At 41.8% G+C, this 480,490-nt stretch overlaps 4 protein-coding genes and 1 long non-coding RNA gene across 30 annotated transcripts; 2 read left to right on the forward strand and 3 right to left on the reverse strand.

Annotated features, from left to right (window-relative positions):
- Window positions 1–29,352: 29,352 nt before the first annotated feature.
- SNX18 (sorting nexin 18) lies at window positions 29,353–53,012 on the forward strand. 2 transcript variants are annotated; one of them, XM_021076956.2, is made up of 2 exons: window positions 29,353–31,178; window positions 50,301–53,012. In XM_021076956.2, exons 1-2 carry the CDS (start codon window positions 29,558–29,560, stop codon window positions 50,552–50,554), a joined length of 1,875 nt encoding a protein of 624 aa, XP_020932615.1. In that variant the 5' UTR covers window positions 29,353–29,557; the 3' UTR covers window positions 50,555–53,012. The 2 variants fall into 2 exon arrangements, with proteins under 2 accessions (XP_020932615.1, XP_003134014.3); XM_003133966.7 differs by lacking the exon at window positions 50,301–53,012 and adding an exon at window positions 41,202–41,867.
- LOC146395551 (uncharacterized) lies at window positions 42,620–220,669 on the reverse strand. 17 transcript variants are annotated; one of them, XR_014831315.1, is made up of 13 exons: window positions 220,544–220,666; window positions 212,432–212,491; window positions 211,601–211,695; window positions 195,220–195,373; window positions 194,179–194,228; window positions 161,331–161,447; window positions 117,649–117,923; window positions 108,793–108,881; window positions 81,883–82,025; window positions 74,134–74,433; window positions 67,755–67,918; window positions 58,512–58,669; window positions 51,462–55,851 (listed from the first exon to the last, which is right to left on the reverse strand). It is a non-coding gene; the product is annotated as an uncharacterized LOC146395551 (long non-coding RNA). The 17 variants fall into 17 exon arrangements; XR_014831314.1 differs by lacking the exons at window positions 81,883–82,025; window positions 195,220–195,373 and adding exons at window positions 154,871–154,971; window positions 214,076–214,163; XR_014831321.1 differs by lacking the exon at window positions 195,220–195,373 and adding an exon at window positions 214,076–214,163 and having other exon boundaries at window positions 55,737–55,851; window positions 58,512–58,659.
- An 18,449-nt stretch (window positions 220,670–239,118) lies between these two features.
- Window positions 239,119–365,570, reverse strand: CSPG4B (chondroitin sulfate proteoglycan family member 4B). 5 transcript variants are annotated; one of them, XR_014831299.1, is made up of 16 exons: window positions 365,406–365,570; window positions 352,409–352,572; window positions 348,264–351,833; window positions 346,411–346,881; window positions 342,187–342,363; window positions 333,157–333,355; window positions 329,564–329,695; window positions 322,636–322,808; window positions 301,922–302,105; window positions 298,861–301,284; window positions 294,649–294,753; window positions 263,515–263,726; window positions 255,878–255,956; window positions 249,357–249,549; window positions 246,599–246,644; window positions 239,119–239,681 (listed from the first exon to the last, which is right to left on the reverse strand). XR_014831299.1 is itself a non-coding variant. In XM_013984766.3 (10 exons), the coding sequence occupies exons 1-10, from the start codon at window positions 365,473–365,475 to the stop codon at window positions 299,231–299,233; spliced, it is 7,194 nt and encodes a 2,397-aa protein (XP_013840220.2). In that variant the 5' UTR covers window positions 365,476–365,570; the 3' UTR covers window positions 298,627–299,230. The 5 variants fall into 5 exon arrangements, 1 of the variants encoding a protein (XP_013840220.2); XR_001301795.3 differs by lacking the exons at window positions 239,119–239,681; window positions 246,599–246,644; window positions 249,357–249,549; window positions 255,878–255,956; window positions 263,515–263,726 and adding exons at window positions 290,030–291,216; window positions 297,811–297,911; XR_002339745.2 differs by lacking the exons at window positions 239,119–239,681; window positions 246,599–246,644; window positions 249,357–249,549; window positions 255,878–255,956; window positions 263,515–263,726 and adding an exon at window positions 290,030–291,216.
- Window positions 364,576–478,256, forward strand: GZMK (granzyme K). 3 transcript variants are annotated; one of them, XM_085001527.1, is made up of 8 exons: window positions 364,576–364,867; window positions 367,184–367,244; window positions 434,736–434,762; window positions 466,431–469,350; window positions 469,641–469,788; window positions 474,874–475,024; window positions 475,801–476,070; window positions 477,847–478,256. In XM_085001527.1, exons 4-8 carry the CDS (start codon window positions 469,287–469,289, stop codon window positions 478,006–478,008), a joined length of 795 nt encoding a protein of 264 aa, XP_084857653.1. In that variant the 5' UTR covers window positions 364,576–364,867; window positions 367,184–367,244; window positions 434,736–434,762; window positions 466,431–469,286; the 3' UTR covers window positions 478,009–478,256.
- On the reverse strand, window positions 436,173–445,217 carry ESM1 (endothelial cell specific molecule 1). 3 transcript variants are annotated; one of them, XM_013984770.3, is made up of 3 exons: window positions 444,721–445,217; window positions 441,442–441,591; window positions 436,173–437,700 (listed from the first exon to the last, which is right to left on the reverse strand). In XM_013984770.3, exons 1-3 carry the CDS (start codon window positions 445,157–445,159, stop codon window positions 437,600–437,602), a joined length of 690 nt encoding a protein of 229 aa, XP_013840224.1. In that variant the 5' UTR covers window positions 445,160–445,217; the 3' UTR covers window positions 436,173–437,599. The 3 variants fall into 3 exon arrangements, with proteins under 3 accessions (XP_013840224.1, XP_013840225.1, XP_084858387.1); XM_085002261.1 differs by lacking the exon at window positions 436,173–437,700 and adding an exon at window positions 439,393–439,525; XM_013984771.3 differs by lacking the exon at window positions 441,442–441,591.
- Window positions 478,257–480,490: the final 2,234 nt, after the last annotated feature.

The following is a 480,490-nucleotide window of genomic DNA, read 5'->3' on the forward strand; positions in this document are numbered from 1 at the left end:
GGAGTGAAGGGGATTAAGAGGAACAAATCTCCAGTTATAAAATAAACAGGAGTTCCTGCCATGGCATAGTGGATTAAGAATCTTGACTGCTGGTGCAGGTTTGAGGCTCAGTCTGACGCTGTGGGTTAAAGGATCTGGCAGGTCGTAGCTAAGGCTCGGATTCAATCCCTGGCCCAAGAACTATAGGCGTGGTCATAAAATTAAAAATAAATAAATAATAAGCATATATGTACCTATACACACATATACAGCATAAGGAATATGGTCAATATTGTAATGACTTGGGGGACTGAGGGTTACTAGATTATCATGGTGATCATTTTGTAATATAAGCAAACGTCAAATCACTAAATAGTATACTTGAAACAATATTGTACATCAACTATATTTCAGTAATAAAAAAATATCCTTAGATGTTATTGCCATCTTTCTGAGGCTTTTAGTTAATGGAAATAACTTGCTTTTTTATTAGAATAAAGTAGTAATTTTAAAACTAATCTAGAGTTCCTGTCTAGCTCAGCGGAAACGAATCCGACTAGGAACCATTAGGTTGTGGGTTTGATCCCTGGCCTCGCTCAGTGGGTTAAGGATCCAGCGTAGCCATGAGCTGTGGTGTAGGTCGATCCTGTGTTGCTGTGGCTCTGGTATAGGCCGGCAGCTACAGCTCTGATTAGACCCCTAGCCTGGGAACCTCCATATGCCATGGGTGCGGCCCTAAAAAGACAACAAATTAAAATAAAAAAATAAAAAATAAAATAAAAATGAATCTATGTTACCAAGCTCATTTGGGGAACAGCAGTTGCTCCAAGATTCCAGAGGAAAAGGGGGAACTAAAAATCTTATCCCAGAAGTTCCCATTGTGGCTCAGCAGCAACGAACCCAACTAGTATCCATGAGGATGCGGGTTCAATCCTTGGTCTCACTTGGTAGGTTAAGGATCTAGAGTTTCCGAAAGCTGTGGTGTAGGTCGCAGATGTGGCTTGGATCTGGCATTGCTGTGGCTGTGGTGTAGGCCAGCAGCTGTGGCTCTGAATCAACCCCTAGCCTGGCAGCCTCCATATGCCTTGGGTGCAGCCCTAAAAACACCAAAAAAAAAAAAAAAAACCACACACACACACACAACTTATCCCAGCTGATGACATTTCTAGACGAAGTCCCTGATGTCTAGCTCAATTGAAAAGAGTGTTTGGAATATGTGTGGAATATATAAAGTTTCCATATATTCTTTTCGGATTTTTTTAGCTCTATGACATTACATTTCGCAGACTTACTAAGGAAATAGCTTGGGATCCTAAGGTTACAGAATAAAAATGATCATTCTTGGTCCTGCTCTCACTGATAGTGTGTGCTACTTTATTCCTATCCTTGAAGATTAAGATTTAAGTGGTTTTATCTCCGGGTAGGATGTGCGTCAAACAGAATGACGCTGGATGCCTTTTTCTATATATCATTGGTACAGTCAGGGCTGAAATTTTATCTTCCATATCCTTATATGAAAATAATGTAAGCACCTTGTTAAACAGTCCCTAGACCAGGAAATACAATTATCATAATAATTTTAAGCTCATGATGATCTTAGTGAATACGTTTAAATTCAGGACAATACTAGAAATGATTTTTATGAAGACTGATGGTATAAAGTTCATCCCTGTTTGATTTTGATGGAGTCCTTATTTAGTGTGAGATAAACTGAATACACATCATTGCCTGATGCAACCATGTTTGCAGAAAAATGAGGAGTCACGGCAGTACCACTTCATTACAGAAATTGTACTATTAAGACCACAGGAATTCCCTGGCGACTCAGCAGGTTAAGGGTCCAGTGTTGTCACTGCTGTGGTGAGGCATGGGTTTGATCCCTGGCCTTGGAATTTCTGCCTGCTATGGATGTGGCCAAAAAATAAATTTAAAAAAAGAAACCCTACAGATTTCACAATTAAAAATGGCCCCTTTCCTAGGTGTTTACACTTCTAGTTTGATCACTCAAAAAAAGAGCAGCTGATGAAGGCCAGTGGAAGGTCAGGTCTAAGGCAGAAACCCAGTTTCTTTATGAAATAAATCGTCTTGTTTTATCTGGCCCTTTAAATGATCCCACTGTTTACAGTCAAGCAGTGTAGGGACAAATCAGATTACGTGGAATGTAAAACAAAGGGCCTAGTACATCTCGATAGCTGTTTTGCTAGACTCTATCTAGCTATAAATTTCTTTTAGAGTTGTTGCTGTCACAGATCTTCCACTGCTCATGACCTCCCATCTATAAAGCAATCTGCCAGGTGGGAGAAACTCCCTGGACCCCTTCTCAGTTCAGGAAATCGGTCAGTGACATCATGGAAATTTTCCTTGTTTATTCAATCCCGATCTGGGTTCACAGCCTAAGTTCAGTCGCTGTTGCGCCGTTGTGTGACCTTGGGGAAGTTATATGACTTTCCTGAGCTTTATCTCCTCATCTGCAAAAGGAGGGTAAAGTGGGATGCAGAGGTAATGAATGGATCTAAAGCACCTGGAACTTCTAGGAGTTCCCTGGCTCAGTAGTTAACAAATCCAACTAGGAACCATGAGATTGCGGGTTCTATCCCTGGCCTCGCTCAGTGGGTTAAGGATCCATTGTTGACGTGAGCTGTGGTGTGGGTCGCAGACGCAGCTCGGATCCTGAGTTGCTGTGGCTCTGGCGTAGGCTGGAGGCTACAGCTCCTATTAGACCCCTAGCCTGAGAACCTCCATATGCCACAGAAAGCGGCCCTAGAAAAAGGCAAAAAGACAAAAAAAGCCCCCCCCCCAATAAAAATAAAACACCTAGGACTTCTGTGCTAGGCCTGTAAGGAGGCCCCAAATCAATCATGGTAGCCACCAAATAAAGCATATCAGCGGGCCTGCCTTGAAATTTATCCCTACCTTAAATGATTGCACAAGAATAAATCTGAGTCGGATTGTCAATAGCCTTTTATGCCTCCTCTCTCTCTGTAAGAAACACAAAAAACAAAGCAGAAGCCTTAGGGCTTGTTTGTTCAGATAAAAGACTAGATAGTGCTCTCTAGTGGTAAACAGACAAAATGCTGAAGGACATTGATTTTTTTACTTATGATTTAGACTGCAAACAGAGAAATACATTCAATATAAAGCCATGAGGTCAAATATAATTAATATTTGGACAGGATTTTAACTTTCACACTATCCAATAAAACAATGAAGTAAATGAAAATCTCCTTCTCTATTATAAAACAAATTGTAGTTTAATTATATGAGCAACAAAAGAATCAGAGACAGAAACTGGTTTTTTTCAACCAAATGTGACCATTTTGATTCATTTCTGCACTCACGGCCAAGTATTATATAAAGAAGGGATTCCAGCAGTTTGGTAGGATGAATTAAAAGGCTTCTTTCCAAGTTCATACAGTAAGTAGCACAAAATTGATTGTTTCGTGGGATTTCTCATAGTCTGTGACAGTGTAGAAAAAGAGGAAATGGGCTATAGGATCTTCTCCAACGATTCTTTCTACTCATTAGTTGTTACAGAACTTCCCTTAATGGGACACTAACGAAGCTGGTCCCATCCAGTTCCTGAACTCTCACTTCTACCAACACTACTGCCATTGAAATTCAATCAGGGCAGAATCAGATAGTGCTTAAAAGCATGCACTCTGAAGCCAGACGGGGTTCAGCTCTATGTGTTAGTTTTGTTTTGTTTTGTTGGCTTAGCCCATGGCATGCAGAAGTTCCCAAGCTCGGGATCGAACCCATGCCACAGCAGTGACCTGACCCACAGTAGTGACAATGCTTGCTCCTTAAGCCACTAGGGAGCTCCTATGTCTCAGTTTTCTCATCTAGAAAACATCAGTGTTAATACAAGCTGTTCATAGGATTGTTATAAGGATATGTGGAAGGGATTTAGAGCAGATCTTGGAATTATTATTATTGCACAGCTGTTAAGTGCCCATCCTTCTCAGTATCACAGAGAATGCATTAGAAGCTTAAGATCCAGGCCTGGCCCTCGGAAAGTTTATGGTTTACAAGGGAAGACCTTGTTAGGGGGGCCCTGCTTGGTTTGCAGGGGAAGGACTTTCCCTGAAACATAGCCAGGACTGCTCATGTTCTTGTCCTCTGCATAAGAAGTAGACTGATTCTTTTGGAAGAGATGATTTTTTAATGCAGTTATGGACTCATTCGACCCTCACTCTATAGCACATCCTCCAGCTTAGCCTGGTCAACAATACCGGTGATAACTGGATTCTGCCAGCCAATCATTTGGGCTAGTTCTCCATTTGTTCAGAACTCAGTCTGAGAACTGGAGAGCTATGTATGTATTTATTGTGTATTATGTGTTATTTATTTTAGGGCTGCACACATAGCACATGGATGTTCCCAGGCTAGGGATCAAATTGGAGCTGTAGCCGCTGGCCTATGACACAACCACAGCAACAAGGGATCCAAGCCTCGTCTGTGTCCTACATCACAGCTCATGGCAATGCTGGATCCTTAACCCACTGAGTGGGGCCAGGGATCGAACCTGCATCCTCACGGATGCGAGCTGGGTTTTTTTTGTTTGTTTTATTTTTTTTACCACTGAGCCACTATGGGAACTTCAGGAGAGCTATTTATTGAGGGGACCCTTGGAGACCTCACAGGAACATCCTGACCCATAAAGATAATTCAATGCTAACCTGTATGGTGTGGGTCCACCATACAAACATTTCCAGAAATGAGAGTTTAGTGTAGACTGAAGCAACAGAAAAGAGTTTCATGGAAATGGGACTTACGCTGGCTCTTAAAGAGTGGGATAGAATTTGGATGGGAAAGGGTAGGAAAAAAGAATTCTTCTGCAAGCAGAGCAATTTTTTCCTAAAACTTGCAGCAATTGGAATAAAATATAAAATGTTGGTTAAAATTAGAAAGTCATTTCCTGTTGATGACTGCATGGAGCCATAGCCAAGCTGTAGCAGAAAAATAGGTGACATAGTTCCTTGCTGCCTGCTTTTCTAATCATATGTGATCCAACTGCCAGGAAAGTTCTACATGCTTCACACATATTGAATCATTTACTTCTTACAACAACCCTATGATCTAGATATTATTATCCCCCCCCATTTTATAGCTGAGGATACCAGTGCATAAAGAATGGTAATTTATTTAATATCAATGAGATAGAACTGGGGTTTGAACCCAGGCAGTCTGACCCCAGACTCTATTCTGTCACTCACATCACTTTGCTTTGTGATTTTTCCATTCCAGAGAGGGTCTTGCAGTGATTCTTCCTTGTGAAGAGAGTCAGTAAAGAGACCAGAGTGAAGATTTGGACTTTGGAGGCTGTAACAGAAGGCTGAGAGGTAGGTGGGGGCTGATCAGTGGAGGGGTTGAAAAGCCAGGCACAGGAGTTTGGATGTGGAGATAAAAAGGAGACATAAGATTGATCCTATCATGTTCCTGCTCAAGAAAAATTCTATACTGCTTATCATTTTAGTTCCGAAGAAGTTTCAAGGGTTTCAGTTTGGTAGAACAGACATTATGTAAATATGAGGATATGGCAGAACAAAAACAGAACCTGATCCTCTATGCATTAGCTGAGTGGTGGGCAGAGCCTGTAAAAGATGCCCTTATTCATCCTTGCCTTCCAAGTGTCTGCCTAGAAGCAAGGCTCGAAGTATGGGTTTGAGATGTTATATATACTTAAGAGCTGAATTTGCACAGCAGAGGAATCATCGAAAAGAAAAGACAGCTTATGGACTGGGAGAAAATATCTGCAAATGATGTAATCAACAAGGGCTTCATTTCCAAAATATACAAATAGCTCATACAACTCAATAACTAACTAACTAACTAAACAACCCAATCAAAAAATGGACAGAATACCTAAACAGACACTTTTCCAAAGAAGACATAGCAATGGCCAATGGGCAATTAAAAAGATGCTCAACATTGCTAATTATTAAAAGAAATGTAAATCAAAACTACAGTGAGGTACCACCTCACACCAGTTAGAATGGCCATTATTAAGAATTCCACAAACATATAGCAGAGGATTTGAACAGCTCCACAATGGTTTGCAGCCTCAAATCAGGAATAACCCTATGACTATATGCAAGGAATAAAGCGATGCAGACATGTCAGAGGCATAAAGTAATTCACAGCTGATGGGTACAAGCAGCATCCAAGTTAGGATAGAATTACTGGGCAATCACCCAAACCTGGAATCCTCTGTACTTAAAAAGTAGAATGTGTTTTCATTATTCTTGGTCTAAGACTTTGTAATTTTGCCAATTTAGTGGCAAATGACATTTAATGGAAGTCTTTCCAATTTAATGGTTTAATGATTTCTCCCTGTTGCTTTTAGTTTTCTTGATTACAAATAAAGCACATTTTTTAAAAAGGAAAAAAATTCCACAAACAATAAATACTGGAGAGGGTGTGGAGAAAAGGGAACCCTTCTATACTATTGGTGGGAATGTAAATTGGTGAAGCCACTATGGAAAACAATAGGAAGGTTCCTCAAAAAACTAAAAATGTAGTTGCCATGTGATCCAGCAATCCCATTCCTGGGTATATATCCAGATAAAACTATAATTCAAAAAATACACGCACCCTATGTTCATAATAATAGAATGCCTAGCACTGTTTATGATAGGCAAGTGGTGGAAGAAACCTAAATGTCCATTGAGAGAGGAATAGGTAAAGAAGATGTGATATACATATATACAATGGAATATTTCTCAGCCATAAAAAAGAATGAAATAATGCCATTTGCAGCAACATGGATGGACTTAGAGATTATCATACTAAGCGAAGTCAGAGAAAGACCAATATGATATCATCTATATGTGGAATCTAAAATGTGACACAAATGAACTTATCTATAAAACAGACTCATAACTCATAGACATAGTGAACAGACTTAAGGTTGCCACAGGGGTAGGCATGGGAGAGGGGTGGTTTGGGAGTTTGGGATTAGCAGAGGCAAACCATTACGTAAAGAACAGATAAACAATAAGGTCCTACTGCAGAGCACAGGGAACTACATTCAATATCCTATAATAAACCATATTGCAAAAGAAAAAAACAAAGTTTTTTTTTTTTTAATTTTAAAAAGGTGCTAAAACCATGAAATGTGACGCTCCCTGAAAAAAAAAAAAAAAAAAAAAAAAGTGCTAAAGGTGGCAGAAGAGAAATACCAACAGAAGAGGGAATACAGGCCACCCAGTGCTGTGGAAGGTAGCTGATCTGCACAATGTAAGAAGTTCCCATCTGGCTACTCTGAAGAAGTGGTAGAAGATGAGGACAGGTGTGAAGCCAAGAAAATTAACAAAGAGCTTAAAAGTACTGAAGAGAGGAAATGAAGCTTGGCCCCTTCTCCTATGTCACTATGCCATTGAGTAAGGAAAAGAAAACCTGCTTTGTGTCCTGCTCCTCAATTTTCTCCACCCTCCTGGGGCACAGGGCACCTTTTAAGTTGGCTAAGGTGGTGCTGGTGGTGGTGAGGGGCTGAATTTTTGAATGGTTTGGCAATAAAAAGAAATCTGGAAAGGGGAGCAGATTTTTCAAAGGTCTTTTAAGATAGGAGAACTTAACACCCAGCTCATGGTCTCATATGTGTTTAATCCTTCCTGTATCAATGCCATGATTATGTTATTAAGAGATTTGCATGAGTCCAGTTCCCACTAGGAATGCAGAAACCATTATGACTATTTGAAACAGAGGGATGTAATGCATGCAATTTCTTATGCAGGTGATAGAAAAAGTCGAAAAGCCAGAGGACAGTGAGGCAACCTGGAAATTAGCGACAGTGGGAAGCCACTTCTTTGCCAAGTCTCAAAGGTCAAAGAGAAGCAAGTCAAAGAGAAGAGGCTTCTGGAAGGCAGAGACCAGTTTCATCTGCAGAAACTGGTTACTGTGGGCTGGATGAAGAAGAGGTGCAGCTGCTGCCAGAGCATCCTTGGAACAGGGGAGGGAGAGACTCTAGCTTTCCCTTCCTCCCTCTCCCTCCCACAGTCTCCCCCCAGCATTTCCCGCGGCCAAGTCCAGCTGGACATCCGCTGACAGGGGAGCCTGGAAAACGCACCCAGGAGGGTTCACGCCCCAGGACCCAGCAAAACAAAGGACTGGTTGGGGGGAGGGGAAAACCTGAGGACGTACATGTCCCAGACCTGCTCTGTGCTGTTGTAACATTTGTCCCTACGTGGAGATGGTCTCTTCCTTGTACAGAGGGGCCGAGGCCCAGTGGTGAAGTCATTTCTACTAGAAACCAGTTAGACTCATTCTTCAGCCTCCGTTACAGAAGGTGCCTAAGAGTGGCCCTCGTGTGGTAGGACATCTGGTTTCTTCTACATGAAGGGAAGCCGGCAGCAATGTGGAGAGTGAAGGGTCCAGGAAAGGAACCCGTGAACACCCCCCGCCTCCCTTTAGAAGCTATGAGAAAAATACCGAGATGGGGACAGAGTGGGACAAAGCTGGGTGTGCTAGGGGCTGGGAGCTGTGGTAGGAATAGAGACCTCTACCTTGTAAGCCAGAGGGCTTATATGTTGCATAGTCTTTCTCTTTTGTTTTCTTTCAGTGTTCTGGTAAAGTAAGAAAGACATTTGACAGAATTCTACTGTAGCGCAGCAGATTAAGGACTGGTGTTGTCACTGCAGGGGCTTGGGTCACTGCTGTGGTGTGGGTTTCATTCCTAGCCTGGGAACTTCCACATGATCCAGATGTGAGAGAGAGGGGTGTGGGGAGAGGGAGAAACATTTGAAACCCCTACATGTGGCACTGGTTGGTTTAAGGAGATGGGTGGGGTGGGAAGATTTTTGTCTAGGCTTGTGTTATGGCTTTAAGGGGGCAGTGGATCCCAGGTGGGCTCGTGGTCATGGAGAGAGTGACATGACAGAATCCCAAGGGGAAATGAAACCCAGAAAAGAAGCTCCAGGAGGAAGGAAGCAGTTGGTTGTGTGCCCTGACTGTACAATCCCAACAGTAAACTTTGTGATTTGGAGTTTTAGTAGCTGGTAGCTATTGAGTACTGTCTAATGCCATGCAGTCTTATATACACTGCCTGTAGCAATTAATTTAACAACCCTATGAGGGAGCTGCAGATTAAAGATGTGGGAATTGAGGATTCAAGGTTAAATAACTAGCCCTGGGTGACTTATGGAGCCGGAGCTGGAATTCAGGCAGGCTGTTTGCAGAGCCTGCATGTTTAACCACCGCAGAGAAATCTGAGCACCTTGGAAAACACAAGAGGAGATGTCTGTAGGGAAAGAGAGAAGATTCTGGAAAAGGTCAAATGAGGGAGGGAGCTCTCAGAAGAAGATGGGAAGGGCTGGCGAGGAGAGGAAAAATGACTGGTTCTGTGAGAAAGTCTATGCTGCATTAAGATTGTATCAGCCAAGCTTGAACATTTCTTCAAGGAACATTCTTGTACAGTCTGTGTCTCGTGACTCCAATGGCTAGATTCCCTGTGGCTCTGTTCTGTTGTTTCTTATTCAGGGTCTTGTCTCTTCAGGTTTCTGGCAATCATTTAGAGTTGGAGTTGTAATGAAAAATAATTTATAGGGAGTCCCCGTCATGGCGCAGCGGAAATGAATCTAAGAACCATGAGGTTACAGGTTCGATCCCTGGCCTTGCTCAGTGAGTTAAGGATCTGGCGTTGCCAATGAGCTATGGGGTAGGTCACAGACATGGCTTGGATCTGGCGTTGCTGTGGCTCTGGCATAGGCCAGCAGCTATAGCTCTGATTAGATCCCTAGCCTGGGAACCTCCATGTGCCGAGGGTGCGGCCCTAAAAAGACCAAAAAAAAAAAAAAAAAAAGAAAAAATTACAGACATATTTTGAAGCCTAAACTTGTGTTAATCATCCACCAAAAAAAAAAAAAAAAAAAAAGGGCTTTTGTTTTTTTTCTGTGGGATGCTTGCAATCTGGAATCAGCTTAATTCAAGTTCAAGGCTTGAGGTTTTCTGAACCACCAGATGATGATAAACCAAGCCTGGTATGAGCTGGTTTATTTCTGATTTACGCTTTCTCCCGTGGTTGCGGGAGAGGCCTTTTAGGTTTTAGGCCAAAGCAAAGGATTACTCACCATGGAAAAAGTATTATAAAAATAACAAGAAAGCAATGAATGGGTTGCTATATATTCATCACCAGTTGGTTCTGCATTTCATCTCAGACCTCTACTTTCTCTGCTCCTATGAACTCTTGTGATTCAGGGCTATGAGCTGAGGCAGGTGGCACAGTGGAAGGTCAGAGTGGGGCAGTAAACTGGACAGAGAAGTACAGAAATGGCTGAGTGAAAATTCAACACTGAGCTTTGATTTGATTTGATTTTTATTTTTTGGCTACCCCTCGGGATATGGAGTTCCCAGACCAGGGATCAGATCCCAATCATAGTTGTGACTTAAGCCGCAGGTGCAGCAACACCAGGTCGGATCCTTAACCCACTGTGCCAGCCAGGGATCGAACCCGCATCCAATCCCATTGCGCCACAGTGGGAACTCCAATGCTGAGCTTTTAGAAAGACCTTGAACCATCTAACCTCACTCCACTTCAGAGAGCCAGTGTTAGTCATGAGGGTATCACAAGCTGTTGACATCCTCTCACCTCACGAAGAGACAAGGAAGGTGGGGGGGAGGTCGGGGAGCGGGGAGTGGTCCCTGCTCAAGCACCAAAGGGACCAGCCAGGGGGCTCTCTGGCCCTATTTTTCCTTCCATACCATCTCTTGGCTGCTAAGGGAGCTCCCCGAAGCTGCTGAGGGCAAACTGAGTGCCATGACTCAAAACTGGTGGGGATAGTCAGGATCTTGGATCTGGTTTTGTCCAATTTTTTGTGAGGTTTTTTTTGTCTCTTGTCTTTTTAGGGCCACACCTCGGCATATGGAGGTTCCCACGCTAGGGGTCTAATTGGAGCTACAGCTGCCGGCCTGCACCACAGCCACACCAATGCTGGATCTAAGACACATCTTCGAACCACAGCTCATGGCAATGCCAGATCCTTAACCCAGTGAGGAAGGCCAGGGATCAAACCTGCAACCTCATGGTTCCATTTCCACTACATCACGGGAACTCCATTTTTTTATTTTTTTGCGATTTTTAAACTAATAAATGAGCCTGTCACTATTTGGCGAATACTGCAGAAGACGTCAACTTGGGCTTCAGAGAGAAGGGACTTCAATACTCCTGGCACAACACAATGCCGGCCACATTGGCACTGACTTCACACCTCTTGCCCATGCCTCTGGCAAGTCTGAGAATGGGGTGGGGGTTGGTGATCACAGACGGGGGCCTGGGATGGCCACCTCATAGCAGTGAGCTGCGTTACAGGAGAGGACATTGAGCTTGGGGAATCCACCGTTCTTGAGCCAGCAGTAAACAGCCTCCCCTTGTGTTCATGCTCTTTGCAACCACAGCCCTGGACATGACCCAGGAAAAGCACAGCCCAGCCTTCCTGACACACCCAGCAAGAATGCAGGGGACGTTCAGGGCTCCTGCTACACTATCTTTCCCAAAAGAGGTGGTGTAAAGGGATAACTTAAAATATGCATATCATAAAAAATTATTATTTTCCATTTTTTGGTAGTCTCTAAAATTGGGGGTCAAAGCCCCAACTGTCAGGGTCCTGCTACTTACTTACGGGATCCCAGTCCATCCAGCTGGCACGGCTAGAACCACTGTTCTCTCCTGAAGTTTGCTGCCTCGCTTTAACCAGCTGCGCTTATTTTCAATGGTGTTCTTTTGCATGCTCTGCTTATTTTGAAAGCAGCATGCACAGTGGCATGATTGCTGATCTTGGCATTAAGAAAACTTAATTTATGTCCAAGTTCTACCATTTGCCAAATACGAGACCAATATGCCCATCACACAATTCAGTGTTGGGGTAACACAGTATTTTCCTTTGTTTAGTGAAGTACACCTCAAGATTATCATTTTGAAAGGCAAACGTCTCTTCTTCCCAAAATGTGTTCCTCCACATTCTGCATTCTTTCTTTTTAAGTTTTATTGAAGAATAGAGATTTACAATGTTATGATAGTTTCTGGTGTACAACAAAGTGATTCGGTTACACACACACACGTCCATTCCTGCATTCTTTATCTCACCTAAGGACACCATCGACCTGTCCAGACTCCCCTCCTCCTCCATGCCTCTGCCTCAGGCTTGCCAGCTTTACCTCCTAAGTAGTATTGTTCTTATCATCCTGTGATCACCCTCCTTACTGACGTTGTTCATTTTTATCAAGTCCCAGCTGGAATCATGCAATAGTTCCCTAAGGAGCTTCTAGCCTCAGGCTCCTCGCCCATGGTGCTCCTCACCTTCAATGCCCTTCTCACTGCTGTCTGGTCTTCCCACTTCCTTCATTTCAAATGCCTCTCATCCTTGTCCAGTCCAATTTTTTTTTTTTTTTTTTTTTTTTCCTTTTCTAGGGCCACATCCAAGGCATATGGAGGTTCCCAGGCTAGGGGTCCAAATGGAGCTGTAGCCGCCGGCCTACACCACGGCCACAGCAATGCGGGATCTGAGCTGTGTGTGAGACTTAAACCAAGGTTCATGGCAATGCTGGATCTTTAACCCACTGAGCAAGGCCAGGGATCAAACCCACAATCTCATGGTCCCTAGTCAGATTCATTAACCACTGAGCCACGACGGGAACTCCCAGCCCAATCTCCTTATAGCATGTTTTTTCCTTAAGTCCTTCTACACTTCACCATGTAGGTCTTATACGTATTCCTTTCTCAGCCTCTACCATGATGTTTTACATCTTTGGATTTTTTTGGGTGTGTGTATGTGTCTTTTTGCCATTTCTTGGGCCGCTCCTGCAGCATATGGAGGTTCCCAGGCTAGGGATCTAATCAGAGCTGTAGCTGCCGGCCTACGCCAGAGCCACAGCAACGCGGGATCTGAGCCACGTCTGCAACCTACACCACAGCTCACAGCAACGCCGGATCGTTAACCCACTGAGCAAGGGCAGGGATGGAACCCGCAACCTCATGGTTCCTAGTCGGATTCGTTAACCACTGCACCACGACGGGAACTCCCATCTTTGGATCTTTGACGGTTCTCCTACTTGGAATGCCAGTCCTCTCTATGAGTAAGCCCTACACCTTTAAAAACTCAGGTCTGGTCATGGCCAATGACGTGATACAAGAAGAGGAAATTGCGAGTACAAAGTTGGAAATGATATTATAATCCAGGAAAACACAAAAGAATTAATAGAAAAATTACTATAAGCTCTAAGAGAATTCAGTAAGGTAGCCTGATCAAAATAATACCCAGATATGTCCATCACATGAGGAATGGAGAGAGTTCCCGTCATGGCTCAGTGGTTAACAAATCTGACTAGGAACCATGAGGTTTCGGGTTCGATTCCTGGGCTCACTCAGTGGGTTAAGGATCTGGCGTTGCCGTGAGCTGTGGTGTACCTTGCAGACATGGCTCAGATCTGGCATTGCTGTGGCTCTGGCGTAGGCTGGTGGCTACAGCTCCTATTAGACCTCTGGGAACCTCCACATGCCAGGGGTGTGGCCCCAGAAAAGACAGAAAGACCCTCCTCCCAAAAAAAGAGAGAGAAATGGAATGTTTGGATTGTGATGATCATTGTACAACTACAGGTGTGATAAATTCATTGAGTAATTTTTAAAAAAGTAAAAAAAAATTAAAATTAAAAGAAGGAATGAATGCCTAACAAGAGAAAAAAAATACATTATGGTACATCCGTATACTGTGATGTTATTATGCAGAAAAAAAGAGGATACTATATACAGGTATGGAAATATTTCTAAGATATGTTGTTTAAAAAAGTTTCATTGCAGTGTACATTATGTGCCATCATTATGTAAAGGAAGAGGAGGGATAAATATATTTGTATCTGGAAACTCTTGAATGATAACAAGAAATTATCAAAGTTTTTGCTCTTGGACAGAGATGGTGGAAGAAGTAGAGAAGCCAATATAGAGGCAGGATTTTCCACTGTATAATTTATGTTATTGAGTTTTGAATCAGATGAGTTTATTCAAAAGGCTTAAAATAAAAACAAAAACAAAACACCTTAAGCAGCACTTCTGCTCCTTTATGTCTCCTACATATGAGAGAATGTCCTAGGTGGTAGCTGGAACAGAGGCCGGGCATCCAACAGGCCTTGGTTTAATCCCGTGCCTCCACCTACCAGCTTTTTTTTTTTTTTTTTTTTTTTGATTGCACCCATGGCATGGGGCATGGCATATTCCCGGGCCAGGGATCAAACATGAGCATAGGAGTAACCTGAGCCACAGGAGTGACAATGCCAGACCCATAACTGCTAGGCCACCAGGGAACTCCAACCAGATTTTTGACCTTAGGGAATTAGGGAAGTCATGTATTCTCTGAGTCTCACTTTCCTCCTTTATAATTTCGGAGTAACAATCCTCAAAACAATCCTTTTAGGTAAATACTAAGTGTGATAATGTCTGCGATGTAATTAACACAGTACTTTATATAAAATCAGCACTTGGTATTTTATACATATGTACTTATATGTACCTACACACACACACAGAGCTGACCCTTGAATAACGTGGGGCTAAGGTGCACTGAAACCCCATGCAATCCAACATGCAAGTGCCTCAGAAACAAAAGAACTGACAGGAGTTCCCATCGTGGCTCAGTGGTTAAAGAACCCGACTAGAATCCATGAGGATTCGGGTTCAATCGCTGGCCTCACTCAGCAGGTTAAAGATGTGGTGTTGCCATGAGCTGTAGTGTAGGTCACAGACACGGCTCAGATCCCTCATAGGCCAGCAGCTACAGCTCTAATTCGACCCCTAGCCTGGGAACCTCCATATGTCGTGGGTATGGCCCTAAAAAGACAAAAGACAAATAATAGTAATAACAACACTTGAAAAATGATTCACCCAAGGGCAGGAAGTAGAAAGAGTTTGGATAGAATCAGGACTCAAACCCTAATTCTTTTGATTCCAGATGCATGATCTCTCACTGAAACAAACTTTTACTCATACTTAGTTTACAGATTTGTAAAATGGACATAAAAAACAAATTTATGGTTACCAAAGGGGAGGTGAGTGGGGGAGGGGTAAATTAGGAATTTGGGATTAGCAAATACAAACTATTATATGTAAAACAGGGGCACAGTCTTTAAGGCACCACCCTGCTGTGGCCCCCTTTGCCTGGCAAAGCAATACAGCTCTTTTTCTCCTTTACCCCCCACCCCCTAAAAATGAATAAAAAATTAAACTAAAATAAAACAGATGAACAACAAGGTCTTATATACAGCACAGGGAACCACATTCAATGTCCTGTAATAAACCATAATGGAAAAGAATCTAAAAAAAAAAAAATGTATATATATATATATAGGAATTCCTATTGTGGCTTAGTGGTAAAAACCCTGACAAGTATCCATGAGGACGCAGGTTTGATCCCTGGCCCCACTCACTGGGTTAAGATCTGGCATTGCTGTGAGCTGAGATGTGGCTCAGATCTGGCATTGCTGTGGCTGTGGTGTAGGCCAATAGCTGCAGCTCTGATTGGACCCCTAGCCTGGGAACCTACCTCCATATGCCACAGATGTGGCCACTCTCCTCCAGGAAAAGAATATATATATATATAAGAATCACTTTGCTGTATATCAGAAACTAATACGACACTGTAAATCAACTACCCTTCAAAAAGTTTTTTTTAATTAAAAAAATTAAGATCTGTAAAATGAAAATGTAGGTACTGTATTTATTGAAAAAAATCTATGTATAAATGGACACTTGCCGTTCAAACCCATGTTGTTTAAGAGTAAACTATATGTATATACACACATATATATATATACATACCCATATAAGTACATACATATATGGTCCAGAAGTATCATCATGCTTCCCAGGGCATGACGTTCTTTCTCCAGCCAGGATTCATGCAGGTAAGAAGTAACTTGGACTTTCAAAACAGGTGCTGAAAACTGGAAGCCAATAAAGCAAATGTTGCCCTCAGAAACATGTTATCAGATTCACACATTTTCAAATCCAGGAACTTTCTCATACAAAATCAGGATTTCTGGGTTCTTAGAAAAAAAAATCAAGGCATGTGGCAATACAGGGCCCATACTCCGGCATGTCTTCCAGGGGCAGGGCTGAATGCCAGTGTCCCCTTTAGATGGGGCAACCTCTCCTCAGTTCACTGGAGGCCCCCAACTTCCTAGCACTTGCCATCCCCTGCCCCTGCCCCTACCAGGCCTGTTTACCTTACTTCTCTGTCCCATGTACACGTCTGAATTGATGACTTCTTACTTAAAATGTCACGTCTCATATTTAAGCATCTATATTTCACATATGATAATAGACCTGTTCTGTGCCTACATATATTAGATTACTGGATAAGCACATGGTTTTACCTTACATTGTATTGTGTATTCTAGAAGGCTCTGTTAAGGCCTCAGTGTGATAAATGTTCTGTCTGCTGTGTACACATTCGTTTCTCTTTCAAGTCATTTCCTCATCTTAGAGACATTTGTTGGTGTTTTTTGCTGTGTCTTGGAAGAGTTGTTAAGGCATAATGAAAATTGATCTTGAGTATATTTTCACTAAGATTTTGTTTGGCTGTTTATTCTTTTAGGTTTGTTGATATTCTTTGAATTTTTTAAAGTTTTAAGAAAAATTTTTAAAAGTTTATATTAAAGTATAGTTGATTTACAAGGTTGTGATAATTTCTGCTATACAACTAAGTGATTCAGTTAAACATGTACACACATCATTCTTTTTCCGATTCTTTTTTTTTGTCTTTTTGCCTTTTCTAGGCCGCTCCCATGGCATGGAGGTTCCCAGGCTACGGGTCCAATTGGAGCTGTAGCCCCCGGCCTATGCCAGAGCCACAGCAACACTGGATCCGAACCACATCTGCGACCTACACCACAGCTCACGGAAACGCCAGATCCTTAACCCACTGAGCAAGGCCAGGAATCAAACCGGCAACCTCATGGGTCCTAGTCAGATTTGGTAGCCACTGCACCACGTCAGATTCTTTCTTATCACAGAATACTGGATTGAGTTCCCTGTGCCATAAACTCTATCCAATATTCTGCGATAATCTATGTGGGAAAAGAACTTCTCTGAATTTTAGATTTTCCTGCAATTTCTGACCTCCAGGCAAAGGTGAATGAATGCAGTTCTAAAATGGTAATGAGATAAAGGCTTCATTAGAATTGATCAACTGGTGGGTGAGATGGACCCTCCGCCCCAGGGACAGCCACCATCCTCAGCAAGGAGGGAAGCAAAGGCTTTTCTCAACAGGATGACTTTTTCTTTTTTCTTTTCCTCTTTTCTTCTTGATACCCTACATTAAAACTTTAGAAATGACCTTTTTGGAGTTCTCATCATGGCTCAGCAGAAATGAATCTAACTAGTATCCATGAGGACGCAGGTTCAATCCCTAGCCTTGCTCAGTGGGTTAAGGATTTGGCCATGCGCTGTGGTGTAGGTCGTAGATGTGGCTCAGATCTCACATTGCTGTGGCTGTGGTGTAGGCCAGCGGCTACAGCTCTTACTGGACCCCTAGCCCGGGAACCTCCATATGCTTCAGGTGCAGCCCTAAAAAGACCAAAAAAAAAAAAAAAAAAAAAAGAAAGAAAGAAAGAAAGAAAAAAGAAATGGCCTTATTAATTTTTTCTTTTCTGAGCTAAAGGATAAAAATAGAAGACTCTTTCTACTTTGTCATCCAGGAACTGAAACTCACCATATTTATCCCAAACATCTCCTTTGATTCTTCTCCTGAAGTTAGCTAATGTCTACCTTTTAATATATTCACATTTGTTATAGCTACTACGTATTTGCTGACTTCCAAGGTAAAGTATTTCAATACCTCCTGCATTCTTGCTATTAGGTTACCCACAGTGAATATAGGTATGAATCAAGGATAATGCCAGTCTATAAGAACCATCACCTCAAACTGTTGGAATTTTACCTCTGGAATCCATGTAAAGGGTGCAGGTTGGTAATCAATCTACAGCACAGTGGGATAGATTCCACAAAACAGGCATGAACAGGGTGTTGTGAGAACACAAGCAAAGGAATAAGTTATTGTGTCAGGTGTGCCAAGAGAAGCTTCTTGGGAGAAGGTTAACGGGGTTTTGAAATATGACCAACAGTTTGGCCAAGCAGATTAAAAGAGGAGGTACTCCAGGCAGAGGGAAGAGACTGCACAAAAGTTCCAAGCCTTGACAGGCACATGGCCTGCTGAGCAAAGAGTGGGAAAGCTAATACGGCTAAAGTGGAAAGTTAATAATACCAAAGTCTTTGCCAACAGCCCATTATAATGAGAAATGCTGCCTAAACTCAGCGGCTGGTAGAATGCATGGAGAAGAGGGGCTAACATAGGGTACAGGTGAGAGATGAAGGAGCAGCAGGGGTTAAAGGTAACTGAAGTTCCCACTTTGAGTGCATCTCTGTTCTCTAATACCATCAGCAGAGGAAGAAAACCTGGGAGGGATCAGATCTAGGGGTAGCCAGCAGGGATTGGACACTGTGACCCTGTTGAGTGATCTCTTGGGCTAAACCCACATGGATGCTCTTCATCATTTGCTGCTGTGGCTTTCCCTCTCTCTTCCTTGAAATTTGTTTCTTCTTATTTTCTAAGATATCACTCTCTTGAATTTCCTCATACCTATCCCAATGCCTCCTTGTCAGGCATGCAGAAGAAGAGGGGTGTTTGAAGGAGTCTGTCTATGGTTGGCCACTGTTCCTATCTCTTGTCTACACTCTCTCATTCTGGTAATTTCCTATTTCACAGCTCCTCAGTTACCACCTATGAACTGGTGACTTCTAATTCCATGTCTGCATCCTTCATCTCTCTATCTATCTCCCTCTCTCTCCCTCCCTCTCTCTCTCTCTCTCTCTCTGGGTTCCAGGCCTTTTTGTGCAACTGCCTACTGAATGTTTCCACCTGGGTGTCTTACAGGCACCTCAAACTCAACATCTGAAACTGCACCCTCATCTTCTCAAGCCAAACCTGCTTTCACGTATGCCTCGTCTCAGCAAATGACTCCTCTATCCACTTGTTATCCAGTAAGTTCCATGGGACCATTTCAGTCTTGGTTACCACTAGCAGTGAGTGGCCCCCACACAGCAGATATGTATTGGTAACAAATTAAAAAAGCAGACCGAGTCCTAGCTTTCCAGCTTCTATCAATCCTCCTGGAATAAAAGTCTTTCTCTACCCTTCTCCAATCCAACTTCGGTCTGGGTCTGAAGTAATCAAACCAAGCACCATTTGCCTCAGAAAGGCTTCCCTAACCACCACCCCACCTCCCTCCATCATCTGCTAAATTCCACAATTTCCTGCACATGCCCTAATTAGAGCATATAGCACAATGCCAAGTTCATCCACCAGCACCCTGAAGGATGAAGCAGGTATCTTCTTTATATCCTGGTGCCTACTTACTTGATGGAAGGAAGTAGGCCAGGAAGGGAGGAAGGACAAACTGATAGGTATTGTGTGAAGATGTCCAGAACATATCTGGAAACGAGTGAAGGCTTGGAAGTAATCTGTGGCAGAGAGAGATTTGAATGATGCCCTGAGGTGACTGCTTTTGCCCTGGAGGCTGTGTGAGGGGCAAACTCTCCAATGTCTTGGGTATAAGATACAAAAGAGTAACAGTGACTGTGGTGAACTTGAAAGAACATCCCTAAATAAGAGGGGAAATTAATAGTTGCTATGCAGAAGTCCTGCCCAGTGTAGCCAGATTGTATTTTTTTCCTCCCAAAAAGAAAACAAAAAACAAAAAACACCCTATACTTCTGAATGAAGGAGAAATATCCTACATTTTATTTTTGTGTGTGTGTGTGCTTTTCAGGGCTGCACTTGCAGCATAAGGAGGTTCTTAGGCTAGGGGTCCAACTGGAGCTACAGCTGCCAGCCTATGCCAGAACCACAGCAACATCAGATCACAGCCATGTTTGTGACCTACACCACAGCTCACAGCAATGCCAGATCCTTAACCCACTGAGCAAGGCCAGGGATTGAAGCCGTAACCTCATGGTTCCTAGTTGGGTTCATCTCTGCTGCACCACCACGTGAACTCCCAGAAATATCCTACGTTTTAAATGAGCTCTCTGCTCACCTCAGAGATGAACTGTACAATTGGGGAAATCAATTTTAATTAAGAACTGAACTATGGGAGTTCCTGTCATGGCTTAGTGGTAATGAACCTGACTAGTATCCATGTGGACTAGAGTTTGATCCCTGGCCTTGCTCAGTGGGTTAAGGATCCAGTATTGCCTTGAGGTATGGTGTAGGTTCGAGATGTGGCTCGGATCCTGTGTTGCTGTGGCTGTAGTGTAGGGTGGCAGCTACAGCTCTGATTCCATCCCTAGCTTGAGAACTTCCATATGCCACAGGTGTGGCCCTTAAAAGACAATAAATAAATAAATATTAAAAATAAAATAAAGCTTTTAAAATAAAGAGCTAAACTATGCTTTAAACATATTAAAACTACTTTTACACTTGGAGAATTTTAAAATACCACGTAAAATTATTACTTCATTAAATGCCCTTCCAACCCCATGAAGTGAGTTATTTTTATTCCCATTTTGCAGGCCAGGAAACCACTGTTCGGAAAGATTCATTTGTTCATTCATTCATTCAACAAATATGTATTTAATATGCTGGACATACAGTCGTGAACAAAGCAGACAAAAATTCCTGCCCTCACAGAGCTTATACTTCTGGTGAAATCAAGTAGACACAGAGACATAGTAAAGAGCCTTCTGTTCAGACACAGATCTGTCCTTGAATCCAGACCTTCTATTAAATCTCAGCTACAAAGCTTCCTGCAAGTGGTCAAAAGCAGTTTTGAGGAGCCAGCAGGGGGCAGACCTATGACTCAGACAGTGGAATTTCTCAGGGCAGCTGAGGAGCCCTTGGCCCTCTCCCCAGACTCGTGACCATAGCAGAGAGCCCTCCGTGAAGTTGAGTTTCCTGATCTGTAACAGTGGAGATAATATCTGCTCTGTCCATGGAAGAGCTGCTGTGAAAATACACCCAGCAGGAAATAAAATTCTAAAAGATGGAAGTGCTTATAAAATCCCATGTATGTATTTGCATAATGCTTGATGCATTAAACAAAGAGCTTTCATGTAAACTGTAAATATAGCATTATTTATAGTACTATACAAATAGCCAGATGCACATATAAATTAGCCAATGTGAAATTTCTAGCAATCTCAGAAAATGTGGAGTGGTGTTCTTGGTGGCTGAGTTAGCTTTAAGTTTGTTGCTTTAAAAAGAAGTGTTATTAAACTGTCCTTAGAAACATTTAGTTCCAGCTGGCAGCAGAGGGGCAGAGGCAAATGGGGCCAGACCTAGGAAGAGCTGATGAGAAGAGCTGACTCCCAGGGAGATGGTGAGTGGACATGCCCTCATTCATGTGCTGAACAAGTATTTGTGGGTTGCCTACCATGTCTGTCTGTTTATTGCTGTATTTTCACTGCCAAGAACAAACTTGCTGCCCTGAAAAGGTTTACATTCTAATAGGGAGAGACAATGAATATATCAGTGTGTTTATATTAGTAGTAAGTGCTAAAAAGAAAAGTAGCACTGGAGGATGGGAGAGAGATGGGGAAAGGGAGATGGTATTTGTCAGGGTGATTAAAGCCGGCTGCCTCCATAAACAAACCAGGCACTTTCACTAGCATACCCAATAAAGGTTTTTTGTTTTTTTTTTTCTCTCCCAAAATCCAACTAGGGTGGGCGACTCAGGGACCCAGGCTTTCTCCCAGGTTCCTGAGGCAGGAGAAGAAAGGAGGGATGGAGGACAGCGATGATTCTGAATGGAGTGGAGGTGCAGCACGGTGGATCTCTGCGGGGAGGGGATTCCAGACACACAAGAACAGGGAAGACAGCAAAGTTGAACAAAGTGGAAAATCAACAACTTATCTTAAGTTTGTAAGAGAAGTGAGGTCACAGGATGAACCCCCAAATTGGAGAGACACCCCCCCCAAGGGAATATAGAGAATCACAACTTACCAGAGTAAAAACCTCCACTGGAACCAGTGCTGGGGTAGGAACACCTGAACTGTAACTCATGAACTGCTGGAGGCTCAGTGTGGACAGGTCTGAGAGTTAAAAACTCCAGAGAGACCCAGTTATCAGGGGGCCGCACACTTGTGTGAGTTTTACCTCTTGGAGCTCTCCCAGGTTCTCACAGTGAATAGTGGAGAAATACTCTGGCAGAGGGAAGGGAACCATTTTGAAATATGCCCCAGTGTTCTGCTTTTTTTAACAAGGTGTGCTCTCAGGAGAAACTATTTAACCAGAGCCTAACCTGTTTGGGTCTTAGCAGAGCACAGCTGACTTGGGGGAAGGGAAATACTCAACTCCAACCCCTTTTAGCCATCCAGTGTCATCTAAGAGAAGCACATGTGAAGTTCATTATCCAGAAGTATGAACTCATTAACTAAAAGACTGGGACCTAGTCATAGGACTATAACATGATTCCTAGCTCCCTACACCTTACCTTACACAACTAAAGGCCTAATCACAGCAATTCCTTTTACCCAGTACCTCATGCCTGGCTATCAAGAAAATATTACAAGGCAAACTGAAAGGCAAAAAAAAAACATAGTTGGAAGAGAGAGAGCCAGCATCAGAACCAGATTTATATATGGCCAGTATGCTGCAATTATCAGATTGGGAATTTAAAATAACCACATGCTGAGGGCCGTAGTGGAGAAAGGTGATAGCATGTAGGAATAGATGGGCAATCTAACCAGAGAAGAGGAAATAGGAAGAAAGAACAGAAAGAAATGCTAGAGATCAAAAACGCTGTCACAGAAATGAAGAAGCCTTCGATGGACCTATAGCAGATCACATAGGACTGAGGAAAGAATCTCTGAACATGGGGCATGTCAACAGAAACCTCCAAAACTGAAAAGTGATAGAAAAGACAAAAAAAGAAAAAAGAAAAAACTGGAAAAAAACCTCAAGCAGAACAGAATATCCTAGAATAGTGCGACAACTACAAAAAGTATCACATACATGTAATAAGGATACCTAAAGGAAAGAAAGGAACAAAAATATCTGAAACAATGACTGAGAATTTCTTCCAATTAATATTAGACAACAAATCACAAAGACCTAGGAAACTCAGAGAACATCAAGAAAGATAACCCCCCCAAAAAAGCACACCTCTACATGAAGGCATATCATTCAAAACTACAGAAAATCAAAGATAAAGAATTCTTAAAAAAAGCCAGAGGAAATAAATAACTTACCTGTAGAAGAGCAAAGATAAGAATTATAGCTCACTTCTCAGAAACCATCCAAGCAAAAAGAGCGAAGTAAAAATATTGTAAAGAGAGTTGAGAGAAAAACGCACCAACCTAGAACGATGTACCCTGAAACAAAAAGACTGTCTCAGACAAATAAAAATTGAGAAAATTTGTTGCCAGTAGACTTGGCTTGCAAGAAATGTTAAGAGAATTTATTTAGAGAAAATGGAAATGACATAGATGGGAACTTCGGATCTACGTAAAGGCAGAACAGTGGAGAATAAGTGAAGGTAAAATTAAAACTTCTATTTTTCTTATTAATTGACATCACAGGTAACAATTTGTTCAAATAATAATAGCAACACTTTCAACAATGTATGTTTATATATGTATGCATATATTCTCACATACATATATACACTTGTGTATTTGAGACATATATACACACACGCATAGTATATCAAGGTATACTATGAAAAACTCTATGCCTACAAGTGTGATTATCTAGGTAAAGTAGACCAATGCCTTGAAATACACAACATGTAAAAACTCACATAAGCATAAACAGACACTCTGAATAAGCTTATATCTATTTTAGAAATGGAATAAACAACGAGTAAACTTCCAAAACAATAAGCACTAGGCCCAGATGGATTCAATAGGGAATTCTACCAAACATTTAAGGCAGAAATTATACCAACTCCCTACAATCTCTCTCAGAAGACAGAAGCAGAGGGAATACTTCCTAAATCATCCTATGAATCCATCATTACCCTATTACTAAAACCAAAGACATCACAAGAAAACACGGCCGGTATCTCTCATAAACATAAATACAAAAATCCTCAACAAAATATTAGTAAATCAAACCTAACAGTGCATAAAAAGAATTATCCACCATGGCCAAGTGGGATTACCCAGGTATGCCAGGCTGGCTCAACATTTGAAAATCAATTAGTGTGATCTGTCACAACAGGCTAAGGAAGAAAAATCATATGTATCCTTTCAAGAGATGCATAAAAATCATTTGACAAAAATCCAACACCCATTCATGATAGACACTCTTTTTAAACTAAGAACAAAGGGGAACTTTCTCAACTTGATAAAGAGTATCTATAGAAAACCTATAGCTAACATCACACCTAATGGCGAGAAGCTTGAAGCTTCCCTACCAACATCAGGAACAAGGCAAGGATGTTCCTTTTCATGACAGCTTTTCAACATCACACTGGGAGGCTTAGCTAAGGCAATAAAGAAGAACAGGAAACAAAAGTTATACACATTAGGAAGGAAGAAATAAAACTGTCTTTGTTTGCAGATGATATGATTGTTTATGCAGAAAATCCAAAGACTCAACAACCAAAACCTTCCAGAATTCATAAGTGATTACAGCAAAGTCGCAGATACAAAGTTAATATACAAAAGCCAATGGTTTTCTTATACATACCAGCAAGGAACAAGAGGAATTGAAATTAAAAACATTAATACCACTTACATTTAGCACCCCCTAAAATGAAATACTTAGCCATAAATCTAACAAAATATGTACAAAATCTACATGAGGAAACAACAAAACTGAAGAAAAAAATTAAAGAACAACTACATGAATGGAAAGATAGTCCATGATTCTGAATAGGAATACTCTATATTGCCAAATGTCAATTTTCCCTAACTTGATCTACAGATTCAATGCAATTCCAGTCAAAGTCCCAGCAAGTTATTTTGTAGCTATCAACAAACTGATTCTGAAGTTTATATAGGGAGGTAACCTAGGATGGCCAACACAATACTGAATGAAGATGAAGAACAAAGAGTACTGACACTACTCACCTGCAAGCCTTACTCTACACCTGCAGTAATCAGGTGATGTGGTGAAAGAAGAGGCAGATAAATTAATAGAACAGAATAGAGAGTCCCAATAACATTATGAGTCATATAAATAGAATCAACTGAACCTTTGACAAAAGAGCAAAGATACTTTTTTTTTTTTTTGGCTTTTTAGGGCCGCACCCTACGGCATATGGAGGTTCCCAGGCTAGGGGTTGAATTAGAGCTGCAGCAGCCAGCCTACCTCACAGCCACAGCAATGCAGGATCTGAGCTGCGTCTGTGACCTACACCACAGCTCATGGCGATGCCAGATCCTTAACCCACTGAGCACGGCCAGGGATCAAACCTGTGTCCTCATGGATGGTAGTCAGATTTGTTTCCACTGAGCCAGGATGGGAACTCCCAAAGATAACATTTTTTAAACAAATGATGCTGAAACAACTAGACATCCACATGCAAAAAAAAAAAAAAACAAAAAAACAAAAAAACAAAAAAAAACCAAACACAAACAAACAAAACAAACAAACAAACAAAAAGAACCTAGCCACAGAACTTACACCTTAACAAAAACTAACTCAAAATGGACTAGAGGAAGTTCCCTTCGTGGTTCAGCAGTTAACCAGCTCAACTAGGATCCATGACAGTGCAGGTTTGATTCCTGGCCTTGCTCAGTGGGTTGAGGATCTGGTGCTGCTGAGAGCTGTGGTGTAGGCCGGCAGCTGTAGCTCCGATTCAGATTCAGCCCCTAGCCTGGGACCCTCCGTATGCTGTGGGTGTGGCCCTAAAAACCAAAAAAAAAAAAAAAAAAAGACTAGAGACCTAAATGTAAAAGGCAAAACTATAAAACTACCAAAAGATAATTTAGAAGAAAATCTAAATGACCATGGGTATGACAATGACTTTTTAGATATAACTCCAAAGGCATGATCCATGAAAGAAATAATCGATAAAATTGCACTTCGCTAAAATTAAAAACTTTTGCACTGTGGAAAACAAGGTCAAGAGAATAAGAAGACAAACCACAGACTGGGAGCAATATTTGCAAAGGACACATTCGATGATGGACTGTAATCCAAAACATAGGAAAAAAATTCTTAAAAATCAACAATAAGAGACAAACGACCCACTTTAAAAATGGGCCAAAGACCTTAATAGATAAGGTCTATTGAAGAAGATATACAGGTGGCAAATAAGCACATGAAAATATGTTCCATCATATGTCTTCGAGGAAACGCAAATTAAAACAATTACACATCACTACACACTTATTGGAATGGCCAAAATCCAGAGCACTGATAACATCAAATGCTGGTGAGGATTTTGTGCAACAGGGACCCTCATTCACCACTGGCAGGAATGCAAAGTGGTGAGTCACTTCAGAAGACAGCTGGCATGTTCTCACACAACTAACCATACTCTTATTTTACAATCCAGTAATCACACTACCTGGTATTCACCCAAAGAGTTGATAACTTACAGCCACTCAGAGACCTGCACAGGGATGTTTATAGCAACTTTATTCATAATTGGCAAAACTTGGAAGCAACCAAGATGTCGTTCAGTAGGTAAGTGGATAAACAGTGGCACATCCAGGCAATGAAATATTATTCGGTGCTAAAAAGAAATGAGCTATCAAACTGAAAATACATGGAAGAACCTTAAATGTAGATTACTGAATGAAAGAAGACAATCTGAAAAGGCTACATATTGTAAGCTTCCACTATATGACATTCTAGAAAAGGCAAAATTTTGGAGAGAGTAAAGAGATCAGGGTAAGCTAGGGGTTAGGAAGGAAGGATTAATAGGCAGAACACAGATGAGTTTTAGGGCAGTGAAACTATGCTGTATGTTAATGTAAAGGTTCATCAGCTATAGCAAATGCACAGTGCTGGTGGGGGATGTTGGGGGAGGGTGGGGAGGGGAGAATCTGTGAGTGTGGCGGGGGAGGGAGTATACGGAAAATCTCTGTAATTTCTGCTCAGTTTTGCTATGAACCTAATACTGCTCTAGAAAAATAAAGTCTACTAAAAAAAAAAAAATTCAATGCACAAATGTGCTTGGCTTGTTCCAGAATTAACAAAGAAACCACTGTGGTTTTTCTCTAGTGGAAAAGAGGGATGGAAAAAGAGGCAGGGGCCCAGTCACCTAAGGCCTCTCAGGCTAAAGGATGAAGTGTGAAAAAAGCTGTTGTTTGGAACCACTTAGTGTCCCCTAATGACTTGTTTTTACAAAAGCATAATGAAATAGAAGTATTTGGTGTTTATAATGATGCTTCTGTAAACTGAATTATGAATAATATGCTCCATTTTCTAGAGAAATCTTTTAAAAATGTATCTACTTCCCTGAGTGAACTGTTACAAGTTTCTAATACTTGAGCATATTTTCTAGATATCCAAGACCTTTAAGGGGTAGGGTCTTTCCTGCCACTACAGTGCCATAGGGCCAGGCACCATATCCCTGTCATTCATGAACCCTAAGCATTTGCTTGTGTACTGGTGCTGCAGATAACCAACAGTTTCTCAACCACTGCTATGCAGAGAAGCCCAATCTGTCTGCTAAAGCCATCCTTGCCATGGAATTTTCACACCTGAAACATTTTCAGTCTCCCTATTTGACAGCCTGAAGCGTTGCAAGTTTCACGCCACTTTGACTCTTTATTCTAAAAGGTAACTACCAAATGAATAGTAAAGGTGAAACTAAATGTATTTTTCTTAAATATTCTAGGTTAGCTTTTCAGAAGTTAATAAGTAAACTGCATTCTAGATGTTTCATAAACGTTGACTTCATGTTTCCGACCACATAAATTGTTGACACCAAAATTCAGTGACCTCTGCTGCTTACTTGAATTGTCCTAACGAAGAAATTTCGGCTAAAAATGGAGTAATTCAGAATCTGCCTAGTGAAGTGAATTAAGGTTTTGCATTAGGGATAAACACTGTAGGGGTAATTCTGATATACTGGGCTCATGTTTTTGAGCAGGATGCTTAGAATACCGCAGCTCTTACAATAATTGTATACTCTTCTGGCTTGTTTCCCAGATTTGCTTGAAAAGGGTCAGAGGACAGGATGAAATTAATGACATATGAATGCTAACACCCCAATTAGAGGTGTCTTCAAAGGAATAATTAGGCTTGACTTAATAAGAGGGGATTCTGAAAAGAAAAAGCTTTAGGCAAATTATACACTGAAGGAAAAGATGTGAAACAAGGCACCTCTAGGAGATTAGAATTGATTAATATTCAGAGAGTAATTTTTAAAATCTACTTATTTTAAAAATAATATACAGTGAGATGAATGGAGAGTGAGAGTCACTGATCTGAGACCAAGAGCAGGGGTATGAGCATTGGTACCCTTCCCAGGGCATTTACTCTGGAATTGTGACCCCCTATTCTCTTTATGAAGAATAGGACCCCTATTCTCTTTATGAAGGAGGACAAGGTTTTTGCTTCCCCAAATAACAAAAATAGCAGTAGCAGAGGCAGCAAACATTTAAACTGTGCTGACCATGTATATAGTGCTTGCCAAATTTTAAGCTCTCTGTTTCATTCGCCTCGTCTGTAAATAGGGATTCCATTATTATCAAATCCCTACAACAAACCTGGGAGTGCAATAAGTGATTTACTCAAGGTCATACAGGTAGGTACTATCAGAAGGCAGATTGAACCCAGCAGTCTGGCGCGGAAGTCTAAGCTCTCATTCCCTGCACTATATGTGTCTTATGCAAAACGCTAGCTTTCTTTGCACACTTATTTTAGTGTAAACTCTTCAGCGCCTCCCTTCCCACACCACCCTTAGCCTCTAAACTTGTCAAACACTGCGCCTTCCTTACTTTGCTCTTGCCACTCTCCTCCCCTTCTGACCAAAGGGCTCTCCAGTGGGTAGAAGATGAAAGGAAGCTTCTCCCTCGTTGGCTTACAGCCTCCAACACAGGCGTCCTGTCTTATAGCAATCGCTAATAGTCATTGTAAATCCTTTAATAGATGCGTGGGTTAAGTATTCTTTTAGCATTCACGGAGGACTCAGAGTGGAAAAACTTCTGAAGAATGCAAGTATTAGCTTACTTTCTAGGATACGGTTTTTAACCTAAATGCCAAAAAAATTCTCAGAGAATTCACTTCTGAATAGAAACCTTCACCCGCCAACTCTCTCCTGCGCTTCACTGAGCGACACTGGCCATAAGAGGGCAGTGGCAGCCACGGAGTCTGACCTGAGGGCGGGCGCGGCGGCTCGGCCATCGCTTGCTCTTGCCTGGCACGCGGCTCTCGGTCGTGGATTAGCGCAGCTGGGGACGTGGGAGGCCGCGGGCCCCGCCCCCGACCCGCGGCTGCGGCGGCCCAGCGCGGCAGTCGGCGCTGCAAGCCGAGCGGCGCTGAGGGTGCAACTTGCGGGCGGGGGCCCAGAAGTGAGCGCTGCCTTTGGGGCTTCTCTCCGCGCGCCAGGGCGCGGGTACCACCGCGGGACCCTCCGGCGGGCGCTGGGCTTGGAGCGCCGAGAGTCGGGGGCAGCCCGCTGGGGCACCGTGACCATGGCGCTGCGTGCCCGGGCGCTGTATGACTTCAGGTCGGAAAACCCGGGGGAGATCTCGCTACGGGAGCATGAGGTGCTGAGCTTGTGCAGCGAGCAGGACATCGAAGGCTGGCTCGAGGGGGTCAACAGCCGCGGAGACCGCGGCCTTTTCCCAGCCTCGTACGTGCAGGTGATCCGCGCCCCTGAGCCCGGCCCGGCGGGTGACGGCGGCCCGGGCGTTCCTGCCCGCTACGCCAACGTACCACCCGGCGGCTTCGAGCCCTTGCCCGCCGCGCCGCCCGCCTCTTTCAAGCCGCCGCCGGACGCCTTCCAGCCACTACTGCAGCCGCAGCAGGCGCCGCCGCCAAGCACCTTCCAGCCGCCAGGCTCCGGTTTCCCTTACGGCGGGGGCGCCCTGCAGCCTTCGCCGCAGCAGCTTTACAGTGGCGGCTACCAGGCCAGCCAGGGCAGCGACGATGACTGGGACGACGAGTGGGACGACAGCTCCACGGTGGCTGACGAGCCGGGCGCGCTGGGCAGCGGCGCGTACCCGGACCTCGACGGCTCTTCTGGGGGCGTCGGCGCGGCGGGACGCTACAGCCTTTCCACGCGCTCCGATCTGTCTCTGGGCTCCCGCGGTGGCTCGGTGCCGCCGCAGCATCACCCGTCAGGGGCTAAGAGCTCTGCCACCGTGAGCCGAAACCTCAACCGTTTCTCCACCTTCGTCAAGTCCGGCGGGGAGGCCTTCGTGCTGGGCGAGGCGTCCGGCTTCGTGAAGGACGGGGACAAACTGTGCGTGGTGCTGGGGCCCTACGGCCCTGAGTGGCAAGAGAATCCCTACCCCTTCCAGTGCACCATCGACGACCCCACCAAACAGACCAAGTTCAAGGGCATGAAGAGCTACATCTCCTACAAGTTGGTGCCCACGCATACTCAGGTGCCTGTGCATCGGCGCTACAAGCACTTCGACTGGCTCTATGCGCGTCTGGCGGAGAAATTCCCCGTCATCTCGGTGCCCCATCTGCCCGAGAAGCAGGCCACTGGCCGTTTCGAAGAGGACTTCATCTCCAAACGCAGGAAGGGCCTGATCTGGTGGATGAACCACATGGCCAGTCACCCGGTGCTGGCGCAGTGCGATGTCTTCCAGCACTTCCTGACGTGTCCCAGCAGCACCGACGAGAAGGCCTGGAAACAGGGCAAGAGGAAGGCGGAGAAGGACGAGATGGTGGGCGCCAACTTCTTCCTGACCCTTAGCACACCCCCCGCCGCCGCCCTTGACCTGCAGGAGGTGGAGAGCAAGATCGATGGCTTCAAGTGCTTCACCAAGAAGATGGACGACAGCGCGCTGCAGCTCAACCACACAGCCAACGAGTTCGCGCGCAAGCAGGTGACGGGCTTCAAGAAGGAGTATCAGAAGGTGGGCCAGTCCTTCCGGGGCCTCAGCCAGGCCTTTGAGCTGGACCAGCAGGCCTTCTCCGTCGGCCTGAACCAGGCCATCGCCTTCACCGGAGATGCCTACGACGCCATCGGCGAGCTCTTCGCCGAGCAGCCCAGGCAGGACCTGGACCCTGTCATGGACCTGTTAGCGCTGTATCAGGGGCATCTGGCCAACTTCCCCGACATCATCCACGTTCAGAAAGGTAAAGCCTGGCTTTCAGAGTAAATGGTGTGGAATGTATTGTTCAGGCTGAAAGGGCGACTTTGACAGAGAGACCATTGTCTGTTTCAGATTAACATCCCACAGGTGGGCAAGCGAGGAGGAATGTGGACACCTAGGCGATGCCCCAGGCATAGGATGGATTGTGGGCAGCTAACTTCCTCTTTAAAGTATTTGCAGACAGGGAGTGGGTATTCTTCAGAGGTTCTGAGAATACTTTAGATGACAGTGCTGTCAGTTTAGAGTTTGAATAGTTGGGTGATGAGCTTCTGAAATCTGTAATCTTTTGTCTAGGGTAGAATTAGAAGGGGACTCAAACCATGTTAGGCATTCATTTGAACACTGCACTGTCACTTAGCCATAGGTTTCCAGAAGCCTGGAAATAAAGGGGAAGAGTGGGTATCTTCAAATCAGGGTAAGTCCTGCTTTCACCCTCATACCGCTCAGTCCCTGCGTGGGTAGAGGAATTAGGGTCAATTCTCTGAGGTACTAGCCAGGGCAGCTTAGGAATTTCCTGCATAGGCTTCTTGCTCACAACCTTTGTAAAATTACAGGAAGTTTCAAGAAAATTAATCTCTTTAAGCTCAGTCCTTTTGAATTTGGAGTCTATTAATCAACTGAAATGAAGACTGTTACTTAGGAAAATGATGTAGGAAAGCTACGTAAAATGTATAGAATCTGAGTATTGTGTCTGAGGACAGTGTTTGTGGTGTCCCGGTGAGTTGGCTACCCAACTGTCAGAGCTTGTCTTCTTGGTAGTTGTTAGTGTCCCTAACTGTTGTTACAGCACTAATGTTGCAGATTATTTCCTTATAAAATAGAGCAGTAATGTGTGTCCTTACATTTACTCACTACCTTTCATTCTGATTGAATACTTTGAGAGGGAGAGAATGGGGAGGGGTTGGAGTTAGGGATGCAGTTTTCCCTGTGAGTTTTCTATTCGGTGGTGTTGGGGGAGAGGCGGGAGTCACCTAATCTACCTTCCTGAGGTGGTGGAAAACTCCTTTGGGCCATCAGGTCTAGCCTTCAGTATTGAGATGTTCACTGCCCTTGCAGATGGGCCAGTCCCATTATAAGCAACAGAATATGAACCAGAATATGTCTGACCTTTAACATTCTTCCTAATATTGAAGTAAAGTTTACCTGTCTTGATTCCCTTTCTGTTCCCTGGAACCACACAAAAGAGGTCTATTCCTCATCAACATGTCAGCCTTTCAGACCTTTGGAGACAGCAGCTTCCTTCCGCTCTGCTGCATCCCTCCCCCTTCCCAGTGAGTGACAGTCTTCTGACTCACCAGAGGGGGGGTCCTTCAGACACTTTGAACGTGGCATTGTCTCTGCTAAAGTGCACCACCCCCAAACATATGCAGTACTACTTTCAATAGTGAACAGTAACTTTCTTGGCAATATACATTTTGTAAATGCAGTATAAGATTTAATTAGCCATTTGGGCAGCCATATTGCTGTCCGCCTGCATTAAACCTGCATCTTCATTCCCTATGTCGTTTTTTGCATAAATTGTTCAGAATCCTTGACATTTTGGTTGGTGCTGGTGGGACTGGCTCTTTGAGACTTTAATGCAGGACCGTACATTTAAGTTCTGTTTTGTTATGACAGTCTGGACTCTTGCTGGCTGCCTTTTTACATGTTGCTGAGAATTTATGCAAATTGTTGGAACATAATTGAAAAGGTGGAGCCAGGAGCCAGCCCTGTTGTAGCCCGTCCTGCAGCCACACAGGTGACGGGCTACAACAGGGTGGTGTCAGTTCACTCACTGGTTTTACTGTCATCAGACCACACATTCAGCCTTGTCAAGTGCTTTGCTGTTGAAATTATTTATTAGAAAAGGTATGGGGTTTGCTTTAAGGTCTATTTGAGTTTATAGCAATAGTGTATGTAGTCTATTAAACCATGTTTGTTTATTTTTTTAATCCTAGAACTAAAATTGTCTCCTATTGGGATTTGAAACTTCCTTCATTAAAAATCGGTTCCTTTACATTGTTTAAACAATTCAAGGGCACTAAGCATAATCTTTAGGAACTTTGGAAAGAACACCAGTTGATACTCAACATTGTTTGTTTCCGCTATAGCCTTGGTGTGTAACGAATGGGGGGCCTGTGTCCCTAGATGACATGGCTTTAGAATGTGCTGCCATTTAAAGCTATAGTGTGCAGTGCATGAGACTGAAAGCATTTGTTTACAGCCAGCATTCGTCAAGGATGCTAGTGTTGGTCCCTTTTAATACAGATGAGCTTCAGCCGGGCTAAAGCTTGTAAAACATGTTCGGAGGTTCACATGATTGTAAAGAGCAATCATGTGAACTCAAACCTGCTCCCTCCTGCGACCACACCCCCACCCCCAACTACACAGTTGCTATTGGAACAAATCTTATTCTGAGCACTTGGGGATTTTGTTTCCAGGTTGTTTTTTCCTCCAAGGTCTCAAAGTGTAATAGTATCAAAGGCCTTGTTGTGTCTTTTGAGAGGAGAACCACAACACCAAAAAAGTGAAAACTTTAAGCAAATTTTTGTAAGTATTTTTTTTTGTTGTATTTGGTCCAAAGTTTATATTTCAACTTGAGAGATTTTAAAAACTCAAAATTGTTCACTTAACACTTAAGTTTTCATTGTTTACAGTAAGAGAAAAAGTTTCACCACTTTTGCATTTTACATGTTCTTAAAGAGACCCACATTCAGTTGAGACAAGATGATGAGAAAGTGCTTTTTAATTACTAAAGCAGTTAAGAAGGGGAGTTAATTAGGTTTTATGGGATTTTTTTTGTTTGTTTTTTGTTTTTTACCCTCCTTAATTTCTGGGGGAAAGGCGAGGAACATTAGGCTCCTCTGAGCCTTTTTCTTATCCAGGAGACTGCTGCCGTCAGCCACTTTGCCATAGTTCTGGACCTGTGCTGGGTTTGTAAGCCAAATGTGACTATTTAAATTCATGTTAGTTAAAAATAAGTAAAAATTTAAATATGCAATTCCTTAGCCATACTAGCTATATTTCAGGTGCTTTATAGCGGCTACCCCACTGGCCAGCAGAAACAGGGAGCATTTCCATCCCTGCCTCAGGTTTTACTGGACAGTGCTGAGCTGGACAGTTGGCCATAGATTAACTATCCATCCTGTCATAAATTTCTCCAGCAGACTGATGGTCTTTTCACCTACTTTCCAGAACGTTTTCTTTTTTCTTGGTTATCTCCCTCTCTGTGTAGGCTTAAGCAATAAAAAGTGGGAGCAGAAACAGGTCCTGCCAAATCCCCTCTGTAGAACTTCCCAAGCACTCAACCAGTGAGTAGTATTTCTGCAGTGTGAAGATGTCCATTAGCTTTGCAGCCTGCCTACATGTCCCATTCAGAAAACACAAATGGTTTCAGGAGGGACATCTGGGGCTGGTGAGGAACCAGCTCCAGAAAGAGGGTGGAAAACTCAAATACTCTCTCAAGTGTGATGGACTGACGTTTTTCTGACTATACTTAGTACTGAAACCATCGCTTAAACTTAATAATGGTTTTAGTATAAGTACTTCCTGCAAAAGAGAAGAGAGCCATGTGTTTCCTTTAGTGAAAAGGAAATGCTAGAATTCTGATTTTTTTTTAATCAACTGATGAAGTCTTAGATAAACAGACTGATTTTGGTTAATGGAGTTGAATGCAGGGAGAAGGCAGTTGCTGTAGTAGATGAAATTTGCTGTACAGTAGATGGAATTCAAAACCTGTTTGAATTTTCTTCTTACTTTATCTTCACATGAGTCCCTTAAATTCTTTGTTCATGGGCAGCTCACTGATTGCTGACTGACCAGCCTGTATGGGTCTATCAGTGATGAGCTTTGTAACCCTGGGTCTTGATTTTCTTTTCTTGGAATGACAGCCTTTTATCCTCTCCCTGTTTATCATCCCTGCCTGCAGTACGCCTTTCTAATGCGGACCTTGGTGAGTTTGGGGTGTACATAGAATATGTTTCACTGTCAGTTTCTTATTAGCATGTGCAGTTCTGTTGCTGAAGATATGGTTCCTTCACATATTTAATAAAGCTTAATCTGGGTGGCAGCAAGTCATGGTGGTATAAGAACTTTAGGCTAATCTCTTGGGAAATATTTCGAAAGGGGAAGCCCGTAAGGTCAGATGATGAGAAATGTTGGTTTCATCTTTGTTTATGGCTAGGGACTAGATAGCCAGAAGGAGTCACTTCAAGGGAAATTGTATTCCAGAGAAAAGGCATAACGTCATGTAAAATGTAGTCTGAGTGTGTGAAGCAAGAATGAAGAACTAGACAAATAAACAGGCAGTCCTGTTTTCTGTACTTGTAAATTAAACATGCAGGATCTACTTCACTGCCCTCTGTAAACGTTCCAGGTGGAGCCTCCTTTTCAACAAAAACCAGCCCCGGGACCTCAGGAATGGTACATCAGGAGTGGGCCCATCAGTCTTGTGGGGTAGAGTTTCATCATTTTGCTTCCTTTCACCACGTGGAGGGTCAGTCTTAAGTCCCTCAGACATGGATTAAAGATAGCTGGAGTTTCAGCAGGGCTCGCGAGGGGAGGCTGGGCCACCGTGAGCGGTTGCCTCTCTGCTCCCCATTCTTCTGTGGCTAAAAATAACCCTGAGAGGGTGGTGCCAGGAATACAGAGAAGAGGTCTAATAAGCGGGCTGTTTACAAGCTCATCCTTATTTTGAAACCTCTGGACTAGAAACCAGACTGAGGTCATTCTTTTTTGCTTTAGCTTCTTCTTAATTGCACCCATTTCTCCTCTCCCCTACTTCCAGCCCTACCTTTTTTTTTTTTTTTTTTTTTTTTTTTTGTCTTTTGTCCTTTTTAGGGCCACACTCGAGGCATATGGAGGTTCCCAGGCTAGGGGTCTAATCAGAGCTGTAGCTGCCAACCTATGCCACTGCCACAGCAAAGCCAGATCCAAGCCTCGTCTGCAACCTACACCACAGCTCACAGCAACGCCGGATTCTTAACCCACTGAGGGAGGCCAGGTATTGAACCCTCAACCTCATGGTTCCTAGTCGGATTCATTTCCGCTGTGCCATGACGGGAACTCCCGCTATTTTTTAAGGAGACTTCAGTTTGAGCCTTAACCTTTGGCCCAGTCTGCATTCTCTTAGTGAAGATAGGTTATCTTTGGAGCTTTTGATATAGAGGACCGAGTTTCTTGATTAAAAACGTCAGTGTGACTGGCCACCGACAGTCTTGGTCACGATGTAGGTGGGGATGCCGCTCACATCATTGGTTTCGCAGACTTCTTTTTTGAGCCAGGAAGCCCTCCTCAGCATCACACCAGGAAGCCCAGCCTGTTAGGCAGGTCACTGCAGAACCCAGAGAAGGCAGAGACCCGCACGCCCACTTATGGTCCTCCCAGGACTCTTGGACTCAGTTGGACTTAACTCAGAAGTGTCATCCGCACAGGTTCCCATCTGGTCATCCTTGGATTTCCAAACACCGTATGGAAGCCCAACAACCCTTACAAACATGACACTTCCCTTAAACTACATTCCTTCTCTTCAGGATGAATACAAATCTGCTATATTGTCTCTCAGAGTATTTTAAAACCAAAGTTTAGTATCAGGTTAGATTTAATTTGCCATCTATTTCTGATTATCACACAGAGATGGCACAGTAATGCTTTGCTTAGCTCTGTTTAAAGAGGCTGTGCCCAGCAGACCTGTACTGTTTGTCATCCCACACCTGTAGAGCACAGTCTCCATTCGTGTCTGTGGGAGGGGCGGGCAGGATGCTGATCCTCCTGGAGTTTTTGGACTAGTGTGAGCCAGGTTGCCGAGAGCCCCGGGGCTACACAGAGGAGATGGAGCTGGCCTGAGTCTGACCAGGAGCTCAGTTAGCCCTCGAGCCCCAGGGCAGGCTCACCGCTATGGGCCAGCCTGGCATCTGGGCAGCCAGTGTGCATGTGAGGGGAGCTGTAGGCAAGCTATTTTTACCTCTGCAAGCCTTGATTTTCTCGGTGACAGAGTGGGAACACTTCCTCATAACGTCATCCTGAAAATTAAATGTTATGGTTCTTAGCAGCTGTTCACTAAGTTGATTTTGCAAAGTAAAAAGGTACTTTTAAAATGGAAGGCACTCTCCTTTGAAAGACAATTTCAGTAATTTATCATCCCTCCTGGTGGCCTTTTACTGGCCTTTACAGAATTGCAGGCAATAGGTATAAAATCCTGAGGAGTCATCGCTATAGCAGTTGTGTTGTATTTTAATGTGAGTGTCCTGTATTATACACCAGAAGAAATGGTAACAGGAGTAAATGATGGTGTTATTGGAGTTACAGGTTTATTGTTCACATTAAGGGGTTTATGTAAATTGTTGCCTTCAGCCCCTCCCCTTCTCCAAATTGCTTATTTGCACAAGACATTGGCATTTCTGTGCTTTAGTTTCCTTATCTGTAACTACGAGGTTCTTGATTTCCTAAGTACCATATTGTTGGTCGACTTCTTAAACTTACGTTGCACCTGCATTGAAAATAAAATATCCATAACTATACAGTGAACATTTAGATATTGTTTCAGGCTAGTTTCAGTAGTGTTCTCTCTGTTTACGTGACTATGTAACCTGGGAGCATGAAAATCCTTTATCCGTTGGTGTGAAAGAAAATTTATGCACATTTGGTTCATATCAGCAAACATGGACGAGGTGCTGCCAGTGTGAGTGTAATGCCTACCTGGCCGCCTGTGGCCCAGAGCTCCCAGGTGTGTGGAACAAACAGGCTGAGGAATAGTGAGGAGGCCAGGTAATTGGAGCTAAGAGGGTCTATGTAGGAAATGAGGTCCCAGAAGTTTCGATTTATAGGGCTTCATAGGTCATTGTCGGGATTTGGAGTAAAAGCCTGAGTATAGAAGGGAGCCATTGCAGGGTTTTGAGCAAAGGAACGAGGTACTAATGGACCTTTTAACAGACTGACCTGCTCCATTTGCTGTTTTGAGAACAGGATGGGGAGGGGGAAGGGAATCAAAGGTAGGCGAAAGGAGTCAGCTGTCGGAGTTCATGTTGTGGCTCAGCAGAAATAAATCCGACTAGGAATCATGAGGGTGCAGGTTCAATCCCTGGCCTCACTCGGTTAAGGGTCCGGCATTGTTGCCATGAGCTGTGGTGTAGGTCTCAGACATGGCTTGGATCTGGAGTGGCTGTGGCTGTGGCATAGGCCAGCAGCTGTAGCTCCCATTAGACCCTGGCTTGGGAACCTCCATATGCTGCAAGTGTGGCCCTAAAAATAAAAAAAAAATTAAAAAAAAAAAAAAAAAGGAGCCAGCTATCTAATAATCCAGGTGAGAGGTGATGGAGACAGGGAGGAGGAGTCCCACTCTAGATATATTTTAAAGCTAGAATTAGCAGGTTTTCCTAAGGGATCAGATGTGAGTCATCAAGAGTGACTGGTTTTTGGCCTCACCTACAGTAAGAGTGGACTTTCCATCAGCTGAGACGAGGAAGGCTATGAGTGGCACAGAGGTGGGGATGGCTGGTCAGGACTGAATGTAATCCTCTGAGATTGACGGGCTCCTGCGTTCTGTTCCACCTCTGCTCAACCCAACACATGCACAGGCTAGCCTCAGGTGGGTTCCTTTCCTCGGAGTATCCCTCTCGGGGTCCAGGCCTTTTCCAAGTCGTCATGGTAGAGAACATGCTAACTGGTGTGCTTGGTTAGTGTGAGGGGGTCACGTTCTTGCATTGCTCTAGTGTGACGTTCCAGTTTTGTACATGCATAGTTAAGTGTTTAATGAATACTTGTTGAGTAAATGAAGTAGGCACTCAGTAAGTACTTCTTGGTTGATTTTGAAATAGACTTCTTACAGAGTGTTTTTGTTTGTTTATTTATATGATGAAGGATAACAGGGTTTAAAGGCATACAGGAAATAAAGATAGGATCTTGGTTACATTTTATGGGTGAAGTTATGAACATGTGAGTGATTTAAAAGTCTTAGACTGGGTGTTCCCTTATGGTGCAGTGGGTTAAGGATCTGGTCTTGTCACTGCAGAGGTTTGAGTTGTTGCTGTGGTGTGAGTTTGATCTCTGGCCTAGGAACTTCCATATGCTGCAGACGCAGCCAATAAAAAAAGTCTTAAACTAAGTGTCTACAAAATGACTTTCCAAAATTCATCAGGGGCGGGGGGGGAGGAAGTTTGAAAATGCTTTATTTTATGTGCCAGAAAAATACTCTGTACCTAATGATTTCACTTTATATTGATTCTCCCTGTTTAAACTTGTGTGTAATATGCTTCTTTCCTCTTTGGTAAGCTTTCATGATAATACTTTTACTGGGGTCCCTTTTGCTTCATTCAAAGTGTGTGATCGAGAGCGAGTGTGTTCACCTTGTTGAATGACTTGGATACACAAAGCACTGAGCGTGGGTGATGGGCAGGAGTTACCTGCCCTCAGGGAAGGTGCAGTTCCATAAAGGAGGGAGGATGTGTGCAGAGAACTGAAGTAGGAGGTAGAGCTAATAACTTAGTGCCTGGGTATTAAAGGTGGGAGTCCAGAGGATGAGGAGTCATTGTCATTTGTGTTAGAGGCTTGGGTAGTGTTAGATGGTCATATTTTGACTTTTGGAGGGACATGGATGGAAAGTGCATGGTTGATCTTAGGGGTGATTTAGGGTTGGTTTGATAAGCATATAAAAGCTGATACACTGCATGCCAAGGGTATAGGTCAGTGAGGGAGACTGACAGGTGAGTTGGTTGACACTATGCAGTGTGACACATACAGTCACAGGCATGTGCCATGGTGTGAAGTAGGACAGAGGAGGCGTAATTAACTGTGGGGAGTGAATGGGAGGATTCAGGGCTGGCTTCTCCCAGTCTCAGTCTAAGAAGAGTTTTGAAAAGCAGTTGGAAGTTTGCCTGGTAGGCAGAGCTGGGAAAGGCATTCAGGCAGAAGGAACCCTGTGGACAAAAATCAGGACTAAATCCTGGCTTCCTCTCATGGTCAGCCTTGGAGTAGTTGCAGCTGTACATTGGGCCCCACCCTGGATCTGTTTAATTTGAATATCAGGGATGTGCGGCCTAGACATTGATTTCCTAAGAAAGCTCCTCATGTGATTTGGATATGCTACGGGAGGTGATGGAGGGAGCACCATGGAGATCAGACAGCGGTATCGATGTGGTCAGCCCTGTACTTTAGTTGGACAGGTCAGAGTGACAGGTGTGAAGGGTGGCTTGGGGTGGGGCAGGATGGGAAGTTCCTGCAATGATTCAGGCAAAACATTTGGGGACATCCAAAACAGAGGCAATGCCCATCGGGGTGAGGAGGAGGAGGCAGAAGGGTTTGTTTGCCAGCAGGAGTAGGGGCAGGAGAAGGAGAAGAGTATAAAGTGACCTGCAGGCTGGATCCTGTGGAGCTACCAGGGGAGATGGTTGGAGATGGAGCCAAGGTTTGCAAACTACAGCCTGTGGGCCAGACCCAACTAGGTACTTTTGTCGACAGCACTTAAGCTAAGGATGATTTTTAATGGTTATATAAGTCTCAGTGTTTCCTTGACTTGCAAAGCATCAAATATTTACTGACCTTTAAAGAAATAGTTTACTGACCCTTGACTTGGAGGTCAAGCAAGTCAGGGAGTTGGCATATGTGTAGTAATGGTTGTTGCTACCATACTCATTGTGTGAGCAGTAGTATTCTGCGCAATGGTGTACACTGTGTCTATACCACAGAAGTGGGCGTGACAGTAAAGTGGTTGTGAGTGTGGACTACAACCATGTGGGCAAAGTTCCTGTCAGCAGCTTATCTCAGCCTGTTTCCTTGTGTGTAACATGGCATAACTATTTTGTGTGACAGATATTTTTAAGCATTAATTAGTAGCTGTTGTAGCTGTAACAAATTACCACAAAATGGGTGGTGTGCAACAAGTAGAAATCTATCCTCTCACAGTTCTGGAGTCTAGAAGTCCGAAATGATGGCTCTAGGGAGGATCCTTCCAGCTTCTGCTGGTTGCCGCAGTCCTTGATGTTCTTGGCCTGTAGCCCCATCACTCTAGCCTCTTTTTTGTCTTGTTCTGCAGGCAGTCAACAGCCACTAAAGGTTTGAAACTGAAGAGTGACATCTGAATCGTAACAAAAGTAGCAGACATACTTTGAGGGCTTCCTGAGTGCCAGGCATGATGCTTCACATTTCATATGCATTATAGCCATTTAAACCTCATGGCATATTTTGAGGTAAATTCTCTCCTCCCCACTTTGCAGACAGGAGGTGAGCCATGTAAACTTAACTCTGAGCTCACCTGGGTGCAGCCTGGTCCTCAAGAATCTGCTCCTGTTGACTGAGTACAGACATGCAAAGGCTGTTGGTCGACCAGGCTCAAGAGTGGCTTTGGGGCAACAAAATACTGGCATTTTTAGCAACAAGGATGGACCTAGAAATTATCATGCTGAGTAAATTTATCAGAGAGTGAGACACCATCATCAAATGCTTTTACTGACATGTGGAATCTGAAAAAAGGACACAATGAACTTCTTTGCAGAACAGATACTGACTCACAGACTTTGAAAAACTTATAGTTTCCAAAGAAGACAGTTTGGGGGGTGGGGGGATGCACTGGGGTTGTGGGATGGAAATTCTATAAAAATTGGATTGTGATGATCATTGTACAACTATAAATGTAATGACTTCATTGAGTAATAAAACAAAACAAAACAAAAACAAAATTAAAAAAATCCTTATTTATTTTTAACCTAGGTGACATGTCAGCTATATTAAATCTTCCACAACGACTGTGACTTTATTAAAATTTTTTACATTTCTGGCCAAAAAAAAAAAAAAAAAAAAGGTGGCTTTGGGAAGAGCAGATGAACTGGAGATACCTGCCAAGGAGAGTGGTAGGACTGGGCGAGGGGTGGCACTCTTAAGGAGTCTAGAGTTACCGTTGAAGTTTTAATTTTTGGGTGACAGATGGTGATGCCAGGAATAGAAATAGGCAGGTTGAAGAAAAGAAGAATTAGAGGGAAAAAGAAAAGGGCTGAAGCAGGTCCTATATTCTGGGACTTTAATTATATTTAGTTATATTGACATTTGTGACTTTCATACAAGCCACCTATTGTGTGCAGTGAGATATCTTTATTTACTAACAAATGTCAGTATGGGTAATCTGTAAGCTTTCATGTCTATAAGATTTGTATTTCATGTCTGTTTTAAAGTGACATAGGTGCTGGAGTTCTTGTGGCTCAGCAGTAACGAACCCAACTAGTATCCATGAGGACATGGGTCGATCCCTGGCCTCGCTCGGTGGCTTAAGGATCTGGCATTGCTGTGAGCTGTGGTGCAGTCGCAGACACGGCTCAGATCTGTCATTGTTGTGGCTGCAGCGTAGGTCGGCATCTACAGCTCTGATTTGGGAGCTGGGAACTAACATATGCCTCAAATGCGGCCCTAAAAAGACAAAATAAAGTGACATACTTCTAGGTGCTTTGTTTTAGCTTTAGGTTTTTTTTTTTTTTTTTTTTTTTTTTTTTTAATGACTAGTTCAGGAAGTCCATATGCGGCCAGATTAGACTCATAGCCATGGAAACCTGGTCCCTGCCAGTGTGAGGAAGCAGGAAAACCCCAGGGTCAAGAGTGTTCTTAAGTTTAAAAGAGCTCATTTAGGAATCGTGTCCAAAGCTTAGTGATTATACAGTGATGAAGTGCCAGTTGTAATGGCCACAGTGGACCGCACTAAGGAGAGCAATTAGAGCTGGGCTGCTCACCACTTAGTTCCACTATAGCTTAAGTTGCAGTTTGTAACACCTGTGTTTACAATCACTGTGCTAAAGTTAACTAGGGAGTTCCCTGGTGTTGCAGTGGATTAAGGATCTGGTGTTGTCATTGCCATGGCTCAGATCTCTGCTGTGGCACAGGTTCCAATCATCCCTAATCTGGGAACTTCCATGTGCTCTGGGTGTAGCCAAAAAAAAAAGTTAAAAGCTAAACATCATTAGGGAAAGAAGTTTCCCTTGTGGCTCAGCAGTAACAAACCCCACTTGTATCTATGAGGACTGGCCTCGCTCAGAAGGTTAAGGGCTGAGCATTGCCATGAGCTGTGGTGTAGGTTGAAGATGCAGCTTGGATCCTGAGTTTCTATGGCTGTGGCCTGCAGCTGTGGCTCTGATTTGACCTCTAGCCTGGAAACTTCCATATGTTGCTGGTGCAGCCCTAAAGAGAAAAAAAAAAAAAAAAAAAAAGATACATTCTTTTCTTTTTCTATTCTCATATTTTAAAGTCATTATCTCTGTTTGCCTGGCCACAAGCAAATCAACATTTTTACCATTGTATCTAGACTTTTCTGAAATGGAAATGTTATTTTTACAGAATTCTCTTAAATCTATCACCCTGTATCTTTATCACATATTTGATATTCAGTGTAAGTTGAAACACAAGAATCTTATTATATAAAACATTTCCTAGGAGTTCTCATTGTGGCTCAGTGGTTAACGAATCCGACTAGGAACATGAGCTTGCAGGTTCGATCCCTGGCCTTGCTCAGTGGGTTAAGGACCCGGCGTTGCCATGAGTTGTGGTGTAGGTTGCAGACACGGCTCGGATCCCATGTTGCTGTGGCTCTGGCGTAGGCCAGCGGCTACAGCTCTGATTCGACCCCTAGCCTGGGAACCTCCACATGCTACGGGAGCGGCCCAAGACAATGGCAAAAAGACGAAAAAAAAAAAAAAAATTCCTAGCAATGAACAGCCTATTTTACCAAGTGAGCCACAAGAGAGATAACCATATGATTTCCCTCTTCATTTTTGGAACAAGGCGAGCCATATGAATGTATGTGCATAGTGAGTGAAAGTAATCAAATGTTTTGAGATATGATACACTCAAGCGAATGTTGGATGTCATTCTGCCCTTACACTTTTGTGATTGCTGAACGAAGCTATAAGGACGCTTTTACCTAGAACAAACTACTACTTACTGTACCTTCAGAACCAAATCAAGCTGAGAGGCCTGAATTCTTTGATTAAATTTTCATCATGGAGCAACCATGTTTTGTTGTGGTGGTTTGCAATTTGTTATCCTTGTCCCAACCTTTTAAAATGACTCAGAAATTCTCTCTGTGAACTGAAAGTGAGTTGTAGATTAATTATACCTGAATTTTGATAGTTCTTGGCTCCAGGGACATTAAATCCCATCACCAAGTTGCTTTTCACTGACTTGATCCAGTAGTACTATTTGCATCCTCCAGAGTTTTATGAATGTGGTCCAAATCTGGAGTCCACTTGCTATGACTTGATGCAGGAATAGAATTTTGAGGGCCCTCAACCATGGGTTGCTTATCCCTGGAATGAGGCTCCTGGAGGACTCAGTGTGGTATGCCGTGTGCTAGAAATGATCTGTGGGCCTTTGAGATCTCAGGGATTAGGCAACCACAGTCAGGCAGGTACAGGGGCCTGTGTGGGTTGGGAAGGTGGGCAGACCCAGGTTCATGTGCAGCTGACATCTTTAGAAAAGTTCTTTACCTTGCCTAAGCTTCCTGTCTACCTCTAAAAATGAGAATGATCATGGCTTTTCTTTTGAGGTTAAAGAGAAGAAAACAGAAACATGCCAGGTGCAGACCACAACTTTGCATAGAGCAGGTACTCACGTGGGACTGTTCTGCCAGGATGGACGGCCACCCTGGCTCTGTTATGTGGAGACTGGCCTTTGTTTTTTGAGACCAAAAAAAAAAAATAATCAAAAAGTAAATGTTAAAGCAGAGAGGAGGAGGAGGAGGAGGAATGAACAAGTGGGTGGGTAGAGATCAAATCCAGGAAGGAAAGGGGAGGGGAAGGAGTTAATGGGGAGTTAGCAGGGACTTGAGAGGGTGTGGGTACCAGCGATGAGAGGATAAGAGCAAAATAGGCCACGTTGACCAAATTAGCATTTTCTTTCAACATTTTACATGGACAAGGGAATGAAGAAAAACAGGTCTAGTTCAGTCTTGGGCAACTTCAACGCAGCTCTCCCTGTGCCCTTCGGCCTGTCTCCTGATCTGTCTCTCACACTGGGGCTTTGGTTTGGAGGGCAGGGTCCTGGGAAGACAGAAAATCTAGTTAATGTTTTTGGTATTCATGATTTCAAAATTAAGTAAAGTGCTTGCTTTTTTTTTTTTTTTTTTTTTTTTTTTTTTAAGGGAGAAAATGTAGCCTTTGGATCCCTGTTGCTTAGTGACTGGGTCTTTTGTATAATTGGTCTGAGGAGGGACAAAGCATACTGAGAGTAAGAGATTTGGTTGAGGAAAAGGAGGCAAAGTTCAGGTGCAGATACTGTTGAATTGGGAGCGTCTGGGGCAGCCAGCGAGTCCTGGGTTGGGATGGGGGAACTGAAGAGGTGAAGGAGAGGGCCTTAAGGAGAGAAACTGAAAGGAGGCTGGACAGCTGGACAACTTCTTCAGCTGAGTTTAGGGCCCTTCCTGGTTAAAAAGCCTGAGGCACTGCAGTGGGTGAGAGGGTTTTGTTTTGTTTTGTTTTTTTCCCCAAACTTGTCTTGTTTTGCTGGGTCAGAAGTTGCCAGAAAAGTGATCTCTCTGCAAATCAGAAGGAAATGATAGAGCAGAGTTTAGTGTGACTGCATTTGCTAGTGTGCTTTAAGTTCAGCTTGCAGTGGGTTCTTAACCTGCACTGATTGACTAGATGACACCAGAGATTCACTGCTCTCATTTTAGAAAAACCAAAAAGGCACTGAAATGCTTCTTACACAGTTTTACTGATGGACATAATTTAATGGCATACTGGGTAAATAATGTGATGCTTTTTAAAATGGTGCTGACTTCCTAGATTATGATTAATCTATAAAATGACTTTGAGTTTGAGCCCTTTAAGTTTATAATATTAATGAACTTTGTCCTATAATTGAATTCTTTATGCTCCGTTATTTTGTGCTCATCATTGAATGTGTGGGTGGCTTATGAACCAGGGTGCTCTCTCCAGCCTGAGCATGCTCTAAAACTGTGCAAGGCGCCTCACATTGGTAAGATACTACAAAATGGTAGGAGAGGTATGGGAGTAAATTTGGGACAAGAGTTCTGCTGGGTTTGGTTATGGGGAAGAAAGCAAAATGCCTTTCTTTGAGCCTGGGAAGTTTAAAATGAACCCTGTTAGGAATTTTACATGTACAGAATCAGCTAAGAATGCCAAAGGAGTTCCCTTGTGGTGCAATTGGTTAAGAATCCGGTGTTGTCACTGCTGTGGCATGGGTTAGAGCTCTGGCCCAGGAACTTCCACATGCCTCAGGCAAAAAAGAAAAAAAAAAAAAGAGAGAAAGAAGGAAGGAAAAGAAAGCCAAAGGAGTCCAGGAGTTTTAATAGCAGATCCAAGGCAAGGTTGAAATACTGGTTTAGTTTTCCTTGTACTTCTCCAAACGTGGAAAGGAAAGGACCCTTTTGAACAGAGTGGAGCAGAGGCCCTTCCTGGAATGTTACATGGAAAATAGCAGGTAGGAAAGGTGGATTCTTTTGCCAGGAGTTTGCTCCAGAACTTCAGACAAATCAGTTAGTCTCTTGTTAGAGAGATTGAGAGAACAGTACCAAAAACTCTTCTAAGATCCTTATAGAGCTTTGAGGGAAAAAGAAGAAAAAAATCTGGGATCCAACCCTGCCCTTCTCTCTGGGGAATTAGCCCTCCTAGCTTCCCTTGTCTGGAGGGAGGAATGACAAAGTAAGTCCTCAGGGTTCCTGCTCCACCCTATGGAATAAGGGCTTAGGGTGATCAGCTCCTGAAGGAACTTTCCTGTGGAGAAATTCTAATAATTTGCCCAGCTGATTTAATAAGTACTTGCTTCCATTTTCTTTTCATAATAAAATCTTACTCTGTTCACATATTATTCCATATAATGTCTGTATGTCAGCTTAAGAAACAGTGTCATAGTACGTAAGTACATATATTTGTTCCCATTCTAAAATGTGTTTCCCACTGTTCCTTTGCATTTTTAATTTTCTTTCATTTTATGTGTTGTCCTGGAGTTCCCGTCATGGCCCAATGGAAACTAATCCGACCAGGAACCATGAGGTTGTGGGTTCGATCCCTGGCCTTGCTCAGTAGGTTAAGGATCCAGCATTGCCATGAGCTGTGGTGTAGATGGCAGACTCGGCTTGGATCTGGTGTTGCTGTGGCTGTGATGTAGGCAGGCAGCTGTAGTTCCAATCTGACTCCTAGCCTGGGAACCTCCATATACCGTGGGTTCAGCCCTAAAAGGCAAAAAATAAAATAAATGTGTTGCCCTACCCATGAGTATTATGGAGTCTTTTGTTTCATGCAACAGCAACCCCTTTTCACCTTAGGCTGCATTATATAATTTCGTTCCCTTATTCTTTGATGTTCCTATTCTGTTTTGAAAGCAAGGTAGCTTTCAAATGTGATGTTAACGAAAGGAGAGGCCTGGCAGGGCACGATTCCTCCTAAATTAGCCACTTAAGAAGTATGGGTTTTAGAAACTTTTGCCTGTCTTTATATTGATCGCATGATAAAAATGTGTGTTCATTTTGTCCTTTAGATTCTGGGCAATGTTTTTAGCTTTTATTTACACTCCTCTTGGGTTTGGTAAAAAAAATGCCTTACAGCTGAGAGAATACTTAAGCTGTGCTGTAATGCTTTGTTGTAACTCTGTAGCTGGTTACATTGTACCTCTGCAGTTGCTTCTTAAGCTACAAATTAATTTTTTAAGAGATCCTAAAAGTAGCTAATCTGTAGCGATCTAACTGCCCCAAAAGTTTTCTCTCTTCAGCTCACTCCATAGAAGCCAAACCTGACTGCAGATGTGGCTATCTCTGCCTTTCTTGTGATCTTTAATATTTTAAGCATGAAAATATGTGAAGGGTAGGCATGTGTAGAGATAATTCCCAGTTTGAGAATAGGCAGATCAATTGTAAGAACACGCCATTTATGACAAAACTCAAGTCTTAGTTCTAATAGGAAAACTATTTTACTTACGTCTAACTGATGTTTGTAATATCATTTTTATTGGAAAAATATGTTCCCCCTCTGATACTTTTCAAGAACCTAGTTTACAAGTGTGGTGGGTAGAAGTAGAGGGACGCTTCAGGGAAACTCCAGGCAGTAGGGTTTTTTTGGTTTTTGTTTTTGTTTTTTAAATGACAGCACCTGTAAATGTGGAAGTTTCCAGGCTAGGGGTCAAATTGGAGCTGCAGCTGTGGGCCTATACCACAGCCACAGCAACACTGGATCCAAGCTGCATCTGCAATGTATGCCGAAGCTTTCTGCAATGCCAAATCCTTAACCCAGCGAGTTGAGGCCAGGGACTGAACCCTCAGCCCCACAGACACTATGCTGGGTACGTAGCCCACTGAGCCACGATGGGAACTCCCAGACAGTAGTTCCGTTTGTCAGTCCCCAAGTGCTCAAACACCCTTGCTGTTTGTTTAAGGATGCTACTCCCCGCCTCACCCCTTTAGTGTGTTTACTCCCAGGCAGTAAACCAGTTAATTAACTTCCATAATTAGCTTATTGAATGACTTTATCTTTCTCATAAGAAACAAAACACACTAAATCCTTAGTGTTTGTTAAAATGTATAGGAAAAACTTTCCAAGGGTTTTGAGATGAATATTTTAAAAGAAAGTAGTTTTCTTAAAAGAATGATGTTTTTTTAAACTTCGAATAATACTTTACAAAAGCGAACTTATTTTGGGGAGGCTTGGGATTGAAGGTCTTTGGGGATGTCATCCTGAACTTTAACAGCCAACTGCCTTTGGGGAAGAATTGGGCTGCTATCTCTAACTCAGGCTCTTAGGATTTTTCAAAAAGTATATTGCTTAGAGAAAAAAAAGTATTTCCGTCAGCCTGTTTTTTATTGTTAACCATCTTTCTTCTTAAGCTGGATCTGGGAGAAAATCAGTTTAGCTACATTTTAGTTAAAAGAGGTTGTTGTTTTGAAATTTGCTCTAAATTCATGGGTACAGTTTTGTGGAGACAATCCTTTTTTTTTACACTGTTTAACCTCTAAGGGTTTCTTTTATTTATTTATTTATTTACTTATTTATTTATGGCTGTACCAGCAGCATATGGAAGTCAGGCTAGGGGTCTAATCGGAGCTATAGCTGCCCGCTTATACCACGGCTCACAGCAACACTGGACCCTTAACCCACTGAGCAAGGCTGGGGATGGAACCTGTGTCCTCATGGATACTAATCAGATTCGTTTCTTCTGAGCCATGATGGGAACTCCTATTTATTATTTATTTATGTATTGCTTTTTAGGGCCACACCTGCAGCATATGGAAGTTCCCAGGCTAGGGGTTGAATTGGAGCTACAGCTGCACCACAGCCACAGCAATGGCTTAACCTGGCCTGAGCAAGGCCAGGGATCGAACCCACATCCTCATGGATCCTGGTCGGGTTTGTTACTGCTGCACCACATGGGAACTCCTCAGGGTTTCTTTTAATACTGGGTTTATTTTATATTATTTTGTGGATTTGAAGAAACTTAGAAATATGGCTTTTTTCCCCCCTGTATATTTCACCATTAGCTAAAAGTGAACATTTCCAGAACAAAGTTGCTCAGCTTCCTCGCCACCTTCTAGACTGGTACCTTTGTCGTCTTAGCATCACCATGTCCTCAGACTGCCAAGCCAGGTGCCCTAGACCTTTCTCATCTTTCATCATGGTTCAGTAGAATGAGTTCTACTTCACAGGGCCCTTATGCTCCAGGTATGGGTCTCCTGATAGAATGTGGAGTACGAACCAGGTATTCATGCAGTATTCCCCCTTTATAGATGACTCTTTTAATATCTGTGTATGTAATCACGTTACACCTTTTCTCTTAAGAATGTTAAAACTCCAGAGTTTCTTAGTTTGCCTTTTTAGCGACAGTTCCTTGCAGTTTATTATCTCATATATAGTGTCTCTGCTTGGAAGAAACGAAACATACTATAGCTACTTGGTAGTGGCAAAAGCTAGTTTTGATAAGCGAAATTGCAGTAATGGGGGTGTTTGCAGAAACTTTACCGGAGTTCCTCTTTTTTAATAAGGAATTATAGTGACCCCTTTAAATTACAAAGGACTTTAAAATAGTTTAGGCAAGTATTTATAAAGCCCAACATTCTGTTTACTTTGTAGCTATAACCAATGGGATACATATATGCATATATATATTTTTTTAATTAATTTTATCTTTTTTTTTTTTTTTTTAACTATAGGAGCTCTTACCAAAGTAAAGGAGAGTAGGCGACATGTGGAAGAAGGGAAGATGGAGGTCCAAAAGGCTGATGGCATTCAGGATCGCTGTAACACTATTTCTTTTGCCACTTTGGCTGAAATTCACCACTTCCATCAAATTCGAGTAAGAGACTTTAAATCACAGATGCAGCATTTCTTACAACAACAAATAATATTTTTCCAAAAAGTGACGCAGAAGTTGGAAGAGGCCCTTCACAAATATGATAGCGTTTAATGATTGGACATTGGATTGTGGGCTTTTTTCAGTTCAAGGATACATTTCTACAGCAGAATAAAAACTGCTATCCAAGAGCTATTGCCAACTATCAGCAGTGGTACAAGGATGGTTTTGTGTTGAACTGAAACTCGGCTGAATATATAATTATGTAGGAAAGAAACAGTTAATATGGTTATATAATAGAAACAGTACCACACATTGTAACTAAATTATACTGTGTATGCCTACACTACCATTGTAACTTTTGGAATAATGATTATACTATTTGCCTTATTGCTTTTTGAAGTATGGGTATTTTAGTGCATACTTTGTAGACCTCAAAAACCCATGAAGGGTCTCAAAGAAGCTGGCTGGATAAAAGCCTGCTGTGGATGCCTTTTTACTCTCATAGATTGGGATTACCTAAATTCAACCTATTCTCTGTTTACAAACTCCAACTAGAGCAGCTATGCGACTTTGTGCCTTTAGACTCTTGGTTTTTCATTTCTCCCTCCCCCCACCCCTTTTTTAAAGTAACCACAACTTTTCTGATCGCAAGAGTGAAAGGTCAGGGCACTCAATGACAAAATGCCTGGAGCCTCCTACTGGCGCTGGGGGTGGGGTGGGTGCGATGATTAGCTGTCATCAGTTTGCCCAGGAGTTTTGTTTCCTGAGACCTGCTGGCCAGCGCAGCAGAGGGAGATTCATGCTCGTCTTTGGATATGGTGTCTGTTAGGGAAGAAAATGGTGCCACTCTGTTCCCTTAGATGCTACAGTAGCATAGCCTCTTCACTCAAGTGTCCTGGAACCTTGGTGTGGAGATTAAATCCAACATGTCTTATAACCCAGAGAAGGAGTCTAATCAGTCGGGGACATGAGCACAGAATCAGTGACAACACACACTTGGTTGTAGTTCTTAGGAGGGTTTTCTTTTTCTCTTTTTTTTTTTTTTTTTTTTTTTTAGCTTGAAGATTTTCTTTTAATATTCAGTGGTTTTTGTTTTTTTGTTTTTTTTTTTAATGGATCTACACTGTTAACTGATTGAGACTCCACTGTGATTCACTCGTTTACTTAATCAAAAACTTTTCAGGGATGTCTGTAAAATTCAGTGTTATACGTGATGAAAAGTAGTGTTGGTAGATCTAAAGAGGGACCAGAAATCATTTCTACTATTCCAAATGCTGGCCGAAAAAAAGTAATTATGAGTTGGTTTTGGTTTTTTATTTTTATTTGTTTTGTATTGATAAGCCCCCAGGACCTTTAACCTTAAAAATTATCTTAAGTATATTCTTTTATTATTATAAGGGAAATACAAATAGCTGATAAATACCAAAAAGATTCAAAAGCAGCTTAATTCAAAAAGCACAAAGAGATTCTGGTTTGAAACACCAAAATCTCAATGTTTTTATAGTTGCTGAGCTCAGTAATGTGATTCTTGAGTTTACAGGTTTAAAAACTGTCACTGAAAGGTTAAAATAGCTACTGTTTTTAATGAAGTCAAACTTAATGCTGCCTCAGAAATCCCTGGGTATTAAAATGGTAACATAGAAGTAAAGAGGTGAGTTTGAAATGTTGGTGAGTCACATTGATTAAAGAAAAGGGTCATTTGCTGATAGCCATACAAAGAGAAAGTTATTGAAATGATTACTCAACAGCACATTTACTCTAAAAAGTAATCTCACGTGGGTTGGATTTTTAAGATCAGAGTATCATAATTTTGATCAAAATTTTATACCGTAGGTAACTTAGAGCCAGATTTAACATCGTGTGGCTTTGTCTCTACTACCGACACATGGAACTGTAACCAAATATACTGTTCTCTAAAAAGTAATTTTGTCCTGTTGGTTACAAAATACAGTTCTATAAACAAAACCCATATATATATATATATGTTAATTTTATTGCAGAAGTTTGGAGATTATAATTAATAGCATTTAATTTAAGTTTGAGTCTATATTGGACAAATAAGCACTATGCTTTTCAAATGATTTGGAAATCAGTTTTATTTGCCTCCTTTTTTGACAGTGGTTTGATTTTTTGGTTGTTGTTGTTTAAGCAAAATCACTTAACTTGTGCAATGGTAGCATGGAAATTATCTGAGGTGTCTTTTGTATGATCGTGCTTTGGCCAGGGTGGACATAGTTTAAATTATAAAGCTAAGGATTAAAGAAGAAGGAAGTTTAAGTTCATGCTGCCTGTTTAGAAGAGAACTTTAATTCTTCGTAACTATATAACATTATAATGCCACTGATTCATAAGGGGTTTAAATTAATTCTGTGGGGTAGGACACCCGAATTATTAGTGTTCATTTTCATCTAAGATCTTTATATCTCTAACGTTCTTGGTCCTATTGAAACATTTCAGTATACAAAAATACTGCAATGTTAATACCCAAGAGAAAAGCCATCATAATGTGTATGCTGGTCATTATGATCAGTATGGTACAATTTTTTAAAATAAACTATCATGCCCTTCATGCCATTATTTGTCTTTATTTCTGTAATTTATAATTTGGATTTATGATGTATTTAGAACAAGAGGGAGTGCACTTGAGCCTGGCTTTGCTATTTTAATTAGAGACAGGGTCGTTTATGTGCTATAACTATAATGCAGCAGGACTGGTTCTGCAGCCATACTTTGGAGCCCCATTTCTCTTCTAGGCTATTGTATCTGAAGGTACAGTTTAAACCTAGAATAAAGGAACACATTTGAAAGTGAAATGGGAAAGTCAGTACGTGGCTTGAATGGCTGTAACTGGGATTTTCCTTGGTTGGGCTGCACTGATACAGTTGTCTTACATTTATTCATAAAAATACAGCAGATTCTGAAATGCCCATTTTTATTTGTGTTGAGTTTTGCTGCTGTTCTCATTACTAAGGGCTTGAAAAATGTTTTAGTCTTGCAAGTCAAACGTGAAGTTTCTGTATCAACTTTTAAATGTCACTCTTTACTAAGTTCATTTTTTTCTATTCATTTACTAAACCATTTTTTCCATATATGCCTTTCTTTCCTCAGAATCAAATACCATGTCTGATACTTTTAAATCTGTAAGCACATTATCCAATTTTCTCTTTTCCAGCCTTATCTTTGGTTAACAGAATAAGTAAAACAGGGTATTATTTATTTTTAGACTAAAAATGTTGAATATTGTTTTATTTCTTTCAAAATGTTATGGTTAGTGCAGATCAACCATGTTTATCTTTTAAAAAATAAACAAAGGTTGCTTTATTTCTCAGCTTCAATGGAATATTATAATTTTTTTCCTCTAGTAGTTAAGGAGGCTTTTATTTAATGTGAAAGACTTAAACAAAAGAGTGTGTTCACTGTCTTAAGCGTCCATCGACAGCTGCCATGTAAGTTGTTCACAAATTCTGTAGTAAGTTTGATTAATTTAAAACCATAAGCCATTTGGGTAGTTCCACTGAGTATCTGTCTATGTTAGTAACTTCAGCAAATATTAAGCATATAGCAGTCAATTGTGAGTGAGGTATTTTGAAATATTACCTACTGTGAGTCTAGCACCTGACACATAGTAAAGTACTTAAGTACTTAAGTAAAGTACTTCACACACTGATTCTGCTAGGAACTGTCACTGTTGGTTGCCAGAAGCAGGCCAGCTCAGACCAGCCTAATCCAAAATGTGAAGGGTCACAAATGGGAACAGGGACCTGGCGAATCCCACATGGGGCCCAAAGTCCCATCCAGAACTAAGCTTGTCCTGTAGATGGGGCTTTGTAATCTATCAGTTTCTTTTCTTTATGGGTCTGTTTTATTTATTTTTTCCTGTGACTTGACTTTCTCAGCATCCACTAATAAAGCCATCTTTCATTTCACAGGTTTCCTTGGGCCAATGGTAGACACCTGATCCAAGTTGGACAAATGAGCTGTGGCCCAGCATTGGGGGTCCGGGGGAGGGGGCATGAGAAAGAGAGGTTCTCTTAAAGGGTGTGTGAGGGAAGAAAGGGAACCCCAGAAACTAATGTCAGCTCAAACATTTAATTCCACTTGGTCAGGGTCAGAGTCATGACAAGTTCCCCTTGGTCACAGGTAGAAGCAACAGAGAATACTCTACACAATAAGCTCTGGTGAGCCTGGGAAGTGGCGGAGTAGACTTCTAGGCAGAGGACAGAAGGCTGCCATGCTAGGGTCTCCCCAGGCAGGAACCTGGAAAAACCCAGCTGAGGATCTGCCTCCATCCCAGGCCTCTGAGCTGTTAGGCAGTGAATTTGGGTTTGGGTCACAGCTAAAGCCTTTCTAGGGATCACAGTTTCCACTTATTTGGTCCCGATCCTGGGATGTCCCTATCCCATCACTCCTGTGGCAGATAGAGCTTCCAAAAGTGACCTGTTTTTATTAAAGGACAGTTCAACTCCCTTGGGTGAACTTGTACTGAAAGTCTGCCAAAGGCAAGGCCAGTCGCCCCTACGAAGCTACCTTAAGAGGGGCTTAGAAATACACAAGATGTGTGGCGTTCTTTTGCTGAGGGTTCCATCAGCCTATCTGAAAATGATTTCTAAGTTTGAAGTGGTCAGATGCAGCAGATCTTATTTTTCTAATGGTTTAAATATTCAGTCACTCCAGGAAATGGCTCTCAGGACTTAATAACTGCTGAATGGTCAGACTTCTCTGTGAGCACAGTGGGGAAGCTGACCCAGCATATCAGTGAGAAAGGATGCACTGGAGCCAGGGGTCCTATCCTAGCTTATCTACTCCCTGAACGACCTCAGGCAACTCAGCCGTCCATCTCTGAATCTCAGTTTCCTCAGTTGTATGATAGGCCTACTTAGACTTCATTGAATTATTGAGAGTATTAGATTAACCAGTATATGCAGCCCTTAGCCATTTGGTAGGACTCTGAATAACAACCACAGGAAGTGATAAAAATTCCAGAAAGTAGGTGCTTAAAAAATAATAGCAATGTTCCCAAACGTCATGTGACCCTGAGCCAATGGCTCAGTCTCTCTGGGCCAGTTTTCTCTCCATAATGGGATAGAGTATCCACTGCACAGAAATGTTGCGAGAACTGAACATCACATTAAAAGCCCTGAGCTCAGTGTGTGGCAAGGGCAAGAACAATAAAGATCCTCTGTGATTATGAGATGAAGGGTTTCAATAGCAAGAACTTCCTCTCAGCTGTGAGAAATCTACACTCAGGTTCCTGTCAGGCAGGAGCTCCTGCTGTCAGCCAAGGTGCTCTTACCTTACACCTGTGGTGCCCAGCTCTCCGCTATCCAGCCTGGCCTCTGGTCCAGATGCCTTCCAGGTTCCCAGACAGAGCACAGCATCCTTGCATAGTCAGACTCACCAAATTCCTCCTGCAGGGATGAGCAGGGGCTCAGCTCTCCAGAGCTCAGTCCTTTTCCATAAGGCTCCCCACTTGGTCTGGAAGAGCTAAATACCAGTATGTCCAGGAAGTTGTCCTGCACCTCTCACCAGGATATCTGAGGAAGGCAGCTTAGGATTCTGTTTTTTGCTCACCAAATTAACAGTGATATTGACATCTGCTGTTTTCACACCTTAAAAATATGTACTTGAAGCCTAGGATGAAGAGAGGCAGCATGCTGTCTCAGCCCTGACCTCAGGCCAAGCAGACGTTTCTAAACTGTTCATTGCATTCACTCTGGAAAGCTGAATTTTATGCCTCTGAATGGCTTCTGGAGCAACCATGCCCTGATCAAATAAAACATTGGTGTAGACCAAATTTGATGAGACAACTTGAGGGTTCTGCTTTTGTTCCACACAACAGTTTTAGAAAATACAAAGTTTTCATTTTTGATTCAAAACGGTTTCCTTGGGGAGAAAAATCTTTTAAAGATTTAGTATTTAGCAAATTAGGTCCAGCTTCAAACCTAGAGTATTTCAGTGCATCTGTTGGTGTTTGGAGTCTTCCCCAGAATACCTACGGGGAAGGCAAAACCTGTAATCTTAGGGAAAAAGGAGTTGGGGGTGGGGGGTAACAAATGATGCTTTTTAATGGCTCCTGCTCTAGAATCCACGGAAAGAAAAATTGACTAAGTACCCATGCTGACAAGTGATCCCATGATAAATTGCAGTTATCTGAAGGGTTAAAAACTATAGATGTCAGTTATCTTTAAAAAAAAAAGATAAGACAAAAGCTCTTCATATATCAACATAGAATTTTTCCAAAGAAAAATTACATGACAAAAAGAAAAAAAACAGGAGTTTCTGTCGTGGTGCAGCAGAAACTAACCATGAGGTTTCAGGTTCACTCTCTGGCCTCCCTCAGTGGGCTAAGGATCTGGCGTTGTCATGAGCTGTGGTGTAGGTCATAGAGGTGACTTGGATCCCGCGTTGCCTTGGCTGTGGTGTAGGCCAGCAGCTGTAGCTCCGATTCAACCCCTAGCCTGGGAACCTCCATATGCTACGGGTGTGGCCCTAAAAAAGCAAAAAAAGAAAAAAAAATTTAAGTGCTACCCTTTGCGTAAAGAGAAAATAATTGTTTGCTTATATATGCCTGGATTGTTTCTGAAAATATAGACCCAAAATTGGTAACAATGTAACATCCTTTGCTTTGGGGTATGGGAATTAGGTGACTGGGGGATGAAGAGGAGGGAGATTTTTACTATATACTTTTCATATCTTTGAATCTGAATGATTGAATGTTTTCTATATTAAAAATAAAAATAAAGATAAATTTTAAAATTGACATAGGGACTAGCCCCTCACCCTCCTCCCCCCAAAAAAAAGATGTAAAAAGGAGGTTGGAGCAGCAGCTCTGTGCCTGCCACTCTGAGACCTGGAAGCAGATTGTTCAAGCATAAAGGGAACAATCTCCTGTGGACAATGGACTCACAGCAATGACCAAATCAGTCTTCATTTTGTTATTTCTCGTGGAAACCCAACAGCATTAGGAAGTGACTGTCTGAGAATATGTAAAGCAGATGCTAGAGGTATGATCAGATCATAGTCTTGTTTTCTGTGGTGCACCTCACTCCTTTGTCTTTCTCCCTACCCTGTGAAGCCTCCCGCAACACTCTGATCCCTGTGTCTGCTTCCTTCTCTGCACTCCTGTCACGTTTGTGAGGATGTTTAGCAACTAAACACCCAGAGATCCTGGGCTGAGATCTCTTTCCCTTTCCTACCATTTCCTACCACTTATGTATCAAGTGTGTATTCTGCTCTAGGTATGGTGCTATTACCAGCCATTTCATACATTATTTATCTACAGAACTCACAAGACCATTTTACAAACAAGAAAACCAGCTTCTTGACATTCCACGATGGTCACCACAGCCAGAAAGAGGCAGAGCTGGGATTTAAACCCAGATCACCTGACTCCAGGGTCACCTGACCCCACGGCCTGCTGTCACTAATCACTTTACAATCTACTTGAGAACACAGGCTCAAGAGCCAAGGAGGAGGTGGTAAGTTAGTCTCCATGAAGGCCAACCCTCTCTCTGACCTCACCCTCCGGGGACCCAGTAGTGTGCAAGATGGGGGCAGTAAATAATGGAGGACTGTGCTTGGAGAACAGAGTTACCTTTGCAGCTCACCAGGTTTGCAACTCACATTACATTGCATTTTCTGAAAGAAAGGAAATGCCAAAATGCTAGCTCCCTGCATTTGCATCACCAGCACAAGCAGCTGGCCTTCTTGAGAGGGGCGTTTTCCACAAAAGCAGACCTGTGTTCTGGTTCTAGGAAAGTGAAGGAGCAGGGTGGGAACGGCCAGGCTCTAGTGCTGGATTTGTTCCCCTGAGGGCCTGCTTTTGTGCAGCTGCCCAGATCAGTACCTTGGCAATGGACCTTTGACCACAGGTCACACCCTGTCCAGCCCTTAGGGTCGGCCATCGTTTTGACTGTCAAATCCACAGACGCCTGGTGGCTGCTGTGTGTTCTCCCTAAACACAACTGGGAGAGTTTGAAAGGCGCAAGCTAAGCTCTAGGAATCAAGAGGAAACCTGGCCTGTGAGTGGGTGGCCAAAGGGTCTCACAGGTCAAGACCAGGAACTCACCACCAGTGAAGCTGTTTGGAGTCTGAGAATGAAAAAGTCATCAAGTTCCATGCTGGTTCTTTGACTCCTTCAATATGAAAACTTCAGTATGAAGACACTGGAACCAGACCACGTGTATTCTGACCGGCAGGTCCTCTCCTGCTTCACCCTGTGGAAAACTGAATTATCAAAACGTTGCTGTGAAAAAGGTAATTACCCCAACATCACACATTGGAGTCACTTACTTTCAAAGCCTTGACAAAGCCATTATCACAGTAGAGATATCCTGGATGCTTATTCATTTGTTCAACAAATACTTATCGAATGCCTCTTTTCTAGGCATCGAGCTATAGGTACTGGGAGTATAGGAGTTGACAAAACCAATCAAAATCCCTGCCCTCATGAATTTACATTCTAGTGGAGGAGACATAATAATCAAATGTATTAGTGAATATATGATATTTAGATAAGTGGTATGGAGAAAAATAAAAAATAAACTGGGGTGGGACTTCCAGTCATGGCTCAGCAGAAACAAATCTGACTAGCATCTATGAGGACACAGGTTTGAGCCCTGGCCTCACTCAGTGGGTTAAGGATCTGGCGTTGCCATGAGCTGTGGTATAGGTCGCAGATGGGGCTCAGATCCTGCGTTGCTGTGGCTGTAGTGTAGGCCAGCAGCTATAGCTTGGATTCAGCCCCTAGCCTGGGAATCTCCATACGCTGAGGGTGCAGCCCTAAAAATAAAATAAAATAAAAATAAAAATAAAATAAACTGGGGTGGGGTGGGTAGTGTGAGTAGTGAGAGGTGGGAAAATTTATTATTTGTTGGGTGGGTTTTTTGGGGGTTTTTTATTTTTGGCTTTTTTTGCCACCATGCAGCATATGGACATTCCCCAGGCCAGGGATCAGATCTGAACTGCAGTTGAAATCTATACCACAGCTGCTGAAAAGCCAGATCCTTAATCCATTGTGTGGGGCCTGGATCAAACCTGAGTCCCAGTGCTCCAGAGACGCTGCCAATCCCATTGCATCACAGCAGAAACTGTTGTTTGTTATTTTCAATGCTTCTGGCTGTGCCCATGACCTGAAGAAATTCCCCAGCCAGGCATTAAACCCATGCCACAGCAGTGACCCAAGCCAAAGCAGTGACAATGCTAGATCCTTAACCTACTGAGCCACCAGGAAACTCTGTGAGTTTGTTATTTTAAATAAGGAAGGTCTCTCAATCTGAAGTAAAGACCTAAAGGACCTGAGGGTGACCCATGTGGATCCCCAGGAAAGAACATTCCACAACAAGTGCAAAGGCCCTTGACAAGAGCACATCCAGAATGTTTGAAGCATAGCAGGGAGTCAGTGTGAGATGGGAGTGGGAAGTGGGGTACAGGGGTGAGGAGGAGCAGATGAAGCCCCAGAGGTGGGGATCCAGGTCATAGAAGGCCAAGTATAGGCCGTTGTGAGAACTTGGGCTTTGGGAGCCAATGGAGGGTTTGCGGGGAAAAGAGCATGGTCTGCCTCATGTTTTGAGAGGGTGACTTGAGTTGCCAGATGGGGGAGGCCAGAAAAGGCAGAAGTAAGAAGACGAGTTACAAGGCTTTGCGATAATCCAGACACAATGGGGCCACACTAAAACAGAGGCAGTAGAGGCTAAGGACAGGTGAGTTGTGTCTCCTGACTGGCGCACTATGTCCCCAGTTTAGAGCTTTAGCAAGCGCAGGAACAGTGCCTTCCGGATGGCTGATGGCCACCTCTTTTGATTAGATAGCTTCTAACTTTATAATTTAACAATCTATCTTGCTCTGATTCAAGAGCTATTCATTCTCCCTAGCATGACTCTTCTATTAAGTATTGATTTTGTAACTAAACTCTCAGAGAATACTCTTAAGTTCCTAGGAGCCCTTCCATCACTGTCCCCAAGTATATGAGCCTGACTAGAGGTCTGACACAAAAAACTGACTTCCACAGTGCTGTGTGCATGCATCTGGATTTCAGCAATAGACTGGCCACCCTGGTCATGGTCTGAAAAATCATATCTCTCTCTCAGTTGCAGTGATGTCTGCCAGGCTGCCATGGGGCTACTTCTGACCACTGCTGGTATCTCCAACCAACACAGGGGTTGAGGGCCCAGCACTTGCCTCTCCAGCCTCCCTGGGAACCTCCTAACTGCCTGGTCAGAATCTGCCACATGATATTTGCAAACTGAATCAACCAACTTCAACAGATTGTTCGCAATTCTTTTGGATTCCTTCCCATTCCCTAATGTGCAAACTAGATGCATTGCTCTTCCTGATGGGGCCTCCACTGAGCTCTGGGCTCTGTCTGCTGGGTGTCCTGGGTGTTCCTGCCGTACACTGTCTGTCCTTGGTGAGGCTTTTTATTGAAGTTTCCTTTTAGCTCCCATTGGTTCATGTTTGACCATTGCTGTCTTTTAATATCTGCAAATGAGTTGATAAAACTTTAAGGGGTTTCTGTCTCAATCTCTCCTACTTTTCAATATAGTATTTTTTGACCTTGGCTTTACATTAGCATCATCTGGGAAACTTTAAAACTTATTAAGATGCCTGGACCCCACTCTAGACCAGTTGAATCACAATCTAGAGAGTGGAGCACAGGCTTCAGCATGTTTTAAAACCTCCCCAGATTCTAATTCTGATGCGCTACTTGGCTTTCTTTCTTCCAGTTAATATAAACAGGGCCTGGCACCGGCAGGCTACAGCAGCCTGTCATTCACCAAGGCGCTCAAAGGTTCCCTCTACATGAGGTCTTAGATTCAGAACCAGGGAAGGGATTGAAAGAAAACGTTCATTATATAAATTCAAATCTGTCACATTCCCAGAACACACGGCTTGTCATGAACTATGAATTAATACATAATTTTATTTCTTTGTATTTTATATGTGTTAAAAGGAATAATCTGTTAAATATAAATGATTAAAATATATCACAAAATGTTTTTCTTTCTTTAATGCATCCTGGCTTTAGAACCAGAAGTGGGTCCAGCCTACCTGGGGCAGAGGGGCTTCAGCCTGGATGGAGGGGTACAGGGCAGGGGCTCCCTGGGAGCCGGGCCTTCCTTTTCTGGCCCTAAAAATCTGGGCAGAGCCCTTAACCCTCTCCTGAAAGGAAGATTTTCTGATTCTATTACGAAGGTGGGAGAATTGAGGTTCAGAGAATATAAAAAAGCTAATTATATAAAAGTCCTAGTGTAGGGTTTTAAGGTTTACTGGTCTTTTCAAATGCCACCCCACCCACACACCCACATTGGATGTCATGCCAAGTAGACTTTTGTAAGCCGTTTCCTCTGCTGGGATGGCCTTCCAAGTCTTCTTTGTTTGGCTGACTCCCACTCCTCCTTAGCGACTGGGTTCAGGCATTTTTCTCCTCCTGGCAGCTGAGCAGTCCCATCTTCCCACCCTGGTTTGGTGAGGTGTTCCTCCCAGGGCTCTGGAGGCACCCTTGCTCTCCTCTGCGTTGCCACGTCTTGTACTTAGTATACTTCTCTTGCTTCTTCTCCTCCTTCTCTGGTCAGTAAGCTTTTCTATTTTACAATGTTTAGCACAGTGCTTGGCATATTTATAGGTTGATTGTAAGAAGGAAATAAGATTGGATGACTACAGTCTCAGTGTTGTGTTATATTTGCTGTGTATTTACTACTTATAAACTGGAATTTCTTTGCTATATTTTCCCTCTCTTCTATTTTAAATTGATTTAAAGAAGTAAGAAAGGTTACATCTGGCAGCTCTGTCTTTGGCAAAAGCCTGAAATCTTCAACATACATGGTAATGATGCAATATTTGGTCAGGCTTTTATTGGCATTTAGGGTGCTTACAATTTTTTTTCACAAATAATGCTGCAGTAGAGCATCTTCAGTCATAGTATTAGTTTCCTATAGTTGCTGTAACAAATTGTCACAAACTTGGTGGCTTAAAACAACACAAATATATTACCTTACAGCTTTGGAGATCAGAAACCCAAAATAGGCTTCATCAAGCCAAAATCAAGGTGTCAACAGGACCGCATTTTTCTGTGGAAACTCTAGGGGAGAATCCTTTTGCCTCAACTTTTCCAGCTTCTAAAGGCTGCTGCCATCCTTGGCTCCTGGCTCCCTTCCATCTTCAATGGCAGCACATGTTGAGTCTTTCCCACACTAGCATCCAATCACCCTACACGGACTTTTCTGTCTCCCTCATCCACATTTAAATGACCTTTGGGATTTCAATGGGCCCACCTGGTATCAACCAGAAGCATCTTATATTAAGATCAGCTGATTAGCTACCGTAATTATTATTATTATTTTTGCTTTTTAGGGCCACACCTGAGGCGTGTGGAGGTTCTCAGGCTAGGGGTCAAATCAGAGCTGCAGCTGCCGGCCTACACCACAGCCACAGCAACGTGGGATCCGAGCCACATCTGTGACCTATGCCACGCTCACAGCCAACGCTGGATCCTCAACCCACTGAGCAAAGCCAGCGATCTAACCCGCATCCTCATGGATCCTAGTTGGGCTTGTTAACCACTGAGCCACGAAGGGAACTCCCAGCAACCTTAATTCTATCTGCAACTTTTATTACCTCCTGCCATGAACATGACATAGTCACAGGTACTCAGGTTCTGGGGGTAAATTGTAGACATCTCTAGCTTACCACAGCCACATATCTTTGAACATTTGTATGGTTGTGGAATAAAGTAACTAGAAATGAACTGGCAGGATTGGGGGGGATGGAGAATGCACAAAAGCTTTTTTTTTTGTCTTTTTTTTTTTTTTTGTCTTTTTAGGGCTGCACCTGCAACATATGGAGGTTCCCAGGCTAGGGGTTGAATCTGAGCCATAGCTGCTGGCCTATATCACAGCTCAGGGCAATGCCGGATCCTTAACCTGCTGAGCAAGGCCAGGGATTGAACCTGTTTCCTCATAGGTACTAGTCCAGATCGTTTCTGCTGAGCTACGACAGGAGCTCCAAGAATACATAAAAACTTTTAATTGCCTTCTTAATGATTTAGATTTCCCCCAGCATTGCATGTGAGCCCCTATTTCCCTTACCCTAGCCGGTCCTGAATATTTTAATGTTTTAAGTATTTGCCAATCCCACTGTTAAAAATCAATTAGTACTCTAGAATTTGGAAACTGAACAAATCTGACATGTATATTGACATTAAGAAGTTGATGGGACACAAAAGTGTCTGTGGTCTAAAAGTTGATTGGGTTTGCATTTCAAAGGACTAATGCACTGTTTTTTCATCTACTTCATCTTTGAAACTGTTTTTTGCTCATGTTAATATTTAAATAATTTTGCATTATCTAGGTACCATCAGTTGGTGAGTAAAGATATAGCACAGAATCAATGGGAAGGAAAATAACCTATGATGACCATTTTCTCACTAGCAATTCATAAAATAGGATATGACTCCATTGGTTTATCAGTACATTAGTTAGTCCATTAGTATTTAATGTACTTTTTTTTTTTTTAATGGCTGCACCCATGGCATCTGGAAGTTCCCAGGCCAGGGATTGAATTTCGGCCACAGATGTCAACCTATGCCACAGTTGTGGCAATGCCAGATCTTTTAACCCTTTGCGCCAAGCCAGGGATTGAACCCATGCCTTTGCAGCAATGCAAGATGCTGCAGTCAGATTCTTAACCCACTGTGGGAACTACACAGTATTTAATATATTCCCATGGTGGGAACTACAGTATTTAATATATTCTTAATGCATGCCAGGTACTATCTGACCTCCAAGAATTTACAAAGCAGGAAAAGGTATAAGACACAAGTACTAGTACATGGCAGGTGATTTGAAATTGACTGTACTTGTGTAAAATTCATCCACTACAAGTTATATGACCTAACATTATAATATCACCTTTATTTTGGAAAACATCATGTTTTTACCTAAGTAGTTAGTCATGCAATATAGCAATATAACATGCGGTTGCCAAAACTTTTGTCTGAGTGTAAAACTTTGTCTCAAAAAATAATCTAAGAACTTGATTATCTGAAATTAGCCAATCACAAAAAGACAAATCCCACTGATAAGAGGTACCTAGACTAGTCAGCTTCACGGAGACAGAAAGTGGCATGGTAATTGCCAGGGTTGTGGGGTGGGGGAAAGGGGACTTGTTGTTTAATGGATATAAAGCTTCAGTTTGGCTGGACAATAGTGGGAATGTACTAAATACTATAAACTGTACACTTACAGATGATCAAGATGGTAAAGAACACGTTATGTGTATTTTACCACACTTGAACTCTCTAAAAAAAATCAGTGATCTACTTAAGAAGTCATAGGAGGAAGTTACTGCAAATATTTACTGAGTGCCAACTGTGCTGGGCACTTCCATGTATTATCTTGTTTAATCCTTCGAACAATCCTGTGTGGTAGATGTGAATTAATCTATTTTGTAGGTGAAAAGACTAAATAACTTGCCCAGAGTCACACGAACTGGGATTTGAGCTTGATTTATCTTTCTCCTGTGTCTGACAGACAATTAAAGGTGCACGAGTGAGATGAGGGTGATTTATACAATGGACACCATCCCAAATGTTCTCTAAAGTAGACATGCCCATGTTAAAAGTGACACAAGGACACAATTACTTAACTGGAATACAAAATTCCTAGAAACATTCATTGGCTTCCCCAGCTATGGTTCATCTTACTAAATAATTAGGATTTTATTGCCTTCCTTTCTTCCCTCCTTTCCTCCTTTCTTATTCTTTCTTCCTTTCAATATTAGAGTCATGTCTACATCCCAGACACACTGAGCGGCATAACCAATTCATGGTAACTTATAATTAAATTTGTCCCTGCCCAGACTGTTCTTTCATTCAGAGACAGCTGAGAAAGTTCTGTAAGGGACAAAGGGCTTGCCCTGCTCACTCCTCCTCTGACGTGGGCCCTGGATGACATCACATAAAAAGTCATTTCCTGCTTGGTCCTTATCTCTAATGCTGACTAAATTATTAGCCTTACTGCCTTTACTTGTATGTAATGGAATTTAGGAAGAAAAGTAAAATCACTTCCTATTGGAGTTTATACTTAGGTTCCTTAAAGTTCATGTACTTGGATGCTTTTTGCGGCTCTGGGGACCATGCGTTGTTTGATGTAGAAAACAAACAAAACATAAAAGAGGCCATGCTGAAATTCAGTGAGAGTCAGGGATCATCTACTCCTTGTGTTCTAGTGAATGTCTTTCTAACCCATAAATTTGCTGATGAGTGGAAAAGAATAAAACCTGACTCATACAGGCATGGGGCTTTTAAAATGAATTTAAAAGGTTGGCTGTTGTTATAAACGAAATCATTTTATATTGCTCTTTGATGGTGCCCTATGCAGTGTGGGGCAATGAAAAGAGCACTGGACTTGTATTCTCCTTTTGACATGAGAATCTGGAGCTGTCTATCCCAAAGGGAGGTGGTGGCACCGAGTGACAAAGCTCTATGTGAAAGTGTAAATTGTCAAGCATATTCCTTCAGGGACTCCACCCCATAAGGGAGATAGTAGCTCTCAAATTGTGCTCTTCATCAGGGGACCGGTTTGGATATTGAGTAGGCACTACCAAGGGGGTGGCTGCTGAGAAGTTTACATGTAATCAGTTATAAATGTCCATATTTTGATGGCTCTATGATCGAGTCAAATGGTAAATCAACCTTCACTGAAAACTGAAAACAACTGTCTGCCTTACCCATTTTTATTATCAGAAAATTTCCCTTTGTCCCCCAAAATTATTCGTTCATTGTCAAAGGCTGAAATAGGGTGCTTCTTATGCAACAGAGAGTGAGTGACATTTGTTGGAGAGAATTAAAGGCCTTGAGAATGAAAATACTCAGGATCTTCTGACTCTTGATTTTTAAATAGAGCTTGTGTGTCTTTATTATTTCCCTTATCAACAGGAAGCAGATATACAAAGGACAGAACCTGATACAAGGCCACAAATTTAAAAATTTATGTATTTTTTTATCAGACCATGATTACTTGGGGGAACTTAGCATCCAACTTGGATTTTTCTGAAATGAGGTTTGTGTTTTTCTGATGATAAAATGAATACATGATAAGGAATACCTGATAAGTCTAAGAAAGTATTATAGAAATAATCACTCCCATTTACCGAGCAGTTTTCCTTTATGGATGGAGCTCCCTGCTAAGTGCTTGAGAGGAGCTCGGTCTATCCTGACAGCCCCCTGGGGTGGGCACTAATATTATCCCCTTTACTGACAAAGGTGAGCTGGTACCAAGAGTGAGGTAACTGGCCAGAGGGATTTAAATCCAGGTCATCTAACCCCAGAGCCTATGTTCTTAATGGTAATAGAATCTTTGGTGTTTGTTTCTGGTTTGTCTTCTAAAAATATGATGAATATAAAGGCAGAAAAAAAATTGTGTTAGATTTAAATATTCTTTATTCTTGAGTAGAATGTAGTGGCTATAAGAAAGGGAGTGGTAAGAAAAGGGATCATCTCCTCTCCACTGCCTTTTGGATGCACGATTCTGGGCTAGGACTCCACCTGACATGCCCTCTTTTTGATTTAGGTAGAGGTAGTTCTAACCCTGGCAAGGCAAGTTTGACCTCTCAGGAGACCCCTGGAGAGCCCACTCCTACGGTTTTCCCCATGATTTTATATGAATCCCATTCTTTACATTTCCCTTTCTCAAATAACTTCTCTTCTGTAGCTGAACCCTGGACTGATAAGACATACCTATTATATGCATATATAAATTTTATAATTGAAACCAGATACAGGTTTTTTGTTGTTGTTGTTTGTATTTTTTTTTGGGGGGGGGGGAGTGCTGCACCTGAAGTATATAGAGGTTCTCAGGCTAGGGTTGAATTGGAGCTGTACCTGCTGGCCTATGCCGCAGCCACAGCAATGCAGGATCCAAGCTATGTCTGCGACCTACTCCACAGATCACAGCAAAGCCGGATCCTCAACCCAGTGAGCAAGGCCAGAGATCAAACCTGTATCCTCATGGATGCTAGTCAGATTTATTTGCGCTGAGCCACGAAGGAAGCTCTCCCAGATACAGCTTTATAAACTTCTTTTTTAACTTAATATTTTCTCATGAAGATCTAACAAATTTACAATAAGTGATATTCCTTCAAATACATGTAGCAACATTTATTTTCTGTTCCTTTATCAGAAAATAAATAATTTAGATTCTTCTCATATTTTTACTCTTATAAATGAGTGCTTTTCTGACATAGTGCATTAGTTTTCTATCACTGCTCTAACAGATTACTATAGAATTGATGGCATAAAACAATACAAACTTACCTTGAAGTTTGGAAAGCCAGAAGTCCAAAATGACTCTCACTGGGCTGAAATCAAGGTATTGGCAGGACTGCATTCATTCTGGAAATTGTAAGGGAAGATCTGTTGCCTTGCCTTTTCCAGCTTCTTGAGGCTGCCCATATTCCTTGGCTCCTGGCCCCTTCCATCTACAAAGACAACAATGGCTGTTTGAATCCTTCTCACACACCACTGTGACACAGACTCTCCTGACCCCTTCTTTCACTTATAAAACCCTAGTGTTTGCATTGGGTCTACCTAGAAATTCCACGATAATACCTCCATCCTCAGATCATTTGATTAGCAACCTCAGTTCCATCTGCAACCTGATCGCCCTGCCATGTAACGCATTCACGGGTTCCAGGGATTAGGATATGGGGGACCATCTGGGAGAACCATGATTCTGCCTTTCATATTGTAATAATTCTGCTTCGAGAAGTCCATCCAGCAGAAGGAAGCAGACATGGAAATTTTTAAAGGAAATTTTTAAAGCTGACATATCAAATATAATTTTACCAACTTATATCCTATTTGCATATTCAAAATATCCCCATCTCAATCTCACCACAGTATTGCTAGCATGGACTATTACTGTTTCCCAGAATCTCTCTGACATATGAGATTAATAAACACAATACCTGCATGTGGTAGAAAATTCAATGGGTACAAAAGACTACACAGTGGAAAGTAAGTCTCCCACTTACCTGTATCCTCCAGAGACTACTGTTGACGCCATTGGGGTTTTTTGTTTTGTTTTTCTGCTTTTTTTTTAGGGCTGCATCTGTGGCATATGGAGGTTCCCAGGCTAGGGGTCGAATAGGAGCTACAGCTGCTGGCCTATGCCACAGCCACAGCAACACCAGATCTGAACCGAGTCTGAAACCTACACCACAGCTCCTGGCAAAGCCAGATCCTTAACCCACTGAGTGAGGCCAGGGATCAAACCCGCAACCTCGTGGTTCCTATTCGGATTCGTTTCTGCTGCGCCAAACTCCTTATGCCAGTTTTTGAGTATCATTGCAGAGATATTCTGTACATATATAAGCACACATATGGAGGTGTCCTTACTTTTTACGTAAATGATAGAATACTATGCACATTCTTCTGATCTCCTCATAGATTTTTGAAATAGGATTTCTGTGGATTAATAAATATATTATCTCTGATCTAGAAGTTCTCTGTTCTAAAAATAGCCACAATTAAGATTTATTTTATTTTAGTGAATGATGGACCATATAGAGACATCTCATCTTTCACTTACAAGCATGGGTACATTAGAATTCTATTTTTTTTTTTTTGTAGGTACAAAACATATTGAAAGAAGTTCAATCTCTGAAGAGACATATGCAACTCCGTCATTGCACATTAATGTTGTGTTTACACTATGAAAATGGATGATGTGTTCTGGAATAAGAAAATAGTTGCTCTTTCTAGCTGAGAGAAACTTATAATATATCAAAATGTGGAATAAAGCAGATTTCTCTACTACGAATTCATATTTTCATAAAAAATTATACTGTCACCACATCTAATAATCTCTTTCTGAAACTCTCTGTGATTTGGAAGATAATAGTCATGATGGAAAAAAAAATCCTGTCAAAGAAATTCAACTTAGCCTCCTTATAGTCAAATAATAATAAATTATAAAACATAGAGAAAAAATATCATTCACAATAATAGCAAACATTGAACACAGGAAAAAATTAAACATACAAAAATAAGCTATGAAGTTTTATGAGAATATTTTAAAAAGTGAATAAAAGGAGAGATATAACTTTTTAAAAAGTGGACTCAAAATTAATACAGGGATAGGGTTTGGGGAAAGGGAACCCTCCGATACTATTGGTGGGAATGTAAACTTAGACAACCACTATGGAAGACAGTATAGAGGTTCCTTAGAAAACTAATTATACAACTACCACAAGATCCAGAAACTCCACTCCTGGGCATACATCTGGAAGAAACTATCATTCAAAAAGACACATGCACCGCTATGTTCACAGCAGCACTATTCACAATAAACAAGACATGGAAGCAACCTAAATGTCCATCAACAGATGAATGCATTAAGAAGATGTGGTACATATACACAATGGAATACTACTTAGCCATAAAAAGAATGAAATAATGCCATTTGCAGCAACATGGATGGAACTAGAGATTCTCATACTAAGTAAGTCAGAGAAAAACAAATATCATATGATATCACTTATGTGGAATCTAAAATATGGCAGAAATGAACCTATCTACAAAACAGGAACAGACTCACAGACATGGAGAACAGACTTGTGGTTGCCAAGGGGGAGGGGGAGGGAGTGGGATGGAATGGGAGTTAGGGGTTAGTAGATGCAAACTATTACATTTAGAATGGATAAGAGGGGGAAAAAAATAGAATGGATAAGTGAGGTCCTACTATATAGCACAGGGAACTATATCCAGTCTCTTGGGATAGATGATGACGGAAGATAATATAAGAAAGGGAATGAATATATGTGTATGACTGGGTCACTTTGATGTAGGGCAGAAATTGGTCAACATTGTAAATCAACTATACAGCAGGTTATGGATCCTGCATTGTTACTTTTGCCGCTTGGGTTGCTACTGTGGCACAGGTTTGATCCCTGGCCAGGGAATTTCTGCATGCTGTGGGTCGGCCAAAAAAAAAATAAAATAAAATAAATAAAAATAATGCAACTTTCCTCTGATCTCTGTGTTTAATGAAAACACAATCAAAACTCCAGGAAAGTTTTGAAGGAAATTATTAAAATGATGCTAAACTTAGAGTTCCCATTGTGGCTCAGCAGAAACCAACCTGACTAGTATCCATGAGGAGGCAGGTTTGATCCCTGGCCTTGCTCAGTGGGTTAAGGATCTGGCATTGCTGTGAGCTGTGGTGTAGGTCACAGACTCGGCTCTGATCCTGTGTTGCTACGGCTGTGGTGTAGGCCAGCAGCTATAGCTCTAATTCAACCCCTAGCCTCCTGGAAACTTCCATATGCTTCTGGTGAGGCCCTAAAAAGCAAAAAAAATAAGATAAAATAAAATAATAAAAATAAGATGCTAAATTTTATTTAATAATTTAAGAGAAGAAGAATACAAAAGAAATATTTTGGCTTCCAGATAGTGAGCCTTACTATAAAGTTGCAATAATCAAAATAGTATGATACTGAGGTAGAACTAAACAGATCAATGTAGTACTGACACCAGTTTGCTTCCTGTTTGAAAAGAAAACATTATAATTCTTACAACAAAAGTATAAATCCTTATGTATCAGATTTATTTACAAAGCATAAACCATAAACATTTAAGATGAAAATTTACTGGAATGTTTTTATAATCTTGGGAAAAGAGATAATTTTGCTTCTCTAGTTCTCTTCATTTCTAGGATTTGACAAAATACTCTGTCCCATCCCACAGTTTTTTTTAGATTTGGGAAACTTGTGCAAGTACGATCAAGTTTTGCTGGCTTGGGAACAAAGATGGCTTGGTCTTTAAGCATGGATTTGTGTGTGTGTGTGAGCACATGTGTGCATGTGTGGTGGGGAGAGTGGGTGGTGTGCCATGGTCCTCAGGAATTATGTGTGAGGACAAAGGTCACTGGGAAATGAATAAGAGTGAGGTTTTTCTAGCCTAAGAAAGTCTGGGGAGAGGTGGAGTGCCAAGGATCCAGTCGGAGCTATATGTAGAATGAAAGCCAGTCAGAGGGGGACCTGAAACAGGCAAAGAGTATCAGATCAATTTTAAAGTAGGCATGTTTGGTCTTTCTCTAGCCCTAAACCGCTTTGGCTGGGAGTTACTGCACTTGTTCTTACAAAAATATCAAGGCAGTGTGATGGGAGCAACAAAGGAAGGCCCTGGAAGGATGTGCCTTGCTTTCTACTACATGTCTTGTTCTCTTTAAAGAAACCAGAACTGCTTAAGTAGTTCACTCTAAACCACCGGAGTGTCTGCTAATGGGCAAGTGGGTATAGACAAGATCTCCAGTTTAGCACAAGTGGCTACTGGCTGTACATAGAATGATGTTGCCCTGGAGGATGCTCAGAAAGAACCTCCTGCTGGCTCAGCAGCTCAGAGCACCTTGGCACCCACTTCTTGCCTGGTCCCTATGTGGAGGCCTCTGGGTACAAATTGTGCCTGGGATCCCTGGGTGGAATGTTCTGTAGAAGTGGGAGATGCTGCTGGAAGGGAATGTTGGTCCTTGGGTTGGGGAACGTCTCCTTGTATAATGAGTGCCTTCCTCCCTGATGTTCTATTTGCTTTTAAAGTTTCCTTAGAAACCATGAGTATGATACTTAACTCACCCTTGGCTCCATCCTGACACATTTTTTTGTGCAAGTCACAAGAACTGTTCTTTTCAATTGTGGATTTTTGCTTTCCCCCCACTTTCTCTCTGTCTCCGAAAGTGTGACCATTCAAGGGGGCCAAGGCCTCATTTGTCATGCCAGGATTTGCATTTGTGCTCCGAGCAGGATGTGTTGCTAACTTTCTAATACTATGTCTCTTGAAGGAAAAGGATGTGCAACACACTCCATGGTAGAAACTTTGTTAGTGGTGATAGAAACAACAGCAGTAGTACACAGGCCCAGTTCCATGGCATGTGTGGGCATCACTATGCCAAGCCATGGAGATGCATAAACTGGCCCTTTTCCTGCCGAGGGAAAGAAGCCACATTACCTGGCCTCCACCGTCCAGGCCTTCCACGGACATTCCCACTTGTCTTGTTGTCCTTTCCACCTTCTCCCTCCCCAAGCTGTTGTCCTTTCCACCATTGCCCTCCCATTCCCAAGGAGGGGGAGCTCTGAGTCTAAAGAAGAACAGTGCCCCCAGTAGTACCTGAACCTCTTTTTCAGTCCATGATAGTTCCATATAAACCAACTCTGAAGAAACTAGACTCAGCCCTGGGAGGCCCAGGGGACTTAGCTAGAATGAACTTTGGTTGCAAAATATTGTGGGTGTTGCTTATAGTTGCAACACCATCATCAGGAGTCCTTCATTACCTGTGGCTGGAAGCACAAACCCTATATTTAAGCGGTACCTTTTTTCTCAATGAAAATTATTTTCTTGTTTCCTGATTTTCTAAGTAATATGAACTCATTGTAAAAAATTCAGAAAATATAGAAAGGTATAAAGAAGAGGGTAAACTCCACCACCACCACCTAATCTGTTAACAGTTTGGGATCAAACCTTTCAGGTTTTTCCTCTACATGCACATACATTCTTTCCTTTCCTTTCTTTCTTTCTTTCTTTTTTTTTTTTTTTTTCTTTTTAGTGTCTCACCTGCAGCACATGGAAGTTCCCAGGCTAGGGGTGGAATCGGAGCTGTAGCCACCGGCCTACACCACAGCTACCGAATGAAGGATCTGAGCCATGTCTGTGACCTCCACCACAGCTCATGGCAATGCCGGATCCTTAACCCACTGAGTGACACCAGGGATCGGGATTGAAACCGCTCCCTGTGTTACTAGCCGGATTCATTTCTGCTGCGCCACAATAGGAACTCCTGCATCATTATTTCATAGTTGCACAGTAGTTATGGAATGCTTAAGCACCACTCATTTATTTAATCAATCTTCAATAATTAGCATGAAGTTATATTCTATGCAGTTAAATGGGTATCTCATAATCTCTCTCATAAATTTCTTTTGTTTCCTCCACAGGGCCTAGCATTCAATAAATATCAATTCACTTGTTATCACCAACAAGACAGTATCAGAAAATACAAAGTTTTGACCACTTACAAGCATTACATAAAAGGATTCCAAATATTAAGGATTTCAAGAAAGTCCTGGAGTTCCTGCCATGGCTCAGTGGATAACAAGCCCGACTAGTATCCATGAGGACTCAGGTTTGATCCCTGGCCTCACTCGTTGGGTTAAGGATCTGGCGTTACCATGAGCTGTGGTGTAGGTCACAGATGAGGCTTGGATCCTGAGCTGCCGTAGCTGTGGCATAGACCAACAACTGTGGCTCTGATTCAACCCCAAGCCTGGGAACCTCCATATGCCATGGATACGGCGCTAAAAAGTCCAAAAAAAAAAAAAAAAAAAAAAAAAAAAAAAAAAAAAAGAGAAAGAAAGAAAAAGAAAAGAAGAAAGAAAGTCCTGTCACTTCTGGAAACCTGCTTGGTTAGGTGACTGGAGGAACAGGTAAAAACTTCAAACCTAAAAGATCACTCCTATAAAACATCAAATATTTTAAAGTGAAAGTGATTATAGTACAAAAAGGTCAGATTCTATTGCTCTTTACAGATGTGATACTTCCAGTTCCCCAGCTACAAAAGGAGTTTTAAACGTCTAAGCTTCTTTGCCAAGTGTTAAGAAATGATTCAGAAATGTAATCCTGGCAGACGACTACGGAAACGTACCCTGTGCATTCTAGACTTTTTCTGCTGCTTTTATGACTTCTGGGTTGGATGAGGCTTCCTGTGTTTTCCTTCTCAAGTTCGATTCTCTGTTTGTTTCTTGGCCCCATTTGCGACTTCCTCTACGCAGAAGGGCGGGCATGGGGCAAACCTGGAAAGGAACCACAGTGCCCCTCCCTGTCCCTCACGGTGCCAAGTCAGAGCAGCAGGCAAAGTGCTTAGTCTGTAAGTTACGAGGCTGCAAGCCCTTCCAAGCTCCTCTTTCCTTTTCCTCTGCAGACCATGAGTCTTCTCCAAAAGTGCCTGTAGGAAAAAAATAAAGCCAGTTTTAATTCTAAGATGCTTGGCAGTGCTTTTGCCATTTTCAAAGGATTTTTAGCCTCTCTGAACACAAGTTCTGGACAACTGTTTGGGGCAGAAAAACTGCTCTGAATCCTTAGCTTACTGTGGAAATCCAAAGAAAATTGTGCTGCCTGCGTAGGTGCTCAAGGGCCAAGTGATTGGAATGGGTTGAAATCTTCACATTTTCTGAATATCTGGGAGGTGCTGTCCTTGGGAAATGTCCTCACGGAGATTTCCCCATTTCCCTTGGGGCAAAGTACCTGCTACCTGGACAGTCCTTTTCGCTGCTCCCAGAGGCTAAGTTCTGTGTCTGGATGGGCAGTGTTTCTCCTGTGGCTCAGGATGCGAACTGAGGCCAGCTGGAGGTTCCTCCTTGAGAGGCTGCGTGGGGTGGAAGGAGACTGTGGATGCTGCACCCTTGCCATTTCTACTCCCTACATATGATAGTGGGGTGTTTGTTGGGCCCAGACTATGTGTCACACTCTAGGACCCCAGGAAACTAACCTGGCTGGAGGGAAGTCACTAAGTGCCTCCCTAAGATCTAGTTTCTTTTCTTCGCTAATAGAACCCTAATTTTTTGTGAGGGTGCATGGTGGAGAGGACAACCTAGGCAGCCCTAAGTGTTTGATTTATTCATGCTGCCAGCCTCCTTCTCCTATAGAGGTGATCATGTAACTGCTTGGAAGAATCCTGGTCTTAAGGATAACAGATGGTAGTTTATGACACCGGTCACAATACTTTCAGCCCCATCTGTTCCTCTAGCACCTTGGAACCCCTGCTCTCCTCCAACTTTGTCAGTTCAGCTCAATGAACTGAATGTGGTGGAAGTGACCCTGTGTGATTCCTGGGGCCTGGGTCATAAAAGGTGCTATGGCTGCCAGCTCTGGCTCCACTGGAATACATGCCTTTGGAGCCCTGAGGTGTCCTGTGAGGAGTCCAGCTACCCTGAAGCCACCATGCTGGAGGCAAAGAGAGGGATGCCTGATGAACCCAACTGTTTGAGCCTTTCTAGTCCTGGTGCCGAACATATGAGTGGTCGAGCCTTTGGATGATTCTAGCCTCTGCTTCAAGTCTGCCGGTTGAGGCCTAGCCAAGATGCATCAGAGGCAAGCCACTTTTCACACCCTGGGACTCTTCTGACTCACAGAATCCATGAGCATAATGAGTGTTGGGTCCACATCGCTAAATTTTGTGGGGATGTGTTATGCAGCCATAGTGGCTGGAACACGAAAGGAGCACGAGGCAGCTATGGGTTGTATGCATTCTTGAGGCCCACAATCCTTTGGATGGAGTAGTTTGGACCCCTCTCAGCACAGTGGCCAGTGGGAATGAAGCCCTTGTGGAGTTACACAGCCTCTGAATCCTCATCTGAACTAAGTGGTTGGGTTTGATCACAATAGACCTCTTTCGCTAGGATCACTAGCCTTTGCCACTAGGGGGTCCCTGGTGGAGACAGAGGACAAAATGGTTTGTTGATGACATTTGGCTCTTTCAGTGCCATCCTTCTTTTCTGATCCATCCCACACTATCCAGTTCATCAGAGTAGCAGCATGAACCACAGCACAACGATGCAAAGATCATTCCCCTTTCTCCTAATGGGGCCACAGTGGCCCTGGAGGCCTGGTATTTATTTGGCATGGAGCAAGTACCTGTGTTGTTCTCAGTGTGGATTCAATTCAGAACCTAAGTTCAAATCTCACTCCTCTAACTCCATCAAGTCCTAGCCATGATACCTCAGCAAATCATTCTTCGTCTCAGAAAGCATTTCCATCAATAAGAAGGGAGGTGAGAAAACCTCTGTCACAGGGTTAGTATGACGATGAGGAACACATAGACATCTCATGATTCCATGTTAGCATATCATCCTGCCCCTCCCCCACCCACGACTGCTCCAGCAACTGGCAGAAAAAAACTTCAGAGGAGATGAATTCTGGAAAGTGCAAACTGAGGTCAGCCTAGGAAAGACAGAGCACCAGCCTAAGTCTAGGGTTTTGCTTTTGGTAGAGCCTCATTTTTATGGAGAAGAAAACTGGAGCCCAGAGAGATTAAACAACTTGCCCATAGGCACCCAGCTAATTTATGGCAGAGCTAGGATTAGTATTTAAATCAGTGGTACTTTCAGTAACATCAAGCTGAACAAAGTAACTAGGGGAGGCAATGCAAGAGACTAAAGCAGATGTGGGGATGGAGTGGGATTCAGCAAGAGCTGAGAGCTTGGCTTTTTTGACGGCATGGGGAAAACTAACACAGGGTGGCTGAAGTTCTGGAAAGGTCAGAAGGAAGGGTTACACACTATCGTTTCCTTCCATCCACTTCTGGGTTGTGTGTGTAGGAATCGAGGAAGTGGCTGCAAGGTCACGTGTGGTTGTTGGAACTCCCACGAATTTTGAGAGTCCACTATATGAAGAAGTAAACTAGGTCAGATCCCAGCCTGACACAAAGCAAGATGACTGCCACAGACTTGCAAGTTAGGTTGCAAGTTATTCCACAAAATATCCTGTTTTCTCTCAGGCTGGCTGGGCCCTACCTTCTTCCCATCTCTAACTACAGCTCTTTAGGAGGGGCTGAGCCCATGGCTGTGGAAAATCAATGTACTATTTCTGGATGGCGGGTAGCTCCATGCCTCCCAACTCTTCAACCTAAGTCCATTAATCAAGTCTGATGACTTAATCTACTGTTGAAACAAACATCCATTGCAAAGAGATACATCACAAACATCTCCACTTCCCAAATGCTAGGGCAGTTAGCTCAGGGAAGAAAGGAGAATTAAGCCTTTCTCTACACAAAGACATTCTTCCTTTGTAAAACCAGAGACAGGGAATAGGACCTGAGTGTGTGTTCACTGGCTTCCATGCTGCAGATGCCAATAATTTCCTCCCAGTTCCCAGGCCCCACAGTGGAGGCTCCAGAGCCCTAGCCACCCTGCCTCCAAGGCAGCAGCTGGCCAGCGTTGCTGAGCCCATCGGATTCTCCAGCTGTGCGTGTCCTTGGGAATAGGAAGCCACAGGCAGCAAGCTCAAGGCCATGTAGACTAAAAAGCTGAAGCTGCATTTTTGATGGATTGCCGGAAAGACTAGAATGAATCAGATGTACAACAGCAGTGAGAAGTCCCACTGCCTCAGGGAGAGAGATGTAATCGAGAGAAGAGATGACCTGGTTCCAGATGCTTCCCTGCTATCTGCATGAGGCCTGCTATACTTCCTGCTCTGGTCCTGCAAGCTGTCCTTGGATTCTTAATTTCCTTCTTGTTTCTATAAGCTTGAGTGGTTTCTTTCTCCTGCATCTGAACTCTTCCTTCCTTTCTGCCTTTTTAAAAATATTTATTTATTTATTTATTGTCTTTTTCTATGGCCGCACCTGGGGCATGTGGAGATTCCCAGGCAAGGGGTCTAATTGGAGCTGCAGCTGCCGGCCTATGCCAGAGCCACAGTAACGTGGGATCTGAGCTGCGTCTGCGACCTACACCACAGCTCAAGGCAACGTCGGATCCTTAACCCACTGAGCAAGGCTAGGGATCGAACCCGCAACCTCAGGGTTCCTAGTCGGATTTGTCAACCACTAGGCCACAACGGGAACTCCGTCTGCTTTTTTTTTTTTTAGGGCCACATTAGCAGCATATCAAAATTCCCAGGCCATGGGTAGAATCGGAGTTGCAGCTGATGGCCTGCATCACAGCCACAGCAACTCAGGATGCAACTACATCTGTGACCTACAGCACAGCTCATGGCAATGCTGGAAACTTAACTGACTGAGCAAGGCCAGGGATTGAACCTGCATTCATGGATATGAGTTGGATTCGTTATCGTTGAGCCACAAGGGGAACTCCTCTTTCTTTTTTCTTTCTTTCTTTCTTTCTTCCTTCCTTTCTTTCTTTCTTTCTTTCTTTCTTTCTTTCTTTCTTTCTTTCTTTCTTTCTTTCTTTCTTTCTTTTTTGTGGCTGCACCCATGGCATGTGGAAGTTCCCGGGATAGTACTACAGCAATAGCCAGAGCCACAGCAGTGACAATGCTGGATCTTTAACCCACTGAGCCACCAGGGAACTCCCCAAACACTTTTCTTTGTTAAGATACCTATGGTGTGCAATAACAGGTACTGTGGAGAGAGGCAAGAATGATTAACATAAGGTAGCTAATTGATCCCTTTGAAATAAGCTCCATGTCTTGTTTCTTCGTAAGTATACCCATACTTAACTACCATCCTATTTCACTTACCATATTGTTTAAGCAGTTAATTAGTTACTAATTATTCAATATTTGTTCATCTTTCCTCTCTGATTAGATTGAAAACAGCCTGATGTAAAAAAAACCATGTCATATATATTTTTTGTACCCCCTAGCAGTGTGTGGGACAGAATCAGACATATTTTAGCCAATGATTATATGAATTTTTTTTTTGCTTAAATAGCAAATAAAGTGTTCACAGAATCAGGAGCTGATTCAGTTATTTACTTTAATAAATGCACATTTCTCTTATTCCCTCCTTCATCAATCCATTTATTAGTCACTGGTTCACTTAATCCATCAGTTTTGAGCGGCCTGGAGTTTAAAAGCTTAGGAGAAGCCAAAACAATTCAAGCTTCCTGCAATTCCCCAAGTGTAAGTTGATATAAGGGTCTAGTTAGTAGGAATGCAGAGGAAAGTACCCATGTGAGAATCTTAGGAGTAAAATCAACAACACGTAGAGACTAGAAAGACTGAATTGGAAAGGGAAATTAAGCAAAGATGGGGAAAAATCTTAGTATGTTCCCCGGAGAACTCATTGGCAAGCTTCTGGTGGTGGTGGTGGGTGGTGGTGGCTGTAGGAGTATTGCAAAGTGCGTTTCTCTCCCTTTCAAGAATTTTTTTTCTTGAAAAATAAAGAAACAGAAGTTTCTAAATATAGGCATGAATAAAATAAATACATTGTCTTTTGGAACAAGATATGTTTTTGAATTGCCAGATGGACCCAAGAGTCATCTGTCAATAATGCATTTGTTTGTCTACATGTAGATATATTTAATTATTTAATGAGTTCGAACAGTCTGGCTCAGATTACACTGGCTGGAACACACACACACACACACACACACACACACACACTTCCAAGGTAGACATTTGCCTGATGGGGATTATAAAACTGGTCAATAAAATAAAAAGCATTTATAGAACAGCTCTGCAAAGTCCAGATTTAACAAACACTACCCTCTCATTTCTCTTAAGCTTGGACTTACATCTGTATATTATATTTACTTTTGACAGTTTGCCACATTTAGCAGAAGATCTTAAAAGATTTGTTTTGATGGTGCTTATTAAAAAAGTCTGAAATTTATGAATTAAGAAAGAGACGGGCTAATTGGCTTTTCAGTGGGACTGCATTCCTCTCTTGCTCTCTCATTTTTGTTAGAAGCTTACTTTTACAGTTTATGATTCATGTTCATAATTTTAAAGTTCCTAAGAGACAAGCAATGTTAGCCTTTAATTATTTTATTCATTTGACAGCTAGGTAAAACATATACATTCTCTTTGACTAAAAGCGGCTGGGAATAGATTTTTTTTAAAGTGTACCAAGATTTTAAGTCAATGCGTATATTATCTCCAAAGCTTCTTGCAAGTATAGACTTGTCTACAAATGACAAGCACAGAAAGAGAGCACTTTCCTTCTTTCTTTTTTCCCTTTCTTTCTTTCTTTGAAAATATTGATTGAGCACATCCTAAGTGCCAGTCTGTCTAAGACAATGGTTGAGCAGAATGAGAATAATCTTTGACCTCAGGAAATCTTGAGCAGGGCATTCTGCCAAGGTAGAAGTATGATATGTTTCTTGGGGACATTCAAAAACCAATTTCCTATGACACAGTTGGAGAGATAGGTTTTGCTTTGGGGGAAAATCTGCTCAAAAGTGAGCACTGACTGTCCTAAGTGGTGTGGGTTCCCCCCGGAAAGGGGCATGAAGGGGGTTTAACGGAGGAACTAGGATTCAGACAGAATGTGGAGAAAGCACTGGGGCTAGAAAAGCAGAAAGATTAAAGATCTATCCAAAAAGCTGACCTCTAACCCCAGGGAAGCAGAGAGACATTTAAAGGGCATAGTGGGGAGTTCCTGTCTGGCTCAGGGGAAACAAATCCAACTAGGAACCATGAGGTTGCGGGTTCGATCCCTGGCCTTGCTCAGTGGGTTAAGGATCCAAGTTGCCGTGAGCTGTGGTGTAGGTCGCAGATGTGGCTCGGCATTGCTGTGGCTGTGGCCTAGGCTGGCAGCTACAGCTCTGATTCGATCCTTAGCCTGGGAACCTCCATATGCTGCAGGTGCGGCCCTAAAAAGACAAAAGACAAATAAATAAATAAATAGCGAGCATGGTGGGAGACAAGATAGAGTGGTCTGTTCAGCCAACAAAGGTTGTTGTGGACTTTTGAATTCCTTGGCCCAGACTCCACCTCAGTTCTCTTCTCTATCTTCTCTGTCAGGGAATAATGTAACCAACCCTGAACATATTAATAGAGTTGCATGCCAAGTTATATTTGGGAAGACTAATCTGGTTAGTAAGATTAGTCTGTGGGTAAGATCAGAATGAGAAAGACACTAGACGTGAGGTGGTGGGGACAGGTTGGGAGCAATTGTCTAGAAAAGGAATGAGTGTTTTGGGAATTTGACTGGGATTGCTTTTTCACACTGGGGTTATAGATTCCAGAACACCATCCTGAAAGGGCATTTGTTTTGTTTTGTCTTGTTTTAGGGCCATACCTAAAACAAGGAAAGTTCTTGGGCTAGGGGTCTGAACTGCAACTGCCAACCTATGCCACAGCCACAGCAACACCAGATCTGATCTGCATCTGCCACCCGCACCACAGCTCGATGCAGCACTGGATCCTTAGCCCACTGAGAGAGGCCAGGGTTCAAAACTGTATCCTCACAGACACTATATCGGGTTCTTAACCCACTGAGCCATAAACTCCTGAAAGTGGGTTTTAAAGAATAAGCCTGGCTCGGGTTCACTTGGGAGTAAAGGAGGATGAATGTCTCTTCTGCTTCTTCCTAGGCTCTCTTCTGAACTGTTCCTAGGACTCCTTCTCCCTCCCTTATACTGGGGACTGGGTTATCTGGGAAGCTTCCAGCTTACCAATCAACAGTCAACAACAACAACAACAACAACAAAAAGATTCCCAGTCTGGTAAAGGCTAGCAAGGCTTGTGGGCAGCTGGCCATTTTGGGATCTCTTGTCCAGGTGGAGCCTCCCCATCACCATCTTCCCTATCAAAGTCCTCCATGTGGGTGGTGGTCGTTTTATTTAACCCAATCTCTATGCAAGTTACTGTTGCAACACAGCAAAATATCCAGTTGCCAATGTCTGTTTGGATCTAAAGATACAGAGCATGCTGTGTCAGGGGACAAACCCAGAGATACCACCACAATTATAGCCAGCTGGCACTTACTCACCAGACTAAGCTCAGGTCCTTTACCAAGGCAATGGCACTTCTAGCTCTTCCCAGGGCATCCGAGATCTAAAAAAGCCAACCTGTTGTTTAGACTGCCTGTAAGAGTTGGCCTCTGCCCCGGCCCAGGCCTAGGCACCGGGCATCCTAAAAATGGGAAGTAGAGAGCTTTGAGGAGTAAAACTCAGTCCACGGCTAAAACTCTTGCTTTCAAAGTTTTAAAGGCTTCTGGGGAGTTCCCATTGTGGCTCAGTGGGCTCAGAAACTGACATAGTGTCTGTGAGGATGAGGGTTCAATCCCTGGCCTCACTCAGTGAGTTAAGGATCCAGTGTCGCCACAAGCTGTGGCATAGGTCAAAGATGTGGCTCGGGTCCAGCATTGCTGTGCCTGTGGTGTAGGCCGGCAGCTGCAGCTCCAATCTGACCCCTAGCCTGGGAACTTCCATGCCACAGGTGCAGCCCCCAAAAGAAAAAACGAAACAAAACAAAACACAAACAAACAAAAACCCCAAAACAAAAAAAACTTAAAGGCTTCAGGTCCCCTTGTTAGGAAAAATTAGGAAAGAGAACAGGTCCCTGGAACTAAGCATCTTAATCCCATATCCTTTACTATATTTTTAAAAAATCTCTCAGACGGCAGCAGTTGCCTGTGTCTTAAATTGAAATTATTTGTGGCTGGGTCAGAATAGTCACCCTCGGGAAATCACGAGATATCCCATGAGCATTGACTAGAAAAGTGCACGACACAGTTAGATGGTTTCAATGGTACCATGTTTTAAAAAAAATTTTGTGTTTATATTTTGTTCTAAATGTAGAATCTCTTTAGACATTTAAAAAAGAAAAGAAAAGCAAACTACATAACTTACTATCATTAGCTTTCAAATAAATAAACCAACTCTGACATTGGTTGTGGGGGAGAGGGTTAGGAAGGGCGTCTAAGTTTTTCCTCCTTCCAAATCTCATCTGTCCTTGAGAGTTTGCTCCAAGTCCCTTCATTATAAGGCCTTCCTGAGTCAAAACAGCCCATATTCACCTCTTTCTTCTCTAAACTGCTATAAAAAAAAAAAAAAAAGATTTAGTACCACATAATTTAGTCCTTCTTTTTTTGTTGTTTTTTTGTTTTTTTGTTTTTTTCCAGAAAAGGGCATTTTTTTAATTCAAGTAAGTGTAAATAGGAAACCAGAGGTGTGTGGGGGGGTGCAGCCTGGGACACATAACGGCTGCCTCCTCCCTGACAGAACGTGGAGAAGGCGGCCCCTACACCTGACAGTCAACACAGGGCCCCCTCCTTACTCTGCTGCAGCACAGTGCTTCTTTGTAAACCATTAAACGCACTGTTCGTGTTTCCCCAACAAGATGGCAAGGTATTTTAGAAATGCCTTTCTGTTCTCTGTTTCTGCTAGAGAACAGAAAACATGGATCCTGTAGGCTTCTTTTTTTTTTTTTTTTTTGTCTTGTCTTTTTTGTTGTTGTTGTTGTTGTTATTGTTGCTATTTCTTGGGTCGATCCCGCGGCATATGGAGGTTCCCAGGCTAGGGGTTGAATCGGAGCTGTAGCCACCGGCCTACGCCAGAGCCACAGCAACGCGGGATCCGAGCCACGTCTGCAACCTACACCACAGCTCACGGCAACGCCGGATCGTTAACCCACTGAGCAAGGGCAGGGATCGAACCCGCAACCTCATGGTTCCTAGTCGGATTCGTTAACCACTGCGCCACGACGGGAACTCCAGGCTTCTTGACATCTCCTAAACACTGAGCACACTTCTGAGAGCATTGTAGGTATGATCAGCACTTTCTGAATAAAAACACTGAACATCTAAGTGGGGCTTTTTTCAGGAGCCAGATCTAGCTCTGAGTCTTCACTTTACAACAGGTGAAGCTCAGGTTCGGTGTGGTCCAGGGCTGGACACAGAGAAGGTGTGTCATGGTGATGTCAATCACTCCTTGTTGACAGTCGTGAGTGGCAGGGGGACACACTGGTTAATGCCATATGACACCACTTGTTTGTGGAATCTAAAATATGGTACAAATGAACCTATCTACAAAACAGAAACAGACTCACAGACATAGAGAACAGACTGGTGGTTGCCAAGGGGGAGGGGGAAGAAGTGGGATGGATGGGGAATTTGGAGTTAGTAGATGCAAACTGCTACATTTAGAATGGATAAGCAAAGAGGTCTTACTGTACAGTCCAGGGAACTATATACAATCTCTCAGGATAGAACATGAGGAAAAAAAATTGTGTGTGTGTGTGTGTGTGTGTGTGTGTGTGTGTGTGTGTGTGTGTGAGACTGGGCCGCTATGCTATACAGCAGAAACTGGCACAACACCGTAAATCAACTATACTCCCTAATAAATTTTTTTTTTTTAAAGAGAATAGTCAGGAATTCCCGTTGTGGCTCATTGGAAACGAATCTGACTAGTATCCATGAAGACACAGATTTGATTCCTGGCCTCGCTCAGTGGGTTAAAGATCCTGTGTTGCCAGGAGCTGTGGTGTAGGTCGCATACCCAGCTCGGATCTGGTGTTGCTGTGGCTGTGGTGTAGGCCAGCAGCTGTAGCTCAGATTTGACCCCTAGCCTGGGAACTTCCATATGCTGCAGGCATGGCCCTGAAAAGCAAAAATCCCCCAAAAACCAACCAACCAACCAAGCAAACAAAAGAATAGTCAGCAAACCTGGGCTCAGATCTAATTTTTCCCACCTATTAGCTCTGTGGCATTAGACAAGTTACTTTACTAAACTATACTTTACTTGTGTATAAAATAGGAATAAAAATAGTACCACCTCAGAACATTTTTTTTTCAGGAATAAAATTAGTTGTGTAGAACCATATGTCCCACTTCACCAGTTGGGTATGTAAGTAATGTAATTCCACCTACTGCCTGAGAATATGCCACTTGAGGGCCCACATGTCTAGATTAGGAAAGGTTATAATATTATTTCTTCCTTGTGTCCCATTTCCAATGGCCAGCCTGGAGACTCAGAAGTGCCTACTCGGTTTCAAGGGTCAGCCCTGGATCTTCTCACCTTGGTGGGGTTCCAGGCTCCCAAATGACCTCACCTACAGCTATGCTGCTGCCAGATCCTGATGCTGGCATTCCATTGCAGCCTGGGCAATCTATAGCAGCACTTCACAGCCACTGTCAATCCTGCAAGGGCTTCTCAGCCAGGAGAGAAGCTGTTTCTGGGTTCCTGATGTTACAACTTTTTAATTGAACTTCCCCAACTGCTGGGGTTTACTCTGGGTCAAGGGGAATAATCAAACCATATATAACCCCCAATGGCTTCTGGAGCTAAGATGGGAGGATATGTTGCCAAAAAGTGTCATCTGGTCCAAGGTTAAAAACCATGATTTCAATCATGCCCTTGTGTAACTGGAGCCTAGCTATTGGTATTTGTGGCTTTATTTGAAAAGATTAATAATAGGCCAGGTGCCTATGCATCAAGGGCCTATGAAAGATAGTTGGGGACACAGAAATGTCAACAGCAAAAACAAAAACTGTCCCTAGTCTGCTTCATTGCATGTAGGGAATCATTAAAGATTACATGGCACTTAGGAAAAAGGTTTCTCTTCTTTAGAACTGGGAGGTTTGCGGGGATGGGGGGCGGGGGGAGGTGTTCCAATAGCTAACCACCAGAAGAATAAGGAGGCCCAGTTTTGCTTCACATGGGTGTGTGGTCTTGGAAGGTGACCAAACCCCAAGTACAAAGACCCATCTCTGGCTGTGCTGTGGAAGTGCCTCGGCGTACTTGAGACCACGTTTTCTGGGCCAGACTGGCCAGGCTGGAGGGCCCCGCACATTTCTTTGACTATGGACTTGCAGCCTTTGTCAGTTACTCATGGATAAAATGTAAGGTCAGAAGATAATACGAAGATCTTCATGCCCTGATAAACTTCCTGCTTTCTGCCTGGGAGCACTGAGTGGGGATCTGGCCACACAAAATCAGGCAGCAGGAGGGCTCAAAGGCTGTGCATTCTTTTGTGTTGGTGGGTGGAGTGGGTGGGGTGGGTGGGAGCAACAAAGGCCTGGTCCCACCCTCTTGGTGTTTTGTCACACTAGCCTTTGTGATCTTGCATAAAGGGACATGGGACTTCCTGAGCATTGTGAGTGTTTGCTGGGCCCGGTTTGTGTGGGATTTGTAGGAGAGTGTCCCTAGAGTGAGGGACAAATTATTTGGTAAGGTTGTGACTGTAGCAGGAGTATAAACAAAGTTCTGCAACCTAGGACTCTTCAGATGGCCAAGTTCAGTGTCAGGTTGTAAGTTCTTTTACACTGTAATGTCCTTTAGACACCCCCAAACCCTTCACTAGTAACTATTTACACTACACTAGAATGTGGTCAGATGAAGCTACAAGGAAAGAAGGGACAGAGCTGGTCGTGGGGCAGAGCTTGCCCACATCACCCTTCTGTGAAGCCAAGGAAAGTTGGGACAGGAAGGAGCCTATAGATGAGCAGTGGTGTGACGTATGAACAGGCATATATGCAGGTGCCACAAATATAGCAGAGGAAAGGACACTTGCTGGGGAAAAAGGTTTGTAAGGTTAATGGCAAACTATTTTGACTCTTTCTCCACAGCCCCTCTTCAAGGAAGGAAGCTTACTATGCACAATTCCAGATGGCACAGTTAAAGCCTTGCCCATCCAGGAAAATGTTCCCCTTGTGTTTCCAAATGTTGTTGGAACCTCTACTCTCAGTGAATTATTTAAATGTAAGGACCCATTGCCTTACCCTGTCAACAAGTTTTGGTCCAAGCTATCATAGTCCATCCAGCATCTTTTAATAATTTTGAGTGTCAAAAAAAAGCAGGGAAGAATTCCTCTTGTGGCTCAGAGGATTACAAACCCAACTAGAATCCATGAGGATGAGGGTTTGATCCCTGGCCCTGCTTAGTGGGTTAAGGATCCAGCGTTGCCATGAGCTGTGGTGTAGGTCACAGATGTGGCTCAGATCCCGCGTCGCTGTGGTTGTGGTGTAGGCTGGCAGCTGTAGCTCCAGCTCTATCACTAGCCCTGGAACTTCCATATGCCTAAAAAGAAAAACAAACAAACAAAAAGACAAACAAACAAAAAAAAGGAATTGTTGGTTCTTATAATTATCATGTAAATAAATGGTTATGGTTAAGGAAGCAAGTAATATTACCTAAATAATAAGCATGATCAAACCAAAGACACAAGCTATTACTGTCTTCCCATGGAACAAAGAAGAGCTCTTAGGAGAATAAAGGTCTGTGCTCCAAAGGTGAATTAAAGTTTTTACCGCTATAGGCAGAGGACTGTCAAAAACTTCTAAAAGGCAAAAAATAGGAGTTCTGTTGTGGCTCAGTAGGTTAAGAACCCGACATAGAGTCCATTAGGATGAGGGTTCGATCCCTGGCCCCGCTCAGTAGGTTAAGGATCCGGCGTTGCCATGGGCTGTGGTGTAGGTCACAGATGCAGCTTGGATCCAGTGTTGCTATGGCTGTGGTGTAGGCCAGCAGCTGTAGCTCCCATTCAACCCCTAGCCTGGTAACGTCCATATGCTGCAGGTATGGCCCTAAAAAGAAAAAAATTAATAAATAAAAGGCAAAAAATAAGAGTAAAATAATAAAACTACTGTGCTGTCTCTATTTGGCACCTACCACATACACCTGCCTGCCTTGTGCCCACTTTGTCAGTGCTACCAGTGTTCCAACCCCTTCTATTGTGCCCTATGTTGATCCCAGAGCCTCCTGCTCTCCTTCAGTCCACTTAGCAATGAATATCACTATCGATAACATCACCACTTATTGAGAGAGAAGAGATCCATGCTTTCAATTCATGTGGTCAGAGCCATGGCTGCAAGTTACCCACTATGTCCATTCCCTGGTTCTTGTGAACACTAATAAACCTTCCATTGTTATCTGGCACATGACCACTGAAGGGACAATATGAATGCCCCGTCCCCATGTGGCGCTTAGGTGTGGCCACATGATTTCATTCTGGCCAGTGGACTGGGAATAAATGTGATGAGTTCACCTACCAAGATGTGCTCTCGAGGAGAGGGAGTAAGCCACCACCCCCGCCCCTGTGCCCCTTCTCCTTTCATGGTAGAGGGCCCTCTTGGAACAGGTGCAAGAAGGCAATCTGCTACAGAGGCAAAGAAGAAAAATCCAAGGGACCTGGGTTTCTGACACCAGCAGCCAGAGTCAGAAGCTCCCACCCTGGATTTCCTGTTGTGGCTCAGCGGTAACAAGCCTGACTAGTATGCATGAGGATGCAGGTTCGATCCCTGACCTCGCTCAGTGGGTTAAGGATCTGGTGTTGCTGTGAACTGTGGCATAGGTCACAGATGTGGCTTGGATTTGGCATGGCTGTGGCATGTCAATCTGGCAGCTGTAGCTCGGATTCAACCCCTAGCCTGGGAACTTCCATATGCTGCAGGTGGGCGTCTAAAAAGACAAAAATAAATAAATAAATAAATAAATAAATAAAAGAAGATCCCACCCTTCCTCATTTCACTTCACAGTCTCAGGAGTTTCTTCACAGTGTCCCTGGGCCCAAAGAAATTTTCTTTATTAAGTAGTTGTAGTCAACAATTTAACACATACTTAGGCCCTAACAACTTACATGGCATTTCAAAAACTAATAAAAATAAATTGAAAGGAAAAAATACCCTTATTTCATTCTTATATAACCACCATCCCTTAGTAGTGAGATATGTGCACACAACTTCTCAAACCTTGGGATCAGAGTGGACACCAGTACCATCTTTTATTTGTATATTATCAGAGCAACCAATTACCACAATCTGGGTGGCTTAAAACAAAAGATGTATCCTCTTACAGTCCTGGGGGCCAGAAGGTGGAAATAAGGAGAAAATAGGGTTGTGTTCCCTCCATTGGCTCTAGGGGAGATTCTGTTCCTTGCCTCTTCCAGCATCTGGTGGTTTCCTGGGCCTGTGGACTTGTATGACTCTGATCTCTGCCTCCATGTTCACGTTTCCTCCCCACTCTTCTCTATGTGTCTCTTCTATATGACTTTTAAAAGGACACCTATCATTGAACTTGTTGAAATACAGTGACATAGACTGAGCTGTCAGTCAACTTTTTTTTTTTTTGTCTTTTTCGAGCCACACCCACAGCATATGGAGGTTCCCAAGCTAGAGGTCCAGTTGGAGCTGAAGCTGCTGGTCTAAGCCACAGCCACAGCCGGTCTAAGCCACAGCCACAGCCACAGCCACATCATGACCTACACCACAGCTCACAGCAATGCCACTGACCAAGGTGAGGGATCAAACCCGTGTCTTCATGGATACTAGTTGGATTTATTAGCCACTGAGCCGTGACGGGAACTCCTGTCAGTCAACTTTATTCAGGTCTCTTATCTGTTGGCAGCAGGTCTTGGTAAAATCATGTTACGTTTAGAAACAAATCTCATGAGGAAGTCTGAAGAAAGAGCGAAAAGAACTGGCCAATGGAGCAGACAGCAAGGGCAAGTCGGGCTGGCTCTTTCCTCTCAGGTGGGGCAGGTGTGGAGTGGGAGAGAAGAGCCCATCCTCGGTACAAGGGCTCATCCTCAGTCCAAGGAAGGGCTTTTCTCAGCAGTATGCATTCCACCCAGCTTTGGTCTGGAGCAAGGGGCTGTGCAAAGCAATGACAGTCTCCGGATGCGGGGAGAAGAGATAAGGTACAAGCAAACAGCCTCCAGAAAAGTGAAGGCAAGGAGGGGTAAGAGGGAATCTGTGACTCGGCATAGAGCCAGAATAAATCAGTTACTCACAGCCATGTTCTATTTTTTTTTTTTTCTCTTAACTGAATGTTGTCAACTTTGCTTTGTTTTTTTCATTTGTTTGCTTTTTGTTTTTTGCTTTTTAGGACTGCATCTGTGGCATATGGAAGTTCCCTGGCTAGGGATTGAACTGGAGCTGTAGCCACTGGCCTACACCAGAGCCACAGCAATGCAGGATCTGAGCCGCATCTGCAAACTACACCGCAGCTCATGGCAACACCTGATGCTTAACCCACTAAGTGAGGCCAGGGATTGAACCTGCATCCTCATACATACTAGTCGGGTTTGTAACCCGCTGAGCCTCAAGTTTGGTTTTGATCTTAGAAAGCAAGATAGATCCCCAGACTTCTCTCGAAGTGTATTTGCCCCTTTCTACCTCCCCTCACTCCAACCAGGATGTACATCAGAAAGATTAGTTGAGAAGATGATGCTCCCCAGGGGGGACCCTCTTCCCTCTCCTCCCTCCCAATTCTCTTCCTGGATCTAAAGTCCCTTCTCTTTCCTGGATAATGCCAAATAGCTTGGCTATTGGAGAAGTCCATTCTAGAATCTTGTATTCTCTTTTAAAATGCAAATGCTTGTGAAAAGAGGATAAAATAATTTATACAGTCTAAGATTTCTCTTAGGATGTAGTCCTACTTTAAAAAGAAATTGTGTAATAACATGAATGAGGTTCTCAGAGGCATCTCTGCCTGAGGCCCCGTGCTTCGGCTCTCTTTCCTCCACTATCTCTACCAAAAAGATTCTTCAGGAATAAAGGGAGCGTTCTGGGAGAGGCTGAAAGCAAACAAACACACAAAAGGTCTTTACTTTGGGACTTTTTTCGGGGCTGGCCTATTTGGCTAATTTGGTGGTTGTTTGCTCTCTTTAGAATAAGCAAGAAAGAGCTCTTCCCACAACAGTGAGAGAGTAGAGCCTGGAAGATAAATAAGTGCAGAAGTCAAGTTCACATTCACTGCTTGCTCTGTACCATGGCAGTGGAGGCTGGCTGTAGGAGAGTATTCCAGCTTAAGGGCCAGATGTCCTGGATTTTAAGACCCTCCATAGCCACAAACTGCTTGTTATATGGCTGTAGCAAGTCAGAGTCTACTTTCTATGTCTCAGTTTTCTCTGTCAATGGGATGGATAACACCTACTCTATCCTCCATATAGATTTTTGTGTGAGAACAACCATCACAGTGAGGAGCTTGTAATAGGAATGGCTGGGCCCTGCCCCTCCTCTCCCTACAGTGGTTCCCTGAGCAATGGTGTGAGTGAGCAGCTGGGACTGGTGACCCAAAAGGGCCCTAGATGAGACTCAGACAAGTAAGTCAAAATGGGATGAACTGGAGTTCCTCGTGGTACAGTGGGTTAAGGATCCAGTGCTATCACCGCTGTGGTGCAGGTTAGATCTCTGCCTCTAGGGAACTTCCACATGCCGTGGGTGCAACACCCCAAAAAGACAAGGGATAAACTATGGTAACTCCTTATTATCCTCCATCATCTCTGTACCTATCTATGTGTGTGTATGTATGTATGTATGTACATGTGTATGTATGTATGTACATTTGTATGTGTGTATGTATGTATATATGTATGTATGTATATATCTGTCTATCTATGCATTCATCTGACACATATGAACTGGGTACTCAGGATACCCCAGACACTCTGAGGCCCTTTGTACCTCTCCTCTGAGCCTGAGCGTTTGCTAGACTTTAGCAATAAGAGAGCATGAGGACAGTCTCTGTTTTATCCCTTCCTGTGGGACCTCCTGGCAGGCATTTCTGTCCTCATTAGATAGAACCTACATGTGACCTGGGGGCAGGGAGCAGCCTGGCCTGACTGGAGAGCTCTGACCATTCCTCTGCCCTGTTCCTATTAGACAGCCTTTGCTCTAGTAAAATCAGTAACCAATAGCTGGCAGCAGCACCAGAAAGGAGAGGGGGCATTTCTGACTGTCAGGGGGAGATGGCAAATCAAGTTCATCTGGGGTCATTCTCCCACTTAGTTTCCATCTCTGCCTTCTGCTCCTTTTGACCTTGACCTTCTCTCTCTGCTCACTTCCTCCTCACAGATCTGTCAGCTGAGACATGATCCACTTCCCTCTTCCCTCATTTCTCATCTGCCTGCTCCAGAATGAGGTAATAGGATGACACATGATTGGGAAAAAAATTCCAAACTATTTTTGAAGGAAAAGGAACACATTGGCAACTAAGAATTTGGAGACAGATTTTGGGTGTGGCTTTAAGGCATGGCTGGAGTTTTATACAATTCCCTATCCTCTGTTGCACTGTTTGGAAAGTTTCTGAAACCAGCATTTCTTTTTGATAGAAAGTGATCTCACTCATCCCATCACACCCAAGACTCAGACAGGGCTCCCCAAATGAGCGAACTCCCCCAAGAATCATGGCCCCACTAGAATGGCCTGTGACTAAGGAAGGGCCCTGGCAGTGATAAAACCTTATGTGATTTTTTAAGTGTGGGAAAATGCAGAATTAGAAGGGCAGTTGAGACTTTATAATGGAAGGTTGAAGACCTGAGGTTGCATGTCTGGGAATCATGAAGGCAGCAGAATATGAAGCCAGGACCCTGGTGAAGGCTGTTGGCTCATACAGAGGACGGAAGAAAACTGGGAGGGTTGGTGGGGCCATTGGGAGAACAGCTGTTGTGCCAGCTGGACTTTTTTTTTTTGTCTTTTCTAGGGCTGCACCTGCGGCATATGGAGGTTCCCAGGCTAGGGGTCGAAATGGAGCTACAGCTGCTGGCCTACACAACAGCCACAGCAACGTGGGATCCAAGCTGAATCTGCAACCTACACCACAGCTCACAGCAACACTGGATCCTTAACCCACTGAGCAAGGCCAGGGATCAAACCTGCAACCTCATGGTTCCTAGTTGGATTCGTTAACCACTGAGCCACGCCGGGAACTCCCAGTTGGACATTTTTACTTAGGTTTTCCCAGCCCCATTTAATGACCCATTATTATACATAAAGTACAATATGTAATGTGTTTGTAATTTATTTTTTTTAATTTTTTTGTCTTTTTAGGGCCACACCCGCGGCATATGGATGTTCCCAGGCTAGGGGTCTAATTGGAACTGTAGCCACTGGCCTACGACACAGCCATAGCAATGCCAGATCCAAGCCGTGTCTGCGACCTACATCACAGCTCAAAGCAATGTCGGATCCTTAACTCACTGAGAGAGCCAGGGATCAAACCCTCAACCTCATGGTTCCTAGTCGGATTCGTTTCCACTGTGCCAAGACGGGAACTCCTGTAATTTATTATATATAATATGGAGAGGTAAAATATATTATTTACCTGTTTACAGCATATATAATCAGAATTGCTAGGCTCAGGACTACTTGAAAGTCATAAAATTTTTATTCCAAAGAATGTACTTGAAATTTCAAGAAGTCTTGGAATATCAGAACTTATATTTTATCTAAAGCAAAGACTCAGCCAGCATGCCTTAATTCTCAGAGGCGGATGATGTAATTTAACAGATTTTTCAGCTGCTTGTGCTTCCTAAAGTCCTGGCTCTGGCAAGCGCTGAAATCCATAAATCAAAAGGAATTGGATGAGAGAAAAAGTGAGGGAGGGATGCCTAGGAGGCAATTGACACGCGGATCTCACTGGGCCTTTTCCTTTGCTCCCTAAAAAGCTAGAGAAAAGCCCTCCATTCTTACAAATCCATAATCATCAGGCTGAATTTACAGAACTCAAGAGAAAAAAAACCAAATTGTAAGCAAAGAATTTATTAGGTGTTTTAAATGTGCTAAGTCCCAGGTTACATGGATGAATGTGACCTAGCCCTGCCCTCAGATAGTTTACAATCGATTAAAGAGGAATAGAGCACAAAGGAGAAAGAAAACTAACAATTGCTGAGGACCTACTTCATTTACTCACCTGAAACTTCTGGGTGTCCATGGTGTGTGAGAATTGTTTTAGGGGCTGGCGATACAGGGAGAGAAAAGACAAATGTGCTCCCTGCTCCCATAAAGGTTTTATTCCAGCGGAGCAGACAAATGCATTTTAAAAAGGCCATGCTGATAGTATGGTGGTTTCTCAAAAAGCTAAACATAAAATTACAATATGATCTAGTGATTTCAAAGAATTGAAACCGGAGATTTCGTGTACCCATCTTCAGAGCAGCATTATCACAATAGCCAAAAGGTGGAAACAATACAGTGTCTTCTTTTTGGTCTTTCGTCCTTTTTAGGGCCGCACCCGTGGCATATGGAGGTTCCCAGGCTAGGGGTCTAATCAGAGCTGTAGCCACCGGCCTACACCAGAGCCACAGCAACACCAGATCTGAGCCGCATCTGCGACCTACACCAGAGCTCACAGTAACACTGGATCCTTAACCCACTGAGGAAGGCCTGGGATCGAACCCTCAACCTCATGGTTCCTAGTCGGATTCGTTTCCACTGCACCACAACAGGAACTCCAATACAGTGTCTTTTGATGCATGAATGGATAAACAAAATGTGGTAATATACATACAATGGAATATTATTCAGCCTTAAAAAGGAATGAAGTTCTGACACGTACTACAGCATGGATGAATCTCAAAAACATTATGATAAGTGAAATAAGCAAGACACAAAAGAACAGATTTTTGTATGATTCAGCTTTATAGAGTGTGCAAATTCATAGACAGAGTGTGTAATGGAGGTTATCAGGTTTGGGGAGGAGGGAGGTAGTGAGGAGTAATTGTTTAATGAGTTCAGAGATTTGGTTTGGGAAAATGAAAAATCCTGGAAGCAGATAGTGGTGATGCTTCAGCAAAATTGTGAATGTGCTCAATGCTACTGAATTGTATACTTGGTTGAAATAGTCATTTTTATACTATGAATATTTTACTGCAATAGGTAAAACAAAAAATGCTACTAACCTAAAGGGGGCAACTAGGTGACTGGGTATTAACTTTAGTTTGGGTGACCAGAGATGGTCTTTTCCAAGGAGGTGTTATCTAATCTAAGAGCTGAACATCAAGAATAAGAAGCAGGCAATGAACGATCAGGAGGAAAAGCATACCTGGAAGGTGGCAACAATCATCCTGTTTCTAAGCTATTAGGCATGTATACATGTTCCTTCTTAGAGTCACCTGTCAACCTCGGTGGGAGGACAATGGCTAACACAGAGGTCAGTTTAAGAATACAGAGCAGGAGGAAATTTAACTCAGAAAATTTGAGATGGGGAGTTCACATCGTGGTGCAGTGGTTAACGAATCCAACTAGGAACCATGAGGTTGCAGGTTCGATCCCTGGCCTTGCTCAGTGGGTCAAATCAAAGCTGTAGCTGCTGCCCTACGCCAGAGCCATAGCAACACAGGATCCGAGCCACGTCTGCGATCTACCCACTGAGCGAAGCCAGGGATGGAACCCAATTTTTCACATAATTTTAACTAAAACTTTAAAACTGAAAATGTTACTGTTATGTCACAATAAACAGATGTGTTATGGAATATAATGCAATATTTATATAAATTTTACAAGTATTTCAGGTTTGAGATGGCTGCCTGGCCGCACATTAGAATTTTATCCATATGACATGTATGTCTACTTTCTTCTATGGTTAGGGAATATTTCATTGAAAACATTAGAGAATGACTCGATTGTAGATGATGTCTTTACATGGATCAGTTAATTCCTACAGGAACCTTTTTCTACCACTGATCCATACATTACAAATATCATTAGTTTTCTAATTTTTTTGTCTTTTCGTACTCCAGCATATAGAGGTTCTCAGGCTAGGGGTCGAATCGGAGCTATAGCCACTGGCCTATGCCACAGCCACAGCAATGCCAGATCTGAGCTGCGTCTGTGACCTACACCACAGTTCACGGCAACTCTGGAAACTACCCACTGAGCAAGGCCAGGGAACGAACCTGCGTCCTCATGGATGCTAGTCGGGTTCATTAACCACTGAGCCACGACGGGAACTCCTAGTTTTAGGCCCCCTCTCAATTTTATCTTGCCTTTCTCTGTACTTCCAAGTAAGTTCCTCTAAAAGTTTACCCAGATTTTGGTCCTAACAGTCTGACTTGCAGTTGGTCCTTGCATTGCAAAGATGATTTTACAAGGACCTGGTAGTGGCAGTGGCTCGATTTAGAGGCATTCACTCAGTTGTGCTCTCTCTCCCATCCTGGAGAGTCCTGTAATCCAAATTGACTCCTCATCCCTAACTTAAGCATTTTTTAAATTGAAATTTTTTTTGAGATGATCGTAGATTCACATGTAGTTTCAAGAATCAATACAGAGAGATCCTATGTACTCACTATCCAGTTTCTCCTAATGGTAACATTTTGCAAAACTAATACAACACCACAACCAGGACGTTGACATTGATGCAACCCATCCATACTTTTCAGATTTCCCCAATTTTATTTGCACTTGTGTGTATGTATGTTAAGTTATGCACAATTTTCTTTTTTATTTTTAGGGCCCCACCTGCGGCATATGGAAGTTCCCGGGCTAGGGGTTGAATCAGAGCTGCAGCTGTCAGCCTAAGCCACAGCCACAGCAATGCTGGATCTGAGCTGCCCCTGTGACCTACACTGCAGCTTGCGGCAAAGCCAGATCCTTAACTCACTGAGTGAGGCCAGGGATTGAACCTGCATCCTCATGAATACTAGTCGGGTTCTTAACCCACTGAACTCTACACACAATTTTATCACCTGTCTTGGTCTGTGTATTCAGCACTACAGTCAGGCTATTGACAGTTCCAACATCACAGGGATCCCTCGTGCTGCTTTATAACCACCCTGCCTCCCTCATCTCTACCTCCATCCCTATGCCCTGGGAACCGCAAACAAATATGTCCTCCATTTCTAAAATTGTGTTCTTTCAAAAATGTCATATAAATGAAATGAGATAGTGCATAGCCTTTAGAGACTGGCTTCACTATATGTATTAAAGAGTCTGACTCCAGTTTTGGATGTGTGCTGACAGCTTTGTGGCCTCACTTTTCCCTCTTGCCCTTAGGTCCCACCTCTGGGCAAGCTGACAAGTAACCAAGTTCTTCTTCCTTTGGTGCCATCAGGAGATTCAAACCTCGTGGGTAGGGCCCTACCATATGTGGGAACCCTCACCTAAGCCCCACCCCTATAAATAATAACCACAATAAAAACCCCAAGCCAGTCTCCTTTTTCCACCTTCACAAGTCATGTTTGGGCCTGCTTGGGAAAGCTGCCTAGGCATCTCCTAAAAATAACATTATGTGAGTAATAAACCTTTCATATCCTCTTGATGTGTATGTAGTGTCATCAGTATCAATATCTGAACCACATTTATGATGGGAGTCCATCATATTTCTATAGGATGGCCACTGCATCATTATTTCCTGGACATTCATCCAAGTGGTTGCACATATCACTAGTTCCTTCCTTTTCATGGCTGAGTAGTATTCCAAAGTCTGGATATACCTCAGTGTATTTAACCATTCACCTGTTGAAGGACATGCTTTGGTTTTTAGTTTTTAAATATTATAAAAATTTTATAACCTCATGATCAGGTTTCTGTGTGAACATAAATTTTATTTCTCTGGAATAAATGCCCAGGAGTATAATTTCTAGGTCATATGATATTTACATTAAAAAAAAACCTGCCAAACTATTTTCTAAAGTGATTGGTTACCTTTCTACCAACAATGTACAAATGATTCAGTTTCTGTGCATCCTCACCAGCATTTAGAGTGGTCACTATTTTTTATTTTAGTCATTCTGATAGGTGTGTGGTGATATCACACAACCTCTAAGATGGTATTAATTTTCATGGAAGCCCCAAATCTGCTCTGTCTGCCCTGCCATGCAAAAGGGCCAAACTCAAGAAGCCTGACTGAACTGTTACAAAGCTGAGGATAAGGTAGGGTCTCTGGAGCAGCCCATCATGAAATAATAGAATCTAAGCTTTGATTATCAGAGACATTTATCACTAGGAACCATTATCAATAAAAATCTGCTTGTACTTATTTAGTTATTACTTAGTATTTTGATTATTATTGTTATTGTCAGTAAGAGCCATTTCTTTTTTTTTTTATTTTTTTATTTTTTTGTCTTTTTTTTTGCTATTTCTTGGGCCGCTCCTGCAGCATATGGAGGTTCCCAGGCTAGGGGTCCAATCGGAGCTGTAGCCACCGGCCTACACCAGAGCCACAGCAACATGGGATCCGAGCCGCGTCTGTAACCTACACCACAGCTCACGGCAACGCCGGATCATTAACCCACTGAGCAAGGGCAGGGACCGAACCCGCAACCTCATGGTTCCTAGTCGGATTCGTTAACCACTGCGCCATGACGGGAACTCCAGTAAGAGCCATTTCTAATAAGCACCATTCAGATTATGGTCTTTGTAGAAGAACAATTGATGAGAAGATTTTTTTTTTTCCAAATTCCCTTCTTAGGGCATGGGATTTTAAACTTAGGCCTTATTGGCTAATATCCTGGGGTTTATGTTTGTCATAAGTACCAGATTACAAAACAATGTAACTTTAAGGATGCAAAAAATGGTGAAGCCTATTTCTATTTTCCCACAGCCCTGTGCCTTGGTCCCTCTTCTTTCTCCTGTCCCTGGACACTGGCTGCAACAAAGACTCTCTTTGTTACAGTTTTCAACAGAGCAAGCACTGACTCTGGGGAAGGTAATGGAAGCAATCCATCATCATTTTGCTCACTCAGTGACATCCCACACACCAGCTAATGCTCGGGCCCCTAGCCACTGGCTTCCCTACATAAGGGACCCTAATCCAGGCCTATAATTGGAGAACTTTGACTTTCCCCCTCATGATCTCACCCCAAATAAAACTTCCATTACAGGTTGAACATTCCTGGCCTTGCCAAGTAACTAGTTAACCGGGTAAGCTGCCTGAAATGTGACAATGGCTATAATGACTGGAGCTTGGGACAGGGTTACCCAGAGTCCTTCAAGGGCAGGTGGGTAACAGTGTGTGATTCAGGGGCTGTGCCAGAATTAAGAGGGCGTGGGAGAGCCAATGGCAAACTGAGGAGCAGCAAAAGCCCCAGAAATTTAAATTGGATCCAAAATGTTGGTGGTTGCAGCTTGCTGCCCTGGATTAAAGTGTTAATCTCTTTAAGGAAAGCTGAAAAGTGGCTCTTTAAAATCCTGCTCAGAATCAGATCAGTAAGAGAAAAGGACACAACCCTGTTTCAATAATCCAAGTTCAGCTGTTTTGTTTTTTTTTTTTTTTTTGAGGGGAGGGGCTCTATGAAACAAACTATGGGTGGGGGAACTTTCTGGCTGGTCCTGCTGAAAATCCTGTTGGGGCTGAGGTTTCCTTAGATAAAGAGATGGCTTATCCTGCAAAAAAAATTGCCAAGAGCATTGAGGTTAAACTTTGTTGAGATTAAGATAGTGGAAGGCAGAACTGCCAGCCCAATGCCAAAGCTGGAGTGGTTATATATATGAACAGAACACAAATCAGGAAGGAAAAAGAACTTTAAAGCTGGTATCTGTGATTTTCTTGTTGCATATAGAACTAGAAATGGAAAATAGTTCTTGTTGTTTTTTCTGGAAACAAGAGAGCCTCACCCCGATAAGACTAGCAGACAGATAAGAGAGATATGTGGAATTTAGAAGGGTCAGGAGCCTCAGGACTAAACTTCTAGATTTTAAAGAGTTAGAGTTAAGATTTATGGCACAAGGTCAGTAAATGGTAATCTCTAATTATGGTGAGATAAAATACCACTTGCAAAATATAGATCTTATTCTTTCTAAGAATTTATAAACAAGGATAAGTACTGATAAAGATTTAAAAGACATAGACAGGGGTTCTCTTGTGGCACAGTGGGTTAAGCATCCGGCATTTTCACAGCTGTGCTGAGGGTTGCAGCTGTAGCTTGGCTTCGAAGCCTGGGAACTTCCATATGCCATGGGTGTGGCCAAAAATGAAAAATTATTTGAGCATCTCCCCTCTACCAGGGTTTTTTTTTTTTTTTTTTTGCTTTTTAGGACTGCACTCTCAGCATAAGGAAGTTCCCAGGCTAGGGGTCGAATCAGAGCTACAGCTGCTGGCTTACACCACAGCCCCAGCAACTTGGGATCCGAGCCATGTCTGCCACCTACACCACAGCTCACAACAACGCCAGACCCCCAAGCCACTGAGCAAGGCCAGGGATTAAACCCACATCCTCATGGATACTAATCAGATTTGTTTTCTCTGTGCCACAGTGGGAACTCCTACCAGGCACTGTCTTGATCTTCATAACAATCCCTAGAAGGAGGTATAATTATCCTCATTTTACAGAGGAGGACACTGAGGGTCAGAGAAATAAAGAAACTTGTTCAAGTGACCATTTCACCCAACCAGTAAATGACTCTAAGAACCATGGTCTTTCTATTTGGATTTTTATGGAGAAAAGCAGTATGGATGGAGTGGACAGTCAGGGCTCTGGGACTTCTTTTAGAAAGACTTGGGATGCCTGACCCAGACTGGACCTGAGTTGGTCTCACAGCATGATGATCCTTGTGCTGAACCAACGTTGGAGTAGATAAGAGATTGCCATCTCACTTCCAGATGCCCGTCAGGTTAAAAGAACAAAGCCTGGAGCAAGACCTAGAAGGCTCTTTGTCGTCTGGCTCCTGGCTACAGTTGTGGCCTATCTTCCCCATCACATGCCCCGACGTCCACCCACCCCTAGTGAGATGTGCAGTTTTTTAAGACTGTGCTAGGCCTGTGCTGTTCCCCTTTGCTGGGTATACCCTGAGTTGCCTAATCAATACATTCCTACCTATTTAAATAAACTTGGCTTGGGTTATATACTCTGTGAATATATTCTGCTCTTTATCCCCTCACTTCCCATCTGCCAGAGAGAATTAGTCACTCCCTTGTCTGTGTCCTCAGAGCCCTGTTGAATATTTCTCCAGAGGCATTGTTGCCTTGTACCACAATGCGTGTGAGTCTGATGCATTCTTAAGAGATCTATATTTATTTTTAAATACTTCTGAGTATACTCTGCTGTCTTATGTGTTTGCCGCATAGTTTAGGTTCTAACCAAATGTTTCTGGACTCTAATCAAGAATGCACAATCCAGAGGCAAAGAACTTCTGTTATTCACATCTCCCTCAATACAGATACTTGGCCAATTAGCATAGTTCATGTCAGAATTGTTTTTTAATTGGTGAAGCTGGTGGCATTTAATTAACAGGATGCAAGTTAGAAATGGGGTGTTCGTGATGACTATAAAGATATTGAAGATAAGTGCATTAGTTAAAACAGTTTTGAAACCTTCTTCTTTTGCATGAATAGGACTTAAAACCTGTATCCTTAGAATGATGGCTGAGGAGTTCCCTTGTGGCACAGCAAGATAAGGGTCCACATTGTCACTGTAGTGGCTTGGCAAGGCCAAAACACACAAACAAAAAAAGAATGATGCCTGAGGTAAGTCTTCACCTGGTCTCAGGTCCCACCATGAACTCTGGAGATTCTGATTGCTCCATGCTGGCTATACTGGAGACAGAATTCTGCCTCTGGAATACTGACAATTGTTTTAAAAGAACCTTCTATGTAAGGTTGTATAAACTTCTTATTAATAAGTGTCTGTAGGTGAAGAAGAATTTTGCTGGTGGCTTGCTTTAATTATAACCAGGTAACACACTCTTGATTTGGCAATTCCGGGGCAGCTCACGTTTTAGCATCAGTAATCCTGCTCAGGTCAGTTTGCAAGACTCACTCACTAGAGTGTGAGCTTCTAGAGGGCAGAAATTTACCTACTTTAAAATTATTACTTAATTTAAAACTTAATTTAAAAATTTACCTAATTTTTCTAATTTAAAATTATCACCTAATGAATAATTCTAAATTATTCGCTAATTAAAAATTAAAGTATCTGTGAAATGTTTGAAAGTGAAAGGCATCTGGGAGATGGAGTTTAGATGCCCAAATATGAGAATTTCAAGGGAAAATGGCAAAGCATAATGAAACTGAAAAAACACAGGACCCACAATTATTATGCTTAAAGGGTGATTCTCTCCCTTACCTGGCTCTGAATTACAGACACGAAAACTAAGGATACAAGCAGCCTACATAGGACACACCTTACAAACTGATGCCTAAGGTAGTCCTAAGGACCATATTCTCAGAACCTGAGAAATGACTGGGGGACCCTTGAGGCAGGGCTCCCTGATCAGAATCACCTGTGGTGCTTGCTGCAAATGCAAATTCCTCATCACATTCCAGACCTCCTGAATTGGCACCTGTTTCTTTGGGCCCCAGGTGTCTCAATTTTTTTTTTTTTTTTTTTTTGTCTTTTGTCTTTTTGTTGTTGTTGTTGCTATTTCTTGGGCCGCTCCCATGGCATATGGAGGTTCCCAGGCTAGGGGTTGAATCGGAGCTGTAGCCACCGGCCTACGCCAGAGCCACAGCAACGCGGGATCCGAGCCGCGTCTGCAACCTACACCACAGCTCACGGCAACGCCGGATCATTAACCCACTGAGCAAGGGCAGGGACCGAACCCGAAACCTCATGGTTCCTAGTCAGATTCGTTAACCACTGCGCCACAACGGGAACTCCCAGGTGTCTCAATTTTTAACAAGTTTTCCAGAGGTTCTTATCTATATAATAACAATGAAATTAACAATTGTTCAGGGAAAATAAAGAAGCACTACTACTACATTAAAGAGTCACATTGATTGTAACAATATATCTCTATTCAGAAACATTAAAATGTGGCTGAAATGCACATCTTAGAATAAAAGCCAAGCAGTATCACCACGTCTTCCTAGATAACATATTTGTATTTTAACCAGGCCCTCACTGCCTAAGCAAAGATGAGGTAAATGTCAGGTTCCTTTTTCTATCCCGGAGCAAGCCAATGCGAGATATGTGGGGGCAGGGAAGTCTCTCCAGGGCACCTCACATCACATTAAGCTGGTTTTCTCCTTGAGTCTCTGACACCCTTTGCCCTGCACCTTTATGTCCTTAGAAAAGAAGTTGCTCTCTTCATTTTGAGATTTAAATATTGAGGCACAGAATGAGAGTAAACAACCCTGCCAAAGCCCCCTCTGAGAAAGTCAGTGGTCAGGAAAAAAACACACAAGCAGTGTTCTGAAGCCACGAGGCCTCTCCTTCCTGTGGGCTCGAGCATGGAGCCTTTCAGCAGATGAATTCCTGACCTAAAGAGTTCATTTCTTTTCCTTTAATATTCATAAACACACGACAGACAGAACAGAGCAGAGCACTGAGTGCAAATAAATCCATCCACTAGCAGTTTGACATCTCCTGTTTAGTTCCTCAGGGAAATCACAAGGAAAAATATCACAAGGGAAAAGACAGTATTCTTTAGAAAATACTTCTTTTAACAAGCAGGGGAGGAACGGAGTACTTCCCCTTCACAAGCAAAACTTTTAGAAATTTCCAGTGTTTTGATTCTCCCAATCAGTCAGTGGCATCTGTGGAGGATCTCCTGAGTGCAGAGGGCTGAAATAGACTGTGGGGAGGGTGGGGTGGGGGTGCCAAAGAAATAGAAAATATCATTTCGGCCTCAAGAAACAGAAGTTCTAGCTTCGGAGACAAACACATCTCACAAACAAAATGATTATATCTCTGAGTGAAATTCTGGAAAGCATTTGTTCATATTTCTGTTTACTAATCTGTCAATAGCCGTGACCCACAGTTGGGTAAAGGCAGCCATGGAAGAAATGCTGGAGGTGAGGTCTAAATCAGGGGGAGAGGAGGATCGCAGTGGGAACAGCATTCCCAGTGGAGAATTCCGGATTCAGGCGAAGGTACATGGTGGGAGGAGTGAGCAAGTCAAAGGGCAGTTGGTAGCATCAGAATCCCAGGCCGCAGGGGCACACTCTTGGTGATCACTTAGACTGGTGCCTTCCCACCCTTTGTTACTCACCACTGGTCACATTGGAGAGATCACTTTCCTGAGCTTGTCTCCTTAGTTATAAAAAGGATTAGATGTTTCTCATTGGGTTGCTTTTTTTTTTTTTTTTTTTTTCCTTTTGGCCTTTTCTAGGGCCGCTTCCTCGGCATATGGAGGTTCCCAGGCTAGGGGTCTAATCGGAGCTGTAGCCGCCAGCCGACACCAAAGACACAGCAACCTAGGATCCGAGCCACGTCTGCTGTGACCACCACAGCTCACAGCAATGCCAGATCCTTAACCCACTGAGCAAGGCCAGGGACCGAACCCGCAACCTCATGGTTCCTAGTCGGATTCATTAACCACTGAGCCACGATGGGAATTCCCTTGGGTTGCTTTAAGAAGGAAAATAATGTGCAATGCCTGGTAGATAGTAGACATTGAATAAATGGACAATTTGCCTTCAGAGTAGAGAATGATTAAATGTGAAGGTAAAATGAGAGAAGGAATTGAGGTCACTGGAAAAAAGAAAGGGAACCCCAGGAACCCCGAATATTCAAACTTTGTAGCACTTTCCTTGGAGATTAAAACCATGCCAGTGTAGAGAAAGTCTTTTTAACTTTTCAGATATTGAACTCCGAAAAAACAAAAACAAAAGCGTGACACATTGCTGACCAGGGCACAGGTGGAAATCTTGAGCAGTCAGAATTAAGGACAAGGAGTTCCTTTTGTGGCTCAGCGGGTTACAAACCTGACTAATATTCCTGAGGATGCAGCTCGATCCCTGGCCCTGCTCAGTGGGTTAAGGATCTGGCCAGTGGGTTACTGTGAGCTGCGGTGTAGGTTGCAAATGAGGCTCGGATCTGCTGTTGCTGTGGCTGTGGCTATGGCAGCTGCAGCTCTGATTCGACCCCAAGCCTGAGAACCTCCACATGCCGCAGGTGTGGCCCTAAAAAGCAAAAATAAATAAATAAATAAATAAACCCAAAGAAACCAACCAATTGTCAAAAACATATTTCAATAAGCTGACCTCTGTGGCCACAGATTCTAAGACATAATTAAGAAGCAAAGGTGAAAAAAGACCCCCAAAGGCAATAAAAATGGCTGCATTATTATTTAAGTGAGTGATTTCTGAGGACAGATGGCACATTTTAAAAATTCTTTCATCTGGATGGCCTTTATGTTATTAGGGCCCAGTGTACTTTGGACACTATCTGTGATCCTTTTTCTAGCTGGAGGGGAAAAGAAGGTTTTGTCCTCAGCTCTATCAGTCTGAGAAGCAGATGTCAACACTCAAATTAGGATAATTTGGAAAGGGTTTATTTACAGAGTGACTATTTGAAGAAGTGTGGTCATAAAAGAAGCAGAAGAGATAGTGCAGTGGCTGGTAATCAGAGCTGTTTCTATCCCTAGGTCTGTGGCTTTGAGGAGAGGAGAGAATCACATAGAAGCAAATTGCATTGAGAGAAGGTGTAATCTTTGTTGAGGGATGTAGCTAGAGGTGACCTTGCAGGAAAAGAGTCAGGGGAATAAATATTGAAGGGTAGCAGAATGTGCTTCTTTGGCTTAAGCATTATTTTGGGTTGATTATTTTGAGAAACAGCAGACATAGAAGAAGCAGAAGTTACCCTTTTGTAAGGAACACTCGCATTTATAAAGGAACTCTCCATGTAAGGATGTCTCCCTCTTTGTATTAGGAAGAGGATGACTGAATCACAAGAGACCCTTATCAATGGAGAAGGTGCCTCCTTAAATCTGTATGACAGGGAGTTCCCGGAGTGGCTCAGTGGTTAATGAATCCGACTAGAAACCATGAGGTTGCGGGTTCCATCCCTGGCCTTGCTCAATGGGTTAAGGATCTGGCGCTGCTGTGAGCTGTGGCGTAGGTTGAAGATGCGGCTCGGATCTGGTGTTGCTGTGGCTCTGGCATAGGTCAGTAGCTACAGCTCCAATTAGACCCCTAGCCTGGGAACCTCTATATGCCAAGGAAGCGGCCGGCCCTAGAAAAGGTAAAATAAACAAACAAACAAAAAATTCTGCATGACAAACTGTACCCTGTTTACCTTGGTTAGGTAATTTCCCAGGACTAGCCTCCTCCCATATCCTTCTTTTGTCTTTAGCTGAAGATAGAATTTAACCTGCAGTTCTAAGCCACCTTGGAGAGTTACTTTTTCACTGGGTATCTCCTGCATGTATATAATGTATACAAGTTAATAAACTTGTTTGTTTCTCTTCTTGTTAATCTATCCTTTATTACAGAGCTCTCAGCCAAGAATGCAGACGGATAGAAGTTAAACTTTCAATATATGAATGTTGTAGGGGGACAGAGTTCAATCCGTAATAGTTGGCCGTAGGGTTTATACAAACTTTTATTTGTTTATTTATTTATTTATTTATTTTTTGCCACCCCACAGCATATGGAAGTTCCTGGGCCAGGGATCAGATCTGAGCCACAGTTGTGAGCTAAGCCACAGCTGCGGCAATGCCAGATCCTTAACCCACTGTGCTGGGCCGGGGATTGAACGTCCCAGTGCTCCAAAGACACCACCAATCCCGTTGTGCCACAGCAGAAGTTCTGGGATTATATCAACTTTGATTGGTTTCTATGAATATGTAGGTAATTGCAATAGCTCACAGAACATCCAGAGACTCTCATTTTGATATAATTGCTCATCACATTAATCTTCCAAACATCTTTTTCTAGTATTGGATGTCCATCCTACCCCACTGACCCTTGAGTCGTGGAGACTCTGACCTGGGTCACTGATTTCCAGGTATCATATCCAGCATACATTGTTCTAATCTAGAGCTTCATTCAATCCTGTGAGTAGCTTTCTATTCTTATACAACGGCAGGCATCAACAAATTCCCTTTCTACTGAATCTAATGTGAGTTGAGTTTTTGCCATTTGTGTCCCCAGTTTCTGACTAGTCCTGACTAGGGATAGAGGGCATTTATTTGTGAGAATTTTGTCCTAATTACAGAGGGGCAGGAGAAATTCAGAATTGTCTTTTTTTTTTTTGTGGTCTTTTTAGGGCTGCACTTATGTCATATGGAAGTTTCCAGGCTAGGGGTCGAAATGGAGCTACAGATGCTGGCCTACACCACAGCCACAGCAACATGGGATCTGAGCCGCATCTGCGGCCTATACCACAGTTCATGGCAATGTCATATCCCCAACCCAATGAGCAAGGCCAAGGATTGAACCCGCATCCTCATGGATACTAGTCAGATTCATTTCTGCTGCACCACAATGGGAACTCCAGAATGGTCAATCTTAATTGAGATTGAGGCTAGTTTTCTAAACAGCAACGAGCCTACCCCTAAGCATAGCAGATGGGTCCAGCCAGGCTTTGAAGGGATCAACAGAGCCAGGGAGGGACACAGGGCCCCTATTTAGTGACCACTGCAGCCAGTCATGATGCTTCTCAACACTGACCTTTAGAAAGATGTCATGTACAACATTACTGTTCACATTTGTCATTCATGGGACCACTCACATATCAAAGAAGGGTTAATCCTAGATCTCCCAGATGGCTTGTTTTCCCACTCTCTTTTGCGCCATGAGATGGGTGGGTTGCAGCCAGGAGGCTCTGGAGACAACAGTGACTTCATCAACCCTCTAATAAAATGCCTTGAATTTGTTGCCTTAGAAGCTGCAGACAGCTACTGTGCTAAATTATTCACACTGACTTTTAGTGGGTACCTTCCTCCCATTTCAATTACTTGGGATTTTTATAGAAAATTGGCTGTGGGAATTTGACCACTCTAACTGCCTGGCAATAATCTGATCTGAATAGTAAACTCAGCATGGATTGATTCTGGGACAAGCCAGAGGACTCTCAAAAGAATTTGTGAGGAGCTGCCCACTGCTGCAGAGAAAGCCAGGAATCTGTTTATACAGAATGATGCTATTTATTTGTGAGAATTTTGTGCTATTTACATAGTAGCTGGAAAAAATAGAAATGTCACTCTTCACCAAGATTTGCGATCAATTTTCTAAAAGGGCAACAAGCCTTTTCATAAATACTTTGACCATCGTCTGGTGGGGTTATGACAATGCTTTTGGGCATCTGTATTATAATATATAAAGAAATCTCGACGTCCACATCGAAGCCATATGCATAATGGCTAAAAGTTTGGTTTGGTACTTACTCTAAGCCAGTTACTGTGCTCTATTTATGTTCATGAGCCCATTTAATTCTGACAATAATATAATGGGATAACTCATCCCTATTCTGCAAATTAGGAAACTGAGGCTCTGAGAGATTAAGTGACAAGGCAAGCTTAACATAGTTTTTAAGTGGTGGTTTGATTTCAGAGCCTGGTTCTTCATGACAAGCTAAAATACTTCAAAGTGAGGCCATATTTGCAGCAGAGAAAAATAAGTATTAAATCATTTAATTACTTTGCTTACACTCCATAGTCAATACTGATTGCTTCTTGAGTCTTCTTTCATTAAGATCAACACAGGAAATATAAGAAAATTATTTTGGATCCTGACACCGCCCCCTCCTCCCCAGCCAAACACACTGCATTATGTTTCACATGTTGGCTCTTAACTCAGAGAGTCTTACTTAACTCACATATTACAGTGCTTTCCTCCCAGTGAGAGAACTGGGGGTATCTAAACCTGAGGGCCTAAACTATGTATTTAAATTTGCAGACAAGTCTGGATGGCCATTGGGGTGGCAAGACTCGCCCTTTAGGGCAGAACAGGTCCTCTACACAAACTTGGCTCAAGGATGAGAAGCCAGCATCAGGAGAAAGCTCGATTACAACTTTTGGGATTTTCTCATTTTCCAGATCCCCCAGAACACATGCCAGAGTTTGAGGGAAATGAAGTAGTAAAATGAAAAGAACCAGGAGCCTTTTCACTCATCTCTGTAGGAGCTTGAAAGCAGAAGGCACTGCTGCACGTCAATGAGGGGACAGCCGGAGCATATGACACAGAGGCCAGCTTATCTCTGGAATGCAGCAGGTGGGAACCGTCCTATATCTGACAAGTGAGAGGCAGGGGAGAAGGAACCGGCAGGTCACTTGCTGCAACTATAAGAACTTCCAGGAGGAAATGGGACTTTCTATTCATAGCCAAGTCATCTTCATCCCTACAGTCACTGAATGCACCCAGAAACTTCCTCAGCTGCCTGGGAGGACTCTGAGGGAGCTAGACTCTCCGAGATGCAGGAGTCAGGTGCAGCTAGAGAAATATTGTCCTGCTGCCATTAGTGAGATTCTGATGGTCTTGGCAAGTGCAGATCAGTGCAAATAAAACTGAAAAAAATTTTTGAAGTTTTTTTTTTCTTTTTGAGAAATAGGCAAAGAAAGCTAAATAAAATTCTTTCTTACCTGGGCCTGCGATGGAAACTTTGGCTCTTCAAAGATCTCATCTGCTACACCATTCATCTTCTCCAAGACTTTAGCATGTGGAACTTTCACTAAAGTTATTCCATAGAAACAGAACAGAAATTTTATTTTATTTATTTTATTTACCTCAGCTATGAGTAAGCAGATCTTTTAAAATGTGCTCAGTTCTTATAAAGAAATGTGGTTAGTAAGGATCTCAATGTTAACGGCAGGATCACAGATATCCAGCAGCCCACTGAACAACCCTTAATCTGAAAACACAGATTGACTAAATCAAATCCATCAGTGTCATGCTCAGGATTTCACTAGATCATACTACCTAAAAGTAAATTAATCATGCTATATAGTAACAATCGAATGCCACACTCTGCAGAAGCTGCATAAAATAATGGTCCTAAGTAATTGTGCTCTTGATTTTGAGTTCTCCCTGTATTCAAGACACTTCCTAAGCCCTCTCCACTGTGTAATTTTTCATCGTGGGCAATTTAGAGAGACACAGGCTCCTGTGAGTTATCATTAACAAGTCATTGTCTCCTTAGGACTTTATTTAACTTTCATTCTTACTGTGAACAAATACTGGACAGGGGTTTTACATTTCCAAATGTAGTTATCATAAGCCAGACATGGTAAATCAGGATATAGAAGTGAGAAAACAAGAATTCTGTCCTGCATACTTTGTGTTCTAGAACACCTGAAGCAATTCAAAGCCTACAAACACCATATTTTAGTGCTTCCAGGACAATTTGGAAGAAAATTTTCAATCAAGATCTCAATGCCAATATTTCAAAGTTGAACTACAAAGTTATAATACTGTAGCGAAAGATTCACTGACATTTCAGCTTCTTCACAGGCTGCTCAATTTCCTGCTTAATGGACAGAGAACATAAACTGTCTCTGTCAACAGCGAGGCTTCAGGGCCTATATAACAATGGAACTAAAAATCTGGAGCAGACAGATCTAAAGCAGTAGAAAAGTTCCAATTAAACTTGGTTTCCAGAAGTTTACATCTCAAGGTGGAATGGAGGGGGAAATACCTGCAACACTGAGCTCCCCTACTGCCCTCAGGACATGTGGCTTTGCAAAGTCTCTTGTAAGACAGGTCAGCACAAATTGATTCTTGATTCTTGATAATCATGTGAAATTCTACTGCTCTCCCACCACCCCCAAGGCTAGGGTGTCAGAAGAGTGTTTTCTTTTTATATTTTGAAATGAATATGTTCAGTCAGAACAGCCTAAGTTGGATGTTATAATGAATTTTTTTTTTTTTTTTTTTTGGCTGTGCCCACGGCATGCAGAAGTTCCCAGGCCAGGGATGGAACCCATAGCAGTAACCAGAGCCACAGCAGTGCCAGTGCCAGATCCTTAACCCACTGAGCCACCAGGGAACCCCATGAATATGTATTTTTGAGCACTAGAATTCCTTTGGCGATAGGTCTCACCCAATCTCAGGTAATGGTGTTTGGTGAAAAGATCCCCATTCTGTATTCCTGGATGTGTGTATGTGTGTGTTTATGTGTGTGTGCATGTGTGTATTAGTTATTTATTGCTGTATAACAAATAACACAACTTCATGGCTTAAAAAAAAAAACACTATCTCAGCTTCTGTAGGTCAGGAATTTGAGTGTAGCTTTTCTGTCTTTGCCTCAAGATCTCTCACAAGACTGTTATAAGGTGTTAGTGTTGAAATTGCCTAAATGCCCAACTAGGGGGAGATCTGCTTTTAGGCTCACCCATGTTGTTGGCAGGTATTGAGTCCTTGCTGGCTCTTAGAGAGAGATACAATTCCTTGCCACATAGGCCTCTTCAGGGGAAGTTTACACTGTGGTAGGGTAAGTGCTATTGAAGTTACAGTGTTTGGGGAACATAATCTTGAAAGTGACATATTATCACTTTTGCTGCCCTCTGTTCATTAGAAGTAAGTCCAAAGCACACTCAGGTACAGGAAAATACACAAGGTCAGGAAAACAAGGAGATTAGAACCAAGGGAGACCATTTCAGAGGCTGTCCACCCAGAGCGTGCTGACAAGTTGGGAAATCAACTGGAGTGTTCCATTTCTCTGGACGCAATGATTGGCTCACGGAAGGATAACTGATCTAAGTCAGGCCAGTGATGCCTAACCCTGGAATTTTGGTCAGAACACTTAGAAACGAGACCTTCTCTCTCCACTTGAGTTTCTAAGGCATCATCCAGGACCTTCAGTGGCTGTCTCTATCACCATCTTGGCAAAGCTGTTGAAAATAAAGCCAACATGGAGTTCTCATTGTGGCGCAGTGGTTAACGAATCCGACTAGGAACCGTGTGGTTGCCAGTTCGATCCCTGGCCTTGCTCAGTGGGTTAAGGATCCGGCATTGCCGTGGGCTGTGGTGTAGGTTGCAGACGCGGCTCAGATCCCGAGTTGCTGTGGCAGTGGCGTAGGCTGGCGGCTACAGCTCCGATTCGACCCCTAGCCTGGGAACCTCCATATGCCTCGGAAGAGGCCCAAGAAATGGCAAAAAAGACAAAAAGAAAAAAAAAAAAAAAAGGATCCAGCATTGCCGTGAGCTGTGGTGTAGGTTGCAGACACAGCTTGGATCCCATGTTGCAATGGCTCTGGTGTGTAGGCCAGCAGCAACAGCTCTGATTAGACCCCTAGCCTGGGAACCTCCATGTGCTGTGGGAGTGGCCCTAGAAAAGGCAAAAAGAAGAAAAAAAGAAAAAGAAAATAGAGCCAACATAGAGAAAAATAAGACAAAAAGATGAAAGTGAAATTTTCTTGGTGTCACTGTTTGAATACCTTGATCCAGATATAGTATTTTTTAAATTTAATTTAATTTAATTTAATTTTTTGCTTTTTAAGGCTGCACTTGAGGCATATGGAAGTTCACAGGCTAGAGGTCAAATTGGAACTGCAGCTAACAGCCTGATCCACAGCCACACCAGATCCAAGCTGTGTCTGTGACCTACACCACAGCTCATGGCAACAATGGATCCTTAACCCACTTCGTGAGGCCAGGGATCAAACCTGCATCCTCATGGATACTAGTCAGACTCCTTACTGCTGAGCCACAGTGGGAACTCTCAGATGTATTTTTTTAAAAAAAACTCTGGATTTTCTGTTGCATGACCCAATGAAAATCTTGTCTTTTTTGCTGCAGTCACTTTGAACTGGGTTTCTGTCATTTGCTGCTAAAACACTACTGATAGATACAGTATGAAAATACACTATAATTATTTTTTTAAAAGCTCTGTTTGGTAGCAAAGAATCAGCAAGATCTTGGAGTTTGGCAGTGATGAGAGACCAAAACACTTCTTATATATGTAATAAACTATTTTCTTTGTATCTTAAATGTATTGGACCTGGACCAATGAGGGAGTTTTAACTTACTTGTCATCACAACAGCAGGTAGAGTAGTTCCCTATTGCCCTTCAAATGCTCAGCAAGCTCCTTGTGTCTGAATGAACTTGGGTCTGAGAGGTAGTGCTACTCTCAGTATTTCTCAAACAGGGGTGATTTACTGTCATCTAATGGGTAGAGGTCAGGGGTGCTGCTAAACATTCTACAGGACTGCCACCTTCCTCCCACACACCTCTGAAACAAAAAATTATCTAACCTAAAATTCCCATAGCGCTGAGGTTGACAAAACCTGCTTTAAATTATCTGTGGGTAACTTAGCAAATTATTGTGAAATATCACATTAGCTTGTTCCTGGTTAAATAATAGTACAAGAAGGGCCAAGCTTGAAGATGTTGGAATGTATTGACTTGGAGGAGAGTCTGTCTTCATCCTGCCTCCCATGGTGGATCTTAAATATGGAAAGTGATGCAACAGAGAATGGGTTCTTAATTTTTTTTTTTTTCAAAACAGTTTAAAAACGGATCCCTTAGGCATATATTCCCACCCTCTCTTTGTTCTAATAGAAAGATTTCGATTTTAGGATGATCTGGGATGCTGAGTAAGGAAAGAAAATGATTTAGGATCTCTGGTGGGATGTGGTCATACTTACAGATATAAATCCACAAAGAGATCTTGATTTTAAAGATTCAAGGTTTTTTCTTCTAGCTGGAAAGTGGGCAATTAATATTTTAATCTATGACATTAGGATTTGAATGAAAAAAAGGAATAAAAATATAATCTTAATCTTTGTACTAGTAGGAGATTTTAAGGCTTTTTTTTTTCTTTCTTTTTAGGGCCGCACCCATGGCATATGGAAGTTCCCAGGTGAGGGGTCGAATCGGAGCTATAGCTGCCAGCCCAGGCCACAACCACAACAACTCGGGATCCGAGCCGGGTCTGCAACCTACACCACAGCTCACAGCAACGCCGAATCCTTAACCCACTGAGCAAGGCCAGGGACTGAACCCATAACCTCAAGGTTCCTAGTCGGATTCATTTCCTCTGTGCCACGACGGGAACTCCGGAGATTTAAGTTTTTGTATGATCGGATGGTGTTTAGCTTCTCTGCTTCCATCACTTTCTAGGGATGTGTTTTGAGTCTCACCTAATATTGCCATAAGCAGGGACTTATTCTTTTATCTGTTTATTCGCCAATTCAATAAATGCTTGCATATTTCCCAAAGTGCCTAGCACATAATGAGTATTCAATACCCTTTACACTGTGCTTTGTTATAAGAGATTTTTCCAATTGTCAGTAATATATCCTTCTGTGCCCTTCTGCAGGCCAGGGGCTGTAGGAGGGTTAAAGACTGTTATACAACATTTCAGGGCTGCCTTGCACAGTAGTGACCAATTGTATCAAGCAGGAGGGTGCACATGAGGGGACCACTGGGGCTAGAATCCAGCCCAAGAACCCCTTCCTAAACTGTGTGCTTGACCTAGAGCTATTTTCACCAGAGACACTGACCATAGCCAAGCCAACCTCCCTGTGGAGCTACCTCCCTCTAGAAGGGATGACCCTGCCTCCAGTGAAGGTCAATGGAAGCATCGTGAGACCTCCTACCTAAGCTGTCCACAGGCTGTCTGATAGAAACTTTTCAAACTGCATGCAGATGTCCCTGAGCTCCTGGAACCCAGGGCTGATGACAGGTTTTCATTATCTACACCTATAGTCTGGGCTCTTAGGCAGTGTAATTATCATCTCAGTAGTGTCCTATTAAATCTACTACCCGACCATAAAAATATAGCAAGTGATTATTAGGCCTTGACACATACCCAAAGACAAATTACCTGAACACTTTTTTTTTTTTTTTGTCTTTTTGCCTTTTCTAGGGCTGCTCCCGTGGCACATGGAGGTTCCCAGGCTAGGGGTCAAATTGGAGCTGTAGCTGCCGGCCTACGCCACAGCCACAGGAACACCAGATCCAAGCCGCGTCTGCAACCTACACTACAGTTCATGGCAACGCTGGATCCTTAACCCACTGAGCAAAGCCAGGGACTGCATCTGCAACCTCATTGTTCCTAGTCGGATTTGTTTACCACTGAGCCATGATGGGAACTTCTACCTGAACACTTTGCTAAGAGATACACCTGTATCTTCCACTTGAAGCCCATGTTGCCTTTATGTTTTACTGCAGGGTAATCATTTGGAAAATAGAGCTAAGATGCTGTATTTCCCCTCTTGCAGTTAACTGCTACTTAAAATACCAGGAAGATAAGCGAAAGGAAACTGCCTTAAGTGACAACATGAGGACTGAGAAGTCATTCATAATGCTTCAGATCTAAGAAGGTACCTGAGGACATCATCTAGCCAATTATATCATTATCTTCCCCTCCTGGGTTTTCATTCTTAGAAATAACACCACTACTCACCACAGTACTCAAGTTAGAAACCTAGCTGTCATCCTTGACCTTCCTTTCTCCCTCCCCTCCAAGCAATCTCCCAGCTCTTCCTCTTTAGCACTTCCTTTATCATCTTTGCCTCCTCACCCTCGAGACCTCACTGCCTCAGTCTAATGGTCACTATCTGTTGGCTGGTCTATTACAGTGAAATATACCCCTGCTTTCAATCCCTTCTCCAGGCAGCTCCCCAAAGAATATGAAACCATTAAGTCTGATGATTGATGCTGTTCCCCAGTCCTTGCTGCCCCTTTACCCTGATGTTCTTTTCTTCCCACTTGTCCTTCTGATGAACATCTAGGTATTCAGTTATGAGTCAGCTTATGTGTGTTCCTTAAGAAAACCTTCTGCTTTCACCTTTTGGGAAGTAGCCACTCTCTCCTTTGCACCCTGCTATGTCATGAACATATTTCTTCAGTCTACTTATGTTCTCTACACGGAAAACTTTTATTTTATTTTATTTTAGTCATTTTACGGCCACACCCATGACATATGGAGGTTCCCAGGCTAGGGGTCGAATTGGAGCTGTAGCTACCGACCTACACCACAACCACAGCAACATGGGATCTAAGCCGCGTCTGCGACCTACACCACAGCTCACAGCAACATTGGATACTTTAACCCACTGAGCAAGGCCAGGGATCAAACCTGTATCTTCGTGGATACTAGTTTGGCTCGTTAACCACCGAGCCATAACAGGAACTCCAACACTGGAAACTTTTTAAAGGCCAGATGTCTTCTACCAGCAATGTTCAACATGGCTACTGGGGCAGAGTAGCTGCTTATTAAATGCCTGTAGTTTAGAAGAATGCTGTTTTACAATTTGTTGCTCACAAAGGACTTTCAAAAACACTGCCTCACCTAGAACGTTTTTTTCTTTTCTTTTCTTTTTTTAGGGTTGCACCCATGGCATATGAAAGTTCCCAGGCTAGGGGGTGAATCAGAGCTATAGCTGCCGGCCTACACCACAGCCACAGCAACTCGGGATCTGAGCCTCGTCTTTGACCTACATCACAGCTCACGACAACACTGGATCCTTAACCCACTGAGCAAGGCGAGGGACTGAACCATGTCCTCAAGGATACAAGTCAGATTCATTTCCGTTGAGCCATGACGGGAACTCCAAATTTCAGTTTCTACTTTTCAGTTTCAGCTCTTTCACTCACTCAGATTCAGGTGTTGTCTGTGCAGAATGTATGTCAGTGTACTGTTTAAAATGAATTTGAATATATCACATTCATACAGTTTAACAAATCCAAAGCACAACTGGATTTTTGACACTGTGTTAGAATCTTTTACACAGATAAAAGACATTTATGATGCAGTTATTGTAACTATTGTGCCAAGGGTGTTGCATTTACCTTTGGTGAGTCTCCTTCTTGCTAAAGCAGAAGAAAATTTGATTAAAACATTGATTAAATCTTTACTGTGTGTGTTTTGTTTTGTTTTGTTTTTTCTTTTTAGGGCCGCACCCATGGCACATGGAGTTCCCCAGGCTAGGGGTCGAATCGGAGCTGTAGCTGCTGGCCTAAGCTACAGTCACAGCAACACCAGATCCAAGCCAGGTCTGCAACCTATATCACAGTTCATGGCAATGCCCAGATCCTTAACCCACTGAGCAAGGCCAGGGATAGAACCTTCATCCTCATGGATATTAGTCAGATTCGTTTCTGATGAGCCACAATGTGAACTGCCTATGTATTTTCCACAGTAACTAATAAAGCGGTTTGTGTTATCCAAGCTTGGTTTCTCTCTGGAAGAGTTTGTGAACATCTAACACCCTTATACATTAGAACTAAAATACTAGTCCAGATTACTGAAAAAGGGGACTAGAAACTTAAGAGCATAGAAAGGCAAGCTCACTCTCAGTTAAGAGATAAATCCATCCTTGCATTACAGAGGAAAATTAGACTTTCCTTTAAGGTAAAGTAAGAAATAACATTAATTGGAGTTCCCATCGTGGCGCAGTGGTTAACGAATCCGACTAGGAACCATGAGGTTGCAAGTTCGATCCCTACCCTTGCTCAGTGGGTTAACGATCCAGTATTGCCGTGAGCTGTGGCGTAGGTCGAAGACGCGGCTCGAATCCTGTGTTGCTGTGGCTCTGGTGTAGGCTGGCAGCTACAGCTCTGATTAGATCCCTAGCCTGGGAACCTCCATATGCCTCGGAAGCGGCCCAAGAAATGGCAAAAAGACAAAAAAAAAAAAAAAAAAGAAATAACATTAATTGACATTCACTAAGCTCTTTCTATGTTAAACATTTTACAAGGATTATTTCATTTAATACATTAGAGAGTCTCATGAGATTAGGATTTGTAATCATATTACATGAAGGAAGAAAGTGAAACACAAAGAAGCAGAATCAGAGGAGTGGTATCAGCAGTATTTGAATTCTGAACCAACTCGGCTAACTCACCACATAAACCAGGCAGTGTCTAATGAGCATCAGGTGTCACCCTGGCAGATGAATGACTTGCCAAATCTGCCCCATGGGTTGAGACCCCCGTCCCTGCTATGTGAACATGGGTGGGAGAATGGATGCAATAGTCTGGATTAGCTTTCCCTTCAAAGTTAGAAGTTCCCAGACTGCTGGAGTTCCCACTGTGATACAGTGGATTAAAAAATCTGACTGCAGTGGTTTGGGTCTCTGTGGAGGTTGGGTTTGATCCCTGGCCTGGTGCAGTGGGTTAAAGGATCCAATGTTGCCACAGCTGTGGCATAGATTTCAGCTGCAGCTTGGGGATTCAGTCCCTGGCCCAGAAACTTCCATATGCCTCAGGAGTAGCCATTAAAAGAAGAAGCGGAGGAGGAGGAAGAAGAGGAAGTAAAAGAAGGAGGAGGAGGAGAGAAGGAGAAAGAAGAAGAAGGAGAAAGAGAAGAAGGAGGAGAAGAAGTAGTTGTTCTCAGACTACTTAGATGAGATGAATCTGAGTTTTGGAGACTGGAGGAATAGACCTATGTGTGTGTGGCAGGGGGTGGCGTGTGGGAAGGGAGACACCTTGGGGAACCCTGCACCCTCACAGCTTTTCTTGGATCTTCTTCTCATTTTGAAAGCTGACCTACCATTTCTTTAGCCAGGAGAAGTACTGAATGCTCTGGTCTGGGTCCATCGACTCTACTGAGAGACAAGTACCATCTCTGATTTACCACCCTAGAATCCAGAACCTCATGGCCTTTCGAAAGACACGCCAGTCAAGATCTGGCGCAGGAATCAGTGTTCAGACTGCACATTTATTGCTTCATAGTCACTGGTGAGCAGTCTTTCCAGGCACCCAGAGGAGCACATGTTTCCAAGCCTCTCTCCATGGAACTTGGAGTCCACTGGACAATTCCATCACCTGCAGAGGCAAAAATGAATTTTAGAAAGCTGTAGTAATTTGAAGCAAAACAAAACAATCCATCTCCCTGAGGGTATTTGAGTTTAGCTTCTGATGAAAATAAGGCAATTCCAGTGACATCATACAGCCATGTTTATCTTTTCCTGCCATTGCCAATCCAATTGGAGCCAACTCAGTGCTTGCCCCTGGCCAAAACTAACCGTTGAGCTTCTTTTGCAACATTAAGAAGCCACTCTTTTATTTAGTGCTGAGAAATCTTTATTTCTCTCTCTTCTTTCTTTCTTTCTTTATTTTTTTCTTTCCTTCCTTCCTTCCTTCCTTCCTACCTTTCTCCTTTCCTTCCTTCCTTCTTTTTTTTTTTTTTTGCTTTTTAGGGCTGCAAGTGAGGCATATGGAAGTTCCAGACTAGGGGTTAAATTGGAGCAGTAGCTGCCATCCTACACCACAGCCACAGGAACACTGGATCCTTGACCCACTGAATGAGGCCAGGGATTGAACCCACATCCTCAAAGATACTAGTCAGGTTTGTTACCGCTGAGCCACAGTGGAATCTCCCACTGCTGAGCAATCTTTCTAAAGGAGTGTTTCACAGAACTGTGCTCAGTGTCCTGCTCTTCTGTAGGGAAAAAAAATCCAAGATGGTTTTAAGGGTAATCAGTTATCATAGAGTCAAACTTTGTATCATTAAACCAGGTTATTGCTTCAGTGGCTGTTTCACTTAGGGTGTTCTAAAAAGGGCACCAGATAAAACAGCCTGACCTTTTCACTTCTCTTTCTGCCAATAAATAAATGCTAAATATTATACTCCACATGATTGAGTCTATTCTCCTCTACACAAGGCTGTCATTCATTTATTCATTTATTCCGGTCGTGCCCATGGCACGTGGAAATTCCTGGGCCAGAGACCACAGCAATGACAACGTCAGATCCTTAGGTCACCAGGGAACCCCACAAGGCTGTTATTAATATAATTGTACTGAGTACCTAGTGTACGTAAGGTTCAATTTTGGATGCCGAGGAGAATGTCAAGGTGAAAAAGACACTTTTCTCCTCTCTAGAAGATATTGGAAAGATATCACCACATATAACATATCTGAACAAGCCATGTGATAATCACCACTAGTTGAAGGAGCCTCTAGAAGTCAGAGAAGGGATCTGAGAAGAGAGGGATTTGAACAGGACTTAAAATGTTGTGCAGGACTTTACTGTGTAGATGTGGTATCAGCACAGTCACACATGATTGATTATGCTACACAAGCACTTGGGGGAACAGCCATATTCATAGCTATTCATTGTAAATGAATGTTGTGGCCTATTAGGTTCAGCTTCTACTGCAAAACCCAGACAGGGCCAGTGGAAAACATACTGTTCATTTATCCTCTTTACCAGAGAAAAGAAGCCCCCTTGCTCCTACCTCCTCTCCTATTGCACAGAGAGGAGTTAACCAGAGATCCCAAGAAAGCTGGTTTGTCCTTGCTCTGGCCAGCAGTCTGGTCTCTGAAAAGGCTGAGGGGGGCTCATGGCAATCTTAGGAAGATGCTGATCACTGATCTAGTGAGCATCTGATCTCTAGAGCACATTTCCCTTGCAGAGTCCTACATTCAAGCAAAAACCTCCTCTTTCCTTCTACCTCCTGGGCTATGTTTCTCTTAGCTCAGATCCCAGAAATTTGCAGAGGCCAGGGTAGTGGATATAGTCAAAACATACCCTTGGCAGAGATGCCAAGATAGAGCCTTGAAGAACAAAGGAAGTCTAGCAGATAACTGGCTTCCTCTAAAGGAATCCAAAGGCTCATGACTGCAAGGAGCTGTTGGCACCAGCAGGGGATGGAAACTGGGCTTTCCAAACTGAATCCCAGCTTATCTGTGTATCTTGGTGGTCTGGCTTCAGTCAAGCCTGGAGTACATGCAGGTTGAAAGAGGGCTGGGTGCAGGATGCTGTGGGACTCCCTCTCAGTGGTGTGGTCTTTCCCAGGAGTCCAGCCAAACCACGGAGAAGGGGGCTGAGTCACACAGGGAGCAGTATGCCCTGACCACCAGAGGGGCTGCTTTAGGCCAGGGAGGGATAAAGAGATTTGTACTGTTTTTTTTTAAAAAAAAAAAAAAATATATATATATATACACACACACACACAAGTTCTTTCTGTTTAGCCAAGGCTTAGGCAGATAAGAAGTACCCCTTCTTCAGGGAAGTGTCTTTCTGATACTGGAATCACTTGGTTTGCTAGCTAAAAATGCTAAACAAACAAACAAACAAAAAAACCACCTCAGGCCTGGTGAATCTGACTCTGAGAATGGAATCTGCAAAATTTAATGCATGCCCTATGTGAGCCCTTTGGCTTAGTCAAATTCTGCCTCCAGTTGCAGGTAGGAGGAACTAGGAAGCTTATGCTTTATATACCAAGCAGGAGTGGTGACTTCCAGAAGACCTAAATAAAATTCAAGACATTCACTCACTTCCCCAACTGTATTTAGATCCTGAAGCTGAGAGGCTGTGATAATTTAGATACTAAGTAGTTCAGTAACTGCAGGGGTATCACACCTATCTCAGCTAGATGCCTGACAAATTGCTGCAAGACAATTTATACATCTGCGCCTGTTTTTCCATTTTCAAAAGGGTGGAACTGGTTAGTTGAATGGAGTTAGAACCAAGAGTTCATCTGGTTTTGTCTTTGTTGAACACAGGACCTCACAAGGGAAATGGGCTCCAATAACCAGTAACCAGAATCTGCTTTTATTCTGCTGAGGTTTACTGGTTGAGAACCTAGGCTTTCATGTAAGACCTTCCTGTTTGAAACCCAACTCTGAAACTCATTAGCTGTAACACTTTAGGCAAGTTATTAACATCTCTATGCCTCAATTCTCCTATCTAAAAGGGAGTATAATTAGGATATTCCTCACAGCTATTATAAGCATGTAAAGCATTTGAAACTCTGCCTGCCTTGTAGAAACAAACACTCAATAAATGTTGGCTGTTATTACGCATTTTGCATTTTATGGATGTTCCTTTGGAAGACCTTTCAGCTCAGTCACTGAGTCCATCCCTTGGGCTTGAACATAGGTTTTACTATGTGTGCTGGAAGCTGTGTTCTTTTAGAGTCAACTAATATTTACTAAGCACGCCTGGTACTTAGTGCATAGAGAAAAGGCATATACTTTGCCTTCACGCAGCTATTAGTCTTGTTGGAAGGTATACATCTTATTATTGATTTCCTTGTCCAGAATTGTACAAAGTACTATGAACAAAGGAAGCATCTGTTAGAATCTTTTTTCTTTGCTTTCATGGCAGAATCTCGTTTGGATCCTGACAGCAGTTCTGTGCAAAGCAGGCAGTATTTAGGAGAGTGAGTTTTCAACACTCAGTGGCTTGAGGGGTTCTCTGGAGGCCCTTAGAAGCCAAGGGGCTGGGGGGTAGCTGCTGAAATGAATGTAAGGGTCTCCCCACCCCTCCTCCAAGTACACATATAAATACTTCCTCCAATCAGAATATCTCCATTCTATCTATTTGAACTTCCTCAGGAGGCTGTCATTAAATCAAGGTTCTGCTGGAGGTAAGAGGGTGGTGTGGAGGAAGAAATCCAGGATCTGGCTCTTTCCTGCAAATTAGGACTTCTGAAAAGATGGCCATGGCAGAGAACTGAAGCCCTGGAAGGGGAGGCAGAGCCTCAGGGCTCTTTCTCATGAAGGTATTTGTTTCCCTTTGGTTTTTTTTTAGTAGCCTGAGGCCTGTAGACAATTTAGTTCATAGCCTCATAGGATAAAGCCATATCTGAACACCTGCTTCACTCAGAAACTTCACTCAGAATTACACACATTAAAACCCACAAACATTGGGATGGAAGCAAGGAATCAAACTCCAGATTAAAATAAAATGCACTGCAATTCTGAAAGAAATACAGTCTTCTTAATCCATTTTGTAAATATACCCTGTTTAGGAATATAAAAAAAAAATTAACCTCTTATTCATAAAATAAGCATTTTTAGAATAGTTAATGCTTATCAGTATATTTGTTTCAGTGCATTGGAAATATACTAATTTACTTTAAACATTAAAAGTTTTGGAGTTCCCATCAGGGAGCAGTGGAAATGAATCCGACTAGGAACCATGAGGTTGCAGGTTCTATCCCTGGCCTTGTTCAGTGGGTTAAGAATCCAGTGTTGCTGTGAGCTGTGGTGTAGGTGGCAGATGTGGCTCGGATCTGGTGTTGCTGTGGCTGTGGTGTAGGTCATTGGCTACAGCTCTGATTAGACCCCTAGCCTGGGAACCTCCAAATGTCATGGGTATGGCCCTAAAAAGACACATACATACAAAAAAAAAAAAACATTAAAAGTTTTGCTACAGGGAGTTCCCTTTGTGGCTCAGGGGTTAATGAACCCAACTAGTATCCATGAGGACTCGGGTTCAATCCCTGGCCTCGCTCAGTGGGTTAAGGATCTGGCATTGCAATGAGCTGTGGTGTAGGTCACAGACAAGGCTCAGATTTGGTGTTTGCTGTGGCTGTGGCGAGGGCCAGCGACTATAGCTCTGATTCGACCCCTAACCTAGGAACCTCCATATGCTGCAGGTGGGGCCCTAGAAAGACAAAAAAAAAAAAAAAAAAAAAAAAGTTTTGCTACAAATAGAATCACAAGCTATTGAATTTCAAATTTTGCAATTTTAAAACAGCCCAGAAAGTAATTTCAGTGATGAATATCTGAACTCTGTGTTCAGAACATATTTTCCATTCCTTTCCTTTCCTTGTCCACACTGGCATCATAAGGAAGTTCCTGGGGCAGGGATCAAATCTGAGATGCAGCTTCGACTTATGCCACAGCTGTGGCAATGCCAGATCTTTAACCCACTGTGCCACAGCAGGAACTCCCAGAATTTCTTTTTCTTCCTTATCGGTAGTCATAAACACATTTTGTGTTTTTGAGAGTCTCAAAAAACACTTGTGCTGATCTGGGCCATTTGGTGGAGAGTATTCCCATGGGCTTATCAAAATCAGAAGCCAAAGTTATTATTATTATTATTAATATAATAATGGATAAGACTTTTATATTCATTATCTCAGAAGTCTGGGCACTAGAATCTAAAATAGACCCTCTGGGCCTGCAGAGGCTCCTTAATATAAACAAAACACAGAAGCCTCCACAGTACAAGTTGATGAGATCTCCAGGCCTGAACACACGGGTCCCTGCTCCTTTCTGAATCTCCACTGGCCCTGGGGGTTCTAACATTTCCTGTCTATTTGCCACTTCTCTGCTAGTCTGGAAGACATCTCTACAGCCCAACAAAGACAAAACCCAGCCCTTCGTTTTCCCTCCCCTTCTTTAATAGAGTTCCTTTTGAAAATGTTGGCATCTGTTCAATGTGAAAAAGAGAAATTTTAAGGAAATAAATACAGATAATAAAAACAACACAAAGCTACCAAGTTTCTAAAGCACCTGCTTCGCCTCCCAAGCCTCCCTGTGAAATTGGCACTGTGGTCTTCTGCCCCTGACGTGGAGGAGCAGCACCACAGCCCTGACGCTTTTCCTGGTATTCTCTTTTCTTGCTGTTTGCCTTGTTTTATGTTACTGAAGTGACCTTGTCACGCTGGTCTCAGAAGGTCGTAAACTACAACATCTATTTTAGGAATGGAAAATATCCACTATCAATTGATGGGGGTGGCACATGCAGTGGAAGCTGTGGTTCTCAGCCTGGTTCTGCTTTCAGGAAGGGGTGCTCTTGGCAGTGTTGGTAGCCAAAGCACTGGGCAGGTGAGACACTCTGGGAATTACCCTCTGCCAAAGGGAACCACCTTGCCCGAAGCCACGCTCCCTCCCCAGGCAAGCCTGCATCCAATGAGTGCTGGGTATTCAGTTGGCTGCAAGTGTAAGGTTCAGGCTGTTCCCTTTATAAGGGCAACCTCAGGTCCTGGGCTCTTCAGGGATTCCCCCAGGCTTGTGCCACACCGTTCTGCCTCTTCCCTTGCCCTGTCCTGCTTCCTCACCCCTTGTAGATGAGTTTCCAAGAGCTGTCCACAGCAGGCCTCCTGCATGAAGACCTCAAAGTTTCTGTGTCTGTTTCCCAGAGAAATGATCTATGACAGACAGGGCAGACTTTACTGGCAAGACAACAGCCTCCTGCCCAGAGGGATTTAATGCTCTGCTGTCATCATCCTGAAACTCTTAATAACTTTGAACACTGAGCCCCACATTTTCATTTGGCATTGGGCCCTACAAATTAAGTAGCCTGTCAGCATTCAAGAGAAAGTCTACCTGTAATGTCATGTTGAGAGGGAAACTGTAGTGTCCCTGGGAGTTATGGGAGTGGACACTCTGGTTGACAGACTATAGCAGGAAGACAAGATGTTGGGAGAGGTGGGGGCTGTGCAGGCACTAATTGCTTTCTACCTCTGATTAACTGAGCAAATGCTGGCTTAGGAGAGAGCCTTAGTTGGGTGTTTCAATACTCTGGGACCTCTCCCTTCTTTCTCTAATCTAAGCAAGGCCTGTTTTTTTGTCTTTCTAGGCCCTAAAGCTTTGGATGATGGCTCAGTCAGGAGCTTACTCTGCCTCCCAGCCTTTTTTACCAGCAGACATACTCACACGTGGGTCTGCACTAAGATGTGGGTTTCTAAGTGTAACCATTTCACCTTCACACTTTCACATATAACAATACCTCTCCTGTTGAAGAACTGGGCACAAGACATTTAGTGAGGTCTTCTTGGTGCAGCCATTTTTGAATCTGGGACATTCTGACTCAGGGAGCAAATCCAGTAATTAAACTTTCAGTGGAAAAAACTGAGTACACACAAATGAACATCTCCTCAGAAAAGAAAATCATGGACTTGGAGAAGAGACTTGTGGTTGCCTGATGGGAGGGGGAGGGAGTGGGAGGGATGGGAGCTTGGGCTTATCAGACACAACTTAGAATAGATTTAGAAGGAGATCCTGCTGAATAGCATTGAGAACTATGTCTAGATACTCATGTTGCAACAGAAGAAAGGGTGGGGGGAAAACTGTAATTGTAATGTATACATGTAAGGATAACCTGACCCCCTTGCTGTACAGTGGGAAAATAAAAAAAAAAAAAAAAGAAAAAAAAAAAGAAAAAACTGAGTAATGTGCACAACAGAAACGTCAACTCATCTTTTCATTTTCTCTTCTAGTTACATTTTGACAAAACTACCAAGTAAGCATGTGCATTGTTCATACTTCAAGCCCCATGCCTTCCCCCATCTCTACTCTGCTTCTCATCCCAAACCCGTCTCCCTGCCCAACCACAATCCCTACTCTTAGGGTTGTATCAAAAATAAAGACAGGGAGTTCCCTGCATGGTTCAGTGGTTAACGAACCTGACTAGGATCCATGAGGACGAGGGTTCAATCTCTGGCCTCGCTCAGTGGGTTAAGGATCCAGGGTTGCTGTGAGCTGTGGTATAGGTCGCAGACACAGCTTGGATCTGGTGTTGCTGTGGCTGTGGTGGTATTGCTGTGGCTGTAGCTCCAATTCGACCCCTAACCTGGGAACTTCCATATGCTGCATGAGCGGCATTAAAAAGCGGAAAAAAACAAACAACAAACAAAGAAACAGAAGGGGAGTTCCCGATTTGGTTCAGTGGGTTATGGATATGGCATTTTCTCTGCAGTAGATAGAACTTCCATATGCCACAAGTGCGGCCAAAACAAATTAAAAAATAAAGTCAGAAAAAATAAAACAATAGTTTATTATCACCAAGTGAAGTGTCCATCCAGACAATGAACCAAATGGCAAATGGCAAAAATAATACGCCATTATATGTATATATATACACATACACATATATCTTCCTTTTTTTTTTTTTTTTTTTTTTTGTCTTTTTGCCATTTCTTGGGCCGCTTTCGCTGCATATGGAGGTTCCCAGGCTAGGGGTCGAATCAGAGCCATAGCTGCTGGCCTACGCCAGAGCCACAGCAACTCGGGATCTGAGCCGCATCTGCAACCTACACCAACACTGGATCCTTAACCCACTGAGCGAGGCCAGAGATCAAACCCGCAACCTCATGGCTCCTAGTCGGATTCGTTTCTGATGCCCCACAACGGGAACTCCCAATATTACTTTTCAATGCAAGTGGATGGGGCTGGAATTCAACACCAGGCAGACTGTGCTCTTAACCTGCACACTGTGTGATGTGCACATCTGTCCTCAAATGCTTTTTTTTTACCTTATATAGAGTTTAGTATGGCTTAATAAAAGGCAATGTCGAAGTATACAACTTGATTAAACCTCCTCATTGACAGATACAAATGGAATTCACTGTGGAGCAGGTGACACGTGGCGAGTAACAAATGAAATTTATTTGTCCAATCTGGAAAAGACCAAGAATATGGGCAGAAGAACATCTGTGGGAAGAGACACCATAGAAGTGCTTAAATGTGTAAGGACTTAGAGAAGAATTTTGAGACTTTTGAGCCTGGAAAGAGAATACAAAGTCAGAACTATCAGAGAGGAACCTCTTCATAATTTTCTTATAAACTGATCATGAATAAAGTGTTGATATCAGAATTCGCTTTAATTAAATGTCACTTGGGTTTAGAAGAGTGGATTTTTAGATACATTACTGGAAGAAGTTTCCTAATAAATTCAGATTTAGAGGAATGTAATGGGGTGGGGTGAGGTGGGCTAGGTTCAGTGATAGGGGATAGAGAAAGAGTAGATGAAAACTGTAGTACACAGCACACTAGGCAACAGGTTTTAACAAAAATGATAGATGAAGAGATATGTAGGGATTGAGTGAGGGTCAGGTTAGGGTACCTGACATCATCTGGTCATCTGTTTTTATACAAATTTTATTGGAGCAGAGGTGACTTATGATGTTTTGTTTGTTTCAGACGTGCAACTAAGTGAATCAGTCATACACATATACAATCATTCTATGGAATAGATTTCCCTGAGCTCTATAGCAGATCCTTGTTACCAATCAATTCTTTTTTTTTTTTTTTCTCTTTTTAGGGCTGCACCGGTGGCATATGGAGGTTCCCAGGCTAGGGGTCTAACTGGAGCTGTAGCCAATGACCTATACCACAGCCACAGCAATGCAAGATCCAAGCCATGTCTGCAACCTACACCACAGCTTAGGGCAACACTGGATCCTTAACCTGCTGAGCAAGGCCAGGGACTGAACCAGGGTCCTCATGGAAGCTAGTTGGGTTATTAACTCCTGAGCCATGACAGAAACTTCTAGAGCTTGTTTTGATTGGTTTTTTCTTTACCTTCATCAAGCAGGAAAACTTGGACTGTTCTCCAGTTTCTGTAAGAGTTCACCCAGTTGTCAAACCGGTAGATTGGAAAGACAGTATGTTTCCCCTAGTTTACAATCTCTGACAAAACTGGCTATCGGAGTTCCCTTCGTGGCTCATTGGAAACAAATCCGACTAGGAACCATGAGGTTGCGGGTTTGATCCCTACCCTCATTCAGTGGGTTAAGGATCTGGCATTGCCATGAGCTGTGGTGTAGGTTGCAGACTCGGCTCAGGTCTGGCATTGCTGTGGCTGTGCTGTAGGCCAGTGGCAACAGCTCCAATTAGACCCCTAGCCTGGGAATCTCCATATGCCACAGGTGTGGCCCTGAAAAAAAAGACAAAAGACAAAAAAAAAAAAAAAAAAAAGGCTATGATTCTTACTTTTTGTTTTTGCTTTTTGTCCTTTTAGGGCCACACCCACAGCACATGGAGGTTCCCAGGCTAGGGGTCTAATTGGAGCTACAGCTGCTGGCCTCCACCACAGCCATAGCAACACCACATCCGAGCCTCATCTGCGACCTAAACCACAGCTCACAGCAACTCTGGATCCTTAACGCACTGAGAGAGGCCAGGGATCGAACCTGCAACCTCATGGTTCCTAGTCGGATTCGTTTCCACTTTGCCACGATGGGAACTCCCTGATTCTTACTCTTAGCGTGAGTTCCCTTTTGTCAGAAGATGGGCTCTCTTTATAATATGTATATTTTTTGTCTGTTTAGGACCACACCTGTGACATATGTGGCAATCTGAATAGTCAGATTTGTTTCCGATGAGCCACAATGGGAACTCCTAATTTTTGGAATTCAGTGCCTTTTGGTATTCCAACTCTATATGAAGCTTTCTTGAAGAATGGCTGCTGTATAGTTAGCATAGGTTTTTTTTTTATTTTTTATTTTTTTTAATTTTTTTTATTGGCTGCACCCACAACATGTGGAAATTCCTGGGTCAGGGACTGAACCCACACCACAGGAGTGACTCAAGCCACTACAGTGACAATGCCAAATCTTTAACCCACTGTACCACAAGAGAACTCCTAGACAGTATGTTGACTTTAACAACTTAAAAATGTCTGAGTTAATTTTCAGATAAAGTCAATGGTGTTTTCTGAAAAGTTTATGGTTTTTGCAAAAAATCAATCATTTCTTTCTTTTTTTTTTTCCTGGCCCATTGTTATAGGAAGGTTAAAAAATAAAAATAAAAAATGAAAAAGCCCTGGAATTAGAATCAGATGACCTGAGTTTGTGATATCTTTCTGGCATACCTATGAGTTTTATTAACTTAAAGAACCAGTGTTCAAGGCTCAGTTTTCATGTCTAAAAATGGATATGATATTACCCCTCATATTTAATGAAACATGAGACAGCTGAATAGTAGTATATGGAATTTTAAGTTTGGTGAATATGTTTCCTTTTAGGAGGAAATCTGTATCTACAAGACTGGCTCTTGGGGAAAAATTATTGATCAGTGGCTGGCACTGACAGCTAATATTTATTGTGCAGTTCATTTACTGGTATTTTATTATTTTTATTTCATTTTGAAAGTTTTACAATGTTATGATAATTTCTTCTGTACAACAAAATTATTCAGTTATACATATACACATACCCTTTTTTTTTTTTTTTTTTTTGTCTTTTTAGGGCCATACCCAAGGGGCATATGGAAGTTCCCAGGCTAGGGGTGGAATTAGGAGCTGCAGCTGCTGGCCTAACCACACCCACAGCAATACAGGATCTGAGCCGAATCTGTGACCTACAGCACAGCTCATGGCAATGCTGGATCCTTAACCCACTGAGCAATGCCGGGGATGGAACCTGTGTCCTCATGGATACTAGTTGGGGTCATTACTGCTGAGCTGCAATGGGAACTCTCACATATCCATTCTTTTTCAGATTCTTTTCCCATATAGATTATCACAGAATATTGGGTAGAGTTCCCTGTGCTATACAGCAGGTCCCAGTTGGCCAGGTGCATCACTTCATTTCAGACCCATAACAATTTCTCAGGGTAGGTATTTTTATTGCCCCCCTTTATAGATCAGGAAAAGAGAAGTTTAGAGAGAGTCAGCAACTTGCCTAAGGTCACCTGGGAAGGATGGTAGAAACTGAGATTTCAAGTCTGGTCACATCCTTCTAGGGCCTGACTTTGTAACCATGAGAGTCCCTTGAAGGCCTGAAGTGGGGACTCCCTCTCCCACCCAGACCTTATACCAAAGCAGTAAATTTGTCTGGACATAATTTCTGTCTTTTAAATGTATTTTAACCTTTATTTTTTGTATAGGTCATTTTAGACAGTATTCATCTCAATACAGGGAAATATAAATGTGGAGAAAAACTGCCTATGTTTTGGGAAATCTAATTGGAAATGAAAATATTAAAAGTCTTGCCGTGAATTTCCTAACTCAGTCCTCTTGAGGCTGACAGTGAAAAGTATTTCTCAGAAGTCATAGTGGGTTGGCTACCAGAGGCTTTCCTAACCAGGGAAATAAAACTTTTAAAACCAGGGAACTGGGAAGTGAGCATTTAAAAACTCCAGGTTTTAATGGAGGATAATGTGAGATAAAGAATAGATATATGTGTGTGACTGGGTCACTTTGCTGTACAGTAGAAACTGACAGAACACTGTAAATCAATTATAATGGAAAAAATGAATATCTTAAAAAAAAAAATTAAAAACTCCAGGTTTTTTCCTCCTACACTGTTGGTGGGAATGTAAGTTGGTGCAACCACTGTGGAAAACAGTATGGAGATTCCTCAGAAAACTAAACATAGAACTACCATTTGATCCAGCAATCCCACTCCTGGGCATCTATCCAGAGAAAACCATGACTCGCAAAGACACATGTACTCCAATGTTCATTGCAGCACTATTTACAATAGGAAACAATCTAAATGTCCATCGACAGAGGAGTGGATCAAGAAGATGTTGTACATATACACAATGGAATATTACTCAGTCATTAAAAAGAACGAAATACCAGCATTTTTTGCAACATGGATGGACCTAGAAACTATCATGCTACGTGAAGTCAGCCATACAATGAGACACCAACATCAAATGCTTTCACTGACATGTGGAGTCTGAAAAAACAACAGACGGAACTTCTTTGCAGAACAGATGCTGACTCACAGACATTGAAAAATTTATGGTCTCCGGAGGAGACAGTTTGGGGGATGGGGGGATGTGCCTGGGCTGTGGGATGGAAATCCTGTGAAATTAGATTGTTATGATCATTATGCAACTACAGATGTGATAAATTCATTTGAGTAATAAAAAAAAAACTAAAAATAGAATTACAATATGATCCAACAATCCCACTCCTAGGAATATATCTGGGCAAAACTATAATTCAAAAAGATACATGAACTCCTATGTTCATAGCAGCACTATTCACAATAGCCAAGACATAGTAATAACCTAAATGTCCACTGAAAGATGACTGGATTAGGAAGATGTGGAACATATATACAATGGAATACTACTCAGTCATAAAAAACCCCAAATAATGCCATTTACAGCAACATGAATGCAACTAGAGATTCTCATACTAAGTGAGGTCAGAAAGAGAAAGACAAATACCATATGATATCACTTATATGAGGAATCTAAATTGTAGTACAGATGAACCTATCTACAAAACAGAAACAGACTCACAGACATAGAGAACAGACTTGTGGTTGCCAAGGGAGACGGGGAAGGAAATAGGATGAACTGGGAGTTTGGGGATAGCAAATGCAAACTATTACATTTAGAATGGATAAACCATTGGAGTTTCCATCATGGATCAGTGGTAACGAACCCAACTAGTATCCATGAGGATGTGCATTTGATCCCTGGTCTTGCTCAGTGGGTTAAGGATCCAGCATTGCTGTGAGCTATGGTGTAGGTCATAGATGTGGCTCTGATCCTGCATTGCTGTGGCTGTGGGGTAGGCCAGCAGCTGCAGCTCTGATTCGACCCCTAGCCTGGGAACTTCCATATGCCCCTTGGGTATGGTCCTAAAAAGACCAAAAAAAAAAAAAAAAAAAAAAATCCAAAACCCAAAAAACCACAAGCTCCTATTATATAGCACAGGGAACTATATTCAATCTTTTGGCATAGACCATAAAGGAAAACATTATAAAAAAGAATGTATATGCATGTACAACTGGGTTACTTTGTAGTATAGCAGAAATTGGATCATTGTAAATCAACTACACTTTAATACAAAAATAAAATTAATTTTAAAAATTCCAACCTTTTTTTTTTGTTTTTTTGCAGGCCTAGCAAGTTTTTGTTTTTGTTTTTTTCCCCACTGTACAGCAAGGGGATCAAGTTATCCTTACATGTATACATTACAATTACATTTTTTCCCCCACCCTTTGTTCTGTTGCAACATGAGTATCTAGACAAAGTTCTCAATGCTACTCAGCAGGATCTCCTTGTAAATCTATTCTAAATTGTGTCTGATAACCCCAAACTCCCAATTCCTCCCACTCCCTCCCCCTCCCATCAAGCAGCCACAAGTCTTTTCTCCAAGTCCATGATTTTCTTTTCTGAGGAGATGTTCATTTGTGCTGGATATTAGATTCCAGTTATAAGTGATATCATATGGTATTTGTCTTTGTCTTTCTGGCTCATTTCACTCAGTATGAGATTCTCTAGTTCCATCCATGCTAGCAAGTTAAAAAAAAAAAAAAAACCTTCAGCAAGACTAATACATTACAATTGATATATGTATTTATAATTTATGTAAAATAGCTGTCCTTAATTTGTGGCTGTTCATAATAGTTGGTGTATTAGAGGTGCTCAATAAATATATTTTATTTTATTTATTTTTTTGCAGGTTTTTTTTTTTTTGAGGGAGCACACCCACGCGGCATGTGGAAGTTCCCAGGCTAGGGTTTGAATGGGAGCTATAGCTGCTGGCCTATGCTACAGTTACAGCAACTCTGGATCTGAGTTGTGTCTGCCACCTACACTACAGCTCACGGCAACGCTGGATCCTTAACCCACTCAGTGAGGCCAGGGATCAAACCCGCATCCTGAAGGATCCTAGCCGGATTCGTTTCCACTGTGCCACAACGGGAACTTCCAATAAATATATTTTAAATGAGCAGATGGAGGAGTGAATTTGGCAAAGCCAATGTCAATACCAGCACTTGCCAAAATAGCAATATCTAACATTTCTTGATGACTTATGTGCCAGTTATAGCTTAAACATATAGCACACCCTTATTCACGAAAAGCCTCAAGCAACACTAGGAGGTAAAGACTACTTTTAATCTTTATTTTACAGGTAAGACCACAGGGATCAGATATATTTAGTAACTTACTCGAAATTGTACACTCAGGATTTAAACTTGGGCCCAAGGCCCCTGGTCTATCCTGGGATCCACAGGGACAAGCCCTCTTGAAGAAACAAAGCTCGTCTGGGCCCAAGTAAGCTCTGCTCAGTCACCCCCAGAAGAGCAGTGGAGGCTTTCTGGAGGAGCCTCTTGGAGTTTAATGATGAGGCTTAACAACAAGGTTATGCAAGGGCAAAATGACGTTGAGCAATGAGTGAGGATGGGCTGCGGGCCAGGCTGTGGACTAAGGGAGTTGTCACTTCCTGCAGCTGATGGAAGTGATGCTTCTTGGCAGAGTCATGTAAAGAATCCAACTGGAAATATACTTTTTTAAAGTGAATGAAACTAGGAATGTGGTGATTATGGGTCTTGGTTTCAGTGCCTAAATTCAGTATGGTTACCCCCTGGAGGAACGAACCAAGGTCAGAGAGCCCAACTTCAAACACCTCCTGAGTTATAAGGCCCAGGCCTTGGGAGAAGAAGGATCATCACTGTCCACAAAAATAGGGTCTCCTTTCTTAGGTACTCGCCCTCAGAACAATCCTGACAAGGCAAAACTACCTCCCAGCAGGGGACCATCTGAATGGACTTTAAAAAAGATTCATAAAGTCTCCCAGCTTCTCCTTGACTGTTATAATGACAAAAACGAACTCGTGTTGGCAACCCAAGAGCACATTCTCCCAGGGTGGCCTGTCCACTATCCACTTTGGCTCAAAATTACTGTTTTTCATGATATATTATGTATTATAGTATATATGAAAACATTACCTATATATGTCTGCGTGTTTCTCAAATCTAATGGCTATTAAAAAAAAAAAAAGATCAGAGGCTTTCAATAATGTTTAAAAAAAGAACTTTTTTTTTCCCTGAATGAAATCATGTCTGGAGCCTCAGCACAGAAAGTAAAGGGAAGCTCTCTAGCTGTGGGGACTGGGGGGCAAGGGTTGAGGGTGGGAGGCAGGAAGAAGGGAAGTGATGAGTGGGGCTGGAACTAGGGACATCCCAGAAGGGTCATTCCTGAAGAGACAGCAGGGAATGAATGTCCTCTGAGGGAAGACCCTCCCTTTGTTTTGGGTTCCTGCCTTGTATCTCTAGGCCTAGCCCAGGGCCTGGCCTGCTTGGCATTGGCATTTTTCTTTGCCCCCACCCTCACCCCTGGCATGCGGAAGTTCCGGGCCAGGGACTTCAGGGTGGGAATGGAGAATGGCTTTAAGTCTGGGAGAAGTCAGTGGGCAGGCAAGGAAAACTATTTTCTATGACCTGTTTGTTGTTCCTCCTTCTGTTGCTGATGACTGATACTGATGTTAATTAACAGGCTGGTCATGTATGCATGTATTTGTATCTGAGCCTAAAGTCTTTCTTCTTTTCTTTCTTCCTTCCTTTCCTTCTTTCTTTCCCTCATTCCTTCCTCCCTCCCTCCCTTTCTCCTTTCCTCCCCTCCCTTCTTTCACCAGCTTTCTGGATCCTCCATCATCCCAAAGTGCCTCTTAGAACTCCTACCAGAAGACCCTATGGAGTAGAACATAGAGTAGTTTCCCCAATTCAACTGCACCCTCTGAGTAGCTTTGATGAACTTCCTCACAAGACCCTATGAGACATTTTTAAAGAAAAATGTCTGTAGGAAGTTTCTGAGAAATAAAGGTGAAGTTTTTAAAAATTAGTGTTATCTTTAGAAATGAATGTTTCATTTGATGATGTTAACCTCATCCTAGAGGAGGGTGATGAGATAAGCAGTGATTATAGGTTTTGTGAATTAGTTTTAAGATTTTTTTTCTTTCTCTTTCTCTCTCTCTCTCTTTTTTTTTTTTTTGGTCTTTCATATGCTCCCTTGGCATATGGAAGTTCCCAAGCTAGGGGTCGAATCAGAGCTAAAGTTGTTGGCCTATACCACAGCTACAGCAATGCCAGATCTGAGCCACATCTGCGACCTACACTGCAGCTCACAGCAACACCAGATCCTTTACCCACTGAGCGAGGCCAGGGATCAAATCTGCATCCTCATGTATATTAGTGGGGTTTGTTACTGCTGAGCCACAACGGGAACTCCCTAGTTTTACTACTTTCTAAGGGAGAAATAAATATGATGACAGCAGGCTATGTCAGCAAGCCAAGATTTAGCAATAGATTTGAAGAATCCTTCATTTGTGTGTAAACATTTTCTGGTCCTAAAGTCTTCATCTTACTGCCAAAGCTGGAGTAGTGATTTAGCTGGGAAATATCACATGAGGAGTGTTTGGTTAGCACTTTTTCTCACCTACCAAGGCATAAAAAGGATTTTATGTTCCAGAAACATAAGCATTTTTTTCTCTTTTATTCACTGTTGTATTCCAGGCATCTTGAACGATGCCTTATAAGTGGCACACACTCAATAACTAGTTTATGAATGTATGAAGCATGCTTCTCTGAAAGTCTTGTGCGAAATTCAGGCCCATGGGGCCAAGAGGAGCTAGGTATCAACTTTGACTTTCCAAATTTTAAACTTTTTTTTTTTTCTAAACTATGGACATCTTTATTAGAGTCCACCCTTCTACTCCACATTCTTTAAGACGAATGAGACAGAGGGAGTTCCTGCTGTGGCTCAGTGGATTAAGAATCTGACTAGTATCCATGAGGTTGTGGGTTTGATCCCTGGGCTTGCTCAGTGGGTTAAGGATCCGGCATTGCCACAAGCTGTGGTGTAGGTTGAAGATGTGGCTCGGATCCCATGTTGTTGTGACTGTGGCGTAGGCCGGCAGCTGTAGCTCCGATTCAACCCCTAGCCTGGAAAACTCCATATGCTGTGAGTGTGCCCCTAAAACAGAAAAAAAAAAAAAATCAGTAACATTTAAAAATACGTTTTCATTTTATTAATCAAAGCTATACCTATAAGACTTGAAAAATAGTAATATATATGAAAAACATTCATTTGATTTATAATAATGCTTGACTCCTATACAGATTCATGGATTACCCTCTTCCCTTCTCCCTTCCCCCAAATCTGATGGTGAAACTAAGAGAGATAAATCATATTACATTTATAAAAAGAGTTACCTTTGGTTTATTTACATAAATTATTTTTAAGGAAAAAAGTCCTGGAAGTACTAGTCATCATAGCAGATGAACACACTATAGCTATTCACTATCCCGAGACTGAAATTTAGGAAAGGTAAACTCTTTAAGATAAGAGGAGAAGAAAAAAAAAATGATTGATGGCCTTCTTCTTGCCTGTTTCTTTCTTTTTTTTGGTTGCACCAGCCCATGTGGAATTTTCTGGGCCAGGGATTGAACCTGCACCACAACAGTGACCTGAGCTGTGCAGTGACAACACCAGATCCTTAACCTGCTGCATCACCAGGGAACTCCTCTTGCCTGTTTCTAGGTTTAGCTCTTCTCTGTCCTCCACATCATGATTCAGGGCACAGGGCAGGCATCTCAGAGAGCACCTCACCTGTGTGCTCTGCTATTGCCTGTGATCCACCAACAGGTGCTATCATATTATTCACTTAAGAAGCCTCCCTTTTCAGAATGTATATTGCTTCTTGGCCCCTGCCTGCTCCCTGGAAGTCCTGGGAAAAGAGCAAGAAAAAGAAAGAATGTGATTGCTCAGACAAAAATCAGTGGGTTGGAATTTCTTCACCTTGGGTGACTTCACTCTACTCAAGGAATGAACTGAGTTGGCACTGAGCAGAGAAAATAGCACATCCCTTTTGGATTCACTCCCTTGTTTATAAGCTATAACCTCAGGACAATAAGCTGGAGGGCCTGCCAGCATCCTTGAGCAGGCATCTTGGCTGATGTCACAGTCACAGTGTCTCTTTCCCTAACATTTGAGAACCCATGTAAAAAAAGCCTGAACCATGGGAGTTCCCATCAAGGCTCAGTGGTTAAGGAACCCGACTAGGATCCCTGGCCTTGCTCAGTGGGTTAAGGATCCGGTGTTGCCATGAGCTGTGGTACAGGTCACAGATGCATCTCAGATCATGCATTGCTGTGGCCATGCTGTAGGCCAGCAGCTATGGCTCTAATTCAACCCCTAGCCTGGGAACTTCCATGTGCCGAGGGTATGGCCCTGAAAAGACAAAAGACAAAAGACCAAAAAAAAAAAAAAAAAGCCCAAACCAAACTAAGCTTTAGATATTAATTTTATTCCACAGAGGAAGTAGCAAATGTATGGTGAGTTGATTCTTCCCAACTTTCTTCAAGTTTTAGAGACAAGAGTGATGATGGCTTCGGTCAAGAAGGGAATTCAGGCAGCATACAAGGCAGAACTTGTCACAAAGATAATTGACTTTTCATGTGTACCAGGACAGGGTAACAGGATGATCTCTTCAGGAATGGGGTACAGTCCAGAGGTTAAGGCCATGGGTGACTAAGAAGAGATCTATGATAATTTCATCTGACTCACAGAAGAGGCTACTATATCTCCCTGGAATCCATTTCCCCATCTTCCTTACTAAAGGAACTGACTCAAATCAATGTTATCGGCAGTGTACTCTGCAGGAAAACTACATTTTCAATCCTTCACTTACATAGGTGACTGACTACATTTTGGCCAGTAAAATGTAGGTGAATGTGGTATTGTGATTTATATTAAGAAATATGCATTTGGTTTTCATCCCCGTTTCTGGCACAGAGCTCCTAAAATCTTGAAATTTCATAAGTGATAAAGGTGTCTTGATATCCATAGCAAACTCCTTTCAATGAGGAGGAGTTTATGCTAATGAGGTAAATTTTGGACCAACCTAAGCATGGAGGCTGGCTGCAGGGGAACCAGCTCTGTGATTAGAGGGATGGAATTTTCAGTTCCATCCCTAACCTCAGGGGAGGGGAGAATTGCTGGGAGTTTGATTGCCGACGGCTAAAGATTTAATCAATTACGCTATGTAAATGAAACTTCCATAAAAATCCAGAAGAATGGGGTTTGGAGAGCTTCTGAGCTGGTGAATACATGGAGGTACTGGGAGAGGGGTGCAATCAGAGAGGGCATGTAAGCACCCAGCCCCTTTCACCCACACATTGCCCTACGCATATCTTCCATGTGGCTGTTTCTGAGTGATATTCTTTGTAATAAACTGGTAATCTAGCTAGTAAATTGGTTTCCTAACTGTAAGCTATTCTAGAAAATTAATTGAGGAGGAGGTTGGAGGATCCTCCGATTTATAACCAGTTTTTCAGAAGCACAGGTGACAATCTGGACTTGTGGTTGAGGTTTGAAGTGGGGGGGGGCAGTCTTACAGGATTGAGCCCTTAGCCTCTGGAATTGGATGCTATTCCAGGTAGATAGTGTCAGAGCTGAGTTAAATTGTAGGACGCCCAGCTAGTGCTGCAGAATTGCTTGGTGTGGGAGAAAAAAATCTCATACATCTTACCACAACCCTTCTGGTGTCAGAAGCGTTGTGAGTGTGGCAATAGGGTAAGAGTAAAGGAGAAACAAAAGGTAGGAGAAGTATGTTTTTCCAATACAGTGAAGATTATTGAGTGAGGCTTTTCCTAAAAATTCAGGTAGATGGTCTGACCCAGCCATGCACCCCGTTAGCCCTTGGTGCTTCCTCTTCTCTCCTGTCTATAGCATTAATGTGATGGCCAGAGTGGTTATCATGGGACAAGAGGAGACCTTGAGGTGATAAAGCATACCTGGGATAGTAAAGCTGAAATACAGAAGAAATTTGAGCCCCTGATAACACAGAAGAACCTCAAAAGCAGCCTAAACTGCTCATCTCTGGACTTAACTTTCAGAAGAGAACAGTAAATTCTGTCTGGGTCAACTCACTGTTATCTTGGGGGCCAAGAGCATTGGCATCATCTGGGAGCTTGTTAGAAAAGTAGACTCTCAGGCTTTTCCCCAGTCCAATTCAATAAGGATCTGCACTTAACAAGATCCCTCCATGTTTTTCATGCACACTAAAGTTAGAGAAGCATGTGTTTAGATGTAATTGTATTTGTACCCCAGTTTCTCTGTTTACAAGAGATGTAAGAATAATGCATCCTATTTACTAGTACTAAAACATATTGAGAACTACGTAATAATAGCGTAGAACAACTTAAGGGACCTGAGTTCTTTGTATGCAAAAAAAAGGAAGCTTTTGTATAAATTAGTTAATTCATGTTCCAGCCACTATGCTTGGCATCAGAGATATAAAAGACACAGTGGCTCTCAAATTCATAGTCTAATGAGGGAGATGTGTAAGCATGGTATTACAGTAACTGTTTACATGCATCAAGAAAGAAATGCTCAGGGGTTTTGGGAAAACAGATGAGGAATCCTGGGCTTCACTCCTGGGCTATGGAGCAGGTTAGAGAAAACCTGGAGGAGATGTCACCAGAGTAGTTATGGACTATCTTGCTGCAGAGGCCTCCTCTGTGGGCTTAAGTCAGCTTATCAACCTTGCCAGAGGAAGAGATGATGCTTGGAAAAACAGACTCCAGCGTTAACATCTTTGCTTCATGTCAGTTTTAGTTTCTTGGTTCATAATATGGGCCCTTTGAGACCACTTTACAGATTGAGGAAAATGCAGATGCTGAATAGTGTGTGTATTTCAAGAGACTCAGTGTAGGTGACCGATGAAGCCTATATAAGGGTTTAGAGTTCTCTGAACTTCTCAATTTTGTCAACACAGGGTTTTGAATTTTTCTTTTTCTTTTCTTTTTTTTTTGTCTTTTTAGTGCCACACCCACAGCATATGGAAGTTTCAAGACTACGGGTAGAATCAGAGCCACAGCAACTCGGGATCTGAGCCGCATCTGCAACCTAACCTACACCACAGCTCATGGCAACACTGGATCCTTAGCCCACTGAGCAATGCCAGGGATGGAACCCATATCCTCATGGATACTAATTGGGTTCATTAGCAGCTGAGCCACAATGGGAACTCCTGAATTCCGTCATTGATTGGCTATTTCTCTTCATTTGTTCTCTCTGAATAACCTGAAGTTGGAAATCCTTTCAACAGATATTTAGACTACATTTTCTCCTTCTCTCTATATTTCTATTTGATTTTCTTCAGTTTATTATATTATAAAAATGAAATCACGTTTTTGGATATTTGTGGTTTGGCTGACTGGCTGGGAAACTGTTTTCTGGCATTTATTAATACTTTTTTCTTTCCATTTAAAGAACATTTACTGGATTTGGTACTTGAAGAAAGAAAATGCCAAATTAAGAAATGGGAGGGAGAATAAATGTCTTGTGCAAGCAAAAACCCAGAAAGATTTTTTTTTCTTCCCAGTTTTTATGGATTTGACAGTATTGGGAATGGGAACATTGTTTCTAACAAAATTCAAATTTTTATTTCTCTCTCCAAGGGATATAGCTTTAATTTTTTTTTTTCCTTCTTTTTTTCCTGCTGCTTTTCTTAAATAGTTTTCTAGGGTCTGATTTTTCTTCTTCCTTAAACTAGACTAAAATAGCCTTTTTGGTGAATACCATCATGGAAGTGAAACAGACAAAGACTCAGCTTGCCTCATACTCGTGATCCGTCTACTTCTCCAGACAGTGCCTGGGTCCACAGTTCACTGCTTCCCATTGCCCTGAGTTACGGCAACAAGGCGAAGACAAGGAGAGCCTTGGAATCTTTTTCTACCCTCCTCTCTTCTGAAGAATTCACAACTTAGCAAGTATTCAACCAGTGCTAACTACTGTATATTGCCAAGCATAACAGACCAACAATGCCTCCCTCAAACTGCAAACCCAGCAGAAAATGATGCAGCAAAAGCAATCGCCAATCTTTGGTTGCCTGCCACTCAAGTTCTTAATCCAAGCTATGTGATTACCTAAGTTCTAAGATGCTGCTGCCCTTTCCTGTGTCCAAAACAAGGCTTACAACTGCAATCCTCTCCACCCAGAATGTGTTATTTGGCTCTAACAAATGCAGGAGGAAGTGCCCTTCCCTGCACAGAAATCCAAACACAGGGCAAAACCACAGCTGGTTTTCAACAGGCCTCCTGTTGTGAGCCCTCCCAGCTGCGCTGCTGTTCTGAAAGTGAGCTGGGGACTAGGGGTTTGAAGCCATACCCTCTGCCTCTTCCTGAGGATGTCTCTAACGAGGATCTTGAGATCATTAGTCATGAGCTGGAGATTTACCAGCATAGCTCACTGAACCAGGTCATGCTTTGTCAGATGTAAAATACTGATGTTCCAACACATGGCTTGTTTGCAAATTGTGCCTTAAATATATACACTCATAATATTTAAAAATATAGTGCTCTGAAGTAATGCTTCACTTATGGCTTTATTTACTCAATAATCATTTATTACATGCCTAATATGTGCCAGGTTCTGTGCTAGGTGTAGCAGTTATGAGGCAGAAAAGAGATGGCATTGCCCTGAGTGGGCTAAGGGTTCAAATCTCTGTCTCATCTGTTTCCACTAAACCACAAGTTCAGTAAGTGGCTGCCAGTATGTATGGAGTACAGGGGGAGGCAAGAGGGAGTAGTAGACTTCACTTAGGCAGGGGGTGTTATAGCTAGCACATAAGTATCTTTTCATAAATTTGAGCCTTATCCTCTGGGCTTATGTAGTTACTACACCAGAACATGGGACTGGGTGAGTGGATTGTGGGCTGGATTTACCCCACACTTACCTCTGCCCTGATCAGGACAGTTTTCTTTGAGGCTTGGTACTTGAACTCAGTCTTAAAAGGAATGGAGGTGTCCACTGAGAGAATAGGTGTAACAGAGCATGCCAGGAGGAGGGAACTATGGAGCAAAGGTAAAGAGATATGACACTACCTGGCACAGTCTAGGAACCATAAGCAGTTGAACTTGGAAGGACCAGGAATGAAAAAAAAGGAGAGGTAGGCATAAGCCTGGTTGTAGCTGACTCTGTGTTCCAAACTAAGAAGCAAATGCTTCATTCTGAAGGTTGTGGAGCAACATTGAGGGGGTTCCCAGAAAATGAGTGATGTGATCATATTACTCATCTTCACAGCAGCATTGAAGTGGGTGATAGGGGTTGAAAACAGGGGTAGGAGGCTGTGAAATAGTCCAGGTGAAGAAGAATGAGTTTTAACTTTCAATAGGCAACAGGGATAGAGAGGTGAGATTAAATATGAGAGAAAAGAAGGTTGCAGAATCTGCAGAACATGGAGTCTGGTTAAATCCTGGAAGATGAAGGAGATTCAGGTGTCAAGGAAGAATAGCTCCCAGGCATCTTGTTTGGGAGCCTAGATGGTACTGCTACTTCTCACTTAAGAGGGAGGCAGAGGAGGGGGAAGCTTAATAGGTACCCTCAGAGGAAGAATGCTGGGTGCTGTTGCTGTTTTGGCAGCAGTGACGGGTGTGGCAGTGTGCAGTGCAGAGGAGCTTGTCAGTCCCCACGTCATGTCACAGATGACTAAGGAGTTTTTACACAGATCAAACCTGGAACTTGCACTGACTATTCTATCATCGCAAAAAGAAAAATATTCTTCCAAAACCATGGGTCCATCGGCTCCGACTCAGTTTGAAGAAGCCACTGTCTGCCTTCTCCAGACAGGGGGGCAGTGGGGTGATGGGTCAGCCTAATATCATGCATCCCCCTGAAAGGAAAGCCTCTGAAGCATGTGCTTGACACACGTCAATACGGACTTGCCCTACAAAATGGGAAGACCACACTCTTTAGCACTAGTAACATATGCCACTCTTCAGCAACGAGGTATACATACACTCGTAGTAAAAAAGTGGCCAGGACTAGAGTTCATACGCATGCATATTTCTTCTTCTAAGTTCTTAACATAATGGAAGTATCTATTTTTGAAACTTTTTTTATGGAGAATTTCAAACATTCATGAAAGAAGGGATAATATAATGTATTCATTCATGTATCCATCATCCAATTTCAACAAACATTAAGCTATAATCTTGTTTCCTCTATACCCCCTCCAATATGCCCTCTTGTCGCTCAGGTTGTAGATTATTGAAGAAAATCTTTTGAAGATATATATATATATGTATATATATATGTATATATATATGTATATATATATGTATATATATATAGTGTATAAAATAATATATTATATAATATATGAAATATATTTTTAAACTTTATATTTTCAAAGTTTTAAATGCAAAGGATTTAGATTTCTTTAAAATTTAAATACTCAATTTCCCTTATTAACATTTTATATTAGCAAGTTAGATTTGTGACATTTATAAAACAACAATTTTTTTTTTTTTTTTTTTTTTTTTTTAGGGCTGCACCCCAGGCATATGGAGGTTCCCAGGCTAAGAGTCGAATCTGAGCTGAAACCACCAGTCTATGCCACAGCCACAGCAATGCCAGATCCTTAACCCACTGAGCAAGGCCAGGGATCAAACCCACAACCTCATGGTTCCCAGCTGGATTCGTTTCCACTGCACTGAGATGGGAACTCCAACACTATTGTGGATTTGTTCAATTTCATTCATTATGTGTAAGTTTTTCAGGTCTAAGAATCCTACATCACATCTAATGCTTACCTCATCTCTCTTCCCCTCCTCTGTCCCTCTCTCTCTCATGCTCTAATGGAAAATGGATGTTGAACACACAAGCCCACTTTGGCTTAAGAGCTCCGATTTCTTCGCTATCCTAGGAGTACTTTGGGCACATGCCATTGTGGCATTAATGCTGGGACACACTATGGAATGGAGTTTAGGACAATGGGAAAGCAGAGAATTCAGAAAAAGGCAATGCATCTTTAAAAATATATTTGTGAGCATACCACATTAACTAAATGAAATGGAATTAAAGTCTCCCAGGGTGTTTGGGTCAATGTCTACTTTGGCTGTTCACAGCATGAGGAGTTCTGTGACTGAGAGGTGCTGTGGAAGCCTGGGGAGGGGCCACTGGTTGTTCACCCCTCTTCATCACGAGGCCACTTGGGCACAGGCCATTTGTTCTCTGCTGGCGTCACAGGAAGTCAGTTCTCTCTGGAGGTGCTTGGCTTGAATCAGTGGTGTGTGTGTGTGTGTGTGGTGCCACATTTCTGATGCAATGGCTGCCTCCAGTCAGCCTGTCTAACAAATCTAAGTGCGTTGGGCGGCTGGCTCAGGGCCAGAATGGCGTCAATGCCCATTAATAGAAGTTGACGGAGCTCAGAAAAATGCTTTAGGCCTGGCAACAACCCAACTCCTCCTACACTGTGTCTGCCTCCAGGCAAATATATGGAAAAATCAATTTAGAGATGCTTATTTTCACCAGTTTGTACTAATTTAAGCATTGATTTGCCTAGTTACTGTTGGATTAAAAAAAAATGTTTTGTGACACATCTTGTTTTCACTCAATTTATATATTCTTTTATAGACTCCACTTCTTTCCAAAAAGAAATTTGAGGAGTTGAGATGATTTATTACAAAGGGCATTATTAGCATATAAAATTCCTCTGTTTTTCCTTTTTTTTTTTTTTTTTTTTTTTTTTTTTGCCTTTCTCTAGGGCCGCTCCCACGGCGGATGGAGATTCCCAGGCTAGGGGTCTAATTGGAGCCGTAGGCACCAGCCTACACCAGAGCCACAGCAATGAGGGATCTGAGCCACATCTGCAACCTCCACCACAGCTCACAGCAACGCCGGATCCTTAACCCACTGAGCAAGGCCAGGGATCGAATCCACAACCTCATGGTTCCTAGTCGGATTTGTTAACCACTGCGCCACAGTGGGAACTCCACCTCTGCTTTTTCTTGATGATGTTTTACTTATATAAACTTAGTTAATGAAGTAAGAGTTTATTTACCTATCAAACATATGGAATACCACTATGGATACATTCACATCATATAACAAGATAACACAAATTACAAATAGGTGAGAAAGAGAAAGGGAACAAAGAATATAAAACACAGCTGGAGAGTAGGACTAAACAGAAATTTATACTGTGAAATCCTCTAAATGGCTCACATATTAGTCAATAAGCCTCAGAAAAGTCAGGGAGAAAAGAGAAAGCATAACTATTTGGTAAACCATAGTGACAAAAATCTAAAAAGAAGCCACACAACTTTTTCTGATTCCTAGATCAGAAAGAAAACACTGTGTAATTAACAAGAACAATATTCTTACTAGAGACTATTATGGGCTGAGTTATATGCCCCTTAAGTTCATATGTTGAAGTCTTAACCCCCAAGTACCTCAAAATGTGATGGTATTCGTAGATGAGGTCTTTAAAGAAGTAATTAAGTGAAAATGAGATCATGAGGGTGGGCCTAACTCAGTATAACTGATGTCTGTATAAGAGGAGATTAGGACAGAGGCTTGGAGGGAAATGCATGAGAAGACAAGCAGCAGTCGAGGAGAGAGGCCTCAGAAGAAACTAACCCTTCTGACACCTTGATGTTGGACTTCTACAGCAAACTGATTCAGTTATATGTATGTATTTTAAAATTCTTTTCCATTATAGGTTATTATAAGATATTATAGTTCCCTGTGCTACACAGTAAGTCCTTGTTGTTTATCTTATATTTAAAAGTGTGTATCTATTAATCCTGTATTTCTAATTTATCCTTCCCCCCACTTACCCTTTTGGTAACCACTAGTTTGCTTCCTATGTCTGTGAGTCTGTTTTTAAATTAAGTAATTTTTATTACTTTTTAGATTCCACACATAAGTGATATCATATAATGTTTGTCTTTGTCTGACTTCACTCAGCGTGATGATTTCTAGGTTTATCCAAGCTGCCGCAAATGACATTATTTCCTTCTTTTTTATGGCTGAGTAATAGTGCATTGTATATCTTTATCCATTCATCTGCTGATGGACACTTAGATAGCTTCCATGTCGTAACTACTGTAAACAGTACTGCTATGAACATTGGGGTGCATGTATCTTTTTGAATCAGTTTTCATCTTTTCTAGCTATATGCCCAGGAACAGGATTGCTGGATCATATGGTAGCATTATTTTTATTTTTTTAAGGAAATTTCATACTGTTCTCCATAGTGGTTATGCAATTTTACATTCCCACCAGCAGAGTAAAAGGGTTCCCTTTTCTCCACACCCTCTCCAGCATTTATTACTTGTAGACTTTATTTATTTATTTATTTAGGGCTGCACCTGCTATATATGGAAGGTTTCCAGGCTAGGGGTCTAATCAGAGCTGCAGCTGCCAGCCTACACCAATAGAAAATTTGAGATTCAAGTCACATTTGCCACCTATACCACAGCTTGCGGCAATGCCAGATACTTAACCCACTGAGCAAGGCCAAGGATCAAACCCACATCATATAAGTCGGGTTCTTAACCCCCTGAGCCACAACAGGAATTCCTTGTTAGACTTTTTGATGATGGCCATTCTAACCAGTTTGAGGTGATACCTCATTGTAGTTTTGATTTGCATTTCTCTAATATTGAGCAATATTGAGCATATTTTCATGTGCCTGTTGGCCATCTGTATGTCTTCTTTGGAGAAAGGTCTATTTAGGTCTTCTGTCCATTTTTTGAATAAGTTGTTTGTTTTTTGATTTTGAGTTGTATGAGCTGTTTATGTATTTTGGAAATTAACTCCCTGTCTGTCACATCATTTGCAAGTATTTTCTCCCAGTCTGTAGGTTGTCTTTTAATTTTGTTGATGGTTTCCTTTGCTGGGCAAAAGTTTTTAAGTTTGATTACATCCCATTTGCTTATTTTTGCTTTTATTACTTTTGCCTTGGAAGACTAATCTAAGAAAATATTGCATATCTTTTAGGAAAGACACACACAACTTTTTGTGTAAATTGTTTATTTTCTCATTTCTTAGATTTCATATTTTTCCCAAGAGAGAGGCAGAAAATCATTAACTATATGATGGAGCTTTGAGCCCTAAATGGGAAATGGGCACTCAATCAAGGATTTCTTAAAGCATAGTCAAATAGTTTAACAGATATTTTGGATTCTGACAAGTGACACCAAAGCCCAAAACTTAATATTTACAGGAAATTTTTTTTTTCACTCAGCAATGTCCATATTATTTCTATTTCTGTTGCGGAAACACATGATCTTTAGCAACCTGAGTTTGCATACCAGCACTACTACTTGGTAGGTGGGAAGACTCTGCCAGGTAGGTCATTAGGCTCCAGAGCCTTATTTTTTCTCCTCTATAGAAGGGGAATTAAAATTCCTACTCTGGAGTTCCCATCTTGGCACAGTGGAAACGAATCTGACTAGGAACCATGAGGTTGTGGGTTTGCTCCCTGGCATCATTCAGTGAGTTAAGGATTCGGCATTGCCATGAGCTATGGTGTAGGTCTCAGATGTGGCTCGGATCTGGCATTGCTGTGGCTCTGGCGTAGGCCGGCAGCAACAGCTCCGATTAGACCCCTAGCCTGGGAAACTCCATGTGCCATGGGTGCGGCCCTAAAAAGACAAAAAAAAAAAAAAAAAAATTCTTATTCTGCAGGAATTGTGGGGTCAATGATATATAAATGACTGTCACAAGTGTCTGGCATATTGTGAGCATTCAAGAAATTGTATTATCATTCAATTCACTATATAATTGCTTATCTCTAATGTTCAATTGCCTTGTGGGCTTATTGTTTAGCCTCTCTTTTACTATTTTCTTTTTTATCACTTGATACATAGAATTGCTAGACTTTTGGTGACACAAAATTGCTACCATGGCATTTTTTTTGGCTACTATAAAGGAGCGCAGGTGAGAAAAAGGACAGAAAAGAAATACTAATTCTACATCAAATCATTCATTTATTTGTAGTAAGCATTTATTCATAGCAAATAACAAGTATATAAAGAGTCTATATTACTAGAGCAGCATGAGGTTTTCAAACCAAATTATGCATGTCAATGTTTTTCAGCTAAAGATCAGTAGGAACACATCTGTTGGGTTTATGACATTGCAGGGAAACAAACTGCACAAGGAAGAGGGGGTTAGAAAGGACTTGCAGGATTGGGGCTGGTGTTAGGTGGCACGGGCAAGGTAAGAAACAGGGTTTGTGTCTAGTTTGGAAACTGTCAGGAAGAGGAGCAAATCTATGATTGGTTATATTATTAAATCCTATCTAAGAAGAGGAAAGGCTAAGGCTGTAATTGAAAAAGAGCATCAGTCACTCAGATGAACAAAAATAGGGGGATGCTTGGTCCTTTCATGATTTGGACAATGCTCATGGTTTGTCCATGTTCAGACATGACACAGAGTGTGTTTTATGTCTTGATCCATCACAGTTAACAGAGGAACCTTATTTGAAGTTGATGTTCTGAGGAATTGTTTACATTGAACAGGAGAACTCATGATCTATCGGTAAGTGTTAGGCTGCTTCCTAGCAACCATGAAATGTAGCTGTGTCAGGCCAGTTTCCATATGTCAAGCTGCTTTTCTCATTCTTTTGTATTAACATGCTCTGTAACAGAATTTAGGTGCAGATGACAGGCACTGCTCTGTTTTGCGAGAATGGGATTCAATATAGGGAATTAGGTGCTTGCAAAATTGTTGGAATAATGGTTGTGGGCTTGGAATCCAGGAACAACTTCAAGAACCACCTCACTGAACTGGTCCTCCAGAGGAGCTGCTAACCACTTAACTTCCCACCTTGCTGATTGTAGCCATCACTACTCAAGTTGTTCACTCCAAGAATATATTAGTTTATGTGCTCTTCAGAGATCAGAAAGCCACTGCTGCAACTTGTAGCCTTGAAACTATGTCACATCTGTTAGGTGCATTTTAATTCATCCTCTTGGCTCTTACTATGCTGGGGACCAGAGCAAGGTACCTCTGCTACCTCTGCCATAGAACAACGCAATTCTTCTGCAGCCGCCTTAGCCAACAGAAGCAGCACCGGTTGTAAATATCCTAGTCTCTCTATCAGTTCCAAGTTCTAGATCTATGCAATCTGATTGCCTGATCAAATCACATCCAGAACTCTAGCTGCCAGGGAGTCTGGGTTAGTGTTTAGGTATTCCAGCCTCTGCAGCAGGAAGGACTAGTGAAAGGAGTTTGGAATAGATGTCAATTTCCAGACCAGGTTATTCATCACAAGCCCTAACAGTCAAAGAGCCTAACAGTAAAATTCTGACCCTGTTTAAGTCACATATTTGCTATGTGAAGTTAGAAAAGTATCATCACCTCTCTGGGTCTCAGTCTCCACAACCAAGTTAGAGTAGTTGATATGTAAGTTTCTTTCTGATTCTAGAATTCTGTGACTCTGTTATTAATTTTTTATTACTCAATGAATTTATTACATTTATAGTTGTACAATGATCATCACAATCCAATTTTATAGGATTTCCATCTCACATCCCAAGCACATCCCCCCCACCCCCCAAACAGTCTCCTTTGGAGACCATAAGTTTTTCAAAGTCTGTGAGTCAGTATCTGTTCTGCAAAGAAGTTCATTCTGTCCTTTTTTCAGGTTCCACATGTCAGTGAAAGCATTTGATGTTGGTGTCTCATTGTATGGCTGACTTCACGTAGCATGATAATTTCTAGGTCCATCCATGTTGCAAAAAATGCTGGTATTTCGTTCCTTTTAATGGCTGAATAATATTCCATTGTGTATATGTACAACACCTTCTTTACCCACTCCTCTGTCAATGGAAATTTAGGTTGTTTCCATGTCTTGGCTATTGTATATATAGTGCTGCAATGAACATCGGAGTACATGTGTCTTTGCGAGTCGTGGTTTTCTCTGGATAGATGCCCAGGAGTAGGATTGCTGGATCAAATGTAGTTCTATTTTGAGTTTTCTTAGGAATCTCCATACTGTTTTCCACAGTGGTTGCACCAATTTACAATCTCACCACCAGTGTACTAGGGTTCCTTTTTCTCCACACCCTCTCTAGCACTTATTGTTTGTAGACTTTTTGATGCTGGCCATTCTGGCTGGCGTAAGGTGGTACCTCATAGTGGTTTTTATTTGCATTTCTCTAATAATGAGTGTGTTTTTTGGTCATCCATATGTCTTCTTTGGAGAATTGTCTGTTTAGATCTTCTGCCCATTTTTTGATGGGGTTTTTTGTTTTTTTACTGCAGAAGGTGTTTATAAATTTTGAAGATTAATCCCTTGTCAGTTGATTCATTTGCAAAGATTTTCTCCCATTCTGTGGGTTGTCTGTTATTAATTTTTAAAAAATATTTTCTGAAGTTCCTGTTGTGGCTCAGTAGGTTAAGAACCTGACATAGGTTCCATAAGGATGTAGGTTCAATCCCTGGCCTTACTCAGTGTGTTAAGGATCCAGTGTTGCTTCAAGCTGCATCATAAGTCATGTATGGGGGCTCTGATCTGGTGTTGCTGTGGCTGTGGTGTAGGTTGGCAGCTGTAGCTCAGATTAGACTCCCACCCAGGAACTTCTATATGCCACAGGTACAGCTGTAAAAAGGAAAAACACAATTTTTTAAAGTATATTTATTTTGAAAAGTATTTTCTGTATTTTTAAACAGATTTCCCCCCCCCACCTTTATGCTCATTTTAGGATAGGAAGTCCTCCAAGATGGTTAGCCCAAGCGATTTTTATCTCCCAGTATTCTTACCATCCCATATTGACTAGGACTGGCCCATATAATTAGGACATTGTGGAAATAATAGTGTGGGACCTAGGGTTAAATCGTAAAAAAAATTTGCAGCTTCTACCTTTGCTCTTTATTGGACGACACACTGTGGTCATGGCCAGTTGTCGTGTCATGAGGATACTTAGCCAGCACTGTGAGGAGATCCAGGTAGTGATGTCTGAGGCCTCCTGACCACAACCAGCATGAAATTGTGGCCATATGAGTAGCTTTCTTGAGTGAGTGTCCAGCCTCAGTCAAGCCTTTGGGTAACTCTCACCCTGGCCAATATTTTGACTGCAACCTCCTGCAAATCTCTGACCCAGAGCTATCCTTCTAAGCCTCTCTCAAATGACTGACCCACAGAAACTGTGTGAGAAAATAAATATTTAATGCCATTTTAAGCCACTAAGTTCTGGAATAAACTATTATGCAGTAACAGACAATGAATATATTCTCCCATCAGTATGCAAAATAGCATAAGAATTACTGAATTTATTTCTTAATCTCCATCATCAAATTTAAGTTGCTCGCTCTCTTCTTTTTTCTTTTGGGCTATGCCTGTGGCATGCGGAAATTCCTAGGGCCAGGGCTCAAACCCATGCCATGGCAGCAACCCAAGCTACAACAGTGATAGTGTTGGATCCTTAACCCACTGAGCCACCAGGGAATTTCTGCTTATTCTTCTCTGACATAAAGCTGGTATCCTATGATATTATACCTCTAGGACATATTAGAAGCCAATAAGAAGTGTGTAAATCAGAATTAAAACTAAGTAATTATTTACAAAATGTACTAATGGGTAGACGGGAAAAGACTTTTTTTTTTTTTTTTTTTTTGCTTTTTAGAGCCACACATGCAGCATATGGATGTTCCTAGGCTAGGGGTCAAATCAAAGCTGCAGCTGCTGGCCTATACCACAGCCACAGCAATGTCAGATCCAAGCTTGCATCTACAATCTACACCACAGCTCATGGCAATGCCAGATCCTTAACCCACTGAGCAGACCGGGGTCAAACCCACATCCTAATGGATACTAGTCAGATTTGTTACCACTGAGCCACAGCCAGAACTCCTGACCTTATTGTCAATACACTAAATAGTAAATATTTTTTCAGTACCCATGATACTTCCCACAGAACTAGAACAAACAACCAAAAATTTATATGGAACCATAAAAGACCCAGAATTTCCAAAACAATCCTGAGGGGAAAAGACCAAGCAGGAAGCATAACTCTCCCAGACTCCAGAAAATATTACAAAACTACAGTAATCAAGACAGTGTGGGGGAGCTCTTATTGTGGCTCAGTGGTAATGAACATGACTAGGATCCATAATGATGTGGGTCTGATCCCTGGCCTAGCTCAGTGGGTTAAGAATCCAGCATTTATATGAGTTGTGGTGTGGGTCATAGATGTGGCTCGGATCTGGCATTACTGTGGCTGTGACATAGGCCAGCAGCTGTAGCTCTCATTTGACCCCTAGCCTGGGAACTTCCATATGCCTCAGGTGTGGCCATCAAAAGACAAAAAAAAAAAAAGAAAAGAAAAAAAGAAAGAAGACAGTGTTGTACTGGTATAAAAACAGCCATACAGACCAATGGAACAGAATAGAGAACCCAGAAATAAACCCAGACACCTACGGTCAATTAATCTTTGACAAAGGAGGCAAGAATATAAAATGGGAAAAAGACAGTCTCTTCAGCAAGTGATGTTGGCAAAACTGGACACCTGCATGTAAATCAATAAAACTAGAACACACCCTCACACCATGCACAAAAATAAACTGAAAATGGCTTAAAGACTTAAACATAAGACAAGACACCATAAAACTCCTAGAAGAGAACATAAGCAAAACATTCCTTGACATCAACCATACAAATATTTTCAAAGGTCAGTCCCCCAAAGCAATAGAAGTAAAAACAAAAATAAAGCAATGGGACCTAATGGAACTTAAAAGCTTTTGCACAGCAAAGGAAACCATACAAAAAACAAAAACAAAACCTATGGAATGGGAGAAAATAGTTTCAAACGATCCAACCAACAAGGGCCTAATCTCCAAAATACACAAACAACTCATACAATGCAACAGGAAAAAATACTAACAACTCAGATGAAAAATGGGGAGAAAACCTAAATAGACATTTCTCCAAAGAAGACATATAGATGGCCAACAGGCACATGAAAAAATGCTCAACATCACTAATTATCGGAGAAATCCAAGTAAAAACTACAAATGAGGTACCACTTCACACTGGTCAGAATGGCCATCATTAGTAAGTCTACAAATAACAAATCCTGGGGAGGGAGGGTGTGTAGAAAAGGGAACCCTCCTACACTGTTGGTGGGAACAGAAATTGGTACAACCACGATAGAAAACAGTATGGAGGTACCTCAGAAAACTAAATATAAAACTACCATATGACCCAGCAATCTGACTCCTGGGCATATATCCAGACAAAATTTTCATTGAAAAAGATACATGCACCCCTATTGTCATTGCAGCAGTATTCACAATACCCAAGACATGGAAACAACCTAAATGTCCATCAACAGATGAATGGATTAAGAAGATCCATTGTGTACATATACACAAAGGAATACTCCTCAGCCATAAAAAAAGAACAAAATAACACCATCTGCAGCAACATGGATAGAACTAGAGACTAATACTAAGCAAAGTCAGAAAGAGAAAGACATATACCATACGATATCACTTATATCTGGAATCTAATATATGGCACAAATGAACCTATCTACAGAAAAGAAACAAATTCATGGACTTGGTCAACAGACTTGTGGTAGCCAAGAGGGAAGGGGAGGGAATAGGAGGGACTAGGAGTTTGGGATTAGTAGATGCAAACTATTGCCTTTGGAATGGATAAGCAATGAGACCCTGCTGTATAGCACAAGGAATTATATCTAATCACTTGTGATGGAACATGATGTAGGATAATGTAAAAAAAAGAATGTATTTAAATGTATAACTGGGTCACTTTGCTGTATTGACAGAACACTATAAATCAACTATAATAAAAATTTAAATAAAAAAATATTTTTTCAGGCAAAATGCCAGCACTTGAAACTTATCACAGGGCTAATATATTCTTTGAAAATAAAGCTAATGAAAACATAACAAATAGTTAAGATGACTTTTTCACAGCCATCCCAGTCAACTCTACAAATGACTTTTATTAATGAAGGAACTATGCTGTGTCTGTAGGTTAAAAAACATTCCAATACATTAATGAAACATAAAAGTTGCCTATTATTGAATTATTTTTTATTTTAATCTTAAAGGTAAAGAAACTAATTTCTTGCTGTGTTTGATGGCATAAAGTTTCACTGATCAAAGAATGTTCCAACAAAACTTACTTTCTATTTTCACTGTTTGATTTTAATTCAGGTTCTTTTCTGAATTTTGCATCCATGTCTGGTAAGAACATAATTTCTTAGAGCAATAATCTTCTGCTTATTATTAAAAATAAGAGTGCATGAGTTCTGGAGAATATATTAACCAGAAGTCTGAGTAACAAGTGCCACAAACCTTGAATAAATCAGCTTGAACAAAAAGAGGAATTTACTAGACAGTCATGGCAGTCTCCTGGAATTCAAGTCACAGCCAGGTCCTGATAGAGCTGGAGCCTGGGGCATGGATGGAGCCAGGACTGGAAAGCAGCCAGCTCTCCCTCCTAGGCTCATCTCTGCTTTCTCTGGGTGCCAGCTTTGTCTTGTGGCAGACTGGCTTTCTTTTTGTTGTGGAAAACACAGTTGTTGGCAGCTGCCAAGTTTTATATTTTTCAGCATCAGTCACTGGAGACTTGCTCCCTGGTCTCTAACACAAGTTTCAGCAAACTCCAGTTAGGATTAGGGTCATGATGTTCAACGTGGCTGCTCTAATGGTGGGTGTGGAGGAAGGGAGGTGGCTGGCTGGAAATGCAATGCAATACGCACGCCCCCTGCATTAGATTGCTAGAGCTGCTATAACCAAGCACCGCAAACTAGGAGGCTTAAACATCAGAAATTGATTGTCTCACAGTTCTGAAGTCTGAGATAATGGTGTCGGCAGATTTGGTATTTTCTGAGGGCTCTGAGAGAGAATCTCTTCCAGACCCCTTTCCAACTTTCAGTAGTTTTGTGACAGCCTTTGGCATCTCTTGGCTTGTAGAAGTATCACCCTAACTCTCTGTGTGTGCTCTGTGTCCAAATTTCCCCTTTTATTATTTTTTTGTTATTATTTTTATTTTATTGTATTGTATTGTCTTTTGCCTTTTCTAGCGCTGCTTCCCGAGGCATATGGAGATTCACAGGCTAGGGGTCTAATCGGAGCTGTGGCCACCGGCCTACACCAGAGCCACAGGAACTCAGGATCCGAGCCACATCTGTGACCTACACCACAGCTCACAGCAACACCAGATCCTTAACCCACTGAGCAAGGCCAGGGATCGAACCTGCAACTTCATGGTTCCTAGTCGGATTCGTTAACCACTGAGCCACAACAGGAACTCCCAAATTTCCCTTTTTAATATGGACACCAGTGATCTTGGATGAGGGGCCACCCTAATGGTATGACCTCCTCTTAACTCATTTCATCTGTAGTGACCCTTTCCTGCAAAAGGTCACATTCTGAAGAACTGGATTTAGGACTTTCCTGGGGAGGGAGGGAGCATTATTTAACCTATAACATTCCATTTAGGGCAGCACTTCATGTACAGAATATCAAGAGACCAAAAAACAGAAGCAAGAAGCAGGGACATGGAGAAATAAACCTAGAATTATGAAACCTTCTGGATTTCATCCTCCAAGAGAGGAAGTAAGTAACAAACCTACACCCAGAGAAGGAAGTGGAGAATGTTTTTGTGGTGATGAGGTAAGGTTAGACTGGTAGGGATATAGATTAGTATGGAATACCTCATGGCTATAGTGACTCACTGAACATATCAACCTGCACGGATGGTCCCATTTTCTTTCTCAGGCTCACCAATCCTTCAGACTTCCAGTTGCCCAGGGTCAGGGGGACCATGGGGCGTCAGTGGAAACAAGCAGAATAAAGAGCTCCACTTCTTCTGCTGTCCAGTGAACCTAAACAGGATTGGACAGTAGGAAGAGTTTGGGAAGAAGATGAAAGGCAGGTGCAGTGCCCTGCTTTCCCCTCCTACTTCTATGGGGTTCAGGGAAAGGCTTGCAGTTTGGAGTTGAAGGGTGGGGAGTAACCCTTTGCCCAATTTCCTGCCTGTCTGGTTGTAGGTGCTCCAGCTCCACTGAATACTTGGAAGGCAGCAGAGGTAGCAGCAAGCAGTTTCTGGGGGCCAAGATAGCAGAGATTGTCAGTGTCCCGTTCTGCTACCCATCTCCTTGTGCTCCCCATCCCAGGAGAAGGGAGGTGAGTGTGCACAGCAGCAGTACTAGTGGGTGTGGACCAGGCACATGTCATAAGGGCCCCTGGTAACCTAGCTCTACCCCAAGGCAGGGCAGGGGCAGAGGCTTTCACTGACTGCATTTTTTTTTTTCTTTTTGGTCTTTTTGCCTTTTCTAGGACTGCTCCGTGGCATATGGACATTCCCAGACTAGGGGTCTAATTGGAACTGTAGCCACCGGCCTACGCCAGAGCCACAGCAATGTGGGATCCGAGCCACATCTGTGATCTACACCACAGCTCATGGCAACGCCGGATCCTTAACCCACTGGGCAAGGCCAGGGATCGAACCCAAGACCTCATGGTTCCTAGTCAGATCCATTAACCACTGCGCCACGAAAGGAACTCCCACTGACTGCACTTTTAATCAGAAGAGGCAGTGAAGGTACTGAAGTGAGATAAACTCTGTACCTGAAATTATTGTAAGTCAACAGGATTAAAGTTTCCCTGTCAAAGTAGAAGATCAGAATCAGACATGATTGATTACAAAATTCGATGACAGAGGTGAGTATGTAAAAATGAATCTTATTTGATTATATTGTCATTATTTATCACTTACTATGTGCCATGAAATAGCCTGGGCACATTAATTTGCACAACACATCAGTGGGTCTCACTATTACTATTCCCACATTATAGTTAAAAAGACTAAGTTCTGGAGTTCCCATCATGGTGCAGTGGTTAACGAATCCGACTAGGAACCATGAGGTTGCAGGTTCGATCCCTGCCCTTGCTCAGTGGGTTGACGATCCGGTGTTGCCGTGAGCTGTGGTGTAGGTTGCAGACGCGCTCGGATCCCGCGTTGCAGTGGCTCTGGCGTAGGCTGGCAGCTACAGCTCCGATTAGACCCCTAGCCTGGGAACCTCCATGTGCCACGAGAGCAGCCCAAGAAATGGCAAAAAGACAAAAAAATAAAAATAAAAAAGACTAAGTTCTAGGAGTTCTCCCTGTGGCTCAGTGGTAATAAACCCAACTAGTAACCATGAGGTACAGGTTCAATCCTTGGCTCCATTCAGTGGGTTGAGGATTTGGCATCACTGTGAGCTGTGTCCACTGTAGGTCAGGGACATGGCTTAGATCCCGTGTTGCTGTGGCTGTGGTGTAGGCTGGCAGCTACAGCTCCAATTCAACCCCTAGCCTGGGAACTTCCATATGTCACAAGTGTGGCCCTAAAAAGCAAAGCAAAACAAACAAACCAAAAAAAACACTGGTCTACAGAAGTTGAGAAACGGCATGGTATGTGAGTTATTATCTTAATAAAGCTATTACAAAATAAAGTAAAATGAAACAAGTCTGCTTGATAATAAAGCCTATGTACCATATATCATAGGAAATACCTTGCTTAGGTGGGGCTGTTACTGGTAGCAAAAAAAGTGGATCATTCTTGTTTGCATTTTTCTTGTTTAGGAGAGTGTAACTTATCACAAACAGAGATTTATTAATTTGGTTATAAATTCCAAAGCCAGGGTCTGAGAAAACAAAGTGATATAAGTTCTGTCTTCCTGTATTCTTGGTGATGTGTCTTCCATGGGGTCATATTGTCCCTTCAGAGCACAAAGGCCAGACCAAAGCTGGCTTTGTTTATGATGGAAAGGGCAAAAGTCACTATCTTTTTGGAATTTCATTATGTATTTATTTATTTATTTATCTATATTTTTTCTTTTTATGGCCATACCTGCAGCATATGGAAGGAAGCTCCTGGGCTAAGTGTTGAAGTGGAGCTGCAGCTGTGGGCCTATGCCACAGCCACAGCAACTTGGGATCAGAGCCACATCTACAACCTATGCCACAGCTTTTGGCAACACCAGATCCTTAACCCATTGAGCAAGACCAGAGATTGAACCTGCATCCTCAAGGACACTACATTGAATTCTTAACCCGCTGAGCCACAGTGGGAACTCCCTCTTTTTGGACATTATTTAGATTCACCACTTTTTGAAACTACGCTGTATGTGATTTTGATGAAATCTTTTTTTTTTTTTTTTTTTTTTTTTTTTTTTTGCTTTTTAGGGCTGCAATCAAGGCATATGGAGGTTCCCAGCTAGGGGTCTTATTGGAGCTACAGCGGTCGGCCTACGCCACAGCCACGGCAACACCAGATCCAAGCCAAGTCTGCCACCTACACCACAGCTCATGGCAACGCTGGATCCTTAACCCACTGAGCAAGGCCTGAGATAGAACCTGCAACTTCATGGTTACTAGTTGGATTCGTTTCCGTTCCACCACAACGGACACTCCAGCTTTGATGAAATCTTAATTTACTCCTAAGTTGAAGCCACCAGCACCTCTCTGAAGATGGAATCATCAAATATACTAGGAGAATTCATTCTGTTTTCATATGCCACTAAAAGCAAATAAATTATTATTTTGTACAATTTATGAGAAAATGCTCATACTGATTTTTTCTAAGTCTTCTGTAAATTCACAAGCATGATGACTCCTTTGTTTCATAATTTATGGTAATGTATTCAAGTTGTACCTCATTTTCTAACATATTCTCTTAGAGAGATTACTTGACCTGGGCTATCAAAATAGCTATTTGTTGAAATGACCAATTTGAAAACCTTATGAAAATTTTGTTCAGATGCCATGAGAGCAGTGAGGGTGGTATTTCAAAAGTCTTTAAATTATCTCAGATGATGTGATAAGGAAAATAACATCCTAACTGCCAAAGCAAAGTCATATATTGGGATGAAGTCAATTACATATACAATGGATTCCTTTCTCTTGAAAGCCATGGTCTGGACACGTTTCAGTAACTTTCTTCTTGAGACATAAGCACTGAACCACAGAGAAACCATGAGGCCTGTGATTCTGCAGGGGGCACTTTGAAACCGCGGGCTTGCTGCCATAGAAGGTCGCCAAGGGTACTGAGTAAAATGAAGAATGCAAATTGCCCAATAATGCATAGTGTAGACCATTCACAAGAGGAAAACAGATATGATAGGGTATATTATGATTTGATACTATATTACATTATAAACATAGAAAGACATTTCTGAAAAGACCCAAAAGAAGTTCATAGTTGTTCCTTTGGGGAAGAATAAATTGGGAATGATGGTGTCTTTTACATATTATGGTTAAAAAGATTTTGTGGGAAAGATATTAGGAATATTTAAATTAGGAGTTCCCATTGTGGCTTAGCAGGTTAAGGACACAGTGTCCATGAGGATGAAGGTTTGAGCCCTGGCCTTGCTCAGTAGGTTAAGGATCCAGTGTTGCTGGAAGCTGCCAGCATAGGTCACAGATGAAGCTCGGATCTGGTGTTGCCATGGCTGTGGCATAAGCCTGCAGCTACAGCTTCAATTCTATGCTTAGCCTGAGAACTTCCATATGCCACAGGAGTGGCTATAAAAAGAAAAAAATTAACAAGAAAATAAAATAAAAATCAAACAAAAATGGTGAGTTTCCTCTTCATAAAGGACAACAGGCCAGGGGTGCTGGGTTTTTCTCTTAGAAGTAGACCCAGCAGCCATCACTTGCTGACCCACTAGCAATTAGCTGACTGCTCTGTGTCTGAACATCATCAGGTGCTGGCTGATCCCAACTGTCCCTCTGTATCATCCACTGAGCCACCAGGAGATGACAGCACACTGCATTCCCTCCTTATCTGTCTACCTTTCTGACACAGTAATGACAGCCCATATAAAAGACTAATAGGATGATGGTGGTAGCTATTGTTACAGAATGTGCATCATAGCATTTCGGTAGATAGTTCAGTTCACTAAAAAAAAAAAAAAATCACAGATAAGAAAAGATTTTTAATTCAAAAGAGAGAATATTATAGTCTTCAGTGTTGTGATAACCAATAACAAAAAGCACTTTTTGGAAAAGTTGTTTTGACCTCCTTCTGAACCCACCTTCCTGCTGATGTGGAATACTGAAAAACATGAATTCTAGACTTGTAGAATGCTGTTTGATTTACTTTACTTCACTGTCTAAAATGTATGCCTTTATTATGTTTTAAACTGCATATTCATGTGGGAAAAGAAACATCTGTTTTCTAGACACTCTAAACTTTCCTTTAAATGCCAGTTCATCCTTGATATTCCACCACCTTCCAGCTGTAGATTTTATCTGCTTGTGCAGAATAGTGAACAATGGCATATTAAAAAAAAAATCAATGCTGATGGGTTCCAACATTGAATAAAAATAGGGGTATTTCCGGTGAAAGGTTTCAAAGGTATCAAAAATAACACTTGATTTTGTGTTATTAAAAATAGAGTATGAGTTCCCTTGTGGTGCAGCAGGTTAAGGATCTGGTATTGCCACTACAGTAGCTTGGGTCACCGCTGTGGCACAAATTAGATCCCTGGCTTAGGAATTTCTGTATGCTGTGGGTGTGACCAAAAAAATTTTTTTAATAGAATATAAAATTTTGAAAAATTTAGAAAAGTATCAGAATAAGCTGCAAAGTAAATATATCTACAAGCAAATATATGTCAATTGTATCTCCTTGTCAGGATGCTTTGCTCTTCTCTGTCTGGTTTCTCAGATGTGACAGGTCCACAGGACAGGCCACCCTTCCAAACTACAACAGAAAAAAATCTGGATTCTGGAGATAGGGCCTCATTTCTACAATTCTATCCCTTAAGAATGCTGGGTTTTTTCCCCCATTTTAAAAAGTTTTATTGAACTATAGTCGGTTTACAATGTTGTGATAATAAGAATGCTGTGTTAGCATTCCTGTCGTGGCTCAGAGGTATCCAAAAGGTCCAACTAGTATCCAAAAGGTAGTGGGTTCAATTCCTGGGTTAAGGATCTGGTGTTGCTGTGAGCTGTGATGTAAGTCTCAGAGGCAGCTTGGATCCCATGTTGCTATGGCTGTGGTGTCGGCCAGCAGATACAGCTCTGATTCAACCCCTAGCCTCGGAACTTCCATATGTCATGGGTGTGGCCCTAAAAAGACCAAAAAAAAAAAAAAAAAAAAAGAATGCTATGTTCATTCCTACTCTGGGCCCTTTGCACTTGCTCTTCATTCTGCTTGGGATGCTCTTTGCTAAGATAGGTGGCTGCCTTTGTTTCACCATTTAGGTCTGTGATAGGTAGGGTAATGGCCCCCAGGTATGCCCACATGTAATCCTCATGTCCTGTGACTATATGACCTTATATGGCATGAGGGATTTTGCAGATGTCATTAAGGATCTAGAGATATGAAGTTTATCTTGGACTGTTTTAGTGGGTCCAATATAATCACAAGGGTTCTTATAAGTATAAGGAGACAGGAGAGTGAGTGTCACAATCAGAGATTTGAAGATGCTACTCTGCTGTCTGCTGGCTTTGAAGCTGCAGGATGAGGCCACAGGGAAGCAATGCAGGTAGCTTCTAAAAGCTGGGAAAGGCAAGGAAACTAGAGCCTTTAAAAGGAATGCTGCCCTGCTGATAACTTGGTTTTACCCTTGTAAGATATGTGTTAGACTTCTGACCTACAGAATCATGAGATAATAAATTTGTGTTGTTATTTTAAGTTATTAAGTTACTGATAATTTGTTACAGCAGCAATAGCAAACTAATACAAAGTCTTAACTCAAATGTCACCTTTTATCCATTTATTTATGTATTTATTTAGTCTTTTGTCTTTTGAGGGCCTCGCCCACGGCATATGGAGGTTCCCAGGCTAGGGGTTGAATCAGAGCTACAGCCTTGGGCCTACACCACAGCCACAGCAATGTTAGATCTAAGCCGTGTCTGTGACCTATACCACAACTCATGGCAACAATGGCTCCTTAACCCACTGAGAGAGGCCAGGGATTGAACCTGAAATCTCATGGTTCCTAGTTGGATTTGCTTCCACTGTGCCACAACAGGAACTCCTTGAATGTCACCTTTCAGAGGGAACTTCTTCATACTAGTCATGCTTTACCACATTATCCTCTTTTAGCCTCTTCATAGTATTTGTCAGTACTTGAAAATATTTTAGATAATACGCACTTCGGTACTTGAAAATATTTTAGATAATAAGCACATTAAAAACACTTTTTCCTTCTATTAACATGTGAACTCCACAGAGATAGCACTTGCTTACCACTGTAGCCCCAGCATCTCGAAGAACATCTGGCACATTATAGGTGCTTAAGAAAATGTATAATGCTTCCTCCTTTATAGTTATTCTTCTGCCTCCTCTTCTTTTTCTAGAGTATTCCTGCGGGAAGAGAGAGAAAAAATGTCTTTCTAAATGTTTGTGTTTATTGCAAAACAAACCATTTGGAGCCATTTCTAAACACTGGGTGGGAGTGAAAGTTCTCCTGAACTCCTCCTCTCTCTCCTGCTTGTCTTTCTTCCCAAGGTTGGAAATGAGTCAGGCTTAGCAAGTAATTCCAGAATTTTACCAGATTGTTCAAGTCAAGAGAGAGGCTGAAACTTCAAGATTCAGATCTCTGGTAAATTTCCTGAAGGATATATAACTTGGTCCCAAGCTTGATATACTTCCCGACATATTATCATTCATTCATGACTTATTGGAAACCCTCTGTAGGCATGTGCAGCGGAAGAGGTTGGTGGGTGGGGTGAGTGAGGCATTTGTCAAATGGCTGTACTTGGTCACTGCAAACTTGTTCACCCTCATCTTCACCCACTCCCCTCCATGCAGATATGTTCTTGGCTCCATAGAGTCCTTGCTACTCCCTGGAAATACCATGATTTCATGCCCTTGTCTTCCCCATGTAGTGTCTGAGCCTGGAAGGTCTGTCTCCCTGTCCACACGGCAACCTCATGGTCTCCCTTCAGAGACATAGTTCCTCTTCTATTCCCAGCCACATCTCCCCTGGGTAACCTGTATTGACTAACAGTACAACAGAGGTACACAGTCATTACTGACCGCCTTGTGCAGGAACACTGTCTGGTGCACTCTAGAACCCCTAATGCTCAGCACAGGGACTGACACGCTTATTTGCTGGAGGAAGCAATCCTTGTCTTGTACTAGACAGGGCCAGGGCTATTCATCATTCATCTCTGTATCTTAGAAAAGTGAGTGGTCCAGAGCGTACTGAATACATGTTTAATGACTAGACTTGAGCTAAATGGCATGAGTGGTAGAAACTGCTATTCTTAGCTTGTAAGATTTTCAGTTGGGCCTTAGCTATCTAAAACATTTCTCAGCTTTACAGCTAGCTATGGCCAAATAATCAAGTTTTAGCCAGTGAAATGTAAGTGGAAGTGTCATATGGCAGCTTCTAGGAATCTTCATCAAGGGAAGGATGACATATGCCCTATGACTCTTCTTTGGGTCCTGGCTCCTATTCTCCTGTCTGGAGCATGAGTGCCTCTAGTCCTGCAGTGCCAGATTCCCAGTGCAGTATCCTGAGGCTAGTAATAGCAGCATATTGTTAACACCCCTGGACTGGAACAAAAGAAATGAAAGGTTGTTGGCATCTGAAAGAAGAGGGTTGTGTGGAGAGGGCTGTTCATCAGAAGCCATATCAGGGAGAGAATCAGTTAGCCTGCAGGGAGATAGCTAAGGGAATAAATAGATATTTGATTTTGCTTTCTTCCATCCTCAAGTCAATGTTCTCCATAAACTGAACCAACTGGAAATTTTAAGGCAAAGGAGCCCGTTGATGTGGGTACATCCAAGAGCACAGCAGATGGAGAAGGATGGAGAGTGAAGTTAGATCAGTAAACAGATATTCAGCACTTTTGGATATACATATTTTCTCATTTTTAAAATAAGGGAATAGGATTTTTAAAAATCTCTACTATTCTTTCTTGTTGTTATATTCAAAGTGGACTTTCTACATTAATTGGTTTCACTTTCTCAGGCCTTTATGTCAAGGCTACGGGATAACTACAGTCAGGAACTCTAGAATATCAGATATTATAAACCAGTGTTTCAACTCAAAATCTTATTAGTTAGTGACTTATTAGTTAGTGAAGTAAAAGTTCAGAAACAGATCCACATACCTATGAACAATTGATTTTTATCACAAAAGTAGCACTGCAGATCAGTGGCAAAAGGATAGTCTTTGTAATAAATCATGTTGGATCAATTGTATATCTTTATGAAAAAAAAATATTAACCTGTACTCTATACACAATTCCATATGGACTATTGACCTAAATGTAAAACAAAACAAAATAAACAAAAAATAAAACTTCTAAAGAAAACATAGGAGAATATCTTCATGATGTTACTGTAGAGCAAGAGTGTGGATAAAAGATTTGTACAGCATTTCCCAAAAGAGGCATATTCATAATTCTTTTGTTGTTGTTGTTGTTGTTGTTGTTGTTTTAGGGCCACAACCACGGCATATGGAGGTTCCCAGTTTAGGGGTCAAATCGGAGCTGTAGCCACCTGCCTACACCACAGCCACAGCAATGCCAGATCTGAGCTTTGTCTGCAACCTACACCACAGCTCACAGCAACACCCGATCCTTAACCCACTGAGCAAGGCCAGGGATTGAACCTGCGTCCTCATGGATATTAGTCAGATTTGTTTCCACTAAGCCACGATGGGAACTCCAAAAGAGGCATATTCAAATGGTCCATAAACACAAGAGAAGGGTTCATCTTCATCAGGTAGTACCAGAATGGCTAACATGACAAAGTTATGCAATGACAATTTCACAATTCTCATTACATACTGACAATACAAGTGCTGGTAAAGATGTGAAGTAAACGGAACTCTTATATACTGCTAGTGAGTGTGGAAATTGCTACCATCACTTTGGAAAACTGTTTTCTAGTATCTACTAAAGTTGATCATACACGAATCCCATGACCCAGAACTACTAGGTATATCCACAAAAGAAATGCATGCATATGTTCACCTAAAGATATATATACTCAAGAATATTCATAGCAGTATTATCTTTAAGAGCCAACAACTTAAAACCACCCAAATGGAAATCAAAGGTAAAATGGATACATGACTGGTGGTATATTTATATAATGAATGCAAAGCAATAAAAATGAATAATTGTGACTTGGAGCAACAAGGTTGAATCTCATGAAAAGAATACAGAAACATAAATGCTGAATGATTACATTTATACATATATTTTAAACACAGACAAAGTCGTAATCAATGGTGTCAGAAAGCAAGGATATGCTTTCCTTTTGAAGGGATATAGGAACTAGGTAGGGCATGAGGGCAACTAGTGGAGACTGATAAATTTTTGTTTCTTGATCTTGGTCATGATTCTATATTCACTTATGAAAGCTCTTTAAGCTAATTCATGTTTAGTTCTGTAAACAGAGACTTACTGACTCAAATAAGTAAATGTTATCACTGAGTTTAAAAGTTATTTATTCTTTTAAATAAAAGCTGGGGCAGGAACCAAACACCAGCCCTTTGCTATCCAACACAAATGTAAAGATCAGGACAAGAGCATGTCTGTATTGGCACCAAGGAATCAATGGCAGTGAGTTACTTCAAACAGTGTTTCTTGGAAGAGGTGTTCAAAATCAGAAAGGTGTCCTAAGTCACGTTTCACTGCAGTCTGGAGCCCTGGGTATTGCGTCAGGAATCATATGCAAGGAGATCATTTTCTTTTGCCCATATTTCCGCCTAATAAAGAAAACAAATCTATTTGACAGAACAAAGAATTGCCTCAGATGAAAACATGTTGAAAAAAGGGTAGCATTATTCTCAACTTCTGAGTGCCTCAGAGGAAAAAAAAAAATATATGAGGTTTAAAAGAAAGAGTTCTCTGTTTCGAGAAAGATTCAGTTTTTACCTACTCTCGCAGCAATGAGAGTATATATTAAGTAAATTTCAGCTACTTCCAATAAGTATTTTAGGTAGCCTATGAGAAAGACACATAAACACAGACTAATGATAGAAACAATAATGATAACCAAAACACCCCAAACAAGAGCCATGTTGAAGATGACAAACGGGAGATAGTTTTACCATTAAATTTAGCTATACCAAAGTTATTCCAATTGTGTGCCACATTTCACTCTTCCTGTCCTACTTGTCAAGGTGAAAGACAAATTCAATAAATTATTTAGCTCCCTCAAAAAGAAAGAAAGAAAAGAAAGGGAGGAAGGAAAGAAGTATGCTAGTCCAACCTGAGGGACAAACATTCCCAGCATACTAAGAGAAAGCAATTAGGAGGATTGTTTGCATAAGGCTTTTAAACATTATAATAAAAACTGTCATTATAGCAATTTTTATAGTACACATGAAAACATTCTTAATTATCTCTGGCAAAAGGCAAAGCTGAAACAACCTCTTGAAAGCACAATGTAATATTCGTGCTCCCGATGATTTAACTTGGCACTGAAGTGATTCTGTCGTGTCCACAGGGAAGTGATGGGTTTGTGTTACCCAGCTGCCTTAGCCCCACCACTCTGGGGCAAAAGTAGAGTAACCCAGCATGGTTTGTCTGGTCCTGTCCCTAGCTGACACTGCAGAATCCCTCCAGCTGTTCATAGGCATCCCTGGAATGGCTATGTGTGCTCTCCTGAATGGCCCTTTCAGTGTCTGTGTGACCCTGCACCCAGCCTCCTCTCTGGCTCCCTGTGGTGATGTCTTGTGTTTGGGCATTATGTACCCCTTTCCACTGAAGACACCAATGTCACAGAGCTGTGCCAGCCATGCTTCAAAGCACTTATTACTGATTACTGATCTCTCTACTTACTGAATGTGGTGCTTCCCTCCCGTTCTTCTTCCTAGATTGGGCTGAGGGGGTCCTAGCATAAACTCTATCCATTCTGGGCTCCAATCCATTTCAATCCCAACCCAAACCAGAAAGCACCATAACTCCTGTGTTCTCCTCTGGGCACATCCAAAAGCTGCCACTGGGGCTCCCAATATAGTTACCTTCTTACTTTTTTTTTTTTTACTGTCTCCTCTCCTTTGGGACCTAGTTCCTGGAGCCAAGATCAGAAAGGGTCTGATTTGGAGCAAAGCATGGGGGTTATCATTTTCCTCTCTGACATGGGTCTATTACATTGAACTAAGCTGTATAACAGACTTGATTCCCCTAGAAAAAAAGCCTCTTCCAGGAAGGGGTGGGGATCATCTGCCAGGAGTGCCCAGGTACATGTGAATCCAGGGGAAACATAGTTTCGGCAATAACTAGAGCTGAGACTCCAGCAATATCAGCATGTCCCAGAACCATACCTCCCAAGTGATTATCTACTGCTTAGATCTTGTCTAAAGCCAGGCTCTTCCAGAAAGTACACATTCCTCTTCTGACCTTGCGTCATCCCAGAGGGAAATCCATTTAAATTACAATAGCCACATTTGCTTTATGCCTATTTCACACTGGGCACGAGGCATTATTTCTGCTTTTCAGAAATCACTCTGCGATGGAAGTGCTGTCATCCAAATTTTAACAATGAAGAGGTTATTGCTGGATCATATGGTACTTCTATTTAAATTTTTTTTTTTTCTTTAAGGGCTGCACCCACAGCATATGGAAATTCCCAGGCTAGGGGTTGAATCAGAGCTGTTGCCGCCAGCCTATGCTACAGGCACAGCAATGCTGGATCCTTAACCCACTGAGCAAGGCCAGGGATTGAACCCATGTCCTCATGAATACTAGTCAGGTTCATTAACCACTGAGCCACAAAGGGAACTCCCTATTTTTAATTTTTTGAGGAACCTCCATACTATTTTCCATAGTGGCTGCACCAATTTATATTTCCACCATCAGTGCATGAGAATTCCTCTTTCTCTACATCCTGGCCAATACTTGTTATTTGCTGTCTTTTAATTATAGCCACTCTGACAGGTGTGAGGTGATATCTCACTGTGGTTTTGATTTGTATTCTCCTGATAACTAATGATGTTAAGCATCTTTTATAATATGTCTGTTTGCCGTCCATATGTCTTTGGAAAAGTATCTACTCAGATCCTCTGTCTACTTTTTAATCAGCTATTTTTTTGTTTGTTTGTTTTTGATGTTAAGTTGTATGAGTCTTTGCAATTGCACTCCTGGGTATTTATCCAAAGAAAACAAAAACACTAATTAGAAAAGATATATGCAGGGAGTTTCCATCATAGCTCAGTAGAAACGAATCTGACTAGGAACCATAAGGACGCAAGTTTGATCCCTGGCCTCGATTTATGGGTTAAGGATCCGGCATTGCCATGAGCTGTGATGTAGGTCACAGACACAGCTCGGATCTGGTATTGCTGTGGCTGTAGTGTAGGCCGGTGGCTACAGCTCTTATTTGACCCCTATGCTGTGGGTGTGGCCCTAAAAAGCAAAAAAAAAAAAAGAAAGAAAGAAAGAAAAGACATATGCACCCCTATGTTCATTACAACATATTTATAATAGCCCTAGTGAATCTTCCAAGGAGGTGGGGGTGGGGAAATTGTTTCCAAGACCCTCTAAACCAGGTGAAAAAGACCAAAGGGCTCAAACACTCTTGGCCAAGGGTACCTCAAGTTGGCTCTATGCTTGGGACAAAGCCATGTTCTGGAAGGGGAACTATGGTGCCCTCTGGTCACCAGGAAGGCCCCAGGTATTCAAGAACATGAAACAAGGCTCTGTGGCTAGCAAGCACCTGCTTCCCCCAGCTCCAGCCATCTCTGCAGAGCAACAAGATATGGAAGCAACCTAAGTGCTCATCAGTAGATGAATGGATAAAGAAGATGTGGTACACACACACACACACACACACACACACACACACACACACTGGATTATAACTCAGCCAGAAAAAGGACTGAAATCTTGCCATTTGTGACAACATGTATGAACCTAGAGGGCATTATGCTAAATGAAGGAAGTCAGACAGAGAAAAACAAATATTGTATGATCTCGTTATATGTGGAATCTGAAAACTAAAGCAAATGACCAAACATAATAAAATAGAAATAAAGCCATAGATACAGAGAACAAACTGGTGGTTGCCAGAGGGGAGGGGAGAAGGGGGAGGGAGATTAAGAGGTACAAACTTTTAGTCGCAACATAGATGAGTTAAGGGTATGAAATGTACCGTGTGGGGAATATAATCAATAATTATGCTGTATCTTTGTATGGTGACAGATGGTAACTAGCCTTAGCATGGTGATCATTTTGAAATGTATAGAAATTCCAAATCACTATGTCGTGTAACAGGAACTAACATAGTATTGTAGGTCGATTATATTTTAAAGCCAAACAAACAAAAAACCAAGCAAATAAACTCATAGAAAAAGACATCAGATTTTTTTTGTTTACAAGAAGTGGGGGCTTAGGCAGGGAAATTGGATGAAGGTGGTCAAAAGGCACAAACTTTCAGTTATAAGATAAATAAGTACTAAGAATGTAATGTACACCATGATAAAAATAATTAATACTGCTGTATGCTATATATGAAAGTTATTAAGAAAGTAAATCCTAAGAGTTCTTATTGTAATTTCCTTAAGTTTGTACCTGAATGAAATGATGGATGCTCCCTAAACCTATTGCAGTAAACACTTCATGATGTATGTAAGTCAAATCATAATACTATACACCTTAAACATACAGTGCTGTATGTCAATGATATCTCAACAAAACTGGAAGAATAATAAGTAAATAAAAGATTTTATACTAAAATATATAAATAAAGACAAAGAGGTTAAGCAGTGAGGTTGAATGACTTGCTCTTAGCCACAATGAATAAGCCGTAGAGTTATGTCTCAAGTCTAGATTCGTGTGAATCAAACATTGCCTTGTCTTGATGAACACAGTTCAGTATCATATAGCCCTTGAAACCAGAACCTTCTCAAGAACAGCTCTCTTAAGACACATTCAAATAATTTCATTTTCTTCTCTGAGAATTTAAGAGACAGACATATGAACGCCCCAACATACAGCCTCTTGAGTCCTCGCATAAAGTCTGTGCCCGGTCTTCTTGCCTTTAGACATCAATTTCATGCCTTCATCATTTTATAACTGAGGGAAGCTTCCAAATCTAGTATACTGGAGTGTATTCTAGTGCTGATCAATTCAAATTCCTTCCTTTTGCATGGTTCTTCCTTATAGAAAAACCTGGGCCTATTCAGGCCGAGAAGGACCCTTCTATTGTACCCACACATGTCATATTACTCCTGCCAAAAGCCTTTCCCTGAAATCTGCATTTTTCGTATCTCTTTCTCTTCCCTTCCCCAACTCCCAGTTCCAGTTAGGAATTCCTATGCAGCTCACACCTGTCTCTGGGGTGGAGTATATGACCACTGTCTGATCATGTGACTGATTAACTCAGCTTAAGACAGGATGTCCACCCTGGAACTAGATTGAATCTCAGAACTCTTTACAGGAGTGCCTAGGGCAAAGATACTGTCTCTCTCTCTCTCTCTTTTTGGCTGGATCTGAACAGGGAAATATGTAGCACTGGTAGTTGTTTATGGCCATCTTGGGAATGTGAAGGGACTCAGCCTTAGAATACAGCCAATACCCAGAAGATGGTGGAGAAATGGAAGAGAAACATAGTGACTGAGCTGCTGAACAGGACCTTGTCTGAAGCAAATCCTCCCCTGAAGTTTTCAATCATGTGAGCCAACAGATTTCCTTCCTTGTTTGGGCTTGACTGAGCCAGATTTTCTTTTGTTTGCGATATACGCATCTTAAATGTACATGGTGCAATGATGAGTCAAAGTTTTTTTTAATGTTTTTCTCTCTAGAATTGTGGGCTTATTGATTCCAGAGAGAAAGCCAGTTGAATGAATGAAGCAAAAGAAAGGAGGAAAGAAAGACCATTTGCTCATGTGTGTTGAGGGCTTGTTTGAAGCCATTATCATTTCACTAGCTATTTATTTCTCTTCCTGATTCATGGACATTTACCAATTCCTCAAGAATCTTCAATACTAATGTCCACGGTCAGAAACAATGCTTATCTTGGTGGTAAGGAGCTCAGCTCCATCTGAAGTGATTAAATCTTTGCAAAGCAAAGAATAACTCAAGGAGAATCCTCAGGATGAACTTGTCTCTTATCACATGATAAAGAGAAAAAGCTTTGACTTAACCTTTTTTTTTTTTTTTTTTTTTTTTTTGTCTTTTTGCCATTGTCTTGGGCCACTCCCGTGGCATATGGAGGTTCCCAGGCTAGGGGTCTAATTGGAGCTGTAGCTGCCGGCCTACACCAGAGCCACAGTAACGCGGGCTCCGAGCCGAGTCTGCAACCTACACCACAGCTCATGGCAACGCCGGATCCTTAACCCACTGAGCAAGGCCAGGGATCAAACCCGCAACCTCATGGTTCCTAGTCGGATTCATTAGCTACTGAGCCACGACAGGAACTCCAAACTTATCCATTTTTGAATCAGGCCACAAAGCACTTGGGAGATGGATATCCATGGGAGCCCTCTGCAGGGATGTTGCCAGTTAACTCCACACTCAGAGGGATTGCTATTTGGAGGCCTCAAGGTGCCCAGCTCCAGAAATAAAATCACAAGGATGAGATGGTAATGGTGGTTTAAGTAGATGTGGGTCTTTCATTCTTCACTCTGTGGTTCTAATTAATTGCTCATGCTTTTATGTGCATTTATGTGTATCCCACCCCACACACCATTTAAGGCAGCATTTTCCATTGTCTCAAAATAAAAAAGTGAAGTTGTTCCCGAAACCTCAGGAGAAAAAGAACATGTGCAGGGATAGATTTCTTGCTGTTCCGCCTGGTTTTGTTTGCTGTGGCTCCGCCCCCTCCCCCACTTCACACCTCCCTTTCCCCTTTCACACCTCTCTCCCCTCTGAGCAGATGCACACATACAGGGGAACAGCTTTGCTCTGTGGGAAATGTTGGTTAGGAGGAAATGCCCTGGTTTTGGCCTTTGCTTTCACAGCATCAAAGGTCAAGGCCAGTAAGCACAGTGGAGGAAGCATTGCATGCATAACTTTGAGTTAGCAAATCGGAACTAAGGGCTTTCAGACAGCAGAGAGGAGGAAATGATGGGTGACAGAAAATGTTGCTCAAGAATCAGATTCTTAAAAAAAAAAAAAAAAAAGAATCAGGTTCTGGGCCAGCTCTGCCATCATTTCTGAGATTCATGGCAAATCTTTATGCCTCTCTAGAACTTGATTTCTGGGTAACAAGACAAAGTGGCTGCTACCACCTCCCATATATCCCACTGGCAACAAGAAAAAGGATGAAAGCCCTTTTTTCAGTTCCTCCAGGGTTTGCCCCACCAACACCAATAGCTGCCAGGGAGCTTGTCTCCTGAATCCCTTGACTTATCCCCACAGCATGGGGGATGTCCAGCAGCCTCCCCCTCCTCACTCAGAGTTTTCATTCCAAAAGGTTCATGCCTCCTGCCATGCTATCTCATCTAAGAATACATAAAAGGAATATTCACTTGGTAGGTGCTCTGGTCTGAATGTTTGTATTCCCCCCAAATTCTTATGTTGAAATCCTAACCTCCAAAGATGATGGTACCAGGAGGTAAGGGCTTTGGGAGGTACTCACATCATGAGGGGGAACTTTTTATGAGTGGGATTAGTGTCTTATAAAAGAGGCTCCATGAGTGTGGCACAGTGGAAAAGAATCTGACTGGTAACCATGAGGTTTTGGGTTCAATCCCTGGCCTCACTCAGTGGGCTAAGGATCTGGCGTTGACATGAGCTGTGGTGTAGGTCACAGACGTGGCCTGGATCCTGCATTGCTGTGGCTGTGGTGTAGGCCAGCGGCTGTAGCTCTGATTTGACCCCTAGCCTGGGAATCTCCATATGCCCCAGGGGTGGCCTTAAAATGCAATAAATAAATAAAATAAATAAATAAATAAGCCTTCAGAGAGAGCCCTAATCCCTCCCACTATGTGAAGTACAAGAAATCTATGACCTGGAAGAGGGCCCTTACCTGACTGTGCTGGTGCCCTGACCCCAGACTGCCAGCCTCAAGGACAGTGAGAAATATATTTTTGTTGTCTATAAATTACCCAGTCAGTGGCATTTTGTTACAGCAGCCCAAACAGACTAAGGCAGATGCCCAAGTTGTGAGAATCATAAATGAAAGACCACCTGACAGGGCGTCACAGAGAACCATACACCTGCAAAAGAGTATTATGCATCTACCATTCTATCAACAACCACCTATTCATTCATTCACTCACTCACTCAACAAATATTTATGTTGAATTCATTCATTCACTGAATATGTATTACAATTCCAAGATCTGGGGGTTCAAGAGGAAATACTGTTCAAGTGGACATTCCTTTCTTGTTGTTTAGTTTAGTGAGAGACACAGATGAATAGCTCTATAAGTATTAAAATTAAATTGTTTTGGATAAAGAAGACATGGAGTGCTATGGCAGTGCACATGAGGGGCACATGTGTTCCTAGACTTTCCAAAGAAAATCATACGTAAGCATGAGCAACAGGAGTTTGCAGAGGAAGAAGCGATGGGGGAGGGTCTGCAGAGAGTGTTCTAAGCAGGAACAGCCTGTGTGAAGGCCTGAAGGTGAAAGAGGACAGAGTGGATTACAACAGAGGTTGCCTGAGGATGTGGTGTGGATTGGGGGAAGCTTGAGTCTGTGGTGGTAACAAGCCATTTCTGTAGGTTCTTGAGCAAGAGCATGGCATGATAAAAATACTTTAGGAAAACAATTAATCTCTTTCCTCTATTCAGTGTGCATCAGAGGTGACAGAAACCAGAGGCAGGGAGAGCAATTAGGGGGTATTGGCAATAATGAAGGTAAGGACAAGAGTGCTGTCTAGGAAAACAGAATATAAAGAACTGGAAGCCAAACTGTCTTTCAGGTGAGCCTATGTTGCACCAGGAGAATTGGAGGAGAACTGCTAAGTAATAAATAAGCCCAGATATTGCCATCCATTGGGTGGAAGGTGCTCTATATTCACCTGGACTCATTTATCATCCTCTTCCAAAGATTCCTAGGGTTTCCCAGAGGTGCTTTAGAGACTCCATCAAACAAGAATGGTTTTATGTTGATTTATTTTGGACAAATGGAGGCTTGAAAACCACTAATCTAGTTTTTCACAATGTATGTTTTCTGTCCAAAGCCAGCGTTCTTGGTAATTACTAATTTTGGATATATGTGTGTGTCCAGACCACCATTCTGTCTTGGAAGCTCCTTAGCAGCATCCCATTCAAGCCCCTACTAAAAATGTGACCACCCTTTTTCTGATGTTGTTTTCTGTTGCTCTGCCCTCCCTACTAAATTCCAAACCCAGTTCAAAAAGAAAAACCCTTCCTTAAACATCCCTCACCATTTTAATTCTCTTAAAGCTCTTCTCTGGAGAGTGGAAAAAATTTATTATCATTATTGGCAGCAATCATAATAAAACATGACAACTGACTGGTGAGTTTTTAGTTCGGTCAAACCTTTTGAAGAGAAACAGAAAACAAAAACAGTATTTTTCCTTGACTAGCATGATTGCCAAAGGAACAAGAGAAGTTCTGCACTTTGTGGGAGGGAGGGGAAAGATAGGAGGGAGGTAGAGGATGTCCAGGCACAGTGCCTGACCTGAAGAAGTTGTTCATACATTATTCCACTCATTCTATAACACAAATTCTGATATCTAGGAGGAACATTTATTTGTTTCCTGAGTTGTTTCTTGGCAATGCCAACAAAGTCAGCACACAAATGATGGCTGGTATCTATCAGCTGGCTTGCATATTTTTTGACTTGCCCAAGTTCTGCATAGTGAGTAAGAATCAAAGGTTCTCTGGAGTTCCTGTCATGGCGCAGCAGAAACAAATCTGACTAGGAACCATGAGGTTGTGGATTCGATGCCTAGCCTTGCTCAGTGGGTTAAAGATCCAGTGTTGCCGTGAGCTGTGGTGTAGGTCATAGACTTGGCTCAGATCTGATGTTGCTGTGGCTGTGGCGTAGGCCAGCAGCTGTAGCTCTGATTTGACCCCTAGCCTGGGAATCTCCATATGCCATGGGTACGGCCCTAAAAAGTTAAAAAAAAAAAAAAAAAAAAAAAAGAATCAAATCAGACTTGGAAAGTGCCTTTATTTTTTTTTTAATTTATTTATTTTGCTTTTTAGGGCTGCACCCACAGTGTATGGAAGTTCTGAGTCTTCTCTTCTCGGGGATTCCTATCTCCCAGTCTTTCAATACTTTCCTTGGGATAGATTTTCAGATCCAAAATTATCCTGCTGCTTTTCCCACTAAGAATCTTCAATTTTCTGCTCTTAAATATACCCTGCCTAGAACAGAAATACTTCTGTTTTGCCTAATCCTCTGTAATTTTATCTAAATAACTAATAAAAATGTTTGCCTGGTTATGGTAGCAAACCAAGGTTGGCTATTATTCGGGAACTTCCTTTAGGTCCATTATTAAGCAGCATCCTTTGAGTAAGTTCACTCAACCCATAAATAATTCACTTAACTTCATTTTTATCTTGTAAATAATTTTCTCTCTTGAACAAAATAACATCATGAGAATTTGGTCAAATGACTCAGACCAATCTAGAAATACCACGGCTGCTGTGTTTTTTCTTTCTCCTTCTATCCAGGAAACAATCACAGTAGAAAATGTGTTCTCTGTGAACTCCTGCAGGCTCCTACTGATCACAGCTCCTTCACCTGTGTGTTTATAACTCACCCTAATGACCTACTTGGGAACCTCATTGAGGAGCAGAATTTTTTTTTATTTTCCAAAAGAATCTGAATCAGCTAAGGTAATGCTAGTAGTTGAAATAGATAAATCCCTATATCTCAGTTGTTAGCATATATTTCTCACTCATGTGAAGTCCATAAGGGGCATTCCTGATTCATGAGTGGTCCTATTTCCAGACTGTAATTCAAAGCTCTTGGTTCCTTCACTCTTGTAGCTCCACAACTTTCTTAACTGATACGCCTGCCTGTACCAAGGACAATGCAGGATTAGATGAAGAATATTTCAGTAGAAATAACAGGAAGAATTTAAGACAGGGAAGAAAAGAAAAAACAAATGAAAACAAAGCAGGGATATGAATAAGTACAGCACATATGGCACATTCAAACTAGGGTATACAGGAAAGGCCTCTAGATTAAGAGCCACGCCTTCAGTTGAGAAACGAGGCCAGCTTACGAGGCCAGCTTACGCCAATGACACAGGAGGGAGCTGGGAAATACATTCCCTGAACTCCCTGACTCTCCTTCTGTAGGGCTCCACATTGTCCAAATGGAACCATTAGCCAAAGAACAGTGGTGGTCACTAATGCTTTCCCTACAAGTCTACCTTCAGGATACAAAACAGGGGGAAAAGGGTAGAGACTGGGTATGCAGAGGCAAACAAAAGATAGCAGCACAGAATCACTAACCCTTTTTGAGGTGAGAGTAGCACAATGTGACCTTTGCTTTACAGAGAGATTAATTTGGTGGCAGTGTAAAAAGAGATGAGAGGGAAGATATTGGAGACAGAAAGAATCTTAGGGAGGTGAGGGCCAGAACAGGGCAATGGTAGGACCAGTGGCAAGGGCCAAATACTGCATTCAGTGAGTGGTTGGGTATGAGAAGCAAGAAAAGAGTTGAAGGGAACTCTAAGACCATGGTTGTGAAAGGATGATGATGAGTTCATTTGGGGACATGTTGAGTATAAACTGCCTTGGGACATCCATATGGAGATGTTCTGAGTCAGCCTAGCCCCATGGGAACTGATTTTGTCATCTGGCTCTGCTGATTTCTGGAAAGCTCTCATAAATGCTGAGATAGGCCTAGCCCAAAGTAAAATCACAGATGTCTATTTAAATCATCTTTCTCTTAACAAAACATCTCTAGGGAGCAAAAGACATTTTGTATGAATTCCATGTATTTAATAATTATTTATTTCATGCTATATTGCATTGGTTTCCAGAAGATGCATGCTATAGATGAGTTTAAGGCAATATTTGCTACCTGAAATTTAGATTAAACTTTAAAGTACATGTTGGAGTATCTCCAAGATGGATGGAACTGAATCAGAGCTTGTAAAAGTTAGCATTAGTCTCAAATGCATGTTTTGAAACACCGACTGTCTCTGAATTCACTGCTTTAAAACATAAAAATCAATATAACAGTTCACTAGACTAAGACTCTTGCTTGCCAAATATATGTCCAAAATTAAGGTCACTTCAATATCACAACAAATCCAATATTCAAACTTATTCTTGGCCAAATGCTAAAAAACAACTTATAAGAAATATGAAATATAATTCTAAATTGAACCTAAGAAAACAGCCCTGGAATTTAATGTGGGTGGTCTTCATATGTGTAGAGCCCCACGGTTCCATCCATCTTTTTAATAGCTTTGCATTCAACTAATTCATCTATAATAATTATCCTTCTAAAAGGATTCAGTTGATTTTAGGTTGAACTATTTTTGTTTTTATTTGTTTTTTAGGTTGAACTATTTTAAATAAAAATATATAACCATTTTTGTATTTACAGGTAGAAGTAAAATAGTTACTCTTATATTAAGGCAGCTATAATACCAATGGCAAAAAAATCAGGAAAGCACTTCAAAAATAAAATGACTTAAAATTGCAGATAAAATTCAGGATAAAGTAGACATGTGATATTTAATCATGCATATGATATCTCACAAGCCTAACTGGTGTTAAGAATATTTACTCTCACAACATTTTTAGTAAGTGGGTCACATTTCTAGGATGATGGAATTTTCAGAGTCCTCAGTAAATTTGATGATGTCCATTTCGTCTAAAAAGGAGTTTCTTTAGAGTTCCAGCCATGGTGCAGTGGTTAATGAATCCGACTAGGAACTATGAGGTTGCGGGTTCGATCCCTGGCCTTGCTCAGTGGGTTAAGGATCCAGCATTGCCGTGAACTGTAGTATAGGTCAAAGACGAGGCTGGGATCTGGTGTTGCTGTGGCTCTGGTATAGGCTGGCAGCTGCAGCTCCGATTGGACCCCTAGCCTGGGAACCTCCATATGCCACAGGTGCGGCCCTAGAAAAGGCCAAAAAAGACAAAAAGACAAAAAAAAAAAAAAAAAAGAGTTTCTTTGAAAATAGAGAAGTATGATATATTTGGGGCGGTCTTAGTTACTACTGCCTTAATTATCAGCTGAACAGTATAGGTTAGGTTATGCTATAATAACAAATAACCCTAAATTCTCACTAGTTTAAAATTATGTTCATTTCTCACTCAGGCATTATATCCATCACCCTTCATCAGGAGCCTCTGCTCCACATATGTACTCAGGGAGTTAGGTTGGTGGGCCTTTCATTAACTGGAACATTGCTAATGACAATGACCTGGGGAATCATCACTGGCAAACTCTTAAAGATTTCCACCTGGAAGACATACATATCACTTCCATTTATACATTACTGGTCAAAGCAAACCATATGGCTCTAACATCATGAGGGTAGGGAAGAGGAATCTACTCACGCCCAGAAAAGAATTGGAAATACTGGTGAAAAGCACCAGTGTCTTACCATACCAATCTTTGCTCAAATTTTGTTTCTGGTTTCAAAAGTAAGTTGCCATAACTCTTCTAGACCTCAGACAATATTAAAAAGCAACAGTAATCAAGACAGTGTACTACTGGTACAAAAACAGACATACAGACCAATGGAACAGAATAGAGAACCCAGAAATAAACCCAGACACCTATGGTGAACTCATCTTCGACAAAAAAAGGTAATAACATAAAATGAGAAAGAGACAGTCTCTTCAGCAAGAGGTGTTGGGAAAACTAGATAGCTGCATGCATATCAATGAAACTAGAACACACGCTCACACCATGCACAAAAATAAACTCAAAATGGCTTTAAGATTAAACATAAGACAAGATACCATAAAACTCCTAAAAGAGAACATAGGCAAAACATTCTCTGACATAATTCATACAAATATTCTCTTAGGTCAGTCTCCCAAGGCAGGAGAAATAAAAACAAGAATAAACCAATGGGACCCAATCAAAATGACAAACTTTTGAACAGCAAAGAAAATCTAAACAAAATGAAAAGACAACCTACAGAATGGGAGAAAATAGTTGGAAACAATGGAACCAACAAGGGCTTAATCTCCAAAATTTATAAACAACTCACATAACTCAACAGCAAAAAAATAAACAACTCAATTGAAAAATGGGCAGAAGACCTAAATAGACATTTCTCCAAAGACATGGATGGCCAGTAGACATATGAAAAAATGCTCCACCTCACTAATTATTAGAAAATTGCAAATCAGAACTACAATGAGGTACCACCTCACATTGGTCAGAATGGCCATCATTAATAAGTCTACAAGTAAATGCTGGAGAGGGTGTGGAGAAAAGGGAATGTTCTCACATTGTTGGTGAGAATGTAAATTGGAACAACCACTATGGAAAACATTATAGAGGTTCCTTAGAAAACTAAATATAGACGTACCATATGATCCAGCAATCCCAGTCCTGGGTATATATCCAGACAAAATTACAATCAAAAAGGTACATGCACCCCTATGCTCCTTGCAGCACTATCCACAATAGTTAAGACATGGAACCAACCTAAATGTCCATTGACAGATGAATGGATTAAGATATGGTACATATACACAATAGAATACTATTCAGCCACACAAAAGAACAAAATAATGCTGTTTCAGCAACATGGATGGAACTAGAAACTTTCAAACTAAGGAAAGTAAGTCAGAAAGAGAAAGACAAATACCATATGCTATCACTTATATCTTGAATCTAATATATGGCACAAATGAACCTATCTACAGAAAAGAAACAAACTCATGGACATGGATAACAGACTTGTGATTGCCAAGGGGGAGGGAGTGGAATGGACTGGGAGTTTGGGATTAGTAGATGCAAACTATTGCAGTTGGAGTGGATAGGCAATGAGGTCCTAATTTACAGCATAGGGAAATATAATGATGAAGGATAATATGAAAAAAATGTATGTATGTATGCTTGGGTCACTTTGATGTACATCAGAAAATGGCACAACACTGTAAATCCACTATACTTTAATTAAAAAATTAAAAAGGAGTTCCCTTTGTGGCTCAGTCGTTAATGATCCCAACTAGGAGCCATGAGGATGTGGGTTTAATCCCTGGCCTTGCTCAGTGGGTTAAGGATCCGGCATTGCCGTGAGCTATAGTGTAGGTCACAGACAGGGCTTGGATCCTGCGCTGCTGTGGCTGTGTGATGGAGGCTGGCAGTTGCAGCTCCGATTCAACCCCTAGCCTAGGAACTTCCATATGCCTTGGGTGTGGCCCTAAAAAGCAAAAAAAAATTTTTAAATTATAAAAATATGAAAAAGCAAGTTGCCAGAACAAATGCAAAGTGCAATTGGAGAGAACTAAACTTGGCATTTGAGGATTCCTGGATTTCAAAGACAAAAACAGTACTAGAATCAACATGAATTTGATCATCTTGATACAGATTGGTTTATCCTGAAATCTGTCTGATAAGGAAAGTTGCAGAGATGGTAGGAAAATAACCCCCACAAGCAATGGGTTTGTGGTCATTGGACAAGCCAGAGTGAGAAAACATTCCTTTTGTAAGAGTGATCTGCCTTCTGATCTCTCTTCTCCCCCAAGCTTCTCATTCCTGAACAGCTCTAGCATTTTTGCTTTGGGAACGCCTTATATATTTGTTGCTTAGGAAACTACTTCCTGCCAAATGGCTTTAATTTTAACTCCTCATTTCTTGGTATCATCTGTATTTACTTGAGTTTGGGAGGACATTAATCTGAACCATTCTAGCTTCTTATTTTCCAATTCATTACTTTTTATTTTGGATCAAGTGACTTTTACCCCTCCATTTTTACATTTTTTTCAACATGGGCTCACAGTGTTGATTCTTGGAATTTTTGAAGAATGTAGCAATGTGGCATAGATCACACTGTCCCAAATTGGACCCAAGAACACACTGATTTTCCTATCACTCTAATTTTTTATTTGTTTAAATCTTTTGTGAAACCAGGTGGGGGACAACTGAAGGTTTTGTTTGGTTAGTTGTTTGGTTTTTTTCCTTCACTTTTAAATTTAAAACAGGAAATCTCCATTATGGAGTAGCTTCTTCCAAATTTTGAACAATCAAGGAATTGTTTGTTGATTGATAAACTGCTCCATAATCAAGAAGCATCAGAGCTTGAAATGAATTTAAGTCCTAGTTCGCTTTAAGGACAGACAAGATGAAAACACAACCTGGCAAAGAGAAAGAATTGGCTTCAAGATCTAGAGTCTGGAGTTCCCGTCGTGGCGCAGTGGTTAACGAATCCGACTAGGAACCATGAGGTTGCGGGTTCGGTCCCCGCCCTTGCTCAGTGGGTTAACGATCCGGCGTTGCCGTGAGCTGTGGTGTAGGTTGCAGACGCGGCTCGGATCCCGCGTTGCTGTGGCTCTGGCGTAGGCTGGTGGCTACAGCTCCGATTGGACCCCTAGCTTGGGAACCTCCATATGCCGCAGGAGCGGCCCAAGAAATGGCAAAAAAAGACAAAAAAAAAAAAAAAAAAGATCTAGAGTCTTAAGTCAAATCTTTAAGGAGAGTTTCATCCATCAATGGGCTATGGAATTGCCAGCTTACTGGCTCTAAGTGATTTCTGGAATTAAAAGAGGTATAATAAGGAACTAGCCAGGTCCTATTCTCACAGAGCTCTTCACTTCCTTTTCCTAAGGACAAATTATTTCAAAAGTTAGCATTTCTTTCACTCAGTCAGAGTGAGTATAAATAAAAACCCGGAGTTCCCGTCGTGGCGCAGTGGTTAACGAATCCAACTAGGAACCATGAGGTTGCGGGTTCGGTCCCTGCCCTTGCTCAGTGGGTTAAGGATCAGGCACTGCCGTGAGCTGTGGTGTAGGTCGCAGACGCGGCTCGGATCCCGCGTTGCTGTGGCTCTGGCGTAGGCCGGTGGCTACAGCTCCGATTGGACCCCTAGCCTGGGAACCTCCATATGCCGCAGGAGCGGCCCAAGAAATGGCAAAAAAAGACAAAAAAAAAAAAAAAAAAAGATCTAGAGTCTTAAGTCAAATCTTTAAGGAGAGTTTCATCCATCAATGGGCTATGGAATTGCCAGCTTACTGGCTCTAAGTGATTTCTGGAATTAAAAGAGGTATAATAAGGAACTAGCCAGGTCCTATTCTCACAGAGCTCTTCACTTCCTTTTCCTAAGGACAAATTATTTCAAAAGTTAGCATTTCTTTCACTCAGTCAGAGTGAGTATAAATAAAAACCCGGAGTTCCCGTCGTGGCGCAGTGGTTAACGAATCCAACTAGGAACCATGAGGTTGCGGGTTCGGTCCCTGCCCTTGCTCAGTGGGTTAAGGATCAGGCGCTGCCGTGAGCTGTGGTGTAGGTCGCAGACGCGGCTCGGATCCCGCGTTGCTGTGGCTCTGGTGTAGGCCGGTGGCTACAGCTCCGATTGGACCCCTAGCCTGGGAACCTCCATATGCTGCAGGAGCGGCCCAAGAAATAGCAAAAAAAAGACCCCCAAAAAAATAAATAAATAAAAACCCACAAGCAAATCCCCATAGTTTGAGTTTTATAAAGCAAATTAAAGTCTCTCTCTCTCTTTTTTTGTCTTTTTAAGGACGCACCCACTTTTAGGGAGTTCCCAGGCCTACACCATAGCCACGCAACGCCTGATCTGAGCTGTGTCTATGACCACACTGCAGCTCATGGCAACGCCGGATCTTTAACCCACTGAATGAGGCCAGGGATTAAACCCTCATCCTCAAGGATACTAGCCAGGTTTGTTATCATTGAGCCACGACGGAAACGTCTAAAGTCTCATTTTTAAAAATCAAACACGCTGTAATTTTAGAGCAGTTTTAGGTGCAGAGGAGAACTGGACAGAAAATAGAGAGTTCCCATGTACCCCAATTCCCACACATGCACAACCTCACCCAACGTCCACATCCTGTATCACAGTGGTACATTTGGTTATTCCTTCTCTGATGCTTTTTTTCTTTAGATCTGAGTGTCTGACCTCTGTCAGAGGTTTGTTTTCCTCTCTCTTTTTTGGCTGCACCTGTGGCATATGAAATTTACTTGGTCAGTGACTGAACCCGTGCCACCTGACCCAAGCCATTGTGGGGACAACACTGGATCCTTAACCTGATGCACCACAGGGGAACTCCTTTTCCCCCTCTCTCTCTTTAAAGAACTTCAAACATTTCTTGCAAGTCAGCTCTACTGGAAAAAAATTTCCTCAATTTTTATTTGAGAATCTGTCTTTTTTTTTTTTTTTTTTGGTCTTTTTTTCTTTTTAGGGCCATACCCCTGCATATGGAGGTTCCCAGGCTAGGGGTCCAATTGGAGCTGCAGCCACCGGCCTACGTCAGAGCCACAGCAACTGGGGATCTGAACCGTGTCTGCGACCTACACCACAGCTCACAGCAACACGGGATCCCCAACCCACTGGGTGAGGCCAAGGATCGAACCCGAAACCTCATGGTTCCTAGTCGGGTTCGTTAACTGCTGAGCCACGATGGGAACTCCTTATTTGAGAATCTTTATTTCTCCTTCACTTTTGAAGGATTATTTTTCAGAGAACAGAATTTTATGTTGGTGGCGCTTTTCTTATAACACTTTAAATATTTCACTCCATTCTCTTGCATGTCTGGTTTCTGATAAGTCAGATGTAATTCTTATTTTTGCTTTCCTATAGGTAAGGTGTTACTTTCCTCTGGCTTCTTTCAAGATCTTTTTTGTCTTGGATTTTTTTTTCTTTTTCTTTTTACCACCTCCCTGCAGTATATGGAAGCTTCCAGGCTAGGGGTAGAATTGGAGCTGCAGTTGAGGCCTACACCACAGGCACAGCAACACCAGGCCTGAGCTGCATCTGTGACCTATGCTGAAGCTTGCAGCAACACCGGATCCTGACCTCACTGAGTGAGGCCAGAGAGTGAACCTATATCCTCACAGAGACTAGGTTGGATTCTTAATCCAATGAGCCACAACAGGAATTCCTGTTTTTCTGATGTTTAAGTTTAATGTGTCTGAGTATATTTTTTTGTATTTATTCTTTAGTGGTTTTTAGCATTCATTTAGTAATTAGTATTTACTTAGTATTTATCCTGAGTTGTGTTCTCTGAGGTTCCTGGGTCTGTGGGATGTTGTCTAACATTAATTTGGGGGTAATTTTTCACTTATTATTGCTTCAAATATTTCTTCTCCTTTTCTCTTTCTTGTTCTTCTGGTATTCGTATTGTGCCTGTGTCACACTTTTTGTAGTTGTTCTATGGTCCTTGGATATTCTATTCTGGTTGTTTTGGGGGTTTTTTAGTCTTTTTTTTTTTTTTTTTTTTTTTTTTTTTGTATCTTTGCTTTTCAGAGCCTACATTCTCGAATTCTATGTCTCAGCTACCCACTGATTTCCCTTCATCCCCACTCCCCTGGTACAGTACACACATACAGATGGGGGGAGGCTCTATGGTAAGGATAACTTAGCCATTGCCTGGGCCTGCACATCTGGCTTTCCCTTTGGGCACTCAACCTCCCTGCTGCTGCCTCTAAGTTGGCAGGAGAATGTGGCCTAGGAAGCCAGTGTTGTTCAGAGAATGGGCTCCATTTTTGCGTGAGTCTAAGTTTTTTTACTCAATACTTCCATGAGCTTAAGCTGGTTACTTAACTCGTTTTGCTTCAGTTTCCTTAACTGTAAAATGGGCGTGGTGATAATAGGACCTACATATAAAATATATAGCAAAAGGTGCTATCCTTTATTCCCTGCTAATACCAGCCACATTTACTGAGACCTACCAGGTGCCAGGTGTTGTTGGGAGTACAGGTTTTGGTAGGTAGAATAAGAAGAGGTGGTGTGTGGGGAGGGTGGGGGTGTTAGGGATGTGACATGGGAGAAAAAGAGAGCATCAAAAAAGGAGTTAAGAGTTGCAGAATGGCAAAAGCTGAAGTTCAGTTCAAAACAAACCTCTCTCTCCTTTCTAGTTCCAATTTTCCTAGACCAAGTCCTGACATTATCAGAACCTCTAAACACCAGGAATGCTGTTGAGGGAGGGAGAGAGAGCTGATAACCCATTTCTTCCCACATCTCCTTCCAAGGAATCCAGGGCTTCATTCGGTTCCATTATAACTTCCCACTCCTCATTCTCTCTTCCTGGCAGGGTCTCTGTAATCCCACTTACTTGATCAAATGAAGCCAGCACAGATTCAAAGTTCTGAGTGGTTTTTTGCCATGTTCCAGCTGAGTCATCCAGGTCAGCACAAGGTTGTTCTGGTTCAGGATGTGGAAGATAGAACTGCAGCTGGAGATTTCACACATCCAGAAAATGTCAGAGGAGAGGACCAGGAGAGCAGCCATGGGCAGGTCATGAGACTAGCCACCCTCCTTGACATTGGCACAGGGCTTCCCAACAAACCAGGGGCAAACACAGAAGTTCAGTGACCTTTTAAGGATTGAACAGCTCAAAAGAAAATGGTGGGGCTTTCTGATCCACATTTTTTAATTTGTTTGTTTGTTTTAATGACCTCTTGACTACCTCCTCTTATTTTAACTGTCAGTTTTCCAGCCTTGATCAAATTACAATTGTGTAAGAAAAAAATACAAATGCTTTTATGATCTTAAGGTAGAAAAGGATTTCTTCAATAAGACATGAAGGATCAACTGCAAAGGAAAACATTTTATTTATGGTGGGATTTTTGCATATAAATTTAAAAAATTTAGGGTTGTCAAATTTATCAAAGAGAAAATACCAGCCATGGACTGGAGAAGATAACTGACCCTCATAATCACCAAAGGAAAAATATCTAGCACATAAGAAGAATTCCTACATCAATAAGAAAAAAAGCCAAAATACTCAGTAGAAAAATGGGCTAAGGATATAAATCAGCAACACATGCAAGAGGAACCCAGTACAGAAAACAAATATAAGAAATGCTCTATTTCACCAGTAATCAAGAAAATATAAATTAAAACAACTATGAGATCTCGATTCTCCAGAATATCTCTAATAATTGGAGTTGTCAGAGTTTTCCTTTTTTGTCAGTCTAATGAGTATGAAATGGAAATGTAAAGCTGGCAGGGGTGTGAATTGATACAACCAATCTGGAGAATAATTTGGTAACATAGAAAGATGTGTCTACAATTAGACTCATCAATCTTATTCTATGTGTCTACTTCTCAGAGACTTTTACACATATACAAAGATACACAGGTAAGAAAGTTAACTTTTGGCAAGTTCACCATTGTGAAAAACTGGAAATAAGATAAATATCCACCAAAAGAAGAATGTATCATTAAATTATAGTACATTCATACAATAGAAGCTTCTATAGCAACTAAAATTAATGAAATAAAGCTACATGTATTTATAGGTATAAATATCAGAGACATTATTGATGAGAAAAGCAAATTGCAGATGGATAATATACAGTTGATATCATTTCTATAAAGATTTTTAAACATGCAAAACCACAGTAAATATTTTTAATGGATGCATTAAAATGTGGTAAAAACATTTCTTATGAAAAATAAATACAAAATTGAAGATAGTGTTGGCTTCTACAAGGAGAAAAGGAGGGAAATGGATTGGAAGAGATACACCAGAGGCTTCAAATACATCTGAAATGCTTTTTTTTCCTTAATGTTTTGCCACATTTTATTAAATCTTTTTTTTTTCTTTAAGTTCTGAAGCAATCTATGATGGGTACATAGGCATAATGTTATTTTCTGCACTTTGCTATAGCCTGAAATACTTCACGGTAATGAAAGAGAAAGAAATATCCCTAGTGATACTACATAGTCATTTTGGAGGAGTAAGTCTGAGGATAAGAAGACCAACTAACCTGGTTAAGAATCAGTGGCAAAAGATGAGTACATGTTGTGAAGGGCCCAGATCATGGCAAAGGAGAGGGGATGGAGGAAAAGACATTTCAAAGGTGGAATGGATTGAGTTTAGGGATTACATGTGAGAAATGAGAGAAAAGGAAAAATCAAAGATGACCTAAGAGGTTTACAACCGAAAAGGTGAGCTGGCTGATATTGCTGGGAATACAGGAAGAAGACAGGCTGGGGTTGGCAGAATTGGTAGGTTGAGTTTGAGGGGTCCATGTGTCATTCAGGCACAGCTGCCTGGTAGGAATGTACAGCTAGCCTTGGAAAGTGTCAATTAGGCTTCAGCCCCATATCTTATTTGTGCCCAGGCACTCACATACTCACCACCCACATGACTAAGGCATTTCTTCAAGCTGCCACTCTTCCTTCTCTTTAAGGTTAAATGGTCCATCCAACTCCATTTTCTGGCATTACTGGTTTGACTCTCCATTCTGGTGCCATATATTTTGACTGCTCTTTCTCTCTCTATCCTCTGATTTCTTGCTGATATCTCTCACAACCAAACCCACCAGAAGCCAGAGGGCATGGGAGCTTGGTTGATGTAGCCTGTAAGAATCATCCTCCTGGGTCTCAGTGCAAGTCAGAGATGGCTGGAGAACTGATCCTTGGTAGGTGTGAGGGGATACCAATGGAGAATAGCCAGGATGGCCATGCTTGGTTCAAGAGTGAGAACCAAATCCTTGTCAGCAGAATGGTGCTGTGTAAGACTAGCTTAGCCTAGACTATGAGTCATAGGCCAGGGGAAGAGGATTTTTTACCAGAGGCAGGAAATTAGGAAACTTGCTGGGCCTTGAAAGTCTCCTACGAAATCCATCTGAAGAGTCCGCTACAATCATGCCTGCAGATGCAGTAGGAAAACTACAGAAGCACTTATTCTAGAAGAGGATGTAGTGAGGAGAAGAGAAGGACCAAGCCAAGGATGAACCCAACTAAAGTACTAACATTTAGGGAAGAACTCCCAGAAGAAGAGATGACCACAAAGTGATTGAGAAGAAGTGGCCAGAGTGGTAGGAGGAATCTGGGAGTGTGGTCTCACTAAAGGTGAAGAGGCAGAGACTTTCAAAGAGAAAGTGGTCAAGAGTATAAAATGCAAAACCAGTAATGCCAAAGGAAGAATATAAGTGGGAAAGGAGACAACAAGGAGGAGAAAACAAAATTAGAGCTTTGAAAGTGACCTAATTCCCTGAAAGGGTCCACTAAAAGGAAAGGAAGAAAAGAACCACAGAACAATGATGAAATGATAACAGCACAGTCAGAGAAGAAAAGTCAACTCAGTACCCCCTGACCCTAAAACAGCTTTGATGGGAATAAGATCTAGATTATATCTCATAATTACAGTCATTTTAGAACAGAAATGGATCTTCATATATCATCTTTCAATTTCACCTTTGTGTGGACCTATTAGATTCTGGAGTGTCCTATAACCTTCTCCATCTTCAAATTATGACCCATCAAACTTTCTTTCTAGGGAGAAAGAAGAAGGAGGTGAGGAGAAGAGCTGTCCAGCAGCAGAATGAGGCACAGAAGATAAGGGTGGCAACACAGCACAGCCTGGCCCACACAAGGCCCAGACCACAGTCCCAGTTCTGCCACAAACTCATTGCTAAACACGAGGCCACTCCCCTATGTCCCCAGGCCTTTAGGTGTGCCCTGATGCTGCTTTCAGACTTTTTTTTTTTTTTTGTATTTTTAGGGCTGCACCCGTGGAGTATAGAAGTTCCCAGGATAGGGGTCAAATTGGAGCTGTACTGCCAGCCTACACCACAGCCACAGCAATGCCAGATCCCAGCCTAGTCTGTGACCTAGACTACAGCTCACAGCAACACTGGATCCTTAACCCACTGAGCAAGGCCAGGGATCAAACTCAAGTCCTCATCGATACTAGTTGGATTCATTACAATGGGAACTCCCTGCTTTTAGATTTGATTGTCTATGGCTCTGATCTTCCAGGGCTGGGAGGAAGACTCATAAAGGTCCTTGGAAAGCAGCATCCTTCCATCAGTGAGGGAAAGATCCCTGAAGCATCTCACTGTCAGTGCTCACGGGTGTGCTGCTCAGCTGGGGTCTCTGGGACGCGTTCTCCTTAAAATTCAGAGCAGATTCTAGGGCCCTTCACCAGCTTCTCTTTCCACAGGTGGACATGGGGCAAAGGTGTCTGCTCTGCTGGGCAGGAGAGAGCCCTTAGTAGGCAAGGAGCTGGCTCGGTGCCTGCAGCATGTGCTCAGAAAACGGCCGGGCATGGGCCTATACTGCATGGAAAGTCTGAGACTGGGTGGTTGTGCTGGAAGCCAGAGCACTTTGGGAGAAGCTGCCAAAGTCATTTAGACAAGCACTTGGGGGAATTTCAGTTGTCCCCAAAGTACCTTTTAATTTGAAAACAATCAGGAGGCAGGTCAGAAGGTTTTCATCATTTGGCAGTGAGTGGCAACGCCTGGTCTTGGAGAGCCAGTGCTGTGTTGTTACAGGCTCCAATTAGGTGTGAGAAGTGGTTGCAGCGGCCTGCCAACTGGGGCAGGGCCAGGCAGCTTGTCATTCCTTGTCCCATAAACACAAGGGGCTCCAGCACCAAGCCCAGAAAGGCCAATGACACTATCCATCACGCAATACTTTCCAAACACTGAGGGAAGCTCACAGGTTCTGCAGCAAATCTTTTCACCCAAGGGCCTGTGATGACGCCACTCAGGATTTCTGCAAGTAGAGATGCTGGTGACATAGCCACTATAAAAGGGTGGCACTGAGCAACTTCTGTCATTCTTTCCAGGCAGGAGAGCACCAGGAGGAGGGGTGCGGAGGCCTTTAGACAAAGACTCGGGACAGAACCGCGTAGCCACTCTCCAGATGGGGTTCCAAGGTAGAGGCTCAGGGTCAGGCTGTCGGGGTTCCCAGCTGGGTGATCACAGACCACTGCTTAACCTCAATTCTCAGTGTCTCTGGTTATAAAATGAGGTGATGGGAGTTCCCGTTGTGGCTCAGTGGTTAACGAATCCGACTAGGAACCATGAGGTTGCGGGTTTGATCCCTGGCCTTGCTCAGTGGGTTAAGGATCTGGCGTTGCTGTGAGCTGCAGCATAGGTTGCAGACACAGCTCAGATCCCAAATTGCTGTGGCTCTGGTGTAGGCCAGTGGCTACAGCTCTGATTCGACCCCTAGCCTGGGAACCTCCATATGCTGCGGGAGCGGCCTAAGAAATGGCAAAAAGACAAAAAAAAAATAAATATGGGGGTAATGATAGTGCCAATTTATAGGACAGAAGTGAAAATAAGTGAGACAACAGACTGAAGCATTGGATACAGTGCATGGAACATAGAAAGGGCTTGAAAATCGGAGATAACGATGTAGTAATAAACTAATAGATTACATACTCTCCCACTGTTCTAAAAGGCTTGATTTAAAGACTGCCATTTGGGACTTCCTGTCGTGGCTCAGCAGAAATGAACCTGACTAGCATCCATGAGGACACAGGTTCGATCCCTGGCCTTGCTCAGTGGGATAAGGCTCCAGCATTGTGGTGTGCTATGGTGTAGATTGCAAACGAGGCTTGGATCCTGCGTTGCTGTGGCATAGGCCAGCAGGTAGAGCTCTGATTCAACCCCTAGCCTGGGAACCTCCACATGCCATGGATGCGGCCCTAAAAAGCCAAAAAACAAAACAAAACAAAGACTGCCAATTGCACAGCCCTTTTAGGTTGAGCCTAAAATGTCAGATGTTAGGAGTTCCCGTCGTGGCGTGCTGGTTAACGAATCCAACTAGGAACCATGAAGTTGCAGGTTCAATCCCTGGTCTTGCTTAGTGGGTTAAGGATCCAGCACTGCAGTGAGCTGTGGTGTAGGTTGCAGACGCAGCTCGGATCCCTCGTTGCTATGGCTCTGGTGTAGGCCGGTGGCTACAGGTCTGATTAGACCCCTAGTCTGCGAATCTCCATATGCCATGGGAGCAGCCCTAGAAAAGACAAAAAGACCAAAAAAGAAAAAAAAATAACATGTCAGATGTTATCAGCAGCCTATTTTATAGATGAAAAAACTGAGGCTTCATAGAATGGTGGTTTGCTTGAGTTCATACAACTAGCTTGTAAAAAAGTTAGAATTTGAATCCAGGACTTTTGACTCCAGATCCTATCTGGTCATCATATGATAAGTCATAGAAAAAATTATGTCAAACATCTTCTAAAGCAAAAGTATGCAAGATATGGCTGTTAGAAGAATAGAAAAAACAAAATTTGTAAACGCCCATGTTCTCTAACTAAGAATTTCTCTTAATGGTGAGACTATCCAGGTCACATGGCCTGAGCAGCACTGTGGACTCATCTGACCATCAAGAAATCCTCTTCTGATTCCCCTAGAAGCGCTGTACTTGTAGCAAAGGGCTATTTGAAGAAAGCACCACTGCCTTTCCAATAACTTACTATACAATATTTTATTTTCCCCTTCATATAGCAAGCCCAGAATCACATTTTTCTTCATTATTTTTTTTTTTCTTAAGAAATCACTTACAGGGAGTTCCCATCATGGCTCAGTGGGTTAAGGACACAATGTTATCTTTGTGAGGCTTGGGGTTCGATCCCTGGCCTCACTCAGTGGGTTAAGGATCTAGTGTTGCCACAAGCTACAGCATAGGTCACAGATACAGCTTGGATCCGGTGCTGTGTGGCTGTGGTGCAGGCCTCAGCTACAGCTCACATTCAGCCCCTAGCCCACCCACTTCCATGTGCCATAAGTGTGGCTGGAAAAAAAAAAAAAGAAATCACTTCCACAGAAATACAGAAGTTTTGTTTTGTTTTGGTTTTTGTTTATTTTTTATGGCCCCACTCACAGCATATAAAAGTTCCTGGGCCAGGGATGGAATCTGAGCCACAGCTGTGATCTATGCCACAGCTGTAGCAACACCAGATCCTTTAACCTACTGCACCAGTCCAGTGATTGAACCCCAGCCTCCACAGTAAGCCGAGATGCTGCAGCCAGGTGCTTAGCCCACTGTGCCATAGTGGGAACTCCATAGAATATTTTTCATAAGCCATGGATTCCTTGAAGCCAACACTCAAAAAACTGTGATACCTTAGAAAGGAGACTTCCCAACATAAGCTCTTAACAAAACCTGCGCAAGAAATTAACCCCCTAAAGAGGTCTCTAGACAGATGACACTGCAGTCATTTCTTTATACCTGACAGAGGCAGGCCCTGAATTCTTCAAAATTCCTCCTTCCTACCCACAAATACTGCCTTGTCCTCATAGCTATGATAGAAGAACTATCTTCTTTTATGGTATTCATTTATTTACATGCTTGCCCCACTTTTAGGAGGGCAATTTTCTTTCCACTTTTTTTGCCACAAAGAGCCCAATACTTATGGTATTGCAAAACTGAATATTCTTTTGTATTCTGGATCCTACTATTGATTTTACCAAATGGTATTTAATTTTCTTTCATCTATATGACCCAGAAGTTACTTAGTGGGTCCCTGCCTCTTGGAGATGGAGATCAAAATAATTCAACCTCACTTTCCTAAATACCTAGCTGGGAGCTTCCACTGTGGAAGGACACAGATTCGATCTCTGGCTAGCACAGTGGGTTAAAGGATCTGGTGTTATCGAAGCTGCGGCAGAGGTAGGTCACAAATGTGGCTCAGATCTGATCCCTGGCCCAGGAACTCCATATGCTGCAAGGTGGCTAAAAACAAAAACAAACAAACAAAACCATGGCTAGCAGAAGCCTAGAGCTCTCCCTTAGAACCCCATAAATTCCTAATGGGAGCCCAATTCCCCATGAGGTCTTCCTCCTCTAACTGTAAAACAGTAGTCCTTTTCTGAGCTCATCAAAAAGAAATATGAACAAAGAAGTCTTTATTGATAATTCTGGAGCAGAACTGGAGTCTTATGACACAGCAAGGCAAGGAACTTCATATGAAGGGCAGACCTAGCACCTCCTCAGCAGCCTGTGTGTGAGGCCCCAGGACTGAGCTGTTTTTCCTTCCTCCTTGCATTTCTTCCCTTGTCTTTCCCCTCCATCTCTAAAGTAGAAAACATTTCTCTCCATGACCAATGCAGGCCGGTTTTACTTTTAAATTCTATGGCCAACAAACATCCAGGCCCTCAGGGTCCCCAAAACATTTCCAAACAACAGCAATCAAGATGATAAAAATTTCTTTCATCTTGTAATATCAGGTTCTCAGACCATTTATAAATATTGCCTATAGAAAGTCTTCTCAACCCTGTCCTCAAAAGAAAGGGAATGTTTTGATATTCAGAGGCAAAGTTAAAAGAGAAACTGATTTTCAGCTCCTCAGCCTGGTTCTTTTACATACAGTGTGAGTATCAGGAAAGCTCTGCTGGAGGAGTTACAAATATTCAAGTCAGACATGTGCTCCCAGGGCTGGAGAAGTTCCTTTTCACCTCCCATCGCTCCTTCTCTCATTTTCCTTCCTTCTCCTGAAGGATAAACCCAGGGACACACCTCTCCAGGTCTGTGGCTCCCTCTTGCCCTTAAGTCATCCTCTGTCTCCTGTCCCTGGTAGGGGGTGGGGGTGCAGGTGGGGAGCAGACCCACTGTGAGCAGGAAGAGTGCAAAGGGCAACTCCCAGCCCTGGATCCGGCAGAGGACAGGGCCCCAGAGAGCAGGCAATATGGGGACAAGACAGTCACTGCAGGATTCACAGACCACTGCTTCTGCCCTTGAATTTGAGGAAATGGTGTTACTATTTTGGGGTCACTCAAGAAAGGGCCTTAAGCACTTTGATGATTTAAAATACTAATTGATGTTTTTCCCTCACATCAATTGCAGGGAAGTGATATGTTTTCCCAGAAGTGACTTTTTTTTTTTTCCTTGATTGGCAGCCTGAGGCAAGTCTGTCCCCAGAATTCTGGGTTCCAAGTCACCAATTTGCAGTGGAACTTTCAGAATCCTATGGAATGTTAATGTGGGACTGCCTGCATTTCCCAGTTGGTTGGTTTCACCACAGGCCTTTCATTTCCTAGTTCCCTGTTCTCCGTTAACCCCATCCCTCTGCAGACCAATACAAGCATTTGAAGGTAAATAAACCCATCAAGGGAGCTCATAACCCTAAACACCTCCATTTTACTGAAGCCAGTAAAACAGGGCAGTTAAACTTTCCAAACTGCAACTGCCACCCTTCAATCTAAAATATCCCAACTCTGTTTTTGTCTATTTTACTTGTTAAAAATAGGTGTTCCTGGATCTAGTATGTATTACAAAAATAAAATTTATTTATAAAACCAACTGAGGACTTAACACTGAGAACTTACATTTTCCATTGATCAGGGCAGCACAAGTGCAAATGGATTCTATATCAAACTGGCTATCACAACTTGATAATATTAACCTCAAAATGGTATGGTTGTGATGAAAGGGTACAGACTTTCAGTTATAAGATGTACAAGGTCTGAGGATGTCTTGTATAACCTGGTGACAATAGTTGATAAAACTCTATTGTATAATTGAAATTTGCTAAACCTCCTCCTAAGTATTTCTGTCAGGTTTTCCACTTCCTGGGGGTGGTGCCAGCTGTAAAAAGCAGCTGGTTCAGCTTGGAGACACTCTGAACCAGGGACACCATCCTCTTGCCCTCGGTGGTCTCTGAAAGCCTCCAGGACTGAGATCCTGAAAGGACCTTGTTAAAACAGGCCTTGGCAGGATTGAGGATTTGGGGGAGAACCACACAAAAAGCCTTAAATGGTTTTTTTGTTTTGTTTTGTTTTGTTTTGTTGTGTTTTTTTTGCCTTTTAGAGCCACAGGTGTGGTATATGGAAGTTCCCAGTCCAAATGGAGCTGTAGCCACTGGCCTACGCCACAGCCACAGCAACGCAGGATCCCAGCCTCGTGTGTGACCTACACTATAGCTCACTGCAATGCCGTATCCGTATCCTTAACCCGCTGAACGAGGCCAGGGATCGAACCCGTGTCCTCATGGATCCTAGTCCAGTTTGTTACCACAGAGCTACAGCAGGAACTCCCCCTTAAATGTGTTTTAGATGCAGCAAATAATAATTCTGGAAGGTACTTGCTTCCAAAAAAAATGTTCTTACAAAAAAAAGTTAAATGTGTGAGGTGATGAATGTGTCAATTAGCTTGGTGGGGGGAGAATCCTTTCACAAGGTAAACATATAGCAAATCATCGCATTGTGTATTTAAATGTCATATTTGACAATGATACCTCATTAAGCTGGAAGGTACTTGTCAATATAGAATAATTTCATCAGATTCCATTCTCAATGATTTTGGAGATAGAGCATGTGGGGCAAGGAATGAAACTTTCGTTACTGACCTTGTCCAGTTGGTTCTCAACAAGGGTCCTGACGACCGGTGACCTTCGAGCTGATAGAATAAGACAGAATTGGTTCAGAAGCAAAGCAACGTTTTAGTCTTTGATCAAAGAACGGAGAAATTTGAGTTTGCGCTGTAGAGAACGACCCTCCCCTCAGCCCAGCTCATGGCTGGTCGCTCAGCTCTCGCCTCAGCGACGAGGGGGCGGAGCTCTCAGAGCGCAGGCGCATTGCTCACAGCGCTTCAGACCTAAAAGTGCTGCAGTGTCTCTGCACAACTCTGGCGGTGGCCGTAGAGGTGTTGAATTGAAGTACCCTGCGCAGTACTTCACAGGCAGCAGAGCTGAGTGGTGGGTTGGCGGTTCTGGGCTGGAAAATTCTAATCTGATGTTTAAAGTTCCAGGCCTCTGCACACAGCCCTCTAAAGGCAAGTGAAACTAGATTAAGCTCGAAAGAAGAGGTTAGACCTTATCTTATCATCTGTAGTCCATCTTATTTTCCTCAGGGTCCCCAGTGGGCTTTGCCGGTGACACTTTGCCTCTACCAACCTCCATAGTAAGACCTTCCTCACTAAGTGATTTTCATTAAAGCAACCTGATCAGACAGAGGCTTTCTCCAGGGGTCACCATCGAAGCCAAGCATCTCCAAAGGATGACTGATGGCTTATCTCCTGTGTCCTTATTTTAGAGCTATTGTCACTATTCCTGCCTAGTTATAGACATCACTGGCATTTGAGTGGCCTCCTCTCCTGAAAAAATAAAACCTGGATTCTGAAGAAAACTGAAAATGCCAATACTTTGCATCCATTCAGTGTTCTCAGCTGTGATTAGGGATGAGCACTAGTTTCTACCTCTAAGAATCAGGACTTTGCTCTTTCCCTGAAGTTGTTGTCAGACATGAGAAGAACTGAGGATGAGTTAAGTAGGACATGTACTAAATCTTGATGTTCCTTGCAGAATGATTTCCAAGAAATTTCCTGAAAGGTCACCCAGATTAGCTGAGAGAACAAAGGAGACTTCTTGTTACTTAGATTAAGTTCTTACATTATAATACCTCTGAAGAAATGTTGTACCCCAATAAGGTCCAGAGGTTCAAATCAGTGGAGATTTGAGTGCCATAGACTGGGTCCCCTGGGAAGCTTGAACCCAGATGTCAGTGTGTAGGATGTTTCTGAAAGTGTGCTCTTGGGACTAACACCTGAAGAAGAAAAGAAGAGAAATCAGGGTTGGGCACCAGGAGAAATTGAACTTTGATGCCAGATATTTCAATGGAAGACACAGTCAACTCTGGAGGGAGTTCTGCAAATGGACTCATATTCAGAGGGCCCCACGTTGAGCAGAGGAGGGAAAATACTTTATACATCTTGCTGATTGGTCATTGGATATGGGCTCCCCAGGAAGGAGGTAAGGCCTGTGTGTGTGTGTGTGTGTGTGTGTGTGTGTGTGTGTGTGTGTTTGTGTGCAGCCAAAGGCTGTTTGCCTGCAACAGTCTTTGTAGGAATAGGTCTTTCATTCTTGTAGGGAAATCTAAACAGGGCACCACACCGTCCACTATGTTGGATGATGCAGAAGTAAAGAAATTATGGTAAAAGGATTGTGCTATGAAAGCTGATGAGATTGTTTGTCGCCTTTGAGGGAAATATAAAAGGAAGAATGCACTCTGAGTCAGTTTTTTTCTCTCACACTTAGTGAGATATTTCTTCACAAAGAACTGTATTGCTTATTTAGTTTTGGTAGTGGGTATTCTTGGTTTACCTGAACTGTGATTTAAAAAAAAGAAGAAGGTAGAAAGAATAGAAATAACCTATTTCTAGAGGACAGCCTTAGGACCCAAAGTGAGGCAGGGAGGCTCTTATCTTTTATAGGTAGGATCAGGACACTTTTACTTAGGCTATTTGGTTTCATAAGTGGGCGGTTTGTACAAATTTCTCAGTCTGTGACAGTATAGCTCTGCTGGAATACATTTGGAGGTGTTTGAATGCATTTTGTCTGTCTTTGCAAAAATCTGATAGTGTTCTTGTCCTTTTTGCAGTATTTTACTTCTTGGAGATCTATATTTATTTTTTCTAAACATAAGAATCCACAGATATTTTACAGTGTGTATTTTATAATTTTAATTTTGAAGTCTCTGTGATGTGGTTCTATTGCCTGTTACTTCTGCTTGCTCTCACTCATGTTGTCTGGTTTATGCAACTGATCATATTTGACCATGTGCTGGTGATTGTATACTTGAAAAATATTTATGAATGATTCTTCAAGGTTTGTGCTTCCTTGGACCATTCGGGTGATCCAAACCTGGGTTGCAAATTCACACAAGGGATGGTGTAATTTTGGCTTTTCATTTGAGGGTACAGGCCTTTGGATCTCAGCTTAATATATTTGAGGAAAAAGTGAGACTCCCCAGTTTTGGTGGGCCCCAGGCTTTGACTTCTTCCTTTTGCTTTTTGAGGCCACAAAAACAGCACCTCAGTTTTGCATGTGTCTTCAGGTTTGACCATTGCTATTGGGGTCAAAGTAGCTTCGTGTGCTCAGTTTACTTCCCTAATTTTGCCTTCTATATTTTTTGCAGATTAAGTCCTCACTATCTTGTTAGCTTTTAAATTTTATAAGGAAAAAAAGTAAAATATTAATTTCACCCAGGTTTTGTTTGGTTTTCATTTGTTGTTATTGTTGTTGTTGTTATTCTTGTTGGAAGGGAGGAAACCTTTGGTGCTTCTCATCTATGGCCAAACCCTGTGGCATTCTGTATGAGAAGGCAACAGAGATCAAGAGGCATCTTATTCAGTATCTCAAACTTGCAAGCTTGTTTTATTGGTTGAAATTGAGTCAAATAGAGTCATGTATGAGCACTGCATGTTCTAAGAACTTAAATAAAATAGAAAATTGTCATTAAGCACAGATCTGATTTTCCATCTAATATATAACCATATAAACATGATTTTATATTAAATTATCATAAGTTCCCTAAAAGTAACATGATGTGGTACCCACATTTTAAAAATAAAGCTATAGAGATACATGCATCATCAATGACATTTTCACTTTTAAGTTCTTTAGAATTTACTGGGGGTGGAATGAGTTTTTGATAGGTTATTTGAGGACAAGAAAATAAAGAGTAGTCAAGCATTTTTTTTTTTTAACACAGGAGAGGCAGTTACTTTCAGTGATAGGAAGAAAATTCAGGTCTTCTTTATAATTATAGAGCTAGCACATAGTTATTACATGAGAAAACTTCTCACAGATAACAATGTAATCTAAACCACCCAGTTTAGAGTAATTTTCCTTGTTTAAAAAGTGTCAAATACAACTAATGTTGAATAATTTTCCAGAGAATAATGAACTTTCAACTCTCCCATTCAAGATGACTCCAACCTAAAGACACAAATTCCTTATTTCGGGAACTAGTTAACCACAAATGAACCCTTATGACATAAGTGAAACCTGAAACTCTTTAAGTGCTGGATTTATTTCCATGAGGTCAATTTAAACCAAAACGATTCATTCTCTCAAAACAATTATTCCATCTCCTTTGCAATGCTGTGGTTTATAATAGAGTTCTTATTAGCTTTGACCACAATTATGCCACTGTGAGAGCCTCCCCACCTGCCTGGACCAAGAGTGATCTCCCTGTCTCTGGAATGCTGGTTGTACTTACTCTTCATACTGCTCAACTTGGCACTTAGCATTGTATAATGTTACTTAGCCTTTAGTGTGCATGGCTGTCTCCTCAAGGAGACTGAACTCTTAAAGGACATGGACCCTGTGATGCCAGGCTTTGTTTAGGTTCCCGAACTGTCCAGTCCTAGCACCTTGCTCAATACGTGTTTGTTGATGATAATGATAATTCATCTTTGACTTGGGTGAGAAATATATCTTAGTCATTGTTTCCTCAGCTCCTAGCACACTGCCTGGCCCAGAATAGGTACTCAAGAAAAGTTTGCTGAGGAGTTCCCTGGTGGCCTAGTGGTTAAAGATTCAGTGTTGTCACTGCTGTGGCTTGGGTTTAATCCCTGGCTATGCTGTGGGTGAGGCTAAAAAAAAAAAAAAAGTTTACTGAATGAATAAACAAATGAATGAAGGGATGAATCATTAGATGGAAGTCTGGTTGGAAACATACACACAGAGAATGGAGAAATCATGGTCAGATTGTTTTTCAAGCTTGCTTCCTTGCTTGTTTTTTTTTTTTTTTAACTTGCCATGGAAGGATAGGCAGACTATGACATGATCACTTAAATCAAGTACCATTAAGCCCCACACCCCTTTTACTTGCCTCAGGGATACAGGGTATAAATGTCAAGTGTCCTTATTCTCTTCCCGATGCCATATGTCTTGTTTTGTGAACAAACTGAAAAGTCCAATGTCTGTGACATTCTGCCCCTAATCTTCTGCTCTACTTTAGAAGGAAAATGTGACCCATTCTCTGGGATTTGGAGAAAACGGGACATTGGAAAACTCTATTTGACCATAACAAAAGACAAGTGTCAAAATGATTTAAAGAAACAGCTTAAAACATCACAGCTCTCATCTAAAAGTTAAGTGTGTCAGCACTGGGTTAGCACTGAATTGCTTCTTTGCTAGCATATTTTTCTAATTAGTTTCTATTATTCTCTAAGTTTCCTTCTGACTCAAAGAATCAATGTGGGTTTTTTCAGGGAATACAGATTTTGGAGTTTGATGATCAGGGTGTCGAATTCTAGCTTTACTTTTCACAAATTCCACTAACTTTGAGTAAATCATGTAATCCGTTGATACCCCACCCTGATCCCTGCTCAATTACTCCTGCCCTATTTCTGACAGCACAACCATGAGATTCACTGAGGAAATGCATATGAAAATACTAAGTGTTATGCTAATATTAGACATTATTTATAGTTAAGGAAGATGAATATCTTCCCAAGAGACTCTAGAGATCAGCTGACTGAGCATTTTCTGAAGGGTGATTCAAGAATACTGTTTTCACCAATGATAATAAACATGACATGATAAAATCATTTGAAAGAGGTATGGGAAATTCTATGCTAAACAAAAGTAAGCAAATTCTTTTATTGAAGGACTTATCAGGGCTATTGACATGATCATGTGCTTTGTGAATCTCTGAGCATTTCCCAACTTTAATGGACAGGATATCTTCGAGGATTAGGATTCCATAGACTACAACTTGTTAAGCCCTGATCTAGTTTATTGCCCAAACCCAATCTCATAGTACTCTAAGTCAGTGCTACCCAAATAGCCATCTGAGAAATGTTTTTTCCCTATCTGTGATGAGAAAAAAAGAGCTTATGGGAGACCATAAATCAGCACATGCTTCCTTCATCAGGAAAGTCTTGCTACTGGAAAAAAGAAGTCAGTCAACTGAGCATAGCTGATTTATTTTGGTGCCAGCTCCTTATCAGCTTGCGTATTAGCAGTGGTCCCACACTACTCTTTGAGTAACATTGCTCTAATTAACTGGATAGAGATGAAGCTTTAATGAGAAGGCAGACTCTAAAGAAGAAAAACTCTTCATACCTTGCCCTTGGAAGCAGATATGAAGTCCAGTAGCTCTTTAATTCACAAAGCCCCAGCCTCTCAGAGATTAGTGAGAGACCACGTTACCCCCTGATCTTCAGGTAAATTGGCAGGCTGGGCCATGCCTACTCCACTCTCTTATCTAAGGTTGATGTCACGCTAACTTGCTCCGTCCTTTAGTAATCCCAATGGGGAGATGACCAACTCCGCTGAGATCCTTTCCAGAAACTGAGCTAACTGAGGTGTTTGAAGAGCTTGTGGATTAACTTCTCATTGACTCTTTAAACACTGAGAAAACTTCTTCTGAAAACAACCTTCCTGGTGGGGTCTCCATGGGAAACAAGGAACATGTTCAAATGGGGAAAACTGAGGAGAGTTTACTGCAGAAACAGTTTACAAGGATGTACTGGGTTAAAAGAAAATAGCAAGAGATGATGAAGCACCTCACAGTTAGCAATAGTGGAGAGTGCTTACCACTCAAGGGCCGGAGGGGAGGTGGTTGCTGGACCTGGAAGAGAGAACTATAGCTAGGAGGGAGGGCTGTCTTCCCCACAGGAGCCTGGCCTCAGATGGAGGAGCACAGTCTCTGGAACATACAGCCCTACAGAGTGAGCCAGAGGAATAAATGCCCCAACCTTCCTTTCCTCTCTTCCTCCAGTCTCTGCTAGGGCATCTCATTGGCTCGCTAACCAGAAGCAAGATCACAAAAGGAGCTAACTGATAACGGTCCATAAATGTCTATCAAGAGAGTAGAGTGGACAGTGGATCTGGATACCCCTTGCCCTATGTGCTCCTCCTTGGCTCTCAGCTTATTAGCAATGCATACAGACACAGGTCAGCCTGGAGAAGGATGGAGAGTGGATCTGGAGGGGGAATGAAAGACATCCAGAACTGAGCCACTCTCTACTGAGCTTAGAAAAATCAGTGAGTTGTAATAACCAAGGCTCTTGGTTTCTGTTGGCTTCTCTTATCCAAGCTTTTGCCAATCAAAGCATTTTTCTCCTTTTTAGTGCTGTCATAGTACTAGATTACTGACTTGCCTTTGGACTAATCTTCCCACTTTTTCCAGAATTCGATTCTCAAAATAAAAATACAGTGTTCATGTTTGCCATCATCAACCTCATAAATCCTCACACTAAAAATTATGTTATTTGGCATTAGTATTTTAACTGTAAGGCCTTGCTTATTTGATTTTTCTATTATAGAGATAAGGTTGATTAAATACTGTTTTATACATTCAGACTCCCCATTAAATACGTGTCTGGTCTCAATTTGCCAAATCCCTAAAAGCCCTTTGCCCTCGGGATTATCATGACATCATTCTGTTGAGGACACATGGATATTAAGTGTTCCCATTAAATGTCAATTTGTAGGAGTGAGGCTATGGATTCGGCCATTTGAGCAGTGAAACACATGGGTGCTGTGTGGAGAGCAAGGCTAAGTAGTTGTTCTTTGTGTATACTCCACTAGATCACTCATCACAGTCTGTCTGATGCTTGATTGACATATCTGCCTGGGAGCTCCTCAAAAACAGATACTATATATTATCGCTCTATCACTGTTGTCTTCTCTGGATACCAAATGAATGTACATTGACTTCCTAACAAATTGGCCCCAAATCCTATATCCCAATGACTGGTTTTCTTTTAAAGAGAATCACCATTGGAGGCAATGTAACAGTTCCAACAATGCTGTCATTGCTGAAAGATCTTTATCTGTGGCAACCTTTATTAGGCAGTCTCAATGGTAGGAAATATTTGTCTTTTGAGGATAAAATTTTAGGTTTATTATTCTCCATGATAGCTACCAAGTCTTGTGAAGGAGTCATGCAGCTGAGACCAGTTTGAGTCAAAAAAGAGCTGCAATTATAACATGGTTTTACTGGTTTGCTGTATGGCTGGAATATCATCTCAGGCTCAACTGAGAAGACAATTCACTCTAGCTAATTCAAGCAAGAAGTAACTCAATACAGGGCGTAAAACGGAAGTTAGAGAACAAACTTCACCTTGTGACCCTCTAAGCCATACCCCAGAACAAGGCTTTTGAGGGAGTGTCTATCTGCTTTTGTTAAGATTGGGAAAATGCTGGCTCCAAAAGCACACCGACACTGCTGCCAGTGACACCCTTGAGGAGCCTCCGTGATCAGGAAGCTGCCCCTACAGCTGCAGGCACCAAGAATCTTCCACACCTGCTGTTGCCAATACCAGCAACATAGGTGTTCTGTGCCTTTGACACCAAAATGCCATCTTTGCCTTTTGCAGAGGCAGAAAAGCCAAATGCCTTCACGACCCAGCTTTCTGAGAGGAAGGGCAGAAGTGGGGCCCCCACCAGACTCCTGCCATCGTATCTTGTGTATGTGCACCTAAGACTGAACCCAGACCACATCTGGGATGGGAGAACAGAAATATCCTTTCTGGATCTGCAGAGCCTGCAATACACCAAGGTTCTAGAACAGAGTTCCTCAGAATACAGTCCTCCAACAACCTGCATCAGAATCTCTTGGAGAATTTGTTAAAATGCAGAGTCCCTGTCCCCACACCAGGTTTCTGAGATTAAGGCCCAGGAATCTGCATTGTAATTGCACTTTTTCAGTAATTTTTTTATATTCGTCACCAAAGTTTCAGAGTGTAGTTCATCACCCACTAATGAATGGTGAAATCAATTTAGTGGGCTGGGATTAGCATTTTTTAAAAAAGAAATAGAGTATAATAAAAATAGAAGGTATCTGAATGTATCACATGTAGGAAAGGTAAAGTGTTATTTCATAAAACTTTTGTTTTAGTTGGGTAAATATAGATATGAACTGGATCACAAAGCCAAACATATTTCTTGTCATGCCGGGTAGTCCACTAAGTCTGAAAGATTCTTCTCCAGAAGGAGGTGGAATTGCTGGTAAGTGTTAATCCTCCAAGTGACCAACTGCCAGTAAACAAACTGCAGGAAGTTCAAGAAAGAATTTTTAAAATGTCCTGTGTAACCACAGATCAGTTTATTAGCAGTGTTTGGCCTCCTAAGAGGCCACTGTGAAGAGTACAACAGAGAAGAAACAGGCACTTGTTAAACATCTACTGTGGGCTGGACAGTCTGCCAAATACAGAATACAGTATGTTCTGTATTTTCTTGGGTGAGCCTCATAACCAGCAGTTCACAGATAGGAAATGTGGCTCGGAAGTTCAGTAACTCCCCCAGAGTCCCCTAGGTAGAAAGTGATGGGCCTAGGTGTAGGGGTTATCATAGTCCGCCTATAAGGTAGTCTGCCCCTCTGGAATGGAAAGTGAAATCTTGCTGGAACGCTATTGACATTTATTGGAAGAAAGAAATGGGGCTTCTGGTTTCTTCCTAGTGAAGGGATAGCATCTTTACTGAACTGCATTTGCTACTGAACAAATATTTCTCTTTTGTGTTGTTCTTAAGATTGTTCTATAGCAATTTTAATTATTTCAGATTACAAAAGTAATATAATTTATTAGAGAAAATTTGGAAAGTAAAAAAAAAATGCATAAAGAGGAACATAAAAGTCTCAATAATCCCACTCTTTTTCTTTTTTTCTGCTTTTTAGGACCACACCCATGGGATATGGAGGTTCCCAGGCTAGAGGTCAAATCAGAGCTACAGCTGCTGGCCTACACCACAGCTCATGGCAACGCCAGATCCTTAACTGGCTGAGTGAGGCCAGGGATTGAATCCCCATCCTCATGGATCCTGATTGGGTTCGTTAACCACTGAGCCGCAACAAGAATTCCAATAATCCTACTCTTAAAGTAAAACACTTCCACACACAAACACACACAGAAACACAGATTGGGTCTATACTTTTATATTAACATGCGCATATATATGTATGTATGGTATCCTTATTTTGTTTAATGGTATTTATGTGTGCCGCTAAATACTCTTTAAAAACATACATTTTAAACTAGCTCATAGAATTAAATTTAATAAATATGTCATTTAAATGAGGTCTTAATTTAGACATTTTGGTTAACTTGAATTTTCAACTATTAAATAATGCTGGGGTTAAAATCCTTAATCATGAATCTTGGTGTGGTCTTTGATCTATTTAGTAATAAACTGCTAGATGTACAGTCACTGGTCCTGAGTTAAGAAATTTTTAAGGCAGTTGACACACAATGCCAATTGCCCCTCAGAAAAGGTGTGTCTGTTCAACAGCAGGCAGGAAGCTACCTCTTCCCCAACAGCAGGGTCATTGAAATCCTGCAATAGTGACAGTTTAGAATTGGCTCTACAGTAGGCCTTCCAGCATCATTTCATTACTTTCATAATCATGTGACCTTTGCATTTTACACAATTAGATTTTGGGGGCCCACTTACTGCATTATGATGGGATTTTACTTTTAATATGAGCCAATCTGATAGGGAAGAATGGGCAAGTTGTTTCATTTTGCATCTCTTTGAATACTAGTGAGGCTGAGCTTTCTTTCACAGATATTTTGGCCATTGTCTATTCTTCTTTCCTAAATGCTTATACTACCCTCTGCTCATTTTTTTCTATTAAAGTATTCAAATTTTTCTTATGGTTTTTAATTATTCTTTTAATAATAAAAGTCTCATGTTATGTAAGCATTTATGTGCTAAAATACTCTTTTAGGAGCTTTACAGTGTTCTTGCTTTTAATTCACATGCCGAACCTATGAGGTAAATATTATTATGATGAATTTCGCAAATGTTAAAACTAAAGCTTAGCGGTATAAAGTGACCTGTCTACAATCACATAGCTAGAGAGTGGCAGATCTGGGATCTAATCTCAGGCCATCCAACCCTCAAGTATCATTAGCTCGCCAGATTAATCAGATTGCAAATATTACCCTGGTTGATTATTTTTATTTGATGGGTTGATTTGGGATGGAAAATATATTGGTTAAGAATTGATTTAATAGGCAAGTTTCTGGAGTTCCCATCGTGGCTCAGTGGTTAACGAATTCGACTAGGAACCATGAGGTTGCAGGTTCAATCCTTGGCCTTGCTCAGTGGGTTAAGGATCCAGCATTGTGTGAGCTGTGCTGTAGGTCACAGATGTGGCTCGGATCCCGTGATGCTGTGGCTCTGGCGTAGGCTAGGGGCTACAGCTCCAATTAGACCCCTAGCCTGGGAACCTCATATGCCGAGGGAAGCAGCCCTAGAAAAGACCAAAAAAAAAGGCAAGTTTCTTCCCCAACTTGTGCTGGGAAGAAAAGTGTGTTTCTAACAAACAGAGGTGCTCTCTGGCAAGTCCACTGAGGTCTAATGCTTGAAAAATTAGAGCTGGTGCCCAGACTAGGTGGTGAAGATCACTTGGCTGATAGCAGCACACTCTCCCTGTTGGAGTCAATCTGAGCCCCTAGAGGCGTGGACATCCCCAGTCACAGGGCTCAGAAGGCATATCCCTCTCCAGCTTTGACTATTCTGTGTCCAATAATCTCTGACCCTTACACACATGCCCATACACAGAACTGCTCTCTGGTGGAAATATGGGGGGAAATTCAACTTAAGAGACCAGGAATCAGGGGGGTTTTTGTTTGTTTTTTCTTTTTTGGCTGCACCCATGGCATATGGAAGTTCCCAGGCCAGGGATCAAATTCAAGGGGCAACTGTGACCTACAGCACAGCTACAAAAATGCCAGATCTTTAACCCACTGCCCTGGTCTGAGGATCAAACCTGTGCTGCCACAGAGAAAAGGCCAGATGATTAACCCCTACACCACAGCGGGAATTCCAAGGCATCACTTTTTATTCTTTTATTTCTTTATTTTTATTTTAATTTTTAGGGCAACACCTGTGGCATATGGAAGTTCCCAGGCTAGGGGTTGAATTGTAGATGCAGCTGCTGGCCTACACCACAGCCATAGGAACTCGGGATCTGAGCCACAGCTGTAACTTATACCACTGCTCGTGGCAATGCCAGATCCTTAATCCACTGAGCAAAGCCAAAAATTGAACCCGCATCCTCATGGATTCTAGTCAGGTTCATTTCCATTGAGCCACAACAGGAATTCCCTATTCTTTTATTTATTTACTTCTATAGCCACACCTGCGACACATGGAAATTCCCAGGCTAGGTGTCAAATTGGAGCTGCAGCTGAGGCCCATGCCACAGCCACGGCAACACCAGATCCAAGCTGTATCTGTGACCTATGCTGCAGCTTGTGGCAACACTGAAAACTTATCCCACTGAGCAAGGCCAGGGATCCAACCTGCATCTTCACAGTAACATTGTCGGGTTCTTAACCCACTGAGCCACAGTGGGAACTCCAGGAATCTGGTTTAAAATACAGGTCCACAATCCCTTATCTGATATCTTTGGGAGTCAAATGTATTTTGGAATCCAGAGTAGCAAATTTTTCTAGAGGAAAATGAATAAATATTCACCTAAAGTGGGATTAAAAAAAAAAAAGACTCAATTTACAGCAAGGTCAAGTTTTGATGTCAAGTGAGTTTGTCACAAATTTATCAGAGTAAATGACTATTTAGAGTTTGGGGATTTCTGAATGGTGGGAAAGGGATTTGGGAACTGCATTTCATCAGGGGTCCTGAGTTTTTTGCCTGTTAGAAGATGATATAATATAGTCAGTATAGATTGATATTGTAGATTCTGTTCCTCTTAGAGTCCATTCATTACTCCCTGATATTTGCAGAAATATCTGTGTTCTCTTCTTCCAGTTTTGCAACTCAAGGGAAATAGTGTGATTTGTGAGATAAGGCAGAGAACACCCTTACATAATCTGGGGCCTGCTCTTTGTTGCTTCCTCCATGGTCTCGGCAGTAGTGGATGCTGGCTATCACTAGGGGAGCCCTGACAATCTCAGTCTCTTGATAAAAGTCCCTCTTTTCATCCTCAGACCAAGAGTAAGAAATACTCCTGGAGGAGTCTCCGTTGTGGCTCAGTGGAAATTAATCTGACTAGCATCCATGAGGACGCAGGTTTGATCTCCAGCCTCACTCAGTGGGTTAAAGATCCAGTGTTGCTATGAGCTATGGTGTAGGTTGCAGATGCAGCTGGAATCCCTCATTAATGTGGCTGTGGTGTAGGCCAGCAGCTGCAGCTCCAATTTGACCCCTAGCCTGGGAACCTCCATATGCTGCAGGTGCAACCCTAAAAAGACAAAAAAAGAAAAAGAAATACTCCTGGAAAGCTAGTAATATTCAGTAAGTGCTCTTCATGAGCAATGAAGCAACTTAAAAATCTTCTGCTACACTCAATGGGGAAAAACTGAAAGCCTTCTCACTCAAATCTGGAACAAGACAGGGATGCCCACTCTCACCACTGCTCTTCAACATAGTTTTGGAAGTCCTAGCCACAGCAATTAGACAAACAAAAGAAATAAAAGGCATCCATATAGGAAGAGAAGAGATAAAACTGTCACTGTATGCCAATGACATGATACTATACATAGAAAACCCTAAGGACTCAACCCCAAAACTACTTGAACTGATTAATAAATTCAGCAAAGTAGCAGGATATAAGATTAACATTCAGAAGTCAGTTGCATTTCTGTATACCAGCAATGAAATATTAGAAAAGGAATACAAAAATACGATACCTTTTAAAATTGCACCTCACAAAATCAAATACCTCGGAATACACCTGACCAAGGAGGTAAAGGACCTATATGCTGAGAACTATAAAACTTTAATCAAAGAAATCAAAGAAGATGTAAAGAAATGGAAAGATATTCCATGTTCCTGGATTGGGAAAATCAATATTGTAAAAATGGCCATACTACCCAAAGCAATCTACAGATTCAATGCAATCCCTATCAAATTACCCATGACATTGTTCACAGAACTAGAACAAACAATCCAAACATTTATATGGAACAACAAAAGACCCAGAATCACCAAAGCAATCCTGAGAAACAAAAACCAAGCAGGAGGCAAAACTCTCCCAGACTTCAAGAAATACTACAAAGCCACAGTCATCAAAACAGTGTGGTACTGGTACCAAAACAGACAGACAGACCAATGGAACAGAATAGAGAATTCGGAAATAAACCCTGACACCTAGGGTCAATTAATCTTTGACAAGGGAGGCAAGAACATCAAATGGGAAAAGAAAGTCTATTCAGCAAGCATTGTGGGGAAACCTGGACAGCTGCATGCAAAGCAATGAAACTAGAACACATCCTCACACCATGCACAAAAATAAACTCAAAATGGCTGAAAGACTTAAATATACGACAGGACACCATCAAACTCCTAGAAGAAAACATAGGCAAAACACTCTCTGACGTCAACGTCATGAATATTTTCTCAGGTCAGTCTCCCAAAGCAATAGAAATTAGAGCAAAAATAAACCCATGGGACCTCATCAAACTGAAAAGCTTTTGCACAGCAAAGGAAACCAAAAAGAAAACAAAAAGACAACTTACAGAATGGGAGAAAGTAGTTTCAAATGATGCAACTGACAAGGGCTTAATCTCTAGAATATATAAGCAACTTATACAACCCAACAGCAAAAAAGCCAATCAATCAATGGAAAAATGGGCAAAAGACCTGAATAGACATTTCTCCAAAGAAGATATACAGATGGCCAACAAACACATGAAAAAATGCTCAACATCGCTGATCATAAGAGAAAAGCAAATCAAAACTACCATGAAATACCACCTCACACCAGTCAGAATGGCCATGATTAATAAGTCCACAAATAACAAGTGCTGGAGGGGCTGTGGAGAAAAGGGAACCCTCCTGCACTGTTGGTAGGAATGTAAACTGGTACAGCCACTATGGAGAACAGTTTGGAGATACCTTAGAAATCTATACATAGAACTTCCATATGACCCCACAATCCCACTCTTGGGCATCTATCCGGACAAAGCTCTACTTAAAAGAGACACGTGCACCGCATGTTCATTGCAGCACTATTCACAATAGCCAGGACATGGAAACAACCCAAATGTCCATCGACAGATGATTGGATTAGGAAGAAGTGGTATATATACACAATAGAATACTACTCAGCCATAAAAAAGAATGACATAATGCCATTTGCAGCAACATGGATGGAACTAGAGAATCTCATACTGAGTGAAATGAGCCAGAAAGACAAAGACAAATACCATATGATATCACTTACAACTGGAATCTAATATCCAGCACAAATGAACATCTCCTCAGAAAAGAAAAGCATGGACTTGGAGAAGAGACTTGTGGCTGCCTGATGGGAGGGGGAGGGAGTGGGAGGGATCGGGAGCTTGGGCTTATCAGACACAACTTAGAATAGATTTACAAGGAGATCCTGCTGAATAGCATTGAGAACTTTGTCTAGATACTCATGTTGCAAGAGAAGAAAGGCTGGGGAAAAAATGTAATTGTAATGTATACATGTAAGGATAACCTAACCTCCTTGCTGTACAGTGGGAAAATAAAAAAAATTATATTAAAAAAAAAAAGACTCCACCACAAGAAGGAGAATGTGAGATTATCCCACTGATCTGAGATCCTCAAGGGGGGGAAGAGGGATCATAGGAGGATCCTCAGTATCCTCTAGATATGAGCCAAAGCAGATTTTCTTTGGAGAAAAACTTCCCCTCTTGCCAGTTTAGGGCCCATTCAACTCTAATAGATTAAAATCAAGAAATAAAATCACAAATATAAATAAATACACATGAAGGTAAGTCAGTAGGCTGAGAGTCAACAGAAATAATTAAATACAGATTTATTTCTCCATCAACACCAAAAAAAAAAAAAAAAGTCCAATTTAGTTCTCCGAGGACTGCAAATACTGGAACTGTCAGGAAGAGTGTATACTACAACCATACATGAACTTTTCTTTCTTTTTGGATGCATTCATGGCATGTGGAAGTTCCTGGGCCAGGGATTGAATCTGTGCCACAGCAGCAACCTGAGCCACAGCAGGGACAACACCAGGTCCTCAATCCACTGAACCACAAGGGAACTCCATTTTTTTTCTTTAAATAGAAGCTATAATCAGGGAAGAAAAAAAAATCTATTCTCTATGTTCTTAAACATGCATTTCCTAGAAATAAGATTGGTCTCTCAAAATACCAGCATTTTTTGCAACATGGATGGACACAGAAACTATCATGCTAAGTAAAGTCAGCCATACAATGAGACACCAACATCAAATGCTATCACTGACATGTGGAATCTGAAAAAAGGACAGACTGAACTTCTTTGCAGAACAGACGCTGCCTCACAGACATTGAAAAACTTATGGTCTCCGGAGGAAACAGTTTGGGGGGTGGGGGGATGTGCTTGGACTGTGGGATGGAAATCCTGTGAAATCAGATTGTTATGATCATTATACAACTAGAGATGTGATAAATTCACTTGAGTAATAAAAAAATAAAATAGAAAAAAGAAAAAAAATCTTCTGCTGCAATGTAAATCTTTTACTTTTGCCCCATGCTTACTAGAAATGAAGCGTGTTTTGACTCAGATTAATAATCATTTTCTAAGCAGAAGAGTGCCAGATTCATCTTCCTTAAATTCTGCTTTGATCATGTCATTTTCCTCCTCCAAAACTTCCAAAAGCTTTCCACTGCATACTGAATAAAGTCTTTTAAGACTTTTGTGCTCTTCCTTCTGGCCTCTTCTCTAGTCTCCTGGAGATGTGCAGTACCTGTTCCTCCTCTATCCTCCCTTTCTTCCTCCCTTCCTTTTTTCCACAGACATTTATTGAGCATCTCTTATGTACCAGTGAATAAAAAGTGGTAAGTAGAACAGACATCATCTCTGCCTTTGCGGAGCTTTCTTGTAATTTGTGCTTCTGTGGCAGCCACCGTTGGTCCCCTCCCCATGATGTCCCCTCATCCTGACCACTTCGGCATGTATCTGTCCAATTTCCAGTATCTATGTTTCTTTGCCTGGGGCTTTCTGTGGCCTAGAGAGCTTCTTTGTCACCTATATGGTAAGTTGGGAATAAATGCTCCCCATACTCCAGCATCCTTCAATCAATGGTTGGAAAATCTATTATCCAGCTCCCTCACCCTTTGTGGAGAGATCACTTCTAGATGCAGGCTAGATTCCAGAATTTCCCAGTGGGATTCAGTTTCAGTTAATTACAGAGGTAACTTTTAAAATAATAAACCATTTATTGGTTTTCTTCCCCTTCCTGTCTTATTTCCTCATTCTTTTACCAAATTTCCTAGGATTAACTTCAAAATAACTAATGTGTACTTGAGTTGTATCTAATCTGGCTTGGAGGGAACCCAGAGTTACTTCCTAACTAGTTGTGCACTTTCTTATGTCTGCATAAGAGGCAACACAGAATGGTGGGGAAAGCCCAGATTTTGCATCAGACAGACCTGGGTTTGACTCTTGGCCCTGCCATAGACTGACCTGTGACCCTGGGTGTATTTATAGAAGGGGGACCTGAACTACATGTTACTCATATTGACAATGGCACATAGTTGGCATTCAAGGTGACCTTTGTCTTTTCAAATCCCAGGGTCTTTATTCAAGCTATTCTCTCTGTCTGGGATATTCTTTTCCCACTGTTTTTGCCTATGGAAACCTTGCATTTGTCACTAAGTCTACCTCACACATGAGGACTTCTCTGAATATGTAGGAAAGAATGAGGTCTTTTGTTCCTCAGTTCCTGTAGTGCATGTTACTAGAAATGCTGAGCTAGTCTGCTTTATAATGCTTTGTTCTCATCTTTCCTTCCCTACTCATTGTATACTGACAGTGGGCAGAAGTCACATTTGGATCTAGGACAAGGCATTCTGTTTGCTGAGCATCCAATAGAACTTCTTCTAGCCTTCTGAATCGTGGAACCATGACGACCGACTTACATTATTGAAAGCCAAGATACCGTGACAGATATTATGATACCTTTATAACTTTGTTTTCTTTCCTGATTATGTAAACACCCTATGTCTTCGTCCATTCAGGCTGCTATAACAAAAATATCATAAATCTGATAGCTTATAAACCATGAACATTTATTACTCACAGTTCTGGAAGCTGAGAAATCCAAAGTCAGTGTGCTGGCAGATTCAGTATCTGTTGAGAGGTGACCTCCTAGATGGCTCATTGTTCTTGTTTTTGCTGTAAAGGGCAAGGGAGCAGTTTGGCTTCTTTTATAAGGGCACTAATCCCACTTACGAGGGTTCTGCCCTCAAGACCTAATGACTTCTTGATGGTTCCCCTTCCTAAGACCATCACCTTGGGGGTTACGTTTCAATATCTGAATTTAGGGGATGAAAACATTCAGACTGTAGCACCCTGGCTTTTAATAGTTAAGGGGGGAAAAAATAGATTGACCTTTTCTTTTCCAGAATCTTGGTAACAGGGAGTCAACCTCAGGGCAATTTCTGCCAGTGACTTGTTCCCTCTACTCATACAAAGTCTATCTTTGTTCTTCCTCCTGCCTCCCTCCTGGTGGGACCCCCTTGGAAGGTGAGTGTTCTGAATGCTTTATGCATGGCCACAACGCCTCTTTGAGGAGGCTTCTCAGAGGAACAAGGAGCACGGCAGGTTCTGCTGCCCTGAGATTGCTGGGTAAGCTTCTTAAGGATCTCTCAGATCCCCTGCAGGTAACCAGCCCTTTGATGATACCTGCCTAACAGCCATGGCAGCAGAGAGGGGCCAAAACACAATGTGTCTTTTTTGTTGTTTTTGTTGTTATTTAGTATTTATCTTATGGAAGTTGTACATGCACATAATGTTATATAATTCACAAGACTAATTGCTAAAACCAAGAGTCATTCTCCAGGCCCAGCCCATTCTAGCTCCCTGGTGGCAACCACGTTCAACAATTTTAAATCTTTCTTTTGGTATTTACCTTCATATCTCTGAGTAACATGCTTATATTGTTACTTCTCCATTCTCCATAATTACTAAACTAAAAAAAAAAAAAATCAAGGTATAACTTTTTATAGCATTATCACACCTCCCACAAGCCCTCTTCCTATCCCATTTTTTCTCTCAAAATCGTTATATCTAATGTTGAATATATTAATAATCAGTGTTTACATGATTACAACTAAGTAAACACTGTTGTTCATCACTGAACCAGGTTGAGGACTTGTACCTTTCCTCTTTCGCACATTAATTTTTTGTTTTCCTAGAAGTTAGTGAATGTCATGTTTTATCGTTTGCTTAGTTTTATATGTAGTTATCATTAATTCAGCTCCAAATACTCCCCCAATTGTTTAAATGTTCTCAGTATTTTCAAATATATCAGATATTCTATCAATCTCAACTTTTTGAAGAAGTATTTCCCAGATATAACATCCTAGCATGTATTGTGCTGGCCTGGTGGCTCTCTACTCCTCGTACATTACTGTTATTTTGAGAATCTCTCTTCACTCTGATCCTAGGAATTCCTTTTGCTTCTCTTTTTTGAGACTTTACATATATGAAAATGTTTTTATTCTACCCTCACACTAAATAGATAGTTTGACTGAATAAGAGATCTCTCACAATTTTAAAGGGAAATTTTCTATTGTCCTTTAGATTCCAGTGAAGAGCTTTAGAGAGCTAAAATAATTATAATAGTTGATGTTTTATGTGAGCACTGTTTTGTTCCTCTGGAAGCTGGCGATTTTTTTTTTTTTCTTTTTCCCCAGTGTTGTGAAATTTAGTAGTGATATACCTGGTATATGGACCTACCTTTATCCACTGAACTTTGTATTCAGAGCCTTTCAATTTATAAACTCATGTCCAAGTTTATTTAAATCATTCTCTTTATTTCTTTCCCTCAATTTTTTCCCATTCTCTTTCATAACTCATTTTTGAGATGTTGATGCTCTTGGATGGATACTCTAATTTTCTTATCTTTCTTTCTTGTTTTCCTCAACTTTATTTTTCAACTCTTCTAATGAATCTTACACTTCTACCATTATAGTCACACATACATACCCATATCTCTACACATCTCCAATCACACATTATTCTAGGATTATCCTGTTTCTATGGCATCCTGTTCCTGCTTCATGGATACAATAATTTTCTTTTTGTCTTTTACCTTATCCGCAGCATATGGAAGTTCTCAGGCTAGGGGTTGAATTGGAGCTGCCACAGTCACAGCAAAATGGGGTCTGAGCCACATTTGCAACCTACACTGCAGCTCACAGCAACACTGGATCCTTAACCCACTGAGCAGGACCAGGGATCAAACCTGCATCCTCATGGAAACTAGTCAGTTTTGTTACTGCTGAGCCACAATGGGAACTCCTGGATATAATAACTTTTTTAATCTCTCAGAGGATATTAAAGTTAATTACAAAAAAAAACTTTATCTTTTCATAGTTTCCATTTTTTCCAAGTTGGCTTGGTCTTTTTCTATTTGTTTCTTGTCAAGAAATGTGAAAAGGCTAAGATCTTATGCCATTTGCAAGCTAACAAGTTAGCCTGCCACAATTGCATGGATGCTGGCAGAATTCATGTGACTTCTGGGTCAGAGACAAAGGACTTTATTACTCACAGAAATACTGCAGCCATAGTGTCAGCATTTGCATCAGTTTCTTGAGCATAATTTCTCACAGGGCAACACAGAGAAGCCTGGGTAATGCCTACACACAGAAGGTTGTGTTATGGGAGAGGAATCCCAAACTTGAGAACCCTAATCTTTTATAATGCACAGAAATCCTTTCTAATTTTTGCTCCAACATAAGATAATATACTGGACAGTGAACAAACCTACCCTTTACCTCAGAGGGAGACACTATCTCTTATCTTTCAAGGCCATTTGCTATATAAATATCTTTGAAAAGATAGCCTGGAACAAAAGCACAGTGCCTCTGCTTGAAAAACATGCAAAAATATGAGAGATTCATAGAGAATTATCTCCCAACATTGTTTGTTCTCTCTCTTTCACATTAAACACTTTCTTCAAATGTCTGGTGATCCTTAGCTCTGTGCTTATAGTTAAGAACTGCCTTAATGGTGTGAGCTTGGCTGCCTGAGTTTTGAAAGCCAAGTGGAAGAAAGAAGGCTTTAGGGGATAGTGCAATAGGAAAGCAGATTTTCATCATCTAGGATTTAAACTTCCACTTAACCCCCATTTTTTGGCATAATTTCTTTGCTTTCTCTTTGACACCCTTTGGAAATGTTCTTTGATTTTAGGGACTCTAGTGATTGGATAGGGCCTGCAAGATAATCTAGGATAATCTTTCACCAAGAGGTCTAGGACCTTAACCACACAAAGTCCATTTTCCAGGTAAGGTAGCATATTCACAGGTTCTGGGGATTAGGTGTGGATGTCTTTGGGGGAGGGGCCATTATTCTGTCTACCACACTATCATTATGTTTATTTTACAAATGATGAAACTGAGGCACATAGATACTAAATTCATGTTAAGTTTGCACAACTAATGCATGTTAGAGCTGAGTTTTGAACCCATGCTGTTTAGAACAAGAACCTATGCTACATCAAGGCTTGAATGACTGGGAGTTAAGAACAAATCAGGAGGAAAAAAAAAAAGGTTAAAAGTAGCAGAGGCAAAAAATCAGCTTTTGGCAGAGGCTGTAAGTATGTGGACTGCATTCCTGTTGAAGGCTTATCTCTAATATTTTTAAAGACTTGGATAACAGAACCAAAGCAACATCCTTTTGTTGTTGTGGAAGTGGCTTAAATCACTTAGAGGCCTTTCATGATGACAAGCATATGGGTTCCAGAAAAACTGATCAACTACGGGTCTGTTTGAAATTGATAAAAATCCCTGACCCCATTGAATCGGAGACAGAGGGATATATCCTTTGCAGCTTTCCTGACTCATCACTTTGGTGGAGCCTTTGTTTCAGAGCTGGGAAAAAATTAAGGAAGGATGTTCTGGATGTGACAGAAAGAAAACTGGACTGGCAGCCTGGTCCTCTAGGTTCTCACCTGCCACTGACTAGCTGGGTTATCATCACCTCCCTGAAGCCCAGTTTTCTATTTGAAATTAATATATGTTTAAACATTTAGAAACTTTTGATTGTGAACATTTTCAAACACATGTAGCAATAGAAAGGATAGTAGGATAAGCACATATACACTCAGCAGTAGTTATTTAATAGTTAACACCAATAGTATTTAATAGTTAACATTTTTTTTTCTGAAGCTGTTTAACTATATATGTATATACACGTGTGTATTTGTGTGTGTATACATATTTACATATTTAATTTTAAAAATTGTTTTTTCTGAACCACTTAAAAGTAAGTTACAAATATCATGACATTTCACTCCTAAATACTTTAGCATTCATCTCCTAATATTGAGGACATAACTGTAGTATATCACCATACCTAAGGAAATGAATAATTTCCTTAAGATTATCTAATATCCAGTCCAAATTCAAATTCCCCCATTGTCCCTGAAATATCCTTATAACTAATTTTTTAAAACCAGGATTCAACCAAAATTCATGTTGGGGGTCTCCTTTAATCTATAACATGCTTTTTAATTATTTTTATTTTCCTGATACATTCTGATCACTGACAGGGGTTAACTCTAATAAGGATTCTAAATGAGGGAAGAACGGGGCCACCCTAGATTATGCAGGAGGATCTCTTCAAGAATAGAGGAGAAGGAGTTCCCGTCGTGGCACAGTGGTTAACGGATCCGACTAGGAACCATGAGGTTGCGGGTTTGATCCCTGGCCTTGCTCAGTGGGTTAAGGATCCGGTGTTGCCGTGAGCTGTGGTGTAGGTTGCAGACGCGGCTTGGATCCCGCATTGCTGTGGCTCTGGCGTAGGCCGGTGGCTATGGCTCCCATTAGGCCCCTAACCTGGGAACCTCCATATGCCGTGGGAGCGGCCCTAGAAAAAGCAAAAAGACAAAAAAAAAAAAAAAAAAAAGTGTATAGGAGAACTGAGACTTGGGCTACCTAGGACCCAGTCTGGGCTTGGGGCAACCTGCCAGAAGCACTGTTGGCCTAGGTCAGTTCCAGGAACCAGAAGGGAACTTAACAAATTTGACACAAGGACACTTCAAGACAAGATGACCCTTGATGTGTGAGGAAAGGGGCCTTGCTTGCCCAGATCAAAGACAGTGCTGGAGGTGTGGGTGGGATATCGAGAGAAATGTCACTGTAAGTTGGAGAAGCATTAAGTAGTATGGATATAGTTAACATATCCAGGGGCTGTTTTCTAAAATACCACCTTAACCGAGGCATACCCCATCCTAAGACCCTTCTCGGTCCCCTTCACTCATTCAACAGGTATTTATTAAGAACCAAATTTGTGCCAAGCACTGTTCTAGGCACCATTTTAGCCAAAAATACCTACCCTCATAAAACTCACATTCTAAGGGAGAGATAGACAACTATATATATGTATGTATATGTATATATGTATATATATATATATATATAATACACATACACATTTTCCAGTGAAAAGTAGTAAGGAGAAAAAAATGTGTGGTGGGTGTGAAAGGTAGGAAGTATCAAGGTGGGACAGGTTATGATTTTTGATAGCATGTTACTAGTTGCTGAATAACAAATCACACCAACATTAGTGGTTTAAAACATTTATCATCACAGTTTCTATGGCTCAGGAATCCAGGCATAGTTTGGCTGTGTCCTCTGGCTCAGGCTCTCAAGACTGTCATGGAAGTGTTGGCAGGGGCTGCAGTCATCAGGGCTTGGATGGGGGAGGAGTCACTTCCAAGATCAATCACATGGTTATTGGCAAAGTTTTGGTTTCTTGCAGATTGCTGGACTAAAGGCCTTAGCTCCTTATTGGCTAGAAGTCTCCCTTGTAGCCTTGCCACATCACCCTCTCCATAGAGAGCTCAAAACAGGGAGCTGACTTCCATCAGAGTGGACAGTGAGAGGACCAGAGAGGCTCAGCAAGGAAGCCCAGATGATGTATGACCTGATTGCGGAAGTGGCACCCTATCCTTCCTGTATTCTATTCCTTAGAAATGAGTCATTAGGCCCAGCCCACACTCAAAGTCAGGGGGTGATACAAGGGCATGAAGACTAGGGGATGAGCATCACTGGAGCCATCTGAGAGGCTGCTTATCTCTAGACAGGTGGCCATTGGAGGTCACACTGAGGTGACATTTGAATAAAGATATGCAGCAAGAGAGATGGAGCCATATCTGGAGGAAGTGCATTCTAGGCGGAGGGGACAGAACATGTACAGTCTTCAGGCAGGAGCAGGGCTAGAATAATCTCCCTGTAAAAATCAACTGGATGGTCTCCAAAGTTCCTCCTGAGTTTAACATATTTTGATCCCAAATGCACTAAGCAGTAAGATCTCTGAATCCAGTGAACATATGCCATCTCCCATGTGTCCAGCTCTGTGCAAGGCCAAGAGTACCAGCAACCTTGAGCTCAACAAATCACAAATAAAAGGAAAGCTTATCAGGCCTGCGCACAGACCCTTAAAGCTCTGTTTTTTAGAGGGTGGTCTGTGATTTTGATTATCCCATGGTTTGATTTCCTTTAAACTAAGAAACTGTGTGGAAACAAAGATGCTCTCAATCTATCAGCAGTTTTTAACTTGGAGTCTGTGCATAAAATTCAGGGTGTAGGAACTCAGATGAGAAAAATTTATCTCTCTATTTTTACTAAGCTCTAACTTAAATTTAAAGTAGGTGCATAAAATTCAGGGTGTAGGAACTCAGATGAGAAAAATTTACATCTCTATTTTTACTCAGTTTTAATTTAAATTTAGCATGTCCTTCCTTTTGAGCATTGGTGTGGTAAGCAGGCGTCCACATGGCCTCCTTGACCTCATTCCTGTGCAGTCTCCTTCCACTATGTGTCAGGGTCAGTCTGTGTGATCAATAGGATACAGAAGTGACAGCATGCCACTTCTGAGATTAGGTTATAAAAGACTGCAGCTTCATCTTGGGTGCTTGCTCTTTCTCCATCACTTACTCTGAGGGGAGCCAGCTGCCCTGACTTCAGTTCAGGTGACAAGGAACTGAGGCACCAAGCCAAGAGCCATTGAGAACTAGTCACATGAGTGATCCTGGAAGTGGATTCTCCAGACTTTAGATGATATAGCCGAAGCCCATAGCTTGACTGCAGTCACACGGGAGACTCTGAGTAGAAACATCCAAAATCTCCTCCTGGATACCTGACCTTCAGAAACTGAGTGCAATGATATCTGCTATTTGTAAATTGCTAAGTTGCATTCTGTAGCAATAGATAACTAATTCAGTAGGCAGCAAACACAGTAGTATTAGCAGGACCTGGAATTTTTGTCTTCAATAGATCACTGTTACTTTCATATCAAATAAAACAGTTATTGCAGAGAGAGACTCAAAATATCATCACTACTATAAAATTATAGAACATGTTTTTTAATATATTAATAAGGAAGCATGTATATTGTCTTATTACAATTCAATATTTTGATAATTGAATTTCAATATAATTGATGTCCTTTATAATCCTATATGTGTATTTCAATTTTTTTCTTTTTTGGGATTTTTTTTTTTTTTTTTTTGGTTGCACCCATGTCATATGGAAGTTCTCGGGCCAGGGCAGCAACATGAGCCGCTGCAATGACAACATCTTTAACCTGCTGGGCCACAAGGGAAATCCTAATTTTTGGCATTTAAAAAATTTTCTTCTGAGAAAGGGTCAATAGGCTTCACCAGACAGCCAAAGAGCGTAAAAAAGTTTAAAGATCCTGGATTTGGGAGTTTGGTTTCTCCCTGTTGATGTACAGGGAAACTAAAAACACTTCCTACAGGTACAAGTAAGTTCTGCATGGCCAAGATGATACGACAGGATCTTTCAGGTGCCCAGCCAGCTGTCTGCCGTAAGACACAGGATGTGCATGGCTGGCCAGGCTGGCCTGCTGGAGCCATAATTGGGCCCAAGGGAGGAACAAGCTTCTGCAGCAAGCCTGGACTCCTCTACCACCAGGAGCTCCTCCTGCCATGATTTGCATCAGACGCCTTCCTCCCCTTTTCATCTAGTCTCAGAAATCACTTTTAATTGGCTGCCAAACCTGAAGCATGCACAGCACAGCAGAATGTAGTCACTGTACTGACAGCCATGCAAGAGTCAGCACAAAGCACCCAGTGCTGAGGGGCAGGAGGCCAGGCACAGCAGAGGAGCCAGAGGAGTGAGCTGAATGTGGAACTCCTGTTGGAAGACCATTGCCTCTCCCTTGATCCTCAGGAGACCTTCATGGGGGAGAGTGGCCCCAGGGGCAGCCTCCCAGCCCTTTCTTGAGTGGTGGAAGGTACCAGGACCTCTGTTTCCATAATAAGAATTTGTCTGCTCTTAGAGGTCCTGCGGGGAAGAGCTAGAAGAAAGCCAGAGAATGGTGGCCACCCTCTGGTCTCAGGCCCATTGTAGAGATGTGGACATGAGACCAAGAAAGGCAAAAGATCTCAGAACCATGAGATTCATTTGCCAAGAGGCAGGTCATAATTTTGACTGTCTTGTTGACAGTTATATTTCTTTCTCTTTTTTTCTCAATGAATTTTATTACATTTATAGTTGTACAACCATTGTCACAACCCAATTTTATAGAATTTCCATCCCAAACCCCCAGCCCATCCCCCACTCCAACTTATTTCCTTTTGAAACCATAAGTTTTTCAAAGTCTGTGAGTCAGTATCTGTTCTGCAAAGAAGTTCATTGTGTCCTTTTTTAGATTCCACATGTAAGTGATAGCATATGACGTTGACGTCTCACTGTTTGACTAAATTCACTTAGCATGATAATTTCTAGGTCCATCCAGACAGTTATATTTCTAAGGCCCTGCAGGGGGATGGAAACATAAAAACGGGCTGAAGGAAAGAGTGAGCACAACCCAATCTGTGTGTTCTTTCTATCACATCAAAGAGTTATATACTTTTACTCAAGAAAATGAGAAAAACAGTGGTCCTAGATGAACTTCTTCATTTCAATTTTCTCTTTGTCAAAACAAATGGTAAATCAGCCTCCCATTTTTCTTCCTCCTTTCCTGATTCCAAAATCTAAAAAACACTCACATTTTGGCAAGCTCCTAGGTCACAAGGATGCATTTGTTGTACATTTGATAATCCTGGGCCATCATTGCTTCAGCTTCATATTGAAGCTGTACTCTAGGCTGATGTAACACACCCAGTTGGAATGAAGGGGGACGGGGGGAGAGAAACTGCTAGGAACTCTCTGTGACCTGGGATGAGGTCACAGAAGGAGGGAGACCCCTGCTCAGAGGCCAGGGTTGAGCCTGGGGTGTCTGAGGAGACCTGGGCTGTTGGATTAACCCCTGTATCTCCACTGCCTCTAGCAGCACCATACGCACAGCACACACAGTAGATGCTTAGCAGAGATTTGTTAGCTTGCTGACTGATTGACCTACAAGCTGAGCCCAGGTAGCCACCACATCCTCCTCTGTCTTCTCCCTGCAGATGAGATGAACTACTGAGAGCTAAGGTCCTAACTGATCCAAGATAGGACTAGACTTCAAACGTACCTTCTGGGCTCCAGTAATGAGGAGACAGGAGCCCAGGTAGGGTTCTGGATTGCACGAGCCTATGCACTTTGGCAATATGTACCTCTCTAGTCAGCAAACAGGAACTGGTGGGTATCAAGGGCTGACAGCCAGACCCAAAAGTGTGGCATCATGATTTCAAAACTTAAGGAATTTATCTCTTCCATCTCTGTTACTGATAGCAGGTCTTGGTATTACAGAGTCACACTGTCACTTTCAAAAGCTGTCCCTGCCTAAGGTTTTTCAATGAGTTATACCTCATTAACAACAAGCAAAAAAAAAAAAATTAAATATATAATGTGTGTATATATCTAGAAATATTTTTTACAGAAATATTTTATGAAAATCAAATAAGAAAAAAAGTATATTCTGGAGTTGGATGCATGCTAAGTTGATAAGCCCATGAATTGAACACTATGTGTTTCAAATTTTTATAAAATTCTTAGGAGATTTTATCAGTTAAAGAAATTTTTTCCTTCCAGTGACATATTTGAGGAGGAAGGAAAAATATATGGCAAATGCCTCTAAATAGCTAAAGGTAATGTAATTTTAGCAATTCAGATCAATAAGTACTTGACACCCTACTATGTATATAGCTTTGAGCAGTACCTTGGAGAGTCAGAAATGAGCACAATAAATCCCCATAGATAAGACTCTGTGCCTTGGAATACCTATAATCTATTATATACACAATATCTATTATATCTATTATATACACAATAGACAAAGTATATGTACAAATAATGATAATGCATACCAAATGTGTAAGATACAATAGAAGACTCCAAGCAAATTGTTTGGAGTCAGAAAGAACAATTTTGGTGGAATGAGAGGGATCAAGCGTGAATGAGAAATGAGATGGAGCAGATACTGAAAGGAGGAATAAAGAGTTAAGAACGTGGAGTTCTTAATTCTACGTGGCTCAGTGGTTAACAAACCCAACCAGCATCCGTGAAGACATGGGTTCAGATCCCGAGTTGCTGTGGCTGTGGTGTAGGCCAGTGGCTATAAGTCCGATTCAACCCCTAGCCTGGGGACCTCCATATGCCGCCGGTGCAGCTCTAAAAGATAAAAAGACATTAAAAAAAAAAAAAGAATTAAGAACATGAGTGTAGTAATGAAATGAATGGCAAAGGCAAAGAAAGAATTACTTTTCTCCAAATGGAGAGTATAGAACTCAGATCTACCATTCAACCATTGAGTCAATCTCTGGGTTTCTCTTTCTTTATCTCTATCTCTGTCTCTATTTTGGTCTCTCTCAGTGGTTTCCGGAGATATGACAGATTATAGAATCAAGTGCACAATGTTGAGTAGAGAGTGAGGAAAATGTTAACATAACCAATGACCAGATTTTACTCAGAGACCTGAGAAAGGAAGGTTGAGGAATCGTATGACCTAACTCCTTTCTATCACTCTTTACCCTCCCTAAGTGATTTTCCATGTTTGTGCTTCCTTAATGATAATGATAGATGTCAAGATGAAATAAGGCAGGAGAATGTATCTGAGTACCATGTTTTAGTCTTTAGACCTAAGTACATCCACAAATCAACTTCCACTCAGAAGAACTCGATGTACAAGGTACTATCATCATCCTTGATCTCTTAGCCCAGTTCTCTAAAATGATTCTCTGATTTTTTGCTGTTTGTACTTTTTCTTGGCAATTTTTCTTCAATAGTGTCTTTCCTGTTTTCGCTCTAGCCATTATATTATCTAGTTTACTGATGAATACTCTTTCCTCCCTATCCACCCATCAGCTTACTTCAGCATTATTTTATTCTTTCCCAACTATTGCCTTTTTACAGACTTCCCACATATGTCCCTTTTGGTACTTTGCCAGCCATTTTCCTTCTTAACTCTGATTTGGTGCAGAATTCATAAAAGTGTATATGCTTTATATATATAAAACCCATTCCTAAGGACAAGCTTCTCAGGAAGCATCTCATAGGCCCCATTAATCAAATTTCACACTGTAACCTGGCCCCAAATGCTTGTTTAAGTATTGCATTTCTGATAGCAGTTTCTATTTTAAGGCCATTGGAGCAGTGTCCTGAGAATGGAACTTAAGTCCCTCTCCCCCTGTCCTGCTTGCTTGTCAAGTGAGATAATGTGTGTGAAAGTTTTGGAAACTTCAAAGCATGTGCTGTGGTGGTTGTCATTGCTATTATTACAGTTTGTTTGCTCATGCATTTATTGAACAAAAATTTATTGAACAACTACTGTGCATCAGGCACTGGAGATAAAATGTGAAGAAAAGACCATAGTCCAGAATGCCAATGTTGAGAACAAAAACAAACAAAAAAAGGAAACGTACGTAGTTCTTACAGCCTAGTAGAATATGGATGCCATTTGAACAGTTATGTGACTAGGTATAAAATTACCACTGAGTTCAGTGCTGTGAAGAAAAGATTTATCATACCATCTAGTAGGAGCAGGCACCTGATCTAGGCTCGGGAGGATTTGGAGTTGCCTGATGCATCTGAGAACTGGAGGATAAGTGGGAGTTAACTGTGCCAAAGCAGATGATGAGAGGTACCCCAGACACAGTGCTCCTCAAGGTGGGAAGTAGCAGGGATAGCTGTTCCAGGAACTGGAATAGATATGGTCTGTAATGAGGCTGGAGAAAAAAAAAAAAAGCAAATGGTTAGGCCAGGTTTCACAAGGAACACTAAGGGTTTTTAGCTCCATTCAGAGAGTTATGGATAGATAAAACAGTATTTTTTTTTTCTTTTTAGGGCCCCACCTGCGGCATATGGAAGTTCCCAGGGTAGGGGTCAAATCAGAGCTGTAGCTGCCAGCCTACATCACAGCCACAGCAACACAGGATTCAAGCCATATCTGTAACACCACACTTCATAGCAACGCCAGATCCTTAACCCACTGAGCAGGGCCAGGGATCAAACCTGCATCCTATGGTTACTAGTCGGGTCATTACCTCTGAGCCACAGCAGGAATTCCCAGAACAGGATTTAAACAGAGAAGAGTTCCATTCAAAATATTACCCTCCCTATACGGTGGAGAAAAGATTGTATTGTAGGAAAGAACAGGGAATAATCAATCCAAGGAGCCCTGGGGCAGGTGGTGTGGGGGGGTAATGTAGGTGAGAGGAATGATGGTGATTTAAGCTTAGGTGGTGACAGCAAAGTTGGAAAGAAGTGAGGGGAGTCAAATATTTAGGATGTAAAATTGTCAGAATTTTGTGAGAGAATGGATGTAGAGGATGAAGAAAAATGGATAATCAAAATATTGTACTAGCTTTTTCACTTGGGCAACTAGATGTACATGGAATCATTCTTGCAGCTCTTCACGCATGAAGTAGTAACTGCAGTCATTCTGAAAGAGCATCTTTCCCAAACTCTCCAACACACTGCCTAAGATAATGCACAAACAGGGGTTTGCTGAAGAGGGCTGTTTCACAATGGCTGAGAAATCCAAGGATGCTATCTCCAAAGACACTAACAGACAGGGTCTCTGCACTTCAGAAATGGGGAAGGCTCCATTCAACTACAAATCAGTGGCCTGATGGGCAAGGCCTCCTGATTCATAGGGCTGTGGCAGGCACTCTGGTCCAGTCACTCCACAAACGCCATGTGATGCCTACTCACTGAGCCCTGTCCCTGATCCATGGGCCCTGGCCCCACTAGAGCCACCAAAGGATCCCAACACCAAGTTTCATGGTGAACACCCAGCAAAGGACCGGCTCTTCTCTCTCCTCAGAATTCTGATCCCTCCTCTCTTATGACCTAAAACACAAATCCCTCATCCCAGTGTATTGTAGGACAAGAGCTGGAGTGCCTCTCCACTGGGGCAAAATACCAAAAAGCAGGTTGCTGCTGGGGTTGTGATGGATCCCAATATAAACCTGGATGTTTCTTTTTCTGAACTCTAAAAGATTATTTTTACGTTCCTTTTGGAAAATAGAATGTGATTATCTTCAAAGGGGGTTCTCACCTACAAATGCATTAGATCTGTTTACAACCTCAGCTTTGTGGCTAGAGATGGAAGAATAAGTACTGTATGTGACTCTCAGTGCTACATGAAGATCTGTGAACCTCACTTTCTACAGTTCAAAACAAAAACCGTAAGTTTAATCTTCAACAAGGCATTCTGCTATGTCCACTGCATTGTCATTGAAGCTCATCCTGTGGAGAAGGGTTCTAATTACCCCCAAAATCCAGTCTCCCCCTCTACCTGGACATGTGACCAGACTAAATTCCAAGCGTCTTTTGTAGTCATGTGTGGCTCTAGGAATAATTTCTCTCCAGCCAAGGTGAAGCACAATGATTTGCTCCACTTCCACGCCTGGTCCATAAAGCCCTCCCACTGTTTGCTAATGTGACATTTGACACTCAAAGTAACTTTGGGATCCATAGGTTGAAGAAGGCAGAAAAGCCAGCAGCCTGGGGCCCAAGTAATTATAGAGGTTAATGGCCAAAATACACACCAAGATTACATGAGAAAGAATAAGCTTCTTTTCTTTAAGCTACTAAACTTTTTAACTGTAGCAAGTAAACAGAACATTTTAATACCCTAAGGCATCTCATCCAGTAAACCATGAGCTTCTTACAGGCAAGGACTACACTACACCTAATTCTTCATTGAATCTCTTGCCCCTGGCACAGTGCTCAACATTTAGGAATATTTCAATAGACGTATTTCAAATAAGTGGGATTTCTTAGGAAACATTGTGCAATGGACTTGCAAATTTGTTCACCAGCAACTCAGATGTACATAAAGATATACTTCTAGATGTGGTCTTTTTCATGATGGTTCTGCTTAGTGGTTGGGGTATATGGAAAAAGATAACTAAATGTCCAATTCAGCTGAACATTTTCCCATAGCCATACTTAAATAGCCCCATTGGGTAATGTTTTGACTTTGGAGATAATTTCTCATATTTATTCTCACTTGACTTTCTCCAGGATGGCATCTATTGTGTAAGAGGAAAAACACTTGAGTAAAAGGCTCTTAGACTCTGAGCCTGCTAGGTGACCTTAGCAGTGGAGGATCTGATGTGTGATGTGCTACTATAAATTCTTTCTCAATTTAGTAAGAGTGCTCTGTCTACTTTTTTTTTTTATTATTATTTGTCTTTTTAGGACCGTACCTGTGGCATATGGAAGATCCCAGGCTAGGGGTCTAATTGAAGCTGTAGCTGCCAGCCTATACCACAGCCACAGCAACACAGATCCAAGCTGTGTCTGCAACCTATACCTACAACTGACGGCAACGCCAGATCATTAACCCACTGAGCGAGGCCAAACCTACATTCTCATGGATACTAGTTGGGTTCATTACCACTGAGTCACAATGGAAACTCCATCTCTGTCTACTTCATGTTGACTTGACCCCCCTCACTTTTTGCAAGGTATGCTTCTCTGAGTCTCTGTCATGTGCTAGAACCCTGGCCCAGATTGTCTTTCTTCATCCTATGTGAGATCTCCTCAGCCTTGCTTTGGTGACCCCAAGAGTGAACTCCTGGCTCTCTCTTTGATGTTCATGCCACACAGGAATAAGGGGAGACCCAGGAGTATAATCTAAATCCTCCATCCAAATGCTGACCTGTTGGATGTGGTCAGCTGTGCTGTCCCTTGTTGCATGGGATCCATCCCACAGAAGCCTTTTGTAGGCTCATAACAGAAAATGTTCCTAGAAAAAGGAATTCAGGGCCAGCATAATCTAATTGTTTTCCCTCTTGCCTTTCCTCTCCTCCTTTCTCCCTACAGTCACCTGGGACCAAAAAGCCCAGACTTTTCCTCCTTCCTGGACATCAGATCCTCCTTCTACCCAACAACAAGCCTCACGAACTGGTCATCACAGCAGAGAGTTTGTCTGATCCCAGAGCTTATTCCTTAGTGTAGAGATTCAGGCTCCAGGTGTGGTTCTTGCTATGTGAAATGGGAGATAAAAGATTTGAGAAATCCTTTCTCTGACATTCAAATCTTTTTAGAAAATTCTTATTTTCAATGTCAGAGGCCTACAAAGTTGCAAATGTTGGTGAAACTCAAGGGAATAAGTCTTTTAAAAGATGTGATTGCAAGTCATGTTCATGCTTCACACATTATTTTTAAAGCAAGCTCCCCCCCAAAAAAAAAAATAATAAAATCAGCCTCTAGGACACAGATAACTTGGTCTGACCGGAGAATCACATACTAGGAAATATAAAAAAGAAAACTTGTGTTAAAATTATATCTTATTCCAACTCCATTTGGGGCTTATAACAACCTGAGATGTCGACTTGTAAAAATCAGATGTGTATAGAGTGAGAAGACCATGATTTCATCTCCTACCAACGTCTTTATCAGCTGTGGTGTTGACACAAGTGTCTTGCTTAATAAGCTGTCTCTCCTGAACTATAGGGAATGCAGTTCTCTTTACAAAGAAACCCTATTGTCTCTCACTGCTTCCCAAGTTTGCACAGTGGATGCCCTGGAAATGAATGCAGAGCACAGACAAGAAGCAGCTAGTTAGTTTTCTCAAATCATCTAGAAGCTCATTAAACTAAAGACAACTTGAATAATCATGTGACTTGTTTAACTTCCTCCTTTCAAAAAGGAGTTTACATTAAACATAAGTATTCAGGTCAGATAATCTAAAGCAGGCATCTTAAAGAAAGATAGGCAGACTAAAGCCTAATAAAGATACTAGTGTCTGCTATTCATTCTGACATCACAGAAACAAAAGAGCTTTGTTTTTATTTTTTGTCTTTTTAGCGCTATACCCACAGCATATGTAAGTTACCAGGCCAGGGGTGGAATTGGAGCTGTAGCCATCGGCCTACGCCACATCCACGGCAACACAGGATATGAGCTGGGTCTGTGACCTACACCACAGCTTATGGCAATGCCAGATCCTTAACCCACTGAGCAAGGCCAGGGATCAAACCTGCATCCTCATGGATACTAGTCAGCTTCATTAGCACTGACCTACAATGGGAACTTCCTTTATTTTTTTTTTAAATTCATTTATGTAACTTGGAATCTTCACAATAACCCAAGGAGCTAGTCACAATTATTATTTAATTTTGCAAGTGAAGAAGCTGAGGCTTGGAGAAGTTAGGTGGCTTAGCCAAGGTCCACAGGGAGGAAGCAAGCTTGAGCCCAAGCCCTCTGCCTCTTGGGCCTGTTTTCATTTCACTCACTAAACACACCATCAGTCCTTCTGATTTCCAACATCTGGTATGTCTTTCTTCTCTTTAATACCACTGTGGTGTATTAAGTGACCAAAGCCCCCCAAAATGGACAGTGCTGCTGTACAGACTTCCATGAGGTAGGAATTGGCTTATTAGTAATTTAAATCAGGCTATAAAATAACCCCATTCCTATTCTATTACTTGAAGCCATCTGCTTTGTAATGATCAGCGTTTTAGCCTAATGAAAGAACAAGTTGGATTAGAGGTCTTTTCTGTCTTTTTTTTTTTTTTTTTTTTTGCTTTTTAGGGCCATACCTGAGGCATGTGGAGGTTCCCAGGCTAGGAGTCAAATCGGAGCTGCAGCTTCCGGCCTACACCACAGCCACAGCAATGTCAGCTCCAAGCTGTGGCTGCATCCTACACCACAGCTCACAGCAATACCGGATCCTTAACCCACTGATCAAGGCCAGGGATCAAACCGGAAACCTCATGGTTCCTAATCGTTTCCACTGTGCCAGAATGGGAACTCCAGTTTAAATACCAGGGGCATAGTTGGGAGGCATTTGCTACAAACTAAAATGCTCACCTGCCTAATTTGTGTGCAGAGCAGACAAGTCTTGTCCTTCCAAGATTTTTGCAGGAGAACAATGGAATGGGAACATGAAGAACTTTATTCTCTCTGAGCTCCATAGATTTGCCAAGCCAGGAATAATACAGGAGCAACAGAATATAGCAGAAAACTCACTTTTTACATTAACCAATCTGTCTGGGTTCTGTTTCTTTTTCTGCATATTCATTTGTAACGGTGTTTGCAATGTAAACTGTCTAAAACCACAGACCAATTTAAAAAAAGAAGAGGAAAAAGAGGAAGGAAGAGGAAGAGATGTGTTTCTGTCTTTAAATACTCTGAAAACCTTGGTAGAACGAAAGACCGTTCAAATTCTGAGCCTGGCCTCTCCTGCTCAATTTTTTGCTGAGCCAGGATAGACCATGTCCTACTCCCACCCTTTTATTCTCTTCTTACTCTACTTTCTGTAGACAGCTCATCCTTTAATCCCACTGGTGTGTGTGTGATCTAAGCAATAATTCATTTCTTTATTAATTTAGAACATAACTACTAGCTCAAGTCTTCATTATGTGAAACAATTTAATTCTAGAAGTGATCAAATAAAGCCACCTAAATTCAACTGGCCATAGAGGGAAGGGCATTAATAAACTTGAACTTTATCTAACCAGAGCTACCTCTTCCACACTCCTGCGTCAGGTCTCAGAGTCTCTCTCTCCCTCCCCCTGAAATTTCTAAGCATTATTCCATGGACATTTTCCAATTAGCATGGCTTTTCAGAAGCCTTTAGCAAAAGGCTTAAACATTTCAGTGAGGTTTATGTATTATTTTACACATTAGCAGAGATTAGCTTCTGAAATCACAATTCCCATTTGCTACAGAAGCCTGGCAGTTAATGCCCAAGGCAGGCTTGGCATAGGATAAGAGCCAAGTATTTTAAAAGAAAATATAACTAGGTTTAGTCGTCAGACAGTTGTCAAACCAAACATGTCAGTTGGTCACAAACATCTCCCTGTCTTCCATTTTGCAGTCCCTGGTTTGTAAGTTGACTGTGAGGACAATTAGAAAGTTATGAAGATAGAGGGGAGCTCCCATCATGGCTCAGTGGAGACAAATCTGACTAGCATCCATGAGAACACAGGTTCAATCCCTGGCCTCGCTCAGTGGGTCAAGGATCCGGCGTTGCCATGAACTGTGGTTAGGTCGCAGACGTGGCTCGGACCTGATGTTGCTGTGACTGTAGTATAGGCCAGCAGCTGTAGCTCTGATTGGACCCCTAGCCTGGGAACCTCCATATGCTGTCGGTGCAGCCCTAAAAAAAAGCAAAAAAAAGAGAAAGATATGAAAATAGAGATCAGCTTTCTACAGGGATGGGACCCAAAACTAACCAGTATTGAAAATGGAGGGTCATTAGTTGTTAGTCACCATATGCATCTGGGGATACTAGGGTTGGAGCAAGAGGGCTTGCTTGGGGAGCAGGAAGGGGTCCTGCAGAGGGTCAGAGAGCTGTTTTGCAGTTCTTTCAAAGAATTAGCCTATTTCCTGTATCCAGTCTTTGTTCTCATTTCATTATTAGTTTTCTCTGTTGAAAACAATAAAAGCAAAATGCCCACAACACCTGTACTTGACACATCCATATGACTTATGAGATTATTATCATAATGTTGAAGAAAATACTTTTCCTCTGAAAAGTGTTTGATAAAAAAGCCACAAGACCTGCCTCTTACTGGGTGAAGATGAGGAATCATTCTTTTTCAGCAATTCAGCACCTTTTTACTTCAAGAGTTTTCAGGAGTTAAAATTCAAATAAGCATGACAAATATCCCACTGCCACTGGTGCCAGAGCGGCACTTCCTGGGGCATATCTTTCATCACCATCATAACAATTTGAGAATCTAAGTAAATGGAGAAAATACTCAGTCACAAGTTGAAATTCAGAAGTCACATTGTATTATTCTTGCTTTCTAAGCAGATTATATGATCAAAGATCAAGGACTTGGTTTTCCTAACTCCTGGCCATGAGAGAACTTTGATGATTAAATTCCAAGTTAGGAATCAGGTGTAGAGGAATGAAGCTATTGTCTCTCAGAATGGAATCTGTCAGAATGACAGTGTATATGGTCATTTGGGAGGAAGGATTTATGTGTTGTTTACAGCATTTAGGCCCAATAAGGTGGATTAAATTTTTATAGATGCTGTTATAATAAGTCTCTAGTTATTATAATAATTCTCTAGTCAAATCACTCCTAGCTTAGGGGTTTAAAAATCTTTTAAAGAATATTGGGGAGTTCATGTCATGGCTCAGTGGCAATAAACCTAACTAGGATCCATGAGGACATGGGTTCAATCTCAGGCCTTACTCAGTGGGTTAAGGATTCGGTGTTGCCATGAGCTGGGGTGTAGGTTGCAGACACAGCTCACATCCTATGTAGGCTGGCAGCTGTATCTCTGATTTGACCCTTAGCTCTAGAATTTCCATATGCCATGGGTTCAGCCCTAAAAAGCAAAAAAAGAAAGAAAAAAAAAGGAAATAAGAAATATATTGCATCCTGCTATACTCAAGAAACGCAAAGTCAGTCAGTTAATCCAATCTGGCAATTTCTACCTTTTAAATGGAGTGCTTAGACAATTTATAATTAATGTGATTATCAATATAGTTGAGTTTAAATCTACCATCATGCTATTTGTTTTCTCTTTGTCCCATCTATTCCTTGTTCCTCTCTACCTTTTTTCAGTTGAATACTTTTAATAATTTAATTTTATTTCAATTGTTGGCTTATTAGATATAATTCTTTGCTACAGTTACCTTAAGGCTTTTATTTTATTTTGATTAGCGAATCAGACTAAGCAGCTTCTAAAACTCAATCCTATTTTAATTGATAGACAATGTCTATCAATTTTCCTAACCACAAAGGCTTTTCATTTTCTTCTTCCTATTTAATCAACGCTTTGCAAATTAGACCTTCAGTGTAGAAAGTATTTTAAGCAAATTGGGTAGAACGAAGTGTAGTTTCAGAATGTTATTAATCATACAGGAGTGGACTAGATAAAACATTAAGAAGTCAGGAGTTCCCACTGTGGCTCAGTGGGTTAAGAATCCAACTGTATCCATGAGGATGCAGGTTCGATCCCAGGCCTCACTCAGCGGGTTAAGAATCCAGTGTTGCTGTGAGCTGTGGTGTAGGTCGGCAGCTACAGCTCTAGCCTAGAAACTTCCATGTGCTGCAGGTGTGGCCCTAAAAAGGAAATAAGAAAATAAATCAGCATTGTGCTTTTATGATTACTCCTCAATAAAATCACAGTCCCTATCTCAGGAACATGTTATCTTCCTTCTTTTGTATATGTTGATTGTTGGAATAATTTCCAAAGCCTCTTAAATGCCAACATTCTATTTCTGTGAGACATTTGTTAGTCTAATCAATTTATGAGGAACTGAAATATAAAGAGGTAAAAGTTAGGAGAATCTCAGTAGTAGAAAGAACACTGGAAGCAAGAGTCAGAAACTCTTTTTGAGTCAAGAATCTATTTATCTGATTGTGTAACTTTGGGGGGGAAAAATTAATCTCTCCAGGTTTATACCTCTATTTTTTTGTTGTTGTTGAGTAATAAATCTCAGTCCAATTGGTCTATGATGTGAGAATAAATTAAATAAACATAAAAGCACCTTTGAAGCATAAAGTACCTGTGCCTGTGACCAAAAAAAATTACTAAAAGAACTCAAAAGAAATGTACATCAAGGATTCTAAATATGAAACATCCAAACAACATCAACATTCTAACTCAGTTGTTTTCATGATTGCTCGTGTAAAAAATAGTAATAACAATAAAACAAAATAAAGAGATGATGTGGCTTTCCCATCGTGGCTCAGCGGAAACGAATCTGACTAGCATCATGAGGACACAGGTTCGATCCCTGGCCTCACTCAGTGGGTTAAAGATCAGGCATTGCTGTGAGCTGTGGTGTAGGTCGCAAACTCGGCTTGGATCCCGAGTTGCTGTGGCTGTGGCGTAGGCCAGCGGCCTTTGACCCCTAGCCTGGAAACCTCCATATGCCACAGGAGCGGCCATAAAAAAGATAAACAAAAAGAAAAAGAGAGAGAACGAGATGATGTGTCAGGAGTTCCCCTTATGGCTCAATGGATTAAGAACCTAACATAGTCTCCATGAGGATTCGAGTTCAATCCCTGGCGTTGCTCAGTAGGTTAAAGATCCAGTGTTGCTGTAAGCTGTGGTGTAGGTCACAGACATGGCTCAGATCTGGTGTCGCTATGGCTGTGGCATAGGCCAGCAGCTGCAGCTCCAATTTGACTCCTAGCCTGGGAACTTCCATATGCCACAGGCGTGGCCCTAAAAAGACAAAAAAGAGAGAGAGATGGTGTGCCATAATGTGTGGACTGTGGTATGATGTTCAGTGATGTCCCTGTGGCCAAATATGTACCAAAGGGCAGACAATCACAGTGACATCATGGCAGTGATGCCATGATGTGATATTGTTTATGACATAATAATTCATCATTTATATGTTGGGCTGATAAAGTACTAAATTGCTACTTACTCTATATATCGTGTGATGAAAACTTTTTTGTGTGACCCTGATTCAGTTTCTGAACATTTTAGGTGAATGATCTTCAGGAAATCCTATCTTCTGACTAAGATTTTTTATTCTTTGTCGGGCCACCCTCTGCCTTCACTTTCCCTGTGACTAGAGAGTTCAAAGCAAAAACAACTTTTTTTTTTTTTTTTTTTTGGTCTTTTTAAAGGCCCTTCTTATGGCATATGGAAGTTCCCAGGCTAGGTGTTGAATCAGAGCTGCAGCTGCTGGCCTACACCACAGCCACAGCAATGTGGGATCCAAGCCACATCTGCGACTTATACCACAGCTCATGATGATGCCAGATCATTAACCCACTGAGTGAAGCCAGGGATTAGACCTGCATCCTCATGGATACCAGTCAGATTTGGTATCTGCTGAGCCACAATGGGAACTCCCTCAAGCAGAAACTTATTAATTTTCAGGAGTTCTCGCTGTGGCTTAGAGGGTTGTTAACCCAACTGGTAACCATGAGGATGTGGGGTTCGATCCCTGGCCTCGCTCAGTCGGTCAGGGATCCAGCATTGCTGTGAGCTATGGTGTAGGTCACAGATGTGGCTTGGATCCTGCATTGCTGTGGCTGCAGTTCTGATTCGAGTCCCTAGCCTAGCAACTTCCATATGCTATAAGTGTGTCCCTAAAAAGTAAAAAAAAAACCAAAAAAACAAAACAAAAAAAACCCCAAAACAAATAAACAAAAGCATTAATTTTCAGCTAGAAATAGATCATGAAAACACATTTTGCATACACTTTTTTTCCATTCCCATCCTCCTGATCAGAGTAAACTGGTTGGAAATAACAGCCATGAAGTTTTAAGGATTGGTCTAAAGAAGGAAAAGGTGAAAACCATCAATGTTTTAATTGCTTGCTCTTCACCCTGTTAACGAGGGAGAGATTCTCCCCTAGGAATCATATGACACCTAACCCAGATGGGATTGGTGGCAGTTTGTTGTCCAGGGAAGGGAGGAGATACGGCACTATCAGAGCTGGACAGGAGTTATACTTAGGAAAAAAGTGAACAAGCAGGGGCTGGGTTTGGGTCGGGGGTCAGGGTGAGAGGGTGAGGGGAGCAGTAGGCTTTATAGTAATAAGAGGATAAAGTGACTCCTGTTTTTACAAGAGTATGTGGTTGCCTTGTTTGAATAAATCTGTGGCCTGGCAGGGAAGTGAAGCCTAGTCTTCAGGGGTAAGCAGGTCTATGCCTCGTCCCTGGGTTAAGAAGGGTCAGAGGGGTTGTTTGTCTAGGAGACCCTCTCTGAGGGGCAGAGTGGGTAGCAGGATGCAGTTAGGCCACTCAAGGCCCTCTCAGTTTTAGATGGCAAGGTGGCACAACATATTAATTTTAGGCCTTACACCACAATAGAGATTACATAAACACACCTACTAATGTGGATCAAGGGGCTCATCGCTGGTAACTTGCAGGCATCCCCATAATTCATCACCTCCTACCCCTGCTCTTAAGTCAAACAATTAGTCCTTTCAAAACTGGAGATAAAATTAGGAATACTGGAAGCATTGTTGGGGCTGTTCCCAGCCTTGCTCCCTTGTTTAGAAAACTGTGGAAAGACCAGGGGCCCTCCCTGATGGCCTGCAGCCTGTGGTTGCACTGTCTCCAGGAGAGGGGCCCTGTGACTATTCAGACATGTGACTGTGATTCCCCGGGAGCAAACTAGGGTCTGGCCCAGCTCCATTTACTGAAACAAGGAAACAGTCAATTGGCCTTGTCAGTTGCTGTAGCTGTAACTTAGAAAAACAGAAGCCCAGTGATCACACTTAATGAAAATATAAAGTCTATAGTTAAGGCATTTATGGAAAATTTTAGCAGAATGTATTGACACTAGTTATAATTAGAGATACACATAAAAAGAGATACATGCTATGCTAAGTAATATAATTACTATTATAATATCTATGGTGTTCTACTCTCTGAATTTAAAACAATATAATTAATTGAAAATCTTTTTCCTGTACACAAAAGCAGTGATTTTGTCTTTTTTTTTAAGTTTTAAATGTTAAATGACGACATTTCAAATATACAGCCAAGTGCAGAAAATATCAACAGAAACTCATGTACCAATATCCCTTATTAACAGATGTTAACGTTTTGCTTTATTTGCTTCAGAAGCAATTTTCTCTCTCTCTCTCTCTCTTTTTTTTTTTTTTTTTTTTTTTTTTTTTTGGTCTTTTTGCCGTTTCTAGGGCCGCTCCTGTGGCATGTGGAGGTTCCCAGGCTAGGGGTCGAATCGGAGCTATAGCTGCTGGCCTACGCCAGAGCCACAGCATCACAGGATCCGAGCCGTGTCTGGGACCTACACCACAGCTCACAGCAACGCCGGATCCTTAACCCACTGAGCAAAGCCAGGGATGGAACCCGAAACCTCATGGTTCCTAGTCGGATTTGTTAACCACTGCACCACCACAGGAACTCCAATTTTCTCTCTTTTTAAAAAAGAAAATATTAAGTGCAGATAAAGCCACCCCATCCCATCCTCTATCTCTTTCCTCAGAGGTGACCACACTAACACAATATTTTCATGTATGTGTACTTAAACTTATATAGATTTACTCATTAAATGATACATACTATTCTTTTCTGTGCTTTAAATATTTGTATTAAATATTAGAAATCATACAGTACATTCCCTCTTGTAACTTGCTTTCCATAGCAACATGTTTTGCGATTTATTCACATTGATATGTATAGATCTAGTTTGTACATATTAGCTTTCTTTTTTTTTTTTCTTTTTTTTTTGGCCATGCCTGTGGCATGTGGAAGTTCCTGAGTTCCTCTGAAGCAGTGCTACAGCAGCAACCCTAGGCACTGCAGTGACAACACAGGATCGTTAACCCGTGGCCCACTGAGCCACACAGGAACTCCCATTTCAGCTTTCTATAGGATTTCAGTAAGTATACGTAGACCAGTTTATTTGTTCACTGGCCTACTGTGATATTCTGATCTATAATAAGGACATATTTGGTCTTTTCCTTGTTTCTGGCATAGAGCTCCTGAAACACTAGAAATGTCTTAAATGTTAAGAGCATAAAGGTGTCTTTTGTTATGTAAAGGAGGTAACTTTTGGAAAGCACCTCAGGCTGGGGGCAGGTTGCCAGGAGAACCAACCTTGTGATTGGAGGTTTGGAGTTTTCAGTCCCACCCCAACCACTGGGGAGAGGGGAGGGGCTGGAGGTTGAATCCACCAATGGCCAGTGACTTAATCTCGACATCACCTAAGTAATGAAGACCTCAGACCCAAAAGGAAGGGGTTCAGAGAGCTGCTGTTTGATGAACACATGTAGGTGTGGGGAGGGTGGTGTGTCCAGACAGCATGGACACGGGTTCAATCACTGGCCTTGCTCAGAGGGTTAAGGACCCAGCGTTGCTGTGAGCTGTGGTGTAGATTGCAGACGTGGCTCAGATCTCAAGTTGCTATGGTGCTGGTGTAAGCCAGCAGCTGCAGCTCTGATTCCACCCCTAGCTTGGGAACTTCCATGTGCCACACATGTGGCCCTAAAAAGCAAAAAAAAAAAAAAAAAAAAAAAAGACATACACACAGAGAAATGCCATGAGATGAAGGCAGAGATGGGGGTAATTCGGCAAAAGTTGAGGAATACCAAAGATTGCTGGTGAACCACAAGAAGTTAGGGAGAAGCATGGAAAAAATTTCTCTCTTAGCCCTCAGAAGGATCCATACTTGCTGATATCTTGGTCTCAGACTTACAGCCTCCAGAACTATGAAGCAATAGGTTTCATTATTCATTGGTTGGTTGTTACAGCAGCCCTAAGTCTCCTATTTTCATGACCAAATTTGGAGAGGTCCTCCACCTGTGTCTCCCACTGCCTCACCTCCCTCTCCTCAGCTCACTGGTGGTTTAACTGACTTCTATGCCCTCTGTTCTACTGCAGCTTTCTCATCAAAGCCAACACCTTCTTGTTGCTAATTCCAACTGGATATTCTTCAGCTCTCCCAATCTCTCCCCAAACTTTTACATTGTTTATTTCTTTCTTCTTCCTAAAACACTATCTTCTCCTGGTTTTCATGGCACTGCACTCATGAATTTTTCTCCTACTTCTTTGTTTTTTAATTAGTACCTTTTGGATTTCCCCTTCTTTTTCCCTTTCCTTTGATGGAAAATTTCCTCAGGGTTCCACCTAAAATCCTCTTATTTTGTCATGTCATTGCCTCTCCCAGAAGCTGGTGGCTAAGTCTGGAGTCTTAACCAGTTTGGGTACAAATGTAGTGTGCTTCCACCAGGAGACACATAATGTCCACCTCCCTTTCTTTTTATGGTGTTAGCTGCTATGGAGAAGCACAACCTAGATTCATTATTCAATTAGCAGTTTGCAAGATGGTGATGTTCTGTCACTCTTTTTCTGTGTGTGTATTAGCTGAAATAATTCTATGAAGAGAAACTTTCCTGGAGTTCCCGTCATGGCTCAGCAGAAATGAACCTAACTAGCATCCATGGGGACGCAGTTTTGATCCCTGGCCTCACTCAGCTGTGGGTGATCCCTTGCCATGAGCTGTGGTGCAGGTCGCAGATGTGGATCAGATCTGGTGTTGCTGTTGCTGTGGCGTAGGTCAGTGGCTACAGTTCCCACCTCCAATTTGACCCCTAGTCTGGGAACCTCTATATGAGGCAGATGCAGCCCTAAAAAGCCAAAAAAAAAAAAAAAAAGGAAAAGAAAAAGAAAGAAAGAAAAAGAAACTTGTCTTTATCATTCAGTTACCTGAGGAAAAATTAAAATAGGAAAGGAAAATTAAATGCTTGATTTTTTCACTTTACAGTTTTTAGAATAATAAATTTGTTCCCTTATTAGTAGTACTACCTACAGAGGTGACAAATGTGGGGGTTTTTTTACTCAATGAATTTATTACATTTATAGTTGTACGATGATCAATCATCACAATCCAATTTTATAGGACTTCCATTCCATATCCCCAGTGCACCCCCCTCCAAACTGTCTCCTTTGGAAACCCTAAGTTTTTCAAGTCTGTGAGTCAGTATCTGTTCTGCAAAGAAGTTCATTCTGTCCTTTTTTCAGGTTCCACATGTCAGTGAAAGCATTTGATGTTGGTGTCTCATTGTATGGCTGACTTCACTTAGTATGATAATTTCTAGGTCCATCCATGTTGCTAAAAATGCTGGTATTTCGTTCATTTTAATGGCTGAGTAATACTCCATTGTGTATACGTACCACATCTTCTTGATCCACTCCTCTGTCGATGGACATTTAGGTTGTTTCCATGTCTTGGCTATTGAAAATAGTGCTGCAATGAACATCGGAGAACATGTGCCTTTGCGAGTCATGGTTTTCTCTGGATAGATGCCCAGGAGTGGGATTGCTGGATCAAATGGTAGTTCTATGTTTAGTTTTCTGAGGTGTCTCCATACTGTTTTCCACAGTGGTCGCACCAATTTACAATCCTACCAACAGTGTAATAGGGTTCCCTTTTCTCCACACTCTGTCCAGCACTTATTGTTTGTAGACTTTTTGATGATGGCCATTCTGGCTGGTATAAGGTGGTACCTCCTAGTGGTTTTTATTTGCATCTCTCTAATAATGAGTGATGTTGGACATCTTTTCATGTGTTTTTTGGCCATCCATATGTCTTTTTTGGAGAATTGTCTGTTTAGATCTTCTGCCCATTTTTTGAGTTTTTTGTTTTTTGTTTTTTTTTGGTATTGAGCTGCAGAAGGTGTTTATAAATTGTGGAGATGAATCCCTTGTAAGTTGATTCATTTGCAAAGATTTTCTCCCATTCTGTGGGTTGTCTTTTTCATTTTGTTTAGGGTTTCCTTTGCTGTGCAGAAACTTCTAAGTTTAATTAAGTCCCATTTTTTATATTTGTTTTTATATTTGTTTGTCATTACTCTAAGAGGTGGATCTGAGATGTTGCTGTCGTTTATGAAATGAGGGTTTTTTCATTATGATCTCATAGTTTTTGACATATTCTATATGCTTTAATCTGCTTCAGATATTCTTTTTAAAAAATTTTATTAAAATATAGTTGATTTACAATGTTGTGTCAACCCAGTCATACATACATACATATATATATGCATTCTTTTTCTCATATTATCTTCCATGTTTCAGATATTCTTGTTGATGCTCAAATTATTCCCTTTCTTGTCACTGGGAACATTTCGACTTGGCTCCTGGATTCCTCTGTTGTGGCCTGAGAAATCTTTGCTTGCTTTCTGGTATGGAAAGATGTTGTAGGCTCATCCTGTATAATTTCTGTTCTAGACTTGGTTTCAGTCATTTCTCCAAAGAGCCCTCGTGTTTTCTTTCCTGAGGATACATTACTTTCACAATAAATAAAAGAAAGTTCCTGAGAAGGACACATTCTTTTAGGAATAAAGACCTAGCTAGAAGAAAGGAAAATAGAGTACTTAATTAATTTTTATTCTTCTTAAGGCCCAAGGGAAATGAACATTGGAATGGAAACAAGAATTATTTAAATGTATAAAGTTAGAGCAATTTGGGGTTCTTTGTACCTTATATAATTATATACTACTCTTTCAAAATCCCTTGTTTCAAAATGTCGTAACCACATGAGGTATAATTGCCAATTGTCTCCTGATACACATTTTCCTCTATAATGAAATACTATTTTTTTTTCATAGCCTATTGGAATAATGTTTTATAGCTAGGTATAGTGAGGAGACTAACTTCCAGCCAGATGAAGCAGAAATGAAGAGTGTGATTCCAAGAAGTTTTCTTAAAGGGAGAAAATGAACTCTCTTTTGTTCTTTTTTGCCTGGAAAGCAGACACAGTGGTTGGAGCTTTAGCAGCCATCTCAGGCCATGCAGTGATAACATATGTTGAGGATGGCAGAGCAACAAAATAGAAGAATCCTAATTCCTTGATGTTGTAGTGTTTTGTTTTGTTTTCTGAACAGGGACAGATAGTAAATATTTTCAGCTTTGTACACCTACGGTCTCTGTCACAAGTAGTCCTTATGGCCATATTTATCAAACAGAGTGAAAATGGCCATAGATAATATGCAATGAATGAGATCCAATATGTGGCAATATAAGTTCCAATAAAACTTTATTTATAGGCACTGAAATTGAATCATAATTTTCATGTCACAAAATAGTTTACTCTTTTTGGGGGGGAGGAAGGCCACACCCATGGCATGTGGAAGTTCTTGGGCCAAGAACTGAACCCATGCTGCAGCAGTGAACCAAGCCATTGCAGTGACACCGCCAGATCCTTAACCCATTGTGCCACAAGAGAACTCCAGCATACTTTTTTTTTGTCTTTTTAGGGCCACACCCTCGACATATGGAGGTTCCCAGGCCAGGGGGTCGAATCGGAGCTGTAGCCACTGGCCTGCACCACAGCCACAGCAACGCAGTATCAGAGCTGCATCTACGACCTGCACCACAGCTCACGGCAACACTGGGTCCTAAACCCACTGAGCGAGGCCAGGGATCAAACCTGCGTCCTCGTGGATGCTAGTCAGATTCATTTCCACTGAACCATGACGGGAACTCTCTTCAGTATACTTTTCTTATTAAGTGGTTTTGTCAACCACTTAAAAATATAAAAGCAATTCTTAGTGCATGGGCTATATAAGCACAGGCAATAGTCCAGCGCTGGTGGAGGCATGGTTTGCCAGCCCTTGCTATAGCACTCTACAGTCCCAGATTGCTTATCTTTAGGCTTTGTTTATAAGAGAGAGACTTTTATGTTGTTTCTGGGAGATGAAGTTTGCTGTGACTCACCAGAGCTAAGTCCTGATAATAAGTAGATGGCATAGCCCCACAGTGCCACACACACACATAATCCATAACAGTCCTGTTCCAGTTCCAAGGAGGCTCCCCTCTTCAGGACTTCACCTGACAGCACACTTGCTGGATGCTGGGCTTCCTCTTCCTTCTTGTCCTATTCCCCCCACCCTTTTTTTTTTTTTTTTTTTTTTAGGGCCACACCTGAGGCATATCAAAGTTTCCTGGCTAGGGATCGAATCAGAGCTGCAGCTGCTGGCCTATACCACAACCAGAGCAACGCAGGGCCTGAGCTGTGTCTACCACCTACACCACAGCTCACGGCAACGCCGGATCCTTAACCCACTGAGCGAGGCCAGGGATTGAACCTACATCCTCATGGATCCTAGTTTCGCTGAGCTATTTCAACTCACTGGACTTGCTGTGGGAGCACTTCCATTATAATCGCTTGTGCAGAGACCTGTGTCAGGGTCTGCTTCTGGCAACTCCAATCTAAGTCTGCGGTAATTGTCTTTGCTCAAGGAGCCTTTTCTTCAGGATTTGATGAAATACTGGTAGCCACCTGCTCCTTTTATAAATATAACCCTGGTGTTCCAGGCATAACTCTTTCACCATGTAGCATAACAGATGAGAGCAGGGGCTCTGACGTCAGCCTGCTTGCACTAAAATCCTACTTAGCCTTTCTGAGCCTCAAGACTCCTCATCTGTAAAATGGAGCCAATAATAACACAATAAATATTCCATAAATGTTAATTATTATTAATGCCAATATTAATAGGTTGTCCAGGCACTTGGACATCCCACTACTACTTGAGAATTCCAACACAGCATTTTCTTTGTAAATAATAGAGAATCAGTGCAGTCTGCTCTGTGTGAGGCTGAAGAGTCAATAAATAAGGTTTTCTTTGTAGGTAATATTTGAAGATCAGGATTTCTAATTAAGTCTGAGTAAGGGACACATCCTGCTTTAAAACTTCAGCAATAAATTAGACAAATGGCTGTGCTATGAAACCAGCACGCCTGGGCCAGAATCCTGACGTGGCCGCTCACTGGTGCACTGGAGATGTTATTATTGATTTACCCAACAGGGTTGCCAGTACTTATCCCATGTGGTAATTGTGAAGATTAAGCAAAACTGTGCACATAGAGCACTTAGCTACTCCCTATAATTTCATATGTGCCAGGTACTGTGCTGTTATTATCCCTAACATGATGTCACAGACAAGAAGTGGAGAGATTCCAAACATGACTCGGGTACACTTGCCCTGAGGACAAATGTGGCCATTGTGTCAATTCCTAGAAGACTTTTTGGAGATAATCACCTGGTTCTTTCCTTGGCCACTGGATTCAACCTTCTTGGACCAGTTTGCTCGAAAGCAACCCTCCCCATGAACGAGAGGGAAAATGAGCAGCTCCCGTGCTGCTGTGAGTAGGAAAAGCACAAGTCCTTTGACGTATTCTCCTGTGCTTGTTCCCATCACGTCTCCATTTTAACTGCATCGCCAGCCTCTCGGTGCTGTGTAGGTGTCACTGCTTGGCAGGTTTTAAGTGCCAATATTTGTGCATCTTCTCTGGGGGCCCTCCTAGTGGAGAGTGTGGAGTATCACAGAGCCCTGGCCTGAAGTGCAGGCTGTCAGAGCTCAGGAGAAAACAAATCCTTTCTGTATGAACTATGGGAGCCTTTTTGCTCTGCTTGGAGAGGGAGGAGAATGAAAAAAGGGAAAACCACATGCTCCAAGGGAGCCAATCAATATTTGCAGGCTTCCTGACTCACCGGCTTGGTCTGAACAAATAAGAACTCCCTACATTTAAATATTTAATAAATTATCAATAGTAGGATTGTATTTTCATGAGCTAGAGAGTTCTAATTTAGTGGAATAGATTTTTACTTCAAACTTTTTTTTTTTTTGCCACATTCAGCAATTGCTATCAGATACTGAATGTCTGTGGTCACACTCTCTTCCTGTTTATAAATGCGCTCTGTTTTCAGTGAGTCAGCGGTTTCTTGTTCTACATGGAGGTATAACGTCAGGCCAAGGAGGTTGAATGAACTTTGTGAATGCCCAGTGTGCGTGGGATTCTGAACCTCAGGCCTCAGGGTGTGTGTGAACACATACTCACACTGTATGTGGTCAGACACAAGCTGAAATAATTCTGCCTCCAGTGAGTTCAGTGGTTCCTCATCTGGTTTTGCTCTGAGCATTGTCAAAGATCACCAATGCTGGATACTAGTTAAAGAGGAAAGGACAAATTTTAATCAGTAATATACTATTGCAATAGGGAAAAGAGAGCATGAGTGAACTGAACTCAACTTTGATTTGTACAGAGGTGACTAGATGTTTTAAGGGGAAAATGAGGTGGTGAGGAGCAGGAGTGGGGGGTGATGGACCAGGGTGTTGGGGTGGGGTGGGGGAGCACTAGGTAGAATCAGGGAAGTGAAAATTACAAATGCTTGGTTGGTATAAATACAATTAGACCAGCAGTATCTGTTAGCTGCCAGTTATCGAAGTTAGAATTCTCTCCTCCCGCAAAGACTGGGAGACAGAGGCCCTATTCTTCCTGAGAATTACGTTTCCAGGGTGGCTTTCAGGTCCTTGAGAAAGACACTCCTGGGTTGTAAGGGATACATGTACACCTCAAAGAGACAGAGGAAGAGTTCACAACTGCAATCCCTTTTTAGTAAATGCTCTAAAAAGGGGGTGGTTGGGGCCTATCTTCATGTGCTGGCTGGAACAAACAGTAAATTCTTGAGTTTTCTCAAATAGGCTCTTTAAGGGCAGTGAGGGTCACCTGCAGGTATGGCCCTAAGATGTTAGAAATCACGTGTGTCTGTCCAAGTCTTTTAGGCCAAGGCTAAGGCCTAGTTGGGAAGAGGCTCAGATGCCTGTCTGGAATCCGTTAAAGAGAAAATCTTTGCCTATAAACCAGGCCTCCTGTCACCCTCGGTGGCCTTTGAGCTACTAGCTGGGTTGGAACTTCCAATGTCTAATCTTATTAAAGAACGGTTGGGTTCTGGACTTTTCCCACCATGCTTCCCTCTCCAGCTGCAGCTGTGTTGCTTTGTCAGCCTGTGGATGGGGCTTTTATTCCTTTCCCTTTATCCCCACTGGTAAGCCAACCACACACCTCCTTGAGAATTCTGTTTATTCTCCATCTTTTCCCTGGAAAAACCTTCCCTGATATCCAAGAGCTGGGTTACATCCCCACAATTTGTCATACTGTATTTTAGTGTCTATTTAAGCACCACTTTCCCCTAACCATACTGTTAGGCTCAGGAGGGCAGGGACTGGGTTCAGTTCATCCTTGTCCCCCCAGCACTTAGCAACAGTAAGTGCTTTGTAAGTGCTTTCTGAGCAAGTGAGTGGGTAATACTTGTCCTTTGATGCCTCCTTGCAGGACCCTGTTATCAGTGGGATTTGAATCCCGGCTTCACCACTTACCTGGTGTTGGACCTTGCTTAATCACTCTGCACCTAATTCTTCTCACCTGTAGAATGGGTTGATGATAACATCCACTTCACTGGGTTGTTAGGATTCAATGAGTTACATGTGTACAGTGTTTAGAACAGAGCCTGGCACATGGCAATGCTCAATATTATTATTATTATTATTATTTTTTTTTTGTCTTTTCTAGGGCCGCACCCACAGCATACGGAGGTTCCCAGGCTAGGGGTCTAATCAGAGCTGTAGCCGCTGGCCTACGCCACAGCCACAGCAACTTGGGATCCAAGCCATGTCTGCAACCTACACCACAGCTCACGGCAATGCCAGATCCTTAACCCACTGAGCGAGGCCAGGGATCGAACCCGCAACCTCATGGTTTCTAGTCGGATTCATTAATCGATGAGCCATGATGGGAACTCCAATGCTCAGTATTATTGTTAAGTGTTATTATTGTTAAGTATTATTATGACTGTTGCTCATTCTAAGGGTGCAGTTCAATACTCTCTGCTGGTGGTTTGTTGAATAAAAGAGTAAACAAATCAATAAATGTCCAGCATCTCAGCTGACCCCTAGTCCTTGCTTCCTCTGCCCTCTGGGTAAAATTTCCACATTTACCTTTACTGCTTTTGTTTTCTGACTCAGAGAAGTAACCTAGAGGAAACTAGAACTTTCTCTCCCCTGTTTTACTGGCTGATGTTCCAACTTGAATAGATGCTGCATGGAATAGCAGAAGGTGAAGAGCTGGTAACTGATCGGGACCCTGTGCTCATCCCCAACAGTTCCCTTCCCTGTTGTCATTTCTCTGCCTCTTACAGACTCGGGCCTGGATTTCCTCACCCACTACATGCTCCTCAACCCACTCCAATCTGAAATCATGCACACAGGTATGCAAGCACGCACACACACACACACACACACACACACACACACACACACTCTTACATCTCCCACAAAGCAGCTATACCACGGTTACCAGTGGCTCTGTGTCCTTTGAGCCTCAGCTCATCAGAGATGTGGCCACACCTCCCCTCTCAGCACGTTCTCCTTCCTCAGCTTCCATGACCTAAGCTTCTCCTGGTTTTCCTCCTGCCTCTTCTGTCTCTGCAGGATTGGCCTTTCTTACTCAACAGGTAAGTGCACGGGCTCACCTCTCCCTCCATGCTGTCTCCTAGGACACCTCACTCATGCCCAAGGCTTCGAATACCCACAACTGGCACACTACCTCCTTCTGCCTTAAGTGCATCTCACATCTTCCAGTTATGTCAAATGCCACCTGGTATTTGTCTCCCCTGACCACCAAAACGAAAATAACCTCATACCCCTTATCACCTTCCTTAATTTTTTTGTAGCACATTACCATCTGAAATAGTCTATATTTATTATCTATTCCATCCTTGCCAGAGGGTAAGCTCTACAAGACTTTGTGGCAGATACTAGCCTAGGTATCAGAGACCCAGTAGTGAAAAAAGCATATTAAGTTCTCAATGAGCTTTTGATCAAATGTGTGGCTGGCATATAGGTTTCCAGCTAGAATTCTCTGCTGAGCTCCAGAACATAATAAACTGCTGATGTGACAGCTCCTCCTGGATGTCTCTAAAGCATCTCAAACTCAGTGTCTCTAGATCAGTACTGCCCATTAGAGCTTTCTATGATGATGGAGATATTCTATATCTGCATTGTAGAATATGGTACCCACTGACCGTGTGACTACTGAGCACTTGAGATGTAGCAGTTGCAATAAAGAAGCTGATTTTTTAATTTTATAAACTAAATTTACTTTTATTTGTTATTATTATTATTTTTTTTTTAGGGATGCACCCATGGCATATGGAGGTTCCCAGGCTAGAGGTCCAATTGGAGCTATAGCAGCTGGCCTATAGCACAGCCACAGCAACACCAGATCCAAGCCACATCTGCGACCTACACCATAGCTCACGGCAATGCTGGATCGTTAACCCATTGAGCAGGGCCAGGGATCCAACCTGCATCCTCATGGATGTCAGATTAGTTTCTGCTGAGCCACAGTGGGAACTCCAAACTAAATTTAGTTTAAATAGCCATGTGTGGTGGGGGCTACCACATAAAGCAGCGTAGTCCTTACCTGAACTGATGATCTTCCTCCTGAAACCTGGTCCAGTGGCTTCTGTCTTGAGGAATGGCACCATAATTCACCCAGATAAGAAAGCAGAAAGGCAGGAGTCATTTTGACAAGCTCTCTTTGCTACAGCAGCAATACCCAATCCATCATCAAGTCCTATTGATTTTGGCTCCTAAATATATTGTCTTTTTGCCTTTTCTAGGGCCGCTCCCACAGCATATGGAGTTCCCAGGCTAGGAGTCGAATCAGAGCTGTAGCCGCCAGCCTACGCCAGAGCCACAGCAACACGGGATCCAAGCCACATCTGTGACCTACACCAAAGCTCATGACCACACCGGATCCTTAACCCACTGAGCAAGACCAGAGATCAAACCCACAACCTCATGGTTCCTAGTGGGATTCGTTAACCACTATGCCACGACGGGAACTCCCTAAATATATATTTTTTAATCTGTCCATTTTTTCCCCATCACTACCACAATTCCAGAGGAAAATGCATCATCTCTCATCTTGACTATCTGATCTCTCATATTAAGTAAAGCCACTTAACTGATTTGCCAATTCTATTTTCCCTCTTTCCAATCTATTCTCCTTATTCTACCAAAGTGACTTCAAATACATCTTCTTAAGTCACTGCCACCCTCTTCCTTCTCTCTCTGTCTCTAGATAGTCTTCAATGGATGATTGCTTTGGATGCCTTTCAAGTTCCTACAATGGTTTGAGTCCTGCCCACCTCTCCTGTAGGCTCCTCCCAGCTCTCTGATCTCTAACTACAAAGGCCTTGTTTCCATCTTGTGTTGGGGCCATGCTCCCTCCCACCAGAGTGTGAGTCTTTCCTGACCGTTGGTCTAGGTCAGATCCCTAATACTTACTTGCATAATACCGTACACCACCCACTCTTCAGTACTTTGATACTTGTTATTTGTCATTAACAAAGCAATGTCCATCTTTCACACTGGACAGTAAGCTTCCTGGAGCAGGGACCACTTGTGTTTTAATGACCAGTTAGCAGTATCTGACTGATAGTAGAATCTCCATGAATACTGATGTGCACCTGTGTAGCCAGGTATTCTCTTGGGATAATAACTAAATTTTTCTTTAGCATTTTTTAACCTGTTGCCCCATTGACTCAGTGTGAGTGGATGCAGCTTAGAATGAAAAAAATCAGTTGGATTTCTCAATGTATGCTTTAAACTCATAACAAATGCAGGTGTTGAAAAGACAATTTTTTTTTTAATCTAAAGACTCAAAATTTATCTTGAATACCAAGGCCCATGTTCTGGTTATTACTGCTACATAACAAATCATCCTCAACTTAATGGCATAAAATGATAGCTATCTTACTATGCTCATGGACCTGTTATGAACTGAATTATCTCCTCAAGATTCGTATGCTGAGGTTCTAACCCTCAGTACCTTAGAAAGTGACTGTATTTGGAGTCACTAATTACTCGGTGTCCCCGTTGTGGTTCAGTGGGTTACAAACCCAACTAGTACCAATGAAGATGAGGGTTTGATCCCTGGCCTCGCTCAGTGAGTTAAGGATCTGGCATTGCCCTTAGCTGTGGTGTAGGTCACAGATGCTGCTCGGATCTGGTGTTGCTGTGGCTGTGGTGTAGGCCGGCAGCTGCAACTCTTTTTCAACCCTTAGCTTGGGAACTTCCATATGCCGCAGGTGTGGCACTAAAAAGCAAAAAATAAAATAAAAAAAATAAAATAAAATAAATTACTCAAGTATAATTCAAATTGGGATAATAAGGCTGACCCTTTTATTCTAATAGGCCCAGTTCTCCTAACATTATAAGCACATGAAATATAAAATATTTTCCTATACCTTAATATAAAATATCAATATTATTGCTTGAAGTCCTTAAACATTTTTATATGTAATTCCAAATCTTCCCAGTTCCACTAAAGAAACTTCTCTATCCCCCCACATATTAGGGCTAATTTTCTCAGTTGCTTGTAGTTGCATTAGACCAAACAAGGGCCCAGATGACCTGCCCTCGGGCATGAGACCCTGGTGGGATGTACCTTATCCATCTCATAGTTGCCATGTGGTAGACATCATAACTTTTTTTTTTTTTTTGTCTTTTTAGGGCCATACCTGCAGCATATTGAGGTTTCCAGGCTAGGGGTCTAATCAGAGCTGCAGCTGCCAGCCTATGCCACAGCCACAGCAACACCAGGTCCGAGCCATGTCTGCCACCTACAGCACAGCTCATGGCAACGTTGGATCCTTAACCCATTGAGTGAGGCCAGGGATCAAACCTGCATCCTCATGTCAGATTCATTTCTACTTAAACATGATGGGAACTCCTGACATCATAACTTTAAGAAGATGACCTCTTCCCTCTCAGGTCAAATTATGAATTTCAAGTTGTAATTCTTCAGTCTGCTCAAAGAGATTGAGACTCATACTCAGGATTATCACTTGATTAAGTTCCCTTGAAAGAAACCTTACAAGCAAAGAAATCTAAAATTCAAAGAGAAACTTGCGTTCTTTCATATCTATAAATTATTCTGGCCCTGAGATTATAAAAATGCTCTCAGGTTGAATTTTGCATAGCCCTCAATTTTTGCACAGGCTTTTCCAACTAGTCAGTCCTTTCAGGGCCACTCAGCAGACACAGAGAGATGAGGTCTCTCTTTGAACATGCTGGTCTCTGCTGGGGACTCCCACACACCAAACCGCCCCAAACCAGGGCCTCTGCCAGGCTGTCCTGTCCAGGAGGCTTTGTAATGAATTAGTAAAAGATACCTCTTCTTCTGTGCTGAAGTTGCCTTGCAAAGGGCTCTAACCAGGAGAGTGAGCAGAAGGAAGGAATTTCAGCCTCATTTGCATCTGGTTCCTGGCACTTTGTGACAGACCAATGGTACAATTGCCCCTGGCAGCCCTACCCTGCCCCTCTGATTCCAGAACTGGAGATCACACCTCAGGCTACTGGCCACCTCTGCATAGAAGCACAGGAGATAAGAGTGAGGGACAATTCTTAGTTAACTATTTACCCAAACAAGACTGGAAAAATCCAGAACTGCCAAGTTACCCAGACTGGGCAAGAATGAGATTTCTTCTACAGACGTCTGGGCTCAAAATCCAGGTCCAATTACAGGAAATAAAGTCATCTTTGACTTTACCACAAAGGAAGACATCTAGGTCACATTCCTCACTGTTTCTGGGCCTTAGTTTCCATGCCTGTGAACTGAGATGTTCTCTAGACCAGTGCTTCTTAATGTTGTTGTGCATTAGACCACCTGGGAATCTGGCCGAAATGTAGATTCTTTTCAGTGGGGAGGGGTTAGAATCTAAGATTCTGCATTTCTAACAAGCTCCTAATTGTTTGTTGCTGAGGCTGCCAGGACTTGAACTACACTTTGAGTAGCAACAGAATGGGGACAATTCTAAGGCTGTTTTTCTGATTACAAACTATCTGGTAAGAAAAACCACCTTGTTGCCTTATGCTGAGGACCACCCTTACAAAGCCAGAGATGGCTTTTTAGTTAAACTTCACATCTAGAGTCACAAAGCAGAAATGTTTATATATTTTTGAAGACTAGTCCTCCTCTCCATTCTTCCTTCGCTTCCAATCCTCCCCAACCCTAACCCACCCTCTTAAAAAAAAAACCATTTCAGGGAATTCCTACTGTGGCTTAACAGCTTACGAATCCAAATAGTATCCATGAGGATGCAGGTTCAATCCCTGGTCTTGCTCAGCGGGTTAAGGATCTGGCATTGCCATGAGCTGTGGTGTAAGCTGCAGATGTGGCTTGGATCTGGCATTGCTATGGCTGTAGTATAGACCAGCAGCTGTAACTCCGATTCGACCCCCTAGCCTGGGAACTTACGTATGCTGCATGTATGGCCTAAAACACACACACACACACACACACACACACACACACACACACACACACACACACTGTATGATATCTGTGACAAAGAGGAAAAAAAATGGCAATGTTTCCAGAACCAAAGCTGAATGCATGAGAGAACTTGAAAAAAATATTTTGAGGAGGGTAAAAATATGTTTTTTGATAAACTTTAAATAAATGAGTATGAAGTATGTGAGTGGGGCACTGACGAGTATTTTAGAGAAAGCTGGGTAGATGATGAAACATCTTAATGACACATGACATTAAACACTGAGACCACATATCCTGTTAACCAATTCAGAAAATATGTTTTGACCCAAAATATTTGAAGTAGAGATTGTCTTGGAAAATCCATGGCCAAAGGTCCCTGCGATGTTAGTTTTGTAGTTGTTGTGACTTCATTTCCCCAAGGGTAGCGGGGGTAGATGTGTATTGTTCTCTATACATGCTCACACATATTTACACACACACATATACACACTCGTGCCATACAGCATACACACATACATTTTTTAAACTGGCAAAGAACTGAGACAATTAACCAAAGAATGTCCTCTAATAGAAGCTTCATTTCCTTCCCCACAAAATTATTGACTCTCCTTAGCCCTTCCTCTGACCACCCCAAGCAACCCCAGGTGCTATGATGCACCCCAGACTTCCTTCAGTAAACCTTGCCTTGACTGATATTCCCTGACAGGCCGAGAGGCCAGACACAGGGCCAGCTAGAATGCACAGAATCCTGCTGGCTGTCCTCTGCAGTAGCACTGCAGCAAAAGGCCAGCAGTAGAGCTGTGCTTCTCTCCCTGCTTTGGATTTTGTGGACCACTGGGACTGGGCTTGGTAATTATGGCTTCCAGGCTCAGAGTGCCTTGTGTGGACAACCTTATCCCCAAGACTGGAGTTGCCTCTGGTCAATGCTGAGAAAGATCAGAATATAAGTCGCCTGCTTTTTGGCAGTATGAAGCCTTACGTAATGATTCCTGACACATCCACCTCATTTAATCAACTCCTCAATAATAAAACCAGCTCTGACCCACAGGGTTAAATGACCTGGGCCCACATTGCCAAGGGCAGCAGCTCTTAGTCTTTGGATGGGGTTCTTTAATTTATTATTATTATTATTATTATTATTTTGATTCCTACCCACATGTTGGGGAGGAAGAAGCTGCTAGTTTCAGAGACACTCTTGTCCCCAAAAGGTGACAGTTGTACCACAGTAAAATATCAAGATATTTTAAGACCTCAGCCCCCCATTTCTGGGAAGTTATTTGCGCAGTGTTTGCCGCAAGGGTGGGGTAGGGAGAGGGTGAATAGGTTTCAACTGGAGACTGTTCATCCCGGTATTCAGACATGCCTAGACATATCTAGAGGACTTGGACAAAACTATGTTTTCTTTCTTTCTTTTTTTTTTTTTTTTTTTTTTTTTTTTTGTCTTTTCTAGGGCTGCTCCCATGGCACATAGAGGCTCCCAGGCTAGGGGTCTAATCGTAGCTGTAGCCACCGGCCTACGCCAGAGCCACAGCAACTCAGGATCCGAGCCAAGTCTGCAACCTACACCATAGCTCACAGCAACGCCGGATCCTTAACCCACAGAGCAAGGCCAGGGATCGAACCTGCAACCTCATGTTTCCCAGTCAGATTCGTTAACCACTGAGCCACAACAGGAACTCCAAAACTATGTTTTCTTTCCTCTTCTCTGCGCATGAGAAACAAGAATACTTGGGGGTGACTCTTGTTTGGCTTAACCTCGACAATATATCAGGGTAAGGGTGGGAAAGGAACTATTTTGAGCACAGAAGTGTTATTTTCACACAGGTTGTCCCATAAGACAAAGTCCTGTGAACTCAGACCCGTGTCCTATGGAGCAGAGTCCTGGGGCGAAGATGCCTATAGACTCATTGAGCAGCATTGGACAGTCCTGGGCAGCACTGCTTTCACTGTGTGGTAGGATGCTGGGAGCTTTGTGTTGGCATTTATTAAATATCTGATATGGACTATGTGGACTCAGATCCTGGCACATGGAAAGTGCCAGATTAAATACTGTTTTTCATTAACATTATTTTTTTTTCAGTCCTCATAATCACCCCAGGAGGTGAATATATTATTCTTATTTTACAGGTGGTAGCAAGAGGTGAGGCAGTGTTCCCATGTGATATGGCTGGTGTGTGGGAGAGAAAGATGCTAATCTCTGTGCTCTGATCTGAAATTCCATAAACTGATAGCACCCTGAACAGTAAACTTTGTTCATCAACAGCATCAAATATATCAAACAGGCTGAAATTTAGATACACTGTCAAACCTTAGGTTCAAGCAAGGCTGTGAAGTATTGACTGTATATTCTGGGTGGTCGGGGTCCAGTTGACAAATCCAGGAAAAATGGAAAAGAAGAGAAAACAGGGAAAATAGCCACCTTGCCATACAACATGAACCAGAATCTTGCCCTCTGTAAGTGCAAGGCTGATGCTTCTGTCCTGAGATCTCTTCCAAGAAAGTAACTTCTTACTTTCCTATCAAAGCAAAAGTTCAGCAGCTGGAGACCAAAAAGAGAATGATTCTTGAAAAGGTAACCAAGAAGAGTTATGTTGGCCTCAAGAAATTTACTTGTGGAGTTCCCATTGTGGCACAGCAGAAACAAATCTGACTAGGAACCATGAGGTTGTGGGTTTGATCCCTGGCCTCACTCAGCAGGTTAAGGATCCAGCATTGCCATGAGCTGTGATGTGAGTTGAAGACTAGGCTCGGATCTAGTGTTGCTGTGGGTGTGGTGTAGGCCAGTAGCTGTAGCTCCGGCTAGACCCCTAGCCTGGGAACCTCCATATGTCGTGGGTGTGGCCCTAAAAAGCAAAAAAAAAAAAAAAAATTTGTATTGCTTAAATGTTCCTCTTATTTTCAATCTTTCTTTTGTAAAATGTTTAAAATTAACTCTAAAGTTAAAACATGAAATGGCAGATTGTATTTTACAGTAAACTAAATGGAAACTAATTTCGTATTTTGGACCTTACTCTTTATTTTGCCTTTTTCAAGCAAACTATGAGAAATGGATTGTGTAATTTTGCAGGACTTATCTGTTAAAGAACTGAGTCATTGTTAAACCAGGAAATTCTTGCAAAACTACAGTATTTAAAGGAAGAACATGTTATGCAAATACTAAAAAACAGGGGGTATGAAAACATTTATATTGGGAAGGTTAAATCATGGGAGAAAATTTTTGAAATTTTTAGAGATTTGGGTCAACATTTATGGCAACATTCAAATGATTGCCATGATCGCTTTTCTTCCAGTGGGAATTCTTAATCTCTTACTCTAGGTTCCCACTGTCCTGAAATGTTTTACCCAAAATGAGAGTGCCTGCCATCTGTTTTCTGCTGTGAGTCAAATGATCCAGGAGATTATTTATTCTCCCATAAATCTTCCTTAGATCTCAGAGGCATTGGTGTTCACAAATGGGAATGACTGCCCTTGAGTAACTCCCCCTTTGAGATGTGTGCCACATAGCTGTCCCTCCTATTGCTGTCATCTACCAAGCTCCTGGTTCACTCCTTGGTTTCACTGACATCTTCAGCACCCAGCTCATTGTCCTTTCAGCACAAACCTGTGCCTTCATCCCTGATGATCTCTGTGACCACATGGGCAACTCATCCTTCCCCTTGACTTCAATTTCCTGGACCTCCACAAATACAGCAACTCTCACCTTTGCTTCACTTAACTGACTGGGTCCCACCATACACTATGGCTCTTGTCATCTCCTGCAGCTGCTCTACCTCTGAAATCTTAACTACTATCTCACTCTCATACAGCACTTATAGTTTTAGCTGTCTCTTCTCTTTACTTCCCCACTACCTCATCTTCAGCCTCATGAACATTCCTAGTCCTTTGACTTGAATTTTCTTCCAGTCTATTATCAGCTTCCTGGCTTCATTCTTAAACTGTGTTACCTAAATTCACCCATCATCCTCTTACCCACACTCCAAAGCCCTTGAACCCTTGTCTTTCCACTGCTCCTGTATGGAAAAATATCTGAACAAGGTCACAATCCCCCCATGGGAGATGAGATGAGAAGGGAGTAGGCGGAGTATAGATGTGTAAATGGAATACATCAGGATGACCAATTTGGAATTCATAGAATTTGTTCCTCTGAAGCAGTGTTTACTACTTCTATCGGATATTAGCATAGGAATGGAATGACTGTAAGAGAAGGTACCCAGGAAGACTACATACGCCTTGCTTGGGCAATGCAAGGACAACCCAAGGACTAAAAGGGACTGCTTTCCAAAGTCTTGGCAGAATATAAGGAAATAAAGGTGAAAGTGCATTGCCCTTGGCTAGCTGCAGAGGAAAGTTCTTACCATCCTTAGGCCTGAAGTGGCCCGGGAAGGAAGCCCTAAGCAGAGCCCTGAAGAGAAAGCTTTGTCAAGAGGGTCATGGCAAGGAGAGCAGCCAGTTGGTCCACAGGGAAGAAGCTGGGAATGAATGTCTTGGCCTCACTTTCCCCACCTTCCTCCCTCTCTCTTTGCTCAGGCTCTGCATTAGCTGAGCTAACCAGAAATCAGAGGGTGAGGGAGCCTCCTGATGTAGCCCATACAGGTCCTCGTCCTGGGCACTGAGCAGGGAAAAGTGTGGCGAGTACACGTGGAGGGACAAAGTGGAACTTTCCCGTTGTCACCACAGGTCCCATCATCCTCCTCGTCTCCCTCCTCATTCAGATGCTATTCGTGAGGACCCTATCTCATATTATTAATATCACTAGGCAGTATAATATACTCCCTCAGAGCTAATACTCACTAAGGACTTACCACGGGTTATATACTGGGTAAGCACGTTCATAAACTGACTTATTTAATCTTTGCTACAACTCTATGAGTATGTAAAATTATTAATAAATTATAATTTATTCTCAATAAAAAATAAAAGCTAAAAGGATAAATAATTTGCCCAAATTTACTTCTAAGTTAGACTTGAAAAAACAAACAAACAAACAAAAAACTCCAGGAGAGTGCCTTAGCACATATTGAGTGCTAGAAAAATTACAGCCGTTATTATTAATATACACCTGTTCTCTTAATAAACCTAGTTACAGGGAGTTTTCATTGTGGCTCGGCAGGTTAAGAACCTGATATAGTCTCCATGAGGATACAGGTTCCACCCCTGGCCTTGCTCAGTGGGTTAGGGATCGGGCATTTTTGCAAGCTGCCATTTACAGATGCAGCTCAGACCTGCTGTTGCTGTGGCTGTGGTATAGGCCAGAGGCTGAAGCTCTGATTCAACCCCTAGATGGGAATTTCTATATGCCACACGTGCAGCCATAAAAAGAAAAACATAAATAAACCTCATCACAACATTTCCGTGAGGGGAACTACTGTCATGATCATTTTCATGTAAAGAAAACAAAGCTCTGAGAAGGCACATCACCTGTCCAATCAAGTCTTCTAACAGCAACCAGGCTTTTTGTGCTGCATCACGCCTTTTGTTCCTTGTTCCTGCTGCTCATCTGTGAAGCAAAGTTTGTGGTTACTTTTCCAGGCTAGTCATTTTCCTAGTCATATACTGACAGGCCAACATCCCAGTTATACTTCATTTATTCTCCCTGAAACCATTCCCAAACTCTGAATGATTTTTTGGAGAAAGGAAGTTTTGTTTTGTTTTGTTTTGTCTTTTTAGGGCCGCACCTGCAGCATGTGGAGGTTCCCAGGCTAGGGGTCAGTCAGAGCTGTAGCTGCCAGCCTGCGCCACAGCCACAGCAGTACCAGGTCTGAGCCGTGTCTGTGACCTACACCACAGCTCTTGGCAACACCGGATCCTTAACCCACTGAGCAAGGCCGGGGACTGAACCTGCGTCCTCATGGATGATAGTCAGATTCATTACCACTGAGCCACGATGGGAACTCCAGGAAGATGCTTTTTTAGTCACAGAAGACTGTCAATACTTCCTTAATTTTTATCTCAATAGCAACTTAAATCTGCAACTCTTGGGAGATTTGGGGGGAGGGGCTAAACTTTGCTTTTTATTTCATTGGGAAAGGCATATTTATGCCTGCTTAGCTCCAATCATAGCAGAGTTGAAAGAACCCTCAGCCTTGCAGCTTTTAACCATGGCCAACCCTTCACAACCCAGCTTCTACTTTCTAAGGTGGAATGAGATAATGCACAATGTTCATCCAGGCTTGGCCCTTCCAGCCATATGAAACTTTTCATCTGCTGGGATCCAGGAACTCTTGATTTAAAATGCATTGAATTCCTGCTTGGAGAGCAAGTTAAACCCAGCTTGGATATTTTATTTAACCTTCAGCTAGCTGGGAGAAACCCAGTGCCAAGTCTGAACTCACACCAGGAGCATTTTCTAGTTCTATATCGGTACTGACAGCAAGTCTGTTGGACTGTATGGAAATGAGACTGGTATATTCAGAACTCTGTTGTTATCTTGGACAAGATATATTTATCTTTGCTAAGTCTCAATACCATTCATTCACTCACTTGTTCAAGGAACTTTTTGACACCGACTGAGATAATAATTGTACAAAGCAAACAAACACCACATGTAGCTTTCGAGCACAGCTGTAGAATAAGAATGTTGAACTGGATGATGACAGAGGTTGCTGCCAGATCTGTTGACAAGTGGAAGATTCTGTGAGTAGGATAAGTTGGTAGTTTTTTTTTTGTTTTGTTTTGTTTTTCTCTTTCTCTCACACAGACTCCCCTGGACCTGGTCTTGTTCTGTTATGGAACTCAGAGTGGTAGGGAGGAAAACAGCAGCGTGTAGTTTGGGCAAGTTCTCCTCTGTCCCCAGTGGTCTCTTTGTGCTTTGAACCTTGTCCTTACTCTGACTACCCTCCATCCTCTCCTTTACTTGCTTACTAAACATCTCCACAGTAAGTGCCCCTTTCCCCGGCAAAGCAAACGTCAAAAGCAGTTGACCCAAAGAACAGACAAAAACCCAGCACCTTGTTCACTGGGTAGCTCAACCCTCCAGACTGAGATTCTTCATATCAGATCAGTTTTCATTAAAGTATTAACATATTTCTCAGGGGATGTAGTGTGTCTGCAGGACATCTGAAAAGGGGTGCGGAATTAAAGAGTTCTGTGTACAACTGCATCTGCTTCAAATTATGCTCTACAAAAGACAAAAATACAGCTCTATAAGTCTAAAAATACTTCTTAGTTGTTAGCCAAAAATGCATTTATTCTTGGATTCATAAAAATTTAAGCCATGTGAAATATGCAGGGGGCATGCACTCTCGTAAAAAATTGACCAAAGAAAGAGAAGGAAAAGTTAAAATAAACTTTGAAAATCCTTTATTGAAAGGAAAGAGAGAAAGTAAGACTTTGGGGGTATGACTAGAAAGAACTGGGAAAGTTTGCCCTGAGGGAAAATTAACACTTCTGAGGACCCTACACCCCAACGTCTCCCCAGGAAGACTATGTGCAGCTGTGAGCCAGGCTCCTCACTCTCACCATTTAAGGGGAGACTAGTAAAGCCAGAGTCAAGGACCCACAACAACCCCAAATCTCAGCATTGTGGTCAGTGCAATGCTTCTCAAAGCATCTAGGATTTGGAAACAGTTTTTTTTTTTTTCTTTCCAATCCAGAATTAGTCAATGTTTTTAAAGGAAATACAATTAGAATAAATTGTTTTAAAAAATGAAATAAAAAAGACAAATAAAATGAGCCCCAAGGAATTTCCTAAGGATCCAGTGTGAAGCTGTCTCTGCAGCTACTTGATTCACTGCTGAGGCATGGGTTCAATCCCATGTGCAGTGGGTTAAGGATCTGGCATTGCCCGCGACCTTCCATATGCTGTGGGTGCAGCCTCCCTCCCCCAAAAAATAAGCACCCATTTTTTTATTACTAGACTTGACAAACATAAAATTACATTTCAAAATTATAAAAAAAATTACTATAAAAAGTTTCTAAGCATGCAGTCTGTATATCTGTACTATTTCAAAGTATATCAGTAACGAGGCACCACACTTTGAATGGCACTGGTGCATCAGGGTGAGATCTGAGAGATTTGCAGTCCAATTCAATCACAAGTGAATAGTATCCCCTGGGGCATTATTTGATCATTCTGAGCCTCTGCTATCTCATCTGCAAAATGGAATAACACTTTTTTATGAGGGCAAGAAAGCATAGCTATACCATACTTGGAAGGTAAGAATTGAGTAAATGCTACCAGGACATAATATTTCCATCACCATCTATGTTAGTTTCCTATTGCTGCTGTAGTAAATTACCACAAACTTAGTGGCTTAACACACATGTATTCTCTGATAGTTGTAGAGGTCAAAAGTCTAAAATGGGTTTCTCTCAGCTAAAATCAAGCCACCTCCTAGAGGCTCTAGATGAGGATCCATTTCTTGCCTTTTCTTCCTCCTAGAGGCTGCTTGCTTTTTTCAGTTTGTGGCCCTTCCTCCATCTTCAAGCAAATTTATAGCAACTTTAGATTTCTCTCTGACTTTGACCTCTTCTGCCTCTGTTTTGCATTTTAAAGGATCTTTGGTATTACATTACATCCACCTAGATAATCCAGGATAATCCCCTTATTTCAAGGTCAGCTGATTAGCAACCTTAATTCCACCTGCAAACTTAGTTCTCCCTTGCCAGATAACAACATATTCATATTGAACATAGTCAAGTTCCTGGAGAGTAAAATGTGGATATCTTTGGGGGGGAGGTATGTGATAATACTGCTTACCCCATCATCAAACATCATTCATTCAACTGACATTTTACTGTCCTTCAGAATTATCATCTTTAAAGGACCCCAGTAGCCACTTCATTCATATCCAATCCAACAGTCAAGGAAGAAGCCTGAGAGTCAGTTATGTGGACTGGGAGAAGCCAAGCATTATTCTTGAACACTAATAGTATCACACACAGGAGGCAAGTCTCCTTTATCCCATAAGATCTTTAAATCATCCAGGAAGATGCTGAGGTGTTTTGGACAGGGATGTTATTCCCCCAGTCAAATGAGAAAACTGAAGCTCAGAGTGTTACTTGCCCAAGGCCATATTGGATCCATCTTCCACAACTTACTAGCCAAATCTGGCACTTTTTTCACAAAACCAGCTTACTTTATTTTTTCCAGTTAATAATAAAAGGCCTTTTAAAGGGTGAAAGTCTGTGGTCAATGAGGAGGAAAAAAATGATATAATACTCTTGACTAAATCAAATATTCCTTTTGAGGAAAAGTAGTTTATATCCTTAGATTTGGTCAAAGAAATTTAGTATAAATTGAAAGCACATGAACTTGAAGAGTGAGTTTACCATGTGCCAAGCACTGTTCTAAGGGGTGTGCATGTATTAATTTGTTAATCCTCACAAGAGCCATTAGAGCAGATACCATTATTACTCACATTTTATGAATGAGGAATTGGAGATACAGAGAGGGACTAGCTTACCAAAAGAGAATTCACTCCTGCCAGCACTTCTGGGAATCCCATCTAATAATAACACCACTAACAGTAAAGATATCTGCCATTTATTGCATGCTTTACATAGAGTTTTCTTACTCTGTTTTCTTAATAATGCTAAGAAGTATTTCTCTCACAGATGAATAAACTAAGACTCAAAGTTCAAGTAGCATGGCCACAATCTCCTGACTTATAGGTGATAGATCTCAAACAGGTCCATCAGATTGTTGGTTTCACTGTCCAATCCTCACATACAGCTGTTCTGACAAAAGTGGCTTTTTCTTATCATTTAGGTCCTTTGGGGGATGGGTGTTAGCTTCAAGCCCCAAATACCTCTAGGCAGTAAGTCATGCATTCCTTTCACAGAATTATAAAATCCTAAGAGGAGTGTTGAGTTAGGCATTTATATACTTTCTAAGTACATATAATTCATCAGAAATTCTTTAGGAATTTTTTACACAATTTAGTGCCATTCTGTTTAGGAAGCAACATCCTGAAGTATCAAATTAGCATCCAAGTAAGTAAAATTAATGATGCTATAATTAACTGAATTATAAACACAGCCCATTAATTGGTACATTTTAATATACTTAACATTGGAAATGATAGCATGCCAGTTGCCACAGTTTCAATATGCAAAATAACAATAAATAGAACAGTTTCTGGTATATAGTAGGCATTCAATAAATGCTATTTTAGGTGGGGTTTTTTTGGGGGGGGGTTGTCTTTTTTTAGGGCTACACCCTAGGAGGCATATGGAGGTTCCCAGCCCAGGGGTCAAATCGGAGCTGTAGCTTCTGGCCTACACCAGAGCCACAGCAACGCCAGATCTGAGCCATGTCTGCAACCTACACCATAGCTCACGGCAACGCCAGATCCTTAACCCACTGAGAAAGGCCAGGGATCAAACCCGTGTCCTTGTGGATGTTAGTCAGGTTCTTTAACCACTGAGCCATGACAGGAACTCCTATTTTAGGTGTATTTATATGTATATTAACTCATTATTATCCCAAATAATTAAAGAGCAGATGTAGTCATTTTTTTTCTTCATTCTCTTTTGAACTCCTCCACTGGTGATAACATTAAGGCTAGGATTTGGTTATTTTTCATAAAGTACTTTATTTACCAGGCATCAAGCATATTCTGAGTAATAGCACTGGAAACAAGTTGGGTGAGGGAGGGAGTGAGGATAGAGAGGTCTTTGTCTTTTTCAGTATCTTTCTGATGACATGAATAATTATTTTTTCTGTGTTTTCATATAATTAGACAATGCGCAAGCCAAGGGGAAATGGGTTCTAAGTTATTTAGGAGAAACTTACCCAGCTAAAAACAATGGGTCAAAAGTTATTTGGTCAAAAGCAAGCAGGTTAACTCAACAACATGGTCAAATGACAATCTGGAAGAGAATGAATATTTCTGACTTCAGAACTCTTTCCCAGTTGGAGCGGATCCACTTGATAGAAAACTGTGCTATGCTTAGGAGGGAGAGAGGCATTCCCAAGCCTCCTCTGGGTGGTCGCTGTCTCCTGGGGTGGCCATGGCACCAGCAGGCACCCTTGGAGGCTATTATCTCCTTTCCCATCCCAGGTTGTTAGGCAGGACACTATGCTTCAGGGGGAGGGGGTGTGTGGCAGCAAGAGCATCAGAGAAAAATAAAACAAATGGAAGGAGACAAAGGAGTTACTGGACTTGACATCCAGCTCCATGAAAGTCCCTAGGAAGCAGTTCTATAACACGCCCACTCCCTAATTTTCCAAGAAATTGGAGGAACTGGTATTCCAGATGTTCTCTCAGGGCCCACTGCTGGCCAGTGTACATCTGATGGATGTCTTTGGCCTGCCCAAGAGTATCTACCAGGCTATTTGAAAATATTGCCAAAGTTAAGCAGTGCCTTTTATGAACCAAATGCTTCAGCCACATAATAGCAATGGGATTATTTCAAAACTCAATCTAGGAGTTCCCATGGTGGCTCAGCAGAAACAAATCTGACTAGTGTCCATGAGGACACCGGTTCCATCCCTGGCTTCGCTCCATGGGTTAAGGAGCCAGCATTGCCATGAGCTGTGGTGTAGGTCACAGACACAGCTTGGATCTGGCATTGCTGCAGCGGTGGCATAGGCCAGAGGCTACAGCTCTGATTGGACCCCTAGCCTGGGAACCTCTTTATGCCACAGGTGTGGCCCTAAAAAAAAAGACAAAATTCAATCTAAATATTGGCAACTGTGACCCAAAATCATTTGTGTTTCTTTGAAGACAACTTTAAAAACCTGTAAGATTTTCTTTTTTTCTCTCCTTATGCTGAATGGAATGACTGAGAAAATGGTAGGCATCTAATAAGCGTCATTCACTGATGACTTGCCTACCAAAGGGTTCTGCTTTTCCGATGAAATTAAGGTCAAGGATCTATGTTTATTTCACAAGAGCCTTCCAGAGAAAGGATTTTTCCTGAAATAAGCTCTTTCTGAAGCTTGATGAAGGTGTTCTGTTTTGAAGTAAGGGTTTAAGATTACTTGTGAGACACTGCGATATACTGCCCAATCTTGAGGAATGGACTCATCCAACACCTACTCGGCAAAGAGGACCCCACTGGTGACTGTAGGAGCAGCAAATAGCCCCTGGTACTAGGTAGCAATGAAATTGTTAAAATTTTCAACCACTGATGAAGTGGGATGGTATACTGATGGAAAGGAATTCACTAGATGCTGTTATATATCAGGTATTTGGGAAATAATAAGAAAAATGGAACTCGATGGGTATTGGTAAACTCAATTAATGATCTGAGAAAAGGTAATGAAAAGCTCAGAGTGATTAACTGACAATTACAAGCTAAGAGTGAATGCCAGAGAGACCTTCCTTCTTAGCATATAAAAAGGTATCATCTCTTATAGTGAGAAAGCTGAGAAGCAGCCTCAGGAATTATTTGATATGGTAGTTGACTCCAATCAAATAAAAAAAGTTAAACTCCCAATTAAGATATTATATGGTGGAGTTACCATCATAGCTCAGCAGTAACAAATCTGACTCCTATCCATGAGGACGAATGTTCAATCCCTGGCCTCACTCAGTGGGTTAAGGATCTGGCATTGCTGTGAGCTGTGGTGTAGGTCACAGATGCAGGTCAGATCTGGCATTGCCCTGGCTGTGGTGTAGGCCAGCAGCTGCAGCTCTGATTTGACCCCTAGCCTGTGAACTTCCATATGCCCTGGGTGCAGCCCTAAAAAGATCCCCCTGCCCTCAAAAAATGACATTATATGGTCCCAAGGCCATGGCCCTTGTTAGGAAAGAATGAGGTTTGGAAATATGGAATAGGGACATCTTGGTTGATGCCACCCAAAATTTCAACTCTCTAGCCTTCTCCTAACCACCTAAGCATGCAAAATTGGCCCCCTTCCTGCCTATTAAAGGATAACATGCTTGCTTACTTGAATAAGACACAAGGGTCTTCCTCTCATAAGACAAAATGCAACTCCCTTACCCCTGAATCTGCCCCTACTTCCTTCCTGCCACTAGACCAATAAATAGGATTAAATCACAACATAATTGGGCTTTCCAACTTTATATAGTATATCCACAAATTCCCTTCTCTTAGCCTTTTACTTCCCCTCCATTGCATGCCACGGCAATCTCTGGCCTTTTTACCTCATTTGGTTGAGGCATTTCTTTTACACATCCTTCTAGGAGTCATCCTAGCAGCATGCTTGAACCATTTCCTGGTGCCTTCTCTAGGTTATGTAGAGTATATTCTGGAGGAGGGCTCCCAAGTCAATAAATTCTCTCTCCTTCAGCTTTATATTTCACCCCTTGTGAGGGTGATGGTCATAATATCTCCATTTAATTCACCAGTCTTCCCCCTGCAGAAACCAGACAGACACTGAAAGATGACAGTGGACCAGTACAAAAACTCAACTAAGCGGTAGTCCCAACTGCAGCTGCTGTGACAGCTCTAGCAGATTAACATGATCTCAGGCCCATGGTATGGGGTCATACATTTCTTTTTAGTCAAAAAAGAGGGTTAGATGCTTCACATTCATTTGGAATGTATAATAGTATGTGTTCACTGTATTTCCCAGGTCCATATGAATCCTCTCATTCTCTCATAAAATAGAGTCTGCAAAGACCTGGACATCCCACAGAACCTCACATTGCTTTACTCTGTTGATGGCATCATGTTAATCAGACCAGAGGAGCACAAAGTGGCCAGTTCATTGGAGGCCTTGGTGAGATAAATATACTTCAAAGAATGTGAGATAAATCCTCTGAAGATTCTAGGAAGGGCTACATCAGTAAAATTTTTAGGTGCCTGGTAGTCTGAGGCAAGCTAGGACATACTCTCCAAAGGAAAAATTGTTGCTTCCCATACTTCCAACCATGAGGAAGGATATGTAACACCTGATAAGCCACTTTAGAATCTGGGGAATATACCCCAGGAATACTCTTCCACACAGCAGTGTATGACATGAAAGGCTGCCAGCTCTGAGTAGGCTCCAGGGTAGGACTTTGTTAGGTCCAGGATGCAGTGCTTGGATCATCAAGTCATAAAGTAAGGCGCGGTTAGCAGAAGTCTCTTATTAAATAAAAGCACTACACCTAGGATTGACCACTGATAGGACTGAAGAATACAAGGAAGCTATGTAGGCAGGTAGCCCAGATCCTCATGCCATCCATTACTCTCACACTAGCTCCTCTCCTTCAGCTCACACCTGCGGCCACATGTAGGATCTTTTATGACCAGCTAATGGAGGGGAAAAAAGGATGAGCTTTTAATGGCTTCCAAAGATGTCCATTCATGGAAACTTACATGGCAAAGGGGTTTTGCAGATGTAATTAAGCCTATCCAGGTGGACCCAATCTAATCACACAAGTCCTTAAATATAGTATCTTCCCAGTCTGTAAAGAGAAAGACACAGCAATAGAAGGCTAGTAGAGATGACAGCTTGAGAAGGATTTGATGCCCCTTTGCTGGTTCTAAGGTACAGGGTTCTACATACATGTGCAAATGCCTGAGAGAAGCCTCTTGGAGGTAAGGTCAGCCCCTTGGAGCCAGCAGAGACATGAAGTCCTACAACCAGTCCTACAACCTCCTGGGACTGAATTCTCCCCAAACCTGAATGAGCAAGGAAACATACTTTGCTACACCCTCCAGAAAGAAATGCAGCCCACTGACACCTTGATTTTAGTCCAGTGAGACCCATACTGAACTTCTGAAGTATAGAGTTATAAGATAAAAAAAAAATTATGTTGTTTTAAGCCACTAAATCAGTGGAAATTTGTTATGGAAGCCAAAGAAAATGAATACTCGGATAGCCATATTGGTCAGTGTTTCACTTAGTTGATTTTAAGAAATCTGTAGATGAGATCATCATGCAGCTGTCGACATTGAATATAATTTCACTCAGTTAAATTCAGCTTTCCTCTACTAAGCATTTATTCTAGGCCTCCTACAAGGTAAGATTTGGCTCCTGCTCCAAGAAACTGACACTTTTTTTTTTCTTTTTTTAGGAGAAATGAATATTTACATAACATTTTACATAAATGTAACAATACAAACAGTATGTATTGCCTACTATTACAAAGGAAAGAGAGAAGGGACAGGGTAGGGAGGAGGAAGGAGGAAGGAAGGACAGAAGGAAGGAGGGAGGGGAGGAATGAAGGACAGAAGGAAGGAAGGGACACAGGTAAGGGACAAAGAAAAAAAGAGGGTAGGGAGGAAAAGGAAAACAGTGTTAGGGAGGAAGAACTTTTACCCTTCTAGGTTCTTATGGCTGGTCTAAGAATTAAATCAACATGAGAGAGATTAAAAGGAGAAAATCAAACAAAAGTTTAATAACATGTAGACATGGCAGAAACCGAGGAAAACTGAGTTGTTTGCCAAAATGGCTGAAGCCCTCACCTTCAACACCATCTTCAGCTAAAGACAAAAGAGGATGTTGGGGGTGTGAGTTTGAGGCCTCAAAGGAGAAGAAGGGAATTTACATGGAGATAGAAAAGCAAATGTTTGATAAACAAATGTTTGCTGGGCCAGGCAGAGACAGCGGGACACAGAAAGGACTTTTAACACACAGACTTGGCTAGGTCCCTCTCTGTCTACACACACAGTTCACACTGTAGTTACCTATGGTGATGGTGGCTGCCTTCTTGGAACAGGACCTCCATCTACATTCTTTTAGGCAGTTAGGCTTTTGAGCCCTAAAAATAATCAGCCTAAATTAATCCTCATGAAAATGAGACGTATTTTGAGGCCACAAATTTTGTTCCCCTACATCAGATAGAATAATAAACATAGAAGAAGAAAAATCTTTAAACAAATGTTTAATGTTAAAAAGATAGTGGAGACCAGAAAGACTATCCTGAAGATATTTCCTCCCCTTAAAAAACTCACCAAATGTGGTATATACATTCTATGGATGTTATTCAGCCTTTAAAAAGAAGGAAATTCTATTCAAACACCTCATGCAGCTTTATGTTAAAAAAAAAAAATACAACCCAGTCAAAACATGAGCACATATAAATACACACTTCTCCAAAGAAGACAGACAGATGGCCAAAAAACACAGGAAAAGATGCTCGATACCACTAATTAGTAGAGAAATGCAAATCAAAACTACAATGAAGTATCACCTCACACCAATCAGAATGACCATGATAAAAAAGTCTGCAAATAATAAATGCTGGAGAGGGTGTGGAGAAAAGGGAACCCTCCTACACTGTCATTGGGAATGTAAATTGGTACAGCCACTATAGGGGACAGATTCCTTAAAAAAACTAAATATATAACTACCATATGATCCAGCAATCTCACTCCTAGGCATATATCTGGAGAAAGCCATAATTCAAAAAGATACATGCACCTAATATTTACTGCAGCACTATCTACAATAGCCAAGATATGGAAGCAACCTAAATGTCCATCAATGGAAGAATGGATAAAAAAGATGTGGTATTATGTATACAATGGAATACTACTCAGCCATAAAAAAGAATGAAATAATTCCATTTGCAACAGCATGGGTGGAACTAGAAATTATCATACTAAGTGAAGTAAGTCAGACAAAGACAAATATCATATGCTATCACTTATATGTGAAATCTAATGAAAAACATCACAAAAGAACTTAAAAAATAGAAACAAACACAGATTTTTTTATGGTTACCTAGGGGAAACTGAGGGGGGAGGGATAAATTAGGAGGATGGAAATAACATATTAACACTACTGTATAAAATAGATAATTAACAAGAACCTACAGCACAGGGAAATCCACTCAATAGTTTGTAACAACCTGTATGGGGAAAAAGAGAGATTATATGTATATGCAAAACTGATTCACCTTGATGTATACCTGAAACTAATACAACATTGTAAGTTCAGCTATAATACAATTTCTTAAAAAGTAAAAAATAGAAAATAAAAAGAAAGAGGAGTTCTTGTCATGGTGCAATGGAAATGAATCTGGCTAGTATCCATGAGGATGCAGGTTTGAACCCTAGCCTTGTTCAGTGGGTCATCGATCCAGCGTTTCCGTGAGCTATGGTATAGGCCACAGATATGACTTGGATCTGGTGTTGCTGTGGCCGTGGTATAGGCCGGCAGCTGTAGTTCAGATTCAGCTCCTAGCCTGGGAACTTCCATATGCCGCTGGTGCAAAAAATAAATAAATAAGGTAATTCTGACCTATGTTTTAACTTAGATATGCTAAGTGAAAAAAGCCAGTCACAAAAGGACAAATATTCTGATTCCACTTATATGAGATACCTAGAGTAGTCAAATTCATAGAGACAGAAAGTAGCATGGGGGGGGGACAGTTTTTGTTTAATTGAGTATAGAATTTCAGTTTGAAAACATCAAAAATGTCTAGAGATGGATGGTAGGGATGGTTATGCAACAGTGTGGATGTTCTACATTAATGCTACTGAAAGGTACACTTGAAGTGGTAAATTTTATTTTTATTTTTTATGTAAATGTTACCACAACTTTTTAAAATTGAAAACTTTAAAAACCTCAAAAGATTCACATAATTGAACACTATAAGTTCTGAAAGCAGGTTCCAATTCTGCTGAATTATGAAATGGGTTGTGTCTTTTCTGTTTTCATGTGGATTTAGATGAGAACTTTAAATTCAGGGAGGAACAGGGCAAAATGTGCTCTCTTTCACTGGCAATCACTTTCTGTTTGAAAGGAAATGGAGGCTGAGGATGCATTCAGTTCTGTGACCCTCCTTCCAACTGGAGAGCTGGGGTCAGTGAACTTCACCTTTTTCCTCTTCCCTTCTTCTGTCCTTTCTCAGAGATGCAACATTCAAATGTCTACTGTTTTTGTTTCTTCTTTATAGATGAGCAGTGATAGAGATGTTTTAATTTTGTAACTCAGTCCCTAAGCCTGAAGCCCAGTCTCTGGCCTCTCTGGTGGCTATCATTTAAATTGACAGCAGAGTAACCTTTTTTTCCCCTCCTATGAGAAAGAGCATATTTTAGATACTGCTTAATTTATACTTTCCCCCTCCTGTGTTTTGAGCTTTCAAAATGGGTCTATATAAGGAATTTTTTATCAGAAGTCTATAAAAATAATTGCACACAATAAACCTTGAGAATATACTTTGGTCAACTTTCTTTTCTTTTCTTTTTTTTTTTTGAGACGCATATGGAGGTTCCCAGGCTAGGGGTCTAATGGGAGCTACAGCTGCCGGCCTACACCACAGCCACAGCCACACCAGATCCGAGCTGCATTTGCAACCAGTACCACAACTCTCAGCAACACCAGATCCTTAACCCACCGAGCGAGGTCAAGGATTGAACTTGAAACCTCAAGGTTCCTAGTCGGATTTGTTTCCGCTGCGCCACAATGGGAACTCCTCAACTTTCTTTTAAAAACAAGTAAAACTGAAAGAAAAAAAAAATCCTTTGGGAACTTCAGAATGTATAATTTTGTTTGCTAATGAAGAATTAGAGTTCTGTTTTCAGTTATGCAAATCAACTGTGACTTGCTGGAGACTAGTGAATAGGTTCCTGAATTGCTCAGAGCTGAGAAGACAGAGGGAAATTGCACTGGAAAGAAGTGTTCATTCTTAAAAGTGATCCTCTATCCCATCCCTATGTGTAGGATCCTCTTAAAGATTACTGTAGAACCTGTTTCTTCAACCAGCTTTTACGCTCAGCCTCTAAGTTACATGGCTGGACTTCAACTTGTGCCCCAAACCTTCCTTGTAACACTTCTGAAATTTTGTTTTTTAGGCCTTGCTCAGTTGAGAATCATTGCCTAAGCAATAAATCAGAGAAAACAGAATATATTACCTGGATAACACTAGCTCTCTCATGATGGAATTAGTAAAATTGGGGTGTTTTCCTTTTGCTGTTCATAGTAACGACTGGCTTCAGTTGTTCTTATGCATGAATGTGTATATGCTTGTGGGAAATTAACCTATCCTAGGATGATTGTAGTGGGCTGTGGTATCTATTCATCTTGTCTACCCAGCACCCTTTTGCATCCTTCCTATTCAGGAACACATTTGCTCTCCTAATCACAATGCTTCAACTGCCAGCAACAGAGACTGGTCCAATGGACAATTATTTCTCCATTGCCACACGATAAATTGCTCAAAACTTTGTAAGTTAGGGAGTTCCCTTTGTGATTCAGCAGTTAATGAATCTGACCAGGATTCATGAGGATGCAGGTTCGATCCCTGGTCTCGTTCAGTGGGTTATTAAAGATCTGGCATTTCAGTGGTGTAGGCTGCAGATGCGGCTCACCACTGATTCCACTCCAAGCCTGGGAACTTCCATATGCTGAGGGTGTGGCCCTGACAAGCAAAAACAAAACAAAACAAACAAAAAAACCTAACTTTGTGACTTAAAACATAGTTGATGATCTACTGTGGCTCATGGGTGCTGTGGGTCAGGAATTCAGACTGGGCAGAGCAGGATGGCTTGTACTCTGTTACACACTGTCTACAGTCACAGAAGGAAGACTTGAAGGCTGGGGCTGAAATCATGTGCAGACTCATTCACTCACATGTCTTCTTGTTGATGCTAACTGTTGGCTACCGTACCCACATATTGCCTCTCTGTGTGACCTGGGCTTCCTCACAACGTGGAGGCTGGGCTCTAAAGATGAATATCCAGAGAAAAAGAGAGAGAGAGAGAGAGAGAGAGTGTGTGTGTGAGCTGTAAACTGTTTCCCTTTTATGTTCTGGCCCTGAAGACTCTGTTGGTGGGAGCCATCACAGCCCCGACCCAGACAGAAGAGGAGGGAACACAGGGCCTCACCCTTGGTGGAAGGAGTGCCTGTCACCTTATAAGATAAACATGTGTAATGAAGAATGAATATATTAGTGCAACCATCATCACACTAAGGAAAATATCATCTGCATGGTTAAGCATATGACTCATAAGGATAACCTGACCCCCTTGCTGTACAGTGGGAAAATTAAAAAAAAAAAAATAGCTCTAAAATAAAAATGTTAAAGTGAAAAAAAAAAAAAAAAAAAAAGCATATGACTCAAGCAAGAGCCCTTCCAAAATTTCCCTTAGAATAGTTGATTGATACTAAGAGAAAGAAGCTCCTTTTTTTCTTGGAGTTTCTAAGCTGAAGGGTATAAATCATGGGCAGCAGAAGGCAACTTCTCTACCATGTGGAAAGTCTAAATGAAAAACTAAGGCCAAGTAAAAATAAGACAAGAAAAGTAATCATCAGAAGAAAAGAGTTCCAGTGGCATTGTCACTGTTCCTCCAGAAGTTACTATTGAGCAACTGGCATATAGCCGGCAGTCAATAATATTTAATGAAGAAATAAATGAAAGTCTTAACAATGGGAAGGTGTCTGATACCGCTCGAAATGAGAACTCAAAATGTTGGAGCGGCTTGACCCAGATTCCTGCCCTGCCTGAGGCATGTTGTGTTTGTCCACAAGGATCTCTGCTCCTTGAGGAGATGTGGGTCTAATATTACCTACCTGCTCAAACTTCAGGGATCAGACTTTTTTTTCTCTCCACTCCCAGCTGGGTATTATCTCTACAGCTAGAGCACAGTTAATTTTATTCAGTGACTCTTGCAGCAGGGCTGGTAGTTTTCTTAGAAAAAAACAGCCCTACTGCGTTTGTCTACAAATGAGGCATTTGTTCCTGTGTACTGTAATACTTCCTGTTTTGATACCCTCTAATCTTTTTAAACTAGCGATCTCCCTACCTCTGTACTGCAGATTTCCACTTAAAAGAATTCTTTTCCAGTGACTTCAGAATTCCAACCTTGGGGTGATTTTGACACATATCCCAGATGAGAAAACTTGCAAATGCATGAAACCACCTTCAGGAGAATCACTGTAGAACTTTTCAAACTACACAAAGGCTAAGGCCTTACAGTGCCCTTCCTACTGAACTAGAATACCTGGGCTTGGAGTATGGCAATTATATTTCTAGAAATCTCCATAGATGACTCCAGTACACACCCAAGAACCATGGGGATTTGCAGGGCACTTGGAACTAGAAGTTATACAAGAACTCCACATTTCCTCTGCTCCCAAACTGCTAACACCATTAAAAAAATAATAATAAAAAAAAATTGAAGAGTTCTCATTGTGGCACAGCAGAAAAGAATCCAATTAGGAACCATGAGGTTCCAGGTTCGATCCCTGGCCTCACTCAGTGGGTTAAAGATCCGGCGTTGCATGAGCTGTGGTGTAAGTCTCAGACGCAGCTCAGATCCTGCACTGCTGTGGCTGTGGCATAGGCAGCAGCTGTAGCTCTGATTAGACCCCTAGCCTGGGAACCTCTCATATGCTATCGGTGGGCCCTAAAAAATAAATAAATAAACAAACAAACAAACAAAACCGTGGGCTTAAGTCCCAATTTAAAAAAATTTTTTGAACATCTTTTAAAATAAATTAATTTTCATTTAGTAGTATTTTCTTTTCACTTTTTTCATCCAGTGTCATTAAGATATAACACAGAAATGTGTAAGTTTAAGGTGTGCCATATAATGATTTCACTTACATGCATCATAAACTGATTACCACAGTAAGATTAGTGAAATATCCATCATCTCACATTGAATACAAAAAATTAAAGAAATATTAAAAAAAAAACCCTGGTTTTTCTTGTGATAAGAAATTCTTAGGATTTACTCTGTTAACAACTCTCATATATAACATGCAACAGTGTTTATTTACCATGTAGTACATTACATTCCTAGTACTAACTTATCTTAGATCTGGGAATTTATACTCTCTGACCACCTTTATCCAATTACCCAATCCCCACCTTCCTCTGGCAATACTAATCTGATCTCTTTTTCTATGACTTTGTTTATTTATTGAGGGAAAATTATGTACAATATAAGTTTTATGTGTACAGCATAGTGATTCATAACATTTTTAGAGGTTATATTCCATTTATAGTTATTGTAAAATATCAGCTACATTCCTTGTGCTGCACAATATATCCTTGTAGCTTATTTATTTTATACAGAGTGGTTCATACCTCTTAATTCTAACACCACTCTTGATGTCAAAGCCTTAGGAACACAGTTTAGAGGGACTTAGAAGAGGTATTTTACCCCTTCCCACCTGAGCTTCCATTGAAAGGTGCAGAGTCCACCATTCATTCCCACTAAACAACATGACCTCCTTCTCTCCCACAGACTGGTTTAGAGGGTCTGTGTATTGCAGGACCAGTGGGGACAGTGGGCTCTCATAAGACCTGCGGGAAAATCTGATTCACTTTGCCCCCTCCCCTTCCCTCTATAGGGCCAGGCTTTAGAATCCACTCCTAATGTCCCATATTCCACCAGGGAGGATGAACAGGCTCATCTGAAGCCTGAAACAGATGCATATTAGACAGAAATGCAACCTTAGAGCCAACTTTCCAGAATGTTCCTTAGGAAACACTGGAAGAAAAGCCTCAGCTGGCTAGCTTGCCCTAATCAGAGGAGGAAGGAGCATGGAAACTCCAGAGCATAAACTGGAAGAGTATTTCATTTAAACTTCAGGCTTCATTTTAATCACATCTGATTGAAAAGGGGCCAATTGGGAAAATAGACCGGTTTTTTATTTCCCTCTGAATATGGCCGATGAAACTGGATTTGGAATAGCTGTAGGGGGCAGTGGGCGTGTTGCAGTTCAGCAAGAATGGTTTACACAGCTGCAAAAGGGAGTTTTCTGTGTACTTGCTCCAGTCTGAGAGGGAGGGAGGTGAGGGTTTGACGTCAGCAGTGTCTCTAAGCATAGAGACCGGGTCCCCCACCCTCACCCAGTACTCACAGAGCTCCCCATCCCACCTCTGCTTCTCCCTTCCAAATGCAGAGCTTCTGAAAGGTGCCAGAGTTCTGCCTTTGAAAAGGTGGGGCCCAGCATTTGGGTGGGATTGAGAGGCACTCTCTATCCCATTGCTCGAGCTGATTTTGAGGGAGATGAACAGAATTTGTGGTGGCTGGAGTTTTGGCATGATACCTTTATTTCCATCTTGTGCTGCTTTGGCTGACTTTTTAACTAGGAATGTATTTTAGATGTGAAAAATCTGGTTACCATTTCTATTGGCCTATTTGCCTCCAACCAACTTTGAAAACCCATTCTGTCCTAATTGTGCCAACTCCTAAGCCATCCAAATTGTCCAGTGTCCCCCAGGTCCACATCTTGAGAAGCAAAGATGTATTGTCAAAAACGTTTACATTTGTGTGGAGATTTTTATATTGACTGGATTGTGAGTTCAAAAGGATGATGTGAGGCTAACTTGGCAGTGGGCACAGTGACAGGAAGGGTGCTGTTCCCACAGAATCATGTTAACAACATGAGCATGCACTTGTTATATTGGTCTCTTAGCTCCCAGTTCATCGCTCTTCTACCACGAACATTAGTTATGGTATCTAATCTTAGCAAGTCCTTTAACCTGCCAGGCACTCAATTTCCTCGTTTGTGAAATAAAGATAATTTCTCCCATTACTAAGTTGTTATAAAGACATATTATGGGTGTGGAAGTGTTTTGAGTAAGTTAAATATGCTACATGAATATTTAAACAAATTCAGGAATAGAGGAATGGAGACTGTAAGGAAAATTCCAAGAGAAGCCAAATTTCAAAAGCACCATCTGCCAAGTTCAGTGCTTACTCAAGGTGATTCCAGATTCCCCAATCCTGTGGCAAATGGAAGACCCACTTAGACATGTCACAGGGAGGCAAAGGAAAGAGGCTTGGGTGGATACTGCTTTTTTATGGTTTTAACTTTATGGAGCTAACAGACCAAGGAAGAGAACACTCTGTCCCTGCCTCCTCCACTTCACTCCATCCCTGGCCTTCAGGCCAGAAACAGCTCTGATCAGAGGAGTCAGGAATGCTAGACGGGAATGGAACTATGAAATCATTTTATGTAGAAGTGGGTTGATGTTTGTGTATGTTGCTAATTCTCTTACTCTAGACCTAAGTGGCTGCTACCTCAGACAGTTACTACCTGCTATGATCTGGACTCGATTTTCTTACCTTTTTCCTTCAGAAATCCCATGCTCCAGTCAAACTAGAATAGAGTCTATTACCTGAGAATTCTACACTTCCCCAGGACCACAAAAGATGGGAAGGGAAGTTGACACAGAGGGAATAGAATGCACAAAGAACAAAAGAGGAGGATATAAATATATGCAGGTGCAGTCACGGGTGTGGGCTTCAAAAGATGAGTCTGATTTAGACAGGGGGAGAGGAAAGGTAAGACCAGGTATGGACACACAGCCCACAAGGAGAGAGCTCAGGGCCTATCCAGTCCAGTGATTGCTACACTATATTCTGCAGATTGTTGGGAGTTTTAGGGAGTAGCGTCTCCCAACCCCAGGGGTCACAGTGAACAGGAATATAGAGTTGGGGTAAGGGAAGGCCCAGTATATGAGAATACAAGCTCCATACTGGTTATCAATTAAAATGACACATCTTTCTTAATATGCTCTACTTGTAAGATTTCCCACGAAGAAATGGTTTCATACCAAAGGCAAACAGAGCTAATAGAATCAAGTAACTGAGCCAGAAAGGACCTTTTTCATGACTGGAGACATTTTAGTAAAATAGGAAAATTTCACCTGTATCTCAATTCTTCTCACCTAATAACTCTTTGAAGCCTCCCTTTCACAAATTTTCTCCTTTCTTCCATTCCTGATTAATGTTCAAATACAGTGTTAAAAAACGTTGAAAAGGTAGACATGAAAACAATATTGGTACGGCAGAGCAATGAGATTAGAGTTCCCCTCATGGCTCAGTGTCTAACGTACCTGACTAATATCCATGAGGATGCGGATTTGATCCCTGGTCTCAGTGAGTTAAGGGTCTGGTGCTGCCATAAGCCACGGTGTGGGTCGCAGATGTGGTTCAGATCTGGGATGGCTGTGACTGTGGTGTAGGCCAGTGGCTATAACTCCGATTCGACCCCTAGCCTGGGAACCTCCATATGCCACAAGTGCAGCCCTAAAAAGACAAAAGACAAAAAAAACGGCGGGGGGGGGGAAGCTTCCAGATGAGATAAAAAAGATAAAGTAGGGTACTTACCATATTTTAAAAAAATAACTCAGAGACAATTTTCAAAACATAGACCAAGTGAGGAAAGTCCTGAATGATTAGAATAATAATTGAATAGGATGGATGGCAGAATAAAACATCTGACCAAAGAATTTAAAGTAGGTAAACTTTCTCTGCACCATTAAAATTCAGTGAATTAATTGACTTAGTTTTTAAAAATATCTTTCAAGTTGGTTCAGGCAAATAAGCTAAGACAGGGATCTACAGAGACACAGACTTAGAGAGGTTATTTGCAGGAAGAATAGATATAAGGAAAATGGGAAGAAGAAGGAACTCACTCAATGTTTATTGTCTCACCAAAAAAAAGTTTATTTATTCTTGGTTGCATCTGCAGCCAGGAGTCACACTCACACAGCAGCAACCCAAGCCACAGCAGTGCAGTGCCTGATCCTTAACTAGCTGAGCCATGAGGGAACTCCAAAAAATGTGTTTTGTTTTTGTTGCACAGGCTATATGTTTTAACTTTTATAATTTATAACATCTTTATTCTTACATGGTGCTTTACAGTGTTTTACAGATTAGGAAACGAAAACTATATCAAGAGTAAGAAGAAGCAAAGTTGTATTTTGATCCCCTCAGAATGCATATCTGGAGGGAGTTTATCTGTTTAAACTCAGTTTCTAAGATGCAGTAACACAAAAAAAACTGGTTTTTAATACTGTGATATTCTCTGGAGATGGGGTTAAGATGGCGGAAGAAGAGGACTGGAGCTCAATTTCTCTCATGAAAACCACAAAATTACAACCAAATGCTGAGCAACCTTCAATCAAATGGACTGAAAACTTTCAAAAAGATATCCTACTCCAGAAGACAAAGAGGAGGCCACATCAAGAAGCAGGAGGGGCAATTATACAATATAAGCAACCCCATACCTCCCGGTGGGAAGCCCACAGACTGGAAAGGAACTGCATCACAGAGAATCACCTGCTGGAGTGAGAGTTCTGGGCCCCACGTCAAATCCCCATGCCTGGGGATCTGGCACTGGGAGAAAGAGCCCCCGGAGCATCTGGCATTGAAGGCAAGTGGGGCTTGTGCGCAGGAGCTCCACAGGATGGGTTAAACGGAGACCCCACTCTTGAAAGGTGCACACAGACTTTCATAGGCACTGGGTCCCAGGGCAAAGCAAAGGCTCCATAGGAATCTGGGTCCGACCTGATGGCAGTTCTCCTTGGATCTCCTGGGAAAACGGGGTGAATGTGCTTGTTGTGGGGGAGGGGCATTGGAGGCAAAGCTCTCAGCAGCATGCCTTTCTCTGTAGGTGGCCACTTTGGGAAAATCTGGCCCCACCTATCAGCACTGAGAAGCTCCAGGTCAAACTACAATCCAGGTGGGATCAGAGCCCCACCCATCAGTAAACAGGCTGCCTAAAGACCCCCCAGGCACACAGCTGCCTCTAATCTCACCCAGAGACAAAGCCCCACCTACCAGTGGGCAGGCTCCCATCTGGGAACCTATAGCAAGCCTCCCCCCTACACCCCCTTAGCAACTTCAGCCACAAGGGAGGCAGACACCAAAAGTAAGAGAGGCTACAACTCTATCATCTGTAAAAAGGTCACCACACCAAAAACCTATAAAAATGAAAAGACAGAGAACTATAACTCAGATGAGGGAGAAAGACAAAACCCCAGAAAAACAGCTAAGTGATCAGGAGATTCTCAGCCTGCAGGAAAAAGACTTTGGACTGTTGATGATGAAGATGATGCAAGACATTGGAAATAAACTGGAGGCAAAGATGGATAATTTACAGGAAACACTAAGCAAAGAAATACAAAATATAAAACTTAAACACGAAGAGATGCAAAATACAATAACTGAAATACTGTGATATTCTCAATGGAGAGAGGAAACAAGATAGGAATAAGTGGCAAGTTCAAGTGAAATAACATGACATATTCCCCTCACCTTGAAGAAATTCTCTCTCTCCCCCTCTCTTTCCCCACAGCAACCCCCCCATACTATATTATAACCTACATAGTCAATGAAATTCACCGTCATTTTTGATGAAATACACACACACTTATACATACACATACACAAATTTTAAAATCAGATATAGAAGGAATTTCCTCATTTTAACAAGATACCATCAGACAACACACATACTTAAATGGCACTACCTCTGGTGTTGTACACTCCATCAGAAGTAATATAAATATGACCAATTGTATACTATTATCACATTTTTGTGAAGGTCCTAACAAATTCAATAAGGCAGGTTGAAATATCAGAAAGGTAGAGACACGTGGTCATCGTTTGCAATATGATTATGCCTCAAAAACAATTAGAATTAATAAGAGAGAATTTAGGAGGATGTTTAGATAAAATAAAAATATTTAAATATCAAACAATCATGAATATGTCAGAAATAGTTTAGGTATTTCTAAATATTTTAGAAAGCTCCAACAATAGTTTTTTGCTATTATACATGGAATCTTTTTGTGTTTCCATTGTGGCTCAGTGGAAACAAATCTGACTAGGAACCATGAGGATAAGGGTTCCATCCCTGGCCTTGCTCAATGGGTTAAGGATCCGATGTTGCCATGAGCTGTGGTGTAGGTCGCAGACCTGGCTTGTATCTGGCGTCACCGTGGCTGTGGTATAGTCTGGTGGCTGCAGCTCCAGTTTGACCCCTAGCCTGGGAACCTCCGTGTGCCTCAGATGCAGCCCTAAAAAGACAAAAATAAATAAATAAATAAATAAGTAGGATCTTTCTACAATTATTTTTTCCTAATATTTCCATGAAAAAAATCTACTGAAAAACATGACGGATTTATATAAATCGATTTCTATACTGCATTTCTGTTTAGGAAGATTCAATCTCATAGAAATTTCAATTCTTTTCAAATTAATTTATAAATTTAACACAATTCTAATAAAGCCCTAATAGAAATCTTTGCTTGTTTGTTTAGGGAATCTACATTGATTCTAACTTTTATTTGGAAGAATAAATGCATAAGCAGATTAATGAGTGGAAATCTGCCCTCCCAGATATCAAAACATACTTTAAAGCCACAGAAATTAAAACACTCTGGATTTGATTTAAGTATGGAAAAAGAGATCAGTGAAACAGAATATAGGGTCTAAATTAAAATCCACACATGTATAATTTGTTTTTAAGTATAAAACATAAAGATGAATTTTAAGATAACTGGAATATTTTAATGTTTTACATTTTAATGTTTTAAAAAATATTTTAATATTTAAAGTATGTAGCATTGAAATCATTGGCTGTCTACTTTCTGAAGAAGTGAGTTAAATCCATTTTGGAGGAATTTATTTTGTGTATGATGAAAGACAATATTCGTAAGTTCTTTTCTTTTTACATTTAAAAATACTTGAAGAAAATGTAGAATAGTTTCATACTTTTGAGGTGAAAAGGCTTTTCCAAGCATGTCACAAAGTCAAAAAACATTAAAGCAGAAAATTAACTTTGAATTTTGCTTTTATAGAAGTATGTAAAATTTTAACTCTTTCAATATGAGGAACTAATGAGAAGTATTACAAAATATTTTCAACATATATCAGAAAGGTTTAATATTTGTAAAATATTTAGTGCTTTTTTCTATCAGTTAAAAAACAAACAAAAGAAAAATGAGCAAAAATTAAACAATTAGATAAAACACAAATGACCACTATTATCTGGAAAGATACTGCTTAAATTCAATAATAAAGAAATAAAAAAATTTTAAGAGCAAGATTTACTTAAATCTCCCAGAGTAATCAAAGTGATGATACTCACTGATCTAACAGTATGGCAAAATAGGTACTCTCACACCAGTTGCAACATCTGGAAGATAATCTATTTACAATTTGAAAATTTTGCTGCACATGACTTTTGAGCTAATATTTCTAATTCTAGCAATTTATCCTAAAGAAATTATAAGACATATGTGTGAAGATATACTGTATAAAGGTGCTTATTGTAATACTGGTCATAATAATAAATGAATGTTAATAGCCTAATGTCTATCAATGGAGAATTAAATAAATACATCCTAGTCCAGCCACATAGTAAAACACTCTAGAGTTCCTGTCGTGGCTCAGTGGTTAACGAATCCGACCAGGAACCATGAGGTTGTGGGTTCAATCCCTGGCCTTGCTCAGCAGGTTAGGGATCCGGCGTTGCCCTGAGCTGTGCTGTAGGTTGCAGATGCGGCTCGGATCCCACATTGCTGTGGCTCTGGCGTAGGCCGGTGGCTACATCGCCAATTCGACCCCTAGCCTGGGAACCTCCATATGCCGCGGGAGCGGCCCAAGAAATGGCAAAAAGACACACACACACACAAAACACTCTATAGATGTTTTTTAAACGATGAGGGAGATCACATTGACATGGGAAAATGTCCCAATACCTTAAAATGAAATAATAAGGTAAGTTGCAGAGAAATATATATATAGTGTGATCCCATTTATATTTTTTAAAATACATGATATATGTAAGCATAAAATCATGCTTACATATATCAAACTGTTCATCTGTTAGAGACTTGGGACTGGAAAATGCCGTTCTATTATATTGCTTTAATCTTTACAACTAAAATGTGTTAGATTTTTCAAAAAGATGTGTCAGGAAAATAACAAAGCATTTGCGACAAAAGCATTTGTAACAAAGCATTAGCTAGATTTGCTAATTATGCTAATTATTACATTTACCAGAACCTAGAGAAGACTATTACTAGTGAAAGTGGAAGAGGTCAGCCCAGTTATTGGGATTTCTCATGTAATCTGTATGATCAACAACGACAGAATCAGCTTCCAGCTGTATCATATCCTGTTCTCTGAAGAGTTTGCATGCAATAAAGCCATTAACCATGACCTTAAATAGTCAGTCTTATCTAAAGGCACATGAGGTGAGGGTATGAAAGCCTGGCCTTGTAGCTGCTGACCCTGGGACATGTATCCCGTGTGGGAGGGAGTCACTCTGAAATAAGATGCCAGCTGTGGAGACAGAAAGGTACAGACAACCCAGTTCTCCATCAGTGGACCTTACCAATGTGGGTGTGCCAGGCTAAGTGGCAGGAAATGCAAAGACTACAAGACCAGCTTGCCAGAATTCAACATCAGGACCAGCAATCTGCATTTTAATTTGAGGTCCTAGAGCTAAAAGTCACTCAGTTATAGCCTCAAAACCAACAGCCTGGCAAAGAAGATGCCCTGCCTTTCCTCTCTCTTATTTCAAGGGTTTGTTTGGAGTCATAGTTATGCCCACCAGGGAAAGTGTTGAGAGCTCTCTGTTCAGAGCCAGGTCCTGAGAAGCCCACTGCAGGTGGGGCATGAAGTGGGGTCTGGAGCAGAGGTTTCATAGAGAAGTTCTCATTGGCTCAGTTCCTCCTACCAGTTCCTGGTGCACTTTCGAGAGGGGATGGAGCTGGGCTCAGGCTAAAAAAAGCAATGTGGCCACAACCCATTCCTGAATGTAGAAAGAAAACTGAGGAAGAACACACCACAGTTGCCTAACACAGCCTTCTCTAAAGCCATGGAAACCTGATTTTCTGAAGAGTAGGAAGGTGCACTCAAGTAGCAACTAGTTTTCTTTTTCTCACCCTTCTCCCAGACCCCCTACCTTCTCTCAGACCTTCTGAGTTGAGGAAGAGGTGTCCAAGTGATGAATGTCACATTCCTATTTACTTTTCCCAATTGGTGGGCTGCTGTTGTCAAGCCCTGCACCTTATGTCTTGTTCTGGCAAGCTGGTCCAGGAGTAAAAGACTAGAGACTCTGGCTAGTGGATTCTAACTGTCTCAAAGGTCAAATCTTTGAAATCTCAGTGGCTTCAGAGAGCAATGGCTTATTTCATGCTTATGTAAAGTCTCATGTGAGTTGGGAGGCTGTCCTCCGTCTTGTAGCTTTGCTGCATGTCCCACCTGATCTCCAAGTTGTCCTTTACAGAGCACACGAAGGATGAAGAAACACCAGTCTGAATTCACTAGCCTGGAAGAGGCATGCACTACACTTATACACAAAGTTCAAGCCAGATATCATGTGATTTCAACATAACTGCAAAAGAAGCTGGGAAGTGTTAGAAGAACATGTGGAATAACACTGTGCACCAACTATCTCTGGCACATTAATCATGCCTGGAAATGTTTTGTGAAATCTCAAAATGGAAGAGCAGAGCAGTAGAAAGAGACCTTGACTGACAGTGTTCCAGAGTCATTTCTGCCACTGGTTAGCTGGGGAAACCCTCAGCTCCTCCATACTTCTGTGTCCTTGTCTATAGAAGATGAAGTGGGGTTGTAGGGCCAATGTTATTTCTGGGTCAAAAAACACAGTTCCATGAGAAGGCTGTGAGCATAGTACATGGGAGATTGCTCAGCATTTCATCAAAGATTCCACATATAGAAAGCCCTAGTGGAGAAAGCCATGGTGGTTTCTCCCCTTCTTTGAGTGCCTGCCTCTCCTAATGTCATTTAAGAGGCTACCAGTTCTCAGGAGCCTGACCTTCACTGAACTTGTGCTCTTAGAAGCTCACTGGAAAACCATAGAAAACCTGAGTTCTATGAAGATGGGCAACAAATCTCTATTCATATTACTGAAACATATACAGGGGTGAGGGAGCCTCCTAATTTCTTAACCCAAACACTGTACATACTTCCCCTGTCAATGAACAAAAACATTTGTGTATCTGCTCTGGGCAAGCAGATACTCCTGTTATTTTCAAATAGTATTTTAAATTCTAGGTGCTAACATGAGGATTGTACTACCTGACTCTAGGTTCCTTCAAGCTTTAACAATTATACCTCTCTTGAGAGTTATTAGAATGCATTGGCTAAGAGCATGGCTTGTGGAGCCAGATGGCCCAAGTTCAAATTGCAGCTCCAGCACTGTCATGGCTTGGGTTCCTCAGGAAGCAGACTCTGAGTCAAGGGTTTTAGAGCACTGAAGATTTATTAAGGAGTGTTCCTGGGATTAATTACTATGGAAGGAAAAGGAAATAAATAGGATTGGGCTAAGGGAGAAATTAAGCTACTATATCATCTCAGTGTAGGCCCAAGTGAATCCTTCAGGATTCTGACACTGAAATGGACTTTCAGAATTATTCTGAGATGGACTGAGAGAGGCAGAGCCTTTGTACTCCTCTGTCAATCAATCACTGGATGTGGGCTGCCCTGGGAAGCAAGTATGGCCCTAGGCTTGATGGCTCTCTTTAGCCAAGGCCATTCCCAGAGAGGGCTGACATCTAGGAGCTGTCTAAAGCCACACTCTCAGCAGGTGTAAGCCCTTCACCCCTGATGAGGGATCTGAGCAGCACATCTCAGTGTCTGTATTAGAACTTACTAGTTATATGACCTTGAGTAAGTTACTCAGTCTCTTTATCTCTATTTTACAAATGAGGAAAACGAGGAACTATAGGTATCTCTACTTCATAGAGTGGCATAATTAAATGAGTTAGCACGGGCAAGACATTCACTGAGTACTTGCTATATGCCTGGCACTGTTCTAAGTTATCTAAGTTATCACCTGCCTCTAACAAAGTGCACAAGATCAGGAATGTTCAAATTCAGAGATTAATTGGGACTGTGGAGTCTTATGAGAGACCAGAAAAGCAAGAGATGGCCCCCTTAAAAATCTGTCTGTAGCTCAATCTATGATTGATTCCTCAGAGGCCCAGGCTGTCAGGCAAAATGCCTAGCATGACAGACTTTGAATCAGTTCACATTCATTCCAAAGGTTACAACCATAAGAAGCTCAAGGATAAAACAGTTGTCATTTTACCTAAAATGTCCTTTTTAATGCTTCTGAATATGATCAATTCTGATCTGTCTTCTGAATATATCAACTCTGATATAATAGGGGGAATGTTCTATCTCTTTTATGATGGCATTTAAGAGCCCTGTCTTTTGAATCCAGTCCCCAAATTCTCTAGATTCTTCAAGGTACTGGAAGAATGTGTCAGTTCTCCTGGAGGAAGCCCCAGCCCCCTTTCTTGCAGGGCTGGAAGGTTCCTGGATATTTTTCAGGGAGGGATTTGTTCCAGGTGTGGACCCAGCTGTCCAACTCCACCAGCATCTGCTCTTGGTATGGGCCATTTGCTTAGGAATACAATTATGATTCATGAAGAAAATCTAAGGCTGAAGACTATGGGGCCTGCAGGAAGCAAAAGGGCGTGCTGGGCTGAGTGTTCCGTCTTCCTTGCTGAAGTCATACAATAACTGGAAAGGTGATGGGAACTTTCCTTCTACAGCCTCAGAGAATATCCCCTGTATCTTCTGCGAACTATCCCCATAGCTCTGTGAACTAGCCTCTCCTTCTCTTTAAAGTGCGAATGGCAATACCTAATTGACTTGCTATAAGAAACTAAGGTTCTTGTCCTGGACTCGCCTTCTTACCACCTGGTCCAAGACTATGTTGTTACTCTAAAAAGTCACTCAGCTTTTCTCTTCCATAGTCTATGTTGCCATTGGGGTGGGTCAGATAGAAACTTACTCTACATGGAAACCTCCAATTATTTTCCTTTCTTCTAATGAATAAAACTTGGTTTTCCCCTGCCCCCACCCAACCACTCTTTTCCCCTCCCCAACCACTCTTTTCCCCTCCCCTCCTCCAAACCATTCTGCCTTCACCCCTCCTTGATTAGCTGCCAGTGCTGGTTCTAACTCTCTACACATTTCAGTAGAAATAAAACAGTTGTTTTCAATTACATTCCAAAGCATAGGCAAACATTTCTGAAAGCAGCTTCCTAATTTTCAATTGACCGTGGCAATAACCGCCTCAGAGAAGAAAACTCTTTCCAGGAAGAATGCAAACCTCATTTATTCAGAAAGCAACTTGGGGCTTCTTTTTGCATTGCAAAAAAATGGGGGGGGGGGGTTCCTGTGCTCATAAGGAGGGGTTTCTCAGCAAAGCACTCTGTCTAGAAGCAAATCCACCAGAGGTCAGGATGGAGGCGCCATAAGATAGATTTCTGGCCTCCAGAGCTGGGAGGAAACTCAAGAGAAGCAGGAGGGAAGGCCTAGTTCTTCCATTACTGGACTGGGTAAGATGCAGGCCACAGTGGGGCCCTGATAGTTTGCAAACCTAAGCTGCTCTTTCATCTATAACATGAGAAGAACCTTGAAGCAGCCAGCCTAGAGTGGCAGGAGAAAATGAGAAGAAGGCAGGGTGATGTGGTAGAAAGAGCATGATGATACAAGTCAGGAAAGTGGGGTTGTAGACCAGGCTCGGCCACAAGCCATCTGACTGTCTTGTGCTGGATTCCTCTGCACCCTGCTATCTGTCCTGAGACGCTTCTCTCTATGGACTAGGTCAAGGGTAATCTGGCCCTTTGGTTTCCCACTGGGTTCAGTGGACGGCAGCCACTGGCAGGAGGTCAGAAAGGAGAAGGGTGATATGGAGTATTTATTCCCCCAACTCTCTCCCTTCCCTTGCACTCTCTAAGGGTGGCTGCTTCTCATAGCCATACAGCCACTCTCTCTACCTCTAGGAACCAGTCCTTCCTTTGTCCTTTCTGTCTGAGGGGCTGCAAAGTCACCCTGCAATTGCAAGCCCCCCGGGTGGTGGTGGGGGGTGTTTACAGAGCCATACTTATTTTCCCTGAACCTGCCCACATTTCTGTTGAGTTTGTTATTGAGTACTTCTCAGTGACTCAGTTTGGTGTGCCTTCTGGGACCCTGCAGCTTACAAATTCATCTTTATGATGTTTTTACAGGCAGGGACTCTGAATTTCCCAGTGCCCCTCAGTATAATCTCATTTAGGAGAATGATATATGAAAGCAGTGACTTTTCTTTGACTTGAAAACTGAGGCCCAGAAAAGTAAATCATTTATCTTCTCTACCTCCCTTAAGCTACATACTGAAGGGGATCTTGGCAGCCACTAGGGAGAGGATGGAAAGGCTGGGAAGGTGACTTAAGCCTCCATCGATGCTTCAAAAGCTCCTCTTTATCTGCTTAATGAAATTTTAGGCAAAAACTCCAAAATTTTGGAGAACAAAAATGATCACCAAAGAGCACTGTGTGTTGAGCAGAAGAGCCCATATGTAGACTTCGAAATAAATGCAACCTCTGATGTTATTTTAGGAGTAAAACCCTTATTCCAAGAAGAGCCGAAGGAAAATGCAGTAGGAGCATTTTGCAGTGCCAGCCCCTCATACTCTCTTTTTAGAATTCATTCCTTCTTAGAACTCTTACAAAGAGGTGACAAGATGATTGTGTTTTTTGTTTGTTTGCTTGTTTTTTTAACCAAGTAATTCCACCCCATTGCTGGCCACAGCTAACTGAATTCAAGGGGATCTGGGCCAGGAAGAATGAATCTATAAGCTGCTAAGAAAATAAGTTACTTTCTCGTGAGAATTTGAGCCAGGCAAACCTCAATTGTAGTCAGATGATGTTATGCCCTGGAGCAACAGTCAGACAGCATGGGGACAATGGAGAGGCTCAGGCCAGCAAGAGAGGGAAGTAAAACTAAACTTTGTGTCAGAAGCTGGTCCACTGCAAGGGAATAGAGCAGGTCACAGAGAGCATGTCTCTTGTTTCCTCCATGTGGTTTTTTTTCTTGGTTTCTAATATCTTCATAGACCCTCTCATGCTGGCTGTTTTTCCCACCACTGGGTCCTAAGATTTCTTCTTGAATTTTTACAAACGAGTACTCTTTTCTTGTGCTAGATTGAGTATCAGATAGATACATACATACGTACTTAAGTAAATGAAGGAGAAAGGACAAATCTTCCTTATAGAAGAATTCCAAATAATATATGAACACATGCCCCCATCCAGTAGATGGAACTCAACTTCCTTTTTTCAAGTGTGAGCTGGACTTAGTGACTCCATTCCAACAAATGGAGTATGGAAAGGGGAAAATATTAGCTTCACAGTGGAGAAACCTGGGAGACAGCCCTTTAACCAGCTGATCAAAGTTAAAATCACCCATGATAAGTCATGTGGACATCATGTATCCCCTGAGATTTAACCCTTGAAGAGAAGAGACACTTCACCTCTGTAGTAATTTTCCCCCAAATCCATAATTCCAGTCAACTAATGAGAAAACATCAGGTAAGTCCAACTTGAGGAACATTCTACAAAATAACTGACTAGTTCTTTTAGAAAACAAGGAAAGACTCTAAGAAACTGTCAAAGAAGAAAAGAGACCTGGGAGACATGACAACCAAAAGGAAAGTTCTGTCCTGATTTAGATCTTGAAAGAGAAAAGGGCCCTGAATGGAAATGTTGGTGAAATCCAAATAAAGTATGTGATTTAGAGAATGATGTCATACCAATGGTTGTTTCTTAGTTTTGACAAATGTGCCATAGCTGTATAAGACATTAATGTTGGGGGAAGCTAGGTGAGAACATATGAGGACACTCTCTACGATCTCAGCAACTTTTTTGTAAATCTATAATTACTATAATTAGTAATTACAAAAAGATGACCGAGAAGTTCACTGAATCTCCAGGAGCACCGGATGCATGGGGGCTACAGAGCCAGGAAGTGCTGCCAACCTCACATGGTGGAACTGGGCCAATGAAGATTCCACAGGCCCCCATTGGGCACAGACACTGCAGACCCCCCCACCCACCCCACAACACCGGGTCCTCTTCTCTGTCACTGCTGCCTCTAAAAACCAGATGTTACTTCTACTACCACCATCTGTTACCAGAATGGAGTCTAGACAGCCCTTGCTCCCTCCTGTTGCTGGCTATGCTGACACATCTGCTGCAGGGAGGGTAGGACTTGAATACCTGACATTTCAGCTTCTTTTCCTGGACAGGAGCACTGCTTCCTAAAATGGGAGGTTTCCCAGACATTAGGAAGGTGTTTCCAATGCTCAGTGGCCATAAAGAAGGACATATGTCCATTGCATAGAGATCATCTAACTGGAGTGGTCAGACAAGGCCCCTTGGAGGAAACAGAATACAGATAATGCATTATTGTAGTAAAACAAAATTGGAATAAAATTCAACAGCATCTGGCACTCAGTCCTGTGGCTGAGGTGCAATTCTGATAAGTAGAAATGCATCATTCTCATGCAAACATTATACTGAACAAGCAGAACTAGAATGTCAGCAGAAAACAACTTCATTTTTGTCTGCCATTGTCCCTTTCGATCCCTGTGGGGCCTGGGTAGGGAAGTCATCAAGAATTTTCTGGTCACTCTTGGGTAATACAAGCAGTTTAAGGGTCACTTCAAGTCATAAATCACAATTTCAGGTTAGCATCAAAATGTCCAGTCTTACGTAATAGTCAAAACTTCAAATTTGCTTTTAAGTTGAGGCTTCCCTCCATCTGATGGTTTGGGTCTGAAGTCAAGGAAGCAAAGGGTCTTTTTTTCTCTTGTCTCTGACTTCCTCTGACTATTCATGGTTTCAACCCCTCCAGAGGTGGGTAGGTCAGGGGAGCAGAAGTTTCTACTTACCTGCTACTGTCATAAAGTTTAGAATTTGTGATTTTGTTTTTGCAAATGTTTAAAGTTGACTTTTCTCATGAGCTCTGACAATGGTTCTTCAGAGATCCTTGAGATTTCTCATCTGCAATTCCTTGGCAGGGCAAATGCAACTTTTTGACGGGTCCTTCCTTTTTTCTTCATCTTCTAAAAATCCAGCTTCTCTTCACTCAAGTCTATGCCTCTCTAGACTACTGTCTCAGATAAGATGACCCCTGTGCCAGCTTGTTCTCTGAATCCACATCTGGTCCACAAGAAACACTCATGTGCTAATCTTCCTTGACTTATGATGGGGTTATATCCCAATAAGTTGAAATTATTGTAAGTCAAAAATGCATTTAATCTATGGAACATCATAGCTTGGTCTAGCCTACCTTAACATGACCAAAACACTTACAGTAGCCTGCAATTGGATAAAATCATCTAACATGAAGCCTAATTTATAAAAAGGAGTGAATATATCATATAATTTATTGAATACTGTACTGAAAGTGAAAAACAGAACGGTTGTATGGGTATAGGATGGTTGTAGGTGTATTGGTTGTTGACCCTCATGATTGTCAGGCTGACTGGGAGCTACAGGTCATTGCCACTGTCCAGCATCAGGAGAGTATCTACCACATATTCTGCTGGGAAAAGATTAAAATTCAAAATTAAAAGTATGGTTTCTACTGAATGAATATCACTTTCCCACCATTACAAAGTCTAAAAATTCTAAGTCAAACTATGACAAGTCAGAGGCTATTTGTATTCACTCAGTGGCCTGACAGCTCTGGAAAACTGACCTCCTCTCATGGATATCTCTCCTTTGAACAACAATGAAAGCAACTAGTCTGTCTCTCTCTCACCCTTTAGATCATTCTATGTCCTCAGACACAGGAGACCTATATTAACCTCTTTAAAAATCCCTTGAACCTCCTTTCCCTAAGCTTAAACATTCAGAGACTCCTAGACCTTCCCTTGAGGTAGAGGTGGGGTAGAACTCATGGCAAAAGAACAGCTTTCTCTCAAATTCTTCTTCACTCATTTCCAATTTCTAACTCTTTTCCCCATAAGAGGGAATTTAAGGGTCATTTAGCCTGATCACTTCTTTTGAAAAAACTTTATCATGGTGAAGCCCTTTACTTTGAACTGGGATATCTATTGCCTTGGTGTTTCAAATGAAAGTTTCATTTCAACACCCCATGATCTTGGATATCCATCCTCAAAGCAAATACAGGTTGCATTATCCCTCCTGGCTCTTCCAGCTTGCTAGGACAACCTAACTTTCAACAATCACGTGGGGTGAGCTGGGGAAGGGGCAGCTGCAGGCACAGGCACTTAGCGTAGAAATGTATATGGTTAACTTCTGCATGGTTCTGGTGACTACCCCTCCCCCAGGGTCTACTCAATACCAGTTATCTTTCCAAATGTGATCTGTGCTCTAAACTAAGGTAAATATTTCAGCTTCTCCCTCACAGACTTAAAACATTTCAAATTCCCAAATTCATTCTATTTTTATTCCACAATAAAACAAATCTTCCTAGATAAAAACTGTTTGCTGTCCATTCAATACACATGCTTCTGTTTGAACTCATGGCCCTTTTCAGGGAGGTTTATAGCAAGAGTGCTAATAGAATGCAAAAATCCTCAAGAGAAATTCAGCAAATATATATAAAGGATTATACACCATGGCCAAATGGGATTGGTTGGTTAAATATCTAAAAATCAATTAATGTATCCACTATATCAATAGAACATGGAACAAAAATCACATGATCGCTTGAATAAATACAAGAAAAATACTGGACAAAATTCAGTATCCTGGAGTTCCTGCTGTGGTGCAACAGGATCAGCAGTGTCTCTGGAGTACTGGGATGCAGGTTCAATCCCCAGCCTGGCACAATGGGTTAAGGATCCAGCATTGCCACAGTTGTAGTGTAGGTTGCAACTGCGGCTCAGATCTGATCCCTGGCCCAGGAACTCCATGTGCCACGGGACTGCTCCCCACCAAAAAAAGTTCAATATTCCTTCACGATAAAAACATTCAATAAACTAGGAGTAGAAGGGAACCTCCTCAACATGATAAAGGACATCTACAGGAACCCTATAGCTGTCAATATATACTTAATGGCAAGAGTGAAACTTTCTCCCTAAGGTCAAAAACAAGGCAAGGAGATCCGTTCCCACCACTCCTATTCAACACTGTAGTAGAAGTTATAGTAAGGATAATTAGGCAAGAAAATGAAATAAAAAGGAACCTAGACTGGAAAGGTAAAGCTACCTGTATTTTCAAATGAAATAATCTTATAAGTAGATAATCCTAAGAAATCCACTAAGAAACAATTAAAAGATTTCAACAAAGTTGCAGATTATAAAATCAATATACAAAAATCAGTTGTATTTCTATGTATTAGCAATACACAAAATTAAGAAGGTAAAAATTAAAATTAAGAAAACAATTTCATTTACAATAGCATCACAAACAATAAAATACTTAGGAATAAATTTAACTAAGGAAGTGCAAGACGTATAAATTGAAAACAACAAAACATTGTTGGAAGAAATTAAAAAGTCCTAAATAAATAAAAAGACAGCCTATGTTCAATGGATCATAAGACTTAATATTGTTAAGATTTAATAGTCCCTAAATTTAAAATTTATCTACAGATTCAATGAGATCTCTATCAAAATCTTGATGCCTTCTTTGCAGAAACGGATAAGCTGATTTTAAAGTTCATATGGAAATTAAAGGAGCCCCAAATAGGCAAAACAATCTTGGGAAAGAAGAACAAAGTTGGAGAACTCACTTCCAAATTTCAAAACTTACTACAAAGCTATAGTAATCAAGTCAGGGCGCAGCTGGCATAAGGACCAATAGAATATACAAAAATATAAAAATCAATAAAATAGAACTGAGAGTACAGAAATAATATAATATAGAAATCAATAGAACAGAACTGAGAGTACAAAAATAATCTCTTACGGTCAACTGGTTTTTGACAAAGGAGTGAAGGTAATTAAATGGAAAGATAATAGTCTCTTAAACAAATGGTGCTAAGAAAAGTATATATTCACATGCTATTGAATGAAGTTGGACCTCTACTTCATACCATATACACTATGTATAAAAATGAACTCAAATGAGACAAAGATCTAATTTTAAGACCTAAAAATAGAAAACTCTTAAAAGCAAGCAAAGGTATATATCTTCATGACTTTGGATTAAGGAAATGTTTTCTTAGATATTACACCCAAGGTACAGTGACAAAAGAAAAAATTCATAAATTAAACATCATTGAAATTAAAGCCTTTTGTGTTTCATATGACAGCATTAAGTGAAAAGACAGAGTTCCTGTTGTGGCTCAGTGTCCACGAGGATGTGTGTTCAATCCCTGGCCTTGCTCAGTGGGTTAAGGACCCAGCGTTGCTTCAAGCTGCCACAGACGTGGCCCTAAAAAGCAAAGCAAAAAAAAAAAGAAAGGTAAAAAGACAATCCACAGAATGGGAGAACAATTTTGCGTATCACATATCTGATAGGGACTACTATCCATAAAATATAATATCTCTTAAAACTCAATAATTTTTTAATTTAATAACCCAATTAACAAAGGATCTGAATAGACATTTCGCTAAGATATATAAATGGTCAATGAGTAAATTAAAAGATGTTCAACATCATCACTCATCAGGGAAATGCTAATCAAAATGACAGTGAGATATCACTTCTTACCCACTAGGATGGGAAAATCAAAAAGACAAGCAGTACTGTTGAGAATATAGAAACACTGGAACCCTCATATACTGACAGTGGGAATCTAAAACGTGGCAGCCACTTTGGAAAATAGTCTGGCAGTTTTTCAAAAGGTTAAACAAAGAATTAATTACCCAGCAGTTCCACTTCTAGGTATATATCCAAGAGAAATGAAAACATGTATCTACACAAAACAGGTTTGTGAATATTTATAGCAGCACTTTTTACAATGGCCAAAAAAAAAAAAAAAAGTAGAAACAACTCAAATGTCCATTAACTGATGCATGGATAAATGAAATGTGGTATAGCCATACAATGAAACATTATGCTGTCACAAAAAGAAACTAATACATGCCACAACATGATGAACCTTGAAAACATTATGCTAAGTGAAACAAGCCAGTCTCAAAGGACCAAATATTGTGTCATTCTATCTATATTAAATATCCAGAATAAGCAAATCTACAGAGATATAAAGTATATTAGTAGTTGCTCAGGGGTGGGAAATTTGGAGGTAGATGAAGAGTGACTCAATGGATACAGGGCTTCTTTCTGAGGTGATGAAAATATTCTAAAATTGATTGCAGCAATGGCTGCATAGCTCTGTAAATACACTAAAAAGTATTGAATTGTATACTTTGAATGAATCATATGGTGTGTAAATAATGTCTCAATAAAGCCATAATTTTTTTTAAGTGCTGATGTAGTCTTTGCTTTGTGACAGCATGAGCAGTGCTGAGATGAAAAACAGAAGAGTCTTTAAAAAATATTATAAAATGTAGTGAATCTTGGTCTTGCTAAAAATTGTGGTAAATGAGTTATTGTTCCTGGGACCAAACACAACCACCAGAGAAACTATAATTGAGAGTTAGGAGATTTTTTTCAGCTAGTAAGTAGTTTGGGAAAAGCCCAGTTTCTCAGCCTGATGCCAAAACAGAGACTTGGGCCAGGATCCCACCAGCACAAGGCCTCCTGGCTCCCACCTGTGGGCAGACAACAATGTCTCAGCAGATCTGGGCTGCTGCAGATAAAGGGTTCTGCAAGGTGTGAGCCCTGGAGGCAAGTAACACAGACAATAACTGTGTGCCTAAAGGTCATGCAAGAGCCAAGAGTCCCAGGATCCATGGTCCTAGGGCACACAAAATAAAGAGAAAGTGAACTATTGTCTTAGCTTGGGTTTTCTCCAAAGCAAAGGCTCCTCTGTGAGAGGGAGCAGGAGTGAGGGACAGGGATAATAAATGGGACCAAAAGGGTCCACACACCAATGTATTTGTGCTCAATCTTCAGGACATTCTGAGAAGCCTCACAGAATGCATTTTATAACTGTTAACCCATGGGATGAAAGGAAGAAGCATTTTTTTGTCAGCTCCATTTTACCACTGGCCAAGGGCTGCTCTATGGGGAGCTAACTTTCCCTGCTTGCAGGGAGTGCAAGCGAAAGTTCCAACAGGCATGCTGTGGAGACAAGGGACCCAGGGCAGAACGCACAAGGCACACAGTACACTCATTATCATTGTAAATACACCCAGAACTGGTAGCCTCAGCCATAGTTACAGGAGGAAGCCAAGTTGAGAGAATTTGAAACAATGCTTAAAAGGGGTCTGATGTAACTATCAATTTACTGTGAGGTCTCAGAATCAGCTACAGAATTTTTATGGTCCAGCGAGACATGAAAATGTGGCATCCTTGTTCAAAAACTATTAGAATTTCCAATGGTGACAGAAGAGCAATAAGCCAAGCTTGGTGTCCTTCTGAGAGTGATTCTTTTTTTTTTTTTTTTTTTAGGGCCGCAACCACAGCATATGGAGGTTCCCAGGCTAGGAGTCGAAATCAGAGCTGTAGCTGCTGGCCTATATCACAGCAACAGCAATGCCAGATCCGAGCCATGTCTGTGACCTACACCACAGCTCACAGCAATGCCAGATCCTTAACCCACTGAGAGAGGCCAGGGATCAAACCAGCATCCTCATGGATACTAGTCAGATTCGTTTCCCTGAGCCACAGTGTGAACTCCTGAGAGTGGATTCTTGAGTAGCAAATACCCTCACCCCTACTCCTACACACACACACACACACACACACACACACACACACACACACACACACACACCCAGGACCAAGGTCAAGTCTGGTCAAAGACGGGAATTTTTTATAAAGCTGCTTATTCTGTTCTTACTTTAGAAATGAAATTATGGTGATGATAAGCAGCATTTTTTTTTTTTTTTACTAAGGAATGATATTAAATTTTTTTTTTTAAATATCAGTCCTTTGCCAATCCTGGACTTAAAAAGAAAATTACTGGCTCATGAATTCCTGGAAAAAAATTGGGTTGGGAGGAAGGAGGGGAGGCAAGAGTTCAAAAGCAAAAGGTTGGCTGATGTAGGGACGTGATCCTGCTTGGCTAGGGAGAGAATGGTGCAGGGCATTTTACCAGCAGCTCTGCACTCCCTACAAGATAGAGAATCGTCAATACCTCCAAGCTCGAGTCTGTCTCGCATGAGGGTTTCTGGCATGCTCTTTCTTTCATCCATTTTCTTGCCAAGGCTCTGCCCAAGGATGAAGGGGAAAGCCCTGCCTGCCAGGCAAAGCTATGAACATTTGGGAAGCTCTTCTTACAAACATCTCATATATCCCTAAATCGCCCACCTAGAATTCTACTGCCAATAATGCACTGCTTTGGGTAGAAGATGAGTCTTTGGTTTATCAAGTGACTTAATGTGTTAATTCTTTTTAAAATGCATTAAAATCCTAGGCAAGAAAATTCCTCTATAGCGGTTAGTATAGTGCCAGATACACGGAAAGTACTGTCCAAATATAATGATGGTGATATTAACATCAGGTGATTATATTACTAAACCATAATAAAACCCAGAGATAGGTGCTAATATTATTCCCATTTTTTGGCTGAGGAAGCTAAAGTTCAGAGAGGCTAAGTTACTCAAAGTCACGCTGCTTGGAAGTGGAGGGTCAGGATTCAAAACAGACCCATAGTCTATTATTTAAAACACTGCCATGTCACGAGGCTGGGTGAGAACATGAGTGGGGCAGGCTGAGGGACAGTGGGAAATGTGGAGGCTAGTGGGCCAGTGAGCTCCCCAATTCTTGCTACACCACTAGGTGGGCAGCACTTACCTAAGAATGCTTCAAATGAAAAGACACAAAGCCTTTTCCTAACCTCTGTTTCCCTTTGTCCTTCTTTTCTGTACCTTCCTTTCTTCTGGCATTCCTTGTGTGATTCTGGAAGAGCCAACAGAGGAAACAGACCAAAAAGTTCCTTTCAGAACAAAATCTTGTATCTTTAATACCTAGATGCAGAATCCAGTATCTAGCATCTCACATACAATTGGTTCCTAATAAATGTTTGCAGATCACTGTGATAAGGCAGCCTCTTCCAGGTCCCTGCGAAACAGCCAGTAGTGATCTTGAACAACCTGGCAAAATCTCCATCATTCAGCATGCCACACCGTGGGCTCCATGCCCTCTTTTATTCCCACATCTCTCCCTACACAGGACCAAACTGAACCTCATTATTAATTATTAACCCCCTCTGAAAGATTCAAGATGTATGTAGTGCAGCCCTATCCTTCAATTCAGGGAATATTATCTGATACGTGCCATCACCTCCCATTACCTACCATTCACTCTCCAAATGTGTCCACTTCAGCCTCAAAAATCTGAAGAATACCTCCTGTGTCATCTCCACTTTACCTAATTAACCCATGACTCTAAGAAAGTACACTCAAGTGTTGAACAGGATCTCTGAAAGGTTAGAAACAGTCAAAACCTCCAGATATAGAAAAACATTAGACTCTCCACTCCCAGCCCACCCCAAACAATGCGTACCTTCTCTTAAGCAAAACTGGCCACTCTTCTGATATTAACCCTAGGTATCCACTTATTAAATCAATGGTGGTTTTGTTTGTTTGTTTGTTTTGCTTTTTAGGGCCTTACCTGAGGCATATGGAAGTTCCCAGGCCTGGGATCAAATTGGAGTTGTAGCTGTCAGCCTACACTACAGCCACAGCAATGCAGGATCCAAGACACGTCTGTGACCTACACTGAAGCTCAGGGTAACGCAGGATCCTTAACCCACTAAGTCAGGCCAGGGATTGAACCCTCATCCTCATGGATACTAGTCAGGTTCATAACCTAATGAGCCAAAATAGGAACTCGTCACCAGTCATTTGTTAAAAAGCAGTGAATTCAGTATGACAGGGTTGAGACTATGCAGTTATAGTTATGCACATGGGAGAAACCATTTCAGACTGATTTTCAATTTCTAAACTTCAATTTTCAACACTAAACAAGGCTTTGCCAAGATGTTTTATTTCATGTTTTATTTGAGCCAGCATCAAATGGTAGGCATTGTTTCCTTTTAATTGAACCCATCTGCAAATTGGTAGAATATTCCACATCCTCTGGAAGAAATCTTTCCAAGCTCTATGAGAATTACTTGATTAATGACTGCATCTTGACGTCTGGATCACACACTAATGTTCCTGCTCTAGCAGACACACTCACAAACAATGTGAATTATCATTTTTAAGACAATGATGTGTGTCTCATTCCAATATAGACACCGAGTTTGTCTGGAGCTGCAGAGTTAACAGGAGAAAGAGGAGGGAAATCAGACTTTTTTGTTTGGCCAGGCTGGTAGTCCTAGCTCCAGAGATTTTATGGCTGAAGTAAGGGAGAAGCCAAGGTGGTCACAGAGCCAAGTATGTCTGGCTTTCCCACAAAGAACAGGCATTCTCCTTGCCCAGTTGAGGGGGAGGAAAACTCCACTTACTGGATGCAAAGATGCTCATCAGCCTTCACTTTCTGTGAATAAGCTCAAGTACACGCTGTCAGTCTGCTTCTTCTGAGTGCCTGACAGCTTAGAACAGGCTTAAGAACAATTCTGAGCTGCACAGTTTTCAAGCAAACCTTGGTTTAAGATTCTCATTCTTCACCCTTCATAAAGGGATCAAATAGGGATTTCTCATTGTAGCTCAGCAGGTTACGAACCCGATTAGTATCTGTGAGGATGAAGGTTCAATCCCTGGCCTCTCAGTGGGTTAAGGATCCGGCATTGCCCTGAATTGTGATGTAGGTCACAGACTCAGCTCGGATCTGGTGTTGCTGTAGGTATGGCGTAGGCTCGCAGCTGCAACTCTGATTCAACTCCCAGCCTGGGAACCTTCATATGCCATACCTGTAGTCCTAAAAAACAAAAACAAAACCACTTGAGGGAGTTATACAGAATTTAGGAATCCAGAAATGCAGGAGAGAATCACTTTTGGAAGAGGAGTAGAGAAATTTTCAGCAGTAGTTGTCCATAGCCAGGGATGGGGGCAACAGTTGTCTGTGGCATTAGAGCCAAGGAACTAAGACAGGGAAAGTTGTCTCTAGGCCTACATATGCTATGCTTCCATTTATTCTGTAGACTGTGAAATCTGTTTCCACAAAGAGCAGTTAAAATTGGGTTGGGAGGGAAAAGCAGCCTAGAAGAGCAAAAAAGGGACAGGGTGAGAAAAAAGCTTTTTTCCACATGGAACACATCAGAGATTTCTGGGGACACTGTGACCTCATCTTTACCTTTGTAAATATCCTACCCTATTTTTTTTTCTTTTTCTCATGATGGGTCCCACTGGTTGACACAAGACAATTTTTTTTTTTCTTAGATAACGAATCTATAGAAATGAGTGTGCTCAAGTTTTGTTTCATTTTTAATACAGTCTCAAAAAAAAAAAAAACTTCATGGATACCATTAGCCAATCACAATTTCAAACATACTATGAGATTTTCACTCTTCCATTCTGTTTTCAGGATACAGTTTTTGCCTAAATTTAGGAATGGGTTTATGAATTCTTCACTGGGTATACAAGAAAACTCTTCATTCTGGCTTTAACCAGGATTTTCTCGACCTTGGCATTATTGACATTTTTGGGCCAGGTAATTCTTTGTTGTGGGGGCTGTCTTGTGAACTGTTGGATATTCAGCAGCATTCTTGGCCTATACTCACTAGATGCCACAGCACCAGTTGTGAAAACCCAAAATGTCTCCTGACATTGCCAAATGCCTCCTAGGGGGAAATTTCTCCCCCCACCTTAGAAACACTGGCTTTAAGAAAATCATTAAAATATAGAAAGGCGATATTAAAGTAGATACCAATTCGAAAGATCAAAAGCTGTGTTGCCCAAGTATTTCAAAACTCAAAGAATATTTCAGTTGATCCTACTCTTTGCCTATCTAGTTGCCATTCCCCATACTTTCCTAATTACACAGTGGGCTGATTATTCATTGATCTCTGACCTGGCAGAATCCTCTCCCAGCCCCAGAAGAGTTGTCAATCATGAGAATTCCATCTCTCTTTGCCAATGGTGGTTAAGGTACAGGAATCACGTTGCCCGGTTCTAGACAATGAGATGTAAAAGGGAGGAAATGTTTGGGAAGGCCTCGAGATTTTAAAAAATATTAATACATAAGATCCTCTCTAAAGAAAAGTCTTCTTGATATCTCTCTTTTCCCCCCACTAGGATTTTGGCCTTTGAATGGGACTGTATTGCTTGGGGCTTCAGCAGCCATCTCACAATCATAAGGAACTAAACAAAAGGATGAAATAAGTGCCAATAGCTCAAGGAAGGTAATGCAGAAAGAACAAAAGAGCGTCAGTCCTCCATGAGGTCTTTGAACCGTTGAACCAGCTTTGGAATGTCCACCTCAGGCTGCTTATTTAAAATAATTCAATACTTTTATTGCTCAGCTCTACCAATGACTGGCGAACTATGGTTTGTGGGTCACATCCAGGAACTGTTAATTGTTTTTACATTTAAAAAAATTTTTTTAAAATAACCATATGTAGCCCACAAAGCCTGAAATATTTTTCCTATGTGGCCCTGCACAGAACAAGTTTGCCAATCCCCAACCTGAGGCCTACATGTAGCAGATATGTTGTGATTTGGTATCCAAAGCATTCCTAACAATACAAGTACTGTTATCTCCATTTTGCAGTTATGGAAACTGAAACTGAGTCTGCCAATGGGAGGCTCAACTGGGCAAGTTAAATATAAATCTGACGCTATTTTGATTCATTGTAAAGTTAAGCCAAATTGAGGCATCACAAAAGTATTCAACAAACTTTTCTATTCCTTGGACTTCACATAAAACTGGTCCTACAGGCTTGATGTTACAAATCAGACTAGACGCAATGTGTTCACAAATACCTTCAAAGGAGGGGAGACTGTCCCATTATCTGGAGCACCCAAGCATTTCCTTCATTAGGAAGTCAGAGCTAGAGCCTCCAAGGAGGAAAAGTCATTACAGAAAAACACTAGAAACATATTCACTGACTTGATAAATTACCTCTTGTACTTGCTGAAACAGTTCCTGCACTTCCTCGCTGACACTCTGAGAGTGAATCGTCGGTGAAAAATATTCAAAGCCTTCCTCCATTAACTCTAACTCCCATGTTAATCCACAGTCTGGCCACCTTGGTAAAGGGTTTAAATAGTAACAAAATCTTATGTGCACTCAGAGCATCAGGTCCAGAAGAGGGCACACAAAGCTCATGGTGGAGAGCCTATAAGATGAGTGTTGTCCAAAGTTAGAATAAACACCAGCCAACATCTAACCATGGAGCTCCAATTGAGCACCAAGGGCTGGGTTTATCTCAGTTGATCTCACCAGCATAACTTTGCCTTTGCGTGGTCAGTAAAGAACAAATTCCCTCCATCTACACCCAGTACTGGTTGTGCTTCAGTGTTGGGTTGGTTTGTCGGCAGAGCTTGACCATGTCGGGATCCAGATTCACCCACGGCTCCCAGGGAGCACATTTTTCCACAGGCTCAGAGACTACAGATTTTTCCATGTGCTCACATTGTGGGGCCCTGAAAATGCTGACTGGAGGACTGCTGGAGCTTTTCAGGAGGGGCGTCACCGTGACAGTAGGAATAGTTGTGCTCCTTTCTGGCCTAGCACCTGGGGTTGTGGGTTCTAGGTTGGTTTGGAGCTTGATAAGAGGTTTCGCCTTTTCTACTTTACAGCCTAGCAGCCAGACACACAAGGCCACTGAAGTTACTATCAGCAGGAAGATCACCGCAGTCAACGGTACGATGACCATTAGAGAGTAGTGACCACTCTCTCTGGGCAGGGTGGGTGTCCCAGCACTGGCTTTAGTGGCATCTGGTGGCCAAATGGCTCTAGTGGGAGAGGCCCTGCCATCTAAAGTGGGCTCTTTACCACTGTGTCGTTGCCAGGGATCAGCTTCCTGCCATCTGGTCTGGGTCAGCTTCCTCAGAGTTCCTGTCTGTGCTGTGGGTCCTGAGGAAACCACATGCTTTTCCTGAGAGAGACCTGCGGTCACAAGGTTATCTGCAGTGACTAATAAAGAAACATCAGGTGTAAAAGTTTGCGAAAAAAAGGGATCTGGTGGCACTATGGTGAAGGGAAGACAGCCTATCGCTGGCTGCACACGGTCTGCCCTGAGCAAGAAAGTGAAAGAGTCGTTCAGCCAATCAGTGCCTGTTAGGTTGGCATGTGGCTCGAGCATCAGCAGTCCTTGGTCAACATCCCTCTGAGTGAATAGAGTAGTGTCTTCCATCACGGTGGCCTGGCCCACTCTTCGTAGAAGTCTGCTGTGGATGGGGGGGTCTGTCACTTCAAATTCGGGATCACTGTTAGTCCTATTAGCAAGCTCAGTAGCATCAAGGTCCTTTCTTCTCAGCCGATGGGCCACTCTGTTGGAAACAGTCAGGTTTGATGTAACCCACAGTAAAGGCTGCACCCTGATGCTCAGTGTCTGTCCTGTCAGGTTGCTTTCTGAGGTAAACAGTGAGAACTGGAGCTGGTCCTCTGAGGCAGTCAGGTTTGTCATGTGGTAAGAGAGCTTTCCTGAATCCAGCTCCTCCTGTCCAAAGCTGATGACCACCTGGTTTTCAAAGAGCAGATACCCATGTTGGAGGGGCCTGGTTATCCTGTAAGTGATTTGGGGGCTCCTCCCATTGGTCATTGCTGACAGGTGAGCACTGGTGATGGGGATGGTTGTCTGGCCTTGTGGGAGAAGCAGGTCAGTGAGGTTAACAAGGGTGATGGAGATGGGAATGACATCCAGGTGGAAGAGCTTGTAGAGTGGGCGGTGCTGGCCATCGGTCACACTAAAGTAAAACACCCCGGAGGATGGGCTTCCATCCTGCATGAACCACACCTGAGAGTCATCAATGTCAGCTTGTGTGAAATGGTGAACAGGTGTGTCTAGATGGTGAGCCATTGCCAAAAAGCCATTGTCAGGATTATGGATGACTGTATATCTGATCTCCTCTGGAGGACTGTCTTCATCTTCCACTTTCAGGTTTTCAGGTCCTAAAACCAACCTACTGCCCTGCAGAACTTTCAGCCGAAGCCCTTTGGTCTTTAATTCTGGTGCCTGGTCATTTACAGGACTGATGGTGATGTTAAACATCTCTTCAAGAAAGTCAGCCTCTGGCTTAGTGGTGGACTTGCTCTTTTGGTTGGGCCAAACGGCAAAGGTAAAATTATCAGCCAGTGATTCAGAGTCATCATGAAGGTATGTGATTCCAAATTTATTAATTATATACTGGGAGAAATTGGGCTTTCTTTGGGTAATATTTCTCTCTCCAACCATAATACTTCCATGGTGAGGAAGAGATGTAACTTGGAACCAAATTTCATATGAAGAGCGCTGAGATTTGGGCAATTTAAATAAGAGATTGGAAGCATCTAACTTAGATTGGTCAATGAGAACTTTGTCTCCCTCCTTGACAACAGCTCCTATTAAAAAACAAATACAAAGAACAAAGTGGCGTTTCATTAGAACTCTCAGGTGACAGCTCTAAGACTTTCTGTCCCTTGAATGTGCCTGTCCCAGTGGATTATTTAAAACACTTTGGTTGCTCAAGTACCTGAATCAGCATTACTACCCAAGGCATATGAAAAAAAAAAAAGTTTGAAATACGAACTCACACTGTTAAGTCTACATTCAAGAAAGAGAATTTTAAAACCTTGAGATTCACTTATACAATGTTAATCTCCTAACTTACCTACTACTGGACTTTGTCTTGCCATGGAAGCAGGTGCAAGTTTCAATACCCCTTTCCTTTCAAGAACTTACCTTATTTGTCGTTTTCATTTTCCATCAAGTTTTCAGTTGTGGGCATGGTGAAGTCCCCATTCAGAGGTACAAATAAGAATTCTTTAAAGCTAATTTGCCATCCTCCCCTCCCCCCACTACAACCATTAAAGCTTATGAGAGGAAAGAGAAAGAGCACACATAAAGCAAGAAATTTTTATAGCCATATAAGTTTTATTTCAAGGGCTGATATGGCATTGACAATTAAAAAGGGATTTCCAAAGTGTCCCTACTTTAGTAACTAGAGATAAAGTATTGACCATATCATGGAAGAATTACCTGTATTTGCAAGCAGACGACTCTGCCGACCAGGTTCATTAATTTCATATGAAATAGTTATATGAAATTCCTCTGGGCCTAGATCTGCTGGTGGGGAGGATGCCGTGAACATGAAAGAGTCTTCTGCAGTCCAGCCTGTGTTTTCCCAGTCCACATGCTGGTATAATATCAGCTGTTCACTGACCTGGTCAGATAGTAGGAAAAATCAGTCCCTGGCTTCAGGGATAACACCAGGATGAACACATGTCCTAACTGGACAAGACACATGTCTTTTCAGGTTTTATTTTACTCAGACTCAAAGCATTGCACATGTCCCTGCAAATGCAGGCACATTTAAAGTGTGGGAACTGATTTGTCAAACCTAGGTGATTCTATTACCAAAATAATCTACTTATCAGAAAAAGCACATTGATTTTGAAATGACTAATGCCCAAGATATTTGCAGTATAAAACGTTTATAATGAACCTTCAGTTCCATGTCAGAGAGCATCAATAACTATCAACTCCTAACCAATCTTGTTTCATATATAGTCCTACCCACTTTTCTGCCCAATAGATTATTTTGAAGCAAATCAGATACCATATTATTTCATCTGTAAATGACCTACGAAGTATTTTTTTTTTTCTAAATATGACTCTTTTAAAATATCCAGCTAGTGTTCAAATATCTCTGGTGGACCAATACATTTTTATTTATTTATTTTTTTTTAATTTATTTAAAGTTGCTTTGTTTGAGTCAGGATCCTAAATACACACCTCACATTTGTTTGGCACCTCTCATAAGTTTCTTTTAATCCATAGGTTCCCTTTCTCAATGTTTTTCTTGTAATTTATTTGTTGAAGAAATTGGGTTATTTGTCTTTTAGTTTCCCACATTCTGGATTTTTTCCGATTGCATCCAGATAGTGTTGTTTAACATGTTCCTCTGGTCCCTATACTTCCTATTTATTAGCAGTTAAATCTAGAGGCCTAAAAAGAATCAAGTTCAACTTTTTTGGAAAGAATATTTTACATGCCTTACTGTATAGTTTCTCTTGCATTGTGCGGCAAGGGAAAATAATGGTGCGTTTCTTCTCTTTGGGGTATGTTAAAATTGATAAATGGTGTCAAGTATTGTTAGATTGATCCATCTATTTTAAACCTTCTTATAACCCTATCAACTAATAGTTTAACAGACTCATTGATACAGTTACAAAAAACCATTATTTTTGTAGTGGCAAAACACTGATATTATTTATTTTATCATTTCTTCTTCATTCTTATCTGGAATTCTTCTATAAAGAACTTTCTCTTATCAGCTATTTGATTGCACTGGTACACAGTACATGCAAGAAAGACAGGATAAGTGTTTGACTCTTTCCCTTTATATATCATTTTTCAAAAGCGTGAGTCCTCTGGCTCCAATCTCCAAACAATGACCATTGGTTTTGTTTTGTTTGTTTGAGAATATCATTAACTCATGAATTTTAATGTATGATATATGCTCATTCCATTGCAAGTATGATCCGGTTGATGTTCAGATTTTCACACCTTACTTTTTTCCTAGATTTCATGTAAGTTCCTAATGCCTGTGGCCCATCAATGCCCTTTTTATCTCAACTGATGGAGATGGGTTACACCCATTGTTTTATTGCCCAGGTACCATGTGGGCAGTCCTCCAACAACATCGACTAAATGTTTTAAAACTGTTCCCCCACAGGAGTTCTTGTTGTGGCTCAGTGGAAACGAATCTGACTAGGAACCATGAGGATGCGGGTTTGATCCCTGGCCTTGCTCAATGGGTTAAGGATCTGGCGTTGCCGTGAGCTGTGGTATAGGTCACAGACACAGCTCGGACCCTGTGTTGCTGTGGCTGTGGCATAGGCCAGCAGCTGTAATTGCTATTTGACCCCTAGCCTGAGAACCTCCATATACCATGAGTGTGGCCCTAAAAAGAAAAAAGAATAAAAATTTTGAAAACTAACTAAATAAATAAACTGTCACCACACAAAGGAAAACTAGAAAAAAAATATTTAATCCTTGCAGTTGCTGCTGTGGCACAGTGGGTTAAGAATCTGACCACAGTGGTTCAGTTTGCGGGAAAGGCATGGATGTGATCCCCAGCTCAGCATAGTGAGTTAAAGGATCTGGCGTTGCCATATAGGTCACAATTGCAGCTTGGATTCAATCCCTAGCCTGGGAATTTCTATATGCCTGTAAGTGGCCATAAAAAAACATATAGTCAAACTTTAATTCCTACAAGTCACATCTTTTACTGGCCTGCTATCTTATTATAATATTTGAACTTACAGGTAGGTTCTGCTGAAGTATTTGAGTGTCCGTATCAAAAGTGCCTAGGATAAATTATCGTATAATTTATAAAGCAGTTTAATCTATTTCACCAATCAGTATTGGTAAATGCAGAGGTTCCACATCCACACATTCAACCTACAACGGACAAAAATATTTGGAAAAAAATAACATAACGTTCCAAAAAGCAAGACTGGAATTTGTCACATGCTGGCAACACTTTTAACACAGCGTTTATATTTTATTAGGTATTAGAAATAATCTAGAAATGATTTAAAGTAAACAGAAGGATGTGTGTAGGTTATATGCAAACACTATTCCATTCTATGTAAGGAGCTTGAGCATCCTCAGATTTTAGGATCTGTGGCAGTGAGGGAGGTTGGAGGGGGCTTGTCCTGGAACCAATGCTCCAGAGATATGGAGGGATGACTGTACTGTGGTACACTGCTCTGACTCTCTGCTCATTATAGTGGATGTATCTAGTACCAGAAATGCCCTATGGCTAGTGAGTTTCCATTGAATAAAGATCTATGTTCCCAGAATTGTCAAAACTGTAGATGAAGAGTTTATTGTTTCTTACCTATTCAAGGATAAAGCAAGGAAGTGCTGTCACTTAGGGATGTTAAGTGGGGAGAAGAAAATATCATCTCTCATCATTTCCTCATAAAATAAGCAAGATTATGTGTGAGAAATTGGAGTTTCCCCAAAGACATTCATTTCTCATCCTAACTAGTAACTTAATCCCCCCAGAAGTTCCTGGGAATAAAGGCAATTTTATTTAGTAGATCTGTCATTTGTATTCCTAGCTTAAGATACATGACAAAAGATTAGTCATAAGTATATTCCTCCTCCCAGAAGCATGTAACTGTGCTATGGATTTTAGACCAGAGGGTGGTTCCTAAAATGTTCCCATTCTGCTTAAGAGGCTTAATAGTATGAAGAAAGAGAGATACAGTTTCTTAATATTAAAAGTCACATGGTCTATTAACCAGGAGGAAAGGTTTACTTGGATGCAGCCATTTGTGTCCATTACTCCTTTGGTATAAGTGAAAATGAGCTTCCCTGAAAATATAAATAATAAATTATTAGAATAATCTAAGATCTTCTGATGTCTATTGTAAGGAGAATGATTTTCCCAGGGAAAGAATGGTTGTCAGATGAGAAGAGCTGGGGTAAAGGTCAGAAATCTTATGAAGGAAGTAACTGGGGAAGAGTCTTAAATATAGTTTTGTATTTCAGAAGTCTAGTGGAGGAGAGGTCTGTTATAGGTTCTATTTTTGAAGAGGCATTTCAAGAGTGAGAAATTGTGAATAACAAATTGACTTATTTCACACTGGAGCATGATGGAGAGAACTGAATTAGATTCATCTTGAGTGTCTAAGCTTTAAGACCAGACAGCAGGTAACTGAAAGGACTGAACCAGAAGTCAAGAGGAGTAAGGGTGCCTGGAGAACGTCAACTTGCCAGTCAGGCCCTGAAAGAGGGCAAGTGTTTTGAGCTGAGTGGGGTCTCTAATGTTAGAAAACAGCTTTAGCTTCACCAGCTTTAGGAGTCAGGCTCTAAGGTGTGTGTGGGGGGGGGGTGGAGGGAGGGTGCGGGGGAGTCAGGAAAGGGAGAAGGGAGAATAAGACCAAGACTTTATGAGAAAAAGTGTAGGGCCAACCTGAGGAGAGAAGGTTCTCAGGAATTACTTGGTACCTCAAATAGAAAGCAGCCTTAGGAACAACTTCCAACAGCGCTGCATATTTCCACTGTGTTAAATATAGACAGATAAGCCACTTAGCTGAATACCTGGGCTCTGGGATTACAGATGGGGGAGAGTGGTGTTTTTATTTCCTATGGATTTAGGTTAGCCCAGATATTTTATCTTTTACATACAGGCACTTTCTGGACTGTCATTAGAATTCCAATGTAGAAGGAAAAACAGAAAACTAGAAAAAAAAAATCACTATTTGGCAGCCAACACAGTAAGAAATACCTCAGGCAAGGATCTTAAAATGGCTGCTAAAACTAGTGAGCTAAACTGTTATGAGAAACAGGCTATTTACATAGTTGCAAAGTACCTCCTCACAGATACTTACTCCTTTCAAAGGGGAAAATAGTACCTTCATGATGGAGAAATCTGAAAGACAGCACCTGACCAAGTGATGAAAGAAAACATCATCAGTGATGGGAAAGCAGGCACTGTGCCTCCTGACGGGAAGCTCTGGGAAGAACCCAGCTTCTCTCGTGCCTTTCTCACCCCAAATGCACAACCTAAATCACAAGGAAACACAGACAAAACCAAACTGTGGGACTTCCTCCATATACCTGGCCTGGTCTCCTCAGAAAATGGCAAGGTCACGAGACTCAGTGTGACTAGCAGAATAGGTGACTAAAGACACCTGATAACTAAATGCTATGTTTTATGCTGTGGGGTTTTTTCCTTTGCTGTAGAGGGCATTCCTTGAAACAGCTTGTGAAATTTGACTAAGATCTATAGATTATATAATTGCATTGTATCAAAGTTAATTTCATGCTGCTGAAAATTCTACTGTGGTTATATAAGAGAATGGTCCCTTATTTTTAGGAACTATACAAAGCTAAATATAAAGGTACTAAATATAGAGGTAAATAAATACAAATATATTACTAATTATAGTGGTAAAGGAGCATTGTGTCTGCAAATCAGCTCTCAAGTTTTCAAAAATTGTGTGTGTGTGTGTGAGAGAGAGAGAGAGAGAGAGAGAGAGAGACAATGGTAAAGCAAAGGTTATTAAAAGGTAGTTAAATGCTAACATTTGGTGAAAATGGATGAATAGTGCAAGAAAATTTTTTTGCATTCTTTTGCAATTGTTCTGTGAGTCTAAAGTTATTTCGAAATAAAAAGATAAAAGAATAATTTAGGAGTTCCCATTGTGATGCAGTAGAAATGAATCTGACTAGGAACCATGAGGTCGTGGGTTCAATCCCTGGCCTCGCTCAATGGGCTAAGGATTTGGCGTTGCCTTGAGCTGTAGTATAGGTCACAGACGCAGCTCGGATCTGATGTTGCTGTGGCTGTGGTGTAGGCCGGCAGCTATAGCTCCGATTCAGCCCCTAGCCTGGGAACCTGTATATGCTGTGGGTGTGGCCCTAAAAAAGCAAAAAAAAAAAAGAGAATAATTTAAAAAAGTAAACCCAGTGGTGTTTGGCTATACAAACTTCAAGAAGTGACCAAGAACCCCTTTTCTTGGATGACTCAGTATATGCAGAATATGCTCCATGCCTTGAAATCAAGAAGTGGTTGTTGCCTATCCCACATGGTCCCCTCCACCTCCAGTTTGGTCCATTTCTCTAGGACTTTAATGAGGTTGTATTCCTACCTAACTTATGAATGGGTGTATGTGTGGTTCCAAATCCTAGACCTCTGAGTAGTGCCTTTACTTGAAGGGACAATATGATAATAACCCTTGGATCTCTAAAGCCGAAACCTTCTGGATCTCATATCCTTGATGCCTATAGAAACACAAAGAAAAACATTTGTCAGAGGCTAAAGAGACGGATTTAGCTAAGAAGGTCAGGGTCCCTATTGACTGTTCTGTGATGGGGTAAAGTTTATAGCTGAGAGGCTGCTGAGGTGCTCAGAGAAGTTGGGATTTTAGGGAGCGCTTCTCCCTCCCCCGGAGTCACAGGACTAGTTGGAAGCAGAGCTAGAGCCAAAAGCCAGATCTCTAGGCTTATAGATAAGAGCTCTTTCTCCTAGAGCACTTTACAGGCCTCTTTGGCTCCCACTGCCTGAATTCCTCTAAGAAGGAAGAAGACACTCATTAATATAAAAATGGAAGCATATGACCCTGCAATCCCACTCTTGGGCATCTATCTGGACAAAACTCTACTTAAAAGAGACACATGCACCCGCATGTTCATTGCAGCACTATTCACAATAGCCAGGACATGGAAACAATCCAAATGTCCACAGACAGATGACTGGATTCAGAAGATGTGGTATATATACACAATGGAATACTACTCAGCCATAAAAAAGAATGACATAATGCCATTTGCAGCAACATGGATGGAGCTAGAGAATCTCATACTGAATGAAATGAGCCAGAAAGACAAAGGCAAATACCATATGATATCACTTATAACTGGAATCTAATATCCAGCACAAATGAACATCTCCTCAGAAAAGAAAAGCATGGACTTGGAGAAGAGACTTGTGGCTGCCTGATGGGAGAGGGAGGGAGTGGGAGGGTTCGGGAGCTTGGGCTTATCAGACACAACTTAGATTTACAAGGAGATCCTGCTGAATAGCATTGAGAACTTTGTCTAGATACTCATGTTGCAACAGAAGAAAGGGTGGGGGAAAAATGTAATTGTAATGTATACATGTAAGGATAACCTGACCCCCTTGCTGTACAGTGGGAAAATAAAAAAAATTATTAATAAATAAATAAATAAATAAATAAATAAAAATGGAAGCAGAGGAGTGTAGAAGAATTTGAACCTTGGATTGATCAGACCTAAATTCAAATATAAATGCTATGACTGTCAGTTCTATGGCTTTTATGCAAGTCATTTAACCTCACTGAGCCTACATTTCTGCATGAAAATATAGAATAATATCTCACTGGTAGATACTCATTTGACCTAATTGGTCTGTTGCCATATCAATGAAAGTGGCAGGCCCTGGGCATTTCTGTCTTCAGTAACCAATTCCTTACAGGTAGAAGACTATATTCATTTTTTTAAATAGTGGCATGAGACTATTAAGCAATCATAAAGTTCTAAAATATGCCTAATAAAATAAATATTTTCCCATAAAACAAAGGAATTTGTAGGCTGGAATCTTGGCACGTATTTCAGAAATTTACTTCGAGTTGTTTTACAAATAAGTACTAGTTCACCATTCTAGACTTGGCATTTCAATAAATGTTTATTGGACAAATAAGCTACTAGAAAGTGGTTTACAAAATTTCATTATAATGTATATCTTTATATCACAAAGCAGTAGAAATCAGGCAATCCAAGACATTTCTTACCCATTCATCTAAAAAAAAAAAAAAAAACCATACTGAAAGTACCTAACTTTAATTGTGCCCTAAATATATGCCAGCCAATCTGATAGGCATATTATATAATGCATTTTATTTGATTTTGTTTTAGACAGGATTGTTATTACTATTTGACATATTAAAAAAAAAAAAAAAACAAGGAGTTCCCATCGTGGTACAGTGGTTAACGAATCCGACTAGGAACCATAAGGTTATGGGTTCGATCCCTGCCCTTGCTCAGTGGGTTAAGGATCTGGCGTTGCTGTGAGCTGTGGTGTAGGTCGCAGACTCGGCTCGTACCCTGTGTTGCTGTGGCTGTGGTGTAGGCTGGCGGCTGCAGCTCCGATTAGACCCCTAGTTTGGGAACCTCCATATGCCGCGGGAGCGGCCCAAGAAAGGGCAAAAAGACAAAAAAAAAAAAAAAAAAAAACCTGAGGAGTTCCCGTTGTGGCTTAGCGGTAACAAACCCAAATAGTATCCATGAGGATGAGGGTTCAATCCCTGGCCTTGCTCAGTGTGTTAAGTATCCAGTGTTGCTGTGGGCTGCAGTATAAGTCACAGACACAGCTCAGATTTGGCACTGCTGTGACTGTGGCACAAGCTGGCAGCTGCAGTTCCAATTTGACCCCTAGCCTGGGAACTTCCATATGCCTCAGGTGTGGCCCTAGAAAAAAAAGAAAAAAAACCCAAACCTGAGGCTCAGGAAATTTAAATAATTCACTCTAGCCAATAGGTGCAAGAACCAAGTTTTTAATCTAGTCATGTGTGACCTCAAAATTCATACTTTTTCCACTTTACTATATCTCTGTGTGAAAGCTCGGTGAGACTACCGTCAACCAAGAAATTCCCAAGTTATGCTCTCCAACCCCAAGGAGTCCAGTAATATGGAAAGTCAGTTGGTAGGTATGACTAGAGCAGACAGATGCCACTGTGGTCTGGCCTGTCTAGGACACAATTGCTATTGGCCAGAACTTGTAAGGACTTAAAGAAATAGTTCTACATAATGTATCGATTACAAGTAGCAAGTTAAGGGAAGGCTATATTCCAATTCTTTACAACTACCATTGTGGATCAGGTGGACTTTCTCTCAGAACATTGAGGGAAAGAGAGTAGGACCGAGGGGAAAGGCCCTTCCACCTGGCTCCAGACTGATGGCAATTCTTGTCTGGGCCCCTATGTGACTAGTAGATATCCACTTTCTTAAGGCTAAGTTTTTAAACCTCAAGGCAGAAGGTCATTATGAGTGCCCTTGGATGAGCCCAGGGGTAAAACAAGAGCTCTGTTATACCATGCTTGGTGAAGTCAACCATGGCCTAGAATCTGATGATTTTTTTTTGCTAAAATCACATGGACATTCCATAGATCCACAAAACTACACATGGTCCAGACTCAGTGTTGGAGAACATGACTATCAAGCTTGGCCAAAAGCAGGGCAAGAAAGCTCTGGATTATATCTTCATTTTGAGGGTCTTTTTTTATCCTTTTTAGAGCTGCACTCATAGCATATGAAAGCTCCCAGGCTAGGGGTCAAACCAGGGCTACAGCTGCCAGCCACCACCACAGCCACTGCAATGCAAGATCCGAGCCATGTCTACGACCTACACCATAGGCCACAGCAATGCCAGATCCTTAACCCACTGATCAAGGCCAAGGATCAAACCCACATCCTCACAGATACCAGTTGGGTTCCTAACCCGTTAAGCCACAATGAGAACTCCCTTAAGGGTCTTTCTAAATATACCTCCCCATCATCCTGATAAGAAAACCAAAACATGAGTCCTTTACACTGATCTGTCCCATACTGAGGCCTAAAAGTCAGTCACAGGTTTGAAATTCTCACTGGAGAAAAAAGTAACCAAATTATCTTAGGGTCAGCTGGGTGTAGAGGGAGGGAGAAGGGAGGAATCAGTCCATTCTCTTGATCCTCCACAACATGATGGCTTTGCCAAAGGTCCAAGTTGCTATATAATGCAATGACTGGCCAGGAAGAGCAATGGAAATAGAACTGGCCAAAAAATCTCTATCTTGGGCAGATATTCATGGGAAAAGGAGATGACATAAAGCCAAACAGTTCAAAAAAGATAAAGTTTCTAAGGAGATGGGATTAAGATGGAGCTCAACTTCTCTCCTAAAAACAACAAAATTCACAACGAAAGGCTGAGCAATCTTCAACCAAATGGACCAGAAACCTTAAAAAGGACATCCTACCCCAGAAGACAAAGAGGAGACCACATTAAGTGGTAGGAGGGGTGATTACATCATATAAAGAACCCCATACCTCCCAGGTGGGAAGCCCCACAGACTGGAAACTAAGAGACTCACCTATGGTTCACAGAGACTCACCTATGGTAAATTTTTGGGAAAATCTGGCCCCACCCATCAGTCAGTGCAGAGAAGCCCCAGGGCAAACAACCCAGGTGGCATCACAGCCCCACCCCTCAGTAAACAGGCTACCTAAAGACCCCTCAGGCACACAGCTGCCTCTAATCCCATCCAGAGACTAAGCCCCAACCACCAGAGGGATTAGAATCAGCTCCACCTACCAGTGGGCAGGCATCAGTCCCTCCCATCAGGAAGCCTACAGCAAGCCCCCATACCAACTTCAGCCACAAGGGGGGCAGCCACCAAAAGTAAGAGAGGCTGCAACTCTATTATCTGTAAAAAGGTCACAACGCCAAAAACCTATAAAAATGAAAAGACAGAGAACTATAACTCAGATGAGGGAGAAAGGAAAAAACCCCAGAAAATCAGCTAAGCGATGAGGAGATTCTTAGCCTCCAGGAAAAAGACTTTGGACTGTTGATGCTGAAGATGATGCAAGACATTGGAAATAAACTGGAGGCAAAGATGGATAACTTACAGGAAACACTGAGCAAAGAGATACAAGATATAAAACTTAAACACGAAGAGATGCAAAATACAATAACTGAAATAAATTCAGTAGAAGCAGCTAACAGCAGAATACAGAAGGCAGAAGAACGAATAAGTGAGGTGGAGGACAGATTAGTAGAAATTACGAATGTGGAACAGAAAAGAGAAAAAAGATTGAAAACAAATGAAGAGAGTCTCAGAGAACTCTGGGACAACGTTAAACGCACCAACATCCGTATTATAGGGGTGGAAGAAGGAGGAGAGAGAGAGAAGGGGACAGAAAAAGTATTCCAAGAGATAATAGCCAAAAACTTCCCAAACATGGGAAAGGAACCACTCACAACGAGTACCATACAAAAAGATAAAGTTTCTGAGGTTCCATGTAGGTTAACCAAAAAATCCTAAGGGCTAAGACTTGGAAAACAACAAGCTCCTGTGCTCTGATGGTTGAGCACAGAGAAGAAAACACCTCTCTATGTGGCCTTTCTTATTTCCACCAGGACTGGCACTAATGTTTGCAGAAAGCAGCTGGGCATAGAAGGTTCAGGGTTTCCGGAAGAGGTCACAAGTCTGGGGCAGCCCAGGGTGCACAGCTTAGAGGGTGCCTAGCTAGGTATCAGCCTAAATAAAGTGGGACTGGAGTAAATCCCAAGAGTGATTCCCCTTAGTGGAAATGGGTGGAAGAGGGACTGAAGGAAAATTTAGTTCCCAAATGGTGATATCTGGAAATCTCCAGCTAGAAATGGTCCAAATAATTATTTATGGCTCTCCATGACTGGGTCATTCTCTGCATAAAAAATATTAGAACAAAAAGCTTTTCAAGGTGCTTAAAATAGATCCATCTACAGCCCTACCTGGCAGAGAGGTCCAAATCCACATTTGTATGGAAGTAGACATAGATTTTCATGGGCCTTATACCATTACGAGAATGGAGGCTTTTAATAAAACTATCAAATATAAAAGGTGATTCAGAAGTTCCCGTTGTGGCTCAGCAGGTTAAGAACCCAACATAGTATCCATGAGGCTGTGGGTTCAATCCCTGGCCTCATTCAGTAGGTTAAGGTTCCCATGTTGCAGCAAGCTCTGGCTTAGGTTGAAGATGCATCTTGGATTTGGTGTTGCTGTGGCTGTGGCGTAGGCCTCAACTACAGATTCAATTCATCCCTGAGCCTGGGAACTTCCATATGCTGCAGGTTCGGCCAGAAAAAGAAAAGAAAAAGAAAAAAAAAAAAAAAGTGATTCATTATGAAAGAGTAGTAGGCAGTATGGACATCTTGCTTTTGTTATATATGAGTGTAGGAGGCTAAAAATGCCCACCAAAGATATCAGGTCCAAATCTTGAACCTGTGAATGTTATCTTACATGGCAAAGACTTTGCAGGTGTGATTAAGTTAAGAAGCCTAGACTGAAGAGTATCCTGGATTATCCAGGTGGGCCCTAGCTGCAGTCATATACATCCTCACAAGGGGGAGGCAGAGAGTCTAATGACACAGACAGAAAAGTGAAGCATTATCTTTTTCAATGAAAGTTTTGCCCAGATATATGCCCGGGAGTAGGATTGCTAGATCATGTGGTAGTTCTATATTTTTAGTTTTCTGAGGTATCTCCATACAGTTTTCCATAGTGGTTGTACCAATTTATGATCCCACCAACAGTGCAGAAGGGTTCCCTTTTGTCCACACCCTCTATAGCATTTGTTATTTGTAGACTTTTTTTTTTTTTTTTTGGCCTCCCTGCAGCATATGGAACTCCACAGCCAGGGATCAGATTTCAGCCATAACCTCCAACTAAGCCACAGGATCCTTACCCCTCTGTGAGCTGGGGATTGACCCGTGTCCCAGCACTCCCAAGACACTGCAGATACCATTGCACCATAGCAAGAGCTCCATTTGTAATTCTGACCAGTGTGAAGTGGTACTTCATTGAGGTTTGATTTATATTTCTCTAATACTTAGTGATGTTGAGAACTTTCTCATGTGCCTGTTAGCCATCTGTATGTCTTCTTTGCAGAAATATCTGTTTGGGTCTTCTGCCAATTTTTTTAATTGGGTTGTTTTGCTGTTGAGTTGTATGAGTTGTTTGTATATTTTGGAGATTAAGCCCTTCTCAGTTGTATTGTTTGAAACTATTTTCTCTCATTCTGTAGGTTGTCTTTCTTTCTCTTTCTTTCTTTTCTTTCTTCCTCTCTTTCTTTCTTTCTTTCTTTCTTTCTTTCTTTCTTTCTTTCTTCTTTCTTTCTTTCTATGGTTTCCTTTGTTGTGAAAAAGCTTGTAAGTTTGATTAGGTCCCATTGGTTTACTTTTGTTTTTATTTCTGTTGCTTTGGATGACTGACATAAGAAAACATTTGTATGGTTGATGTCATATGTTCTCTTCTAGGAGTTTTATGGTGTCTTGTCTTATGGTTAAATCTTTAAGCCGGTTTCAGTTTATTTTTGTGCATGGTGTGAGGGTGTGTTGTAGTTTCATTGATTTACTTACACCTGTCCAGTTTTCCCAGAACCACTTGCTGAAAAGACTGTCTTTTTCCCATTTTATATTCTTGCCTCCGTTGTTAAAGATTAACTGACCTTAGGTGTCTGGGCTCTCTATTCTATTTCACTGGTCTGTATGTCTGTTTTGGTACCAGTACCACACTGTCCTGATTACTGCAGCTTCATAATCATTAAAAAAGATACATGCACCCCTGTGTTCATTACAGCACTATTCACAACAGCCAAGACATGGAAACAACCTAAATATCCATCAACAGATGAATGGATTAAGAAGATGTGGTACATATACACAACAGAATACTACTCAGCCATAAAAAGAATAAAACAATGCCATTTGCAGCAACATGGATGGAACTGAGACTTTCATACTAAGTGAAGTCAGAAAGAGAAAGACAAATACCATATGATATCATTTATATCTGGAATCTAATATACGGCATAAATGAACCTATCTACAGAAAAGAAACAAACTCACAGACATGGAGAACAGACTTGTGATTGCCAAGGGGTAGGGAGAGGAGTGGGAGGGACTGGGAGTTTGGGGTTAATAGATGCAAACTATTGCATTTGGAATGGATAAGCAATGAAATCCTGCTGTATTGCACAGGAAACTATGTCCAGTCACTTGTGATGGAACATGATGGTGGATAATGTGAGAAAAAGGATGTATATATGTGTATAACTAGGTCAGTTTTCTGTACAGCAGAAATTGACAAAACATTGTAAATCAACTATAATAAAATATTTTTAAAAATTAAAAGAACACGTAGCTTAAAGCCACAAAAGGAAAAGAAAGAAAGAAGGAAGGAAGGAAAGAAAAGAAAGGAAAGGGCATTGTGACTGTGGAGACAGTGAGACAGTGATTGGAGTGATGAGGCTACATGCCAGGAAATGCTGGCAGCTACCCGAAGCTGGAAGAGGCAAGGAGGAAATTCTCCCCGAGAGCTCCCAGAGGGAGCATGGTCCTGCTGACACCTTGATTTCAGCCCAGTGAAATGGAGTTCCAACTTCTGGCCTCCAGAACTATGAGATAATACACTTCTTCTGTTTTAAGCTGCCAAGTTTGTGGTAACTTATTACATCAGCCTTAGGAAATTAATACAAGGAAGAAGGATAAACCATGCTCACTGAAATGGGAATTAGTTCAATCTACTTTTTCAAAGAAAGAGCCAAAAGTTTAAGAGAAAGAAACATTTTTGGTTATTCAAAGCCACTGGACTAGGACCCACCAGCCAATTTCACATTTGAACAATGAATAGGTGAATAAGTGGCAATGCAATAGAATAATTTCTACACATGGAAAAAATATGTTAACACATAATTCAGTGGACTCTAAGAGCCAAACCAAAATTGCCAAAAAAAAAACAAAAAAAAAAAACTTGTGGAAATGTTCAGAATGCCCACTGAGCCTAGTTGCTATTGAGCTCATCGATGAGGAGACCCCAAGAAAGCAGGGATGTGGTGTGGGTAAGGCAGGGGTGACCACTAACACAAAGAAACTTATTCTTCCCTGCTCAGAAAAGTAAAGGACCAAAGTTTAATGATCCCATTGTACTTGCTCTCCACTAAGGTGTAATAAATTAATTTCTATCCTATAGGAAATGTGTTTACAATTTCTTTTTTCATTGTTTTTTTTTTTTCCCCACTGTACAGCATGGGGACCCAGTTACACATACATGTATATATACAGTATTTTTTTTTCACAATTTGTTAAAATTTAAGTGTTGTCTTGAGCAAGAAACCAAGAGTCTAGAAGAAGAGGTAATTAGACAAAATTTATAACCCAGAATCGATTGTATTATTTTTCAGTGTGTTCTAGAAACCTCTATCTGTGTTGCAGCAGCAAGCGAGATGAAGATGGATGATCTTCTACCCACAACAGCACAATGGCTAAAATGTAATTACTGGCTTTATGAAAAAGAAAAAAGGCCAGGAATCATAAACCTCAAAACCAGAACACTTTGCTTTTTAATGATTCTAAATTATCTAAATAAGCACTGGAATGAAAATCACTCAATTACCCTTGAGATCTACTAGGAAGAGATTAGCGCTTTAGAGAATTCAATTCACTCTTACTTTGTTTATACATTCTTTGAAAGGAACAGTAATTTCTCTAAATTTGTAAAAAGTTTTCATTTCATTTTAAAATGTGATGATTCTTCTATTGAAATTGTCATATAGTTTTTCCCATTAGGCCTGTTATGTGTTTTATATTAAACCATTTTTATCTTCTTATAAAATCTAGATGCTTACTAATCTACTGAATTATATTTTTAAAAATTAAAAAAAAAGTAAAAAAAATAAATTGTGATGATTCTCCTTCTCTGTATATTCATACGTTTAACTCTTCAGGATATAAGATTTTAAGCATAAGCTTTTGTGGTTTAGCTTTTCCCATTAGGCAGGTGTCATACGGTGCAAAATAAGGATGTCATTTGTTTACTTTGGTAGATTAACATGGGATGGTTTGAAAACCACGAATTTATTCCAGGATAAGAAAATATCTTGAGCTGTAACCTAACAGATGCTTTCCCCGCAATTACTTTGCCAAAAGACAATATTAAGCATAATGGAGAACGTCGAGATTTCTTTCACAAGCTATACATACAGAGCCACTGATTAAAATGGTCAATTTGTTTATCCATCAAAAGCAAGAAAGGGTGTAGTTTTATAAGCAAATAACATGGAGTTTCTGCCTCACCCAGCTGAGGGTAGTAAAGAGTTGGAAAGAATTCAGTCCTTTAAGATGAGAAAGAGAACTCAACCATTATCTGCCTAAAACACTGTCCCAATCAGACACTGAGCCAGTTATGGGTTGGACCTCACTCTTGAAATTAGAAAAACTGGTCTAGAAAGCCAAAAAGCAATCAAAGCCATTTCATCATGTGAACATGGCTAAACAGCTCTAAGCAACTTTTACAACTGAAATTATAATATCTCTTCTTACCAACCAGATTGAAAAGGACTAATCAAAGCACATAATATGTACTCAATAAATGTCCTTGTTAAGGAATTTCAGAGAAAATGTTTTAATCATCATCAATGCCTCCAAAACCTATATCACTCTTTCTTTCTTTCTTTTTTTTTTTTTTTTTTTGTCTTTTGTCTCTTTAGGGCCACACCTTCGGCATATGGAGATTCCCAAGCTAGGGGTCTAATCAGAGCTGTTGCTGCCAGCCCATGCCAGAGCCACAGCAATGCCAGATCCAAGCTGCATCTGCGACCTACACCACAGCTCACAGCAACACCAGATCCTTAACCCACTGAGCGAGGCCAGGGATCAAACCTGAAACCCCATGGTTCCCAGTTGGATTTGTTTTCACTGTACCAAGATGGGAACTCCTACCACTCTTTCTTTTACTTCCCAAAATGTTCTGGAGCTGCTGAGGAGTAAATCTGAGCCACCATAAAATGGCTGCAGTTGACCAAGGCCCTAATTGGGGACCTGAATTAGGGTCTCTATTTAGGGTCCTGTTGTTTTAGGCCATGAAACTCAGATTTTAGCAAAAAATTCACATTCCACTTGCATGTGATGGAGACAGGATCTGAAAAGAGGAAAATCGGGGAGATAATGTTTCTTCCAGTCACAAATTAAAATGTACATTTTTGAACACACAAGCTAAACAGAATTGGAATCCCTTCAGGTGAACTCCAACTGTACTGAATTTACTGATGATGCCCTATTCTTTTTCAATACTAATCTTCTGCTTTAGTGTTTTCTAATTTTATCTTTACAATAAGCATGTGTTATTTCTGTACTCAAAAAAACCACACACACTGAGAGCCAGAGTTGCATTTGGGTTTATATCCTTACAAAGTTTCCTCTGCACACTCTCCTCTCCACACATTACTGGTGTTCTTTATAACTATTTAAGTGGAAAGGGAGACACAGTATTTCGGTGAAACTTATTCACAGAAACTTGGAAATTTAGCCAAACATATCCTGCAAAGACACCTCAACTTTGTACAGCAGCTGTCAGCTGCTCTGGTGAGGGGTCCTTCCACTGGGTCCTCCCTGCTCTGACCCTCTGGGGTGGGATCTTTGGTACCCAGTCCAAGGCCTCATTCTGCCTCCTGCCTGTGCTCTGCCCAAGGATGAAGTGCTGCTGGATCCAGGCGTGAGGCCCCCTGACATTTTCCTCAGCCCCCTCCTCTCGTCATCACTCAGGGAAATGTATTCTAGAACACCAGGGACTCTCTCACAAAGGGAAAAGAAAGCAGGTTACAGGGTGAAGTAAATGTCATTTTCTTCTAATGACCTCATTTCCATTTATTAAATCACTGCAGCACATTAGGGTAAACACAGCAGCCAATTCCAGTGTCCCAGAAAATCGCTTGCCCTGTGAAACAAGTCCTTGGGCTACTATGAGAGCAAAGGAACTTCTCACATCTTCAAGGATGGAAGGCAATCACAACAGCCTTATCTACCATTTATTTAGTGTCCACTACATGTGGGGCAGTGTGCTAGGCATTTTGTATTCATTATCTGTGTTAATTCCTTACACACTCAAGAGGAAAGTATAACCTACTGGATAGGAGCATGGCCTATAGTGGAGACCCTGGATTTGAATCCTGGCTCTGGGGAGTTCCCATCGTGGCTTAGCAGTAATGAACCCAATTGGTATCCACGAGGATAAGGATTTGATCCCTGGCCTCGTTCAGTGGGTTAAGGATCCGGCATTGCTGTGAGCTGTCGTGTTGGTTGCAGACAGGGCTCAGATCTGGCGTTGCTGTGGCAATGGGGCCGGGCAGCAGCTGTAGCTCTGATTCAACCCCTAGCCTGGGAACCTCCATATGCCACAAGTATGGCCCTAAAAAGATTAAAACAAACAAAAAAATAAGTCTTGACTCTGCCACTTCTAAGCTGTGTAGCTGTGGGCAAGGTGCTTAACTTCCCTGTGCTTTAGGATCCAAGCCTGTTAAGTGACATGATGAGTAGTAGAGAAGAACGCTTAGAATGGAGCTTGGGACATGGGGAACGTTCAAAATAGTTTCAGTTATCATTACTACTATAGTCCCTCATTTTATAGATCAGGAAACAGGTTCAAAAGATAGGTCATTTGCCATAACTCACAGAGCTAATCCAGATCTTCTGACTTTAGAGGCCAAGGCATTGTCCTCAGTCATGAGTGGTCAGCAGTGGATCAAGGAGCAGAAACAGGGTGCCAGATTCCTAAATTATGTGCTCTTTCCATACTCACACACTGAAGACAGAGAGTGTGGGCTGCTGTGCCAAATTTCCAGCCTCCAAATAAATCTTAGATGTTGCTTTGGGGAGACAGGAATCATCACATCCAGGAGTGTACTTGCAGATAAGGCCTGATACACGGTCTGATGCCTTGTGTACAACAGAAGGAGCTCTCCTTTGTCCCTTGAGTTAAAGCACTGAGCCAGGCACAGTGGGTGCATGCTTTGGAGAAGAAAGGGCTGTGTGAGGTGAGAAGGGTCGTCTCCTGGACCATTTGAGAACAGACTCCTCTCTTACCACACCTGACCTGTGACATTGCTCAGTGTGTGCTTCCATGACGGAGCCTGCCCCTTGCCTCCATGAGGACCAACAGCTGGGTCTAAAGCCCTTTACCCCAGATACACCTGTGCAGGTCCTTTATGGCCCTGAGCCCCAGTGTAACACATCATCCACAGACTATCACCTGCCACTGATACATTTTCTTGACACTTGCCTCATGGTTCGTAAAGTAGAAGGAATAATGGGAGGAAAAATAAAACCTTAAAATAATTGGATTTTAATCACTAAGACTCTGCCTGCCTTATAACTAGCCTCGGGTTTTAATTCCTGTTTACAAATATGTGGTCTCAGGAAGGCAGTTTGTTTTTACAGGAAAATGTGCTCAATGTATCATAAACAGTTTTCCAATTACCAGGCTAGCCCACCATGGTGGATGGTTCTATTGTTCCAGTGCCTCCTCCCTATGAGATGCTTATCCATCCCCACCCCACTGACATCAGGCTCTCTCACATGACTTTCTTTAGTCAGTGAGAGGTATGCACTTCCGAGCATAAACTTTAGGAGTTATCACATGGTTCCACCATCATTACTTTTCTCCCTGTTGCAAATATGGCAATGCCCAAGGGAGGTCCCCTCCTTCAACTTGGACCCTGGAATAAAGGACAAATGTAGAACAGACCCACAGCCAACCCATGGGCCATGTACAATATATGTGAGAAATAAGCTTTTGTTGTTGTAAGCCATTGAGATTGAGAAGTTGTTTATTACTGCAGCATAACCTACCACCATGTCTACTAAAGCCTGTTTATTTATTTATTTATTTATTTGCATTTTAGGGCCACAGTTGAAGCATATAGAGGTTCCCAGGCTAGGAGTCCAATGGGAGCTGTAGCCGCTGGCCTACACCACAGCTACAGCAACACCAGATCTGAGCCACATCTGTGACCTACACCACAGCTCACAGCAACGCTGGATCCTTAACCCACTAAGCAAGGCCAGGGATTGAACCTGCAACCTCATGGTTCCTAGTTGGATTCTTTTCAGCTGTGCCACGATAGGAACTATAACTAAAGCCTATTTAGATCATATTAATCTGAAATATTATATATTTGAGATGAAATGTAGTGGAAACTTGAGTTCTCATTGTGGCTGGGTGGGTGAAGAACTCAACGTTGTCTCCGTGAGGATGTGGGTACCATCCCTGGCCTCACTCAGTGGGTTTAAGGATCTGGCATTGCCACAAGCTCCGGCACAGGTCAAAGACACAGTTCAGATATGACATTGCTGTGGTTGTGGCATAGGCCAGCAGCTGCAGCTCCGATTCGACCTCTAGCCTGGGATCTTCCATATATGGAAGGTGTGGCTATAGAAAGAAAAAAAAGAAAAGTAGTGAAAACTAATGCTTGAAACGATCACCATTAAAAAATAATCCTGTTTTTTTTTTTTTTTTTTTTTTTTTTTTTTTTTTTTTTTTTTTTTTTTTTTAAAGAACTAGGGCTAGTCATCTTTATACGACTGATATTCTTGCCAGTATTCTAAATGTAAACTGAATGGGCAGGTTTTGATGCCGTTAGGCACATTAAGTACCCTTACAGAATGTAGTTTTTATCCTAATCTCTTTTTGCTTCCTCCAGAATGCATCTGTGAACTAGAGAATTTACACTTCCTCTTTTCAGTGTCACTTTCAGAACTTTTGCTAACCTCATGATCTGTTCCCTTAAAAGCATCCCAGACAAAGGTGATTGCAAAGCAAAAGCTAAATTCAATTCTGTCACATCACAGTGGGGAAAAATGGCTCAACAGTTAAAGGTAGACTTTTGATTCATTCTATTTCCTCTAAATTTGATTTTGGACTTTTTTATTCCTTAGTCATACAAAGCTAAAGCTAGATCAGCTCCCTGTACTCACTCTCTAAGAATGGAAAAAATAACGCTGAATGGCAAGCAAGAAATGTTATATTCAAGAAAACCATTTGGAAATGTAGATGTTTAGAAAATGAAATGCCATATAAGCAAACCAGTCAGTCAGATTTCTAGGATGCAAAAGTGAAAAAAAATACAAAAATGAAACAAACAAACCTTTAAAGGCTTATGCATTTAAATAAAAAGGTACATAGAAAGTGGTGGTAAAGTACCAGTGAAGTTGAAAACAGATGGCTCTGGATACAGATTAAACACACACACATACCTTATATACATACGTATTTATACGCATACATATAACTGTAACATATGAAATTATATATAACTCTGCTTTGGGTTTCCTCTTAAATTTGTCTCTAGTGATAAAAGGATCCCTTCTTATTTATTAGACAGGGGGTGTGAATTTGCTTGGTGTTTTCTGACAGCTGTGTTCCATCATATGATCACTACGAAGTGTCCAGTTTTCAAAAAAAAAAAAAAAAACGCTTAAAGGCAGACATCTGATTCGCTCTATTTCCAGCACAGCTGGAATGAGTAATTGCCTGGGCAAAGGGGCACATCTGCTTGGTTCAACAAGATGCAGACAAGTGAGAGGGCTGCCCTGCAGCGACGCCCAGCCCTCCCCAGCTACATAGGCAAACTTTAGGACTCACCAGATTCTGCGTAAATACGGAAACATCCTCTGTGCTGTTGTCAGAATTTACTCGCACCAACCTCCCAAGTCTAGGGGAACTTACAACCGTAAAGGTTATGGTTCTATTTCCTGCACTGTCCACATCATTGGTCACAGCTCTCAAGTCACAAGATGAAAGGGGCTTTATGGAACCTAAGTGAAGATTAAAACATGCATATAAGTATGAAGCATATGAAGGCTACAGTTAATGAAACGATCTTTAGAGACCCCTGAAAATTCTGGAAAACACCTGGCTATGCATGGAGGACTGGCCAGCTCTAACTTGAAATTGGGCCAAGAGAGGCTAGTGATCTGTCAGGCTTGTTTGTCGACATGCTTTGCTACTGGGGCCAGAGATGAAGGAGGAAAATCCCTCTGCTGCATGTCTAACTGATCTTGAGAGAAAGAAGGCAGTGCCAGGTGAGTGACACCCAGCTCAGCTCTGAGCACAGGAAGGGGGAGCTGACCCTGTGCATGGAGAGAACAGGAGACAGCACTGTCCCCTGGGAGGACAGGTGTGTCCTGGCCTGACGGTGGCTACAGGTACTCAATGGAATGTCTATCTGTGGACACCTGGGGGAGAGACTGGCTCTGCAAGAAACATGAGCCATCTCTAGAGGACCTCCAGACATGTACATTGCATGGACAACGTGGGGAGGGAAGGGCCCATGTGGATGTTAAGGGGAGAAGAACAAGTGATGAATGGGTCTGTGTACTAATGTGACCTCACTGACAACCAGAGAGAGAGAGACTTGGGGACATTCAGGTTAGAGCAGTGTTTCTCAAATGCTCTGTGGTGAAGGATAAGAATTCCCCACCCCCCATCCACTGTGGACCAATAATTTCCAATAATTTAATAAAATACAATAAAAAGTTGCAGCAATGTCAAATTGCTATAAAAATTTGTAAACGCTTCCTTTCACTTTTCATTCTTATCAGTTCACAGACTAGAAGGTCCCTGGATCACAACTGGAGAGGCAGAGGGCTGGAATACATATCCTTGTATTTGCATGGATTTAAGGGACATCCCCAACCTGATAGGATGGCAGATCTGGGAGAGACTGACATCCTGGCCCAGAATCTCATGTTTTCTTTTCTGTTTTAGCTATTACTAAAGGGCTTTAGCATTAGGCCTTGCACAGAGCAGCTCTTAGAGTAGACACTTCATAAATTGTTTATGAAGTTGAGTCAATCACTCAATAAAAATTAAGCCTCTTAAATGATATCTGTTTTGCTTTTTTTTTTTTTTTGTCTTTTTGACAATTCTTGGGCCGCTCCTGCGGCATATGGAGATTCCCAGGCTAGGGGTCCAATCGGAGCTGTAGCCACCGGCCTACGCCAGAGCCACAGCAATGCGGGATCCGAGCTGCGTCTGCAACCTACATCACAGCTCATGGCAACGCCGGATCCTTAACCCATTGAGCAAGGCCAGGGATCGAACCTGCAACCTCATGGTTCCTAGTTGGATTCATTAACCACTGAGCCACAACGGGAACGCCCCCATTTTGCTTTCCTTACTCAAACTTCATAGTCTTGGAGAACGAGGGCCGTCAAACCACATTAGGTGCTTAAAGGCAGGATCTGGACTACAGTTAATACATGGAGAAGCTGGTTTTTGAAACGATTTTTAAACATGAAAGGATTATTCTGAGCCTTCAATTTAGAGGCCTTCAAAATACCTGACAACAAAAACAAAAATAAGCAAGTGGGACTACAACTGCTCAGCAGAGGAAACCATCAATGAAATGAAAAGGCAACATCTGGAATGGGAGAAAAGATTTTCAAACCATGTATCTGGTAAGGGATTAATACTCAAAATATGTAAAGATCTCATACAACTTAGTAGCAAAAAATCCAGGCAACTCAAATAAAAAAACAGGCAAAGGACCTAAACAGACATTTTTCCAAAGAACTCTTACAAATAGGCAATAGGTACATGAAAAGGTGCTCATCAACACTAATCATCAGGGAAGCAAATCAAAAACACAATGAGGTATCACCTCACTCCTGTTAGGATGTCCATTATCAAAAAGACAAGAAATAACAAATGCTAGTGAGGATGTGGGGAAAAGGGAAGCTTTGTGCACTGTTGGTGGGAATGTAAATTGGTGCAGTCACTATGGAAAATAGTATGGAGATTCCTTAAGAAATTGAAAATAGAACTGCTATACGATCCAGCAATCCCATTTCTAGGTATATATTCAAAGGAAACGAAACCATTATCTTCAAGAGAAATCTGTACTCTCAAGTTTATTGCAGCATTATTCACAATAGCCAAGGTATGGAAACATCCTTAAATGTCCACCAGTGAATGAATGGATCCACAAAATGTTGTAAAATGTGGGGTACGTACACACACACACACACACACACACACACACACACACACACACACACTAGAATATCATTCAACCTTGAAAAAGAAGGAAATCCTGTCATTTGCAACAATGTGGGTGAAGCTAAGGGCAATGCGTTTAGTGAAACAAGCTAGATAGAGAAAGACAAACACTACATGGTATCATTTATATGTGGAATCTTTAAAAAAAAAAGTCTAACTCACAGAGAAAGAATGGAAAGTGGTTGCTGGGAGAGGTAAAGGAAATGGGTAGAGGTTGGTAAAAGGGTACAAACTTTTAGTCATAAAATAAATAAGGTCTGAGGATCCAATGTATAACATGGTGACTATAATTAATAACACTATTGTATAACTGAAATTTGCTAAGAGAGTAGAACTTAAATGTTCTCACACGCACCAAAAAATTAATACATCACAGTGATGGATGTGTTCATTCACTGGATGAGGGAGTCTTTTCACACTGCAAACATTTATCGAAACATGACATTGTATATTTCAGATATCTTACAATTTTATTTGTCAATTACACCTCTATAAAGCTGAAAAGCAAAGCAAAGCAAAATGAAATGAAATGAAATGAAATGAAATAAAATAAAATACCTGAGCTCCTGAGATGGGCACTAGGTCTTGGGGCTTCTGGGAGTGGAGGTAGGAGTACCTGGAAATATCAGCCTGAGGAACACAGCTCTGCCCCAGGTTCAGGACTGCCTTGGCACAGCCGTGGTTGTCACACAAAATGATGTTTTAACTGCCTCCCCCATCTCTCTTAGTTCTTATGGCTGAAAGTTTTGCAGTCACTGCCACCTTCTGGTTTCTGGAGCTGGGGACCGAGGACCTGAGGTCACCCTGGAGAGGCCTCTGATGCTTTATAATGTTACATAAAGTCATAACTAAGGCCCATTCTCTGTTACTCGCTAAGGCTCCTGTTAAGTGGGTTATGTCTTTTGTGTGCAATCTCTGGGTACCCCCACATCCAACCTCTTATCTTCAGTTTTTCTTTGGAAATTTTCCTCACTGTGCTTTCTTAATTATTTCCTTCTTATAAAAGACTCTTAACTTTTCATTTATTCCTTCACTTAGAGGATTACCTTAGGCAGGTAGGAGGTGGATTCGAGATTCTTTAAGAAAAACCACTTTGTTTATCTTAATCCTTGTGGGTAGAGGACCCAAGGGGTAAAGGACCCCTTGGTTTGGGTTCCAGGCCAAGGATACTTTTTTCCCAGCCAGGGTGTATCCCTCATTCCCTCGTCCAGCTACCTAACCCAGAAGGGTGTTCAGTCCCTAGTCAGCAGTCACCCGGAGCATGCTCAGTCATCAAGACTAGCATGATGTAACTGCTCAATGAACATCTTTTACCATGCAGCCCAATTCACCAAGAGCCAAAAGGAATTTCCACACCCCCCCCCACTGCCTACCTCATTTTATCCAAACATTGATATTTTCATCAATGAGCTTCAAGTGTTTAATTTGAGAAAGATTTCAGTAAGGTCCCACCTAAATCCATAGTAGAACTGTCCTATAAGAGGTGTGATAACAAAAGGGCTCTATGACTACACCTGTGTGGCAACCCCTCACTCTATGTATACTTCTTGGAGATTTCAAAAGCAAATCAGCATGTTAAAAACTGTAAGTCTTAGAGTGAAGATGTATTTTTTGCCCTCCCTGGAGAGAAGATGAGGAGGTGTGGTCTTCAGACCACGGGAATTCTGATGCAGAAAAGAGGGGGCCACTGCAACTTGGGGATGTTAGGGTAGGAAGAATGCCAAGAGTAACCGGACCAAGTGACCTAGAGGTCCATCCTGTCTCTAAAATCTGTGACCCCATCATTCTCATTCCACACCTGCCCAAGATCAGATCAAACCTAAGAGCCACCTAACAAAAGAGTACATGGAAATCCATCTTCCTTCCCACTGGCCAGGAGCCAGAACTGGAAACATCGTCTGGGGATAGAGGATGACACAGAAACCAAGAATATCAGATCTGACAAGCTGGGGGAATTGGGAAAAGGAAGAGCTTTGGGATCTGAGGAAAACATGCAGGTTCCAGGGGAGGGTTCTCAACACAGTTAGAGGGAGGCCAGGGCAGGGCAGAAGCAGTGCATGTTGAGAATGGAAAGGAGACGGTTACTCAGGGCCGTGACTAAATACTAAACAGAGGGCTAAGACAACTATATGTTTTGCGTAGTTCCACAAGGGTGACAAAGGAAATTGGGCCACTTTAACATATTTTTCTTACTCAACTAATATTCAGTAAAACAGGGGCCAGAAACTCAAAACTTTCAAAGCTATAGTGGCTATAACTCCCCTTTAATCTAATAAAACTGTCTTGAACTACCACACTAGAGTTTAGCCAGAATAGATGAAAGGTATTTAATTTTTTTGCAGCAAGCAGATTTACTCTGATTTAGAACTTTTAAAAAATAGATTGCTATATTTTTCAGAATATTAGGGTACAGTAGTTTTTTCACATATTTTAAAACACTAAATGGCACCTTCATTGCCCTGAAAAAAAACAATAGAAGCATCACCCTTATTCTCAGAGAGAAATTACGGAACGTGAAAAGGTTTTAGGAGAGAAGAATCTGGGTTAATATATCTTTAATTGGATTTTGATAAGGCTTCTTTTTGTGAGCTCAAATACTTAAGACACCTGAATATTTCAAAATTTCTCCTAAAAACTTCTTGGTTTTTTAAGTTATACACAGTGATTTTTCTCTAGGTCTGTTATAGACGTATGTAAGCTTTATCTACAATTTCCTTGGTTACACAGCCAAGTTGCATTATCAGCCACAAATCCTGCCAACTTGCTGTGAATATATTTCTTCTCGCACACAGATATAAGGATTAAAAGACTGGTACAGGGCTAGCTCCATGGATCTCAGTCCAGTTGTACCTCAAAATAATGATGATGGAGTTCCTGTCCTGGCTCAGCAGTAACAAACCCGACTAGTATCCATGAGGACTCAGGTTTGATCTCTGGCCTTGCTCAGTGGGTTAAGGATCCAACATTGCCATGGGCCAAGGTGTAGGTTGCAGATGCAGCTTGGATCCTACATTGCTGTGGCTGTGGCGTAGGCTGGCAGGTGCAGCTCTGATTCAAGCCCTGGCCTGGGAACTTCCATAAGCCGCAGGTGTGGCCCTAAAAAGATAATAATAATAATAATAATAGGGAGGCCTATCCCAAAGACTCCTCAACTGGTGTAAGGTGAGGCTGAGACATGTATTTTTAAGGCTTCTCAGTGGTTGAAAACAACTGGCTAGAGTAACCATGGAGTGGCCACAATTAATAAAATAGTGTCTTTCTCCATTTATATTTTACTTATAATGCATATCAATTAAACCAGTTACAATGCACAGGGGTTTTTTAAAAACTGTAATATAAATTTTCTTGTTTCCTGTGATGCCTACCTTAGCGCTTTTTTTTTTTTTTTTTTTTTTTTTTTTGGTAAATAAGCGAGAAATAAAATACTGCCTGCCATATCAATAAACAAAGGATGTTACATCATCAGCAATTGCAGCCACCTCCAAAGGTGAGCCAGTGAGCCCTGAGGCTCAGGAAGGAATCAAAGAATACCTGCCACCTAGAAGCCCCATCAGACTGCAGCCATTTCCAATGGTGAGCCCTGAGGAAACTCAGGATGTGAAAACACAGGATACTGGCCCCAGATAGATGAGGTACATATCAAAGAGATGATTTCTGTGAGCACAGACCTCTGCATCTTCCCATACAAAGAAAAGCGTTAAATTCCTTAACTTGAGATGTCTAGTCTTCCATTTATAATCTTGTGTTCCTACTACCTGTCCTTTGCTGCAAAACTCCTATATACCCTAGCCCCCCACCTCGCCTTCACCGAGCAGTTTTCTCAGGGTTGAGATGCTGCCTCCCGGACTTAAATCCTCAGTTTTGTCCACTGAATAAAACGTAACTTTCAACTTCTAGGTTGTGCATATTTTTTTAGTCGACATAAGTTTTACATTCTTTCCTTGCCCCACCCCACCCCCTTTTTTTAACCCCTGCCATTAGGTAAATTTTTCACTATCCCCACAGTGAGGGTATTGACTCAGGGATGGCTCACTTAGATCTTTCCACCTCAGCCAGGCTGAGATTCCTGCAAAAAAGCAGCCCAAAGGCTTAGAGCCCCCAAGCAAGAACTCAGAGAAATCCCCTATGATGCATAGGGGTTTTAAACTCCAAAAAAGAAAACCCCAAGATCTAGATGGTCATGACAGAGCCTGGCTCTGCTGCTTCTTTAAGGACCCCAAGGAGAGAGCAGGGGAAATGCGCACTTGGATCCTAGACATGGCTGTTTCAGTGATTTCGCCCTGCCTGGCTCTTCACCCAACATGCTCTCTGCTGAGAAAAAGGAGAGGAGAAAGGGTGGGGGGCGGGGGGTGAGACTAAATTCCTGCATGAGACAATTCTTTCTGGGACGCTGTAACTGATGATAGCATCCTTTAGTAAAAGATGACACCATATACCACAAAGGTAGAACTTTCTAAATAAACTGAAAAACACTTATACCCAAATACTCGGTGAAGTTAAAAAATCTTACCTGGAAAGATGCTTAGTCCTCTGTTTACTTCTAAGCTTAAGACTAGAGCTCGAGCTGTGATGCTAAAAATTTGTCGTGCTGCGAAGTTCAAACCATCGGAAACCTGAAAATTAAAGCCTCCTGACATTGCTCCTTCAAAAGAAGAAATCACACTCTGGTCAGTTTGATTATTCTGCAAAAGCCACCCCTGTTCATCTTCTCACACACATGAACCCCTGAAAAGTGACCCCTATTAGTCTGAGAGGGGGTTAATACAGTCACTGAATGCACCAAATCAAATAGCGCCAAAGTTAAGAGAACATCAGTAAAGGTCTAAAATGCATATTCCCACCTCATCCTCTCCTGAGACATAATAAAAGAAAGCAAGGATGTTTACCACAAGAAATTTTTTAAAAACTTTAAAACATGTTCATCACCTGCATTTTATTATTTTGGAATCAATTTATACCGGTAAAATAATGCATGCATGCAGCATACAACACTTTTAAGCAATTTCTCAACTACTTATAACACTTACTTGATAATGCTGAAAATCAAAATTACAGGGAAAGTAAATAACACTTAACCCCTCTCCCCAAATAATTTCTCATTATTCACCTTGCCTCAGACTAGCTGTTTTCTGTTAAGAAGGGAAAGAGAAAAGTGGGAAAAGATCCAGCCGTGTTTTTGTTGAATTCCTGCAAGAAGAGGATTTTACTCCCATACCCCTGTCAAGGGATTAATTAGTGACATCAGCAAAGTTATAAATTAACTTATGTGCAGAAACAGAAGTCACGACATCCGCCTATTGATCCAGTTCCCAGGAGTGCTCTACTAATCTGAGTCCCAAAGCACCAGGCAAGACCACTATGCAAAGAACCTGATGATCACAGGCCCCTAGCCCTTTGAAACTGTTCATCCAGCAGGAAATTTGCAGGCCCACAGGTCTTCGCATCACCTAATGGGTAGAAAGGTCCTCTTTGTTGCCCTCAGGGGCATGAAGCAGGGGAACAAAGGAGACATGGTCAGACTCTGCAATTAGCTACAAGTACTCCCTTAATAACATGATTTAATAAAGGGCTGGTTGATGCCTTAACAGTCTCTCATGTCTCTGTTATCTAAGCACACCCAAGGAGTTCTGATTCCACACACACACACACACACACACACACACACACACACACACACACACGGTTACAGCCTTTAAAAAAGTTTTCTCAGTACACTCAAGAGTCATCATATTTTAAAAAACAGAGAAAGAGAATGCTGGGTCTGCGAAATAGGGAACAGAGACCCACAACCAAATGTTATTTTTGTTGTTTGCTCATTTTTACTAAAAATAGCACTTTGAAAGTTGTATTTAATGAGACATGAAATGGGGAGAGAATGTTTTCTGCCATTAGGCACTCTGAACATTTCATAAATCCGGAAACAAAATGGAAATGTAATCAAAAGGAATTATATCAAAACAAACACTAGAATAGTACCTGGCATGCCCTAAATAGCATAGTAATTATGACCAAAGAGGGGGAAGAAGGGTAACGTGAAAGTAGCTGTGACTGCGGATTTTCTAGTGTACAACCTCAGATTTTCCTGACCTGACAGTATTTTCAAAAGGGCAACCTGAAATCACTTAGCCTCCTACATCTTGGCCCTATCAACCTACTTAGGTTGTTATGTGGAATAATGAATCAGATTAATGGCAGGGCACTTGGCACATATAAATGCTAAGACAGACTAATTAAAGCCAAGCTTTTGTTTGGGGCTGCTGATGGACAGATGTAGCTGAGAGAACCAGCTGGTTTCGGCCAGAGACTCATCTGCAGCTGGGCTCCAGCCACTTTGAAGGCTATTATTGCCTCCAAGTCCATTTAGAAAATGTAATGGATTGACTCCCAAAGAGCTTGACTTTAACCCTCCTTCCTGCTTTTTTTAGGAGAAATTATTTTCTCTACTCACCAAAAGCAAATATTCACCTAGTAGTTAACAAATAAATCAATCCAGAGAGATAATTTATATTTTAATCCTTCATTGCTAAGGATAACTTCAGTCCTTTAACCTACTCTGCCCTTCAGTGGGTGACAGCTCGTGGAGAAAGCCCAGCGTTAGGGTCAGATCAACTTATATCTTTTTGAGCCTGTTTCTTCATCTCTAAAATGGGATCATACTCCTGATCACTTGGAGAACTTCTGCAGGTTTAATGAAATGGATCATGTGACTGCATCTCCTGCAGTGCCAGACATGTGCCAGAGTCAGTAATTCCTTTCCACTACAAACCGCATAGTTTTAGAAATTCTGAATTTTCCCTGTGCAGTTCTCACCACTTTGAAAATATGATAATCTTTCCATAGAGATTTAAAAAAAAAAAAAAAACCCTCCTAGGCCTTCACCTAATAAAACTTGGATTTTTAGTATCTACTAATCAAAATCACACATAATTCGCAGAAACCTCCTATCAATTCAGTGTCCCTTTAAATGAATTGTATTTTATTAATGAGCACATCTGCACACACAATTAAAAAATAAGAACACCCATATGTGGAAAAAAATCATTCAGACTAGAAACAATGCTTTGGTACATATGTGGGTAGATTTAGGAACTTGTAATACAACTAACTCCCAACAGGTCTCTGGGCTACAGGTCTGGAACCACTAGATGAGAGCATTGCATAGTAAATGATTTTCAGATTATTTGGGGGTACTTTGCATTAAGTGCAAAGATAATCAGGAAATTACTACATCTGAATTTAGAAGTTTTTTATCTTTCTTTTCTTTACTGTATTTCCAAAGAAGATAATTAAAAGTGGCTGGAAAGATATGGCCATTTCCTCCTGCAGACTGGGAATGGTCTGCTTCCTCCTCTTGTCCACTGACAAGGGCAGCCTGAAAACAAAGGCAGGCTGGCTCACCCCTCCTGCAGATTTGCAGTAGGTATTCGGCTTATTGATTTGCTGATGACCAGAAGGAAGAAAACAAAGCCTTTTAATGTCAGGGTTGCTTAGATTTACAGTTCTATTTATTCACTAATTCATGTGTTCATTCATTTGACAAATATGTTTGTTGGGTTCACTAACATATCCCTAGCATCTGGAACATTACCTGGCACATAATAGGTATTCAATATGATTATATTCTTTCAAGAAATTTTTATTAAGCACCTACTATCTATGTTCCAGTCACTAGTCTTGGGTGCTGACGATATCAGTGAAAAAAAGTAAGATCCTATTCTTCTAGCACTTATACTCTAGTGGGGAAGACAGACAACAAATGAGTAAACACATCAATCTAAACAACAGTGTTAGGTAACCATGGTAAGGGATGCAGGGCAATGGAAGAGATGCTATTTTAGTGGGTGGTCAAGACAAGGCTCCTGAGAAGCTTATATTTGGGTGCAAGCCTCCCATAACAATGTGAGTAAGCCATGTGTGAGTTATAGGTACCCTTTAATGTTTGCTATATTAGTCTTATTAAAATGTGTCACTTTGTAAAAAGTATAGAGTCTGGAAAATTTTTTAGATGGCCTGGTTTTCCTGCAGCAGCTATTAGGTTGGACTATATATTAACCTCTGATCCAAACATATCTTAGTTTCACATTGTTTTTCTCTGTGACATACCGGTGTGTACAAACACTAGCTGGCCCTCGTTGACTTCAGCTTGGGTGAAGTTCTGGATGCTGTGGCCAGGAAAGGACTTAAGAGCCAAATGTCCATTGCTGGGAGGAGAGACCAAGTAGGCAAGGTCCCGCGGGGAGGAGTCTGCATCTTCTGCACAGAGGTCACCACTGGTAATCTCGGTGACAGAATTCACCCACACCTTAAAAAGAAGAGGATCACAGATCTTGCAAGGACTGATTCCCATCATGTAACACTGATAAACTGAATAGCTAGGACACCTTGGCCCTCTGTACAAAGATTTAAAATCTAAAGCAAAATCTAAATGCAGGGCATGTTGTAGTGTTTATTTAATGTATGAGCTTTCAATAAAAAATAGGATTCCTAGTTGTTTATTCAAAATGAATTATTTAAACCACATATGCATTTACAGAAAGTATAAAAGCAGTAAAAGCTGAGGGCTACTAAGTACCTTCTGTGTGGCTGGCATATGCTGAGTACTCTGTGTAGAAGTTCAAATGATCACAGAACCTACCTCATAGGGTTGATTTAAGAATTTCTATTCATTACTCTAAGTGAATGATCTCATCAGCTCTGAAATAGCTGAGGGAAAAACATACATTGTGCACAGTTTTCTTTTTCTTTTAGGGCCACACATGCAGCACAGAGAAGTTCCCAGGCTACGGGTTGAACTGTAGCTGCAGCTGCCAGCCTAAGCCACAGCCACAGCAATGCCAGATCCGAGCCACACCTGTGTCCTATGCCACAGCTTGCAGCTATGCCAGATCCTTAACCCAATGTGCAAGGCCAGGGATCGAACCCGCATCCTCATGGATACTAGTCAGGTTCTTAACCTACTGAGCCACAACGGATCTCCCTTCTCTATTTTCTATTATTCTCCTTTATCATACCTGTCTTTTAGGAACACAAGTATCTGGTCCCCACAGCCTTGGAATGATTGCTGTGCTGATAGCTCACCGCAATTGCTTCTGAGTGATAGCCTCTATTTTTCCAATTACATTTAAAATCTATTTAAATGATTCAACAATTATCATTTACTGAGCACCTACTATGTTCCAGGCAGTGTTCTGATGCTTGAAATACATCAGAAAACACAACAGAGTCCTGTCCTTATAGAGCACACATTCCAGCAGGAGAGAATGAGGGAATGCAGGGAAGAAACAACAGGCATGAGGAAGAACTGAGTTACACAGTCTGTTGGAAGGTCACAGGCTCTATGAAAAAAATTTTAAATGAAGACAAATGAGGCATTCAGGAGTGAAAGAATGTTGAACAGGAAGCTCATCTTAGGAAAGCTGGAAGGAGGTGAAGGAGGAGCCACGTGGACGTGTGGGGAAGATGATCCAGGCACTGGGAACAGGCCTACAGTGGGAGCCAAAGCCTCGGCTGTTTGGGAGCAGTAAAGAAGCCAGGGTGGTGGGACCAGAACGAGATGGAGAGTAGGAGGAGAGCCAAGCAGGGCATGGAAGGTCAAGTCCTTCAGGCTCCTGAAGGCCACTGGAAGAACTTGGGCTTTACCGGAGTACAAAAGAGAATAAATGTGGGGCATTAGGTGAGGTATAACCTAGTCTGGCTTAGGTCTTAACAGAGCCTTATGGCTTCTGGGTCAGAGACCAAGGGAAGCAGGATGACCAGTAAGAAGGCGACTGCAATAATCCCAGAGATGGGGGCGGGGGGGTAGCTGGAGAGGAGGTAAGAAGGGCATTTCCGGGTGTGTGGTGGCCATAGAGCTAACAGCTGCTTCCGAGCCAGGTGTGGGGAGTGCAAAAGAAGGCAAGGCAGGAAGAAGGATGTGGCTGGGGCCTCAGCAACCAGAGGACAGAGCTACCATTAACTGAAATGAGGGCAGCTGCAGGTGGGGAGGCTCTGGGCAGTAAGATCAGGAGTCAGTTTTGGACATGCCAATTTAAAGTGCTTGTTGAGGCATCAAATCCTGTCTGATGGAATTAGGCTAATCATGCAGTCACATGATATTTTGCGAACCCTAAAAAACATTGGCTTCATCACTAACTAGATTTTCGTACTTCTCTCTGTATTTATAAATGTCCTCCTACAAAAACACAGCACACAGTCCCCAGTTTATGTGTCCTTCTTTGCTCTCTGACTAGAACGTTTGTTACCAACTTGTTTAAAAATTCATTCTGGAGTTCCCTTTGTGGCTCAGTGGTTAATGAACTGGACTAGGATCCCTGGCCTCACTCAGTGGTTTAAGGATCCGGCTTTGCCATGAGCTGTGGTGTAGGTCACAGATGGCACTCAGATCCTGCATGGCTGTGGCTGTGGCATAGGTCAGTGGCTACAGCTCTGGTTGGACCCCTAGCCTGGGAACCTCCATATGCCGCAGGTGCGGCCCTAAAATAGCAAAAAAAAAAAAAAAATCATACCTACTTGATTTAATACAGAATCTCTCTGGTCTAAGGGGTCATTCTCCTCAGTAGAAAAGGCAGTTTATGAAATAACTATAACTAAGCAAAATTTGAGAAAGGGAAGTCAGAAAGGATTCCCATATTTTCCTACCAGATATGATACACCACTTTAGTTACGAAACCTTGGGCATGCTTCTCAGTCTCTCTGTGCCTCAACTTCCTCCTTAGTGAACTAGGAATATAGAATTATTATGAATAGTGAGTGACACAAAATAGGTGAAGTACTTGGAACAAGCTTTACCGGACACACAGTTAGCATTCAGTAGGTATTAGCTTCATGTTACCCAGCTTCTTCATCAGATTTGGCTCTGAGGATGGATGTGATTTTTTTTTTTTTTTTAGTATTACTTAAAAATCACTTACAGTGTAATACCACTTTTTTTTTTAACTTTTTAAAATTGCACTGTAGTTGATTTATAATATTGTTAGTTTCAGGTACCCAGCAAAGTGATGTAGTTATATTTTTTTCAGATTATTTTCCATTAGAGGTTATTACAAGATATTGAATATAGCTTCCCGTGCTACACAATTAAATCCTTGTTGTTTATTTTATGTATGGTAGTTTGTATCTGTTAATCCCTCCCAGATACCTTTCCCCTTTGGAAACCATAAATTGGCTATTCTATATTATGTACTGTACATTTTGTTTAGTCCCACAGCATTCCTGTGTATTTTGGGGTGAATCGTTCATCTGTTTAATGATTGTGTTGTCAGTGGATGTTCCTGTATCTTGGCATTTAGAATATGCCTACTGAGGATTTTTCAGCTTTAAACTCTAAGGATATCAATTTTTTAATAGCTACCAGAAATGCAAATCAAACTAATGCTCAAAGTATGAGGTTTTGGCCTTCAGTTAATTCATGGCAAGGCTACAGTTTCTATAAAATACACAAGTTGGACTGCTTAACAAAATTCCAAGTCTGATCACTCTAGCTTTTTCCTATTACATTTTAAAATCCATCCGTGTATCTTATCCTCATTTCTTCATGAACTCGAACAGATTTGGAAAGGCGCAGCCATTTCTCTTCCCGTGACTGGCAGACACTCATTTTTTCCAACGCCATGCATACAAAAGCTGGATGAAGCATGTTTTCCACTGTAGTTACTCTTTTGTGAAACACTGCTTTTGCCCTTCTTGCCTCTGGAATATACTATCCTCCAAAACAAATGTAAAACCTGCCATTCAAAATAAGAGCTGGTAAACCTCAGGTCTTCATTTCCACTCAAACCAAATTCAGTTCAACTAACAGCCCCATTGCTCTGGGTGAGGCCTGATTTAGTGCCCAGTTCTTGGTGAAACTTCAGATAAGTGGGGAAAAGAAAAACAAAGACTCCACACTTGAATTCAGACTTAAATGTGACCCAAAGCCCAAGCATTAATGTTTTAAGGAATAAATATCTGGAAAAAATTAATACTTGAATCTGGAATGATAAATTTTTTAAATTCATCTTTAACTTAAGAGGTTAGTGAGATTTAGAAATGTAATTATGATCTAATATATCCAAGTTATGATCCTAATATTTTAAAACCCAGACCTTTGTCTAGAATTTCATGAGGGATGTGGAATAGTCAAGATTTGACTGTCCTACTCTTTGACCCCTCGAGGCCTTCAGGCCCCAAGCCACCATTTAGGACCTTGCTGCCCTCATTCTTCCATTGTTTCTAGCTCTCAAGGCTCTTTTGAGTGATGGCAAATGCTTATCAAAAACAAGAAATAGTTCTGTTTTAGATATGAACGATAACAACAAAACAAAATACAGTATCATTGAAAACCAAAGTTGAAAAATAGAAAAATGAAGCCACCTTGTGGACATACATTTTATTAGGTATGCATGAAAATCCCAAGTCATTCTTGAACACAAAAGTACTCAGTAGAACATAATTCAGAGTAAAATACAAAGGATTCACCTGACATAGTAACTCCAATTCCTAACTCTAGTTTGTCATGACAGAAACAACCTCTTGTAGCACTGAATGGCCTTGATCAGCCAGCCCCCTGTCCTGTGGCTGAAGGCAAGGTTGTTTAAAGTACTTCGAGGGCTGTTGAGAAACCTGAATGAGAAGTCACATGTGATGCTTTTAGAAGTGAGCCTGGCTCATAGCAGGGCCTCAATAATGCTGGCCCACCTCCCCATCCTCATCTCTGGAAGGCCAATGGAATGAAACTGTTTAGCATAGGGGATCCTATGCCCAGAAATCAACTCTTCCCCTGGAACCTAATGTCTGACCACTCTCCTCCCTCCATCTGCTCTGATTACTCTGAATTTTTCACGTCCTCAAACATGCCAAACTTGCCACAAACTCACACCTTTTGCTCTGGATTATTCCCCTGCTGGGAATGTTCCTGCCTCTAACATTCCTATGGTTCCTTGCTCCCCCACCTAAGTACCCCTACCCCAACCTTTATTCAGAAAAAGAGATAACAAAACAGGATTAAAACTACCTTTCCACAGATAGTCCTGCTGGCAAGTTGGCACTTGGCTGGTATCTGGGAACTCAGATGTTAAAAGTTCACTGTACTGATATAAAACTTACCCTAAATAATAAGGGAGGCTGACTGTATCTAAACAGCATAAACAATGTGGTTTGTGCTGGACACATGCTTTCCTCTTGGGAATCTGGGACTTTGGTATCTACTAGTCAGAGGGTGCCTACCTGACCAGCCCCAGTGAAAATCTTGGGCACTCGGGACCTAGAGATCTTCCCACGTGTCATCACAACTTGCTATTAGAGGAATTAAGTGCATCCTGTGTGACTTCACTGGGAAAGGACTCTTACAGCCTGACCTAGTTTCCTCTGGACTTCACCCCACATACCTTTTTCCTGTGCTGATTTTGCTCCATATCTCTCACTGTAATAACTCAGCCATGAGTTTGACTGTATGCCGAATTCTATGAGTCCTTGCTAACCAACAAACCTGTGGAGGGCCTGGGAACCCCTACACACAAATGTCCCTCCCCTCAAATGTCCCTTCCTTGAAGACACCTTCCCTCACCACCCTCTCTGCAAGGTCAGCATTCTCTAACACCATCACTCTCTGTCCCCTTAACTGCTTTGCAGAAAAATAGAGCAGATCATCATTTTGTTTATTACACAATTTTATTGTCTTCTCCACTAACCAAAAATTTCATGGGGAACTTAGACATTCATAATTTACTGCCGCTATTACATGCCAGGTACTATGCCAGGCATGGAGGATGCCACAGGAAAAGGACAAAGTCTCTTCCACAAAGAGCTGACATTGATGGGAGGAAGCAAATGACAGATTGTTTATTTGTTTACTACTAGAGAGTGACGGGCACTACAAAGGAGAATAAAGCAGGGTCAAGGGACAGAGAGTGGCACGGTGCTCTCTCTCTGCTGGCGTGGCCAGGGAAGCATCTATAAGAGCAGCACTTCTAGAAGCTGGGGAGCCAGAGGCCAGCCAGGCTTCCCAGAACGGGTAACACACCTGGTACTGTCTCCTGCACTGGATACCTGGAAATCAGAGAAATCTAGAAAGTCTCTATCCCCAATGGTTCTAGTTTAAACAAAGGAAGAAAATTCTTTTGGCAAATGAACCTAAACACTTTGATTTAGAAAAACTTTCATTGATACAGCATCACAACTACTACCTACCACTGAAGAAACATTCTTTTTTCTTCCCTTTTAAAAGAAGCAAATCCTACCAAAACTATTTCTACATCTTTTTTGTTTGTTTAGTATTTTTGGTCGTTTTAGGGCTGCACCCACGGCATACGCAGGGTCACAGGCTAGGGGTCGAATCAGAGCTGTAGCCACTGCCCTACGCCACAGGCACAGCAAGGCCAGATCCAAGCCGTGTCTGTGACCTACACCACAGCTCACAGCAATGCTGGATCCTTAACCTACTGAGCCAGGGATTGAACCTGTGTCCTCATGGATGCTAGTCAGATTAGTTTCTGCTGAGCCACTACAGGAACTCCCTTTCTACATCCTACATGACTGGTTAATGTGTCCCACAGGAGTACCTAGTCACCTCCAGATTTTAGACACACTGACTTTAATGCCAAAACTATTCATATGTTTCTCAAAGAGAAAAGGCTCTCCCAGTCTAGCCCAGAGTGAACCCAACACAAAGTGGTGGCTCGACAGCCCTCTCGAAGTTCGTATGCAGCTTCACCTCAAGAGTATCAAGCAAAGTTTAGAGTCATAAAAACCACAGGATGTTAGAACTGGGAGGGGCTGAGAGATGACCAAGGAAAACACACACATACACACATATACACAAACACACACATATGCACACACATATACACTCACCAATACACATACTTATGCACACATATACACACACACTCCACTCCATGACTCGCTCATGGTTTTGTTACTGACGAAAGTGAGGCTGAGAGAAATTTTGCTTAAATTGGGCAATTTACAAACTTTACACTCTGATCTCCTAACTTCCATCCAGAACTTTCAAGTCAGAGAATGAGTTTATTAATTAGATAAATAAATGAATAAACTCATAAAGCGCTAGTGTCAAATGACCACATCCATCAAAACTGGAAAATTGTGCCCTTCCTGACCTGGATCGAGACTATACAAGGGAAAAGGTAGGAGTAAAGGAAATGGCCCCGGCCCTCAGGTCCTCTCCATTTTTTTTTCTAGACAGAAACACTCTGGCTTCAGGGATGGGGAAGAGGTCTGAGCAAAGTGCCTGAGCAAGCTCCAGGTTCCCAGCAAGCTGTATTTCCTTAATTCTAAGGGAAGACATAGACAAAGTCTAGCGTACACTTTTTCCTCCTCACAATTTAATATTCTGAACATCTTAAATTGACAGGTACATTTAAACATAGTAAAGCTATTATTAAGTTGATAGTGCATCTTATAACTGACAGCACCTCAGAACTGAAAGCCAAGTCCACAATGGGCCTTTGATTCCTTTTCAAAAAAGAAGCCTGAGCATTCACTATTTGATTCCTTGGTCTTCCACACCCTCAGCCAACTCCGGCTCTTCACAGATGTCTTTCTAGATCCTGGTCCCTCCCCTGGATCTACCTCATCCTGCAGTCCTGCATCACACAGCAAAATGCCCAAATCCTCTGCTGAGGTTCCTGGGCAAACACCTAGGTGTCAATACAACTGCTGCACACCCATTCCTGCAGAAGCAAGAAGTGCAACAGCTCTGGAGCTTTCTTCTCACTAATAAGGCAGCCCTTGATCACAGGGATGCACTGAGAGAGCTTGAGTCAGTCCTGGGTAACAGGAAAGCCACAGAGCATGATGGCAGGACAATCAGACCAGGACACGCTCGGCACTCGGCTTTAAGTCCACACCTTCTCTGGTGAGCACTCTGGGCCGCAGTGCTCCTATCTACAACAAGGGTATTAAACACAGCAGTTCCTTTGTGTGTCCAGTACTCCACACGGCAATAAATGTAAACTTTCATAGCTGTGTTTAATGATAATTGACACCTACAATTCATCGCACTAGCCTACAGCCTACTCTCAGATCACTTGGCTGAGAATGAGTTTAATAGGTATTAATACAGTAAGAATAAGCGTGGGGAGAGGGAGAAAGGCAACTGAAAATAGAGGAGGCCCAGAAGGTTGACCAGCTAGATCATACCATCCCTAGGCCACCTGGATAAAGACCGTGAAATAAACTACAAAGAAAACTGACAAGTTCCAAAGGTCTAAACACCACTAATTTCTCACTTAAAATGTAGGGGCTAAATCATGAACTATGCTATAATATAATTAAAAGCAGTAAGAAGCCTATTCCCAGATTTAATTATTTTAGGCAATAAAAGAAACGGATTTTAAAAACTCCAGTGATGTTTAACAATGTAAAGTTTTCCACTTAGATTAGCCTCTGGTGGGCTCCTGGGTATGCCTACACAGTCATTTGGTCGACACTAGGGTGTCTTAGAAATTAAGGTCAAAGGCTGACTGTTCCTTGTTTCCTTGCTGTTTTCCTCACTTTTTTCCTGTCCCTCCCTGTCACCTGCCTGGCCACCACTCTCACCGAAGACCTTCTTTCTTTTTGTATCAACCTCTAGCCAGTATCATGGATGTCCTGCACCATGATGGTACAGAGCCTTTGCCACTTAGAAAATTATATTTAAGATTACCAGGTTAGACTAGCGCAAGCTCTAACCAAGAGAATGTCTTGGTGATAACTGATATTTATTTAAAACCAGTAGGAATATGTCAACTATATATATATTATATATATTATATATTATATAATACATATATAAATAGATATAAACATATATTAAACATATAAATTTAATATATAATGTATATTTTATCATATAATATATATTTTATATAAATATATTTTTATATTATATATAAATATATTTTTATCATATAATATATATTTTATATATATTTTATATAAATACAAGATACTTGTATATCTTATTATTTAACATTCTATATATAAATATACATTAAATAAACAAATTAAATATAAATATACTTATCAAAGATATATTACAAATATATATATAAGATATTCATATATCTTATTATTTAACATTAGAAACAACACAGAAGAAAATCAAATTGGTGGCTCTATGTTAGCAGGATAAATCTGAAAGCATGGAGCACTTACCTGAAGGATTTTATTAGCTGTAATTACTGGAGCCTCATCATTTACTGACTTGACAGTCACAAAAAGAGTTTGGGGCACACTCTGTTTTCCGAGCTCTGAGCTATTTGCAAAGATGGTAAAACTGTCAAGAAGGTCCTCACTATCATCATGAACATAGGAAATCAATCCATTTTCCACCTGTAACCAACAACATCAAAATGACCAAATCACTGAAATGCAATCTTAAAATATGAAAAAAAATGCTATGAAAGAAATCTTGATTTTTTTTTTTTTGCCATTTCTTGGGCTGCTCCAGCAGTATATGGACGTTCCCAGGCTAGGGGTCGAATCATCGGAGCTATAGCCACCGGCCTACACCAGAGCCACAGCAACACAGGATCCGAGCCGTGTCTGCAACCTACACCACAGCTCACGGCAGTGCCGGATCCTTAACCCACTGAGCAAGGCCAGGGATCGAACCTGCAACCTCATGGTTCCTAGTCGGATTCATTAACCACTGAGCCACGACGGGAACTCCAAAATCTTGATTTTTTAATATCACTCTAAAACACAGAAGCACGTGTTCATTTCAGGAAGTTTGATTCTGACAATCAGAGTGCAAATTATGAAGCGGTGCTGCATGCCAGAAATAAGTTTAATGAAGAACAAAGTAATGGAGCAATGTGGAGGAGTAAAGAAAATGCTGGACTGGTTACCAGAAAATTTGAATTCAAAAGGTATTTCTAACATTAAAATGTGTTAAGTGACATGCTCCACCCTTTATTCCAATGGGTTTTAACAACACCCATTAAAATTGAGACTCTACTTGTTTCTTTAGAGAGGTGAATTTTTGAGGTTGTAGATTATTTTGTTGGACAATTCAGAATGTTGGATTTAGGCTCTTAAGTTTCCATGCACTGGATGAATTTCTGCTCTTTGGAGACATATGGATCAGGGCAACTAATTAAGTTTCCTCAAACTAGTCCTTTCTGAACTAAGCTTGCATTTTTCCCTTAACTGTTCTTTGTATGCACGGTTACACTTGCCACCTCCTCTCCTGCTTCAGAATACAATCATTTTTTGGTGCATGTCTTAACAGATGTTACCCATAACTAGCTACTATATACCTCCCGAGGACAAAGTGTAATGATTGTATCCAACTTAGTCTATCAAGCAAGATTTCTCTCAATGTGATAACCACTATGCAAATGTTTATTTTTATCCCTGGTAAATTTCATCTAATTTTCATTCTAAAATGGTCATCCAATGAATCAGTTATTCCTCTTGGATTTGCAATAGCCACAGATTTGATCAGAATGCCTTCCTTGCCTTTAAGGCTCTGAGGGAAAAGTTGACGAGCTTTTCAGGATCAAAATCAGAAAGACCAGGAGAATTTTAAAGCTAGAAGGGAACTTGGCTTCAGTGAATCTGTGACCCAAAAATACAACAGCAGAGTACTTCCAAAGCCCAAGAGAAGTAGTTGAACTTCTAAAAAAGCCTCTGGGGTTGTGTTTGTTTTGATAAAATACAGCCAACATTTTTCACAGTTCAACTTTGCCCAGTCCTGTGGCGCATTTCCTTTGAGCAAAGACTTTTGATCTTTCAGAGGTGTTTCTGACAAGAGTTGAAAAGTTCATGAACAGTCTCAAGAGAAAGTTGTGGCCACTTGTACACAGGTGCATGAGAATTTCTTTGGAGTTCAATGGGAAGAGGAACTCCAGACCATCAGCCTGACCACTTGCTCCTAGAACACACTGCTTCAAGCTATTTGAAAGCAAATGTGGAAGATGGCATTTATCACAGAGCAGGAGAATTTTTAATCTAGTATGCTTTAGGAAGAGAGCATTTAAATAGAAGTCACCTTTTCAGAAGAAATACGTCCTGTCATTTCCTCAATGGAGTAGTACTCCCCCAGAGTACCATTTAAAATGTCAGCCAGTAGGTATTAGTCTAAAGGAAGCAAGAGGGTTTGGTGGGGATTTGTCCATTCCTAGTTCTAACACCAGAAAAACACCTGCTGACCTGAATCTAAAGTATATGACAAACTTGCAGAAAATCTTAAAATATTAAAGAGTGTTTGGTCCTCTCACGAACATGTGCAGGGACTGTCAGGTCCCTTCTCTGCTCGAATCCTCCCTCTCCCATTGCTTCCCATCACACTCTGGGGCAAAGGTAAAGTCAAAAGCCTTCCAAACTGGACCTCCCTAACCTCATCTACTGCCCCCACCTCCCCACCCCATATGAGCAGCTCCAGCCAGACGGAGTTTCTCCTGCTCCCCTCACAGAGCTGTTCGCTTGTTCTTCCCTTGGCCTGAATGAGCTTCCTTCTCCATATCCACTGAGCTCGCCATCCATCACCTACTCCAGGGGTCTGCTCAACACCCTCCCTCCAACCACCACACCATATTTGAAACTGAACTTCAACACACACACACACACACACACACACACACACACACACACACACGTCAAGTTCTCAGCACTTCCTATCTCCTTTTCCTGCTTTACTTTCTCCATACCACTAATCTTCATTCAACTACTTTATCTCTACAAATTCACTTCTTTCATTTATTCTCTCTCTCTGCCCCCATCTTTCCCCCACTAGGAAAAAAAGATCCATAAGGACAGGGATTATTGCTGGGTTAGCTCCCTGCTTTATCCCCAGTACTCAGAACTAATATACCAGACACATAATGGACACTCAAAAACTATAGCTGAATGAATGAAGGGCAAAAATGGTCAGGACTCTCCTTCTTTGAGTCACTATAGGCTATAACCACAAGTTGTGAGGTTCTTAGCGAAAATGATCATGTCTCAAAACCTAGAGACCTCGGGAGTCATAAAGCAAGATAAAACAGGAAGGGCTCACCTGAAAGAGTAGGAACACAAACTTGACCGTGAACAAGGATAACATGGGTGCTACAAGAACACACGAACTCAACACAGACTTCAACCAACCATGCTTAAAAAAACACTTCTTACAAAGCACAATCCATAATGAATTGGCCAAGGAGTTCCCGTTGCGGCTCAGCGGTTAACGAATCTGACTAGCATCCAGGAGGACGAAGATTCGGTCCCTGGCCTTGCTCAATGGGTTAAGGATCTGACGTTTCCATGAGCTGTGGTGTAGGTTGCAGATGTGGCTCGGATCCTGCATTGCTTATGGCTCTGGCGTCAGCAGCTGCAGCTCTGATTTGACCCCTAACCTAGGAACCTCCACATGCCCACGAGTGAGGCCCCAAAACAAAACAAAACAAAATAATGAATTGGCCAAGACAGAACCAAAATTTAGTGCTCAGTCTCTCACCCAGAGTCACAAGGTGAACAGATTTAAATTCTACTTACACGAGAGCAAGTGGTGATCTTGGATGGTCTGTCCAGCCTTTGAGAGGAAAACTATGATTAAGAGATGGCATGCTGTGTTAGCTCCGTGAGTGTTATACTTTGAGAGGGAGAGACAGTGTGAAGCTCTTCTAGAATTGAGCAGCCAGGACCATGCAAGGGCTAGAGACCCGCACATATAAGCAAAAGTTGGGAAAACAAGAGTTGGTTAACATAAAGAAGTTAAAATTTAAGGGAATTTGATATTTTTTTTTTTCTTTCAATATTTAAAGAGGTTTTTTTTTCGTTTGCTTTTGTTTTTTTTGTCTTTTTGCCGTTTCTTGGGCCGCTTCCTATAGCATATGGAGGTTCCCAGGCTAGGGGTCTAATCGGAGCTGTAGCCACCGGCCTATACCAGAGCCACAGCAACGCAGGATCCGAGCCGCGTCTGCAACCTACACCACAGCTCACGGCAACGCCGGATCCTTAACCTGCTGAGCAAGGCCAGGAATTGAACCCACAACCTCATGGTTCCTAGTTGGATTCGTTAACCACTGTGCCACGATGGGAACTCCTAAAGAGCTTTTATCAGAGGGGGAGCAATTTGTTCTGTGAGCTACTAAAGCCAGGACCTAGTTTCTAAATGGCAGCTCAGCATAGAGAACTTTCTATCAATTGAAGTGTTTTTAACCAGAAGGGCCCATCTCTGGAAGTAGTGAGTTCTCCATCACTGAAGATATTTAAGCAATGGCTGGATGACCTCTCTATGAGGTTACAATGGAAGGGCTTCCCTATGTGTTAGGAGATTTGACCAGATACCTTCTAAAGTCCCATCACTCCCACAAGTCCATGAATCTAAATGATCAAGAGCCAAGTTTTCTTCTCTTAACCAACACACTCAAATATATTAACTGAAGTTATTACCTGTTTCCTGGTAAATTTCATTAGCTCTACTCTTGGAAAATGAGAATTTTCAATATAACCGTGTTTTGGTGGTTTGAGTAGAACAAATTCACAGTCAAGTCTCTCGAAATGTTTGCTTGGAATTTTGAAGTGGTCTTCCAGAAGGGCTTTGGAACCACCTTCCTGGACTGTAAAATTTTGTACCTCCAAAGGAATCCACTTAGGAATGATATCCACCAAGATCTCAACTCTACTCACAGCTTGGAAGCCATTCACCACATCCAGTAAAAAACGGTCCAGCTGTTGGTCAGGAGCTGTCTGTACATAATGGATATAACCATCATTAATGTCCTGTTGTGTAAAAGTCAAAGGGGACTTTTCATTTGCACCTAAGCTACCTTCTTCTGACAAAGATCTTCGGAGGTATCCATGCTTTGGCAGAGCTTTAACGATGAATGTTGCCTCTGAAGGAAAGTTACCTTCGTGTACAGCCTTGAGTTCATATTCACAACACAAAGACACAAAAAGAAAAAAACGCATTAATATATGCAAGAGTTAAGACCCTTGATGAACCAAATTTTTTTCTATTAGTGTCTACAAATGGCTTAGGTCAAAATCCAGGTTGATAACACAGTTTAAGCTGGTCTTGTCCTGGTGACCATGCCAATATTTTAGCCCTGGTTGAAAAGAAAAATAAGCATTTGAATAGCTAATCGTGTATTAACAAGGCATTGTTCACAGTGGCAAGAAACCCAGGACTCAGGAAGTTGAGCTGAAAGAAAGAAAATGGTATAAAGAGAAGGAATAAAAGATGGTGGAATAAGTAACAGCTGAATGACTAAAACTGAAAGACTTTAGAAGAAAGTTTATTTTTAAACTAGTTCAGCATTTTCAATACACATTTTTTAAATCTGCAAAATCCATCTCAAAGCTGTCACTGTTACTGATTTATAGTCACTGAACTATATACGCCCCCTTGTGGTGAAACTTAAATACTAAGATCCTGTAAAAGAACTGAGAAAATCTGGTGGGTCGCATATTCTTAGTCAAAACTCATTATGCAGTCAACTGTTTCTTATTTGAGTTGATTTCTACTTGATGTCTTCGACTGCATTTAATAAGCAAGCAAACTTGTTTGCAGTTTTGAGGGTGGGTTCAGAATAGCCTGCATTTGTGGCCAGTTGTCATAAATCACAGTTTACCCATCCTGTACAGTATTACTCACTCTCCTAACTCTGTTCAGCAGGGCTGGGCTGCTGGGAGCTTCCATGTAGGAGCCTCAGGAAACCAGGCAGCTGCTGGTGTGAAGTCTCGCCCTTGGCATTCCACTGGTCCAAACCAATGCTAATCCATCGATTTCAAGAAAACTAAAGAGCCAAGGAAATAAACTAATATCCTCTCCTATGCTGTTTTAGGAATCCTTTTTGTACTTGTTAAGTTACTCTACATTTTTATACCCTGCTTCATCATATTACTAATGTAACTCATATCAAATGAAGTATCGGCAGTGAAAAATGATAATAGTAACAACCTCTTCATTTACAATATATACATTTCCTCCTACTTCCCAGGTCATCCTATACTAAACATACATGCATACTCATGTGAACATGCGCACACAGCTTGAAAATGAGGCTTAGGATTATTTATATTCCATTTCCAACTATAGAACATTTAGCAGAATCAAAATAATGAAATCATGCCATTTTCTTCTCAATGGCATCTACACTTTTTAAAAGTCATTCCAAATACCAGGAGAGAAGTCAGTAGGACAAAAAAAAAAAAAAAATAGCTTTTCAGAGGCAAACAAATAGATGGCTTGTCCCTGTGGTTATAAGAGAATGAGAATGCTTGGTGCTGGGTCGACTACCTACCTGGAGCCTTCCTCTGCTCAGTTTTACAGGTTTTCCTTCTTCAACTACAAGGGTCTTGCTGTGCAGAATTTGGGCATGATGTTTGTGGCTTTCCGAGTCTACTCGCACATAGACACCCAGTTCTAACTCTACATCTTTCACTTTCACTGTCAGGTTGAACACATCAAAGCTGCTTCTGCCACCATGCCTGTAAGTCACATGTCCTTGCTTCAGATCATGCAGGGAGAACCGGCCTTGCCCTGAGCTGTTGACCAACACTATGCCATGCTTTGGGGGCTGCAGGATGTGGAATTCGATCTCGTGGTCTGTTCTGACATCTTGGTTTGTGGTGACGCTGAGGTTGGCCGTTGTAAGGCTGCTCTCCTCTCCTCTCTGTACCAGCAGCCCTGTGTTGTTGACTACACGGACATAGGGCTCTGACACACTTATCTCTAGGAGGGACGATGTGTAATGGACACCATCTGTCACAAACAGCACAAAGCGGGCTGAGTCTGCACCCCAATGCCTGAAGAGCACGCGTCCTTCCCGTAGGTCATTTTGCCTGAACTGGTAGAGTTTCTGGGTGGGGTCACTGGCTCGCACCAAGTCTCCATTAGGGATGCCCCGCCGGGTATAGAGCAGCTGCCCATCATCAAAATCTGAGTCGGGGTCATGGTAACAGAGATCTGCTAGGGTCAACAAGCGCTGGCCATTCCGCACAACATCAAAGACCTTATCTACCACACGCACTGGTTTCTCATCGTTCTTCAAGCCCACAGAAACAGTGACTTTCATTTCTGCAGACAGACGCTCTGTGCCACCATCCCCCACCACTCCCTCTGGGCCTGGTCCTGTGGTGGAGGCCACGAGAAGGAATTCATCATACTCGGTCTCAGAGTCATCATGTACATACATCAGCCACTCACCCAAGATGTCCTGGTCGGTGAACGTAGTGATGTTGTCATGAACTCCTGGAGAATCTGAAGAGTGAATCAATTTCAGCTTCCCGTGTTGAGGACTCTTGGTGACTTTATATTGGAAAGTCTGACTGTCCAAAGTTTGAGCAAATAATTCTGATTTTGTGATGACTTTCCCTTCTCCTTCTTTAACAAACAACCCTCTGTTCGTTAAAATAATGTGTTTCTTCTCTGCTTTAAATCTTATTCTGAAAGTATAATCTTTTGATTCTATATGCTTTGCAACCATCAAGAACTTAAAAGTATCTTGTGAATGTTCCCTGGGCCTCTCCTGTGGTTCATAGCTTATCTTAGAGTCTGTAATGTTTTGTTGGCTGAAGACTGAGTTTGCTTTTAGAACGTGTGTGCCAAGTAGCAATTTTCCTTTCTTAGGTGTGGTGAGTAACTTAAATTGCAGTTCCCTCTCAGCTACTTCCATACCCTCTGTCACAGCCTGCAAATGATCAGAATTCAGAATGTGCCTGTTTATTTTACTGATCTCAAGGGGTACATTTTTCAGAAGGGTAAACCTCAGCCATTGTACCGTAACAGGAAATGTCAGCTCTTCACTGCTTTTTCCTTCTATGTTAACTCGAAATTTAAAGTGATCCGTAACATTTTCTAGCTGCAAATCCTTGAATGTGCTGCAGTACCGGACCCGACCCCGATCAACGGAACGCTGAGAGAAGGTGCTGATTTGTTTCCACTCGCCACTTGACCCCTGCCGCTGAATCTGGCCAAACTGAGGTGGATGAGTGATAAGATAGCGGGTCTCTACCTCAGGGCGTTCACCATTAACCTCCACCGACAAGTGGCCCTGCGTAATCAGAGCTGTGCCACCCTGCTCTACAGCCACACCAGTACTATTGGCTATTTCAAAGTCCCAAGGGACCGCCATGACCCGTAACACCACTGTATTGCTAACCACCTCTCCATCAGTTGCTCTCAGAAGGATCCGGGAGTGCTGATGGCCCCTATGCACATAGAAAATATTGCCATCTCTTAAATCCCCATATGTAAAACCAGCAGTGGGCCTCCCAGGATCATTGGTGTTTTCTAAAAACCCAGCATCTGAATTGAAGTTGCCAAGAACTGAGAAGCTAAGACTCAAGGAATCTGTGTCTGGGTCTGACACATGTATGATACTTGGAGTCAGTTGCTTCTTAGAGTTCTCAAACACGAGAAGCAGGCTTCCCTCAGGGAGCTTAAGGTTTGGGGGATCATTTACTGGAATGACGATAATGTTAAACACATATGAAACTTGTCCTTGCTGGTATAGTGGCATTTCCTCCTTGCTGCTGAAAAAGACTGAAAATGTGAAATAATCCATAGGTTCTTCCGAACCATTATGGACATACCAAACTTTTCCTTGCTCCAGATCTAACAGAGAAAAGGCCTTCTCTGTGTCTTGCTCAGGAGAAACATCTAACTGAAGGAACCCATGAACAGGTATTTCCTGTATTTTAAATAGTATCTGAGACTGACGGATACCCAGATCCTCCAGGTCCACATCCACATTCATGTGCCTTTGTTCAAGTAAGGCTCGTCCACCTTCTTGAACCTCCAAGTTATTGAGAACCAAGAAATATCTACTTCCATCTTGCAGGATAGGCTGGCCTGCCTCAGGGACAGCAGTGGAAAGGGGAATCTCTGCCCGAAGCAGGTTTTCCCTTATTGTTACAGAAGGATTTTCATTATCACTGCTCTTCATTTTACACCCAGCAGCTATATCTTTAGAAAGAAGGGCATCCTTTAATGCTCTCTTTTTTGAGTTGGCTTCCAAGCCTCTTATGCACCCTTTGAAAGAGAGTCCCCGAGCAGATTTTCTAGGCACAAAGGCAAGTTGTAACCTCTTAACTTCTTCTCCCTTGTGGTTGCCAAGACCTCCCACAAAGAGAGGGCCTTCAGACACAAACGGTTGGCTTTGCAAAGGCAGCAATGTCCTTACTCCTTGTTCATCCACCATCAGGTCCAAATACCTTTCGGTGAACTTGAACTGAATTACGTGCCACTGGTTGTCACTAACTAAACTAAAAGAAGAGAGCTCAGTATTGTTCTTATTCCTTCCTACATGGGCCTTCAATAAGCCTTTTGCTATTTCCAAAGCAATAAAATCTCCTTCTTGACCTGACTGAAATAAAAGCAAGGCTTGTTGAGTTTCAGTCTGCAAAGCGAATTCCAACAGTCCGTGCCCTGGCATCTTCCATTCTGGGAAGGCGACATAGGATCTGGAGCTAAAGAAGTTGATGGCTTCATCTTCTCCTGCAAAAAATTCATCACTGCATCCGAGTGACACCTCATAAACTTTCTTAAAACCAGGATAAGATCTAAGGGATGTAAGGATCTCCCTCTGGTTAAATACCACATCCTCCATACATCCACGGAAATTGGGGAGCTCTCCATCTAGGTAAGGAACATCAAGTCCACCGTGGCCTGCTATGTAGATTCCATGCTGAAAGTGTAAACTGTGCCTCCCACCCGTGATCTGGCCAGTCATCTCATAATGTTTGTCAATAACCAGAGAGATACTATCCTTCACACAGAACAGTTCCACGAAATGCCACACCAAGTCATCCATACGAAGTCTTTGCTCAGAAAGGAGCACTTGTTCACCTGCCCCCAAATTCACTCTCACCTGAAAGAGAAAGAATCAAAATGAATCAATCTCATCTCATAGCATTTCACTGAGAAAACAAGGCCATTCACAAAGAGAAAGAGAGAAACTTGGATGCAAAAATTCTTTCCACATTTGTGGACTACATATTAAGGTTAAAAAATTTCACAGTTGGGTTTGCACAAAGAAGCGTTAAATGGATAAATAAGGAATTGTAAACATTTCTATGGGGGCAGAGAGTAATAAGGGAAAGGGTCAGGAATGGGTGTGAGACTTGTCTGTGTATGCCTTTCTATGTAGCTTTGACTTTGGAATCCAAAAAATGTATCATTTTTTAAAAAATGAATAAAAAGAAAAAGTACTTTTGATAGAGGCATCACCTATCAAAAAAAAATCCTTAAAAAAATATCACAGTTGGAATATTTAAGACATGCTGGTAAAATTGGAGCTCTCAACCTTTCTCTCTGGCACCTGATTTTATTCTAGTGAAATCACAGTAATCAAATGGATAGCTATTTTGTTCTCCTCTCACTCACTGTTTTCCCCTCCAGTGATTGAATGCTTTATACGTTTTAAAAGATTTTTAAACACCTTACCCTTAAGTTTCCTGCCAGAAGTTCTATTATAAAGTAGTCACTTTTCCCAGCTGCAAGAAAAAGTAATCCCTGGGGTTTGCTGGTTTGAAATGTTAACTGAAGTGATAACTCCGAGGAAACCTCTGTGATGCTGAGCTCCACATAGCTTTCACCATAAAAAGATGCTGGGGAGTGAGAAGAAGTATAAGTTAGTAAATTTATCACACAATGACTACTCAGCTTCTATGGTCATCTTCCTTCAGGGACTGACCCTGCTGAAGACAGCTGCCTTGCCCAGGCCACATCTGCTTCCTGGGGTTGCCCACAGACGTGACGTGGAGGTATAAAGGCTCAATGTTCTCTTGCCCCAACTCAGGACACCTCTGATGGGTCAGTCCCTCTTCAGAACTCTCAAGAGGGGTAGCCAAGGCTTCCACTGAAACTGAAATGCAAATCTACCTCTTTACCTACCCAAGATTGCTTCCCTCCCTTCCACAGGGTTATTCCCAAGTTGCTAGTGGAGAACTGGTGTGAGATAGCTCTAAACTATCAAGCTATGCAGAATATAGGGCATAGGTAACTATGAGGACAATGGAAGTGGGTAGCCATTTCTGAGTTTGAATGTAGCTTTGGAAAAGATAAGGAAAAGCTAGGAGATAACAGTGTCAAATACAAGCTAAGTGTGAAAGCCAAAGGGCTTCCCCTGTAGCATGTGGCCTTTCTCATCTCCTACAGCAGGTGGGCAGAGGAAGTTGAAACTCCTGCTCAGGAATATATTGTCAGAGCAGTCAGCTCCAAATAAAGTTCCAACCATGTCAGGCTGGCTCTGACAAGCTGAAGGCCTTGTTTGGTAAAGAATGGAAACTTGACCTATGGAATGGATTAGTGCACTCAAATAAGCTGGGTCCCTAAGTTTCCCCCCGTCCCACCTCCCGCCAGAACCCTCTGAGACCAAAGAAGTGACCTATCCTCTTGTTAAGGCTGGCATTCCACTTGCTTAAAGAGGACACAGAAACCTCTCCCCCACAAAGTGACATGCAACCCCTGAAGATACACCCCCATCTCTCTTCACTGCTAGACCAAAAGCAAAGCCTAAGTCACAACACAACCTGTGTGGGGACACCTCAGACTCAGTATGGGAGGGAAATGACTAGACCCTATAGGAGCTGAAGGACCTACCCAGAATGTGGTGCCAGCAGCTGGGAGAAAGCACATGGAGCTGAGTGTACCTGATCAAGAGGGCAGCATAAAGCTAAACAAGAGGGAATTTATCACAGATTTGGGAGCACTCTCCAGGGATACGGGATATAACATGCTGACAGAGACTGCTCAGAACTGTGTGAACTCACTGCTAAGGAGGATCCCAGAAGCACAGAAAGTGCAATGACCCACTCAAAACGAGACAGACATGACAGATTTGCCATGATGGATGGATGGTGGAGGCAGAGAGTCAAGGGACGGAAGTGGTACACTCAGGATCGAGCCTGACTAGGACCAGGAGGCACTAGCAAGTTACATGAGAGAGTGGCCAGAACTCCATGTCATCACCATTCTTGTGCCAGCACCTTTACCTCATCTCACGCTTCTGGCTGCATGGAGAAATCCCTGACTGCCAGCTGATGGAAGGACAGAATACCTCAGCTTAGTTCATGGTTGAGTCAGCTTCATCATTTGCGTGCAAGCTCAAATGGTCTCCAAATGCACTGTCGCTCTTCTTAGGTGTGGCCATGAAAAATACTAGTGAAGGAAAATTCCCCAGAAGGTAGAACATTGGGTGATACACCTCATCATCCACTTTATATGTAGAGAAAAGTGACTTGAGGTTAGAATAAAGACTGATAGGTAGTGTCAATGGCCCAGCCAGATGGTCGGGAGCCTGGAACAAGAAAGACTGAAAAAGAAGGACCAGAAGGTCTGGGGTAGATGCAAGACTGTTGGCATGAAGTGGGGAAATCTTTATATCACATGTTAATGCCCACCAGGAATCATCTACCACACAAGAGGCACTACAACCAGGCAGACCAAAAGACTCAGCTAGTTTGCCATCAGTGAGCCTCTGTCACCTGCCACCCTGATGTTGGCACAATGGGTGTGAGATGAAGTAGCCATGGGATGAAGGGGAGTCTGTACATGCACCCAATAGCTTAGGTTAACCCTCTACCAAGACTTTCTTAGCTATGCTGCTACTGAACGCCCAACAAGCCTCTCACAGAGTCCAATGTCGAATTCCCAATAGGTTACCCCATCCCTTGAATAGGATTGGAAAGTTGATATCAATGAAACCCTTCTGCCTTAGAATATCCAGTGATTCACTTTCACAAAACAGACAGGTATTCTGGGTATATATTTGCCTTTCTTGCTCAAAGGGCAGCCCTAGCACCACTATCTGAGAGCTTATGGAATGTTTAATCCACTAACACGGGATCCCAAATATCATCACACCAATCCAAGGCACACCCTTTACTCCAAAGGAGGTATGGTGATGGGCTAGGCCATGGGGACCAACTGGTCCTATCCACACTATACCGATGATGCAGCAGGCCAGAGAGAGTGCTGGATCAGCCTGATGAAGGTACAGCTGAATCATTAGCTCAAAAGAAATACTCCGTCAAGGGGGTTCCAGCCTCCAGGACACAATCTACACTTTATGTGAAAGATCTTTACACGTTTTTTTTTTTTTTGCTTTTTAGGCATTTGGAAGAAAGTTCCCAGGCTAGGGGTCAAATTGTAGCTAACATATGCCAGGCTACGTCACAGCCACAGCAGCTCGGGATCCAAGCTGCATCTACAACCTACACCACAGTTCACAGCAACCCAGGATCCTTAACCAAATGAGCGAGGCCAGAGATTGAACCTGAGTCCTCATGGTTACTAGTTGGGTTCGTTACCGCTGAGCCACAATGGGAACTCTTTACATGGTCTTTATTTATTTATTTATTTATTTTGCTTTTTAGGTCCACACTTGTGGCATATGAAGGTTCCCAGGCTAGGGGTCTAATCGGAGCTACAGCTGCCAGCCTACCCCACAGCCATAGCAACGCCAAATCCAAGCCGCATCTGCAACCTACACCACACCTCACAGCAACGCCGGATCCTTAACTCACTAAGCAAGGCCAGGGATCAAATCCGCAACCTCATAGTTCCTAGTCGGATTTGTTTCCTCTGTGCCACGATGGGAACTCCTAAATGGTCCTTAAAGATCTTTACCTACTTCCTGCTGTGTCTCCAGGAAGTATAATCTGTGGGTCTGAGAACAAGGGATAGATGAGGAGTGGCCCTGCTTACGTCACTCTCATGACCCACTTGAGGAATTTGTATTCCCATTCTCATCAGTCACAAATCCATAGTTTGAAACCTCCTGGTTTCCAAGGGGAATGCTTCCACCAGGGGAAACAGCAAGCTTCTCTATATGGTAGTTATAGCTGCTGCCTGGACATTTCAGTTTCTTCACATTAAGGAACCAGCCGGCAAGACGAGTCATCCCTATTTTGGTGGGCAATTGAGCCTGCATCATTAGGAGGAGGTAGACCTCTTGTTACCCAACGGGTTCACAGAAAAATAGGCTGGGTGCCCATCTGGTTCCCTTGGATGCCTCTTGGTATCTCTTTGGCAGTTAATAAATAAATGCAGTCCCCCTGTCCTGAGAAGAGTGCATTGACAAGAGCTCAGACCCTCTTGGGAATGAAGGTCCAAATCACACCATCAGGTGGCCACTGAGACCAGCAGAGATGCCCGCTGAGCATAAAGGGATCATTGGACAAGGAAGAACATGAAGACTGTCACTCGGACACTGTTCCCATAGTTTACATGAAGAAGCAGATCCTGATGATGCAAAGGGTGAGCCTTGAGGAATCCGTGATGTACCCACTACAACCCGAGAACAAAGGACTTTCTTTCTACTCAGGCTGCTATGAATGCTGCTGGCAGATAGCCCCCAGCATCTTCAGGACTCCCCACAAACTCAGCTATTTCCATTGAGACTACGCTGCAGGTTGACTCCTCTTCCCAATCAAGTTCATTTCTCTTCTATTCTCTTCCGTTCCTCCAATCTTGCTCCCAAGGACATTCCCTAATAAAGCTCCTGCCTGTTGACCTCCACATTAGATTCTGCCTCCTGAGGACCACAACCTGCACTGCCCATTTCTCCTCTGTTCCTATAACACTACATGCTCCTTTATCCTAGTGTTCGCCATGACGTGTTAAAATTACTTGTTTACTCATCTATCTCCTGCACTAGTTCATGAGTTTCCTATGAGCAGAGACCGTATCTTTTTTACCTTTCCCTCTCCAATACCTAGCACAGCACCTGGTACACAGGAGGTAAAACAGATTCTGTTGGTGCCCCATTTAGATTCTTTTTAACAGGTTGGTGTACCCAGCCTCCCCTGATTAACTGTGTTACCCAAGAATTTCAGTGAAATTATACCCCATATCCCAGAGGGCAACCTTTAGTCAATGAATTTTTGTTGTTGTTGTTTATTTGTTTGTTTTTAGGGCTGCATCCATGGCATATGGAAGTTCCCAGGCTAGGGGTTGAATTGGAGTTACAGCTGCCAGCCTACGCCACAGCCAAAGCAATGCGGGATCTGAGCTGCATCTGCAACCTACACCACAGCTCAAGGGGCAACGCCGGATCCTTAACCCACAGAGCGAGGCCAGGGATCGAACCGGCATCCTCATGGATCCTAGCTGGGTTCATTAACCGCTGAACCATGAAGGCAACTCCTAGTCAATGACTGATTGAAAAAGGTGTATAAAATGTGCAGAACTCTGTGCTGCCATTCATATTCTGGAGCCCTCTCTAGGATCAGGTTGAGATGAGACCATATCTTTGCTTGGTTTCTTCTCCTGCCCTAACCTGCTTCCCTCACCTTACAGTTCTCCTCTGGTAGCACTCACTCAAATATTCACCTGCACATGAATCCCTCCTCCTTAAACCTCTCTCTCTAGGGAATCCAATCTAAGATAGCTGGGAGGCAAGCAAGTATTTATTGAACCAAACTGAACTAACCTAGTAAACCCTCATTTTACAGTTGAGTAAACTCAAGCCTAAAGAGGCTTATGGATTTATGCAAAGCCAACAGTTAATTAGAAACAGTTAAGACAAAAAAATAAGCACTCCCAAAACACCAAGCCGGTGTTTTTACTAAGATATGAAGTTGATATAGATGAATATGATCTCTTATAGACTTTCTCAGATACGCATAAGCACCCTTTTTTCGCCTTAAAAACAGCCATAATAATTAAATTCAATGCAGGGACATGGTCATAAAGTTGAAAGAAGCAATTACAAACCCACTAGCTATCCTAGTTTATCATCCTGGCCTTCTCATTCATGAATCCCTCCACTCCAATTTTTGACAGACTTAGAGACTGTATTGTTAAGTTTTCAAAACCAGGAAATGTTTTCTAAATCATAAAATCTCCTGCTGAGAATGACTAAGTAAGCTTAATAAACAACACCCCTATATTTTCCCACGTTTCACCTCTGGCACTAAATCAATTCCAATCTCAGCTGGTGGCTAGAAATTTCCATTGCCTCAAAGGAAAAACAAGAAAGCAGTTTTAAAACTTCCGGTTTAACAGCCTGAAGCCAGTGTCCTCATATACCTTCAAATTGACCCCAACTTTGGGGGCCCCTAGTTAAGTGCCTCAAAACAACAATAAAGAGCAAACAGAAGTACAAGTAAAACTGGTTCTGAGAAAAAGAAAGGTGATCTTGATCTTCAGTGAAGGAAAAGGTGTGTTTTGGTTTTATATGCATTAGCAAATCAATTGAACAAAAATCAGAGCAACTTCCCAGTTTTATGTGCTTAAATAAAAGGTGAAATGTTTGAATAGAAGCCAAAGTTTGGTAGTGAGGTGGGTAAAATACTTCTCATGAAAGGTAAGAATTTATATTTCTCTGTAATTTCTCCTAGGAGGGTGATTATATGATTCATTTTATCTACCTTAGGATTGGTTCCCACTCCTTCTTTCAAACTATTATCTTTCTGGTTTTTTAATTTGATTTTGGTTTTGCATTTGAGTTTGGGAGGGGGGCACCTACTATGTGCCAGGTACTACCAACCGTTGGATTGGGGAATTAATAAGATAAAGGGGCTTGCAATCTATCAGAGGAGAAAGCTGCTCAGAAAGAAGAATGTATCTGAGTGGTAGTAGAAAGTTGGTACAACAGAAGTATGGTTTGGGCCCAGTGAGGGTATGAGGGAAGAAGCAATCTAACAATTAAGCATCTCTTTCTCTGGCAGGTTTAAGTGTCCCATCCTACGTGCATATTCTGTCCACAAATATACTTTTTGTTTGGTCCTGGGGATTCAGTGGTGACTGAGATAGACTGTTAATCAAACAACTACCTTGCCTGATTAATAACTGGGAACTACAGACCACAATAGAAGCACTGGGCCTTGTCAAGGAGGGTGGATGTGGGAAGGGTGTTTCAGGCAAGGCACTGGCTTCTAGGAAGAGCTGGTGAGGGGTAAGGGAGAAGAGGCGTGAATAAAAGGTGGGAAGAGATAGAAGAGAGGAGACTGCAAGGGGCCAAAAGTCCAGTCTGCCTGAGTACAGTTTAAGGAGAGGGCAGGCAGGGTAGAAGCTGCAGAGGCAGGAGGGGTCAGGGGGCAAGTTGCGTATCTATATGTTGTGTTATATATATGACAAGAAATTCTCAATGGGAATTCCCATTGTGGCGCAGCAGAAACGAATCCAACTAGGAACCATGAGGTTGTGGGTTCGATCCCTGGCCTAGCTCAGTGGGTTAAAGATCTGGCATTGACGTGAGCTGTGGTATAGGTTGCAGACAAGGATCAGATCCTGCCTTGCTGTAGCTGTGGTGTAGGCCGGTGGTTATAGCTCCAATCAATGCAACCCCTAGCCTGGGAACCTCCACATGCCCCAAGTGCAGCCCTAAAAAAGCAAAAAAAAAAAAAAAAGAATAGGGTGGCAGGCAAAACAAGAATAGGGTGGAAACAAATAAGGAAAGTATTTCAAAAAAGATTTCAAAACTGTTTGCTTTTACTGAAAATTAGAATTGCCTTTTTTAAAAAATGTGGTAATTTTTATATTGTACCTTTTTATATACTTCATGGTCTACAGTTGATATATGGTAAGTATAGCTTATTTATGTACTTATTTATGTATTTATTGGCCACTCCCGCTAAATGCCTTTGTTGCTGACACAGTTGGGAGGTGGGAGTTGGAGACCCAGGGTCCCTATGAGGATGGAAATCTTAGGTTTCCAAGTAGAGCCAGAACAACCAACAGCCCTGAAATCTTTGCTGTTACAGAACAGGACACACCAGACTCTCATTTTTCATTCATTCCCTGAACATCAGCTCAGGATGCAAAGAGAAAACAGCACTTGCCCTGCCCATACCCCCTCTCAACCAGGTGTTCTCTAGGCCTGCTGCAAGTGGTCCTGCAGACTGTGGCACACCTCCAGGGGGAGCTATTCCTGTAGACGCATGTTACTGTAGCACTTTCTGGAATGAAGCACTGGGCTGTCCTGGTCCTCAGCCAGCCCTGGCTGAGGTGACAACTCCCTCCTTAGTGATCCCAGAGCCTATGTCTTATTCTGAATGCTCCAAATGTGACATTCATACCTTTCTATGTTTGCTACCCACTGTGTGGGAGCTTTCTAGGCCCAGCCACAGGCTTTAGATGGAGTGCTGGAGCCAGGCTCACTCTGCACAGGGACAGAACCTTCCCTAAATCTCCCAGTCCCTCATTTCTGTATGATGGCATATGCCATCTTCTGACCATCAGAATTAATCGTCTCTTTGTATGATTTCTTAAGACAGAAATTCCCTCTATAAGTTTCCTATTGCTGTTGTAACAAATTGCCACTAATTTTTTTTTTTTTTTTTTTTTCCCTTTAGGGCCACACCCACAGCATATGGAGGTTCCCAGGCTAGAGGTTGAATTTGAGCTGTACTGTAGCTGCTGGCCTACACCACACCCACAGCAATGCCAGATCCAAGCCGAGTCTGCAACCTACACCACAGCTCATGGCAGTCGGATCCTTAAACCACTGAGTGAGGCCAGGGAACAAACCTGCGTCCTAAGGGATACCAATCAGATTCATTTCCACTGAGCCACAATGAAAGCTCCAAATTGCCACTAATTTAATGGCTTAAAATGACACAAATTTATTGTCTCACAGTTCTGGAGGGTAGAAGTCCAAAACAGGTCTCAATGAGCTAAAATAAGATGACATCAGGGCGGTGTTCCTTCTGGAGGCTCTAGGGGAGGTTTCCTTGTCTCTTCCAGCTTATGGAGAAGCTTCTAGAGACCACTACATTTCTGGCTTGTTGCCCCGGTCAGCAATCACATCACTCTGACCTCTGTTTCCATCATATCATCTCCTTCTCTGATCTTTTTTTTTTTTTCTTGCTTTTTAGGGCCCACCTGAGGCATATGGAGGTTCCCAGGCTAGGGGTCAGGGGTCTAATTGGAGCTACAGCTGCCTGCCTACGCCACACCCACAGCAACTCGGGATCCCAGCTGTGTCTGTGATCTACACCATAACTCATGACAATGCTGGATCCTTAATCCACTGAGTGAGGCCAGGGATCGAACCCACAACCTCATGGTTCCTAACTGGATTCATTTCTAATGTACCACGGGAACTCCCCTTCCCTGATCTTGACCCTCCTGCCTCTCTTATAATACCCTTGTAATTTAGGGCCCACCCAGAAAAACCAGGATAACCTAGCTATCTCAAAATCCTTCATTTGATCATATTTGCAAAGTCCCTTTTGCCGTGCAAAGCCACATATTTCATGTTCTAGGAATTAGGATGGGAATTTCTTTGGAAGGGGAGCATTATTCTGCCCATCCCAGTCCCCAGGGGTGCTCTTTCACCCAGGCACTCACATTTATCAAACACCTAGCAGGAGTTCCCGTCGTGGCGCAGTGGTTAACGAATCCGACTAGGAACCATGAGGTTGCGGGTTCGGTCCCTGCCCTTGCTCAGTGGGTTAACGATCCGGCGTTGCCGTGAGCTGTGGTGTAGGTTGCAGACGCGGCTCGGATCCCACGTTGCTGTGGCTCTGGCGTAGGCCGGTGGCTACAGCTCCGATTCAACCCCTAGCCTGGGAACCTCCATATGCCGCGGGAGCGGCCCAAGAAATAGCAACAACAACAACAACAAAAGACAAAAAAAAAAAAAAAAAAAAAAAAAAAACAAAAAACACCTAGCATTTGTTAAGTACTGGACTAAGCAAAGAACTGGAGGTGCTGCCCTTCTCCCCTTTCTGTACAGGCTCTTCATCAGCCCTGTTACAAGGTTAAAGCAACAGTACACTAACGGGATCTGACAGCAGTCAAAAAATGAGAAATTACCAAACTATTTACAACATGGGTCTAGAGCTAAAGTCTATCATACCTTGAGGAAACTGTTAGTAACAGTAGTTCTGAGACTTGGTTTACAAATAGGGATACACTGGGGGCCTATGTCTTAATGAGATAATTTCTGTTTACCAAAGTTGACTTCCTGCTATGGGGAGACTCCCTGAGGAGGTATCACCCTGTGTCCTGTAAGGCCTGAGAGTAGCATTCACCTAAGTCTTTGACAATTAGATTCTTCAAAGCAACAGGCTCAATCATCCAAAGAGGTAAGGAAGAAACCTAAATTCAGATTACACATCTGGCTACTCAAGATAATATTCTTCCAAGTGCCTCAGAGCAGCTTTTGGTAAGAACTCAGTAGCTGATATTTGTCATGCAATTAGAGCCAAGAGTGAAGAGCCATATCAATGTTGAATTATATGCTACGGAATTCTTTATCTAATGAATCTCCTTTATCTACATTCTGAACCCCTAAATGGATATCTCACTCATTGGGTCTTTGCCTCATGCCCAAGTTATCAGCGCAGATGAAGAAGAGAGTTTTATTAGGTCAGTCTCCTTAGGCAGTAGAAATAAAAACAAAAATAAACAATGAGACCTAATCAAATGCACAAGCTTTTGCACAGCAAAGGAAAACATAAACAAAAAGAGAGACTACAGAATGGGAGAAAGTAGTTGCAAATGATGCAATCAACAAGGGCTTGATCTCCAAAATATACAAATAACTCATACAAATCAACAACCGAAAAACAAACAGCCCAACTGAAAAATGAGCAAAAGACCTTTTCCAAAAAAAAAAAAAAAATTTCCAAAAAAGACATATGGATGGCACATGAAAAGATGTTACAACAATTCTAATTATTAGAGAACTGCAAATCAAAACTGCAATGAGGTACCACCTCACACCAGTCAGAATGGCTATCATTAATAAGTCTACAAATGAAAAATGCTGGAGAGGGTGTGGAAAAAAAAGAACCCTACTGCACTGTTGGTGGGGATGTAAATTGGTACCACCACTATAGAAGACATTATGGAGGTTCCTCAGAAAACTAAAAATAGGAGTTCCCCTCAGAGCTCAGTGGTAATGAACCTGAACAGTATCCATGAGGATCAGGGTTCAGTCCCTGGCCTTGCTCAGTGGGTTAAAGATCCAGCCGGCACTGTCATGAGCTGTGGTGCAGGTGGCAGACAGGGACTGGATCCTGAGTTGCTGTAGCTGTGGCGTAGGGCAGCAGCTGTAGCTCTGATTTGACCCCTAGCCTGGGAACCGCCATATGCTCTGGGTGCGGCCCTAAAAAACAAAAAACAAAAAACAAAAAACAAAAAACAAAAAAAAAGAAAGAAAGAAAAAGAAAAAAGAAAAGAAGAAAAAGAAAACTAAAAATAGAATTTCCAGCGTTCCCATCTTGGTGCAGTGGTTAACAAATCCGACTAGGAACCATGTGGTTGCGGGTTCGATCTCTGGTCTTGCTCAGTGGGTTAAAGATCCGGCGTTGCCGTGAGCTATGGTGTAGGTTGCAGACTCAGCTCAGATCCCACGTTGCTGTGGCTCTGGCGTAGGCCGGCAGCTACAGCTCCGATTCGATCCCTAGCCTGGGAACCGCCATATGCCGAGGGAGTGGCTCAAGAAAAGGCAAAAAGACCAAAAAAAAAGAATTTCCATATGATCCTGCAATCCCATTCTTGATCACATGGCTGGACAAAACTATAATCATAAAGATAATGCACCCCTTTGTTCACTGCAGCACTATTCACAATAGCCAAGACATGGAAACAATCTAAATGTTCATTAACCAATGAATGGATTAGGAAGATGTGGTACACATACACAAGGGAATACCACTCAGCCAAGAACAAAATAATGCCATTTGCAGCAACACAGATGCAACTAGAGATTACCATACTAAGTGAAGTAACTCAGAAAAAGATGGACAAATTCCATATGATATCACTTACATGTGGAATCTGAAATATGACACAAATGAACCTACCTACAAAACAGAAACAGACTCCCAGACATGGAAAACAGACTTGTGGTTGTCAAGGGGGAGGGGAGAGGGAGTAGGATGAACTGGGGGTTTGGGGGTGGTAGATGTAAACTACTAGTTTAGAATGGATAAACAAGGTTCTACTGTATACCATAGGGAACTATGTTCAATCTCCTGGGATAAACTGTGATGGAAAATAACATTAAAAAATGTATATATATGTATAAGTGTCACTTTATTGTACAGCAGAAAACGGCACAATACTATAAATCAACTCCAGTTTTTTAAAAAAAAATTCTTAAGAGTAGGCAAGGAAGGAAATGAGCACTGATTAGTTCCCAAGCTGCTAAGAGATCTTACACATGCTTTAATCAAGTCTCTCAGAAGAAGCAATTATCATCCCAGTTTTACAAATGCAACATCAAGACTGAGAGAAGTAATTTTCTTAAAGTCACTCTGAGAATATGCAGTGGCACCCAGATTAAAGACCAAGTCCACCTGTCTCCAAAGCCATGGGACTTCCATCACCACCCCTCTGACCCCCAACGCCATTCACTGCCCTCTCAGATCTCCGGGTCTACAACTAGCACCTTCTCTCAAGCCACACCAAAATCAGAGTCACAGCGGCCCCACACCTGGACCTTAGTACCCCGCCTAACCCACCCTGGACGCCAGGCAGGAAGGGGCCGCGGGAGGAAGCAGAAGAGGAATCTGGAAAGAGGGAGATGAAAACGGAGGAGCTCAAAAGAGGCCCCCAACAGCGGATAGGCGCAGAGCTGGAGGAGCTGGAACAGGCATGCGCAGAGGTGAGAGTGAGGCCCCGCTACTCTGAGGGCCTGGCAACCCCCACCCAGCCCGAACGCGACTCTGACTGAAGCTCCTAGGGAATTCAACTGAAGGGAAGTAAATAAGCGTACCACAAAGATTTACAAGGCCTTTGATTTAGAGTGTTTTCTAAACAGTCTCGAAGAAAATTTTTTGTTGAGCTGAACTGAATTTCAAAGGGCCGTGAAGAGCAGGAAGGCACAACTGTTGAGTTGCATTATGTAAAAAGTCTCCATAACTGTCTTGCGTTAGTAATCTTTGACAACTGAAAAGAGCCATGGAAATTTAAAGCACTTTCGGAGAATCGAGTCCAGAAAATGTAAGTGGACTGTGGAAGGGCTCATGGAACAGGCCAGGGACCCCCAAACCCGTGCGGGTCACGTGCTACCGAGTAAGGGGCCTGGGTACGCGGCAGGGCTGAAAAGGCTCGGAAGGGAGGACAGCCGGGAACCTTCAGCCTGGCTCGTCCGAGGGCCACCAGAAGTCTGGCTCTGAAACCCCAAATCGGCGGCGAAGGCCGCGTGTAGGTCAGCGCAGGGCCCGCCCCTCAGGCTCCGGAACTGGCGGGGATCTGAGGGGCCGGGCCGCGCGGGGCGGGGAGTTGGAAATTTTCCGCGGAGGCCGGGAGTCACCGCAGAACCAAGCGGTCTCCTCCCCCGGCTGCCCGGCTCCCAAGGCCCGGCCAGAGAGTTAAACTTGCGGTCGCTGAGGGACTTGCCGGGCCGCGGCGTCTCCCGGAGCCCCCAGAGTACAGGGGTCTCCCCGCCCCCCGTTCCGCTCGCCACCCCCCTCTCCTGGCGGGCTCCGCGCGCGCCCGGCCGAGGCTGGGACGGGGAAGGGAAGTTAGGTGCGCGTACCTCCGAGCGCCTCGCAGAGCCCCAGGCAGGCGGCGAGCAGGACGAGGCGGCGGGCTCCGAGCCGCCCCATTCTGCCTTGGCGGTCCCGCGCCCAGCGCTCGCTCCCGGGCGGCGGCCGCGGCCGCGATACCTGAGCCGACCCCTCCCCGCCAGCCGGCGGGACCCAGAGCCTGGCCAGGGGGCGCCGCCCCCAACCAGCGCGGGGGCTGGGCGGGGGCGGGGAGAGCCACTTGCAATCCGCAGCTGTTGCGTCCCCATCACGCTCCGCGTCGCTTGCCAACCGCGGCGCCTACCGGAACTTTTCCCGTGCTCCAGGGCCCAGGCAGGCTCGGTGGGAGAGATTACCTGCCCCCCCACCCCAGCCTGCCTGGCAAAGGAGTTAGGTGTGAGAGCAGGCACTGTGGAGAAATGGTGGCTGGAGGGAGAAGCATTCCTGAGGTATGACCCTACTTAAGACCTTAAGGCTTCAGAGTGAGCGCCAACTTATTGCTGTATCCCCAACACATACCTGGAGCACAGGCACCGTCAGCTGTGTTGGGTGAATGCTGAGTTAGAATGGGAGGAGAAAAGCGATGTAATCATTCCTTCCCAAATGTGAGCCTTATTTTTATTTATTTTAAAAGGACTATCCCTAAAATAATTTCACTGAGTTTTTGAAGCAATAGTCTATCAGGTGCGTGAATCAAGGCCCAAGAGTCATGTGCAGGAACACTCACCTCCTGAGAGAACGGGGCTAGAACGGGGCCTGGCAGGGTTTGACCAGCCAGAGCTGCGGGCTTCTAGGTCAGCCTCTGGGCCATGTTTCTGGGCTGTGTTCACTCCAACATTGGTGTTTGACAAAATGGTAATGCGTGTGCTAACAAGGGCAACAATGTTAGCGATATTTTATACCTAATAAAATTAAAGATGATTTTATTTCCCCTTCCTTTCCTTTTTAGTTCTGTAATAAAGTGCTTTTTTCTTACCCCTCTGTTTTCTTATTAGGGCCGCACTGGTGGCATATGGAAGTTCCCAGGCTAGGGGTCAAATGGGAGCTACCACCCTACAACCACAGCCACAGTGCTGCAGAATCCAAGCCACATCTGCAATCTACACCATGGCTTGTAGCAAAGCCAGATCCTTATTCCACTGAGTGAGGCCAGGGATCCAACCCAAATCCTCATGGATACTAGCTGGGTTCGTTTCCTCTGAGCCACAAGGGGAACTCCCAGAAGTGCTTTTAAGCATAGATGATCTGTACTTTAACTCCTGAGCAGACAGGTTTCCTCTGCCCAACAGTCCTCCATTCTCCTGGAAACCTCACCCTACTTCTCTAGGGGAACTGCTCCACACTCTCTGCCCCACCCTTGTGCAAGTGTGTTGAAAATGGGAGCCAGCACCAACTTTCATGACCTTTCCAGTGATTGGTCAGAGGATGAACACTTGACAAAGAGCAGAGAATTAGTTCCAATTTGAAACTTTCCCAGCACCTTCTAAGGGAAGAGGGTCTGCTCCTCTCTGGAGGGGAAACAGAGAAGCTATAGGTCGCCAAGTCTTCTGATTTTTAAAGAAGCCAGTCTACAGTTTAAAAGAAGAGAACAAAGAGAAGATTTGCAACATGGGCTGGTGGACCAACTCTACCCTTGTCTTTTCTGGGGTTTGGGTATATAAGTCTCTGAAGTCCTCTTTAAACCTCAGTTAGCTCAGATTGGGTTCCATTACTTATAACTGAAGTAACTTTAATCAACTTTAATACGAGCATGCTTTCCATTTCACTAACTCTCATTTCTGTTCTGCAGGCCCTAAATTTGAGACGAGACGAGGAGGAACCTTCCAGCTGATGGATGATGGACTCACAGCGTGAGTGTCAAGAACACTGTCTATCTCAGTTCAGATTCCCTTGGCAGTCATGATTTCCCTAATGTGGTGCTGCTTTTCTCCTGCAAGCACCTGCAGCTCTCTGCATGGAGGCTTACTCTAGGTCCAGGAACATGCTGGGTACATGGATGCCCAAGGCAGGTCAGAAGTGATGACTTAGAGGAGCAGCCCTCAACCAGTGATAGACAGGACTTGGTGGAAAAATATCCAAGCTTCCTTGCGCTAGGGTAGGATAACTATGAAGGGGTTTCTGAAAGTCTCCTAGAGTATTGAGCCCTTCTTGCCCACAGCAGTAACCTGCTCATTAATGTGGATACTTGGGGGAACCTCTTCTCCATACTCAAAGAATCATAAAAACAAAAAGTGTTGGGGTAGAAAGGAGCTTCTGAGACCTGATCTAGAAGCAGCAATGTCATGGTTAAGAACATGGCACAGGGCCATTGGCTTGTATCCTAGAATTACCTGAGTGCCCCAAGGCACATATCTGAGCCTCTCTGGGCTTTGATAACATGCCCACCACATTGTTTCTTGACTGCAAAATGGCCTTAATGATAGTTTCTACTTTATACGGTTGTTGTAAGAATTAATTAAAGTCTCATGTGATCCCAGCTTGGAGCCAGATGTCAAAGAAGCAGAGAGATTTTGCCAAGATTTGCAGTGGTTTTGTGTGCCTTAATGTGGATGAGTCCTGCCCCCTCATTTTATACAACTCCTTCACCCTCTCTGTGTTTTTTAGCTTTAAACTAAATTAGAATAGGATTTCAGAGAAGCTTGGAGTATGGCTGGATATCCCCAGGCTTCTCACAAGAAGCTTTAAAGCTGCCTGGGTCAGTGGACTCCTGCATTTTCTTTCCATTATGTCTTCTGCCCTTCACTCCATACTGGCAAGCAAATGTTGTCTGACTGGCAAGCAAGAAATATGCAATCAGCTGGGCTGATAAGCAACTTAAGAAAGAACTAGCTGTAAAGAACTGATTTTCCTGGAGCAGACCTATTAACTCTGAGCCACCATGGCTCTCTCTCATCATTTACATCTCAGCATAAACTAAATACACAGTGGGCCTCTATTTCTTCCTGCTTAAAACATGGCGTTTGCAGCAAATCTCTAAGGTACTCCCATCTTTACTATTCTCATGTTCAAATTCTAAACAAATGGAAAGTCTCCCCACAAGGAATGTAAGTGAACAAGCACAGAGATTGTCCCAACCTGGGCTACCTCTGTCTTAGCAAAGAGCTGGAGGTGTAGCTTGTGATAAAAGTCTACCCAAGGCTGGAGGCCGATTCAGCTCAGGCTGATCCTGTGATGCAGAATTTCTCTTGGCAGGCTCAAATGTCCATATACATGTCAAAGCACAAGCAGTGCAGAACAAGATTCCCCAGCGAGGTCCCAGACTCATCAGTGTCCCCACGGAGCCTCTACTCAAATGTCATCCCTTGTAAAGGACACAGGCTTAGTACCTTGACTAAGGTAAATCCTAGCTCACATATTAATTAGTAAGTGAGCTTGTTATGTGACTCTGGACAGATCTCTTTATTGTCCTAACTGCAGCCTCCTCGTCTGCAAAATGAAGATGATGTTGATCCCCTAGGTGGGTTGTGGGGTTTATCCAGCCCTTGAGGATTGAGTTTTGAGCCTGATGCCTGGTTCATGGTAAGAACTCACTGGGCAGCCTTTTTATTTATTATTGGGTTTCTTACCACATTTTTTTATTGAAGTATAGTTAATTTACAATGCTGTGCCAGTTTCTGCTGTACAGCAAAGTGACTCAGTCTTACATATATGTATACATTCCCTTTCTTATACTATCTTTTCATCATCACTGGGCGGTCTTGTTATATATTGTTCCCAGCCAGGCCTACGGGGCCTCTCTGGCTCAGTCTGAGCAACTGGGCTAGACACACTCCCGAGAATGAGCCATCTTTTAGCTTTTCTTTAGGATGGAGGGCTGACTCATTTTTCTTCCAAGAGCTTAGCCTGAAGACTCTTCGTATTATCCATGTTCCTAATCCCCAGCATCCTTCTGCTGCCCATAGTTGTATTAATTTTCTTGGGGCTGAAGAACCCTGGATCAGGTAGGTGGCAGTGGTAGCTCTGTCTCTAAATGTATGACAGCTTCTGTTTCCTCCCCTATAAAATGGAACAGTTGGATTAAATGATCTGTAAAGTCCCTCCAGGTCCAAAATTTTATGATTCTGATTTGTCATCATTGGCATCAGGACAGCTCTGCTATTTAAATAGAGCCCTTTTAATTAGCACACAGAGAAACATGAAATGTTTGAATTTCTTTACTCAAAGTGGTGATTGCTAATAAACTTGGAGCTTTTAATTTAGAAACATCATTCAAGTGTGAAAAAAAGTGACTAGGAATTATCTCCCTGTAGAGCACCTCTTGTTTCTCTTTAAATTGGTTCTAATCTATCACAAAAATGCTTCAAAGAATGAAAGAGGTCTCCAACCAATTTCCATAGCAGTTAAGTTGGCTCTAGAATAATAAGCAATTAGCATGCTCAGTTGTTAGGGAAAACCCAATGACAACTATGGTCATAGTATCTGGTCAGGAAATCCACCTATGTAACAGTCACTCAAATCTCGTCATTAGTCATTTTGACCAGCACACTCCTGCTATGCAGGAATTATCCTATTCAGATATTAACCTGAGCACCCTTCACTCATAAATGAAATTATAGAGAGCAGAGAATGAATATGGAGATGGGTATTCATTCAAAGGCACACAAAAGATGTCAAGTTGTATAGCAGAGATGAATAGGAGCGCCTGCTTTCAAGGAAGTTACAATATAGAGAGGAGTATAAGACAGGTATAGCAGTAATTTTAATATGGGGGAATTAAAAACTGGGCTCAGTTCTCTGGAACAGTCCAACCCATATGTCTTTGATGATGTGAGCTGCCATGTCTTGTTTACATGACCGCTCGCTTGCTGACCCCACATGACTAGGCCATGGTGGGTTCCTGGTCTAAGGAGTGTGACCCTAGTGAAGAGAATGTCAAAACCGATTCTTTCTCAAAACTTTGAGCCAAGAGGCATTAAGAATGCAGTGATTTGGTGGTGATCACAGACCAGTAAGTCATGCGGAGATGGAGGCTTAGTGAGCACCAGCCAAAGACCAAGGTCCATAAAGGTAATGGAGGGACCGTGAGTCAGGAGAGGAAGCTGCCTGCCCCTGTTGGGGTCTTTGCAGAGAGCTGATTTGCACCATGTCCCAGAGAAAACCTGATTATTATAAAGGACAGAGCAACAGACAGTAGCTGCCTGTTGGCTTTCTCAGTCTCAGGAAGCCCAGATGTACTTCCTGATGTTTGTTTCCATGTGATTGCCCTGGGTTCTTTGGATAAATCCACACTTTAGTGAGCTAGTATACAACTTTAACTTCACAAATTCAGGTGTGCATGAATGATAATTTTCTATATTTTTACAAAACTCGACTTGATTTCTGTTTTGACCTCCCAGTTTACTGTGGATGAAAAACAGTGTCTCAGTCAATTTAAGTTTTCTCTCCTGAATTTCCCTGTGTTGTGTTGTGTTATGTTAAGGTGCCACTGGACATATGTATTGCCAAGACAGGGATAAGCTAGAGAAAGAGTGTGGCAGTTCTCTGCTCTTTCAGGCTCCCATGAAATTTTGCCATTTGCAACAACATGGATGCACCTGGAGGGTGTCATGCTTAGTAAAATAAGTCAGACAGAGAAAGACAAATACTGTATGCTATCACGTGTATGTGGAATCTAAAAAATACAACAAATAAATAATACACCTGAAACTTGTATGATACTGTACATAAACTATACCTCAATAAACAAGAAAGACCTCCTCAAAATAAATAATAAAAAAAGATTACTCTCCCACACTAGTTTGTTTGCAAGGAATAGGATCCCACCAAAACGGCTTTAAGTAGAACAAAAGGCCAGTGTGATGAACATGAGAAAAACAAGCCCTTTTGGGTATTCGGGCTGGACTTTGAAGAATATGCCAATGGAGATGGCCTAAGAGCCCAGAAGGAAGGACATGAAGGCCTTAGGCGTCTGTTTTTGCACAGGTTGAGGACAGCAGGTTAAAAAACATGGGGCATACTGGCATTATAAAGAATTTGAAAAGTCTTCATGTTTCACTTGGTTCTCATTTCTTGTTTTGCGGTCAGCAATGAAAAGCTTAATATTGAAGGAATTAAAACATTATGAAATCACATGACTTGATGCAGTTTATGGGGGTCAAACCACTGTCTGTATTTCAAAACTTATATTAAAAAGAATGAGGGAGTTCCCTTCTTGGTGCAGTGGCAGCGAATCCGACTAGGAAGTGGGTTCGATCCCTGGCCTTGCTCAGTGGGTTAAGGATCCGGCGTTGCCGTGAGCTGTGGTATTGGTCACAGACGCAGCTTGGATCTGGCGTTGCTGTGGCTGTGGTGTAGGCTGGCAGGTGTAGCTCTGATTAGACCCCTAGCCTGGGAACCTCCATATGCTATGGGTGTGGCCTTAAAAATGACAAAATAAAATAAAAATAAATAAATAAATAAATAAAAAGAATGAGAAGCCTGGGCTGGTGCGTCTCTGAGGTTCCTGTCAGCTCTGACATTCCTTGCCTTGAACAAAGGAACTTTTACAGAGGCCTTTTAGTAATACAGAACGCACAAAGATGACTCTTGTCTATAGCCCCAATGGGAATTCTTACAGCCTTCCCGCAACTGGTGAATCCTGTGCTGCTGTGAACTGAAGTTTGGCACTTGCCATGAGCCTCTATGTGGATTAAATTATGAGCTACTGCAGCTGCCGACCGTCAACACCCCCTGAGCAGAGCTCAGGGTGAACATCAGGAGTGAGGCACTCCGTGCTCTGGGAAAACTGGAAAAACAGGTCTTCAGGTAGTCAGATGTTTTTAGGAAAGTATTTTATGAGCCCAATTCTTGCATCTCCGCATACACTAAAATCCTTCATGGTGGTGTTTTCTCCTTCCTGACTGGTAGTAACCTTCAGGAGATCAGCAGCAAACTTTTATAAAATGTGTGTGTGCTGCATACACCTCCCCCTGACCTTTATCATATCCTTATACTCCCCCCTTTCCTCCTTGGGTGGTATCTCAGCTCAGTCTGAATACCACCCAAGTATTCACGGTTGTCTGTCAATGCAGTCATCTCCAAGGGCGAGAGCCTGTGAGTCCTGAAGCCTGTGAAAACACTGAATACTGGCCCTGATAGGTGAGGTGCATATCAAAGGAATGATTTCAGAGAGCCCAGGCCTCTTGTTCCTGCTACCTGCCCTTTGTTGCAAAAAATCCTATAAATCCTACCTCCTCCCTCACCGCCTCTGCCTCAGAGCAGTTTCTCAGGCTACCTGAGATGCTGTCTCCTGGTCTTAAGTCCTAATTTCACCCCAAATAAAACTTAACTCTCAACTTTCAGGTTGGGATTTTTTTAGTCAACACTGCTTAGCTTTGCTCAGAATCAAGGCTCCAAGAGGCCACAAAAAGAGACACCCAGCAAGTAACAAGGGGCCTGCACAGCCAGCTCTGAGTGGTAAACTGCTCCCCATGAGCCCACCACAAGGCTTGTGTAGCGTTAGGCCCCACATGGAAGCCCTGCACTCAGTCCTGTGAACTGAGTGTGGCACCTGCCATCAATTGCTGTCTGCCTCTACATGGATTTAATCATGAGTCACTGCAGCTGCCAAACTGCAGCACCCCCTGAGCAGAACTCAAGGTGGAGATCTGGAGTGAGGCACTCTCTGCTCTGGGAAAACTGGAAGAACAGGTCTTCAGATAGTTAGATATTTTTAGGAGAAGATTTTATGTGACCAATTCTTGCATCTCCTCATATCTAGAAAAATACTACTATCCTTCTTGGTGATTTCTGTTCCTCATGACTAGCATTAACCTTCAGGAGACCAGCAACAAAATTTATAAAATGTGTGCATGGCTGCATGCACCGCCCCCCCCCATCCTATCCTGATGTCTCCCCTTTCCTCTTTGGGGCAGTATTTGGGCTGTAGTTAAGTGAACAAAACAAAGAATGTCACTGTCATCTGCGAATGCAGCCACCTCCAAGGGTGAGAGCCAGCCATCCTGCAGGCTGTGAAAACAGGATACTGGCCCTGATAGTGGAGGTGCATATCGAAGGAAGGATTTCAGTGAGCGCAGATAGATTTTGTTCCTGCTACCTGCTCTTTGCTGCAAAAACTCCTGTATGTCCTAGCTCCTCCCTCTTCTCCTCAGAGCAGTTTCTCAGGGCTACCTGAAATGCTGTCTCCCAGGCTGAAGTCCTAATTTTGCCTCAAATAAAATTTAACTCTCAATTTTCTTTTTTTTAAGTTGACAGTCCCAAATTCCAGGGTAGTTTATGGCCATTTAATTCGTCCACAGAATGCCTATGGACTTCCCTGCAGCTAGAAATCAGAGCTTGCCACCACCACCCACTGAACAGCCCCCGAGGGCTCAGACACTATACAGACAAGCTCCAGGCCTCGTTAAGGAAAGACACATTTCTGCTGAACTCGCATTCCCAACAGAAAGCCACATTCTGGTGACCCTAGTTAAAGAAATAAAAGAAGCCACAGGAAACTAATTTTGGCTGTCTTAGAACTAGGAAATTGATCTTAAATCGTTGAACTCTGCTTTCCCCCAAACTATCTAGTGCTGCACTTGGTCTCCTTCTTATGCAAGTTACACATGTGACTTACTGCTACCTTCATCCCACAATTGGGTGAAATTTGAAAAAAATATATATGCAGAAAAAGACCCCTGAGCCATGTGGCTCCTGCAGATTCAGACCCCTGAGGATTTTCAGCTCCAAAAGAAAGAGCATCACCAGCTTTTCCAGAGCACCTTCTCTGCCCACCTGCTTGCCACCCTGTGCCTCTGGTACCATCTGCAGGAAGTAGCAACAGCCACATGTTTTAGACTTTTGAATGGTGTTAGTCCAGGTCTTGCACTGGTGGCAACTGACCGTGGAGGAGTGAGCAGTGGAAGAGGCACCTAGAGAACCCTTCAGGGTGAGGGAGTCGAGAGTATTCATCAGAAGGCTTAATAAGGTTAAAGGCATCAAGAGAAGTCAAGGGAGTTCCCATCATGGCTCAGTGCGTTAAGAACCCGACGTAGTATCTGTGAAGGTGCGGGTTCAATCCCTGCCCTCGCCCAGTGGTTTCAGGATTGGGCATTGCTGCAAGCTCTGGTGTAGGTCATAGATGCACCTTAAATCCAGTTATGCTGTGGTGTAGACCAGCAGCTGCGGCTCTGATTCAACCCCTAGCCTGGGAACTTCCATATGCCACAGGTGTGGTGGTAAAAAGAGAGAGAGAAGAAGTCAAGAAAGTTAAAGATGGTCTGGTGGTTTGGGCCACTTGGATCAAGCTAATCCTGATGAGAACTACTTTAATAACTTAGCAGGAGACAGAAACTATTCGGCCCTGGGCGGATGGGACATAAAGAGGAGACATCATGTGCAGATAGGGCTTCAAAGGGCTTGGATAGCAGAGGAGAAATGAAGGTCGATCATAGGGTGGGGGAAAGGGATTTTCAGGATTAGCGTTTGCTTTTAGGTGGGAAGAAATAGAGCAGGAGAGACTGAAAATTACAGGGAAGAGAGAGGATGCTGGCAGTGGGCTGGAAGAGGCAGGAAGGCCTGGAATTCAGATGTGTGTGGAGGTTTAAACAGAGGAGAGGAGGCGAAGATGAACCCAGGCGGACAGCAAGTTAACAGATCAGAGCTCAGGGAACTGAGCTTGAAATGGGTTAAAGCTGTCTGCTAAGTAGGGGTGGGTTCAACACAGGCCTGGAAGGTTTGTAGCATCCTTGATCTGATCCTCCTCTCCTTTTCTTTAGTTATGTAGGATTGTTTACATATAGGTTGACCATTATTCCTTGGGTGTCCAAGGCAGTCCTGGTTTATGCTTGTTGTCCTAGTGTAATTACTTCCAGTATCCATTCACTCTCAACAGTGTCCCAGTTGAACAATAAATTAGAGAGAAAGAGAAAGGAAAAGAAGAAGTGAGAGGGGGAGAGAGAGGAGGGAGAGAGAGATTGGTGTTATTTTCACCTGCACAATTGAACCATTTTCTCACTGGCGCAGCCCCCTGCATCCAGACACAAAGGAAGCTAAATAAAATATTGCCAGAGGATTGGGATCTCTCTGGGTTGGTGAAGTGGAAGGCTGGGAATTCAGGAGATTTGAAAGTTCTGGTAATTGGGTAGTGTGGAGATAATGACATCCATCAGTGCTGCTTCTGTGACATATGGATAAAAAGACAGGGAAAGTTTGTGGTTTTAGGCATCTCTCAGAGCAAAAGCCAACATCCTCCCAATGCCTGACAAGGCCTGTGCCGACCTCCACCCCTCTACCACCTCCCTCCCTTTGCTCCAGCAAAGTACCTGGCAGAGTACAGGAGAGGCAGTACTGTAGGGCTTGGGGGCTTTGGCTTCAGAGAGATTTGGCTTTTAGTTCAGACATTCTTACAAGCAGAAGAAGAAGAGAAACAGGAAGGAGATTCACTCCGCAGTCCATAGGTTCTCGAGTCTGATTTCTCCCTAGACTGGTGTCCTTCTTCTCGTGATGTTCCAACAGAAGTTGTCACCCAGTTGTGACTAAGAAGAGAAATGATGGGGTTACAGAGCTAGAGGAATGAGAGAAAAGCAGGTATTTTTCACCGTGTCACTTGGAATGCACTCTGCTAGGTACTTTGCTGGAGCATTCGTTAAGGCACCAGCTATCTTCGGCTGCTTGGAAATTGTCATCTCATGAAGCAGTAGCCACAAAAAATAATATTTCATTGACTTTTTGCTGCTAAAATAGGAGTAAACCCTAATATTCTCATTCAAGGGCAGCCCTCATCTTCCTTCCAGTATAAAGCAACTGGCAATCAATACCTTTCTGTCCCTGTCCCTCTCTCTCTCTTTCTCTCTCTCTAACACACACACACACACACACACACATCTTCAGTGCACTTCTCTGCTTGCATTGGAAGGAACTGAGAAAAGGAGGCAACAGCTGGGCACTTTCAAGAAGGCTTCTATTTCTCTGGCTCAGCAAAACTCATGATTTAGATCATTTACTCTTCATGGAACATTTCTCAGAAACCATGGAGAACCTGAATGCAGGGAGCATGACTGGAAGGTTCAGGAAAGGCAATTTGGTCTTCGTGTGAGTGTGAGCTCTCAGGGTCTCCATAAGTTGCCGTGAGTGAGTGTGAGCTCTCAAGGTCTCCATAAGTTGCCGTGAAAGCGGCACATGTGAAACTTGCACTTCTGGGGTCTAAGAGTCTGTGATTGAGGAAACTGCTGCTTCCCCGTAACACATTAACCCCAGGGCCCCATATAAAGTCTTATGATACTCTTCCCTCTACAGTCGCCAAGCGCACTCCACACCAAACTGCTCTGTGAGGCTCACTCTCCCTCCTCCTCACTCTCTTCACCTTATAATCTATTCTCCTTGGCCCTGCTGTGTTCTGATGGTTTGCATGCCCGCCTCTTTATTAATTATGCAGCTATGGCTAATATTCTGGATAGCTTCATGGCATCATGTATGGCACAGGTGCTTCACAAATATTTGTTTCCATTTTCTCTATAGCTCATTCATTTATTTATTCAATGATGTTTAAACTCAGGGTAGAATATTCAAAGATGACTTCAAAGGGGAATTTCAAGGTGGATTCGTTTTCAGCCTTGCACTCTCTCCATGGGCACGTCTCTTCCAGCTATCAGGACCCCACATGGAGTCAGATGTTAGAAACAAGTATAGTTTTGTTTGTTTTTTTTAATTGAAGTATAGTTGACTTACAAGCATATATTTTTTTTCAGATTCTTTTTCATTATAGGTTATTATAAGATATTGAATGTAGTTCTAATTCCTTGGTCCTTTGTCCCCTGAAGGAAAGAATTCAACAAGAGACAGAGAGAAATTTTGAGTAGCAAGAATTGTATTAAGCAGAACAAGCGGAAGTACGCTCCTGGAGAGAAGAGAGTGGGCTGTCTGGCTGGAAACCAGAAGCAGCCTCGGGGTGAGGGGAGGCCTGGTTTTTCAGAGTAATGGGAAGTCTCTCCCTGTGTCTTGTGTCTTTTGATTGACAAGATGATTGACAGCTTTAGGTTATATAACTCTTCCCCTTGTTCTCAGGCACTTACCCATAATTACCCAAGCAAAACCCACAAGGGGGCAAAAACCACAATGCTAATTTATTATAAATACAGTATAATGAAACCAGGTTGTTCTGGGTCATTTCTGCACCAACTGGTGCTGGCAGTTTGGAAAGCCCACTGTGTTTTTGACCTTCTACTTGGGCCTTGAGCAACTTTTGTGTTTACAGTGTCTAGGCAGTTGTCCATTGACTCCTGGGTAAACAAGAGTTTAGGGAAATAGAATTTGAGCCTTAGAACAATGGTCTGACTGATGCCTAGATCAACATTCAGTACACAAATAGTTGTCAATGGAGGGTGATTTTTGCCCTCCAAGGACATTTGGTGATGTCGGGGGATATTTTTTTTTGTCATGCCTGGGTTGCAGTGTGGGGCTGTCAGAAGTTCTTGGCATTTAGTAGTTAGAGGCTAGATATTCTGCTACATATGCCACAGTGCACAGGGCAGCCCCCTGACTACAAAGATTGTCTGGTCCAAACCATAAGCAGTGCTGAGGTTGAGAAACCCTGGAATACATCTGGACCTGCATCAGAGAAGTTTTTGTCTGGGCTTCTGGGCAGTGACAACTCACAGGGGCGCCCTCCAGTGGTCAGTGTGAATCATGACCCTCCGTGAGTGTCTCAAGATCTCAATCCTTTGCCCTTTATTCCATTCAGCTTTCTTTGGAAGAGTTAGTTAGAAGAAATGTCCTATCCTCTGTGGGGCTGTCCCTTTCTCACATGCATACAAACTGATGATACATGGAGAATATGTGGAGCGTGAGGCTTCTCCCTTCATGATGAAACTCCTCCAATCTTCCAGTCTGGTAACTTTATGGAAACAACTTTGTGTGGCAAGAGTACACAGTTCCTTTCCAGAAGAGGGAGCAAGATGACCAGGGAGGTCTTTTTCTTTCATGCCAACTAAACATACCTATATTTGTGTGTGTGTATTTCTTCTCAGCTCTTTCAGCTTCTCTTTATTTTCCAAGTCAGTGTGGTGACTTATACTCCTGTTATTAGAGGAGTGGTATCTTCATTGCTCTCCTGGGAATGTCAGTGAGTTTAGCAACAACAACAACACAATTTGGTGTCTCTGAAGCCAATGAAACTCCTCACTTGGGCATAAATCTCCATGACACCCTACTGAAATTAATCAGTCCCCAAGCAGTGAAGGGACATGAGTAAATTTTTTCTTTCTTAACTCCTAAACTTGTTTTTTTGTTTGTTTGCTTTTGCTTTTGTTTTTGTCTTTTTAGGGCTGCACCTGTGGCATATGAAGGTTCCCAGGCTAGGGGTCTAATCGGGGCTGTAGCCACCAGCCTACACCACAGCAATGCCAGATCCAAGCCACGTCTTTGACCTACACCACAGCTTACGGCAATGCTGGATCCTTAACCCACTGAGCAAGGCCAGGGATCGAACCCACAACCTCATGCTTCCTAGTCAGATTTGTTTCTGCTGTGCCATGATGGGAATTCCTATTTGTTTTTTAACGGTCACACCTGTGGCATATGGAAGTTCCTGGGCAGGGGTTGAGTTGGACCTGCAGCTTCGGACCTACACCACAGTCTAGGCAACACCAGATCCAAGCCACATCCATAGTCTATGCTGCAGCTTGCAGCAACACTGGATCCTTAACCTACTGAGCAAGACCAGGGATTGAACCCACACCCTATAGAGACAAGGCCAGGTCTCAACGTGCTGAGCTATGAGAACTCCACTCTTACAGTTTTTTTAAGCTTTCAGCTAATTGCTTTGACCCTTACCTTAGGCCTATATAAAATGCCAACATTATTGGGAGAGTGTAAGCCTGAGAATCATTTTAGGTTCTTCTCCTGACTGATGTTGTGCGAAGCAGTTTGCCCTCCTAGACCCCAGACCATGTCTGCATGTGCCAAGCTAGGACTGCACTGACTGTTCAAACCACTCATCCCAGTCAAGGGGAGATTCAGAGCTTCCCATATCTTAGCGAGCTAATTCTTTGGGCCAAATGGCTAATAAAACACCCATGGAACAGATTGGACGGTCCAGCCATAGCCTTTGGCTGGCCTGTTTCTCCTATCAGCCACCTCACCCCGATTGCACTGGGAAATGTGAGCAGGTCGGGTGAATGGTTTGACAGCATGTGGGAAGCTCTGAATCCATCTCATTAGAATGCTTCAAAGATCTTGTGTTCTAAGTCAGCCTTGAAAAATAATGACCAGCATGGTTTCTTCATCCCTACCAGTAGCCTGACCACTGACACTTGAGAGGAAACCAAATAATTCAGCCTTATTTACTACCTTGTGAAGTATAAAATCATCATGCTTTCTTGAAACAGAATGTGTAGGAGGAAGAAAGCCAAGGGTATGCTTAGTTTCAAAGCCTTTACCTATTTTCTCAAGTCTCCTCCCTTACTCAAACCTCAATTCAGGTTTCTAAGATTTCTCATGGAAATTCCCTTTCCATGAGAGTGTTCTAAAAAACCATCCATCAGCCATGCTCTGTACCCTCAGTGCATGTATCTAAGATCTGTTCTCATGGCAGCAGGCAGCAAGAAGCATCTCAAATTCTCTGAAAGTCAAAGGATAATAAGGGATAATTTAGATAGTCATCTTAAAATATAATAAACCTGATCACTGGAAAATAATTTCCACAGTTTCTAGGAAGCAACACTTCTGAAAGTGCTGCCATTAGTTTTCAGCTCTTGAAATGGGATGTGCCACATGAGGGCGCCATTAAGTTTTAAGAGAAGAGCTTTTCTGCTACTTTGAAGTATCCAGACCTGAATCCAAAGAGTTCTATGAAATAAGATTGAATTTGAGTCTCACTTCTAGGAAAAGGAAGAGAAACAGTAATCTATTCTCTTTAAACTCAAGAGAGATTAACCAAAATCCAATCGACAAGTTCTGAATTCCCTTTTGCAAAGCTGCCTTTTCCCAGCCAAATGACATATAAAACGATATTGTGTTAAAAGATGCCCTGTGTATTTTTTGTAGAAGAAACAGTTGTTTAGATTAATATTCCAAAGGGAAGTGAGAAAAACAGTGGGAACAAATTGCATAATAGGAACCTTCTGACTTTAAACTGGGAACCTAAGTAGTTTGGGTTCCATGGGGAAAACTTTGCTTTACTTGGGTGTTTGAAAATTCCCAGGGGAAAGAAAAGCTGATATGTGACCTCATCTTCCTTACCAGGCTTTGTCTGCCTGATGCAGGTCCTACTTTCAGCAGAGATAGTAGAAAATCTACAGGGAAAGCTGAAATCCCCAAGCTTGGGTGCTGCAAAGGGCTCCTTCCTGCAGCAGAGGATGCCAAAAGCCTCTAAAAAGAATTTTCAAATTCAATAGAGTATATCAGCATTAGTGCACATTTTTAAGAATGAGAATTTTAATGAGCAAATAAACCGTAACAGAGAGTTAAATAACAGAGCAGAGCATCCAAAGTGTACTTTCCTCTCGCCTAGCCCAATCTATTCTATCTTTGGTACTCAATGAGAGCTCTGTGGTTTCCATAGAGCCTTCTTTTTTTTTGTTTTTCCCAGATAATCATCTCACTGCTTAGATTTTTCTCTCGCAGTTGCATCACCCTGATTGTTTCATATGTGACTCCAGTCTCTGCCATTGGACTATAAGACCCTTGAAAACAGGGGATAAATAATGTACTTGCAACTCCTATTGCCCAGCCCAGGAACATTTCAGGCACATTATAGATTACTGTCTAATTTACGGAGTTATTGCAAGAGAAATAACATGAAAAAAGTTTCCTTCTATTTCTTGTCTTTAAAGGAAGAAAAGGTGATTTTGATTGGTGAAAAGGCTTGAGGATGTCTAAGACCTAAAAAGAAACATGGATTCAAGTTTGAAAACGCACACACACATTACATTCCTTGAGGCTTTTCTCTAGAAGGTCAATTACCAAGCAGGCAATATGACAATCCAAGAGCTGTGTTTTATGAAAATGAATCTAGTGAGATTGTAAAGGTTTGCCAGGAGGAGGGAAACCCAACATCCAGGATTCATTACTGTTTATCACATCCTGACTCTGCAAGCCACTTCACATTTACTACCTTTAACTCCAGGAATCTTACTCGGAGAGAATTAATCAAAGGCCTGGAGTGAATGGGTAGAACCGAGGCTCAGGCTCTGAGCTCTGTGAGTTGGAGTTCATGGTCCTCTCACGACAGTGAGTCTTGACTCTCTGGGATAGTGGCTCTGGGTCTTTTAAGCTGCAGGCCAAGGATGCACTCAGCAAGAGCTGGGATGTAAGAGCAGAGCTGTGTGATACGCCTCAAGCTCTTCTCTGCTAGCTCAGCATCCATGGAGCTCTGAGTGCTAACCCCTCCCTGATGCAGTCAGGGCCCTGGGGTCCAAGCCTTGCAGGTGTTGCTGTGAGACCAGCTTGAGGCTTCCTATCTTTCTCCAGTCTCGTCTCGTTATTTGAAAGCTTCCTGGGAGGAAAGGGGGCCTGGGTTGCATGGGACTCTTCCTTGCATTTCCAGCAGGGCATCATCCATAATAGACAATCAGTATCTGTGGAATTGAATCTTCTGGAGGGAGACAAGGGCAGTCTAACTACAGTATGGCAGTAGGGCTAGACAGGAAGTGTAGGTTCCAATGGCAAGGGAGAAAGAATCTCCAGAATTTATCAACTACTATATGTGAGAGTGAGGAAGACTTTATATGATTCTAGGTTTTATGTTCAGGGGGAAAATAAGAAGAGCGGTGGTTAGAGTGGGGTGGGAGTTAGGGGCATGATGGATTTGGAGCACTAAAAAGCCATCAGGTGGAGCTGTCCAGACACAGTTGAAAATTGTGGGACTGGTACCCAGGGAAGAAGCCAACCAGAGCTGTCTCTTTAGGAATCTTCCTGCCTACCCTGTTGGCCATGCTTTAAAAGTCATCCCCAAGTTGAATGTTATTCATTTCCTCTAAGACTGATACCCTGGTCCAAGCTACATGTCTTTTCACAAATACCTCCTAACTGGTTTGGCTCTTTACTGGTTTGCCTGTTTGGGGTCTAATTGGAGCTGTAGGTGCCGGCCTACACCACAGCCACAGCAACTCGGGATCCAAGCCTTGTCTGCAACCTACATCACAGCTTAAGGTAATGCTGGATCCCTAACCCACTGAGCAAAGCCCAGGGATCGAACCTGCATCCTCATGGATACTAGTCAGATCCATTTTCACTGAGCCACTTTGGGAAGTCCTGGCTGTTCTATTTTTCACTCCGCTCTCCCATCTATTCTCTCAATAGGCAATGTGGTCCTTTTTCAGGACCACATAATTCAGATCACTCTTGAGCCAAAACCCTGCAGTGGCCCCCCTTCTCACTCAGATTAAAAGCCAAAGTCTTCATAAAGGCCAGCATGGCCTCACCTGATGTGTACCAGTCCTGTCTCTGCCCATCTCCTAATTCTCAGAACTCATCTTCCTTTGCTTGCTTTCCTGCTCCTTCACTCCAGCAACATCAGCCTCCTGGCTGGACCACAAACCCATCAGGCTTATTCCTACCCCAAGGCCTTTGCCCTGGCTGTTTCCTCTGCTTGGAGCATTCTCCTTCCAATGATCCTCATGGTTCTGTAGCAGTGGATACCACTAAGGATCTAGTGACTTTGCTTGTGGGAGCTGAACAAAGGATTATTTTATTACCACTGTAGCCCTGTTGGACCTCCTAGAGAAACAAAGTTTACTTTAAGGCAGGAAACAAACTAGTCTCCAGATATGAATTGTCACCCAAATATTAGTTAATTTATTGAAACATGTTAGTAACTTACTAAATTGCACCCTGGCATCATGAGAAGCTCAGTGTACTTTCTCTAGGAGCTTTAATTGCCACCAGAGGTGTCTTAAGAGATGAAGAGTTAGTATTGGTTGATGATGTGATGACAATCCTGTTTCACCTCGCTTGCTCCTAAAACTCATCTGGTTATTTCCCTAGAACTGTGACTGTATTGTCAAGATGATCATGTGTCTTGAATCATGAAAAGTGGCTCCTTGTTCTCTGTCCAAACCCATAAGACATCAGCCCATCACGGAGTCCCCGGAAAACTGGTTCATTGGAAGAGAGCTTTGTGGTTAATTGCCTGTGACCTCCAGACATGGCTGTCAGGCTCTGTGCTCAGCCAACCAGCAAGATTCCCCTGCAAATTTCCGCTGATTAGCTCTTCAGTGAGGCAGTAAATTGGAAAGCTAAAGAGTAGAACTAGATCAATAGAAAATAACTGCCCATTCATCAGGGAATCTAGACATGAGAAGACCTCCAGAGAGCATCATTAGAAAAATGGCTGCATCTTTACAGTCATCAACAGCACTTTTATGCACCAACCTTCCTGTGTGTAATGACCTTTGATATGATTGTCACCATCACCATCATCATCATCTACAGAGGCAGAATGTGTTCATTAAGTTCCCACCATCTGTATAGTGCTGTTCTGATCACCCACTGAGCATATTGTTCAGTGGCCCCAGCCTTTAGATTAGATGTTCACTAAATAATCTGTGATTGTTGCCTGAAGCTAAAGGTGCCTTTCACAGAAACTGGCCTCCACCTGGCTGATATTATTTGTTGCAATTGTTTTTTTAACCCTTTCCATAACACAACTCATGCTTTTATCAGACACAAGCAACTTGGGATTCCCTGACCAGGAAGAGTAACAACTCTTTGCATACTGTTTTCATGAATGTAAATTAATTTATTCCTCATAATAACTCTTTGAGGGGGCAGGTATAATTTTCTCCAGTTTATAAGTAGTGAAACAATCTCAAATAAGGTCTGTGTCTTGTTGATTTATAGTCTTGAATAAGTGGTAGGGTCCATGTTTGATGACTTAAGGCATAAATAAGATTGGAGAGAGCCATAATCTTTGCAAAGGTTGACTCTAGTGGTTTGAAAAGAGAAAGAGAGAGAATGACTTCTTGACTTGAGAATATATTGTGGGACACTGTGTGTGTGAGAGAGTGAGAGAGAGAGAGGGAGGGAGAGAGAGAAATAGAATGCAAGAGAGAGGGAAAGAATGAGATTGAGTTCATGTGTGCTGATTCAGAAAGACTGAGCTCAGGGAAACCATGAAAGTGTAAGTGCCCAGAGACAAAGAAAAATCTGCTCATAAGATCCCCGGAGAGTGGGAACAGCAAGTGCCCTGAGGGTCCAAGAGAATCAGAGCAGAGCCCATATCTGGGAGGGAAGGAGGATCGAACTAGAAAGAAACACCCACACAATCATTTCAAGCTCTGAATGGGCCTTTGTAGAGACTTCAGAACCTGGGGTAACATCCGCAGATATTAAGTGCCATGGTCACCCCAAACATCAAACCAATGAGAGCCTAACCAAATGGTCCTGTGTGTCTCTCAATGCCAGATCCCTGAAGAACAGAGAACAGTGCCTCTCAGCACCCCGCAGATGGTTCCTGAGTATTACTTTTTTTTTTTTAGGGCCCTACCCATGGCTTATGGAAGTTCCCAGGCTAGGGGTTGAATTGGAGCCACAGCAACACAAGATCTGAGCCATGTCTGCAACCTACGCTGCAACTCCTGGCAATGCTGGATCCTCCTTAGCCCACTGAGCAAGGCCAGAGATGAACCCAAGTCCTCATGGATACTGCCTGAGGATTACTTTCAATCACAGGTTGCCAAGAGCTGTGTTAGCTAGTGGCATATTCAAGCTGCTCAAGCCAGGTGGAGGCTGCTATCACCACCTCTGCAATATCCCTACCACTCAGGATGTCCTACAAGGCTCCCTGGATTCAAGATTGATCACTGTTGTTTATTTTTATGTGCTCTGAGGCTAGTTGAACCTCTCTGTCCTCTATGACCTCTTTGCAAGATTGAGGCAAGAATCAAATGAAAAAACAAATGTAAAAAGTACTTTGTAAACTGCAAAACACTTCTACTCTTGGTATTTCTTTCAGTTACATCTCTCAGCATTGTGCACACTCGAACCATAGCTGGACCAAGGTTGTAGAAATTCTTGCTTTCCTAGGTACCAATCACTGTTCTAAATCCACGCATGAACCCATTTTCTCCTCACAATAATGCCAGAATGTACTATTATTTTTCCCGTTTTGCACATGGGGAAACTGAGGCTTGAGGAAATTAAGTAGACAGTCCAGTGTCTCCCAGATAGAAAGTGCTAGATTCTGGATTGTCCCCTCCCCCCACCACCACACCTGCAGCATGTGGAATCTCCTGGGCCAGAGATCAAACCCCAGCCACAGCAGTAATCAGAACCATAGTAGTGACAAGGCTGAGTCCTTAACCACTATGCCACCAGGGAACCCCGAGCCTTTGATTGATTCTAATACAGGCACTTTGGTTTCAGAGTTTATATTCATGATCACTAAGTCACACCATTTCATCACACATCAAAATTGGTCCAGGAACAGGGTTCTAGGTCAGTAATAATGAGAGCTGTTTTGGCTTTGGTGTGTGGACAGAGAGAGAAGGAAGCTCTCTTTCTGTTGGAACCAGATCAGTCTGGAGCCAGTGGCAAACATTTTAACCGACCAAACAGAAAAAGCTGTCTACAAAATGAAGACATCATATAAGGTGTATTTGTTAGGAAGGCTACTAATAAACCAAATACATTTATTTGGGGTTCTCACAATACTTCAATGCCAGTTATCTTGAGTGAGCAACTCACCTCCAAGCAAAAACTGTGACCCAATTTTCATCTTTAAAAAAAATATTTATTTTTATTATTGTTGATTTACAATGTTCTGTCAATTTCTAATATGCAGCAGTGACCCAGTTATACATTTATATACATTCTTTTTCTCACACTATCCTCCATCATGTTCCATCACAAGTCATTAATTCCTTGTGCTATACAGCAGGCTCTCACTTCTTATCCATTCCACTTTCCATCTTTTTGATATTAAAAAGCTGGATGGTTTTGTGTTGTGGCATGCCACCTGGCACTTCTAGATTTAGTTCTCATGTGTGGTTGAATAAAAGGCCAAGGGAGTATGGGTAGAGGATCTAAACATAGGAATTCGAGTTCTCCACTATCCTGTTATCACACTAAAGATGCCTAAAGGAATGTCTGACATCAGAGAGGAGCTCACAGCTGGGCATCCCCTTCTCTACAAGTCTTCGGGCCTCTCCTTGCTCCTCAGTTCAGCCCACCATTCTCTAGCAGGTGGCAGGGGGAGGGGGGAATATTACTAAATGGCAGGCCTAGTTAGATAATTCTATCTCTCGCAAAACAAAAGCACACAAATTATTCGACCACTTTGATTTCATTTTCATGCACTTGCTGGACATGCTCCAAATCTTTTTTTTTTTTTTTTTTTTTTGTCTTTTTGCTATTTCTTTGGGCCACTCCCGCGGCATATGGAGGTTCCCAGGCTAGGGGTCGAATTGGAGCTGTAGCCACCAGCCTACGCCAGAGCCACAGCAACGCGGGATCCAAGCCGCGTCTGCAACCTACACCACAGCTCACGGCAATGCTGGATCGTTAACCCACTGAGCAAGGGCAGGGACCGAACCCGCAACCTCATGGTTCCTAGTCGGATTCGTTAACCACTGCGCCACGACGGGAACTCCCCATGCTCCAAATCTTGAGGGAGACATCACCATGGTGAATAAGATCTAGCCCTCCCTGTAAGAGCATCAGGAAGCTGCTGTGTAGAAACAAGACAAAGTGATCAGTTTCCAGAAGACATCTGGGTAAGATGCTTGAGAAACCAAGAGGCAAATAAGATCAAGGAGAGCCTCTCAGAGATGTCACCACTACTAAGCCCTTTCATGGATCTTTGAAGGAAATCCATGGACTAGAAAGCCCTGGGGTAAGCGCCTCAAAATCTTACCATGCCCTGCTGAATGCAAAAACCTTGCGCCTTGGATCCAGAAACACTAGAGCTTAGTTCAGATAATACCCCTCAGATGCATCATTAATAGCAAAGTGTTTCCTGAGGAAAAATACAGATCAGAATCAATATGCACTGACTCTTGGGCTTCCCTGAGAGCCAAACTCTCCTGGGACCATTTCCCTTTTTTTTTTTTTTTTTCCCTCCTCTGATTCACGTCTCCGAAATGGACCAAGGGCTATTTTTTTCTTTTTACCTATGATTCAGTGCTGATTCATTTCTCACTATTCCATGCAATTCCTTTTGTTATTCTCTTTGGCTAAACCTTATCTACTTCCTATAATTTCCTGAAGTTTAGGTTTTCTCTTACCATGTTACTTGTTCAACTCAAAATGGCACCAATATGTCATAATTGGATTGTTTTATTAATTACTGTAGAAGTATGGGATCAAGTTTGAAATACTGGCTATGTAAAATGAAACTTTAGGCTCTATGAAAATATGACTTATCCCAGCTGACAAATTAGTCAATGCCCAGGCATCTTCTGACCTCCCGCTTTCCTTCACCTTTCCACAGGAGAACAGGCACCGTTAGTGTTTTTGTGGGGGTGACAGCATAGCGAATCATCACACTGGAACACTTGAAAGTGAAAGAAGGCACTAAAACCACCAACAAGCATTACTGTAATGGGTATGAACTGGTACCGTCCTGGGCAAACCAAGCTGTAGCATCATCCCATTGTTATGTCTTGTAATCATTCCTGTGGTGGCCACCATCCTGGCTGGTCAGCCTGATGACTGTGGTAGAGAAAATGTCCTTTTCTGCACAGTTAAGGCTTTCCAAGAAAAGAAAACCAAAACTTGGTTAAAAGGCAAAACTCAAAGGTTAAAATGTGTTAGACCTGGGAGTTCCTGTTGTGGCACAACAGACACAAATCTGACCAGTACCTATGAGCATGCATTTTCAATCCCTGGGCTTGCTCAGTGGGTCGAGAATATGGTGTTACTGTGAGCAGCACAGACGTTGCTCAGATCCTGTGTAGGCTGGCAGCTGTAGCTCCAGTTTGGCCCCCTAGCCTGGGAACTTCCATATTCCAGGGGTGTGGCCCGAAAAAGCAAAAAAAAAAAAAAAAAAAGACTTGAAGCCATTCATTCCTATTCATAGAGCAACTAAACAGTTCCCAGGAGCCAAATACTTGCTTGCACTCAAGGGTAGGGACTTTCACCCTTTACTCCTTGAGAGAATTGGTTCATATCTGAAGGGTTGTACATGGCAGAGGAGTGAAGGCTTTTCTCCCTCTCTCAGATGCTGAGTTTCAATTAATTGCGTCTTTCCTGTGTATGGGTTAGACTTTCTTGGCTCTCTCTATGTCCCATAAATTTTCTTGAGACCTGGATATTTCAAATAATAGAATGTGGCAACCTTGGAAATCAGGTTCTCCTCCCTCCCCAGGATTTGTTGTTACTGCTTGTTTTTCTTGGTTCAGTGACTTTTCTGAAATAATTTTGTAAAAAATGTGTACTTTGTCATATATTACCACTGAGGTCTTTACTCATTTAGCTTTATAATCAACTAATGATTAGATGGAGAATTTCTTAAATACTTGGAATGAATAAATCTTCCGATCTTTGATGAGGGCCTCTGTGTGCATGTGAGGCCTGCCTTCAGTATTCAACCAGGCAGTTTACAACCTTGCCTTAGCCTTCACTTCTTACTCATACAGAGCCTCGAGGTGAACCAAAAGTGAGAACACAGGGCCTTCTAGCATCAATCATGAGCATGTACACAGCCCTACGTGTGTACATGGCTGTCTAGATTTTAGGGAATATGTTGGAACTTTCCAAAGTTCCTATGGATAATTTTATTCTTCAGTGTTTCCTCTTAAGCTTTTGTTTAATCTGTTCTTTGCCTTATTGTTATCCATCACTGGAGGCAGCTGTGAGGTACCTGTACTTGCTTATAAATGTTTTCAACAAATGACCCAGGGAAAGGTTTTTAGTTTGGGGTGAACACAAGTCAAGTCAAATAAAGGAAAATCTTTTGACTGGGGTCTTCCAGGGAACCACCCAACAAATCAAATAACAGTTCTTTGGACATGACATTTTGAAAGATTTTAAGCTCCATTCTGCTCTCTCTAGTACCAGGCCTACAGGCCTTGATTTTTCAAGGCTACCACTGAGCTGGGGAGCAGGGAGTGAGGATAAGCACATTAAAATGCCACAAACTTCACATTTCTTACCAAGATTCAGCCATTTTTCTCTACTAAATTATTCAGATTTATGCAAGCTTTCAGTTACTTTCCAGTTTTCTAAAAAAGTTGATTTTATCCCAATCAAATTACAGTAAGCGGTTTATGGATATCAACAGCTGATTCTAAAGTTTACATAAAGAGACAAAAGACCCACAATAGCCAAAACATTATTGAAGAGAAGAACCAAGTTGGAAGACTTTCTATAAAGCTATAGTAATCAAGACAATGTAGTATTGGCAAAAGTATAGACGAATAGAATGGAAGAGTAGAAAGCTCAGAAATTGATCTACATAAATATAGTCAACTGACGTTTAACAAAGGAAGAAAAGCAGTACAGTGGAGCAAAGATATTCTCCTTAACACATGATGCTAGAACAACTAGACATCCACTTGCAGAAAAGATAAATCTAGACCTGGACCTTACATCCTTCACAAAAATTAACTCAACATGGATTGTGGAGCTGAATATAAAATGTACTCTATAAAACTCCTAGAAGCTAACATAGAAGAAAACTAGATTACCTTGTGTGGTGATACTTTTTGAGATGCAATACAAAACACACAATCCATGAAAGGAATAACTGACAAGCTGGACTTCATTAAAATTAGAAACTTCTGCTCTCTGAAAAACAGTATCAAGAGAATTGGAAACAACCCCAGACTGTAAGAAAATATTTGCAAAGATATGTGTGATAAATGACTATTATCCAAAATATACAAAGAAATGGAATTCCTGTTGTGGCTCAGTCGTAACAAACCCAACTAGTATCCATGAGGACGCAGGTGATCCCTGGCCCCACTCAGTGGGTTAAGGACCTGGCATTGCCATAAGCTGTGGTGTAAGTCCCAGATGTGGCTCGGATCTGGTGTTGCTGTGGCTGTGGCGTAGGTCAGCAGCTACAGCTCAGATTTGACCCCTAGCCTGGGAACTTCCATATGCTGAGGGTTTGGTCCTTAAAAAAAAAAAAAAAAAAAAAGACAAGAAAACAATCTGATTTTAAAATGGGCTAAAGATCGTAACAAACACTTCACTAAGGAAAATGTGCATGTGGCAAATAAGCATATGAAGATACCACACATCACATGTCATGGGGAAATGCAAATTAAAACAGTGAGATACCACTATGCATGTATCAGGATGGTTAAATCCAGAACACTGACAACACCAAATGCTGGAGAGGAGGTGGAGCAATAGGAACCCTCATATGTTGCTGGTGGGAATGGAAAATGGTACAGCTCCAACACAACGTGGTCTTGTCTTTGGAGGTTTCTTAACAAAACTAGACATATGGTAGTCCCCTCCATCTGCAGTTTCTCTTTCCATGGTTTCAGTTACCCCTGGTCTGCAAATATTCAATGCAAAATTCCAGAAATAAACAATTCCCAGTATTTTAAATTTCAGGTCATTCTGAGTATATGATGAAATCTCATGCCATCCTGCTCCGTCCCACCCAGGACGTGAATCATCCCTTTGTCCAGTGTATCCCACCCATTAGTCAGTTAGTCGCCTTCTCAGTTATCAGATTGTCGCTGTATTGCTGTGATTGTGCTATTTTACTTAATAACAGCCCAAAGCACAAGAGGCTGGCAGTTTGGATATGCCAAAGGGAAGCTGTAAAGTGCTTCCTTTAAGTGAAAATAAAGACAATATGAGAAAAAGAAGGTATATATATGGATGACTGGGTCACTATGCTGTACAGCAGAAATTGACACATTATAAATCAACCCTACATTAATAAAAAAGAACATGTTCAAACAAAATAAAAACGAAAAAAATAAAGTGCATAATGTTAAAAATGTAAAGTGCTTTTTTTTAAGTGAAAAGGTGAAAGTGCTCAACTTTAAAAAATTGTCTGCTGAGGTTGCAAAGATCTATGGTAAGAACAAGTCTTCCATCAGTGAAACTGTGAAGAAAAAAATTCATGGCAGTTTTGCTGTCACACCTCAAACTGCAAACATTATGGGCACAGTGCTTGATAAGTGCTTAATTATAATGGAAAAGGCATTAAATTTTAAGATTTTGGGGGACCTTGATCACAGCAGGCTGCAGTTCCTCAGGCCAGGGATCAAACAGGTACCACAGCAGTGACAATGCCAGATCCTAACCACTCCAGGGAACACCAAAGTTTTAATATATTTTGAGAGAAAGAGAGGGAGACCACATTCACATAACTTTTATTGCAGTTTATTGTTATACTTGTCTAGCTTGTTATTAGCTATTGTTATTATTCTCTTAACTGTGCCTAATTTGTGTATATATAGAAGAAAACATAGTCTGTATGAGGTTTGGTACTACTGCAGTTTCAGGCTTACTTTGTGGGTCTTGGAACTTACTCCTCTCAAATAAGGGAGGATTAAGTACTCTTAACATACTGTCCAGCAAGCAGGCTCCTTGGCATTTACCCAGAGGAATTGAATTGGAAATTATATATACACAAAAACCTGTACACGAATGTTTATAGCAGCTTTATCCATAACTGCGGAAACTTGGAAGCAACCTAGATGGCCTTCAGTAGGTGAATGGATAAATAAACTGTGGTACATTCAAACAACAAAATACTATTCAGCTCTAAAAGGAAATGAGCTATCAGGACATGAATAGATGTGGAGAAACTGTAAATGCGTTATTGCTAAGTGAAAAAAGCCATTTTGAAAAGGCTACACATTATATAATTTCAACTTTGTAACATTCTGGAAAAGGTGAAACAATGAAGACAGTATCTAAATGTGAACAACTAATTAATAATATAAGAAAAAAGCAGTCTGCAAACTGAACAAAATCTACTAATTGGTAGTAAACAGCCCAAAGGCAGGTTGCAACCTCTAGTGTGATGTAACCATGGGACATAGTGGGAAACATTTAATAAGATTGGGTTAGGGCTTTATTATAAAAACAAAACAAAACAAAAACAACAACCAAAAAAACCTTCATTTCTAGGCTTGAAAATGTATGCTTAAATTGGTGTACACTGGAAAATCACTGAATATGTTTGAGCAGAAAAGTGCAGTGATATAAATTCTGCCAGAAAAAGACTAATCTGGAGATGGAGTATCTAATAGATAGGAAAGGTTGGGAAAGGGGAAGTAGTGGTTGAGTAGATAGTTTACAAGTCTATAGCTGTAGTTTGGTTAGGAGACTTGCAGGGTTTAGGTAGAAGCTTCAAACAGGCATTCAGTAGAAAGGAGGAACAAGGCATGGTAAAGTGCAGGTGCATCAGTACAAATGAAACACTATACTCCTTTTGGGGAAAAAAATACATAGGGTCCAAGTCACCCTGAAAGTTTCAGAGCTGACTGAGAAAAGTGGGTGCGAAGTCTGGGCAGCTTTGGAGCTGTGCCCCCGCCCACATAGATGTGCCAAACAGCGGCTCTGACACACTTGACCCCACACCCACACAGGTGTGCCTAACAGCGTATGGCAAAAAGCACAAGCACGCTAATGACGAGTGATGAGTCATGCCCAAAGGCGATGCACCAGAGGGAGAAGTAAGTCATGGCGAGGCTGGGAGAGAGCCTTCGCAACACTCTACCTTATGCACAGCCCTGCTCTCTCATTATGTGGACAGGATCTCCAAAGTTCAGAAGGACCCAGAGAGTCAGGGCAGGTTCCAAACTAGCTCTGAAGCATGTCCTCTAGTTTCATCTCCCATGGTTCTCAGACCTGGAATTTCCAACAATGAAAGCTCACCTCAACTTTCTGTCTTCAAGGAATGTCTTCTCAATCTTCATCCCTTTTTTCTTCTTCATCCTGTCTCCTCTCCCCAAAACAACTGACCTGGTCCCTTCCCATTCTTTCATACTTTTGTTCTGGATCACACAATAAGCCAACTGATGCAGACACTGCTGCTGCCCACCCTGCCTCACCCCACTCCTGAGTTCACCTGCACCTTCGGGGGCAGTCCCATCCATCATGCCCACATCAAGTACTCCCATCCTGCTGCCCTCTGTCCTCTTATGCTTTCTTTTTTTCTTTTTAAGGCTGCACCTGCAGCATATGGAAGTTCCCCAGCTAAGGGATGAATCAGAGCTGCAGCTGCAGTTCACGCTGCAGCCACAGCAACCCCAAATCCGAGCCACACCCAAGATCCACACTGCAGTTTACAGCAACACTGGATCCTTAATCTCAGGGATCAAACCTGCATCCTCACAGACACTATGTCAGGTTCTTAACCCACTGAGTTACAACAGGAGCTCCTTTTTTTTTTCTTTCTTTCTTTTTTTTCTTTTAAAGTTCTCCTGTGCTTTAGAAGCTTGCTCAGCCCTTGCACATGGCATCCTGGTGGTCTAGAGATTGAACACCCCTAGGGGCAACCCTCAACACCAAGGGATGGATGTCAGGGAAAAAGCACTTGGTTTTCAAAGGAATAGTCCTGATGTGCATTTCTCACATTCCTTAGAGAGTCTTAACTCGAGAGAGGCCCACTTGCCAATAGCAGTAATTCGCTCTCTCTCTCTCTTTTTTTTTTTTTTTTTTTTTTTGCCACATCTGTGGCATGTGGAAGTTCCCAGACCAGGGACTGAACCTGTGCCACAATTGTAGCTTGCACCACAGCTACAACAATGCCTGATCCTTAACCCACTGTGCCACATGGGAACTTTGAGTAATTCTCTCTTTAACACACTCTTTTTTTGTTTTCTAGGGCGGAACCCAAGGCAAATGGAGGTTCCCAGGCTAGGGGTCGAATTGGAGCTATAGCCATCGGCCTACACCACAACCACAGCAACATCAGATCTGAGCCACATTTGTGACCTACACCATAGCTCACAGCAATGCCGGATCCTTAATCCACTGAGCGAGGCCAGGGATGGAACCCACAACCTCATGGTTCCTAGTCGGATTCGTTTCTGCTGCACCACAACAGGAACTCCTCTTTAACACAATCTTAATGGCTTTTCTCCCCTCACTGTGTGACTTGCTTCTCTTATCTTCTCCCACCTTCCTGGAATCAGATCCTAAATAAAGTGCCTGCATCAGCCCTGTTCTAAGGGTCTGCCTTGTGGGGAGGGCATGGGGACAGACCCAAGAGAGACATTACATATTGTATCTGTCAACAGGTCATTGTGTTATTAGGTTGCCCGGTTTAGATTACACTTGAGTACTTACAGATGCCTTTTCTAGAGAAATAAAATAATAATCTCTTAATATGAAGAATGACAATTGAGTTGGTGATATGCGGCACAATTGTAGACCGTAGAGGAGACACTGTGAGACACACGGCACCTATAAATAGCCCCAAAACACACCACCTAAACCCATACTTAGGAAGTTTTGCCTCATATGAAGATGAGTATATGCCCTCCCATACTTTCGTCAGCAACCACAGTGAAAGAAATTGAGATCCCATGCCTGGACAAGCTGCATTGTTCATTAAAGACATGAACTCCTTTTTCTCCATGAGGATCAACTTTAATTGCAAATGGTGAATGTGGTAAAGGCCAAGGGAAGTCAAAATTGGCTCCGCTAAATACAACCATTGATTGATGACCTGCTAGGAACCGAAGTGATCCATCAGCATTCAAAATATATCTATGAGCTCTATAATTTAATTTAAATGGAAAAGCTTTTAAAAAGCTCTAACCATCTTACAGTTTTCATTGCAGCCATATAAAGGAATATTGAGTTTAATGTAGAAGTAAACTATATTTACATTTAAAATACATTATACCTGGGGTAGGGAGAATGGTACCGTAATGGTCAGAGTATTGGCAAATGTCTCATTTCCTTTTGTGTAAATTTATATTCCTACATTTTACATAAGATTTTCCTCTTCTAGATTTTTTTTATAACCCATCAATCTTTTAGTATATTGTGCTATATTCGAAGCACCAAGCATGTTAAAAACACAATACCAGGTCCATGGAGATGAGCTGGATATAGTTCTGGCCTTGCAAAAGCTTATGGTCTAATAGAGGACTGAGCGAACACAAAGGATTAGATTTTTTTTTTTTTCTGTCTTTTTAGGGCTGCACGGATGGTATATGGAAGTTCCTAGGCTAGGGATAGAATGGGAGCTATAGCCACTAGCCTACGCCACAGCCATAGCAACGTGGGATCCAAGCTGCATCTGCAACTTACACCACAGCTCACAGCAACACCAGATCCTTAACCTGCTGATCAAGGCCAGGGATCAAACTTGTGTCCTCATGGATGCTAGTCAGATTTGTTGCTGCTGAGCCACAACAGAAACTCCAAAGGATTAGATTTTCAAATCAAACTTATACGAATCCGAGATCTTACCCAATACTGAGCTTTAATTTAATTCAAGGATACAACATTCAGGAAGCACAGACAAGCAAAGGGAGGTCTGGGCTCTCCCACATGACTCCCCAGGACCATCACCCCACACTAGACATGTGCTTTTTGGCTGAGCCCAGATAGATTTCTAAGTGGGAGTTGTGGGTCACATACATAGCAGGGAGCATAAGAGTTAAGATGTATCTTCATTTTATACCCAAGGAAACTGTATACCTCACAAGACATTCTCCAGGGAACCATGCTTCATAAAACCATCAATCCCAGATATGGTTCTCTAAGCAAACAAAAGACATTCTAGTAAGAGAAATCCACATAGAAACCCTCTCCTCCTAGGAAATACCATTATTTTATTTCCCAGAGACCCAGTTACTGTGTTGACAAGGAGGTTCAACCAGTCACCTGTGTTCTCTTGGGAGCATCTCCCAGTAACAGAGAGAGGAAGTGGATCACAGGCCAGATGCTTCAACTCTTTCCTCCCCAAGGAGAAGGGACGTATGCCCAAACAACTACAAACCCAGAAGAATTCAGTAACTGAGAGAAGGGGTCAGACAGTGACTGGTACAGAATTCAGAGGATGGTAGAGCATTGAAAACGCTACTGTCTATGACAGTTCATCATGTTCGTTTAAAGTATCTGAAATCAGGGCTTTTACTTAGGACATGCATATCCAGGGAACCCCAGGGTCAGTTGTGCCCATTATCTGAAGATCTGAAACAACCAAATACAGTTATGTTGGTCCAAAATGTTCAAAGACAGGAGACTGGGGTGAGTAGTTAAAGGGTTGGAAGCTACGGTTTGAAAGGCAAGTGCTGTTAGATTGTGACATGTCTTGGGCAACATCTTTAAGAAGGTTGTTCCTCCTCTGCCTGTCCCTTCCTCTCTCACTCTCTTACCCTTCCCTTTTCTCTACTTTTCTTCTCCCCTCCTCCTCTTCTCCTTCTCCCTCTTTAATTCAGGGAGACCCTGGTGTCGGCATAAATACATATATTTTTATATCATATTATAAAAATCTTTTTGTAATCAGTATGAGTTCTAAACTATACCTGTATATATGTGTGTTTCTACCAAACAATTGGTATTGATTTTGGCAAATACATATTGAATGCCTGCTATGTGGTGCCAGGCACTGTTCTTGGTGCTTATGACAGAGCCATGCACAAAATAAACAAAAGTCTTTCCATTGTGGAGCTTACATACTATCCAAAGTATGTAGACAACAACCAACAAACATAAGCAATAAGTAACCTACACAGTTTGTTAGAAAGTCCTAAGTACTGCAGAAAAATGAAAGAGGCATAGGAATGCTGAGAGGGAGCAGGCTGAAATTCTAAGTCTGTTATTCCCCCAGTGATTAGAGAAATAATGGGATGGGGAGAGGGGCAGATGATAGAACTTTATAGGTCATTTTTAAAACTTTGCTTTTCTTCAGAGAGAAAAAGTGGGCCATAAGAAGGTTTGGGACAGAGTAGTGCTGTAATTGATTGATGTATGCCATGGGACTAGAGGGTTCCAGAGGAGCAGGGATATCAGTTAAAAGACCGTTGCAACAATCCAGACAGGAGATGAGGGTGGTGGTAGCAGTGGAGGTGATGAGAAGTGATCAGATATGATATATTTCAAAGATAGAACTGACAAGATTTCCTGGCAGATTGGATTCAGCGTGTTAGCAAAAAAGAATTCAAAGCTACCATCATAATTTTGGATGTGAGCATCTTGAAATTTGGAATTACCCTCAACTGACAACTGATATGAAGAAGACTGGAAATTAAGCAGGTTTGAAGATGCCTTGGTTATTAACATTTGTCTCTCCAGCCTAGACCTCCCCATCCATGCTCTGCTCTGTCCTTCTGGGGCTAGGCATCTGCAGACTGCTTTTCCCAGGCTTCCTTGTGGTTTGACTTCCCGTTAGAAGACACAGGTGGGAGATCAGAAAGTTGGAGGAAGAGGAGTTCCCGTCGTGGCGCAGTGGTTAACAAATCCGACTAGGAACCATGAGGTTGCAGGTTCGATCCCTGCCCTTGCTCAGTGGGTTAAGGATCCAGCGTTGCCGTGAGCTGTGGTGTAGGTTGCAGACGCGGCTCGGATCCTGCGTTGCTGTGGCTCTGGCGTAGGCTGGCAGCTACAGCTCTGATTAGACCCTTAGCCTGGGAACCTCCATATGCTGCGGAAGCGGCCCAAGAAATGGCAAAAAGACAAAAAAAAAAAAAAAGAAAGTTGGAGGAAGAGAGAATCTTCCTGATTATGACCCAATGTGATATTTGCTGAAATGAGAATGGGTAGAGGTGATTCCAGAAGGTAGCAGCCCTTGCAGAGCAGCAGATTTCTGGCAGCTTCAGCACCGACCCAGCAGCCCTGACACAATAGAATCTTCTCACACAGTACAGACTTGTGGCTTCAGGATAGCGGGGGTGGGGGGTGGGTAAGCAGCATCTGACTTCTGCCTACCTCTCTTCCTTTATCGCCTCTAGACCTCCTACCCCACCTCCATTTTGCACCTCCAGCCCTTCCAACACCTATGAAACGCCTCCGTATGGAGAAGTGCATAGTGATTTTGTTCTCCTGGCTGGACCTGATTGACACTGGAGTAGACCAGGAGTTCAGTTTTGGATGTGGTGTGTTCAAGAAGTCTGGTAGAAGTCCAGTAGTTAATGGCAGGTAGCAGGTAGACAGTTGGATATGAGTCTGGAAGAGGGGAAGTTGCCCTCTATTCTTGGGAGAGAAATCTGGGTTGGAAATATACTTTTGTTGCATGTTGATGGCACGTGCAGTCATGAGACCAGATGAGATGAGCCAGGAGTGAGTGTAGATGGAGACGACATCCAAGAACTGAGCCGTGGACTCTCCAACATGAAGAGACAATGAGGATCTCGTAAAGGAGCCCAAGAAGGAGACCATTATTATTATTTATCACATAATGACCTAATTCGAGTAAGCAACCTTCCCAAATCTCATTTTCCTTATCTGTAGCAAGCAAATAATAACACTGACAGCAGAATGGCCATGAGAATAAAATCACATATTTGTGAAGCCCCTGATATGTGGTAAACGGTTAAAAAAAAAGTTAGCTCTATCCCAGCACCCCAAGTTCTTAGAAACCCAGAAGGCAAATGATCATATTTCAACATCAAACAGTTTCTAAATATAGAAATAATGAAAAGCCTGAACTGTTTTAACTTGATAAGGCAGCAAGCCATGAAGTTATAAACAGTGTTCTCGGGAAGTGAATGCTAAAACAACCTGAACCTCAATTTGTCTGTTCACTTTGACCCAGGTTGTGCCTAACCAGTAGGCTCAAATGTTAGGCAAGGAGATGGCGTTGGTCACTCTGCTTTTGTTTTATTGTTCATGATCCAATCAGTCCTACTGGATCCTTTTCAAATGACTGGATGGCTTCATGCCAAGCTTTCCTCTCTGCTTATCCACTGTCCTTTCAGAGCTATCTTTGGCATCCTGGGTTCAGGTTACTTTTTGGAGACATCTCACATTCTTTGACTCAACCTGGCAAATCTACTCCTGAGCTGCTTGAAAGTTTGTGCGTGACAGTGAGCCCAGAGGTTTCCTGGGGTGTGATTGTAGCTGCTCTGGAAAAGGTCACAGCTGAGCAGCTTAAGCTTTGTTGCTTACGCTCATGTTTGTATGAGGCAGTGCAGGAGGCTGTAATAGTTTGCTAAGGCTGCCTTAACAAAGTGCCACACACTTGGCTGCTTAAACAAGAGAAATTGGGAGTTCCCGTCGTGGCACAGTGGTTAACGAATCCGACTAGGAACCATGAGGTTGCGGGTTCGGTCCCTGCCCTTGCTCAGTGGGTTAACGATCCGGCGTTGCCGTGAGCTGTGGTGTAGGTTGCAGACGCGGCTCGGATCCCGCGTTGCTGTGGCTCTGGCGTAGGCTGGTGGCTACAGCTCCAATTCAACCCCTAGCCTGGGAACCTCCATATGCCATGGGAGTGGCCCAAGAAATAGCAACAACAACAACAACAAAAGACAAAAAGACAAAAAAAAAAAAAAAAAAAAAAAAGCCAAGAGAAATTTATTGTCTCACGGTTCTGGAGGCTAAAAGTCCAAGATCAAGGTGTGGTTTCTCCGGAGGCCTCTCCCCTTGGTTGCAGACGGCCACCTTCTCCCAGTGTTTTCAGGGTCTTTCTTCTGTGTGCTCAGTCCCTGGTGTCTCTGTGTGTCCCAATTTCCTCTTCTTATATGGACACTAGTTGAACTGGATTAGAGCTCACCCTTTGGGGCTCATTTGTACTTAGTCACCTTTTTAAAGGCCCTATCTCCAAATATGGTCACATTCTGAGTTACTGGATTAGAGCTTCAACATATGAACTTGGGGGAGACACAATTCAAGGGCAGACTTAAAAACTTGGGAGATAGAATCCCATTTAGGCCCTTATGATATTGGGTGGCTTACAGACAGAGGCAATAAGGAGTACCCAGAAGACAAGACTCCAAGAGTCCAGGAGGGGTGTGCAGCCGTCTGAACTGTGAAGCGCCCCAGAGCCAGGTGTTCTTATGAGGGCAAGATGAGCTGACCCACACTCAACCTTCTCTTCCTCCTGGGCTTGTTGATAGATGAACATTTTCAGGGTAAAGGCTACCCCTCTTCTAGGCTGGGACACATGTCTCCTCATCCGGAGTCCTCCTCATGGAACTGGGAGCTACTGATTAATTGAGAGCTAGAGTTCACTGATGGAACCTGGGAATGAACCTCTGATGTGATTATCAGTGGTAGTTAGATAGTGACTGCCACACCTTCGGCAGAGCATTCAGCACTTTCTATTAAAATAATGGACTGAAATATGCTGCATCCTTGAATGACCTTGCAGTTGCCAGATGGGGAGAGAGAGAGAACAAGCCCAGTCTTAGAAACTATAATCAGAGCACAGAGAAAATGGCCTTTCTGTCTCTTGACCATCGTATACTCCTTCTCCCAAAGGATTTTCTTCTTTGATCTACCTTGACTTGCCTTGACCTGGGGAAAAGTTGGTATTGTCAAGGACACATGGCCCCAGAACCTACGTATCACCTCACTTTGTTATCCTTTCAGTCTCTTCATATCAGCGCCTTAGAAGAGGTTACTCAACCTTTCCCCAAAAAAGGACACCTAGTTCATATAGCCTGGCACTGTTTAAGGTAAGTAATGCCAGCTGCCATGTCAAATGAATCCCAAACCTCAGGGGCTTAGCACATTAGAAGTTCCTGGTCAGCAGGTGGGCTTCACATGGTCCTTCAAAGATCCAGATACCTTTCATCTATGATTCTCTCCTCCAGAGTCAGAGCTGTTTATATGCATATGGGGAAAAAGAAAGTCTATGGGTAGCCAGGCCTGAAAGTGGCACTTTTGTTCCAGTTTCATTGGCTAGAACTCAGAACTCAAGGGTCTACAAGTAAATGCCAGTTGCTTCTTAGTTTATTCTCAAGAAGAATTTGGACAGGGAGTTTCCTTAAGCCTCAGTGGGAAAGGTTGCCTGAGACTGAGCTGCTGTCTGGGGAGGAAGAGAGTATTTCCTCCCGTCTCTGAGTCCGGCCACAGAGAAGTGGCTGAGCACATGGTGCGTGGATTTCCAGGAGGTCCAAGCTAGAGAAGCTTTAGGGGGCACAATGCTAATTTCACAAGACTCCCTTGTTGACAAGGAGGAAACTGGGTTCCAAAAAGGGAAAGTGGCTTGTCCAGGATCACTCAAGAACCACACCCTACTGCCTCCTCCAATTTTCCAAGAGCGTGGCCTTTGGATCATACAAACCTAGACTCAACATCTGGTTTCATCACTTTCAAGTTATGTTCCTTAAACCTCTCTAGATTTCAGTTTTAGCATCTGTAAAATCTAAAATGTATCAGTGTAAAATTGATGATAATGGCACTCTTTTCCCAAGGTTGTTGAGATGATTATGTGAGATTATCATCCTGTGAAATAGCCTAGTGCTTAGTAGACAGGGAGGGAGGGCTGTTACTGTTAAAATGAGTGCCAGAGCCGGGATTAGAGCACAGTTTGCCTGGCAGCAGTTCAAGTCACTTTCTACTATGATATTCACTAGAAGCAGGGCCAGAAGGAGATATAGGCAGTGATTCCATCTTTCTCTCAAGAACTATACAGGCTCAGGGGGGGAGTGATGTCTTTTCTGTGATCACTCCCTTGATCCGGCAACACCACCCCTGCTATATACCGTATGTCGATCTACAAGTCTTTTAGACAAGTGCCAGAACTATGGGTGTTAGGGGTCCTGGCTGGGGAGTCATCCTCAGCTGCATTTCAATGGAAACAGACCCAGAGGAGGCTTTGCTTCCAGGCATCCACTCCCAGAGGATGAACCTTGTTCAGATGGAGGCAGAAATCAAACACGGCATTAATGTCCAAAGAAATTAGACTGTTTTTACTACCCCAGCAGCAGTGAAATGATCCATTCATTTTTATTGATCCAAAGCGTGTTTCCTGAGTTCAAACAGCAAAAGAACACACAAAGGCAATCATCCTCTAACAATGGGATTCTCATCTTTAGATGAACGCTACAATCATCTGGCAGCTCTGTAAAAATACCAGTTCACTGCCTCCACTTCAGATTTTCTAAATCTAAATCACTAGGGATGGAGCCCTGGCCTCAGTGTTTTTTAAGTGTTCCAGATAATTCTAACGTACAGTCTAATCGTCTCATAGTAGGACATAACATTGAGAAACAATTTTACAGACCTAATACGAACATTGAACATAAAATCACATTTTGGGTTTATGTTAGTTTCTTTTCTTTCTTTCTTTCTTTTTTTTTTTTTGTCTTTTTTTTTTTTTTTTTTTTTTTTTTGTCTTTATAGGGTCACATCCACAGCATATGGATGTTCCCAGGCTAGCGGTCTAATCGGAGCTAGAGCTGCCAGCGTACACCACAGCTCACGGCAACGCCAGACCCTTAACCCTGAGCGAGGCCAGGGATCAAACCCACAACCTAATGGTTCCTAGTCGGATTCGTTTCTTCTGTGCCATGACAGGAACTACTATATTAGTTTCTTATTGCTGCTGTAACAAATGATCCTAAATTTGTGGTTTAAAATAACACAACTGTAGTATCTTCCTGTTCTGGAGGTCAGAGGACTACAATGGCTCTTACAGAACTAAAATCAAGGTATTGGCAGGGTTGCATTCCTTCTGGAGGCTCTAGGGAACCATTTGTCTTTTGTCTTTTCCAGCATCTAGAAATCACCTGAATTCCATGGTGTGTGGTCCCTTCCTCCATCTTCAAAGCCAGCAGCACATGGTGGCTTCATATCTCTCTCTGCATCCATTGTCACATTTACTTCTCTGATGCTAGTAAGGACACTTTTAATTACATTGATCCCCCTGGATAATCTAAAATAATCTTTCTATCTCAAGATCTTTAATTTCACCTCATCTGCAAAGTCTATCTTGTCATCTAAAATGTTGTGTTGGAGTTCCCACCTCAGTGCAGTGTATTAAGAATACAGCTACAGCAGCTCAGTTTGCTGCAGAGGTACAGGTTCCATCCCTTACCCAGCACAGTGGGTTAAAGAATCCAGCATTGCTGTTGCTGTGGCATAGGTCTCAGCTGCAGCTTGGATTCAATCTCTGGCCCAAAAACTTCCATATGCCACAGTTGTGCCCAAATAAAAATAAAAATAAATATAAAGTGATGTATGCACACATTATGGGGAAGATGGACATCTTTGGGGGCTCATTATTCTGCCTGCCACAACATCTTTTAAGAATGGAGAAATTAGTAGGGATAATCAGAGTGAGCTTACCTTTGGCTGCATATATAGCTGGATAATTTTTTTTTTTTTGGGTCTTTTTTACAACCACACCTGTGGCATATGGAAGTTTCCCGGCTAGGGGTCCAATTGGAGCCACAGCTGCCAGCCTATACCACAGCCACAGCAATGCTGGATTCCCAACCCAGTGAGCGAGGCCAGGGATCAAACCCGTGTTCTCATGGATACTAGTCAGGTTCGTTACCACTGAGCCAAAAAAGGAACTTCTGGATAAATTTTAAAATTACTTAGACCCTGAGAATGAAACTCCTAGAGTTATCCTATCACCCAGAAAAAAGCAGAGAGATTTCAGGTGAGAATTTTGTGTTGCCTCTCACTACTGCTGACTCTTTCACTTCTTACCCCCCACCAAACTCCCCAGTGAAACTTTAGATTTTTCTGCAGGCTACCCAACAAAATCCGTAATGACTTTTATAGCAGGTAGACTCTGAGAAAAAAAAAATCAGAAAATTATGATTTCCCCACATTATTTATAATAAAAAGAGAGGAAAAGGCCCTACATATGGGAATACACTTGAGCAGTGGAAGCCTGGCCGTGCATTTAGTTTCTTAGCTGCGATATGCATGCACCCATGGGGATGCACTTAAAAGCTGACATTGTTATAAAAAAGAACAATGCCATTTGCAGCAACATGCATGGAACTAGAGACTTTCATACTAAGTGAAGTAAGTCAGAAAGAGAAACAAATACCATATGATATCACTTATATCTGGAATCTAATATATGGTACAAATGAAACTTTCCACAGAAAAGAGGCTCATGGATTTGGAGAACAGACTTGTGGTTGCCAAGAGGGGTGGGGAGGGAGTGGGATGGACTAGGAATCTGGGGTTGATAGATGCAAACTATTGCATTTGGAACGGATAAGCAATGAGATCCTGCTGTATAGCACTGGAAACTATATCTAGTCACTTGTGATAGAGCATGATGGAGGATAATGTGAGAAAAGGAATGTGTGTGTGTGTGTGTGTGTGTGTGTGTGTGTGTGTGTGTGTGTGTGTCTGGGTCAGTCTGCTGTACAGTAGAAAATTGACAGAACACTAAACCAACTATAATAGAAAAAATAAAAATCATTAAAAAAAAAAAAAAGCTGGCATTGCTGTCCAGTTGGAAATCCTAAAGGAAGGAGAATCTGTTGTTATCCTTTCTCATGGTCCATGGGAGGGAAAAAAAGAAAAAAAAAAAAAAACCCTGTAAACATATTAGGTATCATGATGTAGAAAACTTCTCACAAATTCTCCAAGATGAAAATCCCATTTTCTCCACCCTTTCTAATCACAAGGGCTTCTCTTCCTCCTAAGGTCTCACCTTGTACTGCTTGCAATTGCAAAGGAGATACTTTGATAGATTACAGATTGTTTTCAGTAGTTGACCTAGACATCGCATCACCACTTCCTGATTATATTGATATGTTTCTATTATTTGCTTATTTGTGCCTCCAGAAACAATTCTGTTTTGTTGTTTTATTGTAAACAGCATTGCAAGGTCTCCGTATTAAATCATAATTATTTACCCATACAGTTCATGCACCTTTGTCCCTGGGGAATCTGGTGACGTGAATTTACAGGAACATCAGGGTATTTCTCACCAACAACTTCCTGTTATTGATATGCTTTTGTTTAGTTGTGATCTTTTTTTTTTTTACTCATTCAGTTTCTCAAGGGAAAAATAAACAGGCACGTGACAATTATCACAGTCCTAGGATATCGTCTGGGGACTTCACAAAGGTGTTTTCATCAGGGACTGGGCACGCTGGCAAGGCTAAAGGCTGTGGGATTGTCTAGACAGACAATTGGTTATCATTCATTTGTTCTCTTGGTTTTCCCACGTGCTTCAGATAGCTATCTTGATGAATGTGCGTTGCATTATGTAGGAGAACTTCCACAGTCTAGAAAGAGCCTGTACTAAAATAGAAAACAATACAAGAGATTTATCAATGAGAAATAATTGATTTCTCCAAGCTTAGAAATGTAGGAATCCAGTCTGCTTTTTTTCATCTGCCAATTAATAATATAGTCTCATCAATAGAGATGAGAATGCTCGTGGGCTGAAGTATTCATGCCAATGAAAGTAGAAAACGTATTATTTAGTGACTGAATTGAGACTCCAAAACCTGGAAAGATATGACATGTACTCAAGTTTTTCAGTCTTATTCTTACTTAAATACACATTTATAATGGTTTTTTATATCCATTTAAATTTAGAAACAAGAATCTTTATCTCAAAAACATTTAGGAAAACAGAGCTGATTTTATAAGTCCTCTTCTGTATATCAGTCTGCTTCCAAAACATGAGCTGAGGGCTGACATCATCTGGAGCCGAACTGTTCAATATGGTGACCACGAGCCACTTGCCTCTATTTTAATTTAAATTAATTAAAATTAAATAATAGCAGAAATTCAGTTTCTTTGTCACACAGATCACATCTCAACCACTTAATAGGCACATGTAGCGAGAGGGTATTGTATGCAGCCTGACCGTTGACCATTTCTATCATTAAAAAATTCTATTGCACAGTGATTTCTATGATGGGATTCAACTTGCACTGAAATCCATAAATAGAAAATTAATACCTTTCAGATGAATATTTACTAATGGAAATTGCAACCCAACTTTCCTTAGGTTTGAAAATGTTCCACTTTATTTCCTGCAATGAAAGTGACCCTATTAAACCTAACAATTCCTCTGCATTTCTCTGGCTCCCTCGGTTTCTTTGTTCATTTCAGAAACAAGTTAAGAGTGTGTGTAGATCTGGTAAACCTGAAAAATGAATCAGGAATATAGAAAGGCATTGTGAAGCAACATCGTGTATACTGTGGCCAGCTGACAATTTGCCTAATGCTTGTTCATCTTCCTTTCCTCACTCCTTTAAAATGCCAAACTTAAATGCAGGTGTAGTTGGATATCAAGGCATGTAAATAGAAGTCAGTTGTTTGAAAATCCCCTTTATGATGTTTGCCCCTAGCATCAAGCCCCCTTTTCTATAGTCTCTCAAATTTTATTAACCATCTCCCCATCCCCAACCTGTTTATCCTTTAACTACACTCAAGAGATGAAGAGGGAAAAAGTCTCCAGCTCAGTTTTTTGGATGTTTTTGTTTGTTTGCTTGCTTTTTAGAGCCACACCCGTGGCATATGGAGGCTCCCAGGCTCAGAGTCTAAACAGAGCCACAGCTGCCGGCCTACACCACAGCCTCAGCAACTCGGGATCCAAGCCACGTCTGCGACCCACACCACACTGCAACGCCGGAACCCCAACCCAGTGAGCAAGGCCAGGGATCGAACCTGCAACCTCATGGTTCTTAGTCGGATTCGTTACCGCTGTGCTATGACGGGAACTCCTCCAGCTCAGTTTTTGAGTCCTGTATCTGCCACTTCTCTTGACCATGTGACCTTGGGCAAGCCACTTCTTTCCAAGTGATGAAATTGTTATTATTACAGTTGACTTAGTGTTGTGCCAATTTCTCCTGTACAGCACAGAGATCCAGTCATACATATATATACATTCTTTTTCTCCTACTATCTTCCATCATCTTCTATCCCAAGAGATTGGATATAGTTCCACTTCTCACGTCTACACATGAGAGATGCTGCTTAGAATACCTACTCCGCAAGGTTTCCATGCAGGCCATGGGGTGACAGATTTGATGGCATCACGGTGGCTGTTATCACTAAGTCCACAGCACGTGGGAGTCACATGGAAGGAGAAAGTGTATCATCAATTCTTTCAGGATAATGAAAGGCCCAGGAAAACTAGACATGACACATTGTCAACAAAGATCCTATATCAGCATTTTCTACCTTGTTTTAGAGATGAAGAAGTCAATGTTCAACATTAAAATGCTTGTCCCACACTGCACAAGTCTTGGCCAGGCAGGGCCACTGGACGTTGTACCCTGAAGTACTGTATCAGAAACAAATGTAATCAAATTTATATAATCTAATTATTTAAGTCATCTACTCTGGGTATTGTTTTCAAAACTTTATTCAAAAATTTGTATAATCTAATTATTTAAGTCATCTACTCTGGGTATTGTATTCAAAAGTTTATTCAAGTAATATAAATGTAATCCTAACAGAATAAATAAAATCAGAGTGTAACCAGAAAGAATGGAAGGGAAACGTCTGTCCAAGTAGAGTATTTATAATTAACACATAGTTGGTTCTATTTTCCAACTTAAACTTCACTAGAAAATCCTTTTCCAAGCAAAGAGAAATATCACTTTTGTTCTGTCCCTTTTTGTACCTCAGATTTGTATCTCAGATTTGATTCTAGAGAGAAGGATTTCCTTGTTGATGAAGGAATGATTGATGTTTAAGTTCATGAAATGGAACTCTAGCCAGAATTCTACCAGCCAAGGCAGTTCTTGCAATAAATGTGTGAGCAGGCTTCCAGCAAACCCCTGCTGCTCCCTACACTGTTTCGGGACTTACTTGGTCAAGGTGGTGTGAAAGCCCTGAAACCATTGAGCCACATTCTCTGATGGACACCTGAACAGGACAGTGCACTGCAGTTTCAAGTTTCTCTTTTCCAGTGTAAAGTTGATCACCTGGAGGCAATTAGCCTTGCAGTTCCTCAGTTCTTCATCTGCAAATTTGCAAGGGGTGTTGTGAAGACTGCACACATTATGGCATTTCCCACACCACTGTGCAGAAATGCAACAGGCATGAGTGGATCCTCTTTCCCTCTGGAATGTGTGTCATCAATGCAGTTTAACCAGCATTTACTGAACGTGCAATCAGCTAGCACTGGGAGGGAATCGATGATAAGTAAAACTATCTCCACTTCTGAGTTGTTTATACTCTAGGAGGGGTGCTAAAACAAGCATGCAAATAACTGTAACACAAGGGAAAAACAGCAAGTGCAAAAGAGGGTAACAAGCAAACTTCCAAGGAAGCAAAGAGGAAGGAGAAGATGATTCAGACTGGGGAGATTATAGTTTCATTGAGGAGGTGGCATTGGCTCTGTCTTTTAAAGGATCATAAAAGATCCACCATGCAGCTGGGGGAGAAAGGCTTTGATGTAGAGGAAATGGTAAAGCATGGGAGGCAAAAGTGAAGGGTTTTAGGAAAGGACAGGTAGTCCAGGGAGTATGAAAAGGGCCAGGTATGAGAACTATGGGAGGTCTTGCTGGAAGGGAAGGGCATGGGCAAGACTGTAAGGTCTTGAAAGCTATGCAAAGAGTTTAGGTCATGTGACCGGGGCCAGGGCTTCTGCCCTTTCCCTGTCATGGTACACATAGATAAAAGCACATAAATGAATAAGATTGCCTTTGTCTGGAGGCCATGGCCTGGAGCTCCCCCAAGGCCAAAGGGAGCAATATTTCAGCACATCCATAATTTACTTGTGGCATACCTGGATCCCATGGCACATGGGCCAGAAGCAGGGTAGGGGGGTCTCTTCTTCAATCATCGGAAACTAGGGAGGTTTTCTGAACAGGGACGTTACAGCACCAGAGCTTAACATTCCAAGGCATAGGTGTCTAGGTCATGGCTGAAGTCCAGAAAGTGGTGAATGATTACAGGGAAAAGAAGTCATTCTACTACCAGGCATTGGACCTCTGTTTAACCTTCTATTTGCAAAACTAATTACTTAAATAAGGGTACCTGACTTAAATATCTTAATACTTAGAAGTACTGTTTATATCCAGCTTCCTGATGGGAAATGCAAGACTTATGAAATTAAAACATGTGCATGTCTGAAAGGCCTAAATCAACATATCAGCCTTCCAAATAAGAAGGTTACAGAAATAAACTTGGTAATTGTTTTTCCTAACTGCAAGCTTTTGCTTAAATTTGGTTCTTTGGCTGTAACATATATTCTCAATTTTTCTGACATTTCTTCTTAGAGAAACTTTAAATATGTACACAAAGCTATAAAGGGAATTGTAAAGAAAAAAACTTTGTCTCTAGCATGAAAGAACTATCCAAGCTTTGCTTTTTAAGCTCTTGGGTTGTTAAGTAACTCTTGTGTCTGGTTAAGATTGTCTGGTTGAGATTGTCTGGTTAAGATTGTCCAGAGTTGTTATGAATATTCAATCATTTTACTTTTCTTTTATGCCATGCTCCACTGGCATCCTGTAGGAAGACCTGATGTACATAAACCTGATGACTCAAAGAAGGAAAATAGAGTTGAACCCCCAAATTAAAACAAGCACTCATATTTAATTTTTTTGGTCTATAAGTTTTTTTTTTTTTTTTTTTTTTGTCTTTTGTCTTTTTGTTGTTGTTGTTGTTGCTATTTCTTGGGCTGCTCCCGCGGCATATGGAGGTTCCCAGGCTAGGGGTCGAATTGGAGCTGTAGCCACCGGCCTACGCCAGAGCCACAGCAACGTGGGATCCGAGCCGCGTCTGCAACCTACACCACAGCTCACGGCAACGCCGGATCCTTAACCCACTGAGCAAGGGCAGGGACCGAACCCGCAACCTCATGGTTCCTAGTCGGATTCGTTAACCACTGCGCCACGACGGGAACTCCCTATAAGTTATTTTTAATGAAGATGATGAAAACTAAATTACAAACTTTAACACATAAAGATAAATCATATATATGATCACCTCTTCTCTCCCTCGCTCTTGCTCTTGCTCTCAGTTTCATTTGGAGGAAAGGAAGTTAAGTTCCGACTTAGATAATTCTGCCTTTCATTATTTTATCTCAGAGGTTGAAGATAAATTTAAGTGGGTTTGAATTTCTGGAAAAAGAGTTAATGTGAGTTGCCAGACTATTTACACAAATGTACTGATACACACGGTAAAAATACAAAGGGAATTCCCACTGTGACACAGTGGGTTAATGATCCACCTTATCACTGTGGAGGTGCAGGTTCAATCCCCAAGGCAGCACAGTGGATTAAGGATCTGGCATTGCTGAAGTTGCGTTGTAGATTAGACTGCAGATATGGCTTGGATTCGATCCTTGGCCCAGGAACTTCCATACATCACAGGTGCAGCCAAAAAAGGAAAAAACAAAAAACAAAAAACAAAAAAATGCAGACATAAACATGCATGTGTGCACATAATACATATGTGTATATATAAATGTATGTCATTGTGCTGTGCTGGAGAAAGCCCCCAGTGGCTTAAGGAATTTGAGAGTGTGTATCTCTTCCCACCCCCTAGTCCTGTGACGTCAAGTTGGTAGCAGGAGGAGTTCCTACTGTGGCTCAGTGAAACGAGCCTGACTAGTATCCATGAGGATTCAGGTTTAATTTCTAGCCTCACTCAGTAGGTTAAGGATCCAGTGTTGCTGAGAGCCGGCCGCTGTAGCTCCAATTTGACCCCTAGCCCAGCAACTTCCACATATCACACCTGTGACCCTAAGGGAAAAAAAAAACAAACTTGGTAGCAGGAGATCAGCTATGGTGGAATATTTATATCTTATCAGTATACACTGAGTGTATGTGTAGATACATGTGTTTATGCACAAATATATGTGTATGTGTATATACATATACATAAAGATGTGTATATTTTGAAGATTAAGTAGCATAAGAACCGATGAGGGGCTATAAGAGAAGAGGCTTCATTAACAAGAAAACAAATGAGCAGTGACAAGAGGTAACAGCACAGTGTGTATTCCGGGAACACAGCATTTTGTGTTTCAGTCAAAGCAAAAAATGTGTGAGGAAGAAAAAATAGGAGGTCAGTCTGGAAAGGTTTCTTGGGGACTGAATGTAAAAGACATAGAAAGCTAATATATTTGGGACTGAAACCCCCCATATGTCTTGAGAGTATTAACGGTGTAAGTAATTGGACAAAGAGATAGAAGGCAAGGGAGGCTAGTCAGAGAGCAAGATGTTTGCACTAGTGATTTTAAAGGTAGAGTGGCTATGAGTGATCACGGTTTGAGGGAGTGGGTCAAGAGAAGGGGAGAAGGCATTGGACATAAGGAGGTGGTAGATCTGAGAGGCCCTGGTGTGAGACGGCTTGTCTGCATGGCAATCAAGTGGCCCAGAATGACCATTTAAAGGAAGCCCATGAGCCAAGAGCCCAAGCTGTCAACAGTTGAGAGGAAGAGAACTGGTAGGTGACCAGTGTGGTAGAAGAGAGAAATGGTGTCATAGTTGAATGGCATGATCTTTAAAGGCACAGGGTTTTTGCCTCATTTTCACAAGTAGAAGAGAAGTATTCCTGGAACCAGGTTAGCAAATTTAGAACCTCTAAATTTCCCAGCTTGTATAAGTCTAAAGCCATTCTCAAACTGTCTTTGACTTTTCAGTAGTTATTGTTTTTGTGGTCTCCTCTGCCTTTTAGGTTGCTGATTCTGGTTCTACTTGAATTAACTTAGCCATAAAATTAGCCCCTTCTGTGAGTTCTACCTGGTAAAACTTCACTCCCCCTTGGGCTTTGAGAGCCTGGTAGGCTTTCCTAAAGATTTGAAATTTTTTGGGAAATGATGGATAACACATTTACAAAGAGGCAGCACAAACAATTGAAAATCAAATCATAGCGATCACTGTCCTTGAAATGTCCACCTAGCCCAGCCATGAGTTAGAGCTTCATGCCCATTCATCTTCCCTGGTTTCAGTCTCTCTCCATCTCATTTGTTCTTCTCTCTCTCCTCTCTCCAACCCTATCCAATCTGAAAAATGAAATATTATTTTAATTGCTTAGATCAACTCACTAACATCTCTGCACAGCAGGGTTCATTGACAGTTGGAGAAGTAGCCCAGTATCACTGAGCTGAGATGGGATGACCCCCCCCCCAACCCCCACTTTAGAGAAACAAGTAAATTCCTTTCTCCTGCAGGGGGAGGAATCCTTTTCTTTTCCTTAAAGCTATCAAACCTTCCAAGCTATGGCAATCCCACTTTTTGCACCAATTGATTCCACCCCAGGGGAAATTCTAGTGTCAGAGGTTACGATACTAATATATTGTTCTGCATCATCTCTCTTATTTAGTACCTCTTACCACCCTTTCATCAGGCATACTTCAGGGCTAGAAGGGGCAGTCCTCCAGGGCAGGCAATCCGTGTGTTCCATCCAGCCACATCAAGAACTAGAGAGAGAAGCCAGGTTGTACTCGAAAGGTCACAAAGCCTTTACATGCCTATCTGTTACACAATCTCTGTTAGGAAAAGAGACTCCAAATGTCATTTTTCTGTCCAAAATGCTATAATTTTTACCACTGCTGCTGAATGAAACCAAGGCCAGTTATTATTGTCACAGCTTATTTGGCCAGAGGTCAGCCAAATGAAAAGCAAGCAGGATTGGGCTGCTCAGGAGGAAGCCAGTCTCCGGGGGCGGGTGTGTGTGTCTGTGTGTGTGTGTGTGCACTATCTCTCCCCAGTGGTATATTGATTGGATGGTGGCAAACTAGCCCGATGAGATCCTTTCCACAGGCAATCAAATGCCAGAATCAACCAAGAGAACACAAATGTTCTGAAATGGCTTTAATGTAATTCTGACACTTTCTATCCACACTGATTGCTTTCCTTCCTAACCCCCACCTTGAATCCTCCATCCTCCTCCTAAGTTGTTTTCTTGTTTACTTAAAGGGTTCTCATTACAGTAGCCCCTGATTCAGATAGAGGGCAACAAGGTCTAAGTGTAGAAGTTGGGTGGACAATCCAATGATCAGTTCCATCAAAGTGGTCCTCTCTTTTAACTCAGTTAACTCGTATCTGCTGCATAGACTATTTGAAGATGTCTTCTTTGAAAATACCAAGCCAAGATCTGTATCCAACACAAGATATATTTTTTCCATTCCTTTATTTTCAATCTTTTTATATCATCTTATTGTATAGTATGACTTTTTTTTTTTTTTTTTTTTTTGTCTTTTTGCCATTTCTTGGGCCGCTCCCGCGGCATATGGAGGTTCCCAGGCTAGGGGTCGAATCAGAGCTGTAGCCACCAGCCTACGCCACAGCCACAGCAACGCAGGATCCGAGCCACATCTGCAGCCTACACCACAGCTCATGGCAGCACCAGATCCTTAACCACTGAGCAAGGCCAGGGATCGAACCCGAAATCTCATGGTTCCTAGTCGGATTTGTTAACCACTGAGGCATGACGGGAACTCCAGTATGACTTTTGAAAGCAGATGGATTTTAGGTTTTTGTCAGCCAATGTAATAATCTCTATTTTTTTTTTTTTCTTTTTATGGCCACACCTGAGGCATATGGAAGTTCCCAGACCAGGGATCAAATCAGAGCTGCAGCCATGGCCTACAGCCACAGCCCAAGGCAACACAAGGTCCAAGACACGTCTTTGACCTACGCCACAGTTTATGGCCTCACTGGATCCTTAACCCGCTGAGTAGGGCCAGGGATTGAACCGGCATCCTCATGGGTACTAGTTGGGTTCGTTACCACTGAGCCACAAGGGGGACTCACATTCATTTGCTTTTTCCTTTACTAAGTTTTGAAGTTATTGGCTATATTTTTTTTGTGTGGTTATTCTTAAGTATGTATGTTTTTAAAACTAATTGAACATTTCTTACTGGTTATTCTACGCTCCTTCTGAACAAATGAAAGATCTGAACACACTTTACTTTTTCAACATTATTTCCTATTGTAATATTGTCAATATTGTCCCTTCTTTAATACATGTACATACGTGCATATGTGCACGTACAATGATCATTTAAAGTCCATTATTTTTGTGTTCAAAGTTGTGTCTTTAACTCCATGCATTTTCTTTGGGCTTGCTTTTCCTTTTGTTGAAGTAGATACAATAGCAGTTCTTTCACTGAGGACCTATAGATGGTAAACTTCTTTAGTCTTATATGTCAGAAAATGCTATTATTTCATTCTTAGCCTTGAATAGGAGCTTATTTGGATATGAAAAGTCTTGTTGATAATCATTGATGACACTATTCCAGTTTCTAGTGGTATCTATTTCTGTTAATAAGAAATCTGCTGTCAAACCAATAGCTATTTTTTTGAGAGTAATCTGTCTTTTCACTCTGGAAACTTATTTTTTTTTCTCTTTATTCCTAATGTTCTGCAGTTTCATGGTAACGTATCTCAATCTAGATTTATTTATTTATTTATTTATTTATTTATTTATTTATTGCCTTTTTAGGGCCACACCCGCACCATGTGGAGGTTCCCAGGCTAGGGATTGAATCGGAGCTACAGCTGCCAGCCGACCTCACAGCCACGGCAACAAGGGATCCTTAACCCACTGAGCAAGGCCAGGGATTGAACCCACATCCTCACAGATGCTAGTTGGGTTTGTTAACTGCTGAGCCACAACAGGAACTCCCTAGATTTATTTATTTTTATTTTTATCCCTTGGAGTACATTTTCAGTATGGAAACTCATGTTTGTTTTCATGAGTAGTAAATAAAGCAGTAAATAAAGAGTTAAAAGCTTTAACTTTTAAAAGTTAAAAGCTCTTTATTTACTGCTTCTGTATAATTCTCCTTGATCTCTTCATCTAGAATGCAAAGGAAGGAGAGACTCTAAGTCTCTAATATGGGCACTTCACTGCTCATTAAGGTTTTTTTTGTCTTTATATGTTTCACTGACTACATTTGTCAGTACCACCTATTAATTTATAATCCCATCTCTATAGTCCAGGGTTTACTTTATTTACTAAATATTTTAATTATATTTTATATTTCCAAGATTTCTAACTGGTTCTCTTAACTATATATTTTAAAATATTTTATTGGTGTATAGAAAATCTTTATAAATGAAGTAACTGACAAGGGATTAATCTCCAGAATTTACAAACATCTCATACAGCTTTTTAACCATCTATTCTTAACACTTTTTTTTTCTGTTTTATTTGCATGCATATATGTATTTCTGTATGAAGATTCAAATGTTCTAGAGGTCCTCAGGTTTTATAAAATTAACTTTATTTTTAGAAAATTCATGTTCCAATTGTTGATTTTATTAGTCTTGCTTAGCACATATTTTGGAATTCTAATATGCAGCCATAATTTTGAATGGAAAGTTTTAGGAGTCTGTCGTTGTGAGATGTTTCTCACTCTCTTCTTCTCCACCCTCCCTCTCCTATTTTGTGGTTTTGTAATTGACTCCGTCAAGTGCTACTAGCCCTGCACAGAACCTAACCAGTCACAGAACTTGCACAAGGATGGTCTTGGAGAGACCGCAGATCCATCAGCCCAGCCAGTGTGCATCTTGGTTAATAGGACCACCTCGGCAGGATTTTCCTAATTCAGAAACTTCCTTAAACCACAGCTCTGGCAGAGGTTTCAACCTCCTTTCATATCTGCAAAAGCCCACCCTATATTTTCATTTCAAGGCAGTCTGAATCCTGTCCTTGTCTTTCAAAATGCTTTTTGTCCCCTAATCCTGGCAGACGCTAAACCTCCAGCTCCAACCCAGAACTCAGCAAGCTCATAGCTTTAGCCCTGCTCACCACGTTCAGGCATCTTCCATTTCATGAAGATTGTTGGTGAGGGTATTTATCTTGTTTTCTAATCTGGCTACATCTTTTTTTCTTTTTTTTTCCTCAATGTACATGCTTGGCCCAGAAGGGATTACTCAACATGAAATTACTGAGCCATTTTGACAGAAGTCTTTTACTACTGTTATATCAAAAATGCACTTACTTTTTAAAGCAATGTACTCCTTTAAAATCTTACCTCTTTCAAAAAAAAACCCATATAAAATGGGAACTCATGTTCAGTTGTGAAATATAAATGTAATTTTAAAAATTTAATGTGCTTTTATTCTGTTAAAGGTTTTGTTATCTCTGGAGACATTTTTAAGATGTTGGTGGCAATGTGGTTTTTACAGTAATTTCGGTTCTTAACTATTAAGTTATAAGTATATCTACTTACAAAAAAAAAAAAACAAACAAACATCCAACATAAAATGAAAAACTGTCCTGGCAATACACTCTGTGTAGACTAAATAGTAGGCTGAACAGAGTAAGTGTAAAGTTAATGACTGGTTTGGAGAGCTGAAAAAAATATGCCAAAATTTTTCCATTTAAACTGTAGGAAAGGAAATTTGAAATATTCCTATCTATGGATCTTTGGCCCAAAATTTTAAAATGCAGTCATTCCATTGGCAAACACTCCATTTGAAAAATAAAATTAAAAACCTTTAAAAGTAATGCAAAAGTCTTCATCTTAATATTTGATCTCAAATGTATTTATTTATTTATTTATTTGGCTTTTTAGTGCCGTACCTGTGGCATATGGAGGTTCCCAGGCTAGGGATCCAATCAGAGCTGTAGCTGCCAGCCATACCAGATCTGAACCTCGTCTGAAACCTACACCACAGCTCATGGCAATGCCAGATCCTTGACCCACTGAGCAAGGCCAGGGATCAAACCCACAATCTCATGGTTCCTAGTTGGATTTGTTTCCACTGCTTCACAATGGGAACCCCCCAAAGGTATTTAAAATCTTTTACATTTTTTAATCTTTCATACCTTCATATTTGTGCAAAGTGCTAAGATAGACAAGCAAACAAACTCTAAATCTAACAGCAGAATTTGGAGCCAGTGGCACCTGTTTCCTTTTTCATGAAGAATTTTATTTTTTATTATTTTTTTATTGTTATTTACCCAGTACAATTTTTTTTCTACTGTACAGCATGGTGACCCAGTTACACATACATGTATACATTCTTTTTTCTCCCATTATCATGCTTCATCATAAGCGACTAGACATAGTTCTCAGTGCTACACAGCAGGATTTCATTGCTAATCCATTGCAAAAGCAATAGTTTGAATCTATTAACCCCAAGCTCCCAATCCATCCCACTCCCTCCCCCCCGCCTTGGCAACCACAAATCTATTCTCCAAGTCCATGATTTTCTTTTCTGTGGAAAGGTTCATTTGTGCCCTATATTAGATTCCAGATATAAGTGATATCATATGGTATTTGTCTTTCTCTTTCTGACTTACTTCACTCAATATGAGAGTCTCTAGTTCCATCCATGTTGCTGCAAATAGCATTATTTTGTTCTTTTTTATGGCTGAGTAGTAGTCCATTGTGTATATATACCGCATCTTCCTAATCCAATCATCTGTCATGGACATTTGAGTTGTTTCCATGTCTTGGCTACTGTGAACAGTGCTGCAATGAACACGCAGGTACATGTGTCTTTTCTAAGGAAAGTTTTGTCTGGATATATGCCCAAGAGTGACATTGCTGGGTCATATGGTAGTTCTATGTATAGATTTCTAAGGTACCTCCATACTGTTCTCCATAGAGGTTGTACCAGCTTACATTCCCACCAACAGTGCAGGAGGGTTCCCTTTTCTCCACACCCCCTCCAGTGGAGTTATTAATGATGGCCATTCTGACCGGTATGAGGTGGATTCTGCCCCAGAATTACTGTTTTCTTTTCTGTGGCTGGCTACACACTCTTCGTCTTCCTATTCTGGAATCTTGCTAAAGAAGGCTCTGTAGTACTTTGCTCAGATCTAATAAAATTTACTCATCTGGGCTGCAGATGAATAACTAGATTATCAGTAACAGGCAAATCTAGGCTCACAAAGCACCCCCGACTCACACATCTTCAACACCCTGAATGTCAGGTCACCTTATCCTGACATATCTCCTGTTTGGGTGTGTTCCTCAGTGGGTCTGCTAGTCCAGGACCACATTTCCACAGAGATTATTAACCAATAGCATGGAAAGACGCAACTGCAAATCTCTGCCTTCCCAGTAGATGGGTCACTTCTGGTAACCATAAATTTCGACAGAAAGAAAGAATCTGCTATAAGTCTCTCTATTAGATAGACTGTTTAACTCCCCACTGGAGAGTCTGGGACATCTCTGCCCCTGCCCACCTCACAGCCTTGTGTAAAGATGGAAATGATGTTGTATTTAGAAGAGGACTGAAAGTTCTCTATACTAGTATGGGTACTATTTGTATTTATACGGGTCTGGAAATGAGGTCATCCCACCACATAATAAACAGCCTGACAGCTGAGACTTCCTGTCCCTGCTACTCACCCTCCTCAGTGTTTCATTACTGGGCTATATCTACCCTGACAAAACTAAGAGAATACTTCTTCACCTTCATTCTGTGTCCATTACACCAGTGTACAACTGAATTCATCATTATACAATGGTACACAGAAGTATATACAGCTTCTTCTCCTCCTCCTCCTCCTTTTTTTATGGCTGCAGCTGGGGGGCGTGTGTACGTTTTCAGACTAGGGGTTGAATCAGAGCTACAGCTGAGTCCTACGCCACAGCCCCCGAAACGCAGAATCTGAGCCGCATCTGCAAACTAGGCCAAAGCTTATAACAACACCAAATCCTTAACCCACTGAGCAAGACCAAGGATGGAACTTGAATCTTTACAGACAAAATATTAGGATCTTAACCTAATATATGAGTCAAAATGGGAACTTCTTTTGTTGTTGTTTGTTTGTTTTTGTTTGTTTGTTTTGTTTGTTTTTGTATAGCTTCTACTTGTTTTCTACAAGAGAAAAATCAACCTCCTATTTAAAGAATTAAAGACCTTGCACAGTCTGTCTTGAGCCCGCCTCCACTTCGTCTTAAATTCCTCCATCCCCTGGATCCATTAGTCATATAGAATTACTTAATATTCCTTAGATGTGCCATGAGCTCACAAGTCTTCATGCCTTTGCACATCCTTTTCCCTCTGCCTCAAACCTTTGACCTACATTGTTCCTTATCAAACCCCTACAAATCTCAGTTCATTTTCTCTGAGATCCTTTCTTGAGTCCCTTGTAGACCTGGACACACCTCACTTCAGGGCTTAGCCCATTGCATTACCCTCTCTGTACACTATTCTGTCATTTCTTTCTATTGATCCAGGATTTAGTTCATGAAAGGCAGCTAATAAATTTACTGAATGAATAATTCAGAGAAAAGACCAGGGTTGATCAGTAGGGGTTGGATTCATTCATTCTTTGATTCATTCATAACTATTGTTATTATTATATTCATTACACTTTTAATATGTGTGAAATGTTGGGCCAAGTTTATCAAGGATACAGAATGACTTCCCCTGTCTTTAAGGAGCTTACATTCTGTTTGGGGTGGTAACACATACAAAAAATTCAAGGCAAATCCTCAAACCTATCCCACTGTCCCAAGACCTCTTTACAAAGGAATTTTTCTGTTTTTACTATGTGGACACTTTGGATGTTCCATCTAGAGTTTCTTTTACTTGGCCTAAAATTAAATTGAAGTAGTCCTAATGGAATTGTGGTGCCTTTTCTCTGGTTCCTGTCTATTGTTTGCCAAGGGCCCATGGGCATTGTGGTGAGCTATTGCAATGCTCAGGAGATGGCCACACAACACTGAAAAATATTTTTTGATTGTGCCTAAATAGCAAAGAGCAATGGACCCCTCAGCCATTTTCCTGCCACCTCGGGAGGTGCCTTTAATTCTGAGGAGCGATTTCCGTTTTGCATTTTTCCCCTTCAGATTAATAAAATCCCAAGGACCTGAGCTCTGATGAACTACCTATGGAATTTCCTCTTAGTTTATTTTTTTCCTCAAATTCAAGACACTATATTTCACTTCCTCCCTGATTTTTTTCCCAGAAATATTTTTATCTTTTTTGTAGTTTATCCAAACTTAATAGGCCTGCACCCTGGCGACTCGGAGCTTGAGTTAGCAAAAGACACTTTCTGGTGGTTTAAAGTAGATTGCTAAAGAACACCCACTAGGCCAACAAATTACAAAAGTGTTTTCTCCCAGCTGATGAATTACACAAAGGCGCCCCCTCCAGGCAGAGGAGTCACAAAAAAAGAACCCACTTGGGACAAATGATCACCAAAAGGCAGCAGCTGCCTGCCTTTGACTGCACCCTGTGAGGAAATTGGGTTGTGTGGAAACCCCCACTAGCTCTCTAGGCTGTTTGCTTGTCACAGGTTAAGTTCCCGGAGGAACCAACTCCGAGATGGAGATGTAGGTGCAGGGGGTGGGGTTTTAGGTAGAACCCTTGGAGCAATACCTGTTAAAGGGAAGGGAGGGAGATGGGAGGGGAGGGGAGGGAGGAGAAAGGAAGACATGTGAAGAGAATTAGACAGAGGGGGAAACTTGAGCTGTGATACAGTCTCCACAGAAACCTCAGGGAAACTTGCTGGGAGTTTTGAAGCTGGGAAGACCATTCAGAGCTGTCCCAGGTTGGGGTAAGGGGACTGGTTCTTTGGACCCACATGTTGATTAGTCTATGGATATAGGCAGCCCACCCCCACCCCAACCCCACCCCAGAAAGACTCTCCTTAGCAGAGGCAGTTCTGAAAGGAAACTGACAGCTGAGGGCATCTGCCTGCTGGCAGCACTCCCAGCAAATGTGCGAGTGAGTAGGTCATTTCTGAAGGCATCTCTGGGCAGCATGCTGGAATTTCCAGCACAGACCTGAACAACTGTATTCATCCTTTTCACTTCAAATGGCTCACCAGCACGGCCTGTCAATGCTCTCCACATTAGTGTGCTCCTCACCTCCCTGAGCCATGACTGTCTCGGCGGGTTTGTCAGTACCATGCAGTCAGACCTGATGTCCTCCTGGATCCTGAGAAGAATGGAAGGAAATGAGGCAAACCTAAATGTCACCATCCTATTCTACTTTGGGTCTATTCTTTGAATGGCACAGCCCAGGGGTCAGGGGCCTTTGGAAGTTGCAATTCTTCCCTGCATGGTGAAAAGATGTGTGGATTGGAAGATAGTTCTTATTGCACTGTCGGCAACAACCAGGCTTTGTCTTTGCTCACTGAACATGAGCTAACAGAGAGGCATGGCTAGGTGTGTGAATTCAGCTTTCTCCAAGACAGGCAGATTGGTTTCATATTTTGCCAAATCAAGGTTGGACATGGGGACCTCTTAAGAGAGTCCTTGAGTCCTAGAGGGTGTTTGGTGTTACAGGTTATATTGAGAGGCTGAGTGTCAAGGAAGAAAAGCTTGATCACATCTTCCGTCTCTTCACTAAGTGAGAGAAGAGGAGTTCTTGGACCTTTTCCCCTCACCTATCACTGCGCTTAGCCAATCATAGGCCACGCTTGTAAAATGTAAGTTGAAGAGACATGCACAGAAGGGAAACTGCTCTATACAGTTTTTCCTGATGAAGAAAACCATCTTTAAAGTAAAAATTTAATGAATGTTTATTGAGTCCTTACTATATGCCAAGCACTGTGCCACTTCCTAGAGATAAATGGTGAGAAAAATAATTAGATGTAGTTTGTATCTTCATGGAGGAGCTTATAGTCTCATGAAAAGACCTAGCATGAGCCTGATTGCTGGGGAATTGCAGCTCTGATAGATGCCTGCGGAGAAACTCCTTGATGCTTGCAGGTATCAGAGAGGAATCTGACCAAGTCTAAGAATCCAGGGAAAGTTATCCTAAAAAGTGGACAACTAGGAGTTCCCATCATGACTCAGCAGGTTACAAACCCAGCTGGTATCCATGAGGTTATGGATTCGATCCCTGGCCCTGCTTAGTATGTTAAGGATCTAGCATTGATGTGAGCTGTGGTGTAGGTCGCAGACACGGCTTGGATCCCAAGTTGCTATGTCTGTGGTGTAGGCTGGCAGCTGTAGCTCCGATTCAACCCCTAGCCTGGGAACTTCCATGTGCCACAGGTGCAGCCCTAAAAAGGAAAAAAAAAAAAAGTGGACAAGTAAAATGAAATTTGAAGAATGACTAAGAGTTAAATCAGTGAAGGATGGGGGTTGGGGAGTGTTATAGACAAGATAACAAGAGGCACTAAAGCTAGCGTGATTAGAGAGAGTTGGGCAAGCACAGTGCGAAAGAGAATGGGTCTCTGACCCCAAACCTCAAAATGGATCAATGCTAGAATTGATGTAGTTTTTTTTTTTTTTTTTTCCCACTGTACAGCAAGGGGGTCAGGTTATCCTTACATGTATACATTACAATTACATTTTTCCTCCAGCCTTTGTTCTGTTGCAACATGAGTATCTAGACAAAGTTCTCAATGCTATTCAGCAGGATCTCCTTGTAAATCTATTCTAAGTTGTGTCTGATAAGCCCAAGCTCCCGATCCCTCCCACTCCCTCCTCCTCCCATCAGGCAGCCACAAGTCTCTTCTCCAAGTCCATGATTTTCTTTTCTAAGGAGATGTTCATTTGTGCTAGATATTAGATTCCAGTTATAAGTGATATCATATGGTATTTGTCTTAGTCTTTCTGGCTCATTTCACTCAGTATGAGATTCTCTAGTTCCATCCATGTTGCTGCAAATGGCATTATGTCATTCTTTTTTATGGCTGAGTAGTATTCCATTGTTATATATACCACATCTTCCGAATCCAATCATCTGTCGATGGACATTTGAGTTGTTTCCATGTCTTGGCTATTGTGAATAGTGGTGCAATGAACATGCGGGTGCACGTGTCTCTTTTAAGTAGAGCTTTGTCCGGATAGATGCCCAAGAGTGGGATTGCGGGGTCATATGGAAGTTCTATGTATAGATTTCTAAGGTATCTCCAAACTGTTCTCCATAGTGGCTGTACCAGTTTACATTCCCACCAACAGTGCAGGAGGGTTCCCTTTTCTCCACAGCCCCTCCAGCACTTGTTATTTGTGGATTTATTAATGATGGCCATTCTGACTGGTGTGAGGTGATATCTCATGGTTGATGTAGCTTTGTGCTAGACAGTGGGAGAAACTGGAGGGCAGGTGAGAGTGTTGTCAAACTGTGTTATAGGGGAAGCCAGCTCTGTAGTAGGCAGGTGAGTCCTCCCTGGACTCAGTCTTCTGTTCTCAACCATCTCTAACAATGGGATGATCACTGTAGCTCAGAGGAACAAAGTGTGGTTCAAGACGGTTAAGATGGAAAAATAGACTTCAAACTGGAAGGAGAAAAACTAATATCACATGATTTCATTTATATGTGGAATTTAATAAAAAATAATACAAAAGAATTTATAAAACAGAAATAAACCCACAGATTTTGAAATCAATTTATGGTTACCAAAGGGGAGACCGTGGAGGGGAGAGATAAATTAGGGGACTGGGATTAACATATACGTACTACTATCTATAAAATAGATACCTAACAAGGACCCACTGAATAGCACAGAGAAATCTACTCAATACTCTGTAATAATCTATATGGGAAAAGGAACGGATATATGTATATGTGTAACTGATTGACTTTGCCATACACCTGAAAATAATACATCACTGTAAGTCAACTATACGCCAATAAAATAAAATAAGATAAAATAAATAAACAAATAAAAAGTGAAGGGAGTCTCTAGAGGTCAATGAACCAAGACCCTCATTTTACAGACGAGGAAACTGGGCCAGAGAGACCAAGTTTCTTGCCCAGTGTGATACCTTTAGTTGGCTGCAGACCATGACTCGGACCAGATTCATGTCTCCTGATACCTAAGTGTCTCTTTCTTCTAAGGTCAAGTGCTGCAATAGACTTCCCAGAACTCACTTCTTAGGCTATGCCAACACAAAGTGTGTTAGGCATGCACTAACATATTTGCTCCACCCATACTTTCTTTTTTTTTTTTACTGAGGTACAGTTGATATACAAGATTATATGTTTCTGGTGTACCATATAGTGATTCACAAGTTTAAAGGTTATATTCCATTTATAATTATTATAAAATGTTGACTCTATCCCCTGTGTTGTACCCATACTCTGACTTTTCCTTCTGGCTTCAGCCTTTCAGGTTCTAAATTCATTTGGTAGCCCATGAACTGTGCCCCAGCTCACCCACAGGAACAGCTGGTTGTGACAGAGTTAGAGCTCTGGGATTAAATGGTACTGTTTTCTGCTCTGCATTCTATCACCTTTCCTTCTTCCTTTGGTATCTGAATGCTTCTTTCCTATGGAATAGTATTCCATCCTCCCTCCCAGCTCTGACCCAGTCACTCAGGTTTTCCCTCCAGGGCACTTCCTAGAACCTTTCTGCTGTAGATATTGGGAATTCTGCAGTCACTACATTAGACTGGCAACACCAGACCCCCTGTTCCCGACACATGAGAAGTGAGACAAAACCCTGATGTATAGTTCCTGGATTAAGCCAAAACTGAAACTACCAAGACCCACTGTCTCAATTTCCTAGTTAGGAGAACAAATACCACCCCCCACCCCAACATCTTTTTTTTAATGGCCGAACATGTGGCATGTGGAAGTTCCCAGGCTAGGGGTCGAATTGGAGCTGTGTCTGCAACCTACACCACAGTTCACAGCAACGCCGGATCCTTAACCCACTGAGTGAGGCCAGGGGTCAAACCCACATCCTCGTGGATACCAGTCAAGCTTGTTACAGCTGAGCCACAATAGGAACTCCTGTTCCCTTTTATTTAAATGATTTTATACTGGGTTTCTGTCATTTGCCACAAAAAAAGAATTTGCATTCATAGTGAAATAGCTGTAACAGATACATTTTTTTAGGAGTTCCCACTGTGGTTCAGCAGTAACTAACCTGACTAGTACACATGAGGATGTGGGTTCCATCCCTAGCCTTGATCAGTGGGTTAAGTATCCAACATTGCCATGAACTGTGGTGTAAGTCTCAGACAGGGCTTGGATCAAGCATTGCTGTGGCTGTGGTGTAGGCTGGCAGAGCTCCAATTCTGCCCCTAGCCTGGGAACTTCCCTATGCCTCGGGTGCGGCCCTAAAAAGACAAAAACAAAAAACAAAAAGCAAAAAACAAAAAAATCAAATGCCTCTTGGATGGCAGGTGCTGCTTTATCTCAGCTGTGTGGACAGGGAGCCATGCTAACCAGGAAGTCCTGGTCCAGTTCTGTGTAGGAGGATAAGAGGGAATCCTCTTAATTTCTACATCTGAGGAGCAGGTAAATCATTTCCTTTGTTGGGATCAGGCATCCAGGATTGCCATTCAAATCTGAAGTGTTTCTAACACTCTCTTTGCTAAGTTCTATTCATAGGGAACCTTGGCCTGGCTCCAGGTCCATGTCACATTGTTTGTGTGGAATGAGGATGTACTCTGCTTTTTCAGAATAACAAGCTCTGTTTTCGAGTCATTACGAAAAAACTTTTCCCACAGCATAATGAGTAGAGTTCACTTTATCACCCCCAACGTGTGTCATTCCAAAAGACGCAAATAAAGTGTCCCCCAAAGCCACACACTCCAGCTCCCTTGTCAGTAAACAAAGTGTCTGAGAAGACTGACCCCAATACCTTCACAGGCTTTCTTCCCAGAAAACTGACTCCCTCCCAGACCTTTTCTCCTTACTTCAAAACATGTAGAAAACTAAATGAGGGCAGCCGAGCCAGCATTCAAAGGAAAGAAAACAGACACTGGAAGAGGTGAAAACATCTGGCCCAGTTTTTCCCATCTGAAGTTTCATCCATCAAGCAGTCAAAATATTCACATTTATCTAGAATTTCAGAATTAAAACCCTGACATACCTGAGCAGTCTTGGTGACTGCCACCACCATGCGAGATGGAAAGACGTCAATATACTAATCTCCCTATTAATTAGAGTGTTTCTCTGAAAATGGAACATTGATCTTGATTGAATAGGAACAGCTAACCGTACTCATTCATTCATTTTTCTTTCTTTCTTTCTTTTTCTTTTTTTTTTTTTTTTTGCCTTTTGTCTTTTTAGGGCCGCAACCGCGGCATATGGAGGTTCCCAGGCTAGGGGTCCAGTCGGAGCTGTAGCTGCCAGCTTGTGCCACAGCCACAGCAATGACAGATCCAAGCTGCGTCTGCAACCTACACCACAGCTCATGGCAACACCAGATCCTTAATCCACTGATCGAGGCCAGAGATTGGACCCACAACCTCACGGTTCCTAGTCGGATTCATTTCCACTGCGCCATGACGGGAACTCCATTCATTCTTTTTTATTAAGGCAGAATTGACATATAACACAATGTTAATTTCAGGTGTACAATACAATGATTCAATATTTGTATACACTGACAAATGATCACCACTAGTCTGGTTAACATCCATCACCATACAGAGTCACACATTTTTTTTCTTGTGATGAGAAATTTTACAATCTACTCTCCTAGCACTTTTAAAGTATACACAATATCATTGACTATGGTCATTATGCTGTACATTAATTCCCATGACTCATTTATTGTATAACTGGAAGTTTGTACCTTTTGACCCCCTTCACCCATTTCACCCATCCCTGTCCCCTGCCCCCCTGTGATAACCACCAATCTGTTTTCTGTATCTATGAAGGTTTTTTTTTCTGGTTGTTTTTTAGATTCCATGTGTAAGTGAGCTCATACAATATTTCTCTGTCTGACTTACTTTGCTTAGCATAATGACCTCAAGTTTAATCCGCATTGCCACAAATGGCAAAATTTCTTTCTTTTTATTGAATAATATTCCATTGGGTGGTTTTTTTGTTTGTTTGTTTGTTTGTCTTTTTAGGGCCATACCCTTGGCATATGGAAGTTCCCAGGCTAGGGGTTGAGTCAGAGCTACAGCTGCTGACCTACACCACAGCCACAGAAACGCAGGGTTCAAGCCATGTCTGTGACCTACACCACAGCTCATGGCAGATACTTAACCCACTGAGCAAGGCCAGGGATGGAACCCATGTCCTCATAGATACTAGTCGGGTTCATCACTGCTGAGCCATGACGGGAACTCCATATTTCTTTTCTTTTTTTTTTTTAAGATACAGAATTATTTGGAGTTCCCGTCGTGGCGCAGTGGTTAACGAATCCGACTAGGAACCATGAGGTTGCAGGTTCGATCCCTGCCCTTGCTCAGTGGGTTAAGGATCCGGCGTTGCCGTGAGCTGTGGTGTAGGTTGCAGACGCGGCTCAGATCCTGCATTGCTGTGGCTCTGGCATAGGCTGGCGGCTACAGCTCCGATTGGACCCCTAGCCTGGGAACCTCCATATGCTGCGGGAGCGGCCCAAGAAAATGGCAAAAAGACAAAAAAAAAAAAAAAGATACAGAGTTATTTTATTATGGTTAGGTCTGGATCAAAGGAACAATGGCCTGAGTGGCATGAAGCAGTGGGGGAAGGATTTGGGAGCAAATAGATTTGTGACTATTGTGAACTTTTGATTTACCGCTAAGTACTTTTGGCCAATGGGTTTGGTCCTGGGGACAGCAGGGCACAGACTCCTGGTGACCTTCTAAGTGACAGTCTTTATTGACCTTATCATTTCCCATCCTTGGTATCCCTCACCTTGCAAAGCCAACGCCTCTGCTGTTCCCACTGGTGTCTTGAAGGATTCAAGTGGAGATAATCTGGCCAAAAGGCTTCAGCATTCCCTCCAGTTCTTGTTCATCCATTGACAGTGGGAGGTTTGATATGTGTAGATTTGTGGGGTCCTGCTCTTGTTGCTTTGCCATCTGTGCTTGTACACCACTGACTTTTAGTGCTGTTATAGCTTTCTGTGCTGCTGAAGGACTGTCAAAGTCCACAAAGCCATAGCCTTTGCATTTGTTTGTGGTCTTATCCAGTATGGCCTTAGTGGAGACAGTCTTGCCATATGACTGACACAACTTGACTAGGTCCTGGTCAGTAGTGCCTGGCTGCAGTCCCGGGATGTAGAGATTGATTTTACTCAGCTGGTCATTTACATTGATTGCTCCCATTGCTGCTGTTAGGGGTACTGTTGCTTGGACTGGGTGGTGCCATCTGCTGAGACAATGACACATATGGCTACAGGAGTGAGAGTTCTGAGCCCCACACCAGGTCCCCATGCCTGGGGATCTGGCACAGGGAGAAAGAGCCCCTGGAGCATCTGGCACTGAAGGCCACTGGGGCCTGCATACAGGAGCTACATGGGACTGAGGAAAACGGAGACCCCACTCCTGAAAGGCGCACGCAGGCTTCCATGTGCATGGGGTCCCAGGGCAAAGCAGAGGCTCCACAGGAATCTGGGTCAGGGGAACTCCGTATTTCTTTATCCATTCATTTATTGATGGACAATCAGGTTGTTTCCATGTCCTGGCTATTATAAATAATGCTGTAATGAACATGAGGGTGCAGGCATTTTTTTCAAGTTAGTGTTTTCATTTTCTGCAGATACATGCCCAAGTGGAAGAGCTGGGCCCATTCATTCTTTATTGCCTGATAAATAATTGCACAAAAAAGGAAAATGTTGCCCAGATGTGGTTCTTTACAATGAGCCACAGTGATTAGAGAGTCAAGAGGAACCTTGCATCTGCCCTGGGAAACTCTTCCTCAGCCTCTGACATATGCTCTCTCTCTGGCCTGGACACATCCCTCTAGTCGTTGCCTTTACTTGCTGCCGGTGTCAGAGTCAGTCTTGATATGGTCCTTGCTGGCCCTGCTGCACCTCCACCAGCAAAAAAAGTGTTCTGTCCCTCAGTGATGTAGTCTTGGCTTTTCCTGTTATGTCTGGGTGTCAAGGCCCCCATGCAGGCTCCGAGAAGGAGAAATAGTGCTTTTCAGGGCCTCAGAAGAAAGGGGATGGTCACCATCCTGAGCACATTTCCTAAGAGTAGCAGCAAGGTTTTTAAGAGGTGTTATGTTGACCTAATTGTTGTAAAGAAACGTGAAGGAACGACAGTAGAGGGAGAAGAATGGGAATGCTGATGAAAATATCAGTGATCATTTTTTTTAACCTTTACTTTGACCTACTTGCAGATTTACAGAAAAGCTTCAAGAATATAATAAAGTTTCTGTATACCCTTCATCCAGATTCCTCAAAGGTTAACATTTTATCACACTTACTTTATCAATCCCACTCTCAATATGTATGCGTATTATATGTTTTTCCTGTTTGAGCATAAGTTGCAGCTATTTAGGTAGCTTTGAAAGGAAGAAGTTTTTAAAAATATTCTTCACTATGAAGAACAAAAAGTCATTGATGTTAAATTACTGGGGTTTTTTTAATAAGTTTGACTTAATGCAATTGTGAATCATAATTTTATTTGCTGTCTTTGACAGCAGATAAAGTCATTTAAGGGAAAAAAGAAATCAATGGTCAGACTATGAGACAGGTCAAAGGGTGACTGCTTCCCACCACTGACACCACAGCCTTTACCCCGATGCTAATCCCACCTGAACCCGGTCAGCCTCCGCTTGGTTCGTGGAGAAGCTTCAGTCAACCTACAGAGACACTTGAGTAACACACGCCATGCTTCTCCCAAGAGTGCCATTAACACAAGTGATCTAGAACCCTACATCCTAAAACCCCAGGACCACGGGGTGAGTTTCTTGGTTCCCAAGTCACTCTTTCTTGCCCAAATCTTATTCCTACACCTTATCTTATCCTGTGTTCTTACATAACTGGGTTCATTTTGTTTTGTTTTTACCAAAACAGTTCTGCTCAAATTAATCAATATTTCATTGGCTAGACCAGGCTTTAAATGGCTTTGGCTACATCCAAAACTAAAACCCACTACAAAGGAAGAATGTTGGTCACAACGGAGCTCTTCATGAAAATGTACCACAAAGTCTGAGGGTAATACCCGAAAAAGGAATTTCAAAGAGAATTGGCACTAGAATAGCACCACGACAATTGTACACTTTGTCCCAGAGCAGCAAGAATGTCTATCCGCTCCTGCCATCTGCACCTCCCAAGCTGTCCAACATCCTTCAAACTGACTGGTTCAGCAGGTGTTTTGTTTTTCCACCTTGTCAGGCACCTCATATCCTACCAATAAATTGCACTTTTGTTGAATTTGGCCAAAGTCAGTTGTTTCACTGTGGTGTTTTGTTTTGCTTTGCTTGCCACCAAAGAACCATAACTCCCACACGATTAGATTGTGCTCCTGCATGTTTCAGTTTTGTTTGTCCCATCTCCGCAGTTTCTCTGTAGGGCTCTTTAAAAATGGGGGTCATAACTTTCCATCTCCCTCTGCTTCCATTGACATTGTACAGGATGGATGCTCTTCTAAATACATCATCTCACTGCCCAGAGATTAAAGCGAAGTAGCCCCAAACTAGACTTACTGGACTCTCTTCTTATTTCTTAAACTGGATTTTGCTTCTATATAAAGCTATGGAAAATAGAGTCCATTTTCAAATTCCTCCAGTTTCCATAAGCCATGAAACAATTTCATAAAATGATGTTCAAAAATCTACTCACGTCTGGCCCACGTCTCTCTGTAACTCTGATTCATTGAATAACTAGAAAGTCAACCAGGATCCTGGATTTCCAAGGTTGTTTTCAAACCAAGAACTCTGCTGTTGCCAAGACTAGCAGGGGCTTCTGAACTGGTCAACATTCCTTGAGTTTCCTTTGAGAGGTTAAAAAAAAAAAAAAAAAAAAAAAAAAAAAAAAAAAAAAAAGGCAGCTTTAAAAAAAAAAAGGCAGCTCTCTTATATAAGAAAGAAAGGTATGAACGAGTTAAGGGGAAACTACAAAGGAAGCGGGCCAAGTCCCAAAATAAAAGGCAGGAATAGAAAACTAAAAATAATACACAGGGAAATGTACCACATCTGTAGGGCTCCCTTGCATTCTCCTGAAGCATTGTACCTTTTTTTTTTTTCCAGGAGCATGCTAATAATTGTTTGGAGATTTAAATAGAACACTATTATTTGTTCTTTAAAAATAGTCACTTCTTTTGTAGAATTGTGAGAGAGTTTCAGATGATAGTAAATGAATTTCGTTCGTTGCTATTTACCTTTAGCAGACATTTGCCTGTTCGTTAAGCAGTCAGTTGATTTTCTTCAGTATCTTTATTTATTCATATTTACCAGAACATGTAAAATATTTTAAATATTTTAGTCTTGCTGCAATTAATGGATATCTGAAATATCCAAAAAAGGAGAGTGGCTTATATAAGAACACTTAAATTATCTTCCATTGTACTGCAAAGCTTAGTATATGTAGACACAGGGATAGGATAAAATGGTACATAGAACATGTGGAAATGTCCTTACAACTTTGCACATAAGCCATTATCTACCCTTTACACAAAGGACGCTAGGAACAGCATGGTTAAAGAACACATCTGAAGTCAATAACTAGTAAGTATTGCAGTGAGTTAAATCTAGCCTCTTCTGATGAAAAACTCTAGGGTCTGGTTGTACAACAATAAATATAATAAAACTCATTGAATTAAAAAAAAAACTCTAGGGTCCTTTAGATAATCAAAAGTATTTTTCAAAAAGCCTATGTATCAATAATCATCAATAGACTATGCATTGCTTACTTTCTCAGTTTTCCTTACTTTTGAAATCTTAAATTGGATTTGTATTTAAATTCTGAACATGCCTAGTACACATCCCACAACTAACACAGGTGCCATTCCTCCTGAGTATAAGTTTATTTTCCACCATTCCATCAGTTGTCAGATTATTGTGACAACTCATTTTTCCTTTAAGAGAAATATGTTATGATAAATTTTAAGAAAATGAAATCTCATACTGGGAACTGCCTGTATAGAAGTCATTCACGACGCCTGTTTAATAATCACTTCCAAGTTGTTAATTCCTGTTTTCTCTAGACACAACAAAAACAGGAAATATTTACCAACTTCACAGGTGTCAGGAAATACCTTAGGAACCCTGGTCGCCTGACCACCCACTTAAGCCGATAGCATTTCTGTGCCTAGGTGCAGAGGCATATTGTAATTCAAAATGTGTATCTGTAATCAGAGAGGTTTATCTATAATTTAAGTATTCACTGGCTTTGCTTCTGTTGGGCCAAGGTTTGTTCCACAAGAGAGGTACAATGTGCATCACAGCCTTTCTAGTATTTGCAAGAAAACTATGATTCTCTACATTTGCTTGGTTTGAAACCCTATCTCCATATCTAACAAAGTGCCAGGATGACAAAGCATATCTCAAAACAACTGAAATATAGGGTGATGTTCTTAGTTCACCATGTATGTAATAAACCACTAATTTGTTTTCATGTGTTTAAATTTGCTGCAATTTAAATTTTCAAAAATGGAGATATATTCTTTTTCTCAATTATAAAGCTAACTGCAAAAATTTTAAAAATAGCTAAAAGTGTAAAGGATAAAATAAGCATCACTGTTAATATCTCAATTTGCATCAATTTCTATCTTTTCACAAAAATAAGATTATTCATATGGCATTGCAGCATGTTTTTGTTTTGTTTTGTTTTTACTTAATGTACAGAAGTGCTCTCAAGCAGACTTCACTTTGTAGTCTCACTGAAATTTCCATCCTCTCTGGGTAGCATTTGACATTCGTGGTGTCTACTGAAGGATGCAGGCAGGCAAGTCTCCCTCTGGGATGCACCTGCACGCTTACATTTCCACCAGTTCAAATAAAAACATACCAAGAGCCTGTTACATTTTTCCCCAAACCTGTCTGTGCCAGTTATCGCTGTTACATAATTTTAATATTAAAAGATCAATAAGCTAGAGGCATATGAAGAGGATTGTTGTTTCTATGAAAACTAAGGCGAATGTTTCAGGCAAACCTAATAAACATATCACTCTAAAAAAAACAGCTGCTCTCAAGCTAGAGAGAGGGATTCATGAAAATCTAGAAGGAATCTGCACCCTAATTGCAATTTCAAGACCACGTGTGTCCCACCCATCAGCCACACTGCCCAACCGCATCCCAGCCCTGAATGCACTGTCACTTTCTGCTTTGCAGTGAACCTGTCAATCACTCTGTGCAGTACATCATTTTCAATGTCTAAATCATAATCAGTTTTTGGCTCTACTGTCATTTCTTTAGCCAATATCCTATCAATGACCTTTTCAGATTATTTCCAATTTTTCCATGTGGTAAAAACACTGCAGTGTTAGTTGTAAAAACATTTGTTTTGTTTAACAGCCACACCTGTGGCATATGGAAGTTCCCAGGCTAGGGGTCGAGTCAAAGCTGCAGCTAAGACCTACACCACAGCCATGGCAACACCAGATCTGAGCCACATCTACAACCTATGCCATAGCTTGCAGCAAAGTAGGATCCTTAACCCACTGAGCAAAAGCCCAGGAGAGAACCCACATCCTCACAGACACTATGTTAGGCTCTTAACACACTGAGCCACAAAGAGAACCTGTAAAAATATTTTTGAACACTTAAAATTTCTTTCTCCTTAAAATAAATTCATAAAAGTGGAATTTTTGTGTGAAAGGAGGTATACTTTTAAAGCCCTCGTGTGTGTGTGTGTGTGTGTGTGTGTGTGTGTGTGTGTGTGTGTGCGCGCGCGCGTGCGCGCATATTTTAAAATACGAGGTAGGTAAAGATTTTAATGTTTTCATTTCTAAAATTCAATGGCTAAAATAGGTACAATGATAAGTAGTAGGGTTTTCACTACCAATGTGCGTTTGTGTACACTGGGTACATTTGTGTAATGTATGCTAATATGCTTTGTACAGCACAGTGTAGCTTAAAGTCTCTGATATTTCAACCTTTTCAGCTACTTAAATAGTTAAATATCTTCAAACAAAAAGTTGAATGAACCTAATGTTAAGAAATACTGAAATGGCGTAGGCTGACAGCTATAGCTCTGCTTTGACCCCTCCGCTCAGAACATCCCCATGCGGCAGGTGCAGCCCTAAAATGACAAAATTTTTAAAAAAGAAGAGAAACACCGCAATGCATTCTTTCAAAAGGCCAGCAATGATTGTGTTTGATTACCCTTTAGTTTATCTCCCTTCTAGACAAATCTAGATTTCCCTATGTCGGTGATTCTCAAAGTATAGTCCCAGGACCAGCAGTGGCTACATCACCTTGGTAACTTGTTAAAATGGAAAATCCTTGGGCCTAACCTCAGGCATCCTGAATCAATAACTTGTGTTTTATCAAGGATCCCGATGCATACTAAAATTTGAGAACCATTACTCTGTAATATACACCCTTTTCAAGATAAGCCTTAGTTTAAATGATTAGTGTTAACTGATGGGTAATCAGAAATAATCAATTCACTCTCTAACATCTGCGTATTGTTGATTTATATCCATGCACTCTTTTCTCCTAGGGGGCTCAGGGTAAGGAAAGGAATAGATTGTAGGCTATAAATAAGAGTATTCCCAAATTGCCTCTGGCAGAAATGACAACCCAGTCTGGTTACCAAGGAAATTACTTTATAGTTTTGCCACCACAGGGCTGTCCCCAGTGCCTGGGGGAGACTCACTCTCTCTCTGTTGCCCTGGGCAACCCTATTTGTCATATTCGCTGACTCTAATGTATGCCTCCAGTTTTTTCAATCACCTCATGCCCCAATAGGCAGAATGAGGTAGCCATCAAGGAGACCGCGGGGCTAGGAGATGAAGAAAGTGAGAGGCCATCTACCCCCTCAGTGGCTACAGCTCTGCTGGAGACAGAAGTCCTATCACCTGCTTCATTCATTCATCTCTCCAGCCATCCATTGTTTTTCCCATCCACCCTTCCACCTATTCACTCACCCATCCATCCACTCATTCCAGAGATATTTATTGTATGGAAAAATGTCAGTTCGGTTTCTCTTCAAAATCAAATGAGGGTGGGACTCATTGGTGACCGTGACATAAGGCATTATCTTTTGTTTTTCAGGTATTCCCCAGGATGGCCTATTGGGAGGTAGGAAGAAAATCTCAGAACTTCTATTTCTATTTATTTCTTATCCTTTTAAAATTTCTAATTTGAGTGTTATGTTTTATAATGATCATAATGTACTAATACTATGCTATGTATATACTTTTAAACTGCCTGCTCAAAAAATTGCAATCAAAAAGCATGCAACATCCAGATTTTAGAGACCGCTGCTATGAAGAACAGAGTCAGAAGATGACAGAGCAATTCAGAATAGACAGGTACTAGTTTTGGAAATGAAGAGCACAAAGGGCTCCCAGTAGCGTGAAGCTGGGCAGCTAGAAAACATGCCTGTAACTGGGAGTGAGTCTGTCTTTGTTTGATTTTATTGCCCACGGCCACACAGGCAGTTGCTGCAGAGCTGGAAGCAGAGGCAAGTCCTTCCCTAGTCTAACTCTTGTTCCACTGTCCACATTACCCCAAAGGAGAAACTGGACTGTGTTCCAGGCTTCAGGCCAAGATAGCAGATCTTTGAATAACCCTAATCCCTGAGGGTATATCCTGAAACTTCATTGCATACTAGTGAAAGTAGGGATTTTCAGTGATTTCTGTTTTTAATAATATATTTATATCTTAAATATATTATGTCATTCACATTCTGTTTCTCCCCTTTTTTTTAAAAAAAAAAAGAATTAGTTTAGGAAAACTGGGTGTTTTTCCTAATATAGACATAATTTTTTCAGCATTGTATCAATTCACTTAAAATGTTTTCAAAATTTGCATGAAGGCTGAGTAAACATAATATTTTTCAATATCATACTTCAATCTTCAAAGCTGTATCTTACTCTATTCTTTTTTAGGCACTGAATGGTTTGTCTTTGCCTATATCTTTTAAAGTGCAAAAGTGTAACCACTTTCAAACACCAATTGAGGTGGGGGTTTTTGCCTCTGTAGAATGGGTTAATAATAAGGATCAACTTTTTAGGAAGCTCTAAGGCATTAGTGACCAAAAATGTGAAGCAAAGAAATAAATATTCCTGGAGTTCCCATCATGGCGCAGCAGAAATGAATCCGACTAGGAACCATGATGTTGCGGGTTCGATCCCTGGCCTTGCTCAGTGGGTTAAGGATCCGGCGTTGCCATGAGCTGTGGTGTAGGTTGCAGACGAGGCTCCAGTCTGGCGTGGCTGTGGCTGTGCTGTAGGCCAGCAGCTACAGCTCCAATTGACCCCCTAGCTTGGGAACCTCCTTGTGCCGCAGGTGTGGCCCTAAGAAAAAAAGCAAAAAAAAAAAAAAGGAAAGAAACATTCTGGCCTCATGTTTTGGCAGAATATACTTATCTGTAGCAGAAAATTTAATTGAGAAGCCTGGCCTTTAATATGCATCAAAGAGATCTTGTTTATGAATGAATTGTTTAAATATTTTAATGATTAACGAAGTCATGAATGGACTCAGAGCAGCTGTCTTATTTTTTTATTGATCAATCATAAACTTGTCCTTTTAAAATAAATCCTAACAGCTTATTTAGCTTACATTCAAAGACCCTCCCACACACATATTCACAACTCTGCTGGCAAACTTTGAGAATAAAATATAGGTAAATAGTGAAATTATTCTTAAATAATTCTTCACTCCAAATAAAATACTTCTTCAAATATTTCCTAACAAAATCTAGTACAACAGTCCAGTTTGTGCTAACATCCTTCCAAGTGTACACATAATTCCACTTATCGACCAAGTTTAAAGAAAAAAATACATAAAAATGAACAATATTTTAAAGTTGACATTTCCTGCTGAAACTGACTCTTCTCCAAACCTACTAAAAAGCATTTTATACTTTAAATTTGAAACTCATTTAAGTCACTGCTCTTACTTTTAAATAAATTCCCTCTATTGCTCATATTTTGACCTTTTTTAAATCCATTGTGACTAAATTTTTCTAGGTTTCTCTTATGCTTATTACTGTTAATATTACTATAATTATTAATAATAAATTTACCATGCCTTGGATGTTTCAAAAGCTTATAGACTTATACATTTATTCTAACCATCTTAAACAATATATGTTTATTTTCTCGAAAGGATGATAAATATGGGTGTGGAGGATGACTTGTACTAACAATCGTTTACAAAAATATATAAATATTTACCTTCACACTTCACCCAAGTAGGCAAAATCCTTCCTTGCTCTCTCAGTCTGAGGTGGCACTCTTTACAACCATTTATGGAAGTGCACGTTTGCCCTCTGCCCCAGAACCATCCTTCCGATGCAGTAACCTGGGAACTACATTAGCAGCCCTTTGAAACCTGCCTCAATTCAAGGCTGCTACTCAAACTCCCACAAGCTTCAAACATACCACTTCCTTCAGGGATTGTTTTGTTTTGACTTTTCCCAAAGTGGGGGGGGGGGAAGCACAATTAAATTCTATTGAAGCTACCACACGGAAGACCTAAATATCACATTCTCCCACCCCACCCCACATACTCTTGCTCCTAAGTCTTCCTCCATCCTGTATCGAAACATTAATGTACATTGAGTCAAAAAACTGTAGACTCACTGTGGTCTTCAGATTTGGCTAGCTTTCTCTTTGGCTGATCTCTCTCCAAGTTAGAGTTATCTAAATTGCATTTTTAGTTCTTCATGATTACTATAAACACATATTTAACAAATCTATATGCATTCCAATATTTAACACATCTAAAAGAGTTCAGTCATATGCATTTTTATGGATTATTAGTAGCCTACTTTTTTTTCTGGACCCACCCTGACTCAGACTTGGTCTCCAAAAATTATATGTCCATATGCTATAATACAGACAATTCCTAAAATGTTGGCTGTGTGAATCATCATTAAAAGAGTCTTCTCTCAGAAATCGCACCCAGGATCAGCGTGGATTTAACCACTTCATTCCAGGAGACCGGGCAGCATTCTCCTTCATGAGTTCTTCTCTCACAGCATTGCCATCTCCAGATGCCATGTCATGCTCTAAAATTAGAAGGAATACAAATCATGTCCAAATGTTTAAAACTCCAGGATCAAGCCTGGTTTGGTCTTATTTCTGTATTACAGTGGATTTACAATGAAATCTTTAATAGATTCAAAGAATTTCACGTGCTCTCTACCAATCAGTACCTCCTTGAATTATTCCTCTTCATTCTCTATCACCTGACATTATTCTAAACATGCATTTGTCTTTTTTCCCTGCATTATCTCACTGTACCACTAGAATATCAGCTCCATGAAGATAGGGTCTTTGTTTTGTTCACTGTTACAACAGTGCCTGGAACATAGTAACCACTTAATAAATACTTAAGGAATGAGCAAATGCTGTAAGTATGGATCTCTAAGTAAGATTCGTATATTATCTGATATGGGAGAGGAATTAGCTTATTGATGTGGCTCCAGAATGCAAAGCAGACCGAAGGGCAGAACTTTTATAAAGATATTTCTTGCTCTATGCAAAAGTTTGTAATATTTAGAATTTCTTAAATGAAAATTTCTGCTTCTAAGAGAAATGAGGCGTGTTTGCTTTGGCGGTGTACATCATGAAATGGAATGCTATAAGATTCATCAAACTTTCCAGATCTTGCCATTACCCCCACAAGCAAAAAGGTGCTTATGAATTCCCAGTCTTGGAAAGTTAGAGAGTCCACTTTTGGACAACAACAAATGGAGACAGGAAACCAGGAGGCCCATTTGCCAAGAATGTTGTGACCAGTGGGTGGAAAGTTAGGGAAGACAACCTCATGCAATAACTGTATGAAAGGCACCTCCAAAGTCTCTGTGCAGAGGAACCTTGGTGCCATTTACAAAGGTTTGTGTGGAGGTGATGTGAAGCCTGAGGCAGGATGGAGGCCCCAAGCCCCCTCCTGTAAACAGTAGTGCTTGAAGCCCTGGAAGTCCCATGTGGACGCTGCACAACTGAACAGAAGGCCGACTGCCAGGCAGTTTTGCATGGAGTCTTCAGGATATTTTGAGCTCCATCCTCAACCTGACTATGGTTTACCAAGATTACACTAATAGTCATCCTTAGTTGCTCCTTTAGCTCAAGAAAGGAAGCACCTTAGGCCAGAAAATGCTTTTTCCATACATTTCTAATAAGAATCTTGATACCTAATTTGGGTACAAAAAATTTTTTTGTGTAACCTTTAGTGTAAACTTTCGTCCAGCAAAATACAGTTGTCCCTTGAACAACGCTAGTGTTTAGGTGTGCCTAGCCCACCCCATCCCCCACACAGTTGAAAATCCACCTATTGCTATGTCTGCCCCCAACACAAAGGAATTGGTAAATGACTCACTCAAGGTCTGGAAGCCGAAACAGTTTGGACAGAATCAGGACTCAAATCCTAGTTCTTTTGACCCCATGGATTGAGCTTTCTAAACTAAAACAAACTTTTCCCTAGCACTTAAACATCTGTAATATAGGTACTCTATTTATTGGGGGGAAAAGTGCATATTAGTTCAAATTCATGTTCAAGGGTCAACAGTATCTATTTCAAGGCATTTATATGGTGGGGAAGATTTTTACAGACTCTGCAAGCAAATAAGAGAGGGTAACAGGCCCGAGGGAAAGAGACTGCACCAGTGGTCCAGTGGAAAAGAGGAAGGATGCTACTGTGTGTGCAGCAGGAAGGCTGGAGGTGAGACAACAAGAGTTCCATCATTGAGGATTATTCCAGAGAAGCTCAGGAGGCCCCCAGACATACATCCCAAACAGGTATTCAGTCCTCTCTTGGTGGGGAAGGTTTAGGTGCAATCTTAAACAAGTGAAGAGGAATTCAAAAGTTGTTCCTTCAATGTTCTTTTTAGCCTATTGTTTTAAGAAAGCAAAATAAGACAAAAGAAGTTTCAAGTGTTTGAGCTGGCTAGCTGTGCTGAGACACAATAGGTTACAAACCTGTACTAAAAGCAATCAAACCATTCAAAAACTGTCTCTTCTCAGAGAATAGCTGTTGGTTGCTAGAGGCTGAGGAACGGAGGTAACTCTTTAGTGGGTACTGGTTTTATTTCGGGCTGATGAAAGTGTTCCGGAACTAGACAGAGGTGGTGGTTACGCAACACTGTAAATGTCCTAAATGCCACTGAATTGTTAATTGTCAATGGTTAATTTTACGTTAGGTGAATTTCACCTCAATAAAAAAATGTTTTGGGATATAAACTTAGTTTTCTCCTGTCTTGCATTTGAAGGGCTATACAGAAAAGTCATAAGTATTTAAAACGTCAATACTGATCTCTATTTTCAGATCAAATATTCACAAAAATATTCACCTAATAGGTTAAGGAAAGGTTTTCACTTAAATTAATTTTTTTTTCTTTTTTCTCTTTTTAGGGCCGCAGCCGCAGCATATGGATGTTCCCAGGCTAGGGGTCTAATTGGTGCTATAGCTACCGGCCTACACCACAGCCACAGCAACGCCAGATCCGAGCCTCGTCTGTGACCTACACCACAGCTCACAGCAACACTGGATCCTTAACCCACTGAGCGAAGCCAGGGATTGAACCAGCAACCTCATGGTTCTTAGTCAAATTTGTTTCTGCTGCGCCACAACAGGAACACCTAAATTAATGTTTAAGGGCATAGCCACACTGAAAAATAATAATTCACTTGAAAACAAAGTATTTCCCCTTTATCTTGATGGGCTAAACTGAACCCATGTGTAAGGAGGTGAAGCTGGCAAATAAGCACATTTGTCAAAGGAGGGAAAGTATATCATTTGTTGATAGGAGCAGTTGTTGTGGCTACATGTTGATTTAAAGGAGCTACTTTCAGTTTAATAAAGTTTTATTGTACTAACCATTTATTCAGCAAGATAACCAGTGTGCACAGCATCATCTTACAGCCTGTTTTTTGTTTGTTTGTTTTGGTCTTTTTTAGGGCTGCACCGTGGCATATGGAGTTTCCCAGGCGGAGTTTCCCAGGCTAGGGGTCAAATTGAAACTGTAGCTGATGGCCGACACCACAGCCACAGCAATGCCAGATCTGAGCTGCATCTGCCATCTACACCACAGTTCATGGCAGCGCCAGATCCTTAACCCAGTGAACGCGGCCAGGGATGTAACCTGCACTCTCATGGATACTAGTCGGGCTTGTTAACCACTGAGCTATGATGGTAACTCCACAGCCTGTATTTCTCACATTCTAACAACCTATGTAAGACGTACGTAAGAACTAACAAGTAGCATTACGAGTATTGCTACACTTTCATTCAAAGGCTTAAAGATAATTCCCAAATTTTCATCACCGATACTTTTTTCTCTCCCAAATCCACGAAAAGACATGCTTGGAATTATTCCATTTAAATACTTCCATTTGGTTAAAAAAAAGAAATGTTTTATACTTTCTGCACCCAGTAAATTCCTCAGAGTATTCTATCTATGTGAAGTCGGGAGAGAAGCAGCTTTGTCTAGTACGTGTGTAAAACAGATCACTGAAGAATTTAAAGAACTTTGTATATCTTGGTTATTTTTTATTACAGGTTTCTGGCAATCAATCATATTTATCCCCCATATAAACTGGGTAAACTTTAGGAAAAATTATATAATTCTCAAAATTATTAATGAGGTTTCTTTGAAAAACAGCAACCAAATTCAACAACCACCCACCTTTCCTTTAAGTAAAAGAAACAAAATCATTTAAACCAACATCTTAGTCTACTCCATATTTTTTGTTATTCAAATGAAAAATGAAGCTGTTGTTGCAGTGTTTCTACGGGAATCACTTCTTACCTGTGTGAGAAACAAACCTCCGGTTGGCAGCCTTGGCTACTGAGTATTGGAAGGGAAACTTCAGACATTTGCCAGTCACCCTGTCACATATGCCCGACTGACAGCTGCAAGTCTGCTTGCATTCCATCCCGAAGGTGCCGTAGGGACAGTCTGAGGACAAAGGGAAGGTTGAGAGAAGGAGCTGCTCTGTATGCATCCGGGTCCATCTCCCAGCCCCTCTGTGCCCAGCCATGGGGGCTGAAAAGACCTCATGAGTCTTGACTGACAGATAAAACCTAGTTCTCAAAAAGCCCCAGGTTTTGAAAATGGAAACTTTAAGTCATCAATGTGACATCAGACACAGGAGAGCAGATAATGGATGCCTCAGTTGTAGTGTCTTGCTGTGAAGTTTAACTGAAGACATACACTAACCAATATCCTTGAACCAGTTTTAATTCTATCTACTTTCTACTTAAGGTCTCACAGGCTACCTCTGACAGCTCAGTGAGGCAGACACTTGAACAGGCATGTGCACAGGCTCCTCACAGAGTTTAAATGATATGAAGAGTTCCCTTGTGGCACAGCAGGTTAAGGATCTGGCATTGACACTGCAGTAGCTCGAGTTGCTGCTACGGCAGAGGTTCGATATCTAGCCCAGGAACTTCCCTGTGCCATGGGTGTGGCCAAAAAAAAAAAAAAAAAAAAAAAAAGATATGATCCTGTTGTTGAATCCCCTGCATTCACAGACAATTTACTGTTCTAAATGTCTAGAAAAGCTGCTTAAACTAACCAGGGGCTAAGAGGGCTGTCGTCCCAGCTCTTCGTGAAGTGACCAATCCTCAATCTGCTCTAACTTCCTTATCTACCAAAATGGCAGTACAAATTTGCCTAACTTCTCCAGATGTAAAGAGGATTCACTAATGAAACCCTCTGCAGAGCTAAGATGTAATGCGCTAAATGACAAGAAACCTAAGAATTTATTTGTATAATCTACCAAAAAAAGAGAAAAACTCATTTATTAAGCATGCATGGTTTTCATGATGTAAAGAGCATCTCAATAGGCTAGTCAGTCTTAAACAGCAGAGCAGAATAGATGCAGAATATTTAGTCTCCTGGCATGAGAACATCCTCATAAATGTACAATCACATATGAGTGAAGAAATAAGTTGTAAGGCATCTAAGCCTTTAGCAATCTAATATCCCACAGAATGATCAAGACAGATATTAATGAAATATACTTTTAAAAGAGATTTAGGACTGCTCCACTCTGCATCCTTCAGATTAAAAAAGCACCTGGTTTTAAACACTGGTCTCTCTGCTGGGAAAAGTAGTCCTCAAAAGGGATCTTGAAACAGCTTCTGGCAGAAAAGCACACAGAATTGGGATCTGACTGTGTCTCCAGTAACACTGAAAACTAAAACTTCAGCCAAATTTCTCATTTATGCTCCTATTGTATCCTCCAAAGTCTGAATAGTACTGGGCAGATAGTAGGTATTTAATAAATACCTGTGGGCTGGCTGATTGTTATCCGGGCAATGCAATGCCAAACATCTGAATATTTAGAAAACATCCGGATATGCAGCTAAGTATACAGTTTTCATGGGAGTGTTCTATAAAAAAAATGAAGAGTTTGTCTATAGCAAAATATAATGTCTCTATCCAGCTGCTGAGGTTCACACAAGCTCATTATTTCCAATGGAGAGAAAAATGTTCAAACCAGACTCAGTTGCAATCTGAAGGATGTCCAAGAGCTACCCTAAATAGCTTTTAAAAGTATATCTTACTAACAGCTACCTCAGTCATTCAGTAAATCCTGGAGTGCTAAAGACTCCAGATGCCTTACAGCTTGTTTCTTTCCACACATGCAATTGGACATTTACGATCACATATACACAGCCAGTTTTTATGCCAAGAGAAAAAGCAATCCACGGCATCTACTTGTTATATTATAAGTATGATTGTGTTAACCACTTCCTCCCTAATTTCCTTATGTGAAGTACTCTTTTCTTGGCTGATAAGCCCTATAATTTACAGAAAATATAGATTCTTCTCAGCTGAAAGAAATGCATGTGAATAGCCACCAGAGACAAGGCTTCCTCAATATTCTACTTTGTATTAGTCATAAACAAAAAATAAACTAAGCAAAATATAAAATTAACCTAATAGTGCAAGCATTTATTTCTTAATTAGTATGTAGTTAAATTAGTAATTTATTCCCTATTTAGTATGTTTTGTGGCTTAAAAGATAACTTATAAAATAGTTTTCTAAAAGAATTACTGAGATTAGCTCAATGCTGGATGATTGTCATTCATAAAAGTTTAAAATTGTATTAAACACATAAATAAGAATCATTTGGAAATTTCCCAGTCCCTTTAATTTCAATATCATCTTTACATCATAAAACTGATGAATGGGACTTTAACATATATGTTGCATAGTAAGAATAGCTCTCAATGATGAGATCATGAGGTAGCCACATAGAGAATTTTTAAATTACCTTTCTTTAGTTTCTAAACATGTTCAACATTTTAAACTATAGTCACTAAGTTTGAAATAAATTCTACAAATGTTTAACTACATTATTGAGCTATAATTTCAATCTAATAAAGTTTTTCTTTAAGTCTGTAAGACTGCTAACCTCTTTCTTTACAGATTTCCAATTTTTATTTTTCTTTACTGTTATTTTCCTAGATGACCAAAACCTTTTATAAAGTGGCATGGGGTTAGTTTTAGACTTCAGGGAATCCTCTTCCAAGAATGTGAGTGGTTTTGCTAGATGACTTAAGCCACTCTATTTCATAAAGTGCATTAGTGCTGATCAGAAATATCTGATCTTGAGAGGTGCCCTCCATCCTGTGGACCCTTTTAAGATCAAAGAATCACTAAATCCCAGCGCTAGCCGCCACTCCGAGAGGTTATCCATTGCAGACCTCCGTAATCACTGCCTGCAGAAGAGAGAACCCCTAAACCAGCCATAATAGATTATCTGTCAAGTTTTTAAAGTTTTCCAGAAAGGGAGGCAATACAATCTTCCATTGCAACTTTAAAATAAAAATCTCCTAGACATAAAGAGTGCAATGCTGTATTTCCTTCTGGGCTTGCCTGCACACTGGGTTCAGTTGCAATTTGCAGAGTTATCCCTCTCTCTCCCTATGACTGACTGCACCTGTGTGGGACCTGGTCCCTAACCTTCTGCATTTTTCCCCTTTGCATTAGGAGGAAAACCTCCTTACCTCCCACGCTGGCTAAAAACCCTCAGTGTGCCCTGGGCAGGGGAGAGGCAAGGGGTCACTCTTTACCTTTGCAGATACCAAATTCGTCACCAAAATCATCCTCCTCACTGTAAAACTGACACCTCAGCCCGGGGCCACACTTCACGCCATCCATGCCTGAGACTGTGCGGTAACAAGTTTCTCCCAGCCCCGCGGCGCACACCCGGCAGCAGCCACAGTCATCCAGCACTGTCCTCTTACAGCGCAGGCTGCTTTTGCACTCGTTAGTGTCACAACGCTCGGGGCAATCCACCGCGTACTTGGTGCTCCAGGCCGCTGCCAGGTGCGCGGGGACCAGGAGCGTGGCCAGCAGCAAGAGGCTCTTCATGTTTCCCGCGGCTCCGGGCTCCGCTTCCCGCGCCGGGGTCTTCTCAGGCGGGAAGCAGCCGTCCAAAGTGGCAGCTGAGCCTCTGCCTACACGTTTAAGAGTTTTATACACTGGGTTGCCCGCATGCTTCCCCGTCATCAATTTCCTCAGCCCAGCAGCAGCGCTGTCCTCCTGCCAGGCTCTCTTGTTTTAGTTTATGAAATCCAGGATGAAGGCTGGATTAACACGCTGCTGCCATCCAGGAATTGAAAAGCCCCGAGCTGATGTCATCTGTTATGTTTAGATGGTTGTTTTGCATGAGGACTAAAAAACGCACTCACATCCGTCTCAAGGGCTCAAGGACGTCTGTGAGGGCGGAATAAAAGAAGGTTGCATACCCTCCTCCAGGACAGGAATTGTTCTGACACCGACACATCGGTCGGGGTGTAGCTTTGTCTCAGAGCCTCTGCAGTCAGGAGGAAGATTATATCGACATGAATCATCAAGACCGAAGGAGCTCCTTTTAAAAAAATAAATAAACATTTGGTATTTCCCCTCAGTAAATAGCTATGAGATCACTGGAAGAAGAAAGAGAGTGTGTCTTTTCAATACTTAGAAGAAAGAAAATATTTTGAAAGGGGTCATTTTAAAGACCCTCTCTTCCTTCCTCCCACTCCTCTTCAAATGTTATTTCTAAAACAATTCGTATGACATATATCTAAGTTTATCGTGGATGTTGCCGTGTTTCTAGTAAGATGTGGAACTGCCACTGAGAATTTCCTTTAAAATCAATACCAAAAAAATCACAAAAGAGCTAAGATGCTGCTGGCACTGTCTCTGGCTTACTCACTTCTGGAAAAACTTATCAATTGGACTTCTCCTGACCCAGAACTCACTGGGGAGAAGGCTCTTCCATCACCGGGTCTGCTTGTCCAATGATTGAGCCCATTCAGAGCCCTTCCCCTCAGCTCCCCACACTGACCAGAACCCTCACTTAAAACTGCCATACAAGGCACCTATCCCAAGGACACAAAGGAGCCAGCAGGAAAATTGGAATGTGGCCCAGAGAGGCAGGTCACAGGAAAGGGAAAACATTACCCCAGGGAACAAAGTCTTCATGCTATGGTGGGTTACAGGGCCTGGGTCCCACTGCAGAAGAAAGAGCAGTCCTCTTCAAATATTCACTGGAACAAGGTTTGTGGGGCAGAGAGAGCAAGCTGAAAGAGGAGAGGAGGGAGTTCCTACACCAGCTGCACGTTGGATTCCAAGCCCCACCCACCTGTCAAAAGAGACATAATTCCACTGTCATCTAGTAAATATACAACCAGTGGAGTTAATAAGTTTTTGTGTGTGTGTGTGTCTTTTTAGGGCTGCACCTACAGCATGTGGAAGTTCCCAGGCTAGGGGTCAAATCGGTGCTATAGCTGCTGGCCTATGCCACAGCCACAGCCACAGCAATGCCAGATCCAAGCCACATCTGCAACCTACACCACAGTAATGCTGGACTGAGCAAGGTCAGGGATGGAATCTGAGCCCTCATAGATACTAGTCAGATTCATTACCAACACACTAAGCCACAACAGAACTCTGAGGAGTTAACTCTTGGTCGATCACAAGTTAGCTATGGGCAAGCCACAGGACTTCTCTCAGCCTCAGCCTCCTTTTTTTTTTTTTTTTTTTTTTTTTTTTTGGGAATTGACAGTTTTCAAGGCAATCTCTTGTCCCCTCTAGAAGATGAGGCTGAGGCCATTGGATGTCACTTGATGATGATCAGCCTTCGAAAGTACAATTTTAGGAGGATGGTGGGAACAGAATCCAGACTGCAGGCCATTAAGGTGGTGGGAAATGAAGGCAAGAGTCTTAACTTCCAAATTACCAACAATCCAATTTTAAATATTCTATCTTCATTCCCCCAGAAGGAAACACATACTTAGAAAATGGCATAATCTGAATAATTGTTTTCAATGGTGGGTAATATCCATTGAGTATGTACCAAGCACTGTTCTGAAGCATTTTATATATAGTAACTCACTTGTTCCTCACCACAGCCTTATGAAGTAGGTACTATTCTCATGCCCATTTTATGAATAAGGAGACTGAATCAGAAAGAGGTTGAGTCATTTGCCCAAGATCCCCATAATGTAAGAGGTTGAACTTGAACCTTGTCAGTCTAATCATTAAAGCCACACACTCTATTGCCTATTACAACATAATCATGCTTCCATGGCCAATGGTTTTGATGACTGAATTCACAATATAGGCTGAGCCTGGGAAAGCTTTCTTATTCAAATTTTGATGAACCCCACTTTCTGAGGAGAGTGGTTAATTGGAATCTTAGTTAATAATAACACCTTATTATTATAGAAAGATTATGATGTGCCAGACACCATGCAAGGCACTTTATATGGGTTACCATATTTAATTTTCAAAACAACCTCAAGAGCTAGGTACTATTCTTACTCCCATGTTAGAGATGAGAAAACCTGGGGCCTAGAGAGATTAAGTAATTTGTCCCAGGTCACGCAGTAAATGATAAAACCAGCACTCCAACCCTAAGACAGACTATCTCCAGAGACTAGAATAAAGATTATAAAACCAAATGCTTGCAGGTGCCCCCAAGGTGACCCCAGTGAGTGAGGTGGTAAGCTGCACCAGCTGTCATGCAATGGGAGGGAGGGGGATTTGTCCACTTGAGAGTGCACGCCTCCACTAAGGGAAGCAGCTACTCTTTATGGCCGGCTACTGCTGCCATGCAGGAACAGGATTCCATTGTGCCCAATCTTCTAATTTATTTTAAAGAGAAGAGAATTTTTTTTTGACCACACCAGAAGTTGGGTTCTGCATCCGCATCCGCATGCAGAAGTTCCCAGGCCAGGGACTGAACCCAAACCACAGCAGTGACCACACTGGATCCCTAACCTGCTGAGCCACCAAGGAACTCCCTAAAGCCCAGACTTTTTAATGCAATTCCCTAATTTTTAAATGTTGGCCAGTATATTATTCAAATTAGAAAATATTATATTGCCTTCATTTCCTATGAACTGGATCCAGTCTGCACACTAGTTTGGTCTCGCTATAAACTTTGGATTCTGTCAGAGCTAGATCCAAATCTTTGCTGTCACTTACTCCCTAAGGGAACTTAGTTTAATGTCTCTAAGACTTCATTTCCTCATTTTGTACAATGAGGCTAATTATACCTTCTTAATAGGATTATTGCTAAGACTGATAAGGGATGGGAAGTGTCAATCAGTTAATATGCATTCAATAAATGATGGCTATTTTTCATTTTAAATTCAATTCTAGTCATCATAGAATTGGCAGTGAATACAGAAAAGAAATAAGGTAAAAACCTGCTTTTTATAGAAATTATAAGGAAGCAACAATGAACGTCTTTGAATGTTAAAATCACAAGTGTGGGGAGGAAGAAGGAAAGAGGAGCTCATGGGCAACCACCTACATTGCTAAAAATTGGTAATACCTTCAGTAGATGACAATGACACAGAGAGAAGGTATCAGTTGAGAATACCAAATCCTCAGTAGTAGTAAATCAAAACACAATACTCAGAAGAGTGAAGGAAATATGCTCAACAGAGCTCCTAAGTGGTGGAACTATCCCAATACATAGTACCTAACAGCTCATTTTTGGAGATCCTTCAATTCCTTCCAAGACCCAACAAAAACTGTTCATCCCAGCACAGTCCCTGAGGGATTTATGTCTCACTGTATTTCTGTCTTTCCCGTCCTTGAGCTCAGATCAACCAATCTTATGAGGAAAGCTAGCAGTGACCACAGAGTTAGGAAATCAGAGCATGAGTAAACAAGGAGCCAGGTTTAATCTGAAAAAAAAAAAAAATAAATGAGGAAAAGGCAAAGGGGTTGATGATGAGGGCATGAGGTCCATGTTGGTGGGCTTGCTTTGCTGGGACTGGCAAATCTCTAATCTTGTTCTGTGTATCACTTGTCAGTTAGGCCAAGGGGAATCACATAAGCTTTCACAACTCTGAAAACACAAGTTCAATCTATAGTGGGACCATCTTGGAATCTAAAGGACTGTATGGGGGCCAGAGACACAATAAAAACCACATAACTATTCAACCCAGTATACTTTATGCATTTAAAATACCATTGTGACTTTTTACCTTAAATAAGCCTGGTAATGGACACTGGTATTTTGTGCTTGCTTTTGTATGCTGTAATTGCTCGTAACCAAATGGTAGGCATCTTTTCTGGATGAGTAAAGTGAGAAAGGCTCTGAGAAGTTTCCAAACCCTCATGGTCAATGCAAATTGTACCATGCTTATTGTGCCTTCCTCACAGACTCCTTTACCGGATAGGTTTGATTTAAACTGAATTACAAAATGCAAAGACTTCCAAGGGGCAAGTAGAGAAATTTAGGTGTCTGAGACTGTTGTCTGTTTAGTTCTTGTTTTTGTTTTCAGTACCAAATCTTCCGGCTTTGGCACCAGCTAACTGTAATTTTGTTAGCATATAATAAGAGCTGAATACTTTATAAATATGTAAACAATCAGCTGTTTCCCAGAGCTATTTTCAGAGAGTAGTAAGTTAAAACGGGCATCAATGTATTCCCTGGGGAAGCGAAGTGAGGTGCAGGTTCTTGGATGGGTTGGAGTGAGGTAGAGGTTTCAGGAATGCAGAAGCAGCTGAGGACAGAATGGAGTCTGAGCAAGGACACTGGTCCCATCATGTCAGCTCCTGCATGACCTCTTAGCCTCTTGGCCGTCTAGCTTTGGCTCTGGCAGCACCACATCCACCCTGAGAAGAAGTCTGTGGAGCTCCTTATGGCCGAGAGACCCTGATGAAACATATCTGCCAAACTTTTAATGCAGTCACAGGTCGGCTGACACAGGCCCTGGGAACAGCTTGCAGGAGTTCCAGAAACAGCTCTGCCACTACCAAACTACATGATCTTAGGCAAGTCACCTCAGATACCTCAGCTCTTCTCTCTACCTCAATAATGAGTTGGGAAGACCAAAAGGGGCATCATGACTCTGACTATGAAGAGTCTAAATTTCTAAAGGTTTGCTTCATTCTTTAAAAATGACCTATGTCTTGGAGAAAATATTTTCCCCCAAATATCTCTTCAGTTCTCTAAGTTTTAATTCTTAAAAAAGGCAATTTCAATAGTAAAGAGGGATATGAGGTTACAGGCAATTTTCAAAAACTACAACTGCTCAGAAGAGTAAAGAGAAGTGCACTTTTAAAATTTGGCTTCTTGCCTGCAGAGGGTGCTCTAATTTGTCTTAATGAGCATGTCAGGGCTAGGTAGGTGGGGGACAAGAATGGAGGCTCAGGGCAAACAGCTCTGCAAGAACAGTGTGTGGGGGGCAGCTTGAGAAGATAAGGGAAGGACACCCAGGGCATCTATGACAAACCTCGACCCCAAACCTCTGGACACCCCTCAAATAACTTTAACACCACATCCATAGTTGATTCCCCTGAGGAAGCAGTCACAGAATCAGGCTGTTTTTCTAATCCTGGCTAAATCCAGAAACTTCTACTGTTGGTTCACACTGGCAGGCATTCTTTTAGAGTGAGAAAGTCTAGACCTGGGGATCTGTGAGGAGCAGCTACCCACATCTCCTCTTTGCCCCCAATCCTGGCAGGTACTAATGTGAGGGGTCAGGCAAGTTTTGCTAACACCTAGCTCTTTCTCAAATCAGGGTTTCAAGTCCATGAACCCATCTGCAATATGCCATACAGTATCCTTCTTCCTCCAAATATGAACCACATCCATAAACACCAAGCAATGCCCGGAAACCAATGGGACATAGTGTGAATACTGGAAGTAGCTCTGAATTTAGAACCAGGAGAACTGAGTTTGAGTCCAGCTCAACTATCAGTTTTGGTGCAAGACACCAACCAGCCTTCAGGAGGAACATGATATCATTTTCTTTCAGCAAAATATAAGGGATAGAAACACTGCCGTCTCTTTCTTAAAGAGATGTTGTGGAGTTCCTGTTATGGCTCAGCAGAAACAAACCCAACTAGTATCTGTGAGGATGCAGGTTCGATCCCTGGCCTCACTCAGTGGGTTAAGGATACAGCATTACCATGAGCTGTGGTGTAAGTCACAGATGTGGCTCGGATCCCAAGTTGCCATGGCTGTGGCATAGGCAGGCAATTGCAGCTCCCATTCTAACCCCCTAGCCTGGGAACTTCCATATGATGCAGGTGAGCCCCTAAAATTTAAAAAAAAAAAAAGAAAGAGAGAGGTTTTGCAAAGATCAAGATATTTAGATATGAAAACATACTGTCAATTCTAAGTTATCCTACAGGTATGAAACATACTTATTTATTCTAAAAACACATTATAGACCACAAAAGAAAATAAGCCTAGGGCTGTTTATCTCCAGCCTCCCCATTCCTTCATTCCTCTCATCTTCTTTGAGGTGGTGCAATTTCTCATTCACTTCATCCACAGAAATGATGTCTGAACATCCACATTCTGGCTTAGAAAGATGCCAGCCCCTCTCCTTGCAGCCTTGCTTCATCCGGAGTGGGATGACTAAACAGCCCACAGACTGCTAGTGTAAGCCAAAAGAGTTTTTTTTTAATTACTAGTTTCCTAAATGACTAAAGAATTAACTTAGGCATTTAAGTCATTTGGACATTAGAACTATCTGACATAAGAGAACATAGGTTTAAAAAGTCATGTTAGAAGTTATTGCTAAGACACTTGGAATTTTCACTAGGAATTTTGGAAAGACTAGGATTCCTGATTAATACAAGAATCATAGGAAATGATTCTGCTATTTTGCTTCTCTAATAACATGGCACTTCCTTTGCCTAACCTTAAACTGACCTCTTTTATAATGTAATAAAATATTAATCAGGACCACCCTCACCAGACTCATCAGAGTTTGTCTAGTGACGAAGAGCCTCAGCCTTTACATGACATGTGGGTTGAATAAATGATTGAATGTTTTAAAACAAATTAAAGGTAAGCACCAGAAGAGGAGAAACAAGAAGCATAACTTCCAAGCCTCTTATTAGATTTTTTTTAAGGAACTGGCAATCTCAGACTCATTCTCTAGTCTGGTGTTGAAATATCTTGGCTCCCTTCTTCCTGGGATGTTCTCCATGAAAGCCCACATTGTGACCTTCTTTTTTTTTTTTTTAAGTGTCTTGCTTTCTCTTGGCTGCCATGGGGTTCATGAAGTTTCCAAGCCTATAATCTGAGAGCATAATGTACCCTGAGGATGCCTGGGACAGGGCTCAGAGCAGCGTGCATCAAAGCACTGCCCCCCAGACCACCCGCCTCAGGCTTGTCAAAATGCCACAGCCAGAGATTCCAATTTGATGGGTCCAGCATGGGCCCCAAAAATCAACATTTTTAACAAAGAAGTCACTTGATTCTGACAAACACAAATATTGAGAAACTTCTAAACTGATGGTTTCTCCCAGTCACATCTCTGCATATTAGCAGAATTAGTATATAATGTTTACTCTGGAGATTTCTGATGGAAAAAGTCTGTTTGAGGGATTGACCTAGAATTTTTAACTATATTATGCACTTCAAATTTTTTAGCATATTTTACTGATTCTAAAACATACATCTTCACACATTAAGCTGAGATAGGCCATCGTGATGTAATTAGCATTGCTTACGTATTCACATAAGAACTGCCAGAATGAGTGCCAGTCACTTGAAAGAGAATCTCAAAGGCAAATAGTGGAGCTAGTTTTTAAGAAATGCTGCATTACTGATGATCTCTGTGGCTCAGGGGCCTATAATCTATCAAAAAGATATAACATTGACCTGTGATTCGGAAGGACCAGATATGAATGTGGAGTCATTCAGGAATATTCTAACCAATTTACTGAATTTATATTTTCCTTCAGATGAATTTTCAAAAGTTCTAAATGATGGAAACGTGTGTCCAAAGAAGCCTAAAAGAGAACTTTCAATAAGAATAAAGAAAAAATCTGGTGATACAAAAGCATATGTCAGAGTTTAATTGGAAGAATATTTTTCTTTCTTAATTATATATAACATAATGGCATAGAATATACTGATAACATTTTACGTTCAATGAAATCCAGTAGTTGCCTAAACAAATAGACCTGCTTTTATTTTTACTGATCCACCATCAACAGTTTACTTAGCAGCAGAATGAATTGTTTTCCCAGTCTTCAATCTACTGCTAGAACTTTATATGATGAAATTGAAGACTCCACTCTTGCTAGCTGCCTGAAAAACATCATCCTAACCTGATCAGGTATTTTAGGGTGAGCTAGATGTGCTGAAAAGCCCCCATTTAATACCCACTCTCGGTTCCAAAGTGCAGACACACACACAAACGTGCACATGCACATACACCCAGCCTACACTTCTAACAGTGGATCATGAGGCTGTGTATACACCACCACTTCCAGACAACATGCTGAGCCTGGCTCCTTTGTAAATATATTTAGGAAGTACTCACTGAATAAAACACCAAACAATGTCTCCAAGAATGAAAGGAATACGATGTACTTTGTGCTTTCTGTATTCAAAGTGTTCAAGATGGCAAATCAAATTTTCAGCCTTCGTGTGGTCACGTCTAGGAAGGATCAAAAGTATCAAATGGATGGATGATTCGATGACCACTGACCCACACTGATTTTTTTAGCATGAATGCCTTCATTTTACAAACTTAAAATAATGGAACTTCAAATAAGGCCATGAATGGATCGCCTTTGAAGCACCCCACATCCAGATAAGAGCTTATACTGAAAACAAGAAAATGTAGGGTATCTGATCTTCTCAGGGAATGTCTGACAGGCACTACGGAAGGGACCTGAATGGAAACCACTTAAGCTGTTTGCAAAAGGGCTAACCTGTGTGGCACGCCTGGCGTTATAACCTCTTCCTAGTTGGTTAACACACACACATGTGCACGCACGCGCATGCACACACCCCACAGAGGCAACAAAACAGCAGCAGCAACAAAAACTGTGAGGGATTCACTCTAACAATCCTACATGGTGAGCCTTCAAAACTGTTCACCTGCAACTGCAAAGCCACACAAGCCTGCTGCAGAAGAGTTGCTTCTCCTTCGAGGGGCAGACACAGATGAGAGAGCTTCACATTCAACTAGGAGAGTCCAAGACTTCAAAATGCAAAGGGATGCTTCCTTCCACATACCATCCCACTGCCAGGGCAATTAGAATAAACAGGTAATCAAAGACCTTTCATAACTAAAAAGAGGAGAAACAGGCTGAAGCAAAAACATGACCCCAGAAAGCCTCTCAAGCCCTAAATATACCAGTGCTTAGAGCCAGAGGAAGTCTGATTTGAGAAGTGGTTCCAGGTAAGTTGTTTATTCAACTGCCAAAGAAACTAGAATGAAGAAACATTTAATAACTTGGAATTTTATAATTTACTTTTAACTAAATATTTTTTCAGACTTTTGTTTTACGTCTTTACCTGGAGTAATTATACAATACTAGTACTTAAATGTAAGTTACTAAATATTTCTCTTCTCAGAAAACAAATATGATGTTGGTCATGTGTCCACAGATGGTTGGTAAATGTGTCCACAGTCAATAACAAATGTGGCCTTGGCCTGAGCCTGCTCCCCTCTTTCCTCCATCCATGAAAACACTCCCCCCTCAAGGCTGGACTGTCAGGGGTTGTGTGAGCTCCTCCAGGCCAGGATGAATCCCTCCCCCAACCTGGCATTTCTGCACTCCCGATGTGCAGAGGGCCCTCTGGTTCCTATGAGCAGTGAGCAGGAACCATCTTACAGTCCTCGAAGTCGTGGTGATCCCCGCAACGCTTCCCTCGGATCCTGCAGAGCCACCTGGGGGCTCCAGAAACTGCACAGCCTCTATAAAGCAATAAGCAAACTTCAGGGACAGACTCACAAACCCCAACCCTCAAGTACCAGTGAATTAGACAGCTGTCCCCAACCCCCACTTTCGCACAGCAAAGCAGGATCTGAGCCGTGTCTGCGACCTACACCACAGCTTACAGCAACGCTGGATCCTTAACCCACTGAGCGAGGCCAGGGATCGAACCCACAACCTCATGGTTCCTAGTCAGATTTGCTTCTGCTGAACCACAATGGGAACTCCTTCTTCTTCTTCTTTTATTGAATTTTATTTTTTCCATTATAGTTGGTTTACAGTATTCTGTCAATTTTCTATTGTATAGCAAAGTGACCCAGTCACACACACTATATATACTTTCTTTTTCTCACATTATCCTCCATCATGTTCCATCACAAGTGACTAGTTCCCTGTGCTATACAGCAGGATCTCATTGATCCTCACTCCAAATGCAAGAGTTTGCATCTATTAACCCCACACTCCCAGTCCATCCCACTCCCTCCCCCTCTTCTAAATTGGAAAAACAGCTCCAGCCTTACACTATGAGCTCCTTACTGGAAAGAGTTTATCAAATCACTTTCTCCTCTGTCCTGTGCCTTGCGCCCCCACCATCCCTTCCTGCTCCAAGCCTACCCACTCTCAGGCCCCCTAGCTCTGCTATTAGGAATCGAAGTGAGGTAGAAGCAGCAGATTTATTTCACCATTTACAGCAGTGGCTTAAAAACCTATGATTTGGGGTCAGATCACTTGAATTTGGATCCCAAGTACACAACTTTTTAACACTACAAACTGAACACAACATTTAAATTTCTAAGCTTTGATTTCCTCAGGTGCGAACACACATGAGAAAATCTACTTCCTAGGGTTAAGCTGACTCACCCAGCCAGCACCTGGTAAGTAGTGAGCTCTCAAAATATGTTGATACCAACATGGCCTTGGGCTGGGCCTATACCAGACACCCCCTCCTGCCCCCGCTCTCAATGACCCCATGACTCCAGGTCTCCTCAAGCACCCAAATGGATGCATACTGTGGAAGAAAGAAGGAATAGAGAAGATCCCCAGGAAGTGGCAGAAGCTCAGGCTGTGTCTCCACCCACTAAACCCTTTGATGCCATTTAATTATTGGGGGAAGGGGTATGGATGCAGCTTGATTCATACAACGGAAAGTCGATTTAAACCCAAATTGTTAAAGTGGTTTATTTTTATAGATACGGTCTCGTGCATGTGGAAAGAGCCCTCAGCACTGGTCCAGGGCTTTGGGGGGCTCTGAAGTCTGAAGGTCAAGACAGCCAGGTGTGGGCCTTATTTATAACAGTCCAACAGTTTCCAAGGCAGTGAAACAACAAGACCGGGTATGAGTCACACAGACTCACAGGATCAGAGAAGTCACGGAGGATCAAAGAACGGATGAGCCTTCCAGCTCACTGCCCCTCTAAAACCAAAGACGCATTTCACAGGGCTCACTATAATCTGTTCCAACTAATTTTCAGGGATTGAGTCTAGAGGAAGAGTCAACAGGAGATTTTGTTGCTATAGCCACTTGGATCCCCAGCAAAGTGGGCTTCAGGGGAACAATAAAAAGCCAATTTCTCACAATACCCTTCCTCAAACGAAATGAATGGAAGTTGAAACCATACTTCCCTCACTTATGGTGAGGGATTAAAGACATAATTGAACAACCTGCAAAGGGATCATAAATAAATACAGACATAATTGAGCAACTTGCAGTGCACCGCAAATAACTTACTAATTTATTCGAGGGCCTTTATGTAAGTGTTTTGTAATGAACACATCTATTTTGTTTTTCCTGTTGAATTCTTTGTCCCATTACATACAACATCTGCCCACCAGCCACAGGTGAAGGGTCACAGGAACATCATCCTTGCTAGACATGACATTCAAGATGCAGCCCACAGAGTATCTCACTTGGCAAAGCAACGTGGGTGAGTACTGCCCAATCATCCTGGCCTCCTGAGTGGACATGCAGTTGATTAAAGGAGATTCGGCTGGAGGAGTGGGGAACCAGGGGACTCTCTAAGTCTGCTGTGGGAGCCTTGCTGCCACCCACACTACTCTGTCGATTCTTGTCTGAGGTTCTTGTAAACTAGGGCAACTGGCAAAGCCATACATATATACCAGAATTTGACAGAACAGAGTGTGCTGGGGAGATGGGATCAATTTCCCCATGACCCATCCTAGAGTAATGCACCAAAAGCCAGACAGAGCTAGACTTTAGGTGGCATGATTGGGAAGCACCGGCTCCCTTACCTGGTGTGATCAGAGACGGGACACAAGAGTGACATGACACATCAGTACCTTAGCCCCAGCCCTGTAAGCATTCATGCCTGGGGAGAGAGTGGTCTTTCCTGGCATGATGAGGGCTGTTGGCTGAGTCTTCCAGCTCTAGAATGCCACAAGCTAGCTGTAGAATCCTCTAAGTGTTCATTGTTGGGGAGGAACCAGACCCTCTCTTGGCACCACCAGACACTGACCAGGACTGGCTGCCACAGAGAGGCCACTTCTGTTCTGGGCATGCCAGCCTGCTCGCCTTTAAAAAGTGAACTCTTCGCAGGTGTAAACTATAGTCATAAATCTGCTGCCCATACTGCCACCCTGTCTCTGGCTAAATAAAGAATTTGGAGTTTCCTGTCCGAGCACAGAGGACCGATTTCCAAAGTACTGTGTGGGTTTTTTTGCCACTCGCCCCTCCCACCCAAAGCCAATCTCTGCCCTTTCCTGCCCGACTCTATGCCCTCTGCAGACTGCATCACCCAGGTTCCCTTGCCTTTTGCCTTCCGGTTGGGTATGGCTTAGGGGAAGCAACTACAGGGGATCAGAGGAGGAGAGAGGGGCCGTGACATTTCTTCCCTACTCCTGCCTGCTTTGGCCGGCATTTATGGCAGGGGTGTGTCCTCCAGGCTCACAGCTCCTGGTGGCCCTGTCTCCATGGCTCAGCTCTTGCTGGGCTTTCAGGGGCAGCAACAGCCACCTGCTGTTGCATGTCCCTGGGGGTCTCTTGTCCCTCCACCCTGCCCACACCTCTGAGATTAGTCCCTTCACTAACATCTCTTCATTTAAATCACCCGAGTCAGAATCTATTTCCTGACAGGATCTGATTGAAACAGGTATCTTTCAGCGGTAACATCCTGTGATTCTAACACTTGTAGCCCAAGCAGACACTTTGTCGAAACAACATCCGGAAAGACATACATTGTGGGCACTGGAATTATGACTTCCAACGCAGGTGGGTTTTGCTCCACCCTACGAGTTAGTAACACTATCTGGGCTATTTCTTTACCTCAAGATTTTAGACTACAAAAGGATCTATCTAATTATATTGTTTACTAAACAGCTACCTTTAAAAGCACATATATAAAAACATGTATAAACACTAAGATAGTATTACTGGTGAGGGTTCAGGTATAAACTTTGTGGTCACTAAGGAACTGGAAAAGGCAGAGTCACCCTGTGGAAGACTTGCCTGAACAGGCTCGTCTCTTACTTTCATTGTCCACATTCTGATGATCCTTCTGTGTATGTTCCATGTTGATCTTGTTTTGTGTCCAGGACTCGATTCATGGTCCATAAAGTGAATTTCAGCAGGGACTAATCCTTCATTGCTAAATTGCTATGGAGTCTTGGCTTCACTCTGACACACTTGGCAAAATGCTGGCTGCCTCTTTTATTCCTTGTTTTCCCATCAGAAGAATAACCTTTATTTAATAAGTTTAAAACATAGTTCAAGATGCCAATTGTGGCCAATGGTTATTATTACTACTTTAAAACTTGAGAATGCAGCAATTTCCCCCAGAAAACTATTTTTTAAATAAAATATAGGTTTACCACTTATTGGTTTTTGACTCAGAGATTTTACATCAATTTTTCTGACCCTTTTCCCTAAGAGGATTGGCAATTTGGATGCACACAACCTTTCTCATCACCCATCTCTTCTCACCCCGGATCTCTTCTGACACTTTCACAAAACAGCCTTGTGAGAATAAAAGCCGGAAGAATGAACAAGGAAGAGTATTTTAGATGTCTGGGATGGAAAGCTGACAGGTCTGCTAGGAGAGTTTTCCTTCTTCCCTGAACTATGAATTACTAAAATCCTCCTCATTGTATAAAGCACCTTGAGCACTTTGATTTGGCTCTCACAACAAGCATCTTTGGCTTTGGTTTGGGTCGGTCTCTTTGCATGCTGTCAGCTGGGGCTGCAACCTGCTGGCTTGGATCCTAAGACCTCTGAGAGCAGGAGACTTTGTTCTTATTACAGCAGGTGCCTGGCAGTTAGTAACACAAGGGAAGTGTCACTCAGAGAAGGACCTTCTTTACTAATACCATGCTACCGCACTGCCCGCCTTCCCATGTTCTAGTACACAGTAGCTGGGAGTGCCTCCTGTGCAGGTTTAGGTGCCGTCTGTGAACCAGGAGCCCACGGTGTTCCCAGATCCCTCACTCTTTGTGTTCTTCGCTTCTTCAGAGAGCTTTTTAAATGAGGAGAGCACTCTCTAATTGAACTTTTAAATATTTCTCTAGCCACCTCCCACACAACCTACACACATACACTGGGCAGAAATACATTTGCTTTAGCACTTACAGTATGACAGTTTTAAACTGGAAACTGTCCCTGGAAGCATCAGTTCAGGAACTTCTAGCTTATCAATAACCCAACAATAAGCCCAAAAAAAGTCTTTTGATTTTTACTTTTAATTACGAATTATGTTGTATGTTGTTAGAGAATAATAGTCTATGTTATATTATTACTCCTTTGAAATTGATTCAGGCTTCCTTTATGGTACGAAACATGTCCTGCTTTGGAAATATTTCATATGTGCTCAATAAAGCATGTTTTGTTATTCAGTTAAAAAATGTCATTCCTAGAGCCAGCCTCTTACATACTCAGAATAGGTGATGCCTGTGAGATGAGACTTAATCAGAACAAGGAATATTCTCTACCCAAACTATCTCCATCCTTGAAACTATACCTGATACTTCATCATTTTAGAGATGCTTCTTCTGAATCTTTAGAGGGTTTTTATTTAAGAAACAATAAATAAAATGAGAATACACTGTAAAGTAGTAACACCTTAAAATATTCCCTAGCTATGAGAAGTGGACGGGTGTCTGCTGACAAGAAGTCCTTGCAGATGAGGACTATTGAGAGAAGTAAGAATACTGAGAGTGGAGATTAAAGGTCCCCACTGTCAATTTTACTTGCTTCAGAATATGGTGTTGACCAGTTATGATCATTCAGGTTTGGGGCAAATTTTAGAAAGCATAGTAAGAGAACTAAAAGACATATTTTCAAACTTCATTTTGTTTATTAAGGAAGAAATGGGCAGAAGTGGATTTTGAAACATGTTCTTTCCTGTTGACACATGTTCAAAGAATGTCTGGAGGAAATACTAAAAAGACAGACTGATTCAACTATTGGCATCAAATCACTTATAATTAAATACGGTTGCTATCTTGATATGAGGGAAAAGAAAAAAGAAGCTCCCCAATGTTATAATTTTGTTGATGAAGACAATGAAAATCTTAATTTAAAATTTATTTTCTGTATTTTGACTCTATCATTGTGAACTCCCTTGGAGACATTTGCTGAAATGGCTCTCTTACATTCCTAGCTCCTGATATTACCGATGTGAAGAGTACAGGGTGGGAGGGGGTGGCTTTCAAATTTCAAACACAGAATTGGCAACTATAAATATTCATCTATAAATATTTCTCCTTATAGTATAATTGTTGATGCTTCCTCCTAAAAATTCAGGGAAGGTAACAAGTTCTAAAATCTTGACTAAACACGTTATTTGGCCCAACACTCTGTCCATCCTTTTTCTCACTTAGTAAATCCACAGAATGTGCAGCATACTCTGTGGGGAGCAAAACAGGATATAAATCTACTTCTGTCCATTCACATCTTGCTAACAGAACCCCTATATTGTTCACGTTTCTATTCCTCATCAAACCCCAGCTTGGCAGATGTGTCTAAGCCAAGCCAATGGGAAATCCAGTGACTGATTTCAAGAAGGCATGTATTCTTGTTTTGTCCAACTAGATGTGGGAAGGGAAAGGTGCCATCATGCTTCTGGAAAAGATGTGAGATCATAAAATACATCTATAGGAAGAGCTGCATAATTTATCCTTCACTTTAACCTTGTCATAGCCAGATGTGACACCTGGGACCCTGAGGCTGGTAAACATGAGGACTGTGGATGCACACCTGAGTCTTGACAGTAACACTGAGCCACTAGATTCATCAGCCCTGGTGCCCTACCCCTGAGCTTCTTGTTATATAACAAAGTGAATTTCCTTGTTGTTTAGGTTCCCCTAGGTTAGGTTTTCTGTTATTTGCAGCTGAAAGCATTCCTTGCTAGTACAAAGTGCATAAGCACAGTCCTCAAGAAGTTAACAATCTCAGAGATGAATATAATAAATACCACAATAAACATCTACCAAAATGTTAACTATTACTTATAAGGGTTCCTCTTGCTTTGAGAAGAGGCAAAAAGGACCTCTGCCTGGAATGATTAGGAAAACACTTCATGGAGAAGGCAGCATTTCCTATAGGACTTGAATAATAAGATAAGTGTTCTGATGGCATTGAAAAGGTGAGTAGAAAACAATCTATTCTCTCTTAAGAGAAAGGAAGCTAGATGAGAGTAGTAGAAGAAAAGTTGCTGAAGCAATATTATGAAGAGAGGTCAAGGTGGAAAATTGGAAAATGTACACGTTTCCCACCATGAGTTCTATGGAATCCAGGTCCCTGGATAGGCTCTGCAAAAATGAATGTTCTTTAGTCTGACAAGTTTGAAACATTGAGCTTACTATATTCCCATATCCCCTTGGGTGTCAACAATACACATTAGCAATTATAGGTTCTGAGAAGTCCTACAAGCTAGAACTATATTTAACATTGTTTAGTTGCCTACATGTTTTTGAAACTTCTGGACAACAGAACTCTTTTTTTCCTCAGTACAAGTGTTATCAGTACACCTATGATTATTGCTCTGTGGTACATACCTTGGAAAAGGCTAGGCTAAAGAGAATAGAAGAGGCTTACAAAGAGAATTTGGAGAACAGGAAGAGGAAGTGGCAGTAAAGAGACAAACAGTGATTGAAGGGGTAAAAAACATCAGAACAGAGAGTGTGACAGGAGTCAGGGCAGAGGATGCTTCAAGGGAAAGCTGATCAGCAGAAAGAAAAGGTGCAAAGAAATCAAAGAGAATGAGGATTGAGACGAGCCTGCAAGATTCACCAATAGCATGTTTAGTGGCAAGAAATGAAAACAATTTGTGAGGATGAAAGTAATAAATTGATTATTAGAGGAAACTCTGATTATGAAAGAAAAGGAATGATAAACTGAGGATCAAACATGTTCAAGTGAATACCTTTCATGAGTAGACCGGTTGGTGTGCTTGCATACAAATAAGATAAGTGTAAATAAATTAATGTAGGGATGGCTAGCTGGCTGGCTGGCAGGTGGCTGGCTGGCTGGCTGGATACTAAAGGAATGAGCTAGTGAAGATGTAGACATGTAAGTCGCTATACAAAGAAATAATTAAAGATCCTGGGAGATGCAGAGATGAATATAGGTATCCCTCTCTGGAGCTGTTCCTGATTGGCCAGAAAGAAAAGATGAGTAATCGATAAAAAGTGAGTTCACCTTCAACTTCTGAAGTAAAGGTGAAACGATGGAAGGAAATGGGGAAAGACGAAGAGAGCCTAGAAAAGCTATTGTGGCCAGTGATCTAGAGAACAAACAAGAGGTGAGTGGAAGGATTTCTGGAGTACAATCAACACTCTACTCTTGAGCTGGGGGACTAGGCTTGTGGGGTCCAATGATTTTCTACAGCATATTCTTTCAGCTTGAATCTGAGAAAGCAAAGGGTAAGGGAGATGTAGAGCTGGGCAGTTCCACAGTGGAAGGTTAAGTGGGCCTGGACACCTGAGGTTGACAGCTGGGCCTTGTTAATAAGACCATCCTGTTCAGATTGAAAAGAGCTTAGATAAGTCCAGAAGAAATCTAGTGGACGTAGCTAAATTGCAAGAAGGCCAGTGATCTGAGATTCTGGTGAGAATAGAAAGTCTGTGTTTTGGACCTTGGAGAGAAGTAGAGGTGAATTAAGAAAGTTGTAGAAGAAAATAGGATTTACAAAGTTGAAAATCTGAAAGAAATAGCACAATTATTACATTTTTGCTAAGACCCATCCACTGACTTGTCAACCAACAATAAGAATTTAGTAAATTATTGTTTTATTGATTTATCTCTTCTCAGCTTGGTGGGCTTTTTAATCAATATAGTTCTTTTGCCATTAGTGCATCAAACTTACACTAAGTCTTGCAAAAATGCGAAACATGCTTTATTTTTTAGCTTATAATCACCAAGATTTTCAGAAACAGGCTCATAGACATTGAGAACAGACTTGTCCCTGCTTGCGCGGGGAGGGGGGTGGACTGGGAGTTTGAGTTGGTAGATACCAAGTATTACATTTAGAATAGACAGTCGGGAGTTCCTGTTGTGGCTCAGTGGTTAACGAATCCGACTAGGAACCATGAGGTTTCAGGTTCGATCCCTGGCCTCTCTCAGTGGATTAAGGATCCAGCGTTGCCATGAGCTGTGGTGTAGGTCGCAGATGTGGCTTGGATCCCACATTGCTGTGGCTGTGGCTGTGGCTATGGCCTGCAGCTATAGCTCTAATTCGACCCCTAGCCTGGGAACTTCCACATGCCACGGGTGTGGCCCTAGAAAAAAGACAAAAAAAAAAAAAAGAATAGATAGTCAATGAGATCCTACTGCACAGCACAAAAAACTATATTCAGTCTCTTGGGATAGAACATCATGGAAGATAATATGAGAAAAAGAATGCATATATATGTATTACTGGGTCACTTTGCCATACAGCAGAAATTGGCACAACATTGTAAATCAACTATAATTTAAAAAAGAAAATTATCATATGTGTTGTGGTCAGAATTGGGGACAATAAATTTTCTCTTTTTTACCAATTCTATAAAAATGTTATTTTTATGCTAGGTCCCTAATGAGGAATTTTAACTAAAGCATTATTTTATTTGTACTTATTCTGATTTACTTATCATCAAATTCATTTATTATTACTCTTATCTTCTTTGATGGAGCTGTAAGAGCTCTTCATATATTAAAGATATTATTTGAAGGCAAAGGTTTTATCATATGTCTTTGGATATTGCCTATGAGGTTTTTTTTCCTTACAAAAATCAAAGTTTTATGCACTCTAACATATTGGTGGTTTACTTTATGCCTTCCTCTCTCTAACATTGTTTTTAACTTACCATTTCATCTAGCATTTATAATGATTTCATTTCTTTCACAGAAAATCTTTTATCCACCTTGAATTTATTTGTGAGAAAGAGTAGGCTAGGGAGTTAAAGATTAGTGGGTATGGGGCAGGGGAATGTACACATCTGTGTTTGTGTGTGTGTGTGTGTTTTGTTTGGTTAATCATTCACCTTTGGAAAAAGTATTTCTATCACACTTAGAACTGTGTGACAATTTCTCCTTGAATTCACTGTAAGTAAAAAAAATTAAGGAGTACCGAATCAATTGATTTACTGAGTTCTAGCTTGGCCATAGCATTTATGTGTTTCCCTCATTAATGAATCTGACCATCCCCTCTGAAATGCTTACTATTTTGCCTGCTGTGAGTTTATTTTATGAAACAGATCTGATTTGTTTAAATAACTGAATAGCTTTCAAAATGATAAGATTATTTCTTTTAACAGATCTGTTTCTCCTGCAAAAAGATACATTTGATTTGGGACATATCACAGTATCTGAGATGTTCAAATATAAATGCAAGTGTTTCGTTTTAAGTCCTCCTATCCTCCACTGGCTGTTTCTTTCTTCTACCATGTTTATTTTTCTTCCTTTCCCTTCCTGCTTCCACCTTTCTTCTAGTCTCTATCACCAGGTTCTTTCCATATCATCTTTCCCTTGACCTGGCTACATACTGACCCCAGTTTTCTCTCTAAAGCCCCACTGGGCTCACCTCAGTTCCTCTGTGCAAGGCCATGTTCCTACAAGTAAGTTGCTGAGAGAGAGGTCAGGGCTGCAAACCTTCCGTTGGCGGGCATCTGTGCGGAAAGGATTTTCACATGTGTAAATCTTTTAGGACAAACACTGCAGACAGTGTGAGTGATCTGCCTTGGGTCCAGTGACATCACAGGGCCACCCCACCTGGGACTTTCCCTCCCATAACATTTCAACTCAGTGAAAATGAACATCAAAAGCAACCCTGAAAAAGAAAAGAAAAAGAAGAGGTGTCACAGAAGGGCAAATTGAAACCTAGAGAAAAAAGGTGAGATAAGGACAGTGTCTGACTAGACAGCCAGCTCTGGGTGTAATGGGAAATCCCCCTTTGCCAAATTCTCGAGGTGTTTCCATGCAGTAATTCCTTATGCCAAGATCCTTTACTCACCCACTGTAGCTCTCATCTACTACAGTTATTTCATAGTTGACCTGGAGAGGAGGGAAGGAGGAGAAGGAGGAGGAGGAGGTCAAAGGACCAGGGTTACTTAACTCAATAGTGGTGAGTAGGAAACACATGCATGGTTAATGAAGATAATTAATATGCAAAATATGTTCTGATTAAAAGTTAAGGCAGAAAAAGATACAACAAATCTCCCTCTGTCTTACTCTCATCACTATCATCATTCCTCCGAGGGGACATGATACAGCAGTTCTTTGAATGAAGTATTTTCAATGAAATAGCTTAGAAAAAGACAGTGCTCCATGTGCCCCAACCCAGCTCACCCAGTTTCTCTGCGTTGAGGTTAAGGCTCAAGCTCCAGTTCTGAGTCAAGGGATACTATGCTTTCCCATGCAATGGCTCTCAAGCTTATCCGTTTTAAGGAAACTCATAGGAGCGATGGCCATATTCTGACGCAGGATTTATTTTCTTGAGATCTTTAGACATAATGTCATCCTATAGCACCCCAATAGCCCTCCTCCAATTTTTTAAACTGCCATGGTTTCATCATAATTGTTAGCAGATGCATTTACTAGATTAGCTAAACCATTGCTGGACAGAAACTAAGGCCCGGAGGGTGGTGGTCACAAAGGAAGGACCCCAGGGGAATTCTGCCAAATCCTGATGTCAAGTGCCTGGGGAGGATTGGACAGTCAGAAGAATCTTGGAAACCTTGGTGTTGGAAAACTTTTCAAAGGAGGCCGAAAGGGAAGAGATGAAAAGGGCTTGAACCAGACCTGCTTGGCAGTTGTATCTACAGAGCAGTGCTCAAACCACCTGTGGGGAAGACCAGGTGTGTTTTGGAACTTTGTTCATTTGTTTGGTTTTCATTTCAGTTCATTGTGGACTGAATACTTTTGTACAATACGACACAAATGAGTAGAAAATTAAAATGTTTAAAAAGGCATACACAATGCATGCCTTATTTTAGGATTAGATTGGACAGACATTAAATTACATTTCATTAAATAAAAAATAAATTAGTGTAGAGTCATGATAAATGGCTGTAACAGCTTCTAAACTCTGTCTTCATCTTGCCTGAGATAAGTGATAAACAGGTCTGGCTCTTCCTTATTTCTCCACAGGTCTGGAGGCCACAATTTGAGTAACAAGGCTTTAGAGGGCATGGCTCATGAATATGATGAAGCGGGTGTCTGGACTGGCAAAGAAAGCCCAGTGGAAAGAACCATATCTGGTCTTTGGAGCATCCAGAGAGCTGCTCTATATGGGTCTCTCAAAACACAGAAGGGTCGAGAGAGAAGAGGGATGGAGGAAAACAGAAACCCCAAGCTCAAAATCAGCATCTCCAAGAGCAGCTAATAAGGACAGCTGAATACAACACAGCAAAGGAAACTCAAGGACCCCAACCCATGAACCAGTCCCTCGCTGAGCACTGCCTTGCACTTGCTCAGCCCAGCACAGCTGCTTCAAAATCCATCCAAAACAAACAAGGCTGTCCCCGCAGCAGACTCAACAGAACAAAAATCAACACCCAGAAATAAATTAGATCGCAGAACTCATCATGTTACATAGCCCACTGTTCTCAAATCCAGGATTCTGAATGTTATAACAATGATACTGTTAACCCATGCATCATTCTAAAGCTAAAACCAAATAACTCGTTACTATCAACCAACATGATTCTCAGAATTTTCCAGGTCAGCTACAAGAAAGAGTTATGAGACTGTCTTCCCAACTGAACTAAATCTCACCATGTCTAATTGCAGTGTATATGGGTAAATCCGTTTTCCCTCTGCACAGCCAGCTTGTCTCTTAGAGCATCTAAGCCCCAGAACTTCTCAAAGCAGGGCAGGCAGGCAGGCAGGTTGAAAGCCACATGGGGTCTGGAGCCAGCACCTAAGAGTTTAAGAACTGACTCTGCCACCTGCTAGCTCGGTCATCTCCCTCAAGCCCTCATCCACAAAACAAGACTAATGATAGACACCTCCCTGGAGACAGAGTAGAAAATGCCTAGCAATTTGTAAAAATCTGTGTGGATGTCATTCACTACAAAGAAATAAGCATCTGAGCGAAACGTTTTTAATCAATGTCCCCCCTCAGCCCCGCCAGAAATGAGGCTTTGTCTTTTACACAGTTCATTTCTTCCTTATAGTTCAAATTACTTCCACATGTCTCATATTATCTTTCTTATGTTCCCAACATCGCTGAGATATGCTGGGGACTGGCATCATCACATCCACTTTAGAGCTTGAGAAGCAGCACCTGAGGGACCCATCAAGGTACCCCAACAGGGACAAAGATGACTTGAAAAGAAACAGTGACGTTTAGCTGGAACTAACAAGTTTGCTTTGTTACGTGTGTGGCTTTTCTTAATCTGTCTCTTCCTTACTTCACCCACAGGTCTCTGCGACAGGAAGTCACTGCTCTGTTTTGCTTTTGTTAAATTCTTCTAATTTTCTATGCAAGAAAGTATTACTGTTGTTGTACCCCTGCAAAGTGAAAACAGGATATTTCTTAAATTCTGTGCTCTGGCGGTATATTTATTAATATACAAGTCATTCCAGATCAGGCAAATGATTTGGTCCAGGTGGTATGTAGTGTGACCTCAGGCAAATTACTTTGTCTCCTTGAGCATATTTCTTCAGTTGTGAACATTATATATAATATTAAAAACTGTATAGTAATGTAATGTAAATATAAATAAAAATGTTTGTCCTACCTTCCTCACAGACATAAGGCATGAAAACATATAGATGATCATGTAAAGAGAATTTTGGAAATAAATTTGGAGCACTTCACTTATTTATTACATTATTGTGTATAATATGTAATATTGTTTACTATTATTCCTATTGACTTGTGTTAGAAAACAATTTTGTAGGAGTCTTTTGCAATCTGCCAAAAGAGTCTGGATTTCAATTCTCCTTTAAAAAAAAAAAAAAGATAGCATGTATATCTCTTAGAAAAACGAAAATAAGATCTGTTAATTCAAGGTAAATTTTGGTCCATGTTTCTGGAAAGTGCTTGGGGTGGTGGTGCGTGATTTGTCTGTAACTGATTTTATAACATTTGCTCTATTGATCAGCACTCAGTACAAACAGAATCTCGTTGAATCTTACGTCTAATACCTTTTGTAGTAAAGGAGAAAGTACAGTAGAAAGCCTGGCAATGTGTTTCATCTGGTCCTGGAGAGAATGACAAAATACAGTCCTTGATTTTTTTTTTCTCGATTTCTAGAAGATATTATTATTAAGGCCCTGGATAAACATATGGTCATTTTCAATTAAAAAATGAGTAAAAGAGAGACATGAAATTAAAAATATGCTGCCAATGTTCCCCTTTAATAACATTATGAAATCTCCCAGAAATGTAACTAAAATTTAACCAAATTTGGTCAAATTTAGAGAAAATGCATGACTGGGAATATGTCTGCTACAAAACATATGGGTTTCTCTGGCTGATGTACAGGCTTTGGCTAAGCCTTATTGTAAAGCAACCATGGTCTGTGCAAGGTTCTGTGTCTCTCTGCATAATAAATCTATGTCCAAATGAAAAATAGAGAGAAACTAAATATGATAGGCAGCATGTTCTGCCAGGAAAAATAGTAAGTATTGCTTTAGAGCAATGGACATCTTTAAACTCTGTCTGCCACTTCATTATCTAAGTTCTTATGACTTAGATATTTTTAATTCTCTCACCATCTCCAACCTGAGTACTTATACAGATACTGAAGATGGTTAACTCCAGAAATGAGTTCTTTAGAGAACGCATACCTCTCCTCAAAAAGTGCTAAAAGCATAATTCTGAAACTCCCCAAACTGATATACTCCTTTAATCTTAGGTGCGAAAAACTTTACGCCTAGAACACTTGTGGTGAGAAAGTTAAATCGGCAGACTCAAACCTCAGTCTTCAGAATCTTCTTCCTTCACCAACACAGTCAGAATATTTCATCTGGGCTTCTTAAATCTAAGCCATTAACATGACTACATTTTCTTCTTTTTTTCTATGTTTCCTAATAGCTGGGATGTATATGACTCCAGAGTGTAAGTATCTTCTTGACCTACCACGTGTGAACATTAAATGAATTTCTAGTGATTGTACTGTTACATTATAAATGAAGATGATTTTTACATCCAGGTCAATCCCTCCAAACTGTAATGTATTATACAATTGTTCATCAGTAAAATCATAATAACTATTAGATGACTGTAGGGTTTTTTTTGTTTTTGTTTTTGTTTTAAATCTTTGAAAGTGGCATAGTGGCTGTCAAAGGAATTACATGGAATAATCTGCTTAGATCTTTTATGTTAAATCTTTTGGTTTTCTTTTGGAGGTTTCAACATGGAGATTGTTGGAGGGAGAGAAGTGTCCCCTCATTCCAAGCCTTTTATGGCTTCCATCCAGTACAGCGGTCATCACATTTGTGGGGGAGTTCTGATCCACCCACAGTGGGTGCTGACAGCAGCCCACTGCTACTACCGGTGAGTACTATGCTTCTATGTTTTTCCTCATGTTGGCCAGAAGGGAAGCTCGCTTCTCCCAGGAGAGAGTGTGGTCAACCATGAGCTTCTATGATAACTGACCAACTAGTGGAGTTTATTTCCTCTCTCCTACATTCACGATTCTACCCTGGGTTTTCCTTTTCTGGGAGATCTGGGCAACCTGAGAGACTAACTCAAGTCCCTCCTATAATGCCAGGGGACACAGCAATGGTAACAACTGAAGTGGCAGTATTCCTGACCTTGTTGCGGGAACTCAGACAACATGATTTTGCACCGCATTTTGCAAATGAATAATAATAGTAGTACATACCTGCACCACAGGATTTTAAGGGTCAAATGGTATCTATTTAAATAGCTTAGCATGTTTAGCACATTGTAAGTATGAATAAATTGCAGCTATTATCGGTATTATACGTATAAGGAGCCTGCTTTGCTAATAGATTTTTTTAGACCCCTTACCTTAACTCTTCTGCCCAGCCCCCACCCCAGAAATCTGAAGCCTACAGTTTGGGAATCACAGCTATAAGGGGCAATAATCTTCCTAGGTTGTTTTTTGTTTTTTAAAAAAGATAATTTCACAGAAAAAGAGAGGGACTGAGTTAATTCTCCTGGGATACTTTGGACGAAAGCTTTTCTAAAGAGAGACAATAATCTCTCAGCCTATGATCTTTTACTTCAGCTAAAAACATCCAAAACCTTACTTTGGATGCTGCAACCTACATAAAAGGAAAAGCAATAGAAAATTAATGTGGTGTTTGTTGTTGTTTCATTTGTTTGTTTTGGTTTTGAGGGTTGTTTTTTGTTTGTGTGTTTCTTCCTTATATTTCTGGCCTTAATATACTGAGAAGAGGTGGGACCTTCTCCTTTCCCTACAAACCTGACAGCATTTCACTTGAGAACCTCTTAGCCATAATGGTTTACTCTCTAGGCATCAGCTGTATCTAAATGAAACAACTGAATTTACTTGCTTCTCCATGTTTTAGGGGTTTTGCTTGGTTGCCCCATCTTAATGAGGATGAACACAAATTGGAAATTTTGAAGTCTGCAAACTGTGAGGACTTCTGTTTTATTTTTAAATAACACACCACTAATTTCCAGTTTAATAGGGCTACTCCATTTATGCAGGGTTCTTGCTGTCATAGAAATCACGCTTCTGTCCCCATCACCTCTGTCCTTTCCAGGGCACTTGTCACCCAGGGACCAAACAGGCAGAAGGTGACTATCAATAAATGTTCACTCAATTCAAAATATGCACATCTTCAAATATGCTTATGGTTACACTTTCAAATGGATTACAACCTTCCCAGATGCAGAGCTTGACTTATTACAAATGCTGAACAAATGCTGGATAGAAAGAAGGAAATAAACTGGAAAGGGGTTTGGTTTTTGGTTTTTGCTAAGCTAAAAACACAGTATGTGAAGTCCTTCACAGATCATTAAGTGCTATCCAAAGGTAAATCATAAGTTAGATTTTAAATTTTGTCAAGTGAACTTGACTCAGTAGATTCCCAAGTTGACAGTTTGGTAAAGAAGAGGCCTTGGAGTCAAAAACAAAAACCTTTTGCTAAATATTATTTTAAATGGCTGAAGTTTAAAGAACTCCGGAATATGTGGATCAGATTTCCTCTACAGGACACTTGGGTGTAAAAATGTAGGCAGACTGGTGCTTAGAAAAATATTAAGCTTTATGAAATCCCAAATATTTATGAAATAGTTCAATGGTGGCTTCCCACAAATGTACTCCCAAGTATCCTGTGGGAACAGCTTACTAACCCAGGCCCCTCTCTCAGCAAAATGCTGAAGGAGGCCAAGTCCAGGGTGTTTTTTCTCACTACCTATCCACATTAACTTCCTCACTTAGTCTCTCGGCCCCTTTATGAGTTGCCATGCCAATTATAAAAGGAAACCGACTTTAAAAAGCTTTCTGTATAATATTATTTTCAGCATTTCAGTTTATCAGAAGCAAAACTCTAACCACCTCTTGTCCCCTGTCTTCCTGAGTCTCCTCCAATGCCTTCTCTGACTGAACTCTCCCCACCCCTTCACCTGCCTAAAATCACACAAGACTCTCTGAGTAGAACGGTTAAAAATTCAGACCCTGGGTTCAAACCAACTGAGCTTTAATCCTGCCTGCATCTGCATTCTGGAGCCTCCACTTAGTATCTGTGAGACTTTTTTAAGTTTGTTAATTTACCTAACCGTCAATTTCCCCATCTGCAAACTGGGGATGATCATAATATCTCCCTTACCAGCTGTTGCGAGGGTTCAATGAAGGAAAATAAGTAAAATACTTCACCCAAAACCTGGCACACTTAACAATAACTTAATAAATGTTATCTAATGGTATATTCACATCTGTACCTTCCATGGTAATCACTGAGGAACAAATGTCATGGTCCAACTGTGTTGATGGGATAGGGACGTAGCAGCCCTTCTGTGACAGCCAGGTCATTCCCTCCTCTCTGAGACAAGAGACCTCCAAGAAATAGGGACTCTGCCTTCACTATTACACCCAGAGGAATGGGTTTAAGCAGAAACACTACTCAGGAGTGAGAAACACTCCTCAGGCTGGCAGAGGAAATACAAGGTGTAAAGGGGCTTGGCACAGGGCTTACAAAGGTAAGCCCCTATGCCCTCTCCCTTGGCCTTGGCATCACAAAAGCTGGTCCTGATTCTCCTACTTCTGATGTGTGACACCCCTGGTCAAAGAACGCTTTTCCCTAGTACAGACTATACAGCCCATCAGCCCTAACACTGAGAAGGGTTATTGATAGGTTCCATAAAGACAATGTTTATAGTTGTTTTCAGCAGACAATGAAAAGACTTACACTGAGCAATATATGGTTCTGCTCTGCATGTAGTTCTGTTCTAGGTAAGCCCAGACTGGCACTAGGAAAGCTGCATTTTAAACAAACACCTCCGGATGATTCTGGAGCAGGTGGTCCCAAGACCACCTGTGGAGCAAGACTACTTCTCCTCCATGTGAATTCAGAGCTGGATTTAGCAAAGGAGCGGGATCCTGGAACTCAGGTAATTCCAGGTATCCTGCAAAGCAGGAAAAAAAACCAACCTTGTACTAGAGTACAATTGAAGTGTATCTGGAAATGGAAAGTTCAGAAAGCATTCACGGTCTGCTTGGGTTGGTTTGGTATTAACATGTCTCAGTGGAGACAAAAGTAACCAAAACATTTCAAAGCCAGGAACTAATTAAGGAAATCAGTAAAAGATGAAAAAAAACCAGGAATTTTCTCAGCACCCTTCCCCTGGTCAGAGCTGACCTTCTACATCCCGCATTTGTACCTCCCAGCCTCTCCTGCGATGGTCATTTATGTATGTATCCCTCTTTTCTATCAGAGCAGTAGACCCAGGGGCTGTATATCATTCTTCCTCTCCAAAGCCTTGGGTTTAGAGCTGAATTTGACTATGAATTAATCCTTGGAAATCCGATCCACATCCTTTGAGAAATTTCATCCCCATCCTGATTTTGCAAGAGGCAAACTTTTCAACAAATAGAGCTGGAATTCCCAAAATAAACCAAAATAAACTGCTTTGGCAGAAACCAAGAAGTGGTAATTCTGGGCAGTCACGGTTCTGCCATATGTAAACCCCCTCCAGCATAGCTATTCCCCAAACCTGAAACCACCTTTCCTTTTTCTGTATGTTTCTGTGATCTTTTTAATTTTTATTCATCTGTATACATGGGTATGTGTGTTTTTACTGTAATCTAGCCTGACCCTTTTCCATGGGACAGTGAAATAGTTTCATGTAAACAAATAAATATAATTCTTTTCATAACCTTCCTTGTTCCAACAAAAGGTTTTGAAATCGTTTCCTGAGAACACACATTAAAGTGGGATATTTTGGTAGTATGCAAATATCTCCAAGGTGTGGTCAAGATCTCAAAAAAGTCATTTCTATTTTCATAAGTAAATAGAAATGTAATTTTATTCAACATACAGTAAATCAGATCAACTGTTGAAACACTCGTACTAAAATTGTAAATGACCAGGGATTTAAAAACAAACAAACAAACAAAAAACCCTGTTGTTTCTTCATCTGACTCACCAGTTTTTATCCTCTAAATCTCCTCAATGGAATTATCAATGTCTACTAATTCTAAAGTGTCTTAATTTCAAACGATTTTTCCCTTGAGGGAAAAGTTTTCCTTTCTTGTCTACTTTAATTTCTAATTGAGAGGCCAGAACATGCGAGCATGTTGGCAGGCACCTAATGGACTTTATTTCCCCTGAGATGAGGTCTAGACACATCAAATTAGCAAATGTAGAGCTGCGTCTTTATCCTTCGGTCATTAAAACACAACGCTGGGAAGATGAAAAAGTTGTGGAGATAGATGGTAGTGAGGGATGAACAACAGCATAAACGTATTTAATACCACAGAATCATTTAAAAACAGCTGAAGTTGTAAATTTATGTTATGTATATTTTACCTCAATTTAAAAAATGGTGGATATAAATCACAACCCACAAACTCAAGAAATATAATTTCCTTTATTTTTACATATATTAACACAATTTTATTGGAAACTTGATCTCAGCCAATTAGGCTTTTACCTTTTTTTTTTTTTTTTTTTTTTGCTTTTTAGGGCCACACCTGCAGCATATGGAAGTTCTCAGGGTAGGGGTCCAATTGGAACTACAGCTGCCAGTCTACACTACAGTTCACAGCAATGCTGGATCCTTAACCCACTGAGCAAGGCCAGGGATCAAACCTGAGTCCTCACCGATGCTAGTCAGGTTCGTTACTTCTGAGTCACAGGCAGTCACTCCCATGATTTTACTTCTTTTTCCCCAGAGTAAGGTGCAAGTTCTGATATTCTTTTGTAATGCTGAGCAGTTGGAATGGGATGGGTTTGGTCCTTGATATTATTCATTCATGACTGGGTCCACTGAGACCTCTGTCCCAGGAGTACCACCTAATCCTACACATGTTATCTTGGAGATGGTTCTTATTCCTGTGTGTATATGGCCTTCTCCACCACTTCTCCCTGCTGGGGGATTTAAGAATCATTGTTGTGTCTCCCTCTCTTTTTTTTTTTTTTCAAGGTTTGCCAAAGGCCAGTCTGCCAAAGTGGTTTTAGGAGCACATTCTCTCTCAAAGAATGAGGCCTCCAAACAAACGTTTGAGATTAAAAAATTCATACCATTTCCAAGATTCACATCAGATCCTAAATCGAATGATATTATGCTGGTTGAGGTATGTAACACTGCCTTCCTTCAATTTCTTGAACATTTTTATATCACGTAGTTTAGCTGTTAAATCATCTACACAAAAGCATTTTGTTAGCATTCTCCCCCAGTTTGAGATGATTGTGACATACTCTATAAAGGTCGATTTTATTCCATTTACTGCCTTGAAGAAACAAGAATTTATCACAAATGCATCTGGGCTGTGTTTATCTAAGGAAAAATAGCTCTGATGCTCACATATGAGGGAGGAGAAAATCCCAACAGGCCCAAGGATCCACGCTGAAAGCTTTTTTCCCCAAATGCTTTTATCATTGGCAAGTAAAAAATACAAGTCACTTATACAATAGAGCCAACCAAGTGACTTCAGGGACACAGAAGTGAGTTACAGCTTAGTCTAGACCATACCTCGTCTAGTCCAAACTTAGTCTAGACCATACTCAAGGGTCCTATCCAGCAGGAAATAGCCCAGCCCTCAAAGTCATGACCTATGGATGTTATTCCACAAAAAAAACCATCCAATGCAGAGCAAAGGCCAGTTTGCTCAAGACTGGGCAAAATTCCTGCTCTGTATAAGCTCCCTCCCAAGCATCACTGAGCTCTAACAGGAATGAAGAGCATGTTTAGCAAAGCAACAACCACAGATGCAGCTGTGGGCTACCACCAAAGTAGATTCAAAAAGAGGGACGCCCTCCTGAAACAGAGGGACCACACATACATCGCTCAGGCTAATAACAAAATACTACTGGGGACAAATGATAATTTATTCTCTTTTCAATCTGTCAGCTCCGCAAGGCCGCAAAACTCAACAACCATATCCAACTGCTTCACCCAAGATCCAAAAATGATATTAGAGCTGGAACAAAATGCCAGGTTATTGGCTGGGGAGCCACTGACCCAGATTGTTTAAGCCCCTCTGACACCCTACGAGAAGTCACTGTTACTGTCATAAGTCGAAAAGTTTGCAACAGCCGAAGTTATTACAACCATGACCCGATTATAACTAAAACCATGCTATGTGCAGGAGACACCAGAGGCCAGAAGGATTCCTGCCAGGTAAGAACCTCTCACTCAAACAGGCATTTCAGGGTGCTGAGCTCCCTGAAATTTTGCACACTCACACAGAGGAGGAAAGGTGTGTAGAACACAGTATCACAACTCCAAAAAGCTGGGCTCCCTTTCTGCACAGCGTTCTCTATTCTTTCTCATGAGAGCGTGCCTAACACATAAACAAGACTCATTGAGTGTTTGTTCATCAGGATAATTGACTCTATCTGATAACTGTTTTTTTACTTTAAATTTTATTGAGCATAGCTGACTTACACTGCTGTGTTAGCTTCAGGTGTAAGGCAAAATGAACCATATATCTGATACTTTTACAGGCCCTTTCTGCGGGGTATTACCATCCTTAGAAAACCTACCAACTCTGAGGTCACTAGTGGTGATTAGAAGATAACATCTCAAAACCAACAAACAGAAAGAACTCACCTTTTAAATTAATCAATGTAGAGGTCTTATAAGACTCAAATGCAAGAAGCTCAAATATATATTGTGTTTCTTAAGTAATGTTGACTGACTAAAAGGAAAACAGTCATATTTTCAAAATCTTTTGTTTCCTGAGGTAGTCAAATAAATAATAAACAAGTGATCATGTTTACAAGTGATGACGGTTACCTAGCACAGAAGTATTACTAATTAAAAAAAAAACCACAATATTCAGGAGTTTCCATTGTGGATCATTGGGTTCAGGACTGGATGACATCTCCATGAGGATATGGGTTCAATCCCTGGCCTCGCGAAGTGGGTTAAGGATCCAGTGTTGCAGCAAGCCGAGGCATGGGTCACAGATGTGGCTCGGATCCTGCGTTGCTGTGGCTGTGGTGTAGGCCTCAGTTGCAGCTCTGATTCATCCCCTAGCCTGGGAACTTCCATATGCTGAAGGTATAATTGTAAAAAGAAAAACAAATAAATTAAATTTTTAAAAAATTTAAAAATACAATATTCACATCATACTGTATTAAACATTATTGAGAGGAGGGTGTGATGATTTCAAAGATCGTGTATAACTGCAGTGCCCATGATTGCCATCCTGCTAAGCCTCTATTTTCACAGCCAACCAAGTACAAAGTACTGCAGTTTTCCATGTGAAGGGCAGCAGAGGCAAAGACTGCTCTTCAGATTTGAAAGTCTGCTCCTAATCTAAAAGGCCAGGCTGCCCTCTCTATCATCTTGTCACTCTCCTTGACAGGATTTTAGTTATATGTTTTGTTGCCAGAGTGAGTCCTCGAGAATCAATTCATTGAGTAAATATTGACTAGGTTTTGGGTATGTGCAAAGCCCCATGTTCAATTATATGAGGTGCAAAAATGGGAATAAAGTAACAGAGAAGGTAAAGTCCCTGCCACCAGCCAAGACATTTACTCTAACACATTGCTCTTTTCTCCCAGTCTCAATCACAGCTATATTTCAGAGCACCAAAAATCATGATTTTAAAAATTTACTTTATTTCAATGGGTCATTTCAAACTTTATGCCTACTCATTGCTTAATGAATAAAGCCCAACAGTTACTGATTACCAAAGGGTGTATGTATACAGAGCCTTAGACAGAGACGGGGACATGGACAAAGAGAGGCAGATAAACAGATGCAAAGAACCATGGTCCTGGACAGAGACGGAGACACGGAGAACCTACACACTGAGTCAGGGGCTGTAGCGGACATTCAGCAGGACATAAAGGAACCAAAGACCCAGATAATAATCCTTCCAGTAATTAACAATTGGTGGTAGGAAAAGTTCAACAGCTTCTTATCTGCTCATTGTCTTCATTCCAGGGTGATTCAGGTGGCCCCTTGGTCTGCAAAGGTGCTTTCAATGCTTTAGTCTCTGGAGGTCGTAAATGTGGTGACGCCAGGAAACCTGGAATCTACATCCTATTATCCCGGAAATACCAGACTTGGATCAAAAGCAAGCTGGCCCCATCTCATCAAAACTAAGACCACAGATGATTTTCTTGGCTCTACCAGTTCCTTGGTTTTTTGGTTTGGGTTTTGTTTCATAATATGTTCTATAGGCCAACTTATCTTCAGAGGTAGTAGCTGAATGTGGTTCAAGTGGAGCACAGTTAGGATCCAATCCTGACCACTCAGGACTGATTTTGTTAAGGAAGAAAGTTCTCTTTCACATGTACCACTTATGTATTTCTACTATGCTGATTTTATTCTGAATAAAAATTAGAAAACTATCTGTTTGTCTTTTATGGAAAAACAAGGCACAGCAAACAATATATCCCCCTACTCCACTCAACTCCTCCCCCTGCCAAAAGGGGCAAAAAGGTGATTAAACCAGACAGTTACAGCATCTCCTTCAGCCAGATTTATGTTGCAATTTCTGCTAGAAACATCAAATTCAAACACCCCAACTCAAGCTTGCATGGCAGGTTAACAATCCAGCATTGCTACTTCAACAGCTTGGGTTTCTGCTTTGGAGTGGTTTGATCCCTGGCCGGGAATTTTCACATGCAGCAGGCGTACCCAAAAAGGAAAAAAGAAAGAACCATCAAAGTTTATTCAAAAATTTAGGATACTACTTATTATTTATTTATGTCACATTTTGTTCCAAACAGAATTTAAAGCAACATACAAAAATATCTGCAATAAAACAAAATATAAAGTAAAAATAATTTTTTCTCAAAAAATTAGAAATGGAAATACCATGTGATCCAGCATTTCCACTTTTGGATATTTATCTGCAGAAAATGAAAACACTAACTCTAAAAGACATATGCACCCTAATGTTCATTGCAGAACTATTTACACTAACCAAGATAAGGAAACAACTTGTGTCTACTGATGGATGATGGATAAATAAATTGTGGTACACACACGCACATACACACACGCACACACCCCCATACACACACGCACACACACACCACAAAGGAATATTATTTAGCCACAAAAAAGAAAGAAATATATTGCCATTTGCAAAAACATGGATGGACCTCAAGAGTATTATGCTAAGTGAAATAAGTCAGACAGAGAAAGGCAAATACCATATGATGTATCTTATATGTGGAATCTTTTTTTTAAATCTCATAGACAAAGAGATCAGATTGATGAATGCCAGAGTAGGGGGTGAGGAGTGGGAAAAATGGGTGGAGAGGGTCAAAAGATTAATTAATTGCCTAATCAATTAATATAAACAATAATTTGGTGAAGAAATTGAGGCAAGGAGGGAATAAGAGTAAGAAAGAGAAGATGAAGAAAGCAGTGTTGTGAATACCCAATGTACCAAAATTTTCCCGCTACACTGTTGCTAGAAGGAGATATTTGGCCCTGTGCTTCACTTGAGTCAATACAAAAAGATTTACACAATTACTTATATGAATTACTGTATCCAGGAAATAAAAATAAACTATTTTCCCAGAAAGAGAGCCCCTGGTGCTGGAACTGAAACTAAACAGAGCTTGCTTCCATGATCCTCTTAAGAAGGACACTGTGCCATGGTTCCTAGGTCTCTACCAACTGTATCAGGATCACTTGAGAAGATTTCTAGAATACAGATTGTTCTGATTCCTTGCCCAGAAATTCAGATTGAATAGGTTTGAGGTGGGCCCAGAAATCTGCATTGTTTAACAGCAATTTAGTTGGTTCCGTTAAATGGACAAACCCAAAAGCCACTGATAATGAACACCCTTAATAACATCTTACAAAAAAGAACAATATGTGTCATGCTTTAACAAATCCTTCAGTTTGAACTGATGGCTGAAGACCTAAGTGCAATTCAGTAGGTGCACTTGAGGGGCTCAGCTGTCTCTGACTGTAGTGGTTCAGTGATAGCAACAATTTCTAATTTGAGTGGGTAGTGGCAGAGGATGGGAACCTTATTCAGGCTTCTCTTTCCACGGTCAGAAAACGAAAGGGTTCATCTCAGTCTTTATATTTAATTTGGGTTTTAGAAGATAAACAGTGCTCATTTCCAGGTGGAACCATTGATTTTTTTTTTACTTTCATCCAGAAATGGATTCTTTTACGTTGGTTTGTTTTCATGGTTCTTAGAAACCATTAACCAGCACTACTGCACTATGAATATTTAGCCAAATGGAAGCATTGTGTTAAAAAGCAACCTAATAAAATTATAGAACTGCTTTGAAAATAAAGGAGTAAAAAACGGTTCTCTAAATATTCCATTTTGTGTCATTTTGATTCATTAAAAATACATGATTAGGACCCAGAAACCCTAGACTATGTATTATAAGAAGAAAAGGGGTGGGAGAGAATTGTAGAAACTCTGGACTCACTATCAAAAAAAGTAATTATCTCATCTAAATTTCAAATCCATGGAACATGTGTCGTTAAGTCTCTTTAGTGTAACAAAAAGACTTGCAATTTCCTCTGATTGCAGTTGGTGACTATCCTGAAAATTTGTCACTAAAACCTGAGAGTTGTGTTTTGCTTTTAGGCTCCATGCTGTTAA

This window comes from Sus scrofa, chromosome 16, assembly GCF_054392235.1.
Source record: "Sus scrofa isolate SSC_HxYL_T2T_F1_AM1 chromosome 16, Sscrofa_HxYL_maternal_Yorkshire_Landrace_v2.0, whole genome shotgun sequence".
Classification (NCBI taxonomy): domain Eukaryota; kingdom Metazoa; phylum Chordata; class Mammalia; order Artiodactyla; family Suidae; genus Sus; species Sus scrofa.

Bases quoted from the DNA above. Each gene is read 5' to 3' on its own strand.
- ESM1 (XM_013984770.3), bottom strand. From the start codon at position 445,159: ATGACGGGGAAGCATGCGGGCAACCCAGTGTATAAAACTCTTAAACGT. The intron at 441,592-444,720 runs GTAAAGAGTGAC...CTTTGTCCTCAG, and splicing joins CGAATTTGGTATCTGCAAAG to ACTGTCCCTACGGCACCTTC. The intron at 437,701-441,441 runs GTAAGAAGTGAT...TTCTAATTTTAG, and splicing joins GAGGTTTGTTTCTCACACAG to AGCATGACATGGCATCTGGA.
- GZMK (XM_085001527.1), top strand. From the start codon at position 469,287: ATGACTACATTTTCTTCTTTTTTTCTATGTTTCCTAATAGCTGGGATG. The intron at 469,351-469,640 runs GTAAGTATCTTC...TTTCTTTTGGAG, and splicing joins GATGTATATGACTCCAGAGT to GTTTCAACATGGAGATTGTT. The intron at 469,789-474,873 runs GTGAGTACTATG...TTTTTTTTCAAG, and splicing joins GCAGCCCACTGCTACTACCG to GTTTGCCAAAGGCCAGTCTG.
- SNX18 (XM_021076956.2), top strand. From the start codon at position 29,558: ATGGCGCTGCGTGCCCGGGCGCTGTATGACTTCAGGTCGGAAAACCCG. The intron at 31,179-50,300 runs GTAAAGCCTGGC...TTTTAACTATAG, and splicing joins CATCATCCACGTTCAGAAAG to GAGCTCTTACCAAAGTAAAG.
- CSPG4B (XM_013984766.3), bottom strand. From the start codon at position 365,475: ATGGGGCGGCTCGGAGCCCGCCGCCTCGTCCTGCTCGCCGCCTGCCTG. The intron at 352,573-365,405 runs GTACGCGCACCT...CTCACTCCCCAG, and splicing joins GCTCTGCGAGGCGCTCGGAG to CATCTTTTTATGGTGAAAGC. The intron at 301,285-301,921 runs GTAATTCTTCCA...GTTTTTTAATAG, and splicing joins TCGTCTGCTTGCAAATACAG to GAGCTGTTGTCAAGGAGGGA.